We start from the raw sequence: 576,716 nt of genomic DNA on the forward strand, positions 1-576,716 counted from the left end.
TATCTCCCCTTTATCTTTAATTACATTTCCCTCAAGGGAAATAACACTCATTTTATTTTCAGTATTAGCATACCACATGGCTTAGAATTTTTTTTTTTCTGGTTGTTACCTGGACACTAACATTTTAAAAATAAACGAGAACCCTAGAAAAGTTAAATTATCTGCATTACACAATTTAAATTCAAGAGGAAAATCATAATGATAAACTAAGCACTTAGCATGCATATATAATATTGTGCTTAGATTCTCAGGCTTACTGACAAATGATCAGTATATAAACACTTACACAAACAAGGAAGTAAATTACACTTTTGTTCAAAGCCATCACAGAAGCCATAAAATTCCTCCCTGTGCATTTTTGAACTTGAAAATATTGATGATTTATATATACCATGTATTAAATCAAAATAGTCATCAAGAGAGTGACCAGTAAATATTTAATGGATTTATGAACATTAGACCTATTATTTTTAACTTGTTTCCATTATAGTTAAAAGGAATATTGAAAAAAAATTCACAGTGGTGTTTTCTGCTGAAGACATCATGTTTTTAAAGGCTCTGAACTCATAAAAATTTTAAAGCTAATAGCAACCTTATAAATTATTTCATCCTGCCTCCTAATTTTACTAATGAGATCCAGGTAGATAGAGGCTGACAGACTTTTTTTTCAGGTCATTTAGTTGGTTAGGTGTTTGCTAGGACTGGCTTCCCCTCTTTGCAGCCTGCATTTGGACCTTTTTCACAGGATTTTTCTATTTTCTTCTCTAATGTTTTATTGTTCTTGATTTTTTCTCTTTCACTGTTAGACAAATAACATATATTAATATTTTACTTAAATTTAAACAACTTCTTGTAGAAATATAACCACGGAGAGATGAATTTTTTTTCAAGTCAGTTGTACTCTAATACCTGTGAAGAGCATTTCCTTCATAGCTGGGAACTCTAAATACCAGTGCTGTTTCTCACAAACACCCCTTCCTCAGTGTTATCCAAAAGAATATTTAATAACATAAAAGAATAAGTACCATAATTATATTACTGAAAAGAAAATCAAAGTGTTTCAAAGTCCCTTTCCCAAAGCTACGTATAGTCCCTGCAGGAAGATTGGTCTGAATAAGGACTTTACCTTCCAATCCTTGTCCCTGCACTAAAATCTACCACTTTTCTTTCCTTCAAAGTAAAATGCCCACAAGGGGACATGGCCCAGTATTATTTTCTGAATACATCTCTGGGTCTATATTGCTTAAGTCATCTGCTTTATATAAGCACATCCTTTAGGCAGTTTCCACTTTGTCTCGTTACTGTTCATGTCCATTTCCTATGCTGGTAAAATCAGCTAGCTATTTCCCATTCAGAGATTCATTCCTTCGACAACTATTTGTTGAACACCTCTTGTATTCCTGGCATCCTAATAAGCTCTGGGGATATTTTGGTGAGCAAGAAAGACACAATTTCTTTCCTTACAGAGTATTTAGTTCAACAGGGAAGGTAGGCAATTAGATAACTAAGCTCAACGTGCTATTTGCTCTGAACCAGAAATTATGGAGTATGATGAGAGCACATAACAGTGACACCTAATACAACTTCCAGAGGAAGTTACTTTTAAATTGGATACTGAAGGCTGAGTAGGGAGTTCACAGGCAAAACAGGCCAATTTCATTTTCACAATTTTGTTTTGAACTTCTTTATTTTTCAATAAAATCATTCCTAAAATAACGTTTTAAAATCTAGAAGCTTCTCATTTGGAAACTCTGTTAAGTCTTTTGCACCAGGATTTTGCTGCCATATCTCGATTTCTGCATTTCCTTGAACTGAATCTTAATATCTGAATTCAATTTCTGCTGTGGCTGTGGTTTCTCAAAGAAGGGTCACTATCTAAGAATCACTTAGGCCAGGCATGGTGGCTCATGCCTGTAATCCCAACACTTTCGGAGACTGAGGCGGGCAGATCACGAGGGCAGGAGATCACGACCATCCTGGCTAACACAGTGAAACCCCGCCTCTACTGAAAACACAAAAAATTAGCCTGGCGTGGTGGCAAGCACCTGTAGTCCCAGCTGCTCAGGAGGCTGAGGCAGGAGAATCACTTGAACCCGGGAGGCAGAGATTGCAGTGAGCTGAGATGGCGCCACTGCACTCCAGCCTGGGTGACAGACACTCCTTCTCAAAGAAAAAAAAAAAAAAAGAATCACTTAAAGTAATATTTAACCTTGAGATTATAGGGTCAACTCTAGTTCCACCGAAGTATGATCTCTGGGGCACGTGGGAGAGTCCTCAAATTTGCATGATTAACAAGTTCCCTTCATACACACTGAAGTTTAGGACTTACTGGCTGCCATCATTGAATGTATATACAGAATGTAACTAAAATCGTCTCCCCCAATTTTGTTCTAATTGTCTCAAAATGGAGTATATTTGCCCTTTCATGGGAAAGCTATCTGTGGCTGTCCAGATGCCAAAAACTCACCTTGATTATTTTCCCATTACATTACCCTAAGGCAGTATGTTGGTATACAAGCATTTCTTGGGACTAAAATGACACATGCCTAGGGCAATCACCGGTTATTGTAGCCCTCTTACTTGGGAGAATTAGGAATTAGAAAGGTCAGTGTTAGAAATTCCTGTTTCGCCTACCTGGAGTTGTATATTTTTATCTAGGAAAATAAAATCACAGTTACTGTAAGTAACAAGCCTCCGACCAACTCAGAAAATTGGGGCAGAGTTTATCAAAGTACCCTAGAGTTTTTGACCCAAGATCCAATGTTTTACCAACTAAATCATTCTGATGCCAAAGTATATTGTATAAAACCATTACTTTAGTTAGGATAAGAGTAGCCTGCTATGAAAATGACATCCATTGATAATTCAGTGGCTTAAGGAAGATTCAACATTATAGTGTTTTAAGTTGGGGAAAGTCCTTGCTCTACATAGGTTTTAAGTGATCAAGGTTCCTCTCATTGGTGCTCCTCCTTTCTCTAGGACATTCTAATTCTCTGAATTGTAAGTCAGTTTGCTATAGATTCCAGGTAGTGGAGAGGGGAAGAAGAGCATAGAGAAAGCCCAAGAAATCCATGCATGATTGCCATTCATACTCTAGAAGTGAAAACCTAGTCTTGTGGTCACACATAATTGACATAGAAGCTCAGAAATGTATTCCCTGACTGGGTGGGTGCATGACCAGTTCCAATTGTGGAAAAAGGGAAGAAACAGATAGTGGTGTAAAACTAGCAGTCTCCATAACTGTACTTTAGAGATGCAAACTGAATCGTAATCTTTTAGCCATAGAAGGATTATTGGCCCTGCGGGGGGCGGCCGGGGGGGAGGGTGGGTACGGCTTGTATTTTTTTATGAGCATAAAAATTAATTCATTTAATAAAAAATGGGACATATTCCCTTTTGGAAAACAGTTCTGTGCCATTTATCTATTGCTGCTTAACAAATCACCTCAAATCTTAGTGACTTAAAACAGGGATCAGCAGGCCGGGCGCGGTGGCTCACGCCTGTAATCCCAGCACTTTGGGAGGCCGAGGTAGGCGGATCACGAGGTCAGGAGATCAAGACCATCCTGGCTAACACAGTGAAACCCCGTCTCTACTAAAAATACAGAAAAATTAGCCGGGCGTGGTGGCTGGCGCCTGTAGTTCCAGCTACTCAGGAAGCTGGGGCAGGACAATGGCGTGAACCTGGGAGGCGGAGCTTGCAGTGAGCGGAGATCGGGCCACTGCGCTCCAGCCTGGACTTCGTCTTAAAATAACAAATAAATCATGCTGCTATAAAGACACATGCACACGTATGTTTATTGCGGCATTATTCACAATAGCAAAGACTTGGAACCAACCCAAATGTCCAACAACGATAGACTGGATTAAGAAAATGTGGCACATATACACCATGGAATACTATGCAGCCATAAAAAATGATGAGTTCATGTCCTTTGTAGGGACATGGATGAAATTGGAAATCATCATTCTCAGTAAACTATCGCAAGAACAAAAAACCAAACACCGCATATTCTCACTCATAGGTGGGAATTGAACAATGAGATCACATGGACACAGGAAGGGGAACATCACACTCTGGGGACTGTTGTGGGGTGGGGGGAGGGGGGAGGGATAGCACTGGGAGATATATCTAATGCTAGATGACGAGTTAGTGGGTGCAGCGCACCAGCATGGCACATGTATACATATGTAACTAACCTGCACAATGTGCACATGTACCCTAAAACTTAAAGTATAATAAAAAATAAAAATAAACAAACAAAAAAACAACAAAAAAACCCAACCAACCAACCAAACAAGCAAACAAAAAACAGGAATCAGCAAACATATTCTGTAAAGGGGAAGAAGTAAATATTTTGGGCTTTCCAGGCCATATGGTCTCTGCTGTAACTATTCAACTCTGCCACTGTAGTGTGAAAACAACCTTAGACAATACACAATATCATGTAGTGGACTGGATTTGGTCCATGGGCTGCCAATCCGCAGTTCCAAACAAAATTTTTATTTTATTTTTGCTCATGAGTCTGTGGGTGATAAATTGGTACTCCATTTAGCAAACAGGTCATACAGGGCTGAATGGTCTACAGTGACCTTGCTCATATGTCTGGTGTTTGGTCCAGGGAGCCTCAGCTGGTATGGTTCATCTCCGCCCAATGTGGTCTCTCCTCCCAGCAGCTAGCTCAAGCTTTTTCACATGGCACTCTCAGGGCAGCAAGGACAGCAAGCCCTAATGTGCACGTGCTTGTCAAACCTCTGCTCTCATCAGGTTTGCTAGTGTCATATTGGCCAAAGCAAGTCAGCTGGCAAAGCCAGATTGAAGGGGGAGAGAAATAAAGTTTAGCTCTTGATGAGAGGAACAGCAAAGTCATATTGCAAAGATGTGTGCATACAGGGATAGGAGAAATTATTTCAATTTTCTTTGTAAACAATCTACCATAAAGTCTTTGAAGTAATAAAGGACTTACATTTCAATTCAACTTCAGTAGTTTTTTTTTCTCTACTAGAAAATTACTTAGATCCTTAAAATATTTTTAATGATAACATGATCTTTACAATTTATAAGCTATATCAGAAAATGCATATGTATGATATTTTAAAATATTACAAATAATTAAATTCCAAGGCCAGAAATGAAAAAAGGATCTTAAGAGTAATTCATATTGAAGACTACCTGGATGAGAGTTTTTAAGTAGGCAACTAAGCAGGGTTATCTCTAGACTGTTTAATCTTTCCTTAAATTTATTTCCTGCAGTGTCTACCTTTAAAGTTTCAAGTTACACATACCGTCTGTCATCATGATAGACACAGTGGCCTCTGGCTCAGAATTTTCTATGAGAGCTTTCTGAACAGTGGGGCGTATAGCTAGCATCAGTACTCATGTTAACTTATCAAGAAGTTTTGAAGAACTGAAGCCATGAATTTAATCTAATTCAGGGGAGTGGGTTAAAACTTCAAGAAGTGCCCTTGAGCTTCTATATGTGTGTGTGTGTGTGTGTGTGTGTGTGTGTGTGTGTGTGTGTGTGTATATATATAGAGAGAGAGAAGCTTATATATATCACTGTAGGAAACAGTTTTTTTCTAAACTAATCATACAGAAGGAATTTACTATTCAAGTATTAGTAACTGTTTATCTTCTTCACAAAAATCTAATAATATTTAGGAGAAACCATTTCATCTATAAAATCAGTAAAGTCATTTTTACAAGTCCTCCTCTCCTGGAATTTTGATGAACTATTTGAAACGCTTTCTAGGATGTTAGAAATGTGAAACTGTTCTATGTTCTATATACAATAGGCTGAATTAAAATACTACAGTGTTACCATTATTGAAGTTTACTATGTACCAGGAATCATGTAAAATATATCATCCTATGAAGGGTTTTCAGAGTCTTACGTGAACCTGTCGTATTTAATTTTACTTTTCAGATGAAAAAAAAATCCCTTTAGGTTCATAAAGGTTAGGAAACTTGCCCAAAGTCCAGTGGTGTTCTGGTAAGCTGGTACATAGGGAATAAAACCATGATTGTCTGATTTAGTGTGCCAATTTTAGAGGTGTAAATAATCTCATCTTGGCTGATTTCAAACTACCAATTATGTCACTGAGCACAATGTTGGGAAGAGATGCACACAATCAGCTATCATAAACCAGTAGGAGGTGGCTCTGACACATGACTGCCAAGATCACAGATATAATAGGAAGTAGGAGAGCCAGGATTTGAGCTACCAGTTGTCTACAAAGCCCATCCTCTAAATCATCATACAGTGATGGCTTCCTAACATAATAAACTAGTCACCTGACAAATCATAAAAAATTATGAATGTCAATAACATTTTTAATTTCAGAAACACAGATATCTTTTACACTATTTTGGAAATTAATACAGGAAATGGTTTTTCAGAATTATACAAGTTATATGTTAGACGTCAAGGAAAAGTTTTATGCTTCTTTCATTCCATTATCCTCTTTTTTTCCTTAAGCTTTCACAATTTCTTTGTGTTATTTCTTATTTGCATTTTATTGCCACATTTCATCTTAAAATTCTTATGTTTGGCCCCCGACAAATTTCTTTGCTGTTTTAGACTGTTTGCTGCTGCTGTTTCCTTTCTTTTTTCTTTTTCATCACATATTTATTTTTTTCTTACCTTATGGCACAACTTTCACATTTTGACTTGTTGGTTCTTCAGCATTCTGGTTTGAGCAAGTAAGAAGATGGATAGGAAGTCTTATTACTAAAATAAGGTGGGCTCACATTTTAAAAATTATTTACCCACTCTGTATCAGAGATTTTTCATCTATAAATGGGGATGACATAATACTTACCTTGTGCTATATAAGTTGTTGATCAACTAAAATAAAACAAAACAATAGACTATACAAGAAACACATATGGAAGCCCTGAGATAGGGATGATACCTTGAGAATGCATAAGATCCAAAATTATTTGATGCAGATACAAAAAAACATTTGATGATTGATAGGGACTCATTTTAACAATTTGGAAACAATTGAACTTTTCAAACTGATAGCATTTTTTTCACAACATAAATAAAATTGTACTTGGGTACTTTCTTCATTTAACCGATTTTACACCAAGAATTTTTATCCTTTGTTAAAATAATAAAGGTACTCAAAAATACCATTTAACATTATCATGGATTGAAAGAATGATAAATGAGAAAATCTATTTTTCCCAAATTATCTTACATGTGTTAAGCTTTAAAAAATAAGAAAAACAATTTTGCAAATTGGTATGAATTTCTATCTGATTGGTTGAGGGGAAATTTATGAAAGCATACCTGTGATGACAGATCAATGCATGGCTACACTACACCAGAGCAAGCACAAACTTTAAAAACTCATCGGAATTTTCATAATTTCTTCAAATGTTTGAATTGAAGTGAGTAGATACCCAGCAAATTTTTCTCATATGCTTCTGTGAAAATATAAAGGTATAAATTAAATTGGTTTTTCTTTTTATAAAATGAGTTTCATTGTATATTTTTCTTCCAATGTAAAGACAGAATATATCCTGTGAAATAGCTAGTTGATAATGGATTGTTATCATGGTCAATAAGTTAAAAAAAAACTTACCTGTTGTCTGATGTGTCATTTTTATAAATCCATGGCAAAATCGAGTGGCATCTTGATTTTCTGTTGAAATTACTACTTTTATTATGTACATTATGTAGCATATCCTAGAGTTTTGAAGAGTTGTACAAAATGGTGAGTAAGAATTTTTTTTTTCTGAATGCATTTTCAAGTACCTCTAGGCAAATAAAAAATAATGGATAGGAAATAGAGACAATTTAGAAGACTGAGGTTCAAATAAATTAAAACCAGCAATAGAAGCAATATGGAACTCTGAATCAGGAAATACAGCCAGCAGTGAATTCGAATTAAATAGTGGTTAGTTATAATTAAACTTCAAACAAAATTTGTAAGTCATGTATAAGGCCACTGAATGGAACATATAACAAAGTTTGGATTTTGTGTATTTTTATTTACTTTTTCTTCCTCAGCTCCTACCCTGACATTGGTGTTGTTCTATGAGAAGCCATTTTGTATGACAAACAGAAGATAGTTTAAGACTATAGTAATGTTAGGGGCTAGAAAGGAATCTTGGGGAGAAAAAAATCATTAACTCAAAATTTAACCAATATCCTTCTAAAAGATGGAAAGTGATGATGATGGCATAATTGCTGTCTCAGCCTAAAGAAAACAAAACTATTGAACAAAATACCTCTGTTCTTTCCAAAGCCAAATGATTTTATTGACTATTCCAATGGCTTTACTTGTTAATTTCATCGCTCAGCAGACAGAAAGTGCACCTTGGAAATAACATTATCATATTGGCTTTTTTCCTTTACAATTAAAGAATTTAAATTTTTCTTCTGCATATCACATTACACTAGACATACGTATTATTTCTCTTCTAATTTTGTTGTTACTATAAGGTGTGAGCCTCACTTATTAATACATGGTAATTGACAGCTTCTTTTCTTTATTCAAGGAAAGAATGGGGATGATCAGTTTTTGCATAAAACTTTAGACTGTAGTAAAGTCTGTTTCTCTCAAAATTCTGGGTTACATTTTATTGACCTGTAAAGCACATGACATTTTAGGAGCTTGTAGTAATTTATTTTATCTGTAGGAAAATGTATCACTGATGAATATTAAATCTAAACATATTCTAGTTTAAACAGATGGTGAAACAGAAGTAGTGAGAAAGCTAAATAAATAATAAATAAATTAAAGAGAAGTCAGGATTAGTCACAAAGTGAAAATGAAAGCTCTAATAATGACAAGGTTGTGAACAAAACATTTAAAGAAAATGCAAGACGCATAGCTTGGATATCTAAATTCTATTTCTTCATAATTTTCTTGGCTTCATTTTATTATGAAATTATCAAATTTAGCTCAATGAATATAAAACATGCTGAACTTATGAGAAGTGCTACCAAGATTATCTTGCAACATAAACATCAGTTTTGTGGATCCTTAATATAACCTCTATATTGTCAAGATGTTATATTTAATAGTTCTAATCCTTCAATGAAGACTACTATAATTCCCCAAAGTTAACTTTATTTGGTTATATAAACAAGCCATTTCAATATTACACCATGCTTTTTATTTTAAGCATTTTATTTTTATATTAATTTTAATTTCCAGAAAACAGTTGATAATGTTTAAATTGATCATTTTTAGGGAATGCATGGTTTGTCATAAGCAACATAAATAAACACATTAATTGCCTTGTCATACTTTTATCTGACAGATGGGTCCCCAGGCATAGAGCCTAACCTTTTATTTTGACACCTGCCACATTTTGCCAGCCCTGACCCTTTTTTCTTTGCCAGAATGTCACTGTGTTCACCATGGTTGCACTAATCTCCAGCTTTTGAAAGGCTTAATATTGGAACCCTTCTGAGAATCACTGCTATCAATCAGCTGATACTACAACATAAAGATTTCACAGATCTATCCAACATCCCTTCTCTCCTGTGATTCAAGCACATTTTCTCTTATTTCTATGACCTACTGGCTCAGTAAGATTACATGGAGCTTGTTTTAATCTAAAGCCGCATATTGTTAACATCTGACACAAACCATTTAATTTAGCAGTAATTTAAAATTTAGAATTTACTGAAGAATAAAAAAAGAAGCTATGATTTCATTTTTGTACTAAGAGAAACTTTTAAACTGTGAAGCAAATATGCTATTTTAATATAGCTAAGGAGTTAAAATCTATCTGAACATTTTCCTTTTTAAAAAAAAAGAAGCATCAAGCAATAAAACATGTTTTGAAAATCACTGTGCACTCAATTTCATACCTACACCTTTGATTTCTGGGGTGATTCCAGAAGCCATTAATATATGATGTGTGTCTGGGTTAGTGCAACTAAAAGCACATGTCTGGCCCATTAAAGAGTAGGGGTTGGTTCTAAAAAGCTCTGCAAATCGGAGAACATACAGCGGGCAGATGAATTGTGGGAGCTCATCCATTATTGAGATAATTTGGTATAAATTTTAAGATATTTCCTCCTTGAGCAAAATCAGACTATAATTAACTATGAAAAATGTTGTAATTATTCTTTTTTTGTGACTAAGTTAAAAACAAAGAAACTGAAAAGTAGGTATGTAGGAGACAGATTTTAGTAGCAAACAGAAGATAGTTCCACCAGATCAACACAGTTTGGTTTACAATCTCATTGCTGAGATGTGGATGCCAATAACTTGTCTTTCAAATATGGCTTCTATTGGTTCTGAAATAAGCTTGTTTGGCATAATAAGAAAAGCCTGGGACTATGTCCTGGTTAAGCTAAGCTTCTTGAATAATTCAGAGACATATTTGTGCCAGCTAGGATATAGATGTACATTGTAAGAAGTGTAGGATCTGTATCTTAGGACATTCAAAGAAAATGATGTTTCATGCCTTGGGCTAAGGGGTACTGGGGGTAATTCTAGAATTCTAGCAGCTTTTTCAGCTTCAGCACAGTTCTTTAATCTTTGTTGTTGTTGTTTTAGATGGAGTCTCGCCCTGTCGCCCAGGCTGGAGTGCAATGGCGTGATCTTGGCTCACTGTAACCTCCACCTCCTGGGTTCAAGCGATTCTCCTGCCTCAGCCTCCCGAATAGCTGGGATAGGCGTGCGCCTACATGCCCAGTTAACTTTTGTATTTTTAGTAGAGATGGGGTTTCACCATGTTGGCCAGGCTGGTCTCGAACTCCTGACCTCGTGATCCATCCGCCGCGGCCTCCCAAAGTGCCGGGATTACAGGCATGAGCCACTGTGACTGGCCCAGCAGTTCTTTAATCTTTAGTCATCTACTATTAATATGACTCAGCTGCATTGCACATATTCCTCTATCTGCCCTGCCCCAATCCAGCTTTCACGGATTACTCAAAGTTTCTGCTCGTTCACATTTTAACCATGTCCCAAACCTTGGAATTTCATAGAAAATTTTTTTCTTCGCATATTATATCTAAGTCTAGAGACAAAAATACTGATGAGCCCAGCTCATCTTTTGCAGCCTGGCCACACAGTTCAAAAATTGCTGGCCAATCTATTTTTTGGCCCCACTCCATTCAGCTGTAAATTTAAAGAGTTAGTGTTTGGGTTGGGTTAGCGTTAGGGTTAGATCCTGTGTGAGTAAACATAGCAATTTAGATGGCAGATGTTCTGGATGAGGATGATTCTTTTAGAAGGGATATGTCATGATTGACACAAGCAACACTGAAAGTGTGATCCAGAGACTGGAGCTGTTCCATGTGCTATTTGTTATCCAACCAAAACAATAAGTACATTGAAATTAACAATTTAGGAATTCTTCGTCTTATTTTTTTATTTTTCTAGTAGTTCAATTATATTACTAAAAAATAATGGTTAGCAGCATATTGGGGGTGGGTGGGGAGTTGGTCTTTCAGTGCAGATACTCTGAGAGAAACTGGATTAGAAGACTCCTAGACTCTAATTATGGCACCTCCTTAGCCAATTAATAATGATCAAATCTTTATCATCAAATTATAATTCTCTGAACACCAGTTTCCTCCTAAATAAACAAGGACTATCATGGCAGTCACTCACCTTTCCAAGTTATCAGTCATGAGAAGACACAGGAGAATGAATTTTGAAAAGCTGCAAGAGGCTAATCAGAATTAAGTTATAATAGTTTCTTTATAAATACAAGCATACATATATATCCATATACACGTCACATGGGAGAATTAATATCAATACTCAACATTATCATAATAAATATATTTATTTTAAATCTTATCACTTTCCCATATAAAATGTAAGATGTGGGCAGTGTGGGTTTTATTGCTTGTTTCTGTTGTATTTACTAGTTTTTACAGAAGGCAATTAGAGAGCAAATTGATAAAGATGAACTTAGCACTCTGTTCTCAAAAAGTTTACAGTTAAATCACTGCATACAAAAGTTAAATAAAAATATTAAGCAGCATAACTCTAAGAACTATTGAGAATGAACATATTTAATAAATTAATGATACAAATATTAAAGACCAAAGATATCCAGAGGAAGGAGAGAGGATTCAATGCTACTGTGGCCAGAGAAGCATAGGCAGGATTTATACAATGTTTTGAAGAATGGATAAGATTTAGAAAGATGGAAAGGATGAATGGGGTTATTCTGGGTAGAACAAAATTTTCAAGCAAAAGTCAGAACATCTATGTAAACATATGTGTGAATATGTCTGTGTGTGTTCTGATAGAGAAACGTCAGAAAACATATGAAATTAGAAATATAAATAAAATTTAAAATCTTAAAAATCATATTGTAAAATGAAAATTTAATTTTTTTAAATTTTTTGCCACCAATAGTATGATAGTAAGTTATTAAAACTGGGCTCCTTGAAATAAAATTCCTTTTGTATATATATATATTTATATATATAAAATTTACTGTCATATATGTGAAATGTAAATGTTACAAATAAAAAGTAATGTAACAAAGAATTTTCTCCAAATAAAACACAATACATTATGTTAAATGATTTTTTAATCTCAGAAACAATGCAAAGAATAAAAACACAATTTTAAAAATATTAGCAAACTTTCCAGTGACCTTCTGACATTTCAATCTAATGCAAAGACACTAACTAAATAACAGGAATTGCTTCTTCTGATGGGCAACTATATGACCTTAGCAATTTTATTACTTTACAATAGAGTCACAATAATTAAATTACAGAATATTTCAGAGGATTATGTAAATTTGGACCACTGTACCTACAGTGCCTCACTTAGAAAAGTCCACCTAGTAAAAATACCATTATTTTAAGAAGTACTGTGATATTAATAATGCAATCTAGTGATTTCAATACAGGCTTTCAGTATTTCAGCATTCAATAATGTCATATTAATTTGAAGTCCAAAGTACTGGTAATTTTGTTAGTATAATATTGTTTTATTATTCTGACATTTATTACATCATACAAGTAAAATGAATGATTTCATTGTTCAATTTATACAAAAAAGACAAACAGACAAATGGTCCACACATAATAAGCAAACATACTGTGGTGCTGCAAACTTGTTTTGCAGGAATAAGCCTACTCTGATGGCACATGTGTTAAGACAGTGTTGATAGGGAGAGCGGTAACTCTGCATAGGTATTTCCAAGTACACAAAACAAAAGACGGTAAATACAAACTGGAAATGTTAAAAAAAAAAAGAAATAAAAATTATGGGTCTAACTGAATTAAAAATATTCCAGTTCTTGAAAAGAAAAAAAGGTAGTAACAAAGATCTTGCATTTATGAAAAAAGTAGGATTATCTGAAGATGAAGGAATCAAAGGAAAATATCCAGAAAGAGTTTACAGTGTCCTCTACAGCGTTTCCCTGAGCAGTGTAGATGTTAAAAGAATTTCTGGAGCAGTTAGAAAAATTACAACAAAATGGAGCAAATGAAGCTTTGCTTCTTTACATCACAAATCTGTAAAATCCAAGAATATTATTTTGCTTTCAATTATCTTAATTGTTTTTTCCACTTAATCTACTATTTTGTTTGCTATTTTAATAATACTTTAATTGACTCTGAATAATTTATACTGGAATGATGTTTAATATTCCCATACTATGTACTATAATTTTACATTTTTGCTTTTTGCATTCCTCCTTGTAATATATTCATAAAAGTTTGTGTTTGACATGTATGAAATATTTATTTATTTTTATTTTTGTTATACTTTAAGTTCTGGGATACCTGTGCAGAAGGTGAAGGTTTGTTACATAGGTATACACGTGCCATTGTGGTTTGCTTCACCCATCAACCCATCATCTATGTTTGGTATTTCTCCTAATGCTATCCCTCCCCTAACCCCCTCACCCTCCAACAGGCCCCAGTGTGTGATGTTGCCCTCCCTATGTCTGTGTGTTCTCCTTATTCAACTCCCACTTATGAGTGAGAACATGCGGTGTTTGGTTTTCCGTTCCTGTGAAATATTTAGTTAGCTTTTTTTCATTGCTTCTTGATAATATTCATATAAACTACCAGAATAAATACTTACATGGTTTGGACAAATAGTGGAGGTTATTAGAATTTGAAAAATCAGTAATTTAAAATTCTTATACATAAAAAAAATCACTGGAGGTTTTTGGACATGACCAGTTATGTTTTGCAATAAGGAAGTATGTATAGAGAGTCAAGTTATATCACTGTATTTATATTCTAGACCAACATTAAATAAGACTATAAGCACAAAGTGAGAATCCAGAGGAGGATGCAGATGTAAGGAATACTGTTGAGGGAAAACCCACACAATTTGTCAACTCAAGACATGTGGGAAGGAGTCAGCGCCAGGCTAATATCCAAGCTTAGTTTTCTAGGATTGTGGTCCTAATATCTAAGGACTAGGAAAATGTGTGGAGAGAGAAGAGAGAAGCTTTTGGATGTGTTGCTTTTGTGGTGATGGTGAGATATCAGGTTGGCCTTATTTTTTTCTTGTATATCTTTTAATACAGTATTTCACCTGTCTTTTCCCCCTTATACTAGACTCTCAGTCACTTGAGAACTAGGGCTTTGTGTTATTGGTTGGTGTTCCCGAGATCTTCATGTAACATTTAATTCTGTCATCTTAATATATATGTTGTCAGGGTGAATGAACAAATGACTAAGGTAGCTTTTACTGACCATGTCTTTATCCCTGAAATTCTGACATCCTAGAGTAGGGGATCTTAAGATCAATGCTAATAAAGCTAATAAAAAGACTAGAATGTTGGTTCTCAGCCCTGGATGCACACTGGAATCACTGGGAGGATTCTGAGAAACACTAATGCTCCACCTACAGAGATTCTGATTTAATTGCCCTGGGTGGGATTCACTAAATGGTATTTTTAAACGTTCCCCCAGACAATTTGAAGTACACCCAAAGTTAAAAACTTTTGAGCTACAGAGTAAGTGTAGGCTGGGGAAACTTGAATTTTTAATTTAGTTTAAGATTAATTTTCATATACTATATTTACCCCAACAATCAAATCCACCCAAATTAATCTTCTCACTGTCTCTATGCAATGGAATTTAATACCTAATGGATAATGTACATAGAAGAAAGAATTGATCTTAATAGAAAATTTGACTTTTAAAATCTGTATGTAATTATCTGAGATTAGAATATTCAAAAAGAATATGTTGCAGGACCAGAAAGCAAACCATCATAATTTATGCCTGGGATTTTTATTCTATTCATGCAGTTATCTATTCATTTAACCAACATTTATATTCAATTATGTTTTTGTTGGCTAAAATTGGAATTTTAATTAGTACCAACATGATTCCAAATCAGGCTATTTTAAATTTTAGAATGTATTGATCCTTAATACGCATTAGGTGATTATTAACAGTATTGATTATCTGGAACCCTGGTAAGACCTTCAAGGTCATTACGGATTTTAAATCCTCTAACTATGCTTTAAAGAGCATTACACTGCACTTACTGACTTACTAAGGGAGTGGATCCAATTGAAGTAGACATTTCTAACTTTAATGTTCTTATTATTTTGTCTCGCTCTCTCTTTAAACACAGATATAACACATATTTCAAAGTACTTTTTACATTTTACATCTCACCAAACAGCCAATCAATATTAACTAATCCTTCTTGTTTTAGAAAGTAATTGAATGGTTTTAATATCAAATTTGTTGACTCAGCAATCCATTAATTCATTTTGGAATATTAACTGATTTCTTTTTCCTTCATAGGTTCCTGAAGTGAAAGAAGAAAGTATTTAGTTTTTTGTTTTTTTGTTTTTTTTTTTCTGAAACCTGTTTCAAAAAATCTGAAGCCTTCTGGGAATGGAAAGGACTCAGACTATACGTAAATATTTGAGAGGGCAGTTCCTTAAAATCTAAACGTGTACCACTCTCCTACCCCCGCCCAGGCTTGCTGAGTGTACAGTAGGTAGATGGAGATGGAAAATGCTATAAACAAGTTCTCTCTCTCTCTCTCTCTTTTTTTTTTTTTTTTTTTTTTTTTGAGATGGAGTCTCGCTCAGTCGCCCAGGCTGGAGTGCAGTGGCGCGCGCGATCTTTGCTCACTGCAAGCTTCGCCTTCCGGGTTCACGCCATGTTCTCTGTCTTTAGAAACATACAAGGGATGGAGTAAAGTGAGCCACGACAAAGAGGAAATCAGCCAGGAATAAGGACTATGCAATAGATGATTGCAAGCATGGGCGTGAGAGCCAGGCAGCCTGGGTTAAAATCCCAGCTCTGATGCTCACCAGCTGTGTAACCCAAAGCCAGTTATTATTGTTGTCTAATTTTCCTAAACTATAAAAACGGGAATAAATGGACTGCCCACCTCATTAAACTGTTGTAGGGATTAATAAGTTGTGGGTGCTGGAAAGAAATGGAATCTTACCAAATCTCCCATCTCCCCACATCCTTCACATTTTTTTCCTCCCTGGGTTTTTAAGATCCTGCCTCATCCTTATTCCCTCCTACCACTTTGATTATTCTTCAAACTCAGCTTGTGCAAGACCACTGTCTTTAAGAGCTGTCTTCTGGACAACTCTCAGTTTCATGGCATCCTATGAAGTCCCTACCACCTGCTTAAGAAACTTCAAGCTTTGTCTCATACTGTCTAAGCTGATTTTTTTTCATATTTCTTTGCTCAGTTCCTTTAGATGGACCTTACACTTGGATGGCTGACTAGGCTTTTGATTTGGCATATTTCTTCTCAGTTTTTCATTCTAGCACCGCAGTGCTTGCTGTGGATGACTGATACTCAGCCCTCTGCACTGGACCAGGCATCCCAGATTCTGCCCAGGCCCCAGGTCTGGAAGCCTCACTTTTCCCCTTGGGATGATCACACAGCCTCCAAACTAGATTTCCTTCTAGACAACCACTGCTTAAAGGATCAAGGACCCTCTGGTTTTCTTATTCCCCACATTCACCCAATCTCCTTTTCCTCCATGATTTCAACATTCATAAATAGGCTAATGGAAATAATAATTTAAGGTTGATTGAGTGCTAACATGTACCAAGCACTGTATTGAGATAGATAGTATTATTTCCCTCAGTTTGCAAATGAGGAAACTGAGGCACAGAAGTGGTGGGTAATATAATCAAGTCACAAAGCAAAGGAAAGACTGACAGTCCCAGTCCCTATACTGGTGTATACTGAGTACGAATTTTAGAAGCAGAGTCACTGGGTGGGAATCCTGCTTGGTTTGAGATCTGCACGACCTAAGGTAAACTAGGAGGTCTGTGGCTTGGTTTCTAGTTTGTAAAATGGGGATAATTATGCACATCTCCAAAAGTTTGTTTATGTGAGTATTAAGGGTACTAGCATGTGCTGAGCAATTAGTACCCAGCACTTAGAAAGTGCTTTAATAGTTATTATTATTATTATTATTTTGTTTTGTTTTGTTTTTTTGAGATAGGATCTCCCTCTGTCACCCAGGCTGGAGTGCAGTGGCATGATGTGAGCTCACTGCAGCCTCAACCTCCCAGGCTCAAGCGATTCTCCCACTTCAGCCTCCCAAGTAGCTGGGACCACAGGCGCATGCCACCATGCCTGGCTAATTTTTTGTATTTTTCGTAGAGAATGGGTTTTGCAATGTTTCCCAGGCTTGTCTTGAACTCCTGAGCTCAGGCAATCCACCTGCCTCGGCCTCTCAAAGTGCTGGGATTACAGGCGTGAGCCACCACGTCCAGTCTATTTATTATTATTATTACTGTATACTGCCTCTCATGATGTCCAAATCACTATCTTTGTTCTGAATTTCTCAAGCTCCAGGCCTATTTATCCAACTCTACTAGACACCTGCATATTTCATAAATGTCTCAACTCACTATTATCTCCCTAACTTATTATTCTAGTATAACTTACCTTGGTGAATATCACCATCACACCAAGCACAGAAGTCACTCAAGGCTCCTCCTTTTTAATCAATTAACCTCAGACATGGATTTTCCCCATATTTTCCCAGCCTTATATCTTATCCATCTTCCTTCTGCTCACCGTTACCTAAAGCACACTAAATTCCAGTAATTTTGAAATACTGAATGTTAGTTCATTTCATAAAAAAAGGAACCCCAAGGGAACCCTACTATATGCTAGGCAAGACACTGATCATGCAAAGATGAACAGGACCTAATCTCTGCCTTCAAGAATTTCACAGTCTAATTAGGAAGACAAACACATTAACAAACAATTGAATACAATGTGGCGAGGGCTTACAAAACATACGCCAGTGTATTAAAGGAAAGTAGAAGAGAGTATGGACCACCTGGTGAAAAAGGCAATATCAGAGCTCAGTCTAATTTGACAAACAACATGGTACCAGGCTCTGTGCTAGGTGCTGGGGGTATTGTTTATGACTTGGAGAATCTATGGGAAAGGAAAGCATCAAAATATATTTTAATATAAAGTAGTGACTGCTAAGACAGAGGGAGGCACAGCATGTTCTCAGAATGCAATCAAGATATTTGTAGTTTAGGAATAAGAAACTTGGAGAATAAGTCAGGAAGTTTAGTGATTGTTCATACAACTTCCTCTGCTTGATCTGACTTCTCTCATTTTGTTTTCCTGGAAAAACCCGTGTCTAAGACTCCAGTTATTACCTTCAGTTTGAAGCTGATCCCAAGTGCTTTTGATCCTCAATGTCCTGTCCACCCCACCCCACCCTCAGCATTTTGTCTCTCTTTGACCACTGATCTGTGAGAGCAAATGTAACTTATTTTCTCAGCTTAATTATTTACACAGCCATTTCCTCTCAATCTATTATCAAGTGTGTTGTGGAGAGTTTGCCGTAAAAAAACTCATATTTCTTAGAGTAATCCAATGAATTATCACATTATTGTTAAATCACTTGTTACGCATATTTTCTTCATTGAACATATGAGCATTTCCCCAGTGTTTCCTATATGCTGAACACTGAACAATCATACCTACTAGAGCTGGTGAGCTCTGATTCATGTGGCATTTTTGTACAATCTGGAAAGGAACTGTATTAGTCAGCTCAGCACAAAATACTGTAGACTAGGTAGCATAAACAACAGAAATTTATTTTCTCACAGTTTCGGAGGGTGGAAGTTTGAGATTGGGGTGCCAGCTTGATTGGGTTCTCGTGAGCCCTCTTCCTGGCTTGCAGAGGCTGCCTTTGTGCTGTGTTTCCACATGACGCGCGCGTGTGCGCGCGCACACACACACACACACACACACACGGGGAGAGAGAGAGAGAAAGAAAAAGAAAGAGAGAGAGAGAGAACTCGCAAGCTTTCCGAGGTTTCTTATAAGGGCACTAATCCTGAGGGCCTCACTCTCATGATCTCATCTAAACCCAATTATCTTACAAAGACCCCATCTCCAAATACCGTAACACTGGAGGTAAGGGCTTCAACACAGAATCTGAGCAGGGGATGGGAGGACAGTTCAGTCCAGAGCATTCCACCCAAGACATCACCCACATGGATTTGCAGGATAGCCCCATCCTTTCCACCCTGTGGGATTGCCAGCCCCACCCCCTAGCTCTGACAGGCTTGAGTCCTCTGAGTGGTTCTGCCTCCAAAGAGCTGAGTGGAGACTGTCCAGCCTGTTGAAACTGAGGCTGTGGCTCTGGCTATCTCTGAATTGCCTTTGGGGCCATTTTTTCCTCTCCTTGAAAAATAGTGCAGGTTCACAGCCAAATAAGCAAATCAGCCCATCATGTCTAACCCAAGAAGTCTCGAAGCCTTCATTCTTTTTGTCCCATCTTCATCCCCTTCAGTTCAAACTGGCAGAATTTCTGCTCACATAATCTCATAAACTCTTATCAAATGGTTGTCCAGTCACACTCCTAGTGTTATTTTCAGAGCAAGTTTTTGTCATTTTTTAATAATGTGGATAAGCTGAGAATTTCCCAAATCTTCAAGTTCTGGTTCCTTTTTGCTGAACAATTTCTTCTTCAACTTATCTTTTTTTTTTTCATTTCAGCAGAAATGGTCAGGAGGAAACCAGCTGCTCCTTCATCATATTGCTTAGAAATGTCAAATATTTAATTTCATCACTCACAAGTTCTACCTTCCTCAAAACACTAGAATACAGTTCACCTAAGTTTTTTGCCACTTTGTAACAAGGATCACCGTCCTTCCAGTTTCCAATAACATATTCCTCAATTCCATCTGAGGTCTCACCAGAATCACCTTTACTGTTTGTTCATATGTTTAGGATGCACCTGAAAATTCTTGAGCCTCTACTCACTATCCAATTCCAAAGTCATTTCCCCATGTTTAGGTATTAGTTACAGTAGCACCCCCATTTCTTGGTACCAAAATTTGTCTTAGTTCAGGGTGCCATAACAAAATACCATAGACTGGGTGGCTTAAATAAGATAAATTTATTATCTCACAGTTCTAGAGAATAATGTCCAAGATTACAGTACCAGCAAAGTAGATTTCACTCTGAAGCCTCTTCTGTTTTCTCATAGGTGGTTGTTATCTCACTGTGTACTCACATGACCTCTTTGTGTGCCTGTGGGGTAAGAGGGAGAGAGGGCAAGCTCTCTGGTGTTTTCTCTTTTCAGGGTACTAATCAGGAAGGCCCCACACTCTTGACCTCATCTAAACCTAGTTATCTCCCAAAGGCCCCATCTCCAAATACCATCATATTAGAGATTAGGCTTCAACATTTGATTTTGGGGGGACACGATTCAGTCCAAAGCAGGTGCCCTTCCTCAAGACAGTTTATGTCCATCTGTAGGCAATTTGTCATAATAAACTAATTTTAACAGAACAGGGTGTTCCACTGTTATCTGCCAGAAAATGGTTGTAATAAATACTTAAATCTGCAAATTGTACCATGTGAATGCTCCTCTGGAGTTACACAGTAAGCAACCTGAACAATTATTCACCGTAGTCCAGGTTAATCCTTCCTTGTCCTCAACTGACAATTTTTATGTATGGTAAGGAAAATAAATGCTTCAAAAATCTGTTAAATCAGAAATCAGAGGTTTAGATAAGTAAACTATTTACTCCAAAATTATTACAAAGAAAGACCATCTTAATAAGTAAAGAATGTAGTATATGGTTTCAATTTGACAAGACACAATAGTGTGTGACTAAAAAACTGGGCTATAAATAGAGCTTTTTGCTAAGTTTGAGTACAGTAATTATTAAGAAAATCCGTTATTTAATAAAAGCAGCTGAGAACCTGTCAGATTCAAAATCACAAGGTTGAAATTGACTAAATAGGTCCATATGTTTGTAATCCTGTTTCCAGAAAGGACCTTCCTTAAATCGCCCAAAATAAATGAATACCTTGTTAAATACAGATGAACAATTCATACTATAAAATATCTTCCCTAAATTTAATTTCAATCCATGGTACTTAAAATTTAACTTCGTTTCTCTTGTTCTGTCAATGTCTGAATAAATGTTGCAGCAAATATGAAGTGCCTAGAATGTGGCAGGAACTCTGTAGATGGCAAAACAAAAATTAATTCATGTAGAACCCTTCTTATTAATGTATTTAGAATACTTTTCAGGCTTCCTTCTTTTCTGGCAAGTTACACTTTTAACTTTGTACAAGCAAATATGAATCATCAACTAGTTGATTATACAGTCTGAAATTTTCTTCTTCAAATATGAATACAGCAGATCATAATCTTAGGTTTCTATTACAACACATACTGCAGACATGCAAGATTTAACAAGAAAGTAGTAACAATGTAAATAGCATTGCTTTCAAATCTACAGAAAATGGCTTTCTAAGATTTGTGCCAATCATTCATTTTTAAAAATTGGGAATGCTGGCCAGGCGTGGTGGCTCACGCCTATAATCCCAGCATTTTGGGAGGCTGAGGCAGGGGAATAGCTTGAATCCTGGATGCAGAGGCTGTGGTGAGTCAAGATCACGTCATTGCACTCCAGCCTGGGCAATAAGAGCGAAACACCATCTAAAAAAAAAAAAAAAAAGTTGGGAATGCCTAGATTTAATAATTTGAGGAAATTTTTTAAAAAGAAAATGAGCAGTGCCTTTTCATCACCATGGGCTCCTTTTACCTATTCTCTTTTTCTTAATTATTTCATATCTTCTAATCTTTTCTCAATATTTTACAATAATTCTTTTTCCATTCAGCTTATCTACACATAAAAGTATAACACATAAGAATTTCCCACAATTATCTTTTCTTTCTTTCCTTCAGATTATTTCCTTTGTCATAGATTATTTTAGATATATTAGAGAACTTAATGTGTTTGGATTACTTCAAGAATAATTGTACATTGGCCCAATTCTGTATTGACTGGTTTTCTTCAGTTTTATGTAGTCCTACTAAAAGCAGATTTTTAAATTTTAGTTCTTAACATTTCATGTGCAGAATATTTGTGCTATTTCATGGTAGTTTTATTTTTAATTATGTTGGCGTATTTTGTGTATTTCCAGTTTTAAAATTGTATAGAAAAAAGGATCCTCAACCACTGCACTATGAGAGTAGGAGGGGTGCTCTTATTTTCCTGGCTCTTCGTCACAGCCTTCCCTCAGGAATGGAAATCATGGTGGCATAACTGGAGAGCAGCTCATCAGGCACACAAGCTTAGGGAATCCAAGGGAAGAATGCACTGGTTAATTGTGGGTCAGCATAGAAAAGAACATGATCATGTCCTTTGCAGGGACATGGATGGAACTGGAGGCTATTATCCTTAGCAAACAAACTCAGGAACAGAAAACCAAAAGCCACATGTTCTCTCTTATAAGTGGGAGCTAAATGCTGAGAACACATGGACACGTAGAGAGGAACACACACTGGGGCCTTTAAGAGGGTGGAGGGTGGGAGGAGGCAGAGGATCAGGAAAAATAACTCATGGGTACTCGACTTAATACCTGGGTGATGAAATAATCTGTACAACAAGCCCTCATGAAACAAGTTTACCTATGCAAAACAAACCTGTACTTGTACCCCTGAACTTAAAATAAAAGTTAAAAAAAGAAATATGATAATTTTCTTAATTGCATGGAAATGTAGTAAGAACAAAAATTCTTAAAAACGACTAAAATTTATACTTCTATAGCAATTAACATAAACATTTTTTAAACCATTCATCAGTTTATTTTCACATACCCCCAAAAGATTCAAAAAGCGTTAGTCACACTTAAATGATTTGATTTTTTTAAGTGAATCAAACAACTTTTTTTTTTTTCCTGATTGCATGAACTGACCAGGTGTTTGATGACTTTTAGCAGATGTTGACAATATATTGATATTACTAATGCCAACACTTTTTTTTATTTTTTATTTTTTTGAGATGGAGTCTTGCTCTGTTGCCCAGGCTGGAGTGCAGTGGTGTGATTTTGGCTCACTGCAAGCTCCGCCTCCCGGGTTCACGCCATTCTCCTACCTCAGCCTCCCGAGTAGCTGGGACTACAGGTGCCCACCACCACGCCCAGCTAATTTTTTGTATTTTTAGTAGAGACGGGGTTTCACTGTGTTAGCCAGGATGGTCTCGATCTCCTGACCTCGTGATCCACCCTCCTCAGCCTCCCAAAGTGCTGGGATTACAGGCGTGAGCCACCGCGCCCAGCCTACTAATGCCAACACTTTTGATAAAATGTTGAACTGAGGTTATTATAAACTCACCTTTCAATTTCTCATTAAATATGAAAGTTCATACTTATTTCCTTGTTTCTTGAAAATATTCTTTCAAACTATGCCAACTCTCTCGAAGTGGAAGAAAAAAGCAAATTTACTTCCTTGACTTTACCAGATGCCATGTTATTCAAAAGTTGTTTTTCTTTTTGTTTTATTTTGTTTTCAGGGAAAAACCCATCAATCTAAGCAGTGAAAAAATGGAAAGACTCCATGATGTTTTTTAAGTATAGCTACAACATAAATGAGAGTTATTAATCTGCAGCACACCAATCCAACTCCTAAATTACATAATAAACAGGTTTTCTGTCACATATAGCCTCTTCTCTTTGTTAACACCATTATAATACTGCTAATATCTATAACTTGGAAAACGAGGCATACAAGGTTAGGATGTCTCTGATAAACAAAAAAGCTTTTAAGATGGGGCCTTCATTGTTTGTGAAGAGCTAATCATTCAACAATTAAATGTTTGACAAGTTTGACAACCTAAAACTAGACAACGAAATTGCTGCTTAAAATAATAGAAAACATCCTTTTAGGGGAAATTGGTAAACCTCTTCTAGGGGAAATAAGACCCATTTTCATGTCAGCTGAGTTTTAAGTTGCCATTAAAGTGATAATATAAAGGGAAAATAAACGGATTTTGATTACATATTTAACGTTAATTCAAGTGCCTCTTGATATCTCCCCAAATTAGTTTGTTAAAAATAAAATTGCCTGTTGACAATCTATTTTTATAAACATTTAGGTTATCTGTAACTTAATTGTAGTTTTTACTTAAGCCATAACAAATAGTGTTTGTAGTACAAATGTCATTTATATCCCAAAATTTACTTAGATTTAAAAATATTTTTTACCGATTTATTTGCTGTTTCTTCCTGAATCATATTCCTTCTTTCTTGATTTATTTATTTCTTAATGAAATATGTCCTTTAGTATTTTTTCAAGTGAAAGTAGGAAATTCTGTGTCATTGTGCATCTTTAAACTTCTTTATTCCACCTTCTCTCTTAAATGTTTAACTTTTCACTGAGATTTATCTTGTCAGCACATTGAAGTTACTCCTTCATTCTCTTTTGGTCTTTCCTAATGCTGATGAGGTCTTCTATCCACCTGATTGTTCCTTTGTAAATTACCTTTTATCTCTATTTGATTTCAAAATTCTCTCTTTGTCCTTGATGTTCTGCAATTCCACTACAAAGTGACTAGGTATAATTTGGGGGTTTTTGTCTATTTAAATTTTCAAAATAATTACTCATTGCTTTCTTCAGTTTTCAAGAAAGGTTTCAGCCATCATTTCAAATATTTCCTCTTCCCTATCAATAATATTATTTGTTACTGGAATTATTAGACATATGCCAGGGCTTCTTGATATTTTTTTCCATGCCTTTTAAATTTCCTTTAATATTTTTCTTTTCTTTTTCTCTCTCTGTTGCATTTTTGTATGCTTTGATCTACCTATTCACTTATTTTTCTCTTCATCTACATCTAGTCTACATACTCTCTATTATTGTTTTATTTCAATTATTTGTGATTTTATTTGACTGAAATCTCTTTTTGGCTTACACTAGTGGGAGCAGGGAACACAGGATTCTATAGTGTTCTGAAGAGATAATGCTATAAGTGATTCGAAAGAGCAAATGCCTCTGATAAGACTGTAAGATGCACGAGAGAAAGGATGTTTCATTATCTAGGTAGCCCTACTACCCAGTAAACAGCCTGGAAAATAGTATGTTCTCAATAAATGTTTACAGTAATGGATTAAATATAAACCAAGTAAATGTTAAACTTCACAACGATATACCTTAATATTAATATGTTGTCTTTAGTAATTGTCAGTAGTTCAAGTACAGTAATTCTCAAACCAGAGATATTAAAAATCACCTCCGGAGAACACTAAAGTGTAGATCCATAGGTCCCACCATAGAGTTTCTGATTAATTAGGTCTGAGATCTAAATATCCGTATTTTCACAACATGTGAAGTCACATAAACTATAAATTTTGATTCTGAGAGCCAAAGAAGTACCTTGAAAGAAATACTGTCTGAGTGCAATCAGATTTAGAAATGGCAATGATAGAAAGGTAAAGCAAAGATTCCTCTACATGACTTGGTCAGCAGATGGGACAGGAAGAGACTGACAGGAAGGAAAAGCTATGGAATGAAGGAGCAAAAGTTAAATAATAGGAGGGAAGTTTGAGAAGTTCTGATGCTGTCTTGGAATCCTCCTGTTCTAAAACAAAGCTACCTTGTTTTAAAAATACACAAGTAATAAATATTTAGTCATTTGCTCTAGTAAATTATATGCATTTTGCAGCATATACTTTTTTAACTTCTTCACATGGGTTCTTTTACTAATTAAAGCTAATTGGAAATAGGTAGAAAAGGTTAATATTGGGTCTGTTTCCTTGTGGATCTATTTTTTAAGATTTGCATTTAATTCTGTGGGATGATAGAATGATAATGTAATGTAATTTAGCTTAATATCTATTTTGTGTTAGATGACAGTTTTATTAAGCAGAACCAATAATCATCGTTATTCAGAGTCATAATGGCCCATTATAAATGGTCTCATTTTCCCTAATTTTAATTTTACCTCTTAGAGTATGCCTAGAATTGTTAAAATGGTTACGCTTGGTTTCTTTCATAAATATCATTTTAACAATCAGTATGGAAACATAAGTCATCTAGTAGTTAAGTCCCACTATTCTACAGATTTGATACAAAACTATTTTAGTGTCTTGGTTTCTCTTAATTAAACTTTCAGACTAACAAATTTCAGGAAATTAAATTACCATCCTTTATGTATCAGAGCCTTAACATCGAGATGAATAGGCTTTTGTTTCTGGGATACCACCTTTCTGACTCTTGTGTTTCTTAGGATAGTGATGAACAGAGTAGACAAAAGAAGGACTTGTCCCCAACAGGCTGCAGAATAATTAGATTCACAATTCTCTCTTAAAAAAATCTCAACAAACTAAGGTGGTTTTATGTTCATAAGGCATTTTTTCTTTTCTTTTCTTTTCTTTTCTTTTTTTTTCTGAGATGGGGCCTCTTTCTGTTGCCTGGGCTAGAGAGAAGTGGCGTGATCTCTGTTCACTGCAACCTCTGCCTCCCAGGTTTAAGCGATCCTCCCACCTCAGCATCCCAAGTAGCTGGGACTACAGGCGTGCAACACCATGCCCTGCTAATGTTTGTAGTTTTTTGTAGAGACAGGGTTTCACCACATTGCCCAGGCTGAACTCAAACTCCTGAGCTCAGGCCATCAGCCTGCCTTTGCTGGGATTACAGGCATCAGCCAACACACCTGGCCTTATCAGGCATTTTTTTCTTAAGGTGAATAAATTTAGGGAACAGTCAGATTATTTTCTGTCCCAACAATTGCAACAAGAGACGGGAATTTATAGAAGGGAGTAAATGGAGTTATTTGGGTCATAAATACATCAGTGGAGAGAGGGCCTTAGAAGTTCCCTCATTTTAAGGCTCTTTTGAGTGACATCAAATATCTGTTTAAGGTTGCACAGTTTATTGAGCATTCTCACTTACATCCTTTCATATAGGCCTACACCATTCCTTTCAGGGGAAGATCACTATTATTCTAAACTTACACCGAGAGGACTAAGTGTAGAGAAATTAACTCACATCCAAGCCAGTTACCTGGTTTGAGTGGAGGCAAAGCGTAAGCTTTTTTCACAACATCAGAGTTTTTACAGTCAGAACACATCCCAGAGGCTTTGGATGCCTGGGAAAAGAGGCAAAAGGTCAAACAAGTTCAAAAAATGGAGGTTGAAGGTCATCTCAAATACAAACTTTACCAGCTTTATATTATTGTCCAGGGACCAGCATGCAACAATTGCTTAGAATTCAAGGAAAGTCAACTCCTTTCAGCTTCTGTCATGGGCACTATAGGTGGCTCCTGTTGCTTTTGAGTAATAATTCTATTTCATCTATACATGATTAAATAGAACTCTCTTCTATAAAATTTGTGCCTGGATGAACCAAAGATGCATTTTCAAGCATTCAAGAATATGCAGGAAAAAATCAGATCCACTCATGGATACGAACGTGAATTATAACCTATGATGCTATTATGTAATTTGATATTTTACTTTACACCATTCAATTATTTATTCAATAAGTAATCAGTAAGTGCCAGAACTGTGTTATGCACTGATATCACTGAGAAAAAATATATAGTCTCTGCCCATATAAAGCTCATACTCTGGTTGGGCAAGAAAGCATTGACAATACAACATGGTCAATAAGATAGAATTTTTAGTAGGCCATGGGAATGTGGAAGAAAAGACTTTAAGGCAAGCTTTCGTTATCTTTTGAAATGATTGTTTCACCATGATTCATTTACATGCATGCATATCAGTGATTGAAAGTATCTATGTATGTATGCAGCTGTACTCGCACACTTTTTAAAATAACATTCCCAAGTTAAACAGAGAATCCCCATAAAGAATAGTAAATTAGAAGTGCTTTGATTGGCCTTGGAGTATGTAGTTTAACTTCATAGATATTGGACTATCTTTAATATAGGGATCATGATAAGCCACGCTGAGAATCGCATTTAAAAAGTCTTGGATAAATTAATGAAAGAAATACTTTAATTTTTAACCCAACAGATGTTTACTTTCTGGGTTATAACCATCTCTTAAAACCTTAGCATGACTGGAAAGCTGTAACTACCCATGAATTCTGCCAGTTTAGTAAAGTCTTTAAGATAAAGCTAAAATAACTGAGAAAATAGAATATTTCTGACAATATGTTCTGAATATATAAAGCTCTTGGTCAAAAATCATGGTCATATAAAAATCCATGTTCTGCCCCTTGAGTTTTTAGGTCAAGTATTTATACCCATTTATTAATATAAATAATACAAATTACATAAATTCTAGCCAAGCTGTTTGGTTATATTTTTGTTATCTTTATTTTAAATAAAAAAGATCATGGACTTAAGAGTAAGTCTTTGCAACCAAATTCAATCTTTGCCATCTTTGACGCCGGACAAATTTTTACTCCAAGATTTAATTTGTTATCTAGAAAATAAAGAAAATACTACCACATAGTTCTACTGTTAGAACTGAGTCCAACATGAGGAGTGGTATAGTACCTGACACAGCATAACTTCAATATCATTGATAGTTCCTCTTCATGATTGACTACAAAGCCTATGCTAGGTCATGCTTTCGTCATTTAAAAGCATTAAACACTAAAAAACATCTTTTCACGACATTCCACCAGAGGCATTGAGTCAAAAAGCTTAATGATTTCTATTCAACTTACTTATCTTGTGGGGAAATCAAACTCACCTGCCAGCAATTGGGCTGGTCCATGTGAAGAGACCACTCAAAATATTACGTGGATTGTGTTTTTCCATGAAGAGTTGAGACTGACCACGCATTTTTACATATTTTCTCATAGTTATAGTACTGAGTGATGTCTCACATTCTATTTGTAATGCACATGCTGGAGTCAGTACATTAAGCAGGAATTGGGGACGTTTTCTCAAATTCATTAAATTATAAAAGCATCTGATGTTAAAAATTGATTAAATATAGATTCATGGATATCACATGGATAGCTTAGATTAGTTTGTCAGAGATTGGTGTCGATATATCAGGCCTGAGATTCACTCTCCCCCATTCACCAATTACAATCTAATTGGTTTTTCACTCACTGGGTTTTTTGTTTTGTTTTGTTTTAGGCTCACTGACTGACTGCAGCTGTAACTTCAACTTGCCAATGTACACCATTGCTCACAAGAGGACCAGCTGAGAGTGTGAATGAATTTATTGCCAGCCTTTTCCTACTCCTAAAACAAAGCAATTCTGTAGATTTGTTACTGATGAGTCATAGCACCATCTTCATATACAAATAACAACATTTCATATGGCACTATTTTCAATGTAAATGATAGCAGAGATCATGAGGAGATAGTACAAATTATCTTGGGCCATTGTCTTATTTATAGATTAAAGTACAATTATGTTTTTCACTGATTTACCTTCTGACATCTTAGTTAATTAAGTTACTTGTTTCTTTTATGTTCATTCTCCCCTTAGATCTGGCACGACTATTCTTTTCTTTAATATTCTTTCCCTTGTTAAATTGTTAATTTTTTCTGAGGGGCAGAATACCTTTTTATCATTATTTTGAGAATGCTAAGTATTTACATAATTATCCTTCAGAGAACATTGGAAGACAATACTGTTGAACAAATGGATAAATATTAGAAAAGGATTACTGGATAATTCTGTCATTTCTGGAAGCCTCAGTGATTGATTTATTCTCTTTTTACCTTAACATATTTTTCCTCTAGGTTACTATTTTTTTCCTGACAGGTTTTCAAGCTTATAATTGGTCATTTTCTCTGTTTAAAAAAATATTCTGGGAGTGCGCAAGCGCTCAGAAAAATATTATCTATTAGCAAACTCATTAATTTAAGAACCTATTAATAAATTTGCTCATTCATTTAGAATGAAAAATATCTAATACAGTATTTATATTTATATTTATTTTTTATATTTATATTTACATTTATTTTATATTTTATATTTATGGCTTTTAGTCAATATATAACTTCAAAAGAGAATTTCAAATCAAATCTTATGCCAGTCCAAAAATCAAATAACTGATATAAACAAAAGAGTATAGGCCCAACACAAAACAGTAAGACAGAGATAATTTGTTAGTTTAGTTAGGTAGTCGATTAGTCATCTATCATACAATTACTGAAAGTCTACTTTGTGCCAGGAATTTCTTCAGATACAAAGATGAATAAGTCATAGTACATCCCCTCCAAAAACACCTATTCTAGCAAGAAAGGTGCTACGTAAATGCAGAAAAGAATATCAACAATACAATGTGGTCAGATCTATTATAGAGGTATGTAGAGTCACTGAGAGACCATCTAGCCTAATGGATAATACAATCTGGCAGACAATGTATGCTATTTCTGTTTTGATTTGGAATGCATTCTAATTGTTGCCAAGCAATTTTGTTTTATTAACTTTTGTGTTAAATTGGCTAATATTTAAATTACTTTAATTCCTCATATACATACAATTAAGAGGTAGAATGAATGATACACTTTGATGAATGAAAGGGTCACATAAGATTAACATTTGTAAAAAATTAATTTGAAAAATAGAATTCAATCCTAAAATGGAACAGTGACTGCAAAACTAGTGACTGCAAACTTAGAACCATGTTCCTGGAAACTTAGTAGCATAAGCCTGGCATTGACAATCTGATTCATGGTTCTCTTACTATCTACTCACATTGCTCCTTTAGGGGAAATTTGACAATGATGTCTGGAAAATGTATTGCTACTTTCAAAGATTCTTGCTAACATTTGAGCAAAGTGGAAAGCAGTTCTGGCATTTTGGATAAATGTTCCCCAAATCTTCCTTGCCAGATATTTCATTAAGTAGGAAACCTCACTAGGGTAATATGGGAAAGCAATTTAAATAGAAGTTTGGTTCACAACATGATGCTTTTTGTAAATAATATTCTGGGAGGTCTTCTGTGTTTTTGATTAATTTAATTTTAATTTTACTGTTGAAGTTGCGTGCCTCGTCCTGTCTTTTGTGGCCAATAATATCTCCCTGCCACCTGTAACTCATTTTCAAAAAGAAACTGTAAGTAAGTATATGAAAACATCCCATAATTTACATGAGACTTCAATAAATTACTGTTATTTCTAAAAGGATTACTTATTCATTATGTTCCCACAAAAATATTCTCTAAAACCCCCTCTCTAATTTGATGGTGCATTTTAATAGCAATATTATAGCCTTTCTTTTAAATACTATATTATTATAATTGTCCCTCTGTAATTCTAATTCTTTTGCTAAAAGTGGACCCCTAAGAGCAGGAATTGTGTCTTATTCATTGTGTACATCTTTGTATCTCTAACTCAGCACCAAACAAATACATGTGCTTGATTAATATTTTTGGAGAAGTGAATGGGATGACTGACCAATGTTTGATACTTGCTGACGTCTACTTATTTTCTAGTAAATATATATTTCAATCTAATTGTCTTAGTTTAATATCCTCATTTGTTGAAACTGGATGAAAAGGATCTTGAGTAATTCTTCTCTCTATCTCACTTGCCTTTGTTCTGGTGCATATTTTCATTCTTTCTTGGTTGGACAACAGAAATAGCCTTCTTACTAGCTACTTGACTTAAGAATCACCACCTCACTATGCCTGACATCACTCCCAAGTGATCTTTCCAGACTCAAATCTGCTTATGTCACACTCATTCTCAGAATTCTTCCATGCCTGCCCTGCCTTCCACTGTGAATCTACATTCCAATGTTATTTTGCATAGACATAGTACCATATGTTTGACAGGTCTCCCCATCTTTTCATTTCTGTCCCCCAAGTATCTTGGATAGTGTTCATTAAATAAGCTGAATAAATGCTGTTTGATTGAACGAAGGAAGGTGGCTCCAGTAGCCCACTTGTACCAAAGTATGTGCAGGAGAATTAGTTCATAGAAATTTCCATCGGAGCTCTCTGAAAATGGAGATGGGTACTGTAGAAAAGCATTTCTCACAGATGATGCCTGTGCATAAAAATTACCTGAGATGTGTTTTTAAAATAAAAGATTTTTGGAGTCAGAATTTCCAAAGTAAGACATGGGAATCTTTATTTTCTAAAGCAATTGCTATAATTTGTTCAGGGAGATTTGGGAGAGAGCTCTTAGAATAGTAGTTAATATTTGGAGGCTAGATGGCTACTCAGTGTGGGAGGCTGAACTATGTGACCCTAAATTCCCTTCCATGAAGTTTTGGGTGCTATGATTCTAGTGGAGGTCATAGTATATAAATGTGTAGAAGCAGGTGAGTGCTTTGAGACGTAACTAGTGCAGATAGGAGGGATTTGGGGGTAAATGACTGAGTCCAAGTGTCATCAGATCTAGAGAGTTATGACCAATTTTCAAGGATTCTAATAAAAATCTTGCTCTAATCCCCGAGTTTAATCTTTTAACAACTATTTACTGAATGCCTACTATGTGTCAGGTACAGTTCTAGGTGTTGGGGATATAGCAATGGCAAAACACACATACTCTCTGCTTTTGTTCAATTGGTTTGTCTAGACTCACCACACTTGTCTCTAGGACTCTCCCGTGGTTAAGAGTTATTTTCATAGCCACTTGATTCTTACGCTAACTGAAAATGATCATCCTCAAAGTCCCATCGTTATCCTTGTTAAAAAATAAGTGTCAGCCTGGGCAACATAGGAAGACCTCATCTCTAGGAAAAATAAAAATTTTAGCTGGATACATGCTGGCACATGCCTGTAGCCCCAGCTACTCAGGGGGCTGAGGCAGGAAGATCACTTGAGCCCAGGAGTTCGAGGTTACAGTGAGCTATGATTGTGCCACTGCACTTCAGTCTGGGAAACAGAGCAAGACCCTGTCTCAAAAGAAAAGAAAAAAGTGTCTGAGATTTTCAGTCTGGCTGGAAACTCCAAAAGTATCCTATGTCCTCTGAGGGTGTAATAGGTGAGTTCAGATTATCAGACACTACTTCTTATCTTGTGAGATCTATATATGTCATTGGCCAAGGTTCATTCCAGATCTAGCCTTGAGTCTCTGACCTAAATGTCCCCATCATTTTAAGTACAATGACATGTTATTTCTTATTTTCATCTTTTGAACTGGGCATTTTTGTGCTCATCTTGAGAAACCCACACATATTTCAAGCTCTGAAGGTAAGATGGTCAAGTGGGGATAATTGTGGGCTTTGGAAACCAGATTAACTAAATTTTGGCTCCACTTACTAACTATTGAACCATGAATAAATTACTTAACCTACCCGAGACTCAATTTTATCAGCTGTAAAATTGGGATAATAGTCCCTATTTCACAGGTTGTGAAATTAAATGAGATATAAGACAGTGTTATATATTATAGTGCCTGGTATTTAATACTTACACATTAAAATTACTGTGTAATTTATCTGCATAAAACAGCACACTAAGAGAGAGAGTTCTGAGGTAACTAAGATAACTTACAAATATGCACTTATGGTAATAGAGAAGTTTTTTTTAAACTTTGTTAACTTTTCAGAACACCTAATATTTTTATGAAATGTGGTGAGTGAAAATGATGACCCCAAGAAAGGCAACGTTTTCCACTACTACTTTTTATACAAAAATCCTTCATCATAGTCAAGAATTAGATTTCTTGATATTTCATTTCTATATAAAACTATTCCCATTTTAAAGAACAGATTTTGTACATACATACAATAAAATTGCCACATTTTCATAAGAAAATTCATTCAAAGACAAAGTCTACTAAATTAAATCCAAGGACAGGACAAGACCATATTGAAATAAGTTACATTTAAAAATAGAACTTTGCACATGCAAAAACTGAAAACAAAATAATAAGCATGTGTGTTAGGTTTTTTTGTTTTTTATTCTGTTTTTTCTTTTCAGTAAAAAAGTTTTATAAGTGTGAATGCATTAGAAAACTGAAGAATTTTCAAGAGCCAAGAATGTCATGGTGATTTCTGTGAACTTATTTCTAAGGACTACAAGAAACACACTGGTTGCTAAATGTGAATTAGGAAACATGAACTCTTGCATACACAACAACCCCAAAGAAAAGCAAAAGAAAAGACTATCTTAATTTTGGGTCCAAATTCCACCCATACCTATAGTTGCAAAATAAAACAGAGAAAAATGGCCTTTATTAGCAGTGGCTTAAATGTCCATGGGGTGGTGCAATTGACTTTTAAAAATAGAAAGCCAGGCTATCAAAATAAATATCCTTTTTCTCTTATTTATTGGAGTGAGGGATATTTTCACTAATCACTGTGCTATAAATTTAAGAGACTTAGAGCATTTTACAGTTTCTTTTATTCGTCACCTTTCCCTGGGATCCTTGGAAGATGACTTTATCAAACACAAACATATTTTTTAAACTGGTAGATTAAAAAGAGAAGTTATTTCTTTTGCTTCCAGGGGTTTTATGAGCCCCACATTTATGTATTTATCACTGTAATTTGGATAATTCCCAACACTACCATCAACACCACCATCCACCATGTATATTGTACAGTAGGATTTCTTAAATATTTCCATATTATGGCACTCATTGAAAATAGTATTTGTGTACACGCTGGGGTAAAAGAGAAGGGTTTGTCCAGCAGACATTGGAAGCAAAAGGCTGGGCCCCACGCCTAAGCTCTGAGAGCTGCAGGAATCACTATTGTTGGCAAACCTGCAGCCTGTTTGGAAACACTGGGGTATATTAGCATGCCAATTGGAAAGCTCTGTGTTTGATTTCAAATAATGCATATTAGTAGTAAAGAGAGAATAATACCCTTCATCCCATCCCAAAAAGAAGGCTGACAATACCAAGTGTTAGAGACAATGTGGATAAATCATTCTACTACACATTGTTAGAGGTAAATTGACACAAGTGTTTTCAAAAATAATTCAATATTATCTTGTAAAGCTGAATTTTCATGCATTCTACAATCCAGAAATTCCTCCTCAAGATATGTGCATATGTGTGTGTATGTGTATACATGTGTATGTATAAGAAGACATGCACCAGAAGATATGTACAATAATATTTTTAGCAGTACTACTTGTAATAGCAAAATAATGCCAACTCTAATTCTCATTGACAGGAAAATGGACAAGTAAATTGTGATATATTTGCACACACACGCACACACACAACGCTATATATATATATTTTTGAAGTTTCCTTGAGCCTAAAGTTTAGCAGAAAGTATTTCCGTATTTTGTATTGCATCTTAGCTTTCTATTGAAATAGATTGTTTTCAATGTCTATGTTGATCTCAGGCAAGTATTTGAGCCTTAAGTCTCAAGTAAAGGCAATTAGCAAATGTGAACCTGTTTGTACTGAATTGGGTTTTTCCTTTTCTGAAATTGTCAATGAAAAATTTGGGGTTCCAAGTAGCAAATTAAATTCCTGAGCAATTTTACCTGCGTAAGGTAATTATTCATGGTTTGAGAGAAAGGAATAAGATTGTATACCTATGTAACTGATATATTTTGTCTTAAGCATGTTTTCTTTTAGAGTTTAAAATATAATGCTTAATGTTTCTCATCTAACTTGGGTATAATAATGACAATCACTAAAACAGAATGCAGCTTGTCAAGCAATTTAACTTTAGAAAGGAATGTCTTTAAAGAAATTAGAAAAGCAGGAAGGAGAGGAAGAGATTGATTTATTAGTCTCCCTTAGTGTGTTCAAAATTTAACAATTCTTCCTGTCTAGAAATTGTTATATGTAGCTTTAATCTCTTCTACTACAATGCAACTTCATTTTCTCTTTTTATGTCTTGGAGGGCAGAGGGCCCCAAGAGTGTAAGAGAAGTTAAAGAATAACCAGCTCTACAACCACAATTGGGTAGTGTTGACACGACTATAAAATGAAAGCTATTCCACTTGTTCTATCACCCTTAAACTTTGGAAATAGTGTCCAATAGTGGAAAATTAAAAAAAGAAAAAAATAAAGCTTGCCTTGTTTTCCACAGGAAAAGGATCATGAGTCTGTCTCTCCATGATAGATTAGATCAATTGCATTTCTTTCAAAATCTTTTAAAAACAAAAGTGAAGTCTAAAAGTTTTATGTCATCATTGTGATATCAGTAACGTGTGACACTTAAGCAATTGATTCCTATGTTCATTTTGCTTTATTAATAATCCTTTGTATATTTTCTGACACATTATCCTGTTCATACTTTCATAATCACTTCAATTTTGAAGATAGTCTCATCGCAACATGTACTCATGAGGGCCAGTTTCATCTGTTGGAGATTGAGATCATGTATCAGGAATACCCTTTGAGTTTTCGTGACCTTAAAAGCAATGTGAAATTGGATCACAATTACAGAAAAATACCCAGTCTGTAACTATTTGTCTCAGACTTCTTAATGGTAGCTCTTGTACTTGAAATGAGTTAGAGAAGACTGTTCAACATTAAATCTTTTCTGTGGAACTTATTGAAGTACATTTGAAGTTTATTATTCTCTTAAAAGTCCTAGGAAGTTTTAGAGAAAATGCTGGTTCCAAGTATGTACTGTCTCTCACATGACATTTCTAATGATCCTCAATAATTGTACAGGGAATATTTTAAATATATCAATGTATTCACTATTTATGAGGCTTTTATTGCAAACAATGAATTGATTTAAACATAGTAAAATGTCTAGAAATTATTAAAAACAGGAAATATACACTATTATTATTCCAAGTTTTGGGGAAAATAAATAAGGCACATTGGTGTTATGTCACTTATTAACCGGCAATTATTATTCTTCTCAGATTTTTATGTTTTAGTTGTTGTTGTTGTTGTTTAATTTTAGAGACAGGGTCTGGCTCTGTCACCTAGGCTGGAGTACAAAGATACGATCATAGCTCACTGCAGCCTTGAACTCCTAGCCTCAAGCAATCCTCCCACCTCAGCCTCCCAGACAGTTGGAAATACAGGTGTAAACCACCAGGCCCCACAGATCTGTCCAAATTAATCATTAAATAAATCCTGAGTAGTAGAAGATTTGGGAGAAAAGCCTTTCTGCTTTTGTGTGATCCCTGAAAGTCTGTCTAGAGAATAAATTTCCAGATGCCACACATGCACAAAAAAATTTACCTATAAATAAATTTATAAGTTTTTAAATAACATTTGCAAATAATGTTTATTACCAAGCCATTTTATAATTTTGAGTTGAAATAAATTACATTGTTTACATTGTTTGTGATCTATGATTCTTTTTGCAACAATCTCTTACCAAGTAGTAATTACATACATTTTCTGAATTACAGTCTAAATTTTTTTTCAATTAGACCTTGCTAATTTTTTCTAGATTCTTGATTTCAAATATCAGCTAATTACAACACTACATTTTCCATGAACTTTGTAGGTCCAACGTTTTGTCTGTAACTTGATAACCAATTTGAATTAATTTATTTTGGCATCTTATGGAATTAGTGTAAATGATCTTTCATTAAGGTGATATCAGTTTAAATCACAAAATTTAATTTCAGGAATGTAGCTCCATTCATCTATTTAATTCACTTATGCTAATACCTCAACATATGGAATAATAAGCAAACTATTGTTCATTAAAAAGTAGAAAAGTCAAAATAATTTTCTGATCTAATGGTTAGTAATATTGCTATAAGCTTTTACTAGTTTCTACACAGAAAGTGACATAAAGCAAAGTCATATCAAGATAAGGCCTTTTCTTTTTAAACTATTGCCTGAAATTCTTTCCAAATAATTCAGCAATTAGTCAGAAAACTACTAGTTTGATGGAATGTCATGTTGCAAAGATAATTATCACTATTACATCTAAAAATTATTTCTACAGTATGAATAGATTATGTCTCTAGTTGTCTACTGAGGAATCTTCATCTATAAATTTATGAGTATATTTTAATATAATGTCTATATTTTAAAGGTATGGACAGAAAGGAATTCTGTCCTGGTCTATGCACATGGGAAGCTCTTTTTTCTATCCCCAGAGGGTTCATGGGTTTTGGAGGTCAAGTCCAAAGCATGTGCTCTGTAAAATTCCCAGACTTGCCCTGAGCTCCCTCTGGAAGTCTAGTTATACATTTATAAGTGAGAAATTATAGCCAGGCCAGGTCACCTGCAAGACCCCACCATCTACTATGAGTCCCTATCTTTAATGCAGCTCTGATTTCCTCCTTAGAATATGGGTGTTGCACATTTAAACAACACATGATTCCATTTCCCAGCTATCAAGTTAGCAATATTTTACTGAAATTGGAACACATAGTTGATATAAATACAATAGAATCAACACTTTAAAATATGAATAGTGGCAATTAATTGATAAACTCTCTAAAAATCATCTTGGCAAGATGCACTGAAAAGCTTAAAATGTTTGTATCATCTGAGACAATACATTTTATTTCTGGGAATATATCATAAAAAACTAGAGTACTGACTAAAAGTGTATTGAAAGGTGTTTATGACAGTGACATTTGCAATATTAAAATATAGGAATAACTTAAATATCCAACAAAATGGAACTGGGTAAATAAATTTTAGTATACCTGTACGAGGAAAAGATATTACAAATAATTAAAATTTATAAGATTATTCATAACATGGGAAATGCTTTTAAATCAATGAAAACTGACCATTGAAAAAAAATCTTTAAAAAAGAATCACATAACTTTAGGAAGAATTGTATCTCTGTATGTGTGCATATCTGTATTTGTAGCTATTTCTATTTTTCTATCTAACTATATTTAAAACGCATGACAGCTATCAAGGAGAGACTATGACCAGTTTGTTCTTCTAAATTTCTTTACACTTCTAAAATTTTTCAAAATTGCATAAAATTAGATTACATTATATTTACAATTACAAGAATCTTATTAAAAAATAGACTCAGCCCTTGGTAGTGGAAAAAGGAGTGTCCTTCATTAAGAAATGTATCCCTGTCTGAAATGCACCAAAAAACACTATCAAACTGCTTCCATATACTAGAACATTCCATCTCTTACTCCTGGGTGACAAATTTTGATACATTTGATAACTTGATTCATATAAGTATTATCAATAATTGAGGCACTTAGATTCATGTATAACAAAATTTCCAATACTTCATTTTTGTCAAGTGTAAAATGATATGGGTAAGCTGAGAGTTTAAAAAAACCTCAAAGAAGGTATGAAAATTATAATTAAGAAATAATTATAAAATCATGCAGAATTAGACCTTTATAATTCATCAAGTATAGTATAAACAATTTTTTTCTGTGAATTTTTTTTCAATGTACATTTTACATGCCTTCTTACAAACATTATTGACTTTGGAGGACTTGAATATGTAATGTTTGGAAACTAAACAGGAGTTTATTAGTTTCACTTAGAGTCTTTCAAACGAAGTCTTGGAGTTGTTAAAAGATCTTTGCTTTCATCCTAGAAATTATTGTGTTTTTTTTATATTGACACCAAGCTGGTAACTTTGAAAATGGAGGAATGTCTTAGGATAAGCACAACTTGGAAGCAGGCCTAACTGCTCAATTTTATCCAAATAACTAAAGTTAGTGGAAGGTAAATGGTTTCTATGGGGTGATTATGTTCATGGTAAACACCACTTCTAAGATATTTATTTCAATGCTTTATAATTGAGTAAATATAGGTATGGAAAACGTTTATCAATTAATTGTATTGACTTAATATGTATGAAGTTTGCTCAACACCAGACACATGGTAGTACAGTGTTCTGCACATAATAGGATCAAGTTGAAAAGAATGTGGAAGGAATGAGTAAATGAAAGGCCTTTAATGAACCCGTTTCCTTCCTTTTCATCTCTGTTGATTCCTTAATTGATAGCTAAATCAAAAATTCAAATCTGCACTGTGACATGGAAGATTTCATGTTTATAATAATACAAAACAAACAAACGAAATATATTTATTTTGGTTAACATAATTTAAAAACTTTCAGAGTAAAACAAATTCAGTTAGTAGGCACAATGCTGGTTTGTTAAATTCAAGTTTCAGGGGAAATGGAAATTCTTACATGTGCCTAGATAATAACCCTATAATATATATTTTCATGATTACAATAAAATTACTTATAGGCCCCTACAGTTACACTACTGAGAGCTGCAATCACAATGAATTTGCACAAAGAATGCAAATTTCATTTTTGCCAGAGTGATATGACTTACATCACATGTGGCTGTTATAGTTTTAATAGATGCTTAGCAACTGAATCTATAGCTTTTGTTTGGTAATGTCTATTTTAGGAAAAGAAGCATATTCAACCGGAACTAGGAAAAAAGCTTGTTTTTATATTGATTGATGCACATTAATTGTTTAAGAAGATATTTAAACATTCCCCAAGACCTTCTTTTGAATAAATCATTTGCTAAATCATAGGGATATAAAGCATAATAGAAGGGACTGAAATTCAACAAATGCTTATAATTTGAGTTCTATGTGCATTTTAGATATGTGTTTGTGTGGGTAACAGAAACTGAATAATATATTTATCTTGGGATAGAACTGTCATCAGTAAGCTAAGAAACTAGAAATTGATATCTCTGCTTGGGTTAATTTGAAGATGATGTTGTGTTTGTTTGCAAATAATTTTTAAAGTAATGAACTACCCACTACACTACCTATAGGCTTTATTGAAAACTAAAAATGCAAAACAATTGAGATAATGATCATTTTCTTAAGAGGGAAATGAGAAATGGTTTTACTTTTCGTCAGGATGCCATTGCAGATTAAAGAAAAATGTGATTTCATTGTATGCTACAAAGGAGGATGACATCAAAGTGTCCTCTTGGTAGCAAGCTAGCTATATAAACCACAAAAAGAGAGCTGCATTAAAAATACAATACATTGAAACAGTAATTTTTCAATGCTATGTAAATACTGTGGACATTTTAAATTCAAAGATAAGCAGAATCAGCAGATAGTGATAGTTTTAAATTTGCTAAAAATCAATAGAAGAGCAGTAAAATGCAATTTTCCTAAACCGGGCTGTAACTTCAAGTGAGCTGAACCATTCTGATGCAACTGAGAGATTTTTTTTTTTAAATAGGACTTAAGAAAATTGATTTAACATTGTTTCATTTTATTAGTGGTTGAGCAATATAAATGTGAAATGCTTTGAAGTAATCTGCATTATATTTTTATTAGCTTCAGAGCTTCTATATACGTATTTTATATTCTTTTCAAAAGCTTAAATAGTATTACATTCTAATTATTATTTGCAGATGGTATTTGTTTTTCTTGTAATGACCAGTCAGAAATCATTTGTCTGAATTGCACGAAAAAGAATAATTTCCTGTTGAGTAGCAGTTACTCAGTATGCATTCTAGCTCTTGCTATCTCAGAGGGAAAGATTTAAATAATGTATGGTGGGTTCCTTTGTAATGAGGTGCTCTTTTCTTACGTTTTGTTGTGATTTTGTCACGTTAGAGGAAATGTCATTAAAGGGACACAAATCATATCAAGGATTTTATCAATGCTATATAATTGACCTATATATCTTTTAATGGGTGGGTGAATGTCATTCAAGGCTCTTGAGCATTTAATTCAAATACTAAATTTAAGAACCACAAGCATATTGATGAGTTAGGAAAAGACAGAATTGTGTGGATAAAGCAAGACCTGGGTGAACAATCTTTCTTTCTTTCTTTCTCATTAAAGATTGATCTAAAGATTTTTTTGAGGTAGACTTATTTGATAGCCATAGTCACTTTTTGGTTCTCAGAGTGGTAATAAAGAAATCGCTCAATAAAACACAATTTCCCTTTTCTCTGTGTCTGGTATTCCGTTTCTCTTCAAATGCAGCTGTTTTCTTCATGCTTCTTTCAAATATGAAGACCATGAGAAAAACAAAACAAAACGAAACAGTTTCAGAAGAGCCCGGTAGCTTTTTAAGCCTTGAACTGAAATCTTGCTTTTAAGCATTATTTCTAAAATAGGCAATCCTGCAATAATAAAAATGAAAATAAAAAGTCTAATCAAAATTTAACAAAAGAGTAGGCTCCCTAAAGGTATCCTTCACTGTCTGTCACCTCTTTTCTTAAATGTTTCCTAAATGTGAAATCTCTTGTATCATCTAGCACACTTGATTTCTTCAGTTATCGATATTTATTTTGTGCATTTCTTTTTATTGCCTACACATTTTGCTATTATGTCATGTCAGGCACTTTGTCAATTGACAGTATACGTAGCCTTGTATTTGGATACATATCTAGGAGGCATAATAAGTAGTAGCAACCCATAGAACACAAATCAGAACTTCCTATGCCAGAAAAAAATGATTTACCAAAGTTCTATGATATTCTCTTAAGGTAAAACATTAGCATGTTAATTTTACCTGTTTTCCAAAGAGCATGCCATTATTATTGACATGCTACTGGCTTTATGGTCCCAGGATGCATGAATTATTAGTGTTGCCTGACATTTTTAAATTCCTAACTCTATAGCCTATAGCAGTACTTCCTGTTAGCTATTATGAGCTTTAAGAGTGCATGCTAGATGCTGATCAGTGATTGTTCAGTAATTCAGAGGTGTCAAATTCTCTCGTGGGTTAAAAAAAATGTTGGTTCTTTCTGGATTTTTATAAGACAATATATAAATAAAATTTTAACACACTGAATCTGATATCTAGAGGAGAGCCATCCTGATTTTTGAAAAGAAACTGCACTTTCCTACCATTATTTTTCTAAGAAATAAAACCATACTATTCAAATGCATTTATTTATTTGATTGTAGTGCCTTTTTTCTCAAAACATTACAATGAAATATTATAACAGCACTATATCACACAAAATTGAATTTATCTCATTTTTTTAATCCAAAAAGTCCACCTAAATAGGAAAAATAATGAGGATATTTAATTTATAGAAAGTTATGGTATATTTACAAGTTTTTAATGTTTCAAGAACAATATTCGGATCTTTTATTAGACTGAGTTTTTAAATGGTTGTTTGTTATAGAAAAATACAAACATTTGAAGCAATAAAATATTGAAATAGAAATATCAAAGACATATACTTTTATCTGAAACAATTTTTATCTTTTTTTATATTAACATTTTCAGTGTGAGAAGATGTTAATCTTTAAGTGAATCAATGCATTCTCAAATGCATCTGTGTTTGGAATTTTTAATTGGTAAAGAATCACAATGGAAATATCTTATTTTCATTTTTTCCCTTTAATATCTATTAAGCCTGCCCTATCAGCAGGAAGCACTTGCAATTAGGAAACCTGTAATGAAACTCAGCACAATTAATTCCCTGTTAGTCTCTCATGCTAGATTTCTACTTCTGGATATGTTGCTAAGTTTTGGGTTTAGGCACTTGCCTTATATAGACTGACACCCAGCTCGTCAAAGGACGTATTACAAAATCCCAGTGATTAGTTCCAGTGATTAGTTGAGAATCACATTTTCTAGCACTCTCCTATCGACAAACCCAATGGCTGATTTTAAGCTCTTGTCTCAACTTATCTCTCTAAAGCATTTCAATCTATAGGACCATTTCCTATATCTTGAAATACTCTTCTCCTTTGGCTTCCATTCTTCTTGTTCTCATCTCATCCCATCTGTTCAACAATCCTTTTGAACTTCCTTTCTGGGTCCCTTCCCATTTCCCATTTTTTAGGTTCTATTCTTGGTACTATTCTCATTTATCCACCTGTAGAACATTTATGAAGTATTTACTATATAGAAAATTGGCTGTGCATGGTGGCTCACGCCTGTAATCCCAGCACTTTTGGAGGCCAAGGCAGGTGGATCACGAGGTCAGTATTTCAAGACCAGCCTGACCAACATGGTGAAACCCTTTCTCTACTGAAAATAGAAAAAACAGCTGGGCGTGGTGGTGCATGCCTGTAATCCCAGCTACTCAGGAGGCTGAGGCAGGAGAATCGCTTGAACCCGGGAGGCGGAGGTTGTGGTGAGCCAAGATTACACCACTGAACTCCAGCCTGGGCAACAGAGTGAGACTCTGTCTCAAAAAATAAAAAAGAAAAAAGAAAGAAAGAAAGTTGTATAAAAAACTCTGAGAGATTCAAAACTGTATACAATAAGGATAATATCCTGAGGACTTTGACATTTAATGTGTAAATCATTCCAACTGGATATCAATGCTTGTCTTCTCTGTACTTCAATTCTACCTGGATAATCTCACTATTCTCAAGACTTCAACCACAGTAAATAGTGACCATCCCTAACACTTCTATCTAGAGCTGTGCTTTCAGCTCCTTACTGGACATCTCCGCCTGCTTGTCTTCTAGGCAGTTATAATTCATTGTGTTACACATTAAATTTTCCCTCTACCAGCGCTCTTTCACATCCCCCAAAATCCTGGTTCATCTACTGAATTCTCAGTCTTCAACGCTGCCACATGTTTTAACACTTCTCCAACCTCATACTGTCTAATTTATCCTTGAGTAGTGCCTTCTATTTCCTCTTTTATATTGAATTCATTACCCCAGTTTGCTGATTTTTCTCAAAAAATTGTTTCTGAATATCAATCCTCATCACCATCTTTTATCTCGGTCCTATATCACCTCTCATCTGGATAAATGGCAAAAGTTTCATATTCTATTTTCCTACCACATTTAGTAGTGGAAGTATAAGGGGCTTTGGAATCTTTCAAAAATGATTAAATGTACATGACTTGGTCATGTGATTTTGGATGGCTGATTGTTCTAAGCTTCAGTTTTCTCACCTATTAAATGAAGTAATCTGTGCATTTCAAATTCGTTGAAAAAATTAGGTAGTATCTTGCTAGAAAGTGATTAGCACAATTCCTGGCACATATTAAACACACACACACACACACACACACATTTGTTACTTGTTCACTGCAATTTATCCTGGACAACACTGTAAAAATTGTCTTCCTCTAAAAACTTATTTTTCTATTTAAAACCTTCAATGATTTCACATTGCCTACAACTCACAATTCACCTGGATATTCTAACACCAATTTACTTCTCTGACTTCACTTTCTACCCCTCCACTCCACGCACGATTTGATTCAGTTGCACCAACCTTCTCATCACTCAGAGCTCTCTAATCCCTGTGAACACTCTACACCTTACGCATACTGTTCCTACTCACTTCCTGGAAAGGTCTTCTCCCACTTCTCTTGGTAAAACTCCTACTCATCTCCAAGAACCAGCTCAAATGGCACATCTTTTGGAAGACTTCCCTGAATCATCCAAGAAGGAATAGTTATCCTTCCACTTGTGTTTCTGGATCACTTTCTTTGCAAACATAATAGTATACTACTTTCTTGTGACTTTCCCTATATGAGTTTCAGTTTGCTGAACAACAATAGTAATAATTAGCATTTATAGAGTGCTTACTGTATGTATGATCTTAAAGAATAAATTTATCTTGCTCATCTCATTTGGTCTTCACTACAACACAGTGAAGTAGATGCTATTTTATTCTTATTTTAAAGATAAGCAAAATGAAACTTAAAAGTTTGCAATCAATACAAAAGTACATCTATTAAATATCAACAAAAAATTTAAAGTTTGTAATTAGTCTGGGATGAATAACTTACATAGATCTGACTTCACAGTTCACATATAATCACATATAATAATAAACATATATAATCATAGATTCCAATATCTTATGTTTGTGCACAAACCCCTTTGAGAATATAATAAAAGTAAAAGAAAATGCAATTTTCAGATCATGCAGAATTTAGTATACATCAGGTAGTTCATGGATCCTCTAAAACAGTTTTATAGACACTTAGAATGCCATTGATCTAAAGATAGGACACTCTTCTTTACAGATAAAATTTTTGATTATGTAATCTGATGAAAAAGTATTCTCAAGCTTTTTTATTTGAAAATAACATTTATGGTTAATAACTAATTGCATATTTTCAAAAAGCTAAAAGAGAATTCTGAATGTTCATAACAGAAAGAAATGGTACACATTTGAGGTGATGGATGGACTAATTACCCTGATTTGATCATTATACATTGCATACGTATATCAAAATATCACTCTGTATTCCATAAATGTGTACAATTATTACATGTCAACTAAAAAAATCCACATTTCAAATACCAACCTTCAGTTATCCCCATAAAGTGGCCCATAAGGAACTTCTAACTTTTTACATTCTATGGAACAAAGCTTGAAAACCACTGGGCTAAGGTAGTGACATGTTCAATCCCTCAGAAATGTTTAATTCTCTCCAGGTTGGACAGCATCATGAACTGTGCCTGACTTACCACTGTATTCCATAATCTGCTTTTTAAAGGATGATTTACACAATCAAGCTGTTATCTGAATATTTAAATGAGGATGGGATTTAAAAGTGGAGTAAGATATATCTCCACAACTGAGGTAGATAGGGCAAATTACTTTTCGTCATGAAAACTGAGTAGCCTTGGCAAATAGCTGACACGAATGAAGATATGCTGATCTAGATTATTAAGACCACCACTGGACATATTTGGATCAGTGCTCAAGCATGTGAATTATGAGTTAATCAGTAAATAAAATGAACAAAGTTGTGATTATATGTGGGTAGCAGAGGTTGCAAATTGCCTGCCAGCAGACTCAATTTGGCCTACAAATATGTTGTTTGGCCAGCATAATATTTTTTAAAAATTTAAGCCAGTATTTAAACATCAGGATATTTGGTTTTTTTACATGAATCCCTGAGTTTCCAGCTTTCTCTTGAAAATTTGGAAGCTCTGACAATACTGGGCCCACATTCTCACATGGTGACAATTGGCTAGAACTGAAAGCAGCTGTTTCCTCTACACAAGACATGTACTTTCTAGTACAGCACAACTCCCAGTAGACCCACTTCACACATATACCTGTACCTGCTTGTCCCCCATTAGGCAGTTGTAACCCTAGAAGACTGGCCTAAAAATTTGAAGAGTTTATAGGAAACTGCTATTTTAAATAATGCATCATGTGCTGCAATGCCCCCCCACCAAAAAAAAAAAAAAAAGAAAACAAAAAAACATAAACAAACAAACAAACACCTCTTCTAGAGTGTAGGCTGGAAACATATACTTCTAGGTAGCCACTGAGGCTGTTATGACCCCCAAGAAATGTGAAAACAGAAAATTTTCACCTCTATTTATTTGGATTCATACCCGTTTTACTACGGAGAAACAAAAGGCTTGCATTTTAGCCTATCAGTCAAAGGCAAATCAGTTCTGCAGGTAGTAGTGAAACAGCATGGAAGTCAGGTACTCTATGATGTGTGTGAAATCAAATCCAGAAGCACAGTATACTTTTGGTGAATTAAGTTACAATTAGATGTAACTTTTAGTATTACACTATAAGAAAGAGGATGAGGTTGAGGTGGGGTTCAAACTTCTTCCTATTCTCTTCATATTGGTATTCTTTCATTTGTGTTATCACTGTTGAATAAGAAAATATAATATAAGCAAGCAAAGCAAATGGGAAAAGATTTTATAATTCCATGTTTTCTGGTTTCTATCTGGTGATGATGAACATGGTATCATTAAAATGGTCTAGTAGCTATAGTATTTCCAGTTATTCTAATCCTTATAATTCTACAAGGCTTTGAAGGAATTCTCTTGAGAAAAAAATAACTATATCACAGTTTAATTGTTTATAGTGACTAATCAACATAACACTAAATTTCTATTCATGGTGCTTTCTTGAATCTTAGACTAGACTATGTATTGGAGAACTGATTTGATTTAGGAGGAATCTGAGTCCTTAAATTATTATGGAAAAACCAGCTCACATTTCTTTGATGTGTCACTCATCTTTCAGTAGCCCTGCTAATATTAGAGCACTTCATTTTTTTCCAAAGCACTTTCACATACTGGAAAGTTGCCTTCAGGTATTTCAATTAAGTCAATTTTAGGATATTTAGCCTAATGGAAGTATGAACAAGGGTAGCTCAAATAGAAGGGCGACTGATTCAGGACTTTTCTTTCTGGTTCAGCAGTACTTAAGGACTGCTGAGAGATTTAATAACTCTGGTAAGTAGTGACAGGAGAAATACTATCTAGGAAGACTCCAGAAATATGAGAGTTGTCATTTATATTAGATCTTTGCCGTTTATGGATTTACCATTTGAAATCTGACTAGTCACGAGCTTTCCGAAAAGTTTATGATATTTTAAAGCTATGGTCATTTTTTCAAAACTCCAAATTTGAATTATTTTCTTTTAACTCTGGTAATGTGAAGAAGTCACTTAGCTAGTAAGTATTGTGAGTCACTGAGCATCATGCTCAATGCTGCTTGTCCTTCTCCAACCATCTCTGCCCATACAAAACATTTCTCTTAGAACTGTTTAAAGGAAACAACAAAACTCAGTTCCTTTGTGGAAAGAAAATATCCTCAAAAGAGAGAGGCAAAAGCGATTAAATTTCAGTGAAAGGATTTCTCAACTCAAACAAGCCAATGCTGCGCTAGCATTTCTATGTTTGTAAACTTGGAAATTGAAAATCTCAAAAACTGAAAATTTTAGGAGTCTACTATCCTTTATAGGTACCCTTTAATACTTGTTCTCTTATATTTCAACAATGGAAATCGTTGAGCTTGCTAAAAGGCAAATTTAATCTTCACTTAGTCAAACAAAAAATATTCATTGAGTGCTTATTTATGCATGTCATGGGATTACAGAGATTAAAACAAAGCATTATTACAAATAAGTTTCCTTCCAGAGATACTCCGCTCCCTCTTGATTTAAAGATCTCTGTATCTGATCATATATGTGATTGTCTGACTAGATTCTTTTCACCCCACGCTTTTTATGGTGACTATTATTTTTTTAAAAAAACAAGGCTGGCCCCAGTGGAGCATCCCTCTAATCCCAGTACTTTGGGGAGGCCAAGGCAGGAGGATCACTTGAGCTTAGGAGTTTGAGACCAGCCTAGGCAACATGGTGAAACTTTGTCTCTACAAAAAATACAAAAATTAGCTGGGCATGGTGGTGCATGCCTGTAGTTCCAACTACTTGGGGGGAAGAGACGGAAGGATAGCTTGGGCCAGGGAGGTTGAGGCTGCAGTGAGCCATGACCACACCACTGCACTCCAGCCTGGGTGACAAAGGGAGACCCTGTCTCAAAAATAAAATCAAACAAGCAAAACAACAACAACAACAACAACAAGTGTTTGCAAAAGTGTGGAGAAACTAGAACTCTTGTATACTGTTGGTAGGAATGCAAAATGGTGCAGCTGCCATGGAAAACAGTATGAAGGTGTTCCTCAAAGAAATTAAAAATAGAACTAATATATGATCCAGCAATTCCACTTCTGGAAATTTATCAAAAACAGTTGAAATCAGGTTCTTGAAGAGGTATGAGCACTTCCATGTTCATTGCAGATTTATTCAAAAACCCAAGATATGGAAACAACTCAAGTGTCCATCAATAGATGAATGGATAGAGAATATGGGGTATATATATGTTCAAGGGGAATATTAGCCTTAAAAAAGAAGGAAATCATGAAATATGTGACAACATGGATGAACTTCAAGGATATAAAGTGAATAACAATATCAAGTGAATAAAGTTGCTAATCAATGGGCTAAAGTTTCAGTTATGCAAGATGAATCCATTCTGGAGACCTATTGCACAACATTGTGCCTATAGCTAACAATACTGTATTATACACTGAAAAATTTGTAAGAGTTATATCTTACATTGTGTTTGTACCATAACAAAATGAAAGATAATAGATGTATATGTGTGTATTTATGTATGTATACAATGTGGATTATTTTTTAAAAATACCCAAAAGCTATTTTCTTCTGCTTTTGAAAAAAAGTTTCATTATTAGAAATAATTGGTCATTTATTTTAAATTAACACTATAGCAAAAGGGGGAAAAGTTTTTTTAATACTAGAAATCTGAAAGATTTATTGAACTTGAATTACTCTGACCAAGTATGTAATTGTAACAATTTGGGAAATGTTTCAAAATTTGAATATAAATTTTACAGTTTTTCACACTATATCTACATAAAACCAGCAGATGTTGGCTGTGTGTGTTTGTGTTTATATACTTTACAAATAAATACTTAGCATTTATATAGCACCTTACAGAGCAGTCAAGCATCATAAAGTCATTCATTTTATCATTAAAGGAAATAGATGTCAAGAATAACTTAGAGTATATTTTTTATGTCATCAAAAGTCTAATTCTATAAAAGCTTGCAATAGAGAAGTGGGAGGGAAAAGGCTGCTCAGAGAAGCAGTCTTTAGGTTTTCATAAGTTAGGGAAGTGTGACTGTTACTTACAGTTAACATAGAACATATAAGAATTTTCTCCCCTATGTGATCTTGGAGAATATTGTTTCCATGAATAATAGAAGCTTAGAAAAAGAAAGAGAAAAGTCCCTAAACACACCCATTATCTGACTTTACATGCTAAGAACAAATTTGACTGTCGGTTTATGAGGCAAGAGTCAGATCTAAGACCTCTGCCCCAACTGTACTCAGGATGTCAATTGTCAACATACACATAGTCACAAGTCGAGAAGTGGAGTACCACAGACCTTAGCATCTGCATGCAAAGTAGCTAGATATGACACAAAAGTGGTTTCTTTCTTGGTTTTTCAGCTGGTAAAGGTAGATTTTATAAATTAAAAAGCACATCCCTTCATGGTTGTAGTAGACTTTTTTTAGTTCATCAGTGTAATAATATCTCCCTATCATAAAATATTAATTTTATTCAATCCAATTCATATGTGCTTTTCTCATTCATAGCTGGAATTCAGCTCTCCAGGTGGAAAGAGTTAATATTTGAATAAGTGATTCCACCCATTTAAACATGAAGAAGTTGTCTTAATCTCTACATTTTCATGGTTGCCAATATTTTGATTAATTTCCATGACTTCTATTGACTCTGATGCTTGAATAGGTTCTCCAGATCTGTAATATAAGTTATTCATATAGACCTAGAAATTATCAGTATATCTCCTGTGAAGAAATACTTCATGTGAATGTTAAAATACCTTAGGAATGTGGCTGGTCGTGGTGGCTCATGCCTGTAATCCAAGCACTTTGGGAGGCCAAGACAGGCAGATCACCTGAGGTCAGGAGTTTGAGACCATCCTGGCCAACATGGTGAAACCCCATCTTTCCTAAAAATACAAAAAATTGGCTGGGCGTGGTAGTGGGCACCTGTGGTCCCAGCTACTCGGGAGGCTGAGGCAGGAGAATTGCTTGAACCCAGGAGAGGGAGGTTGCAGTGAGCCAAGATCACACCACTGCTCTCCAACCTGGGCGACAGAGTGAGACTCTGTCTCAAAAAAATAAAAAATAAAAAAATAAAAAAGCAAACAAAAAACAAACAAAACAAAACAAAAAATAAACAAAAATAAAACACCATAGGAATTTATTGATCAGTTTATGAGTTAAAATAACACTAAAGTTAACTTTCTTGAAAGAACAATATGATTTACATATGCCAGGAACTCTAGACACATTAATTTTTTTACCAAACTCTTAGGAGAAATCAGTTGTATAAAATTTCATACAGAAGTAACTAAATCTTAATGTTAGTTACCAAAAAGCAGACATGACTCCTTTTAAATGTGCTTTCTTCATTTTGAAAAATAATTAGCACTAGAATGTTTTAGGTGGATTATTCCAAAGGAAGCAGTATAGCATGGTGATGAAGTTCAAAAAGTGCTCTTCAGTCAGATTGCTTTTTGCAAAGCCATGCTCTGACAATTCTAATGTTTTCTCTTGGGACTGTTTTCTATATATCAAATGGAAAAAAATAATAATGCCAATCTCACAGAGTGGATTGAGAATTAAACACTCCATTTAAGCTGAGCATTGTGCCTGGCACATGGAAAATGCTCCATACATTTTTGACATTAGAATAATAACACCATTAAAATCGAGGTAGTCGTAGTATAAAAATAAATTAGACTTTATCACTTTGGGGTTTCAAATTTTTACTTACAATTGGTTTGGGGTGTTTGCTTTAAGAAATGTTGACAGTATGTGTGTGGGAGAGCATATTTCTGACTTCTTTCTTTCCTGTAAAGTTAAATGTGGGATTTCAGTTGTTTGCATAGCATTCGAACAATCATTTATACATGTTTCTAAGATACTATCTCTGAAAATTACCTCTAGAAGCTTCCTATCTGTTTCCTGTAGCTTGTAGTCTACACCAATGTAGATGAGATAAGTGTAGTATTGCATGCTAACATATTCTGCAAAAGACAGCATGGGTTTACAAAGTTTCATTGACTCAATTATTATTGGAGTTATCTCTACATATCATTTATAGTAAGCATTCCAAGCAGCTTCGTCATAAAATTCTTAGTAGGAAGAAGTAACTAACATAGATAAGGAAAAATCAAATGCTCCTATATCTTTTTTTTTTTTTAGACAGAGTCTTGCTCTGTCACCCAGGCTGGAGCATAGTGGCATGATCTCAGGTCACTGCAACCTCCACCTCCCGAGTTCAAGCGATTCTCCTGCCTCAGCCTCCCAAGTAGCTGGGACCACAGGTGTCCGTCACCACACCTGGCTAATTTTTTTGTATTTTTAGTAGAGACGGGAGTTTCAGCATGTTGGCCAGGCTGGTCTCAAACTCATGACTTCAGGTGATCCGTCTGCCTTGGCCTCCCAAAGTGCTGGGATTACAGGCTTGAGCCATTGCACCCGGCCTGTATCTTGTCTTTACGCATACATTTATTTCATATCTACTTCAGAGGTCTGCTGTCTTAGCTGAGGTTTCTAATATTTGCATGGGGTGCACAATTAGTAAAGTTGGTACTGATATATGTTTCAGAGGTTAAAATCATGCAAGAATATATCTTTATAGAGTCCCCTGTTTTGCTGGAGCCTGCCCAAGACTTTTTGTAATAAGTAGCAAATAAATAATTTGCTATATTTTACAGAGACCCCATTCTGCAAAAAAACCCATGAAAAACAAAACAAAACAAAATCTTGCCTATAGCATCTATGAGATTAGGATGTTTCTTAGTGATAGAAATAAGTGAGTGTTACATAATACTATAATCCAAATAATTCTAAATAGTGGACTTTTCAACAAATTTTGTGTTTTAGGTTGCTTTATTCCATTGAAAAATTTAAAAGTAACCATGATCTCAAATATTCTAATGTTGTGAGATTTACATTACAATTTAGAGTGTTTGCATTTTTATTAACTTTGACTTAAGAAAAATAAATTCAGTTGAAATTAACTCAATATGTTTCAAATATTTTCTAAATTACTTTTATTTTACTATTTCATGAATTATACTTTTTTAAGTTTTAGGACATTGTTGTGATTATAATATTCTAAAGTAAATTATTTTAGAAAACAGAGAACTTAACAAAATTTAAGTCAGCTACCTCCTGTCAGTTAACACAGTAGCTCTTAGTACCCTAAGATATCCCCTCTTTTGTTCTCTTAAGAAATAGGTGTCCCTCAAATATCTGCATTTATCTCTGTCCATATGGTTTTGAACAAGTGGTGAAAGTATTCACTATTTGCTGTGTACCCACACTTGTATAGTTCAGCTGGAATACCATCTGGTGTGGTACTCTTCCCATTTTCCTCATTTTGATTGCTTTCTCAATCTGGAAAATGGTAGCTTGATCGTCCAACGGGTCTCCAGATGGCTGCTGGATCATTCTATGTAGTATCCATCAACAACATTTGATGGGTTATTTAAAGTTCATCCAAGGTATTTGCAAGTTCATTATTCGGTCATAAAATATCAGAAATTTCAATTGGGGAAATAACATAATCTCAGATTTCAGGAATGAAATCTTTTGGATTAGTTTGAGGAAAGAAATAAGAAAACACATTTATATCTTTCTAAGAAGCAGATGGCTACTCTTACAGTGTTAGTTATCCAAAATTGTTTCTATTTTTACCCTTCTATATTGGCTAAGATGACATTTTAGCGGAAACAGCATCCTTGCATACAGACCATCTTTGTTCCTTGAAGGACAACTGTTGAAATTAAAAAGCATATGAGATTAAATTTCTGCAGAAAAATGAGGCAGACCAACATGGCTATAAGGATCAATTAGTGTAAATTGAATAAGATCATAATGACACCACAAGATAGATGTGATCTGAGGCAACAGTGTATAGATGTAAGACAATGGTGATGTATATCCTTATGTGAATATATAAAGCATGCTTAAAGGAAATCATGGTTTATCACCCTCTTTTTTTTGCCTCCCTACCAAAGCATGCCAAACTTTAATGAATTTTGGAGCACCAAAAATTTATAGTTTCTTAATGTATCATTTAACAGCCTCCATTTCTCCATGTTTTGGTAAATAGGATGAAAGAAAATCGTTTTTCCCCTCTACTCAGCTCCTGTTTTATGTGTAGCTGATTTTAATTTTATCTTGGTTACATTTCCTCATTTTCTCTTCTCATTGATTCATTTATCCTTTCATTTCACAGTTACCGAGTCTCTACCAGAGATTTAGAAGAGACCCTTTACAGTGTTAGTTATCCAAAATTGTGTATGCACGGAATTCTGCATGAAGAAGACATAGGTCTGGGAATCAATAATTACATTTGATGTCATAGGTACCATAAGGTCTTCATAAGGAAATATGAAACTATGGAAAGACCCCTAGTCTTCCAGGTGGGTTCCATGTCGATGACACCTTCATATTTTCCTCAGGTACTATCTGCATATAAAAATTTGCTTCATTTGATCTTTCACACAAGAATTACTAAGGTATATTCAATGACATCATTTGTTGTGTAAGTAGAAATACGTCTAGCTGGCTCAAAACCTTAACAGTAAACCTTAACTGAAACTGAAACATAATTTTCAACTTAGTTCATTTGTGTAATACCTGTATAAAGTGTATCTGAATGAATTGTTCCCTTCTTCTAAATACTATGTAAAAATGGAAGAGACATTCATGACTGTAATCTGGTGTCTATTCATTCTTTGGGCAAAGCTTTATTTTACGACCTCTAGCATGTGACCAGAATTTAGCTTTGTCTTTCAAGCTTTAGCCTTTAAGTTAAACTATTATTGCATGTCTTATTTTAGAAGCTTACTGAGAAATTCTTTTTATCTCCAACTTTTACAAAATCCTTGCTCTAGAATTTATCTTCTTCAAAGTGGATTTGGATTGTGTTACATCTATCTCAGAAGAGATGGTTTGGCTTCCTGTTAAGCTTTAAATTTATTTCAGAACTGATTGAAAATGATATTTAACTGATACTTGTGCTGTAGAGTAGTATTTGAGTGAGAATTAGAGGCCAGGCATGATACCTCATGCCTGGAATCCCAGCGCTGTTGGAGGCCAAGTCAGGAGGATTACTTATTCTCAAGAGTTGGAGGCTGCAGTGAACTATGATCACACCACTGCACTCCAGCCTGGAGGACAGAGTGAGACCTTGTCTCAATAAATAAATGAGAATTATACCTGTAGGAATCATTCTGAAGATTGAGTGGTACCCCCTCCAAGTACTAAGCTAAAGATTAATAGAATATACCAGTTTTAGTTTACATCTGGTAGCATTATCATTTAATCAGGAAATGCAAAGTTATTAAACTAATTCAATTTTTATTTAATTCTTGTCACTCAGTACCAGTCAATTAAGAATATTTGAATCAAATAAAATTTCAGAATGGCCAAAAAAAGACACATCCTTACATTATGTACATAAAATCACACAAAATTTCTTTTATTTTTTATTTGTTATGGAGTTATGTAAGTATATGATGCCATTATCATGAATTTTTGTGTCAATTGATCAAAGTATACTTTCATAAAAAAATCTAAAATGGCTTTAGAAAACATTCTTTAATTTATTTTTGCAATGTAAATATTTCAAGACAAAATAATGCACTCTCTAACTAGCACCTATGTATAACCCAATGATAGGATACTTCATTAAATCAGTCTTTGAGCTGATCCATGTACTTTTTTTTCTAAAATGATGAGTTCACATAAAAATAAGGTATTTTTGACAAATAACTTCTATTTTTTCTGACTTCCTCAAATATAGCATATATTTTGGAAATCCAACGCATTTATTGAGAATAAGAAGAAATAAATAAGAAACAGTTACTATGCTAAGGACAAAAAATCATCAGAATAAGATTCACACTGTATAAAAACACCTTGATCTTTCCCACATGCTATTACAAACACAGAAAGTTCAGAGATCATTGCTATAAGAGATTGAAGTTTCTTAAAAACATTATATCCAGTGAAGAATAATATTTTAAGTATTAAGTATTTTCCCCTCTGAAAGCTATTTTTAAAGAGTAATTTCTTTATTTTTCCAAATTACTACAGCTTTTCAAAAATGCCTGATATCTCTTTGGCAAATCTTTGCACAAAGAGTTTGAATTTTCCTGAGAATCATGCTCATTAATGAAACTGAAGGACAAAGCAGAGAATGTATTCATAAAATATTTTGATATGTTTCAATGTCTCTGTACTTGAAATTACCATGGCTTAGAACACTCTTCATCACGCATTAGTTTTATTTTTATCTTTTAGTATCTCAGAAAGATCCTCATTCTACCTTATCTAAATTGGCCTCCCTAATTTATCTCTATCTCCTTGGGTGTTAACTTCCTCTATGAAAGTTTTCTCTATTTGTAATCACTGATTCTCTTTATTGATTTGTTTTTGCATCTCTCTCATCATACTGTAAGCTTCATTTAGGTATCAACTTTGTCTTTTTTTTTTTTTAGCAACGCCATTCAGTGCCTTGCATAGTGCCCGGCAAATAGTAGAGCTCAATAAATAAATGTTCAATAAATAAATGAGTGAAATAAAACTTAACCATACTTTTTATTGCTTACTTGCTCACAATGGGCAAGTGACATATTCGTATATGTGTGGAAAAAATCCTATTTTCCAAGTGGGAGCAATTATTTATTATTATTTCAGATACAACAATTGTGAAATTTAGTCAATATTTACACAATAGCAGTATGAGAGCACAGAGTAGTAACTTTGGAAAGAAGTGATAATTCTTTCCACTTTGCCATCATTTACATTTTTGTCAACTTTAGAAAAGGAGAAAATGGTGAGAAAAATCTGTAAAAAGTTTACACACAAAAGAATATTTCAATGAAGGAAAATATGTCAGCTTACTATACCATATTTTGTTCTTTCAAAATATTACAAAATTGACATGGGACATAATGGTGTTTGATGTTCTAAGAAAAATACAATATGTTTAGGAGACTGTATATGTGATGTGGATGCATCACTATGAGAACTATATAAGGAACTGCTAACATTGCAAAAGCACAGATTTTCAGAATGGTACGTATATGTGCTTAAAATTGCTGGTGTGCTATACTTAATTTTTATTCTATTTTAAAGGGTCATTCATTTATCTTTTATAGACAATTTTCACAGCTTATCATGAATCCCTAGAGCTGCTATGATTAAGTCAATACATTTACATAAATAGTATGTAAATGTACTTAAGTATAGTGTTCTTGATATAGCCTAAGGTGTTTTATGTGAATATATCCAACATTTTGCTTTTTGAAGGAGAAAAATGTATTTTTATGCTTCATCACACATACAGTAAATATCCTTTATGCTTGTAGATTCCCACCTTGCTTCACATCATCCATTTAATTTTTTATATATGCAGCATAATAAATTCATGTTGCTAAATTCAAACTTTGTAAGAGTCTGACCCATTGTAAGTGAATTTCATATCTTTCTCTGTGCTTCACTGATCTGGTCAGAATATGGACTTCCTTTTATATTAATGAGGATTTTGTTCTGTGTTTGAAGCCATGAAATCGGATGAGAATGTGGGAAATACCAGAAAAATACTGTTCAGTGATACTGTTACTATGAATGCTTTAAAAAAGATTTTCTTTCTCAAAAAAATAATAAACTGCTTTGAGCTTTTTAAAAGTCACAGAAAGTTAAAGCTAGTTCTATGAACTAATTCTGTAGAGGAGGGAAATGAGGTACTAAGTGTTGAACCTATAGTCACATTTCAGCTAGTGGTAAAAGCAGGAATAGAACTCAAGTCTACTACTTCGCAAACTGATGTTTTTCTCAGACTCATCTCTGGGAACTCAGTTTTTAAACAAAATTTAGAAAATAATAATAATAATACCTCACATAAGATTGTTTTCAGGAGGAAATGAAACGAGATAATAGATACTATATACCATGCCTGCCCCATGGTAGGCATTCAATAAACTATAGCTGCTGTTATTACGATCATCTGCAATTGGCATTATTTTTATAGTTAATCATTACTACTACAAGCATGAATAATCTTACAGCACTTCAGTATGAGACAATCTCAGGATGGGTAGAGCTCGCCTATGATTGGAAGAATTCAGCACTGTTTTGGCAGACCCTGGCTGCACCCAGTTTAAAAGTAATTAGTCCTACTCAACCAGAGTAATCTGGAAATTGGCTCTCAAACCATATTTGCAATTTTATGTGAAAAGACATGATTCAATATACAGTAATGGTTAGGTACTTTCAGTGTTCAACCCTTAGGTCCTTGTGTAAAGAGGATTGTTGTCAAAATGGAACGAAGTTTTGCGTGCAAAATAATGGCAGGAGAAGCCCCTTAATCAGATTTACACAGAAAAGGAGGGGATTGTGACATCATGTGAATGCCAACAAGTAGATGCACTGAATGTGAAAATCAGTTATTTTTAATGTTAGTGTACATATTAGCATTAATAACTGGACATAGAGTTGTCCTTCCAGCCTCTGTGTTTCATAAAGGGAAAAAGAATTCAATGTTTGTCATGTTACATTTGAACAATATATTTACTTCAAATAAAGACATTAAAATACCTTGTAAATTAAGTGAGTTCCATAAGATATCCAGTGGTCAAGTAAATAATGGGAAAGTTAGTGATAAACTATAGGTGAGGAAGAAATATTTTCATGATAATAATCACTTTTGTAGTAACAATCATGATGGTAGTGACAAATGCTTGATAGGTCAAACCACATGTGTACTCAACTGATCCATGACTTCAGAGTTACTACTATCAGCAGGACTTTTACTGGAAAAAGAAAACTGTAATATCTCTAAGCTCAGTTTGTCATCTTTAAAATAAGTTGGATTTTACCAAATGACCACTTAAGTCTCTTCCACCACTAAACTCTCAAAACAATTATATTGCTGATTCAAAGATACCCGTTTAAAGATAGAGCCTTCATACATATGGACCCAGAATCTATCAGGACTGAGGATTGAGGGGAGATGTTCCACCCTGTGAGGTTCTATTATAATAGGTCAAATTGACACCCAGGAGTATTGGAGGATTTGGCAGTGAGCCCAGAGATACTGTTTCCATAATCACAACCTATTTTGTTCCTGACCCCCCAGGACAGCATAGACCTAGTTTTGACTTCAACAGGAAATCCCAAATTCAGAGCCTGAAGCAGAACTGCACTGTTTTGCAGAAATGGGAAATCAGTTGCAGTGTGCTGACCTATTCCCTTAGTGGAGGTGATATAAGTGGCATCACAAAATCAGCTTCCTTTTTTAATGCTCACATATCTTGACACTTATAGCTTATTACATCACATATTATCCTCCATCCAGATATTATCTGGAAGGTGGTCGAAGGTATTCCGTAGTCTTTCAGCCTCAGGATTCCAGGTTTTCAAAATTTTAAAGAGAAATCCATTCCAAATTTCCTTTGTTTAAACTATTCCAGAAACTGAAGTGCCTCTAAGTATAAATGACAGGATAATAGAACTTTAAGTCTTCCTTGCAGTGACTATTATGCTTTCATTTTGCACAGTAGAGCTCAAAATGCCTCACTTTATGCTGATGGTGAGCACTTTTAGAGTTTTTCATCTTCCTACAGTTAAAACATATGACAAAGTGGCCATTTGAAAAAGAAATGAAGGGGAAAAGTGAGCATGAAATTCACAGAAATTGAGACCATAATAAATACTAAGTAAGTACACTTCCATCTACATCTACTTGTAGATAAAATTTCAAATATGCTACACCAAGAGATTTGCATTGACAGATTACTTTTTGTTTAAAACTAGATACTCTGGGAAAAAACCAATATTCATAGTAAAGACAGATTGGAAATATAATAATCATCACAAATCAATGTAAATCAAATACATGTATGTATGTAAACATTTAATAATACATAAATAGTTCTGTAAAATATATAACTAAAGGAACTTAAATATTAAAAATTAATGTTTTTATTTCAAAATAATTTCTATATCCATTTGGGTCTGGACACAGAAAGCAAATTATTATGTATATAGCAAAATAAAAATAAAATAAAATAAATGCCCTTTCTGAATATGAACTTTAATCCTTAAATTAGTGTAATTTTATATTATAATAAAGGTAAAATAAAAATTTCATATAAATGTCCCTCTTATTAAAAAATGGAAAGAAATCAAAATGAAGCTAATTCTTTTAGAAAAAAATTATATAAACAATATAATAGATTTTTTTTTACCATAAGTGTACTTTCTACTGATAAACATGTAAAGTTAAACAGACAAAAATGAAAACAGTAATCATCATGTACCAAATATCATTTTGGGAAATCATATTAGAATTGTTTAAGGCAAACTACATTTTTAACTCTTGATTAAAAATAAATAGTGGCATCTTTGACATAAGTGGCCTAGTTTTTCAAATAAATTATTAAATATAATTAACAAGTGAAAGATTTTAAAAACGTTACATTTTAAAATGTATCTAAACACATATAACTAAAGAAATGGCATCTGTGTGAGAGATGAGGGATTCCATTTTAAAGATCAAGAAACCCACATCAACTAGGGTAAAAGCTAATGAATCAGTACAGAATTTAAAACTTGATTCAAAGTTTCTTTTAAGAAATGTATCACATAATGTCGAAATGATATAAATGATAATTCTTTATATTTTGTAATTGTTTCTACATCAGGCTAAGATGCTAAATCATCCTAAAGATTGGATATTTTGTAAGTGGTTATGTTATACTAAGAGATGTAAAAGCAAAAGCTTAATTATCATGTGATGATCTTTTATCATAGCTCAGTTTTGATTTGTAACATTTAATTTCGATTCATTTAGCTATAAAATATTTTATATTGTATTTTGATATCTTTTAAGCATTACAAACAGCATTAGTAATAGAAAGAGATTAAAGTTATTTGAATACCTGGCTTTATCATGATCTAGAAGTGCTTTGCGATTCGTTTTCCTGCTTTATTAACATTTATGGAATTCTTTGCACTAAAATGTCAGCCCCATAGTTTCATGAATCATTGCAAAAACATCAGGGAGTATCATTTATAATGTACAGCAATCCATTTTGATACATGAAAGTAGACCTGGTTGCAGTATGCCATTTTTGGATTCGATTTTCATGTAATTTGAGGTAAGTGCTAAATTATGATCTTGACTGATACTTACTAGTGAGCCAGTCGTGGCATTAAAGTCGATATGGATCAAAATGAAAGAACAGAAAAGAAAGGCATTAGAAATACTTTGATTTAATAAACAGGTTATACATAAAATTTTGTATTTTGGTATGCTAATTTTAATACCTGGACTTAATACCTGACCAAAGTGTACTTTCACTTTTATTTCCTTAGTAAGTCTTTCTTCAATTATCTTTTCCTGTATGGTCAAACATTCCAAGTTTTTTTAATGAAAATTTATATCATATAAATCTTATTTGAAAGTTTTAGAAGATGAAATATAATTCAGAATTCAGGAGAACTATGAACTCCTATGTCAAGTATCTAAAAATTAAAATAATTTTAACTTAATTATTTTATGAATATATAGATTTAGCATATAATTATAATTGCAACAGTTTTCTATTATAAATAGATATTCTGGTAATACTTCTTAACCTAATGCAATCCATCATGCATTTTTGAATGGTGATTTATTAAAAATATACTAAATATTGTCTTTTTTAAGTGTAAGATTTCACATACTACAAACTGCAAAACTTTACGTAAAAATTAGAGTTCAATAAGTATAAAAGAATACATTTTTAACTGAGTAATTTAGAATCTTTTCTATCATAAATCTACTTTTATAGGCATATTAAAAATCTAAATAGCAAAGGTAACACTCTGCAAATAAAATGGTTAAGAGATATGAATAAATCAACTGCGTAAAACATGTTGAGCTTTCCAGAAGAGAAATGTTAAACTGTTAATGTTTTATTGTGAATAACTAATAAGCTCACATCTGATAAGTTTTCCAGCTCTTAATATAATAACTTGTGTTATGGGATTATCAGTGATATAGGCCCACAACTAGACAAAAGATGTAGCCAAAAAAACAAATCTATAAATTCACTTGAGAAAGATCACAATGGGTTTTGTGATATTAAACAACTCTTTTCAAACTTTCCTTTATAAAATGTTTAAAATAACACTTGTTAATATAAAAAAGAATATGTAAACCATTAACAGCAAAACAATTACTGAGTACAATTAATCCATCATACAACTTAAGATAAACTAAAGATAAATAAACTGAAACATTTAATTACATTGCAAGAGACGAATAAGCTGGTTTTGACATTTCTGAATTTTAAGTATCTTCTCTGCCTAAATATAAGCTACTTGGTATTTTATTTGCATCTTTTTATACAGTTAAAACTCTCTTTGTTTAAGGGTTGAAGTAGTAACATTTAAATTAGTGTCTATTTAATTTAATAACTAAATCCATCAAACTATAGGCCTATTAAAACGATTTCATTTTCCTTGCTGGTTAATCTAAAGTGCTTAATCTTAAAATGTTAACTGTCAAAATAATAGACCTTTTTTCCCTCCATAAGAATAACTTGAATTTCTTACATATTTCCTGTCAATCATTCCATCTAAACTGGGTGTGCATAAATTGTTCCACCACTGTGACTCTCTCTTAAGTTTGTAAGTTTGGACAGTGTTACTCACCCCTACCACAAAAAGGAAATAAGATCATATTCTGAAATGGATTTACATTTCTATGCTTATAGTCAGAATGTATTTTTAGTGAGGGGAAGATCTGTTACACAGTCAAATAACTGTTTGAGAAAACAGAGTATTATGGAATACATCAATGTGTTAGGGATAGGAAGTAAAATACCACAGAATTTATTAATCAATGTTACACATACTTCTTCCTTAGGTGAATTTTTTGCTACTCAGGCCATTACCTTTTGTGTTCACATATTAGTAAAAGCTGCACTTTTACTTTTTTTTTTCTTTTTTGGAGCAAAAACTTTAATAGGCAAGAAAAAAGAAAGGAAGAAGAAAGCAGCTCCCTCGTACAGAGACGGGGGGGTGGATTTGAACAAAGAGAAAACCCCCCAAAGATGCACTTTTACTAAAAAATATTATCATTAATTCTTTGTTATATATCCTGGCATCCTATAATGTGTATGACTAAGTTCATGCATTGACATAAGCAAACACAGTGTTTCATTAATGAAAAGAAGACTTTGGACTGAGAAAAAGCCCACTGACATTGTCAGCCAGTTACTTCAGTGTTATATTCGAGGTGGTTTGATATTATTTTTTGTGTGTTAAACACAAAAGCCAAAATGTAAAAGTCACAGGACTACTTTAGGTCTTACAATCCAGAGTTACATGGTCTCAACAGTTGTTCTTTTCTATTTTAATTTAAAGCACTAAACAAGAAACTATTCACTAAGTTTTAGAGCTGCATTTTAAACAGGCCAGCCTTTGAATTTCTAATGTTTTTATGAAAGCTTCAATAAAAAGCTGTGGTTTGAAGTAAGAACATATTATAGTTTTGTAAGACAATTTCCAGTTGGTATAATGAGAACCCATATAATCTAATTGCTTAACCAGTAACATTCATTTTTACTATTATATAATCACCTATGTTCTAAGTAAATTTTTATTAAATACAGTTCCAATACAGATATTAGGAAACTTATTTTATGCTACTGTAATACTAGAACATTGTATAAGTGCTCAAATAGTTTTGTCAGGGCAATTCCCTTCCACGGGAATTTAAAAATTATTTGTGTCATAGATGAATGAGAAAACTTTAATAATAATCCATGAGACAATAACACATACACACACACACACACACACACACACACACACACACACACAAATGATCTAAAGGTCTTATTCAATATTGTATGCCTTTTATAAAATTAAGCTGATTCTCCTAGATTGTAAACTGGGATATAATTAAATACCAGAGTAAAAAATTGGGACAGCTACTGGAATTACAAAAATAATAATAAATTAAATAAAAGAATGGTTTAAGTCCTGGAAAAATTCAATCTAATGTTATAATTATAAAGATAGCAATGTGAGCATTATATAACACTAATAAGAATACTATGTAAGTTTTACATAAATAGAACTCAAAATAGGGGCTTAAAATATTTCCCAAATGTAGAATTTACCAGGTAAGTAAAGTGATAATTTTTAATTTAAGATATCTGGTTTAATTAATAATAATAACTTGTAACTTTAAATCTACAAGAGAGCCTAAAATGGGTCAGCACTGGATCAGTGTTGCATAGAACCTGACTTTAATTGTCATTTTAAAAAAATCAATAGAAAGCAGTGGTTCTCAAATTCTAGCAGGCATCAGAATTGGGCTTGTTGAGACTCAGATTAGGGTTCACAGTTTTTATTCAGTGGGCCTGTTATGTGGTCTGAGAACAGGCATTTTTAACAAGTTCCCAGGTGACACTCAGGCTACTGCTAAGAAGGCCCCATTTTGAGAACCACTTTCTGAAGTACAGCATAATGCGTTCAGCACTTTCTTTTATAAAGCCTATCATCACATTCTCAAAAGACACTTATTGACTCTGGAATCAAATATTAATGAATTTGGGAATTACATGCAAGCACTATCATTTTATAATCACTAAAACATATTTTCTGATAACTATGGATACACGAATAATTTGTCCTGGGATAATATAATCATGTTTCATTATAAATGGTATTATATAACTTATAATTGGTTATACAGTAACTATTGCTTTGATGTGAAAAAGTGAGTATGTTTTCCTTTTCCTAACTGGTGCTTCCTTAGTCTACTCAGTTCTGAAAGACTTTCCATACTTTAAAGGAAAAAAGAGAAGGCAAATCTACTTCTAGAAAGAACTTATTACTACATCTGTGACATGTAAGTATGTTCTGGTGAAGAGACAACAGTAAGGGCTTGTAGAAACAACCACTTTCATACAGTTTAATATTTAATATTAACAACATCCTAGTCTGCTCCTTGAAAGGAGGATGCTGCTTTACATTCCTTTGACTTCCCCACCAAGTCTCCAACAGCCTGAATTGTAAGAGGTCCCGTACATCATGGATGCTTCAAGGGCAAGGTCTGTTAATTATTCCTCAGTAGCCCCAGCAGTTAGAAGAATACCAGTTGCATAGTAGGTACTTAAGAAATGTTGACAGACCTGGACACAAACCTCATGAATAGTACATGCATAATGGATATTTAATGATTTACTCTGAAAGACATCCTAGTTCTTTTGAATATACAAGTTGCTTTTTCTCAGCAAGTTCATCCCTTGCTATAAAATAAAAGATGGGCTAGTGTAGGTGTTTGTATATTAAGGCAGATAACTTCACAAGTGTCCAACTGGCCTTATGCTACTAAGTTTGCCCACGTCTATGATACAGGAATTTTAATAAAAATGTTTTAACACTAAAACAAGTTTTATTGTGTACTTTTTAATAATTTAGATATGACTTTGTACACATAAAATATATTTTTAAAATATGCACATCATCATTGTTACTTGTAATATAAGCTATAGGTTTAATGAGAATAGAATGGTGGGAGACAAATTTTACTCTGTTATGGCTGTAAGAAGGAGCTTTATAACCCAGTACTAGGACTTCTGAGGCTTAAATCGACTTGTATATTGCCCCTAAAAATGTTTCTACTAATTTCTACTCCTAAAGTATATTAATTTAGATATTATCTTTGTTTTTTCATCAGCTCTGAGAATTGTATCCAAAAACATACGAGGGAATTAACTGCATCCATTCAGTGACAACTGCACCATTACAAAGAAAGGATAGGCATAAAACTCAATGACCAAAAAGCTATGAAGCAGTTCCCTCCTTCTCTCACTGACCGGTAACCCAAACACCCAGGAAAAAACAATTGCAGAATATAGGATATGTGACAGGGGTGAAATTGCAACAGCATCATAAGCCCAAATGTCTCGATAAAACTAAACTAATTTTTTCCTAATATAATATGAAAGACCACTAATGACAAAACACTTGAGTAATAGAAGTCATTCAGAGACTCAGAAAGAAAGAAAGAAAGAAAGAAAGAAAGAAAGAAAGAAAGAAAGAAAGAAAGAAAGAAAGAAAGAAAGAAAAAAAGAAAGAAAGAAAGAAAAGAGAAGAGAAGAAAGGAAGGGAGAAAGGGAGGCAAAAAAGGGGAAATAATAAGAGAAAAAAAAGAACAAAAAAAGAAAAAGTCCTACTGCTCTGCCTGTTTTTAATACTGACACCCCATAAACAAATCTGTCCCTGGGATATGATACAGAGGCCTGGAGTCTGTGACCTCCTTTCTGAATCTATCAGGAGACACAGCCCACACCAAAACACCAGGAGTGTTGCTTCTGCCAAATATCCTTTACTAACTTCAAAGAAAGAACGGGGAAAGAGCTGTAATAATGCTTAACACGAAATACTGCCTTTCTGCTTCCTTTCCTTTCCCCATAGACTGAATGAACTGTCATTATAAGACAACATACTGCTGAGTTAATGTAACTTAAAAATTTACAGCAGGTTGTATGCCTGGAGGCACATTATGGGGCCACCTGTAGGCATCTAATTCCAGTGAAAATAATAAATAATTGTGGAGCATTCCTCAGAGTCTAGAGAGAGTGGATAAGAATCGTGTTGCTTGTTCACTCCAACATGGATTCTGTTGTGGAGGAGGATTAGAGAACTGAACTCTCTCCAACAAATGAGTAATCCTTCTCCCCACAAAAGAGTCCGCTAAATGCTACACCAGACACCTGGGTGCCAGATCTACACAGCCATTTTTGTGCACTTCTGATAATCCACCTGCAGAAATTGCCACTTGGCAATTGCTTAATATAGCACGTTGATCCATTTGAGGACTTTTTTTAAACAGTAAAGAAAGCTATTTTGTTTGTCTCTCTGTATGCTGTTTATCTTTTTGAAACTCCTCCTCACATTTTGGCAAAGATAGTGACAGTAAGAATATCTGTGATATGCCTCCAATCACTTATTTGGGAGAAATTAGTATGTGTATTTTAGCAATGCTCAGCAACCTTGACCTTTTTTTCACTGGAAAGAAAAATAAATTTACTACAGAGCTGCTTTTTTTTTTTAAAAAAAGAAAAAAGAAAGAAAAGGCCAAAGGATTTGTTATCGTGCTTTTGCCACAAGGTAGGTGGGTTAGTATTTATCCTGTGACTACTCAGAGTATGCATGTTGTTTATTTTAGATAAGATAAAATATTCTAAGATAGAGAAATTTTACATATATGTGTGTCTATACATATATAACATGAACTTTTATTAAGCAGGTTTCAAAAGATAGTCTAATTTTTGTTCAGTTGGGTTATAAATTACTTATAAACTTTACTAATGTAGTCCTCATCTTACAGCCACTGCAAATACGGTTTGGGTTTAAAATCTATGACAACCTTTGATCATAACAATCACATGGTTTGGAATTAAGAAAACTAGATTGAAATGATCATGTAAGTAAGTAGTGAAGATTGGATGCTCGGTGGTATTCAGGTTCACATTTCCTTTCCATTTGTACTACACGAAGGGTTAATAAGGTTTGCATAACCTTATTCTTTGAAGGCTTTTTGGCAGAGGCAGACTATTTAAGGATTGCTGCCAAAACAGATTTTAACCCTTTTAATCATACTGTTAATAACCACATTGTGCACGGTACAGAGCATACTGCACATAAGGCAATATCACTCTGAACACAGTTTGACCTGATACCCAATCAAGGAAAGGTTCCTAGAGACGCTTGCCATTTTGGTTGCTATGGTGAGTTTCATATTTTGTGGAAACCACTGCTAGATGTCTTAAAATAGAACTTTGTCAAGAAAAACATTGGTCCAGTGGCATATGCTGGCAGAGCCTACCAAGGTTGCTCAAATTCCCTTCCTTTGTTTTTCACTCTCCCCACTGGGGCAACTGTTCCAAGCATCAGCCCACTAGTCTGGCAGGCAGAGAATCCAGAAACTTGCTGCTAATTACAATGTTGACAATTCCCAACCTGTTTACTGGCGCCAGCAATCAAACCGCATCCTCTCGAGTGAACCAAAAAGCACTTGCTGGCTTTAGCTTCCTGAGGTTCCAAGCTGGCTATATTAATTACTGTTAACTTAAAACTGTATGTTGTACAGAAGAAGCTTAATTAGCTGGTATGAGGATTAATATCTATCCTTTACACAATTTAAAACATTTTGTTCTTGGCCAAATTATGTGAATCCATAAAATATTTTTCTTTGGACAAAATATTGATTATTTTAGGTGTGGCTTCTCAGTGCCAATTTTTCCACTGGATTATTTTCAGTTGAGCAAGACAATAGATTTTAAAAAGTTAGTCTGTCTGTCTATCTACCTACCTATCTTGGGATTATATCTACAACCTTTTTAAAAAACTTTAGAAAGAGAATGAACATAGTTATTTACAGTTATTGTTTATAATTAATAAAATAGGAAAACCTATTAAATGGGATTAAATGGTCAAAAGGATATCAACTTTCTATCTTGATGAATTTAAAACAAAGATAGTTACACCATTTTTCTAGTGAACCCTCAATGCTATGATAGAGGAATGATTTGGTAGTCATATGGCACATAATGGTGTATGTATCAATGACAGGCTAGATATACAATGGTGATCCCATAAACTTGTAATACTGTATTCCTACTATACCTTTTCTATATTTAGAGTGTTTAGATTCACAAATACTTACCATTGTGTTACAATGGGCTACATTATTCAGTATAGTAACATGTGGCTGTACAGGTTTCCAGCCTAAGAGCAGTAGGCTGCCATACAGTCTAGGTGTATAGTAGGCTATACCATATAGGTTTCTGTAAGTACATTCTAGGTTGTTACTACAATGCCAAAATTGCCTAAGGATGTGTTTCTCAGAATGTATCCTTGTTGTTAAGCAACATATGTACGAGGAGCATGCTTCACGATTGATAAGTTGGTTGAACCCACAGTGCAAAATCACCTTCTCAAACCCCTAAATTGTTAGCATTGCAAGTAACCCAGATGTGGCAGTGGCAGACCACAATGCAATTTTCATAAATAGCACAACAGAAGTGAACAGGGTTCAATTGCAAAATTGAGAATTTTACTTTGATTCTGCCCTAATCCAAGAGCTGATCTGTCCCTGTTTATTTAACAAGATATCTTTGAACATTTAAAAAGTGAAGTAAAAGTAAATATAATTTTAAATTGTATATTAAAATGTGATTTTATTTCTGTTATTTGGTATGAGAACATCATGGGGTCACTATTATTTAACAATGTCACTTTAAATTTTTCATTGAATACACTGCATTACAAATGTTTTTGAATCCAATCTTTTAGTCAACATTTGCATTTGGAAGCTTATTAAACTGAGTTGATGTAATTGTGATTAACATTTCCCTTGTTTTACTGAAATATTTTCAACTAGGGTAAAAGGTCAAATTATTCCTTTAATTATGATTCATCTTCTGTTTCTACATTAAGATAGCCTATACCATTTTCCAAGATTTAAAAAATCATTAGTACAAGCACACTAGAGACCTTTGGAATCTGTTGATACATTCACATCTATATATACAATATAAGAATTTTTGAAAAGTTTAGATTACTTGGGTAAAATATCACTGAATAGTATGAAAAATATAAGAATTATTCTCAGATAATAGGAAGAGTAATGTGAGAAAAACTTCAACATTTAGTGAAGTTTTAGTGTGATGTATTAGAAAGAAAACACCCAACAAGGACTTAGAAAATGGGTTCCAAATATTATCTGGGTGTCCATGGAGAAGTTATTTGGATTCTCTGTGTTGTGAGGACTTCATATGGGAAACATGGGAATTGTATTACATACCAAAGAACTAGATCTGAGATAGAAATTTATAATGACAACTAACTATCATATGAGTTTACTATGAGCTTATCAAAGACTTTTGAAATTTTGTATTCCATGTGGTTATAGGAATGGAAAATAGTCATATTAAAGGCAAACCAATGATCAGGTGGAAATGTTACGTATTTGGAAATAAAGGCCAAGTTAGACAAGGACAAATGTGTCAATCTTCTCTATCTTTATCATGGTTAACTAACAAATAGATTTCCTCTCTAAAATCTAAATCAATTAAGTGAATAGGAAAAACTAAACTCTTGGTATCAGTATTTTATATCAGGAAATACTGTCTTAACAAATCCTCCTAGGTTACTTTACTTCTAGAGCATAAATTCAAGTATCACACATATGTTTTCTAATAGAAAAACTGTTAAAAAGGCTGTCTCTTTTAAGCCATATCCCCCTAGGCTCAATTTTCAGAAGTCTGTCTTTTCAGACTGATGTTCTTTCTTTTATTTGAGAAACATCCAGATTTCTTGCCTTTCTCAATTTTCTACAGATAAGCTAGGCTTACTTTATTCAGAGTTTATTGCTATTTTAATTGATTCAAATTTCTGTATCAGAGCATGACTTTGAAAGCAAGAACTCTGGGATACACTTGTCACTCATACTGTGAAAGAATCCTTCTACACAGATAAACTATATACAATCAATATTGAACACTACCCATCACAACAGGGTAAACGGTACCATATAAAGAACAAGACCTCTTCTAATGTTTCCTAAGATTTATATTTTTTCAAGGTGTACTGGTCCCAGCCACCAGGAATTTCATTATTGTTACTTTAATACATCACCAAAATCTGCACATTCTTCACTCCAGTCCACATCATTAACATTGTTACTTGCTATCATTGTCCCTTTTCTCTTGTCAAATTCAATTGTTATCTACACAAATCACCAAATGTAAATGTGAAACCGCCTCAAAAGTTTAATGTCACTCACTATTTTTAATAAACATAGCATTCACAACTAACAAAAACCTGCTTGTTTGTGATAAAGAATCTCCTTATTTTGACTCTGTTCTAATATATAATATTAAAACAATTTCAAAGCTGTTTTATGGACAACTACATCCAACAACAAAAAGGAACATGAGATATTTTAATAAAAGTGTGAATAAATGGCTTCCAAACCTCACACTCCTACCCCCAGATATATATTTGAAGGCAATTACTTTTGAAAGATTTGTAGAATTTTTATTGAACTTATTCTCAAAGTTTTTATTTTTTAATTAATTTTTCCTCCTTAAATCTCTATTCTTTTTATGCTTGCTTCCATTTAGCACACAAATCAGAGTCAAAGTTTTCAATGGACATAATGTTTTATACCCATAATTAAACTGAGAATGGATAGTATGTAAACTATCTGAATAAAGCAATAGCTGATAAACCATATTATTTTAATTTTTAGAGGATGGGTGTATTATTTTGTGATCAAAAAGTCAATTTATATTTACTATAAATTGAACCTCCCAGAGAGTCACACCTTTCAAATAAAATTGTAACTTAGTCTGTTTTCCTAGTAAATAATTTTTTAAAACTAAAAAACTTACACAGATCTTTAGCTTTGAAAGTATGCCTATCATAGTAATTATTATATTGCACAATGTGCATTTCTATTGATTACTTCTTAAAACTTTATAAATTCTTACAAATATTTATACATTTAATATTAAATAAATACATTAGGTAACATTCACATGGACTAAAATTTTCTATTTCAATAGTAGATTGAACAGATTCTTGGAGTTTCAAAAAGAATATCAGCTTGAAAGCAATGTTCCCATGGATTTTTCCGTTATTTAAAAGTTATATCAAATAATCAGAGAGAATGTATTTTCCTTCTTGGCAAAGAATAACTGCACTATTAGTAAACAATTAAAGAATTAAATTTTATGTTAACATTAAATTAAACAAATATATGCTGTATAACAATCATTTTATATAATAGTGACTTTAAATAATTATGAAAAAATGTAAAATTTATATTCACGTATGCCCCAAAAGGATATCACTGCTTTCACAAAATTCATAAATATTTTGAGCACCTACTATGTGCCAAACACTGGACTAGGTATTTTAAAAGATTAACCATTTTAGAAGAATTAAATATCCTCGACAATTATTGGTCCTTTTAACAGAATGGAAAAAAAAACCAGTAATTTTCATGCCGTTCCAAATATTGTAATTGAATTTAATAGCATAAACATTTACACAAGGAGTAAACATTTTTAGAGGCCAAGTGTTCATGTTCATTCTTTATCCACTACAATCATATACATCAACTTTGAATGGAGTTGTTTGTGATTTGGCCTCATTAGGCTAAAATGCTTATGAAGATAGATCTGCGGTTTGAGTAGCTTCAAATTTATTATACAGATGTACATATACGTGTACTCCCATGCTAACACATTAGAATGAATCTGTAAAGCATTCTTTTGGGGCTTTTTTCCCTACTAAAACTTCAAATAAAAAATGAAGCATGAAAAAGCAACAAATATTTCCATGTGTTTCATGCTTTAAGAATTTAAGTAAAAATCTTAAGGACCATTTTATTATTTAATACTAAGACAAAATGTTGGTGAATACTTTTTAAAAGCTTCTGTCTTAGTTGTGATATCAGTTGGCCCACCATCTTTACATGAAATGAAGTGTAGAATTCATACAAAAAAAAAAAAAGGCTTTCTTTGAAATGGAATCCTAAAGAGGTAAAAAGGCCTTAAGCGAATCTAAATCTAGCCCTTCTCATGGATGAGACAAGTGAAGACCAGGCAAGCTGTGTGATAGGTCCATTGTCATAGTTCACAACAGAATCTGTACTCGAAAACAGATTTTCTAGTCTTATTCCAAAGTTCTTTCTACCACAGGATATACCTCACTCCTTAAGTATCATGTAATTGAGGGACAAAATGAAATTTGAGATTTCTCCGTGTAAGAGCCTCAATTCTCAAATTTGCTTTGTCTCAGTAAACACCAAAGCCTATATAAATAACAGTTATGGAAAAAAAAACATGAAACTGGATCCATAAAGTAATCATTCTATAACTTTAATTCCTGTGTAGTTATCTGTAAAACAATCCAGGATATTTGGAAGTCTTATCATGATATATTTCTATTACAAAGGAAAAGGTCTTTTTCTTATATCTGCTTCTGACAGAATAGTAGGCATGACCTTCATTCATTCATTCATTCATTCATTCTTCTTGGAATCCAAAAACTAATGGACTATTTGGCAGATATATAAAAAACTATTTTAAATGAGTAATTTTTAGTTTATCTTGAGACTTCTTTGAAACAGTTATTGAAATTGACTACACTAGCTTAGAGAGACAAAAATAGGCTTCAATTAATACTCACTCATGTATTGAATACAAATTTTAAAAACAAAATTGCAAGAAATATCAACTTTCCAATTAAAATGTATCATTTTTATAAAAATAATCTTTTCAGAAAAAGTGTTTCCAAAAAGCACATATTTCATTCAAGTTTACAAATAGACCCTACTTTCAAATTATGCAATTATGTCACTATTGTAATATAATTTGTCAACTTTTTAAAAAGCATATTATAGTACAAATTTCATTTGAACTGGAAACATAGTATTAATAGATTCCAGCAATATGTCTTTTTTAGTTTGTAATTTAACTGAATGAGATTCAGTATTGGTTTTAAATTAATAAAGGCAATAACCCTTATTTAAAATCTTTGAACTGCATGTTTTAGAACTCGTAGGTTTTTAACATTTGGTTCTAGTTTGATCTACTATATATATATATATTTTCAAATACTATGAGTCTCAAAGGGCTTTTCCACAAATAAAGCAAATGAAGTGTTGTCTTTACCCTTGCATATGTATTATAATATTTTAATTGTGTTGGAGATCAGACTGCCTTGCTTAGCTCACATTATTATTAGCCAGGATGTAACAGAACCCAGAACTCACAAGATACAGTTGGTAATAAATTTTTAAGCTGGTCAACAATACAAACATACAGATACACTGATTTTATTGTTAGGCTGCACTCAACAAACTCAACTAATTACTGGGTAACAAACACATTTCAAGAAATTTAAAATATTATATCTTTTTAGCTTATGTTTTTTGGATGAACTGCAGTGTTTCCTCAACTAAAATGTTTATTTTATACAATCATGCAAAATGTTTTCTAGACTTAAATGCAAGACTTGTAAGTCAAGATTTAAAGTATAAGCACTAAGATAAAAATCTGAAAACATTTAAAAAACAAATTGTACTACAAAGCTATTTGCTTAAACTCTACTTACCATTTGTGTATATAGCTGTACAGCTATCAATAACTAAATTCAATAGCTAAATGATTTAAAAGTCTTTAAATATTCTGATGTCATTATTATATTTTTTCTTCTTACGGAAAATATATCCAAAAGAAATTTACTTTTAAACAGTAAGTCTCCCATGCAGAATACACTACTTTCCAACACAGTAAGAACATCATTCTGTCATTTCCGTGATACAATGGTAGCTGCACCTGTACATATTGACAAGATGGTGAACAACTGTGATGGCCTTATGCTGTCTTTCCTTCTATGTCCTTAGCACTTCTCCTCTGTCTTACATAAAACACAAAAATGTTTCCCAATATACCCATCATCTCTAATTTTGTTGTCTATTTTTAAATTTGAAAATTTCTCATGACTAATGTGGAATATAATAAGACAAAAATTGATAATAGGGTTTTTGGAATATTCCTTCCATCAAAATGCTACTTCATCGTTGCTTGCCTTTGCTTGGACTTTCACTGGGACCTCTGTTCTGGTTCTAGATTGGCATTGCTCTGACACCAAGAACCACATCATTCTAGGGCTCACAATGGCCTCAGGGAAAGTTCATGGGGTTGTCATAATGCTCTATGGATCTTTAACCACGAATACCATCACCACTCCCCACAATTTTATTCAAGCAACAACATCAGAACAGAATTCACAAATACAAAGAATAAAATAAGCAAATTTTCTGAAAAATGCAGTTTCTATCAAGCTACTTACTTGGGACTCAGTAGCAAATGACCAATCAAGATGATGTTTCTTATGCTTATTAATGAATATTATAGTATAAAATTGACCATTTATAGACATTATATAAATTTAAATGGGCGACCTAAAATATCCCACTTATATATCATAAATTGTATTCATAAATTCTGAGTATTTAAGCAGGATTTATTAAAGTAAAACTAGTGGACATAAGTAATTTTCACAATTTGTCTCCCTCCTCCTTTACTGTGCCCTCAGTATTGTCAAATGAACAGCTTAAGCTGAATCCATGTTCCTTTTTTCAGGAAAAATTTCTATCACCTTTGTAAAGCAAAAGAAATATTAGAAAAGGCTGCTTACCCTTCTAGTCTTAGGACATCAATTGAAAAGCCATCCAAAAATTATGACTACTTAACACTACTTGGATCTAGCATGAAATGCACAAACAAGCATTTTGTACTTCTTTAATCATGGCTATGGACAGTGACAGGGCAAAAGCAGTCATTGACTAGTGGTGACATAATTTAAAATTACTTTTTCTGGGAATAAAAAAGCTGTCTTTAACAATAAAAATTAACTCCAGTAATTTCAACTTAATAAAGTTTTAATTTTTCCCACTTTCTTATCTTAAAAGGTGTGATGATGGAACATTTTCACCCCTAACTTAAGTAAGAACCAGTTCAGACTGACACCTAATGGAAACTATTATAGGAAAATAATTCTGCAAAGGAAAGAAAGCAATGAGATAAGTATTTAAACAACAACAACAAAAATACTTTCAGTTAACTATGAGTAGAGGTTTCCTTTAGATTTCATCACTAGCATTTGCAATTATTCCATTCTCAACATTATTCTTCCTCTATGAAGCAACTGCAATAAATTTGCACAAAACTGAATAGAATAGCTTATTTTTCAAAAGTTCTTCCTCATCTCCTCAACAAATGCCAGAGTGTTACATCTTCTGTTTCTCACAAACTCTGTCACCAGGACTTCAGCTCTCTTTCTTCCTTTCAAATCCTAAACACTTATTATTTAGCCAACCAGCATGAGGCCAACTTTCCAGAGACCACCTAGGAACTAGAGTATGTAGCTTCTACTTTTCTAATTTCCCAAGGAAACAATGCCACCAGTAGACATATTGCATTTTGTTAAATACATAACAAGCATAATATTTAAAAGCCCTAAATCACCAACTGGTAGATCCCTAGAGAAAAAAGGTAATTCATGGAATAATGAAGGAAAGAACAGGAGTTACATATTCTCTTGCTGGTGATAGAATGTCGAATGCAAAGACAGCATCTGTGTTTTCTTTCCTACTTCAACTCATTCTTAAAATGGACTCGCCCCCGGGAGCTTCTGAGAAGGGCTCCACCCGTTCCCTGCAGACGACAATGTTCTTTGAGCGCAAAAGCTGTGAGTATAGATACCCTGGGAGTAATTGTGGGATCAGACACAATGGGGTGGGATTAGGGGTAGGCAGAGGGTGTGTGTGGAGTACCCTTCACTGGGAATCCTAAATATTAGAAGAAAGGCGAAACCCTAGGTGGGGAAGCATGAGAGTGTGCCTGCTTCCTTCAAGACACCTCGGTGTCAGCCTCTCCAGGGTTCAGACTGCTCTTGTGGGCAAGAGCCCAGTGGGGCACACGCACTTCGTGCCTGAGAAAGGCCCATCCTCCAGGGGGAGAAGGTATCTGAGATGTAGCTCAGCTTAGAGCGGTCCCAGAGCGACAAGAGGGAGAGCTTCACAGGCCTCTAAGTTTATTTGATTTTTCTCCTGCAGTTTCCATTTCTCAGGAATTCAGTCTTCGTGCGTAGCCCGTGCACAACCAACGACCACCACGCAGGGAGGAAACCTGGTCTTAGTGTTTGGCCGCGCTAGTGGAATCTTCTGGGCGCCTGGTACGTTCTTGTCCCCAGCACTCTGTCCTTCCACCTTTGAAGCGCCTTGATAGGACGGTCCCAGATGCCTCACAAGAAGGAAAGGCAAGGTGCAAAGCTGGCAAAGCTGTGTGGTCCGACGCTGGCGAGAGCTGAGACCTGGAGCCCCAGCCCACGCCTTCCACTCTGGGTCATCCTTCCCAGCTTCATCTTGGGCATGCCAACTCCTGCCACGTCCGATTGTCCCCAGGAGTGCCCAGGCATGCTTGAGGGGTGTGGTGGCGGTGGCTTCCTCTTCGCTAGGAGGTGACAAATCCGTGTTGTTTTATCGTCCATTAATATTTGAAACAAACAAACAAACAAACAAACAAAAACTCTAAGTAGAAGGAGGGAGAGGCTCTCTCTTGCTCCCACGCCTTCGCAGCTGACCTGAGAGGGGGGACGTGCCTTGCGTTTGTTGGTGTTTGAGACTCGTCCTAAAGGCAGAGGCAGGGAAGACAGCGCTGAAGAGGCGTCCCAAAGAGATTGGACGTCTGAACAGTCACTGCCTGCCCCAACCTCTTTCAGGAAGGTTCCAGGTCTGTGCCACACTGCAACCAATCCGGTTCCCATCCTGTTTCTCCACCCCTTCTCGGAGAATCCGAAAAGAAAATATGCGTTCCTGAGAGACCCGCCACACTTCCGATCTGGAAGTTCCGCGGGGACCCAGCCCCCGGGCCCCCGCCCCCTCCCCATCTCGGCCGCCAAGTCTGGTTGCGGAGCAGCGCGGCCGGCCGGGGGTGGGGCTCCGGCACCGCCCCGGGCTCGGGATTCGCGAAGTCACGCGCTTCCGCAGGCTTGCGGGGGCACCTTCGCCCACGGACACGCCCTTTCTGCGGAGGCAGCCCCCAGCGACCCTCTGCCCAGCTTCGGCGCCTCACTCGCGACGCTCCCAAACTGCTCAAGGCCTTTCAGTCGTTCCCAACTTTAGAAAATCGCCCCGTCCGCGTCTCTCCCTCCAGCCGCACCCCACCGTGGAGAGGAGAGGAGCGGACTGGGAACGCCGAACCGCCCCGCAGGCTCGGGGAAACGGACCCCCTTCCGCTCCCCGCCCATCCCCTTCACCTCGCCCCCCGCCCCCTGCGCGAACCCATTTTCCAGTCCTGGTCACCAGAGGCGCAGCGCACAGCCTTTCCGGTGGAACCAGTGCGAAAACACCCGAGGAAATGAAAAGAACAAGAAAGTGCTACCTTGGCAACCACGGGCGTTTAGTGGCCAGCTGGTGGGCTGGGGAGGGCGGCCGCTGCCCCCCTGCCGCTGGTACTCTCCTCGACTACGCGTATTCTTAAGCAATAACAACGTAATCCGTATTATCCACCCAAGAATACCCGTCACCGAAGAGAGTCAGAGGACCAAGCTGCCGCTGCCGCTGCTACCGCTGCCGCTGCTACCGCTGCCGCTGCTACTGCCGCCGCCGCCGCCACCAGAACTCTTGCTGCTCGCTGAGCCCGCCCCTGCCTGGGGATGGGCTGAGCTTGACCGGGACCATAAATCCATAACTCGATTTCCCTAAAGAAGGATCCAAAGCTGTGCTCGGCTGCTTCCTGCCCAAATCCAAATGGCCGCTCTATTTCCAATTCTGAAAGACAAATCACAAAATCAAATACTTAACACAGAAGAGTGCTGTCTTTCCAGTGAGGAGGGAAGATGTGGCAAGGCTTTTTGGGCACAAGTGGGAGTGACAAGTAACCTTCAGTTTACCTGGTGCTCTCCCAGTGCTTTCCTCTGCACTTCTCTGCTTGGTACCCAGTCTGGTCTCGGCCAGTCCACTCTAGGTGGTATGATTGAGTGCCATGGCGGCCAGAGAACCCTGTAAGAGACGTGAATAGTTACCCACACAAATACAAATATATTTGCCTAGACGGCTTTGGGAAGAAGTGAGGCTTAAATAAAGATAGGTCATGCATGGGTGAAATTTTCAGTAGTGTGTTTTGGAAATGCACTTTTCTCAAGCCCAAGATCATGGAAAATAAACACTCATTCAATTTACTACTTGAAATCAAATACTTATAGATGTACAAAAATAGGCGTCTTTCCTTTGAAGGCCTTATAGCTATACAACATAATGATTTTTAAAGAAAAAAAAAAGCTTGAAGGCACACAGTAATTAAACCCATTTTCCATAGTGTCAAAACTCACTGAGTTGACAAGCTGGTAGACTTTCTATGATTTAAGCATCATTTTATATCACTACAATGTTTAATTTCATAGCACACTTTTAAAATATATACTATAAATGCATTGCTGTACAGCTGTTGTGGACACCTCTACAGAAAAACCTTTGAAGCTCTGTGTTCATAAATATTATTTTAAGAAGAAAAAGCCAATAAAAACTCATTTGCAAAGTGACTGTAATTTTGGCATTCAGAGAGAGAATCTCTGTGATTCTTTGATGATCAATATGGCTCTTACTGGAAAAGCTTTGTCTTAAGATCCTGCAGTGGATATTCTGATAATGGGGGTTTATTGTTCACTAAATAAAATGGACAAGTGCAACGTCACTACCCAAGACATGGTGTAGCTTCCTTAGAAAGTTCTCAATTTGCTTTCCCCTTTACTCTCAAATACATGAAAGTACATCCATGTAAGGGGAATGGGGGGGAATATGGAAACATGGCAATAGACATTATGATTTCCCAAATTATGTAAGTGCAAATAGCTCTTCATCAAGGAGTAATTATATAACAGAATCTCTCCCACTACCACAACTCATCTCTAACTGACCTGGTTGCAATTTAAGGTGCTTAGGTTGTGTTTGCTCTTATTTTTTTAAAAATTATAATACTTCTCCGGGCACACCAACTCATCATTTTCTTGACATGTTACTTACAGATGGAAAAATCAACATGAATTCTAGGTTTTATGAATAGATGTTTAATATATAATGTCTGAACCTAAAATAACTAGAAAGAAAACCAATATAGCCCAACTACCAGACTGTTTTACATTATTTTCAGATAACTCTTAAGTACACCACTTACAAAAGGACAGATACCAATAAAACAAATAAATAAGCACTATTTTCTGTTGTTACCTAACATAGGTATAAAGTGGAGCTTTTCTCTGGTGCTAGACAAAAAAAAAATTCAGAAAGCTGACAGGTTCTCTTCAGCTTGAACTCCTAGAAACAAAAGCCCTTAGGGAAAGTAATGCAATAGTCTATGAGCAAAGTGTACATTTGCTTCTGCACTCTTCTATTTAAATCTCAACTAATATTAAAAGGAAAACAAGAAACACACTATACAGATAGGCTTGGATTTAGTAAATGGAACGTTATAAACTCAAAAGGATGGTCAAGGGAGGCACACACACACACACACACACACACACACACACACACCCCAATACACAGGGCATCAGAATCACAGCATAAATACCCACACAGCTTTTCAATGCTTTCCAAGTAGTCTCCTTCAGTTTTGCTTCCTCACAATTAAAATAAAATATATACACACACTGACCCACAGACTCGCACGCTTTAAGAAACTAGAACAACGCAGTTGATATGCTTTCTTTCTACCCAAGTAGCAGTGCCAGCCTTTTCCCTACCTACCCAATGTTCCACCAGCTTCAGCACCTGGACGAATGGACAGCTCAACCCGGGCCGACTGCCGGCAGCACTCGCAGCAGAACTGACGCTCTGAGCTCTAACCAAAGCTCTCTCGTGCTTGAGCGGGGCAGCCTGACTTACGAGAACACCATTTCCTACGAGACCACTGCCGCTGGGTGCATATTCAATTCAAGCCTCCTTAAGCTGTCGGATTTCCCCCACCCATCCACCCTCCCCCCCTTCTCCACCCTCCACACAAAAACAAAAAAGGGAAAAAGCCCAATACCATCAGGGCGTTTGTTGATCAACTTACACTTCGCTTTTGAATATTTAGATACTGCTAGCGGAACAATATCAGCGGAGGCTTAGGTCCGCATTAAGTACCTTTGTTCATCGACTCCTGCAAGCCATGTTTATTAGAATCTACATTTCTCTCGCGCCCCAATAACTAGAGGTGTGTTTTGCGGGCAGGGGGCTTTCAGCACCTTTTGATCTCTCAAGGCCACCGCGACTGATTGACGGTTCCCAGTACTTTCCTATGCTATCCCCCATACTCCAACACCCATCCCAGTTAATCGCTTCGCAATTTGCAACCAAAAATACATAAAGAAACGCGACAAAGCAATGGGTTTGAGGAAATAAGCCAATTAAGCTAAAGCTGAAATGCCTCTCTCTCTCTCTCTCTCTCTCTCCCCCCCTTCTCCCTCTTTCTCTTCCCCCTTGACTCCCTCCCTCTCCCTCTCTCCTTCCCTCTCAAGTAGAAAGGGGGAAACACCAAGGAGAGAGAAAAAATCGGGAGGAGGGTGGTAGTCGACTCTTACAGTCAATGGAAAAAGAGTATACACATCTTTACTGAATAATACTCTCGTTCTCAGACAAAAAGAAACACATTTTTCGATGTAAACATAGTCTGCCTCTGCCATACATCCTACATCCTTTACGTTTGCTGAGATTTGTCTTGCTGTATGGCAAAGTAACTGTCACAAATCCATCTCGATTGAAGTGCTTACCCTCTAAATCCAGGTTTCAAGCGGAACTCCAACTGTGTGTAGAAGCCAGGGAGTCATCTGATGTGCAGTGAGGTAGGCTCTGGGCAGTGTGAGCTGCTTCTTCTCTCCGAGTGCCGGGTTACAGTGTTAACAAGCCTTGGGAAGGGACCTCGGCGCCTCGCGCTGGCTGTGCCCCAGTGCCTTCGCGTGGTGGCGGCTTGCTCATGCTTCCGAGGAGTCCCAGGCGATAGCCTTCAGCTGATGCGAGCTTCCAGAAAGGAGTGGGGAAGGGAAAAAATCATCTAATGCAATCAAATCGATCTGATCTACACCATCTGTCGCCTGCCACTATACACAAACGTTAAAATAGGAAAACGGAAAACACTGACAGCCGAGAGGGTTGGTCTGCAAAGAGTTCATTTTTAGCAGAGCATAATTCGATATGGTCGGCGTACAGTTACAAAAGCTGCTGTTAACCATCCAGTAGTGGATCCCAAACATGCTAATGGTGGATTAATTGAGGAAGATCTGACGTGCAAGCTTCATAGTCTCTTATTCATGACTTCCCAATGGGAAAGGACCAATGCCTTGTGGGACTATGGTAACATACAGTCAAAAAGCTGCTAAGAAAATGGCTGTGTGTTCACAGCACCTCTCTCTGATAACAAACATATGTCGACTAAAATGGTTTAGTAGAATGGGAGGGGGTGTTGGAGAATAAAATTTTCTTTCCCCGTGTAAGCAATCCCCATTTTCTTTTCTTAAAGAAAAGCAAAAACAGATATGATCTCTTTACCATAGTGGGGGGAAAAGGATGTTTTAAAAGGTTTTTATCAAGATCAAACTCTGCCATATAAAAGAAACGGAACACTCCTGTGCAGCAATTCTTTAAAAAAAAAATCTATTCTCATTTTTTTCCTTACTGTGATCAAAGTAGATCCATAGCATGTGCAGTATACAGAAACTCAGTCCAGTTAATCCCACCAGGATTGATTCAAGGTTGTTTAATGCCAGGTACCCTTTTGACTTCTTAAAACCAGGATGCCTTTTGGGGAAGGCATTTTGTATCATTTAAAATTGACATAATGAACATTAAGTATGATTGCAGTGAGGAGATGAGAAGAGTTTTCCTTTCTAATTCTGTAATTACTCTCTCTAGCCAAAACCCCTTTTGGTCTGTTTCCAGTCTTCCCAGATCAGTTGATGGGGAAATATAGGGATGGGGGAGGGAGTGGAAATACCGAGAAGGAGGGAAAGAGAGTGTGGATTATCGATAGCCAATAAATTCTATTCCACTTGTAATAGAAAAATATATAGCAATAAAAGAGATAACTCACTAATTGTTGATCGTGATTTTAAGTTTAAACCAGTTTTAAAAAATAATGTTTGATACATGGAAAGAAGACATATTGCAAACAATGGGATGACTGCCCCCCACCCATTTATAGTTATAGGTTTAAAAAATATTGAAATAGGGTTTATTATCTAGATATGTGACTATCTTTTATTAAATATATCTCAAAATTCCATATTTCCTCTGATTTTTGTCATCCATTTGAACACTGAAAACTATGGTCACTTTGATTCTGCTGTCTTTTCTTTGGTAACATACATTACATAAATTCTGTAGTAAACAATTAGTGTTCAGGAAAATTCTAAAGATGAATGTGTCTCCTAAAACTTTGATAATCTCTTTAAGGAAAAAAAAACCTAACAGTTATGAATTAAATTAGTCTAAAAATATAGCTTGAAGACAAATCAAACAATTTACCTGATCTTTTGTTTCAATATACATTAATTAAGCACTCTTTCCAACCTACACAACATTCCAGGGTCATAGTCAGATATTCAAGTCTAATAGTTCAGCAGCCTTTGTTGTCATTCGTGTCAAGCTATTGCCCCCTGCAGGTTAGGCTGAAAGTGCAGGCAGAATTTGGCCAAGTCCTCAGGAAATTGATGGTACACAAGTTACTCAGTCTCTCCCAATATTTAACTAGAGTCAACTTTTTAAGTTTGCTTTCATTATGGTTTAAACTATTTATTTACAGATAGGTAGTACATTAAGAAAAATGCTCTTTAAAGATGTGACTTCAGTTTTTCTTCTGAGAATTTAGCTGCATTGAGTAAACCATCCACTTTGTTGTGATACAAGGAGCATTTTGACACATTTAGTATAGTTTTCTTCATCTTCCCTTATCCTTATTCCATAAGATCCAGCAAAATTAAAAAAAAAACATATGTAACAGGATTGGAATTATGAATTCTCATAATAAATATATAGCCCTGGGCAATTTGATATCAGTATGCTTTTGGTAGACTCAATGAAGTGTGTGCAAATCAAACCATTTCAGATTCTCCCTGCTCCTGATATGATGAGGTCAATTACACCATTTATCTTGATTATAAAATTAAACATTATTTCAACCTCCATATTCCTGCTATACTATCATCCTTTCCCACAATCAACTTTTCCAAATAGGGCACCTTGCCAAGATGAAATAAATTTATAATTGACAGAATAGAAATTAAATTACATCAACTCTTTCACAATATTAGAAAGTGGAGCAAGTTTATAGAAACGACTTCAGAAGGTTTATGGAAAGATTCTTTTATTCTTTGGAAGTCAACGATGTGGCTATTCACACTGAGTTGTAAAGAAACCAGCAATGGTATTTCCCTATTACATAAATATTCATCTCATTGAGCAGTGGGATATCATTATGTGAAATATAATCAATTCTAACACCAAATTAGCAATCAATAAGAATCTTACCTAGTCAAATTATAGTATTATTTCAACATTGTATGAAAGTAGCTAGAAACATGAACCGCACTTTGTTTTTTTAAAGCTATTATGAAATGCTCAATAAAGACTTAAAGTTTACTGGCAAAACTTGGGTCTTTTTTGGAGGATTTTTTGTTACCCTAACTACTGATATGTTTTCTGGATCCTCCAGAATGGACATATGGGATAGGAACTGAGGATAACTGTGTCATATTTTAAACAATATTAAAAACACAACAAGCCAACACAAACTAAAAATAACCTGAATACTTATCTCTGTTTTATTACATTTTCAAAGCTTGTTAAATTTCAAGAGGACACTACATCTATACATTAAGAGCTTTGCATCTACAGTTCATTAACACTCCTGCTCCAAGTAAAGAGGGGATTTGGACTAGGTTGTGAGACTATTAATTGCACAAATATGTTGTAGTCAGAGCAGTGACTGGTTGCCTGCAGCAGCCATTTCTAGTTGTCTTTGAGTATGCGTCTTTTTTTTAAAAAAGTCATCTCCTCTTCAAAGTCATATCTCACATATATATGATTATACTTGATTGTGTGTACTGAAGCACATTGCTATTGAGTCAGAAATTTTCAAGTATCTTGATTCAAATGACTGTCAAATACCTAAGAACAGAGTTGCTTTTAATTAGCATGCAGAAAAGAGAGATGATATTTGACCTGTGAGTCTTAATCAAGGGGAATATTTTTAAGTTCTCCCATAAACGATGTAGCAGATTGCTTGCAAGTGCCTTGAAAAACATAGTCCTACTTCTCCTCCTACTATCATTACTATTGTTCTAACAATTTCTAAAGGATCAGAACAGAGTTCTAGAAACCCTGTAATGCTGTTATTGCCCGGAATCCTGGGTTATTAAACATTCTTATCCGCAGAAGCAAAGGACCATCCAATCCTATTCATATGCATCCTATGACTCAACTCAGTTTCCACTTGGCGGGCTGTGTGTGTGTGTGTGTGTGTGTGTGTGTGTGTGTGAGAGAGAGAGAGAGAGAGAGAGACAGTGAGAGAGAGAGAGAGTGAGAGAGAGAGAGAGAGTTCATCCTGAAAGCGCTTATGTTTCCAGAGGTTTTCAAATGCAAATGGAGTGGGAGTGGTGGTGGCCGTGATGGAGCGTACTGTGTGGGTGTAGGGGGATTTGGGGAGAGGGTGTCGTGGGCAGTAAGTTTAAACAAATTCAAGGCCATTACTACCACTGCAGACCAAAATAACTTAGGTCTGAGAGACCCCCTTAGAAAGATACAATGCCTTCCTCATCTAAAGGGAGCTAATACCAGAGTGATCTCGGCGCTCGCGCAGTTTTGAGAGAGGGTCCCGAAAACCGCCGGAGGCCAGGTGTCGCGGACGGGCCCCGGGCTAAACTCTCGTCTGGCGAAGTGAAGAGCGCAAAGTCTCCAGGCCCAGCGCGCCTTCGCGGGGCAGGCCGGACACCCTAGCCCCGGGCCGGGCTCGCTCTTCTCTGAAGCCCTGGAGCGGGCAAGGGGCACCATTCTGGCCACAGGAACTCTAGTTTCAGCAGCCGCAGCCCGCCAGCGCTGGCTCGGACCGGGGCCTCCTCTGGGAGAGTAGGAGAGCGAAAAAATCAACCACCACCTTGGATTTCAGATCGAGGAAAGGAAGCCAAAGCAAAGGTGTGGTTACACAGGACATCCATAGACAAATCGTTGCCTCTCTAAGTGGGCCTGAGCTTTGCGGCTCCAGAAGCGCGAGGCGCGGTTGGTGCGGACGCGGGGGCGTGGGAGTCATCGCTCTCCCCGCAGCCCTGGCCGAGCTCTCTGCTGTCCTCCCGAGTTTGGGCCAGAGACCACGGCTCACTCCCTAACGCCCTCGCAAGGACGGCTGCCCGTCGGGCCAAGGGCGCCCCGGGCTGGAGGCCGGAGCAAGACGGCCCCGCGGGACTCGGGAGCCTTGGTAAGGCGGAGGCTCAGACCCCGTTCACGAAAACGCCTGGCTCCTCCAGGATTTGTCAGGTCTTAAGCAGCTCCGAGAAGGCTCCGCTGGCTCTTGGGGAACCCCGCTGTGCGGCTCACCCCCGTTTGTCTCTCTCAAGCTCTCGCCCTCCTCCCCTGGTCCTCCCTTCTCCAGATCCCCTGCCCTGCCCGAGGTCCGGGCCGCGCGGGCTGAGCCCAATACGCCCGGAGAAGAGCGCCGGAGCCCCCTGCTGGCCGGACGCGGCAGGCGCGGCGGCCCGCTCGGTCCCCTCCGCCCCGCGGGCTCTGCCCAGCCCGGACCCGCCTCCACCCTCCAGTGCCCTGGCGCTGGGGGCGTGCTAAAAGCAACAGAAAACAAAACAAAAACAAACAAAGCGCCAAACCCCACTCTCACCTCTTCTACTGGTCAAAGGTAAGTGTGAGTTCAGCCTCTCCCTCGTGCGTCTCTGACCCTTCTCTGGTTCTCTGGGCTGAGGTCTGAAGGAGCCAAAAGGGGCCCCCCTGAAAAAGAAATTATGGCCGCTTTTTAGAATATGTTTTCCAAGCATCAAAATCTCTCTCTCTCTCTCTCTCACACACACACATATATATACACACACACACGCACACACTTCAAACCCACACTTGCCAGTCTGGAAGAGCACTACCGATGTGCATGTTTCTGGAAGCATTTCCTTAGCTATTGGAGGAAATGTTTACTAATATTTCAGGTTGTAGACACCAATAATTATTCTGTGAATTGGGGAGAGGGAGGGTAAAGGAAGACAGATTCCTCTTAATTTAACCCTTCCTCCCGTATCTGAGTGTGAATCCTACTTTCAGTCCCAAGTCCTAGCATGGGCCGAAAAGTTTTCATTCTTATACTGAGGAGGAGAGAGAGAGAGTTATCCATTTCTGCGAGGTTTCCTGTGTTCCCACCCCTCACTATGGAACTGGGGAAGTGATTGTTTTGTTTATCTAGACAATTCATGACTTAGTTTTGTATGGCGTTTTGAAACTAGTTTAACCTTGAAATAGGCTATATGCTTTGAGTGGTACAGTGAAATAGGCTGTGTGCTTCTCTGTTCTCAGGAAAAGGTTGTTAGAAATCACAATGTTTCTTTCTATTCAGGCAGCCTTGAGTTAGAGATGGGCATAGTATGCTATGATTATTGTGACTTTTAGTAAAGTCTGTTGCCTCTGGATGTTTACTGTCTTTGGAGAATGATAGTTTTTTAAGAAAAAAATTCAAAAGCTTAGGCAAAAAATAAGTATAGATAGGTCTAGTAAGTGATCAGTACTATTAATATTTGCTTCTACTTTCTTCACACACTCTTCTGGGGAAAGAAGCCAAAGGACTTTTTTTTTACTGTCCCCGGAATTAGTTTGTTCTATCTAGGCAGGATCCACGAGACAATCTTTTAAAATGGCGTCTGTTTTCTTATTTGGTATTTTCAGGTGGATGGCAGAATCTTTGAACTGCTAATAAGTAAGGGGATGGGGCTGAAATGAAGAGGGATCTGGTATCTTTCCTCTGTGTTCATCAATCCAGGAGATCTGAACAGGTCGTAAAGAGTTGCAGCTCCTCCTGAGGATAAAATCGCAATTATAACAATAAAAACTAACATGTGTTGAGTGCTTATTCGTTGCCAGGTGCTGTGTTGCAACCTTTATCGTCATTTTCTCATTTAATTTCCACTGCAATCCTGTGGATTAGGTACTACGATAGTTTCTCATTTTACAGAGAAGGAAAGTAAGGATTGGGAAGATTTATTTACTTGACCAAGGTTATAACAGTTGGTAAGCAGAAGAGCAAGGATCTGAAAGCAGGCAGTAAAAGAGATATCTTGAGAACTCAGGTTTATTGTATTGGATTCAGACTGGTAGTAACTAAGCTAATATTTCAGGTCTCAGTCTTGTTTTTCATAAAGAAAAGAAGAAAATATTTTCTTTTCCTGAAATGAAAGCATTTGATCAAAGGGAGATATTTGCTTTTTAAAATGTTTGTTATGAACTCCCTACCCCCATTTCGCAGATGAGAAAACTGAGAGAATGAATCCATTTAGCTACCATAGCAAAGTGCATAGCCAGGCCTTAAAACCAGAGTTGCAGATCCAGGTTCTATATCCATTCCAGTTAACCATACTGCTGAAACACAAAAAGATCCTTGGTTTTTCTGAAAATGCTAAGCAGTAGATCATTAACAGCCCGAATCCCATATTTCTCAGTGAGGAAGCTTTCTTTCACCTTAATTGTGAATACCTTTTTATACTGAAAGGATGCAAATGTGGAAATAGGGCTATTCTCAGTGGTGAATTAAATGACAAAAATGGCAAAAGACTAAAATAACTACATCAGCTTTGCTTGAAAAGCAGTTAAAGCAGTTAAAAAGATATCTGAAAGGCTCGTCTCAGTACCAATTTAGTCTTCTCCACCCCCCAAGACCCATCCTACCCTACTCCAGGAAAGCCATTCCACATTACATTTATTTCTGCTAGCTTTTGTTCACAAAGGAGTTTAACACTAACAAGATTTTGGTGCTTTTCATCTCCATTCATATATTTCTTCTTTGCAACGGTGAATGGTTACAGTAAAAATGTCAAAACAAACCTCTGGAATGAACACTTTAACAGAAAAAAATATATACAATATTAATTGACCAAAGATTTTTGACTGGCATTCACATTTTAAGACACACTTATGATGTACTGAAGTAAATTGTGGAAATTGATTTACCCTTTATGTTAAAGGTAGTTCAGGTCCAGAATATGTTTCAAAAAACGATTTTAGGGTTCCTCCATTTTCAGTAAGGCTCAAAGTATCAGAGAAAACCAGATGAACTGCCTTAAGTCACTGATTGGGCTGCAGCCCATGTCTTAGCTTTCTGGGTCATTTGTGTGCAAATTATTTGGCCACATGGCCTCCTGTCATGCTGGGGATCTGCGATTTTTCCAAAGGTTTAATTTACTTAAATATGATTGTTATTGTCAAGTTGGGATTTTTTTTTCTTCTCACCTCTCATTAAAACCCTTAGTATCAATATCAGTTTTGAACTATTATGTTATATAATGAAGCTTGCTTGTCTGTGTGAATTTATACCATAAATGCGTTCACAGATTTTTAGACCCGAAGAAGGGCTTTTTGAAATGATCTAGTCTAACCCTGTTATTTTACTGATGAATAAGTTGATGTCCTGAGAGGTAATACAGAATTCTCAAGGTCACCCATCTAGTAAGAGGAAGAATGGGAACTGGAACCCAGATTTTCTGTATTCAAGCTCTAAGACCCATGCATTCTCACAGCATCACGTCCCTACTTCTTTCATTGTGAGAGATTCAGTCACTCATTCAACAACTAGTTATTGTCATGAACTTGGCAACTGTTCTAGGCATTAGGAATTCAACAGAGGGAAAAATAAAACAATCCTGAAAAAAGGCCTTCATTTGTTGAAACATATTCTGGTGGTGGAGTGGGACAGAATCAAATGGCAGTCTTAACAGTGGCTATAAAGACATTTTATAAAGACATTTTTCTTAAAAATTACCTTTAATAGGTTATAAAATTCAAAGCAGACAAAAATATGCTGATATTCTTCTGCTTTTTCTGTTAAAGAAATTTGAGGAACTTATAATGAAACCAAGTAATGAATCACTAAATAATGAAATCGCCAAATAATGAAATCACCAACTGGAAATTAGAAGTAAATGGTCATAGCAAACCCTAACCAGGTAAGTAGAGCCCTCTCAGATGATCCATCCATGGACCAAGGAAGACTGTTTCCCAGAGTCTTCACAGGGTCTTTCTGTGAATTGGGGATTAAATGCCTTTGAGAAAACATAGACTTGTACAGGAGCTGGGATAAAGATATAAAAAAGAGATCGAAGAGGAAATTATTTAACAAGATGTTTGACATATTTTCAAATGTATATTAGACTGTCCTAGCAGATGAACCAAAGAGCAAGAGAGCACTATCTTGAGTTTAAGGCAGAAGCTTCAAGGCTTACTATAATTGGTTTTTGTGATTAACTCAACTTTTCCCTTTTAGAATATGATATACGGTAGTCTTCCCTCATCAATGGAATAATTGGTGAGGGAAAGGTATAAATAATTCAATTCTGTAAAATCTTGGGTTTTGTGATTGTGAGATGCATTAAAAACGGTGTTTTTTAAGAAAATAGAACTGGTTATTACAAAGAGAACATACACTGGGCATTGAAATGAAAAATTATCAAATGAATAGGATGTAGTAACTTCCTTAAAACTGCCACTTTCCTCACAAGAATTTTTGCCTATCAAGGTTTGGACCAATTGCCAATTGTCTTATATCCATATTTGCCACTTGAGAGGAGCACTTTTTTTTCCTAGTGTTTTACTGTATTTGACTTGGCAATGAAATGAAGCTCCCTCTCGGCAAATATACAGAATGAAACTTTTGTTAATTTGGGACAGGGGAGAGGAGGGTTTTGTCTGATATTACAAGGGGGAAAAGTGCATTTACTCCACTGAAGTTTCTTTTGTACTGTTTTCTGCCAGTTTAATTTTTATTTTCTTTGGAGTTCTGATGATATATTAATGTAACAGATATAGTTTATAATATAATGTGTTAATAGTATAATAGTTTGGCTATTTCATATTTTAGTATTTTACATGTTAGTCATGTAACACAAAACATGTAGGCAGGACTGGTTGAAAGAAACTATTAGATGATTACTACATAGCGAGGGCCACCCAAGTCCAATTCACTGCATGTGAACTGTTGAAGAAGTTTTGCAGAATTTCTCTTTCATGTTGTCAGATGTCATGTGGTGGTATCAACCAGGTAAATGATTAAGTTGGATTCTCTGGAGAGTCACTGGTATATTTCCTGCCTCCAAGCATATCTGAAACCAAGCTACAACTATAGGAAGTGTTGAATTGCAGAAATGTGGTCGAATTGTTATCTCTACTACCTGTATTATGGAGATTAGAAGTTGTAAGTAAAGAAGTCTGGGTCTTTTTCAACTTTTTTTTGCCCTGAGGCCGGCTGAAGAACTAATAGCATCCTCTCCCACCATGGTCACTGAAAAAAGTAGCAAATCTTAAATAAAGGAAAACATGAGATCTGAGATCTTTTCGATCTGCCTTAAGATTGGACAGAGTTTACGGAATAATTATGTTGAAGCTCCCAAATAATGTGAATGAGGTTATCTTTCTGAAGGGGTGAAAGGGTCTTTGTGACCCACATTCCTTTTGGAGCTAACCTGCTAAAAAAAGAAAAGCAGACAGACAGAAAGAGGAAAACAAATCCTATTTGAGATGGAGGTTGAGTGACAAGAGAAACTTTTAGCCTTCAGATATGTTTGCTCTGCACCAGGTACATAATAATATGGTTTTTGGATCTTTGAATCCATACTTAGCTAGGCATTAAATTCTAGGAATAATCTGTTTATGGAAAATAAAGCCATTTCTATTTGAAAACAAATGGAACAAAATAATTATTTTTCCCCAAATGTGTACCCTTTTAATTGATCAAATGCATCCAGGAAATTCTGCTGGCAATTTGAACACTGTAGGTGTTGTTGCAGCTCTAAATTTGTCTGCAAGAGGAATTGTAAATGGTATTTACCTTTTAATTAAACAAAGCATCTTGCAAATTAAACACATGTTCTTGCACATCAAAATTTAGTTAACATCCTTTTCATTGTTCATCCTGCTGACACTCTGACAGCATCGTGAGTCCACACACAATATAGAGTCATGCTGCTCCCCCCTTCCCTGCACTTTGCATTCCTCAGAGTAGATGATATCACATGCTAGAGTACCCTCTGTAACTGACTTCTAATAACTGAGCAGCTTTTCCCATTTAATATACTTAATATTGTGTAAAATATGGGACTGCATTGGTGTGTCCAGAACCTGGAAAGCTTTGGACACTGATCTGACATATGTCTTATAATCTTACACTGAAAATTTGACAGTGAATGACAGAACACCTTAGAGGAATATAAGAAACTGATAAAGGCAGAAGCACTGCACGTGAATGCAGAGTATGGTTTCTAATAGCTACATACTTTTTTACATGCATACCAGTAATTTGACATTTATAATTCACGGTGGAGCTGAATTTCTGTCATTTTCTTACTGTCAAGTCCTCCACATTTTGAAATAAATGTCCCTTCTAATTATTATACGAATTTGAACTCCAACATTCAATTTTTTCCCCTGTCCCTTATAATGGAGTACTACATTTAGCTGAAGTCTGATTTGCAAGACCAGTTAGGAAGTGTGATCATTTCAAACGTATTCCCACAAACTATACATGGGAACCCCTTTCTTGATTGTAGTCTGTCTTACTTATAAAAGTACAGTTTAAAACCCATCTATCAGTACTATTTCTAAGAAAATAAGGTTGCTAATGGCAGAATGAAACTGAGATAATTGGGATATGGTCTTAATGGAACAAAAGTCAGAGAGAGGTTTTTCAATAAAGCAAAATTGTCGTTAACGACTGTCATTCAGTTGCACCGGTGCTCATTAATCTCTTTTATTTCTGTTTATTTATGGTTTATATAATTGAAATAAAGTCATTTGCTTAGAACATTGCCAAAGGAGAAATGTTTCCTGCTTTGAAAAGAGACAACTCAGAATAATAGTTAAATAAAATCCAGGGTGAAATGAAGTCTTCCTTAGCATTATGGTACCTCTGAGATTTTCCTTTTAAAAGTTGAGGGATTATTTTCACTGTTAGTGTTTACTTTTAAGGTTCAGGCAGCTAGCATGTTGAAGAGATGCTACTCATGTCAGAAATTGCTTTGAGGCACAGAAATGATTGGTATGGATATGGGTGGAAGAGAGGGAGGGCAGCCCTTTAGTGTCATCTGAAAAAAGCTTTCGTTCAAAAAAATAAAATACCTCATCCTAACCAAACTTTAAAAAACAGAAGTAAATGATAAAAGTACACTTTTTGAAAATACTGACTTTTATGTTTTAAATAGGTATTTAATTATTTTCAGTGGGATGATTGTTGTTTGTTGATTAAAATAAGCTTTTATGCAAAAAAATAGGATGTCCCTTTTTGATTTCAAAAAATGAACAGAATGTGGATGATGAACACACAAATAGGACTTAGAATCATCAAACTAATTTCCCTAGATTTAGATAAGACCAAAGATTAGAGACTTTGGTTAGTCACTAAATTTTAAAATATTATTTGCATTTATACCAGCATAACTTCTGTTGCCTTGTTTAAACATTTCACAATTTAACTGGATACAATTTTCCAACTATATAGAAAATCTATGCCAGCCAACAAGTTTCAGAAATATCGATTGGAATTTTCACTGATGTGTAAAATGTGCCTGAACTCTAGATGTAAGATTTTCCTTTTGAAAAAAAAATTTGAAGTTTGATATTGATCCTTGTGCCACTTGGTTTTCTCTAGGCTTATACAAGATAAAGCAATGATTAAACTCTTTGTAGAACCATCCAATGTGTATAATTTTTACAGTTGATATGTAAGACTTCTTTTAGAGTAATTTTTATGATATATTTAATAATGTGATCCCAAGATATTTTGTATATCAATTTCCAGAAAGATAAATGAGAATGTTTTTTAAAAATAAGCAGAACTTTCATCATTGCTGACAAAATGGCCGGTGCCTCTTTAGTTCTTGCTAAATGCCAGTCACTGTGCTGAATATAGGACACATCTTATCCCGTTGCATCTTACAGCAACCCCACATGAAATTACTCTGAGAGAACTAAGACTACAGAGACTGAAATGCCTTGTTCAAAGTCTCCCATCTAGTAAAAAAAAGTAGAGACTGGTTTCAAATCAAGTTCTGATTTATGAGGGAAGGCTCTTATATACAACGCAGTGTGGCTTTTTCACAATTCTCATTTATGGAACACTTACCATGTGTCAGATGCTGTACTTAATACTTTACAGGTTGAAAATGTATCTTGTTTAGCACCAAATCTAAATCATAGATCTAAGACAAAGATTTTGACTAAAAGGCACTTCTGAGCTTAGGCTAAGTGTAGAAGTGGAAGGGTGTACAGGTAGGTTCAACCTAAAATGAAACAGCAAAGTGGGCCAATGTGTCATCAACTCCTTTTCCTATCTACTTCCATTCTTTTCCTCAAGTTTGCTTCTCATTTCTATAGAACCAACTCATGGAAGAAGGGACTCCTGGCAAAATTTGTGTCTGACTAGGCATGTCTGAAAAACTAAACAGAAGTCAAGCTTTAAAGAACAAGATTCATTTGTGCATTCATTCATTCCTTTATTTTATTTTATTTTTGAGATGGAGTCTTGCTTTGTCACCAGGCTGGAGTGCAGTGGCGTGATATTGGCTCACTGCAATCTTCGCTTCCCGGGTTCAAGCAATTCTCCTGCCTCAGCCTCCCAAGTAGCTGGGACTACAGGTGCGCACCACCATGCCCAGCTAATTTTTGTATTTTTAGTAGAGACGGGGTTTCACCATGTTGGCCAGGATGGTCTCAATCTCTTGACCTCATGATCTTCCCACCTCAGCCTCCCAAAGTGCTGGGGTTACACATGTGAGCCACTGGGCCTGGCCTCATTCCTTCATTTTAAAGTATGAAAGTGATGTGAGGAACAGAGAAAATCCTATAAATTACATAGTTCAAGGATGGGAAATTGGAAGCCCTCCAAATTGGGCTCACATATGTGGTTCCCCCCCACCAATATATTATATTTCAAAAAATTGAATTTGAATGCCTTTAGCTGGGGCATAGAGTATCCAGTACAGCATGATCCCTCACCACTCTTAGCAATTCTCATCCTCGTTTCACATATTCTCCACTTGGTTCTTAAAATCATCCGGAGTTCATGACTATGTTGGAGATATCCCAATACTGAAAGTTTTTGAGAAGGTTAACTCAGAATAAGATTATTTCTCCAAGTCAATGCTGTCTTTTTCTTTTCAATGCCTAGTTCAGTGCTTGGTGGATAGGAAGCTCAATAACTAGTTATTGAATGAATGAATGAATGAATGAGACAGATTGACTCCTAGCATCCAAGTGTCCTCTATCCCAATCCAGTGTTTGTTTCATTTTGTCACTTAATCCTCAGGAGGAGTGGGGCAACGTCTCTACTTTTTTGTGCAGGAAATTTAGCTCTATCTTTCAGCACATGATTGTACTCTTTTTGCCTAAATCAAATGAGGCCGAAACTAACAGCAGTTCAGCCAAAGGAGATTCATTCAAAGGTTGGCTTCAAATTGAAATCATGTAAAAACATAACAACCAAATGTACAGTACTTTCCAGAAGACCTAGAAAATCACACTTACTTCCAATCAAGTCATAATTCTTGATGTAGTACATTATCTTCATCCCTGTGATTGAAAGGGACAGAGACGCGTCAGACAAAGTAGATATCTCTGCCAGACATATGGAGAATGTTTCTGGAGTTTGTAGAAACCTTTAGATTGAACCAATTTTATGTCCAAACATTCAGAAGAAAAAAGTGAATAACTGGGCCATTTATCTTTCTCTATGATTAATCATGCTATACCCATATCTGGCCATTTAGAAGAAAAACTATTTCTTTATTCAGCATTCATGTGTATATATACTGTGATATAGCTTAGGGCTGATTCTTCTGTTATTGTTATTGTGTGTCAGCCATATGACTACTCTAGAGAACCTTGGGTTGCTCATTAGGATAATTGTGTAGAGTAATAGAAAGTTGGTAATTTTGATCAGGAAATCAAGTGTTTTTAAGGCAGAAACCATGTTGCCACAGGAATGATAGATAAACTTGTTGGGCATGTCAGTTGTACAAAGTCAAGGCAGACTATTATGTCTAGTGTTGGACCAAGACAGACCCTCATATGCCACTAACCATTTGCATGATCACCACATTCCATACTTCTTCAAAGCCTTCAAGACTCTGTATTTTCTGAGGACCAATTTCAAAATCCTGAGCATATCAGCCAAGTCTCCCCATGGTAGTGCTCAATAAGTATTATTATTATTATTATTATTATTATTATTATTATTTTTGAGACAGAGTCTTGCTCTGTCGCCCAGGCTGGAGTGCAGTGGCATGATCTCGGCTCACTGCAACCTCCGTCCTCTGGGTTCAAGCAATTCACCTGCCTCAGCCTCCCGAGTAGCTGGGATTACACGCATGCGCCACCACGCCCAGCTAATTTTCTTTTTTTTTTTTTTTAGTAGAGATAGGGTTTCTCTATGTTGGCCAGGCTGGTCTTGAATTCCTAACCTCAGGTGATCCACCCGACTCGGCCTCCCAAAGTGCTGGGATTACAGGCGTGAGCCACTGTGCCCAGCCTCAATAAGTATCTTTTGAATGAGCTCATGGATATTTGCTGTCATACATTGTATCCTGCATTTATCCAGTAATTCTCAAAGATCTCTAAATCTTGTTTTTGTTTTTTTTTTCTGACTACAAGACTTTTCCCATAATTCTCTGGGGAAGCCTTTTCTCACTTGAGTCATGGCCTATGCATCTGTGTAACTTTCTGTTACTGTTCTTGGGCATCCTCTGAAAAATTTGAACCAAGCACCATCTCGTCTCTATTATGCTGCACTGCACTTTCTCTGCCTCTGCTATGGCACATATCAGATTGCTCTTTACCTGTTTTATAACTGTTATTTGTATGCCTGTATTACCTACATTATATATGCTAGGTGCATGCTTGTGTTACCATATTATAGCTCTTAGGTACATACCTGTACCCTAAAAACATGTGAGTGGTACGAGAAAAGGGATCATATATTTATGCTTTCCATGGTACATTTTCAATGAATGTTCGAGCAGTCCGCCAACTAATCACACTAGACTGCTTGTATAAGAAAACAAAAGAAAAAAAAAGAAGAGAAGAAAGAAAGAAAGATCGATTGATCAAGGGAAAGTGGTACTATCTTTTGAGATATATCCATAGCCCTACAATTTTTTTTCAGTGTGACTATAAAGTAATACATTTTCTCTTTTTTCTTCTACTTTTTAATTTTACTTATTTTCAAGGTTCTTTTTTGAAACAAACTATGAAATTTACACAGCAAATGTCATTTCACCTTTCAAAATGATTATATTTATTCTGTTCATGTTGACATTGCTAAGACTTTTTTTAAGATTGTCTTCTGGAATCATTTCGAAAGTCAGTCTCATTATTTTGTTGCCAGGTTACTTTTTGTTCTCATTTTGGTTCATTAAAAAAAATTTAACCCATGTTCAAAATTTGAAGATTTCTAATAATTGAAGCAAATCCTAAATGCCAAAGAAGGGTTTATTGGTTTAAAAAATGGCATAAAATTCTTACAGAGAACATTATGCAGCCAAAAATATTATGACATTATGATAGGAAATTAGGAAATAATTTACATAAACATTGCTCATTATCTTTTTTGTATGTGTTGCTTGTGATAATTTTTCTGCTTTTATTTTAAAAATTAAGCCTACAAAGAAGTTGAAAGAATAATTCAATGGACACTCAGATACCATTCACCTTGATTTATCAATGTTACATTTTATAGACATTTTATCTGCTTGTCTGTTTCTCTTTCTGTTTAGATTGATAGAGCTGATGTGTGTGTGTGTGTGTGTGTGTGTGTGTGTGTGTGTGTTGAGTAAACCAACAAGATTTTTCTTCACCTTTACAGTCTAATGGCTAAAAAAAAAATACTAGTTTTATTAGAGTTTGTCTAGGTGATTTCTTCAGGTACATATGGGCCTTTTAAAATATGGGAGTCATGTCTTTATCTATTTTCAGGATGTTTTTCTCTGATTTTAATTTTATATATTAATTCTATTTCATTGTTTTGCTTTTTTATTTTTCAGGGGATTATATTATTTCTATAGTAGATGTTCTATATTTACTTTCTATGTCAACTACATTTCTCTGATTTTTCTCTTTGTTTTCATTGGCATAATGCTATACTTGCATTTTTTTCAGCATTTCTTATAATCTATTTTTGTTGTTGTTGAATTAATTCTCGCTTGAGCATTTTGTTAGTTTTTATTTCCAAGATGATTTTTGTCTTTTTAAGAATGGCTTTTGTTCTGAATGTCAATTCTTATTTCATATCTTCATGCTTTTTTGCCTGTTTCTGTTTTGAAGTTTATAAACTTATGATTTAAGTTTTTCTAAAAAAAATTCTGTAAATTATTTTTTAAGGATATTTAATTCAGTTTCCTTATGCTTTATTGTCATTTTATTAAGGAGAATATATGCTGAACTATTTTGATTTGAATTTTCCATTTTTCTTGTAAAATAGTTTTGTATGAATGTTGTTTGACATTATCTTTCTAAAAAATTTTAAACATGTTAATTTTCTTAGACTAGAAATAAGTTTTATGTAGACAAAGGAGATGTGCTTGCATGGCTCATTAGGTTTCTTAGGCCAAGAGTCTTTCTTGTAATATGGTGAAATTGATTTTCTTTGATTGCATTTATTTTTCTCTTGGGTAGGGGGATAGTGGAGGGCTGTGTGTTTTGATTTTGTGACTCTTTTTTTGTTTGTGCAGACTCCTTAAGTTTCATCTCTTTTTTCCATATTTTCCTGCACTCTCAAGCTTCCAAGAGCATCCTCTGCAAGTTGGTATTTTCCTTGCAGAAGTGGTGCTTTCCTAGGGACCTACTTCTTGTTTCATGCACTTTATCCCTTTCCTGTTGATTTCCCAGTCTATGGTGCTCTGATCTATCAGATCTCAGACTTGTTCTTATATTTCCTCATCTCAAGGTTGGACTTTCTTTTTCTGGGCCAGGGGATGGGGGGTAAGAGCATTTTAACTGTGTACCACACTGGTTAGCTAATGCTCCCTCTGGGTATTCATGTGTAGAATCTGTGCTTGATGTGGGCTCAGGAGCTTCCTCTGCTAGATTTGGGCATTTATTTTCATATTTACACAGAATTGGAAACTTGTAGTGGTCCTTCTATCCTAGTTATTCTGCAGGCTGGGGGATAAGTGGTTTTACTTACTTTCTTTGTTGTTCTATATGACCCTTTGGACATAGTGTGGAGAAATGAAGATTTACTTTACTACATTATACTACAGGAACTGAGAATGCCTCTTGTGACACATTTGTTCTTTTTTGTTTGTTTTGGAATCTATCAGTGGTTGTTATTGGAAATTTTCTTGAAAAGGAAATGAAGAGATAATATTGGATACATAGAGCAAAACTTGATACAGATCCTCATGACTCATCTGTCTCACCTGAACATGTGAATTTTTTTTTTTAAGACGGAGTCTTACTCTGTCGCCCAGGCTGGAGTGCAGTGGTGTGATCTCGACTCACTGCAACCTCCACCTCCCAGGTTCAAGCGATTCTCCTGCCTCAGCCTCCTAAGTAGCTGGGATAACAGGTGCTGCCACCGCGCCTGGCTAATTTTTGTATTTTTTTTAGGAGAGACGGGGTTTCACCATCTTGGCCAGGCTGGTCTCGAACTCCTGACCTCGTGATCCACCACCTCTGCCTCCCAAAGTGCTGGGATTACAGGCGTGAGCCACGGTGCCCGGCCAATATTTTTTAATTGTAAAAGAAAGCAACAGAATGGTATAAATAGAACACTCTTTTTTATTAAAAATGTGTATATTTGCATCAAAAATTGTCAAGAAACCAGAGTACATTAATTTATTCACTCTAGTTATAACTGGATGGGGGATTATATGTGACTTTTTAACCTTTTGTATAATAAACATTAGATTACTTAATCACAAAAAATAGAGAAAAACATTTCTACTTTAGAATATTAAAAAAAATTTGTCATAATTCAATGAAATTCAACAGAGGTTTTGCATTTCTACCATAACAGAAATCACACTAGATACTGCATTATGTTCTAAATGAATTTAGAATATGTTAATTAAGTGAATTATAATTATAATTAAGTGAACTCTTCATGCATACATATACATTTGTATACACATTCAGGAATATTTGTGTAAAAAGTTAGGCACATCACACTTGAGGAGGGAGACAAAAAGCAATGGTAGGAGGCACAGAGAGTGAGTCCCCAGCTAGGAGTAGCTGGCCTGGGAACAGCCTGTGAGACTGCACTCCCTGGCAGAATATGGTCACCAGGTCTGGGTATGACCAGGTCCTGATTCAGCAGTAATGGGTGTACTCAAACATTCCCAAGTAATCTGTGACCTTTTCCTTTTCTTAAGTAGTTCTGATCAAGGTAAAGACATGGAATTTGGAAGGAAGAGAATAAAAACTGGGCTGAAGGTAGATAGTGATATATTGTGAAATACTTGTGCAACATGATGTTTAAAATATTTGGATAATCACTGCAATTATGTCACAGGCATTATAACATTGTTCTCTGGCAAGAGCACAATGGAAGTGCATTGAAAGCAAATGAAAAAGGCAACATAATCCAAGTGATATCAACCTTTATTTGCTAGTCTTGAAAGTTGTGGTTGAAAGTATGGAAACAGGGGTAGTGCAGAAGTTTTTTGTTTGTTAATCCAAAAGGCACTGATACCAATTATTATCATTATTTTACTTTATTGAGGGCTTATCAATTTCCAACAAGAAGATGTGGTCATGTATTTTCCATTTCATAATGCCAATGGAGTATACTATTACAATTATGCAAATATTCATTAAGAGGTCTCCATATGATTATGCTAGAAATGCCAGTACATTTTCAATTCTGAGTGACACCATACATCTGGGCAAAACAAATGTCAGTTTAATAATAATAAATATTATTACAAAAGCTCTATGCACTTATAATATCTAAATATATGGTTTGAAAAGTTTCTGGATTATTTTGTTTTTAAAAAAGTGTCTATAAAATTGTTTAGAGTATTCAACTGATTTGGCTCCACTGGGGCTAATGCCAGTCCCAATCTTCAGCGCTTATAATTTGTACTGTTGTTTTTTGTTAAGGACCATAAATGCTTTTAGTCACATGGTTTTGGAATATAGTTAATGCTATGACTATAAATGCCTTATGTAACAGCACTTTTAGAGAAGTTGCTGTTTCTATGATTCCATACTATCACAATAGAGACATAAGAAAAGAATGTGGTTAAAGAGTAATTTCAGAAGCAACTAGAACATTGAATTTGGAGTTAAAGTACTTACGGAGAATAAGCCTTTTATATGCAATTAAAATAATAATAATTGCCAGTGACTTATGGGTTAGATTCAGTTAAGAAATCTTTAATCCAATAATTCAGATATAACAATGTGCACACACACACACACACACACACACACACACACACACACACCGTTTCAGCTAGTTTAAGCACAGAATACTTTACTAGAGAATATGGATAGATCACAGAAGTGTTTGCAGGGCTGAAAAATCAGTGTCTATTCCCAGCTTTCAGAAATGACTACAAAGCACAGCAGAAGCCAGAGGACTACTGTGTCTGCCACTCACAGGAATTAGCAAAATTAAGAAGCCTCCCCTCATGACTGCTGGGTCCAGCACCTCACTGTTACTGCCTTGATCCACACAAACAACCTGGATAGGTGCCTTGCATCCTGCTTCTCTCCTTGTTTCCCTGCATAACTCCCACCCAAATCAAAGGGGAATCCAAATCACATCTGGAGCACTAGCTACAAGGGGATATACAATAAGCCATTTTTAGTTTCTGAGCCTCTGATGCTGCAGGGGAGTGGAATGGGGTGTGAAAAAGCCTATGCAACTCTTATAACGTCAAACAAAATTAGGATTATGCTATATAGATAGTGTTACGTCTGGCATTTTTCAGTTTAAATATCACACTCATTTCTCACATCGTTAAATAAGTTATGAAATCACATATTTGAATGGCATGATTGAATTTATTGAAATAACATTTAAATCATTTTGATAAAATAGGTCCAGTTTTGTAAATTATTAGAACCATATAGTACCTAGTGCCTAGCAACGTATGATGCACTCAATATATATTTGTTGAATGAATGAATATCATTTGAGGACCTGGGTTGACAAGAACTATACCATCTTAAACACATCATTCTTACTCATATTAAGGAGAGAAGAACCTGAAGGGATGTTTAGGGAGCTTCATGGGCCAACCTTGTAAGTAACAGAACTTATGCATAACAATAGCTTCGGCTGGAAGAGAAGCTATTGTTGGAGAGAAAAATCATGAAGCCACATTGAAAGGCAAGGAAAGGGAGGCTACAAAATAGTGTTGCTGGGCCTTGTTACAATTCTGTTTCTGGGATACAAATTTTATAGGACAGTCTTCACCACAGCATGAGAAGGAATAAAAATCAATTTTTCTCCTTGTCTTTAGGGCCCTTTGCAATTGGATTTTCATTGGTTAATATTATTTTTGAACCTTCTAATTGTTCACAATGTATACTATTATTTTTAAATTTAACAACATTTTTTTTCCAGAATGAATGAACAAACATCAAGTGGGGACATGATGTATTTGAAATATTTTCATTACAGCAATTGGTCATACAGTTTAACTAAATGAGATCCCTTTCAGCCATCATGATATGTGCTTTTCAACAGACGCACAATTCTGTTGAGACAGCTGAAATAAGACTAGGTCTGTGAGCATCCAGATAGTCCCTGTTCTGTTTGATATATAGAACTGGAGTAAAAATATTCTTTCTAAATTTCCTATAAGGAGTCCCCTAAAATGCAGCTGACTGGTTTATGGTCCTCTCATTTCACTTACCTTGCAATCTGATCCAGATTGCCTCACCAACTGCTAGTAGCACACCTGACCAACCCATTGCCTTTCCAGTTCTTCCTAAGACATAGGCAACACTCCTTCCCTGTTGTTTTTACTGTTTATATCTCTTATCATTAGAAAACTTGTAAGTCCTGTTTAATATATCACTAACTATATTATTGCTCAGAAAATGACTCCTATTTCTATGCCTCTGAAATACACACACAAAATAAGACAAGGTACGTAAGCTTGACAAATGTTGACTTTGACTAGAGAGAATTTATGTCTACTGCATTGGTTGAGATAAATTAGACCTAATCACACCATCATCGTTAATTTTCTTCCTAAAGTTTTAAATGATAACAAATCAGTTAAAATGTGTACCTACTCTAAAGTAAGCAACTCAGTCTTGGGGCTATTTACACTGTCAAAGGGATAGACTTTTCAAATTATTTATTTTTATGAACTAAGAATAGATCTTACAGAAATAAAGATGTATATGGAATCCATGGCAAAATTAGATTCATCTTAGCAAATGATCACTTGATTGATAATTATTTGTTTGATTTAGCAACTAAACTGGTTGACCAAATAATCTATTGGATTAATTTGTATTCAATTGGCCACAGATTATAGTTACTTGGAAGATTAGATGTTTAGATCTCTTTCTAGTGATCGATCTAGGCAAAATTAGGTTCTTTTCCCCAAAGACAATAAGGCAGATCATTATTTCCATTATCAGCAGCTTCAGGAAGACCTTAATTTTAAATTCTCTGAGAAAAAATTAAAAAAAATTAATAACAAATATTCTTCACTGTGTATTTACTAGAAGCCAAACACCATGCAGAATCTTTATTGTTTCAATATAAAAAGTAGTTGCTGAGGAAAAAACAGTGAAGACAAAAATGCAAGTCTTTGGAGTATACATCTTAGCAGGTAGAAGCAGACACAAAATAACAATAATAAGTGAATTATGTATCAAATTTCAATGTAATAAGTGCTATGAATAAAATAGAGCAAAGTAAGGGGGAATAGATGTGTCTTGAATGGGGCTGAAATTTTATCATTGAATGGTCAAGATAATATTAAATCTATTGGTAGAGGATGACAATTAAAGATCCACAGACTCTCTCCATCTTTCTTGGGTTCTCGTTTACCTTGCCAGCTCCAAAGTTTGGTATCACTGGGTTTGCTTTTACTGTTTACCATCTAGTTTGATTAGAGTGCCTTCCTCTGTCTCAGGATAAGCATGTCCTTTCCATCTGGCATACAGCTTTACCCTTGAAGCTCAGATTGAAGCCATTCTTCTCAAAGCCAACTGAGTCTTGGCTCAAACACCATCTCCTATGGTCTGTCCAGAGAAATTTCCTTCCAGCCTATCCTTGGTTCAGAGCATACAGCTAAAAGACCAAATTCATCTGAACATCTTACTTTCTCTTTAGCCCTCTCTTTACTTTCTCAAGTCAATAAAGTTTTAAAATGAAGGACGGGAATTAAGTAAACTACTTTTATTGGCAACTCTTCTGTGTCACAGGATATGATGACTACTTTATATTTACTCCGTGGAAAAATACAAAGAAGTAGGTAGTATTATTTCCATATGTAGCTGAGCAAAATGAGGCTCAGTAAGATATTGATTCAAGGACTTAAACCCAGGCCAGACATTTTTTTTTTAAATGAAAAAAGTTGCTTTTACAAAATCCTTTTTTCCAAGCTCATCATCCCAATTCCTAGACACCCATTTTACCTCTGCAGCTTCTTGAGAAAATACAGAAATCAGATATTTGTAGGACCTGTATTGTTTGTAACTTTTCATTTCAGGGTTAGATTTGATATTTTTAACAAAATGCATCTGAATGTAGAATTGTAATTTTTAAAGATTATGAAGGTTTTTATCAAGCTGGCATTTTCTGATTTTATATTCCCCAAAATATTTTAATAATGGTATTATTATAATCTCCAGTTTACAGTGAAGGAAAGTCAGGTTTTCAAGGTTACAGATAATGCCCAGGTGACATGTCTGAAAGTGGTTCTGCTAAGATGATGAATAAGTAAAACTTTATTTTAACAAAGTGTTAACCAAAACATAGCCTCCCCAAATTGACCACGCAGAGAAATGTTATTGTTTAGATTTTGATAAAACATAATGGCTACAACTAAAGAAGAATTTTAAATGAAAACCTAATGAGAAACCACATTTGGCTTTCATTTTTATTATAAAACTTTGGAAAATTAATATATTTGTATTGTTTCAAGTGAAATGGAATCTTAAAAAATTAACAATCTCATAACCACAGGTGTCAACTAACATACCCCTGCTATTCCATGGTTCTTTTCCTCTTTACACTTAAATATTATTTTTGGCAAACACAAGCACACAGACACGGATACAACACACATCAAAAAAGAAACAGCTTTTAATATAAATTAAACTCAAATATAAAATATGCCCTTGTCTAATGAAAAATGAAATGACATATTTTAAAAACTCTTCTTTTAATACTTTAAAAATGTGAGGTTTGAGCATGAATGTTGCTTTAAGAAAAGTACTCATGTTATTACAAAAATAGAACTTGTGCCTGTGATGTTGCAGTTGCCATGGTTACTACAAATTTGTTACTTAATAGCAGAGCAAATAGATTCATAAACATGCTAATTATATCTGATACATTTTTCAAACTGTTTTATATGAATATGCATATAGTTTGCATAAAAATGAATGTCCCCATCCAATAATTTTGCATGTTTGGGAACGTTTTGCTGTGTTCTCGATAATATGATATATGACCATCTCGATACAGGAAAAAAAGAAAATACAATTTTCAGGCAAATGATTTTATGATTCACAGGGTGAGTGACTGTTATTGTTAATATAAATAATGTAACAATTTATAAATGCTAAATACTTTAATATTCACTTAGTCCTTGGAAGGGTTAAAGTTTGGGATTTATAATAAAGCTCTTTTTAATCTGTAATTCCTTTTTAAAAATATCAAAAAAGAGGCAGGTATGACAAAGGGATGAATATAGTGCTGAGTTTTTGACATGAATCAGCATGCTGTAAAATTTGCATATGAAGATGAACAAATGATTTTCCAACTAAAATGTTTTCCTCTCTATAGCTTCAGTATTTGAGAGAGCTGGATGCACATTGAACATTGCAAAAACTCAAGGACTCTGCTCTCTTTATCTAAAAAGCAAAGCCACCACCATAATGAGAAGGAAGGAAAAGTCCTATGCAGTTACATGACCATGACGGGGGAAAACTTGGCCTAGATTACCCATTGAGTGAGCCTAGGATATTATTCAAAATCGACGCAAGAAAGAGGGTGTGACCTTTCCTGAGAAAGATTTGCTTGGGAGATTTGTGACTTCAGTCAGGGCCTTATATAGCTCTCTGATGAAAGAGAGGGAATATATATTTCTCTAGAGAGTTACAGTAGAAGGGGGCTTTGCCCTAATCTTGTGATTGAGGATGTTTCCACCATCCATTTAAAACAATGTTCCACTTTTCCTTTTATTGACGCTGTCTTTTCTCTCTTTTAATGAGGCTCTTAGTAAGAATACTATCAATTGGTTTCACTCAGAAGCCAAGTGATATTTAGCAACATGTATGATATTAGCAATCAGCCACTTATTTGTTTACACTACATTTTTCACTTTCACAACCAATGCACATAGGATTTGGTTGCTATATTTCAGAGGTTTGAGCATGTCAGGGATACTGACTGAAAAATCTCCTCTGCAGCTCACTGTTGCCTAGTGATTGATATCAGCTGTAACAAGATAAAATGTTATGGCATCATAATTCTGTTTGATGCAAGGTAATCTTTGATCTTTTACTATCAACAGAAGATTATAATATATACTTAGTGTGATAAATAATACCCTTTCACTGATGTCAAAGAAAGTGCAAGTTAAATTGTTAATGATTCCAATAGCTAGCATTTTAGTTGCAATTTTTTAAAAGATTGAACACCTTGTAAACAGAAAGACTAGAGTCCTGAATGTATTATTGTTAAGCTATTACAACTTCTACTTCTTAATCATTAATTATTTTCTCTTCAAAACTGAACCAAAGGGTATATTTTAAAAACTGCTAAATGCATAGCCTTGAGGTAAATTTTCATTGGAGGGCATCATGTCACCGAGGCGCCAATTAGAGACATTAATTCACCAAAAGATTATGTAAATTAAAAAAATCAGGAATTGAACATTTGCTATGTGAAATACTCTAAGTGTGAAAAATATCTTCCTATCTTCCTTCTACTTTAAAAATATAGTCTAAACTCATTTCTTACCACATAGCAAATGCATGCTAGATGTTAACTCTTAATATTATTTTTATCATTATTTATTGAAGGGCTTTACATATGCTGTGATCTTATGATTTACTTCAGATGCCCCTTGTTTACCTAGAAAAATTCTCATGTTTCAAGATACTGCTCAAATGCCAATCACTTCCTTTGGAGAGGCCACTCAGTGTATCTTTCTCTCTCCTTCAGAAAAGAGAGTCGTTCCTCCTTTCTGCTTCCTTGGCACCTTGGCTGTGATTTCATTACTACTGTTTCTCCTTGCCTTGGAATGACTTGTTGCTTTATGACTTTGGGCCCCTCAGGCCAGGGAGCAGGTCTAGATCATCTGTGTCTTCCACATTCTCTAGGAACTCAATGAGTGTTTGTTAGTTGAGTTACTGAACATATGAATGAGAATAGCATGGGGTACAAAAAGTAAAAGGCCTGAAAAAAGAAAAAAATGGAAAAGTTTTCAACTGACAAAAGTAAATGATCCTAAAAAGAAAACACAAAGTCTATTTCTGGTGTTAATCATTTCTGTCTCAAACATTACAGCTTTATGGACATACAGCCAACTTTCAGGCATTGCATTGGTTTGAGAATTATCCAGGCCCCTCACTTTTCCTTTCCTCTGGATATTACCAGTTGAGCATTTGTAAAAACCTTTCCATTGATTCCTCCAACTTGATCCTCACAATATCATTGTGAAATAATTAGGACAGATATCCTCATCCCTTTTTTTTAGAGTAGGAAACTGCAGCTCAGAGAGGTTAGTGGTTTGCCCAGGGTCACATGGCTAGGAAGCCAACTGCAAATGCTCTGGATATCAGACTCCAGATAGAGGGCACTTTCTCAGAGCCCACAAACATTTCCTGAGGCTAATTACAAATATTTTGATTGTTCAGGAAATGTTTATATTCAAAATCCTTGGTTAACATTTGGGTAGCTACAAAATAAGTAGATTCAATGATGTCTATGGTAGAATGGAATATTAGACAACACGTTTCATTTTTAGTTCTTGCTACTTAAAATGATATGAAGACATTAGGAAATGGAAATTCTGAAAACTTGGTGCAACACTTTCCGTCTGTATTTCTGCAGATTCCTTTATTTGGATTTATTGTCATGGCTAGGGATTTTTACAAATAATATTCTCTCAAATAGGGGAAAGTTTAAAAATTCTCTAAGTTCATCTTTTGTGTTAGGTTTGTACATACAAGCCAGTACTATTCACCTGATCATATTGTATTAATTCAGCTTGTAAAAGAAAAGTATCTTTCAAACTAGCAGTTTCCCTTATATGTTTTCCAGAATCATTGTTCTGAGAAAGATAAGAGGTATCATTGTTTTTAGCAGGTGAGAATCCAGGCTTTCTAGACAGTTATGACCCATATTCTAAAACTAAAGCTCAATTAATTTGGATCTACAATTGCTGTCAGCTATAGTAAGTTAGAAGCATAAACTTTATAGCTGAGGTGACTTAAAAGATTGTACCCTAAAACTTAAAGTATAATAATAATAATAAAAAGATTGTCCAATGAAACTTTCTCTGTTTGCACAAGAAGAAATTGTGGACTAGACAGCTTAAGAGGTTCATCCAATTTCACATGGTTAATCTGTTGGTGTAATTAGGACTTGAACCCAGATTACCATCTGCCTTTTCAGTATTCTTTTTACCAAAACATACTGTCTTTTTTGGTGGATGTATTAGTTATCTACTGCTGGGTAACAAATCACCTCATATGATAGTGGCTGGAGAAAACTGTAGCCATTGCTGTAGAGCCTTGCTAGTGATTCTGTTAAATATGATAAATCTGCATATCTCTAAGAAACAGCCTCTTTATCAACATGTATTAAGACCACTTTTCCAACTGCCTGCCTGGTCACTATGTCACAAACTGATACATGTATAGGACAATGATGTAGTAAAATGTATAGTTATTTAGTTTCAATTTCTGTTTCACCAGAAATTATCACTTAGTTGTAACTGCATATAAAATAAGTTTAGTTAAACATAACATACCCCAAATCCCAACAGTTTGAAGTTTATTAGAGGAAAACCAATTTTAGAGACAAGGACCATAGATTTTCCCACACCAGCTGCAGCATTTTACTCCCTTCTGGCAAAGCAGTTATTTAGGATGGAAGGAGTCAAAAATGTCTTCTTTAGCCCAGATTTCATTGCTTTCACAAGTGAAAGTGAAGATGTAGACTGACATTTAATGAAGCCAGATATTTATGCAACAATTTTGGACTTCTTTGCACCTGGTTTATCCTTAGTTTCTGAGGAAGCATCTTCAGGAGAAGAAGGATCTGGAAAAAAACTTATGGTAAAAATAAGAAATTGTTAGAAACTAGAATATGGCCAACTCTGGAGAAGATAAAGGAGAAATGGCCTGTAGAGGATTTGAGAATGGTGTTGTACAGCTGAAATGCCAAGGTTCTTTACTAGCTGTCCTGGTCCAATCATTGCTTTGAAATATGAAATTCAAAACATGCTCCAGCAGAGGCAGGAGATGTAGAGAATGAATGAATCAGATGAAACGAAGTGAACTCATCTTGGTTTAACCTGTGCTTTCTTTGGGCCCAGCAGTTGCAATTTCTGAGAATGTATTTTAAACTGTTATTATTAATCTTCTAATCTTCTGAAAAACTTTGTTGAGCACCAATAAAATATGCCACTTTTTTCAGAAAAAAATATTTCAGTGGCTTAAAATAAATAATTTTATTTTCTCCTAATTCTGTTGAATTCTCTTGAATAGTAGAATTTCTCCTAATTCTGCTTCAGCTGGGATCAGTGGATATTTTTTCTGCGAGTCTCACATGAGGTCACTTATGTGACTGCAGCAACTTGGAGGCTTAATGGATGAAATAATCTAAGATGACCTCGCTCACATGTCTGGCTGTTGGCAAAACCCACACCCCTCACCAATTGTCAAGAAGGCTAGCTCATGCTTCTTTAGAAAGTGTTACTTGGTTTCCAAGGGGTTGACAATAGAAGCTACAAGGCCTCTAAGGCATAGACCTGGAACTCTGATAACATAACACCCATCACATCCCATTGATCACAGGGAGTTACAAGGCAGACCCAAACATAAGTAGGTAAAGAAACTGCCTCTGCCTCTTGATGAAAGGAACATTAATGTCACACTGCAAAGAAGTGTGCACACAGACATGAGAGCATTTATGCCTCTTCCCCCTGTTTTTGGAATCAGTATTAGTGGTTATGCTAAAAGTTCTTGCCATTCTTTTGCATCGGTGTTTACACAATATAATACTTTGTTAAGATGCAGAGAATCTAATTTCTATTTTACTGCAGGTAACTCACTCCTACGGTTACATACTATAGAGACAATGCTTTTCTGATTCAAATGAATGGCAATATTGATATTTTTAAGATTTTTTTCTTTTATTACAAGTCAATGGAGAAGGCTGACAATTATATGTGTATATATACATGTATACATATATGTATATACATATATCATATATGCGTGTGTATGTGTGTGTGTGTGTGTGTGTGTGTGTATATATTCTCTCAGAAAGAGGTTGAGGGCAAAATTAGTCCTGTAGTGTGCGTGTGTTTTGGTTTCTGTTAAATGATGATCTATAATTGATTTGTGTGCCAACTAGAACTGCCTCAGACTGTTTTCAGCTATTTTGTTCTCAATTCAATATGTAGCATTATTCACAAAGAGCATTACCGCCCTTTCCCAGATAATCAATCATAAACTAAAGAGAAAAAGACTGTTTTTAATGGGATATTGAGAAAAAGAGGAAGTGACTAAATGACTTGGGTGAGGGGGAGTGATCTTAGTAAGTATGAACTGTTTTGTAATAGGTCCAGCTTTCTTAGCATTCCCTTTTTATTTAACCTTATACTGTTAGAGATGTCAGGGCAGAAATCAATGTAGGGGGTTAGGGACAAGCATTCAAGCCTCATGTATCTAGGCACTTTATAGACAGTATGTTATTTAAACTTCCGAACAATTCTATTAAATGGTATGTATTTTTACCTATTAGATTGTACCTATTTTTCAAATTAGAAAACAGGTTTGAGAAGGTTAGTAATTTATCCAAATTCATACAGAGAGAAAGTAACAGAGGTGGGAGAAGGCAACACATGAGCTTAAATCCAAATCAATATTCTTTCTCCTATTATACATAGTCTTTTGATTTAGGGATGTTAACATCATTATCCCTAATTTTTCTGCATTTCTAAAGGGTCATAAGTAAACAGGTACAATAACCTGCAGTTATTAAATAAACACAAAGAATATAGGGCACATTGTATCTGATAACTGTTCTACTAGAAACATTTATCAATAAGCATTGCTTAAAGAAGCCACAAAAATATCTTACCCCCCTTTTCAGGATGATTACAATTTGGGCTGGTTTATTTCACTGTTTTAGAGGAACCACTGGGAGAAATGTGGGTTGGTAATGAACATTAATGGGCTGTAACTTTGTTATATTAAATCTTTAATCTGGCCTTTAAAATATTAATTTAGAAGTCCTAGGTTCTATGGTGAAGGAGCAAACTAATTCAATAAGAATCAAATCCAATGTGTGTATTTGTTTTTACATTATAACATCTCTGAAATCAGAATTTCTCTTACAGCCAGTAATAAGAAAGCATTTGTCATATTTTAATTGTTTGAGAGTGTCCTCAACTCAAAATGACAAGCTAAGGCAGGCGGCACCACTCTTTTCTCTCTTTTATAGATGTGGTAACTGAAGCACGTAAATTTAAGTAGCTTGTCCAATGCCACACAGGTAGTAAGCGGTAGAACCAAGATTTGAAGCAAGGAAGTCTGAGTAGCAAGAAAGTCTGAGATAACAAAAATAATCTGACTTTGGGGTACAAAATGCAAAATCTGGAGAAATTTGGAGAATGGAAAACTCACAACGAATGGCATGTCATTGGGAAAATTTCTGTACCCTAGTCTTTATCCTAATCTTTATCTTGCGGCTAATTCATTCAGTGATGTCATTGGCCCATTGCTTTCTCCTCTCTGATACTCCTTCTGCTCATCTTCACTCTCCACTCCTCATCATTAAGCTGATATTCTCTGGTCCAAAGCCTCAGCCTGTCTCTAATCAAATCCTATACTCCCTTTTCCTGTGATAGTTCCTGTTTCTTTCAATAGGAAGCTCAACAATGAATGAACCCATCTGTGGGTTCAAACATAGATGAAACAAACACAGAGAGAAATCATACAACTGGGTAGATTCTTGATCACTTCCCTCAGCTGGACCCTCAAAACTTTAGCAAAATCTGCTCTTTTTCCCTTTAACTGTCTCCCACTTTTTTCACACCGACTCTTTCAAGTATCCTTCACCTGCTTCAAGTCTTCCTTCTCATTTTTTCTCCAATTCCAATTTACTCTAAAATATCTAACTTTATCTTGAATTATAATCTAACTAAAATGTTAAAATGTCATTATAATAACCATGCTGAAAGATGTTCATTCATTTTTATGGAACAAAAGTAAAAATTAAAGGCAATGTAATAGCCTAATTTTAGAAGAGCCAGACTTAGAACTAGTCTCTTGATTACCAATAATGATCTCCATTTCCCGTTGTCTCAAAAAGTGGTTCATGCACATACACACACACATGCAAAAATACACACAAGCACATATATATTTGACCTTATGTTCTCTTCCTGTGAATTGGTAATTCATTCATGTGGTTTGAAATCAAAATCACAACACTTTCCCTCTTATCCACCCCATTTCCTCCTACCCACTGTAGGTGGACAGCATTCCAGTGTTTCTTTGTGCAAATATATATGAATAAAAAACAAGTATTTTATATTTCTACTTTTCATATTAAAATCAGCATTATTTGTATATATGTATTTATTTTTCACTAAAATATTTTTATCATTTTCTGTTTATTTGCTATTTTAGTACAGTTGACCCTTGAACAACGTGGGAGTTAAGGGTGCTGACTTCTGCACAGTCAAAAATCCATGTATAACTTTTGACTCCCCAAAACTTAACTACTAATAGCCCACTACTGACTGAAAGCCTTACTGATAACATAAAGTTGATTAACATGTATTTTATATGTTATATTTATTATACACTGTATTCTTACAATAAAATATGCTAGAGAAAAGAAAATGTAATTAGAAATCATAAGGAAGATAAGATATATTTACTATTCATTAAGTAGAAGTGGATCCTCATAAAAGCCATCATCTTCATGTTGAGTAGGCTGAGGAGAAGGAAGAAGAGAAAGGGTTGGTCTTGATTGTCTTGGAGAGGGCACTGGTGGAAAAGGTGGAGAAGGTGGAAGGGGAAGCAGAAGAGGCAGGTGCACATGCTGTAACTTTTATTGAAAAAAAAATCTGTGTATAAAGTCTTCACAGTTAAAACCTATATTGTTCAAGGATCAACCACAGTTGCATAGCATGCTAATATATGTATGCACTATAGTTTATGTTCAACTGTTCTCTATTGTAGGCCTCTTGTCTGTGTCCAACTTTTTGCTTTTATGAGGAGTGCCACAATGAAACGCTGGTATACTTGTCATTTTGTTCATGTGAAAGTATATCTAAGTCAGTTCCTAAAAGTGGGTTAAAGAAGAAAGAAAATTAATAATTTTGATGCCTATTTTCCCATAGGTTTGACAACAGAGTATATTTATCACATTTTGCTTTTTTTGTCAATATGATAGGTGAGAAATGATAGCTGAGAAATTTTCATGTTTAAAAACTGCTTGTATTTTTATTACTGAGAATTACTCACATCCTTTTCTAATTGCTTATTGTATTGGTGGTCTTTTTCTTCTCCATATCTTAAAGCTTGTTATTTATGTAGGGGTTTAGTTTTAAGTTTCTGACATCAATTAACAATTTTTTCCGCTTTGCCCTTTTTATGTGTGTACATTTTATTTTGATGTGTTTTGCCTTGTGGACTTCTTTAAAAAATGTAATGCAACTTCTTAGTCTTTTTCCCTCATAGTTTCTGGATTTTTGAGTTACAAATAGAATCTGCTCTTCCAAGGCTATGAAGAAATGTGTCTATTTTTTTTCTAGTACTTTTATGGTTTCCCTTTTACATTTATGTCTTTGGTCCACTTAGTGTTTACTGATAAGGATCAGAATTTGTCTTTTGATGCTTATCCATTTGTTATAGCACCATTACTAAAAACTTTGTCCTTGACTCACTGATTTGAGATACTACCTTATCATATAATAAATTGACGTTTCTACTTGAATCTATTTTTTATTTGGTTTCATTCACATGTCTGCTTATTCCAGTGCCAATAATTTACTGTTTTAGTTGTTAGAGCTAGGCTGTCTAATACATAGGTTATTGAGCACTTGAAATGTGACTGGTATGAGATGAGATGTGCTGTAATTGTAAACTATACACTGGATTTTAAAGATGTAGTTTAAATAAAGAATTTTAAATATATTAATAATAACTTATTTTGATTACATGTTGAAATAACGTTTTGATATATTGGCTTAAATAAAATATATTTTAAATTAATTCTACCTTTTAAAAAATTTTTATATTGTAGCTACTAAATGTTTTAAAATTATATAGGTGGCTTTCGTTAATATTTTTATTAGATAGCACTGCTTTTGAGTATGATTAATACCTAGTAGAATTATTCCTACATCAGTGTTCTTTAAAAAAAAAAAAGTTTTCCTGGTAATTTACTCTTTTTTATTTTTTCCGTATACACTTAGAATTAGCTTGTATATTTCTACAACAAATCTATTGATATTTTTATTGGAATTGTGTATAATGTGTAAATTAACTTATAGTTTATATTTTCATTATGTTGCACCTTCCTATCCAACAACATGATATGTCTTTCTATTTCTTCAGTCACGCTTAGGTGTATTTTAGGAGTATTTTCAGGTTTTGCTTATATAGGTTTGGCACATTTTTCAAAGTTTATTTCATAATATTTTATCTTTCTGTGGCTATTGTAAATGTATATTATTTTCCATTTATCTTCTCACTTGCTGTATCTACGTATGATTGATACTAATTTTTATGAATTAATTATTTTCCTTGCTATCTTAATTCATTCTCAATTATCTTGCTTTTGTAGTGTTTTTCTCCATTTTATTCTTTTGTGTTTTCCAATAACAAAATTTTCTGCAAATAGGAAGAGTTTTCCCACCCCCTTTAAGTGTTATATCTCTAATTATTTTCTCTTGTCAGTACAAAATGAAATAGCAGTGGTGAGTGTGACTATCCTTTTCTTGTTTAAACTTCAGCAAGAATGTCTCCATTAGGTTGAATGCCAGTTTGTGGGCTGATATTTCTCTCGTCTCTCTGACACATACACACAACGCACACACGCGCGCGCGTGCACACACACACATACACACATGCACTGTTAAGAAAGTATTCATATATACTTATTTTGATGAATGTTTAAAAAAATCTAGAATGGATGTTTAATGTTGTCATGTCTTTTCTGATCCAAGGAATGACTATATAATTTTTTTCTGTCAATTAGGTGAATTAGATTAATAGATTTGATGGTTTTACTTGTGATGTACTATAATTTTAAAGTAGTTCTTTTTTTAGTTTTAATTTTTTTACAGCAGCATCAATTTATACTTTGATTTGCAAATGTAAATTAAGATACAGTAAAGAGTAAAATACAAAGAAATGAATGCATGCTGTGCATAGATTATTGATGAGTATTCGCAAGCCATTCTCAATCCCAAGCTCCCTTGCTGCTTCTACACTGAGTTTGGAGGTAATTGCTCACCACACACCCTCATTTTTAGTTACGAGAGGCCAAGTGACTCAATTATGGCCCATATGACAAACAGCAGACTTCCAGGGAAACTTAGAAGAATATTTGCTTTCCTAACAAGAAGAGGAATACCTGGCATAGATTTCCTTCCTCTTCCGTCTTCCCCCTTCTTCCTATTAAATGCCAACAGTGACTGGCATTCAACTCCCATCTTGGCATTCCTGAAGATGTTCAGCTACTACACCTCTTTTCTTCTTGTTATGTTAAACCATTTCTTGATTTTGCTTTTTAACATCTCACTTAGGATATTTGCACTGATATTCACAAGTGAGATTTTTCTGTAGATGCTTTTGAATTTTTTTCATGTTTTAGTATGAATGCTTTCATTGCTTTTTAATTTTTTTAAAAAATTTATTGTCCTTACTGTTTTCTGGAATAGTTAAAATTGCATTGGAATAAGCTATTATTTGACAGTCGTTTCCATCCTACTAAGATTGAGAAGGAACTTCCCTTACATAAAGGTTTTTAAAGGCTCCAATTCTTTTCTGGATCTCACCCTCTCTTAATGTCTCATAGACTTTGAGCCATGGTTATACATACTGTCTCCTCATGATTTTCAGTGTTTCTCTTTATGCTGGCCCTTTCCTTCAGAATGTAAACATATGCCTACTTATCAAATTTAAAACTAAACAAAACTCCTACCAAACTCATTGACCCAAGGAAAACAAACCATCGTAAAGTGCAGCACTTCCTCTGATTATTTCAAAATCTTTCTTTTCTTCCCTGATCAGACTTTTGGGAGAGTTTTCAACACTGACTGTCCATTTTCTCCCTTCATTATCACTCTTCAGCACACTCTACTCTGCCTTCCCCCTTAGGTTACTAATAACTGATGGGTCTGCGAATCTAATAAGCCCCTTCCTGCAACATTCACTACCTTTCCTCCTTTCCTTTGGCATCTGTGGCCACTCCTGATTGTTGTCCCACCACTCTGATATCCATTCACTCAGAGCCAACTTGTTTTTAAGAAACTTCAAACTTAAAATATCTGAAAGTGAGTTAATTACGTTTCTCCACCCGACAACACAGAAAATACTGTTTTGCTGGCAATATTCTTTGCTTCAGTAAATCATGCTTCCATTCACCAACTTTTCCAAACCAGTAATATGGGAGTCATCCCTAGTATCACTCTGTTCCTTATATTCGCTGTCACCAAGGACTGTTGACTCTAAATCTGAACTCCTTCCCAATCCATCTAATTTTCTTTAATCCAAACCATCCATTCCCTATCTCTTTCATTATTACTGCAAGTCTCTCACATGTCCTCTCCAACTCTAATTTTGCTTCCCCTTCATCTGTTCCTTGCATTGCTGCTGGAGTGATCTTTCAAAAACACAAACTTGCAAATGACTCCCTGCATAAAAGTACTCAGTGATTTTCCATTTCCTTCAGAATAAAGTCCAGACTCCTTAGCTGCATTATAAGGGCCTGTGTGGTCTGGCCTCACTCATATCTAACAGTTCTCCTTACAAATTACCCCCCTTAGAAATGAAACTATTTCCACATTTCAAAAGTGGTGAGGTATCTCTCTCACTTAACCACCATATGCTGCTTATGCTGGCCTACCTTTTGGAAATCGTCCCTTTCCCTCTCCATTTTACCTGATAAATTTTTGATGATGTTTCAATTTAAAGCGTAGCGGATCATCTTTGACAACTAAGCTAACTTCTCTTGTTATGGGTTTCTTTAGAGTCTAGTATTTCCTTGTCTTAAGACTGATCACACTTAATTGTGGTTATATAGTGTCTGTCTTTTTTGTTGGAATGAAGACTGTGAGGAGTTGAGAACTATCAGTTCCCTGAGCCTAACATTTAGATACTGAATAACAGCTGATTACATGAATGAATGAAGAATATTTGTTAGAAGACAGAATTTTTTTAGAATTTTAAATTGCAGAGATCAAGTGAGAAGGTTCCAGTTGTATTAGATCTGAGAAATGTGATTAAAGCAGTGTTTTTGCAAGATTAATTTGACATTTTTCTGTTGAAACAGATTAGGGACAGATTAGATGGAGGTTTGTAGTGATGAGAACATAGACAAGTGGCTTCATATTAGAGTCACCTGGTGATATTAAAAAAAATACCTGTTTCCCAAGCTGCCCCAGACTGATTAAATTCACTGATTGCAAGAAAACCTAGGATTTGTACTTTTTTAAGTCAAACGCTCACACCCATCCAGGATTTTCTGAAGTTAAAATGGTAACAGTATAATTGGTATGGGCAAAATATATTTTTCCTAAGAATGATAGAATGTGAATGTGGGCTTTTCAAGTCTAGTGGACCAGAGAGCCCCATTGCAGTGTTAAAGAAATGGCGAAGTAGAAGAGGGGAGTTGTTTTAAAGAAAGAGAGAGTGACCAGGCCAAAAGTGGCTCAGTACTTTGGGAGGCTGGGGGGACAGATCACCTGAGCCCAGGAGTTTGAGACCAGCCTGGGCAACATGGCAAAACCCTGTCTCTACCAAAAATTCAAAAAATTAGCCAGGCATGGTGGCATGCATCTGTGGTCACAGCTACTCAGGAGTTTGAGGCGTGAGAATCTCTTGAGCCCAGGAGGTGGAGGTTGCAGTGAGTCAGGATCATGCACTCCAGACTGGGTGACAGAGGGAAACCCCATCTCACTATCTCCAAAAAAAAAAAAAAAAAAAAAAAGGAGGAGTAAGTTTTAGGCATGTGGGACACATATGTGTATATATACACATATATACACATACAATATATACACATATATGTGTGTATATATACACATACAATATATACACATATATGTGTGTATATATACACACATTTACACATACAATATATACACATATATACATATATAATATATAATATTATGTGTATATATAATATTATGTAAACATATATCACATATTAAATATGTATATAGGTATATATGTATATATATGTTTAAATACCTGACCATCTTCTACTAAGTTATGATTCAAATGTTCCGTTATCTAGGAGGCTTCCTCTCCTCTGCAGGGCCCATTGTCCTAGCTACACCTCAATAACTGCTTTCTTTTCTTTTTTTTTTTTGTCTTTTCCTCAACTCAATTCTAAGCTCTCTAAGGACAAGTATGTTGCCTTACTCATACTTGTGAACTCAGTGCTCAGGACACTGGCATGCATAGAATAAACACCCTCTGAATGTTTGCAGAATGAGTCAGTGATTAGATATGAGACTGGATGAATTCTCCTGAAGAGTAAATGCTAAGGAGAAAAGAGTGTCTTGTAGGAGGCATTTGCAGACAGACGAAGCTATAGAGAGGGACAATGCAAGTAACCTCAAATGAGAGTGTGGAAAGGCGGGAAAGCAGCCAGAGCTTCATTGTTATGAAAAAAGAGTGAAATGTGCTCTGTTGAAGAGTTGAAGAATGAACAAAGGATATTTAGTTTGAATGGAAGCTCAGTAATGAGAAATGAGAATGGTTGAGTTCTTAAAAGAAGCAAGTAAAGAAGAGGATTTGTGGGCTACTAATCTCATTCAGTGAATCTCATACGACCCTTGCCTAGTGTTAAATATGTTAATGAATTCATGTCATGCTGCTCAGTCTTACTAGCCTTCATCATCCAGAGTAAAATGCATATGATTCCTATGAAAATTTGTGGAAAGGAATATATTAATAGGTTAGAAGAATTAGAAGAATGAAAAGAAATAATTTTTGCTTTTTAAATGGAGAATCATGCATATTTGGAGACACAAGGGAAGAAGCCCATGGAGAAGGAGAGATGAAGCTGTAAAAGAAAGATGCTATGAATGTGCTCTCGACAGGTGAGAAGATGCCTCGACAGGTGAGGAGAGAGTATTGTGAGCCCAAGTAGAGGAGATGGCTTTGAGATGCAGAAAAATATCTCTTTCTCAAGACCCCATTTATTTTAGACGGTTCGCGGAGCAATGGTGCTCAATCAATCTTTACCATAGTTATTACATAAACCCTTTATACATTTCATCATTAATATTCTTTTCTACTATGGTTTGAGATGCAGAATAAGGAAGATAAACCTATTTGTCAGTATTTGACCATAATCAAAATCAATTTTTATCTGGAGTCTTTATGTTTGTTGCATGTGTATATGTGTTTAAAAACTAAGTTCTGGGAAGATAGCATTACACTTAATTCCGTTGGATTACTTTTGGATCATGTAAGCATACTGATTTCTAACTTGTTTAAATATTTGAATTATTTGATTCTCTACCAGAGATTAATAACTCTAAAAAAATTTACTGGTTGGATTAAAAGTGCCTGTAGTTTATCCCTATATTTCATAGAGTACAGAGCGAGATAGCACATTTGTCTGACAAATTTATATTTATGTCAGATAATATCAGTTTTGTTATCACCATCTGCATTCTGCTATATTTTAACAACAATGTGAACAGTATACATATAAAATTGTGGATTTACATGAGATATCATCATTAATTTTCAAATAACTAAACGTTATTTTGTTAGTTTAAAAACTTTAGAGTATTAAGTTAAATAGCAACTGCAGTTCTATTTTGTGTTCTTGGAAATATTACACTTTATAGAGGAGTCTATTAAGGGAAGAAGAAAACCATGCCAAATTAAAGATAGTTTAAATGATAATATAAGTGATAAAAAAACTGTTTTGATATGAAAGGAAGTTATTACATGGTATCGTGGTTATTTACTGAAGATTTATATAGTGTTTATATAGTACATGACCTACTTTTTTTAAAGTTGCTAATTGTCAGGTATCCCAAGCCAATATCTACTGCATATTTTCTGTAACAATATATGCAATGAAATTGTGTGTTATGTTTACATTATGATTTCAACGTTTGTTCTTTTCTTCAAAAATTACAGGATATCATAGAGACTGCTAGTCAGCGGAACATGTTATCCTAATATAGGTATATTTATACAAGATTTAAAATAAAGATTTTTCTATTTTCTTAATATGTGTCTAGAAGTTAAATAAACATTATAATCACAGAAGTCAGATAAAAAGAAATTCATAGTCCTCTAGACAAAAAATGTAAATCTTTTAGTTTATTAATCATTTGTAATCATAATCTAGATGTACATTTTAATATCAGAAGAATTTCCCATGTAACCACATAGTCTCTATAATGTTCATTTTAATGGACTCATAATAATAAAGTTAATATTTATTTATTTAAACACTCCTTACTGTAGGACAATTACGTTGTTTACAGTTTTCCAAATGTAGATAATATTGAACTACACTTCTTTGCAACTGTCATTTTTTCTTTCTCCTAGCTTTGGATTCACCAGACCTAGGTTTAATCTTAGCCTCTACCACTTACTAGCAGTGATTTTGGAAAATTATGTAACTACTAAATTTTAGTGCCCTCAACTATAAAATGTGATTACTATTTATTACTTTGCAAGGTTTTGTGGAAGTTAAATTCTGCAAATATTACATTCTTTTCATGCATATTTATTGAACATATATTCTGTGACAGGTGCTATTCTGGATTCTAGGGATATTCTACTGGAGAAAACAAAAGCTGAGCTGTGAGGGCATGCCACATTTAGAGGTTGGGTCATAGAAAGAAGTCAGAAAAAGAGAGAATCATTAGCCTAAGGAGAGAATCAAGAGAGAAATTGTCTTCTGGAAGCCTAGTGAAAACAGTATATTTGACAAGCATGGAGTGATTTAGAATAAGAGCAATGCAAAATAAAACTACTGTCTCTCATGTATTACACTGGACAGCAACTTGATAATACCTATAAAAATTGTAAGTGAATTTACCTTATAATTCAGTAATCCCACTTCCAGGAACTTCTACTATATACATAATGCATATAAAAGGCACTAATATGAAGTTATGACTGAATATCACTATTCATTGAAACATTTTATATAGCAGCAAAAAATTGGATATAACCTGATGTTCATCTATAGGAAGCTGATTATTCAAACTCAAGTGCATCCACATGATGGAATATTATGCAGTTTTAGAAAAGGATAAGGAATCTCTTTACAGAGCTAATATGAAAAATCTCCATGTTGTATTATTAAGTAAAAAATACTTATCTATACCTTATCTATAATAAAGGGAGGGGCTAATGATACATATCCATAGTTGTGTGTGTGTGTTTGTGTATGTACACTTTAAAAATCATTTTGAGGCCAGGCATGATGGCTCACACCTGTAATCCCAGCACTTTGGGAGTCTGAGGTGGGTGGATCACAAGGTCAGGCGTTCAAGATCAGCCTTGCCAAGATAGTGAAACCCCGTCTCTACTAAAAATACAAAAAAAAAAAAAAAAAAAATTAGCCAGGTGTGGTGGTAGGCGCCTGTAATCCCAGCTACTTGGGAGGCTGAGGCAGAGAACTGCTTGACCCCGGGAGGCTGAGATCGCAACACTGCACTCCAGCCTGGGTGACAGAGTGAAACTCTGTCTAAAAAAAAAAAATAGTAACAATTATTTTGATATTTGGGTAACTTTTTTTTTGATAAAGGGTGCAAGAAGGAGAGTAAGATCAACTCTTTCAAATGCTGCTAATAGGTTACTAAGATGAGCTCTAAAATTGCCCATTAGGTTTGGCAAAGGAGATATTTTAAAAAATACAACATCTTCTAGAAGCTGTGTTGAAAGGGGAGGAGATACATGGAATGGTAGCTAGAAGATGATGTGAGGCCAATGGAAAAAATATTGTTAGGGTATATAGTGAGGTGACTAATTCACCACACACTGATGTTAATAATTCACTCACAGATTATAGAGGGGAATATTGATGATGCAAAGACAGTGAGAGAATTACTTGTGTGGGTAAAAAACCTAACAATGATGATGCATCTGGTCCTCAATTCCTTTTGGATTCCCATTTTCATACTTCAGAGTAATGTCAAGCTACACTCAACAGAAATATTTAACCACCTTCTTCATTCCCTTACATGTGTTCCCTTTTAAACTATTTCTCTACTGTGTGGAAGTACTGATAGATTAGAACAGATAGACCAGATCAGAATTCTTAGAGTTCTAAATAAGACCGTATATGTAGCTATCTAATTTAATATTAAAACCATCCTGTGAACTTTATGTTATGATTTCCACTTTACAGATAAGGAAACAGGTCTTCAGGTTATCTTGTCCATGCTTTAAAAATGGCTAATGGCACATTTCAAATTCAAATGTCATTCACCAGATATTTATTGAGCACCTATCTTGCATTAGGCATTTATCTAGGTATGGAAATAAAAGGATGAATTAGATTGATATGACCTCTGGCCTCATAATGGCTGTAGTCTTTTGAGGGAAAGAGATTCAGTAAATCATTATGATTACAAGAGATGTTACAACAGGCAAATGCTATGTACAAGTAGAAACAAAATTCTATACTGAGAAAATAAGCTATAATCAAATGTGCTATGGGCCATCCTGTGGTTTGAATGTGTCACTCAAAGTTCATATATTGGAAACTTAATCTACAATCCCACAGTGTTGGGAGGTGGGACTTAATAAAAGGACATTAGGTCATGAGGTTTCTGCCCTCATCAATGGATTAATGTCATTAACTAGGGAGTGGGTTTGTTATCATGAGCATGAGCTTGTTTTAAATATGAGGTCACCTCCCTCTTGCTCTCTTGCCCTTGTGACCTCTCTTGCACTTCCTCCTTCCACCATGGAATTATGCAGCATGAAGATCCTCACCAGATGTGGCGCCATGCTCTTTGACTTTCCAGCTTACAGAACTATAAGAAATAAATTTCTATTCTTTATAAATTACTCAATCTCATGTATAGGGACAAAAATTGGGACTATGAAAGGCTATAAGTAGAATAGAATAAAGTATTTACTTGTGATTCACATAAATTAATCAGTTAAAATGATTATAAATAATATTTATAACAATAATATTTATAATTATATAATCTGTCAAGGATCACAGAATAAAATATCTTTTAAATATATAATAGGACTAAAAATCCCACAATATTTTGTGATACTAGTTATGTAATAAAACAGTTTACCTTATTCTTCATTTAAATCTTAACATTCTTAAACTCAATCATAGTTTTAGAAAACTTGAAAATAAAACTCAAACATCTAAGTTTTTTGTTGCTTTTTTGATGCTCACCTCTCAAGAGTTTCATGAAGAAATAATAAATATAATCTTTATTTTATTTTATTTTGAGACAGGGTCTTGTTCTATTGCCCCATGCTAGAGTGCAGTGGCGCAATCTTGGCTCACTGCAACCTCTACCGCCCGGGTTAAGGTGATTCTCCAGTCTCAGCCTCCCAAATAGCTGGGACTACAGGCACTTGCCACTGCACCTGGCTAATTTTTGTTTTTTGTAATAGAGACGAGGTTTTGCCATGTTGGCTAGGCTGGTCTTGAACTCCTGGCCTCAAGTGATCCACCCACCTCCGCCTCCCAAACTTCTGGGATTACAGTCATGAGCCACTGTGTTTGGCCTTATCTTTAATTTTTAAAACCATGTTCTTTGATTCTCTGGAGGAAACAGTGTTGGAATAAATAATAAATTTGTAAACCCAGAGTAGCATATAATCTTGACTTCATTCACAATAATTGACATTAAAAACAGCAAAGTACATCTCATAGTACCAAAATGCAAGAGGTGTGGGGAGAGACACAAACTGAAGGAAACACAATAAAAAAAGAAAAGCACATGTCATAAGTCAGTTAAATTTTTGAACAGATTATTATCACATACAAAAAGTTGTCAACAATTTTATATATCTGATTCAATACCTTGTCTCAGTGTCATGAGAACGCTAAGGAGTAACACAGGGTTACCTTTTTAAAAGACTTTATTCTTTTAGCGGTATGATGCATCTATCTTCTTTTGCATTTAATTCAGAAACCGGAAGAATTTTCTCTGAGTTAAATTTGAGGTGGATGCCACTGTGCAGTTTCACTAAAATACCCAGACAGTTTGATATGATGTGCACAATCTGTTAGCTCAGGAAGAACAAGAGAAAGATGTGGTTCTTGTGTATGTATGGAAAGTCATCATAACTTCCTTCACTCAGTTTCTGTCTTCTTCCAGTCAGGGATCTAGTAGCTTGACTATTCTTCATTGGTTCCCTTTCATTTACAGGTCACCCAACAAGACAAACCACACAGGTAATCTCTTCTGATCCCTGCCATCGCCAAGAGTCATTTCCTGCCCTCATCACTTTCTAAATTCTATCCAATTCCCAGAATATCCATGCTCCTTCTCACTGTCCCTCATTCACATAATGCCTAAAACACTATTCCTGCTCTTTGCCTGATGAGCCCTTACTCACTTGTCAAGACTCAGATCAAATTGTCAAGACTCAGATCAAATTGTCACCTCTTCTGGGAGGGCTTCCTCAACCTCTCTAAGTGGAGTTAATCATCTCTGCTCCCACAGTGTATTTTTTTGTTCTCTGTTAGTGATTTTCTTATTTAACTGTCTAGCTCCATTTCTACATTGGTAGTCCTGGGATGGCAGATTTTAGTCATCTTAGTATCACTACCTGGAGCCTGGTCTATACTTGATGTTTAAGAAATATAAGTCTGGGTGCGGGTGCAGTGACTCATTCCTGTAATCCCAGAACTTTGGGAGGTAGAGGCAGGTGGACCATCTGAGGTCAGGAGTTCAAGAGCAGCCTGGCGAACATGGCGAAACCCTATCTCTACTAAAAATACAAAAAAAAATTAGCCAGGTGTGTTGGCGCACACTTGCAATCCCAGCTACCTGGGAGGCTGAGGCATGAGAATCACTTGAACCTAGGAGGTGGAGGCTGCAGTTAGCCAAGACCACACCACTGCACTCCAGTCTGGGTGACATAGTGAGACTCCGTCTCAAAAAAAAAAAAGAAAGATAAGAAAAGAAATAAAAGCTGGGTGTGGTGGCTCATGCCTGTAGTCCCAGGTACTCAGGAGGCAGAGGTGGAGGATCCTTATAGCCCAGGAGTTTGAGTCTAGCCTGGGCCAAAAGAGTGAGACCCTATATATAAAAAAAATGTGCTTAATAAGTCATTTTGGGGAAAGAATGGTGGAGATGAACATCAGAGAATGCTTAGTGGCCCTAAATTTGAGCATGAAGACTTCTTGCTACTGGTGAGGGGGAAAGAGACAGATCATGCACACGCACTGAAAAAACAAAGGGCAACAAGAGTTGGACAAATTTTCAAAGAACTGCATTTCATCTATTTCAAGCGATCGTTTCTAAAGGGCACTGCTTCAAGAGTGTTTCATTGGAGTGTGGTTTTAATAAAGTCTAGAGCCATTTGCTTGTCCTCAAGATGTTCCTTGTAACTCTAAGGCTATATCTAAATTAAAGCTAATGACCAAACAGAGATATTTTTTTCTCTTTTAATGTCTAGCAGGAAAGAGCCGTTAGCAAATTTATGAATTAGAGTCTGTTTATAAGTTGCTGAGAAGAATCATCGTGTATTCCCTTAAGCAATTCCCTCTATCTTAAGAAGTTTAACTGATATGCTCAATGAGCAAGACTCATGGGATGTAATCAAAAGCAACTTTATTTTTTCTCCCATATTCTAATGAAATTTATTCAGTGGGGAGAAGTTCCTCCTCTGACCCTGGGTAAAAACTCACACAGGCTAAAATTTTGTTTATTCTTGAGTAATAAAAAGCCCTACAGCCATTTTAAGTCGCAAACGTAGTCTTCACTGAATAATTAGAAATGTGTAGGGTCCTATGTAATAACCAAAACTTGTAATTTCATTCGCAGTTGGAGGAATTCTTTGTCCTTACAGAGGGCTGGATGCACAGCAGTACTTTCTCTTGTCTTTCTTCCTTCCTTCTCTCTGGCAAGTTGTTCTATTTGATACTGCCAGTGTTGAAATTCCAGAAGGGACGGTGGCGAAGAGGCCCAGGTTTTACTTGGCTGACACTGCTGTGCAGTGGCATTGGAGGTTTAAATCTGTTCTTTCCCTCATGAGCTTTTTGCCGTTTCTTCAGAGACCCTCACTGGAAGCCTCTCTGACCCCACTTCCCTAGAGGAGGGTAATTTGGAACTCATATGGGGCATTTTCCTCTGCCTGGCTGTTCCCTTATCAGCCCCACATGGATCTACCCCGTTGGGCTTACCTTGCCCACCAGATCGTCCTCTTTATCCAGTTTTTCCATAGACTCCAGGCTGGCCCTTGCTTCCCTGGGCCACACTTTTGAATCCCGATAGCCACACTGGTGTAGCCCATGTCAATCTATTTCACTGCCTGCTACCTCAGATTGACAGCAGAGCATTTTTCCTTTAGATTTCTCAGGTGTATGCCAGACACCAGTCCACTGTGCCCCCCGAAATCCAGGTAGCACATATCGGGGCATACATTTGGCCCTATTGTCTAAGCTTGAGCTGAGAGGAAGATATCTCCTTCCCTGTCTACTCACAGCACACTGAAGGCTGTCTCTAAAGAATGGCTTTCCTTACAAATCCTCTTTTAGTTTTCAAAATCTTGGCCATTTTATATCTTTGGTGGGGGTGAGGGTTTTCAAGAGTCCAATAACCACTTTTCACCCATTCATTTTTAAATTCTGGGCGTGAAATTCACCCTTTATGGTATCTTAGTATCTGACTTGGTGAAACTTCCACTTTAAATTCCTGCTACCAAAGTAAATATTTACAAAATGGTTATATTAAGAGACTTGAATGTGTTATCTTTCACTGATAGACATTATTGACTTTTACATATGAATTTAGCATTAATGATCTGTGTAGAGCCCCCTAAGTAACAAATAAATTAATTGTTTTTTATGCTTATAATATAGATCTTATCTTGAACCACTCACAGGCCTAGTGAGTGAAGAAGTGAACGTGTGAATTTTAATTATTCTTCAAAAATCCTCCAGATAGTAAGTGGATTGGATTCTAACATATACATGTATGTGTTTATTTGGAACCAGGAAGGCATTTACTTATAGAGTGCTATAAATAGTTGCTTTGTCCGTATTGTGCTGCAATAACAGAATAAATGAGACTGGGTAACTTACAAAGAACAGAGATTTATTTCTTATTGTTCTGGAGTCTGGGAAGTCCAAGTTTGATGGACTTGCATCTGGTGAGGGCTTTCATAAAGCATCATCACGTGGTGGAAGGCAGAAAGGCAAGAGATAGGGTGAGAGCAAGAGAGGTGCAAACTAGCTTTTATAACAAGTTCCCTCTTGCAATAACTAACCCACTCCTGTATTAATCTATTTATGAGAGGAGAGCCCTCATCAGCTAATCACCTCTTATTAGGCTCCACTTTCTGGCACTATTGTATTGGGAATCAGGTTTTATTGGCAGACACAGTCAAACCATAGCAGTAGTTCACAATAGATTTATAGTTGAATTAAACCACAATCAGATATCTAGGTTAGCTCTAGAGGAACTCCATAATGTCCCTCAAAGCACTAGCCTATGATCTGAATCCCAAGAGCACAAAGGGGACATATGGCCTTGGTGGGAAAAGTGAGGGTTTGTTTTTGTTATTTTTTTTTCTTTTCTGTGAGATGGTTTCACTCTTGTTTCCCAGGCTGGAATGCAGTGGCACAATCTTGGCTCACTGCAACCTCTGCCTCCCGGGTTCAAGTGATCCTTCTGCCTCAGCCTCCCGAGTAGCTGGGATTACAGGCACCCACCACCATGCCTGGCTAATTTTTTGTATTTTTAGTAGAGACAGGGTTTTATCATACTGGCCAGGCTGGCCTCAAACTCCTGGCCTTAGTTGGTCCACCCACCTCGGCCTCCCAAAGTGCTGGAATTACAAGCATGAGCCACCATGCCCGGCTTTGTTTTTTTAATGAGACAGAGTCTCCCTCTGCTGCCCAGACTGGAGTGCAGTGGGGCAATCTCAGCTCACTGCAGCCTCTGCCTCTGGGGTTCAAGTGATCCTTGTGCCTCATCTCCCCTAGTAGTTGAGATTACAGGGTATGCCACCATGCCCGGCTAATTTTTGTATTCTTAGTAAAAATGGGATTTCACCATGTTGGCCAGGCTGGTCTTGAACGCTTGGCCTCAAGTGGTCTGCCAGCCTCCACTTCCTAAAGTGCTGAAATTACAGCTGTGATCCTGGCAGAAGTGAGGGATTTTAAAATCTCTATCTTATACTGAATTGGATAAAATGTTTAAATAGCTATTATAGGCTAGAGGATACAAAGTAGGAGACGTGGGCTGAACGAGTCTAGAGATCTAATGATGAACATGAGGACTAGAGGGTAATACAATTGTATTATATTTGGGATTCATGCTAAATGAGTAGATTAGATTTTAGCCATTCTTGCAACGAAAATTAAAAAAATGTATAGCTATATGAGATGATGGATATATTTGCTTCATATAGTAACCTTTTTACTATTTTTACTGTAGAGCAGACATTTGTTGACCCTGTGTTCTAATATTTCTCTCTGTCCAAAGCCAAGCTTTCTGTTCTGAGTTTCCTACATTCCTAATTCACCTTCCCTTTTCATAACCGCAATTCACATCAATACCACGGATCTAAGCTGTTGATAGTAGAAAGTGTTCTGATTGAATTAATTCACACCAGTGTTTAAATGGCTGGAAAATAGTTCATCCCGGCCAGGGATCCAATATTTTCATCCTTAAAAAGAAGGTTTATTATTTCAAATTAATTTCATGTGTAAAGGTATAAGAGCACCTCACATAGGGCTTGGCATATGTTAAGCTTTCAGTATTATTTGTTGAATGAATGAATGAATGAATGTTGGGCTTTCAGGCAGTATGAAGAATGAAGTAAACTTTTTTTGTGATTTAGAGAAGATATTTTTAAATAGAGGTGGCACTTCCTGAGGTAGATAGCTTTAGCTTTAGAGTTAGCTCCTTAGACTATTTTAACTTCAAAGTTGTAAAGATGAAACCCATAGAGTATTTACAAATTTTTAAATTTTCACAGCTCTATACCTAGAAGTAGAAAAGATAGGCAGTGGAAGATTGGGAAGTTTGGGGATTAGGATAGGGACTATGATGACAAAAGTCAAGTTTGTAAATTGAGGTGATCTGAACTGAAATACAATATGGATAGAGTATAAAAACTGGGTTTTGCCTCAGGTTTCCTTAGCTTTTTGGTCCAATTTATCTGGATCCTTCTATGAAGTCCATATAAAATGTGCTCCCTGATTTCTTCCACAATTATTTTGCTTCTCTAAAAAAACTGTGCCAAAGGCTGGGCCCAATAGGGAAAGAAAAAAAAAAAAAGAAAAGAAAACTGCATTGTGTCTACCAGCAGTGATGATCAATATCTAAAGAGGAGGCTGATGAACTTGTTTGAGCTACATCCTAAATTGAGTCAGGGCTGGTGCTCTTGAACTGTTTTCTCCAGCCTAGGCAATGGGTAATTTGGTCTGCAAAACAATGAGAAAGGCAATATTGAATTATGCATGCTCATAAAGTTCCTGAAATTACCATATAATTAATGCTAGATAAAACTACCCTTTACTACCATAAGGAGCAAGTGGGCACAGGTAAACTGGGGCATTTTCCAAATAAATACTGATATAAAGCACCAGGAGGAAAAATGGTTTGACAAACTCAATGTATGTTTCACATAGAGTAAGGCTGTAGGGTTAAAAATAAAAGACGGGTGGGGGAAGAAATGATCGATATGCAAATAATCTGAGGCTAATTGAACTTCCTAAGGGAGTCGAGTTTGGGAACCTGCTGGTTGTTTAAGAGCAATGAATTCTGAACCTGTACAACTGCACATTGAAGAAGATTATTCATGTACTTAAAGAGGTCATGGTACCTTTTAATGCAGCTGCAGGAATACTGCTATAAACACTGCACAGATAGTAATCTTTGAGCCTCAGATAGGAGCCAGAGTTAGCTTTGCAATGCTGCCTGCAGAAAGAAAGATCTCATTTGTGAAAATAACCACTATGTTTTCATATTGCCAGACATCTGCTCTTGGCTAAGAACAACATGAAAGGGGATTTGTTTTCTGGTAGGGTTCTGTCTTTCTGCAAAAGAAGATCTTCTTTTGAATTAATTGACCATCTCAACAGAATGGCCTACATTCATATCTACAAATTAATCTAATTAGGGCCTCCTCCTTGGGTTAAAATTGCTATTTAACTCTTGTGGATGCCTAATAGCATTCTTGTTCCTTTGCTTTACATCAAGGTCAGCAATTACAAATGCAGAGTGCAAGGTATCTTGGGATACAAAAATACATGATGTAAGAAAGTAGGAAGATTAACATTCTGTGGCACTTCTGGTTTGTGTATATCCAGCATGACACTCTCCTGTCTACACCTTTGAAGATGAAGTACCTGAGCACAGAGAGGTTAAATAAATTGCTTAAGATTCCTCAGCATATAAAGTGGAAACCAGGTTTCAAATCTAGAGCTGTCCAACCCTATAACATAGGATCTTCCCCCCTGGGTTATACTGGTTCCCTTAAGGAATTTCCTGGCTGCAGGAAAAGCAAGAATTATTAACAAAATATACCTTGAAATAGGAAGCACCTATGCTGGGGAGTAGGGGTGGGACATTTCTAGACATTTCATCAAATGGCTACTAACTTGACAGCATCTTCTGAGTACACTTAGTGTTTCAATGTTTTCTTCCCAGTGACACTGCAGTTTCTTTCAGGTCAAGATTTTTGACCTTAATCTTATTTCCCCCTATCGTGCCTAGCAAAGTATTGGTAACAAAGGGAAGAGTTCTGTTAACAAGTGCTGTCTCACTTTGAAAGGAACAAAGGGGTCCAAATAGAACCCCCACTTTGTCATAAAGGTGAACTACTTGCATATTTCACAGCCATGCATTTTGATGTTCAAAATTCAGAAGCCTATCATGTCTTTCTGACTACGAATTGTAGATATTTAGGCAAAGTACACATTTGTCTAAGAAGCCCTCTCCTGATTTAAGTAGCAAAGGGCCAGAAAACTGTTTTCTTCAGAAGGATTTTTTATGATGTGGTCAAAATGACATGGTTGCCTAATAAATAGCAGGTCATGCTAATCGGTCCCTTATGGGTTCACTGTGATTTCACAGCAGACTCCACACACCAGCAACTTGAATGATGTTGACATTCTAGCTCTGAACAAGGTAAATACAGTTCAGGCTGGGCTATGAAATAAGTGGAAGTATCTATTTGGGGATGCTAATCAGATTTGGATACCGGCCCTTAAGTATTCTCATGATTGTGTTTTGGTTTTAGTTTTTAAAAAAAATCTATGGGATTTTATTGAAAGTGAGAAAAATGAAATCTCCCAAATAAACATGGGAAGGATATTAAGTGGCCTGTGTACTGATAGAAACTGAAATGTACTGCAGAAAAAAAAAAGAGCTATGCAAAATCCGCATTGTGTCCAGTTTCCTTGCTCTTTGATGAATACCAGACTTTGACATATCTGAAATGGCTTGGAATTAAGTCAAAATGTCAATGGAGTTCCCAAACATATTTGTATATTCGCTAAAGAAGGAGCATTGGACTTCGAGTCAGGAGATGAGTTCTAGTCCTGAGTCAGTCATAGTCTGTGTGATGGCACAGAAGTCTCTTAGCTTTTTGTCTGTTTCAATGACCTCATGTGGAAAATGGGGAAAATAAGTCTTTCCTTGGCCAACCTGAAGATATTGTAAATATCAAAGATAATTGATGTATACTAGTAGTGAGAAGAATTTTGAAATGCTACAAAATGTGTATTATTATTATTACTATCCAGAGATAAAGGTGTTAAAATGAAGATCAAATTTGATGTATCTAAAAGAGTTAAGCAATAAAATACTGTCTCAGCCAGATCTAGGCGATGTCTTTTGTTGATGACAGGAAAATATATGAGCATAAATTGGCTTTACTACCAACTGTTCCCTACTGTTTCCCAAGGAACATTCCCTTTCACCCCCCAAACAACAATTAAGCTGTAGAAATCTGTTATTGTGACATTTAACCATCAGACACTTACTTTACCATTTCACTACTTTCTTTTTTACTGTCCCTGGTGGTAAATTCACTGGAGATGGAAGTACTGGTAGCATGCAGGTTGGGCCTTTGGATTTCCAGCAGCAATAATTGCCTAACTGCTTGAATGTCAGTGGTTGGTGTTCAAAAGGACTCCACTAACTGAGATTTACAAGTAGCCCCCTTTGATATTCCATTAAAAATATTGTAGAGGCAAAGTGTGCTCTGAGAAATTGTTAGGAAAACGTGTGAGTCAGGTTTCTAGAGTTCTGCCACATGCAGCTCTAGGTTCAACAAGGCAGCGAGTGCAGGGAAATGAGCGTGAGCTCCGATAGTGAAAACCAGTCTCCACATCTTAGCTCCTCCATTTGCTAGTTGAACTGATTTGATTTTAAGTAATTTACTGAATTATTCAGGGCCTCACTTTCCTTATCTGTAAATAAAGCACAATGATGCACTCATTTATTTAACTGCGTGTGTTGAACACTTGCCACGTGACAGATAAGTGCTAGATTTGGAGGAGCCAGTGAAGATCAAGACATACCCATGAAGGGTTTACATATAGTGGGGAAACCAGAGAATAAACAGATCAACCAGTTCAAAAATAAGATCATAAGCCCCTCATTACAAAGTTTAGTGAGCAATCAATGAGGAAGGGGTATAGACTATGAGAAGTGTGATGTAATTATGGGATGAAAATAATAAAAATGGGGACAAGCAAGAAATCGAGCTGAAGGAATATACGTAGAGGACTATATCTGATAACAACTATAGCTATCAGTGCATTCAGTAATAAAATAGCTATCATTGTTGAGCAATTATTATGTGTTTCATGCCATAAAGTTATTTATACATCTCATATTGTTCACTTTATATACCAATGAGGTCATTAGTATTGTCTCCTTTCACAGAGCAGGAAATTTAAGCACAGTGAGGTGAAGTTATTTTCTTAGGTCACACAGATTGTGAGTGATGGAGTTGGAACCTGATCCCAGGTGTTTTAATACTAAACATTCATGCACTTAGCCACTATGCTATACCACCATAACAAAACCTATATCTAAATTTTATGGAAATATTAACTAAGTATCTGCTTCTCTGTCTACCTACCACAACCACCAATTATAAAGAAGCCTCTACAATTCAGGAGTGTGACCCATGAAAACATTTCATATTGTAATTTAAATGTCTGCTTCTCTTGTGGGGTTTCCAACTTCCACAGTAGAAAGTTCCCACTAATATATTTCCTTGACAAATAAAATAAAGCAAGTGTGTTGTTCTACCTGGAAATCTTTAAATTATCTCTTTAGGCTTTCAGCATACAATTTACAAGTGACAGGCAGCATATTTCATTATCTTTATGTTTGAAATAACTTTCAAAGAGAGTGGAGAGGGGCGTTTGACATTATTGTAATCAATTCTGTCAGAAATATTATTGGATTTACTTGATTTTGTGAACACAATCTTTTTTATTGTTATTCTGAATTTTCTCAGATGTTTTACAGGAGGCTAACATAAATAGTAAAATATGCTTCACCAAGACATCTGTTGAAAAAATAATGAGGAGGTGTTCTTCTGAGCAGAGGCACTGTGTAAGCTGTGATGGCCTCTTTTTATAGCAAAAAGGCATATCCTCAGTGTCCTTGGGATAGCGCAAACTCCATTCTCCTCCATCAGGAAAGGCAGTACAGTTTTCCACAGCCTGAATGTCAGCTGGATGTTGTGAGGTTCAGCAGGAAGGAATAGCATAGAGAGGCGCTAAAAAGGTTTAACTTGCACAGCTGGGAGAAGTCCCAAGCCCTGACGAATTTATGAATTAGTCTATGTTGGCACCTATCCAAGAAGACTTGCCCAAATCTGGTGCTTTATTGGCTGAAAATCTTTGTGCAAGCTTCACTCTTTTGCCTGGTTACCATTTAAATATTGGGTCCTTCTCACTGGGACTTAAGGTTGAGGAAGGCACAGGGCAGACATCCCTGTTGTTGGTAACTCTATATGACTCATGTCCAACAATCTTTTGGAATATTATGAGGAAAAGTCTACCTGTGTCTCCGTTTACGTAGTTAAGGGGAATCTGATTGCATTCCTGGGCACAATTTAAGACTGGAGTAGAACTATGCATTTTAAGTAAAAAATCTAAAAGCTTAAAATTATTACCATGTGTTCTAGTTTACTCTTAACTGCTTTGTAACTGTTGTTATCTAAGTTTCCTAAACAAGTGATTCATTGATTTTATATGTAGACTCTGAGAGAGTATTTGGCAGAGGCCTTTGACATAAATCAAGGAAGGCATTGTTATCCTCATTTTCTATATAAGGGATTTGAATATCTGAGAACCTAATAAAATTATCTAATGACTCTTGGCTGTTAAATGGCAAAGCAGAGGGTGCTTAGAATCTAGATACTTTTCCTGTGATACCAAAATCTTGCATTTGGAAATACTTTTGCCATGTATTTATAGTAGAGATGAGAACCTTGATTTTGCTTTTTCTAACTGTTCTACTCCCATGAATTAGTTTTTAAATCCTTTGGCTTGTAGTACTATGTGTGACTTGTATGTATGTCTGATGTGAGTATGTATTTATATAAAATGAGAAATATTCTCAAAAGCCTAGAGGAGATATCTTTAAAGAAAATTTTCTTCAATCAACATTTAAAAATGGTGAGTTATTTATTTTTATTCCTCAAATAACATTGGGTTATTTTTGGTTATTTAAATAATATTTTGACATTTTCCAGCATGTTTTTTTGAGGGGAGGGGAGTAGGGCAGTGAAGAATAAGGCAGTGTCTTTCCCATTTTTGTATTCCAAGAGCCTAGCAAAGTAGCACGTAGTTCAGACTCAATAAAGGATTACTGAATGTTTAAAATTTTCAATTAGAATTCTGCAGAAAAGCAGTTTGATTCCTTTCAAACATATGTACCTACTCAAATTTAGCTAACATAAGCTAAAATTACCTGGGAAAGTATCTGAAATGACCTATTTTGGTGAATAACTGAGTATACCTTCCAGTTAGCATATCAGATATCAGTATGTAAATGAGTACTTACAAACCATTTGAAAATCTATAATTTGTGCCCTAAAGAGTCATAAGTACAGTATTGTATGCAGTTTCTTGTTAGAAATTCTGTGAGTTATGCAGTCAGATCCTGCCCCCAAGGGGTTAGTAGGCTTATTGGGGAAGGAAGGACTTAAGGTAGTTGAACTGCCTGGGGAACAATGCTAGTAATAAGGAATAGTATCAAGGGCCAAATAAGGCTTTAGGCAATACAGGTTTAAAACAAAAGTAACTTAAGAAGGCAGGACAAGAATAATGGGAAGGTGGAAGAGGGAAGTCTTCCTACAGAAAGTGGAATTTGAGCTAGAGTTATAAAGATTTGCATCAGCAAAGGCAGGGGAGGTTAGACCTAGACTGCCAAAGAGCTGGAAGGAAGAGACGAATGGGCACGGGAATGACGCCATCAATGTGGATAGCAAGGCACAGTCGGGGGACTAATACGAATGAAACATGGTTTGTCCATCAAAGGTAATTCTGCCTTTGTTTTGCTGCCTGATATTTCACAGATTTGTATCCAAATTGATGAAGTTACACTGTATGTCCTGTTGTAAATTTCTGTCTCTGTTTATCAGGCAACTTTCTCTCAGAAGCTCACTTGGAAATCAAGGGAAATAATACACCGTGCAGAGGAAAGAGAATCTGGTCCCTTGTGCCTCCCTGCTGTGGTGCAGCATGGTCTGATGACCAAGGGCACAGGATCCTATTTCTAGGATTAGTCAGAAAGAATTGAGCACATGTCTGTAGACTTTTGCCTCAGTATTATATTTTAGATGGTTTAGTCGGAGCTGTTACATTTGGCAGCATTCCTTGTTAGCATTTGATAAACAATTATTGCCAAATGTTAGCAAGGAAACCTGCCAAATGTTACAGCTCAGATTTAACTGCTGAAAAAAATGCAGTTTGAAAAAGCCTTTTGCTACAGAGCTGTTGCCTGGTGTGCCAGTTCTGAAGCTGCAGGGGACCCCGGTTGGGAAAAATTGTGACTCTAAAGGTATAGGGCCTTTTGCCAGCAGTTCTGGGTTCCTCTCTGAAGTTATGAATTAATTGACACCTGTTGGTTTTCAAAGCAATAAGTTTGGGGCCAATTATTTATGGTGAACATTTTGTTGCATGGCTTCTAGTCACATTTTATATTTGACACATTCTCTTTCATAGCACTTTTCACCAATAGGTAAACTGAAAGATCATCAATCATACAGTCTCATCTTGCTTATCTTTTGGTGGATTACCCAATTTCTTTCAGAGTCTAATGTTCTTTAATAGCTCCTCTGGGACTGTTCTTATTTCCCACTTCACCCAGGAGACATTTCTCCATCTTTTCATTCTTATTTTCCATCTTTGGTTTACCAATTAAAAAAAATACCAAGATAAAATGACCCCCTCCCCGTTTTTGATAGTTTTACCACCCTGGTAATTCAAGAGAATACTGTGGACATAGTGCATTTAGATTATAGTTGGCTACCATGTCAGAAGAATTCTGGTTATGTGATTAGGAACAACATAAAAAATGGAAAGCACAGTTAAGCATCTTTATAGCCCATTGAACAGGTCTCTCAGTGGGAGCTGATTAGCTTCAAATTTGAAGGTCTTTATCTTGGTGTTTCACAGACCTTTGCTCTGGTCCCTGCCCTACACAATTTCACCAGAGGCTTGTGTTAGGATAGGCATTTTTATTGAATCTGTAACTGGTTTAAATCTTGGGGGATAACTAAAATGTTGGGAGATATTTAAGGTGAAGAAAGATAAAGAGGTTAAAACAGGGTAAAATACTGGAAAATCTGCTGAATAGGAATTGATTGAAAAAATTACCTTTATGTTCAAAAAGCCCTGGCATGGGTATAATTCACATTTGTATTTTCTCCCTGAGATCTAATCCCTCTCCCAAAATGGTGAGCTCGTTTTCTTCCAAACAGAAGCTCATAATACCAAATAACTTGCTTTCCTGGGGCAATGTTCCTAAGCAGCTCGAAAATAGATATATGACCTTGCCTTGGCCAATCAGATGTGCTAGTATAAGACTTTAAATCTGAAGTTAGTGACTCAGGAATGAAAGAGAATGAAGTATTAATCTTGCAGGGGGTATGGTGGTATCTCAAACAATTAGCATCAGTGGTTTTAGTAGGAGCCATTCACTTTCGGTGGCAGTGACAGCATGTACTTCTTATAATGTGTAATAATATTAATCACTATACTGACTTTATCTCCTAATTATTTATTGAACTTTTCTAACCTCCCTATCACTACTACTGTTTTCTTGTTCATATCTTTATGATTTCTTCCCAAAGCAATATAAATGTCCCTTACCTGTATTGTTATATCTCCAAGTCTATTCTCTTCATAATGGGTAACATATTAAGATATCTATATAAAAATGAAAAAAAAATGCTAGAGTATTTCTCAACCCAGAGGAAAGAGAAGATATAGTAGGGAGATGTTAGTTAATGATTCAAGATTCATAATGACATGGGACATGGGAGGGAATTAAGAGCATATTTAAAGGGAATAGCCTAGTCAAAAATGCAAAGAGGAAGAATGAAGATGAATACAAATAATTTTAAAAGTTGGGGTAAGAAAATGAGGGGTACTAGATGCTTTCACACTTGTCTGTGAGGTAGAAGGCAAGATAATCTGGTAAGATTTGAAATCATCTTGGGGAGATAGAAGTTTTGGAATATCCACTGAGGGAACTATGAGCTGGCTAAGGAAAATGAAGTAATTACCATGATGAGGACTCAGCCAAGATTGACAACTACAGAAAGTGTTGCAGCATTAGCTGATATGCTTGTGAAAAGAAACTCTGGACAAAAATTGAAGGGGGATAAAGGAACTTACTTTGTGGTGGAAAAAGTAACTATGGACAGGCACCAACATATGGATTTTTATTCCCTCAAAGTTAGAATAATTATGGAAAATGGCAAGATAGAAAGGAGTTGATTATTAAAATACAATGAAGGTAAAAATCACTGGAGTAATATTTGATCTAAAATCCTGATTGCAAATCTGTATTCTTTTCTGAGACCTAAACATATTTTCCTTAAAAGAGAGAGGAGTGGTAGTTTCACTGGCTGCTGCTGCTATTGACCCAGCATCTTAAGAGACAGTGTTATACGAACAATGGAGCTTCCTACCTAAGACACAAATATGTCAGCAACAAAACTAATAGAAAGAATAGTAGAAGCCTAAATAAATAATATATATCTTAAAGTTCATATTACCTAAATTCCTACCCAGTTAATTCAATTTGTAAGTTTCTAGACCAGCTTGAATAATACTGCAAGTAACAACTTACCTCCTTTACAAGACATTCCATTCCATTATAGAGCTGTTCCAATTATTAGTAATTTCTTTTTGAATTGTGTAAACACATAGGCAAAAAGTTCGTATAACTTAACTTTTGAAAGACATATCTTCAATTGCCTGGCAACCTTTGTGTTCTCTACACTTCATTTTACAATAAAACAAACCCATTTTCTTTATTTGACCCAAAAAGGTATGGTTTTTAGGTGTTTTAAAATTTAGATTGTGAAGGCCAGTGCTTGACTTACAAACTGGCCCTTCTGGATTAGACACCACTTTTCTTTTCCATTCTTATCTTGGGGTGTCCTTGTCTCTTCTACCCTACATTCTAGTCCATCTGTCATTTCAGTCTCCTCTGAATGCCATTGATTTTGCCTAGAATGTCCACCTTTTCATTATTTTCTTGGTGAACTCTTATTTATCACTCAATATTCATGTCAAATATTACTATTCCTGTGCCTCAAAGCAGCTTTGGCTACACCTCCTCTGCACTACCAGTACTTCTTTTATATTAATACGGCACTTCACTTTATCTTTCCCAGTAGAATAAACTTCAAAAGGACAGGAATCTTACTAATCTTTTAATTTTCACTGCTTAGTATGATTTGTCATGTAGAATCCAATAAACATTGTTTAAATACATGTTTGCTTGTCTAAATGTGATACCCCAAACTGGACAAAATACTTTACTGCAGAGTAAAGTAGGAGCATCACATTATTAGATCTGAATTCTGTATGTCTACAAAGGTGCTTGTTTTGTTACTTTGTTGTTTGCTTCTTTGTTTCCGAGGTGGCTCCAGTTTACTCATGTTGTCCTTATATACAACTGCATTTCCTGTTGTTTTTCACCAGAATTGCAGCTCAGCCAAATCTCCATTCTAAGTTCCTAACAATAGAAACTGACTCTGGATAAATTTCGTCCCAAAATAAAAGTGGTTGTTGAAATGTGTTGTATAGGTCACAAATGCAACTGGAACTCTGGAATTTAGAAAACAGGCAGGAGAAGGTGGAGGCTAAGCAGCTAGAAGCACCAACAAAACTCTGGGGAACGTGGACATCTAAGTGGCAGATGGAAGAAAAGAGCACAGGAAGGAAAACTGAGAAGGAGCCATCAGAGAGGCATTAAGGAGAACCACAGACATGAAGAGACTAGAGAAGAGATTTCCAAGTGGATGTGGAACAGTGGCAAATGCAGCAGAGATTTAATAAGATAGTGGTTGTAAAATGTCCATTCCATTTGGCAATTAGTCATTGGTGAGCTTGGCAAGAGCACTTTCAGTAAAGTGGGAGGATGGAAGGTGGCTTCCAGTGAGGAGTTAAGAGAATAGGCAGGGTAGACTAAATATTTGAGTATTCCCAGTGAGAGTTGGTGAGGAAAGGAGTATATGACACTAAGGGAGAGCTTTTATTAGTTGAGTCTTGTGCATTTCTATCAGCTGTAGGAAACTGCTGGGAAAGAGACTGGAGTAAGGAAGAGGGAATAGATGGTTGGTTTAAATGTGTTTCTGAGAAGACAGGAGGGATGGGGGTAGAAGTCAGAAATGTAGTCATGACAGTGGAGGGGACACCTCATTCTCTGCGGTGGGAGGAAAGGGGAGAAGTCTGTGTGAACTTAACAATGAGTTTGCCATTCTAACTGGTGTGAGATGGTATCTCATTGTGGTTTTGATTTGCATTTCTCTGATGGCCAGTGATGATGAGCATTTTTTCATGTGTTTTTTGGCTGCATAAATGTCTTCTTTTGAGAAGTGTCTGTTCATGTCCTTTGCCCACTTTTTGATGTGGTTGTTTGTTTTTTTCTTGTAAATTTGTTGGAGTTCATTGTAGATTCTGGATATTAGCCCTTTGTCAGATGAGTAGGTTGTGAAAATTTTCTCCCATTTTGTAGGTTGCCTGTTCACTCTGATGGTAGTTTCTTTTGCTGTGCAGAAGTTCTTTAGTTTAATTAGATCCCACTTTCAATTTTGTCTTTTGTTGCCATTGCTTTTGGTGTTTTAGACATGAAGTCCTTGCCCATGCCTATGTCCTGAATGGTAATGCCTAGGTTTTCTTCTATGGTTTTTATGGTTTTCGGTCTAAGTTTAAGTCTTTAATCCATCTTGAATTGATTTTTGTATAAGGTGTAAGGAAGGGATCCAGTTTCAGCTTTCTACATATGGCTAGCCAGTTTTCCCAGCACCATTTATTAAATAGGGAATCCTTTCCCTATTGCTTGTTTTTCTCAGGTTTGTCAAAGATCAGATAGCTGTAGATATGCGGCGTTATTTCATGAGATACCATCTCACACCAATTAGAATGGCAATCATTAAAAAGTCAGGAAACAACAGGTGCTGGAGAGGATGAGGAGAAATAGGAACACTTTTACACTGTTGGTGGGACTGTAAACTAGTTCAACCATTGTGGAAGTCAGTGTGGCAATTCCTCAGTGATCTAGAACTGGAAATACCATTTGATCCAGCCATCCCATTACTGGGTATATACCCAAAGGACCATAAATCATGCTGCTATAAAGACACATGCACACGTATGTATGTTTATTGCGGCATTATTCACAATAGCAAAGACTTGGAACCAACCCAAATGTCCAACAATGATAGACTGGATTAAGAAAATGTGGCACATATACACCATGGAATACTATGCAGCCATAAAAAATGATGAGTTCATGTCCTTTGTAGGGACATGGATGAAACTGGAAACCATCATTCTCAGTAAACTATTGCAAGAACAAAAAACCAAACACCACATATTCTCACTCATAGGTGGGAATTGAACAATGAGATCACATGGACACAGGAAGGGGAATATCACACTCTGGGGACTGTTGTGGGGTGGGGGGAGGGGAGAGGGATAGCATTGGGAGATATACCTAATGCTAGATGATGAGATAGTGGGTGCAGCGCACCAGCATGGCACATGTATACATATGTAACTAACCTGAACAATGTGCACATGTACCCTAAAACTTAAAGTATAATAATAAAAAAAAATAAATAAAAAAAAGAAAAAGAAAACAATGAGTTTGATTGTGTGGGGATGAAAAGTTGATGGAAATGGCCTTTGATTGTTGGGATTTTCTCAATGATGTAGAAATAAAGGTAATCTACTGAGACTGGAGTAGGACTCTTGAGGAGTTCCTTTTTTCATAATTTTTATATGTGGTGGTGTTGAATTTTCTTCCATTATCCACCCCTTAAATTGTGATATTTGCCAAAGTTTACACTCACCCTATACAGATTAACCTAGGGGTATGTGGAGTTGCCTTCATCCCAGTGTGTAATGTATCCTGTTGTGACTATATAGGCTTCACCTCTTTCAATTGACAGCAAATTTAGAGAAAATACTTATGTCTTACTTCCATCCTTTGTCTATAAATGATCTTTGATCAGTGTTTGCTGAATGAAGAAAGGATTTTTTTTTAATTTAATCTCTTTACTCTGGTTTACCTTGAAGGGTTATATAATTGACATATTTAGAGTGCAAGGCAAAGTAGAGGTGGAAAAATGGAGTGCACTTTTGTAATACCTCACTCTTGAATTTTTACATGAATTTAATGTATGTCCCTTCATTTCTCAGTATTTCATCAGTAGGCCTCTATGCTCTGGTGTGGACATCTTATATTGCATATGCTGATGTGTTCATGCAATATCATGCACACTTGAAAGTTGAACAAATCTACTATGAAGAAGACTAAGGGCTTAATTCTTCTTCCCCTGAATCCATAACTGGGCCTATGTGAAGCTGCTTGGAGAGGGAGGCAAGAGACACAACACCCCAACCCCTCCTAGACTGGCAGGGGCAGACACACTTCTGTAAATGGCCAGTCTATTCTTGTGACTCACCAAAGCAGCAGAGGGCAGGATGCTGCTCTGACATTTGCTTAGCCATGGGTGATGACCACACCCTCCCTGCTTTACCATTTCTACTTTTATTTATGAGAGAAATGTTGTGGTTGGCAGGCCTTTGTGGGCTGCCCAGTGTGATTAAGCAGTTCTGGGTTAGAAGAGGACATAATTCTTGGGTACAGAGGCCTGGAGAGGAAAGATGTTTGCTTGGCTCTGAGGCTGTGTCAAGCAATTAGCACACCTTGTGGGGCTGGAAAGGGGCTGTAGGACAGGATGTTTTCTGTATCTTCAGAATACTTATTTTAGGTCCTCACCAAAAGGAACTTTACATCTACTTGGAAAGGAGTGGAAGAATACTGGGAGTAGCAGCTGACTCTCTTCATTGACTCTGGTGCATGGATTTTATATTTCCTTACATGGTTTGTCTTCCACCTTAATTTGGAAGACCGTAGGACCACATCTATAAAGGCAGTGTTACTATTCAGCAGTTATGCTTGAAAAGAGCGACGTGAAGGCCGGCACCTGTTCTAATTTATAGGTGCCTGTACAGTCCCTGGATGTTCCGTATTAAAACTACCAGACTTGGATAAAAAGAATCTCTAGGCAGAGGGATGCTTCAGTTTACACTCGTAAAAATATCTAATGGTTATCATTTAAAGGGTAATCTATTATGTGCCAGGCACTGTTCGACACATTTTATACACACTTGATTTTGGCAATATCTTTGAGAGATAGGTGTTATTATCCATATTTAGCAGATACATACTGAGCCTCAGAATGATTCAGTGATGTGATTAAAGTCACAATATTCGTAAATAAATAGAGAAGCAATTCAAATCAGGTTTGTTTAATTCTAAAGTCCACTCCTTTTCCACTTACTGAGCCCTGCAAACAGCCTCGGAGAGGAAAAGTAGCATTGAATAGGCAATAGAAATCCTGAAGGTTGGGTGGGTGGATGAAAATGGGTCATTTTCTTTGCAAAACTCTCCTCCCTCTTCTTCTCAACCTTTGCATTAAGGAATATTGGGGCAGGGCAGAGAAAAAAAGGGGATCATAGGCTGATATCCATTTGAATTTCTCAGGGCCTCATTGATCAAACTGGAAAGGGTGCTCTGTCTCATTTTCTCCCCACTTATTCTCCTGTTTAACTTGCTGGAACTTTAACATTTTGACCAAGAATATTCTCAAATCTCTGTGTCTTTGGAACTGTCCTACAAAAAGTTTAAAGTCATGCAGCACTAGTGTAGATATGAGAGGCAATGAAAAAGACTGAAGGGGGAAACAAAACAAAAGGCTTTTCACCTCAGGCAATTTTTTTTTCTTATGGAATTGTCCATTAGCTGCCAAGTATCTCCTGAATGTAACAGCTATGTTCTTCTTGAATATATGCAGAGATGATTGGGAAGCTTAATTTTTTTAAGCTGAGAGTTGCTTATAAAAGTGCTGATACAGGCAGGGTGCAGTGGCTCGTGCCTGTAATCCCAGCTCTTTGGGAGACCAAGGCGGGTGGATCATCTGAGGTCAGGAGTTCGTGACCAGCCTGTCCAACATGGTGAAACCCCGTCTCCACTAAAAAAAAAAAAAAAAAAAAAAAAAAAAAATTAGCAGGGCATGGTGGCGGGTGCCTATAGTCCCAGCTACTCGGGAGGCTGAGTCTGGAAAATCACTTGAACCCAGGAGGCAGAAGTTGCAGTGAGCCGAGATCGCACCATTGCAGTCCAGCCTGGGTGACAAGAGTAAAACTCTGTCTCCAAAAAAAAAAAATAAATAAATAAATTAAAAAATTTAAAAAATTAAAAAAATTAAAAAGTGCTGATATAGTGAAGGGTCTGAGGTTTTATTTTACTTAATATTAATACATGTACTAGGAGTTACAGCCCCAGGTTGATGAGGATTAGGACATCTGGTTTTCATTCCAGAATCACACACACTGTTGCTGTCATTCCTGTCACTGCCGTTAGTTAAAAGGGTAGACATATGACTAAGGCACTGGGGCAATAGAACCATGGTTAGGAGCTGGACTGCCTGGGAACAATTTTCACATGTTCCTCACACTAGTTATGGGGCCTTGGGCAAGTTACTGGAATTCACTGTATCTTGGTTTCTTCATCTGCAAAGATACTATTTTAAATAGGCTAATATATACATTGCACGTATAAAGTATCCCTATATAAAGCTTATTATTTTTTATTACACAAAATGGGATGACACTCTCTAGAAATGTAACTTAGTTAACCAAATGAAAGCTCAGACTTTCTCCTGTCCCTCACAGGAGAGTTCTAGAAGGAGAATTTCCTGATGAGGAGGAGTTCTGTGGTCCATGGATCTAACTCTTCACTGTGACATTTACCTTCCTTTTGGAGTTCCCCCTGATTGACTGTCAGCTGCATCTCACTGGCATCAGGAGACACTGCTTTTTTGATAATATTCTAAAACCCAGGCATGGGGACGAGTGAGGGTGCTATTAACTCAAGCTGAAATGGGGGTGCTACTACAACTACAATTAGATTTTACCAGTAGCTCCTGGCCAGAAGAGATACATAGGTAGTATGCTACCAATTTCTACTAGACACCTGTGGCTACTACTGAACACTTGAAATATGGCTAGTCTGAATAAAGACGTGCTATCAAAGACATAAAATTGTAACATATCCCATTCACTGTTTGGTTGAATTTCAAAGACAGAAATGTAACAAATCCTATTAATTGTTATAATGATTACATTTAGAAAGGACAGTATTTTTTATTTATTTGGTTAAATAAAATATATTATTGAAATTAATTTTTATCTTTTTTAATGCGGATGCTAGCAAATTTAAAATTACACTTGTGGCTCACATTTATGACTCACATTACATTTCTGTTGGACAGCACTGATACAGATATATAGCTTGCTCTTCTTGTTTGCTGGCCTCTTTGTTTTTCTGTGATTTCTTTGTTTCTTTTCTTCCAAGCTTGTTGTCTCCCACCATGTGATGGCCAACAGAAAACCCATTACCCACATTTCTATTTCTTGACTGCCTTGAGGTCAAGACTAGGAGAGTGTCAGAGTTAACTCTTTATCCTGCAGGAAATGTGCACCAAAACCAAACTTAGCACTTAGATTAAGATCTGTTCATTGTGCACAGAATTGTATTCTTACTCATGCCATCCTCACTGGAACCACCACATTTCAATATAACAAAAGTAACTCTGATATTTGTAGAATAAAAAATGATCATAAAAGTTACTCCTGTGTTAGTCATCTTTCCATTTATATAATTATAAATGTATTTCCTGCTTTAAGCACGCCAGGCATATACAGTTTACTTTATTTAGCTTATACTATGTGATATTAATGAAAATATTCTGAAGTAGATAATATTTACATATGAAGAAACTGAGATTTGGAAATATTAAATAATATTCTGAAGGCCATATAACTAGTGTGTTTGTTAAAGTTGGTTTAAATTGAGGTTTATCTGTCTGAAAGTCCATCTTTGAACCCATTATATGTCTAGGTGAAGTATCGTGTTTCTCCACTTAATCTCCCTCAACCAGAACTCTCAGCACAGTTCTTGGGCCCAACCACCAGGATTTTGCTGCTCTACCCCAAGTCTTCTGAATTTTCCATGTCAGAGTGCCCATCCTTTCCCTTCAGAACCCTGTAGAAAGATGTTATGAGAGACTGTTTGTTTCCAGTTTTGTAAGGGAAAGGGATGGCTTCTTCAAAGAACCAAGAATTGGGGGAACTTGGAACATGGTAAAACATAATGTAGTGATGTGATTTTTTGTTCTATTTAGGTATGAAGGTGAAGCTTACCAAATAGGGATGTGAAATTGTTCAGCAGCCTTCTCCTAGTATAACTCCTCACTCTGGAAAAGTGGAGGAAACACCATTCCCTGTACCGTTTATGTGGTTGTGTGCAGTGATTTCAAAGCCAGCTCAACTTAGAACTCTTATGCTTACTTAGACTCACATGTTTACAGGCATTCAGATCCTAGTCTAGGTCTCCGACCACTGCAAGCTGTAGATTCCTCTCTGGCAGATGACATTAATAATAGTGCCTACTTATAAGGTTGTAGGAGTAAATCAGATGATGTATATAAAGCACTTAACTAGTGTGGGAACATAGTATATATTCAATAAATGTTAGCTTTTCTTTCCATGATTTCCCAGGCATTAACTTACGGGCTCTGAGCACTCTAGAAGAACAATTGCTGTTCTCAATCCTTGCTAATGTGTCCTATGGTTTATATTTCAACCCAGTAAGGTTGTCTCGGATTTTGATGGGAAAAGTGTTAAAGTGTGCATGGTCCCCAGAAGAGAGTGAAGACGCCCTGTGCAATGCCCGTCTGCATCAGCATTACAGCGAGCAGACAGAGACATAGCACACTCCTGGGTGTGCTCTCTGTGCATCACAGAAAATTGTAAGCTCCAGTAGCTATTTAGATTGCTAACTTGGGGAAAGAATTCCTCTTCTTGCATGTGGGCAGGATACATTTGTTTCCTTCTCTTTCTGCCATTCCTGATTCTTTGATGGACAGAAATGGAAAGAGATTTGAGGCTCCAAAGGGATTGTGTGGTAGTTCTCTTTATAAGGCAATGATTGATTATTTCTTTGCACAATTTCACTTTAATTGTGTTCATTTACTACACCTGACTAACATAAATGCATATTGTGGTATATAATATATCCCCAATGTATATAAAATAAGAGCTATTATTCCTTTCTGTGTTCTGGTGCTAATAAACAAGCTATTCAAGCTTTGCTTAGGTAGTTTGCAGCATTACTAGAATGCCTTGATGGAATTACCACCTTATCCATATACAGTTGGGAGCATATGATTCCTTTTATGTAATGTAATACCCTATAACATAATGAGTATCATTAATAAAGTGACAAAATAAAACTTGAACTACCACTTCAGGATGTGCTTTATTCAACCAGTAATACACTTTTTGGTCCTTTGTAGTTTCTCTCTTTTGAATTCATGGCTTACTGCATTCAAACTGTGATATTAACACACCAACCAAGCGTACCCTGTTGTGTCATAAAGCCATGGTACTGAGGTGTCAAAGGAGAAAAAAACAACCATTATTCTAAAACAGAAACTGGGGAATGTTACTGTGATGCTTTAAAAGAAGATATGGCTCTCATGAATAAGCAAATTTATTTACTACCCAAAAGCAACATTTCTATTTTTATTTTTGGAAAGGTAAGTGTTCTTTACTCAGAAAGAAATGTTATATGAATTCTGTATTTTGAAAATGGAACTAAAAGATAAAGTCATAAATTAGTTTTTGCCAAGTTTAGACATCAAGGGGTGGCACAGAATGCGGTGAGAATACTGAACAGTATGGTAGGCAGAAAAAAAAAACCTTTGATTCTCTTTTTTTTTTTTTTGATTCCACTTGATACTACTAGTTGATTAGTTCAGAGTAATTCTTGTAAAGACAGTATCTGAGGTTTTCTCTGGATAGCTCATTCATCCTCAAAGCATAGAGGATTTAGACATTTGATGGTGGTGTCAAGGATATCAGTTAGAAAGGGTGGTTTTACTTCAGATAGAGTAAGCTCAGCACAGATTTCCACAAAATATAGTGACATATTCAGATGATGCTCAAAATTTTAGAAATTGGTTTCTAATTCTAGGTGGCGGGAAGCCTGTATGTTCACGTGAGATAGGCAATGAGAAGATTTGAGGTTTCTTGATATTCAGCAGCAGGAAGAATTACACAAGTAGGAGTATAATAATTATAAAATTAAGAAGAGGTTTCCCTACAGAAGGATCAGAAATAGGTCATAAATATGCAAAGTTACAGGAGAAAACATGTCATCCCTAGTCCAGAATCGTATTTCCCTGAACTTTCTGGTTGATACATTGAATGCAACTATGTGGCCTCAGTCTTCCTTACTACCTTTGGCATCCTTTCAGGACCAGTGCAGGACAGTTTGCAAGAGCTATATAATTAAGCATGGTTCAGTGCAAAAATATAAATAACATAATTGAAAGATGTGAAGAATTAAATGAGTTATCACAATTCAGTCAAGAAACCAGGACTAACAGTAGGTCAATAATTAGTGATAGCTTCTTCTTCCCAGATTTTCTGGCATTAATTTTGAATAATTAGATTTTTATCCATGATGTTGTTAGACTTAAGCATGGATTTTCGAGAAACATGCAATATGATATTGGAAACAATTTATAAATCACTATTCATCTTTGGAATTCTGATGTTCATTGAGAAAAAGATCTAGTGTAAATTTGGTGGCGTCAATATCAATCATAGAACTTGGATTCCTGAAATATAAATCTACAAGTGTTTAAATCCACACAGTGATATTATTTCAACACCTGCAGGCCAAAGTAATGAGCAAACTTCTAGATAAAACAAAAGAGGATTTTGAAAAGAACTGTTACTATGAAATTGATAACTAGAAGTTGATCTGTAGAATGGCTGAGTTTTGCCCACTTCACTTAGTCAACAGTATTCTCTCACCTACATTTCTTTGTGATTACATATCTTTAAATTGTGTAACTGCGATTGTCATGCAGCTCTGGAATATGTCTTTTCCCTGAATTACATCAACTGGCCCAAATGAGAAATCAAACCTACATATTTGTTCTCACTAGCACCATATGCCAACTATCTGAAAATAAATCTTGTGTTTACTGCTATGTAATTCACATGCTAGCAGGTCTGGGAGGTCCCAGCAGTAAATTATTTTTAAAAATTGTTACACTAGTGTACACTGAATATTTACTCAGTATTTCAGTTTTTTAAAAATGTGCATATAATCAATTGTAGATCCTACAGTTGACCACAATCCCATTAATTTCATAATACATAACAAATCATGTGTGAGTGAATGCACACAATACAAATCTCTCTTACATTGAGTTCAAGTTTCAAGCCTGATACTTTACCAAATTGATGGCCAGTACACTGAGCTTCATTTGTGCTCAGTTTTCTCATCTGCAAAATGGTATCAAAGCTCTCCCAGTAGTATACTGGTTGGATATCATCATCGAGTAGAAAAATTAACAATGTTGATACAAGGCACAGAGTTCGACATAAGCTATATCAATCACTATAATTATCCCAATAAAACGTAGAAGGAAGAAGATTATGTATTCCTTTTAGAAAACATGATTTTTTTTCTTCATCTCTAACCTACCACTCATCTCTGGTTTTAAAAATATTATAGGTTATACGGTGGCTCATGCCTGTAATCCCAGCACTTTGGGAGGCTGAGGTGGGCTGATCACGATGTCAGGAGTTCGAGACCAGCCTGACCAACATGGTGAAACCCTGTCTCTACTAAAAATACAAAATTTAGCTGAGGATGGTGGCACGCACCTGTAGTCCCAGCTACTCGGGAGGCTGAGGCAGGAGAATTGTTTGAAGCTGGGAGGCGGAGGTTGCAGTGAGCTGAGATTGTGCCACTGCACTCCAGCCTGGGTGATGAAGGGAGACTGCATCTCAAAAAAATTTATAGTTTATACAAAAATTAATCAATTGCCATGTGTGAAATATGAAAGTGCAAAGGTGACACTAAGTTGCCACAGTTTATTTCTGTGTCATTTGGCAAAACTGAATGAAAAGGCTTACATTCACTCAAATCGAGCTATTCCTGACAACTGTCAGGGAATTCAGGTTGAGCCAAAAGTTCCAGATACATTAGAAAATCTCTCTATGTTTACAAAAAAGAAGGTTCCTTTTGGATGAAGAACAATAATCAGTTCAAGCCTTTCTTGTACAGGAAGAGGTAAGCTACAAAGTGAGCTATAATCAAAGCTGGTCCTCAAAATTGGTTTATCCTCTCAGAGGGCTTCAGGAATTCTCAGACTGATGTGGAAATGGAGAGTGCTCTTGGAGACATTGCCAGTCTGTAATGAACTCTCCAGATTTATCCTGGGCCCAGCTTCTTCCAGTGTAGGATAGACTGTGTAAATCTGAAGATACTAGAACTAGACTGGGACAAAGGATGAGGATAGGCTCCCTCATTTAATGTTAACACCAAAGCCTGCAGAGAGCCCTCAGCCTTTTAAAAAATATTGTGGTAGATTGGCTGCCAACTCTTCAAAAAGTTAATTAATAAAATGCAAATAAATTATAAATGAAGAGAATCACTTGGTTAAATAAATTTTATTAGTTGGAAGAAATGCACACCCAATGTTATTAGGCTAAAATAGTATATTAAGTCAACCAAAGGAAGCCTTTGTTGTAACAATATTCATACAGTATAGAGTTTTCAGACAGTAATTTTTTTGTTTACAAAGCTTATATGCAGTGATTTTATATTTTCCAGGCACAGCCAGACCTGCAGAGATAAGGGACATATTGAATGAAACAACAATCCTATTGTGATTGAAGTTGTATGTTTCGAAGGCCATTCATATCCTATATTTGTTAATTAAATATGTAGGCATTCTTTTTAAAATAGAAAAAAAGAATAGCTGCTGGCCTATCTTTAGTTGCTGGATTTTGCAAAAGATTTATGGATGTTGCCTGAGAATGTTGAAATCTCTTATTTCTGACAAGGTTCAAGTTCTGTCATGAATGTAATCTGCACTGCCACCAAAACCAGCTGGCAAGTGAAGTGGTTTCTCATGCGCTCCTGAATCCATGGTGTAGGTTTTTCTAAATATGATCTGTATTAGGCAGTTTAAATAAATGAATTTGAATATTTTTAACCTTGTAATTAAATTAAGTGTTCTATACTGTGTGTTCTGAAATGCTTCTTTGCAAAGACATTGCAGAGTGAATTTAAACATAAGAAACTATTTAATCATTTCAATTAAGAGTTCCCTTTATCTGTGAAGAGCAAAATGTCTCAAATAAAAATATTATTTTTTGGTGCTGCTGGTACACTTTTCCAGAAATGCAGCTGATCTCAGGTTTTTTCCTTTAGGCTATCATAAAAAATATTATGAAAATGGAAATAAGATATAAATGTTCAGATGATTAAAAATCTTGCATTCAGAGTGTCTTTAAAGTTAACATACATTTGACAGTTGGTCTTGTCTCTTCTGGGGCCACTAACACACCATCTACAGCAATCCTAATAGACTACAAACTGCTAAATATTTGTTAAGTCAGGAGAACCATATTTTGGTGGGGCTGGGAAGTTCAGCAGTGGCAACAGCTACTGGGCAACTGTCCAAGGTTCTGAACCATCTGCCAGCTTTGACATGTTTTTCTCTCTCCTGAACCTGAGAACCTGGTGACACCCGTCTAGCTACTCCCAGATTGTATCTTATTTTTATTATATTTATCAGTAATATATAATTTAATTTTTTTATTTATCCAGAATAAACAGAGCTGGAATTTATGTTACCCAATTGAAGTGTTAATTTTATTTTCTTTAAAAAATTAACTATGCTTGGCGTATTTGCATATATTTTCCATTACTGGAAGTGGGAAGGTAGAAAAAGTTACATACTCCTCTAGTACTATACTTCTGACAATAAAGTCTTTGAAATATAAAGAAAAATCCAGTGCCAATTCTGACAACTTTAACGGCCATGCAGTGTTTACAGCTATAGACTCCTAATGATCTGCTTCCTACACAATGTCTTTGAGATGTGCTTATGCAAATAGCCAAAAGGATATTTTTTCCTGCCGTTTTCTACAAATACAAACCTAATTTTAGCTGAGCAGCACTTAGTATACATGGGTGGTGATGTCATTAATGATTTTTTGGTGTTTCTTGCTCCAAATATCACAATTTGAAAGATATATTAATCCAGCCAAAAGAATAACTCTAATAATGCTGAGAGTCCCAAAATATGATCCCTCTTGGCTTACCCATCTACAAGGGAGACTAAAGAGCATGCTATTAATCCTGTGTTAAAGGAATCTGGCAGAATTCGAATGCCTTTATAATCTATAATGAAGTATTATCACCCTAGTAATGTTGTATGACCTTTAGGGGCCTCAGCTTTTCCATCTTTAAGTGTGAAGTTTGGATTTGGTGATGTTAATGATAACTTCAGATTCTAAGCTTCCATACTCAGTAATCTTGGCAGGTGTGTTACCTCATAAACCATTCAATGTTCTAAGAAAGATACCATTCTTTGTACTACACTGGAGTTCCAGTGAGTATTATGTATATAAACGTATAAGTAATAACTGCATTTTGCTTTTCTGTTTGGTGAGCCATACAGTAAAGCAGCACTTCATTTGTTCATAAGACAAGATGTCAAAGTCTCAATAAACCTGTCCATGTGTGTGAATGTGTGTTTGCATGTGTGTGTGTAACATAGAGACAAAGATAGAGACCCTGACAGAGACTGTTCAGTGACACTGGAGAGGAATCAATTGGTTTAGGGGAAAATAAGCAAAAAATGACACAGAAGGAAGCATTTGCTGAATATAAAGAACTATTTCTATGGGGTTTCATAATGTGCCAGATTCAGGCCTATTCTTTCCCAAGTCTGAAGATTCCACACTAAACCTTCTCCCTAAGCATTATAAGAGTAAGAGACATTTCACTTTGCCTGTAGAATGAATAAAGTCCCAATGATATTTTAGAGCTGTAGTTTTGAGATATTTAGATATTTTATATATTTAAGGCATACTTTTTATCTTTATGCTTGTACTTATAGCTTTATGGTTATATTAATATCAAGAATTGCAGGCATTTACAATCCTTTTAAAAGTTACAGAATTCTTTATGGAACTTGAAAGAAACTATCTATATTTTTGTTAGAAAATATAATCTTAGATAAGAAACCAAGTCAATTTTTTGCTTTGTAAATCTGTTGTCATAGTAATATAAATGTACTTGCAACATAAGGACAGACCCAGAAAATTAAAGAATAGGAAAAAAAGTTACATTTGGTAATGAGAGGTTAGATTTCGTGAAAAAGCCAGTAAAATCCAAAGAACACTGTAAATTTTTGGCTGCAGAGTCAGCCACTGTTGGCCAGGGTCTACAGGATCAGTTTCACACTGGGCATTTGCAGACAGTTGATCTTGCATTTTATGGACACTGAATACATGGAAGTAGCATGAGATTACTGTGAGCATTCTTGCAGTTTTGCCAATTCTTTCAAGGTCATATATGTCTATGATTCACATATGCATAATGAATGAAATACCTCTAGGAGAGAAGCAAATTAGGTGTTTGTGTTTCTCTTCTTTCCAACACTATCCATTGTCTTTTCCAGTCTTTGTACCACTTACACTTTATGTGTCTTTTCATTCTCCATTCCTGTGAGAACTCATCTCCTTTGGAGTCCATGTCTCTGGCAGAAGAGGCATAACAATTTGGACCATGATTTCGGGCATTAGTAAGTCAAAAATGATTGAGTTTTCCTTAAGAGGTTAATTATGTTTAAAAAATCAGCACAAATTGTTGCTTTGATATTTTATGTCAATATTTCCTTAGAAATTTCTCCATAGACTTCCAATTATTTGGCAAAATAAGTAGGGTTTCTTTTGTTGTTGCTCTAATGTATAATATGATGGAAGGCCTAACAGCTGAAAAGTGAGTATCCATTTATTAAAGCTCTACTAAGTGCATAAAAACATGGTAAATCACAGCACATGGTGGAAAGCACTTTAGTAAGGATATAGACAAAGACCCATGGGCCGTAGAAGAAATCTGAATTATCTCTGCTTAGGTTAGTTAGTGAGGCTTTCCAGAGGAAGTGGCGTTTGAACTGCACTGTAAAGAAGGGAAAAGATTGCACCATTTTCATAGTGTTTGTGTGTTGTAATATAAATATGTATACATAGTGCTTGGCACAAAGTAGGCAATAAATAAATCATTGTTGACTGAATGAATAGATAAACAAACATGGGTGAGGATGTAGCATGCTAATTTTCTGTATCAATTATATTCAATAATTACTGAACTAAAATAGAAAAAAATTAATAACTTTTCTTATCTTCCATTTCCCTGTCTGTCTCTCCCTACCAAGATTTCAAAGCTGGAAATTATATGTAGGCCATGATCAAATTTGAAATTTTATTTGCAAGGGAGCATTTTATAAGAACCAATAACATGTTGTGTGGGGAAGAATATACTTTCTCTTCTCTTGGACTATATAATGTACTGTGAAGAGCACTGTTAAAGTGCTCTTTAAAGTAGGTAGAGCTCTGTTTCATTTGCAGTCTTAGTTTGGGGATTTGTTTAGATTTTGGGATGTCCATGGTATCTCTATGTTGCTGTTTCACAATGAATGGTTGGAAATTTAAAATTTAGTCTTTAATATGCATATTTAAAATATATACATTATATTCTCATTCCTTTCCTAAAAGGAAAACTAAATTTCACCGATTTTTTTTAATGTTGTTCCTGCCTGCTTATGCCTCCCAGCCCCAAATAAATCACTAAGTTTTTCCAGCACATTACAGCCTAATTCTAGTCCTGTTCTTGGGATCCATTAACTCCTCCTATAACTTTCTTAACTGTGTTCCTTTGTAAGGAGTCGAGATACAGAACTTTTGTTTAATCGATTTTTACGTAACTTTAGCAGGATTCAATGCATACACAGGTGGAAGTATATTATCATTTAGATTTTGTTTGTTTGTTTTGTGATAATAAGAGAACCATACGCAGAGGTGTGAATCAAGCCATATTTGGCTTTCCCTTCTTGTAAGCCATTATCATACCTTATGGCCTCATTCACAGATGGCATAATTTTTTAAAGAGTTTCCTCTACCTGAAAAACTTTCATTTTAGTAAAGTACTCTTGAAAATAAGTAGCTTTCAAAATCCAAAAGGATTAATTTATAATGATAGATTTTAGCTAGTATGAGCAATTGATGGCCAATATGTAGAGTAAGTTGAAAATTAATTGTAGAGAAAACTATAGGGAATGGAATCCACAGATTAGAGAAGCCAGCTGAAGAAGAGGTTGGAAGTGATTGTTGATAAACAGACCAAGTGGATGATACCAGGAAAAAAGAGAGGAGAATATGGTGGTTTCAGTGACTAGAAAACAATTTCAGTCAACTGAGGTCACCAGGGATTAATACAATGATACGGTTTCGCTGTGTCCCCACCCAAATCTCATCTTGAATTTCTATGTGTTGTGGGAGGGACCAGGTGGGAGGTAATTGAATCATGGGGGCAGGTCTTTCCCATATTATTCTCATGATAGTGAATATATCTCATGACATCTGATGGTTTTAAAAAGGGGAGTTTCCCCATACAAGCTCTTTTCTCTTGTCTGCCACCATGTGAGATATGCCTTTCACCTTCCACCATGATTGTGAGGCCTCCCCAGCCACATGGAACTGTAAGTCCAATAAACCTCTTTCTTTTGTAAATTTCCTAGTTTTGGGTATGTCTTTATCAGCAGCATAAAAATGGACTAATAAATACAACTACCCAAAGACTCCTGAAGTTGACAGCTATATATAAAAAAATATTGGATAGAAGGTCAGTTTTGCATTCTGCAGTCATATCTTTAAACTATACGTGCATATGCCTACCTTTACATGCATCTCATATGCATCTCTGTTGCTCTTTCTTTCTTTCTCTCTCTAACTCAATGACTAAACTAAATGGTTAAACTGTAAAATATTTATGTATGTGCCACAGGGTTAATGTTCCATGATGCTCCACAAGTAACATTAGAGAGTCTCTAATTTTTTTATTTATGTAAAAATTATTTTTAAAATTTAGACCCCATCAGGAAGAGATAAAATGAGAAAATCAGAATGTATCTGGCTAAATATAGTGGCCAGTAGCCAGGCACAAGGCCTACTCAGGGTGGGAGAGCTAGCAGGTCAGAAAAATACAGTTTGAAGTCATTCAGGGTTAGTGAGTAGAAAATAATTATAGAATGCATCTGATCACACAGACTCCTAAATAAATGTGGTTGAAGAAAGAAGGATGTCTGTCCTGAAAATGGTAAACACCCAAGAGGGCAGGCATCAAATACTTAAAGGACCATGAAGTAGAAAATGAATTACATTATCTTTTTCTGTGTTTTTGAAAAAAGTGTGGGGACTGGAGAAGAGGCTGTACTGTGGGTTCTAGAATTTTCATTTCCCACACATAAACATGGTCATTACCTAATAGAGTAGAATTAGAATTAATGGATAGAAATAACATGTTAGATATTTCTGTTAAATAAAGCAGGAACCTTCCAAAACTTTGTGCTGCTCAAGGATGGCATGTGCCACCTGTAAAAGTTGAGATTCTTCATCTGCAGAGGTTTAGCTCTTAATTGAATAATCATAGTTGGAAGGTATTGTAAAGTGATGCAAGCCATCAATTTTGATTAGACCATGTTTACTTAACTCTTTGATTCCTTCCTTCCCTCCTTCCTTCCTTCTTTCTTTCCTTCCTCCCTCCCTCCCTTCCTTTCATTCCTTTTTTTCTTTTTGTTTGTTTTCTTTCTTTTTTTTTTTGAGAGAGAGTATTACTTTATCACCCAGGATGGAGTGCAGTGGCACAATCTCAGCTCACTGCAACCTTCACCTCCTGGGTTCAAGTGATTTTCCTTCCTCAACCTCCCAAGTAGCTGGGATTACAGCTGCCCACAACTATGCCTGACTAATTTCCATATTTTTAGTAGAGACAGGGTTTCACCATGTTGGCCAGGTTGGTCTTGAACTCCTGACCTCAAGTGATCCACCTGCCTTGGCCTCCCAAAGTGCTGGGATTACAGGACTCAGCCACTGTGCCCAGCCAACTCTTTGATTTCTTATTTCCTCATCTGCAAAATGGGATAGTGCCAAAGTCACAGTTTTAGTGGGAGGTAGAGCTGATATTTGGAATCAGGATCATCCCACACTTGAGCAGAGTTCTTAACTACTATGTAATACTACGTCTTCTATCAACTATTAGAAACATGTCTTAGAACAGGGAAAGGCACATAGAAAGTGTTTAGTTTTAGCTATTGTTACTACTATTGTATATTTAAAATATTTAGAATATAGTATAGTGAGTACAGGCGGTTTTACTGGCTAAGAGTGAAGATCCTGGAGTAAAACTTTCCAATCTTGACTCTATCATTTACTAACTGTAGGACTATAACTTCAGTGTCTAACTATCTTCATCTGCTAGTTGGGGATAATCATAGTACCCACCTCAAAAGTTGGCTGTAAGTTTTCAGTGTGATAATAATATAAAGTCCTTAGACCTGTACCTAGCACATAATAAGTGCTCAATAAATGTCACTTTATTATGAGTACTAACTACATACAAATGTCCATGTTAAATAAAGGCAGAGTAGAGGAAAAGTGTCAAAGACGAATATGATACAAGAAGGCCCTCAAAGGTGCTTTCAGTTTAATGAGGAAGATAAGTATGCACACAAATACTGTAGGAAATAAATCTCTGTAGGTCTGTGTTGGAAGGTGATGCTCAGAGTAGATGTTGAGTAGTGCTAAATATGAGAGTAGCCATTAAGGTTCCCAAGGGGAACTTTGGTGTTAAAATGAGGGCACACTGTATCACAGAGGCCCACTGTGTTTTATGAGCATGAGGAAAGGAGAATGGCCAGTTGGAAGAAGGAGTGTCTTTGAAATCTGCCCCAACAATGTGATTGATGGTCAAGCATTCTGGATATAAGATGTTTTATTTTCAAGTCTTTGCTTGAGGTTCTCATTTATGAGCACACATATTGCTCCTTGCAAAAAAAAAAAAAAAACAATTTGATAGTGCCAATAGTTTTCTTTCATTATGGAAGACTCAAATAAGAAGTTTCACAAGATGCTAACCTTAAAGATTGAGAGGTGATCAATATATTAAACAATAAATATCCAATATTCAGCAAATGATGCATGATTTCACCAGTGGAATATGTTAGATATAAATAGTCAGTATACTGTTGCCAGAAAAATGCTTATTGGCATGTGAAATAATCAAGTAAAATTCTTGAAAGATGAATTACATTCTTGATTTGCATAACTTGGATTCAATACATTTACACAATATTTGCATTGGAAACATATCTAAAGCCAGCCAATGGAAAGAATACATGATTTTACTAACATGCTTATACATTAATAACATTACTTGGCAATCTGATGTTTCAAGACCCAGGGTGAATTACTTATTAAAAACCCATATACAGCTATCTGTCTTTATCTTTCTTTCTGTATGAGCCATAATGGCTCTGATTGTTTTCAAAATTATATTTGGACAGGATATGACTGCTACATGAGACCTCTCAAACCAATATCATTTCCCTCACTCATAAAATACATTATACTGCTGTGTGCATTGAGCCAAATCATTAATGAAGGAAGCATACCCTAACCTTTGTGTCTCTGATTTGACCAGTAGTTACACTGAAGCAAGCTAACATCTTGGAAATTGTTTAAAAAGTGAAGCTAACACGATTATGAATATTTATGGTACATTCACTTATTTCTTGAAAATTCATCCTGCCATCTGAACCATTTCATTATTCTTAACTATTTTCTAAGAGGCTTAACTTTGAGATAGAAAAACTATCTGAATCTTACATTATTTGTAAAACCAAATAACTGTATTCCTGGAGTACACCCCTTCTCTGTACTTATTTAAACATGCAATAGCTACAATAACTAGTTAAAATCTGTGAAATGTGCAAATTAAGAAGTACATTAATACAGTATTAACTTTTTCAGCTTTTAAAAAATATTTGGAAGGCAACCATTGACTTGCTATTATTATCTTAAAGGACTGCTGAAGTTTCTATTTAGTAGCTGAAACCAACATTAGCAAATTGCTTTATCTTTAGTTTTATTTGCACTTTGTATAATGTAAATATAGGCATCTGAATTTATCAATGACTGGAATTTTTGCACATACAGAAAATGAAAAAGTCCATATTTGAGATTAAAAATAACTAATGACCTTGAGTTAAGGATTAGTTACATACAGTTCTATTTAATTACTATTTGTATCATTTTCCAAAAATAGTCTTACAAAAATAGGAATACAATGTGAATTCTGCCTCATTGATGTGAGTATGTGTAACCTGTTACTTATAAAGTGTCTGTGGTTTGAAAGAAGGAAATATGGATATGAGTAAATTTAAGTTAGAAGGTGCAAACAGATGTGGTACGGGTTGGCACAGGGGCCTCAGATTGCAGAAGGCACCCAATAGGCTCGTAGCAGATGTAAGGTGTGGTCTGTGGATGTATTTATTTGGCTTTTTACAGTCATTTTTTAATGTACCCTGAAAGGGTAGGTGTGGATGGAACTGTGTCTGAGGTTCACTGTTGTGCCTTCCTCTCCTTATTGTGTTCACTCATTTATGACACCTGTTTAGTTGACATTTGCCTTAGCTATACTTGATTTAAATAGTGATCAGAGAACAAAGAAATCTGCCTTGAAGAGAGAAGTCTTAAAGCATTCTAGGATATATGATTGTTGATCCTCTGTTCTGAAAACAAGGGCATTAATGGCAGCAGATGGTTTGATGGTGAGAAAATTACCTTGCTTCACTAAGGTATATTTCATGGAAATCACTACGACATTATTCTAGAAAATTTGCTATTTCAGATACCTAATGTAATCCTGAATGATTTAAGCCTTGGTGTTTGTCATTTTGCCGGTTATCACTTTATTCTACATATGTTATTCTTTGTAATTGAAATTGGTTTAAAGTATACAAATGTGTGCTTAGTAACAACAATCATTTGCGGGGTACTTACCAATGTTTCCAAATTGGATCCTGATTTTCAGGGCCCACTCACAAAACACTCAAGCATACATCATACAAAATTATGGAATTTAGACTCTATCGAAGGTTATTCACTCATGGGCAAATAACACATGAGTGCAGTCCTCTCTTCTGCTGGATGAATTCCTGCAATTCTAAAGCCAGGATTCATTAGGAGTAAAGAAACAGACCTGCACTAAACAGTGATTTGGTCATAAGAGATGTCCGTGTAACAGTTCCAGCTGTGACCCTTATCTTTGGAGCAGACATAAGCATCACTATTCCTTAACTGTTTTTGGAAGGAAGCTGCTTCCCTCCTGGCTGGGAATTTAAAAAAGAAAGAATAGGTAGACTGATTTCCCTTTTGTCATCTTCTCCACTGTTTCATTTTGCTAAAAAATATTCTCCATTTACTTAAGTAGGATGTTCTGACAGAAGATAAAATGAGAAAGTGTCTAATGATGCTTTGGGCTGCTACAACCCCCTCAGGTACACTGATATCCATAAGAGCAATAAAAATGTTTAAATAGTTGTTTTGCACAGAAGTTTTTGGGAAGTCAGAGACTAGAGAGATGCACACGTCAGGGTGATTTTCTGCCCCTCTGGACCCAGGGTCTGGAGCTGACCCCTTAGCTGTCAGTAAAATATGAGGCATCTGTTGGTACTATAAGAATGAGGGATTAAAGTAACTCAGTATTATTTAGCACCACTAGACTTTTTGCAGGGTTGTTTTTGAAACATTGGGAATCTTTTGGTAATACACACACACACACACACACACACACAGACATTGCAGAGGGGCAGTTTTGCACAGAGGATGCTAGAGACTCTGTCATTGGCAAAGTGACTCCTTGGGGCAAGATTGGCCATAGTGAAGAGACATCGAGAGGATTGATGTCATCAGCATTCATGAGCTTTCACTAGATTCACAGAAATGACTGTGATGGTGGCTAAATTTGGGATTATTAACCAACCCATTTGGCATTGTTAATGTCATCTCCTGTGGATCCACCCATAGACCGGTGAAGTCCCAGGACATTTGAGTTATGCTTGTGGCTAATAATAATGCAAAACTTCCATTATTCACTTTGACTGTGACATGAAATCACATGGCACTGAATAATGATAAAGTAAACTGCAAAAAGTACATCCAAGAGATGCTGAGAGTCTGCCTTAAATTGCAAAAATGTTGAGTAGAAAGCTGAAAACCTGCCAATGCCCATCTATGGTTTATAGTAGATAAGCCATTAGTCTTGGCTAGGTATATCACTTCCTACATTATCGTGCATGCAAAATGTGAACTCCCAAGACCTGTGGGGTGTTTATCATCCAGGAGAGATAAGCCCTTAAGAAAGAGCCTGGGTAAGGTCACTGTCTCAGAAACAGATATGGTTTTTGGAAGTTGCTAATAATTGAAAAACAATGGTTTGGAGGCATAGAACATATTGGCCTAGTTAATTAAAAGCCAATTAGTGCCCTCCCCCATATAGACCAGCAAATAACCTACAACTAACCTGCTACATCCTTTTGCAAATGACTACAATTCTAAAAACTTGGAATGGAGAATTCTAATAGCTAAGATTGTTTCAGTAGGAATTTAATTGGGTCATATCACACAAAGATATCCACTGACATGGAAACTGACATGGAAAAGCAGCTTCTATACAAAATTGGAAAATGGGCTAAAGGTATTGATTAGTTCAAGGAAAATAGAGAAAGAAAAGCTTTAAATCAAATCAAGGAAAGCCTGTAGTATGTCAAGATTAAACCAGAAACTGAAAACTCTGATATAAATTAGAGCAATGTTTTGTGAGCCCTCATGAAAAACAAGAACACTACGACTCAGTTTGGCATTCTAAAGAACAATTCAGCTAAATCATTTCCTTTGTTTTTGTAGAAGATCATTCAAATAATAAATTTGGACATCACCTACATTGACTTATCCAAACATCTGGCACTTTTTCTTATGATATTGTAGATAATATGCAGAATTATAGATGTGGACATTTTATGGATTTATAATTATTTCAACAATAATATCCCCAAAGACTGAGTCAAACAACAAGTTTAATGTAGAAGGAGAGCACAGTGATGTGTCATCAAGCTTTCTCCCCATGATACCAAGATAGTGCAGCGTCTAAGGAGCATACCAGTTACCATGGTGATAAGAGAATTTACTGATCACACTTCATCAGGGCTCATTGACCAGTGCAACTCTCTCTGATTGTCTGTTCCACAGGGGCATGGGGAAGCAACTGTCTGTTAATCCACAAGCAATGGAAACAGTATTGCCTGAAGAAAATGACTAAAATGATAGCCAATGAATACCAATATAAGTATTCTTAAAAAGAAAAAAAATGGCAAGTCATTAGAAGGATGTTATTAATCTATTTCAGATAGCCAGGAAAATATCGAGATGCTAAAACAGGGAAATACACTCATAACCTTAGTTATTTCAGAAAGAGAGACACCTAATTGTTAAAACTAAGGTCAAAAAATCCATTCTGTAATTGGAATTAAGTTGAGTGAGTCCATCAGGACAAATTTTTTCACTCTGAATCTTTCTGGAAATTAGAAATGCCATAACTGAAAACAGCTGATCTGGGGAAGATAAAGGTAACTCCAATAATTTTGTCTATTTGGGAACTAATTAAGGGAATGCAACTTTGGAAAAAAGAACTTCAAAGGTGGACACTAAAGGGAAGATGTGAGCCTCTGTAAGGACTTCAAAATTAGAAGTGCATAGACACAGATCCCCCACCTCCCCAATTTCTCAGGCAGGCAAGATTATTTTAGTTACCAATAATTAAAAACAGATATACTCCAGTGATGGAAGTTTTCAAAGGTGAGAACTTTTTCCAATTAGGGTCCATTTTAAGTTAATCAGGTTGAAAAAAACTAGCTGAGGTTTCCTTGTGATCGCATAAAGCAGGAGTTTATTTGGTATTTTTCCAGGTAGGCTGATGCTTTTAGGGAAGAGCTGCTGCAGAAGCACAGACAAATCATTGGAGAGTACCTTGTGAAAATGGCTGCAGATCACTGAGGACATTACTCAGAGTCTTGTTCTGGAAGCACCCCAGAGAAGCAGGTTGGGACCACAAAAGCTTTACCTTAGAAAGTAGATTGACATCTGGAGAAAAATTGGACCTATCTACTTCTTTTATGAGGGCAGGAACTGAGTGACTGTCTTGCTTTTCAGGTATCCACATCACCTAACACAATGCCTGGCAAATAAGGAGGCACTCAATAAATCTAATTGTTCAATAAATTCAATGAATGTCAAATCTCATTAAGAGAGAGAGATTAGTGAGATTGAGTGATTGATTTTGAGCTAGTGGAAAAAAATGCAGGGGAAGATAGCCAGCAATACTTTGTATCTATGTACCAACACTATGCTACTTGTTTTACATATATTATTTTACATATATTATCTTTTTAAAAAATAGTCTTGATAAACCTCATTTTTTTATTCCTACTTTACACTGGAAGATAAAGCTCAAAGAAATTACAGATCACCCCAGGATCACACTGTTAGTAAGTATCAGTGTGATGGTTTTAAACCAGTTGTGTTGGGCTCCAAAGATAGAGACTTTACACTACACCAAGTTTTAGAAGAGCTCAGTGATTTCAAAAAGGAGCAGATTTACTCTCACAAAGCAGTAGTTCTCTATCTCTAGAAATTATAGTAGCTTTAGAGTTGGAAGGGAGATTAGTGATACGCTTCAACTGCCTCTTGCAATGGATGAGGGATTGAAGTCAAGAGAAGTAGAGGCATGCTCACATGCATGGCAAGAATGGGGCAGCATAAAGTTGTATGCCTTCTTGCGTACTGCCAGCACACTTTCAATTATTTACCGAATATCTGTCTTTCACACCAAATAATAAGTTCGATCTATGAAGTCAGGTGCATTAATTATCTTATTTATTTAATATCTCAGGACAAACCTACATAATAATATATCAATAAGTATTTAATAACTGCATAGATGAATGACTGGAAACAGTACTTGAACCCAGGTTTCCAAACCTGAAATGTTTGAACAGAAGGTTTGTGATCCTTTATCAGTGGTGTTCTGTGTTAGGTGTGACTTGTACTAGATAGTCACCATGGTCCCTTCCAGAAGTAACATCTATAAAATTAAATCAGCCTGGGAGTCTCTGATCTTTATGCCTACTGCACCCTATCTATACTTCTATTTTAGCATTTATTGAATTGCACTGAAATAACTGTTTACATTCGTATTTTTCTTACCAGAGTAAAAGTATATGCGAGTTGAGACTGTGTTTTTATAGTGGTTTCCAGCACTTACCACGGGGCCTTATACCTTACAAGTACTCAACAAATGTTCATTGACCTAACGTGCAACAAATTCAACTAAGATTCTTTGAAAGTATTTAGATATCTATCACATTGTTTCTCATGTTAGGTACTCCTGGTTGAAGATTTCTTTGTGAGAATGTGTTTACTGAATTGATTGGTTTCCCAACTTGTTTTTTATTTAAACAGAATTAGAGAGAAAGTGAGATAGGGCATTAAAAAGAAATCTGTGATACTCTTGGCTTGCCTGACACAAGGCTCTTCACAGACCCAGGTCTCCTTTTGAATTCAGTGTTAATTCTGCATTTATAGAAAGATCTAGTGCTCAGGATTAGCTTCATTAGGCAGTTGGACTTGAACAGAGGTGGCAGGAGATCAGGAAGGACCCTTTTAGAAATGGGCACAAAAAGACGTAGTGTGCATAGATGAATTCTCCTTTAAATAAAAACTGAGTCAGATTTTAGAATGAAATTCTGTAGTGCTGTCAAACTGTTTGAAACTGGAGTTGGCAGTTGTCCTTTCAAACTGTTATTTCAGAGCACGTGTCCCAGAAGGGACAGCTAAGAATGTTTGTCATATTTGAACTCTTTCCAGAGCCATTCAGCAGGATACTGGCAGTCCACTTTCTCGTGTTAATTATTTCTGCCCTGATTGCCTGGCAACACATAACATGGGAAGTATTATATTTTGTTATTTGTGAATGCTTCCAGCTGAATGCAGGAAGAAAATGGAATACAAAGTCAGCCGGAGATGCAACTTAATAAGTTAGGTGTGTTTTTTGATTGAAAATTTGTGATGGATGAAGAAGTTCATAATCCCATGATTGTGCATGTTCACCACAATTTCAGAGAGTTTGAGAGTATCACAATGTGTCTTGGTGGAAATGAAATACTGATGGATCTTAATGGGCACCAGACTAGAATCTATGAACATGAATTGTCTCCTCCACAGGCAAAACAGATTTGTTGTAAGCAGACGTTGTTTCATCCTTGAAGAGTCTCCTTCCTTCTCTCCTTCTTTCCTTCCTTCCTTCCTTCTTTCCTTCCTTCGTTTCTTTCCTTCCTTATTTTTTGATGTGATTGGACTCTAGAATTGAGTTCAAGCATAAAAACCTAAGATCAAGTATGATGGGAAAAGTGTCATCATTGTAACAATAGCAACAATAGTAAAGATTGCTGTAAACTGGAGAGCAATGAGGGTTTTGATCAGTGACTAAGGCCTAGTAGGAGCTTCTCACCACACCATTATTAGAAAGTTCTGCCTGTTGATGTGGCTCAGTTAAAAACTGCTATCTAGAACTGAAAACAATATACAGTTGACCCTTGAACAATGCAGGGGTTGGGGCACTGACCCCCTGTGAAGTTGAAAATCCATGTATAACTTTTAACGCGCCCAAAACTTTATCTACTAATTGCCTACTGTTGAGGGGAAGCCTTATTGATAAATACAAATAGTTGATTAACACTTTTTTGTATATTACATCTATTATATACTATATTCTTACAGTAAAGCAAGCTAGAGAAAAGAAAATGTTATTAAGAAAATCATAAGAGAAAATACATTTAAAGTACTCTACTGTATTTATTCATACTGTAAGTGTATGTCTTCTGTTTACAAGATGCGTTGTCTATCTAAAGTGGTGGGCAACCATAGCTGCAGACCTCAGTCGACGGTATAAATAAAGCAGTACTGCAAAAAAAAAAAAAAAAAAAAAAAGATGAAAACTACATGAGAACCATAAAAGAACACTTTTAACTGTGTAATGCAACTTACTGGTGAGAAGAACTGCTCACCTGGAGATGATTAGCATCACACAGGTGATTTAAGGGGATACTCACAACACTTGAGCTCACTGCAATAGCAACAGGAGGTGGCTACAAAATTATTACAGCAATACACTATATACTGCAGTTAATTTTATGCAGTTATGACTTAATTCTGGATCTTTAAGTTTGTTTATACATCTCTCTACTGCCAATAGTGCCATATATGGTCTGTAAGTGTTTGAGTTTTGACAAATTTTAACTGTTTAAAATAGATTTGTGTATATTTTATGGCAGTTAATGATAAAATAGACTAGTATCTAAATATATTTTTTGCATTCATGACATACTTAACTTTTTCTTAATTTTTTCCCCATAGTTTTAGGGCAAGTTCTTTGCCTTTGAGTTTTTTCAAGTTGTCACAGATCTCCAAAAGATTTTTCATTATATTAAAAAAAATCCATGTATAACCTGTGCAGTTAAAACCTGTGTTGATCGAAAGTCAAATTTATTCACTCACAGCATTGGAAAACAAAGGTACATTTCTGAATTATTTCCAAAATTTCATTTTTTTTTAAAAAAAGTGATTCTCTGATAGTTTTCTTCTTGCTGTGTTCATTGAAGCCACCCCTGAGTGACAATTTCAAAGATGGTAGTTTTGCATTCTGGGCTGGTGGGTGATGTGAGACAATGATCCAATGGAAATTAATTCCAAAAATAAATTGTAAAATACAATTATTAATGTGTTCAGAGATACATTTTTAATGGATGAGAGCAGCTTTTTAGAGCTGTAAATGCTCAGTTATCAATCAATATTTAAAAGTATATTAAGATCAATGTTGAAAAATATTTTTCTACAACAAGATTTCAAACATTTATTTAGACTTTTAGATTGTCATTTTCTCAACAACACTAGGTGAAAACAAAACCAAAACTAGAAAACTAAAACTAGACCCCCAAATCAAAAACATATTCTTGGATGAGATATACTCAGTTCCACACATGAACATTTCTGCAAAAATAATACCAAGGCGAGGTGTGGACAAAAAAGACAGCAGCAGGATGCATTCCTTTCAGATCTGCTGTCATCCCCATTAGGCCTACTTTCTCTCAGAATTAGCTTAGGGATAAGAAAAGGAATAAAATGGTGTTCTCACATAATTATTGTAAAGATTAAATTAAGTGTGGAACCCCAAGTTTCCTAAGGTAAGCTTGGGTTAAAAATGGGATTACCGTTTCTTGTTCTGCACCCTACCCACTGTGCCCTGCCATCTTTACTGGGTCATATCTGTGCCAAAGCTATTCTAGAGTCCCCAAATTGCCAAAGTTTACAGATTGTTTGGTGGCAAGTGGAGAGAAATGCTGATTTCACCTTTTTGTGTAATACCCTTAGATAACGGAACAGTGCTGTTTCTATTCTGATGTGTTATAAAATTCTTAGAGGAACAAAAAGCTCTTAAAACATTTCAACCTAGGCTCTTCATGAAAATTTAGACACATGTTCGTAGAGGTTACCCTATGAGGCAAAACCATGTGAAAAAATATTATATTGAAATAAAAATCCTCCCTCTACCTTTAGACCAATCTTTTCTCTCCAATTTAATTTTCCCTTGGATGAAAGTCCTCTCTGATAAGATTTCTGAATACCTCATACAAATAAACTTCCGGAAGGCTAGCTCCAATGCATCTCACAGGACAGTGTAGAAATATATTAATCTCAATGTTAAATACAACATCATAAAGATGTGGCAATTGTGGTCTGGAGACCAAATCTGGCCCAATGCTTGATTTGTATGACCAGCCAGCTAAGATTGGTTTTTACATTATTAAAGGGCTGAAAACAAATTTAAGGAATATTTTGTGGTGTGAGAAATTCAAATTTCAGTATCCACTTAAAAAGTTTTGTTGTGATACAGTTGTGCCTGTCTTTTTATGCTTAAGAGAAAGTTAAGTATGTCATTAATGCAAAAAACAGTGTTTACAGATGTTTCATGGTTGTTTATGGCTCTTTTTGCACTCTAGTGGCAAAGTTAGTGGTTGGACTACCGTGTGGCCCATATCTATATAAAATATTTATCATCTGGCCTTTTACGGGAAAAGTTATCTGCCTCTGACATCAAGATGGAACCACTTTATGTCATCACCAAGACATAAAGACTTCACTGGTTTAGGTGAAGGTCTATAGTGCAGAGTTTGGCTTTTAGAAAGTGCTCAATAAACATTAGATTTAGGTGTTCCTTCTTAATATATTAATTGCAGTTTAGCCTTTAGCTCATTATTTTCTTTTTCTTTCCTTTCTTCTTTCCTCCCTTTCTCCCTTTCTCTTTCGTTACTCCTTTCTTTTACCTGAAATAGCTTTAACCATCCCTTATGAATATTTAAGTCATCCTTTAATTTTTTTAATAACAAAGAAGTGATTTTAAAATATTTAAGCCAGATTAGTATCTTTTAAATATTCTATTAAATGCATTTTAATACACTCTAATAACAGTCAAAACATATAAAGTCACTTTGATTTTTCTTTCAATTAAACGTGAAGCATGGTTGTTTCATTTACTTTAGGTAAATTGTGCTAGAAAAAGCATGACTTATCGACAAGTACATTTTAAAATATTGGTTTGAAGACCAAGAGTTATTAAAATGTACATTGAAATTTAAGTGTTTTTATAATATTAAACATAGACAACAATTGCTTTTATGAACTGATGTTTGGTGTTTTTGTACTTTGTGTTTTTTTCTTTCTTTATAAAGGAAAAGGCAAACAACATTCATCAGGATATATTCACCTTTTAATTTTGATTTTTAAAGTAATAGTCATATCTTGATATTATAAAATAAATTGGTTTAGATGAATTAACTTAATTGACCATAAATATCTTGAAGATAGGGATGTATCATTTTCATTTTCACATTCCAGGGCCTAGCAAAATGCATAGTTTTGGAGTGATTAAGGAATGGATGGATGAAATAATTATCTCTAAGTTTAGATGACACTAGGATAATCTTCTATCACAAACATCCTCACCCTCTTATCCATGAAATGTCTTAACTTTTCTCAACCCCCTCTCAGAACAGTTTCCAGGCCCTTTGATTGCTCTTAATTTTCCTGGAGGAAGTTATTGCTTCCTCAGTATGAAAATCTTATCTTTTGACAGGGGATTCTGCCACCATCCTGAGGTAGAGAAAATGTGCTCTATCAATTTGTTTGAAAAGACAACATGAGGTTACAAGATGCAATGAGCTTGTGCTGTTTGTTTTCCATATTGGTGGTGTTCAAACATTTTGAATGTACACCTAATTCACACAGTTTTTTAGAATATACCTTTATAGATAGATGAATGGATGAATGCATAAATAGATATAGATTGATGAGTACATATGGATATGGACAAATACATTTAAATAAGTATATAAATAAATAACATATTTCAGAAAATTCTTAAATATATTGTCTGGAGATAACTAGTATTCATAGATAGAGTACAAAAGATTTTCACATATACTCCCTATCTTATTTCAAGTAATTATGAACATTCATTATAGAAGACAATATAACCCATAAATCACTTTAAAATATAGTAAATCACAGTATTCTGAGAGTTAACAAATGTTGGGCTATTGCATATGATAGGAAGCTGGGTGACATGTGTCCTAGTATGGATGTTGGTGTCCAGATGTATAATAAATACTATTAAAATAATCTTTCTTACATTTTGTAAAAAAGTATAAATATAATTTCTTTCTTAGTTTTTTAATGTTTATGGATTCAGCGGGTACACAGGCAGGTTTGTTACATGGATATATTGTGTAGTGGTGAGGATTGGGCTCCTAGTGTACCCATCACCTGAATAGTGAACATGGTACTCAACAGATAAATTTTCAATCCTCACTCCCCTCCCACCTTTTTGGAGTCCTCAGTGTCTATTATTTCCTTTTATATGTCCATGTGTAGCCACCGTTTAGCTCCTGCTTATAAGTGAGAACATGTGGTATATTATTTTATAATTTCTTATTCCAGTAGATTGTCCTGTACATCTCCTGGGTAGAAGCAGCTCATTTCTGGAAATTCTTATTTTGTAGTACATCTGGAAATATGGCTTTTTCAGCTCATTATATTTCTTCCTTCCCTTGAGTTGGGAATTTGGTAAAAGTGTGTGATGATTTATGCCAGAGGACAGATGGGAATGAACTCTAGTATGCTACCTTAAAAGTTATCTATTTGCTTTGTCACCTAGCACCAATCCTGGATACTTTGACTATCCCATCAGAACAACTTCCTTTTTTGTTTAGAACATGGCCTGGAAGGCTAATGAGTGGCAGTCATTCCTTAGCAACCCAGAAGCCTACGTGTAAGTTTAAATGGATATATTATCTATTTCTCCTAGAAGGTATCAGGCCGTCCTGCAAATAAAACACACTTTAATTATATTCACTCTACCCACTCAAGCATTGCCTGTGTTTTCCTTGGTTTTGAGAGTTGGAGGTTGTTCTGGGACCCCAAATACACTAGTAATATTGCTGGAGTCTCATTCTTTTTTTATCATTTCAACACTTATTATAGATTAAATAGTACATTTGCAGGTTTATTAGATGGGTATATTGCATGACACTGAGGTTTGGGCTACAAATGATCCCATCACCCAGTTAGTGACCATGTTACCAATAAGAGTTTTTTCAGCCCGTGCTCCCCTTCATCTCTCCCCTGTCTTTAGTACCTCTCCAGTATCTATTGTCTATGGGAATTCAGTGTTTGGCTCCCACCAATAAGTGAGAACATGTGGTATTTGGTTTTCTGTTCTTGTGTTGATTCATTTAGGATAAAGAAGTCTCATTCTTGGTAGGTTGAGAGCAGTTAGCAGGTAGGAGATGGGGGCAAAACTGGGTAAGATTTGTCCTATATGCTAGTTTCAACTCTTTTGTCAATGTTTAGTCATAGATGGGCAATACTGAAAGGGTTGGAAAATGGTGGGTGCAACTTTTTTAGTGGTACTTTGGTGCCAAAATTGATACTAAGTTTTACATTCAAACATCATCCTTTATTAAAGTGGAAATAGCAACCACCAAGAGTCTTACTAACCTGCCCCAAATGCTTACACTGCCACTATCAGAATCATTCTCTGGAGCTAAGATACTCGTTACACAGGAGTTAGGATAGGAAGATTAACTTTAGAAGCATGTTCATTTATTCAAAAATATTTCTTTGGCCTTAGCTGTGGTAGTCTAAAAAATTATCTATTTGGTACCTACTTATCTATTGTGTATTCACTACTTGGCCCTGGATATAAAAATAACTTAAATGCCAAAGAAGTAAATCTCAGTACTTTTTAATTCATAAGTTAAATATTGAGCACACACTGGGCATTTATTTATTATTGTGCAAAACCAAAAGAAGTAGAAGGAGGTTATAAGACCTATTCTATTTGGTTGAGTGGGTCCTGACAGAATAGTCACTTTCCCATGAAAATATTGCTATCTTTTTTACTCTTTGGGACATCCATATGAGAATTTGAATAATAGCTGCATTACAGGTGTGAAGATTTAGTTTATTTATGCTGATAAAATCTCTAGATAAGAGGTCTTCTTAGGTAAGGGGATCATTTAACTGTCAAGTAGAGAGCATGCTTGCATTCATGTTCGTCTATTGAATAAATTCTACTCAGTAAACACTGACACTGACTGGGTCTCATTAAGACAAAGTAATAACATTCTGTGCCAACAAATATCGTCTTCTCAAGTATGTATTTGCTTCTACAAGATCAAAATCCTGCTTCTGAGAAAAGTTGCCAGTGACATGTTTAAAAGACCTATCTTAACAGGAAAAGTTACAAAGCCAAGTAAGTTTAATTGCATGTCACCTCTTGGTTTTGACAAAATATAATGGCACAAGTTGCTAGTAAACTTAATTATGTAGATTTATTTTAGCTTAACAAAATATATGCTATATGTAGTAAGTAGCTAGCTATGAGCCAAGTTTTAACTTTTTTTTTGCAGTCAAAATGCTTATGAAAGAATGATTTAAATTAATGAAATTTATCAGTGTAATTGTTGCCAAAAGCAATTTTAACTGGAAAAATACCTTTACCCATGGTTCAAGGAAAAAAATATATGCACCTCTTTCAAACCTGTAAGCAGAAATTTGCTAAAGATATTACAAATTTTTCCTTGGCCTTGCACCTCTGCCAAAACTCCTCAGAATTTCCATAATTACTTCGTAATTAATATAGCTCGACTTTTTCCAAGCCACTTCTTAAAATTGCTTAGAGACAGAGATTGTTAGCTAAATGAAGATTCATGATCTTTTGATGACCATTCCCTGCCTCCCCATACTCCTTTCCCATTTCCTCTGTGCAATCACCCTTCTTTCATATACCCACAATAAAAAACTTGGATGTATTCCTGACTCTCCCTTCTCTTTTAGCACCTTCCCATCAGTCACCAGACACTCTGTCTTCTTTCTTAAATATTTTCCGATGTCAATGCTTCATGTGCATTCTCATTTCTATCACCTTACTCTGGTTCTTTATGTTCACACAAAGACAATTATTCTTTCATTTACCTCCCGGTCTGTCCCCACCAATCAACCCATTACATATGATTAATAGTCTTAAATGAGACTATTTTATCACTGCCCTGCTAAAAAATCTCCAGTGTTTCTGTACATCTTACAGAAAAAGTTCAAATCCTCAGCGTGGCCTTTAACTTCTATATTTTAGCCTTTCTCTATCAATCCACCTTCATTTTCATTCTAAGTTTGTCACTATATTCTGACCATGGCATTTTCTGCTTTTATTTCCAGATTTTCTTCATAGTAATCCCATTTCCTGTTATTGCTTCTCACTAATCGAATTTTTCTCAACTTTCTTGATGCAGTTGAAATTCTAACTCCTTTCCAGCTTCTCTGAGTCTTCCAGTTCCAATGGATCTGCCTTTTGTAAGGGATCTCAGAAACTAGGAACATACACCTCTGCGTGGTACAAGAAGAAGAAATTGAGTTTCGGAAAGGTTAACTAATTAGAAGCAACCATGATTTGAGCCCCTTCACTTTCCTTCCTGTTATACCTTGGTACCTTTCTAGGCTGCTTAAAGAAATGACAGTATTTGAGTTACTTATCTTTCTTTTTGGTGGTGATGGACATACTGCCCTGTATTATCGCTGAACTATTTCATCCATATGTGTTTGTTTCTCTCTATTTTATATGCTCTGAGAAATAAGAGATCAGGCATCACATGGATCTCAGTGCTAAACACATTTAAGCATTAGTATACATTTGTTGGTTGAAAGGTTTGAATGTGTCCTTTAAATTATGTAATATTCTAATAAGGTCTCTATTTTTTCGCTATCTTGTTCAAGTTGAATATAAAATCGTATCTTATTCTTGAAGAATGGCAACCTATTCAGCATTTAACTAATAATGTAGCAAAGGGAATAGAGATTGGAATAGGATTAGAAGGTAGAATTCAGACATTTAGATTAAGAAATAAATCCCTAATACCTTACTTCAATTTGCAAATTAGAAGATAATCTTTGAAATAATATGAAAATGAAATGTTTTGCCAAATCATTGGATTTTCTCTAAAATCATTTTTGTTATATTTGATCATATATTGTTGGATTAAGGAGAAATATTGACATAGGCATATCTGTGTAATTATTCCCTTGGCAAATAGGAGATATTTTGTTTTGTTTTTCTTTCTTACTAGGAGTCTAGTCTGTGGTCTACAACACCTGGGGAATAGCCAACAGCTAACTATCTAGGCAAGCTTTTGAAACATAGAAGGATACTTGAGAGCTAGCTTCTTCTAAAATCAAAGAAATTCTTCTTGACCTATTAGACACCAACTCCTTATATTGTTGCCCCATTAGGGATAAGCTGAAATTTATCTATAAAGTCAGCAAAATCTAAATTAATAATAAGGCAAACAGTTTTAATTTAAGATGGAAAAATATATTTTATCTCATTAAGTCCCACCGTCCTAATGAGTAGCAGTGATGGCCTAGAAGAGTTAATGCAAAGTCAGTGGAACAAGAGTTAAGTTTTTTTAAAATGTCATTTTCCATCCTGAAAAAGTCTGTGTGCAACAGTACATTTCTCACTTTTTGTAAGTCTTGGAAAGACATGATATTTTTCTGGTTTCGTCAGCAGTGAAAATGCCTTCACACAGGCCTGTAGCTGATGACATTGTAGTGAAAGCTCTCCAAACACTAATTGGAAATTTAAAAAAAAATCTTGACAACACCTCACTGCATCATAGTTATGTTTCATCACCTTAGACATTCATTATCACTCACCACATACACATATGTTAATGGGAAAATTATTTCGAATTGTCTTATATTGCAGAGTCAAGCCATTTCTCTCTCTTTTTAAAGTCATATTTAATTGTTTTTGGATGGCTAACAACTTGTGGTATCAAGTTGTAATTTTATACATAGATTATTGTGCAAAATGATAAGGAAGCCCTAATTTTTTTTTGGAGGGAATTCTTCAGGGAATGTTTTTCCAAAGAAAAAGATGAAATGTATTGATTTCCTCACAACAGTAAGAGAAAAAAAAAGTCGACTCTTTCCAGATTTATATAATTTATTAGAAGATTAACACTAGACATATGGCTCTAACTCTTCTTACTCTCTGAAAAGTGGGAATATGAATGCACATTTCAGTGGTTAGAGGATGATTAGTGAGAAACTATTGAAAAAGATTTATAGAGTACATTTCAATACATGAATACATTTCAGTATTTGAGTACAAAAGAAGAACAAGAAGAAAAAATAATGCTCAACTTACACAGGAGTCATAAGGACTTCGGGATATAATGCAGATGTAGTAAGCTCTCCTATACCTGTTCACCCCTTTGTATCCCACAAGGTTTTATTAGCTCTTTTTGAAAAAATGTAAACAAAGAAGTAAAAGATTCAATTTGTACCTTATTCATGGAATGAAGTTTACATACAGAAATAAGACAATATACAAAGAAAGATAATACTTTTGGCCCTGCTATCTGCTCTGCAGCTTTAGTATAGGTTCTGGCTTTGCAGAGTCCTTTCCTTCAGGCATGTTTAGAATCGCCTCAGTGTACACGGGGATTCCCCAAAGGAAATGACATCTCTGCTCTCCACACAAAGTGTAGGTAGAGGATATCTCATAAATGTAGCATATCACATGTTCTAATTCATGATACTACTTACTTATGACAATTTTCCACCTTTCTTCCTGCCCATTCATTTGTACAGCCCTGCATTTCTGCATGAAAATAGTTGCTGTATCAATGTACAGAGCTACTGCACTTATTAGAATGTTGGAGGAGGCTGTAAGTCAGATTCTTAAATTCTTCACGCTCTACCTTTTGCAATTAGAAATTTGTGACCTGGAAATAAAAATATGTTAAAGATGTATTATCCCCTACCATTCATTATTAACCAAATCAAGTTAAAATTCCTACAGTAGCTAACATTAACTGAGTACTTATTACTTGTATGGCATCTAAGTTAAAAAACAAGTAATTCCTCAAGCATGTAGGAAAGAAACAGACAGTTTTACCATGGTAACAAGTATATATCAGAACTGTTTCTAAACTTATTTAATGAATAAATGACAATTTGTTTCATTTAACATGTCTCTGAAAGCCAGCCAACCAATGACAGCCTTCAAAGCTGGCCAATCAGTAGTGGACTTACTCCAGTGAATATACTTTTAAAGCTGACACTGATATTAGCCCGCTCCTACAACATAAACCACACTTCTAAGAGAGATTTAGAGAACTCCTGCCTTAGTAACTAAGACATCTGCAAATTATGCATTTCTTAAGTACCCTAATAAATGTTCAACCGTTTGCTTTGCTCAACGAGCCTATGCCTGACCAGCATAGATCTTACTTCAGGATAGAATACATTCAACTTTTCCACTTCAGATTTTGAGTACTATTGTCTTTCTACAACAAAGTATTAACTAATTTAATTCTCCTGTCAGCTCTGTGAAGTAGATACCGTTATTCTCTTTATTTTAGAGATGAAGGAACTGGGATACAAGGAAGTTAAGGAATTTTCTCCAGCCTGCTACGACTACAGTGCCATAGCTGGTGAGAGCCCAAGCAGTCTGGCTCAAAGTCTGGACTTCTAACCACTTTGCTACACTGTCTCTTATGCCTTGTAAAAGATGTCCAGAAAAGTTCCTCCAGTCTCTCACAGGCCAGAAAAATAAGCAAAGATTTAGAAAAACAACTGATGTGTTTTCCCCTTTCCCTTTTTGCAGTTTGAGGCAAGAGTGATTTATGAGGATGTGGATAAAAAGTGAAGCACTTTAAGGTATTATTTGGGGGACTGTAAAATATGAAATCATCAAAATATGGATTATTTGTGGCTGAAGAGCTACTTGGTGAATAACCTTTTCCATTTGTGAACCTCTGTCTTTCTTGATTTTCTTTTTTTTATAAGAAAAAAGTCTCCTGTGATTGTAACTGCCAGACACAAACTGTAATTCTACTCTGCTTTTCTTTCAAGGCTGTTTGGCTGGAAGTATGCAATACCCAAGCATGGGGACAGCCAAAATTTTATAGGCTGAACAGTATTTCCTTAGTGAAGAAAAGATAAACTATTAAGAGGTCAGGGAGTTTGGTGTTTCATGACTGGGTGATTAGGAATGAAATAATTATGCATATGTTCAAAAATATTACTGAAAATTTCTTGGTGGTAGGTGCATCATATTAAACAGTTATTAAATTTAAAAAACCTCAAATGTAGAATTAGAGAATAGACAATCATGATTGCTGTGAGTTTCTCCAGTAGGCACCAAAATATCATTAAAATTAAAACTGATTACCACAAAGAACTTTTAAAACTCAATGCTAAGAAAACTAATAACCCAATTACAAAGTCGGCAAAGATCTAAATAGACACATTATCATAGAAGTTGCACATATTGCAAAAAAATCATATGAAAAGATGCTGAACATCCCGTCATTAGGGGATTGCAAATTAAAACCAGAATTCACCTATTAAATGGATAACATTAAACACAGAGAACAAAAACCTGAAAATACTAAGTGCTGGTGAGTATGTAGGGAAAAGGAAACTATCATACATTGCTAATTGGAATGCAAAATAGTGCATCCACTTTGGAATACAGCTTGGTGATTTCTTACAAAGCTACACATAATTTTAACATATTCTCCAGCAATGGTACTCATAGGTATTTACTTAACTGATCTGAAAATTTTTGTCCACATAAAACCTGTATGCAAATGTTTATAGAAGTTTTCTCGTAATTGCTAAAAACTGGAAGCAACAAAGATATCCTTCAGTAGGTGAATGGATAAACGATGGTATGTCCATACAATAGAACATTGATCAGCCATAAAAGGAAATAAGCTGTTAAGTGTAGATGAAGCTTAAATCCACATTGCTAAATAAAAGAAGCCAGTCTTCTTTTAGAATACATACTGTATGATTTCAATCACATAACATTCTGCAAAAGGCAAAACTAAGTAACTGTAAAAGCTCAGTGGTTCCTGTAGATTTGGGAGAAAGAAGAGAAGATTAAATAAAGAATACAGACATTTTTAGGGCGATGAAACCATGCAGTTTGATATTGTAATGGTGCATACATGGCATTATGTATTTTTCAAAACCCATTAAATTTTATACCACAAGAAGTTAATCTTAGAGGGTGCAAATTTAAAAAAAAAAATCATCTAGGATGTAGTGTACTCCAGGATGAATGTGATGGTAAAAGAAGAAAGCTTCTAACTGTGTTACTAATGAATGTAACAATCTCAGTGAATAAGATAGGAAGAAAAGGCGCTGACTAAGTAACTTTGGAAATATGTAGAGTCTGTAAGACTAAAATAAAAGGTACTTGTATGTAATCACTATATTCTAGTTGATAAAATTGTTTCTCATGAGGAAAGGGTTGACAATTCTTATGAGGAAAAGGTTGATATATATATGTATATATTATATATATAGATGGGTATATATATGTGTGTTAGTGTTTGTGTTGTGTGTGTGTATATATATATAAATATATGAATGGAGCAATTTTGTTAATGGTGGATGGTGAGAGCCAGGTATCTCACTGTTGGAGTGGAAGCAAGGGGAGGAAGCTACAATGATTTGTGTGATAATAAATTAGAGTTGGTGACATCAGTATGAACTTATGTTTAGCTTAGTATAGACAGATGATTATGAGTAGAAATATTATAGATATGAGTTTATACATGGTTTAGTATACAGGCATATATTTCCTTGCTTCCTCCACTGAGAAAGCCTAAAAGTAGTGAGACACCGGTAGCAATGAACACTTCTAGCACCGGGATCTTTGCTTCTAATACCATTCTTCAATAATATAAACCAGGGCTCTTTAGAGAAATGGCTGATTATAGGTCTGGGAAGAATATACACAAGATGAGCCTGGAGCATCTTGTGCTAAACAGGAAGTGCTAAAAAAAATAAAATAAATGGTGGAAGTATGTCAAAGGGACACAGGAGCAAATCAAGAGTTTTTCATGGCCAAAGCTAAAACAATTTGAGCAACAAAATATATTAATAAGTGTTGTATTATAACTCCAAGTATAAATAGATATTCTTGCATCTATGTTGATATAAATAAATAAGTCAATAAATAAAAAGGGGAGAAGAGACAAAGCACTCATGAAGAAGAATTCCAAATAATTTATGTAGATACAACACACTCAAGGAGGTTGTGATGGTTAAATTTTATGTGTCAACTTGACTAGGTTATGTTGCCCAGTAGTTTGGTCAAATGACAGTCTACATGTGACTGTGAAGGTATTTTGTAGGTATGATTAACAATTGTCTTAATGTAAATGATAATCACCCTCAGTAATGTGGATGGGCTCCCTCCAGTCAGTTGGAGGCCTTAAGAGCAAAAACTGAGGTTTCCCAAAGATGAAAGAATTCTGCCTCAAGACTGTAACATAGAAATCCTCTGTGAGTTCCCAGCCTGCTGGCCTGCTTTGTGGTTTTAGACTTGTGAGCCACCACAATTTTGTGAGACAATTCCTTAAAATGAATCAATCAACCCTCCCCCTTTTCTTGTGACCTCTTTCTCTCACTACCCCTCCAGCTGTCCCTTGGGGTATTTGTTCCAATACATGGGGTATTTGTTCCAGGACCCCTGACATATGCCAAAATCTGCACATACTCAAGTTCTGGAGTCAGCCCTGTAGAAACAAATATATGAAAACTCGGCTCTCCATCACCTTGGGTTTCACATCTCTGGAAAACCGTATTTTCAATCTGCATTTTGTTGAAAAAATCTGCGTGTAAGTGGATTTGATCAGTTCAAACTCATATTGTTCAAAAGTCAACTGTGTATATTATAATTTGTGTTTTCATGTATATTTATTTTAAGGAGTTGTTTATATACGTATGTATGTGTATATATATGTATTCTTTAAAGTAAATATATATATGAAAACTTATAAATATTTATGTATAAATATAAATACATACACATACATATTGGTTCTGTTTCTCTGGAGAATCCTAACTGATACAAAGGGGAAGCAAAGCTTTGTACTCCTAAGTGTGGGCTGTGCACTGTGACTGCCTCCCAAAGAGTACAGTATGGGAGTAACTTAGCCTTGGAGAAACCTGATAGACCCTACCTCAGCCAGGTGATCAAGGTTAACATCAACATTGATAAAGCACATTGATAATATATATTCTTGATGTAAGATGATGAAAGTGGTAACTTCTGTGATCTCCCTACTTCAAACTCATAACCCATGTCTGATTTTGAGAAAAATGTCAGACAAATTTCAATTGAGGGGCATTTTATGAAATACCTGACCAATATTCCTCAAAACTTTTCAAGGTCATTAAAAACAAGAGAAACTTGAGAAACTGTTACAGCCAAGAGGAGCTTATAGATATGACAAGTAAATGTAAAATGGTATCCTGGATGAGATCTTAGAACAGAAAAAAGGACAATTAGGGGAAAACTAGGGAAATATGAATAAATTATGGACTTTAATAATATATCAATATTGGTTCATTAACTGTAACAAATGAACAAAACTCTTATAAGAAGTTAATAATATGCAAAGTTAGTGCAGGCACATATGTTTATAGCAGCACAATTCACAATTGCAAAGATGTGGAACCAACCTAAGTGTCCATCAGCTAATGAGTGGATGAAGCAAATGTGGTATACATACACGTGGAATACTACTCAGCCATTAAAAGGAACGAAATAATGTATTTTGCAGCAACTCGGATGTAGTGGATGGCCATTAGTCTAAGCGAAGTAACACAGGGATTGAAAACCAAAAACCTTATGTTCTCACTTATAAGTGGGAGCTAAGCTATGAGTATGCAGAGGCATGGGGAGTTATATAATGGACCTTAGAGACTCAGAAGGGGAAAGGTGGGAGGGGTCCAGGGATAAAAAAACTACACATGAGGTACAATGGACAATACTCGGGTATCAAGTGCACTAAAATCTCAGAATTCACCACTATATAATTAAACCATGTAACGAAAAATTACTTGTACCCCCAGAGCTATTAAAATTTTTAAAAAGCGAGTGGAGAGCGTATGAGAATTCTGTGCACTATCTCATTAACTTTTTGGTATATGTTAAACTTCTAAAAAACAAAGTACATTAAAAAATTGTTAGTGTTCAACTATGAGTTAATGCAATTTAAGTACAAATAAGAAAGACACTGGAACATACCCTCTAAATTATATATTGTTATAGGATTGTAATGACAGAATAGCAGATTATGCCTAAAAAACACCTAACTGGCACGTTGTAAACATAATAGAAAGTTTAAAATAGGAAGCTAATAAGAAAGTTAAATGAAAGTAATTTTAACTAGAAGGAAATAATCTAAGAAGGCAAAGCAAAAATATAAGAAGATCAATAAATTTTACTACAGATGGATCAATACAAATAGGATGCTATTTCCACTCTCAGAGAAAGAAGAGAATTAGTGTAAACAGCAAAACCAGCTCAGTGTCTTGCATTCAAGAAAAATCTGGTTAGTTTAACTGCTTTATGTGTTTCTATACAATATTTTCCCCTTATCCAACTCCTAACTGGATTTAAACTTCTTCAAGTGATAAGATTATTACACCTTTTTTGAGATATAAATGCATTACAGAGTACTATACATACAGAGGTATGTGAGAAATATCGATTTAGAGAATATCTCTTGTAGCAAACAGGTACTTGCTTTTTAAAATCCAGTCTGAAAAGATCTCTGATTTTAGTTGAAGTGTTTAGTTCATTTACACTTAATGTAATTATTGATATGATTGGGTTTGAGTCTGTCTTCTTTATTTGCTCTTTGCCCTCTGTATTTTTCTCCTTTTGTATTCAAATTTTTTGCATTCCATTTTATTTCCTTTTGACCTTTCAGCCAATGGTTCATCTAAGAATTGCAATACACATCTCTAACTGACTAGCGTGGTTAGAATGAATATTATATGAGTTACTGTAAAATATAAATTAGTTATGTATTAAGCCACTCGTGTTGCTATAAATAAATATCTGAAGCAGGAAAATGTATAATAGAAGAGGTCTAATTGGCTCACAGTTCTGCATGTTGTACAGGAAGCATAGTGCTAGAATATGCTTCTTGTGAGGGCCTCAGGAAGCTTCTAATCATAGCAGAAGGTGAAGGAGGAGTAGGCATGTCAAATGGCAGGAGCAGGAGCAAGAGCAAGAGAGAGAGGGAGTGGGAGGTACCACATACTTTTAAACAACCAGATCTCATGAGAACTCATTCAACATTGCTAGGACAACACCAAGTCATGAGGGATCCACCCCATAACCAAAACACCTCCCACCACACCTCACCTCCAACATTAGAGATTACATTTCAACATGAGATTTGGGTGGGGACAAATATCCAAACTGTATCACCTTACAGTAATATATTCCACTTATAGTACTCTGTAATGCATTTATATCTCAAAAAAGGTGTAATAATCTTATCACTTGAAGAAGTTTAAATCCAGTTAGGAGTTGGATGAGGGGAAAATACTGTATAGAAACATATAAAGCAGTTAAACTAATCAGATTTTTCTTGAATGCAAGAAAATGTCTTAGAGTCGTATATTTCACATATATATATACACATTATAAACTCCACAATAAAATTTTATTGCTTTTTGCTTTGGGAAGTAGTTTGTCTTTTTCAAAAATTAATAGAAGAAATAGAAAAGGTTTTAATATTTACCTGCATGTTTATCATTTGTTATTCATTTTTTGTTATAGATACAGATTTCCATATTGTATCATTTCCCTCCAGTGCTGAAGAACTTTCTTTAGCAGTACTTGTAGCACAGATGAGACAAATTATCTCAGCTTTTGTTTACCTGCAAATGTCCTTATTCTGCCTGCATATTTGAAAAATATTAATATTTTCACTGGATATAGAAATTTGGTTTGCTTGCACCAATTTAAAGTTATCACTTTATTATCTATTGGGCTTCATTATTTCAGATGAGAAGTTACCTGTTAGACTTATTATTCGTTTGTATGTAATATCTGTCTTCTCTGGCTGCTTTTATAATTTTCTCTTCATCTTTGGTTTTCATCAGTTGACAACAATGCATTGAGATGTGGTTTTCTTTGAATTTTGAATTTATTTATCTTTGGGTTTACTGAGTTTCTTGGATTTATAGGTATTTATTGGTATTTTTCATCATATTTGGATTTATTGGTATTTTTCATCATATAGGATTTATTGGTATTTTTCATCATATTTGGGAAATTTGGGGCAATTGTTTTTTCAAGAATTTTCTTCTGCCCCATTATCTCTTTTGTTTTTTCTTCTTTTTGAGCTCTAATTATACATATTTATACTGTTAGTATTTTCTCACAGGTTACTGAAGCTCTATTTATTTTGCTTTTCATCTTTCCCCACCATGATTTTCAGATTGGGTTGCAATCTGTATGTTGGGTTGCAATCAGCTGTCCAGTGATTTCTTTTTTCAGTTCAGGTATTGTACTTGCCATTTATAATTGATTCCTTTTATTTCTCTGCTTATATTACAGAGTTGTTTACAGACTGTGGACTTATTTGTAAAAGCAGTTTAAAGTTCCTTGCTTAATAACTTCAACATCTGGGTCATCTTTTGTGTTTGTCTGTTTTGACTCTGTTTTCCTCTTTGATATTGGGAATATTTTCTTGCTTTTTCACATGTCTAGTAAGTTTTAAATGTATACTGGTCATTGTGAACATACAATGGAGGAAGGCTGAATTATGTTATTTTTTAAATTGTTTTATTTTGTCCTGGCATGCTGTTAAATTCGTGTTGGGCACTCCTAATCTTGTCAGGCTTAGTTTTATGCTTTGTTATCCTAATCTTGTCAGGCTTAGTTTTATGCTTTGTTAGGATGGGTCTATTTTTTTCTTAGTCTTTGGGCATAGGCCTCACTCTGTTTGTAGTTTTGATCCTAGAGTCTCTTCTTATTATGTCTCAACTTATTGCCTCAGGTGCACAGTGAGACTTCTTCACTCTGGTTGGGCCTAAGTTATATTTTTTCATAGCCCTGCATGATTTACACATCTTCATTTAAGTCTTGGTTTTGTAGTAGCCACTCTGTTATATCTTGTATTTTTTTTTTAACTTTTATGTTCAGGGGTACATGTGCAGGTTTGTTGTATAGGTAAACTTGTGTCATGGGAGATTTTTGTCCAGATTATTTCATCAGCCAGGTATTAAACCTAGTACCCATTAGTTATTCTTCCTGATCCTCTCCCTCCTCACACCCTCCACCTTCCAATAAGCCCTAGTGTGTTGTTCTTCTTTATTTATCCATGTGTTCTCATCATTTAGCTCCCACTTATAAGTGAGAACATGTGGTATTTGGTTTCTGTTCCTGCGTTAGTTTAGTAAGAATAATGGCCTCTAGATCTATCTATGTTCCTGCAGAGGACATGATCTCATTCTTTTTATGGCTGCATAATATTCCATGGTGTATATGTACCAAATTTGTTTTTATCCAGTCTACCACTGATGAAAATTTAGATTGATTCCATGTCTTTGCTGTTGTGAATGGCGTGTTCAAGAATAGGGCTGCAGTGAACACACATGTGCATGTGTCTTTATGATAGAACAGTTTATATTCCTTTGGGTATATTGGTATTTCTGTTTTTAGGTCTTTGAGGAATCACTGCACTGTCTTCCACAATGATTGAACTAATTTACACTGCCACCAACATTGTATAAGTGTTCCTTTTTCTTTGCAATCTCACAAGCATCTGCTATTTTTTGACGTTTTAACAATAGCCTTTCTGACTGGTGTAAGACAGTATGCTATTGTTTTGATTTGCATTTCTCGAATGATCAGTGATGTTCAGCTTTTATTCATATGCTTGTTGGACACATGAATGTCTTTTTTGTAAAGTGTTTGTTCATGTCTTTTGCCCACTTTTTTTATATTTACAGTTTTTATTTTATTTTATTATTATTATACTTTAAGATTTAGGGTACATGTGCACAAGGTGCAGGTTTGTTACATATGTATACATGTGCCATGTTGGGGTGCTGCACCCATTAACTCGTCATTTAGCATTAGGTATATCTCCTAATGCTATCCCTCGCCTCTCCCCCCACCCCACAACAGTCCCCGGTGTGTGATGTTCTCCTTCCTGTGTCCATGTGTTCTCATTGTTCAGTTCCCACCTATGAGTGAGAACATGCGGTGTTTGGGTTTTTGTCCTTGCGATAGTTTGCTGAGAATGATGGCTTCCAGCTTCATCCATGTCCCTACAAAGGACATGAACTCATCACTTTTTATGACTGCATAGTATTCCACGGTGTATACATGCCACATTTTCTTAATCCAGTTTATCATTGTTGGACATTTGGGTTGGGTTCAAGTCTTTGCTATTGTGAATAGTGCCGCAATAAACATACGTGTGCATGTGTCTTTATAGCAGCATGATTTATAATCCTTTGGGTATATACCCAGTAATGGGATGGCTGGGTCAAATGGTATTCCTAGTTCTAGATCCCTGAGGAATCACCACACTCACTTCCACAATGGTTGAACTAGTTTACAGTCCCACCAACAGTGTAAAATTGTTCCTATTTCTCCACATCCTCTCTAGCACCCGTTGTTTCCTGACTTTTTAATGATTGCCATTCTAACTGGTGTGAGATTGTATCTGATTGTGGTTTTGATTTGCATTTCTCTGATGGCCAGTGATGATGAGCATTTTTTCATGTGTTTTTTGGCTGCATAAATGTCTTCTTTTGAGAAGTGTCTGTTCGTATCCTTTGCCCACTTTTTGATGGGGTTGTTTGTTTTTTTCTTGTAAATTTGTTGGAGTTCATTGTAGATTCTGGATATTAGCCCTTTGTCAGATGAGTAGATTGCAAAAATTTTCTTCCATTCTGTAGGTTGCCTGTTCACTCTGATGGTAGTTACTTTTGCTGTGCAGAAGCTCTTTAGTTTAATTAGATCCCATTTGTCAATTTTGGCTTTTGTTGCCATTGCTTTTGGTGTTTTAGACATGAAGTCCTTGCCCATGCCTATGTCCTGAATGGTATTGCTTAGGTTTTCTTCTAGGATTCTTATGGTTTTAGGTCTAACATGCAAGGTAATTTATAGATTCAATGCCATCCCCATCAAGCTACCAATGACTTTCTTCACAGAATTGGAAAAAACTACTTTAAAGTTCATATGGAACCAAAAAAGAGCCCGCATTGCCAAGTCAATCCTAAGCCAAAAGAACAAAGCTGGAGGCATCATGCTACCTGACTTCAAACTATCCTACAAGGCTACAGTAACCAAAACAGCATGGTACTGGTACCAAAACAGAGATACAGACCAATGGAACAGAACAGAGCCCTCAGAAATAATGCCACATATCTACAACTATCTGATCTTTGACAAACCTGACAAAAACAAGCAATGGGGAAAGGATTCCCTATTTAATAAATGGTGCTGGGAAAACTGGCTAGCTATATGTAGAAAGCTGAAATTGGATCCCTTCCTTACACCTTAGACAAAAATTAATTCAAGATGGATTAAAGACTTACATGCCCACTTTTAATAGTGTTGTTTGCTTTCTTCTTGTAAAAATAAGTTCTTTATAGATATTTGATATTAGACCTTTGTCAGATGCATAGTTTGCAAAAATTTTCTCCCATTCTATAGGTTGTCTGTTCACTCTGTTGATAGTTTCTTTTGCTGTGCAGAAGCTCTTTAGTTTAATCAGATACCGTTTGTCAATTTTTGCTTTTGTTGTAATTGCTTTTGGCATCTTCGTCATAAAATATTTGCCTGTTCCTATGTTCAGAATGGTATTGCCTATGTTGTCTTCCAGGGTTTTTACAGTTTTGGGTTTTACAAATAAAAAAGAAAAGAGAGATAATCCAAATAAACACAATTGGAAATGACAAGGGGGGTATTACCACTGACACCACAGAAATGCAAATAACCATCAGAGAATATTATGAACACCTGTATGCACATAAAGTAGAAAATTTAGAAGAAATGGATAAACTCTTGCACACATACACCCTCCCAAGACTGAAGGAAGAAATTAAATCCCTTAGCAGACCAATAATGAGCTCTGAAATTGAATGAGTAATAACTAGCCTACCAACCAAAAAAATCCCAGGACCAGATGGATTCATGGCTGAATTCCACCAGAGGTACAAAGAAGAACTGGTACCATTCCTGCTGAAACTATTACAAAAAATTGAGGAGGAGGGACTCCTCTTTAACTCATTCTAGGAGGCCAGCATCATCCTGATACCAAAACCTGACAGAGACACAACAAATAAAGAAAACTTCAGGTCAATATCTTTGATGAACATCGATGCAGAAATCTTCAACAAAATACTAGCAAACCAAACCCAGAAGCACATTAAAAAGCTTATCCATCATGATCAAGTAGGCTTTATCCCTGGGATGCAAGGTTGCTTCAATGTACACAAATCGATAGATGTGATTTATCACATAAATAGAACTAAAGACAAAAACCACATGATTATCTCAATAGATGCAGAAAAGACTTTTGATAAAATTCAACATCCCTTCATTTTAAGAACTGTCAATAAACTAGGTAATGAAGGAACATACCTCAAAATAATGAGTCATCTATAACAAACCCACAGCCAACATCATACTGAATGGGCAAAAGCTGGAAGCATTCCCTTTGAAAACCGGCACAAGACAAAGATACCCTCTCTCACCACTCACATTCAACATAGCATTGGAAGTCCTGGACAGAGCAATCAGTCAAGAGAAAGAAATAAAGGGCATCCAAATAGGAAGTGAGGAAGTCAAATTATCCCTGTTTGCAGATGACATGATCCTATATCTAGAAAACCCCATAGTTTCGGCCCAGAAGCTCCTTAAGCTGATAAACAACTTCAGCAAAGTCTTAGGATACAAAATCAATTTGCAAAAATCACTAGCATTTCTATACACCAACAGTCAGGCCTAGAGCCAAATAAGGAATGCAGTTCCATTCACAATTCACACATACAGACACACACACACAATACATAGGAATACTGCTAACCAGGGAGGTAAAAGGTCTCTACAAGGAAAACTACAAAACACTACTCAAAGAAATCAGAGATGACACAAACAAATGGAAAAACATTCCATTTTCATGGATAGAAAGAATTAGTTAATGTGGCCATACTGCCTAAAGCAATTTATAGATTCAGTGCTTTTCCTATGAAACTACCAATGACAATGACATTTTTCATAAAACTAGAAAAAAAAACTATTTTAAAATTCATATGGAAGCAAGAAAGAGCCCGAATAGCAAAGCAATCCTAAGCAAAAAGAACAAAGCTATAGGCATTACCCAACTTCAAACTATACTACAGCGCTACAGTAACCAAAACAGCATGGCACTGGTACAGTAACAGACATGTAGACCAATGGAACAGAATAGAGAATCTAGAAATAAGGCTGCAACCTACAACTATCTGAACTTCGACAAAGCTGACAAAAACAGGCAATAAGGAAATGACTCCCTATTCAATAAATGGTGCTGGGATAACTGGCTAGCCATACACAGATGATTGAAACTAGACCCTCTTCCTTACACCATATACGAAAATTAATTCAGGATGGATTAAAGATTTAAATGTAAAACCCAAAGTGATAGAAACCCTGGAAGTTCTTATGTTTTCTTGTCTTAGTTCTCAGCTAAAGGACCCACTCAGTCCTCAATTAGTGTCTCATGGGAAAGCTTCAGTGAGACTTGTCAGCCTCTCCTTTTACACAGCTTCTGCCTCTCTAATACCCCATCCTGAGAATTCCAATCACTTCAGTGGTGCTGTAGTATAATCTGCCTGTTCATCTCAGCAAGCCCATTTTCTGCACAGGGCTTCCACCTGTGTGGTTTGAAAAGTGACCTCAGGTGGAAAGCCTGATCACTCACACGGGTGGAAAAATATCAAAAGTGCATTTTAAATGAGTATACTTTAATGGCTAAAGGCTAATAAAATGCAAACCTCCAGTAAAATATATAATGGTCTCACCATTGCAAAACAGGCTAAGTTTTAGGTTTGATGAACTGCTTTCACTCTCTTGGTGTTGTCATAGCATCATAAGTCACAGATAGAGGAAATGTAATACAGGTACTATGACAATGATAAAATAACTTAATACAGATGTTTTTGTAAAAAAATGTTAGGCTGGAACCAGAAAACAGAAACACAAGGAAATGTAAGAAAAAATATTAGAGATATTCGAAGGTGAATAATCTTTGTGCGTAGTTTTCCATCAAATTACCCAACTCAGCTCCTGATTAGCTGTTTCCCTAGTACTTCAGTGAAAAGTTAATTGAAAACTAGAATATACTAATACTTAATTTTAAAAAATCTTTTTTATCACCTTTGAGTGATCAGAAATACTATGAGAACTTCTACAAGTTTTACAGTTTGCATTTGTAACCGTTGTCACAAATGGTTAACAGCACAAAAAAGTGCTTTTTATTTTATTTTTCTTTTAAATGATAGAAAACATTACAACAACAGGGTGTACATTCATTAAAGTTTAAAAACACAGGAAATTGTAGACACTAATGCCTCCTTTATTTCTTCTTCCTTTTGGATCTTCTTTTCAATTGTTGGTTTCTGCAAAGTACATCAAATAAAAAAAAAAACCTAGTAAGAACATGTAAGTATTCATTAGCTATCTGGAGGAGTAAATACAAAGGAATGTTTTCTATGAATACAAATTAGGAAATGTTACTTTTGTTTTCTTTGCTTCACTGTGAGGAACCCACACCACTGAACACATTTTAAATGCTACTTATCTTCATGTATCAGCCCCAAACTAAAAATTTTAAAAAATCCAATCTGACTGACAGATATTAGTAATAATAGATTTACTTTGATTTTAACTTCATGTTAAAAAATATATCCTTTACTTGATGCCTTCTTTACTTAGTACTCCATGTTAAAACAGGAATTGTGCAAGCACTTTCAGTGGATACAGAGTTACATTGTGCTTTTATTATACTTGGTATGGTTTCTGCATTTATAACCAAAACCATTGTTAGTATTTCCATGCGTTGTATCATCTAATGTGCTCAGTCTTCTTCCTCTTCCATTACTCATATTTTGCAGCTGTTTTTAGTTATTTCAGAAGAAATCTACCATCAACTATGCCTTGCCTGGGAAGCTTAAGAGCACAACCTTTATCATCAAATCCCTAATCTACTAGTTGGCCTTCGGCTATTCATGTTACATCATTGAATCTCAGTTTCATGTCTATAAAATGGTGGATAATAACTGTCATCTCTGGGGATTATGTAAGGATTCAATAGATAATGGATACTTATATAAAACATTCAAAACGAGGTATAGCACATGATGAGATTACAAGTAACAGTAGCTACTTTCTCTGTCATAAACATCTAAAAGATTGTTGAAGCTCTTCACCATACCATATGGTCTACATCCGTAATAACATTGAGAAATAGGTAGTTTTCACCTCTAATAGGCTTAATCATCCATTTTTCACATAATGTAATCTGATGTGGTCATCAATATATAAGAAGGTATTCTTTCAAATTTTTGGTATCAACAGAAGCAAGACTTAAATTTCCAACTTGTGATTCAACAATTTAATGTTTTATTTTTAAAAGATGCATTGACAGATAAAATTGTAATCCACTGTATAGCATTTCATAACACTATTTTGAATAAGACAGCCAGGATATTCAGATCTTTACTAGTCCAAACCAGATAAACTATAATTTTCAAATGGAATTCTTTTCACTGCTATTGATTTACATTGTTATAAAGCCAGCAGGTAAAAATCATGTTTGCCTTACCAAGGTAAACCAAAATTATGACTGCAGTTATCTTCAGGAATAATTATATTGGACATTATACTTGAATTTCTTCCTTTATATAATAAATTTAGATAGTACCAAAAATAATTGACCAACTGGATTCACTATATCATAAAATTGGGTCTCATTTTCTTTCATATTCAATAAAGTATTTATTTTTATTTAACAAACAATATGTCATAAAGTTTTGAATAAACTGCTCTTCTATGTGTTATTGTGTGTATACAATGAGTATGATGTGGTCTCTACATGCAAAGAAGCATGCAAATCCATAGGGGAAATAGACACACTTGATAATGCATAGAAATTAATGAATGGGTCAGGGAAACAAATTGACTTCTATCTCCAAGATAGGCTACTTTTCACTATACCCAATAAATAACCCCCTCGATTACTGAGGTTATCTTCATAAAGATGCTACATACTATCTTTCTGTTTTGGTCTGTATTTTATCCCTTGCCCCATTCTTAATGAGCAATCAATGTTATTTCAAGATAAGTAATCTGTTAAAAAATGTGAGTAGTAGAATCCATGTACTTCTCAAACTAAGTGGATGGATGTGATTTCTCTCAGGTACAACACATTTTGACTTTTTCTGCTGCCTTTGCTTTCTTTTCTGACACATAAGATGCATATTTTAGATCAAATAAATTCATTTTTCTCTAGAAAGAGCTCATAATTAAAACTAAGTTTAAACAAAGCATAATGACCTAACTCTAAAATTCTATATTTCTTTGCCGGTAGAAACTTCTCTCTCAATGATAAAATCCAAAACAGCCTGTGATAATACCATGAAATCCAGTAAAAGGGACCCAGAAGAACTTAAGCTTTAAAAAAAGAATATCCGTGTGTCTTATCATACACATTACATTTGAAAAAAACACATATATGCTTAATGGTGAAGATAAGATTCTCTCCTCTCAAAGACCAAGAAATTATGCAGTCATATTCTGTCTCTGTGCAGATAGCTTTCCGTTTGTTTAAGAACAATGTTACCCATAAATTCTCCAGCTTTATTCCGTAGCTTGAAGAGCCTACGCTGATAAATTTAAGTTGGGCACTCCATTTTTCTCAGAAATAATTCTTGCATTTAGGGTGACTCCTTCGAACTTGCTTTATTAGATGGGGTTCTCCATCTTCTTTTGTACCAAGAAAGGGAGAACTTTCTATGTGTATATATACAAATATTTTAACATAATTTTTCTCACACTTTGAAGCAGATATCAGATAATCAGATACCAAGTTAGTGCAGTTTGCTAATATTATATTTTTTTTAAGTAACAAAGCAATCATAATCTGTGTTGCATTTGTTTGGTCTTTCTTCTCCAAATTGCTCACTCAGGTAGGAGCAGCTGTTAGTTAGTGGTAAGTCAAGAATTTAGGGATTCTCTACAAGGAGGAGCTGGTACCATTCCTTCTGAAACTATTCCAATCAATAGAAAAAGAGGGAATCCTCACTAACTCATTTTATGAGGCCAGCATCATCCTGATACCAAAGCCTGGCAGAGACACAACAAAAAAGAGAATTTTAGACCAATATCCCTGATGAACGTCAATGCAAAAATCCTCAATAAAATACTGGCAAACCGAATCCAGAAGCAAATCAAAAAACTTATCCACCATGATCAAGTGGGCTTCATCCCTGGGATGCAAGGCTGGTTCAACATATGCAAATCAATAAACGTAATCCAGCATATAACAGAACCAAAGACAAAAAGCACATTATTTTCTCAATAGATTCAGAAAAGGCCTTCAACAAAATTCAACAGCGCTTCATGCTAAAAACTCTCAATAAATTGGGTACTGATGGGGCGTATCTCAAAATAATAAGAGCTATTTATGACAAACCCACAGCCAATATAATACTGAATGGGCAAAAACTGGAAGCATTCCTGGCACAAGACAGGGATGCCCTCTCTCACTGCTCCTATTCAACATAGTGTTGGAAGTTCTGGCCAGGGCAATCAGGCAGGAGAAAGAAATAAAGGGTATTCACCAATGGAACAGAACAGACCCCTCAGAAATAATGCCACATATCTACAACTATCTGATCTTTGACAAACCTGACAAAAACAAGAAATGGGGAAAGGATTGCCTATTTAATGAATGGTGCTGGGAAAACTGGCTAGCCATATGGAGAAAGCTGAAACTGGATCCCTTCCTTACACATTATACAAAAATTAATTCAAGATGGATTAAAGACTTAAATGTTAGACCTAAAACCATAAAAATCCTAGAAGAAAACTTAGGCAATACCATTCATGACATAGGCATGGGCAAGGACTTCATGTCTAAAACATCAAAAGCAATGGCAACAAAAGCCAAAATTGACAAATGGGATCTAATTAAACTAAAGAGCTTCTGCACAGCAAAAGAAACTACCATCAGAGTGAACAGGCAACCTACAGAATGAGAGAAAATTTTTGCAATCTACTCATCTGACAAAGGGCTAATATCCAGAATCTACAATGAACTCCAACAAATTTACAAGAAAAAAACAAACAACCCCATCAAAAAGTGGGCAAAGGATACGAACAGACACTTCTCAAAAGAAGACATTTATGCAGCCAAAAGACACATGAAAAAATGCTCATCATCACTGGCCATCAGAGAAATGCATATCAAAACCACATCTCATACCAGTTAGAATGGTGATCATTAAAAAGTCAGGAAACCACAGGTGCTGGAGAGGATGTGGAGAAATAGGAACACTTGTACACTGTTGGTGGGACTGTAAACTAGTTCAACCTTTGTGGAAGTCAGTGTGATGATTCTTCAAGGATCTAGAACTAGAAGTACCATTTGACCCAGCCATCCCATTACTGGGTATATACCCAAAGGATTATAAATCATGCTGCTATAAAGACACATGCACACGTATGTTTATAGAGGCACTATTCACAATAGCAAAGACTTGGAACCAACCCAAATGTCCATCAATGATAGACTGGATTAAGAAAATGTGGCACATATACACCATGGAATACTATGCAGTCATAAAAAAGGATGGGTTCATGTCCTTTGTAAGGACATGGATGAAGCTGGAAACCATCATTCTCAGCAAACTATCACAAGGACAGAAAACCAAACACTGCATGTTCTCACTCATAGGTGGGAATTGAACAATGAGAACACTTGAACACAGGAAGGAGAACATCACACATCGGGGCCTGTTGTGGGGTGGGGGGAGCAGGGGGGGATAGCATTAGGAGATATAACTAATGTAAAGGACGAGTTATGGGTGCAGCACACCAACATGACACATGTATACATATGTAACAAACCTACAGATTGGGCACATGTACCCCAGAACTTAAAGTATTATAATAATAAAAAAGAATTTAGGGATTCTGGATTCTGGCTGAATGTGATCCACAGACTGAAGAAGCTCTTTAAAATCAGGGATTGTTTATCATGATCTCTTTAGTATTGAGCAAAGTACTCTGTCTAGAAAGACATTTATAAATGCTTTAAAACCTGGCTGATTAAGAACTCCATACTTCCTGGTAATAAACAAATCTCGTTTTCCCATAATTCCCATGTTGTGATATTAGAGACTCATAAGCGTAGATCTAGTTCTCTTTAGAGACCCTGTGGTGAAAACTCAAAAGTTCAGGACTGAATAACCCCACAGAGAAGGCTGAATCCTAAGAATATCAGGGTCAGCAAAGCAGTTGACTCAAGACAGGCTGACTTGACGATGCATAAAAAGATTTTGTCCTCCAAATCGTGACTCTTAATTCCCAATAAATGTAATTTTGATTTGGGATTCAGAAGGTGCTGTACCAAGGTATGCCCAAGAGTTTTGGAAGTAACTAGTGGCAAAATGAAAGCTTGTCTATCCAATCCCTTTCTGCAAAAATTTTAGATTTCTGTGGAATTTTCAAGCCACATGGACTTCACTGGGGATAATGAAACAGCAGTGCTCATATTTAAGCATAGCTGTGAAAAATGCTTGAGGGGCATGTTGCAGTGTCAAGTTTTAGAGGTTGGGTCAATTGAGGGTCTGTCCTTGCTCTGTCTCTTGCTACTTGTTACTGTTTTTGCACCTGTAAAATGGTGTGAGAATGCGTGTCTCATGAAACTGTTGTGAGGATATAAGGGAATACATTTCACAATGGTCTCCAGGTGCAGAGGGAGTAAGGATAATGTCATTTATGCCTTCTGACCATGGGGCATATTTTAAAAGAATATACACAGAGTAGGAAGTTCTTACTCAATTTTTTTCTCTGTAGATAAAAAAGAAGAAAAAAACCTCTTTGTCTGGAAATTATCTTAAAAGCCATATTTCTTTTTTTTTTTTTTGCACTGTCAATGGAAATAGAAACTAGGTGGCCTAATGTGACATTCTGTCACTGAAATCATATAGAAAGCATAAAGCTTGCTCTACTGAAGAAATTTAGAGAGATTAAGATGCCACCTCCCTCCTTGTGATACTTGCTTATGAGAGTGTTGTTCTAGAGCATTTGATTTCCAAATATGGTCTCTTGAAACCTGCCTCAGGATCATCTGAGGTGTTTGTTAAAAATGTAGACTCAGGGTCTAATCCCAAATGGACTAAATTGAAACATCCAATACGGGGCCCCAGAACCTGCATTTTAAACACACCCCCAGATGATACATATGTAATCTGAAGCTGAAGAATCTCAACCTAGTGCAGCAATCTCCAAATATTTGACCAGCCACCAATTTGTAAAGGTTTTGATATCCTCCACGTATGTGGTGTATATTCAATTACCAATTGTAAACATTGTCATGAATAAAATTTTAGAAATCTAGTAAAGGTTAGAAATATAAATATGATTACAAATTAAACATTTTATTTCTTCCTTTATAATGGTCTTATAAACAGTCTGGGATGTATCTCTGGTCCAAATGTTACCTTTACCTCAAATGTGGAGAATAGCATGCTTTAGAGATGGGACATAAAAATCTATCTCTGTGTATTATATATTTTTTAAAAAATTTCTACTGTAAAATATAATGTAACTCTTGGCTTCCATTCAAATGTGACAAGTCTTAGCATTTTGCCAAGTTTACTTGAAAATTTTTAAAAAATAAAAAACTATAGAAACATTTAAAATCCTCTGTGTATTCCTTCCTGTCCCTTGTCCCATCCTTTTAACTCCAGAGTAACAATTATTCTGAAATGTCAGTGTTATGGCTGTCATTCATGGCTTTATACTATATCTACATAGGTATTTATCCACAAACAGTTCTCTTTCTCCTTCCCTTTTTCTCCAAGAGAATTGTTATATGTGATAATATCTTTATGTAAGTGCTTGCTTATTTTGCTTAGTATAATGGTCTTTAAATTTATCTGTATTGGTACATACAGATACATATACATAAAATAAATGCTAGTTTATTTTAGCTATTATAATATTTCATTGCATGAAAACGTGTATTTGTGCACATGTGAGAAAGCTTTTCTTGAGTTATATGCAAAACTGGAATTCTTAGCTTGCACATTTAGTAGATCTACAATTTTTATTTTTGGATGTCTTATGTCAGATATAAAAGTGTACAAAATATATCTTGCTTTAAATTTTATTGGTCATGATCAGCAGGATAGCACATACTTTCATGTTTGTGACCCTTTTTTTTACATTTTCCATTAACTCTCATTTTCTTTGTTCATTTATTTTTTCTGTTGGGTTCTTTGACATTTTCTTATTCATTTGCAGATGTTTTTGTATATTTTGGATACGAACCTTTTACTTGTTTATAGGTATTGAAAATACATTCTCCTAATGTGTAGCTTGCCTTTCACTTTTGCTTTTTTTTGCACAAAAAATTTAAATTTTAATCGAATTAAATTTATAATTATTTTCTTTTAGATTTGTTGAGTCATCAAAACCGCAACGTCATGTTTTCTCTTATACTTCCTTTTTCTAAGTTTAACTTTGATTTTCAGATGTAGTTCTTTGGTTCATCTGCATTTTTTGAAAAGTGTATTTTTTAATTTACATGAAGTAAAATTCTTTTTTGTTTTTATTTTTGGCTAAACTTTTGTGTGAGCTTTGACAGATGAATGGACTTGTGTAACCATTGCCACAATCAGGATGCAGAACAGTTCCATCACTCCAAGAACCCCTTTGTGTTGTCCCTATACAAACTCTCCATCTACTCCCAAACACTAGCAGCCACTGATCTGTTCTCTACCCCTGTAGGTTTTGTCTTTTTCTGTTCTCTACCCCCGTAGGTTTTGTCTTTTTCTGTTCTCTACCCCTGTAGGTTTTGTCTTTTTCAGAAAGTCATAGAAATTGAATATACAATATGTAATCTTTGAGTCCAGTTTTTTTCACGATTAAGATTTAATCATGTTGGTTCATGTATCAATAATTTGTTCTTTTTCTTGCTGAATACTATTCCATTGTATGGATGTAGCACAGTTTGTTTATCCAGTAAGCTACTGTAAGATATTTAGGTTTTCAGTTCTGGTGATTATGAATATGCTGCTATAGATATTCTTGAACAGGTTTTCGTGTGAGCATACATTTTCATTTCTCCAAGGCAAATACCAAAGATTAAGTGCATATTTTACCTTATAAGAATCTGTCAAGCTGTTTTCCAGAGTGACTGTTAGCATTTTGCAATGTATGAGGATTCCAGTTACTCTGCATCCTTGTCAGCAGTCAATATTATCTTTTATTTATTATTTTTTAGCCATTCTAACTATTATCTCATCTGTACCTCATTCTGGTCTTAATTTGCATTTTCCTCATGATAAATGATTTCAAACTTCTTTTCACGTGCTTGTTTGCCATCACATATGTTCTTTGGGGAACTATGTATTCAAATCTTTTGCTCATTCTAGAGGGGGTTTTTTTCTTATTATTGAATTTCAAGGGACAGGGTTATGATATTTAGTCTAGCTCTCCTTGTAAGAACTGGAAGAGGAATAGTTGTCATTAGCTATCACATTCTGTCTTGGGCACATAGCAGCATCAAGACATCCTAACAATTCATACAAATGCTTAATAGTGTTAACTGTTATGTCAGTGTTAATTGTGGTTAAATGGGGGGAGTTCTCTACTCTCGGTAATAAAATTATCTTTTCACTCCCCATTGTCACCAAAGCATAAAAAAAGTTCCTTATATATTCCATATATAAGCTGCTCATTGGATATATGGTTTGTAAATATTCTTTCCCAGTCTACAGTTTGTTACTTTTTTTTTTTTTTTGAAACAGAGTCTTGCTCTGTCGCCCAGGCTGGAGTGCAGTGGCACGTACAGTTCTTTACTTTTAAAGAATCCTGGCCAGTTATTTTGTAGACTGATCTTCATTTCAGGTTGTCTGATGTTTCTATGATTAAGTTCAGATTATGCATTTTGGGCCAGAATACCACAGAAATGACCTTAATCTTTGGTTGTCTCTGTGCTTCATGTCAGGTGATACATGATGTAGATATGTCTTATTGTTGTGATGCTTTCATTTTTTACATAGGGGTTTGAGTTATCAGATTATAATATTAGTACATTAAAGTCTATTATTATAACAGTGGTCTTGTCAGTTTCTTCTTGAATTCTACCAGTTATTGAGGTAGGAATTTTTAGGCTTTAAAAAATAACATGATATTGTGAATAGTGCCGCAATAAACATACGTGTGCATGTGTCTTTATAGCAGCATGATTTATAATCCTTTGGGTATATACTCAGTAATGGGATTGCTGGGTCAAATGGTATTTCTTGGAACCAAGCCAAATGACCAACAATGATAGACTGGATTAAGAAAATGTGGCACATATACACCATGGAATACTATGTAGCCATAAAAAATGATGAGTTCATGTCCTTTGTAGGGACATGGATGAAGCTGGAAGCCATCATTCTCAGCAAACTATCACAAGGACAAAAAACCAAACACCGCATGTTCTCACTCATAGGTGGGAACTGAACAATGAGAACACACGGACACAGGAAAGGGAACATCACACACCAGGGACTGTTGTGGGGTGGGGGGAGGGGGGAGGGATAGCATTAGGAGATATACCTAATGTTAAATGATGAGTTAATGGGTGTAGCACACCAACATGGCACATGTATACATATGTAACTAACCTGCACGTTGTGCACATGTACCCTAAAACTTAAAGTATAATTAAAAAAAAATAACATGGTAATTAACATCTTCTGTGTTTATTCCTTAGTCTTGTGTGTTACTTCCTTCTTTGTTGCTATGATGGTTTTTGGCTTTAAATTCTATTTGGTCTGATAGTAATATTGGTAATTTTCCCCACTTACCCCTTCCTTTTTAGTCTTTTAAATGGTTTTTAGCTCAATTTTGGTGCCTTGCAAATATTTTAGACTTTCATTTTTAAAAGATGCACTTATATTTTATTGTAAATATTAACACATTTAGAATCATTGCTACCACTTTATTTTGTAATATTTTCTAAGTATTCATTTTCTTTTCTTTTCTTTCTTCTTTAGAAAAAAATTCTTTTTTATTTCTTGTGCAGGTTTACAGGATTTCTGTTCAATTTCTACTTGGGGCAAGGTTTCCCTTAATTGTTTTTACATGAGTAATTAAATATTTTTCTAACAAGGCCTACATTGATTTAGTGTTTCTCTCTTAATCACAAACACACCACAAAGATCCTAGTAAAGTTTAACTTTCCTTTGAACAGCTCACCCAATTCCATGTGCACACATGCATACATTCATATTGTTATTGCTATTTAGAATAATAGTTTTATTATTAAAAATAATAAACTATTGCATTTAAAAATCAATAGTTAAATATAGTTTGAAGCATGCATTTATTAATTTATCTGTTCACTGTTGTTTTTACTTGTCTTTTCTTCAGGGCACCATTTTCTTTTATTATATATAACCTTTAATAGCTCCAAATTGGTGTTTCTCAGCACACTGGATGGTTAAATATTGATCTCCTAAGGCCTAAAGGTGAACCAGTGATTTTTAGGTGACCAAGTGCTTCCACCTGAGCATAGCCTTGTTTGTTCACTCCCATTATGATTTTCTAAGTATGTCATGATTTTAAAATGTTTGGTAAATGTCACTCCAACAGCCTTTCACTCTGAGTCTGGAGCTTAAACTCTCATCTTTGAATATCTGAACAGCTTTTTATTACCTGGATTTAAAATTTGAGGTTGACAGTTTTTCTTCAGCATTTTAGTATTACTTTATTCTATATATTGCTTCTAATGGGACATATCTTGTCAGATTAATCCTCATTCTTTTGTTCATAATCCTTTTTTCCCTATGATAGCTTTTGTGGTTATCTCTTTATCCTTAATGCTTTTACATTTCACAATGATGCAATTAGGTGTCTGTTTATTTTCATTTATCTTGCTAAAACACTTTGAATTTCAGAAGTAGTGTCTCCTTTCTACTTGGTAAAATTCTCACTCATTTCATCTTTACATTTTGTGTCTCCATCACTTTTAAAAAATCTGAACTCTGATGCTAGAACTCCTCTATTCTCTATGTCTCTTAACTGTTTTGGTTCCTGTTTAAATCACTTTATGACTCTATGCTGCATTATGGGTGAAGACTTCAGTACTATTATTCACTTAATCTCTTCTCATCTGTCGGCTACTGTGTCCAGGCTAGATTTTATTATATCTTTTAAGATTTTTTTCTCCCACAATGGCTACATTTTTATAGCCAAAATTTATATTTGCCTGTTTATTTTTATATTGTGATGGTTAGAATCCTAAGGTCGTTTCTGTGATCCATGTCCATGTTGGTAGATATGCTTCTTCTTTTGAATGTAGGTGGGACCTGTAACTTGCTTCTAACCAATTCAGTTTGACAGAAGCGATGGAATATTATTCCCATGATTATGTTTTGCTATACAGCAAAACTGAAGAGAATTTGCAGATGTAGTCAAAGTTTTTAATCTATTGACTTTAATCTAAAGGGAGATTATCCTGGATGGGCCTGTCCTAACCAATCAAACCATTTTAAAGAGGGTCCAGAGGTCATAGATGGGGGCAGTGGAGTTGCTCTTTTCTGGGCCTTGAAGAAACAAGTTGCCATGATTTCCACAGCTACAAAGAAATACATTTTGCCAACAACCATGTGTGCTGTGGAGAGGCCCCCAAACCTCCAGTGAGACCACACCCCGGCTAACACTTTGATTACAATGTGGGAGACCCTTAGTAGAGGAGACAGATAACACTGCAACTGGCCTCCTGGACCACAGCAACTTTGAGATAATAAATGTATGGTGTGTTTAGTCACTAGGTTTGTGGTAATCTGTTATCCAGAAAACTAATACATATTTGTATCAATTTTTGTTTCATGGTTTGCTGTTTTAATTTCAGTATTTCCTGTTCTTTTCTTGAATATTATTTTTATTTCTTTAGTTATTTTATTATTAATTAAACTTTATACCTCTTTTCTATTGTTTTTATTTCATTTTATCTGCATTGGATTTTGAATTAATTTTGTTAGCTGTCTAAGAACTACATTTTTTGTTCATGTAATTTTCGGGTTTAGGCTCATTTAAATAGGAAACGCTCTCCCTTTTACCCCTTCCCACCACCTTCTTCATCTAAATCTCTATTCCCACATTACCTGTTGCTTTGAACTGCCTCCCAGAGGCCTGCTGTTTCAGAAAGAGACTTTGTATCAGCTGCACCATGGTGATTAGTCCTGAAGCCAGCTGGTATATTTCTTTAGGTCCTGTCATGGAGATATTTTTGTCTTGTCCTCCCACCTCCTTAGGTAACATTCATAGAATATCTAACCCAGGAAGCAGACATTTTTTCAGATTTCTTTTAAAATAGGGAGCTTCATCATACCAGCCACTGGTTTCAATCAGTTAGCCTGGTCTCCCTGGTAACATAAGACACTTTGCTATTTGTTGTTCCTCAGACTCTTCCAGCCCCAAGTCTATTTCTGAATCAGAAGCTCATCTGGTTTGCAGCTTCAGCTCTGCTCACTCCTCTATTCCATTTTGGGATCTCAGGTGTATTTACCTTAATTTGAAGCCTAGTTGTGTTTTTTTCTCTTTTAATTGAAAATATTTATTATCATCCATTTATGGAGGGAAGGACAGAATTTAAACTTATAATTCTTATTTACTTTGCTGAAAACTATAAAAAGGCTCATAACCATATTATTTTATTAGATATATTTAATAATGAACTATATTTAATAATGAATGCAATATTCACACCAACATTCATGTATTGACATGTACTTATCTAATCTTTTTGGATACTTATAACATTTTTGCTTATTTTCTGAGTATTATATCTTAGTCATGGGTCCCTGACATCAACTTTATACACTGATTCCTTTCAATGGCCAGAGTTGGCTGGATTAATGGTTTAACCTGGGTAAAACAAAGGTTTTTCCTGAGAATTTGAAATTGAGAGAAAAAGAAGAAAATAGAGAGTACTCAGTTGCTTTTCCTGTGGCTTACCTATGTTAAGCTAATCATGCCAAGTTTACCTTCAATGAAAGAAAAAGTAGAAGGTAGTTGTTGTTTTTTTTTTTCAGAAAGACAGGAGATAACCTGAATAGAAACAAAGGTTAGAGATGGATAGAGGGCTTTATAATTCCATAATAATCTTTCCTATATGTGTGTTTTAAGAGATACCTACAGATCCTTTACAATAAATTTATCTAGTTGGTGTTACTTTATTGAGTTTCTATTTCTTGCAAGTAAAATGAGTCCTAACTAACTGTGAGGGGTCTGCCTGTCATTCACTTGGCTAAGCTGGACCTATGCTTTCCAGAATACCCTTCCCTAATGCTCTAGGCTAGAGTTGGCTAAAAGTGGTACTTGCATGACATTTGTTTAGAAGAAGGAAACCAGCATCCATTGCTCTCCAAAGGTTGTGATGACAGTCGTGTGATGAGATCTGAGGCTGTGGTGGCAGACTGAGTGAGGATAAACTGATGGGTTATAGCTTGTTCTTTAAAATCTCCTCTGCTCCACATCCAGCAATCTTGCCAGCTGCTGATCTTGCTGACCAATAAAGGCCTCTTGTCCATCACCAGGTACTTGGAGGCAGACCCCTAGACTTCTTCCAGAGACTTCTCCATCACCTCCCATTACTCAGATCCATGTACATGTCTGAACATGAAATCAGTGGTTTCTCAGACTGACTGATCTCTGACTCCTCTAGCTTCCCAATTTTTCCTTTCAGACATTCATTAAGGAAGATCTAATTCCTACAGCAAATCTCTCATCCCATAGTTCATAATCATTTTGCTTCCCTGACTGAATCCACATTAGTGATACACTAATGTAACTTGTCATGTTAAAGCATTCCTTAGGAGTATGATTTCCAGCCAATTTCCTCAATACGCTTCTCTGCTGAAAGACTAGCTCCCATGTCTTCTAAATTGCTCCACTGCAAAGTTTTCTGTGCCAATAAAGATTTTTTCTTCACAAATATTGTTAAATTATTATATACAACATAACCTTTGAAATTAAAATCTATGGATTTTTTGCATACTGTTTATTGAGCAACTACTACATGCTAAGCAAAGCTCTCAAACTGGGGATGTAATAGTAAATAAGATTAAAATGCTTCTGATTTTATAGATTTTTGCATTCTAATTGGAGAAGGGAATACAAACAGGCAAAAAGGAAACAAATAAATAAGATAATTTCAAATAGTGCTTATATTATGAAGGAAATGGGCAGGGAGATCTGAGAGAGAATAACTAGCAGTGATAGCTTCTTTAGACCAAGAAGTCAAAGAAGCACTCTTAGAAGTTGTCATTCGAACAGAAACAAATGACATGGAGGACCACCTCCATAGAGATCTTGGGAGAAAACATTCCAGGAAGATGGAAACAGTTAGGTGCAAAGGCCTAAGAGGAGAAAGAACTTAGCAAGTTCTAAAGAAGGGAGAAGAGTGGCAGAAGATGAGGTCTGAGAGGTAGGTATGGGTTAAATAATGTATGGCCTTGTAGGCTACAGAAAAGAGTCTGAACTTTTTTCTAAGTGCAAGGAAATACCAGTGCTGAATTTAGCTTTGTTATATGTTTTCTGTTTTAAACTTCCCTCTGATGACTGGGTGAGGATGGATGGTAAGGAGACAAGATTGGAAACAGAGACTAGTACAAGGAGCATGGAGAAGAGGCAAGACTCAGAGTTGGAATTATGTAGCACCTTTTTTCTCTCATGTCCCTTCATTGTTTATTTCAGGAAGGGAAGTTCTTCCCTCACGTTCATTGAAAATGTGAGCCATTCTATGTCTTTTCTGAGTAATTTTAGATAAATTTTATTCACTTAAAATTATTTCCAAAGTTAGAATGTGCATTCACGTAGAATAATCGACACTTAGTTTTCATTCAAAGCTCAAGCCTGTTGCAGGTGCAAAGCCTACATCTGGGCAGGGATTGTGGTTGGCTTCTTTCCACCTCCTACTCTGTGGTTTCTGTTTCCTGGTAAGGGAGATAGAGGGACAAATGAAAGCTAAGGGGAACTGAGGCAGGAAGGCTCTGACTTGTCTGGTACCTCAATTCCCTCTATGCCTAGCTGATATTTAGAACTCATGCTTTCCTTTCTGGAGTACTTTTATGATTAATCAGAAACCCTACCTACACCCCCAGTCACCTGAAATCTTACTGATGAGTGATGCTCTCTCTGTCTCTTCATTAACTACTTCTAGTTAATGAAGGACCACCTTTTGGATGGTCCTATGGGGCATGATATATGTGAACCTCACAACTCTTGGAGTATGTGGACAAAATCTGATAAATGAGGAACATTTAGGCATCATTACACTGAAGAATTCTAGGAGAACATTCAGAAGGATTTAGTCACGTCTTTTTTTACTGCTTCTTTCAGAGCAGATAGCTCCTCATATATTCACTTTTGAATTTTCCAGGAAGGAGTCAGATACCAGTTTATTATATTTCCCACGCTGCAGGGGCTCTTTGCTCCTCACTGACACAAACCAGTCTTCCCAGATATATGTCTCATGCCATCAAATATCCCACCTGCTATAACCCCTTCTGCAGTCTAACACAACACATGAGTCATTCCTCACTTGTTCTGTGAAACATAGCATAGTGGTTTAAAAATATAATTAGGGATACAGACAGCTTGGGATCAAATATGAGTTCAACCTGTTAGCTGTGTGACTTTCAGTAAAGTATTGAAGTCGTTTGCACCCCAATTTCTTAGACTGAAAAATGATGATAATAATAAGAATACCTTACAGAGTTGTGAGAGGTTTAAAAGAGTCATTATTTGCATAGATTAGTGTCTGGGTCATTGTAAGCACTCAATAGCTGTTGCCTGTTACTCCCTGAAGCTTTTCATTCCTAGAACACTGTCTCCCTTTCAGCCTGTCCAACACTACTGTGCTCTTAGTTCCTGATGATTTGAATACCTTGGCATCTCTCTTCTTTAGTAACCTCTTCTTCAAGGGAGTGGTATACCACCTTACCTCAGAAATTCTCTCACTTATTCCCTCATTTCATCATTATAACAGTTGTAAACCTTCCATCATCTCACTTTTAAATGATCTAATTCTCTGTCTGCAACCTTCTATTTTCCCTCTGGTATCTCAACTTCAATAATCCCTCAACCCAGGCAGAACCCATAATCCATTGATCTTACCATATTTGCACTATCTCTCAGCCCTGTCATGTTCTCAAGTTACCTTGTACATATTCTAAATTTCATAATGGAACAGTAGACTCAATACTTTACCCATAATCCTTAACTTTCATGATCTTCTTGCTTTATTTGTACATACTTGGCAATAGCCCAGTCATGGCCTAATCCACTCCTTCCTTGGTCAGCTCCTGCAGGTGTGGAGTGTGTTGCACATAGACGAAGACATCCTGCCATACTAAGTTGTCTCATATCAAATCCATGAAAACTAATTTCAAATGGGGTCCAATTGGTTTCCATCAAATTCTATAACCTTCCCCCAATTATTTGCTTTTCTATCCACTGGAAGAAAATTTCATACCTTCTCAACCACCCTCAAACTTCTTCCTCTGCCTACGTCTCAACTGATGATTTAATAGGAAAAGGGAAGTAATTAGAAGAGATTGGACACAAGCTCTCTTGACTGTGTTTACCCACTTAGCAGCATGTGTACATACATATGCTTTCTTTTCTCCTCTTATTGAAGGTGTACTAAACATGCTGCTACACAGGAAAAAGCTCCACCGTCCCCACTCCTTCCTGCCCATGTGCACCTGTCCCATTTCCTTTCATTGACTCAGTTATCTTCTCTCACTCCTGCAATACCAGGTTTTCCTATCTACTGAATCATGCTCATTAGCATCAGATATACTTATATATCTCAATCGATTAAAAAAATTCTTGGCTGGGTGCAGTGGCTCATGCCTGTAATTTCAGCACTGTGGGAGGCCGAGTCAGGTGGATCACTTGAGGTCAGGAGTTCGTGACCAGCCTGGCCAACATGGTGAAACCCCATCTCTACTAAAAATACAAAAATTAGCCAAGCATGGTGGCACATGCCTGTAGTCCCAGCTCCTCAGGAGGCTGAGGCAGGAGAATTGCTTGAACATGGGAGACAGAGGTTGCAGTGAGCAGAGATCATGCCACTGCACTCCAGCCTGGGTGACAGAGCAAGACTCTGTCAAAAAAAAAAAAAAAAAGAATTCTCCTAACTTCTCCTGACCTTCAGATTTCCTCCTTATAATGCCCTCTTTTTAGCAGAACTCCTCGGAAGAGTTTTATAACTGCTGAGTCCAGTTATTGTTGGTCAGTCTCTTGATTCACTGAAGCTGATTATTGCTTCACCCTTAATGACACTTAGACTCATGATTTAAAATTCCACCTACCTTTGGCAACTCCCAAGATTAAAGTTTTAACATGTCTACTAGATATTGAACAGAGGTATTTAGCATATTCTCAGTCGCTGTACTTCACCTTCCCAACTCCCACTATTCTCTTCAATCTTTCCCAATTCACTAATACCATCCTTCCCATTACTCAGGCCAAAAATCCTTAGGCTCATGCTTGACTTCTTTCTTTCTCACACACTGTGTATCCAATTAGTGAAACCTATTAGGCCTACCTAGTAAATATATCCTGAATCCAAATGCATTTAACCACCTCCGTTGTTTTCATCCTGGCCCACGCCACCATTATCTCTGACCTGGAATTTTGCAATAGCTTCCTGTTGCAAACCTGACTGCTTCTCCCCAGAAATATTGCTGTCAATTCAGAACACAGCAGTTGAAGTCATCCTCATAAACCCCTATGGCATGAAGACTAATTTGAGGGGAATTCTTTTTAACAAAATAGAACTAAAATCTTTAACATAGAAGATGGAAGTAAGTGGCAGGAATTAAAGCATTCTAAGTTTATTCTATTTGATAACAACTAATTAAATCCATGCATTGCATTTGGAGAATTATGGGAGGAGGGGTTTTCTATGCCATGAAGCAATGTTCCGTGAAGCTAATTCTCTGGTATAAATTTTCAATAAACCTGATGAAAGTGCTATATGCTAATTAGTCTTAAAATGGAAAGAACATTTTTAAACTTAATTAACACTATGTTATTTTTTGTGGCCTGTTGACAGAGACCAAGTTGTGTGGGAAACTTCCTTTAAGAAAGGTACACTTACTATATATGTTAACTGTGGACTTCCACATTGTGAAAGAGAGGTCTACTGGAAATAGAATTTTCCTCTAATAAGAAAATATTGTTAGTGCAGAAAGAAGGTAAATTTAGATTGGCTAGGCTCAGAGGAAACAAAGTAGGCATTCTTTTCATATAAGTACATGAAGAATCCTTTCATAAAGTTATAGTTGCTAGTCTTCTTAGTCACATGGTAAGTACTTAATGATATCCATTTTCGCTATGTTGGAGATAGAAATGTTGCGTTAAATATGTGAAAGCAAGCTGGAAAATATTTAATTAGTGATGGTATTATTACCTATGGAGAGGAATGTTTCCATCCTATCACTGGTGGGACACTTGGAATCACCTGTTTCCTGAACCTCATTTTCATGTTCAATAGCTCAAATATTCTGGTAATCCCATGCCCACTTTGTGAACTTGAGCTTCGGAAGGGAGGCAGATAGAATGTGAAACAAATGTAGGCACAGCCACGCTACTCAAGAGAAAAGACTCCTGTGAATCCTGTCTCTTCTGAGTCTCCTTAGTTTTTCTGCCTCTTCTCTGATGCCCAGCTTTCTTGGTAGCTTAGGTGGAAATTTACTTATGAAACATCCCTAAATAGAAAGGTTAAGAGCCTTGATTTTCCCCAACAGTAATATAGAGCATCCTCATATTTACAGTAAAATTCTTCAGTTCATTTAATTACTTGCATCATTCATGTGGGGCTTTTGTTTGGTTGATTATTCCTTAGATCTTTCAGTATGCAATGCTTATACAGAACTTTCATTTAAAAAAATGCAAATATGAGGGAATAAGACTGTATCCATAAGTCATATGCCTACAGGAAACTTATTCTTCAGTGGTGTACCTTAAGTGGAAGTCTCCATTAGTTAAATGCTCCTAATCCATAATCCCCTATTAAGAAAGAGGCTTGTTTTACTTTGTTTTCAATTTTCAGTTATTATAAATACTATAATAATAAAAAATTTCCCCTCAAAACTTTCAGTTTGGTTTAAATGCTTGATCTTGCTAAGTTTTGACAGGTTGCAAATTGTTTAATTCAGGTGCTTCAATTCCTGTTAGTTGGATTGACATAAGAGCAGAAGCCAGATTCTCTTCTCTTTGCTGACATGGCCACATAGATGATAGGGCCTAGTTTTGCACTCATCTGTTAAACTCCATTAATAATATATTAGTTGACAGTTTTACAAGCTGACCAACTCAGTGTTTTATTTCATTGCTACTATACTAACTATACAAAGGAATGCATTGAATAAAAGTGATGACACTTTGAAAGGCAACCACTATTTCAAAAATAATCATTGGAATATATACAGACTCTGTGGAAGAGTTGAGAGATTATGCCCCTATGCTAATATTTGTTCACATCATTTTTTACTGCATGTGTGGTAATTGTCACCTTGAATCACAAGAAAATGCAGAGGTTAGGAAATGGTATTCTTGCAAATTTCCTCTGGACAATTTTTAATGAACAGGCATATAAATATTTTGTTTTCTTGAGGAAGAAGAGAAAATGTCCAATTTACATAATCTCAATTTCTTTGCTATCTACTCCACTGAAATATCTTTATGTTTTTGCATGATTTGCTACATAGATTAAAGTAAAATCACTAGGAGAAGCAAAGTATATATTGTAATAGAATGAACAAATATAGCCGTGAACACTGGGCAAGGACTCTTGGCAGCTCTTCCCTGAAAGCTGTGGAGGACCTGCTGTGCGGAGCCCTAAGGCATTCTGACAGTGAAAAAGCACACTGATAAATAATGTTTTAAAACATTTAATTAATAACTAAGGCCACAGTATGTATCCCTTGTAACTCAGACAAGAGAGGTTTTTTTTTTTTTTTTTCTTCTTTACTCTGCAGTATTAGCTACTTTCCGAAGAGGTAATATGCAAAAGATATGAGGAAATGCCAATGTCTTTTTAATTAGTGTTTTTGACTATAAAAACTTTATAAGCATTCCAAAATGAATTATGGGGAGATAGAATGGCAACTCAATAATAATAACAGCAACAACATGATACCATTGCATGGAAATACTATAGAGTGTTAAAAGCGCAGGCTCTAGAGTTATACAGGTTTGGAGCGGAAACCTAACTTTGCCAGTGTAAACTCCCTGCATCTTCTATGTAAAATAGGGATATAATAGGACCTATGCACAGTGCTCTTAGGGCTAACATAGATAATATATGTAAAATACTTAGTGCTTGGCACATAACACTCAGTATGTCTTAGCTATTCATTATGAGTACTGATATTTTACACAATGCTCCATCTTGAAGAAGAGAGTGACAGAGTATGTTGAGCATTAATGCAAGTATTATTTCAGGCTATAAGCCATTAGATGGTCTTTGGTGCAGAAAACCCACAGGCCCCTTTGGATCTGGTATCCATAGAAGGACATACACAAGACTCATGATCCCCATATTCTTTCATGGTTTCCTCATGGATCCCTTTGACCTTGTTTAAAAAAAAATGTGAGATGCCTTATGAATTCCACCTCAAGCCACAAAACCAAATGTTCTAAAGTCCTGCTCATACTACAAACATGCCTGCGAATTCCACGCTGGGGTTGTCCTTCTTATTTCTTTCAGATGATGATTTATTTTCACCTATTCCCTTGTTCTTTCCAGGATAGGTTAATGTGGACTTGTAAATCCAGTCACCTTCCTCAAAGAAGCCTTTTCTGACCACCACAGTCTAAGCTGATGTCCCTCCCATGTACTCCCAAAGCATCCTGTGTTTCTTCTGTCTCAGCTCCCTGCCCTGTGACAATTACTCTGTTTTCTTGTTTTGCTTTCCCTTCCAGCCTATAAGCTCTAACAAGACAGGCAGCATTGTGTGCCTGCTGCCCACCACAATGTGTGGTATATTGTAGGTGCTTAATAATTTTTATGTGGTTGTTGTTCATGATTGAGAGAGTGAGCTAGCTGTGCAAGTAGTTATATTCCAATGCCTGTGTCCTTAAGGATATGTATTCTCCTCTGATAGAAATACAGGTGTAAGGGATATGAAGTGAAAATTTACATGTAATAGTAATAGTAAAATAAATAAATTAGATGGGATACGGACCCTATCCACTATTATCCCCTTTTAATTTTCACAAAGACTAAATTTTGCCATTTGTTCAGGAGATAAAAAAATGTATGAAAATGTGGGCCTTGTTCACACACCCTCTTTGACTTATTCATTTATTTAATTATGTTGTGCACTTGGAAAATGACTAAGTTATCTATTTCACATAAGGTAATATAGTTATAAAAGGATTAGAATGTTCACATAGTAAAATAACCAGAAGTAAATCTGTGCACTGTTTTATATTTTACAGAGCACTTTCATACTATTGTTTCATAATAATAAGTCTTAATATGCACTCAATCTCATTTTCCCCTTAGATTGCCTATTGTTAGCCCAATGAATTTGGAAAATGACTTCCAGATCCAGAAATTTACCTAACCTTCCCTTACAACCTTGACTCTAATTCTTTTGTTTCTAACCAAAAAACAGCTCAAAGCTCTGTATTATGTTGTACCCATTTGACTCCAGCTACTTTCCATTTGGTGGCAACAAGTTTTTTGTTGTTGTTGTTGTTTTGTTTGTTTTGTTTTTTTTAATGTAAGCTTCAGTCACATAGCTGAACATACCCTCACGTCTTTTCTATCTTACTAATTATCAGTCTTCAAATGATTTTCCCCTTCTTTAATCCTCTACTAATTTGGCAAGAATGGCTTGGTACCATCTAGGTTTTTCACCCTATTTCAATATACTTGCATTGTGATTGGAAGGCTAATTTGTTCAGGACTTGTACAATGATGAGCTTTTCTCAAAACAGAAGCAGCAAGCTGCTTCACACCAACGTATACTTGGCCCCTCTCCTGTCAATCCATATGTAGCAGATGCAGATAGAATCTGTTGGTTGGCACAAGAAGCTCTGTTGCACATGGCTCCTATTTTTAAGCCTCTGTTGGTATCCATGTGCGGAGAACACGGCTTGTTACTGATGGACTCTGAATCACTCCACAAGGAACCAAATTCAGAAATCCATGCAAGCAGCCTAAAAATGAAGAACTGCTTAGTGTGTATGTGTGTGTGCCTGTGTGTATGAATATATATTGACCAGGAAAACATGAATAATTCAGCCCCCTCATACCTAGCCACTAAGATCACAGCACTCTAAATAGAATTGCAATGATTCTATATAAATCGTATCAGTCTTGAAAGGTCCAATGATTTTACTGACAGATTTTCTCTCACTCCCCACCTTTTTAAACAGTACTATTACAGAGGCACAGATATATGAATTAATGGCTCTTTGATTTTAAATAATTGTTGCAAAAGGCCATAAGGGTGGCTTGCTGTAGTATGTCATTTTATGGAGAATAAAGGCCCAAAAGATAATTTCAAAAACATGTTATGTCCTGTCATTAATGATAAAAGTGCATTAATTGATTTGGCTGTCATCAAGAGAGAAGTTTGATATGAGATTTTCAAATTGGTTCCTAGACAGTGAGAATCAAGTGATTACTTGATTTTTTGTTAGGGGTTCTAGTAATTCCTTACTATAAATTATTTTTTATCACATGAGATACCTTTCAAAGTACACTAAAATTCTAACGAGAATTTCTGGTAGAGAAAAGACTGTTATTCAAAAAATGTTTCTTTTGCTTAATGTTTTTCTTCCCATACCTGAGCTGACACTTTGTTCTTTTATCTTTATCTCATTCTTATCTGTTACAATATACACATACCTTGTATGTCCGCCTCCTACTATCCTGTAATAGCTGAATATATTAAGGAAGACCTAAGGTAATTCAGGCCAGTGAGGGATATGATGAAATAGAATGATTATTTTGGGATAAGGGGCTCAAGAAAGGCTAGAGAGTGGCTAACACAATAAAGAGAAGCTTTTTTTATCATATAGATATGCCACATCAAAAAAAGGTGTATTTTAGTGTCCCCAAAACCTGCTGTAAGTATAATCTCAGACACAATCTTGTCTCGGACTTTGATTTAAGTTTATAACTTAGTTTTGGAAAATACTGCCCCATACACTTTATTGTGGGTGTCTGTCAACAACCAATCCCATCCCAAGACCAATGACACCCAGATGGAATTTATCCTCTGGGTAAAATTTGTTTATTATATATACAAAATAGAATAAAATATAAAATACCAGCATGTATATACAAAATAATGGACAGTATTAGTTTTGTGAAACATTTGTTTTGGTTATAGTTTGTGTGTGTGTGTGTGTGTGTGTGTGTGTGTGAGTGTGTGACTGGATTATGATTCAGTGGCTCACCCATTTTTCCTTTCAAAAAAGTTTGAACCTTGCTACCCACAACCTTGCTACTTCTCTGACCTCCCAGTCCCCCAAACACCCTAAGCTTCACCAACTGTAGACAAATGACTAGTTAAGTAGGGTCTTTTGAGATCACCTCCACTACACTAGGAATTGGTAAGAAGAATATTCCTGCTTCAGGACATCTGAGGGAGAGAGAGATATTGATGGCATGCTCTTTTCTCAGGCCATGCATAGTTCACCTGTTGAAGATAATCTATGATCAGCCCTATCTTCCCCTAAATCTACCCTCTACCCCTTTCATAGGCAGTTAAGGATAAAAGTTGAGGTACAACCACTTACATTCTACCTCATGAATACAACAGAGTTTGCTAGAATGTTTGGCTTGTGAGTATGGTGGAAACCTTGCTCTGTGCCACTCTGAGAAGGGCCTCAGGTACTCATACCAACCAAATTAATTATTATTACTTCCTTTCATGATCCTTGGCTGTGTGACTCACCTTTGCTCTGATCTTTGACTTCTAGTTCTTATCTCAGGTCCTGCCATTAAACACCTTATTTGGTCATGTTTATCTGAACTGACCCTCAGCCCTGTCTTTAGGACAGAACTTTATATTTAATTTCAGCCTCTGTGTGCTTTTCACCTTAACACTGTATTCCCCAGGGGAGAGTTGAATCAGCCCTATACAGCATTCTGGAAGGGAAAAGGGGATTAGAAAGATATATCTTTCTTGCCATTAGATTGAATCCTAACTCACTTAGCCTCTGCCCCTCACTACCTGTCTGCTGATGGAAGAAGTTTTAGAAGGAAAGAGAAACTGACTGTTAAGAATCAGATTAACTTATGACTGTGCAATCTTTGCTTAGCTAAGTTGCAATATATATTCTCTTCTCTGTTCTATTACCTCCTTTCACTTTTTCTCTCAGAATAAATTCAAATTAAGGCCATCCTAGATCAGGCTTTTCTGGGAGCAGATCTTGAACCAAGGATTGGGGTGCAGATGATTTTATTGAGGACGTGTTCTCCAGAGACACCATGAAGGGAATAGGCAGCAGAATAGAGAAGGGGAAAAACCCAGCCCAGCTTTGGTGGTTTTTTTTAGTCCAACTTAGAGTATAAGCCATACCTCAGAATTTGAGAATTTGTTCCCTACTCAGCAAAGGGGCAGGTTGTTTGTGCTCTTACGCCAATTGTTCCTTTAGGAGATCCTTGGGAAGAGAAGGGCCCAGAAGCAGTAGTGTTAACCTCTGGGCACTTCCCATTTTCCTCCATACCAAAGGCCAGTCTTCAGAGGCAAAGCAGGCAGATGTTGGGGGAGGGCCACACAGAACTTGTAAAAGGGACCTTAAAAGATCTGGAAAGGCACCATGAGTGTTCAGTGCTTGTTTCTCTAGTCTGAAAAGTGGAAGCCATTTTCTAAAACCATGAAAGAATAATTTTTGCTAGGGCTCTGTTTCCAATCCAAAAGAATCATGTTTTCCAATCGCTGATGTCAGGATTAGACAAAAGGTTTGTTGCCTAGACCCTGATCAATTCATACTTAATACTACTGAATCCTTATTATGGTTTAGGTACAATTTTAAGGCTACAATATATATTATCTCTTTTAATCCCATTTAATTTACTCATCAGTCCAGTATGATACGCATTAGTATGTGGTTGAGCTGGGAAGTCTGACTTCAGGGCCTGTGTTTCCCTACAAAAAAAAAAAAAAAGCATGGATTCTGCAAAATTAGAAAGGAGAAAATCATGGCTTTCAGGCCCAATTTCTGCAAACAATTCTAAAAAAATAATTTAAAAAATCCTGAACTCAGTGGAATAAGAACCCTAAGCCTGTCATTAAGCTGGATTCTAAGATGTGTCAGACATGACTACATGCACAGGGTTTATGAATTGGAGCTATCATAATCAGAATGTCATCTCCAGTGCTCCGGGATGCTTTTCCCTCCTAAGGGAAGATCTTGTTTTCTGACTAGGCTTCAGTACTGAGATAGCGATCTTCAGAGGTCCCAAGCCTTATAAAGGTTATGGTGCATCTTCAATGTCAGATTTGAAATAAAAACAATACCAAACTACAAATCAACATAATGAGGCCTAACAATTCTTAGAATGTACTCAAAATGATTACTTCTTTCCTCATTTAAAATATATCAAAATCTTTCAGAAATTTATTTTTTCTCCTGTTTTGGCGGGGCAGGGAGAGGTCTTCCGGATTTCTGGTGTCTTGTGTACTAGCAGAGTCTTGACTGTTGAATAATCATCTCCACCACCTTCCCTTCTCTTGTCCTCACCCTCACCCTTCAGTATACTGTAGTCCTTCCTAATCCACCATTCCACAGTCTCAGTTGATTGCAGTCAGCTGCATCCTGAAAATAGGTGAGCGCAGTATATTATGAGAGAGAGAGAGAGAGGGACTACAAGCACACAACTTTCATTACAGTATATTGTTATTGGTATAATTATTCCATTTTATTATGTTTTTGTTTTTAATCTCTTCTGTGCATAATTTATAAATTAAACTTTATCGTATGTATATATAGGAAAATATATAGTATGTATAGAGTTCGGTACCATTCGAGGTTTCAAGCATCCACTGAGGGACTTGGAAAGTATCCCCCATGGCTAAGTGGGAACTACCATAAACACACTCTCTCTCTGTCTCGCGTGTGTGTGTGCACACACACACACACTCACCCAATGTCACCTCAAAAGTTAGTCACCTTTTTCACCATGTAGTTCATAGCATTTATTAATCTCACATATCACACATAAAAATAATGTTTTCTCTTAGGAATAAGGGAATTTATTTTCTAGAAATGAGATTTAAAAGCACATAGGGTTTTCTTTCACCCAGTTGCCTTTCTTTACAAATAGGAAGAGGCATGCTTTTTTTCCCCTTTCTGTGCGATTGTTCTGTCTGTTGTATGATGCTTTTTGGTATTGCTACAATTTCTACTGCAAACTGAATTTTCCTCCTGTTGCTGCTGGTTTATATTGTTCTCCCCTGCAGAATTCCTTACCTGGTTTACTTCCATCAGCAGCAGTTTGTGAGTCTCAGATGATTTGCTGTTTGTATTAAACTGTGAGTTTATATCAAAGAAGCTGTGAATTCATTACGAGAAGGCTGTGATTCTTTCCTGAAATTTGGTCTTAGTTACCTGGCTTGTTCTTCATTATTGGTTACTTTTCATTTAGAATTGTATGATATTAACTGTTTTCTTAAGCTACTGCCTTAAGTGCTGCTTTAGAACATAATGGAATATAATACTTTAACAAAAAATGTATGCATGTAATTATCTTTCCATTAAATTTTTTTTTCCAAAATATCTTTCAAATGTGGAGTATACATTCTCTCCAGCTTTTCATTTTAGGTATGCTTGTTTTGAAGTTAATGAATTCCTTGAGTTTTAGATAACTATTGACAAAACTTTTATATCAGTTCTCTTTATTAACTTATCAAGTTAATTCTGAATCAATGCTGTCTAGTAATACTAGAATGTAAAATGAAGTTGCATTGTATTTTCTCTGAGAATTCTCTTCTAGAACTGACTTTCCAACATCAGGAGCAAATCTATTAAAGTCACACTATCTTTGTCTTTCTAAGCCTTAGTTTCCCCCAAGTGCTCAGTGAGAAATAATATAAAAGGCTCCCTTGTGCTGTGTAGACTAATGACAAAAAATTATTGGATTAATGTTTGGAAAGTGTTTCAGAATTCTCTCAAGAAAGCTATTATGTAAGTAGCAAGTACTGTTATTATTTTGCTATTTCAGCTTCCTTATTTTTCATCTCTCAAAGTCATTTGGGTCATTTACTACGGAATTTTCTGATTCCTTGACAATTTCTAATGGCTCTTTGGAGAGGCTTTTGAGGGCTTTTTAGTCCCCCTGTTGATGATCTTTCTGCTTATGGAGTTCATGCTTTTTTCACAACACATTAATATTCAGGTTTGAAAAAATAGTTGTAGCTATCTTGTACCTAGATGAAATTGCTTATGTTTTGGAGGAGAAATTTATGATCTTGCTTTTCAAATAGGATTTTTTATTTTTTGTAGACTTCCTTTGTGGGGTGGTGAAAATGGAGCTAGGAATGCCAGTTATGAATGATACCCTTTGGAGAAAATGTAATTGAGCATGGTCCTTAAGTCATCCTATGAAAGCATCCAAATTCTTTATACCTGTAGTTAGGCTATCTTTTTGCTCTCCAGATTAGAGTGAAAAGTTAGCAATGCTACTTTTTGATTACAGAGCATTTGCTATATTCCCATACATCTATTGTCAAAATTTGTATTTCTCACAATCCCCAAAATTGCGGAATAGAAAGTGACAACATATTTTCTTACTTCCTGCTTATTTCTTCTAAGCTCCTGTGAATAGGAGGTGGGACGACAGGCTAGTTTTTTTTTTCCATAATATTATATCATCATGAAAATTCTAGAGTGGGAGAGAATGATAAAACTAGTCATTAGGAGTATATTGCTAGTTAGTGGCAAAATTCTATCTGTACAATGATTTAGGGTTTCATTTAGGATTTATTTTCATATGGAACTCTACTAAATATGGTGCCAAGTAAGTCTGACAGTTTAACATTTTACCTTCAGAAGTGAGGAATATAGAATGGGAATATACTCAAGCTCAAGCTTTCTCATCTTGGTAGTTTCCCTAAAAAGTTTTTTTTTATCTGACTGGACAATATTAAGTGCTTTAGTTTTTAAAAAAGCGAGAAGTACTAAGTCTTTATTCTGATAATTAGCAATTGCAAGGAAATAATTACACATTATTCTACATTTACTCTTCTGTATTTTACTAAGTATATTTTAAGGTAGACAAATAGCTCCAGTTGATGAGCACTAATGGAGTGTTCTTGCCACAAAATAAGTTGATTCTGTATTTAATCAAGCCATCAGAGCTAACTTCCATTTACAGGAAAAATAGAAAATAAAAATATAAACTTAAATAATATTACAAAAAGTATAGGTAAATCCAAAAATGAGCCATTCTCCACAATAAATACACCAATTTTTGCTGTAAAGCAATGATGTGGGGAAAACAGGTATCAGGAACAAGGGCCTGCTTTATTTTAAACAACTAAATATAATAGGTAGATCTTGTTTGAATTCTGATTCAAGTAAACCAACAGTAAAAAGGACATTTTCACAATACATCCAGGGAAATTTGATTATGGAGTGTACCTTGGGAGATGACAGTGAGTTATTATTAATGTTTTAGGTGTAATAATGACATCCTAATTGCCTAGGAAAAATGCCATATTCTTAAAAAAGGTATACACTGAAATATGTAAGAGTGAAATGAAAGGAGGTCTGAGATTTAAAATAGATCATCAAAAGTAAAAAATAGCCAAATCAAATGGAACAAAATCTTGATGGTTGTATGGAGAATCATTACACTTTCTTCTTTTCTATATTCAGGATAAAATAATTTTTAAGTGAGGAAAAGAGCGTGTGCTTGAGAAGGCATTTCAGATTTCCGATTTTTTAATTTGTATAACAACAGTGCTGTTGAATTCTTATCCACTGTCATTACTAATTATTTTCATGAAAAACTGATGAGTTGGATTATCTTCTTTTTCACTTGGGAACATCTGATATGCATGATAGGTCTCTAATTATCTATCTATCTATCTATTATTTACCTATCTTATCTATCTGTCTATCTATCATCTATCTATCTTAACAGTTACATTAACACTTTTAATAAATTTAAAGCAGCATGCACTTAGTAGACGAAATAAGAAACTGACAAACACTCCTTTTCTTCACACTCTCACAGGTTTGTTCTTCTGTCTCTTCTCTCATAGCTTTGAGTCTTCATCGTTTATTCTGGGAGAGGCCAGGCATTCTCATCCTTGTGTACTTTGGTACATATTAGTCCCTTTGACAAAAATGCAATCTCATTTCTCAATAATGAAGGACATTTGTAATCATATTTAAAGCCTCAGTGCAAATACTCGATCATCTGTGAAACTCAACTTGATTCCTTCAGTCTATTTTCTCAGTCTCCAGTGCTCCTTAGAACAGTTGCCTTTTCTGTTTTTCTGTATGTTCATCTCCCTGCTGAATGATGAGATGACCGAGGACAGGGCAGGTGCGCCATCTCTTCATATTTGTATCTTCACTTAGCACAGAGCCTCAAATATATTAGAAACTCTGTAGATATTTATTGAATGAGTGTGTTAAGGGGAGTCTGTTAGTCTAATTGCATGTGGGAAGTCTTAACACTGAGATGGCTTATTGAAAGAAATACTTCCTAGTTTCTCTCCTCTCAGTCCCCCGGGACTGTGCTTTTGGCATCTTAGGCAGAAGCACTAGAATTTGGCTAATTCAGATGTCTGGGGACTGGTTTTGCAGGCTTTAAAATTCATGCCTCTTTTTCTCTTAAAACTCAACAACTTTGCCTTGAAGTAGAACATATTTCCATTTTTTCTATTCCATTGCAGCCACCTTTTTTTCTTTCTTCCAGTTTTACAACTTCCCCAGAGCATTACTTCCTTCCCTGTGGTCTTCCCAAAATTCATTTTCTGTTTACTGTTTATTGTAGGACTATATTAGTATGGAACAGATTGTGAACTTCATATTATGTCTCTTGTCATCCCTGTTATGTACACATCAAAGACAACCTTCCCTGAAGCTGTGTTTGGCATCTTGGGACTCTCTCTTTGCAGAGTCAAAGATCTGAGACCAATACCTATTCACAGACTATTTCCATTGCTGCTGAACTCCTACAGGGAAAACAGTGGAGAAGTCTTGAAACCTATGGGCGAGTTCTTAAAGCTATCAGTTTCTTGACCTTTCTGCCTTATTCTTATTTCCCCCAAATGTGCTGTGTCTTTTTGAAATGCAAGCAGAAGGCTCGATCTCCCTTGGGCAGAAGCAGCACCTTTTGTGACTTTTCTCTCTACTTAGATTAGTATAAGTCCTCTGTTAACTTGAGAAGCTCAATTCCAATCATATGGGCTAACTGAAAACTCAGAAAATCTAAACTTTGAGAACTCTGATAATGACTCCTTGCCTCAATTGATATTTCAATGAATTCCACAACTTTGAGGTGTTTCTTTCCTTCATAGAGCAAGAAGAGCAGCATAAAGGTTACTCAAGGAAAGATTCAGAACCGTAGATTTGAGTAAAAAGCCGTAAAAATTACCTAAGAAACTACCAGAAAGTGGCTCTTACCTTCTCAAGATCCTCTTAAATCAACCTTTGGTTGTGTTCTATTACAAACTAAGAGAGGTGTTTTCAGGATTAGGTAGAAAAGATGAAAAGATGTGCAAAGAAAATAAAAGCAGGCTCTAGACAACATGAGGATAAGTGAAGGTTGTTAGACAGTAAAATAATTATATTCAATGTCCTCTAGAGTAGGGAAGCCAAATGGGGCAGATTAGGTACTTATAACTCAGTGTTTGAAATCATTGCCTACTCCCTTTCAAAGTAAAACATGGATCTCTGAAGATGACCATGGAAACACTTACAACAACAAATGTTATTTTCTTAAAGCAATTTAGTCTTATAACTCACAAGGAGAGAGAAGTAATGTCAAGAACAAAAAGCAACAGGCATGGCATAAAGACAAAAAAAGAGTAGATATGGAAACTGTACTCCCAGAACTCTTCTGGTGATTAACAAGGGGCCTTTGTTGCATCATCTAGCCATTTCTGAAGCTACTCTGACATATTTTCTACTTTGAAAATAGAGAAAGTAAAATTATAATTAGTTTGACATCTCATCATGCGTGAATTATGAAGCTCATTTTTGCTTGAGAGAAAGGAAAAATATCTCGAGCAACTCACACTAAGTTGCCCTTGAGACAGCGTAGTCAGGAAAGACAGAATAGATGCCGCCCAAGATATTGCCCACTGGGTTTCTTCTTAATACACATGCCAAGACCAATCCACCAAGGAATGTCTCCATGTTTATCATTATGGTGATATACACGAGGACTTTCTACAATTGCTTTTTCCCTGCAGTAATCTGACTATTGGAGATCTCACCAGTTTCTTTGTCAATGATGTGGGAGATGTTTACTTCTAATGAGACAAGGGACAACAGAGTGGAACAGAGTGTGAAACAAGGTAAAATAAAGAAAGGAAACTTAAATTATGGAGAGATGTGTGAGAAAGACCATGGAGGCACCTGGGAATTGTGGATTGGTTTTATGACAAGAGGAGTCACTGTGACTCTTGAAGTAGGTAATTCCCAAGAGGAAGTATAGGGTAGCAGTTACGATAGTACCAGAGTAAAAATTTTTGTGGTTTCACTTACTAGTTTTGTGATGTTGGGCACACTATTTAACCTTTGATGCATCAGTTTCCTTATGTATGAAGCAGAAATAATAACAGTACCTTTCTCATAAAGTAGTTATGAGAATTAAGTGAGTTACTGTCTGAACAACACTTAGAATAGTGCTTGACAGATCTCAAGTATAATATATGGGTTTGTTAATCAAGTAAATTTCCAAAATATTATGGAAAGGTGGTCTCATCATGGATATGTAGGGAAAGTAATAAACATTCATTCATAGCAAAATTTTATTTCATCCTTTAAATTCATATTTTCTATTTGTGGTAAAATGTGTTCTTTGAATAACTTGTTAATATTTGTATATACTGTATAAATTGTAGGAGGTGTCTGCAATTACTTTTTGTTTTGAATCACAAAAATTTGAAAGCTACTCTTTCAGATTAAGAATCTACTTATAAAACTTAAGCAGATATTATATAGGAATATTTTATGAGAGTATTGCCATTGTTTCAATAAGATCAATATTCTGCAGATATTCATTTAACTTGTTGTGTCCCTTTTTAGGAGTGTAGAGAATCTGAACTTCACAGAGTCTCTGTAAAGGGGAAACCTGGTGTACAATGTGATTACCGTAATTATCTGGTTGGATAACAAAAAGGTTGATTACCTGACCAGGAACAAATCAGATTCTCTTTGATGAGAAGTGGAACTGTGAGATAGAAACTTTTGTCAGTCATTGATTAGATCCTTAGCTAAGACTAATATAACATTGGAACCAGTGTCAATATCACAGCTATCATGTACAAGTGAAAGTTGGAGAGGAGCAAATATTAGCTGTTATATATTAGATATTTTTTTCATTATTTCAACCCTCTTTCCTGATCTTCCTAAGTTATTTTCATGGATGTATATTCCTTGCAACCTAGTATTTCCAGATTAGAATATTTTCTATGGTTTGGATGTGGTAATGCAAATAAAAGGATTAATACAAATGGCTAACATTAGAGTGGCTTAACGAAAGAACAATTATACCACTGAGGTAGTGGGAAAACTGTAGAAGACAAATTGTTATGGTTTGTGCTTATATAAGTGAGAATTTTACATTGTAGCAGCTCATATTACTTATCACTTTTTATTGAAATTAGATATCTCCAAGTCTTTTCTTGAAACGTAATAAATGGAATATAATCTTTTAAATTTGTATACAATATCAGGATACTCATAAAATCCTATAAACATTTTTTAAAAACCTTTTTTTATTCAGGAGAAATTTCAAAATTCACACATATTCTAATACAAATAGAGAAGACTTATGGTGCTTCAGAAAAAATTCCACAAAATTGGGCAGATGTTCACATATATTTGTGTGCATTTTTAAATGAATGCACCTTGTTGTACTCCATCTGTTTGGTACTTTAAACTCTTTCTGGAAATGGCATCTCAAAGATTTGAGAAGCCTTACATGCACATATATGCAATAATAAGACTTCAGGGCTGCTTCATAGTGAAATAAAAAATAAAAGCACAGTTGCCTAGGCAGTACTGCTTAAAACGTTTCTTTTATTAAGATTAAAACATTTCATAGAATAACATTATAATATATTTAGGATCATTTTTCTTGTTTACTTGTATTTTTCTGTCTTTCTGAATGTCTTTGGTTATAAAAATGTCCTATTATATTTTAAATACTGCAAGCATCAGAGAAGGAAAAGGCAGTGATTTGTGCTTGTTACTGCACAAAGTGCAGTAAGGTTAATGAACTTCTACTACTAACAGGATTAAATGTTCAATTTAAATCCAGGCCAGGTGAAGTACATGATTATTCTTTTTTAAATCTACTATAATCGTACCTAAGCATTTCAATCTTAGTCTTTTTTCTGCCTGAACAAAATATGCTAGATAAAAATGGAGGTCTTATTTAAACTATAATCATTTAGTTTCCATCTAGTAAATTTCATTAATTACTTATAGAGAGGGAACAGGTTTAGGATTTTGTGCATTTTAAAGAAGAGCAAATAGCTTTGTGCAGCTGTTTGATGGAGGCTACAGGATCACTAAACATAATATGATTTTCAGTTCTGAAACTGAGATAAGGAGTAAAGGATTTGACTTTAGTGGTATGTAGTATACTAGAGCTTAAACCAGAGGACTAAGAATTTGTAAAGTAACACTGCTTCATGAAAATTATACTTTAATAAATCATGTAACACAAAATGCTGAATTTGTAGGAAATTCTTTATATTAAACCATAATAATTTACCCACTTAAAAGATGGGCATATATTGGGTTAGCATTTTAAATGGGTTTCTAAGTTAGGATGTCTCAGTTAAATTTCTCTAGATTAGAATAAGATTGACAGCCTTATTTTGAGTAGTAAAAACTGCCGGTTTTGTGTTTCCTGGGGAAAAAATCTTCCATATTGAATTTCCTCCATAGAAAGCGTGGACATCTGGAGAGGGAAGGATGCTCCCTGGGGAAAAATTCACAGATCATTCTTCATAATTCTATTTTAAATAGAACAGATATAAACCAACACACTCCTTCATTGATTTATTCACTCATTTAATACATTTTTTTTTTGTTGTTTCCTATGTCTCAGATGTTTTGAAAATCTTGCCATATAGCTGTCAGTAAAACCAACTACTTGTCCTCCTGGAGCTTCCATTCTCATAAAAAGCAACAGAGAATAAACTTGGAAACTCAGAATAGTTATAAATAGAGCCCCTTTCAGTCTCAAAGTGGTTCAATGAGAGTGAAACATTACTAGGTCCCCCTTTATATATATATATATCAGCCGATGACAAGTATTGTCAAAAACAATAAACAGGGTAAAGGACAAAGGAGTTTGGAGGAGGGAATGCCACTACTATTTATAATATAGAATGTCAGGGAAGGCCTTTTAGTTAGAAAGGAGCAAGGAAGGCCAGTAGATAATGCAGGGAAGAGTGTTCCAGGCAAGTGCAAAAGCTCCAAGGCAGACTTTTGCTTGGACCATTCAAGGACCAGCAAAGAGACTAGTGTGGGTCCAGTAGAGTGGTGAGGGGCAGAACAGCAGGAGAGAAGTCAGTGAGTTTTTTTTTAAATTAATTAATTAGTTAATATTGAGACAGAGTCTCTCTCTGTCGCCAGGCTGGAGTGCTGTGGCCCGATCTCAGCTCACTGCATTCTCCGACTCTCTGGTTCAAGCAATTCTCCTGCCTCAGCCTCTCGAGTAGCTGGGATTACAGGCATGCACCACCACACCCGGCTAATTTTTGTATTTTTAGTAGAGATGGGGTTTCACCATGTTAGCCAAGAAGGTCTCAATCTCCTGACCTCGTGATCCGCCTGCCTCGGACTTCCAAAGTGCTGGGATTACAGGCGTGAGCCACCGCGCCTGGTCTCAGTGGGTTCTTGAAGGACTTGGGCTGTTACTCTGAGTAAATGGGATTCATTACATAGTTTAGAGCAGAGAAGTGACATGCTTTGACTCATGTTTTAAAAGAATCATTTGAGCTTCTGTGTTGATTACATGCTAGGAAGCAAATAAGGAAAATAGCTACAGAGCAAGTTGTATAGTCCAGGCAGCAGGGATGGGCTCTTGAAAGAGGTTGATAGTGCTATTAGAAGTGGTTAGATTTTGAATATACAGGCATATCCTATATAAAATCTCTCTAATAAATAAGAACGCCTCTTGATTGTCGAATTACCCACATTTCATATTACTCATACACAACTTTCTCAATACATTTTTAAGACTATACTAATATAGGAAAAAAATTAATATTTATGTCCTAAACACACAAACATTTAAAAATATAATATGCAGGAGAAAACTTGAAACTGAAAAATAGTTGCTAGAGCACCAGAATTATGTGTAGATATTAGAATAACAACAAATTGGCAAAAAAAAGGATGTGCATTTTGGATTTTGCATATGCTATGAGGCCTAACGGTGTCATATTTAGCAGGAATGATGAGCATTATCTTTAAACATGAGGATGATAAGATGGGAAGCTTAACATTTTAAAGTAGCCAATCCCTTATAGCTTTGTTCAAAAAATAATGGAAATGTAAATAAAAATCGATTTTGCATTTTTTATCTAAACATATCAAATCTGTTTTTCAAGTTTTGACTTTTCAAATGTCTCTACAAATACCCAAATGACAGAGAATCTCTACCAGTTCCTCTGAGTTTGATAATTTGCCTGAAATTGGCCATTCATTACCCAAATTGTCAGTACCACCACCTTCTAAAGTAAGTGACAAAGATAACTTTAATCTTTTACCCTTTTTCCTTCTCAACATTTGCCAAGCCTCAAGTGTCCAACTCACTTGGTAAGTATGTATTAGAGAATTGTCTAATTTTTATTGTACATTTTTCCCTGCATATTTTGGATAAATATTATTTACCATGAAAGATTTCAAAATCTAACAACTTTTGCTGTATTTTAGGTATGCTTTAGTCCTTTAGAAATTTAGTTGGGGACTTTTGTTTTGATGTAGCTCATTGTATTTTTCTCACTTGAAATAATGTGAAATAGGCTGCTGATTCGTGTTTTGGTGCAGAACATTCGATGCGCAGGAATTCTTAATGATGTTAAATAGAAGTTACCTATTCTTAAAAGGTAAGATCAACAGGGAAGGGATGGGTCAGGAATGATTCCATAGTTTTTAGTCTGGGAAAATCGGAAGGATAGTTACATTTACTGAAATTGGTATGACAGCAGGAGGAGCAGGTCTTGGAGAAAAAGCACGAATTCTGTCTTGGACATGTTGAGTGTGAGATTCCTATTAGATATCCTAGTTGAAATATGAATAGGAGGTTGAATAGATGAATCTGTTGTTCAGGAGAGGGAACCAGGCTAGAAATGTAATGTTGGTAGTTATCAGTATAGGTTATCTGCATAGGTTTATAACCCTGAGATTTGTTTTGATCACAAAGGGAGTGGATATAGATAGAAAATAAGTTTAAAGAAAGAGCCCTGGGACTTTTCATCATTTAAGACCAAGGGTATTAAAAAGAAAAGAAAAGAGCCAGCAAGGGAGGTGAGTAGAAGTGGCCGGTGAGGTAAGAGGAGAGCCAACCAAGAGGGGCCAGAGAAGCCATAGGTAAAGTTTCCTTCCTTTTCTTTCCTTCAACAAAAGAGGTGGTAATCAACTTTATTTAATGTTCCAGATTGTTGGAGTAAGACAAGGGCTGACAACTGAGCAATGAGCTTAACAACCTGAAGGTCTTTGGTGATTTGATAAGGGCTATTTCACTGGAATGGAGGGGGCAAAAACCTGGGATCAAGGCAAAATGAGAGGGGAAGAATTGCCAACAATGAGTAGAGACAACTTTTGATGAATTCCTTTGGAAAGAGAACAAAGACATAGAATTTTAACTAGAAAAGAATACTGAGCAGAAACATTTTTGGATAGTTTGCTTTTTATGTTTTTTGTTTGTTTGTTTTTGACATGATGGATTTAGTACCATGTCTGTAATGTTGAAGAAAATAGAAAAACAAATGATTTAGGTAACAAAATATTGGCTGTAGAGATATCCTTAAGTGGTAAGGGACCAGATCTTAAGCACAAGTGTGAGTTTGTGTAGGGTGGGGTGCTGACAGTGGTGGCCTTAATGGGAACACTAAAAATTCATTTCTAGGAACAGAAGAAAAGGCAGAGCATCTGGACACAGATGTAGGTAAGTAGGTAGATGTACTAGTGGAAGTTTATGGAAAGTCTTTTCCAATTGCTTTAATCATTGTCAATGTTCAAAAGAGGAAAGTCCTTTAGTTGAGTGCTGAAAATAGTGAAATGAGTTTGAGGTTGTTTAGAAAATATGTCATCTCTAGGTCAAAAACTATTACTTATGCTAAGATCTAAGAAACGTGGTGGTGACATGAAAACAGAAGTCATTGGGAACAAGGAGGAAAAATAAGTGTGAGACAAAGGTGTTGCAAAAGACATCAAAATAGAAATGGATGTTTTTATCAAAGACTTGCCACACTAAGCAGAAAGGAGACTTTTAAACAGGGTGCCACGAGCCTTCCAAAGTGTGCTATCAAATGGTTATCAATGTCCACAATATCTGACAAGATGATAAAATGGGACTCGTTCTATCTCTATTTTATCGAAAGCCCCACAGTCTGAGAACAATACAAAGGTACCTTGTTACTCTATGTCCTAAACCAAAGAGCCAGTCCACTTAATCAGGACATGTTAAAAGATCACGAGACTAGTTCAGACAACTTTAGCAATCTCTCACCTCTAGTCTCTGTAAGTGGAAGAGTTTGGAGAAGAGTGAGAATGTTGTGGAAAGAGTTTTTGGAGTACCATAGAGTTTCACCTCCTCCTGCAAGTGACATAAGCTTAGAGAGCATTTTCTGTTTTGTTTTTGAATTAAATTTATTTATTTATTCATTCATTCTTTACAGAGGTAATCAAGTTACTGAGAGGACTTTCTAGGAGGGTTGAAATATGTCCACAGAGTTTTGGCTTGGGATTGAAGAGCAAAGAGGAGAAAGGCTGCACTGGGAGTGAGTAAGCTGCGCTTCCACCCGACTAGGACAGGGGTGCATGCGTTTCCCATAGGCCAAGTGGTCCTTGGGAGTAGGCTGACCCAAAATAGTTTTAAAGGAGACCTTGAAGGTCTTCCAGCCAAGAGCAAGATGACCTGAATAGGAAAAGCAAGTCAAAGCAAAACAAGACACCATATCCTACAATTTCTGAATTGTAGGATGTTCATGAGGGCAGGAGTGGGTGACTGAATGATTAGGGTAAAGTCAGAAAAACAGCATTGCCTTTATCTAAGGAGCTCTGTTTTTGTTTTCTAAAGAACCTACAAGAGCCTGCTTAGAAAAAAAGATATCCAGAGATTCCCCACACCCTTATACAAAGTAAGACTGTGTCCTTGCCTTCTGATCCCTTCTTACCCTGAGGCTGGCCCCAGAGGGTTTTGAAGCTCTCACTATCAGAGTAAGACAGACAATGGAAGAAAGAAGAAAATACCATATTACACTCCCCACCTCAGGCTTTCAGGCCGGAGACAAGCCCTAGCTTGGAAAATGGAAGACTTAGCCTGGATGTAAATTTCAAATTAGGGTATTATATTAAAAGGGACTGGTCATTTTAGTGCCTGAAATGACACTGCAACCAAAAAGGATCAGGAGTGTTAAGGGACCTGCCTGGAAATAAGTGATTTCCAGAAGAGGTTTGAAGAATAGTCAGGGAGGAATGAAATTGCATCATGATTCACTCATTGAGTGCTTCACTTTCAATATGTCAGTTACGCAACCTTATTAAAATTATAGATATATTGTGAAGGCTACACTGTCAGATGGAACACTGAGCATAGCAAGTCTTGCCATATGGCTTAAATCGATACTACTCAGTGACTTTCTACAAGTTAATGGTAGATGTTGTGACTTCACAAAATGTTAAGTTGGTCTCAAAGAAAAATCAAAATCAAGTATTTACTGGAACATGAGAATATTCCAGTTTTGAAAATATAAAGAAACATAGTCAAATAAGCTAACTATTCTGTTTCAATGGTAACCCAGTGATGAAGAGCAATCAAATGAAATAAACATGATAATATATATAATCTACAGTTTTCTACATTTTCAAAAAAATAACTCTATAAGATTCTTAAATAGGTCACCAGAAATTTGAGTTCCTAATTAAAACTGTGCCATGATTAGAAAATTTGAAAACCTACACAATATAGCCTACCAGCTGTGGTTGAGCTACTAACCCCCACACCTTGAGAACATGGCTTAATTTTAAGGCTCATGAATAGGTGATGATGAAACCATTGGTACGTCATAAGAGTCAGCCGATGTATTTGGGATTCCTGATCTATCCTTCATTTGAGTAGAGTGGCTATCTCTAAGTTGCATACTCTACCCTAATACAATAATGTATCATTTAATTATGGGACTACATTCTGAGGAATGCAGTATTAGGTGATTCTGTCATTGTATGAACATCACAAAGCATACCTAAGCTATATGCAAACCTGTACAGCACTTTACTGTACTGAATGAGTACTGTAGGCAGTTGTGACACAATGATAAGAATTTGTGTACCTAAACATATCTAAACATAGAAAAGGTACAGTAAAAATAAAGCATTACATTCTTATGGGACCATCATCATATATGCAGTTCACCATTGACCAAAACACCATTGTTTGGCACATGACTGAGTGTATATACATACACACACATATGTATACACGTGTGTATACATATATATAATGCAATGCTATACTATATTTAATCCTCACTTTATAATAATGTAATGAAGATTAAGCAACGTAATGTATAAAGAGTAAGATCCAATTCATTTCCTTCCTTAACTTCAGAGGCAACACCTTTTCATGTTTGCTTTCCTGGGATATCACAGAGTAGGTAATGACATGCTGACAGCTCTCACTTCAAATTCATGACCATTAACCTCAAGGGGGCAATCCTAAAAGCCATTCATACCTTTTTTCCTCCATAAATACCCAATAACTCATCCTGCTTCTTATCCATTTGTGAATGTTCCCATAATCTTGTTCATTCCTTCTTTCTTACCACTGGAAAATTTTGCTCATGAGGTCATTCCTTCCTCAAATTACTAAGCTGACGGACTTCGTTACATTTTTAGCATGCAGAGCTCCATTGTTTTTTTCCTAATGAAATCTTACATAGAACACGAAAGTAGAACTACTCTCATTCAAGCACAGGGTGTGGCTGCAGTGTGAGGTCTCAGAGCCCTGGATGCACAGCCATACCCTCCTTGTCACCCTCCATCACCCACCCCAGTGGCAGCCATATCAGTAGGTATTTATAGAAATATTTCTCGTTTCTTGTTACTCTACCCATGGCAACTCATTATTCATGGGTGGGTATATGTAAAGCATTTAGACACTTGATCAGTTTCTCTTCCTTCTGTCCCCTAAACATAGGCTTTCCTGAAGTTTCTTGTCTCAGGCCCTTTAAGATTTGTTTCACACTCCTGCTTCAATGATCTTATCATCTCATCTAATACCAACTCTCACTTATTTACACACAACTTCCTGTTATACATCTCTAGTCCCACCTCCTAGGTAATTGTTCAATCTCTCCCTTTTCCAGAGTCATTGCCACATGCTCTAACCCTGGTTTCTCTTTTTGTCCCAAAGCCAGTTCCACTTTCTTCTTTCTGTTTATGGTCACGATGTTCTTCGTTCAAGCTTAAAACTTCACAATCATCTTTGAATTCTTTATCTTCCTCATGTCAGTCAGTTGTCACAGTATATAGATTGTGCCTCTGAAGTTCAACTCACATACCTCCTCTTGTGTCCATTCCTAAAACAATCACCCTGGTTTAATTTCTTATTGCAGTTTGTTTGGTCTAATGCAATGAATACTGAATTAGTTCCACTGCCTCCAGCTTTCCCTACACAAATCCATCACACTCACTGTTGCCAGGCTGATCTTCCCAGAGCACTGATCCACCTATTTCACTACCACAATCCTTCAATGACTTCCTTTTACCAATTGGATTAAGAACACACTCTTCTGCCTAGAATTCTTGGCCTACCACAATGTGTTCCCAACCTGTTTTTTGTGCATTATCTTGTTTAATGTCCTATAAAAAGTCTACATTAAAGACAAATTAGAAAATTTGCTGTAGTCCAAACACATCCCATCTTAGAAATATGTTCCTCTGTATTTTCTCTTTCTGCATCTGTATAATTTGTAGATGCCCTTCAAAGCAGTATAATACAATGATTTAGAGCCTTGGCTTTAGAGTTAGACAGACCTGGGTTCAAGTGCTTCCATTTAAAGGCTTTATGACCTTGGGTTGGTTACTTAACCTCTTTAGAGCTAAATTCTACATTTTTTAAATGATGATGATAATATTACATACATTATAAAGTTGCTGAGAATTAAATCAGATAATATGTCTTCACACTTAAAGCTTTTAAGCAATGGTATAGCATAGGAAGTACTAGTGAGTAAATTTACTCAAACACGTAAGGTACCATCCTCAGGGATTTTGCACCTGCTGTCCTTATGCCTGTAATACTCTTCTCCCAGGTACATGCATGACTTATGCTCCTAGGTCACTATTAAAATGTCACTTCTTCAGAGGAGTCTTACCTAATGATCCTAAGAGTACTCACTGTGTCCACTCTGTTCCTTTATTTTGCTTCTCTTTCTTTAAAACAACTGACATTATATTATTTATGTATGTATTTATTTGTATATTGCCTGCTACACTAGAAGGTAAGCTCCGTCTGAGTCAGGTCTTAGTCTATTTTGTTTATTGCCACATTCCAGGCACCCAGGGCAGTGTCTGGCATATGGTGGCTATTAATGGATTTTTATTGAATGAATAAATAACCAAATTAATCTTTTAAATAAATTTTAGCTTTAATTAAAGGTAGTTCCAAATATTTTTGTTATAATAATTTTTTTGATCAGCCCACTGAGTTAGTTACCTCCTTCTGTGAAATCTGTATATACTTCCCTAATGGAATGTATATTCTGATTTAGATATTTATGTCTGATCTTAGCACAGTTTGGCAGATCAAGTATTTCTCAAGAATAGGAATATTGTAACAACAGAATTGAGTAGTTGTGACAGACTGTAAGGTATACATAAACACACACACACAGCTATATATAGTAAATTTATATTTTAATTTAAATTAAAATTTAAATATACATATATATATATCCAGTAGCCAACACAAAGTGAATTTTATATAGAAGTCACTCAATAATATAAAACTGTTATTCAATAACTAATACATAGTATGCAATTATATATCAATGAGATAGATAATAGAGAAGCAATGATAGTAAACAAATTGTAACTAGATAATGGAAATAGTCATAATTTATTGAACACCTAATGATGCTCAATGTTGACTTCAATAATAGCCTGAAAAAATGGATGTATGAAGCTCTTGGAAGTTAGGTCGCTTTTCCAGGGTCACCAAGAAGGAATAATAATCATAGCCACAATACCAGCCAGCATTTATTGAATGTGTTTTAGGCATCGGGCTGTTAACTTTACATGTATCATATAATTTAATTTAATCTTTACAACATACTTTTGAGATAGATAATATAATCCTTATTTTTTAGATAAAGAAAATGAGGTTCAGCAAGTTTAAGTAATTGGCTTGATATCACATAACTTGTGAGTAGTAAAAGAGCAGGGTATGCCTGACTCCAAACTTTAGCAGAGTAATTACATATTCTGCTCTGAAACTTTTGTACTATAGATACCTGCAACAATAGTCTCATGATGGAGGGATGAATTATTTACACTAGGAGGCTGGGATTACTTGATTTTTTTGAAGACAACTGAAATAAGTCCAAATTTGAAGTCTTTTATATTCTGGCTCCCCCATCCTTCAACCTATTTGCTCCTGCTCCCTCCCAAGCCTTTCAGGCCACCAAGGCTGTCTGAAACCTCATGGGCCTCTGAGCAGGCTCTATGTATTTCTTTTCCTTTGTTTTTGCTTCTCCACCTCTTCTCCACCCTGACCCCCCAGAATCCTCTAATCTCTCTTCTCCACTTATTTGATTTTTTTCTCTGTTCAAATGCCACCACATCCATGGTACTTGAATTCTTCTTGCTTTTATCGGCTCATGGTAAAATCTACATTCTATACAATTCTGGTAGAAGAAGCATTTGGTGCTTCTTTTCACAGCACTTGATATTGATATTTAACTTTGTTTGTGTGTCTATATATGTCTTGTTTTCTCCCCAAGGGAATTTTAAGGACCAAATTCTATCATGATTTCTGTTTCTCCATCATAATAACAACATACTGACACACAGTAGGTATTAAATTTCTACTTAATTGAGTTGAACATACTAAAAAAAGTCCCTTTAAATGATACAATTAATTTTTAATAAAGTACACATGTTTTAACAGAAAGTAATACAACTAAATTAAGTGAATGTACTTCTACTACCTGCTAGAGGCATAAATTTAATGAGATGGAAGGGTCAAAGAAAGTACAATGGAATAGGGATGCTTTGTACAAGGGTCAACTAAGTATTAAAAAATGGTCTCAGGGTCAGGATTCATCTGTTGGGGTTCATTTTTTGCTTTTTGTATAAATGAAAAGTTCAGGACTAAAATAAGTACCCAAGTTATATTACTGCTGTAGAGATCCAAATAGCAATGCACAACGCATGAAATTATTATTTAGCAGTCATCTCAGCCAGAACTGAATATCAATTAACATTAAGATCTCACTGTTCACATGGCACTGTGCTAGGCACTTAGAAGGGTTGGGAGGCACTTTCCTTAATCTCTGCATATATGAAGCTTACAGTTAAGATAAATGCATTAAAAGAGACATACATATCCATGCATGTATTAACAAGAGGTCTAAATTATAGGATACGGAGTGTGGGGGAAGAGAAATACAAAATATTTTAAAGTGTTCTCATGGCATTTTGTATTTTGATGTCACTCTGAAATGATTTGTAAAAAGGAGAGAAGGCAAGTGGGACTGGAAATGCTGAAAAGAGGAAAATAAAATGTAAATGTGTTTAGTGGGAGGGCTCATATCTTGAAACGTTTTTGTATTTCTTTGCATTGCTAGCAGATAACTGGAGTGACCGATAGGTATTTTGTAATCCTCTGCTAATTTTCCTTATAAATACACTTTAGATAAGTTTTCCTTGTAAAAATAAACCCACTCTTCACCAGAGGCTACTCATCCTATGTCATTGACTCTGCTACCTCATCAGACTTGCTTTTCTTTCACTGTTCTCTCCCATTTCCATACAGACTTAATCGTCTGCATCTTTTCTCATTTCTCCTTCTATGAACACTCAGATGACCTCACTAAATTGTTGAGGTTTCATGCTCTTCCTGACTTTTCTTGGCCTCTGAAAGCCCCACTGCATTTTCTCAACCTATAAAGAGGCACATAAAATCCAACAAAGAGTCGACAAGCCAAGATTCCCAATCTATCTTCCTGGCTGACATAGGCTGACTTCCCGAGAATGCTAGGGCCCTGCTCATGATCTACAGGATTTGGCACAAGCAGTGACGATTTCTAAACCCATGCAAAGGCAAATCAATTATGTTGGGCATTCTTCTTTGAGATCCAAAGGATTTATTTCTTCAACATAAAACACTGCTGCATTTATTTAAGCTTGAAGGCAAAAGGCTAAGCAAAAGGTACAGAATTGGTGATTGAGTCTAAATAGTTACTATTAAGAAGTGGAAAACTGAACTCTGCGGTGAAGCAAGCTTAGAGACTCCACCAGGAGGTGAAAAGCTAAAGCCCATACATTAAAGCCTGTCTTATATTTAAATGCTTGCTTTTCCTCATTCTTCATGTCAAACAAAACAGAAGAAAACTTGTTGCTTCTAGCTCAGAAATATCTATAAAATTAATCTCCTTTTCCCCCATGCTGACACTGTCTTGGTTTGCCTTGCTTAACTCCACTTAATAAATGCCCTCCCAGATTTTTCCAGCATCCACTGCTTCTTTCAAATTGGAGCAGGATGCTCCACATCCCTGCAGGAGTTCCTTCTATGGACTGAATTATGTCCTCTCTTCCCTCTAAATTCATATGTTGAAGCCCTAACCTCCAATGTGATGGCATTTGGAGATGAAACCCATGGGAGAAAATTAGGTTTAGATGAGATTTTTGAGGTGGGAACTCATGATGGGATTAGTACGCTTATAGAAGAGATATCAGAAAGTTCTGTCTCCTCTGTCTCTCTTTCTCTCTCTCTCTCTCTCTCTCTCTCTCTCTCTCTCTCTCTCTCTCCCCCCCCCTCTCTGCCATGTGAGGACACAGTGAGAAGATGGCCATCTGCCAGCCATGAAGAGAGCCCTCACAAGGACTTGAATGTGCTGACTGATCTTGGACTTCCAGAAAGGAAGGAAGGAAGGAAGGAAGGAAGAGATAGAGAAAGAAAAGACACAGGGAAAGGGGAAGGAAGGAAAGAAAGAAGAAAAAAGAAAGGGGAAAAAAAGATGGATTTTGGGCTACCAGCTCAAGTTGATGAGTGATTTTAATTGATATGGCCCTTTTTCCTCTGGGAAGGCCCCAACAATGTTGCTTTCTATATGAAAAGAGGAAAATACTTTATTACCCTAGTTGGTAACTAGGATATATATTTCCAACCAGTTGCCATCCTCAGTCCACTCACCTAGTGGTATAAGTTTAGGTAGCTGTTGACAGCGTGATTATTCACTCTTACTGTTTTCTACCCATTGAGAAAGTACATAGGAATATCCATTTTTAGGTGGATCCAGGTCCAGTGAACAATTCTTAGAGGAAAAAGATACTAATGCATAGTAATCACTCACTTGCCTTGAACTTTTTGGACTGTTTAGTCAGAACAAAATATGGATATTGTTATGATCAAAAAGAGCCCAAAGCCTATATGTTTGGAAAAGATAAAGGAAGAATCAAACAACATATTTCTTCCTCTATATTTTTACAACCACTTCTTCCCCCATTATGAATATAAAGCTGCTTATGTGATTTTTTTCTGTGTAGTTTAATAAAATGTAATAGGAAAGAAAGATATTTAAAGCTCAAACTAATTGTAGCTGTTTCTGTCCTCAAATAGAGATGCTGTAACTTGTATCAGTGTGGAGATAGAGCTCTATATCATCTTCTCCCCTTCGCAGAAACTGGTGGAGGAAGTTAGGGATGGGGGTCAGGGGCAGGGAGTGGAGGGAGACGCTTAGTAGATGACTCATTTAAGTGTACCAGAGAATCTTCAGAAAACATCCAGGGCTGAAGACAGGGGATAAAGAAAGCTGAATTTGTTGGCATAAGAAATAGGGAGACTTTTCTTTTTATTTTTGCTTGGGTATTTTTATTTTTGAAGAGCAGAAAAGAGAGAAAGAAGCCAAATAAATGGCTGCATGTGTATTGGGGGTGGGGTGGGGCTAAAGCTCAATCTGGTGGGAGTATTTTACAGAACACTTTAAGAACAGAAAATTAGGTATAAAATGACAAATTGAGCATGTAGGTCTACCATCCCCTCCACCAAGTCCCAATAAACATATATATACATACTATTGATAGCATAATAGTACTGGAAAATAAGAAAGAAAGCAGGCAGTGCTTGAGGATTTTAAGGAAATCTTGGAAGACTGGAATGAGAATTATGAAGAAAAACAAGAAGAGTGATCCACTGGCCAAAAGTAGCAGAATAAGGTAAGTCTTATTAGAAATAGCCTAGAGACGCTCCAAATTTAGAGTCAATACAGAGAGAGCCAGTGTAGGCCAGAGTGCAGTCACAGAGATTGAGCCCAGCTGGCACCATTTCCTCCCTCTCCCGGGCATTCAGAGATTGTGGTGGCTGACCATTTCTTTTCTGCAAAAAGTGAGCCAACAGGTGAAGATGATTCTGTGTCATTGTAGGAGAGGAACAAATCTAGATAGAAGTAATGCTGCACCCTCAAGTAAACACGGAGTGGAATGTGAAAGAAAAATTATTACCAGAAGAGAAATTTACTAAAATTCTGCACTGCCAGAGAGTCGCCATCCTTTCCGTCTACCTTGCACTCACATACTCCATAATATACACATAGCCTGCCATTTGCCTTTCCATTTAAGGAAGAATTCTGTTAGGGTAAAAGACCTAAAATGACTGCAGAGGAAAAATATATTAATAGGTATACTAACCAACAAATAGCCACAAACCAATAACCAAGTATTTCCAATGTGGAGCAAAACCAAAAATAGGAAGGAGAAGGCAAAGATCAAAGAATGGGACAACTGATGCCAGAGGAACACAGATAACCAAAGATAGAGAAGATGATTCTAAAAAAATTTTAATTAAGATTACTACAAAAATTTTAATTATGATTAACAAGGAGAAATGTGAGAATAGTTCGATATTCAAATGAGAATGTATTACTTGGAACAAAGAGAACTCAGAATAAGAATTATTTAATCAACTTAAAATTATAATTGTTAAAAGTTCATAGGTAGACTGAGTAATGTGAAAGATAGTATTAAAGCTAAAACAAATGATTTGGAAAATAAGGTCAAGGAACTCTCTTCCCAAAAATATAAATAATATCTGAAAATATTTAAGATGGTAGAAGGAAGATACAGCAGATTCAACCTCTATATAACATGATCTTTAATGACAGAGAAACAATGGAAAAGAGAAAATGATCAAAGAAATAGTAGAAAAAAATTATTCATTCAAAAAATATATATATACAGATTTTTGGTCCACTGTGTACTAAATAGGGTAAATTAAATTAAAAAATAATGTAGCACAGAATGAAGGAATTTCAAGACTATTGCAGTAGAAAGTGGAGATTGAACTCAAATCCACTGAAACAAAAGGTGAAAGTGAGAGCTTTAAGCACTGGAGTGAGTTGAAAAGTACTGGAAGATATTAGGGAGGAGGTTGTTAAATATGATTAGGACATTTGTGTTTGCTAATTGTTGTTTATGGAAGTTATGCAGCCACTTGCCCATAGCCACTGGGACATAGGAGTGCTTTCTCCTTTGATGATTACATTTCAAAGGGATAGCCTCAGGTCATTGAGAAAGACATTCTTGGGTTGTAAAACTGGAAAGAGGCTGGGAGAAGATTTACATGTCAAAGAGGTAGAGAAAGAATTTACAACTGCAAGTTCTCTATGTGAGTGATCTGAGAAAAGGGAAGTCAAGTGCCTAAATCAGAAAGAAACTTGTGATCTTTAATACCAGTAAGGAAGGGAGAGAGAGAAGGAAGGAAGGAAGGAAGAAAAGAAAAAGAAGGAAGAAAAGAAAAGGAAGGAAGGAAGGAGGGAAAGAAAGAAAGAAAAAAAGAAAGAAAGAAAGGAAAAGAAAAAAAGAAAAGAAAGGAAGGAAGGAAAGAAGAAGGGAAGAAAGGAAGAAAAGGAAGGAAGGAAAGAAGGAAGGGGAAGAAAGGACGGAACAAAGGAAGGAAGGAATGAAAGAAGGTAGGAAGAAAGGAAGGAGAGAAGAAAAAAGGGAAGGAAGGATAAAAAAGGGCAGGAAGGAAGGAAAAAAAGAAGGAAAAAAGGAAGGAAGAAGGAAAGACCTGTCAAAAGTCTAGTCAATCTGAGGGGAATGTTAAGACCAAGCTTGTCCAACCTGCAACCTGTGGGCCACATGCATCCCAAGACTGCTTTGAATGCAGCCCAAAACAAATTCATAAACTTTCTTAAAACATTATGAGATTTTTTGTGACTTTTTTTTCTTTAACTCATCAGCTGTTGTTAGCGTTAGTGTATTTTATGTGTGGTCCAAGACAATTCTTCCGTGTGGCTCAGGGAGCCCAAAATATTGGACACCCCTGGTTAAGACCATCTTGGTCACCACCATGCATACCAGGTGGGCACGGGTTAAAAGTTTCCTGATGGAATGCAAGCTGCCTCTCATTAAATTTCGATAAAACATCTATATTAATTTTCTATTGTTCTTGTAACACATTTCCACAAACATCTCCATTTTGGAAGGTCACCTATCTCACTGGTGGGAAAACCAAGGTGTCCACACCTTGAAGGAATCAGAAGGCTGATTCCTTCTGGAGGCTCTAGGGAAAAATCAGTCATTTGTCTTTTCCAGATTCATATACCTTCCTTGGCTTGTTCTTTCTTCTTCCATTTTCAAAGCCAGTAATATAGCATCTTCTCTCCTCTCTGAGCTCTGATTTCATTGTCACATCTCCTTTGACTTTGACCTTCTTGACTCCCTCTTTAGGAACCATTTTATCCTCTTTGTTGAGCCCATCCAGATAATCCAAGATAATCTCCTCATCTGAAGATCCTGAATTTAATTTATCTCCACAATGGCTTTTGCCATGTAATGTGGCATATCCAAAGGCTTTAAGGACTAGGATGGGGACGTCTTTAGGGGGCCATTATTCCACCTACCACTACTTCGTAGGCTGCTAACTTGTTTGCTGCTGTCAGTTCGGGACCCCTATCTTAAAACTCTTTGTCTGTTCCCACCCTATCCACAGGCCCAGGAAAGAGTCCTGGGAAATAGGATTTGCATATACATGTGTACATGAGCACAAACAACAAGGTCATTCGCACAGTCACTTTCACCTGAGCAGACAGGTCTCTTACACTGTACCACCCAGTCCATGTCTGCAGCCTTAGGGAATATGACATCCCTTAGGCTGGAGACGGCCTGGCCTGCTCTTCTCCTTCTTAGGTACTCCAGTGTATCTAATAGTTTTACCTACCCAGATGTGTTCCTGATGATGATGCTGGTTTCACTTGCAAATTCCCATATAATGCTTAGCCCTCTGGTTTGGGTATTTTAATTTTACTGGATAATGATCGTGGTGATTTTAAACATTTCCTGTTGCTTGTTAAACTGCATGCCCGATTCAGCTCCAAATAACAGCTTTTACACGCAAGTGAAAATTTAGCTCCTAGTATTTAACAACTACTATAATTTTAAAATCTACTTTCAATTAAGAAAACCTTGTAATTCTAAAAAGTGGTTATGTTCCAAAGAAGTGCTGAAATGTCAACTGAATACAAGTCCACTTTATGTCTGGCAGGAACTGTTCAGTTGTCGTGTGGCTTAGCATTGAAAAGCTCGCTCCAAAGTGCTACTGACAGGCCTGGTCTAGTGTGGCATTTAATATTTCCCTTTATACATTTCCCCATGGTGTCAGAACAATCTCCAGTAATCAAAAGAGGTGAAAAGAGCTAGAATAAAATATTCGTTAAATCTAAACATACACAATTGACGTGTTCAAGAAAATGTGCATAAGGAGTGTATTATTGATTTTAACAATGAAGATCATTTATGATTCTGGAAACAAGGTAGCTTTTGAGAATATGACAATTATCTCCTTTATGTTGCCAAAACTCTATATAGATGGATTAGTTTTATGAAGAAAAGGAGTCTTTAAAGCAGCACACCTTTTTGAAAGTTAATCTAGTAGGACTCTGTCATTGAAGAATCAAGTCCAAGTTTCATGGAAAATTTCCTTTATGTTTTAAAATTTAATTTATGTTGAAATTAGTGCAGGTAGTTGACATAGAAATGAGTTGAATTATTTACACAGAGTACTTGGAGATCCTACTTGGTACATAAAAGGCTTGAAATCTATCAGCTCATCATTTACTGGACAGTTGCTGACTCTAGATGTTTACAGGCATAAGATTAATCAGAATTTCTTTAAAACGAAAAGTTTCCTCAAAAAATCTGAAAACAGAGGTGTCATATAATCTAGCAATTCCACTTCTAGGTATCTCCCCAACAGAAAGGAAATCAGTGTATTGAAGAGATATCTGCACTCCCTTGTTTGTTGAATCACTGTTCACAATAGCTAAGATTTGGAAGCAACCTGCGTCCATCAGCAGATGAATGGATAAAGAAAATGTGGTACTCATACACAATAGAGTACTATTCAGACATAAAAAGAATGAGATCCTATCATTTGCAGCAACATGGATGGAACGGAGATCATTATGTAAAGTGAAGTAAGCCAGGCATAGAAAGACAAACATCACATGTTCTCACTTATTTGTGGGATCTAAAACTCAAAACAAACTCTTGGACATAGAGAGTAGAAGTATGATTATCAGAGGCTGGGAAAGGTAGTGCATTCGAGGGTGGGGGTGGGGTATACAGAGGAGATTAGGATGATTTATGGGCACACAAAACAATGGACCGAAAGAATGAAAAAGACCTACTATTTGATAGCACAACAGAGTGACTATGGTCAATAATAATTGTACATTTTAAAACAACTAAATGAGGGTAATCAGACTGTTTATAATAAAAAGGATAAATACTTGAGGGAATGAATGCCCCATTCTCTATTATTTGATTATTACACATTGCATGCCTGTATCAAAACATCTTATGTATCCTATAAATATATATATCTACTATGTGCCCACAAAATTAAAAATAAAACAAAAATAATATAATCTTTAATCATTTAACATATAAAAGGTAAGGTCATGTCTATGCTAAAATGAAAGAAAGAGCAAATTTGTGGTAAATTGTATAGCTTTTGTTCTCCTGGCAATGTTTATTCTATAACTGGGTCTTTCTTTTTTGTATTTTTAAAGTAAGCATTTAATCAAAAACATTTAGTCAAAACATCATGTTTTTGTTTGTTTATTTGTAAGAAATTATATTTCAACATATGTAGGTTAAAAATGTGTTAGTTTGGTTTATTTTCTTTGTTATTTTATCTCCTTTTTTTTTTCTTTCAGATCATCACTCAGCCTTGGTGAATTGTTTTGATTAGAGAGAGAGAGGTCTTTGAGATGGTTTGCAGTGAGAGCGTCATGGTTTGTGCAGGCAGGCAGTATTCTTTTTGTCTTTTTATTGGGCCAAGGACATCTACAGATTTTATCAATAGGTGCATAAAAATTTGTAGATGGGGGTGGAACAAAGTTTCATTCTCTCCATAGACACAGCACCAAAATTATCAAATTGAACACATTTCTACTTGAGAAGGCTCAAGATTTGTCCTTAGCCTGAATTGTGCATGTTCTTCCTTTTAATATGCATTTTTTTAAATGCCAGGGGAAATTTAAGCGGTGTTTATTAAAGCAGAAATGTATTGATGACATGTGTTGGAGGTTTTATTTCAATCCCCCGAGTTCTGCAATGAACAGATCTGTTTTACACTCAGCCCAGGCAGCCTGATTTACCCACTGGCCCTTCTGTTGGATACCTGGTGATTTTATTTTTCATCCGTGATATGGTTCGGTTGCCCCCATTAAAAAACATATGTTTAATTGAAACTTTTAAAGAAAATTTGAGAAAATCTTATTTAAAGAAGTTTATCACACATTATAAAGAACTTTTTGAGACAGAAAATATTTTAAGAGGAAAAAAAGCCTTAATTTTCTAACTGTTTGTAGTGATGCTCAGTGACATTGCTTTGATATAGAGGAGTATGATAAGGGCTGTTAGCTGATTTTCTGAGATCAACCCATTTTAATGTACTTGTCCAATAATTAACTCAATACTAGATGAAAGCAGTCTTCCAAATTCCAACATTAAGTTTTAATACCAAGCCAGGTATGAGGCATTCAAACTCATTGCAGCAAACAGGTTTCTAAGTGTGGCTTTTTCTTTCATGCAGAGAAGGGACTGATTAGTTTCCCAAACCATAAAAATTGTTTTCTTTCTTTTTCTTTTTCTTTTTTTTTTTTTTTTGAGGGGGGCGGGGTGCGGTTCTGAAACTGATTTCTTGGTTGTCTCCATTACTCACAAATCCGCTTGCCATATTTGGTAGCAAAGGCAGGGGCTAAACTTATCTTAGCTGTTGCCCACAATTTATGAAGAGATAATCCAGTTCATAGGAAATGAGGTACTTCAAGTATTTGAGGAATGGCAAGTATTTCTTTGTCAGCATTGATTCAGCTTCAAATACGTCTCCTACTGATCTCTGGACTACCGCTCTACGCCGCATTGATCCATGCAGGAATAATTGTAAAGAGTTTCCAGGATTTCTTTTACTATCAGAAAAACAACACCCTGGAATCACTTTGCCTGTGGTTTATAGTGAAAACAGCCGTCTGAGCATTTTGAGCCAATAGCTTTGGATAAGGTGTGTAATTTGTTTGGTGCTAAGTTCTGTGACATGAAAAGTAAATTACAATTGGGAAGGATAGTGGGAAGAGGGATACCATTATTAAAGAAAAAGAAGAAAAGAAAAAAATATTGTTTCAGCAGCAAGGATTTTTGAGGTTTAATTCTTCTCCCCACTCCAAATTTGCTGGCTTGAGGCTACTCATCGCTTCATTGCCACCCATAAAAGCACATGGATTTTAAGCTGATGAAAAAGATGGACATGGATTATGCCTTTTCCTCTGCCAATGCTATGAGAATACCTTGGTTCACTAGAAGAAATGCTGACAGGTAAAAATGAATAGAATATCATAATTTTTATTCAAATAGGATAGCAAATGCTTGTAAAATATTCCTAAAATTGTGCATAACCTTTGATTCAGATAAATCGCTTTTAAGAATATAGAAATAATCATGTGTTTGAGCCCGGAGTTTGCTGCCTAACCATGGCACATTAACATAGGTAAAATTAGGAACAACTTGAATGTCCAAGTGTGGTCTGAATGAATATATTGAGGTATACACTAGTAAAAATGTAAGTAGGTGGACTCATACCTTCGCAGCAATGATACACTCTTGTAGGCATTGAAAATGTGTTGATACTAATCTAGATACTGAGCATAAAGAATTAAGGAAGAAAAACAAGGTCTATGATCGTATTGAATTTATATTATGTATGGAAGAATTGATAGTGACAGAAAAGTACATTTAACATATATTTTTAAGATAAAAATTAGGTGGCTAAACCTGGGTTTCCCAGGAAGCAAATCTAATGGCAGATGGCTTATGTACTATTGCTTTATTAGCAAGTGCCATCCCAGGAAAGAGAAGTGACAGAGCAGGGGAGTAAGGCAGGGAAGAAAGGGAGAGCCAACAGGAGGAGAAGGCATTATTGATATTGATAGTGATATTGGTCACTGCTGAGTTAAACTGATTGCTGGTTAAGTGAGGCTGAGCCCTCCTCAAGTAGCCATGTAAAGCATCTCTCTAGACTCTGTAGAGTAAGGGTTGGGAGCAGAAAGGGGGAAGAATGTGTCCATTGGCTTCTATATCTATTGGTCATTTTTTTCCCTCTGGGGTGTTAATTCTTCCACACTTCCAGGTTATTCATGTGTGGACAGGCACTGAGTAGATGCATCTGTGGGCATCCCCAAGGCATTTCAGGTATGCATGTTTGAAGTAGGTCAAAGCCCACCCAGGAGATGCCTGGGTGTTTGATGCATGTAGAACACTGATTGAGTAGGTTACGAAATATATGATTACTATGATTCCGTTTTTGATGTAGAAATACTTAAAATGTTAACAATGATTATAGTTGGGTTTTTGGAATATGGTTTGTGTTTGTGTTCTTTTTGTCTTTGCATTTTTTTCTTGCAATGAACATGGATTGGTTTTGCAGTAAGAAAAAAACTAAAAACTTATATTTTTAAAATGGAAATTTGTCATTCTTCATATTTCACAAATTATGATTTTTCTCCAATGTTATTTACTTAAAATTTTTCATTCTTCTTATTTCACAAATTATGTTTTTTTTTTTACTATTATTATTACACTTTAAGTTTTAGGGTACATGTGCACAATATGCAGGTTAGTTACATATGTATACATGTGCCATGCTGGTGTGCTGCACCCATTAACTCGTCATTTAGCGTTAGGTATATCTCCTAATGCTATCCCTCCCCCCTCTCCCCACCCCACAACAGTCCCCAGAGTGTGATGTTCCCCTTCGTGTGTCCATGTGTTCTCATTGTTCAATTCCCACCTATGAGTGAGAACATGCGGTGTTTGTTTTTTTGTCCTTGCGATAGTTTACTGAGAATGATGATTTCCAATTTCATCCATGTCCCTACAAAGGACATGAACTCATCATTTTTATGGCTGCATAGTATTCCATGGTGTATACGTGCCACATTTTCTTAATCCAGTCTATCATTGTTGGACATTTGGGTTGGTTCCAAGTCTTTGCTATTGTGAATAGTGCCGCAATAAACATACGTGTGCGTGTGTCTTTATAGCAGCATGATTTATAGTCTTTTTGGTATATACCCAGTAATGGAATCCTGGGTCAAATGGTATTTCTAGTTCTAGATCCCTGAGGAATCACCACACTGACTTCCACAGTGGTTGAACTAGTTTACAGTCCCACCAACAGTGTAAAAGTGTTCCTATTTCTCCACATCCTCTCCAGCACCTGTTGTTTCCTGACTTTTTAATGATTGCCATTCTAACTGGTGTGAGGTGGTATCTCATTGTGGTTTTGATTTGCATTTCTCTGATGGCCAGTGATGGTGAGCATTTTTTCATGTGTTTTTTGGCTGCATAAATGTCTTCTTTTGAGAAGTGTCTGTTCATATCCTTTACCCACTTTTTGATGGGGTTGTTTGTTTTTTCTTGTAAATTTGTTTGAGTTCATTGTAGATTCTGGATATTAGCCCTTTGTCAGATGAGTAGGTTGCAAAAATTTTCTCCCATTTTGTGGGTTGCCTGTTCACTCTGATGGTAGTTTCTTTTGCTGTGCAGAAGCTCTTTAGTTTAATTAGATCCCATTTGTCAATTTTGTCTTTTGTTGCCATTGCTTTTGGTGTTTTAGACATGAAGTCCTTGCCCATGCTTATGTCCTGAATGGTAATGCCTAGATTTTCTTCTAGGGTTTTTATGGTTTTAGGTCTAACGTTTAAGTCTTTAATCCATCTTGAATGAATTTTTGTATAAGGTAGAAGGAAGGGATCCAGTTTCAGCTTTCTCCATATGGCTAGCCAGTTTTCCCAGCACCATTTATTAAATAGGGAATCCTTTCCCCATTTCTTGTTTTTGTCAGGTTTGTCAAAGATCAGATAGTTGTAGGTATGCGGCATTATTTCTTAGGGCTCTGTTCTGTTCCATTGATCTATATCTCTGTTTTGGTACCAGTACCATGCTGTTTTGGTTACTGTAGCCTTGTAGTATAGTTTGAAGTCAGGTAGCGTGATGCCTCCAGCTTTGTTCTTTTGGCTTAGGATTGACTTGGTGATGCGGGCTCTTTTTTGGTTCCATATGAACTTTAAAGTAGTTTTTTCCAATTCTGTGAAGAAAGTCATTGGTAGCTTGATGGGGATGGCATTGAATCTATAAATTACCTTGGGCAGTATGGCCATTTTCACGATATTGATTCTTCCTAACCATGAGCATGGAATGTTCTTCCATTTCTTTGTATCCTCTTTTATTTCCTTGAGCAGTGGTTTGTAGTTCTCCTTGAAGAGGTCCTTCACGTCCCTTGTAAGTTGGATTCCTAGGTATTTTATTCTCTTTGAAGCAATTGTGAATGGGAGTTCACTCAGGATTTGGCTCTCTGTTTGTCTGTTATTGGTGTATAAGAATGCTTGTGATTTTTGTACATTGATTTTGTGTCCTGAGGCTTTGCTGAAGTTGCTTATCAGCTTAAGGAGATTTTGGGCTGAGATAATGGGGTTTTCTAGATATACAATCATGTCGTCTGCAAACAGGGACAATTTGGCTTCCTCTTTTCCTAATTGAATACCCTTTATTTCCTTCTCCTGCCTAATTACCCTGGCTGGGACTTCCAACACTATGTTGAATAGGAGTGGTGAGAGAGGGCATCCCTGTCTTGTGCCAGTTTTCAAAGGGAATGCTTCCAGTTTTTGCCCATTCAGTATGATATTGGCTGTGGGTTTGTCATAGATAGCTCTTATTATTTTGAGATATATCCCATCAATACCTAATTTATTGAGAGTTTTTAGCATGAAGGGTTGTTGAATTTTGTCAAAGGCCTTTTCTGCATCTATTGAGATAATCATGTGATTTTTGTCTTTGGTTCTGTTTATATGCTGGCTTACATTTATTGATTTGTGTATATTGAACCAGCCTTGCATCCCAGGGATGAAGCCCACTTGATCATAGTGGATAAGCTTTTTGATGTGCTGCTGGATTCGGTTTGCCAGTATTTTATTGAGGATTTTTGCATTGGTGTTCATCAAGGATATTGGTCTAAAATTCTCTTTTTCGATTGTGTCTCTGCCTGGCTTTGGTATCAGGATGATGCTGGCCTCATAAAATGAGTTAGTGAGGATTCCCTCTTTTTCTATTGATTGGAATAGTTTCAGAAGGAATGGTACCAGTTCCTCCTTGTACCTCTGGTAGAATTTGGCTGTGAATCCATCTGGTCCTGGACTTTTTTTGGTTGGTAAGCTATTGATTATTGCCACAATTTCAGCTCCTGTTATTGGTCTATTCAGAGGTTCAACTTCTTCCTGGTTTAGTCTTGGGAGGGTGTATGTGTCGAGGAATGTATCCATTTCTTCTAGATTTTCTAGTTTATTTGCGTAGAGGTGTTTGTAGTATTCTCTGATGGTAGTTTGTATTTCTGTGGGATCGGTGGTGATATCCCCTTTATCATTTTTTATTGCGTCTATTTGATTCTTCTCTCTTTTCTTCTTTATTAGTCTTGCTAGCAGTCTATCAGTTTTGTTGATCCTTTCAAAAAACCAGCTCCTGGATTCATTAATTTTTCAATGTTAATTATTTACTTAAGTTCAGCCTAATTTATCCAAGTATCTTTTTTTTTTTTTTTTTTTTGCGACAGGGTCTCGCTGTCACCCAGGCTGTAGTGCAGTAATGTGATGGCGGCTCACTGCAACCCGCCTCCCGGGTTCAAGCAATTCTGCTGCCTTGGCCTCCGAGTAGCTGGAACGACAGGCATGCACCACAACACCTGACTAATTCTTGTATTTTTAGTCGAGATGTGGTTTCATCATGTTGGCTAGACTTGGTCTTAAACTCCTGGCCTCATGTGACCCACCCACCTCAGCCTCCCAAAGTGCTGGGACTACAGGCTTGAGCCACCGTGCACGGCCTCAAATATCTTACTTAATAATGTAGGAGAAGATGATCAACCCCAGCAAATAATCAAGCTGCCAAATTAATTACTAGCTTTCTGTAATCTGTATATGCTATATCGTATGCTCCTAGCATTCAGGGACACATCCTATGATGATGACATCATTAACATTATAGGATATGTCCCTGAATGCTAGGAGCATACGATATAGCATATTAGAGGGTAAAGAAACATTTTCTACGGATATATCTGAAGTATGAAGGAGAGATGGAGAATACGGGCGCTGGGATGCAATTTTAGACAGGGTGGTCAAAGAATGTTTCATCGAGAGGTTGACGTTGGAGAAAGAAGTGAGGGAAGTGAGGGAGTGCTGTAGAGATAACTTAGGAGAAGAATATTTGGAGAGAGAGAAAAACAAGTGCAGATCCTGGAAATGGGAATGTGCCTGGCATGTTCAAGGAGCAACAAGGAAGCTGGAGTGGTGAAGCTGAGTGAGAGAATAGTGGAATCACAATGCTTTACATAGTAGGTGCTCAATAAACATTAGTAGAATTGCAGTCAGCAGAGTTTTGAAATTGAGAAGCTCGTACCTTATATGTTATGTTTCTTCATAGGTTTAAGTTTTAGTACAATGTCTGGCAGAGAGTAGATTTGTGGAATTAATAAATTTCTCTCATCTTTGTATTCTCCAAATTGTTAATTTATATTTTAGAACTATCTTACAATTTTACAGTCTCTTATTACTTGCTATACTTTATTTGATTTCATTGACCAACAATAAGCTTGGAGAGGGCAAGGCTGTGTGTATCTTGTTCAATAGCATAGTCCCAGCCTGGCAATACAACTTTTGAGAGAATAACTTGCTACCTTTCTAATGGGAATTGCCAGAACAAGTAAGTTCAAGGTATAAATCAGATAATAAGCAAGAAATTAAGTTCACTTTTTAAAAGTTGACCCCATCACTGGCCTTGTAAGCAGAAGTGTTCTGAAGTAAATTGGGGGTAGGAGGGGAAAACCATGTGAAGATTGTCTAGATGACAGCATGATGGAAGGAAGCATCCCCAAATAAGTTATGCAGATACGCTGAGCTGGCAACAGTGGCCAATTTGCAGGAAAGTAGATGATGCTCTTTCTTCACTTGGGTGTGTTTCACTCAAGTATGTAGAATAAAAATAAACACATTTTTAAAGGAACACGGCGTGGCAGCCTGATTTTCTTCCATATTCATACTCTGTGCCTTGAGGCTTTCGAATGAATTGTTCCTTTTAATCTGGATATTTTCCTCACTTTCTCTCCTTGTGCCAGCTAACCTACTCCGTTTTCAGGTTTCAGACAAATGCCATTTCCACTGAGAGGCCTTGCCTGTCTCCAAGGCTAGTTCAGGTCTGCCTTTTTATATGATCTCTTAGCACCCTGATTTCTCTAAGAGAACTTTTAACGATCTTGTAATTAAATACCAATTAGGAAATTACCTGTTCTGCTTCTGCCTTCCCTGTAGGAACCTAGTGTCTGCAGGACAGAGGCTATGTCTGTCTTGGTCATTTCCCTGTCTCCAGGGCTTCAGAGGTGTTTGAAATATATAATGCACTAAAGTTTATAGAGATTAAAATTTTTGTTAGATAAGCATAATTGTAACAAAAGTAAGAGAAAAGATTCAGTACCAGCTACATTTCTATAGTCTTAATCGAAAGATATAAAGTGAACAGGTAATTCAGAAATAAAGTGTTCATAAGTGGGAAGAAAACAAGTTAAATCTCTAGCCGCTGGAAGTACTTAATATCACCTAGTATCTTATTAATACTCTGTCATGCAGATATGATGGAATTAACTTACCTTGCAAAAATAATGAAAATCTGTCATATATCAGCTTCTCTTTCAAGTTATGCTCTGATGCCAACCATGTGTCTCTTTTTAAAGATTGTAATTCTTTATTTTTTATATTGGTTCAGCACAAAGTTATAACAAACTACAGAATCCTGCTACAATTACCACACATGGCATAATTTCTAATTATACAGAACTAATGTACAAACTCTCTGTATTAATAATAAAGCGATTAACCTAAAATACCAAATTGGTGTGAGTTTCTTATTTTCTCATTACCACAGCCTGTTCTCAGTTTGAGCTATTGTACATTGTACTTTATAAATGTTAGCTCCAGATGAAGTTTATTTTTACATCAATCACAATAGCCCTAACACTCATCACCTTCAGTTTTCTCACCTTTCCCCTTTGCCAGATGTGCATGTGCGTGTATGTGAAAGGTGATATCTGTAATAGGAGTTCATTATAAATCAGATGAATTTATGGACAATTAGGAATGCTAGAGACATAATATTATACTATCATAGCCCTCTGAATTTACTTTGCTTCCTTTTTTAATATCAATAGATCTTGTAAGAGACACTTCCATTGTGTCTGACACTTCTGATGCTATGGTGTCAATGGAAGTATGTGTGAAAACCATTACCTTGTCAATTTCGTGATGTCAATGGCAACTTGATGTCAATGAAAATGTATAAGGTTCTTCCATTATCATTGTAACAGCTTCTCTAGTCTTTTCAATGTATCAAGAGACACTAGTCTGTAAGAAAGACTAACTACCTGAAATTGCTGCCTGCATTTCTTGAAATTAAAGCTATGATACTATATTACTTTCTTCTTACAGTTTAGCATTAGCAAAAATATATAGGAACACCAATAACACCAATAAATAAAATAATAAGCAGTTATTTTGTGGCTAAGAATGTAAATAGCTCACAGTTTTGAATTTTTAGAATTCAAATGACTGGTGCACATAACTGGGAAAACTTTTGTTTATAAATGGAAGTAATGAAGAGAACTTTAGTTGTAGACAATATATTATGTTGAACATACACTATGAAACACAAAAGCAGGAAGGTCACTGGAAGTAATTACTTTACCTAGTATTATCCCCATCAAAAGCAGCAATGCTCCTGTTGTGACATTGAACTGTTTCATATAGTGATTTCCTAGGAAGAGAGTAATAATCATGATGTATCACTAATCTTAGGCAAATAACACTTAGGTCCTTATGTAATAAAATAAGTATGGATTGCATTATGCAATTCACACAGTTCGTGTTTCCTTCCCATATGGAGAGTGTGGTTTAACAAGGCTCACTTGCTTTGTTTATGACTCTTTAAGCATAAATTTTGGCCCAATTTACTTGGCAAATATTGAGTATTTTAAAAAGTACTCAAATGTATGCTTTTGCCAGGCAAAATAGTTTCTCCTCCCGTGTGTGTCTGTCTCTCTGTTTTTTTTTTCTCAAATATTGTGGCATCATTTGCTTTAGGTACTTATCATTGGAGATGATAGAATTGGTGCATATGCTTATAAAATATTAGGAAGTTGATTATTTTCAGCAGTTTACTTATTAGTTCTTTGACATATAGAATTTTTAGAATGAGAAGAAATTTGAAAAAATTTAGAAATACATATAATGTGTATGTGTGTGTATATGTGTGTGTGTGTGTGTGTGTGTGCATACTTTCAGCTTCAAAGACCTAACATTGTAAGGGTGTATAAAATACGTTCATAGGTAGATTACACATATTCCAATACATATGCTTTAATTTTTTTTAAAAAAGTTATGTATCCTGAAATATTGAGAGACTACTGAAGAGAATTATGTTATTTGAGCTATCTTAAAGGAAACACTGAATTTTCTAGGTGGAGAATGTGTGGAATGCCATTCCTGAATTGCATGGATGAAATGAATTGATAAATAAAAAATGTTACGGATATACGTGTATATGTATTTGTGTGTATATGTATATAATCACATAACCATGATTTGACTTGGTTCATAGCCCATAAAACACACATCTCACTTTTAATTTGAGGCTTAAATATGTTATGTTAATATTATGTAAACCTAAACTTACCATTTTCCCCTAATCCTTTGATGATCATTATTTCTGGCATTTCAGTGTTTGCACAAAGGACAGAAAGTAATTAAAACTTTCAGACTTCAGACGAATTCGTGTGCTACTTGTGAGCAATTCTGATGAAAATTTGAAGAGAGAAAGTTGAACTCATTGAATAAGAGAAGAGTTTTTAAAATTATCTGTGGATTTCAATTAATTATGCAGATATCCTGACTCCTTATTTGTGGAATAATCACATTTTAAAGCAGATTCTGTCTCTCTTTCTCTCTCTCTCTCTCTCTCTCTCTCTGTGTGTGTGTGTGTAAGCATATTGAAGATTATGAAAACTTTTAAAAATGCTATTTTCTATTATATAATAAAAGAGGATACCATTAAAAACAAAATCATCAAGCTTAATAGACCCTTTCCAAGGTGGAATCCCTGTCAGTTAATTCTGATGGATATGTAATGTACTTCTTTATTTTCACCCAAACACAAGGTTAGGAAGTAGGAAGAGAGGGGCTAAGGAACAGGGAGGATGAACATGTGTGTGCATCTGTCTCTCTCATCTCTCTCTATATATCTATCTGTCTATCTATCTATCTATCTATCTATCTATCTATCTATCTATCATCTATCTACCTACCTATCTTTTACCTATCCATAATCAGATTCACCTGGGAGCTTGTTAGAAATGCAGAATCTTATGTATAGACGGCACACATACGAGAGAGTGCATGTGCTATAGATATCTCTACCTATCAAGAGAGGGAGGGAGAAACTTTTAAAACACAAGAGAGGAGAGAGGAGAAAAAGAAGCTGTTGTTACCTGGAGGAAATAAAATTAAATATTAGGCTGGAAGCTCTGCTTTCAACCATGAGATCTGGTATCTCTCTGACTGGAAAACATGCTTTCTTCATCACGGTGCTCTATTTTTCCATTTGTGAAAGTGAAAATAAAAAACTCCACTAAGGAAGATGTTCTCTAAACTTATTTAACAATCTTCCAATTTGGAATCAGGTACATCCTTACACAGCTGAATCTCATGTTGGCAGCATATCTTCACACCTCAAATCTAAGACCTTGTAGGAAATTCAGACAGTATTTTCATTAGAAAGACAAAATAGTGACGTTGAAAAGAAACCAGACTTGCTCACCTCAAAATGTGAATCAAATTGTGCAGGGGTGGGGGTCAAAAATATCCCCAAAACCTGGCTTGATTTTCCTCAGGAGGGGAGGCTGTCATCTGTTCCCTAGCATGGATAGTTTGGGTAAGGCTGGGAAACTTTTCTTGCTTTAACTCATTGTCTGCTTTCTTAATCTTTCTGTTCTGTTGTTGTCAAAAGGCAGAGATGCTGAAAGACAACACATTCTAAACTAAATGTTGGCTTCCTCAGCTAAGTCAAGTCCCATCCCCCAGGTCAAGGACTGTCTAAATCAATAGCACACCATTCTATATAGTCAAATTTAAATGGTGAGTCAGTTCACATAATCTAAATTCATGTCAGCTGCACAGGAACTATTTAAAAGTACCTTGCTGTCATCTATTTCTTAAAACTGATTAGCAGTAAATTACTGGAGACCATTCTATCAATGCATCAATATATCTTGATGCACTAGTGATTTTGGAGGGAGTTGTTTTTCTTCATATTTAGCTGCTTATCAGGTACTTTTTTGATCCACACATATTTATTTTCAAGCACCATTTAGAAAATATTAACTAGAGTTGCTGCAGCCACAGAAATTTTAAGCCACTTATTTTGTTTCCTATTAACAAATGTATTTCAAAGGCGGTGAAAGCTGATTAAAAAAACCTGCCAGCCACTTTATAATACAAAATAATTTATCTCAAATGAAATTCAAAATTTAAAAATAGACTGTTTGCCAAGCATGTAATAGTTAATACAGCCTTGGTTTTCTTTTTAAAAAGCATTATTTTAATCTTTGATGTATTTTGCACACTGAATTCCAACTTAAAAATAATTTATATAATGTTGAGTAATTCCATTGAGCTGAGTGTATCAAATTACTATTTCCCAACATTTATCAGGAACTTATGTATCACAGGGACTATTTTATGTAATTTTATGTAGGCTTCATAAACACTCTATGATGTAGATATCATTATATTATTATATCCATTTCATGGATGAGAAGACTGACATGAAATTAAATAAATTGTCCTAAAATTGCCTGGCTAGTAAGAGCTGTGATTGGAATGCACACCCAGTTCAGTGTAATTACACAGCCAGTGTATGTTCAACAATTCCATTCTAAGAATTAGAAAACTGTGGAATCAAAGAAATACTCCTTGGATAGTATTTCTGTATTCTATATAAGTCTGGTTCTTTCTGGGTTGAAGTTAAAAAAATAAACTATTAATATAAGCAGGAGAATAAAAATGTGGAAATCCAGGAGAAGTGGGAAAGAAAGGTAGAGAAGAAGGTCAGATAGTGTCTTAGTGGGGTTATGTTTAGGGGTATAGATGATAGTCTGAGTCCTTGTTTGAATAGCAAGTGTGGTCCAGGAGTCAGTAGCATCAGATTCAACTGGGAGCATGTTAGAAATGCATAATCTCATCCCCGGTCCAGACCTACCCAATTAGAATTTGCATTTTCACCAGATCACCAGGTGATTAATGGGCACATAAAATTTTGAGAAGCACTAGTCTAGGTGACTGATTTACTGAATCGAAGCTGAGTTGGTATTTTTACTTACTTTGGAGAGCTTGAATTGACCTGCAGTGCTGTCTATAAACCTGGGGCTCAGTGCTCTAATGAAGAAGGAGACTGCTAGGAGGGGTTGCCATGGGATTTAGAGTGGCTAAGGCACCAGCAATCTTCTAGCCAGACTCAGGGGAAATCACATCAAAATAGTAGAGACTTGGCAAGCTGCCAACATTATCACAATAGCTTCTTTATCTTTCTTTTTCTTTTTCTGTCTAGACCTTTGTCTCATGCCCATATATGCTTTCCCTTCAGCTCCAGTCTGGGCATGAAGGGAACACAGTTGGATGATGTCAAAAGAGCGAATGCACAAAGATAGAATAACTGGCGAGAGAAATTTTAAAAATAAGCAACCTTGGTGAAGCAGTGAACAAGTGTTTCAGAAAGGAAGAGAGAGAGAGGTGGAAGGATAGACTGAGAGAGGGAGAGAGAGAGAGAATATGCACGGGTCAAAATTTAAGAGAATTACCAAGACCCCTGAGAATTGATATCTGTTTAGAATCTAAATTTAATACCTAGTTTTGTCGCTCAAGCCATGAGGTTACTTTTTATCTGAGCAGATAATTTTTACACCATCAAGAGAAAGAAAAGACTTGGCTCGAGTAAATCTTTACTAGTAAAATATTTCTAATATATTAATAACTTTATTGAATTAAAAGGGAGTGACATTAAATTATAACCTTAACTGTCATAATAATATGGCATAATAGCATAATTATGATTAAATTATTATCACTGTTACATCTGTCATGGATGAATCTCCTCGATAGATGAAAAAAATGTAGCATGTTCATTATTTTACCTTCCCAGCAAGTGTCCTACAGTGGTGTCACAAATTCACATAATGTCATTGAGAGCTGGATTTTCTGTTAGAAATTCAGTTACACTGAAGTATGTGAAAACCCACAGATGGCAGAGTAGAATTCCTACTGAATATACATTTGATGAGATTACATGTCTCATTTATTCCAGCCACAAATGAAATATTTTGCACTTATGAACTGTGCCACAGTCAAACTTGTTTTGGTGGCAGTATGTGAATAATGATGAACTGGGTTGAAAACTTTAAAGCTTAGTGAAGCCTTGCCCTTTTAACTTTGTGAACACAGATACTCTACTGTCCCTTGAAGCACACTGCTCTTGATGAGGTACCATCTCTTTTCCTTTTTCCTTTTAAGTTTAGAGAATACATGTTATAATCAAATATATGCCAAGGTCATCATTAATGATTTAAAGAAAGGAAAGAAAAGAAGGCTTACACTTATATAGCATGTACAGAGGAAAAATTACTTCTATATGTGTTATATTTCATTTAATCCTTAAAATAATTTTTAAACTATGTATTATTATGATGATTTGGAGATGAGGAATTCCAACTGAGAACAATTAAATGATTTGCTCAATGTCACATAGCACAATGCCACTTATTAGTGACAAATCAAGGTAGTACTTCACCTACAATTTAGATGTTCAGTTTACTTTTAAAATTTTCACTAATTTACAAAACATTTATTGACTACTTATTCTTTTTAAGTATTGTACTACATACTAGTGTACAATGATGAGCAAAGAGAGACAATATTTGTCATTTCTTGAAGCTTATTGTCTAATGAAAGGAGGGAGAGATGTGGGTGCAGGAAATCAATTAGATACTCACTTAAGAATGGAAAATGGAAAACCAAGTCATTTTCTAAAGGACAGCTCAAACCAGAGGATGGTCATATAGACCTGGAGTCATCAATATCTCCCCTCAGAATAAGTCTCTACCTTTATGAAATAGAAGGTGAGTGTGTGTGTGTGAAAAGGGTGTGGGAACTGGGTGGCAGGATGTTTTTAAACCATGGGAGCAGCATAGCATGTATCAAAACCCCAGTACAACAGGGAGCTTGACATTTTTTAATTAAAACGTGATCAGGCCAGGTGTGGGCTCATGTCTGTAATCCTAGCACTTTGGGAGGCTGAGGCAGGTGGATCACTTGAGATGACAGTTTGAGACCAGCCTAGCCAACATGGTGAAACCCCATCTCTACGAAAAATAAAAAAAAAATTAGCTGGACAAGGTGGCACATGCCTGTAGTTTCAGCTACTTGGGAGGCTGAAGTATGAGAGTCGCTAGAACCAGGGAGGTGGAGGTTGCAGTGAGCCAAGATCATGCCACTGCATTCCAGCCTGGGCCACAGAGCAAGACTCTGCCTAAACAAACAAACAAACAAACAACAACCAAAAAAACCATGGTCAGTGTGGCTGAAGCATAAAAGGTAAGAGGAAGAATAGAGTGAGGAGAAGCGGGAAGGAGGAAGAAACTTTTCTATGCATGGCCTTCCAAGCCTGTGAATGGTCGAAGGCAGTGGGAATCCCCTGAAGAGCTCCATATGGAGTTTAGGAGTTGGATAAAAATACTAAGATGTGCATTTTGAAAACTCGCTGGAGCTGACGTGTAGAATGAATAGGAATGTATGTAGTGGTGGCGATCAAGAAAAATGAGATTTGAGACAGTGCTGGATTATGACTTTTAGATTTCCAAAACTCATTTTACTTTTAAAATTTTAATTAAATAGATTTTTAACTAAAATTAAGGTTTTAATTTTTAACTTTTTAATGTTATCATTGCCACCATATTCATAAATAACATTTATATCCCACGATTTCTTGAATTATTAATTCCTGGTATTGACTTGCTGCTACGGTTTCTGAACATTTTGTATCTTCTATTTTATTTTTCACTATTTTCCCATTTTAATAATATTATAATTTTGGTGTCCAGTGATTGCATTGTTACTTGAATATGATGAGGTAAACATTCTCTTATGATTCACGTAATGAATTATGATTATCGTTTTCATTTCATGGAATTTTTTGCTTTCTATGATAAGTAACTATTTTTGTTTTTCATTTCCTTAGATTTCTATAGACCTACTTTTATAATTTGACAAATGTTTCCATGCATATCTTTAGTTTTCTTCCAAATTCTCAAATACATCAAATGATGCAGTAGTTCAATTTCCCCTCCCTCCATCAAGGACCTTCCCTGTGTTAGACCTCCATTTCCTCATCCCACTTGTACTGGTTGCCCTCTAGGACAGCTGCTTATATGTTGAGGTGGGGTCTTCCTATTACTCCATGGAATTCCTTTCTCTTCTCTCCTCTGGGAAATCTCATGACATTCTGACTTCTCCATATCATATACACTATTTTTTCCCCTCTTTGGAAGCTTTTAGTATCTCATCTGATTGCTATTTTGAAACTCTATGATTATGAGACTATCTGTTTTAAAAGTGTTATTATATATTGTTCTGAGTAAATTGCAGATGCTTTCAATGTATAGGTTCAAATTTCCCTAATATCATTTTTTAATAACTCTCCCTTCTGCTCCCTCTGATCTCTACATTTAGACTGCTATTAGGTGAATGTTCCTCAGGAGCTCAACATTAAACCTCCATTTTATTTATCTAAGTCTTTCATTGTCTTATCTTTTCACTTCCATTTTCTATATATCTTAATTTCTGTTCTTTTGTGAGAGTTCCTGATTTTTAAAATCTTATCCTTGATACTAATTTGATTACTGTGTTGTTGATTTCAAGGATCTTTTTCATTTTCTCTGATTTCCTTTGATTTATACATCCTTCTATTTTATTGGATACAATATCTTGTTATGTCTTTGTATCTCAGAGAAAATAAGTTAGAGAGTTTTAATTTAAATAGTAACTGTTTTCTCTGTGTCCCATCCCCCACTTCACTTTTGATTATGTTTGATGCTATATCTCATACAAAAAGCTTTCCTAAATTATCTTCTAATCTGCTGACATTCATTCCTATTTGCAGAGTGAGTTACTGGTTTCATACCTGTAATGGCAGCCTGTGTGATTTGGATTAACCCTTATATTAAGAACAGCTATAAAAAGGGATATTTCAAACTAATAGAAGTTTAAATTGCAAGGAATTAGAACAATTCTTAATTTATATTAACATAATCACACTACCTAATATATTAAAAAATTAAAATAATTAGAAGAACAATAGACTAGTCAAAAATCTTAGTAAAAAGAATTTATCACCTCTCTAAGTAACAATAGAAAAGGCAGAGAAAAAATCAGGAATATTGATTTTGGAAGAATATAGATTTTTACCAAGTATACAGAAGAGGATTTCAATAGCATGATTAAAATTGGTTATATATATCATTTAAATAGCATCATTAAATTATATATGTGTATGTGTGTGTATATGTATATATATGATATATGTGATATAGATATATATATCCTGACAGCTATAAAATACATTCTTTTCAAGTACACAAGGTATATTTACAGAAATTAACAACATACTGGGCTATAAATATAGTCTCAACAAAATTGAAATTATATAGACTGTATAAGCTCATAATAATGAAATTAAGCTAGAAATTAATATAAGAAAATGACTGGAAAAAATCCCCATTATTAAGAAAATGAAAAAATAAAAATAGTTTTAACTGAATAATAATAAATTCAATACCAAATGGAAAATTTATCTGAAGTCCTGATTAAATAAATGTGCACAGCCTTAAATTTATAAGATAAAAAAGAAGAAAGACTAAAACAAATGATATAAACATCCAAGACATCAGCAAAAGAACAAATCAAACCTAAAGAAAATAAGAAAAAAGGAAGAGAAGATTACATAAATAGAAACAAATATACGATAGAGTGTCAATAAACCCCAAAGTTAGTTTTTGTTTTATTTTACAGATAAACAAAATTAATAAACCCCTCCAAGACTAATGAAGAAAAAATTGAAAGGAGATGAAAAAAAGCTAATGTCAGGAATGACAAAGGGACATCACTCCCTAATTAAAAGGTATCATAAACAACTTTATAAAAATAAAATAAAACATTAGGTAACGTGGACAGATGTCTGCTTCTGGCCAAAGGGCCAGCATTTACTCTTTCACCTTAAACAACTGGGAAACCAGACAAAATCAATGACATGACAGTTTGCAGACATTAGAAAACAGATCATGCCAGATCATGATTCCTGAGAAAAGGAAAAACAAATTGAGGCCCATAACAAATTGAGCCCCTACAAGCAGTTACCAGGTTGAAGTACAAGGTGAGGGAATTCAAATGGCCACTGAATTGATATGGCAGAGATTGAATTTGAGGACCTCAAAGTGGCTAGAATTTGTGTGGCTGAGTACAGTGAGTAGGAATCTGCACACATAGCGATATCCAGAGAGATGCAGAGGCATTCTCTCAAGTCTTTGGCTGAGTACTGACTGGCACGTTTGTGAGAGGAGACAATATGAATAGGGGAAAGATCTGACAGAAAGGAGGAGGGAGAATCATTTCTAGAGTTCATAATGGATTAGGAATTGTTCATGTTCCCACTGCCCTGAGTGCAAAGAACAAATGGGATGCCAGAAAGGAATCTGGTATTATTTAAATAAATATAATCTAAAACTAAAAGGTAAAATTGACAGTATTTGGGATCCGATTAAAAATTACCAGGCATGCCAAGAAACTGGAAAACATGACTCATAACCAAGAGAAGAAACAACCAATAGAACACACCCAGAAATTACTGATAGTGGGATTAGCAGAAAAGAACAGTAATACAGATATAAATATGTCCATGTGTTCAAGAGGTATAAGAAAATATGAACACATTGTGGTGAGAAAGAGAATATTTAAGAAAGACTGAAATTAAGCATCTAGAGTTGAAAAAATATAACACAAATTAAAAATATGCTGGGTGAAATAAAAGCATATCAGACATTAAAGAAGAAAATGTCTGTAAGTATTAAGACATGCTAATAGAAAATAACCAAGATGAAATACAGAGGTAAAAAAGATATAAAAAAAAATCAACAGAGCATCAGTGACCTCTGGAATAATATCAAGTGATATGACATACATGTAATTAAAGTCCTAAGATGGGGGGGGAGTATGATAGAAGAAATATTTGAAAAAATAATGGCCTCAAATTTTCTAAATTTAAGGAAAACTATAAATGTACATAATTGTATTTCTATTGCTGCTGTAACAAATTACCACAAATCCGTGGTTTAAGACAACAAAAATCTATGTCTTACAATTCCAGAGGTCAGAAGTCCACTAAAGGTCTCACTGGGTTAAAATTGAGGCACAGGCTTACTGTGTTTCTTTCTGAAAACTCCAGAGAAGAATTAATTTTCTTGTCTTTTCTAGATGCCAGAAGCTTCCTGCATTGCAGTGGCTGGCTGAGTCTTTCTCACGTGGCATCACTCTGACACTTACTCTCTTGTTTCCTTCTTTAACTTACAAGGACCCTTGTGATTACATCAGGCCCACTTGAATAATCCAGAGTAGTCTCCTCATCTCAAGGTCATCTGATTAGCAGGTTAAATTCTATCTGCCTCCTTAATTTCTCTCTGCTGTTATATAACATATTCACATGTCCTGTGGATGAAAATGGACATATTGGGGGAACACTATTCTGCCTACAAACTACATATCCAAGAAGTTGGATGAACCCATCTAAGAGTAAACATAAAGACAACCATATCAATGCACATTATAAAACAATTATTGAAAATCAGTGGTGAAAAAATATTAAAAGCAGCTAGAGAAGAAAAGACACCTTAATGTTGAGAAAAACAAAAATGTACATAAGAGCACACTTTTTAACAGAAACTCTGCCAACCAGAAGATTATGGAAAGACTTTATATCTAAAGATATAGAAAGGTTAAAAATAAAAGAATAGAAGAAGGTGTACCCTGCAAACTCTAATCACAAAAGCTAGAGTGGCTACGTTAATATCAGACAAAATGTACTTCAGAACAAAGAATATTACCAGGGGTAACAGGAGACACTTCATAAAGTTAAAGGGTTATCAATTCATCAAAAAAGGACTAAAGTTTTAAATGTGTATTAGCATAAAAACAGACTTTTAAAATACATGAAGCAAAAACTGATCAAACTGAAAGGACAAGCAATAAATACACAAGTATAGTTGGAGATTTCAACACTTTCAATAATTAATAGAATAACTAAATGAAAAAATCAATAAAGATATAAAATAACTAAACAGCACTATTACCCAATTTGACCTAATTGACATTTATAGACCACTTCATCAACTACAGCAAAATACACATTCATTTTAATTACGTTGAGAACGTTTGGTAAGGGAGACCATGCGTTAGCCAATAAAACAAGTCTTAGTAATTTTAAGAGGGTTGAAATTACAGGAGGGTTGGATTTTAAAAAGGTTGGTGGTTTTTAAGACTATGCCAAAATTGTGGTAGAAATAGCAGAACAATATGTGGAAAATATCAATATTTAGAATTTAAGCAATAACTCCCTAATAACCCAGAGGTCAAAGAAAAAAACACAAGGGAAATTAGAAAATAGTTTGGACTCAGTGAAAGTATAAACATATCATACCAAAATTTCTGGCATATGAAGCAGTGCCAAAGGGAATGTTATCAAATTATATTCTTAGAAAAGTGGAAAGTTCTCAAATTAATAACTTAGCATTCACATTAAGAAAGTAGAAAAAGAAGAGTAATTTAAATGGATGAAATGGGCAAATTATGTAAAAATACTTAATTTTAACTCTTACCATATATAAACATACACATACATATAGGTGTGTGTATATATACACATATATGTGAGTGTGTGTGTGTGTATATATATGTGTGTGTAGAGATATATATATATATATTTTACCAAAACTGACAGAAGAAGAAATAATGAATCTTAATAGTCCTATCACACTTAGAGACATTAACCTTGTAATTTCAAACCTCTTCACAAAAAAATACCAGGCAAAGATGGCTTCACAAGTGAATTCTGCCGTGTAGTTTTACAATCTCTTCTGGAGAAGAGGAAAACCATGAATATCCCCTAACTCATTCTACAATCCAGGTTTAATCTTGATTTGAAAACTTGACAAGGACATTCAATAAATAAATAATACAGCCTAATATCACTTATAAGTATGGATGCAAAATAGCAAACACAATTATCAAAATATACCTAGCAATAGGTATACTGAGTGGTACAGCACCACCAAATTGCATTTATCCAGGAATGAAAAGTTGTCTTAGTATTTAAAATTCAGTCTATATAATTAATCACATGAGGAGAAGCTTTTATCTGAATAGATGCAGAAAAATAATTTCAAAAAATTTAATGTCTATTCATGCTTAAAGTACATTTGGAAAACTAAGAATAGATGAATGTAGGAAATAATATACAACTAACTTCATAAGAGCAAAAACATTGGCATCTTTTCAACTGAGATCATGAAGATACATAAAGTAGTCAACTTTCACAACTTCTATTCAACATTTTAACAATGGTAGCCTGTGCAGTGAGGTAAGAGAAAAAAAATAAAAGGACAGTAGTCTTCTTTTATTGTGTTTTCACTTTCCACAGTTTCACTTGCTCACAGTCAACTGTAGTCCCAAAATACTAAAAGGAAAATTCCAGAAATAAATGATCAATACATTTTAAATTGTGCACCATTCTTAGTAGGGTGATAAAATCTCACGTTGTCCTTCTCTGTTCAGCCATGAATCTGAATCATTTATTTGTCCTGAGTATCCATGCTGTGTATACCACCTGTCTGTTAGTCATCAAGATCATATGCCGCTGATATCCAACCATCAATATCATCATGGCTTAATGATCCAGGATCACCTGAATCAGATAATCCTCTTTTTAACATAACATCAGAAGGTCAATAATAGTGTAACACTGTATCACATGCCTATGTCATTCACCTTACTTTATCTCATCACAGAGGCATTTTGCCATCTCACATCATCACAAGAAAAGTGACTATGGTACAAATAAGATATTTTGAGGAGGGGAGAGAAAGAGAGACTACAGTCACATAACTTTTATTACAGTGTATTGTTCTAATTGTTCTACTTTTATTATTAGTTATTGTTAATCTCATACTGTGCCTAATTTATAAATAAAACTTTATCATAGGTATGTATGTATGTATAGGGGAAACGTAGTATATATAGGGTTTAGTATTAACTGCAGTTTCTGGTACCCATTTGGGACCTTGAAACGTATGCCCCACAGATAAGCAGGAACTACTGCATTAAGGATTTTGAAGGAAAAAATAAAATGGTCATTATTTGCTTATGATATGATTGTATATGTAGAAAATCTGAAAGAGTTACAGATAAATTATTAGCATCAATGAATTAGCCTAGCAAGTTTTCTGGACACAGATTCAATATCCAAAAATTAACAATATTTCTCTACACAAGGAATAAACAATTCCAAAATGAAACACAAAAAGATGGCATTTATAAAACAACAAATATTCAATTCATAAAAATAATTCTAAGAGAAAAGATACACAATGTTTATAGAAAAATCTATAAAATATTATCGAGAGAAATTAAGGAAGACCTAAACAAATAAAGTCATATGTAATTTTTATGCATGAGAAGGCTATGTTGAAGCAATTGTAATTATTTACCATACTGATCTATAAATGCCAGGCAATCTCAAATGATATTCCACTTATTATCTATTTAACAGAAAATACATTAATTTTAACATTTATTTGGAAATGCAAATGGTCAAAAATAGTCAAGGCATTCTTAATAAGAGTAAAACAAGATAGAAGAATTTATTCTACTAGTTATCAAAATTTTTTTGAATCTATAGCAACTAAAACAATTTGATATTCTCTGAAGAATATAAAACAGACTAGTGGACATAATTTTCAAGATCTAGAAACAGACTTGCACAATATGAAACTCTTGATTTATAAAAAGCTAGTTCTTCTGAGCAATGGTGAAAGGAAAGTCTTTTCAAAAATGGTCTAGGGTCAATTGGACATCCACATTTTATAAAGAGAAACTTGGCCCTTTCTTTGTAGCATACATAAAAATTATATTCAGGTGGATTGTAGATATAAGAATGATAAAATAATAAAGCTACAAGGGTGATTTATTAATCTTATGAGTCCCAGAATAGGATTCCATATCAATATAATTTCTTTTTTTATAATGCTGTGTATTTTATTTTATTCACTTAAATATTCTGAAAAGTGCTCATACTCTTCCTCAGATTCTCAATAGGATCTGTTGAAAAAAAATTTTCAGGAATTTCTATAAGTCAATACAAGAATATAGTCAAGCTATTGGAGGTGGGGGACACTTTCTTAAATAGAACTCAAAAAGCAGAAACCATTAAATACAAACTAATTAACGGACTGTATTAAAATAAGGAACTCTTTTTTTTATCAAAAGGCACCATCAGGAGAGTGAAAATGCAAGCTGCAGATTGGCATACATAATTATAAGAAATTGCTATTTAGGATATATAAACATATTCATTTAAATTAATAAGAAAAATGACATACCAATAGAAAATTGGGCAATAATTTGACCAGACATTGTACATAAGATCCAAATTCATTAACTGTCAAGGAAATACATGTTAAAACAAAAATGAGGTACTAGTACAAACCCTCAAATATTATTGATGGTAGTGTGAATTATTACAAGTGGCTTTCAAAACTAGTATTGTCTATAAAGTTCCACATACGCATACCTTACAACTAGCACAGGCTCACCAATAGATGTGTATAATAATGTTCATAATAACAATACTTGAATCATGAGGCAAAATGGCCAATTATAAGCAGCTGCAGTCCATGGCTCTCACAGAGAGGAAGGAAAAGGGGAAAGTGAATTCAGCACCTTAAAGTGAAATATCCAGGTTCTCACATTGGGAATGATTAGGCAAACAGCTTGACCCATGGAAACAAAGAAAAGCAGGGTGGTGGGGTGATGGCCCACTCGGGAGCAGTACAGAACCAAAGGAACTCCCACCCCTAGCCAAGGGAAGTGGTGAGTGATTGTGTGACCTCACCCAGGAAACCATGCTTCTCCCACAGATCCTTGCAGCCTGCAGATCAGAAGATCCCCTTGTGAGCTCATGCCATGAGGGCCTTAGGTTCAATGTAACCCAATAACTGTGTAGAGCTGTGTGGAGGCTCAGCAGAGCAGCTGCTTGGGCACACACGGAGACACAGGAGTTTTACATATTCTGGCCCCAGGATCCCTGGCAAGGCAAAAAATCCATCTGTACATATCCCGAGGAAGGGAGCTGAATCCAGGGAGCCAAGCAGCATCATTCTGCGGGCCCCACTTCCATGGCCCCTCACAAGTTAAGACCCACTGGCTTGTGATCCCAGGCAGCCAATGGCAGCAGGTTGGAATCTGCCTGAGATAGGACCGAGATCCCAGAGGGAGAGGTGGCCACCATCTCTGTGGTTCACTAGACTCAGCCATTCCAGCCTACTAGTTGTGGAGAATACAGATTGTTCAGACAAGGAATGTCATCCCTGATAATACACCACAGCTGCCTTGCCAGATCATGGCCAGACTGCTTATTTAAGCAGGACACTGACACTTTTCCTCCTCACTGGGTGGGACCTTGGTTTTACAGATAGAGCTCTGATCTTTCCCTGGGACAGAGCTACCATAAGGAGGAGCAGCTGCCATCTCTGCAGTTACATAGACTCAGCCATTCCAGCCTACTGGCTGTGGAGAATACAGGTGGTCCAGATGAGGAAGTGTCCCCTTTGTGCAGCATACCTGCTCTAGCAAGAAGCAGCCAGACTGATTCTTTGGGTGGGTCTCTGATCCTGTTCCTCTTGACTGGGTGAGACCTTCCAGTGGGGGTCCCCAACCACCTCCTACAGGTGCATGCAGGCTGGCAACAGGTCAGTGCCCTCCTGGGATGGAGCTTCCAGAGGAAGAGACTAGCTGGCATATTTGCTGTTTCCCGACCTTCACTGGTGATACCTCCAGGTACATGAGAAGCTGAGGCACTGGGGTATGGAACAGACCCCAGAAAACCGCAGCAACCCTATGGTAAAGTGACCTGTTAAAAGAAAAACAAACAAACAGAAAACAACAACAACAGCAAAAGACCCCACAAAAACCCCATTCAGAGGTACCTCAAAGATCAAAGGTAGATAAGCCCACAAAGATGAGAAAGAATCAATACAAAAATGCTGAAAACTCAAGCAGCCAGATGGCCTCTTCTTTTCCTAATGACTGCATCTCCTCCAGCAAGGGCACAGAATTGGGCTGAGGTTGAGATGGCTGAATTGACAGAAGTAGGTTTCAGAAGGTGGGTAATAACAAAGTTCACTGAGCTAAAGGAAAATGTTGTAACCCAATGCAAAGAAACTAAGAGTCACTGTAGAACAATACAGGAGCTGATAGCCAGAATAGCCAGGTTAGAGGGGAACATAACAGACCTGATGGAGCTGAAAGACACAACAGGAGAACTTCACAATGCAATCACAAGTATCAATAGCAGAAAAGACAAAGCAGAGGAAAGAATCTCAGAGCTGGAAGACTATCTGTCTGAAATCAGACTGGTACACAAGAATAGAGAGAAATGTAATGAATAAAACCTCCAAGAAATATGGGATTATGTAAAAAGACTGAATCTATGGATGATTGGGTTAACTGAAAAAGATGGGGAGAAAGGAACTGAGTTGGAAAACATACTTCAGGATATAATCCAGGAGAACTCTCCAACCTAGCAATGCAGGCCAACATTCAAATTCAGGAAATCCAGAGAACCCCAGTAACATATTCCATGAGAAGATCAACCTCAAGACACATAATCTTCAGATTTTCAAAGGTTGAAATGAAAGAAAAAATGTTAAGGGCAGCCAGAGAGAAAGACCAGGTCACCTACAAAGGGAAACCCATCAAACTAACGTGGACATCTCAGTGGAAACCCTACAAGCCAGAAAAGATTGGGGGCCAATATTCAACATCCTTAAAGAAAAGAATTTCCAACCCAGAATTTCATATCTGGCCAAACTAAACTTCATAAGTGGAGAAGTAAGATTCTTTTAAGACAAGCAAATGCTGAGGGACTTTATCACCACCAGGCCTGCCTTGTAAGAGCTCCTGAAGGAAGCACTAAATATGGAAAGGAAACACCATTACCAGCCACTACAAAAACAAACTGAGGCACACAGACCAGTGACATTATGAAGCAACCACATAAACAAGTCTGAAAAATAACCAGCTACCATCATAATGACAGGATCAAATTCACACATAACAATACTAACCTTAAACGTAAATGGGCTAAATGCCCCAGTTAAAAGACACATAATGGCAAATTGGATAAAGAGCCAAGACCCACACGTATGCTGTCTTCAAGAGACCCATCTCATGAGCAAAGACACACATAGGCTCAAAATAAAGGAATGGAGGAGAATTTACCAAGCAAATGGAAAACAGAAAAAAAGTGGAGGTTGCAATCCAGCTTTCTGACTTTAAACCAACAAAGATCAAAAAAGACAAAGAGGACATTACACAATGAGAAAGGGTTCAGTTCAACAAGAAGACTTAACTATCCTCTATATATAAGTGCCTATTACAGAAGCATCCAGATTCGTAAAGCAAGTTCGTAAAGACCTACAGAGAGACTTAGACCTCCACATAATAATAGTCAGAGATTTTAACACCACACTGACAATATTAGACAGATCATTGAGACAGAAAATTAACAAAGATATTCAGGACATAAACTGAGCTCTGGATAAGTGGACCCAATAGATATCTACAGAACTCTCTACTCAAAAACAACAGAATATACATTCTTCTCATCACCACACAATACTTACTCTAAAATTGATCACATAATTGGAAGTAAAACACTCCTCAGCAAATGCAAAAGAATTGAAATCATAACAGCCTCTCAGACCACAGCACAGTGAAATTAGAACTCAAGGTTAAGAAATTTACTCAAAACCACACAACTATATGGAAATTGAACAACCAGCTCTTGAATGACTCCTGGGTAAATAATGAAATTAAGGCAGAAATCAAGAAGTTATTTGAAACTAAAGAAAACAAAAAGACACCATACTAGAATCTCTGGAATGCAGCTAAGGAAGTGTTAAGAGGGAAACTTATAGCAGTAAATACCCACATCAAAAAGCTAGAAAGATCTCAAGTTAACAAACTAACATCTTAACTAAAAAAAACAGAGAACTAAGAGCAAACAAACCCCAAAGCTAGCAGAAGAAAAGAAATAAGCAAAATCAGAGCCAAACTGAAGGAGACAGAGAGACTAAAAACCTTTCAAAACATCAATGAATCCAGGAGGTGGTGTTTTGAAAAAAAAATAGATAGATGCTAGCTTTACTAATAAAGAAGAAAAGAGAGAAGATCAAATAGACACAGTAAAAAATGTTAAAGGGAATATCACCACTGACCCCACAGAAATACAATCATCAGACAATACCATAAACACTTCTATGCACATAAACTAGAAAACCTAGGAGAAATGGATAAATTCTTGGACACATACACCCTCCCAAGACTGAATCAGGAAGAAACTGAATTCCTGAATAGACCAATAACAAGATCTGAAGTTGAAGCAGTAATAGATAGCCTACCAACCAGAAAAAGCCAAGGACCAGAAAGATTCACAGCTAAACTCTACCAGAGGTACAGAGAAGAGTTGGTACCATTTCTATTGAAACTATTCCAAAAAATTGAAAAGGACGAACTCTTCCTTAAGTCATTCTATGAGGCCAGCATCATCCTGATACCAAAGATACAACAACAAAAACATTAGGCCAATGTCCTTGATGAACATCAGTGCAGAAATCCTCATTATAACACTGGCAAACTGAATCCAGTAGCACATCAAAAAGCTTATCCACCATGATTAAGTTGGCTTCATCCCTGGTATTCAAGGTTGGTTCAACATATGCAAATCAATAACTATGATTCATCACATAAACAGTACTAAAGACAAAAACCACATGATTATTACAATAGATACAGAAAAGACCTTCAATAAATTTCAACATACCTTCATGTTAAAAACTCAATAAACTAAGTATTAAAGGAAAATATCTCAAAATAATAAGAGCCATCTATGACAAATCCACAGCCAATATCATATTGAATGTGCAAAAGCTGGAAGCATTCCCCTTGAAAACCAGCACAAGACAAGAACGCCCTCTCTCATCACTCTTATTAAACATAGTATTTAAAGTTCTGGTCATGACAATCAGGCAAAATAATGAAATAAAGGTATACAAATACAAAGAGAGGAAGTCAAATTATCTGTTGCAGATGACATGATCCTGTATTTAGATAACCCCATCATCTCAGCCCAAAAGCTTCTTAAACTGATAAGCAACTTCAGCAAAGTCTCAGGATATAAAATCAATGTGCAAAAATCACAAGCATTCCTATACACCAACAATTGACAAGCAGGTAGCCAAATCATTAATGAACTGCTGTTTAGAATTGTTACCAAAAGAATAAAATAACTAGGAATACAGCTAACAAAGGAAGTGAAGTACCTCTTTAATGATAACTACAAACCAGTGCTCAAAGAAATCAGAGAGGACACAAACAAATAAAAAACACTTCATGCTCATGGATAGGAAGAATCCAAATTGCGAAAATGGCCATACTGCCCAAAGTAATTTATAGATTAAATGCTATTCCCATTAAATTACAATTTACATTCTTCACAGAAATAGAAAACACTACTTTAAAATTCACATGGAACCAAAAAGGAGCCCATATAGCCAAGACAATCCTAAGCAAATAGAACAAAGCTGGAGACATCACACTACCTGACTTCAAACTATACTACAATGCTGCAGTAACCAAAACAGCATGGTACTGGTACAAAAATAGACACATAGACCAATGCAATGGAATAGAGAACTCTTCTAAGACTGCACACAGGCAACCATCTGATCTCTGAAAAATCCAACAAAAACAAGCAATGAGGAAATGACTCCCTATTTAATAAATGGTGCTGGGAGTTCTGGCTAGCCATATGCAGAAAATTGAAAGTGGACCCTTTCTTATACCATATACAAAAATTATCTCAAGATGGATTAAATACTTAAATGCAAAACCCCAAACTATAAAAACCCTAGAAGGAAATCTAGGCAATACCATTCAGGACATAGGCATGGGCAAAGATTCCATGATGAAAATGCCAAAAGCAATTACAACAAAAGCCAAAATTGACAAATGGGATCTAATTAAACTAAAAAGCCCCTGCACAGCAAAAGAAACTATCATCAGAGTGAACATACAACCTACAGAATGGGAGAAAACTTTTTCAATCTATCCACCTGACAAGGGTCTAATATACAGAGTCTTCAAGGAACTTAAACACATTTACAAGAAAAAGACAACCACTTTAAAAAGTGGGCAAAGGATATGAAAGACCCTTCGCAAAAGACATACATGCAGCCAAGAAATGTACAATAAAAAGCTCAACATCACTAATCAACAGAGAAATGCAAATCAAAACCACAGTGAGATACCATTTCATGCGGGTTAGAATGGCAATTATTAAAAAGTCCAAAAACAGGAGGGGTGCAGTGGCTCACGCCTGTAATCCCAGCAATTTGGGAAGCCGAGGCGGGTGGGTCACTTGAGTTCAGGAGTTTAAGACCAGCCTGACCAAAATGGTAAAACTCCGTCTGTATTAAAAATACAAATAAATTACCTGGGCATGATGGTGCACGCCTGTAGTACCAGCTACTGGGGAGACTGAGACAGGAGAATTGCTTGAACTCTGGAGGTGGAGGTTGCAGTGAGCTGATATCATGCCACTGCACTCCAGCCTGGGAGACAGAGAGAGACTCCATCTCAAAAAAACAAAACAAAACCAAACCAAAAACAACAGATGCTGGCAAGGTTGAGGAGAAAAAGGAACATTTTTATGCTGTTAGTGGGAGTGTAAATTAGTTCAACCATTGTGAAAGAGAGTGTGGTGATTCCTCAAAGATCTAGAGGCAGAAATACCATTTGACCCAGCAATCCCATTCCTGCTTATATACTCAAAGGAATATAAATCATTCTATTATAAAGATAGATGCACACCTAAGTTCATCGCAGCACTATTCACAATAGCAAAAACAGGTAATCAACCTAAATGTCCATCAGTGATAGACTGGATAAAGAAAATGTGGTACACATGCACCATAGAATACAATGCAGCCATAAAAAGGAATGAGATGATGTCCCTTACAGGGACATAGATACAGTTGGAAGCCATTATCCTCAGAAAACTAATGCAAGAACAGTAAACCAAACACCACATGCTCTCACTTATAAGTGGGAGCTGAATGAAGAGAATCCATGGGCACATGGCAGGGAACAACACACATTGGGCACCTGTAGGGGCTGAGGGAAGGGAGTGCATCAGAAAGAATAGCTAATGGATGCTGGGCTTAATCCCAGGTGATGGGATGATCTGTGCAGCAAACCACCATGGCGCATGTTTACCTATTTAACAACCTGCACGCCCTGTGCATGTACCCATAAACTAAAAATAAAAGTTGAAAAAAATTTAAAAAGGGAGAAGTCAACCAAGAGGGCTGCAGAACATGGGGTCATTTTATTTTTATATATAATATGCATATTATTGTATATAATTTATGGTCCTAGTTTTCACATGGGGAAGGATCATGAAAAATGTGCTGTCTTCATTTTCAACCCAACAGTTTTTAGGCTTGAATGTTTCCTAGTCAAGTGTTTATGTTTGTTCTTGTATGTACTATCGAACAGGGTATCAAATGCTTTGTAGCTGTTTGTGCTGAAAAAAAAAATACTCATCCCCAAATCCAAACATCTATCAATTATCAAATGGATAAAGTGAATTAAATTTAAATGTGAATGAAGGAACTGCTATATACAGCAGGATGAATCTCACAAATACATTGAGGGAAACAAGCCAGACACAAAGTAATACATAATATATAATCCCACTTACACAAATTTTAAAATAGATAAAGCTAAAGCTAAACTACAATTTTTATAGTTAGGATAATGGTTACCTTTAAGGAGGTGGGAGTGGCTAAGGAGGGGGTACCAGCAGCACTTCTGGGATCCTGGCAATGATTCATTTCTTAATTTGGTGGTAGTTACATTGGTTTCCTCACTTTGCCATAATTCAGTGAGCCACACACTTGAGTTTGTGTACTTCTTATATGTGCATCATAATTTAATTAAAATGTCTTAAAAAGTGCTAAGAAGCTGACTGGAAACTTTGTGTATAAAAATAGAGCTTGTCAATCAGTAAGCTTTACTGCAGGTGAGTATTCAGTGTGTAGCTGTTTAAATGGGGAAACCCAAGATGTCAGCAATTCAAAGAACCTGTTTTAGGAGGAAATTAATGAGAATAAATTTACAATAGAACCATTTCCAAAAGCCACAGGTACATTAGACAGGAGTGATGGGTTCTACAATTGGCATGATATGGGAGAGTGGAGGCTTAGTAAATATAAACATTCACCTTGCTCCATGGTGAGTGAAGGGGTCAGGATTTATAAAAGAGATCCAAAAGGAAGGTAGAAAATATAGCACTATACCTCAGAACTGCCCTGAATTCTGGGGAGATGTGAGAAATACATTAAAAAAGTCTCAATTTAAAATACTCATGGATTACTTTTTTAAAAAACATACAATTTCTGTGAAAGGCGTATCAATGTGGCCCTCATCTGCTCCTAATTGAGTATTCATAACATTGAAAATTTTAAACAAATAGAAAAGATGTATTCTAAAACTTGCTTTTACCTAAAAATATATATATATTTTATGTTTTTCCTACATAAATACGTGCCTCAGTGATTTGGGGTGGTACATAATTTTCATTTTCATTTTTTTTTCTTTCTGAGATGGAGTCTTGCTCTGTTGCCCAGGCTGGAGTGCAGTGGTGTGATCTCGGCTCACTGCAACTTCTGCTTCCCAGGTCCAAGCAATTCTCCTGCCTCAGCCTCCTGAGAAACTGGGATTAGAGGCACACGCCACCACACACAGCTAATTTTTGAATTCTTAGTAGAGACGGGGTTTCACCATGTAGGCCAGGCTGGTCTCGAACTCCTGAACTCGTGATCCGCCCACCTCAGCCTCCCAAAGTGCTGGGATTACAGGCATGGGCCAGTGCGCCCAGCCCAGGTATATAATTTTCCATTGCATCAGAGTATTTTAATTATTTTAAATAATTTATTAACAGATATTTAATTCATTTATTTATGTACTTATTTCTTCATTCATGTAAAAACACTTCCTCAATTTAAGAATAGATCTGAGTGACTGGAAAATAGTTTAAATAACCACTGTTATTTTACACATGTACACAGCTATTGTGGATAAGCCAGCAGTGTTAACAATCAGGAATGTTAATAATGTGAAGCCAAGCAATGACTTAGAATTAAGAAAAATATTATATTTCAAATCAGAGACTCACTCTGTGGGTGACACTCTTGTGGGAATGGTCTACAGTGATAAAACTTCCCCTTGTGGTATGACAGGAGTGTGGGAAGTAGAAGCCCATGGTAGTAAGAGAAGTGTAGCCTTTCCAATCTTCACCTTTTTACGCATACTTGAGAATTCTAAGCAGCAGTTCTACAAGGGGTTGACTGCTCCCACTCAAAGAAAAAAAAAAAAAGAAAGAAAAAAAAAGCACAAAATAAAGAAAAACCACCCACCCAAATTAAGATCTACCATATGATCAGTAGTGCTACAAATTACTTTGTGCTCTCTTTTTCATCTATTTTGACCCCTGGAAATAATTGCCTTCCTTGATTTTACATTTATTACTCCCTTGTCTTTAAAATATTTTTATCATGTTTTTTAAACAATGTATCATTTATACTATCTTGCTTTTGAAATTTATAAAATTGATAAGAAATGATATATTGTATGAAGTTTTCTGTGGCTTAGTTTTTAAATACAATTTGTTTTTTTCTGAGATTCACCTGTGTTACATGTCGCTATAGTTTATTATACAAAAGTACATTGTGTACAGATGTCATAATTTATTTATGCTTTCTCCTGTTGATGAATGTTTGTGTTGTTTCTATTTTCCATTTTTCATTTAATAAACACTAATGCTATGAACATATATATATATATGTATTTTGATGAACGTGTGAAAGAGTTTCTCTTGCTGTATTCCTAGGGATTTGGGATGGGTGGCCAGCTGTGAAATGAACAAATGGTCACTCTGCAAGCAGGAAGGAGTCTCAGAAAATACAAAGATAGAACTATTTGGTGAAAATTTCAAGGTCAGAGGGAATATTTTCCACTTTCTCAGAGGTATTAGAGTCTGGCAATGTAAATATACTTAATGTTGCTGAACTATACACCAAAAAACTGGGTTAAATGGTAAATTTTATTTATATTTTAGCACAATAAAAATGAGTTACATAACACTAAAATAACTCTAACTTATAACCATATTTATACAATCAGCAGTAATTTCAATTTTTGTTGTTCTTCCCCACTGTTCAAATGTAGTTAAGTATGTAAGTAAAATTTGTAAAAAAGTATAACCAAATATATGTGAGTATGTGTGCATGCACGTGTGTGTGTGTGTGTATATATATATATATATACATATATATTCTCAATACATGCCAGAGTTCCTTATAAGAAACTATGAATAGGATAGACAATAACATTTCTAGTTATATTTGTATTTTGTATGAACTTCTTTGCACATACATATAACCTAATTCAAAAACACAACCTGAAGATCAATTCAGTGAAAAATAGTCGTCAAACTTACTCTAACTTATTACTTATTGATTAGCCAGACATCCTAAGATGATAGTGCCATGGGTAAAAAGAATTATGTTTCTCTATGTCAGATAATACAACTTTAATCAAAGAACATAAAGCCCACTGCTTCCTTTATAAGCATATTATTGCAGGGTTTAATATTGCAAAGACCAGAAATTATTTTCCTTATGTCTGTGTTAAGCAGTTTTGTTTTGAATTAGGCATCTTTATTACTAAGCATTAATTTTTACTAAGTAGAATATAATTTGGGGCTGCTTTTGTCAATAGTTCACTGCCCTCTCCATCTCATTAGATAATTTCTTTGCCATGAGTTGTGTTTGTAACACTACCCAGTCAGCCTCATCAATGAGTTTCATTAAGAACTTGTTTACTTCTCTTTCCAAATCATTAATAATGTTGTTAAATAAAATCAAACTGAACAAAGAACTTCTTGGCAGCCTATGCAACACCAAACCTGAACTGAAAATAGAACCATTTTTTATTCTCTGCTTATAGACTTTCATCCTTTATTCAATCCATTTGATGGTACTTTTATGTAGGGCAATTAGAATTAATTTTGTTAGTTGCATTTCATGATTTTGTGAGCTCCCATCTCATTTAATATAGTAATTTTCCCAGAGTAGGGCTCTGGGAAGTAGCAGTGCAGGAACAGAGGAAATGTTCCATTTTAGAAGGGCAACATATTTCAATGCAAACTAAATTCATGATAGACTGGGTACACCTTGAAGACACCTTGAAGGAGTAGAGAATACACATGATGTCCTCAGACCAAATGTTATGGTGAATAATTTGATGGAAAAATAAGAGCATTGTAGAGGTAGACCTAGGGAGAAGGACAACAGTTGAGGAAGATTATCATTATTGTAAGCAGATATTTTTAGATAGAAAATTATTGGCTCTAGGTTAGGGATGACCCATAGAACTTTTGTGATTATGGAAAAAATCTGTAATCTGCACTGTTCAATACAGAAGACACTGGCTTGCTTATGATTCTCAAGCATTTGTCCTGGGACAATTACAACTAAAGACGTAAATTTTTATTTATTAAACTTTAATTCATCTAAACGTATATAGTGGCTGCACACAGTGGCTCATGCCTGTAATCCCAGCACTTTGAGAGGCCAAGGCTGGAGGATCACTTTAGGCTAGCAGTTTGAAACCAGCTGGGGAAATACAGCAAGCCTCCATCTGCACCTAGAAAAATAAACGAATAAACAAAAATTTAGCCAGGCACGGTGGCATGCGCATCTGTACTCCCGGCTACTTAGGAGGTTGAGATGGGAGGATCACTGGAGCCCAAGTGGTCAAGGCTGTAGTTAGCTATGTTCACTCCACTGCAGTCGCTAAAAAAAAAAAAAAATTCTTTAAATAGCCACATATGACTAGTGGCTACCATATTGGACAGCACAGTTCTAGAACTTTAGGGCAGCTACATTACAGGTCAAAGAGGAGAAAACAGGAACTTCCTGGTAGAGGATATTTCTAATTTAGAACCCAGAATAAGAGCAGCCAGGTAAAGAGCTCTTTAGGGTTCTTCCTCTATGATACAACCATAGTCAACAAATGAATTGGAAGCAAGCACTAATTTTGCCCCCAGTGCAATGAAGTGCAACTTCCTTCATAGCAAACTCATCAGAAACTGAATAATGGTAAATAGAGCAAAGAAAATGATGAATTTTCTTCAAGTAATGATTAAAAATATACTTAAATCAATGATTAGTCACCATGTTTTGCATGTACCTACTAACATTAAATTATATTTGGAAAATATATGCCCATTATACCTTTCTTCTAGATTACGTGCATTCATTCATATTTACTGTAAAATATTAAACTAATATACATTAAATCAACTGTGATTATTGCTTTTAAGGAGCGTTCTTTTTTTTATTACTGTACAGGTGTCTTTTACTTGTTTTCTAATAATTTAATTTAGATTCTTGTTTCCTTTCTCTTTCCCAATTCTGTTCTTAATCCTGCCGCTATGGTGCTGTGATTTCATCCACACCGCCTCAAAAATAGCAGATCTCTTAAGCTTTGTATTTATTAAGGGAGTGCAATTAGTTTAATATGCATGAATTACAAAAGGCTTTGCACTGAACTGAAAGTTTTGTGGAAGAACTTACAAAAAATTATTGCAATTGTTATGTTGGAGAGTCAATCAGTTTCCACAAGGGATAATCTCAGGCCTTGTATTACTCAGTATTTTAATCTCTAGCTACAACAATAGAATTTACAAGGCATTAGTTAATTGACAGTGAACAACAAGTGGAGTTTATATCTGGTCATTTCTGCTATCTAGAATTTGTGGGCGTGATTATAAACATGTACATGAGAATTTTTGTATGTCCATAAGTTGTCTTTTCTTTTGGATAAATAGGCAGGAATGGAATTACTGGGTCTAAGAGTATGCTTAAATGTATAAGACACTGCAAAACTTTTTCTAACATTTCTGAATTATTTTTCATTACCATCAGTAATGTATGAAAGTTCCCATTGCTCTGTCTCCTTAGCAGTACTTGGTTTTGTCAGCTTTTAAGTTTAGCTAATGAGTCTATTGTGATACCTCACTTTGGATTTAATTTGCATTTTCATATGACGAATGATGTTGAGCATCTTTTCATGCCATCAATAGCTCTTTTGTGAAGTGTCTGTTCAATTCTTTTGCCAACATTTTTAAATTGGGCAGTTTGTTTTCCTATTCTCACTTCATGAGCCTTTTTTATGTATTATGACTACAAGTTCTTTTTCAAACACGTGTTTGCAAATATTTTCTCCTAATCTGTGTTTTGCCTTTTCATTTTCTTAATAGTGTCTTTTGAAGAGCAGTTTTAGTTTTTATGGTTCCAATTTACCAATTTTTTAATGAATTGTGATTTTTCTGTCCTCTCTAAAATATTTTGCCTAATTTAAGATCACAGAGATTCTCCTGTCCTAAGTTTTGGGTTTTACATCAAGGTTTATAGTTCATTTTGAGTTCTTTTATAAATATGATATGAGTATTTAAATACTTTTAAAAAATGTATGCCCAATTGTTCTAGCATCATTTGTGGAAAGGTCATTCTTTATACACTGAATTGCCCCGGCAACTTTACTAAGTAATCAATCTATCATATATGTTTGGGTCTATTTCTGGACTCCATTTTGTTCAATTGTTCTATATACCAATGCTTTACAGTCAATCTGGAAATGGAGTAGTGAGGGTTCTTCATCTTTATTCCTTAATTTTGTCTTAAATTGCCTCCATTATTCTAGGTTCTTCGCTCTTTGCACCTAAATTTTAGAATCGGCTTACTGATTTTTACAAAAAACCCCAAACCAAACCAAAACAAAAAAAAGGCCTGTTTGAGATTTTGATTTGGATTGCACTAAATCTATAGACCAAATCAGAGAGAACTGAAATCTTAAGAGTAGTATTTTCTGACTCACGAACATGATATTCTCTTCATTTATTTAGGGTTTTGATTTATTTAAATCAATATGTTATAGTTTTCAGTATAACAAATTTTGTATTTCTTTTGTCAGATATATACGCAGATTATCCTATTAAATACCTAAGTTGTTAATGTTTTCAATGCTATTATATTTATATTTATTGCATTAATTTATATATAAGCATACTATTTTTTTCACATATTTAATCTTATCCAGTGACATTTAGGAATGATTTGTCTTTTTTATGAACTTACCCATTTATCATTATGTAATGTCTTTCTTTATCCCTGGTAATACAACTTGTTGTGAAGTTTATTTCATTGGATGTTAATATTACCACTCCAGCTTTTAAAAATTATTGTTTACAATATTTTTAATACTTTTACTTTTAACTTATACTTGCCTTTATATTTAATATGAATTTCTTGTAGACAACATATAGTTGGATTTTCCTTTATTACCCAATTTTGAAAATCTCTGCTTTTTGATTAGGGAAATTAGACAATTTACACTTAATATGATTATTGATATTATTAGATTTAAATTTACTACCTTACTAATTGCTTTTAATTAATTCCTTTGATTCTTTGTTACTTCTTTCTATCTTATTTTAAATTAAATATTTTAAAATGCTTCTATTTCCATTTTTGGCTAATTATTTATATCCCTCCACCAACTTTCAGTTGTTCCCTAGGGGTTAGCATACGTATTTACCTTATCAGAGGCTACTTTCAAATAATAATGATATAGGCAGGTCGTGGTGGCTCACACTTGTAATCCCAGCACTTTAGGAGGCCAAGATGGTTGGATTGCTTGAGCCCAGGAGTTTGAGACCTGCCTGGACAACATAATGAGACTCCTGTCTCTACAAAAAAAAAAAAAAAAAAATCCAGGCATGGTGGTGTAGCCTGTAGTCCCACCAACTCGAGGCTAAGGCAAGTGGATAGCACGAGCCTGAGACATTGAGGCTGCAGTGAGCTATGATTGTATCACTTGCACTCTACCCTGGGTGACAGAACAAGACTCTGTCTCAAAAAAAAATTATATGTACTCACTCATAAATAGCATCAGAACCTTACAACAGAATATTTCCAAACCCTTTTCCCATCCTTTGTGATATTGTCACATATATTAATGTTATATAGAGTTTAAACTCCATAATATTGTCACAAGTCTTGCATTAAACACTCAAATATTTTAAAGTGATTAAAAATGAGGAATATATGCTTTTTACTTTTACCTCCATTTGCGTAGTTAACACCAATCTTCATTTCTTTGTGTAGATTCAGTTCTAGTGTGGATGCCTAAAGACTTTTGTTTAGCATCTCTTAAAATGCAGTTCTACTGACATAAATTCTCTCAGGCTTTGTTTGACTGAAAAAAAGTCTGTATTTTACCTTCCTTTTGAAAAGTATTTTTCGTGGGTGCAGAATTATGGGTTCATAGTATTTTTTTTGTCTTTCAGTACTTTAAAGATGTTACTCCCTTGACCTCTAACTTGTATAGTAGGGCTAAACATCCTGCTTGGCTTATGCTGAGATTATTACATCTGTGGTTTGATGTCTTCACTCACTTATGAGAAATTCTTGGTCAAATTTCCTTCTGTCTAGGACTTCAATTTCATTTACGTTAGATCATTCAGCATTGTCCCACAGTTCTTGAATTTTCTCTCCCATTCTGTAGGTTTGTCTCTTTATTGATTGCCTACTTTGTGGTACAGTAGCTTTTTCATTCAATATAATCCTATTTGCCTATTTTTGCTTTTGTTCCCTGTGCTTTTGAGGTCTTATTTTAAAAATCCTTGCCCAGTTCAACTCATGAAGCATTTCCCCTAGGCTTTCTTCCAGTAGTTTCATGGTTTTGATTATTACGGTTTAGTCCTTAATCCATTTAGAGTTGACTTTTGTGTAGGGTGAAAAATAGGGATCTAATTTTATTCTTTTGCATGTGGATATCCAGTTTTCACGGTACTGTTTATTGAAAACTGTCCTTCCCCCCATGTGTGTTTTTGTTGACTTTGCTGAAAATCAATTGGCTGTAAATGTGTGGATTTCTTTCTGGGTTCTCTATTATATTCCATCAGTCTATGCATCTGTTTTAATGCCAGTACTATGCTATTTTTGGTTACTATGACTTTGTACTGTATTTTGAACTCAGGTAGTGGGATGCCTTAAGCTTCATTCTTTTCACTTATGATTGCTTTGACTATCTGGCATCTTTTGCATTTGCATATGAATTTAAGATAATTCTTTTCTAGTTATGTGAAGAATGTAATTAGTGTTTTGATAGGGATTGCACTGAATTTGTAGACCAATTTGAGTAATATGGACATTTTAACAGTATTAATTCTTCCAATCTATAAGCATGGGATATCTTTTATTTATGTTCTCTTCAATTTCTTTAATCATCCAATAGCAAAAAAGAAACCCAAATAATCCAATTAAAAATGTGCAGAAGGCTAAAATGGACATTTTTCAAAAGAAGACATGCAAGTGGCTGACAGAGACATGAAAAAATAGTCAACATCACTAATCATCAGGGAAATGCAAGTCAAAACCACAATCAGATATCTCCTTACTCCAGTTAGAATGACTATTATCAAAAAGACAAAAAAGAAATGCTGTCAAGGATGTGAAGAAAAGGGCACTCTTATATACTGTTGATAGGAATGTAAATTACTACAGTCATTATGGAAAATAGTATAAAGTTCCTCAAAAAATTAAAAATAGAACTACCATATGATCCAGCAATCCCATATATTGGGTACACATCCAAAGAAAGTGAAATTAGTATGTTGAAGAGACATCTGCATGCCCAAATTTGTTGCAGCACTGCAGCACTATTAAAAATAGCCAAGCTATTGAATCAACCTTAATGCTCATCTACAGATGAAAGGATGAAAAACTGTAACACACACACACACACGCACAAATGCACTCGTGTGCATGCACAAGAGAGTATTATTCAGCCATTACACAAAATGAAATTTGTTATTTGTGGCAACATGGATGAACGTGGAGGACATGATATTAAGTGAAATAAGCCACCAATAGAAGGACAAACACTGCATTATCTCACTCACATGAGGACTCTAAAATAGCTGATTTTATAAAAATAGAGAGGAGAGTAGTGATTACCAGGGCTGGGGAGGGTAGGGATGAGCAGGGGGGACCAGGAGAGGTTGTTCAATAGGTGCAAAGTTACAGTTAGACAGGAAGAATAAATTTTGGTGTTCTATTACAAAGTAGGGTGAGTATAGCTGATATGGTTTGGGTGTGTCTCCACCCAAATCTCATCTTGAATTCCCATGTGTTGTGGGAGGGACTCAGTAGAAGGTAACTGAATCATAAGAGATGGTCTTTCTTGTGCTTTTCTCATGATAGTGAATAGGTCTCATGAGATCTGATGGTTTTAAACAGGTGGTTTCCCTGCACAAGCCCTCTTCTTTTGTGTGGCACCATGTGAGATGTGCCTTTCACCTTCCACCATGATTGTCAGACCTCCCCAGCCACATGGAACCGTAAGTCCATTAAACCTCTTTATTTTGTAAATTGCCCAGTCTTTGGTATATCTTTACCAGCAACGTGAAAACAGACTAATACAGTACATCGGTACCAGTAGAGTGGGGCACTACTGAAAACATACCCAAAAACGTGGAAGCGACTTTGGAACTGGATAACAGGCAGAGGTTGGAACGGTTTAGAGGACTCAGAAGAAAACAGGAAAATGTGGGAAAGTTTGGAACTTCCTAGAGACTTGTTGAATGTATTTGCACACAATGCTGATAATAATATGAACAATAGAGTCCGGGCTGAGGTGGTCTCAGATAGAAATGAGAAACTCGTTGGGAACTGGAGCAAAGTTGACTCTTGTTATGTTTTAGCAAAGAGACTGGTGGCATTTTTGCCCTTGCCCTAGAGATTTGTGAAACTGAATGTGAGAGAAATGATTTAGGGCATCTGGTGGAAGAAATTTCTAAGCAACAAAGCATTCAAAATGTGACTTGGATGCTGTTAAAGGCATTCAATTTTTTTTTTTTATTATACTTTAAGTTTTAGGGTACATGTGCACAACGTGCAGGTTTGTTACATGTGTATACATGTGCCATGTTGGTGTGCTACACCCATTAACTCGTCATTTAACATTAGGTATATCTCCTAATGCTATCCCTCACCCCTCCCCACCACACCACAACAGGCCCTGGTGTGTGATGTTCCCCTTCCTGAGTCCATGTGTTCTCATTGTTCAGTTCCCACCTATAAGTGAGAACGCGCAGTGTTTGGTTTTTTGTCCTTGCGATAGTTTGCTGAGAATGATGGTTTCCAGCTTCATCCATGTCCCTACAAAGGACATGAACTCATCATTTTTTATGGCTGCATAGTATTCCATGGTGTATATGTGCCACATTTTCTTAATCCAGTCTATCATTGTTGGACATTTGGGTTGGTTCTAAGACTTTGCTATTGTGAATAGTGCCACAATAAACATACGTGTGCATGTGTCTTTAGAGCAGCATGATTTATAATCCTTTGGGTATATACCCAGTAATGGGATGGCTGGGTCAAATGGTATTTCTAGTTCTAGATCCCTGAGGAATCACCACACTGACTTCCACAATGGTTGAACTAGTTTACAGTCCCACCAACAGTGTAAAAGTGTTCCTATTTCTCCACATCCTCTCCAGCACCTGTTGTTTCCTGACTTTTTAATGATCGGCATTCTAACTGGTGTGAGATGGTATCTCATTGTGGTTTTGATTTGCATTTCTCTGATGGCCAGAGATGATGAGCATTTTTTCATGTGTCTTTTGCTTGCATAGATGTCTTCTTTTGAGAAGTGTCTGTTCATATCCGTTGCCCACTTTTTGTTTGTTTTTTTCTTGTAAATTTGTTTGAGTTCATTGTAGATTCTGGATATTTACCCTTTGTCAGATGAGTAGATGGCAAAAATTTTCTTCCATTCTGTAGGTTGCCTGTTCACTCTGATGGTAGTTTATTTTGCTGTGCAGAAGCTCTTTAGTTTAATTAGATCCCATTTGTCAAGTTTAGCTTTTGTTGCTGTGCATTCAATTTTATAAGGGAAGCAGAGTACAAAAGTTGAGAAAATATGCAGCCGACAGTGCAATAGAAAAGAAAATCCCATTTTCTGAGGAGAAATTCAAGCTGGTTGCAGAAATTTGCATAAGTAATGAGGAGACAAATGTTAATCCCCAAAACAACAGGTAAAATATTTCTAGGGCATGTCAGAGGTCTTCACTGCAGCCCCTCCTATCAGGTCCTGAGGTCTAGGAGGAAAAAATGGTTTTGAGTTCTGGGCTCAGGGTCTTTGTGCTACTTGCAGCCTAGGGACTTGGTGACCTGCCTCCCATCCACTTCAGAAGTGGCTGAAAGGGGCCATTGTAGAGATTGGGCCATGGCTTCAGAGGGTGTAAGCCCCAAGCCTTGACAGCTTCCATGTGATGTTGAGCCTGCAAGTGTAAAGAAGTCAAAAATTGAGGTTTGAGAACCTCTGCCTAGAATTTAGAGGATGTATGGAAATATATGGATGCCCAGGCGGGTTTGCTGCTGGGGTGAGCCCCTCATGGATGACTTTTGCTAGTGCAGTGCAGAAAGGAAATGTGGGATCAAAGCCCCCATTCAGAGTCCCTACTGGGGCACCACCTAGTGGAGCTTTGAGAAGAGGGCCACCATCCTCCAGACCCCAGAATGGTAGATCCACCAACAGGTTGCACTGTGTACCTGGAAAAGCCGCAGGCACTCAATGCCAGCCCATGAAAGTAGCCTGGAGGGAGGCTGTACCCTGCAAAGCCACAGGGGTGGAACTGCCCAAGACCATGGGATCCCACCTCTTGTATCAGTGTGACCTGGATGTGAGATATGGAGTCAAAGGAGATCATTTTGGAGCTTTAAGATTTCACTGCCCCACTGGATTTTTGGATTTGCATGGGGCCTGTAGCTCCTTTGTTTTGGCCAATTTCTCCCATTTGGAATAAGTGTATTTACCAAATTCCTATACCCTTATTGTATCTAGGAAGTAATTAACTTGCTTTTGATTTTTCCAGGCTTATAAGCCGAAGAGACTTGCCTTGTCTTGAATGAGACTTTGGGCTATGGACTTTTGAGTTAATGCTGAAATGAGTTAAAATTTTGGGGGACTGCAGGGAAGGCATGACTGGTTTTGAAATATGACGACGTGAGATTTGGGAGGGGTCAGGGGTGAAATGATATGGTTTGGCTGTGTACCCACTCAAATTTCATCTTGAATTCCCATGTGTTGTGGGTGGGACCCAGTGGGAAGTAGTTGAATCATGTCATGCTGTTCTCATGATAGTGAATAAATCTCATGAGACCTGATGGTTTTAAAAAGGGGAGTTTCCCTGTACAAGCTCTCTTCTCTTGTTTGCTGCCATGTGAGACATGCCTTTTACCTTCTGCAAAGATTGTGAGGCCTCCACAGCCACACGGAACTGTAAGTCCATTAAATCTCTTTCCTTTGTAAATTGCCCAGTCTTTCGTATGTCTTTATCAGCATCATGAAAATGGATGAATACAATAGCAAATAACAATGCAGTGTATACTCAAGATAGCTAGAAGATTTTGAATGTTGTCAGAACAAAGAAATTATAGAAGTTTAAAATAACATATGTGTAATTACTCTGATTTGGTCATTATACAATTTATACATGCATTGAAACATCACACTCTACCCCCAAAATATGCATAATTATTGTGTGTCAATTATAAATTAAAAAAATTAATTAAAAATAAAATTGATCAAGGTACATAAGAGTTAAAGGGGATCTTGTGAAAATAGTTACCACAACTGCAATAAAGATAATAACCATAATATTGGTAAAGCAAGTGAACATATCATAGCCATATATTTCAATATTTAAAAAGTTGTATTCTTTATCTATAAATAAAAATTTACTTAGCTAATATGTTCCTATTTTCACTTTATGCAAGGAACCTTAGTTGTAACCAGAAGTGTAACTCAGACTCTGTTAGATTAAAAATCTTTCTAAGGAAATGATAACTCAGTGACATCAAATCCTTGACCTTTCACTTTCCCAGGGTGGTATCTTTTTAGGCATACATAGCATCATGGAAGGGGGTATTCTGGCTTATGACCACCCTCCGGTGTTTTTTGTGATTGTGGTGTACTTTGCTTCAATTGGCTGTTGTCATCATATGCTAACAGGTGTGCTGAGGTTCACAGTTCTGCCATGACCTTCAGCAATCAGCTCTAAGTAATCTGACCTGACTCCTCCTCCTCCTTATTCGTATGCAGGTCTGCCAGTCCTCTATTAGTATTGTCATGCTTCCCTACCATTCTTTGAAGGAAACTGGGGTGTGTCTCAGGCCCATGATTAGTCAAGGGCCTAGTTCAGCCATTGCTACTCTGTTGATCTGGCAACACAAGGAAAATGGGGCTTCAATAAGATAATTGGTGTATCCCGTATGGCTATTACATAGAAAGCAAGGCATATGTTCTCTCTGTTCTCACATCATAAAACAAACTTAAGATCTCTGTATCCCTCTCTCTATCTCATGGTAACCAAGGATAAGAAAGCTAGAGCTTGGGACCTTAAAAGGAGATCCCCTGTGTTTTATATAATTGCTCTCCTATACCAATTCACCTCTTTTTCCATATATCTTGTTGACTGTCTGCTTTTTCTGGAGAGAAAATTAACTTCTACATTATCATGCATTCTTAATTTGTGTGTGTGTGTGTATGTAATTTTATGCTTTGTCTCTGATATTTTATGTTAAACTTGGAATTCAAAATAACTCAAGTCCATTTTTTTAAAGACTATATGTTTAAACAGCATCCAGAAGCTCAATAGAGTTAATTGTTTAGGCTATATCTACTTTCTCTCTGAGAAGATTGTTATTCTTAAGAAAATGTTTAAATAAAGTGAGCGAGATTGCATTGAATCTGTGACAGCACAGGGAATGAAGTTAGAGAAAGACTAACATCCTAAATATTGAGTATTAATCTTACTAACAATTTCGATGCTTCCAACACTAGACCTGTGTCTTATAGAAATTATTTTATTTATTTGTAAAAAAAACAAATAATGCAATTTATATTATTTTAGAAACAGAATTAAGTAGCTTATTAAGGGAGAACTACACTAACTCTTTCATTTTGTAAACATGTACCCTAAAACTTAGAGTATAATAAAAAAAAAAAAAAAAAAAGAACACTGAGATTTGGAATGAGATTAATTTAAATAAGAATATGCTGCTTGTCAATGAAAACCTAGGACCAGAACCTAAGATTCCAGATGCTTTCTCTGCTTTATAGTTAAGTGTCACATAGATCTACTTTAATTTCAGTGAAGTTATTAGCCTTTATGGAGACAGACCTCCACTTCAGAGTGATTTTCACAAACTAATTATGTGATCCCTGAAAGAAATAAATGCCATGTACTAAATAATGATGTGATAAAAATAAATTAACATATAGGAAATAAATTTCTAGGCATTATTGCTTTATGTGCTTAAAATGAGTCAGTGAGAGTACCCCTATTCAAACAACTCACTTGGCAATGAAATATGTTAACAGTAAAGTAACAAGAAATATTTAGAAAGAAATCTTCCTTAAACACTCAGCAGTTACAACTTCATTTTTTATGTCTTATGATAGCAGAGAAATGATAAGAGAATGAGGATGATTCAATACGGGGCAGAAAAAATGGAAGGGTTACTGAGGACAGATGGCATTGATTGATTTTGACTGGAGAAAGTAATGCTGTGGGCAAATTTCACCCTTTTGAAGCTGAGTATTATTCTAACGTGAGGACAACAGAATTTTAAAATTTTTATAATATTTGAACTATACAAAAGAATGCATGTAAGAACAGATGCAGGTTATGATGCAGAATATTAGCAAGAATGTATGTGAACACAATTAAGAACTAGAATATGACAGTGTTACCTCTACCTATACACTGCTTCTGACCTTAGTCTTTCCCCAGATGTAACTTCTATCCCAGATTTTCTTCTCTAATTTTTAACGTTTTGTCTTTTATATTTAAGTTTTTCATTCATTGTGCATTGATTTTTATGTATAATGTGAAGTAGCAATCTAATTTCAGTTCATTCTCGTGGATCACTTCAGGTTTCTTTTTCCTGTAATATTCCATGAAATCTTTCACATATATTAACTTTGTTTACATGTGTGAGTCTGTTTCTGAAGTCTCCAAATTGTACCAGTAGTGAAATAGTCTTACTTCATCATCAATACTAGATGGTTCTAATTATTACAGTTGTATATTAAGTATTTTTTTCTATTTTAACTTTTATTTTAGAATCAGGGGTACATATTAAGGTTTGTTACAAAGGTATACAGAATTAGAAAAAGCTATTATAAAATTACTATAAAATGAAAAAAGAGCCCAAATAGCCAAAGTGATTCTAAGCTAAAAGAACAAAGCTAAAGGCATCATATTATCTAACTTCAAACTATATTCCAAGGCTACAGTAACCAATAGAGCATGGTATTGGTACAAAAACAGGCACATAGATAAATGGAACAGACTAGAGAACCCAGAAATAAAACCACACACCTACAACCATCTGATCTTAGACAAACTCAACAAAAATAAGCAATAGGGAATAGAGTTCCTATTCAATAAATGTTGCTGGAATGTGCAGAAGAATGAAACTGAACCCCTAATTATCACCATATACATAAATTAACTCAAGATGGATTAGAGACTTAAATGTAAGACATGAAACTATAACGCTTCTAGAATAAAACTTAGGAAATACACTTTTTGCTATCAGCCTTGGCAAATAATTTATGGCTAAGTCCTCAAAAGCAATTGCATCAAAAACAAAAATTAACAATTAAACTAAAGAGGTTTTACACAGCAAAACAAACTATCAAAGGAGTAAACAGACAACCTACTTCACAAACTATCCATCTACAAAGGTCTAATATCCAGAATCTATAAATATCCTAAAGTAATAATCAAAAAAGAAATATAATAAATATAGGCCCCTTTCACCCTATACTTTACCAGGACTCTCTTCATTATTCTTTGACTTTTTCTCTTCTATATCAATTTGATGTCAGTTTGTCTAGTTTTTTGAAAAACTCTATTTGGATTGTGATTAAAAGTTATTTAAATCCATGGAAAATGTTTAAAGTCAGGGAAAACCTGACATCTTAAAATATTGAATTATCCTGTCCAGGTATATTGTATCTCATTTTTTAGGTGTTCTGAAGAGATTTTCAAAATTCTATATTTTTTATGGATAGATTGTACACAGTTTTTTGCTATTTTTATTTACTTATATTGTTACTGCTTATAATAAATATTATATTTTTTAAATTATATTTTCTAAATGTATGCTTAGTATATTTGTGTATATTAATTATATATCCAGAAAACTTATTAAACTCCTCAACTTATTTCTGGATAGATGTTCCATGAGTCCTTGAAAAGACTGTTTTGGGTGTTTCCATTATTTGGTGGAGTGTTCTATAAATATGAGTTAAATCAAGTTGTGTCTACTTATTCTATCAATTATTGAGAGAATGGTAATAAAATCTCTGACTTTATGGATTTATTTATCCTTGCAGTTACATCAGTTTTTACTTCAGGTATCATGAAGTTTTATTATTAGGCATATGTATTAGTCCATTTTCATACTGCTATAAAGAACTGCCTGAGACTGGGTGATTTATAAAGAAAAGAAGCTTAATTGACTCAAAGTTCCACATGGCTGGGAAGGCCTCAGGAAACTTACAATTATGGAGGAAGGGGCAGAGACATGTCTTATATGGTGGCAGACGAGAGAGAGTGGGTGTAGGAGGAAATGTCAAACGCTTATGAAACCATCAGATCTCTTGAGAAATCACTATCAGAAGAACAGCATGGGGGAAACCACCCCATGACATAATCACCTCCCACCAGGTCCTGCCCTCACACATGGGGATTATGGGGATTACAATTTGAGGTGAGATTTGAGTGGGGACACACAACCAAACCATATCAGTGTATAAACTTTTAGAATTATTATATTCTCTTAATGAATTGACCTCATCTTCATTTTTAAATTATTCATTCTATTCCTGATAATATTTTGTTCTGAACCCTATTTTGTCTAATATTAGTACAGTTATTGCAGCTTTCTTTGGAAAGGTATGTCTTTTTCATTCTTTGACTTTTGATCAGTTTCTTTATGCTTAAAAAGGATTTCTTATAGGCAACATAAATTTGAATCTTTAAAAAAATACAATTTAACATTTTATATTAATTTGGTTATTTAGACCATTTACATTTAATGTATTTATTAGTATGGTTGGGTATAAATCTGACATCTTTCCATTTTTTTCTATGTGTCACATGTGTTCTTTGTTCCTTTTTTCTCCTTTTCAGACTTCTTTTGAATTTAGCACTTTTATCCTTTTATTATTCCATTTGAGCTCTTAGGTTTGCTTATTCACTCAAATGTTTTATTGCTTTTTATAAAATGTATATAGTGTACAACTTTACACAATTTGTCTTAAAGTATTACCACATAAAACCATATTTTTTAATAAGAATTTTAAAATAATATAGTTGTATTTCTTCACTTTAAGTTTTCATCCTGTGATGTCAGGTATTTTTACTTTTACATATATTATAAACCCCACAGTCCATTGTTATTATTTTCGTTAAACATTTAATTATATTTTAAGGGGATTTTAAATTTAAATTTTAAAAATCTACCCACTTATTTACAATTTTAGGTACTCTATAATCCTTTCTGTGGATTCATATTTATGCCTGGTATCGTTTTGTTCCTGCTTACAGGATATTCCTTAACATTATTTATAGTATAGCTTTGTTGGTGATGAATTATTTTGACTTTGTATACCTACAAATGTTTTCACTTCACCTTAATATTTGAAAGATATTTTTGTAAGATGACAGTATCTTTTTTCTTTCATCACTTTAAAGACGTTCACCCACAGTCTTTTGGTTTGGCCCTGTTTCCCACAAGAAATCTGCTGTCATTCCTGCTAAGAATCCTTCTGTCACAAGAAGCATTTTTTGTACTTGTCAAAAATGAGTAGACACACAAAGAATAAGACTATGTATGGGCATCAGAAAACTCAATAGACAAACATATATACAAAAACTTGATATATAGTATCAAACATAGACTATCAACCATAAATTAAAATAGTAAATTATCTGATTAAGAATGAAAAGAAAGCCAAGTTTGAAAATTATAGCAGGAAACTGAAATTGTATAGACTAAAATGCCAAATTTGAAAAAAAGAAATTCCAGGAATAAAAATGCAGTAACAAAAATGAAAAACTCGGTGGATAGTTTTAGCAGCAGCATAGTTATAGCCAAAGAGAGCATTGGTGAAATGGACAATAGTTAGGAATAAATTATGAAATATGCAGCTAGAGAGACAAAAGGATGGACAACAGACAAGAGTGGAAGAAATATTTTTTTCCAAAAAGTTAAATTGTGAAATCTTTCCAGGGATATTTCAATGATCTCCAGGGAGCACTCATAGCTGGCCTCTCTCATCTGGGGTGCATGTAGCACATGGGTAGCTTCAGTGGCCTATTTACCAGATAGATCATATTCCAAGGAAATCCATGAGCAACATTGGATAAGATGCTAGATTATATCAAAATTTTAATCCAAGTATACAGAAAGAATTTGTAGTACATACACTGACAAAAATAACCCTGATACAGCATCAGAAAGGCTAGCTATGGGCACACTTGACTATAATGGTCAAATGGGAGCCAGGAGTTTGTTTGCAACAATATCTATAGTGTTTTTATAAATTGGCATTTTATAAAAAATAGATATGTTTAACTGACAGTGGATGAACCCAGACCACAGAGGAAAAACTACACAGATTATATTACATGACAATTTATAAATAAATTCAAAACAATATTTTGATATTAACTTCCACTTTTGCAATAGACAATGATAAAACCTTTAGCCAGATGTAGCTAAGGGAATTGTTTCTGTTCTGGTTCTAAGTTTCTCTTCTTTCAGAGTGGTGCCTAAATTCTATGCATGTCAGTGACCTTTGCTCTTATGGTTGTTTCCTTATACTAAAATTTTATTAATAATACTTATTTATTTAGTCAAGCAATTATTTATGGACCCATTATGATAGTCCAAATGTTCTGTTTTCTAATTGTCATCTGAATAGTCTCTATGTCCTTCATATTAACCTGTATTGTAAAGATCAAGAATGGAAAAATATATTGAGATAGTTTATGGAATGAGTTTACCATTATCTGCTCTACATAAAGAGAATCTTTTAATAATTTGATTACCATCAAATGGATTTTAAGTATTTCTTAGATTAAAACTCTTTGAAGGCAGGGATCACATTAAGCTCATTCTTTTGCATTGCTAACACCAAGCATAGTACATAGAAGAGGTACTCAATGTTGAATAAGCAAGAATGAATAAATGAAACAATGTTTTATGAACTTTAAAATGTATAATTAGCATGCTTATATATGCTATTTTTACCTATATGTATGTAAGTTGGAGGCTTGCTCAGTGTTTCCAAAAGGTATTTTGTTATTAATATGTCCTATATAAATACTTAGATATTAAAATTCATACTACATATGTACCTGTGGGGTCACAGGCTTTGTAGGGAGTTGTGTCAGCTCATTTACATATGTCTCACTATCTTTTATGTAGTGAGGGCCACAATTTTAAGGAATCTCATATCTATTTTCATAGCTTAGGACATAAATATGATGTGGATGGTGTCAACCTCATTAACTGCTGCTTTTCAAACCTAAGTAATTTTTTTCTTGTGTTTAGTTCAAAAGAGTTTCAACAAAATTGAAAAATACTGATTAGAGTTTACTTTTTCATTTAAATTGAAACTAATCTAAACCAGACTTCTGTTTAGGGTTTGGTTCCACTCCCAGCTCGAGGATAAATACTAATTTTAGTCAGTAATTTTGAACTGAATTTCAGATAGAAAGCAATTTCAAAGTATTTGTCTGAGGATATTTTTTGTATAAATATGTTTTTTCCTTATTTCATTTTTTTTCAATAAGCATAGGTAAAAATTCTTTACACTCTCCAACGTTCCCTGGATATTTCCATGAATTTTCTTCTGCTTAAAATATGTATTGATTTCTTTAGAACACAATTTTCAGCTTCTGTGTGAGCGATAAAGGAGATTCAACATTACATTTTATAAATAATTTTTGGGGGCTGGTAGAAAGATCATATATTGAAGATATGTTCTTGCACTGTGATCTGGAAAAAACTGAATATAGTCCTTTGTAGATGTTCCTCTTTACAAAGTACTTTCTCTGAGACTTCTAAAAAATACGTTATAGAAATAAAGTAAAATGGCAATCTGCATTGCTGAACAATTTCTATAGTTCTCAAATAGATTGCTCTTGATATATTTTTAAGAACCTTTTGTTGCTTATTCTGTGACTGCGTTATTTTATTTTAATTTAGTACTGTCATGTGAATAATAAGCAGTCAAGGCTAAAAATTTCCTGCTTTGCAATTCTCTGAATGTTAATAATTATACTAATTAGCAATTCACAACAAACAGGTCTCAGTCACAGTGAATCATTTCTGCCACATTCACCACAATTTTAAGATCATGAGTAAATTTCAAGCTACTGTTGTTGTTTTAGAAATTCTCTTCTGTGAACAAAACTCCTCCCTAAATCCATTCAGGTCTAAAAGAATGCACAGATCATTGAGGCTGTAAACAAAAACAAAAATTACCTTATTTGAAGGAATACATTTCTATCCTCAATGGAGTTAAGCCTCTTGTGTTCAGTTTTAATGCAGATAATTTAGCAATCTATAATGTATAAAATAACTTTGCCTGAAGAATTTATTGGCATATATCATTTTTGTTAGACAATTCCATATGGCCGGGAAGGCCGAATGGCCAAGTTATTTAGTCTTCACTATCAACAGCTAAAATGGTAAATAGCTGGGATGCATGTTCTTCCCTTGCTTGTATCTGGGTAACCCCTATTGGTCCTAAGCAGCATAGCAACTGTCATCATGTCTTGAAAAAGTTGTCATCTGGCTGGGTGCGGTGGCTCACGCCTGTAATCCTACACTTTGGGAGGCTGAGGCAGGCGGATCACCTGAGGTCTGGAGTTTGAGACCAGCCTGACCAACATGGTGAAACCCCGTCTTTACTAAAAAATACAAAATTAGCTGGGCATGGTGGCACATACCTGTAGTCCTAGCTACTTGGGAGACTGAGGCAGGAGAATCCCTTGAACCCAGGAGGCAGAGGTTGCAGTGAGCTGAGATAGCATCATTGCACTCCAGCCTGGGCAGCAAGAATGAAACTAAGTCTCAAAAAAAAAAAAAAGTTGCTATCCACTCTAGACTTAGCTAATGCCCTGCTTTTCTCCCCATCTCCCACTCACATAGGAAGTTATATTATGCATTATTCATCACTTACCTCACTACAATTGTGAACCTTGATTTTTCTTTTTCTTTTGAGTTCTGAGCTCTTTGAGACCTATCTGTGTATTTTCAGCACCCAGCAAAACTCCAGGTATAGGCACACAATAAATATTGTTGAATAAATAAACTGGTATAAGTGAACATACCTATAAATATTTCTTCCATTAGTTAACTCATTGTCATTAATTGCACACATATTTGAGTGCCTACTACGTGCCCAAAGGATATTGTGCTACGTAGTGATAGCAACACAAATGGCAGGTTTTGTTAACTAAGTGATATGTCAATTTCGAATGAATAAATATTTCTACCTTTTGATCTTTTCCTTTCAGTATTATGCCCACCATGTCCTCTAACATGCATACTTAAGTTTAAATTTTTTAAATGGGCAAAGTGCACCTAATTTCATTGCACATATTTAAGCAGAGCTTTAGTATTGATTAAAAGTTGTAATGCAGTGCTTCCCTTGCTGACCTCCCAGTCCATTAATACTGTCTGTATTTCATCAGCAGACCTTTGTAAGCATCCACCATGGGTTAGACTCTCACTGTGCTTGGTGCTTAGGAAAGGGCAGAGAAAGGCATATACTATTACTACTGGCCTTATGAGAGTAACAGTCTAGTGGGAGAGGCAAGTGTTTTCCAAATAACTATTCAATGATTACTGTGACTAATATTACAAAGGAGAATAAAATGCTATAAGAACATAAAATATGAGAGTGAATTTAGAAGGACGATGGAGTCTTTGTGCTGTTTCCTATACCTAGAACACTCTTCCCACTATCATTTCTCTAGTCTAATTTTCAGATCTCACTCTAACAGCTACTTTTTAGAGACCTCCTTAGCCTCCTCTCCCACCTCATCTCAGGCTCATCTAAATTAGATCTTTATTTTTTTCTCTCATAGCATTCCATTGTGTCCCTTCAAACCCATTATCATACATGTGTTACATGTGAATTTGTGTAATTATTCATTGTTTGTATTTTCTGTTGTTTTAAGCTCCAAGGAAGTGAGAGCTGCATTTCTTTTGTTCACATACTCAAGGTTTAGCACAGTGCGTGAATTTATCACGGGTTCAATAAATACAGATGGCATACGTAAATGGAGGAATAAATGAATGAGTGAATGTATACATGAATGAACTGATATTTAAGCTAGATTCTGAGCAACAGTCAGTTGGAAGTAGCCACATAGAGAATAGAATGCCTTCCAGACAGATGGAACAGCATGTGTGAAAGTGCCTGAAATGCCAGAGAGATATAGGCTCATTTTTGAAGCAATTCCTGAATATCAGAAGGCAAAGAGTAAAGAGAAAAGGGACACAATATGAAGCTGGAGGCATTGGAACACCCCATAGCTTCCAGAGCCTTTTACACCCTGTTAGGACGTTCAAATTATATTTAATATTATATATAATACTTGTGTGTGTGCATGTATATGGTCAATTGGTACTGAATTACTACACTGCATTCCAGCCCCCCAGATAAGGAAAACTTGATATTTTTGTACCCGCAAACCGTCAAGATGTATACTTAATTCTGCTATATGGAACACTGTTTTTAAAACAGATCACTACTCGAGATTATAGAATAGGCGAACTGACTTAGCACAGAAAAAACATGGTGCACAGCACATTCAAATTAAGTCAGACCCTCCATGTGCCTGAAGAACCTGTTGGTAAACAGCTGTATAATGAGAGGCTGACTGCTCCCTGCCCTTCTTCAAGTTTGCTTGAGTACTGTGGCTTAGTGTTTGTGTGTGTATGTGTGTTTTCCACTATGATTATCCAAAATCAGGAATGCATTTAACAAATAGTAATGATATACTGGAAATAAAATTTTCCACCTAAGACTTCACCTCACTAGTTAGCCTCGTTTTCAGAAGGCTTGAACATACATACACTCATACACATTGTCCATACAATTACTTTGAAATACAAATGAGATTTGAGATTACATTATATTGTGTCTAGACCCTGATGTTCAAAGTCAGAAAATTATACTTTAGAGTATAAGTGACTCAGTGCATTTAGAGTTTGGCCTTAGGTGGGAATATGCTACATTTACACTATCGGCTGCAACTGTGAATGGAGAAATGAAGAAAGGTGATATAAACACAAGGTTTGGCATATCAGGTTTTCCTATTCTTAAAGTCAGCTTATGAGTTCACATAAGTCATTTTGTTAAGGCGTGGACTTTGTGTTTTCTCCATTTTGAATCTGTAAGAGAACAGGGAGCTTTTTATTTAGTGAACTCTTGCAAAGACACAAACCCCTGGACATCTAAAGCATCTCTCATTCATTAGATGCAGTCAGACAGAGGTTTGTGTGCTCTCAGTGACCTTGCTACCACACTCTAGCTTCCTGGAGCAATGCTGGAGTGTGTTCCTTTCTGGCTTGGAGTCTTTCGCATGACAGGCTCTGAACACATTCATCGAATATGTTAAAGAACTCAGATCCTTTCTGGGCATGACCTTATTTGTTGTAAATACTCTCAAGGGAGGGTATTAGTTGTTCCCAGTCCCTGGAATACTCCTAATTTGTGGTATAATGCTAGCTGATGCCAGCTAACATTTATTACAGGCTTATTTTGTTCCATTAGTTTTCATATATTAAATCATTTATTTCTTACAACAAACCTAGAAGGTAAACACAGACGAGGTTCACAGAGTTTATCCAAAGTCACATAACTATGAATCATAAAGCTGGAATTTGGACACGAACAGTCTGACTTCCTCCATCTTTTTTTTTTTTTTTTTTTTTTTTTTAAGACGGAGTTTCGCTCTTATTGCCCAGGCTGGAGTGCAATGGTGCGATCTCGGCTCACCACAACCTCCGCCTCCCAGGTTCAAGCGATTCTCCTGCCTCAGCCTCCCAAGTAGCTGGGATTACAGGCCACCATCACGGCCAGCTAATTTTGTATTTTTAGTAGAGACGGGGTTTCTCCATGTTGAGGCTGGTCTTGAACTCCTGACCTTAGGTGATCCGCCTGCCTCGGCCTCCCAAAGTGCTGGGATTACAGGCGTGAGCCACTGCGCCTGGCCGACTTCCTCCATCTTAATGTCTAGGCTGTGTTGCTACTGAAGTGGAGTGATGTGGCTTTTTAGATGACACATTGATGAACAGTTTTTATTTTAATTACATTAGAAATAGGCAATTTGCACATCAAAGTCATGATTTCATGGTTATTGCTCAGGATAGAGCTAAGGTAAAAAGGTGATTCCATTTAAATGTATATATAAAATATTAAATAAAAAACTAGTAAAACAGATATGACAAAAATATGTGGCAAAATAATGACGAAAATTGTGTAACATATCCCTAATATACTAAAGTACGGAGAAAATCTGTTTGATTTACAGCAGGGTGGACCACATGGCAAAGTCAATGCTTTTCTACAGTTAAGGGTGCTGTTATTTAGACATACCGTGGTTATTACGCTTCATGCTCTGTTACTCCTCAACAAAATGGCAATTACAGAGGCAGGTGTATGCTTTACTGAATGCCAGAAAGGTGGAAAGATTTTTCAGATTTTTTAAATTAGACATAGCTTTCTAATTTTCCAGGAGAATATTACTTATTATTAAGTTTTAATGTTTCCAGTAATTTACTGCGATTTGATGAACAACTTGCAAATTACAATATAGATTGTCATGACTAAATACTCTGTGGGGGCAGGGTTTGTAGCTACAAATCTGTACTCCACGCCGGTAGGGTGCTTGTTAGATTGAATTGGATACATGACTTCCTTTCTAAAATCTGGCAGGACAGAGAATTATTTGTTTCTAACCCATACACCTCCCCACCACATAAGAAATTAGAAAGCCTCAAATCCCCATTTCTCCTTATCTGCTGTTTTCTTCCAAGCTTCAAGAAACCAGAAACTTATCAAGCACCCCTAAATCATGGCAATCCTTTCCCTAGGCATAGAGTTGAAGGCAACTAGTAATAACGTATATTTTTTTCTATCCTGCTATACTTGTTACATAGGGAATAAATTAAAGGATAGAAGAGCTACAAAAATTTAGATCATTGTACTTATTAAAAGGCAGGGATGATCTTTTAGGGCTAAAAGAATAAAGTTTTAATTTGATTCTGCAATATTTCCTATCTGAAAAAGGCCCGCAGCTGTACTACCTGCTCTTGTTTAGCCAACTCTTCTTCCCATCCTAGTTCTAAAGTTTTTTCCCAAATTTCCTCCTTCATGAAGTTTACACATGGAATTAGACAGATGACTTGGATCAAGCTATAAGAAAGATCTTCAGAGAGGTTCCTGTAAGTTCCTTCCAAAGATCCTAAATGATGCTTACAGAGTCAGAAATTTCTTTATTAGGGATTTATTTCTCCACATTAAGTAATCGTGTCTCCAGAAATTCCCTGTCAAAATAATAATGCAAGTAATACAAACAACACTATAATTGGCTGCTAAGATCTTGATATTTTTCTTGGATAGTTAGCAACTAGTGTTAAATCAATAAGGAAACTGTGTAAATTCTTTTAAAAAAGTCTTTTTTCCTTTACAAAGCAAGACAAATTTATTCTAGATAACTTGGAAAATACTACTAAACAAAGGAAAATCAATCAAAATTCTATCATTCCTGGTAATTTTACATTATATTTGATGTATATCCTTCTAAACTTAAATATACATTTATGTGTTTATTTTTTCATATTTTCTCAAATATTTGAATATCTTAATAGTCTTCTACAGCATGTTATTCTTTTCCTTGAAGGTACTATTTTATAATCAATCTCCTCTGTTTGAAAATTGTTGAGTCCATATTTTTTGATACTGTAAACAGCATTGCATTGAAATTTTTAAATAATTAACTCTGAGTTTTTATGATAATTTCCTTAGAATAAATTAGAATGAATTATGAGGTATTTTTGAAAAGTTGCATGCCTAGGTCTGATGTCAGTCTGAGTGGAGGAAGGGCCATTGGTAGTGGCATATGACATGATGTCAATGATAAACTGCCTCTTTGACAATTTCACCAAAGAATTCCTCATCCTTTTTCAAGCAGTGTGCACAGTTAAAATTTGTGTGCTCTGCTCTACAGAGCTTTCCTTTAGTCTTCTTTTGACATTCCATAGGGACTTCTTTACTCTTTCCCATTGGACTGTAAGTAACTTGATGGCTAGAGGGTGTTGTTGTCAAATAAAGACTTAATATTTGCAGAAATGACTTATCAAATATTTAACTCAGAGTTATCTTTGCTAGGATTCTCAATCAGAAGCTTTTCTTTAAGCTGAGGTTGCTTTATTCTGATAAATCAAATGATTTTTGTCTGCTATTGACCCTGCACTTGGCATAGTGCTAACTTTTAATAATCATTGCTACCTTAAAAGGAAGGCTAATATGTTGTGATGGAAATACACAGAGAAATAAGTAATGTGACTTATATTTTTTAAAAGGCTTTTGCTGCAGTGAATATTTTCATGAAGACATCATGGAGGTATATAATATTTCTGTAAAACATAATATAAAATCACCAAGGAACCTAAATTAATGAATCTGCAAGTAGTTTTTTCCTGTACAGGAACACTAACTCAATAGACACCTGTAACCATGGTGTTAACCTGTTCCATGAAATTGAATGAATAAAATGCTCTGTGCACAATGGGTTTTCAGGTATTTGAAGAGTTCATCATGACTACACTGATGGGACAATTTCAACTTAAGCGCTACGAAATTCCTGAGGGAAGAGAGAATCTTAAAGGATTCTCAGACATTAACTAAAAACTTGAAAATGTATGCCAACCTGTTGGCATTGTCTATTTTTGAGAGAAAGAAAATACTGGGAAGCAATGTGTTTGCAATATAGTCCCAAGGTGCAGGCTTAGTTCAATAATTTAAATCTGTGAACGAAAAGCAGAGCTCTTTCTTGGTACATTAATTATACTTTCACTAGACTTTAAAATGGAGGAGTTATGTAGACTTCTCTCCTCAATTCAACAATTTTCTGAGAGGTCACTGAGAGCTTTGTCTTTCCTACAGTATTTTTGAGGGAAAATGTGTTTTAATAAGTAAAATTATTTCTCAAGAGCTTGAGGACTTGACACTGATAGACCAGAGCTGAAGATGCTCAGCTCTGCCAGAACCTTTTGCATTAGTTCATATCCTCAGGAGTTTTGGACTGACAGTGCTGAAGGGTTTGAAATTGGGAAATATATTACTCAAGTTTGCCCATTAAAATATTGGAGGAAAAAAGTACCGAAGTTGCAGCCAGCGTGACGTGCAGTATGTGACACTGGAAAAATGCTGTGAATTTCAGGGGTTGTCTGAGCATAGAATCATGTGATGTGACAAGTGCAGGCAATACTTTTTTTTGTGAACAGCTGATTTAACAGGAAGAGAAAACTCCATGGAAAAGTATCAGTGCATAAACTCCTCCTTTCCTAAACTCAATGCTATTAATTCTTTGATTCAAAGAGTCAAATTTTGTCAGAAAAATGGAATACACTCTGACATTCTCTGCCAAATGGATAGACACCAAAAAATGACATTAAATGATATTTATGTTCGGACCAACTTACTAAAGGCTATGAAGAATTATTATTGGCATGGGACTTTCTTGTTTAAAGTTCAACACACTTTATTGTTGTAGTCACATATTTTGCTATTTTGACTATTTACCATCATTTATATTGAACAAATCATTCTAACATATTATCCTATTTGATATTATAAATAGGCAGGAAAAAAAGCTAAGCTTCCAGAAAGACAATAATGATAATAGTGATTTCACTTGATACGAATGGATGTAGAATTGGCAAGAATAATAATCCTGTCAAACCAAATACATATGTTGAATAGTTTCAGTGATGTTTTAAATGCACTCACTATACAAAAGAACTTTAAAATAAAACAAAGCATAACATTTATTGCCAGGAAACTTGAAGTGTTTCATGAACACTAAGCTCAGTTTTTCCCTATGTATCAGAAAATCGTAAAGAGCAACTCCTTGTCTTTCTTGTACTGTCTTTTAATATCCAGTTGCCTCTGGGCTTTATGGGAAAATCACTAACAGACTGACACCCAGCCAGAAGCCTGTACGACTGAGTGTGTGTTAACATTTCTTTAAATATCTCCTAAAAGACAAAGCAAAATGTGACACAAGAGATTCTGAGAACATGCAATTCCGCCCCTCTGAGCATTCCCCAAGGACATTCTCTTGCTCCTCTTTCACTTATGGTCAAGATAAATCTCTCTTCCTTCTAGGGTATCCCTAATAGAATGCCCTTGTTGAATTAACAATTTCTTACATTTGCAATGACATTTCTAAAGAATTTTTTCATATGTTATGTCATTTGATCTCACAATGACCAATTAAACAGGTAGACCAGATAATAATACCCCAACCCAGTACCCACGTCTTCTGATTCCCAGGGCAGGTGTCCCATCTCTCCTCCAAACTCGAAGTTAGAAAATAGAGAAGGTTGTTTGAAATGTCATGGTAGTGCTTCATGGTGGTACTCATCAGAGAGTATAATTCAAATTATCTGCTAGCCAGCTTCTGTCAAAAGTCTGGCTGAGATGGTGAGAGAATAAATTTCTGGAGATAATTTGGCAGTATGTGACAAAAGATTTAAAAATGCTCCAACACTTCAACACAGAAATTCAATTTTTTATAATTTATCAGAAATGTGTGCAAAGATATAGGTATGATGATGGTAAGGACCTTATTACTTACAATATGGAAAATTTTAAACCTAAATATCTAAATTAAAAAATTGATTACAATACTGTGATATATGTTTACAGTGCAATATGAAATTGAAATGTAAAATTATGTTGTATAACCCTATTCATTGATTAAGAATAGTGTTTCTGATACATCCATAAATTAAATATTAGACAGAAAAACTGTATACAGTATCATTATATTTTTGGAAAAAATATATTTTATGCATGAAAAATTATTGGCTGAAAACACAACAATGTGTAAACAGTTTTCTGGGTAGTAGGATTAGCGATGGTTTATTTCACTTTTTGCTTTATCTGTGTGTGTGTGTGTGTGTGTGTGTGTGTGTGTGTGTGTTTGTCCCCATTTGACATGTATTACCTCTGTGATTAAGGTTAAAATGTCTATGCAAAAAGAAAGCCTGGCTGAGAGAACTGATGCCTGTAGAAGATAGCCTGTAGAAACATGTTCAGCCAGTCCTTTAATCATTCTAAGTTCTAAACTCATGTCAAGATAGAGAACATAAAGATAACATAAAAATATTAGTTTAGCCAGTCTAACCATCACCTCCCATTTATAGTTTATTTTGTACAATTAATGTTGAATTTGTTATTTGTTATGTTCTTCAATGTCCTTTATATACACTTACAAATGATAAATTATTTTTCAAATATAGTAATGGAAAAGAATTTGTCTTTCAGATTTGTAATGTTTGCATCTAAGTTCTAAAATATAAGGGGAAATTTCATAAACCTATTTGATTCTCTCTTTCCATCAATATATATAAAATATTAAAATAAATTGCAATAAATCTATAATTCTTGTGGATAGCATATTTTATTTCTCCATGTTGTTTTTGTTTTTAAAAAATTTTTAATTTGGACAATATTATTAGATATATACTTTTTATTATATTCCTCCCTTTTTTTAAAAAAAAAAAAGTTGTAACAAAATAAATAATTTCCCCAGGGACCCTTCTTCTTACTGTACATCTGAAAAATTTAGAAACAAGGCCCAGTTACATGGCTTTCACGGTACAGTGGAAATTTTAGAGGATAGGGTGAAAAAAAAACCTTTATTTAAGTCCCTAGGATACTGCATATTACCCCTGTGACAACGGAAAAGTCACAATCTATCTGGACATGTGACGTTATCTAAAAAACTTTATGTAATACCTAGGAGTGAAAGAGACCATTCATTGTCTTGTCTCTAAGAGCTACACCTAACTTCCTTTGTCCTTGTTCTGCCTCCCACCGGAGGGACTGTAAGAAGCCAACTTATTACCTTCCCAGTCTCTTTGTTGCTAGGTATGGCCGTGTGACTCACATACCCCTTGATAAGATTTTTGGGATAGGTTTTTGAGAAGCATTGTTTTTCTCTTTGATAAATAAGTAAATTCTGTTTGTTTCACTCCTTTTCCAGCACTTGTCCCAACTACCTGCTTCTGGCTTTGTTTTGCCTAAAGCTGTGAAAAATATTATTCAAACACAAGATGGCAAACTGAAGAATGAAAAATCAACATGTATCAAATGATGAAGGGGAAAGATGGAAGAAGCCTGGGTTCTTGATGGCATCATTGAACCCTCCATGCAAGGCCAGCAACCAAGCTGTCATTAACTAAAGCTAGATGCATTATTATGTTCAAGGAATGAACCCTTATCTGATTAAATTACTGCCATCTAGGTTTTCTGTTACCTGCAGATGAGCCATCCTGATGCTCAATATCATAGAATTATTCTGAAAGTTAAATGAAATAATGCATGCATAATTGCTTAAATAACTACAGATATACTGTTTAAAGAGGTAACACAGGGCAATGGAAAAGGCATTGGACTTGAACTCTGACTAATTTAGCCTGGAATCCTAGAAAGTCACCTTATTAGACCTTCTTCATAGGAAAATGTAAACAATCTCTGTGTGTCAGTTGTGTCATCTCTAAAATGGAAATAATTAGCATCTTGGAGGATTGTTGTAAAGGGTAAGGGAGATAAGATATGGGAAAGCTCATGGCATAGGGCTTGATACATGTTATTCAATAAACATAAGTTAGGGAGAAAAATTAGCAAGTAGCAGTGTGGTCTGCCCCAAGTGAACACACTTCCTTTATCTGAGTCAGATTACACTGCCCCTTGAACCTTTACAACACTAAACAAAATTTAGAGCACTAGGAGATACTTCAGAGTGTCCTATTAATAAAAGTAGTGGAAGGATAGTTTTTTTTTTTCTAATTCTGTGAAGAACATTAATGGTAGTTTAATGGGACTGGCATTGAATCTATAGATTACTTTGAAAAGTATGGCCATTTTCACAATATTGATTCTTCCTATCCATGAGCATGGAATGTTTTTCCTTTTGTTTGTGTCCTCTCTGATTTCTTTGAGGATCAGTTTGTAGTTCTCTTTGAAGAGGTTCCTCACTTTCCTTCTCAGCTGTATTCCTAGGTATCTTTTTTTTTTGTAGCAATTGTGAATGGGAGTTCATTCATGATTCATCTCTCTGCTTGCCTATTGATGGTGTATAGGAATGCTAGAGATTTTGCACATTGATTTTGTATCCTGAGGCTTTGCTGAAGTTGCTTCTCAGCTTAAGAAGCTTTTGGGCTGAGAAAATGGGGTTTTTTTAGGTATAGGATCACGCCATCTGTAAACAAAGATAATTTGACTTCCTCTCTTTCTATTTACCCTTTATTTCTTTATCTTGTCTGATTGCCCTGGCCAGAACTTCCAATACTATATTGAATAAGAGTGGTAAAAGAGGGCATTCTTGTCTTCTACCACTTTAAAAGCCATATGGAACCAAAAATGAGCCCAAATAGCCAAGACAATCCTAAACAAAAAGAACAAACCTGGAGGCACCATACTACCCAACTTCGAACTATGCTACAAGGTTATAGTAACCAAAACAGCATGATACTGGTACAAAAACAGGCACATAGACCAAAGGAATGAAAAGAGAACTCAGAAATAAGACTGCACACCTACAACCATCTGATCTTCAACAAACCTGACAAAAACAAGCAATGGGAAAAGAACTCTTTATTTAATAAATGATACTGGGAGAACTGGTTAGCCATACACAGAAAATTGAAATTGGACCCCTTCCTTACACCTTATACAGAAATTAACTCAAGATGAATTGAAGACTTAAATGTTGATATGGTTTGGCTCTGGATCCCCACCCAAATCTCACCTTGAATTGTAATCTCCATAATCCCCACATGTCAAGGGCAGGACAGGGTGGAGGTAATTGGATCAGGGTGGTGGTTTCCCCCATGCTGTTCTCATGATAATGAGTGAGTTCTCATGAGATCTGATGGTTTTATAAGGGGCTCTTTTCCCTTTGCTTAACACTTCTCCTTCCTTCCACCTTGTGAGGAAACTGCTTTGCTTCCCCTTTACCTTCTGCCATGATTGTAAGTTTCCTGAGGCTTTCCCAGCCATGCTGAACTGTGAGTTAATTAAACCTCTTTCATTTCTATTAATAAATACCCAGTCTCAGCAATTCTATAGTAATATGGAAACAGACTAATACAAATTTAAAACCCAAAACTATAAAAACCCTAGAAGAAAATCTAGGCAATACCTTTCAGGCAAAGATTTTGTTACGAAAATGCAAAAAGCAATTGCAACAAAAGCAAAAATTGACAAATGGGATCTAATTAAATAAACGAATTTTGCAGAGCAAAAGAAACTATCATCAGAGTGAACAAAGTACAGAATTGGAGAAAATTTTTACAATCTATCCATCTGACAAAGGTATAATATCCAGAGTCTACAAGGAACTTAATCAAACTACAGGAAAAACACAAACAACCCCATTAAAAAGTGGGCAAAGGATATGAACAGACACTTCTCAAAAGAAGACATACATGGAGGAGCAAACACGAAAAAAAGCTCAACATCACTGATCATTAGAAAAATGCAAATCAGAACCACAATGAGATACTATCTCACGCCAGTGAGAATGGCGATTATTAAAAAGTCCAAAAATAATAGATGCTGGCAATGTTGTGGAGAAAAAGAAATGCTTTTACACTGTTAGTGGGAGTGTAAATTAGTTCAGCCATTGTGGAAGACAGTGTGGCAATTCCTCAAAGACTTAGAGGCAGAAATACCATTTGACCCAGCAATCCCATTACTGGGTATACACCCAAAGGAATATAAATCATCCTATTATAAAGATGCATACACAGGCATGCTCATTGCAGCACTCTTTACAGCAGCAAAGACAGGGAATCAACCTAAAAGCCCATCAATGATAGACTGGAAAAAGAAAATGTGGTACACATACACCACAGAATACTATGCAGCCATAAAAAGGAACAAGATTTTGTTCTATGCAGGGACATGGATGTAACTGGAAGCTGTTATCCTCAGCAAACTAATGCAAGAAAAGAAAACCAAACACTCCATGTTCTCACTTATAAGTGGGAGCTGAATGATGAGAACACATGGATAAATCAGGGGGAACGACACACACTGGGGGCCATTGGTGGTGGGATTAGGGGGAGGGAGGGCATCAGGAAAAATAGGTCATGGATGCTGGGGTTGATACCTACGTGATAGGATGATCTGTGCAGCAAACCACCATGGCTCACGTTTTACCTGTGTAACAAACCTGCACATCCTGTACATGTACCCCTGAACTTTGGATAAAAAGTTTAAGAAAAAAAAGTAGTAGAAAGAATTTTATTAGTTTATTAAGTGTTATAAAGATCTAGGCACCATTTAAAGAACTTCACATATACTAATTTAATCCTCATAAAAGTTTATGTGGTAGGTGTTACCATTCACTTCATTATACAGATGAGGAAAATGCAGTGCAGAGAGATTAAGATATTAATCCCAGATTAGATATCTAATAAATTGAGCAGCCAGAATTCAAACTCAGGAAGTCTAGCTCCAGAGCTGGTACTCTTAATCTCCGTATTATGTTATCTTCTAACAAAATTACTAACACATTGACCGAACCCTCTATCTGGTCATGAAGAAGTTTGAATCCAACCTATCCCTGCTTACAGGCTTGGATTGTTTGCAAAAGAGAAGGTAGAGCTGCTTCTCATAGTTAGCTTTTGGATAAAACAATATATTGGGCCTGATAGAGTTTGAATATGTGTCCCCTCAAATCTCATGATGAAATGTAATCCCCAGTGTTGGGGGTAGGGCCTGGTGGGAGGTGTTTGGATCATGGGGGCAGATCATAAATGGCTATCATCATCCCCTTGGTGATAAGTGAGTTAATGTGAGATCTGGTTGTTTACAAGTGTGTGGCACCTCCCACTCTCTTTCCCTCCCTCTTGCCCCTGTTCTTGCCATGTGAGATGACTGGCTTCCCTCTTCATGTTCTGCCATAATTGAAAACTCCCTGAGGCTTCACCAGAAGCCAAGCAGATGCTGGCATCATGCTTTCTGTACAGCCTGCAGAACCATAAGCCAATTAAGCCTCTTTTTTTAAAAACAAATAATCCAACTTCAGGTATTCTTTTATAGCAGTACAAGAATGGTCCAACACAGGGCCATTCCATCTATTTTAGTTTCTGGGGAGTTGAGATGACAGAAGGCTCTAAATCTCCATTGGGCATCACCACATTAGGCCTGGCTGAGCAAAATTTCAAGCCCAGGCTTTCTCAGTAGGCTTTTAAATAAAGGGATAAGCTGCTCTCTAAATAAAGGAGCATAGAAGGAACCAAAAGAAGACCTGAAACTTGCCTATGCTGTTCCTTTTTCCTCAGCATAAACTTGCAGGTATCTTAATAGAGGAAATTTGTTAGCATTTTGGCGTACTATCCTAGGAAAATAATAACATTTATTAATGTTCTTTATTCCTATAAATATGAAATTTTCTTTATGGAGATATGGGTGATATGAGACTTATATTTCCATAAGGATGCCCAGAAAATACTCCAGAGTAAGCAGACTTCTTAGTTAGGCATAAATCTATGTAAGGTTATAAGAGTGAGAGTGATTATGGGCTTACTTAAAATGGATATGGTGGTTTCACTCTCTTAGCTTGTCTTCCTGTATTGTAGAAGCTAAAAGCTTAAATTAGATAATTCCCAGACTTTATTGCAGTTAAAATTCTAGACATGAATTAGCTTCTGCCAATTAAATCCATTCACATACCATTAAGAACATGGAAATGTGGAGGGGGCGCTCTTCATTCCACCTGAGTGTTTCAACTGGCTGGTGTGACGGTATTTGCCAGGGAAGCTGGATGGAAGTGAGACAGTTGGGTCCCATGCTGCAAATTCTTGGATTTTGCTAGGGTAAGGGGTGGCTTCAAAGGTTTCCCTGGATCAACCTAGAGGATAATTAAATCAAAGTAAACTTTACAGGCAGCAAGATAAGGTAGAGAGCGAGTCAGATTTATTCCTTAGTTTTTGTAAGAAATTATAAAGGCTCAGATGGTTCTGTAGGAAGGTGTAGAAGGGGTATAGTTGAGGGCTTGTGGTTTTCCCTTGAAGTGTACCAAGGCACCAGGTAATTCAGCTACAGAAGACCTGGGATGACAAGTTTCAGGAAGAAGATGGATAGGGGTTATGACAAATGTTACAAAATGTCTACAGAGCCTTCCAGAACCAAGGTGCCTAATCAAGAGGGAATACAACTGAATCATAGCTGCCTGAGAGAAAAATATGGATCACAGATATATAACCTAAGCATATTATAGTGTCAGAAGTCAACAGAAGTCCTGAGGTAATGCTAGTCAATTTCAACAGGCATCTGGTCCATGGGGAAATCTCAACTGGCTTGTCTTGAGTTGAGATGAGTGAGGCTACGAAATTTGATGCAAGTTCCTGAGCTCCCAAGCCCCATTTTGCTCTCACCAATGCTGTACACCTCACCCATATCCCAAAAGAGCAGAGGAGGGCTCTGGAAGACTAGAAGACTGTCCATTTTAACCTAAAAATTCTAAGTATCATCTAAAGGGAACACTTAAATTATTGCATCAGGCAAAGGTTACCACATAAGGCTAAAATTTAGATTTTCCTTTCCACCTGTTTCCCAGTAGGTGGATTATGCTAATGATCAGATCAGATGAAGAGCATAAAGCTTCCACATTTTTTTCAGTGTGAGGGAAAAAAATATGAGTATCTTTCAGACTCTTCTGCATAGACTATATTTAGTTCATTCTATCTGCAGCCTTAATTACCTGCCCCCAATTCAAGAAATATGCAGTCCACAAAAATGGAAGTTTTTCATAGATTAAATATCTTGCTTCCTTATGAGGGAAGAGTTCTGAGCAGGGAAACAGAAATTTTTCAGCTTTCCCTGTTAAGATATAATGAAATCATTTTATTATTTGTTTTAACTCTAGAATACTTAGAACCTCAGATTAAGCCATATATTCAAATTTATGTACAATGACAATAAGGTTAAATCTACATTGATTTTTGAATAAATTGTGACATGACTCATCTGGGTCAACATGGGTAATCAGCAACTCAATGTATATTCTTTGGATGTCCCTCCCCCACCATCTCCTGCTCCCACCACCTCCATCATAATGGCTGCAGGTAAAGGATTCTTGTAAAAGGCTATCTGTGGTTCACAGACTTGCCTGGGGTGGGTAAGCACTAAATGCACCCTTCGTCAGCTAACATAAGGCTCATTCACTCAGCTTAGCTTCTTTCCCAGCCTCCCAGGTTGGTGCAGTGTAATCCCCCTTTCCTCCTTATTTATTTTTTAAGATTTCCTATAATCCACATACATATGTTCTTTTCTTAAGGTAACGATTGTTTTTCAGATCAAAAAAGAAAAAGTTTTCAATCTATTGATTACAGTAAAACTCACTAATCTTTTTGTTGCATAAATGTGTTTATATGTACATCTATGTCCTAGTTTTAGCATTTCTGCCCTTATTCATTTTAATATCCTTTAAAAAGTGACTCCTGTTTTTTCTTTTGACCTGCAAATAGCTTTGATTACTTTTTCTTTGCATATGTTAGTGGACTCCATAAGGAGATCATCATGCATAGGCACCTGTACCATGTTTAGGGACATTCAGCTATTAGTTAATTAGCCTACGTCTCATGAGTATTTATAGTACTTGTAATATGGTAAAATCATGTGTATTAGAGCTGGTCAGCATGAGTCATCCTTTACCCTAAGTTTGAAATCTACTTCCCTGGTGTGGCAGGCCAGGCCTCACTAATACAGGCCTCCCTAACAACCGTTTCAGTACTGAGTAGTTAAGTTAAATATTAAAAGTTAAAAATGCCAGGGCCCTTATACAAAGGCTGGAATGTAACAAAAGCCCACCAAGAATCTTGCCTATGCTTTTCCTGGGCCTTAAAGCATGACAAAATAATGAAGGAATTCTTAACAGGACTCATTTAGGATTAAACAAGTTTTACTGGGGATCTGAAGAAACTCCTCAGGCCTCCACATACAAGTTGATTAGGGGTCTGAAAGAATACCCAAACCTCTGTGATTTAACAGGAAACAAGATAAGGGTAATCACCCTACCACCTGAACCCCTTTAGACTAAGTAAATTTACTGAGGCTCTAGAGGAAGGTCTTCAGGACTGAGACCTTATAGATTAAAAGAAGTTAATCACTTATGTCTTTAGATGAATGCAGACTTACACGTAGACTTATAGCTTAGGAGGTACATAAGCTCTGGAAAACTTTGTGTTTTGAGTTGGTCTGGTGATAATTTCCAGGTCTTCTCCCTGTAACTGGCTTACAGGAATAAAACTTTCTTCCTCCCCAGTTCGTCCGCATCTTGTTATTGGGACACGAGAAACAGCCCGACCTTCAGTTTGGTTCAGGAACACTGGGACTCTGTTTTGAAAGAGCACTGTGAAAAAATCTCCTCTTTTGTGGAACAGTTATTTAAAAACAACCAACTAAATGGAGATTACTTAAGAGAAATGTGTGTCGAGGACATAATTCCCTACAGCCCTATTAATAGTGGGATTTTGTTGACATGCTTAGAAATGTCAGAGAAATGTTGGCACTTGTATCATATCATCATATCCTCCCTGGTTATGTTGGTCCTACCACTGCCAACATGCTACAAGTCATGGGCACTCTGCATTTGCTCAATGGATGGATTGAATTCTTCCCTCATTTAGTCAGTCAGTCTGCAAACAATGATGACCTCCTGGGTTTTATCCAGATCAAATGCTAAGCACTCTAGGACCGAATGCACAACAATGAATCCTGTAGCTTTAGTTCTCAAAAAACTTTGCAGTCTAATGGTATAAACAAACACACTAGGGGTCTCCAAAGCCAGCTGTGCATACGTATAGGTTGTACTAAACTATCCCATAGAAAAAAGATTTATGCTTATATTTTTACTAAAAATTAAGATACATATTAATTTACTGATAGTCAATGGTCACATGTCACTAAGGTACAAGTTTTCCTTAAGAAAGAGCGGAACTTCTGCAATATGGAAAGACTAGAGGCTTGCATTCTCACCTGTTTGTTCACGTTCAATTTATTTTTATGCCTGTAAGCAGAGAACAAATTATAAAGTGACTTGCATCATACAAATTTACACTGATGATTTTAAGAATCCCTGAGATTTAAATCATAAAGAAACATTATCAAATTTGTATTCAGAACTTTCTATAACAGTGTAATGGAGGGCATTTTGGAGTATTGGAACAAGATAACCCATGAGAAAGCTACAGGACTCTGTTTTACTTAAGTTCCATAGCACTTAGAACAATTTATATTTATTGTATTTTATTTTTGTTTGCTTGTTTTTGCCTGCTTTCTCTAGTAAATGGCAAACTCCATGAAGGTAGAAACAAACTACTCTACCTTGTCTCATTCATATCCTAGTACCTAGCACAATGTCTGGCACAAAGAAGGGGTTAAATCAATATTTGTAGAGTGAATGAATGAAGTGGAGGGAGAAGATATTTGAGAGATATTTAGGATATGTAAACATATGCATTGTATAAGATATCTTTGAGACACTTGTCTTCAAGTGGGTATAGCAATTGTGGCCTCAGTGAGGTGTCTGAAGAAGATTAAGTAAAATTACATAGGAAAAGATCCCAGTAGAAAGTAGGACACAGTCATTTCTTTCAGTTCACTACTATTTTCTCCAAAACACATTTCAAACAGCTCCAAATATTGTACAAGTAGAGTGATCATACAAATTTATTATCTAAACTGTAACTCTTTTCAGAAAGTAAACTGTCAAAGTAGAAAGGACAGAGATTAGAATCATAATTGAGATTGTTTGGTTTAGAATAAATGGTTATCTTATGGATAAAGGATAATCAATTCAAAAGAACTTCTGCTCTTCCAAATTAATAATGCTGTGAGTTGTTCTGTTGATTAGAAAGAAAAAGGCAAACATGTTTTTATGGGTGTATCTTGTTGAAAGTATAATCTACACATGCCAAATAAATGTGAAACAAATGGATGAGCAGAGTTATTAATGCTGGAATAAGAATAATATTTATACATACTTTGTTCTTCATAATAATTACTACAATTTGCTGTTTATTTCCCACTTACTTGTTTAAAGTTTTTGCTCCCACAGAGCTGTAAGCACCATGAACACAGGGAGCATGTCCATTTAGTTTACCACAGGTCCTGGTACATGGTATCCAAAATAAAATATCAGTTAGGTGAACAGAAAGATTCACTATAAGGTTTTTTCTAACAGTGGTTCTGCCACCTATTGGCTTTGAGATTCTGGATAGTTACTTCAACTCTCTGAGCCCCATTTCTTTCATGTGCAAAATGGAGATAAATTGTTCATCATGCTGGTATAAGGATTAAATAAAAACAATGCTTAAAACACGAATCCTAGTACAGCCACATAATATATGTTCAATAAATGTTACCTGTTAGTAGGGCCTGTTTGAGGAAGTCAAATGAAAATTAAGACAAACAGTTTTGCAGAATGTTTATATTTGCAGGGACTTTTCGGGAACCCACAGAAAACACACAATAATTGCCTCACTTAGAGTTGGGATTCTGACTTGCAGCTTTGTACTAGTGACTTTTCTGTGGACGATATATTCATCAGAGATAAATTACCTCCGACTACAGTTGGACAGAGTAGGGGGCTCCACAGTGGTGGAGATCAATAGATGGGGGTGGCCAGAGGCTTTAGTGCTGGGCCGATTTAATGAGTCTTGGAAAGAGCTGTATTAAAAGCTTTTAGGGGAAAGCTCCCTGTTGCTGCTTTTTGTGCTCTGTCTAGTACTTTAATGAATGCTGCTATAAAGAGTGTTTTATCTGTGCATTATGAGCCCAGGTTTGACTGTTCAGGCTCTCAGAAGGATTTTAGCTGTCTTGGGATAAGATTTTATGAAGGGAAGAAAAACTCATATAGAAATATGATTTTCATAATGAGTACTAATCTGAAGAAATTAACAGCAATCACTGGTATTAAATCCCCAAATCAGAAATTTTGGACTGATTAAAAATATGCACCAATCAAACAACAGAATTTCACACCAGATTTTGATAGTATACTTATCTTTGTATTATTATTAACACTTTGGGCTGGATTATGGATTTGTTCTCCATGATATGTAAAAAAGCTTTGGGAACTTAAAACACTAGTAAAATTCTGTTTCTTCAACGTCACTCATATCTTTTGAATCCCAATGCTTACCCTTTATAATTACATGTGATATGTTATTGAATATTGATTCAATTTTAAAAATATGAGGGTAATATTTGTACCAAATGCACATTAACATAACTTGACCGGCTTCTAGAGTGGAATGACATTTCAAAATAGCAAAGCAGAAGGCACTTCCTTTACATGTGTCTAAACCTCACAGTGTCATACATACAGTACACAATTTGCTTTGTGAGAATTTTTCTATTTCATCTTAGATTTTTCTTCTGGGTTTTAAAAATAATTATACTTATATGTGGAGTTAGCACTTTAGCAGAGATTTAAAGCCCGTTTCGATACCTGCTTATGATAAGCTTAATAAGGCTAGGAAAGGAAGTGTAGTACTGAATGTATTGAATCCATTGAAAGTGTTCCCCCTCTCCTTTCCTATGAGTTGTTTCAAAAAGCATAAGATCCAGAGCCATTAGCAGGTGCAACCCAGTTAAATTCTTTGGTAGAAATGGATTATAGGGGGATGATTTCTGAAGATATTACTGATAAATTGAAATTTTCAAACTAAGTTAAAATATATTATTACATTCTGCTTTTATTAATAGCCTGCACAGGCCAGGCCCAGTGGCACGTGCCTGTAATCCTAGCACTTTGGGGGGCCGAGGCAAGGGGATCACCTAAGGTCAGGAGTTCAAGACCAGCCTGGCCAACATAGTGAAACCCCGTCTATATTAAAAATACAAAAATTAGTTGGGTGTGCTGGCCCATGCCTGTAGTTCCAGCTACTTGGAAGGTTGAGGCAGAAGAATCGCTTAAACTATTAAAAATACAAAAATTATTGGGGTGTGCTGGCCCATGCCTGTAGTTCCAGCTACGTGGGAGGTTGAGGCAGAAGAATCACTTAAACCAGAAAGGCCAAGGTTGCAGTGAGCTGAAAACCCACTACTGTACTCCAACATGGGTGACAGAGTGAGACTCCGTCTAAAAAAAAAAAAAGCCTGTACAAATGTAAACCATATACATACAGTTATTATATCTCAAAATATTTTTTATTTGAAAAGATCAATTTCTGAAATATTTTATTTGCTTTTTAGACTTATTATGGTAGTGAATTTTAATTCATTGATTCATTTCATTTTGCTTTCTTATCATTATCCTGTAGAAAGATGGTAATAACATCATTTTTAAAATTTGTTTATTCACTAATGTTATTTATTCATTTGCTAGGTTACACATACTTTCATTGAGCATTTATTATGAGCTTTGATTGAGACCATAAAAAGGAATAAAACAATGGCTGCTTTCCGTAAGTCGCTTTGTGGTAAGGGAAGAGTCAGTGAAATAAACTGAATATTACCAGACACTGATAAGAAGTTTGTGTAGCTTCACAAAAGTTTACTGAAATGACTAAATATGTGCTTGATACAGTTTGAATACATGTCCTTGCCAATCTCATGTTGAATTCTAATCCCCAACGTTGGAGGTGGGGCCTGGTGGGAGGTGTTTGAGTCATGACAGCTGATCCCTTATGGATTGGTGCTGGTTTCCTGATGGTCAGTGAGTTCTTGGGAGATTTGGTTGCTTGAAAGTGTGTGGCATTTTCTCCTTTGCACTCTCTTGCTTCCACTCAGGCCCTGTAACATGCCTGTTCTCACTTGGACTTCTGCCATGTGTAAAAGCTCCCTATGGCCTCCCCAAAAGCCAAGCAGATGTTGGTGCCAAACTTGTACAGCCTGCAGAACTGTGAGCCAATTAAACCTCTTTTCTTTATAAATTACCCAGTCTCAGGTATTTCTTTTTTCCTTTTATGTTTTATCCTCTCAGGGAGGAAGGTTTTATAGCAGTACAAGAACAGCCTAACACAGTGCTTTTAAAAATAGCATTTTCCATTTTTGTTTTCTGATTATAAAACTAACATATCAATTTTAAGAAATTCATATTTTTAGTATTTTTGTGTATACACTTCCCATCTTTTATCTGCATGAAATTATATCTGTACGTGTTTTACACATCTGAGTATATACTGCTTAGTGCCTGTTTTTGTGTGTTTTACTTAACACTCTACCATAAATATTTTCCCATGTCAATATTTATTTTATAATTTTAATTTTAATAGATATTCTTTGCTCCATTATTAGATGTACCATAATTTAGTTCAATTCTTCCCAATTGGTTATTTAAAGATTTTTAAAATGCCATTGTAAATAAAGTTCCAATGAAAAATTTATAAACAAATCTGATTATTTCCTTAGAAAAATCTCCTAGACCTTGAATGGTTATTTATATATTTATTTATTTATTTATTTATTTATTTATTTATTTGAGACGGAGTCTTGCTCTGTAGCCCAGGCTGGAATGCAGTGGTGCAATCTCGGCTCACTGCAAGCTCTGCCTCCCAGGTTCACGCCATTCTCCTGCCTCAGCCTCCTGAGTAGCTGAGAGTACAGGCACCAGCCACCACTGCCAGCTAATTTTTTGTATTTTTAGTAGAGAAGGGGTTTCACCGTGTTAGCCAGGATGGTCTCGATCTCCTGACCTCATGATGCGCCTGCCTCGGCCTCCCAAAGTGCTGGGATTACCGGCGTGAGCCACCGCGCCCAGTCTAAATAGTTATTTATTAACGTATTCATATTTAAAGTATCATATTTATATAGATAAATGTTCTTCAGAAATTGTGCATTATATAAGGGTGCCCTGCATTTTTACACTTTACCATTCTTTTTGGTCTTCTCTGTTTTGATGAGTGAACAAGTAGCATTGAATATTTTCCATTTTTATTAGCCATGTGTTCTACTCATTAGTAAGTTACAATTAATGACCTTTACCTGTTTTTTAATTTCAAAGAACTCAGAGTTCTAGTTTTGTAAAATAGTTGGTTATACTAGCTTTTTAAACCTTCTACCTTTATATTTGTGATAAAATAATAAATAGATAATGAGAATGGTTGACCTTATCAAGCATGCAAGAAAGGGAAACCTTATTTACCAGAAGCAGAGAGGTAGCTAAGAGGCAAACAATGATTATGCCAGCCGATGCTATGGCAGGCCAAATGTGATGGTGATTGTGTACAGGATACTGCATTGCCACGCAATTCAACTTCTATGGTCTTGCTGTGGAATCAGACTGGTTACAAAAGGCAACACTTAAACTGGGTTTTGCCTTGACTCTGGGTGGCACAGAACATCTATTTTGAGAACTCAAAATCCAAGTTTGTGCTTACAATTAATTTGGAGTCCAATTTAAGCTACTTGGGTATTAAAACACATGCACACACACCACACACACTGAGAAATAAACATGGGAATTGGTCTCTGGCCACTGATACATCTCTGGTGTCTGTTGGAATCAAATGCAAAGCTTTCTGGGGAGACACTTCAAAAACCAAGATGCACAGAATTTCCATAATAACGGCATGCTTTGCATAAGATAAGATAATATAAAAAATGACAAAACGCTAAATGAAACAATCCACCGTGAATAAGACTTAGGAAAACAAGAGAAATAACACCTACAAAACATGAGGTAATAGAATAATACTATTACAGGGATTGTAAAGTGAGATATTTAAAACTATTGATGTGATGAAATAAGTTATAGAAAACAAAAGAAGAGGACAGGAGATTGGTTTAAAAACAAAAACAAATTCAGTTTTGAAAAGGTACAAAATACACAGTCTAAATACTTAAAAAGAAACAAATCATCATTAAAAAAATGGACAATCTAAACAGCAGATTGGAGATCACTAAAGAGTGAGAGCGTAAGTGAGCTAGATGAGAAATCTGTTGTGGGAAAAAACTATAATACAGTACAGAAAGACAGAGATAGGGAGTGCGTTCAATTTGGGTTAATAAGAATTCCAGGAAGAAGTAAAAAGAATGGCTCAGAATTTTTGAGAATTAATAAAAGTCATATATCTCCAATCCTAAGCTATGCAATTTCCAGGAATAATAATAGTAATAATTCTAGGAATAACATCAAAGAAAAAGAGAAATTTTAACAATCAAAAAAATGCAAATTCATTACAAAGGACCAATAATTAGACTAAAACCAGACTTTTTTTTTTGTTATACTTTAAGTTCTAGGGTACATGTGCACAACATGCAGGTTTGTTACATAGGTATACATGTGCCACGTTGGTTTGCTGCACCCATCAACTCGTCATTTACATTAGGTATTTCTCCTAATGCTATCACTCCCCCAGCCCCCCAGCCCCGGACAGGCCCCAGTGTGTGATGTTCACTGCCCTGTGTCCATGTGTTTTCATTGTTTAACTCCCACCTATGAGTGAGAACATGCGGTGTTTGGTTTTCTGTCCATGTGATAGTTTGCTTAGAATGATCATTTCCAGCTTCATCCATGTCCCTGCAAAGGACATGAACTCATCATTTTTTATGGCTGCATAGTATTCCATGGTGTATATGTGCCACATATTCTTAATCCAGTCTATCATTGATGGACATTTGGGTTGGTTCCAAGTCCTAGCTATTGTGATTAGTGCCATAATAAACATACATGTGCATGTGTCTTTATAGCAGCATGATTTATAATCCTTTGGGTATATACCCAGTAATAGGATGGCTGGGTCAAATGGTATTTCTAGTTCTAGATCCTTGAGGAATTGCCACATTGTCTTTCACAATGGTTGAACTAATTTACACTCCCAAGAACAGTGTAAAAGCATTCCTATTTCGCCACATCCTCTCCAGCATCTGTTGTTTCCTGACTGTTTAATGATTACCATCCTAGCTGGCATGAGATGGTATCTCATCGTGGTTTTTGGCTAGGGCAATCAGGCAAGAGAAAGAAATAAAGGGTATTCAATTAGGAAAAGAGGAAGTCAAACTGTCTCTGTTTGCAGATGACATGATTGTATATTTAGAAAACCCCATCATCTCAGTCAAAAATCTCCTTAAGTTGATAAGCAACTTCAGCAGTCTCAGGATACAATATCAATATGCAAAAATCACAAGCATTCCTATACACCAATAATAGACAAACAGAGAGCCAAATCATGAGTGAACTCCCACTCACAATTACTACAAAGAGAATAAAATACCTAGGAATCCAACAAGAGATGCGAAAGACTTCTTCAAGGAGAATTACAAGTCACTGCTCAACAAAATAAAAGAGGACACACACAAATGGAAGAACATTCCATGCTCATGGATAGGAAGAATCAATATTGGGAAAACGGCCATACTGCCCAACGTAATTTACAGATTCAGTGCTATCCCCATCAAGCTACCACTGACTTTCTTCACAGAATTGAAAAAAAAAAAAACTGCTTTAAAGTTCATGTGGAACCAAAAAAGAGCCTGCATAGCCAAGACAATCCTAAGCAAAAAGAACAAAACTGGAGGCATCACGCTACCTGACTTCAAACTATACTACAAGGCTACAGTAACCAAAACGCATGATACTGGTAGAAAAACAGATATATAGACCAATGGGACAGAACAGAGGCCTCAGAAATAACAGCACACATCTGCAACCATCTGATCTTTGACAAACCTGACAAAAACAAGCAATGGGGAAAGGATTCCCTATTTAATAAATGGTGCTGGGAAAACTGGCTAGCCATATGTAGAAAGCTGAAACTGGATCCCTTCCTTACCCCGTATATAAAAATTAACTCAAGCTGGATTAAAGATTTAAATGTAAGACCTAACAGCATAAAAACCCTAGAAGAAAACCTAGGCAATACCCTTCAGGACATAGGCATGGGCAAAGACTTCATGACTCAAACACCAAAAGCAATGGCAACAAAAACCAAAATAGACAAACGGGATCGAAGTAAACTAAAGAGCTTCTGCACAGCAAAAGAAACTATCGTCAGAGTGAACAGGCAACCTGCAGAATGGGAGAAAATCTTTGCAATCTACCCATCTGACAAAGGGCTAATATCCAGAATCTACAAAGAATTTCAACAAATTTACAAGAAAAAAAACCCATCAAAAAGTGGGCAAAGGATATGAACAGACACTTCTTAAAAGAAGACATTTATGCATCCAACAGACATGAAAAAATGGTCATCATCACTGGTCGTCAGAGAAATGCAAATATAAACAGACTTTCAACCTCAACCATAGAAGCTGAAAAATAGTACAGTTAGAGGTTGGTGCAAAAGTGATTGCAGTTTTTGCCATTGAAAGTGATAGCAAAACTGAAATTACTTTTGCACCAGCCTAATACTTCAAAGTGCTAGAGTAGAAAAAAGCCATTAGCATAGATGCCTAAAACTATATAAACTATCCTTCAAGAATGAATTCCAAATGATGTTTTTGGCAAACAGAAACAAAGTGCCACTTGCAGGACCTACTAGAATTATAAAGTATGTTCTTCATTAAGAAAGAAGTTGAACCAAGAAGGAAGGAATAATAGTCAAGAGGCAATGTTGAGTGAAGAACTGACAAGTATATAGATAAATCTAAATTTGTATTAACTATAAAATCAATATTAATAATAACCAATTTGAGTGGTTAAAAACAAAGTACGCCTAATTTATAGACAATAATGAAAAATGGGAATGAAGAAGATTTGGATTTTAAGAAGGTGCAAAAAGCATTAACTTTAGCTATTTCAAATATATGTGTTAAACATTTAAGAGTAATAACTGAAAAAAATAGAAGTGATATTCAGAACTTTCATACCAGTAAAACTTGAAAAAGGGATTAGAAAAATGTCATTGAGCCAAGAAATTAAAGGAAAAGAAATGAAAAAGAAGCACAGAAAGGACATTGTGATTAATCATCACATATTATGATAGGCATGTATCTGAATATCAGCAATCACATTATTATAAACTTAAAAGAAACTTGCTAGCTAAAACTAAACACTGTCAGACTGCATACCTATATGTTTATACCCAGGTCTATGTGATTAACAGAAGATGCAATTTAAAAAATAATGACTGGAAGGACTGAAATGAAAGTAAAAGGATCAGAAAAAATGTACAAGGCAAGTATTGACTAAAATGAAGCAGGTGTGGTTACATAAACAAAACAAAAATTTAAGGCAGAATTCTTTAATAGGAATAAAGAAGTAGGTCATTGAGAAATAGATTGATTCATCAGAAAGATGCAATAGTACTGAGCTCATAGACAGCTCACAATACAGCCTTAAATATAGAAAATCAAAACTGACATAATCACAAGGAGGAATTGAAAATACCCAGTCAGATATTTTAACCCACCTCTCTCAAATATTGACAAATGAAGTGCACACAAAGCGATGTCTGAACAAAACTTGCATAACAAACCGAATCTAACTGGACATATATGAACATCCTTGGAACAATTATAGAATGTTTAGTCTATTTAAATTTGCAGGAAATGAGGACAGAACAATTGACCACCTTATAGGCCCAAAGCAAGTATTTGTAAATGAAAAGAAAAAAAGCATATCATGTAGGTCGTGTTCTAAGACACTGATGCAATAAAGTTGAATTAATTGCTAAGAATTGACATAAATGCACAGAAGTAGGAACTTGTGCATTGCTGGTGAGGGTAGAAGTTTTTATAACTATGTTAGAAGACCGATTTTAGGTGTCAGTACCTATTAAAGCTGACATTATACACCAACTGTGCCACTAATTTTACTTCTGCACAGAGGGAGGATTGACCAGTATTATTCATGGCAGCTCTGTAGGTAACGGCAAAAAAAGTGAACAGTTAAGTTCACTGTTCCTTAGTAGGGTACTGGGGTAACCTATTTTTTTAGTACAATAGATTATTGGGCAAAAATTCAAATGAATAAATTGTATCTACATGTGTGGATATGAATAACTCCAAAACATAAGCATTATTGGAAAGAAGAAAGTTACAATTATTGTATACGTTGTCTTAACATTTACATTATTGAAACAGTTTTGGATATGTATACAAACTGAGACAAGCATAAAAACATTTATTGGAATGATGGCATGCATACTAACCATGGTAATGGCTGCCTCTGAAGAAGAGGAAGTGATAAGGGCTGTGTGAATTGGAGTTTCACTTGAAGCTCTAATGCTTCCCCCAGCCCCCTATACTGTCAACAATAAAGAAATCGGAAACAAATATGAGAAAAATGGTAACATTTTAAAAAATGAGTGATAAGTACATGGGTCTATATTTCCTGTAAACACAGGAAATCTGTTATCTATATTTTCCTATAAATTGAAAAAATATGAAATACATAAAAATTTATAGCAATTAACTTAAAATATGTATTTGTAAGCACTCTGTATTAAATTGTCATGTGTCAAAAATATTATAAATACTTTTCTCAACTTGCCTAATTTTGTTTTCAGTACTTTTAAACATTGAGAAGTTTTAACTTTTTCATTAAATCTATCATTTGCATTTTTATTAGTTCTACACTTACTTTTATACTTATGAAATTCTTTTCATCTCCAGGAATCAATAAGCATTGAAGTTTATTTTATTCTAGTTCTTTTTTTTTTACCTTCAACTTAATACATTAACTAGAATTAAGTTTACTCTCACTTATGTGCTAGGTATCTCTAAATTCCTATTTTATATTGAATTTCAATAATTATTCAATATCTCTGAATCATATTCTAAATGATCCTTTCATTCTCACTGACTAGAAATGAACTTTTCTCATACACTAATTTTATATTATCTCATATGCTAGCTTTTATTTTTAAGATTTCATATTCTATGTCTCAATATCTGGTAATAGCTTTCTTCCTGTCCTCTCCTTCAGCTCCCAACTATGCATATGTTTAATATTTTTTGTCTTGGCTAGTCTCAAACATTTTTCTTACTGATGAACTCTAAAATCATTTTTGTTAGGTTCCAAATAAAACATTAAAATTGTGACTGGAATTGCACTGACTCTGTAAGTTAATTTGAGAAAGAACTGGCATTTTTCCATAAGTAACTAAATTTTCCATTTAGTAACATATTACATTTCGCATTTATTTAAGTTTTACTTTTGAGACTCATAATATTTTTCTCATTAGCTCTAAAAAATTTCTAAATTTCCTATATCTTAACATTTTTGTTAACTATTTCTTTTTGTTTTTCTGTTACTATTTAGTTATATTTTTATGATTATTTGTAGCATAAAAGAAAGCTATTGTTTTGCATATTTACTCTGTATCTGGACATTGCATAACATCCTCACACACTTGGTTTTTCTAGCTTGGCTTTAATATCTTTTGAAAATACCTGTAGAGTGGTTTTATTTTATTATTTTGTATTATTGTTTTTTTCTTTTTTAATGTGTATTTTAGAGTCAGGGTATATGTGTGCAGGTTTGTTATAAAGGTATATTGCATGATGCTAAAGTTTGGGGTATGATTGGACCTGTCACCCAGGTAGTGAGCATAGTACCAAATAGGTAGGTTTTCAACCCTTTCCTCCTTCTCATCCTCCCCTGTCTTACAGACCCCAGGGTCTATTGTTCCCATCTTTAGGTTAATGTGTACCCAGTGTTTAGCTCCCACTTATAAGTGAGAACATGTGACATTTAGTTTTCTGTTCCTGTTTTAGTTTGCTTAGGATAATGGCTTCCAGCTTCATCCATGTTGCTACAAAGGACATGACTTCATAGTCATGGCTGGGTAGTATTCCATGGTATAAATGTATATTTTCTTTATCTAGTCCACCATTGATGGGCTCCTGAGTTGATTCCCTCCCTGTCTTAGCTATTTTGAATAGTGCTGCAATGAATATATAGGTGCATGCATCTCTTTGGTAGAAAAATTTATTTTCCTTGGGGAATATACCCAGTAATGGGATTGCTGGGTTGAATGGTAGTTCTATTTTCAGTTCTTTGAGAAATCTCCAAATTGCTTTCCAGAGTGGCTGAACTTATTTACATCTCCCCAACAGTGTATAAGCATTCTCTTTTTGCCATAACCTTGCTAACATTTGTCGTTGTTGGTTTTTTGACTTTTTAATAATAGCTATCCTGACTGGTGTGAGATGGCACTAAAGAGCTTCTGCATAGCAAAATAAATTATCAATAGAGTAAACAGACAACCTCCAGAATGGGAGAAAATATTAACAAACTATGCGTATGACAAAGGTCTAAGTCCAGAATGTCCAAGGTACTTAAACAAATCAACAAGCAGTAAACAAACAATCCCATTCAAAAGCAAGCAAAGTACATGAACAGACACTTCTGAAAAGAAGGCATACAAGCAGCCAACACATGAAAACATGCTCATCATCACTAATCATCAGAGAAAGGCAAATTATTTTCTATTATTTCACTTCAGCTATACCAGGGGTCTTCAAAAAGTTCATGGAAAATGCATATTATGAAAAACTATGCATAGATTTCAAACTAGTTTGAGGCCCTAAGAAGGGCAAGATACCAGTTTGAAAAGAACCTCTATCAGAGCAACATGAATTCTGCTAAAATTGAAGAAAGAAAAAACATCAAATTTATGGTGAAGTTTTGGTAAAAAGATGGTGAAATGGTGATGCTTTACAGAAAGCTTATGGAGAAAATGCCCCAAAGAAATTAGTAATTTATAAATGGATAACTTGTTTTAAGAAAGGACTAATGACATTGAAGATGAAACCCACAACAATAGACCATCCACATTAATTTGCAAGAAAAAATTCATTTTTTTCATGCCCTAATTGAAGAGGACTGATGACTAACAGCAAAAACAATCCCCAACACCATAGACATCTTAAATGGTTCAGTTTACACTATTCTGACTTAAAAATTAAAGTTAAGCAAGCTTTCCACTCAGTGGATATCAAAATGGTTGTGCTCAGATCAGCTGCAGACAAGAGCAGAGCTTTCAATGGAAACTTTAAACAAGTGGGATAAGATCCTGAAGCATTTCTTCGAAGAATTATGACAGGAGGTGAAACATAGTTTTACCACTATGATCCTGAGGACAAGGCACAATCAAAGCAATGGCTACCAAGAGGTGGAGGTGGTCCAGTCAAAAAGCAAAAGGAGACCATCCAGAGCAAAGGTCATGGCAACAGGTTTTTAGGGCGCTAAAAGCATTTTGGATGTTGACTTTCTGGAGAGCCAAAGAACAATAGCATCTGTTTAAATGAGAGTGTTTTGAGAATGTTAGCAAAAGCTTTAACAGAAAACACCCAGGAAAGCTTCACCAGAGTCCTTCTCCACCATGACAGTGCTCCTGCTTATTCACAAGGACAATTTTGTGAGAGTTTCGATGGGAAATCTTTAGGCATCTACCTTACAGTCCTGATTTGACTCCTTGTGACTTTTTTTTTTTTTTTTTTTTTTTTGCTAATCTTAAAAACTCTGTAAAGGACACCCATTTTTCTTCAGTTAATAATGTAAAAATAAAAAAACAAAAAACAAAAAAACTGCCTTGACATGATTAAATCCCCAGGACCCTCAATTCTTTATGGATGGATTAAATGGCTGGTATCATCACTAACAAAAGTGTCTTGAACTTGGAACTTATGTTGAGAAATAAAATTTATATTTTTATTTCTATCTTTTGTTTTAATTTTTCCATGAACTTTTTGAAGTCCCCTCATACTTTTATTATGCCTTGTTGAGAGATTTTAGACTAATAGCAAATATTTGTAGTAATAGTGGGCATCCTTCTTGTATTACTAACTTAAATATGTGATGTCAGCTATTGGCCAGAAATATATATTATTATTTTTCTGAGAAATTAATGTTAAATTCATAGTTTATTGAAAAATTTTGATCCAGCATGAATAAGTTAGATTTTATGATATTAATTCAGATTATCTGATTTTGATTTTTAAGATATGGCAATCAGCGTACTTTGCTCACCACCCACATTTCAACCTAAAATATGACTGTTTTCTTTTTTCTTTAAGAAACCAGATATTATTACAGGTGAGTTTTCTCAGTGTTAAAACAGTTTAAGTGCATCAGTTTGGGGAAAAATACTTGACTTGTTGATGACCGTACTCACTAACTTCTTTGATTGTCAGGTACAAAAAATTCCATCAAATATTTAAGGAAAACATTAACGGTTTGGGAAAATCACTATTTTAGAAACTTTTTATTAATATTAATAATATATTATACACTATGCACTATGCAAGGCACTCTGAGGAACACAGACATAAACATTAAATTGTGAAACAAAAATGAATTCTCTTAGGCTTACTGTGTTTAAAAAAGAATAGAAGAAAAAAATTCCAACAGATCTATAAAATGGAATTTCCTGGACTGAAAAATCATTGAGCTTACCTAAAAAAAGTGTTTCTTTTATAGACTACACTTTGATTATAATAAAGGTCTTATTCCTTTTGCAATAGAAAACCAGCAGAGATGATTACTCCAAATATAGCATTAAATGTCTAATATTTTTAAAACAGAAAGAATACATGAAAATTTTATACAGAGAATTATCTACCTCCTGCTACTGGCAGTTTCCTGGTTTATTAATGTGTCATTGCTGATTTTCTGTATAATAAGGCACACTTGACTTTGTTTGATTAGTTGATTCATTGCTAAAATAGTCCCACAGACACTGAACTGTGATAGACAGTTTGGAGAGCCTGGCCACTCTCTATGTAACAGCATCCAGCACCATGACTAGGACACCTTCTCTCTCACATACACACATGTATAAATTGTTTCTTATTAAAGAATATATTCCCAAGTAGGATATTGAATTATAATAATAGAATTGTAGAGTAAGTCAATTTCTGCATTTTGAAGATGCAGAAACTGGGGTTCAGGGAGGTTAAGCAATATCCCTAAGATGATATAACTACATAGAAGGTTCTCTACAGTGGAAATAATCCTCTGACTGCTTGTCCAGTACTTTCTCAGCCACACCATACCAGTGAATAGTAGAGGCAGGCTGTTAGTTTTTAAAATTTGAATTATGATTCAAAAAAGAAGGAACTAAGTTTATTTACTGGTTTTTGGAGTCTCCTTATGTAAGTATTCCATTCTGGTGAAAGCTATACCAACGGTGGTTAGGTAAATTACCAAAGACAGTCTCTACACTACACAGAATGTGTGAAGTGAGAATCTATCTCGGACTTGAATCTGCTGAAAGCTTTATATTTGACAGATGGTTTGAATTTATATTGAAAGTTTGGAGAGAGAGAAAGAATGAGAGAGAGGAGAGAGAAGAGAAAAAGGGGGAATGGAAAAAGAGAGGAAGAAAGGAAGGGATAAAAGAAGAGAAAAAATCTGGCATTGGAAGCATTTTTAAGAACTGGATATTAGATACAATACATCACTTCAGAAATAACTGTTAGAAAGTTATCTAATGCATGGAGAAGCTGTATTTACTGTTGAACTCCATTTACTTTAAAACCCATATTGTAATAATTTTTGGATTATTTTACATTTTTATTTGTAATTTAGTGTGTTCTCCTTTGTTAGCAGGCTACCATCTATCTTTATTCTCTTAATGTTCAACTAAACAGAGATACAGCTCAAAGGATACAAACAGGATGTTAGTCAAAGGATACAAAATTTCAGTTAGACCGAAGGAATGAATTCAAAATATCTATTGTACAGCAAGGTGACTATACTTCATATCAATGTATTGTGTACTTGAAAATTGCTGAGAATAGATTTTAAGTGTTTACACTACAGATAAATATGTGAGGTAATGCATAAGTTAATTAGATCATTTAACTATTGCACAATGTATATATTTCAAAACATCATATTGTACACACATATTTGTACAGTTTTTGTCAATGAAAAAAGAAAGAATAATAAGAAAAAGTAATAATAAATGAAGCCTTGAGGACTTGTGATATCCATTCAGATTTTTCCATCTGTGCAGGCCAGGCGTATTTGGTGTTTTGGTGGGAGTGGTTTTTAGATGTATGATATTGCCTTGTGATTGCTGTGGTCATGTGCAGAAGACATCATTTTAGACTGAAAAATTTTATAATAAAAATCATTACATATTAAATAAATACTTCGCCACTTTAAATTTCCAGTTGAGTTGGAGTGATTTTTTTCTGTTCTGTTTTCTTTTTACTTTTTTTTTTTTTTTTTTTTTTTTGAGACGGAGTCTCGCTCTGTCGCCCAGGCTGGAGTGCAGTGGCGCGATCTCGGCTCACTGCAAGCTCCGCCTCCCGGGTTCACGCCATTCTCCTGCCTCAGCCTCCCGAGTAGCTGGGACTACAGGCGCCCGCTACCACGCCCGGCTAATTTTTTGTATTTTTAGTAGAGACGGGTTTCACCGTGTTAGCCAGGATGGTCTCGATCTCCTGACCTCGTGATCCGCCCGCCTCGGCCTCCCAAAGTGCTGGGATTACAGGCGTGAGCCACCGCGCCCGGCCTTCTTTTTACTTTTGATTAATTTTATTTGTTCTGAAAAGTATATATGCATTATTAAATATTCTGAATTTTAAAAGAAACCTACCAGGATTTATTTGTGTAAATTAATCTTGAGTATTAATTTTGGGTGGATGGTTCCATTATGAATTCTAGCAATACTCATTTTTTAAGCACAATTTTAAAAAATATCTTCACAGGTGAAAATATTCATTTATAAATTTTATGATGAGTTTTGTAAGATTTTCCTCTATATTTTATCTCTCTTTATTTTCTATAGAATCTTAGCTGGGGAAATCTCAGGTGGAAGCTTCTGGGAATTTTCTTTATGTAGGGTAATTCTATAACAGAAGTTTCAGGAGGGCAGATATTTTTATCTGCTTCCCTTACTGCTATATCATCAGAGGTTAAAATCAGGTTTGACACATAGGAGGTACATAATAAGTATTTGATGAAATGAAAGCAAACACTTGCATGCATACTTGCCTCTTCTTGGCCCTCCATCTAGTGCTTGGAACATGGATGTGACAACGGGAGTCCATTCTGAGACATGAATCCTAGGGCCACAGAATGGGAAGCTGAAAGAGGTATGAATCTCAGAGCCACAGAATAGCTTGACATAAACTCTAACTTTTGATCAAAAAGAAATACAATGATCTCTTCTTAATGTCATTGTTATCTGGAGATTTATGGTACTCATGAGTGAAACTCATCCAAACCCCGAAACTTTGCTTTTTAGAAAACAATAGAAAAGTAATGAGTCAAATTTGATAGAAAAGTCTGTTGACTCTGAGGTAATTTTTTAAATCAAAACAATTTAATAAACACTTGATGAACCTTGTCAATTTTACGCATATCTTTAATTTTTTTTATTTCAGTAGCTTTAGGGGTACAAGTGGTTTTTGGGTACATGGATGAATTGTAGAGTGGAGAAGTCTGGCATTTTAGTGCACCCATCACTGGAGTACTGCACACTGTACACAAAAGGTAGTTTTTCATCCCTTACTCCCCACCATTCTGCTCACTTCTGAGTCTTCAATGTCCATTACACCACTCTATGCTTTTGTGTATCCAGAACTTAGCTCCCATTTATAAGTGAGAATATGTGAATGATAGATGGAAATCCTAGTCAAAACTTAATCCTAGGCCAGGTGCGGTGGCTCATGCCTGCAATCCCAGCACGTTGGGAGGCCAAGGCAGGAGGATTGCTTGAGTGCAGGAGTTCAAGACTACCCTAGGCAACATAGTGAGACCCTATTTCTAAAAAAAAAAAAAAAATTAGCAGGTGTGGTGGTGCACACCTATAGTCCCAGCTACTCGGGAGCTAAGGTGGGAGAATTGCTTGAGCCTGGAGGTCAAAGATGCAGTGAGGTGTGAGGGTGACAGAGTGAGACCCTGTCTCAGAACAAACAACAAACCAAAAGCTTAATCATTTGTAAACAATGAGGAACTATTTATTGAAACTGGACTGAAAGAAACTTTGGAAAGAATGAAGTAGAAGTAAACTGCCATTTGTTATATTTTTGATATATAAGAGGTATGTGTTTGTGTGTGTGTGTGTGTATTTTTTTCAAATAGAGATATAATGTGTATCTTGAAGGACTTCATACGAGATATATATATATATATATATATATATATATATATATAAAACACTGATATATAGATATAGATATCGATATCTCAAGTCCTTCAAGATATACACTATATTTGTATTTGAACAAAAGTAAGAAAGGAATACTCATAATATTTAAGTAACAGCTTAAAGTCATTCAGGTAGTAAGAGGCAAGTTCAACTGACCTGTGGCTTTGAAGCTATTCTCTTCCCACTCATTCATGGTAAGAGTGTGTGATAACCAGTAAAAGGTAGACACTGAAGCCATCTAAACCCTGTTTTCACCTTAGAAACATAACATCCTCAGATTACATCACAATTAATAATCTCCTGTGTGTACACATTATATGACTCAAATTCAATGAATTTCATTTACAACATATAGGAATGTATTATGTTAATGGTGAAACATTGCATAAAAAAGATGAAGCCCATTCACACCGTCAGACCTAAGCCCATTTTATCAATGGCTAGCAGATTCCAGAATAAAGAAACAAACAAACAAATTTTCAGCAAGCAGTTAACTGAGAAACAGCATGCCTTAACTACACCACTGAAAACAACCCAAATGAGATTCAACAAATTACTGTTGGTTAGGGTGACTAAATTTGTAGATAGAAAAATTCTATAGACATAGTGTGTTTGGATTTTAGCAAGTCACTGCTCAAAGCATGTGAGAAAGAAGGAAGGATAACAATGAAATAGTAGTAGAGAATGGATGGGTTCAAAAGTGGTAGGTGGACTATATCCATACTGTTGGCTAGTGGACTGATACAAATCTGAACCACTAACATTGCTTTGTGGTCACATCCCATATATACTTCCACATTGTTCCAATTAGTAGAGTACTAATCTTAGACCTATAAGTTGGATTTGCATTATGAATCTTATAAGATTACAAGATTCATAATGCAAGTTTCATAATGCATTCATAAGATTACAAGATTCATAATGCAAATCCAACTTATAGGTAGAGATTATTCTGTTCTTTAAAATATTTTATAATTTCAACCTTAATATGTTGAATAAATAATCTTTTACAGCAAGTGTCTTTTGAAACAAAAACTAATATTAGGAAAAAATAACATTTTGCTAAAAAATATTACATGGCAAAATTGTTAAAAAGTAGATTAGAATTATTCCTTTGTTGCAGATTTCATTATTCTCAAAGGTGCAGATAGTGTGATCTCTGACATTAAACTCCGGTGACCCGATCCTGTGTACACAATTTGCCTTTGAATATATAGCTAAGGAAACATATACGGAGCAGGTACACAGGTTGGAAATCACAGGATGTTTTCCTAACTGCTAAGGCAGTGACTAGCATGTTTCTGTAGGGGCTGAAAGAGGGTTGGGCTATTGGAGGCTGATCAATCTTCTTAGTCTGCTATTGTTTTAGGAACAGTGAGAGGAACACCAGAAACCTTGAACATTGCCAGCATTGTACATAATGCAGGGCAGACAACAATTGTCTTAATATTCACAGATGTCACTGAGAGACTACATGAGATTTAGGGATAAATGATCATAATCATTACAGTTTTATATTTATTCCTGCCCCTTCATTATTAGTTCTGGATATGGCATATTTATCTCTTAAATTAAGAATGATTTGTTCCCATGTAGTGCCTATCACTTGAGAATTTCAACGTGCTTCATGAGCACTGGGCTGAGTTTACATCTAGCCCGGAACTTCTGCCAGAGCTCTTCTGAATCCCCCTGGAGCTCTTCTGAGTGTGCTACTATTTCCTTAATGGCACTTCTCACTCAGATCAGCTCTGTTGGGATGACAAAGAATTCTGCTGAGGTTTAGAGGAAAATGTGAATTTGAATTTGGAACGCTAGCTCTTTAATCCTCCCAGCCCTCTTTGAAATAGAGAAGTGATGAGTATTATTACATCCATTTTCTAGACTGAGTTTCAATGGGTTGCCACTGAAACCACCTCTGCAGAGGTGACTTGCAGGCCTTCGGCTGTCCTCCACCATATGCTGCCTCCCTGCTATAAATTGAAGTGGGAAGAGAACAGAGAGATTTGGATCCCAGAGCTTGTTTCCATGAAATTAAGTAATGTTTGATTTTTAGGCACTTAAAATGGATGAGTTAGTTTCCTCTTTGTGAGGTGTGGGTACACACACAAGATAGTTGGAAAATAGTTTGAGCTCTATCCATCTAATCTATTATTGTAAGATTTGTTTTTTAAAAACACCTATTAATTTGACTCACTTTTTTATTTTTGAGTGAATTTGTGTTACCTCTATTTCATACTCATGCATAAATTATTATTTCATAGCCTTCTATTCTTGAACAAACATTATTGGAGCAATTCCCTGAAAAATACTGCACTAGAAGCTGCATTGGGTAGGTAAGGGAAGGAAAAAGTGATTTGTTTGTTTGTTTCGGAAGCCAGAGTATACATTAAATAATGCTTCATATGCCATCTCAAAGATGCATAATAAATAAGTTGATTTTTATATTTCACACACTTTTTCATCTTAGAAAAGTTTTCAGATATATCCTCCCAACATAAATACACACAGACACACTCACACACACACAAAGTTAAAAAAAAAAAAAGTATTCTTGGAACTCTAGAGATAATCAGCACCAAAATCCTGACATTTTTTCCCACTGTTTTCTTGTGTTAAAAACACACCACTTCTGTCAGTTATTGCAAAAGATATTTTTTTTCAAATGCAGACGTATCCTGCTACCAAGATGGAAATGTCATTATAAAAACTTTAGTTTTTCAAAAATCAACAGGATGGATTTTTAAATGCCAATTCATCAATAATGCCCTATCACTGGGACAGCACTGAAAAAGCATAAAATTCTCTGTGTTTGGGACTGCTGGATCCCATAATGGCTCAATGGCTAATTGCTTTATAAAAACCAGAGGCAGTATTCTTTCCACACCTCATTCTCAGGATGCAGAATTTGATTAATTGATGTTGGATGATTGGCCATCATAAGGTATGACATTTAGCCCAGACAAATGAAAGCTGGTTGAAAAAAATTGTGTGCAAAAGCATTGAAAAATAAGATCTGGAAGGGTCAAAGGGCAACAGGAAAAAGCTATTTGATGGTTAGCTCATATTTACCTTATAAATTTTTTAATAATGGTCAATGCATTTTAATCTGACTGTCTTATAGTCTGAAGTGTAAGTCAATGTATAAGCTAATTGCAGTAAGCAAAAGTGGTATTTAATGCACTGGACACTTTAACTATCAAAGTATTGTATCTCTAATTAGTGTTTGTAACTGATGTGACAGCAGTTTATAGAGCACCAAAATAGTTCCTAATTTGTCAAGTGGGTCTGAAGCTTATGGCAGCTTTCTGATCATCTCCCTTGCCGCAGGACCTGAAAGCACCTTCAAAAAGCTTTCTCTCATTGATCTTTAGTCAGATGCTGACTGAAAAGCAGACAGCCCTGCCAGAAAGAAGATAGATAGGTGCTGCACTAGCATGAAAAACACCGCACCCTTAATGAAAAAGGTTCCTGCATATAACTCATGTGTGTGTACAAACACATCCACACAGGGGGTTTCGACAGGGATAGCAGTCCCTGGAAATTAAGGGGGAATGCATTTGTCATTTATTTTTTCATTCTTCTCACATATAAATGCCCACCATGAATGTCTGGCATGCACTAAGCAGGCTATTTGTTAATTCCTGCATAGTGTCCCTTTTTGTTTCTCACTAAGGTTGGTAGTTTTAATGTTTAGCTTACAATTTTCAGAGTCAGTAAGCTAATGCAGCCACATAAGATAAATACGAAGTTGTGGTGTTGTCCTCAGGATAGACAAAGGATTATTTGATATTAATTTTGAACTTGTTTAAGAAAAACTACAGTTTCAAATCTCATCAATGTTTTGTGACAATCCCTTGCTATTTATCTGGTGCTAAGTGATGCTGCTGACCATAATAACCTATCAGTAGTGTATCATAATTGTATTTTGAAATATTTTATATAATTTGCAAAAGGAAAGTTACCAGCAGTGTGAATTTGTCAGCTATTCATTTAATTTGTCAGGATAACAGAATACATTACTAAAGATAACACAATGATTATCCCACCCACATTGTATCTCATGGTCAGAATGTCAAAAGAGCACACTCTCAGCAGTTGTGGGGGAAAGTTCATTGAAAAAATGTAAGAACTACATAATTAATGAGAAAATGTTTTATGGCTAACAAGTCCAACTAGCAATTTTTACCACTTACTAGCCTCGGCACTCAAAATGTTTTATCTTTTATAAACAAATCTTCAGAATTGCAAGTTGCATTGCTGTATCTGTTAACTCAAGGCCCTTTCCAAGTAAATTTTGGTTTGATATCCATTATGGGGGAAAGTGTATACAATTTAGATAGCTAAACAGGGGAAATTCAAATGAAATATAACAAAAATTAAAATCTCTCTCCCATTCCTTATTTTTTTTTCTCTTTTTTTAATTATTATTAACTTTAAGTTTTAGGGTACATGTGCACAATGTGCAGGTTAGTTACATATGTATACATGTGTCATGTTGGTGTGCTGCACCCATTAACTCGTCATTTAGCATTAGGTATATCTCCTAATGCTACCCCTCCCCCCTCTCCCCACCCCACAACAGTCCCCGGAGTGTGATGTTCCCCTTCCTGTGTCCATGTGTTCTCATTGTTCAATTCCCACCTATGAGTGAGAACATGCGGTGTTTGGTTTTTTGTCTTTGCGATAGTTTGCTGAGAATGATGGTTTCCAGTTTCATCCATGTCCCTGCAAAGGACATGAACTCTTCATTTTTATGGCTGCATAGCATTCCATGGTGTATATGTGCCACATTTTCTTAATCCAGTCTATCATTGTTGGACATTTGGGTTGGTTCCAAGTCTTTGCTATTGTGAATAGTGCCACAATAAACATACGTGTGCATGTGTCTTTAGAGCAGCATGATTTATAATCCTTTGGGTATATACCCAGTAATGGGATGGCTGGGTCAAATGGTATTTCTAGTTCTAGATCCCTGAGGAATCGCCACACTGACTTCCACAATGGTTGAACTAGTTTACAGTCCCACTAACAGTGTAAAAGTGTTCCTATTTCTCCACATCCTCTCCAGCACCTGTTGTTTCCTGACTTTTTAAAGATTGCCATTCTAACTGGTGTGAGATGTTATCTTATTGTGGTTTTGATTTGCCTTTCTCTGATGGCCAGTGATGATGAGCATTTTTTCATGTGTTTTTTTGGCTGCATAAATGTTTTCTTTTGAGAAGTGTCTGTTCATATCCTTCGCCCAAACACCTCTACGCAAATAAACTAGAAAATCTAGAAGAAATGGATAAATTCCTCAACACATACATCCTCCCATGACTAAACCAGGAAGAAGTTGAATCTCTGAATAGACCAATAACGGGCTCTAAAATTGTGGCAATAATCAATAGCTTACCAACCAAAAAGAGTCTGGGACCAGATGGATTCACAGCCGAATTCTACCAGAGGTACAAGGAGGAACTGGTACCATTCCTTCTGAAACTATTCCAATCAATAGAAAAAGAGGGAATCCTCACTAACTCATTTTATGAGGCCAGCATCATCCTGATACCAAAGCCTGGCAGAGACATAACCAAAAAAGAGAATTTTAAACCAATATCCTTGATGAACATTGATGCAAAAATCCTCAATAAAATACTGGCAAACCGAATCCAGCAGCACATCAAAAAGCTTATCCACCATGATCAAGTGGGCTTCATCCCTGGGATGCAAGGCTGGTTCAACATACGCAAATCAATAAATGTAATCCAGCATATAAACAGAACCAAAGACCCATTCCTTATTCTTGTTCGCTTCCTGTGTTTTGTAGATTGAAAGATGGTCCGTTCTCTTAGGAAAATCGCAAACCTGAGAGTATTTCCTCAACACGGTGCCTTCCTCAACCATGTTCCTTTATCAGTCCATATCCTGTCCTTCTCCAAGTGTTAGACTTATCACTTAGTAGTTTTCAAATCTGTCTGCTACTCTCAGTCTCCACAAACAACAACCTAATTTATTTTCATCTCTTAATGGGATACTGCCAGGGCCTCTTAATGAGTATTCCTTAATCCCACTCTATCTCACATAAACTTATTCTTACATGAGATTCCCTTGTATAAAAAGTTTAATGCATCAGTTTCTAAATGATTTGGTCTCAGGAGTCCTTCATACTCTTAAAATTATTGAGAGACACCAAAACCTTTTCGTTTTTGTGGATGTATCTATTGATAGTTACCATATTAGAAATTGAAACTGGGAAGTTTAAAAAGCTATTTATTAATTCATTTTAAAATAGCAATAAGCACATCACAAATTAGAAATACTTTTTGAATGAAAAACAACTGTATTTTCCAAAACTGGTAGTGACAAGTGCAGCATTGTTTTACATATTTTGCAAATATTATTAAGCTCTAGATTGACAGAAGATAGCTGGATTCCCATATGAATGCAGAATCAGAGAGATTTCAATATATTGTTTTATTTATTATTTCAATATATTGTTATTTCAATATATTGTTTTAGGTGAAGCATATGAAGAAAATCCAGTTTCTGAAAGATAGTTTGACAATAGTGGAGTATTTTAATAGCCTTTTCAGGTATTCTTTATTGATATTACACCAAAACTTGACAAATGTTTCTTAAAAGGTAGTTGCATTGTGGAATCTGGAAACACATCAATGAACTTTTTGTCCTCTCTTGTATTAAAATTCATTGGTCTGTCTAGCATTTTGAATGGATCCTTTACTTATGAATGATTTTATATCATGCATTCATTTGGAAAAGACTAGCTTACTGAGTTACATAGATCTCCCAAACATTGATACATTTCATTATACAACATCAAAATCATCATGTGCATTAATATTACTACCATACATATGAAAAGTCATTACATATTAGGAAGTTGTCAAGCTCATGGTAGTAGATATACATTTTCCAACATTCACTTGAAACTGCTAATTTTATCATTTATAACAATTAGTATTTTTCTTGAAATGATGGGCTCAGTGCATTTTTGTAAAATATATGTCACATACCAATTCTAAATAACCATAGTGTGACCATCAATCTTTCTTTCAAGTAAAAATTGAGTTTGTGAAAAGATCAGCTAGTTCAGCTTGCAACTCAAATAATTGCACAAATGCTTGTCCTCAAGGCAACAATCATACTTTGCTAAAAAAACAAAAACAAAAAACAAACAAAAAAAACCACAGCTTAATGGTTGATATTTAATGGGAGTGACCATTTTTACTTCTTTACCAAGGCATTCTTAAGTGACACTGGCTCCCCACTCTCCTTGGAAGTGCCTGGGAGAATGCAATCACTACTAGTACAGTTCAGAGCAGCAGCCTCAATTTGTTCATGCTAATGTGCTTCCTTCCGTTGCTTCTGCACAACAGTGTAAATAGTGACATGGCTTTTTCTAGAACAAACCATGAGATTAGAAAAATGTATTCAACTCTGAATATTTCACAAATGGTATAAATATCACTTCACAAATGGTATAAATTAAAATGCAATAAATTTTCTTCAATGATTAGTTGGTGCTGATATTAGATGCCTACAAGCAAAACAATAACCTAACAAATCTGAGGGTTGGTCTGCTCATAAGGCAAAAGTACAAATCTCAGAGGAGAAATAAACTCAGTCCTCATGTTTGCACCTAAGTCTTTACTTCAACAAACTACTGTACTGTTGGAATGTGACAGTGCCACAATTTCTTTCACTGACTTTCTTTTTCTTTTCTTTTCTTTTTTCTTTCTTTCTTTCTTTTTTTTTTTTTTTTGAGACAGATTCTCCCTCTGTTGCCCAGGCTGGAGTGCAGTGGCTCTATCTTGGCTCACTTCAACCTCCGCCTCCTGGGTTCAAGCAATTCTTCTGCCTCAGCCTCCTGAGTAGCTGGGATTACAGACACCTTACACCATGCCTGGCTAATTTTTGTATTTTTAGTAGAGATGGGGTTTCACCATATTGGTTAGGCTGGTCTTGAACCCCTGACCTCTAGTGATCTGCCTGCCTCGGCCTCCCAAAATGCTGGGATTGCAGGTGTGGGCCACATCACCTAGCCCTCTTTTACTGACTTTTCATCCAGAGATCTTCAGCAATGTCCACTCTACAGGGCTTTGTTAGTCTTTCAACGATTGTATGTGTGTCTCCATCCAATACAAAATATAACTTAATCTGTAAAGTGTTTTAGTGGATTTTTCATTTCTGGTCTGAAAAGTAGTGAGCAATTTTTGGCTTTTAAAGAGTTTATCTTACCTACATATAAAATATTCAATTCCTTTTCCTTTAAACTCTGATTGATTCTGCTCAAAATGGTGCCACAACTTTACTAGCACCAAATATTATTCCAAAAGTTCTGTTGCATAAAACACATCAGTAATGCTGAGGAAAAGATAGCTTTTGTCATAGTTTTATTTCTTATTTACAGTTTTGCTCCATTTCTTTGCAGTACATTCCTCTCTTCTGTGAGTCAGAGAACTCTCTGATATGTCAGTTTCATCTTTTTAGCATCCTTAGACCTCACTAGCACAGCTATGGGTTAAGAAAGCAAGTCTTTAAATCTCCCTTTAAAAGTCAATGATCTATCCTAAAATATAACAAAAATATATTATAAATAAGTGTTTTAAATTTTAGAACAGAATATTATTTCACTGTAAGACAGTAACATTTTTGAAAAAGAATAATTTTGAAAAGTTTTCAAAACTAAAAAATATTAATGCAAAACAAGACATGAAAGCAATTTTAGTTCTTTGTTTCTGCATAGGTGCAAGGAAAACTTCAGGGTTTCAAAATAATAGTTTGTTGAAAGGTAATGGGTTTACAAAAATTATAGCAGATATAACAAAAAATAATTAGTAAGAGTGCAGTAAAAGTGCTGATATGAGTTAATCTTTGAAAATGCAGATATCTATACATTAAGATTATGACGTTAGTAAATACAAATATGCATATAGTCATCTGAGAAATGACATCATAGTTTACATAGCCTCTGGAAGGCTCCACTGTGAACATACGCTGTGAGAGAAAGTGGGTAAAAGATAAATAGCTTTTTAGTATTACTTCTGAAAACAGTTTTGACCTTTGGGACCCCCTGAAAGAGCTACAAGAACCTTCAGGGGTCTTCAGATCACATTCTGTGTACTGCTGATTTGATGGATGTTCTCTAAATTCTCTTAGGATTAAAATAAAAATCTTTAACATACTTGACACAACCCTCAAAGATTTCACCTCTCTGTGCAGCTCTACCCTCACCTCAAACCTGCCCAGCTGCCTGGACTCCATATCAAATTCTCTTCTTCCAGGGCATGACTACCAGCCTCACTCTGCCTGAAATTCTGTATGGGCTCACACATTACCCAACCCCATCAAGTTGACTGCTTAGCTTCCTTCAGTTACTTCGGCTTTTTAAAATTCACATCTCTAAGTCCAAAAAGGGCTTTGTGCTCACCATAACTAAGTTATTGTTTTCAGATCCATCTAGGCTTTTCTTGTTATGATGAATGATAATTTAGCTCTCTTACACATTCCCACATCACCCACTCTCCTCTGGAGTTTTGTACTCTAATAATTTTTAGGTAAAACAATAGTTTATATTATTTTGATTATATAAATATTACTGCAGAGAAAATAATGTGTTAAGAATCTATGTCATTTCTTTTACATTTTTTCCTGCAATTATGAAATGTCTTATTTTTCACATGTGCACTATACTATATATATTTGAACATTTAAAATTACTTTATATATGCTGTCATACATTATCGCTATTTTTCCAAATGCTCAAAAATACCAAAATATGTTAATCTCACTTTTCCCTTTAAAAATCTTTCATTTTACTCAAATCTGTATTAATTATAGATTTTAAAATCTTTCTAAAATTATTTTTATCTGTGTCTGTGTTAATTACAGGTTAATTTTTAGGCATGCCACACAGTTGTCATCCTAGCTTCTTTTCACTTTTATCCAATAAAGGTGGATAAAGTACACTACTCTAACAGCTTTCTAAGAAAGGGCATGTAAGAGGTAGATACAGAGTCCTTGATGTCAGGAGATGTCCTTGTCTAGTCTGATTCTGGACTGATAGACTGCTGTCTTTTAGGAAGTGGTAGAGGGAGTGATAATATGGTGTTTCCTGTTGATATGCAGATTTTCATTTGACCCTTCTGCCAACCTGAAATTTTACCCTTACTGTTTACCACATCTAGTGTCCCTAAATTCTGAACATCTTGTTTCAATTTATCTGGAAAATTTACCTCCTCCCTTTTGTGGGTGTGTTGGGCAGGGAAGGATGGTTATCACTCAGCAAATCACTATCTGGTGTGAAGAAGGAAGCTTGCTATCTGATTCTCCAGTATATAGGCTTTCAATACTTTCCCCCTTCTAAACCCACACCTTAATCCCAGTTTGCTTTACCTGGTGCCTCAAAGTCTTGAAGCTTTCAGGGGTTCAAAGCTCATGTCCCCTTAGCTTGCATTACCCTGTAGTCTGCTTTGCCCTGTTGAAGCAGTAGTTACTTCTCTACTTATTTTCTGCTTTCTAAAACTTCTTTTGAAATAGCTTGACGGACTGCTGATTTTCTTTGTGATATAATGTGTTAAATCAAAATATATATATATTGTTCTTTCATTTTGGGTCTTGGGAAAGAGAAAAGATGAATTAATCTGGTGAATCTGGCATCTTTCCTAAAGAATACTGTCCGTGAAAAGCATTTCTGAGGTACACCTAATATGTAGGTCAAACACAGAATGAGCAGTTGTCCTCATTTGCTTAGGGCTAAGGGGTTTCCTAGGATGTGGGACTTCCATTGTGATGACTGGTAAAGACCAAGGCAAACAAAAACTATTGGTCACTCTAGAATAGCTTCCTATTATGGCATACTTAGAAGTAGTGCATCCTTCTGAGTGGGAAGCACTTCTGTTATCTCCAGTGGGTTCAAGTATCATTCACAAATATTTATTGGGCATCTACTATGCGTAATGCACTAAGCCAGGCAATTCAGAAGGAACATAAGTCAGGTTATCAACCCCATAAACTGTTAGGATCTTTTTTTCTTTACTTGTCTTTCTTTTTTGACATCAGTAAAGGTACATCACTTAGGATAAAGACACAAATCCTAGAAAATAATCTGCCATCTGTCTCACTATGACAGATTTTGTCCTTGAAAGTTATGTTGTAAGTGTGTGTGTGTATTTCCTACTTTTCTCTTTTTAAAAATTAAACCCTACTAATTGTTACGTTTGATTGTCACAGATGCTGGATTTTGTGGTCACGTCATGAGCATTAAAAATTCAACCAGCAGACATTGTCTAATTCAGAAGAGTAATATCGCTGTCATAGTTCTAGGGGTAGCTGTAATCTACAGAGAAACAAGCCCAGTGCTATAGGCATAACAAAAAAGATAAATAAATAAGCAATACAATTATCACACCAAAAAATAATAATTCCTTAATATTATCAAATATTAATTTTGCTAATAATGAACACTTTTTAACTTGTCTTTTACTTGCCATCTCTGTTGCTTTTTAATATCTTGGAACCTTCTCTTTCCATGGCTTGTAAAAAAATTTCTATATCCCACCCAATACTACCAGTTAGGTCAGGCCATTTGGGGCACTTTTCCCTTGTCTTCATGCACTAGAGGCTACTCTTTGGGCCCCTTTTTTGATGTGTCCTTCTCAACAGGTGAAGAGTCTCAGGACCAAAGAGACACACCTATCTTGAGCTTTCCTCCTACCCTCAGAATGTGCTCCAAGTACTTGTGCCACCAAATGGCTCTGAGCCTGCTTCTAGGACAAAACTATCCTCTTCTTTGAATCTGTTCTACTTGGGCAACTGTGCTACCAAAATGCATATTTCCTTGGCCTAAACTGTGGCAAAGAGTGGCATTTGCAAGAGAAGGGATTGTAATGGAACTTGGGTTTACAGACTGGGTTGTCCACTATCCACATAACATGCACAAATGGCAGGATGGATTCAGGGATGAGAAGAGAAAAGGGTCGAATCTTGTATAGACCCATTTTGTGCTTTTGTCCTGGGCCCTGCAAATGTTAGAGGTGGGTCATTCTTACCGCTACTTCTATTTATCTCTTAACAGCTCCCTTTTCTCCAAATAAAAAAAAAAAACAAAAAAACAAAAACAAAAACAAAAAACCATACGTTACTATTCCTAGGATTATATATTTGACTATTTTCTCACTAATAAATTATTGCCTAATCCTTCTGTATTAGTCCATTTTCACACTGCTCTAAAGAAATATCTGAGACTGGGAAATTTATAAAGGAAAAAGATTTAATTGGCTCAGTTCTGCATGGCTGGGGAGGCCACAGGAAACTTACAATCATGGTGGAAGGTGAAGGGAAAGCAAAGATATTTTTCACATGGCAGCAGGAGAGAGAGAGCAAGCAAGAGCAGGGAAAACTGCCTTATAAAACCATCAGATCTTGTGAGAACTCACTTACTAACACAAGAACAGCATGGGGGAAACTGCCCTCATGATCCAATCACCTCACATCTTGTCCCTCTCTCACACATGGGGATTACAATTCAAAATGAGATTTGGGTGGGGACATGAAGCCAAACCATTTCACCATCTACACCTACATATCAATGATTCTGAGAACTAAATTTGCACTAGACTGTAACATTCAAACACTTTAAATAAATTTGTTTTCTATGCCTATGCCTGTATTTAGGATCCCATGATTACCTCAAAATTAACTTTCTTATAATAGAACATGCTACCCCCACCTCCATATCTGATTTTCTACCTAGGTTCTCTACCTTGTCTAACTAGAAACATGAAAATGTCTTTCTTATCTCCCCTCTTCTTTCATTCATATTTACTCATTATCCAAATCCTGTGCATTGTATTTTTTTTTAGATGGAATCTTGCTCTGTCACCAGGCTGCAGTGCAGTAGTGCAATCTCTGCTCACAATTCTCCTGCCTCAGCCTCCCCAGTAGCTGGGACTATGGGCGTGCACCACCACACCCAGATAATTTTTGTACTTTTAATAGAGATGGGGTTTCACCATGTTGGCCAGGATGGTCTCAATCTCCTGACCTTGTGATCCGCCTGCCTCAGCCTCACACAGTGTTGGGATTACAGGCGTGAGCCACTGAACCTGGCGCATTGTAATATTTTAATCTCCATCAAATGTGTCCACTCTCCTAACTTTATGGGCTTATACGTTCATTGCCTCTTAGTGAATTCAGGATCTAATTGTTTAATTAACTGACTGACTTATACGTGCTCATAGCAGACCTTATTTTAATTTCCTTTCCTGAAAACTACTCTCCATACTGTTATGACTAACAAAAATCCATTAGCATCTCATTATTGCTTTCAAAATGACACTGAAACTTATCACCATTGTATATGTACTCTAGACCCCATCCTAGTTCTCCAAGTCATTTTCTCAGTGTGTATTCTTTGCTCTTCTAATACAGAACTGGTTACAACCACCACTCTCTGTAAAGTCTCCATGCTTCCACACACTTTTCTATTGCTACTTCTGGCTAACATTTTCTCAACCTTTGAAGACATAGCTAGGTGCATCTTTATCCCTCCTCCCATGGTGCTTCCCTGGCTTGCTGTGCCGCTCTTTCATAGAACCTACCACACAGTGGTGAAAAGTGTTTTGCCAAATGTCTCCCCATGTAGACTGTGTTCTCTTGAAGGGCAAGGATTCTGTACTGCTGATCTTCATTTTCTCATAATCTGGTATAGTTCCATTTCTGTAATTAAAGAGTAATCTATAAGTGAATAAGCAAAATGAAAAAAATCACAGGCTGGTTGTAAATTGAGATTTTGCACTTAGGTAGACTTCCATTAAAATAAAAACTCTGGCACTTGTATTCAGAAAACAAGCAATAACAAATGCTGATGAGGATGTGGAGAAAAGGGAACCCTCATAGACTGTTAGTGGGAATGTAAATTAGTACAACCACTATGGAGGACAGTTTGGAGGAGCTTCCTCAAAAAAACTAAAAGTAGAGATATCATATGATCCAGCAGTCCCACTGCTGGGTTTATGCCCCAAAGAAAGGAAATCAGTACATGGAAGAGATATCTACCCTCCCATGTTTGTTGCAGCACTATTCACAATAGTTAAGATTTGGAAGCAACCTAAGTGTCCATCAACAAATGAATGGGTAAAGAAAAATGTGGTACGTATACACAATGGAGTACTATCTAGTCATAAAATAGAATGAGATCCTGTCATTTGCAACAACATGGATGAAACTGGAAAGCATTATGTTAAATGAAATAAGCCAGGCACAGAAAGATAAACATTGCATGTTCTCACTTATTTGTGAGAATCTAAAAATCAAAACAATTGAGCTTATGGACATAGAGAGTAAAAGGATGGTTACCAGAGGCTGGGAAGGGTAGTGGAAGGGTCAGGTGGGGGATGTGGAGATGGTTAATTGGTACAAAAAATAGATTGAAAGACCTAACATTTGAAGCACAACAGGGTGAGTATAGTCAATAATAACTTAATTGTACATTTTAAATAACTAAAAGAGTGTAATTGGATTGTTTGCACAACAAAGGATAAATAGTTGAGGAGATGGATACCCACTCTCCATGGTGTGATTATTATGCATTGCAGGCCTATAACAAAACCCCTCATGTACCCCATAAATATATATACCTTCTCTGTACCCCCAGAAATTAAAATTAAAAAATTTAAAAAGATTAACCATTTGTCTACAAATAATTCCCCAGTTTGTCAAATATCTAGAATTTTATTTCATGATAACTTATAGAAAACAGGTTTTAGATTTTTAAGAAATTAAATCTACTTTTTTTAAAATTCTGGTATTCTTAGCTGTGTGATTTGGAGCAAATGCCTTAATCTGTCAGAGACTCAGTTACCTCATCGCTAAACGAAAGTTGAAATGAAGATTAAATATGTTAGTGAGACTTAACTGATGCATATATCTTCCTTTTTGAAATGAATGAAAGAAAAAGTTAAAATGATTTCAGTGTTTTGGGGTCTACAAAAATGGAAGAATTGTTGCTAATTCTATGACAGCTGTGAACTAAGCACCTCAATTTTGATAATCTTCTAAATTACTCCAAAAACTTTATAGAGTGCTGGGTTCTGTGATATCAGTGAAACTGGTATATTTCAAGCAATTGTCTTATTTACTTAGGCTTAAACCTCTGGCTTAGTTAGACTTAAAATTATTGATGACTATAAGTGAGACAGTTGAATACTAATAGTGATAATGTCATTAATAATAAGATGAATGTAACACTTCTATTTAAAATATTTTTAAAATTCCGTTTGAGGCACATTGAGAAACTGTTTCCAATCATGTAGTGCTTCGGGCAGTTGCAAATGTTAGCTTCAGACAGATTTACTTGATGGTCAGTAATAGAAGGGAAAGGTGGTTCATAATATAGCAAAAGTTACCTTCAGTGATAAGCTCTGCAAATAAGATTACCCTTTCAGTGTGTTTGAAAAGGGTTTTCTAGCACATTTAGATGTTTCTAGTTTCCTATCCTCAGACATAGCAATCACTATCAGTAGCACTCTCTTCAAATACAAAGGACAGTGATGCCTGTAATCATGTTTCTGAAAAAATTCAGGTCATGCTTAGATTTATTTGGCTGTATACATTCAAAGGAAACTTCCTTTGGTGTTTTTTTTTTCACCTCTAAGGAACATCTACTTAAATAAGCCTTTTACTAAGAGTTTAGTTCTTACAGCTATTCTTAACCTTTGATATGTAGCCACAAAATCAAAGGACTTTGGAAATCGGGGGGAACCTCATTGGGAATTTAGTGCTTATGTGAATGAGGAAATTGAATTGAAGCTCCAGAATTTTATGAAACTTGCTATAGGTTGCACAGTTGGTAGCAAGTCAGCATCAAAACCTGGTTTTCCTGACTTTCAATTTGATATGACTGGGCTGACTTTGACTCCAAAATGTTTTGGGAGTTTCAAGTGGATGAATAGAGAAAGGGGATACTTGTCTCAGTGGGCATTTTAAAAAGACTCTGAACAGCTAGATATTTTCTAGAGATCAACAGTCCAAGTCATCAGGGCAAGGCCAATAGCCAATTTTTATAAATTCTAGGCTAGAGGTGTTCTCCAAAGGAGGCGAATCTGAGAAGGGAGGGTAGGACACAATTGTTGGATTTCTGGTGAATGGCAGATTTCAGCATCACATTGGGATTTGAATAGCTACAAGGACACCAGAAACAAATACCAAATTTGAGAAAAGGACCTAGGGCTGGGCTTCTCTTCTAGTATAGATTGGTTTGATTATCAGAAGATTGAGGTCTATAAGAAGATATTAGATAGACTATAAAAGTGTGATGGATATTACTTTGATGACCACAGCCACATAATCCAGGGCCATCAGGGCTCTGTTCAACCCTGGGCACAAAAGGGATGGAGGAAAGTGGGGGAATTTCCCAACCATAATAACCATTGTTACTGGAAGGTGGTCCCTACATACTGTTGGGCAGAGTCTCCAGAATACAAGAACTGAGCAGAGCTGAACTTTCAGGTGCTAGACTCCAGGCCAGACCCTTGGCCAACCTGTGTATGGAAAGAGCAGGCGGCAGTAACAAGATCCTGAACTCCTTCCTTCCTTTCAGACTGCCCATGAAAAATGTGCATACCACTAAAGGCCCTTGTCTCTTTCTGTGTGTAAACATATGGCACTCTTCTAGAAATGCAGGTGGCTTTTCCAGAGAAAGTGACAGAGTTGGGAGGTAGGAGCATGTTATTTCCTCTGAATTTAGGTTGCTGCATACACAGTAGCTTGAACTATAAATTTCATATTAAATAAATCATTTTGTAATACGATTCACCACTATCATTTTCAGAAATAAATTTACCATATTAGACTATGACTTAATTCCTCTAAACTGGCATCATATGAACCTTGAACCCCATAATGCATGCCCTTCACAAATTCATATGGCCCCCAAGTTGATTCAAACTCTCTGGGGAATAAAATCCACTGTGTGTTACTTGCTTATGAACTCTAGGCCAAAGCATAAAGTAACTTTCAGAATCTAGTTACTTGGCCTAGTGGCTTTGAGTGTAAGTTTATTATGCTATCACCAACATGTTTATGATCAGTTTTAGCTAGTGCAGGCTATAAAGTACTTTTCCCTTGACCCAGTCAGTTAATTTTAAAATGTCTTGGGCCAAAACTCTCTGTGGAAAACAAGCTTCTGGTATCCCTAGGTAAATTTGTGGTTTACTTCTCTTTTGTTTTGTGCTATTTCACTCTATAAACAATGAGAGTGACTTTTTAAATATATATAGTTTTTCTATTTCCTAATTTTTAAAGAATTTGGCACTTTAGATATAAAGAATCCAAAATGTGCTGCTTAACCTTTTGTTTGGAATCAACATGAACTTACTCTTTATTTGAGAATCCCTTAAAAATAAAGTATCCTTCTCAGAGATCCTTTCACTATGACCATTTTTCTAAGTTACAGATACAAAGAACAAGAGCTTTATAATTACTTACCATCTGGTGACTAGTTCCTCCTGAAATGCCTTCCACCCATCCATATTTTAATGTCTTTTTCTTTCAATCATGTGTAATACCTCAGCCAAATATATTGGTTTATCAGTTATTTTCCCAGCTTCTCTGGGCGGCATTTGTTGTATGAATATTCATTCTTTTTCCTTCTAGGCCTTCCTCTCTTGCTGATGACAGCTCCACAGTTGCTGAAACACTAGGTCTATACTTCATAGGCAGCACAAAAGGTTTCTGGACTTAAGGTTCCTGATCTGTGTGACTCTCTCTATGTGAGAATCTGAAAGCTCATTCTATTGTTGTTGCTATAAATTGGAAAAACACCAAATGTGGACATTAACCTAGCTTTAGAAGCCAAATTGACAGGTATATCCTAAAGGGAAATAATGTCTAAAACCTTTTGCTAACTTTAAATATCTATTTATTTATTATCTATCTATCTATCATGTATCTCTCAAAACAAAGCTTACACATACACATGATTATAAATACATAAACCACAGCCACTGAAAATAAAAATTTAAGCCCCAGAGATGCCTTTTTGTGACTCATATACATAATTATTGCTTCTTATATTTGTAGGCACAGGGTCAAGGCACAATTGTAAAGATAATTTTAGCCCTTGCTTTCAGCTAACAGCCACCTGCTATCATTTCAGAGTGTGCAATGAGCCTGTGCCATGGCCAACTGTGGCTGTGTGGTTCCATGGCAGGTTGTGGTGTTTTGGGTACATAATGAGACATGAGTGGAAGTCTCCGAATTCTAGTTTAATGCAGAGCTGCCAGTCACTCATCAATCTGCAGGGTCTTATTTTAAGAACAAGTGGATGAATAAAAGGATATATTAAATAAGGTGTTTTTTCCCTTTAAAAAAATACAGTTGCTAACATAGATAAGTGAATTTGGCAGCACATTGGACTTGGCATCAAGCAAAAATTTTCATTGTAAGATTTACACCTGACAAAAATTTCATTTAAATTTTTTGAGTTTCATGTCTTTAAAAGGAAAACTCAATCTGTATATCTCTATTTTAAAAAATTTAAGAGATATTGATTCCCTTCTCCTTTTATTCTACAAATATTTATGGAACTCCTACTGTATAGTTACCATTCCATCAGAAATAAGTGGAAAGGCATTTAGAATATCCTTTAAGATCTAGAGCTTATCAAATGTGGATGAGGTCTCTCTATGATCCAACTGTCATTTTGCTGCCAAAGAGAAAAGTGAGGTGATTCCAGCTATTTCACCTGTGTCACTTTTACTTGTCATGATCTTTTTCTACTATTTTAAATCAGTGGTTTTAAAAAAATGTTAAAAGCATAATATTAAGATTGGCAATGTTTCTAGTAAATTGTTTCTAAATTCAGCTATACAAATGTGACTCATCAGAGGGGGGACAAGTGCCAAATACCAAACAGAAGTTGTTGCTCATGTACAAACCTCACTACTGAATGTTTGTGTTTATTAAAAAAAAAAAATCCAAACATCTAATTTTAGTTTCCAGGGAAAAATAAAATGAGAACTTTATGTAAAAGTGGGTCAAATTTTCAGTTTTTTTAAAAATGCTTCATACTAAATGCTTTCGAAATTCAAAAGGAAGTAAAATGAAAGCAGCAGAAGTAACACAAATGTATTTTTATTTTATTTATTTATTTTTTTCGAGAAGGGGTCTCACTTTGTTTCCCAGGCTGGAGTGTACTGGCTCAATACAACCTCCACCTCCCTTGTTCAAGTGATTCTTCTGCCTCAACTCCCTTAGTAGCTGAGACTGCAGGCAAGCACCACAATACCCGGCTAATTTTTGTATTTTTAGTAGAGGCGGGGTTTTGCCATGTTGGCCAGGCTAGTCTCAAACTCCTTGCTTCAAGTGATCGGCCCGCCTCAGCCTCCCAAAGTGCTGCGATTACAGACATGAGCCACCGTACCCGGCTATAACAAAAATTTATAAATGACCAAACTGAATCAATAAGAAGACCGGAAATACAGTGTTTCCTTTTTCTATATTCTCCTCATATATGTTGATCTACACTGCACTCGAATTTTAAGGTGCATTCAATGGCTTGGAATAGAAACCCTCAATTTAAGGAAAGAAACAGAAGGCCAACTACACTATCACTTGGGAAAGTCAAGAGAGAGACTGGAAGTGTCTGCCAGGATCAAGGTCCTGCCTGCCCCGCACCAGCGTGCTGAGGTTGCAGCTTCCTCTATATCACAACCCTCTCTAAAAGAGGCAAATCTGTACATTAGTTTTTCCTCCTCAGTTCCAAAACTTTCACCCTAGAAACAGCCATGCCTGGTCTTCCCTGTGTACTGCTGCCAACTCCTTTCCCATTCATCTGAATGCAATAAAGGGTTTATGTCCTGAACATAAATATGACTCAGAAACTCCTTTATCTCCTTCAGATTGTGACTACTGATCTAGTGAACTTACAGTGAAGGAAAATTCTTTGAGCCTTACAGAATACTATACAATTCTACATATGCTTCTATTGTGGTAGAAATTGCCATTTGCCCAAGTACTTTTTATATAAATGCCCTCAAATTTCTAAGACAGTACAGTATGTTCCACCCACTTTAGTGACAGATGGAAGAGACATTTGGAATTGTAAAATGTCTTTATGAAGAGCAGATCCTTCTAGTGTTGTAGTTTTACCTCAAGATAATACAGTTTTCTCTACCCTAGTAACATGCTGAAAAATAAATCAATTTTTATTGAGCTCCCAAATGTTTATAGCACTTGTCCTTTTTTTACTTAGAAGCCCCCATGCTCTTTCAATGCACTTTTGTCCCAAGGCACTGTTTGTGGTCTACTACTATTGTTTTTCTAGGTTTTGCTTCAGAGCTCTCATTTCATTTCAAATCTATCTTCGTTTTTGTTATTCTTTTAACACAGCCAACACTTCTTACTGTCTGAGGATGTTTGCATTTGAGTGTCACAGATTTAACCCAAACAAAACCTGTCAAAAACAAAATCATCATTTTCCTGTCTATTCATACTCTAATAGTCCCTTATAGCTTTTGCCCGCTTATCATAAGATATATATATATAGATATATATATATACATACACACACACATACACACACACACACACACACATACATGTATGTATATGTATATACTCTAATTTGAATTCAAATTCTCCTTTCTTCAAGCCAGTTACCAAGTCCTGTAGATGTATTGCTTATATTCCACCCCCTCTTTTTTTTTTTTTTTTTTTTTGAGACGGAGTCTCGCTCTGTTGCCCAGGCCAGACTGCGGACTGCAGTGGCGCAATCTCGGCTCACTGCAAGCTCCGCTTCCCGGGTTCACGCCATTCTCCTGCCTCAGCCTCCCGAGTAGCTGGGACTACAGGCGCCCGCCACCGCGCCCGGCTAATTTTTTGTATTTTTAGTAGAGACGGGGTTTCACCTTGTTAGCCAGGATGGTCTCGATCTCCTGACCTCATGATCCACCCGCCTCGGCCTCCCAAAGTGCTGGGATTACAGGCGTGAGCCACCGCGCCCGGCCCTCCACCCCCTCTTTTTCCCATGTTTAACAACTGCCACTTTAGTGAAGGCCCTTACCGGTTCAGACCTGGAAAACTGCAAAACCTCCAATGTACTCTTCCTGATCCTTAACGCCTGGTACACTGCTTTCGGATTAATCTTTTTAACATACAATTTCCATGATATCACTATAGTGCTCTAAAATATTTAGAGGTTCTCCATTACTTAAAGAACAAAATGCAAATGCTTTACCTGCTTAAGAGATCTGACTCCTACTTTTGCTACCTCTTCTTCCACCATCATGTCCAATGAATGTGAAAGTCATGCAGGATAGTGGAAGAAGCATTAGAGTAGGAATTAAAAGAAGTGGATTATATTATTTACTCAGTCTCTAACTGGTTTGTAATCATTGTCAAATAATATAACTTATCTGATATTCAGACTTATTCATAATATGAAAGGATGGACCAAGAATAATGATGATAGTACATGTAATTCCTCCTCAGTCTTAAATTCTATGATAGAAAGAGTTACAATTCTACCCATTATTCTAAGAATCCCTTATTTATTCTACCTTTACAGTGTTTTGTCCACACTTTATACCATAGCACCTGCCACTTTCTTCACTTGAAATGTCTATTTCCTATCTGAATAATGCCTCTCTTTTAAGGTCTGTCTTAAGTTTTAGTATATCCATATGAAAGCTCTCTAGATTACCACAATGGACCCTCCATTTCCTGAACTTTGCCATGTTTTTAGCACTTATTTTTCATAGCACTGGTTTTCCACCCCTATATCTCTTTTAATATACATGACAGATAATATTTAACATGTTTCCATATCTTTACCACTCCCTAGTATATCTTGACAATTATATTTTGGTATTTTATGCTATTTGATTATTATACCCAGTATCTATGTAAAGCCCAAAGGATTATTTAATAAATCTCTCAGTCACCAGGGTTACTTGTTTTCGTAGACAATAAATTTGATCATAGTTGGCCTCAGCCATAGCTCTCTATCCAGTTGCACTGCTTTTGTTCTTCTCTCTTTTAGGTGGGCTTGAATTTGTGATAGTCAACATGTATTGCATCAGTAGTGACCGCTGGAGTTTTGTGTTAGGGAGGATTCTGAAGTTACCTCTGGGCTCAGAAAAATTCCCATGATAGATTAGCAGTTTCTCATCTGGCATGGAGGTGGGAAGGGGCACCATAATTGCCATTCCCGTACTAGGCTCTAGCCTTCAATGTTTTACTGTCCTAATATGTAGCATTGTCTAAAAGGCAATAGGATAACGTAGAAAGGGCTTTGGAACTAAAATCCTAAAGTCTGGCCTGGCTAATATACTAACCAGCCCTACCACCACCATTGCAAGACTTGGGTAACTAACAATTTTTTTTTTTTTTGTAATTTTCAGCTTCTTGATTGTAAAATGGAGATTTTGTGTACAACACTGGCCACCATATAAGATTACTGAGTATCACTTAAAATAATATTTGTGAAACTATTCTGTAAATCAAGGACATAAAATGTCAGGCATTACATCAACAGGCTAAAAATGAAAAAGCACACAATCATATCAGTAGATGCAGAAAAAACATTTGATAAAAGTAGGCACCTATTCATGATAAATACTTTCAGTAAACTAGGGTTAGAGGGCGCAATGGTTAATACTGAGTGTCAACTTGATTGGATTGAAGCATACAAAGTATTGATCCTGGGTGTGTCTGTGAGGGTGTTGCCAAAGGAGATTAACATTTGAGTCAGGGGGCTGGGAAAGGCAGACCCACCCTTAATCAGTGGGCACAATCTAATCAGCTGCCAGCCCAGCTAGAATGTAAGCAGGCAGAAAAATGTGAAAAGGGAGACTGGCCTAGCCTCCCAGCCTACATCTTTCTCCTGTGCTGGATGCTTCCTGCCCTTGAACATCAGACTCCAAGTTCTTCAGTTTTGAAACCCGGACTGGCTCTCCTTGCTCCTCAGCCTGCAGACGGCCTATTGTGGGAACCTGTGAGTTAATATTTAATAAGCTCATATATATATATATATATATATATATGTATCCATTCCATTAGTTCTGTCCCTTACCCTAATGAATACAGAGAGAAGCTTCCTTAGGTAGATTAAAATAAAACAACCTACAGATAACCTCATACTTAATGGTAAGAAACGAGAAGCTTTCCCAGTAAGATTAGGAATAAGGCAAAGATATCCCCTTCCCATCACTCCTTTTCAACGTCATACTAGATGTCCTAAAACAAGAAATGCACTAAAACAAGAAAAGGTGCATGCACTAAAACAAGAAAAGGTGCATGCACTAAAACAAGAAAAGGAAATAAAAGATATATGAATTGGGAAGAAAGAAATAAAACTCTTTTGGTCTTTGACACTATAATCTATGTAGGAAATGCAAAAGATTGGACAAAAAAACTCCTTGAACTAAAAAGCAATAATAGTAGGATTGCAGGATTCAAGGTTAATATAAAACTTCAATTGATTTTTTATACACCAGCAATGAACAAGTGGAATTTGAAATTAAAAACACAATACTATTTACACTAGCATCCCCAAAACTGAAATACTTACATATACATCTAACAAAAATATGTACAAGATCTATGTGAGGAAAACTATAAAGCTCTGATGAATGAAATCAAAGAACTACATGAATTGAGAGATAATCCATATTCATGGAAAGGAAGATTCAATATTATCAAAATGTCAGTTTTTCCCAACTCGATCTATAGCTTCAATGCCATCTCAATAAAAATTTCAGAAACTTATTTTGGAAATATTTGTAAACTGATTCTAAAGTTTATTTGGAGAGGTAAAAGACCCAGAATAGCCAGCGGAATATTGAAGGAGAAGAACAACATTGGTAGAACAACATGATCAATCTCAAAACTTACTATAAAGCTACATTAATCAAGTCAGTGTGGTACTGATGAAAAAATAAACAAATGAAAATACATCAATGAAACAGAATACGGAGATCAGAATTAGACCATCATAAATATTGTCAACTTATCTTTGACAAAGAAGCAAAGGCAATACAATGGAGCAAAGACAGTCTTTTCCACAAATGCTGCTGGATGAAAAACCAAAACCAAACAAACAAACAAACAAAAAACGAAAAAAGAAACAAAGAAAGAAATAGAAAAAGAAAAAAGAGAGAATCTGGCCACAGACCTTACATCTTTCACAAAAATTAAATCAAAATCGATCATAGACCTAAATATACAATGTAAAACTATAACACACCTAGAAGACAACAGAGGAGAAAACCTAGATGAACATGGATATGGTGATGACTTTTTAGAAACAATACCAAAGGTATAATCCATGAAAGGAAGAATTAATAAGATGGATTTCATTAAAATTAAAAGCTTCTGCTCTATGAAAGATGTCAAGAGAATGAGAAGTCAAGCCACAGGTTGGAAGATAATACAGTCAGGTATCACTTGACAATGGGGAAACATTCTGAGAAATGTGTCGTTAGGTGATTACGTTGTTGTGCCCACATCATAGAGTGTACTTACATGAACCTAATGATACAGCTTACCACATACTTAGCCTGTATATTATAGACTATTGCCTCTGTGCTACAAACCTGTACAGAAGTTACTGCACCGTAGGCAACTGTAACACAATGGTAAGTATTTATGTATCTAAATGAATCTAAACATAAAAATGTACAGTAAAATTGTAAGTCAATGAGAGAAGTGGTATGTGCTATATATACTTTTATATGACTAGAAGTAGGTTTGTTTACACCAGCATATGAGTAATGCATTGCATTATGATATAATGCATTGCACTATTGATGACCATAATGTCACTGGACAATAGATATTTTTCCACTCCATTATAACTTTATGGGACGACTGTTTTATATGCAGTCTGTCATTGACTGAAACATCATTATGTTGTATGTCACTGTAATTACATAAGGTGCTTCTAATAAAGGACTGTTATTCAAAAACACAAAGATTTCATAAAGCTCAACAATAAAAAACAAACAACCCAATGTGAAAGTAAGCCAAAGACTTTAACAGATACCTCACCAAAGAAGATATACAGATGGCAAATAACCATATGAAAATATGTTCCACATCATATGTCATTAGGGAAATGCAAATTAAAGCAATAGTAAGATACTATTAAATACCTCTTAGAATCCCCCAAATTTGGAAGACTGACAACACCAAATGCTGGTGATGTAGAGCAACAGGAACTCTCATTCATTAATGGTGGGAATGCAAAGTAGTACAGACACTTGGGAAGACAATTTGGTTGTTTCTTATAAAACTGAAGATACTCTTACCATATGATCAGCTGTTTGGTATTTACCCAAAAAGTTTAAAACTAATGTCCACACAAAACCTGCACTTTATTGTTTTAAGAGCTATGTTCATAATTGCCAAAACTTGGAAGAAGCAAGATGTCTTGCAGTATATAAATGGATAAATTAACTGTGGTACATCCAGACAATGGAGCATTACTCAGTGCTAAAAAGAAATAATATCTATTAGGCCATGAAAAGACATGGAAGACCTTAAATGCATATTATTAGTGAAAGAAGCCAACCAAAAAGAGCTTCATACTATATAATCCAACTATGTGACATTCTGGAAAAGGCAAAACTATGAATACAGTAAAAAGATCAGTGGTTGCCAGGAGGGAGGCAGTGGGGGGTGGGGGGACGGTGTGAATCAGCAGAGCACAGAAGATTTTCAGGGCAGTGAAAATACAGCATCTGTATGATACTGTAATGATGGATACATGTTATTATACATTTGCTCAAAGCCATAGAATGGACACCAAAAGCAAACACTAATACAAACTTTTGACCTGGGTGATTCTGATGTGTCAATATAATTTTATCAATTATAACAAATGTTTGCTAATACAAACTTTTGACTTGGGTCATTCTGATGTGTCAATATAATTTTATCAATTATAACAAATGCACAGGAGATGTTGATAATAGAGTAGGCTATGCATATGTGGGGGCAAAGGGTACATGGAAACTCTCTGAGCCTTCCTCTCAATTTTACTGTGAACTGACAACAGCTTTTAAAAAAATAGTCTTTCAATATGAAAAAAGTCAGGGATTTCCATTTTTGCCTTGTCACAGAAAATTTAAAAAACAGGGGCAAGAGACAATCATAATCTTGCAATCTCAGTAAAGCAATACTAACATATCAATGCATTTCCTTTCCCTTGCTTTCCCATCTATCTTTTTACAAACTGGTTGTAATCATGTTAAATATATTTTACCCTGGTTTTTAATTTAACGTCATATCCTAAGTAGTTTCTCTGTTTCCACATGATTTAAAAAAAAAAATCAGTTTAATATAACATAATAATTTACTGGATATGCCATAAGTCTCTGAAATAATCCCTGCTGTTCCTATTACAACTGTAAATATATCTCTTCTCTGTTTTTTCTTGCTTCTGAAATTAAGCTGATTATTTGGTATAAATTCATGCAATCCAGAAATGCCACATTCAATCATGCATTCCACATACATTATTGACTACTTGATGCCAAGTACTGAGTTAGTCTCTAGGTATGTAGTGGTAGACAGAAAAGTTATTGCCCCGGCCTTATAAAAATGTATAATCTAGTGGGGGAAGGCAGGAACAGGTATTTTAAAAATGGATACAAATAATTATATATTTCTGAACTATGATAATGTTATGAATGAAAAAGCATGGTGCTTTGAGAAAAAACACTTGGAGAATTGGAGGGGGACACCCATTTTAATTGTGTGTTCAGAGAATACTTTTCTGAGAATGTGGCATTTCCAAATGATTAAAGGCAGCTAGCATAATAGAAATCTGAGGAAATATGATTCCAGATAGAGCAAACTATATGTGCCAAGGCCTGAAGCAGAAATGTGCTTACAGGGTTTCAGGAATGAAGCAAGAGGAAACCAGTGTGACTGGAGAGGGAGTGTCCTGAGATGAGGCTGGGGTGAGATCATGTTGGGCATTGTGTTGTCATGAAATTTGGATTTGATTTTATAGGAAATGAGATTTGATAGACCTTGAAGAGGGCAGAGGCATAATTGCTTTTATGAGAATGGTTGGAGACCTGCAAGAGTGAATGAAGACAGAAAGATTAAACAATGCAGAGTCCAGATGGGGGAAAATGGAGGCTTTTGCTAGAAAGTAGAAGTAGAGATGGAAAAGAAAAGATGAATTCAAAACATGCTTTGGAGGTAGACTTGATAGAAATGTATTTGATTGGAAGTAGGGGTAAAGAAAACGGTAATTCCAAGAATGACCCATATACAAACTGTGGTGGCTTTGTAACATGCCACTTTGGCTAGGCTGAATTACATTTCTGGTGAGGGTGGGCCACGGAGAAATTCTTGCAAGATTTGGAAGGCAGGAAGGAAGTCTCAGCTATTTTGTGGTTCACACGCCTTGTCGCTTATCTGCTGATTCACCACCTTGGAATGAGGCAGCAGCTGAGCCTGCAACTGTTCAACTTTCCTCTAAACTTTCCTTCAGCTTCTCCAACTTTTGGACCAATTCTATAGCACCATGATGAAGGGCCTTTGCTTCTGCAGGTCACCCATACCACCAAAGCCAATAAATGTGGTTTTGCTCTGTTCTGAGGAGTTTCAGTTCATGCCTGTGGGTTCCAGCTCTTTCTTAATATCCTTGTATTACATCATGTTCTCTTTTTCACTGTCTGCCCTCTGGACTTCATGCCCAAGCAGCAGACACAAAGACAGCAGCCTTACGGAAAGTGTTTAGCCCCCACAATGGTATCAGGCAAAATCCCTGTAACAGACTTGTCTGTTACTGACTTGACTGATCATAAATGAAAGTAACGTGTTTCCAACATTTTGCAGAAAAGTCGCATGATTATTAGTAGTATAATACTTATTGCTATGTTCACAATGGCTTGTGTTCAATACTACTCATCTTCATTTTTGTTGACAAGTGTCATGTACAAGGATAAAATTTTTGCTGAAATCATACCTTTTTCTAAGAAGTCTATGCTGCTTTAATTTAGCTCACTGAGTTGTTCCTTAAAATGATTTTTCTTAATCTATTGGTCTGACTATAAGCAACTTATTCTTTAAGTCTAATAAAGAGAGATTGAGTGTACCTATTTTCTTTATTTATGAATTATACTTACATAGAAATCTATCTGCTCATTACAAGACTATTGGTTAAGATAGGTATAATCACGACTGTCACAAAAATGTTATTCAAAGTTCCATCATGATCATAGAACCTCATACCTCATCTTGAAATTTTGAGGGATACAAAATTAAGACAGTAAGAGAGGAGAGAGTGACAGAGACATACAAACAAAAAGAGAAAATAAAGAGAAAGAGAAAGTGAATGAGAGACAGAAATGTGCTTTTAAAGAAGTTAAGATAATAGTAACTCTGAGTTGCTCCAGAGGAAAGGAATACAAATTTCTCTGTATTAGAGGGATTTTCTGTTTTTGGGAAAAGAAGTCTTAATTTTGGCTTGAATATAGAATCAAGCCATTTTAGTCATTTTATTTGAATTAAGACTTTCAAGTTCTGAAAGCTATCAAGATAAACTTAATGTCATTACAAAATAGTGAAAATACAATAATTGCAAAGTGTAATTTCAGTGAAGCCAGTACTGCTGCTGGAGGTTCTGGATAAATGTCCCTTACACACAGGGTGTAGAAAAGGTTGGGACTGACTGAAAGTGTCTGGAGAAAATGGGAATGCTGCCTATGATGTACTCATTAGTGGAACAGGTCTGCCATTGTTTCTGAGAAGAAAATGGAGACTGAAGGCAATGTTATTCTGAAATTACCTAAATAACTAAAATTATGAAAATATACATAAATAAAAGTTAAAAAATCAATTATTTGAATTATTTAGGAAAAGGAATCAGGCCTGAGTTGGTATCAGTTGAGCCCAATCGCTTAAGTATGATTTTAAGGAGGCTTTTGCAATGTTCAAATGCATTGATTTGTTATTCAACTCTACTTCTCTTTCCATAGGTAAATAAACTTTCTGCCTCATGACTCCTTCCCTTCTTCCTTCTTTTTCAAATGCTCAAATCTGCTGTAGAGTAAGTAAATCTTCTATTGGCAATGAGTCCCACAAAGAAATAATGTCTTCGTTTGTTCAGGTATCATGTTTTGACAAGAAGAATCTTGCTGTTCCGTTATTTTCTAATCTTAACTGGATTCAACCTGTTAGTCATTAAACTCCCTAGCAGATGGAAAGAATAGTCTGTAGTGGTAGTTCCCCAAACACCGTGACTTCAAGGGGTCTGATCATCCAGATAGATATCAAACAGTACTTATATACTGAAAAAATGACACTTCATATATATGTACTATGTTTCATATGTATGCAGATACTAATTGATTGATAAATTAGAAATTTGTTTAAAAACATTCCCGAATTTAAACTACTTTTTTGGGCACTTAGTCACTCTAAAGTAAAAATGTAATTTCCATTATACGTGATTGCTCGGTTTTAAAATGCTGCCTTTTTCTTTTGATGTACTTTTTATTTTTTGTCAAAACAAGGGGCTGGGCATGGTGACTCATGCTTGTATTCCCAGAGCTTTGTGAGGCTGAGGCAGGAGGATGGCTTGGGGCCAGGAGTTTGAGACTAGCTTGGGCAACATAGTGAGACACTGTCTCTAGAAAAAAATTTAAAAATTAACCAGGCATGGTGGCACATGCCTGTAGTTCCAGCTACTTAGGAGCCTGAGGCGGGAATATTGCTTGAGCTCAGGAATTAGCAGTTACAGTGAGCTATGACTGTGCCACTGCACTCCAGTCTAACTGATAAAGAAAACAATGTATTTTATTGCTTAGAAAGCCAAGTAATTTAAAAATACACATTTTGTAGATATACATATATGTTCATATGTGTATATATATACAAGAAAGGGTGTATTTAAAATATTCTTATTGATAGGGCTACTAATAAAAAAAATAAAGCACTCAGTTATAGTCTATGATTTTTTTTTGTCCTTGATGCATCAGCAGTCATTTTTTAAACCACTGTTTTCCAGAATTTGGTAAAATTTTCTTATCCATTGATGGCTTCTTTCTTTTCTGGAGATAATATGGATTCATATCTTTAGATTTTTTACAGGAATTTTGTTAGGGAAATGGGATAAACAAATGTCCTTTAGCTATCATTTTTAACCAGAAATCTCTTTTCAAAAGTTTTAACATCAAGAAAGAACCCTCATGCTTGGAAACACTGGGAACCACTGGTGAAGAGCAAGAGCCCTGGGAAGAATCAGGATTTCACTTGGCCTCTGCCACTGACGTGCGGCATGACTGTGGACCAGCGACCTGCACCTCTTGTGCCCCAGTTTACTCCTCTGTGAAATGAACACTCATGCGAGATGATGGCTAGACTGTCACCAGGTCTCCTATTTGCTAGTACGGTGCCCTCTTTGACCAGCAGAATAAAGATGGATAGGTGTTCTACCTACATACAGTCATCAAACTCATCAAACTGTGAGCAGGAAGAGAGAAAAGACTGGGAAACTGAGCTAGGTGGAGAGGCAGGAAACAAGGTGCTAATAAAGGAAAGAAACTTTGAAGGTGACAGAGTCCGAGGTTGAAGCATAAATATTAGAGAAGCTTGTGTCAAATCCAAGGACTACGTCAACACGGTCCTTAGCATGAAAGGGAAATTGACTTGGCAGTAATAATCTAAACAGAACTAGGAGGAGAAAATATAGGAAAAAAGGCCAAGAAATAGGCGGTTGTGGTAATTAAAACAGGAAATAACTGAAGCCTGGATATGTACCCTGGCAGGCGGAGGAGCAAAGAGGGATTTTATGTTTCACTTAGAGTGATAGGGATGAATACAACCGTATCCCTTAATTATTTTTCTCTAAAATAAACTGGCATGTTTCTAATAATGAGAAATCTACATGTTTCTAATAAAAAGACATTCTAAAACAGTTTGGTCTGGATTAAGACTAGGAGGTTGAAAAATATGAGTTCTGACTAAACGCAGATGAATCTGGAAAGAAAACCACCACCACCACCACCAAAAACAAAACAAAAAGAAAACTCTGATATAGCCAAACAAAATAAACAGCAATTTCAACTGGCTGGTTTTCTTGCTCGTGGTTGTGAGCCCAGATAAGGAGCTTTGTGGTGGTGGGAAGGCAATGAAGCCTTAATTGCCTATTAACTGGCTCCTTCTGGTTGCATCCTCTGTGCACTCTGTCGCCTATCCCCTGACTGGGCCACTGCCGCCTATGCTAAATGGGTTCTGATCAGCTAAAAATCACACAGTAATTTAAGCTGGAAATTTTAGTTAAATCCAGACAATTCCCCAGCATCTTTTCAAAAGGATGAAGGCTTTAATCAGTACAATACAAACCATGGGGAATAAGGGAGAGATCAGGTCAGAATGTGGGTCAGAAAAACTCTAGAGGAAGTGCTAATGGGATAAGGGCACCTGAGCTTTTTATCTTATTAGCGCTTCCCATGTCAAATTAGCAAAACGGTTCAGGCACTAAAGTGTTAGATAAAATGCTCATATGGTATGTGTTCCCCAGAAAGATTCTCGGAGTGCCTCTTCCAAGATGATTCAAGTTTTCTTCGCTTTTCTTTTTTACCTTTGGAGGTAAGTATGATCATGGTAAGTCAGACTCCTGGTGACCTCAGTGGAAATATGGCTTTGTCAGCAGGGCTACCACATTACAAAATTCTAGACAACACCATTCACAAAGAATATAATGTGAATGGTGCCCATGAAGGCATGCAAAGCGGGAGCTGTGCAATGCAGTGGCCTTTCATCAGGACAGATTTCCTTTTCGTAACCATGGAGTAAAAATATATATATTCCAGGAGCTGCACCTTGAAAATATACTTGTGACTTAGAACTGCAGTATTTACTTAAATAGCAGGTGTGCAAATCAGTGTCATCTGAGTATCTTTTTCAATATTCACATGTCAGTGCCCTTTCCCATCTTACTTTTTGCATCACATGGATAAGTAATTAGCATTTTAAAGGACGTAGGCAGTTATTTTAAAAATCTATTCATTCAATAAATACTAAGAACTTTCCATGTGGAGCCACACTGGTCCTCTCTCAGTTAAGTTACCAAACAGAAGTAAAGCACTTAGAACAGTGTTAGCTGTGAATTTTATTATCATTATTAGTTTTTAAACATACCAAGCTCCTTCTTGTCTCAAGACCTCCTTTTACTGTTCCCTTCCATTTTAGAAAGTTTCTGCCCCTTTCCACTTTCTTACCCCATGGCTAAATTCTTCTTGCTCTTTGGGGCTAAGCTTAAAAATCACTTCCTAATTATTCTATCTAAAGTCATTTATCTCCTCCTCCTCTCTATTTATACCTTTCTCAGCCCCACACTGGTTTCCTACACAGCATTTGTCATCATCTGTCAGTATCCTATTGCTTTATTTACTTGTGAATTATCTGGCTTATCTGATGGTGGGTAGTCTCCAAGGAGGGACCCAGTATTGTACATCAAAGGACCTCAAACAACCTTTATTAAAAGGATGTATGAATAACTAAGTAACCATAGCACCTAAATTTTCCCAAGAAAAACTTAGTTTTCAGTGCACTTGAAAGTCTACTCATTCTTTTTCTGTGTTTCTGAGTCAAATTGTGAAACTGACTTTGGTGGGATATAGTTATTAACATGTTTACTGATTTCTTTTCAAATTTGGGAGAGGCTTGAATTCAACAGAAACATGACAGTATGTAAGGGCCAGTTTCCTAATACTGCATGGCAGTGGCCGCCTCGTAGGACGGTGCTATGCAAGTTCTTCACAGTATCACAGTAAACACCCTGAAGCCTAAAGTCAAAATATGAAACATTCAACTATTGTATGTGAATATAGTCTTGATTCACTAACACAAGGGCAGTTTTTGTAAACTATACAACTGTGCACTTGTTTTAATTTTAATTTTTTTAAGGAAGAGATGCTTTCTAGGGTGTTCCATATTCCAAATTTATCGAACTGGACACTATCAAATGCAGCAAATAAAGACAATTATGTCCTGTGTAGTATATAAGATATATACAACATTGCTTTGTTGCTGCAGAGTTGCTTGCCACCAATATTGGCCTGAAATTTTACTGCTGATTGGTGCTTAGACCAACTGGACCACCAAGAAATTAGGCTAGTTTTATCCAAGCAATGGACTGATAATATCTAGGGTATGCTTCAGTTTTTTTTTTTTTTCAGTTAGTTACCAGAACTCTGTACCTACGCCATATCAATAGTTGATATAGCTTTCCTTAAGTAGCAAATTTCAGTTGAAAAGATGAATTAACCATGGTTAGAAATGACAAGCTCTGATTATACAGTTTAATAAAGGCTCTTTAGTTGCAGTGGAAATTTCCTCAAGTTAGCTCAAATGAACAATTTGTTGTTAAGGTATGATATCCTCAGAGAAATAAGTTATAACCACGTCTCTTGGGAGCTAGAGCCCCCAGGGACTGAGACGTCTACCTGCTCCATTTCACCTCACCTCTTTAGTGGCCGATGCGATTGATCTTCTTTGGGTCCCTCTGCTTCATTGTTTCTACCTTTCTCTAGAGAATGACGTTGGTGCGTCATGGCTGACAATGGCTGCTCCAAACCTCACTTGACGTGACCTTTCATTTTGTACTCCTCTCCTCTACTATTTTCTAAATATGCAATTTACTGAAAGAAATGAATTAGTTGTTGGCAAGGGAATGGATTGATTTTCCTAGGTCAGATGTTCACCTCTGACTTAATCTGCCATGGTGTGATGGCTGGGTACCATGATGGACGCATGGCTGTCTAATCCAGCCCTTTAGTGGGAATTGAAAGAGGAACTGAAATTCTAAGTTTTGTATGTCATCATATACCACATAATCGATCTTTGACATTTATCAACACACAACAAAAGTTCATGAAAACAAAAAGAAGAGCAGAAAAATTGAAGGAGATTTTACAAAAACATGTAACAGAGATTTGGGGAAAATATATCTTGCTTCATATGTGTTTTTCACTGAAATCATCACTGTGCCCCCATATTTAAGGCTACTTTCATGATGTAGCATGAGATTCTTTAAATTTATGAAGAGCAATAATTTTATTCTAAATAATCCTTCTCATTTTAATTTTTCCTCCCATGCATACATGGGGATGCATTTCAGGGGTAATATGAGGAATATAATTTGGATTCCACTTTCTTTTTTCTAGCTTTCACAAGGTCTAGGTCCCCTTAGGCATGATTTCCCTGACTTAAGTTTCACTGAATAATGATCTTTGGTCCACAGTAAATATCTTTTTTTCTGTCTTTTTTTCTTTTCCACCTTTTCCTTTTATCTTCCAAAATCCACTATTATTTTCTCTAAACAACAATTCTCAGTTTCTTTTGTAGTTACACAACTGTTGTGAATATTAATGGTATTCTTCAAGGGGTATTATTTATAGCAGGAAATATGGGCCTTTGATCAGTGTTTTTCTTAAATAAAACCCTCATGCATTGTGGGTAGATTGTATTTCTCTTATCTTATGTTGGGCATTTCGTTGCTCATTTCAATCTTTCCTTCTATAACAGACTTGGAGGCTGTTGGAGACTTTTAAGTTGTTCTTTTTAAAAAGCCTTTTTCTCCTTTATTATGTGATCTCTCTAATGCTGGCTCTGGGAATGGTGATGTCTGCCCTGGTTGGAAATCCTTTTGCTACACTCCCTAAAGGCAGCAAGTGATTCAGGGGTGACTGTGTAATTTGTTTTGTACCGTGGAATTCCTGCCATGCCTATATGTATTTAGACCACAGGCAAACCAATAAAGTTGTCATAGAAACAAAGCATTTCATGAATAAATCAATCCATAACAAACTTGTAAACTTCAAACAACCCACTGTGCTTTAACAACACATCCGTTACATACACAAAATAATCATGTTTGTAATGAGCAATGCACAATATTATTCTTTCCGATACATTTGGTCCTGTTTGCCATCTTATAAATATTCCTTAATGTATTTTTATGCAGCCTGTAGATTCCCACTGAGCTGGAATGAAATAAGTAACTCCAGCTGGTATGATAATACTGGAAAAGCAGACTTTAAAAAATGTACCTTATGGTGAACCCCAGTTCACACAATATGTTTGGAATACCTATTCAGATCAGAGGGGATTGAAATTGTGGCTAATAAAGTTTCCTCATGTTGATCAACTCTAATATTCCTTTTTCATTTTTCAGTTTGCTTGTTTGGCTTTTAATATCCTGCTCTGCATATAGTGGGCATCTTCAGGGAATGTGGTTGACTGGCAGCAGGGTGTGGTTAGCTATTTGAAAAGTGGCACTGGGTATTTTTAAAAGGATGAACGATCTGTGCCAGAAACTATCGTGACCTGATTGGAGAAAGAAAATGCTTTGAGGAAAAAAAGAATATTATTGTGTAAAACTTAAATTCCTTTGCAGATGGTAAAAAGACAAGGAAAAGGCAGAGCTAGAGAAGGAGGTCAGTGTAGTACAAGTCCTCTGGGGCTTGCTTTGGCTTCCAGAACATGAGAACTTTTCTTATTTTCATTTGGTGTGAAATTCTCTCTGTGAGTACATTTAGGTGTTGTCCTGCCTAGCAGACACGCTGGATTAGATCACCTTATTGCGGTATCTTCCTCTATTCTCACGAGTTCTGTTAACACCTTTGGCTACACCTTCATTGTGACATCTCAGCCTAATTAGACATCTCACAAATGCCTGTCATCAGATGATCAAAGGGCCCTCTATCCATATATTAAGGTATAGATATGAATTTTGTTTTCCGATAACTGCCTTAGTAATATCCAACCTTACTATGTTGAATCTCATAACATCCGGGAAGATTCCAGAGCTTTTCAGCCACTGTCAATTATTAAAATGTAGTCCAGTCTAGTTTACAACCTTAATTCCATATTTAATTCAAACTCTCTTCTTCATTGTTTTTAAGTGGGGAGAGTGGCTTTGGCCAGCCCTCTCACTTCCAGGGGTTTATGTAGATCCCTGGGACACCTCTTTTCCTAAGCACTACCAGGTCTGGGCAGGGAGGGTGGACACAGGAGGATGAGATTTTTTTGTTTAAGCTACTGGGCAGACTCTTGCTCATTCTGTTCTCTGTGCTTCTGGTGGCCTTCACCAAGTGATGGTCTTGCCCAGGTGGTGTGCATGGTTTCCTTGGATCAATGGCAGGCTTCCCTAAAGCCCATCAACTACTGATAACACCCTCGTAAATGGGATGCCACCTCTCTTTTACCCTTGTTAGGGGTTGTGCTGGGTGGAATAGTGTTCACTCAAAATTCATATTCACTGGAAGCTGTGAATGTGATCTCATTTGAAAATAGAGTCTTTGCAGGATAAATTCAGACATAAAGATATAGGGGAGGAGAAAGTCAGGTGAAGTTAGAGGCAGAGAATGGAGTGACCCATCTACCAGCCCAGGAACACCTAGGATTTATGACAACTACGAAAAATTAGGAAAAGGTAAGGCAGGATTCTTCTCTAGAGCCAAAGGGAATATGGCCCTGCCAACACATTGTTGTTGGGCTTCTAGCCTCTAAAACTGTGAGAAAATAAACTTGTTTTAAGCCACCTGGTTTGAGGTCCTTTATTATGGCAGCCCTGGGAAGCTAATAAACAGGTCCACATCTCAAATTTCATTTTTAGGTGGAAAAAAAGAACCATTCAACATCCTTACAAACCTCTAAACAAGTGTGCTCCAAACTGAAGTCGTTTTCTTTCCCTAAATCTGCTCCTCCATGTGTACCTCTAGATCAAGCCTGGCACCCCTCTCCTCTGCGACTCTAGCCTCCCTCTTGAGAGTTGTCTTCTACTCTTCCCTTTCCCTCACATCCTCTCCCTCCCCACATCTTTAAGGCCTCATTTCTTTCAGGGGGAAGTCCAGATTCTCGATGTTTATTATGCCTCCATCCTTTGCCCTCGAGGTGTCTCACTAGCCTCACCTGCAACCACAGGTACAGGCTGTGCTTTGCTTCCTATGCCAAACTGTCCCTCACCCACCGCAGCTAAGGTAATTATCCTCACCTGCAACCACAGGTACACACTGTGCTTTGCTTCCTATGTCAAACTGTCCCTCACCCACCCCAGCTAAGGTAATTATCTTTCTTTGTTCCTTCTCTGGGCCCCCATAGCACTTTTGTGTCAGTTAGTCACTGATGTCTTCTGCTCTGACACACTAAACTTTGCAGTCATCGGGGCAGGCACTTTGCCTTCTTCATCACTATTTCCCCCAGTGCTAAGCAGAAAGCCTGATTAGAGAGAGCAAAGAGAAAGGCATGGTATATGAGTGGAAGTGGAGCAAAGGGGATAACACCTAAGAGAAAGGGATAAAACTCCATAAGCATAAAACACCCGTATAAAGGGGTATTTTAACTCTCCTGGAATTTCAACTTCCCGTAAATGGTAAAGGGGCTCATAGGGGTTATGTAATAAAAACAGGACAAATGACAGGACAAATGATAACATTCCGAGATGGCTTACAACCTGCCAGACCTATGCTGAGCACTTAACTTGCATCTGTCACTTCATCTACACAACAGCCTCTGACAAATTCCTTCAATTGATGAAGCAAATGGGGCTCTGAGACATTAAGTAAATTGCCTTAGGTCACACACTCAGTAAATGGCAGGAAGAGGATTTGAACCCAATTGTGTCTGAATCTGATCATGGTTTTAACAACTAAGATTTATCCTGTCATGTTGCATAGGTTCTGAGTATTATGAGTATTCTCCTACAACTGAGGAAGTGCAGCTGCTGAATGCAGTTTTTCCTTGATTGGGACAACATCAATCTAAAGTCAGTAAGGAGTATCTTCATTAAAGAATATTCTGCCCAAGTTTCATACCTTAGTGATTTATTTAATCTTGGCATCATAGAGAAGTGTATTAAACAACTTTAGGATATTAGTGAGAAAATTTTTCTTAAACATTTATATGTATTTCCTTAAGTGTAAAATAGCGTTATTATTGAGGGCTGTTATAAGAACTATATGAAATAATGGGAAATGTTCATTTCTCTCTCTCTTTTTTCATCTTTTTCCTGAACTATAACTTGCATGTAATGCCTTATAATTTTTAAAAGTGTCTTCATGTATACTTAATTATATAAAATATTCATTATGAAATACATTATATTTAACACATATTAGTAGTAGTAGTAGTAATTCATTTGATCAGCATATCTGGAGGGTTGAAAAGACACAGCTTCTGAGGGGTCCTCACCATTAGGCTGGGCCAGATGTTCCAGAACAGTCAGTACCGATTCACCAATTCTGAGTGCACACTGTGCTCTGGGCATCCCTGACCACCCAGTGATCACTCAGCAGCAAGCTGAGCACATCAGGGCCAAACTTAATCCTCAGGGAAGCCTCATGGGCTGAGTATAGTACAAAAAGACTTGTTCTGGCTTACAACTGTTTTGGATTTAGATTTCAAAGAGTTTAACTTAGACTTTAAACTCTTAAAAATCACTATGTCAAAAGCAAAATCTATATGGGATTCTTAACCTAAGTACATACGTGCATTTCTTTTTCTCAGCAGAATATCCATAGGATTCAAAAGATTTTCAAAGTGGTTCATGGGCCAATGATGGTTAGGAATCTTTTTATTTTTTACCTTGAGACTATTCTGGGGATCCCTATAAATTCTGGGGTCCCAAAACATCTGGCCAAATAAAATTCCCTTTGCCCCAGAAGCTATATGAAGCTCAGTTAAACCCCCTAAAACCTTTTAAAACATGTTTAGGCTTTGTGTAATTGCCTGTACGTATTCTTACTACTCTAGATTCATTGTTAGGATGATAATTGTGGCTTTTGACTCCTGAATGATACTGCAGCATTCAAGCAATGCAAAGTAGGCATTTAAAAATGTGAAAATTTAGGTTTCTTTGAGGGGCTCTTCATTGAGGCTCTTCCTTCTTAAAATTTCCATACAGACATATTTTCCACTTGAATTTACATAAATACTAAGTTAGAAACAAAATTTATCTATTGAAGAAAGGGGATAAATCTTCAATCACTATTATCAGCCTGTTTTGGAGCAGGGAGAAACACATCTAAGATATACCTAAGCCACAGTCTCAGTTCAATTTTTGTAACCAGAGAGATCCAGGTTCATTTTTGTGCCCCCTACATACTAGCTGTTTGAACTGGGAGATAAGGATAATGGAGATAATGGTATATAATTCTCAGGAGAACAGTAGCAATTAAATGACTATTTGGTGATATTTAATGAGTGATTTTTTTTAATTTCAAGCATTGTATGAAGAGCTTAAAATAAAATATGTCAAGTTAATCATTTAAATAGCTCCAGTTTAAAGTGAGGGAATCAAGGCTCAGATAGTTAAAATAATAACACGAGCACTCATTTATTGCCTTGCACACAACGCATGCTTTTTAATTTAATTTAATTTTTAGAGACAGGATCTTGCTCTCTTGCCCACGCTGGAGGGCAGTGGCATGATCATAGCTCACTGCATGCAGCCTTGTCCTCCTAGGCTCAAGCCACACCCCCACCTCAAACTCCTGAGTAGCTAAAACTATAGGTGTGTGTGCCACCATGTCCAGCTACAGATTTAATTTTCTAAAGAACCAAATTAGCGAAGGCTGATTTCAGATTCTAGCCAATTAAGAAAAAATGACCAAACGATGTAATTAAGAGACAAAAGACATAAAATATTTTAATATGATCTCTGTTTTCTATTTTTTAAAAAGTACTCCACCTGTCTATTAAGATCTTTTTTCAACATTTATTTAGATACAGGGGTACATGTGCAGGTTTGTTACATGGATATAATGCACTCAGGTACTGAGCATAGTACCCAACAGGTAGTTTTTTGACCACCCCACCCCTCGCTTCAGTAGTCTACAGTGGTCTATTGTTCCCATGTTTGTGTCGGTGGGTGCTCAATGTTTAGCTTTCATTTAAAAGTGAGAACATGTACATAGCATGTTCTTAACAAAAATGTTAGCCTTTCATCTTCTCCTCCGTTTCCAGGAACCCTAAGGTACGTGATTAGATTTTCTTTCTGTTTCTCCTGGCTCCACCCAATCAGCAGCAAGGCTGCTCCTTGGGGCCCCACCCACTGCTTCCTCTCTTTCCAGCTTTCTATCAGAAAGGCGGATAACTTACTGAAAGGCAAATACAGACATTATCTGGTAATTAGGCTCATTAATTTTATAGGAAATTCTTTAATTTTCTATGGGGCCATGTTCTTGAAATGCATTATTTCCCTTTTATGACTTCACTTGCTTCAATGTCAGTAGAGATTAAAGGTTACATGCCCTGCTGGGAACAAACACAATTTTCCAGCAGCTGCATTTTGTTTTCCTTAATAATTAACAATTGCTGCTGACTAACCCTTGCGGCATAAAATGCCCACCTTATCACAAAAGAGTGGGCATTGGTTTGAGGAACTCACAAGGGATATCAGCAAAAGAAGTGTGATTAAAGCATTAAAGATTTAAAGGTTGACATTGGGATGAAAGGTGGAATTACAGTAAATATAATGCTGTTTAACATTAAATGGAATGTGTTGTACTTGCGACAGTTGTTCATTTCAACATTAATTATTAAGGGAACTTGACAACTCATTTTTAATTCGCAACTGAAGACAAAATTTCTTAAGATGTAAATACAACAAAGAAGCTCAGAAAGTTGGTGCTTTTTATTCCCTTTTATTATTCTGTGATTTTTACCTTGATAAAATCTATAAGCAAATTAGAATGGAATGTACCTAAATTGTACAAATCAGGCTGTATTATTCCATTCTCATAGTGCTATAAAGAACTGCCTGAGATTGGGTAATTTATAAAGGAAAGAGCTTTAATGGACTGACAGTTCAGCATGGGTAGGGAGGCCTCAGGAAACTTACAATCATGGCAGAAGGTGAAGGGAAGAAGGCACCTTCTCCACAAGGCAGCAGGAAGAAGTGCAGAGTGAAGTGGGAAGAACCGCTAAAAAAACCATCAGATCTCATGAGACCTCACTTACAATCATGAAAGCAACATGGGGGAACCACCCTCTTGATTCAATTACCTCCACCTGGTCTCTCCCTTGACATGTGGGGATTATGGGGATTATAGGAATTACAATTCAAGATGACATTTGGGTGGGGACACAAAGCCTAACCATATCATAAGCATAGTTGTTGGTGAACTGATATTATGCCACTGGACAGAGAGATTAAGAAGTAAGTCAGGTTATATTGGAAATTGTTTCACATATTCCTCATTATTTTGATTTGAAGATTTTCTTGGAGATATACAATTTAAATAGCATTTGAAGCAAACTTTGTATTTTAAATCAATTTTCTTCTAAGACGAGGGTAAGCATGTTTATTATTTATCTTTTAATAAGAAATGAACAGCAGATGATAATGTGATCAAATATGCATTGCCTGGGTTTATATGTGAAATTGATAAATATTCAAATTGTATTTAAAATCTACTGTCAATTACAATGTGCATGCTCTTTGTTGAGTAAAATTTTGGAGGAAATTTTTGATGACCAAGTGATATTGTATAAATGTACTTAAATAAAAAGAGAAAAAAATGATACAGTGAAGAAATTTATGGTGGGGGAATTCAAAGGGCAATTTTGGTTAATTCTTTCTAGTAAAATACAATAAAAGTCAATAGTGCTACTGTGTGATTATGATTTGCTTTCACTTTAAAGAACGTCTATGGATTGGTATCAGGAACATATCATTACAGAGTCACCCGGTTTAGGCCAAGTTATGCTGCAGTAACAAAAGACCTAAAAGTGCAGGGATTTGCATAAATGAAAGTACATTTCTGACTTATGTCACATATGTATTGAATGTTTTCTTTGGTTCTTCATTCTGGGACTCGGACTAGAGTATCATCCCCAATCTGGGATATTGTTAGTATCATGGGAGAGGGAGAAAGAAAGAGGACAGAAGCACTCAATAATTCTTAAAGCTTTTCTTAGAAGTAGCATATGTCATTTTTGCTCACATTTCAATGGTCAAAGCAAGTTACAAGGTCAATTCTGATGTTAGTGGGGTGGGGAAGAATAAAAAAGGAACCAATTTTGGAAAGGATAATACAATTTACTTCCTCTCTACATAAACATATCTTAAAGTTTTTATATAATATATCACTTGAGATATATGGACACAAGTTTTCTGAGGGCATTTAGATTGGCAACTAGCATCCATCCTCTCGCTGATAATCTTATAGGGAGAATTATCACGTTGATTTTATAGTAGAAAAATATTCAATAAAAATGATTTTTTAAATTTTAAAAAATCAAGTGTCAATCAGTGTGCTGGAGTTGCTGAGGAAAGAGAAATCTGTCAAATGACCCTGCCATAGGAATATGAATCAGAAAAATTGGATAGGCCTTATTAGTTGTAGCGTATGTCTATACTGCCATCCTGAAATATGCATCTAGAATTAAACATGTTTTATGGATATTAGGGAAGCTAGCATTTACCAGTTTGAGAATAAGATGAAACAGCTACTGCAAAACATAAGGTCATTACCCTAAATGGATAAAGGGTAACTGTCCCTGAAATGAGTTATAAAACCCTCATTTTACAAAATAGGAAAATAAAGCAAATTTGTGATGATAGAGAACAATCTTTTTAGAACATCTCTTAAATAATGTTGAAGAATTTGCAAAATGCTTTAACAGAAATCATCCACTTAATTATGCAGGATATAGACTACTAGCGTCATTTTCTGTGCAGGGGAGCTCGGAGCTCAGCTTCGGTGAGGTAAGTAACCTGCTTAAGGACATGGCAGACCTGGGATTTAAATGCAGATCTCCCACTCTGATTTCAGTGTCCTTTCCACTGACATAAGCTGTCTCCCAATACAGAAAATTATATCCTGCTAAATGGGGAAAAATGGCAAATATGTTTTAATGGAAAAAAAGATATACTTGAGTTTGGTCCTGGTTGTATTACTACTAAAGCGATGTCATATATTTAGACAAGTCACTTCAGTTTTATATACCTCAGTTTCTTCACCTGCACCATCAGGGCATTGGATTATGTATTTTCTCAAGGTCTTGTCTCAACAGTAGTACTTGATAAATTAAACAACTTACAGTCTCTTTTTGCTCACACTGACCCTCAGCACCCAGACATGTACCAAATCAGTAAGAGAATATGCTTTCCCCAGCACACTAGCTAAAGCCACCCTGATATTGGAATAACTATTATTAGCTCCAGAAACTCAAACTAGTTAAGCGGAAAAAAAAAATTTGTTGGCTCATGTGACTGGGAAGTCCAAGGTGACACATTCTTCAGACATGACCAAAAGCTGGGATTCAGAAAATCTAGCCCCATCACCCCCATCCGCTTTTCTTACTATCTACCCTTCTCTCTCATTTCTATTTGTCTCAAAACAGCTTTATTCACTCTCATAGTAAGCAAGCTGCCTTGCTTTATTTGTTGATATGTGGAGAATATGACTGACCACTGGTAGCTCCAGAGATGCATCCTTCCAGAATATAGAAGCTGGAGGACCTCTTCTCCTCCAAATACAAATCCTAAGAGCTTTGGGAAGGACTCTGATTGGCCAGGCTTGGACCGCATGCCCTCTCCTCTGCTAGACCCATCGCTTGCAAGGGGAATGTAAACTGTATTTTACCAGACCTGTGTCACTTGCCCAGCCCCTTGGACGCATGTTTGGCAGGCCCACCGGAACCATACAGGCATGAGGAAAGGCAGTCACCCATAGATAGTGCGTGCTGTTACCAGAAGAATGGAGAAGGGGCTATGATTGGAAAAGCACAATAAAGATTCACTGCACACGGTAAACATACATCTGAGCTGTCTCACTCACAGTTGGATTCCCAAATCAATGGACGAAAACTTGATGATGAAGCACACAATTATAAGCTCTAAGCTATGAGTAGAAACATGATTGTACTTTAGACCCATGGTCACATTATCCAACCCCTCCAGCATATTAAAGGACATATGAAGAAGATACATTCTCGACAGCATTCTTAATTTTAGGAATTACAGCATACATCCATACCTCCTTTAGGAACCGATAAGAAATATTTCATATATAGTCATAACCTCAAGAATGTTTCTCAAAGCTTGTTTCGTGGACTTCCAGTATTATGAGGTGTTGTGAGAAAGAGTCCTGTGGTTAAATTCTGTTGGGAAATGTTCCATATTGTCTTCACTCCAGAGAGTCATGATGTATCTTCGCATATTTAAAGTCATAGTAAAGAATCTTTGTTTAAGTCAGTATTTCCCAAACACTTTTGATTAGAGATCACCCCAACCACACACACACAACAAAGAAAGAAGGAAGGACAGGAAGAGAAGAAGTAGAACATCTAATGATAACCTGTGGAAGTTCTTTGGATTGAATGTTGGAAAACAGTGACCTAAATCTCTATTCTACATATATTTGTTTTATATCCCTTTTTAGGACAGAAAATTATCCTAGTATTTCCCAGCTGTTTAGAGTTAACACTTTTTAAAAGTTTTTTGACATGCAAACCAGTTTTAAGTTACTTCTACATGACAAATATGTCAGAACTTACCAAATGCTTAAAATTTTTGATATCATAAATACAACACTTGGAATTTAGAGGCAAACATCACTCCAACATATATCCATTAGTTTTTAAAAAAATAGATCATTGCAAACTCATTGCAAATAAATTATTTATGTGCAAGGAAATGTATTTTGGGGATCTAGAAGTAGATAAGAGATATTTCTCATGAAATAATGAACTGGATGGTCTGACTTTAGCATGTTTGAAAATCTCTCTGAGCTTTACTTTCCTCCCTTGTAAAACTGAGATCATTTACCTTCCAGAGCTGTTTTGAAGAATTACATGATAAAATGTGAAAAATGAACTTAGTAATTATTAAATATGTTTACATTAACATCCTTTCTTAGCATTTATTTTTCAGCCTAAATTTTCAAATCTTGAAGATTTATCTACTGAATGCTAAGGTGCTGGAAGAGGAGAGTGTAATTAATTAAAAAAAAAAGAATCAGGTATGGTCATGAGTAGAAAAGTGCTTACACAAATCTTAGAAAAGGAAATAACCATTTACATAAAGATAAACAACAGAAGGCAGCAAGTGTCAACCAAATGAGGTTCCTAGACATTAAATACTATAGGAGCTCAGGAGTGGGAGAAGTCACTGCAGGGGTAGTGAGTTCAAACAAGGCTTTATGGAGTCTTTGCAGCCTTGAATGAAGCAAAGCGGAGGAAGAAGAACAAATTAGAAGAGAAAAATAGCATAAGAAAAAGGGATGGAGATGAGCAAATTGGGTATTTTTAAGTGACAGTAAATAGATTAAAATAATTATGGTGAAAGACTTTGAGCAGCACAATGTAGGGTATAAAACAAGACATGTTGATCAAGTCCAGAAAGTACAATGCTTTGACTGCCAGACTGAAGTATGTGCACTTTATCTCATGAAGTAAACAGGTGATATTAGATATTCTTCAGGCAGGAAAGAGGCATAAAATAGTTAATATTTCTGGTAAAATAGTATGGTAATATATACAAAGACTTAGTTTGGCTTGGAGGGAAATTTTAACATTAAAACTTTCTGGGCTGGGTATGGTGGTTCACGCCTGCTATCCCAGCACTTTGGGAGGCCGAGGCGGGCAGATCACCTGAGGTCTGGAGTTCAATACCAGCCTGACCAACATGCCGAAACCCCATCTCTACTAGAAATACAAAAAATTAGCTGGGTGTGGTGGCGGGCACCTGTATTCCCAGCTACTCGGGAGGCTGAGGCAGGAGAATCCCTTGAACCCGGGGGATGGAGGTTGCAGTGAGCTGAGATCACGCCACTGAACTCCAGCCTGGGAGACAAGAGTGAAACTCTGTCTCAAAAAAAAAAAAAAATTAAATTAAATTTAAAAACAATTCTGGCTGATATGCTTCTAAAAGCATTCTGGAGAATGCATACTTACCAGGAAACCTGATTGTCCCTAGGCATTCAGCATTGTCACATTGAGCACTGCCCAAAAGGTGCTTGCCTGCATTGATGTTGTCAAATAGTAACTCCCTTCACCTGACAGAGACACTCACTGGTTTCCCTTTTTGCCTCCTGTGACCACAGCTCAGGATCTTGCATGAATACTCTTCTTTCCCTAGATAGCATCAAGTTCACTTTCTTCAATACAGGGAGCATTCCATTTGGCACTGGTCAGAAAAAATTCTTCATTCTACTCAATGAAACAATCTACCCTTTAAGACATTGCTCATTTTGAAGCACAAACCAATCAGTGCTACCCCCGGACCTAATTCCTAATGTTGGGGGACAGGGTCATACTCTCCCTTCACCTCATGTTACCCCTCCTGCTAGACAGGATTCTCATTGCATTGCCAAGACTTGCGAGTGGTGTAATGACTCCCTGGTAGTCAGACATCATCAGAGGCTGTGAGACATTCACTAAGCTTATGAGGTTTCAATGAGAAGAATAATTAGATTTAAGATAAAAAAAATCTACTAGCCTTCCTTTCCAAGTTCCAGAGATGGCTAAGAACGTTGACAAAAAAAAAAAAAAAAATGCATTCTAGGCCAATCCCAGGAGTGTCCTGATGAAGGCTATTTTTGAACTAGCGGTGCATGAAAAGAAAAATCTGCTTTGAATGTGGATGAGTAAACAACACAACACACACAAATTTAAATTTCTGAAGAAACAATTTCCACATATTTCACCTTTTCGCTCCTATTCTCATCCCAGTCACATGGTTAAGAAAATCTCAATCTGAATATGGATAATCTGAAAACTCTAAATATCACTCTCTGAAAAGATATTAATTGGAAAGTACTTTTCTAAATTATAAAATTAGAAAAAGTTCATATGTTGTATTGCTTTTTTGTGTTTTGTTTTTGTTTGTTTTTTCTTACCCACTACAAGCTTTCTGTTTGGAGTGACTATTACATAGCAGCACCAAGTAACCACTCCCCGACTCTACCCTTTTTTTTGATGTAATTTGAAGAAGCCAGCCCATTATATAAAGGAAAGTGAATTAACCTTTCTTCCTACTCATCTCTTCACCAGACAGGCAACGGGAGGCCCTGGCCAATCTCTGTGCAATTTGATCTACTCTCACATTTGAAAGTGTAAGAAAGTACAGTGTAGAGGAAAGACACAGGCTTGGTAACCAGGTAAATCTAAGTTTAAATCCTTGCTCTGATTCTTATTAACTACATGAGCTTAGGAAAATTAATTTCCTGAACCTCAGTTTGACCATGTGCGAAAATGTAACCAAAGTGTGGTCATGAGGATTAAAAAAAATACGTGTATTAAATACAAGTAGCTCAGATCTTGACTCATTAAATGCCCAACAAATGGCACATATTTCCTTTTACGTATTTTTGTGTTTTAAAAAAAATTGTAAATATTTATCTATCCATCTACTTATCTAACCATCCATCCATGCATCCATCCCTCTAGAAAATCAGAGAAACATATAATTAATGCTGAATTTTTATGCTAATGCATGTCTCCTAATCACAATGCTTTCTGTTTAGGGATCATTGGAATAAAGCTTTTTTTTTTTGGAAGAAAAACACAGTATAAGCTTTTTGAAGCTTGGAAATAAGCCTTAAGACCCACACTTAAATTGACTGAATTTTTGAGGCATGTTGATAAATAATAGAAAAAAACATACATACATTTGTACTAGGTAAAATGTGCTTAAAATTGAAATTTTGAAACTTGTAATTCTTACTAATTTTTTTCTTGTATTGTTGTACTAATAGTGTAGTATTTTGCATAAGATCAATGCCCATACAATATGTCCTTATTAAATTTAATTGACAACTGGGAGAAAAAATTGTGGGTTACCAATTTAAGGGAATTAGCACTTAAGTAAATAAGAATTAACCACCCCGCCTCCACACACACACACATCCCCAATGGTCCTCAAACAACCACAGTCAAAAGAAGATTGTTAAAGTACAAAATGTACTCTGGTTATTTATTTTCACCATTGTTTGAGTTCAATTATTTATGATAATAGCATCCTTATAAGTGTACTGTAGGCTACTTTCTACAGTAATAAAGTTTTAGTAATATGAGCAGCCAATGTACTACTCTGCTTGCAAATCTTTTCTGATAAGCTAGATGTCATGTTTAATTTTTAAAATCGGTGCTTGTATTTGAGACTTAGGTTTGAGCATACACTAGTTAGCCATTTCATACCTCAGTATGCTGTATTTATTTTAGGCTGCCATATTTGTGCATGCCAGTTATGTATAACTAAACTTGAATAGAAGGAAATCTGTCTTGAGGGGTACACAGACTTTTGTGATAAAAGGTCTTCCTAGTCTATAGATTCCTGACTAGTGAATCATGAAGACCACCTCCTGTTTCCTGTTACCGAGTAGCATAATTTGTTATTTCTACACATGACTCTGTTTCCTGGGGAGGAGCAGCGGGGAGAGGACAGACTATGATTACTCTTTACTCCCAGGCTCCATTAGTACCCTGTCATAGCTGGATAAAGTACTGGGTATCTGCAGGTGTGCATTAAATAATATTCATAATGCCTTTAGGGAAACACAACTGCATCTTGTTAATGTAATAGTTTATAATCATTAAATTACCATTAGAGAAATTTTATTGATGTCACTACTACCTATGATCCATTGATTCTTCATGAGCAAATGGTATATGAAGGTTTCATAGATTTGCTCCTTCTCTGTCATGGAGTTCTCACATCACATACCGCTTCTGCATCCTACATTCCTATCCTCATCCATCTATTGATAGAGATTCCAGTTCTGAGATCTTTTGGGGTTTCTGTCAAGTTTTATATTCACCGTTTTCTAGCTGTGATGGGAGGGACTTGAAGCATTCTCTGGAAATGTGTATGCAGAAGGGATAAAGGAAAGTAGCTCAGCAGAAGGCACGTTGCTGACCTTTATCCACCACTGGGAGATAATACTATAAAGAAAAAATAAATAAATAAGCTAGAGAGTTTTAGTGTGTAACTTTATTGAGGAATTCCATGATTTACTGTTCAATATAGCAAGGCTTATCATGTAACTTAGCTGTGGAACTCTCTGATTTACTGTGAAGCACATTGGGGCTTATCATGTAACTATTACACGAGAGTCTTGGCAAAGACATGGTTAGGGTTTTGCAGAGACCATTAAGAGTGACTGACATGCTTTCCTCAAATGAACCAAAGCAGACTCTGGCTAGCAAACACAATTGTTATTCTCTGCATCTGAAATTCTAGTATTTTAAATTTATTCGGCACAGATTTTAAGGGTAACTTATATGCCTACTTTATCTTTCATCATTTTATATCGAAGCTTCTGCTTTATGGTAAATTGCTATATGAGGTTTACTGTTTTATGATTCTATTATCCATTTTTCAGGATTTAAACTCCTTTTAAAAGAGACATTATAGCTGGAGAAGCAGCACATTAAAACGCATGAAGCATGGGACATTTCCATCTCATGTCAGTCTCAGATTTAAGGCCTTCAAAGACTCCCTTGCCATTAGGATAAAATCAGAGCTTCATAGCCAGGGACATAGGGCCCTGCAAGTTAAGTTCCTTCTTCTTGTGAGGGAAGACCATTATGTGGAAATGGAAATATCCTCTAAACAGAGACTACAGTCCCCAAGTATTAGGATATACTGATTTTTGCTACTCATGAGAAACTAGAATTAAACAGCAATGATCATAAAGGTCTTAAGCAATTTATGCAAAAAAAAATTTGCTTTTTTCAGGCTTACCCTTTCCTGAGGATGATGTCTATGTCTTATTCTTTGAATTCTTGGCATTTAGGGCAGTCTGTGGCACCTATTGGGTCCTCAATAATTTTGAAATATGAATAAAAGTTGAACTACTTGAGATTTCTCCTTCATTTGTGTCTCCATATCTTTGCTCACACAATTACACCTGCCTGTCCATCTTGTTTCCTTCTTCATCAAATGACTGGCTACTAACCCTGTTGTAAGTTTGGAATTAGAATAATTTTTTTCCTGATCCTCTTCCTCTTGCTCCCATAGGATCCAGTGCAGATCTATATCACTTATCAAATTAAATTCTAATCAAATTTACATGCCCAATACTCCTTTTCACTCTTTTGACCAATAAAACCTAGAACCTAAGTTAATTTCTGACATAAATTGGATATTTAGTATTTTTTAATTGAACGAGTGAGTGAAGTTAATCAATGATGGTGAGTGGGCCTATTTGTTGTGACAGTGAATGACAAAAATGCCAAAATTCTTCTAAGAAAATCTTTGGTTTAATCAACAGATAGAAATAAATAGGTCAAAGAACAACATAACGTTGAGCAGTAAATAAAATAATGAAAAAATTTGATGATGATGTAATCATAGCATGGTGGATAAAAGCAAAGATTTGGGGGCAAGAGCGCCTGGGTCCAGATCTTGATTTTTTTTAATTAGCTGTGAGACTTTAGGCAGGTTACTACACCTCTCTGTGCCTGAGTTTCTTCATCAGTAAAAGAAAGATTATAATCATACCTGCTGTGTAGGATTATTATGATATTATATTAAATAGCTATCAAGTGTTATGAAAAGTCCCTAATACATAGAAACAATTATTTAAGTATTAGCTATAATAATACTATGATTGTTGTGTACTCTTCCCAGTCTCTTTTGAAAATTTTAGTGATTATTAGTATCCTCGTTTTTAATTTAATTTCCACAGTATTTTCCATATGAGTATGGCTGGCTTAAAATTCCATTAATTAGAGGTAGAATGGAAACTAGAGATAATTTGTTATTTAGGAAGAGAAGATAGAATTTGGTAGGCTGAAGAGTTAATAGAACTCTTAAACTTGAAGTTTTTAGACTGGAAATTTATAGTTATTTTATGCTGGTATCTCTACTTGGAAAACCTACTCCATTTAAATACCTTCTTAATTCAGATTATGGCATCCCAGCAAATAGCTGTGATTTAGCCCTGAACTTGTGGAAATTTGCCTATTTTATGGTCGGAAGCTAATGTTGGGAAACCCCCTATTTCCTGTTTTAAGAATGAATTAACATTTAAGTTCATTGAAAATGATAATTTGTCAGAACTCTGAATTCTTCATGTGAAATGAAGTCTAAGAAAATATGTATCTATAATTAATTGTATGCATTCTAGCACTTATAGGTTTGCTAAAACAATGCATACAATCCATTTATTTTTCTTAACTATGATTGTTCTGAGTTATCTTCCAGGATAGGCCTATTGACTGTGATGCTGGGAACCTTAGTTGACCTTTAGTCTACTTTTCCAGATGTGAAGAATGAAATAAGACAAACGTCTCCTTAACTATCCCCCAATCTGTTAACATTGGTATGTATGCTCCACTGCTTATCCCTGGGACATCCTCCTTTAACAGTCACCCTTTTGGTGATCCCATCCAGTCTCATGGATTTAAATGTCTTGTATAAGCTGTAAATTCCCAAATTTATATCTGTAGTTCTTCTCTCCTAAACTTTAGATTTCTCTCTCTCTCTCTCTTTTTTTTTTTTTTTTTTTTTTTTGAGACAGAGTCTTGCTCTGTCGCCAGGCTGGAGTGCAGCGGCACGATCTTGGCTCACTGCAACCTCTGCCTCTTGGGTTCAAGTGATTCTCCTGCCTCAGCCTCCCAAGTAGCTGGGACTACAAGTGCAAACCACCAAGCCCAGGTAATTTTTGTATTTTTAGTAGAGATGGGGTTTCACCATGTTGGCCAGGATGATCTTGATCTCTTGACCTCATGATCCACCAGCCTCGGTCTCCCAAAGTGCTGGGATTACAGGTGTGAGCCACTGCAACTGGCCAACTTCAGATTTCTATATCCAATTTCTTAGCCTACATTTCCACTTTAAGGATAAATAAGCATCTCCACTCAACTTGTTCAAAATAGTACTCTTTATATCCCTCCTCAAACCTGATTCAAAGTCTTCCTCCATTTCTTAATGGCAACAGCAACCTCCCTGTTGTTTAGATCAAAAAATCTTACAGTCATTTTGACCCTTACATTTCCTTCATGCCCACGTCCAGTTTCTCAGCAAATCGTCCTGGCTCTACTTTGAAATGTATCCAGAATGTAATGATGTCTCAGCATCCTCTAGCTAGCAACTTGTTCTAAGTTACCAGTATTGCCTACCTGAATTATTTAATGGCCTCCTAACTGTTCTATGGGCTTCTACTCTTGCATTTGTTTTAGTCTATTTTCAACTCTGTAGCTAGAGTGAGTGCGTTAAAATGTAAAAGCAGAATATGCCACTTTTCAGATCAAAACCTTAAATAAATTTCTTACTCTAGAGTGAAATACAAAGCCTTTATATAGGGTGCAAGATTGTGTGATCTTCCCTTCCTTCATTACTTTCATGAATTCACCTCCTAATGCTCTCCTTATTTACTGTAGCCACAAAAATTTCTGCTCCATGTACATGCCAGCTGAACTTCTACATCTACTTGAAATGCTCCTGAGTGGCTCTCTCCCTAAGCACATTCAGGTCTATCCAAATATCACCTTCTCAATAGTCCTCCGTGACCATCCTTGAAATCTCACTTCTCACATTTCCTATCCCTTTCCTCAGTTTTATTTTGCTTTTTGGCACTAGTCTCTTTAATTATATTATAGAATTTAGTATAGATTTTTCTTAGTTTCTGACTTACCATTCTTAAGATGTAGGTTTCATAAGGGATGCAATTTTTGTCTATTTTATTCACTACTGTATCTCCAACACCAAGAATAATGTCTGGCCACATCATAAGCACACAATCAATAAACCATTGGTTTAATCAACCAAGGGAAATAAATCAGCCAAACAATAGCATAACATTAGATATATCATTGCACATTTATTATATTATATTGATGTCAACATTTAAATAGTGTTGTAAATAGCCAACTATCCATCAACATTTCTGTTCTTCTGTTCATGGTATAGGATCTTCATTATAGACTCTTTACTGTACATTTGTTGCTATAATGCTGCTACCCAATCAGGAATTATAATCTCCAGTCCTCTCCCCACCCTTGTATTTGGTTATGGCCAAATAATAAGTTATCAATGGATTTTGGATGTGTCACTTCTAGGTCAGAGGTTTTAAAAGGCATGCATGCCTTCTCCTTATTTCCTTTCCTCTTCTTCTTTCTTCCTATGTGAGACCACTATGTAGAGTGAGAAATACACTTTTACTACATTTTTATGATGTTTTCCAGTTGCAGTTCATTATTATTTATGTAGGTAGGGATATCTCTTTAGTGGGAGGAGGTTTCAGTTTGAAGGTTATGGGCCATTTCTCTTCTTCTTGCAGGGGTAATGGGGAAAAATAAGCAGAGAGAAATTTGGGGACCAATAATGAGATAATGTGAACTATGGAATATGACTGCCAAAAGCAGCACCTCTTTCTTGGTTATGAATTTTTACTTGTCTCATGTCTGTCTTGAAGAAGTGTGAAGAAAGAAGAGAGATAACAAGTGTATGATCTGAAAAGGGGTGTCTGTATGTTAGGTAACCATTGCTGAAAGATAAAACCAAGAAAACCAATTAGGTCTCTAAGCTTTAGAGAAAAAAGGTCTTGTCCAAAGATTTAATAATTCTAACTTTAGCTCCTAGTGCCTTCCTTTCCTTATTGATCTCTCATAGTGTCAGGCTCAGTTTCTTTAACAGTCACCCTAGCAACCCTCTGTCCCAGCAGATCTAAGAATTCTCTTTATGTTTTACACATAACTTAGTTGGGGAAAACAAGGCAGCTGGGATTCCTAACATGAAGAAATTTTATTTTATAAGGGCTAGTTCCACTCTTTAGAACAAAGATATTGGACTGAAGATGGAGGTCAATAAAAATTGTAACCTGCTTGTAAAATCACTGCTGCTCTTTGGGGTTTCCAAACATCTTGCTGTAGTACAGGCATTAGAAAGTGCACTGACAACAGTGTTTCTGCTATCTTCATTATATTTTGTTCATTGTATATGCCATAATATTTGCCAAGGTTATTATCGATTTTGAATTTCATGAAATAAGAAGGGAAAAGTAAGTTGGGGTTTGGGGAGTGCAGGGAAAGGGTTTCAACTAAGTCTGTAAGTCAATTGTAGTAATTTTAAAGTAATATCCAAGAGAATCCAAGGAGAAATTGGTAAAGCAGTTGAAATACTCTGGGTAATATTGTGTAGTATAATAATAAAAAAGAAAATAAAATGAAATATTGTTCCATAGAACTTAATTTATGAGATGAAAACTTAAATCCAAGTCAAATGCCTGAAAATATAAAAGCGTAACCAAGACTAGAAAAAAAAGAGTAAGTACTGCAATTTCTCCACAATTAGAAAACCAAGATGATCTATTATTTTTCATTTTCCAGAATTGATAACATGCAGAGATTATGCAGCACTAGCCATTTTTAAAAAACGGATAAGTAGTCCTTTTTGTTTATAAATGAGTTATTTAGTAATTGTGGAGACATAATTTGATATCTAAGGTAAATATGGAGGTCATTGTGTGCTACATTCATTCTTTGTTTCATTTCCCTACTAAATGCCAGTAGGATCTGAATTAGGAAAAATGAGGACCTGAACATTTTACCCCCTTACATAGTCTTGTTATCTCTCTCAAGTTTAATTTGTAAAATATAATCCTAATTTTGGGGGGGAGGGGGTTTTTGTAACTGTGAAATATGGCATACATAGATGTAAAATAATTAGTAAAAAAAATTGGAGAAATGAAAAATAGAAAAATAGAGGGTTTGAGAGGCAAAGTTTCATTGGCAATTTGATTTTGCATAAATCTGGACTCAAGTCCGGTTTATCAGCTAATTGATCTTGGTAAGTTACTTGCCATCTGTAAGCCATAATTTGTCATAATGAACTGGATCATAATATGTTATAAATATAAGATTATATATATTAAGTATTTATTATAGAGCTTTGTGACCAATTTAAATTATTGCTATTTCCATGATTAATATGATCAAAAGTAAAATAGAAAGAGAAAAATATTTTGCACCTCTTTGTATATAGATGCCTGTTTTCAAGTTTGAAAAGACCAGAATCAGACTGGGTGTGGTGACTCACACCTATAATCCCAGCCTTTGGAAGTCTGAAGCAGGAGGATTGCTTGAGCCCAGGAGTTTGAGACCTGCGTGGGCAACAGAGTGAGACTTTCTCTACAAAAATGACAAAAATTTTCTGGGCATGATGGCACATGCCTGTACTTCCAGCTATGTATGACTGAGGTGGGAGGATCGCTTGAGCCCAGGAGTTCGAGACCAGAAGCAGATGCGTTTCCTCGTACTCTTCTCTCTCCTTTGTTCTGCACATTTATCACTTCCCCCATTTCCTGTCAAACTCTTAAACATTATGATAAACAACTCTAAGGGTCATCATAGTTCATTTCTGCTCTTTGAATTACATGTACATCGATTGAGTTGCTGAAATTATATTTCATCGTTTTAATATGCACCTTCTTCTCTATTCTTAAATCCTCAACAAATTTCCAGACCATTGCATCTCTTTGATACTAATCTTGATTTTGCTCAGTTTGAAACACCACAGTGGGAATTGCCTTAGGTCCTCTGCACATGTATTATTCCTGTATTCAAAATTATTCAGAGGTTCGTCGTGTGAAGTCAAAACTCCTCATGAGAACACGAAAGCTCTCAAGGTGTTATATTTAGTTTTCATGTTTTATTTTTATTCTTCCAAGGTCATCTTGGTTAATTAGTTTATTTAGCCTGCTTCCATGGGTGTGGAATCTTAGATTGTTATTCTTCTTTCTTCCCTTAACTACTTCATTTTCTTCTACCCCTTTACATCAATCTTCTGTAATAACCATGCTCATTGCGCCGCCTCTCCAGACTAGATGGAATCTCTTTTTAATGATGAGTCTTTGTAACACTCTTGTCATGAAATCATGCTCAAATTCTTTTTTTAGAAGAATTTCAATCAAAGTTTGCCATCTGGTCAATCTTACGTTGTACAGAGCTGACTAATGTAGTGTAACAAATACAGTAGTGCTTACTAAATATTCCATGTGCTCCCCTAGTTTTCCCAGCATCCCTTGTAATTAGGTTGAAGTTGGATGATGAATTCTGGCTGGGAGTGGAAGTGGGCATGACTTAGGTCTGAGGTGCTTAGAAGCAGGTCCTAGAGGCCATAATTTGGAATGGCAGCATCAGACAGTTGTAATAAGGTCAGTCTGGGTCCCCTAGTGGCCCCCTGACCATCCACCAGAGCTGTACATATAGCTCACTGTGTAAAATGTCTGAGACCTCAGAGTAAATATATTTCTCGAGCATATCCCAGCTTATCTTGACTAATATCTTTGGTTAATTAGGCCCAACAGTAATTAATAGGACAAAGTCAGCAATATAGGCCGCAGTGTGCAACAGCTGACTGTAGACTTGCATTCCTCAAATAGTAAAATTGTTTCTAGAAATGGTGCTTTTTATATCAACAGGGTCAGAGAAAATGTTAATAAAAGTGATGATAATCATACACAGATATTACGTTGCCATGCACAGCATGGCAATAATGAAATGGTGCTATTGATGGCTTTTGGCATTTGCAATTTTAAGGTAAATAAAAATGCATTGGCTAATGTCTGTCTCATCTATTTATTAATACAATAATAAATTGTGTGTAAGTTTTATTTTTTCATACCATAGTTTGGGGTTTTTCACATTGAACCTAAGTTCTGAATAAAAATGTGTGATTTGCAGATGCCACTGTACCATTTTCATCTTTTAGTGTGCTGCCTACTTTTCACTTTAGAAAAAAAAAAAATGAAATCAACTCTCTTTTCTTTGATTCTTCAGGCTTAATTGGAATGGAGCACTCATGCTCAAATTAAGGGGCTTTCACTTAACTATTCTGCTTCATTTAAGAAAAAAAAAAGGCCTTGTTAGCTAAGCTAAGACATGGTATTTGTGAATCCATAACTAGCAAAGCATCCATCACACAGCTGCAAAACACAATAGGTATTTTGGTATAGTTATATCTGTCTTAGGGATCTGCAGTGTGTGAAAAGAAGAGGCAAAAATAGGGCCCGCTAAATAAAAACCAGCCTTTGGCTGACTACACCTTTCCTTCGTTTCTTACCTTTCACACCCACTAATTACCTCCCAGAAATTTGGTCAATGAGAAAAACCCCACCAGATATCCAAAACTACAATCACTTTAAGTAGTTCTGTCCGCCAGATTCACAAAATATACCTGGTTAACATGGAAACATTTATTTACTTAGGAAAGAATATATCTGAAACTGAGAACAATTGTATAATTTTGACCAAGTGTCTAACAGTACATCAGGACAATTTTGTATTGTTTTCTATCCCAGTAGCACATATTTTGGAAAATGCTTAAAGGAAATGCTCTGGTTATGATTTTTAAAGGTAGATATTTGTTGCAAACATGAAGGAGGGACCATTGTAAACCTGGTCAAGCAGTGTGCTGGATTATCTCTGTCTAAGTAAACTCTGTTCTCAAGTAGATGTGTTTATGGTTATTTTATAGTGGAAAGAGCTTCTAGCCTCTTAGAAAGTCATCCTATCCTGATATATAAGTGCCATCCTTGACACCTTGTTCTCCCTCATGCCTCATATGTAATCCAGTCTATCCCCTACACATTTAAAAAATTTATATGCATAAACCCAGCACTTTGGGAGGCCAAGGCAGGTGGATCATTTGAGGTCAGGAGTTCAAGACCAGCCTGGCCAACATGGTGAAATCCTGTCTCTACTAAAAATATGAAAATTAGCCGGGCATGGTGGCATGGGCCTGTAATCCCAGCACTTTGAGTGGCAGAGATGGGTGGATCATCTGAGGTCAGAAGTTCGAGACCAGCCTGGCCAACATTGTAAAACCCTGTCTCTACTAAAAATACAAAAATTAGCTGGGCAGCAGTGGCACGCACCTCTAATCCCAGCTACTTGGGAGGCTGAGGCAGGAGCATCGCTTGAGCCTGGGAGGTGGAGGTTGCATTGAGTCGAGACTGGACCACAGTACTACAGTCTGGATGACAGAGTGAGACTCTTTCTCATAATAATAATAATAATAATAATAATAATAATAATAATAAATAAAATTTATACACATCTTTCCACCATATTCATCAGTTCATCTCACCTGGATGCTGGCAACAGCTCCTTGACTGATAAAAAGCATTCTGACTTGCCTCTGATCCAGTCTCCAAATTGCAATCAAGCAAGTATCATTGCACCACAACACACTTAAAACCTCACAATGGCTTTTGATTCCTTTTAAAATAAAGTAAAAATGCCTTTAATGAGCCTAAAACACAGTCTAACCCCTATACATATCTAACATTGTCTCTACTCAAGTCTTGCTCTCACTCTTCACTCCAGCCAAATTGGCCATGTTATATTATCTTTTGTCCTCTCCATACTTCTTTATATCACAGAGCCTTTGTACATGCTGTTACCTCTGTCTGGAGTTCTAGCTTCTTTTGCCACTCCTACACCCCTAAACAACCACAATGTTCACATACCTCATTTAATTAATTCTCACTCATGCTTGAGAACCCAGTTTAGTCATTTCTTTCTCATTGAACATACTGCAAACTATGTTTCTTGTATGCCACTAATTACAGTTGCAATTTTACACTTCTTGTTATGAATAATTGATTAATGAGTATCTCTAAACTCTATATTACATAAGGGTAGATCCTCCTTACTTTTTCATTTAATAATTGCACATAGCAGGTATTCAATAAATTCATGTTGAATGAGTTAATGAGTTAATCTTTAGAAATAAGGCTCAGCTTGCTTATCTGCAAACCTCTCAAGTCTGTTATAGGAATAAATGAAATATTGTTCATAAAGTACTTACCACTGTTCTTCTCAATAAACTCTAGTTATGATACAAATAAAAATAAGATGACCACTTATAATTTCCTCCCTTTTTAAATAGCAGCAGAGAGTCACTCTATAGAGACAATGATTGTTTTCTCTTTTTTTTGTTGAAGTTTTAGTGAGCTAATAAGTAACTCCCTACTATCCGACAGAATTCTGAGGTAGACAGAGAGAAAAGGCAGGTGGAAATAAAATGATCAGCGTTATTACTGATAAAACAGATACAGGAGAATGTAGCTAAAGTTTAAGGCAATGACACAGCTCCTAAAGCCAGCCTCAGAAAGAGGCTGACATCCCAACTAGACAACTGCAGGCCTCCCTGCGTCTGCAGGGGCAGGGCCTCATCAGCAAGCTTACTGTGTGGCACCAAGCCGACCAGAGAACATGCTTTCTGCAAACAGACAGATCACAAAACATGGGGAAGTGACTGAGCCACATGTATCAAGTTTCCTCATCCAACTTTACCAGTCACATAAATCATTCCTCTTTCCATGGAGATGAGTAAATGAGAAAGTTGGGAGAAAGGAAAAAATTATGACTTTAATGGAAATCCTTCCACATAAAAAGAGACATCAGGAATGGGGACTAAGTATTACATTTCTTACCTTAATGTATTATATTAGATACAGTGTTGTGCACTTTCTTAGAGTCCCTCAGCTGTCTTTATCTTTTAAAAAATTGTTTCACTGGAACAGAGTTGGCTTTCACCCTTCAGACTTGAATAAAAGCAGTGACTCAGACATTTGTAAGACCTAGAGCCCTGAGGGTTAAGCCTTGGCTATTGGAAAACAAGAATTGGGCGGGAAACAGGTGGGTATCTCCTTCCTTTCTCCCATGTGTGAACTGCTCTTGGGTGTAGTTTTTCCTTGTCAGCTCTGTGAAGAAGTCTTGCATGATGAAGAAATAATACATGTTGAGTGACTGCTGTGGTCTTCACAGCTCCTTGACAAACGATGGCCATAGTGATGCATCAAATCACGTTGCTATGGCATTTTCCTTGCTTCATTTTCCCATTTTTTTCTTCATCCTCAACACTTTCAGTCAGCACTTTCCAAACCCAATATCAGCACTTGGAATACTTGCCCCTGACTTTACTATCTGGAAGAACTATCATAAAACATACATGTTACTTGAAATGAAATTTTATACTGGAGTTCTTTATTTTACAAAAACATTATGGGTGTATAATAGTAATATATATTTATGGAGGACATGTGATGTTTTGATACAGGCATATAATATGTAGTAATCAAATCAGAATAATTGGGGTATCCATCACCCCAAGACTATATTATTTATTTGTGTTAGGAACATTCTGATTCCACTCTTTTACTTATTTTTAAATATATTTTTACCAGAGGCTGGGAAGGAACTCTTAGAGGGAGGTATGAAGTAGGGATGGTCAATGGGTACAGAAATACAGTTAGAGAGAATGAATAAGATCTAGTATTAGTAGCACAATAGGGTGACTATCACTAGAGTTCTTTTTTAAAGTCTTTGTATATACGTGAGAGATTGCCAGTTGTTTTCCCCATTATCTATTCTCCCCTTCCTCTGTATTAATAGGACATTAGCTGAGATCATTTCCCAGGCTCCTTTTAAATTAGTTGTGGCCAATGGAATGTGAACAAAAAAAAATGATATTTAGAACTATAGATTCCTATACTTTAAAATGAGTGTAGATTTGTATACCTCCCCTTTCCTCTTGCTCTCCCCCCATCAGCTAGAATTTTAATATGATGCCTGAGCTGGATAAGCCCTCTTAGATAAGAAGGTAGGAGCCCAGTATGAAGGATCTTAGAACCAGAATGAAGGAACCTGGGTCCCAACTCCATGGAGTGAACTGTCAGTGAGACATAGACTGTTAACACACAGACTGCTAAGTGAAAGAAAGAAACTTTACTTAGTTTAAATCAATCATTTTGACCACATTAGAGCAGCCTAACTCATAGCTAGTCCCAGATGTATACATTATAATTCTTTTAAAATTGTTTATTAGAGACAAACCATGCTGCTGCTGCTTACCCTCTTCCTCCTCCTCCTCTTCCCCCCTCCTTCTCCTCCTCCTCCTTTTTCCTCCTCCTACTCCTTTTTCTTCTTCTATTTATTTCTTTCTTATTTCTTCTTCCTCTTTCTCTTCCCCTTCTCCTTCTTCTTCTTTTCTTTCTTCTTTTTTTTTTGAGATGGAGTCTCGCTCTGTCCCCCAGGCTGGAGTGCAGTGGCGCGATCTCAGCTCACTGCAAGCTCCTCCTCTCGGGTTCACGCCATTCTCCTGCCTGGGCCTCCCCAGTAGGTGGGACTACAGGTGCCTGCCACCACACCCAGCTAATTTTGTTTTTGTATTTTTAGTAGAGATGGGGTTTCACCATGTTAGTCTGGATGGCCTTGATCTCCTGACCTCGTGATCTGCCCGCCTCGGCCTCCCAAAGTGCTGGGATTACAGGTGTGAGGCAACGCACCTGGCCTCTTTCTTTTTTCTTCTTCCTCTTTCTTCTCCTCCTCTTTTTCCTCCTCCTCCTCCTTCTTTATAATTCTAACCCATGGAGCTGAATATAAGCATTCAGAAGATGGTGAAGCAAAGTTCTTTCACAGACAACATTTCCAAGAAACTTGCTCAAAGCTCTTGCTCACAGGAATGTTAGCAGTCACCAGAAACTGGAAGAGACAGGGAAAAAATTATCCCCCAATGTCTTCAGAGGGAGCGTGGCCCTGTGGACACTTTGATTTCTACCCAGTAATGCTGATTTTAGACTTCCAGCCTCCACAGTTATGTAACAGTAAACCTCTGTTGTCTTTAAAGCAATAAAAAAAAGTTCTCACTCAAGAAATATTTCTAAGCCAGTTCATATGCTGCAGAGAAAAGGCTGAGTGAGCTGACTGGCAATAGGACATGGACCAGGCTTGATGAGATCCTTCTGATTGTAATAATTAAGGCTGTAAGCTGTGAAGATGAAGTGGTGTTTTCATTGTGGAGAAAAACATGGTCATGGTTTCCATAGTATGGGTACAACTGAAAGGGTAAGAAGAACAAATCGAGGAAAAGGAAAATCTCATCCACTAGGATGAAGCAATTTGCTCATGACCTACATACGGAACATGCAGGATTTGTAGGGAGTAATCAGAAAAGCATTTTTCATTTTCTCTATCAGTAACCCTTTAAATGTCCTCGGTGTGGGTTGTCCTCCCAAGATAGAAACTTGAGCAATCTTATAAGTTTTCCAGTAATATCCAGGTAATAAAAAGCCCTGTTGTCTGAGAACACATGGACATAGGAAGGGGAACAATACACAATGGGGTATGTCTTGGATTGGGGACCGGGGGGAAGGAAAAGCATCAGGACAAGCTAATGGATGTGGAGCTTAATACCTAGGTGATGGATTGATACGTGCGGCAAACCACCATGGCACACATTTACCTATGTAACAAGCCTGCACATACTGCACATGTATCCCACAACTTAAAATGAAAAAAAAAATTGTTTTAAAAGCCCTATTGTCTTTTTAAGTACAGTCTCAATTTAATAATTACAAAGTGTCTAGCCTGATACTTTAACCAACATTTTAATTTTAATCCCCCTCTCCCCGAGCTGGGACAGACTAAGGTAGGCTGCTGACCTTCTCATTGATTCTCTCACCTCAGCCTCTCTCACTAGCTGTTCTCTCCTCCAACATGGGTATGGAGTTGGAGCAGGAAAATACTTTACTAGTGAGACATGACAAAGATTCCTTGCTTGACCAAACTTTAGTCAGGCTCATGATTAAAACTTCTCGTAGGTCCATCTGTGCACTTTTTTGTAAAATCCACTTTTAGCAAGAACCCTGCTAAGTCATTTTAGCCAGAACCTTCTACCCTCCATATCTTATCACCCTAGAGATCTAGTCAGGTTCATCCCCCTCCACTATCCCCCAGGTGATATCTGATCACCCTGGCCTATCTTCTGCAAGAATCCTGTTACGTTAGTTTAGCCAGAATCCTCACTACCCCTAATGTTTCCTCTTAGAAATTTTCCATCCACTGACCCCTATCCTGTCCTCTGGCTGTAAATTCCCACTTGCCCAGTAGAATTGAGCACAGCTTTATACTGAGATCTCTGTTCCCATATTACAGTAATCCTGAATAAAATCTGTTTTTATCACTTTAACTACTATTTTTTCTTTGACAGAATTACCTTCCTAAATGACTTCATAATCTCTAAACTTGGCTGATATGTAATGTTCTCTCTCTCATGGAAACTTTTGTAATTCAACTGGAGGCTACCGTGGTGCCCTTCCCAATTGTGGCTCTATTAAGATGGCCAGTGCTTTTCCTATGGTGAGCTGTCCCCAGTCCACCTTTAGCAACTATTTCTGATAATACACATCACAGCTTATTACTTCTGGTGTCACTGTGTCCTGGAAAGCAACTTTCTAAGGTAGGCGCCCTTTTAATACAATTGAGGGTAAGTTTTCAGGATTTACCCTAGTACAGACAATAAATGTTTCTCCTCATCATCTTACTCTAGGATGAACTATTTCAAAAGAAATGTAATAAGTTCAGTAGTTTTTTGTTGATAAGTGAATGAATAAAAAGCTTGTTCTGCTATAATATAATCTTCCTGAACTCTGACCTTCTATTATATAATTTCTTTTTTAATCCATAAATCTAGTAATCTTTCTCCTGGTCCATTAATAAGACAATCAAACATCAACCAATTATCAAGTATATGTTCAGCATGGGCTATTTAGTATCATTTTCTAGATGTTTTAAAAAAACATAGAAGATGCAGGCTGGGCACAGTGGCTCAAGCATGTAATCTCAGCACTTTGGGAGGCAGAGGTGGGCAGATCACAAGGTCAAGAGTTCAAGACCATCCTGGCCAACATGGTGAAACCCTGTCTCTACTCAAAATACAAAAATTAGCTGGGCTTGGTGGTGTGTGCCTGTAGTCGCATCTACTCAGGAGGCTGGGGCCGGAGAATTGCTTTAACCTAGGAAGCAGAGGTTGCAGTGAGCCGAGAGTTGCGCCACTCCACTCCAGCCTGGAGACAGGGCAAGACTCTCTGTCAAAAAAAAAACATAGAAGATGCTTATATAGTGGATTACTGGCATAATTAATTTAAAATTTAGTTTGGCAACAAAGACTAACCAGAAAAGACAAATTAAGAACAACATTGTGTACAAAAGGTGTGGAATTCACTGTATACACAATAATCCTCAAAAGACACAAGGGAGCTGCTATTTTTCTTCAAGAACCCTAATTTTATCTTTTATCAGTTGACTTGCTCTCTTGCTCATACTCCTAAGTGTATAGTTATTTGTTAATTATACAGCATTCAGGTATGAAGACAGAATCAAAGAGTAAGAGAAAGACAAAGGAGAAAAAGAAAAGGAAGAAGAAGGAGGATTACAAGAAATAAGGGAAGAGGAAGGAGGAGTACATTAGGGAAAACTATTTATTGCCTGTCAAAACCTAAGTGCAGAATATGTGTGTGTGTCCATTCTCATGCTGCTACAAAGAACTGCCCAAGACTGGGCAATTTATAAAGGAAACAGGTTTAATTGGTTCCACTCTGCAAGGCTCGAGAGGCCTCAGGAAACTTACAGTCATGACAGAAGGGGAAGTAAATACCTTCTTCACATGATAGCAGGAAGGAGAAGAATGGGTGCCCAGTGAAGGGGGAGCCCCTTATAAAACCATAAGATCTTGTGAGAACTAACTCACTATCATGAGAAAAGGATAGAATCCCCCCTATCACCGCATGATTCAATTATCTCCACCTGGTCCCTCCCATGACACATGGGGATTATGAGAACTACAATTCAAGATGAGATTTGGGTGGGGACACAGCCAAACCATATAATTCTGCCCCTGGCCCCTTCCAAATCTCATATCTTCACAATTCAAAACACAATCATGCCTTCCCAACAGTCCCCCAAAGTCTTAACTCATTCCAGCATTAACCCAAAAGTCCAAGTCCAAAGTCTCCCCTGAGACAAGGCAAGTCCCTTCTGCCTATGAGCCTGTACAATCAAAAGCAGGTTAGTTACTTCCTAGATACAACGGGGGTACAGGCATTGGGTAAATGCACCCATTCCAAATGGGAGAAATTGGCCAAAATGAAGGGGTTACAGAACCTGTTTGTGTCTGAAATCCAATAAGGCAGTCATCAAACCTTAAAGTTACCAAATGGTCTCCTTTGATTCAATTTCTCATATCCAGGTCACACTGATGCAAGAGGTAGGCTCTCTGTGGCTTTTCAGGGTACAGCTCCCTTTCCAGCTGCCTTACAGGCTGGCATTGAGTGTCTGTGGCTTTTCTAGGTGCACGGTGTAAGCTGTTGGTGGATCTACCATTCTAGGGTCTGGAAGATGGTGGCCCTTTTCTCACAGCTCCACGAGACAGTGCCCCAGTGAAGACTGTGTGGGGACTCCAACCCCACACTTCCCTTCCCCACTGTGCTATCAGAGGTTCTCCATGAATGCTCTGCCCTGCAGCAAACTTCTGTCTGGACATCCAGGCATTTCCATACATCTCTGTAATCTAGGTGGAGGTTCCCAAACCTCAATTCTTGACTTCTGTGAACCTGCAGGCCCAAGGCCACATACAAACCACCAAGGCTTGGGGCTTGCATGCTCTGAAGTAATGACCTGATCTGTATGCTGGCCCCTTTTAGACATGGCTGGAGCTGAAGCATCTGGGATGCAGCCCATGAAACCATTTTTCCCTCCTAGGCCTTCAGGTCTCTGATGGGATGGGATGGCTGTGATGGTCTTTGACATGCCCTGGAGACATTTTCCACATTGTCTTGGTGATTAACATTCAGCTGTTTGTTACTTATGCAAATTTCTGCAGCAGGCTTGAATTTCTCCCCAGAAAATGGGTTTTTCTTTTCTATTGCTTCCTCAGTCTGCAAATTTTTCAGACTTTTATGCTTTTTCCTCTTGAACTCTTTGCCACTTAGAAATGTATTCTGCCATATGCCCTAAATCATCTCTCTCGAGTTCAAAATTTCACAGATCTCTAGGGCAGGGGCAAAATGCTCTCACTGCATAGCAAGAGTGACCTTTACTCCAGTTCCCAACAAGTTCTTTATCTCCATCTGAGACCACCTCAGCCTGGACTTCATTGTCCACATCATTATCAGCATTTTAGCCAAAGCCATTGAAGAAGTCTCTAGGAAGTTCCAAACCTTTCCACATATTCCTATCTTCTGATCCCTCCAAGACTCTCAGAAGTTCCAAACTTTCCCACATTTTCCTGTCTTCTTCTGAGCCCTCCAAACTGCTCCAACCTCTACCTGTTACCCAGTTCCAAAGTTGCTTGCACATTTTTCAGTATCCTTTATCAGCACCCCACTCTACCAGTACCAATTTACTGTCCTATTTCATTCTCATGCTGCTAATAAAGACATACCCAAGACTGCGTAGTTTATAAAGAAAAGAGGTTTAATTCACTCACATTTCTACAGGGCTGGGGAGGCCTCAAGAAACTTACAATCATGGTGGGAGAGGAAGTCAACACATCCTTATACACATGGCGGCAGGGAGAAGATTGAGAGCCGAGAGAAGGTGGAAGCCCCTTAGAAAACCATCAGATCTCATGAGAACTAGCTCATGAGAACAGGTTGGGAGAAACCACCCCCATGATTCAATTCTCTCCACCTGGTCCCTCCCACGACATGTGGGGATTATGGGAACTATAATTAAATATGAGATTTGGGTGGGGACACAGCCAAACCATATCAGTGTGTGTAAATTAAAGTCTCCAAAATAAGAATAAAGTGTTGTTTCAAGTTTCCACCATCTATAAGCATGGGATGAGATGCATTTTTAAGAACTTTCAAGTGAAGATCGTGAAGAGTAATTAATGTCCAAAATACATTCCCCAATCTCTGATTTTCTGTAATGATGATAAGAACATTATGGAAAATATTTTGTATAATTTTCTTTTGTTTTCCATAGAAACAGTAGTCCTTTTTGCCAACTGAGGCTCTGGTAACTGATTTCTTTCCACTAGCTGGGGCCAGAGGAAAGGTGACAGCGATCACCTCTCTGTCCATGTTCACTGACCTTTTTCTTCTGTATTCCTTATGTCTGCTATCACATCTCATGTAGGTTAAAGATTAGGCCTCCTCTGGAGTTTGGGTATTCATGAAGCCTACAAACATTTTAAAAAATGGTTAAGGGACATAGTGAAGAAACTTCTCAAAATTCCATTTTAAGGAAAGCATCATTTGTATAAACCACTTTGTTCTCGTACATTTAAGATTATTGTTTCTGAATTATTATATTCTACATATAAACATAATATGACTGCATGCTCCATGTCAAGGAATTTGGCGTGGCACTAAAGTAACTCACATGTCCAACTTTAACATCGGGATGTGCCTAGGGATGTGTTTAGTGCAGTGAGCAACCTATGACTCTCTTTTTTTCTTGAAATAACTATAGGAAGCTTTGAAAATGTGGCTCAGTGCAAAGAATAAATATTTTCTAAGAAATTTCCTGGTGAATAATGTTATTTATTATCTAGTTCTACAAGTTATATTACGGTGATTTCATAAGCCATTCTTTTAATTCTTACTGAGCAGGGAGTGGTTCAACTTTTACATTAAAATTTTCATGGTCAGCACTTCCTCACCTCCCTTTTTCCACTCTAAATCAAAGACAGGCAAGAGTTTTCCAAATCTTCTTTAAATTGCGATACAATGCAACTTTTAAAAACTTTCATTTATCTTTAATAATGTCACTTCCATTTTCTAGAAGTGTTGTGTCACCCAGGGTTACACAGCAATTAGTGGTAAAGTAAAAAGAAATCTGGAGTTCCTAAATATTTCCCTTCTTTAAGCAATTTCTTTTTCCAGAAAAAGAATGCCATGTAAAGTAGGAAACTTCTCTAATCAAATTGTTGAGAGAAGAAAAGGCGGAGAAAACAATTGAAAGATAGTGCTTAAATTTGGATATTCATTTTCTTTTGAATTTCATGCTGAGGGCTTTGAAGAGTTGGTTTGGCCTGTATATGTGGAGGTTTAATGAAAGCACACGCCCCAGTGGAACCCCAGTTCTCCAACACTAGGGAGATTTTTGGAAGAAAGGCATAAGAACGGAGGGTATTAAAATGCAGGTGAATGTGGGTAGAGCAGAAACCATTAATGAGATTTCACCTTCCTAGGACTTAAAGGCAACAAGCTCCTACTTTATTTCAAGCTATTCTTACTGTAAGCCATGTTAAAAACCAAGAATATTCTGCTAACAGCTCCTGGTGGTGTTTCAAAGAGGGAGGAAGTGACATTACATGATTGAGCAATCTCCCATGACTTCTTCCTTCTGATTTGTTGGGGAAGCATGAAAATGCATAGCGGTAGCATTTTCTTGTGTTGGACAGGGCTTAAAAAACTTCTCCTTTGTATGCTGGTTTCTATAACTTCCACATGAAAATGTTACTGTACCCATCTTTTTCTTCATCATATACATATGCACAGTGATATGGTTTGGCTATTTCCCCACCCAAATCTCATCTTGAATTCCCACCTGTTGTGGCAGAAACCCAGTGGGAAGTAATTGAATCATGGTGCAAGTCTTTCCTGTGCTGTTCTTGTGATAGTGAATAAGTCTCATGAGATCTGATGGTTTTAAAAAGAGGAGTTCCCTTGCAATAGTTTGCTGAGAATGATGGTTTCCAGCTTTATCCATGTCCCTACAAAGGACATGAACTCATCATTTTTTATGGCTGCATAGTATTCCATGGTGTATATGTGCCACATTTTCTTAATCCAGTCTATCATTGTTGGACATTTGGCTTGGTTCCAAGTCTTTGCTATTGTGAATAGTGCCACAATAAACATACATGTGCATGTGTCTTTATAGCAGCATGATTTATAATCCTTTGGGTATATACCCAGTAATGGGATGGCTGGATCAAATGGTATTTCTACTTTTAGATCCCTGAGGAATTGCCACACTGATTTCCACAATGGTTGAACTAGTTTACAGTCCCACCAGCAGTGTAAAAGTGTTCCTATTTCTCCACATCCTCTCCAGCACCTGTTGTTTCCTGACTTTTTAATGATCACCATTATAACTGGTGTGAGATGGTATCTCATTGTGGTTTTGATTTGCATTTCTCTGATGGCCAGTGATGATGAGCATTTTTTCATGTGTCTTTTGGCTGCATAAATGTCTTCTTTTGAGAAGTGTCTGTTAAAAAACCAAACACCACATGTTCTCACTCATAGGTGGGAATTGAACAATGAGAACACATGGACACAGGAAGGGGAACATCACACACCGGGGCCTGTTGTGGGGTGGGGGGAGGGAGGAGAGATAGCATTAGGAGATATACCTAATGTTAAATGACGAGTTAATGGGTACAGCACACCAACATGGCACATGTATACGTATGTAACAAACCTGCAGGTTGTGCGCATGTACATTAAAACTTAAAGTATAATAAAAAAAAAGAGGAATTCCCCTGCATAAGTTCTCTCTCTTTGCCTGCTGCCCATCATGTAAGATGTGAATTGCTCCTCTTTGCTTCCACCACGATCGTGAGGCTTCCACAGCCACATAGAGCTGTAAGTCCAATTAAGCCTCTTTCTTTTGCAAATTGCCCAGTCTTGGGTATGTCTTTATCAGCAGCATGAAAATAAACTAATACACACATGGACACACATATACACACACACACACACACACACACACACACACACACAATTTCCCTGAGAGTACAGTAAATGCTTCTTGGCAACTTCTTACCACAAACTTGGACCTGTCAGTTGATTTCTCTGCTTGTAACAGGAGCAACTCATTTTGGCTAACTTATGAGAAAGGGAGTATTTTTTAGGGATACTGGAAGCTCATAGAATCTATAGGAAGGCTAGAAATCCCAGGTGTGGGATTATTATGAGATCCTTGGGGTGTCTCCTCGCCAGGAGGAAACCTCTGTGGCTGGCGTTGCCTTCCACCTGAGTATTGCTCATGACCATTGGACTCATTCTGCCCACTCAGCCTGGCAGGCTGCACTCAGCTCACACTACTGGCCTGGATCCCACACCTGCCAAGAGAGAACCAGGCATGGAGCAGTAAGGGGTGTGTGGGTAAGTGAGCACAGGGTCTCGCCACTGTGCACAGCCAGGCACACCAGCTGCTGTGGCAGGGCAGGCAGCTCCAGGTGCAGGTACAGGTGCCGGCTTTATGCAAGCCTGAAGCTGGACCAGATGTACCACACACAGCTTCCACTGAGGGCACCTGTGTGTGGATGAGGGGAACACAGTTGGACCTGGAAGCTTGGAGATGTGGCCTGGGATTCCTGAAGGGTCACAGCTCTTCTCTCCTTCTCGTGGCCCATGATGTAGCAAGGAGAAGGGAGGCACATTTCAGCTCTGTCTGTGTTACAGCTCTTTCAGTCCAGCCATTTGGCAGGTCCAGAGTTCTTTTCTCGTGTCTAGAAAGAATGAGATATGTGAACAACTGGAGGGAAAGTAAGATGGAGAGGAGCTTCATTGAGCAATAGAACAGCCCTCAGGAGATCTGCAGTGGGTAGCTCCTCTCTGCAGGCACATAGTCCCAACGTCCACTCAAGTCTGGCTGAGTCCAGGCTTTTTATGTGCTCACAAGGGAAGAAGTGCATGCTGATTGGTCTGGGTGGCTGTGGGCAGGACAAGAAAAAGCACAGTAAGTTCTTACCCAAGGCCACAGACTCCATCCAGAACTGGCAGCCTGGCCCCCAGGCTTCAGGCTGTAACTGTGGCATGAAGGTGGGGCATCATGCTCCCCTTTCCACCCAGGAGCCTGTCTGTCACCTGCTGTCATCAACATGCCATCCACAGCACCTGCCCTGCCAAGGGACATCTACAGGCCGATGCTGAGCCGACCTCAGCCTCGCACCAGCCTCCCTCCTGTGTTTGTCTGTGTTCAAAGTCTGGAGGGGGCTGTGGTGGCAGGGCCTGGCATGTTAGCACTGCCCCAAGTGCATACACACCTGACCAGGTTCCAACAGTATTCAGGCTCAGCCACGACTTTGCTCTGCCTCAGAGCAGGCCCTGGGAGTGGGGCAAGGCCAGGGAGCAGGAGCCAGTACTTCCAAGCCTGTGGGGGAAGGGAGGCTTCCAGAGCCCTGAGAGCACAGGGATGCCCAGGTCCAGAGCTGTGGCTGGGAGGCTGCAGCTGTGCCCAGGGGCATGGGGCTCCTGGTGGTGCCCCTGTCAACTTGGTAGGGAGTGGGGCTCCCACGTGTTCCCCAACCCCACTGCCTCCACAAAGTACGCAGCCCTGGCCACTCCTCCCCCACTGCAGCCAGTGTCTTTGCAGCAGCTACTCCAGACGGGTGGCTGCTGCCATCAGGAGTGTACTGCAGGCATGGAGGTGTTTCCATGGTCTGTGAATCTGAGACTGTGGGAATGGGTTGCAAGGCCTGCTGATGGGGTGTGAGATGAATGGACCCTACTATCATTTCTATTTATGTGTCATGTACTCATGATTCACATTCTAAGCCAGAACTAGTGATTGGCCTAGGCTCGGTCAAGTGCCTCCTTCTAGGTTAAGACATGGCTGGACAGGACATCTGATTTTAGCCACACTGGAATCTGTCCAAAGGAAAGAAATGTTATTCCCCAGCAAAGAAATGGAAGTGCTAATTGGAAGGGAAAAAGTAAGCTAGGAAACCAAACATCAATGAAGTTTCAGCACACCAGACTGAGAAGGAAGAAGAGCGCAGAAGAGCAGGGCCCAAATCACCATAGGGTCAATGCAGCCATTCCTGTTGCCAGAGCTAGCACTCTCAATGGGGTGCTTGTGATTTGTACGGACACCTCTGATTTGTGACCATTGGGAACCAGTAAGCTTCTTGTTCCATTGCTCCAAGTCCTTTTGCCCAGCAATCTGCTGGGTTCTGTGGAATCTTCATTAGCTATCACCTTACAGAAAAGATCCTTAGGGTGCAGATGAGGCTGTGAAACCAGATCGTATGATAATTTTTGCCTTCTAAACTTTCTCTTGAACCGATGAGGACAACTGGGCTCCTCACGGCTTAAATATTCTGAAACCCTAGTATTAAAAATTGTAGGTAATGGCAAAATGCTCTGAAGCTTTCATTGAGGTATGTTTATGAGAAAGAATAATGTGCTTTTCATGTGAAAGCACAGTGATTTGAAGAAGGAAAAGGAATATAACCCGCAAAGCTTTAAAACTGAAACAGAGACTCTCTCAGCAATGTTTGTATAATTCATGTTGCAGGCATTTTGAGCTGCCTAATTGAACCATTTCAAAATGTCACGTAATCAATGATTTCTGAGTTGTGCAGAGATACAGAACATGCATACACATTTGGCAAAACTCGTCAAATTCTTAACCTATATTTCTGGAGGAAAAATAGGATTTCTGTATTGGAACTTTAAACTTTATCTCTTCCACATTCCCCTTTGTGAAATTTACTTTCTGATGAGGAGGATTATAGATTAATGTTTTCAATCCCTGTCTCACTTGAGACTTCGGAACTATATGTCTCTTGCTCTTTGTGGTGATTGTTGTGGCAATCTTCTCCTCAGCCTCATCTTCTCTTTAAGTCACATCATACTTCTTCCAAGCCAGTCAAAAATTGCCTTTCTATTTGAGCCTCTATCTTCCTGCTTTTTCTGCTTCCCCATTCCCGGAATCTATCTGAAGTTGCCTTCTTAAGTGGAATTCTTCACTGCTGATTGAGAAACAGCTTATCCTGGAAATTGTGAAGGTGATATACACTTTCTTACTGAAGTCCCACACTTAAACTCCTAGAAGCTAGAAATGCCAGAAAATGCTTACGGTCTGACAGAGAGGAAGGAGTTAATTATTGGCCAGGGCTGGACCTAGCCACATCTCATTAAAATGTCTGGTAATACGTTCAGAGCATCAAGGAGGAAATGAAAAGAAAACATCAGAAGGCTAAAGATGAAAGGAGAGCAATACAATAATAGGAGAGGGCTTCTAATTTCTCAACTGTTTTAAATTTTTCTTTAAAGAACCGACTTCTCTTCTGGTTTTAAGCCTTCTTTGTTGCAAAGCTATTAGTGTGCTGAGCCACAGTCACTCAGTGACAACAGCAATCAGAGTAGTATCGAGAAACATGATGCCAAATTGGATCTTGGCACATTGGTATCTTATTTCTCAAGCTTTGGACAAAGAACTGATATGACTTCAAAGGGGATAAACAGGAAGGTGCAAACTGGCTAGAATATATGTATATATATACATATGCTCACCACACAGTTATAAAATGAGGAGGGTACAGACAACCTCTAGCTTCCTGTTTTAGAAACTTGGTCTTTCTAGGTTTCTACTAGTTCTATGAATATACAGACTATTACATGGAGAGAAGGGATAGAAAACATATCACAATACAGAAAGAACATGCAGAAACCCATGCAGATGAAAGGCAGGAAGATCTTCAGGAAATAGCAAATTTTCCAGGTTGATTGCAACATAGAAGACTTAAAGGGGACTGTGGGAGAAAGTGAAAGATAATGCATAGAAGAAAAAAATAGAATCTACAAAAGAATAAAAGATCAAGAAATATAAGGGAAAAGTTTTTACCACCCTACTCCATGATACTGCGCTGAAGAATGAAATACACAATATACATGTACACGTGCACATACATATACAGATATCATTAGACTCTCACTAGATATATTCATATGAAGCACTTTAATAAATGAGGCACACTTGGCTGGGCACGGTGGCTCACGCTTGTAATCCCAGCACTTTGGGAGGCTGAGGTGAGTGGATCATGAGGTCAAGACATCGAGACCATCCTGGCCTACATGGTGAAACTCTGTCTCTACTGAAAAAATACAAAACTTAGCTTAGCTGGATGTGGTGGTGTGTGCCTGTAATCCCATCTACTCAGGAGGCTGAGGCAGGAAAATCGCTTGAACCAGGGTGTTGGAGGTTGCAGTGAGCCGAGATTACACCATTGCACTCCAGCCTGGCAACAGAGCAAGACTCCATCTCAGGAAAAAAAAAAAAAAAAAAAGGAGACACACTCTATCTAAATATAAGGTAGTATTAGAATTATTAGATAATTAGGCAACAGTGATCCATCAGAAGTTTCTTTTAAATAGGAGATGTAATGAAAGAGGGTGGGGCAATAATATTTAAATAGAAGTAGATGAATGTCATAAGATATATAAAGAGGATAGAGTTTTAATCTAGATCATGGCAAACTCTAGCCTACCAGTTAAATTCAGCCCACTGCCTATTTTTGTAAATAAATTGTTATTGCAACATGATCATGGCCATTTGTTTAGAAATTGTCTATGGCTGCTTCCACACTACAGTCTCAGAGTCAAATAGTTGCAAAAGAGACCATATGACCTGCAAAGTGTAAAATATTTACTATCTTGCCCTTTACAAAAAGTTTGCCCATCCCTGCTCTAGATGATCAGAATAATAAAATTAGGGAACACTTACTAATCACTCACCATGTGCCAGGCACTGTTTTAACATGTTACATAGCTAAGTACCTTAGGAAGGTAGGTACCATTATTGTAGCCATTCAACAAAAGGGCTCAGAAATTTGGCAAGCTTAGATGATTAATGGCATAATTCAGGATTTTGAAAATTAGTAAATAAAAATACAGGACACGCAGTTAAATTTGGATTTCAATAAACAATGAGTAATTTCTTAATATAAGTATGTCCCCTGCAATTTAGTGGAGCAATACAATAATTAGAGAGTACTTTTAATTTCTCTGCAATTTGGGGGCATACTTATACTAAAAATTATTTATTCTTTATCTAAAATTCAAATTTAACTGGACATCCTGTATTTGCATTAACTAGGCATCCAACAGACTCCAGAGTTGACTCTTAATAAGTTCTATAGTTTCTCTGCCTTAGAAGGGTAATGGAGATATTTGAATAGGAATGGGGAGTCTCACAGAGGAATGAGATGGACACAGGAAGTGTTTTCTGGCTAGTGAGTGATAGAGTTGGCTTTCTTCCTAGAGGCACCTTAAAGATTTAGCTTGGTTTTGAGTTGAGAAAGTTAAATAAGCTCTGAATTGGTTTCTGTGTGGTATTGTCCAAATTTAGGATCTGGTGCTCAGAGAGTAATTAAGACTAGGGACATAGATTAAGAATCACCTGAATGCAAGTGGCAATGAAAGTTGGATATAAATGCCAATTCTGAGGAATTCAGGGTAGGTGTTAACTTAAATCAGACCTAAAATATCCTTCCAGACGGGGCTAACCTGCTAGTATTCGGCAGAGCTTTCAAAATCCATTCCATTTCCATAGTGAAAACCCAGCCAGAATTGCACAATAATTTCTCATCAATACTTAAGAAAAAACCAATAGAAAGGAGACGCTCAGCTCAGATTTGTAGGCCTGACTATGCTGAAAAAGTAAAATTTCTGACTAGGAAAGTAAGCTCCACATATCCTTTCTGTTCTTGGAAATAGGGCCACAGATGTGGGAAACAGCATATTGAAAAGTGCAGTCCATCAAGAGCAATAAAATTCAGCACAGGCAACAGCTCAGAGTTTACTTAGGGGTGTGGCATGTTGCTGTTGGATCTATAAGCCTGCTCTAATGGATTATTTTGCACAAAGCAGCTTGAACAAGGCAAGTGCTAGATATTGTTTTGCAATTGTTACAGGCAATAGTCCATGAGTCCAATTATATACAGGCAGTGCCCCAGACACTGATTTTGCTAATTGCTATCCCTCAGACTTGGAATTCACTTTTATCCCAGTTGCATATTTTTTCAATGAAAGGATGTGATTTCTATCCTAATGGAAGAGATTGAAATGCTGGCTGCTTCATGACATAATTGGTTACATTACGAGCTAGTTGTTGACTTTGCAAATCTAGCAAATATAAATGAAAAAGTGTAACACCTATTTAAAATTATGTATTCATACTTTGTCATCTATCTCTAAGTACTCTGCATCCCAGGTAATAATCAATTATTTCTAAAAATTTGGCAAACATTTATTAGGTAACTACTGTGTGCCAGACATATGCTAGGTAATAGGGATACTCAGATTAATTACCCAATTCTAACCACTAGGCATTCCCAGTCAAAAACGAGAGACAGAAATTTACACAAGTGAATGTCATTAGATGGGATCCATCACATAACAGAGCCGTGGTGGAAGCCCAAAGGAGAGAATGGTCAATGCTTTTTAAGGAGATCAAGACATATTTCATAAAGGAGGTTCTGCTGGAATGGAGTCTTAATATTTAAGAATGAATTTACCAGATGACAAAAGAAGAGAGAATGAGGACAGGAGCTCATGGTAGCATTAGGGAAACACATTGCGGGAAGAAAGAAAAATGAGGGCAAGGAGTAGAGAGAGAATCTCTTTAGTAGACTAAAGCAAGAATTGAAAAATTATAGCTTGTGGACCAAAACCAGCCCACTGCCTGTTTTTGTAAATAAAGTTTTATTGTCAAAAAACCAACCTCCTCCATGTAGATATTGTTTATGGCTGCTTTTGCAATACAACAGCAGAGCTGAGTAACTGCAACAGAGACCATATGGCCGACAATTGCTAACATTTACTATTTGGCCTTTTACAGAAAAAGGTTACTAACCCCTGGACTACAGCATCTGTCTACATAGAAGTAAACAAAATTTGATTCTGAGAATAAAAATAAAATTGTGGCATGTTCAATAAATAAACCAAACTTACTTTGTGTCTCTTGTGTGATAGGCAAAATGTTGAGATGAATATCACTGAATAACATAATCCCAAATTTCAGCTAAGGGCAAAAGAAAGAAGAAGTGGGGAAAGCCATTATATAAGTAGTTGCATGAATGCCATAATCCAGGAATATAAAACTACAGGGACACCACAAAAGAGGAAGTAATTATCTCTGCTTTGGACCTCTGCTTTAGAATACAGATCTGTGGCAGCAGATAGGCTTTAAAGAATAAGCAGGAGTTATTAACTAAGTGAAACGGCATTGATTCTATTTCTAAAACATATATATGAGGTTGGTGCAAGAGTAATTGCGGTTTTTGCCATTAAAAGTAATGGCAAAAGTCAAAATTACTCTTGCACCAACCTAATATATATTTGTTTACATTAGCAGTTACTTCCCTCTTTTCAAATAAATTTTGCATGATTTGGAATGCTCTGAAACTTGTGGTACACGTGAGCTTGTACTGTTCTTCTGGCTGTGGCCTTTCTCCAACATATACTGTTTAGCTCAAAGTTATATACAGGCTGGGTCTGGTGGCTCACACATAATCTCAGCACTTTGGGAGACCAAGGTGGGCAGATTGCTTGAGCTCAGGAGTTCAAGACCAGCCCAGCCCAAGCAACACAGCAACACCTCATCTCTAAAAAATTACAAAAACTAGCTGGGGGTGGTGGTGTGCGGCTATAGTCCCAGCTACTGGGAAGGCTGAGTGGGTAGGGTCACTTGAGCACGGGAGATGAAGGCTGCAGTGAGCTGTTTTTGCACCACTACATGCCAGCCTGGGTGATGAAGGAAAAAAAAATGTTGTATACAATCATGTGTAGCTTAATAATAATGATAGGTGCTGAGAAATGCGTTGTTAGGTGGTTTCATTGTTGTGGGAACATCATAGAGTGCACTTATACAAGCTGAGATGGTAGAGCCTAGGTGTGTACTAGGCTGTAGGACAGGGCTTATTGCTCCTAGGCTATAAGCCTGTACAGCATGTTTCTATACTGAATACTGCAAGCAATGGTAACACAATGTAATAATGTATACTGCAAGCAACTGTAACGCAAGAATATTTAAGCACATCTAAACGTAGAAGAGATAGAGTGAAAATACAATATAAAAGATAAAATGTGGTCCACCTCTATAGGGCACTTTACATTAATGAAGCCTGCAGGACTGGAATTTGTTCTTGGTGAGTCAGTGAGTGAGTGAAGGCCTAGTGGTCTTCACAGTGAATGTGGAGGCCTAGGACATTACCTTATACTACTGTAGACTTTACAAATGCTGTACACTTAAACTACAATAAATTTATATGAGGTTTTTTTCCACAATAAATTTGTATGAGGTTTTGTTTTCTTCAATACTAAATTAACAGTAGCATACTATTACTTTTTACTTTATAAATTGTTTAATTTTTTTAAGTTTTGATTCTTTTGTAATAATACTTAGCTTAAAATACAAATGCATTGTACAGCTGTACAAAAGTATTTCTTTCTTTATATACTTATTTTATAAGCATTTTTCTATTTTAAAATTTTTTATTTATTTATTTTACTTTTTTAGATCTTTTGTTAAAAACTAAGACACAAACACACACATTAGACTAGGCCTATACAGGGTCAGAATCATCAATATCACTGTCTTCTACCTCTACATCTTGTCCCACTGGAAGGTCTTCAGGAACAATAACAGGCAGGGAGTGCCCTCTCTTATGATAACAATGCTTTCTTCTGAATACCTCCTGAAGGACCCGCTTGAGGCTGTTTTACAGTTAACAATTTTTTATAAGTAGGAGGAATGTACTCTAAATAATGATAAAAAGTATAGTATAGTAAATACATAAACCAGTAACATAATTATTCATTATTATTATTATGAACTGTACATAATTGTATGTGCTATTACATTAAATATGAAAATAAAAATTAAAAGAATCAGTTGGATACATTAAACATAGAAAAAGAAAAGCATAATTATATATGCTAGACTATTATGCAACTGGCAGCACAGTAGGCTTGTTTACACCAGTATCACCACAAACAGGTGAGTAATGCATTGAGCTATGATGTTATGGCAGCTACAACGTCCCCAGTGGATAGGGACTTTTTTAGCTCTGTTATAATCTTACGGGATCACCATTATACGTGCAGTCCATTTTGTTGACCAAAATGTCATTATGTGAAAGACGACTATACTACAATCACAGAAACGTCAACATTATGACTAGAAGTTTTAATGTTGCAAATTGTGCACAAAGGAGAGGCCTTTTTCCTCATTGCTCCCACTCACAAGCAGATGGAAAATAATCTGACACATTTGGAACAGCTGGTAGGGTAGAAGTAATCTTCACATTTTAGAAACCTTTTTTGTGTTATGGCAAGAATAAGTTGTGCTTATTCGAACCAGAATCTTGTCTCAGAACTTCCCTGATTTGACTCCTGGAATCTCCTTGGCAGGAAGATTCTCCAAATGCAGGTGCTAAGGACAGACTGCAAAGGTGGTTGCCTAAGACTACATAAAATGCCAAAAATAGAGACTAAAACAAGATGTAGGATTCTTGTTTGCAAATCAGTTTCCTTAAGCACTAGAACATGGTCTTATTCTCTAAACAAATAACTAAATGAATAAATAAAGGTATCTTTCTTAACCATGTAATAACATTTAAACTTTGGCTTGTATTACCATAACAAACTAATGCAGCCTCATAGAGATATAACCAAAATCTATTAGGTCAGACATTCTAGAGGCTAAATAGTTTCTGATAAACATGCATATTTTGCATGAAAGAGTTTAAATAAAATACAAATACTTTGATGATATATATCCTTACTTGTATTGAGTAAATTGGATATTATTTTAGAATATGTTACTTTAAAAAGCAAATATTTCAAATGCCCATCATGAGGCTTATACATATATTTTTAAGAATGATGTCATGCTGTTTGATAAATACATACATTGTTTTCTTTTCAGTGAAATAAATATCCAAGTCACCTGGACTGAGAACTTACTATGCTATCTTAAAGTAATGACCTGGGTTAGTGGCTTACTTCTAATTCCTTTCACTGGTATTTTTTTGCTCTCCCAGTTACACTTTAGAAGTCACTTGTTTGGTTCAAAAATATGATATGCTCTTTAGACTGATTTTACCCACATTATGATCAGTGAAATCATAGATGTTGTCATGCCTTAGAAATTAATGGGACATGCCCAATTAATAAAAGCAGGATGGAACATTTAAGAAGAGGCTAAGAACTGGCACTCTATCTACACTCTAGGTAAAATGATATTTTACAATGGCTTTGACCTCTAGCTTCCCTTTGGGGATAGGATTCATTAGACTGCTTTCAGCTCTGCTTGGCAAAAACCCCACCAGTTTTACTTTGGTGCAGACCATTTGGACTGGTACCATTCCTGGGCTGGCCTTGGGAAGATTCATGGATCAACTGATCTTGGGAGTGTTTTTAATAATTAATTCCTTAAAAAACATGTTTGGCTGCCTACTCTGTGCCAGACACTGTTCTAGAAACTGGAGATACATTGAGGATGTTGGGGGAACTGAAGACAAATTCATCGCTTTGATTAAGTATAGATTCTAGTTAAGTCAAAGTTGTAATCTTTGTTTCTCTTTTTATTCCTAGTGAAAATGTGAGAATGTAAAATACAAAGTAAAAAAAAAAAGAAAAGAATAGTAATCAACCAAGAGAATTTATTTGGAAAATGGAAAATGAAAAAACATGGTTTCTAACATTCATCTGGAATAGCTACTAAGCCAGAAAATGTGAATTACAAAAAAAGAAGGCTTAAGAAATGGACTTGGCTTAAATGTCACACAAATCAACAAATAAATAAAACCAGAGCCTCTTTCATAGAAATAAACATTAAGAAAAAGATAAAGGGAGTGTTTATAAAACAGTGTACAAAGAAAATGGAAACATTTACATAAGAAACTGTATTTTATAAGAAACATACATAAATAAAAAAACAAATTTAGCCATGTAAAAGTAATGTTTCATAGCTTATATCATGGTATGGTATGTCTACTTTGTTATGAATAAAATTTGTAGTACATCATATATTTTTACCTCACAGATTCAGTGTCAGAAGAACTCAAACGTGGCGAAGAATAGATATAACATAACGCAATCAAAAGAATACGATGACTTAAGATGAATGACTTTTTATGAGTATTACCATTGTCCCTCAGTATCTGCAGGGAATTGTTTCCAGGTCCCCCAACAGACACTGAAATCTGCCAATGCTCAAGTCCCTAATAAAGAAATCTCATAGTATTTGCATATAACTTACACACATTTTCTCATATACTGTAAATCACCTTTACATACTTATAATACCTCACACAATGTAAATGCCATGTAAATAGTTGTTACACTGTAGTGTTTCTTATTTTTACTATTGTATTGTTATTTTTAAATTTTTTTAAATGCCTTTTATTTAATTTATTTAAATTATTTAAATTATTTAAAATAATTTTTGAATGCCTTTATCCAGGGATGGTTGAATCCATGAATGCAGAACCCATGGATACGGAGGGCTGACTGTATTTCATCCCTATAGACTACTGAATCTCTTTAAGGCTGTTACTGTTGTTGCCTTATTTGTTCTTTCAATTTACATTCAAAACAAGTTTCTCTAGGGCAGCCTTCAAAAAAGAGTTGCCTTGAAGGTTTCTTCTTTGTCAACTTTCCAAGGCATATTAGAAAGTAGATATTTCTACTCAAATGGCCAAATCTCTTCCCACTTTCTCTGTAACGCTTATCTCTGCCCAGTATAAAATTCCAAATACACGTTCATTTCTTCCCAAACTCTTGCCCACCAGCATCGACTTCCTTGGTTCATCCAAATGTTCTGCACCCCCAACATGGAGCACCAGACACTTGTGGTGGGGACTTTGGTACTTCCTAGTGCTCATCGCTGTATTTTTTTTTCCTGTGAGACAAGCACTTTTGTTGAATTGAGTTTGGAAAAATAGAATATTTTCACTCTCAATACACGGTTTGATTTCACTGCCTTTAGCCAAGACAAACACCTCCAAAATCACCTTAAAATCTGAAGAAGGGTCTTTTGTTTTTTGCCAGAGGTTTAACTAGATGTGAAGTATATAGTTATGATGCTCATAGAATTATAGTAAGTTAAAGAAACTGGATTTCTGTCTGACTAGCAAAGCCTGAGTTTTTTTTAACTGTGGCTTCACCCCAGTTGTCTCTGGGGTCCTCTAACCTGGAGATAACAATAAAGAAGCACAAGGTTGGAGAGAATTTACTTCCTCAGTCTGGTGCCAGAACGGGGGCATTTAGGGAGTAGAGAACGGCTTTTGTCACACGGTATGCCTCATCAGAATCACCTTAGGAAACTGCTTTTCAGAACTTCAATATTTGTCATCGGTGTAGTTCCCAAGGATTTTGATATATTGATATTAGGAGCTTTAGGTGGATTTGTGGAAATATTTTTGAAATGTCCAAGTATCATGATTTGAAAAAAAATTCATTTGAATGCAATCATCTTAACACTGCTGTGTTTGCAAGCAGTACCACTAGTTCAATGCAATAATTTTTCTCAGTTTATTCCTTTAAAGGTTCCCAGAAATAGAAAAGCCATGTGAGGTTTCTTGGTACAATTTCTTCAAATATTGAAGTTTCAAATTTAGGAGACAATATAAAAGGAAGAAAAGGAGGAATATATTGTGCTGATTAGGTAACAAATTGAAAAACCATGGGGGCATTTCTGCTTTGGAGAATGAAGCTGTAGCAGTGGGAAATAAACCCTTATGTAAATCACTGGTGAAATTAATACATTTTAAAAGTTATCAGAGCCAAACTGCTGAATCCTATAGTTTGTCGTCAGTAAATTAAATGCAAAATCACTAATTTAATTTGTATGAATTACCAGTTGACTTCTAATGTATGGAATAATAAGAACTAATGCTACTTTATGAGCTGGAAATGAGATTTTTTATTTTCAAAAGAGCAAAAAGACAAGAAATAAAATTGATTCAGAGCCCAAACAACCTTTTAGTTAACAGCAATTTGTTGACTTCTAAAAAAAAAACAAACACCTTTTTTGGGTTTTATTTGCAATTTTTTTATTCAAATTTAACTCAGATGAGATGTTGAGAGGCAACTGGCTTCCTCGTAAAGCTGGTCTGGTTCTGATCCAAGAGAAGAGGGTCCCAAGTCAGGATAAGGTGATCACGCTGCAGTTTACCCAAGACAATCACCTGCAGCCCACTTTCTCATCTTTAAACTCAATGACAGGAATAGGAGGGATTTTTGTTTGTTAGGGTTTGTTTTGTTTTGTTTGCCTTTATTATGTTTTGTACTGAGTGTGAAATTCTGAGCTTATGAAACTGGCCAAACAAAAAAACATTTCAGTGGCAATATCTGGGATTACAAAATAAATTCAAATTCTGGATCCTTAGCAAAAATCAGCATTATAGAATGTTTAGAACTCTGAGGAACTTAAGAGTTCGTTTTTGTCCAGCTACCTATTTTGTAGGTAGATAATCAGAGACTCAGAGAGATGAGGAGACATCGGAGGCTGTGTAGCTAATTCAGCCTGGACTGAAAGTCAGGGCTTGGAGCCAGAGCTCTTAATCTTTCATTAATTGCAAAATGTAGAGACCTCCATTGGAAAGGGACCCTTTTACATACACACTTAATTCTTCCTTTCACCTCCCCCACAACATCCCTACCTTTGGAGGCTGCTTAGGTAAGATTTAAAACCATGATCTCACAACTAGGGTGATTGGGAAGATACATACTGTGTCACGCAGGCTGCTTTCTTTTGGAATCATATTTCTTTCCTAAATGTATCCCTGGAAATATGGTGTTTGGTGTTTTCCTTAGCTTGGGGGTCCTCATCTTCAGAGACACGAGCTACAAAGTGGCTTCCTTGTGGTTGTTCAGTCCCCTGAAGGATGTGCCTGAGTAGTTCTGGAAAGTAACTTTATTTATCTAACTGGCAAAATAAGTGAAGATAAAAATTCAAGATAACTGAACAAAGGAAGAATAATTTTATAAACTGTTTCCATAATAAACTGGTTTAAAAAGCAACAGTGAGGTCATTTGGAATAGACCGATCCAAAGGGACATTTGGATTCCTAGTACGAGGTGTGTAGGCCTGTATCTGTCCTGTCACTCTTCTGGTGAATGGCTCTTTTTTTTTTCTTTATCTTTTGCAAATGGGTTTTTTGGCTGTCAAGACTACATGGATGATTCCCTTTCCCATGGAGCTTGTGAAGCTCAGTTTAACATTTAGAATAGAGTCACCAAAATAGAAGTCAGAAGAAAGCATAGTGAATGTCAGAATTAAACTCCACACTCTTGATAGATGAGGAAACTGAGTTCCAGTGACCAGTGACCACGACAAAGTTTTGTAGCTTAATAAAAATGAGCAGAGACCAGAAGCCAGGTTTCTCAATGCCTGTATTTTCTTATGCCTTCAACCACAATATCATCTGGCTACAGGAATGGCATGTTGAGAGGTGTGCGGGCTCTGGAATCTGGGGTCTATAATGAAATCCCAGCTCTAGCACTTACTATAAATATATCCTGGTAAAGTTACTTTATCTCCCTGTGCTGTATTTTTCTCCTCTGCAGCATAGGAATAAAATAGTCTTTATCACATCAGGTTGTTGTGAAGATTAATAGGCTTAGCTCAGTGCCTGGCTCAAACATAGTAAGAGCACAATAAATGTTAGCTTTTAATAGAAGGAAGAGTCCTGGAACAGCAGCAAGGAATGCTGGAAAGGAAATCTGATCCTGGTCGCAGGGATACATTTGCCTGTGGTTTAACCTGGGTCTGAAAAAGGAATACAAATAGACTAACCCAAAACTAATTTTTTGACAATTCGATTGTATACGTAAAATACTTAGCACTCTGCCTGACACAATTCGAGTGATGGAAAAACATCCAGTAACTCTTTTGTTGTTGTTAGCATAGTCTAATTTATTCATGGGCACTGGCTTACTCAACCCACCCAGCATCCAAGATTTGGCAAGTTTGGTTAAGCAGTGCCTGCAAATAGGAAATCTCCAAGACTTATTGTATTTTCAGAGTTCTCCAAAGAAACAGAACCGATAGGAGATACACATAGAGGAGATACATGATAGGAGATGTCTCAGGTCAAAAAGAGAGAGCAAGTCTCCCCTTTCTCCCCTTTTGTTCTATTCAGGTCCTCGATAGATTGGATGATGCTTGCCCACATTGATGAGGGCAGATCTTCTTTACACGGTCTATCAATTTTAATGCAAATCTCTTCCAAAAGGCCTTCACAGGTGTACCCAGAAATAATATTTTACCAACTATCCAGGCATCCCTTAACCCAGTTAAGTACAGGTAAAATTAGCCATTCACTTACGTTTGTCAAAAAATATTTTCATAGCAGGGTGTGTGAGAAGTGCAATGTTAGCATGTAAAGAGAGCAAACGGTAAGGGTACTGAGCCCATATGGCAGGAAGGGGACTGGTTGAGGTTAAGGGTTTTGGGGAAGACGGTATAAGTCTTGCAGGATGAGCAGGTATAAGTTAGAAGAAGAAGTTGAGGGAGGGGGACATTATAATTAGTATAAAGAGCATGTGCAGAGGAAGAATGCATAACGAGACAGAACACTCCGGAGAAACTTACAGGTCATTCAATGTGGCTAAATCTCAAAGTTTAAAAAGAGGAATGGAGCAAGGTATAGCTGAAGTGGAAGTCAAGTTCAGATCATGTTATGCTAGGCACTTCCACCCTTATCCTGAATGCTTTGGTAAGTCATTTAAGTATTTGTATGCCAAGGAATTACTTTACCAAATATTTCTTTAAGAAGGTAACCCCGGATGCTGAAGCATGGATTGGAAAAATAATGAGTGGAAGAATGAAAAAAAGTTAAGAAAAAATAAAAACCAAATGAAGGCATGAATGGTGAGAGTGGAAGAGGGGCTGAAATCAGGTGACCTCGAGATATCAGGACAGGGAGGTGTGAGGCAGAAGGAAAGCTCAAGGATGATTTAAGTTTCGTAGGTTGATGAAAGTAGCACTCACAGAAAAATAACATGCTGTTGGAGGAGCAGATATTGAGACTGGAACAATGAAGAAGATGTTCAATTTAAAGTTGCATATATTGGATTTGAAGATGCATAGGACACTGTCCAGACACATGGGAATACATACAGCCTTTTTGAAGCAAACTGTGAGAGAAAAATCAGTTGTGCTTTTCACAAAACTGCAGCTGTGTTTGCTCTTACTCCTTCCCTTACTCATTTTCTTTTTTGCTCATTCATGCTTTTCTGAGACTGTACTTCCTAAGAAAGTAGTAGCATGTAAAGATTTGCCCCACTTAGGCTGCTTTTGAGGAACTCAGGAATGGTAGTGATTGCTACCATGCAAGTGAATGAGCCTGTCCAGAAAGTGTGTGTAGAGTGATTGGAAGAAGAGTATAGGGGTGGGTTCCTGGGAAATCAGTGTATAATAACCAAATGGCATGAGAAGGGCCTGAAGAAAGCCAAGGCCAGGGCAGAGAGGGAGAAGAAAAACTAGGAGTGATCAGTGTTATAAACCCAAGGGAGGATAAGGTCTGAGATAACAGGAGTGGCCGATGGAATTAGAAGTGCAGTAGTACTCAGTAAGATCACATAAGGGAAGAACTGGCATTTTGAAATTAACACATAGGAGAACACTGCCAGTCTTGGCCAAAGGTAGAGACAAGGCCAGGTTACAGGGCATTTAAGGATGAATCAGAAAAGACGAAACATAGGTTGCAGACACAGATGGTGCTGTAAGCATGTTGGTTATGAAAGCAAGAAGAGAGGTAGTGCTGCAGCTAGAAAGAAATATTTGGTGGAAGAGAGGATTTTTAATTTCTATTTTTATTTTGATGTTGTTTTAAGAGTGGAGAAACCTGAGAATATTTATACCCAAAAGAAAATGATCCCACAGAGAACACCAGTTTGAAGATTCACACAATAGAGAACCTGCACATGTACACACCTACTAACAGAACACAGCATTTTCCTGTTACTTCCCTTGAATGCTTTCAGAAATCCAGAAATGTGTTTTACTCCTCCAAATCTAGCATCAGAAATTTGGCTACACGGGTCTGTTTGAGGAGGTTCGGTGCTTCTAAGTGATTCAGACATTCCAGCAACTTGAATTGGACATCTTCAGGCTATTCTAGAGAGCAGCATATAGTTACTGGGCTTGCTCCTTCAGACTTTTGGCTTGAAACAAAGTTAAATCTCAGTATCCAAACCAGATAAAATCAGCCCAAGTCAAGGTACACCTAAATTCCAGAATAGAACAAGATTCTTGTTTGTGAACTCTTCAGAATTCTCCTGTGAATTGTCCCAGAGAAATAATGCAGTCACGAAGTGTGATGAATTCTAGGCTAACGCAACTCAGGAAACTTCCTTTCATTAATTTTTTTTTTCCTGAAACTTACACAGACACACACACACACACACACACGCACTTTCTCTCTCTCTCAGTCTCTGTTTCTCTCTCTCTCACATACACACACAGAATCAGAATCAAGTGAGTACAAAGGTTGTCCATGTTTTTTAACAATCACTGATTTTAGTGCTTACAGGATGTTTTTAGAATGATTGAGTTCAATACTCTCATTTTACAGCTAAATAAAATGAGGCATAATGAAAACATAACAATAACAACAGCATAATGATAATGAATCATAATTATAATATGCTCTCACATATATTAACTTATTTGATTCTGAGATAAACCTTAAGGGAAGAGGAACAAAACTAAACTGGATTGGAATCATACCTTAAAGATACTGTCTTTTAATCCTCACACTTCTATAAAATAGGGGTATTTATCTTCTTTTGCTGTGAGCTGCAGGTTGAATACGTTGTTTCCATTTTACAGGTACAGAAACTAAAGTTAAGATATGTAAAAGGATGTGCTTGAAGTCAGACAAATATTCTGAGTCTAAAAATCATGTTAGAATTGATGATAGACCTCACAATTCTTTGATTTCAGAGATTTCTTTCATTTATTTTTCATTTTATATTTTTATAGCATTTTATGCTTATCAAGGTAGTTTCACTTACAAGATTTAATTAATTGTTATGACAACTCTTTATGATAGATGAAACCTAGAAACAAAATGAAAGATGAAGCACTGGTAGAAAGTCTCACAAGTAAACGATTGTGCTAGTACTAAAACAAATTGGGCTCTGAAGTTTTGTCCCCAGATCAGTTTTTTCTCAATTCTGCGGGCAAATTGGAATTATCTGAGGTTTTTTTTTTTTTTTTTTTTTTTTTAAATGCAAGTGCCTGGGTCCCACCCCAGACTAATTGGATCAGAATCTCTCATGGATGGGCGCTGGGTGTCTGGATTTTTTTTTTAAAGCTTTTCAGAGCCTGTGTTGAGAATCACTGCAACATAGCATACATTTAAAGTTCTTAATTTTTGTTCCACTGGGTTTGATTTCCTCTTCTGCAATAATAGCTAACATTTTTGTAGCATTCTGGCAGGGATGTGGAATTCATTTTATTTTAGCTCTCCACTGAACAGAAACAGTGCTACTGTGTATACAAGTATCTTGTAACGCAGGTTACCAAATTCCTATTAAATTGCTCTCTCTAACAGTAAAAAAATTAAATAAATAAACATAATCTCTTCCACCTTATGCTGCTGTAAGGCAGTCAGACACTTTCTGTATCCATATAGCATTGGGTGGCTAACATCATATTGCATAAGTAAAGTAAAGAGGAATGAATACTAGAAACATAATACCTTTGTGTTAATTGCTGATGATGGTGGCTACAGCGTGAGCAGGAACTCCCTGTTGCAGGATGAGACTCGGAACGTGGATGAGCACAGAGCTTACTGTCTCCTACACCAGAGCCCCCCGTGTATTATTGCTGGTATCCATGTGTAACAGATAGTATTGTGCACTGAGCTGGAAGATAATAAATAGATGTGAGATGATGATTTACAGAAGGGTGCTTAGAACTCCTTGAACTGGCAGAAGGAGAAAACGGTGCTGGTACAAGGTTGAACTGTCAAACTAAAAATCCCTTTTTTCCTTTCTCCCCAGAGGGCAATTTCTCCAAGACTTAGCTTGCTTTCTGCCTTATCATCAGGAAATTGGTGGTTAATTACGAAAATGCCTGATCCAAAATTTCTGTCATATTTTTTCCCCTTTTGGTTGACTTTCTCTAAAATATATCTCATTTTTAGTGAAAAAAAAGGTCTCATTAAAACTACCTTTACTTTAGGAGTCTTTGTGCAACTATTTCTGCTCCTTTTTAAATAAAATCCTCCCTTATTTAACTGAGAAATTTAATGATATTGTGGGCCTAACTAAAATCTGTAATATTTGAGATTTTAACAACAGCAACAAAAATTCTAAAATAGAAACGGGAAATGCCAGTGAATTGTTTGCATGATTTCTTATCACACAATTGTTTTATTTCATACATTTCTCATTGACAAAGGAAGAAACAAGTCTAGAGAAAGTGATGGTGATAGATATATTAAGGTGATTAATGATATTATTTGGATGATGGCTCATCTGTACAAATGAAAAATAGGTTGTTTATTTATCCAAGACTGTGCTACTTTTTTATCATTCTAATATTAAAAATAATCACAAGACTGAAGCATTAACTAACATTGCCAAAAAATGGAAAATGATTTATTTAAGGGCTCATCTTAGGCCAGATGTTACATGGAAAAATGAGTTGCTGTTAAAGATGAGATTTTTTTTACATATAGGCCAAGTAAGCTAGCCCTTGCCTTGATCTCGGGGGCCCATCAGCTTAACATAGTGATTGAGCACACTGCCTATTAGTCATACTAGTGAGTACAAATCCCAGCTCCACCACTTGCTAGCTGTGTGACATGAGGCAAATTATTAAACTCTATTGTGGCTCAGTTTCCTCATTTGTGAGAAGGGATCCAAATATGATATATCTCATAGAGTTGTCATGAAGCTTCAAATGCCTAACACATAGTGTGTGCTCCATAAATGTAAGCTAGTATTATGATCATCAATCTGGAGTGTCCCTTTGCCAGTTATTTTGTATTCAGAAGGCCTCTGAAAAGATATATACATTAATGAAAAAACAAGAGCATGAGCTGCCTGATTCATTTCTCTGATAATTCTGTCAATTTATCACCCAGGATAGGGGATACTGGGGGGAAGAAAAAATGAGTCCAGCTGTGTGGAAGCAAGAGTGTGAGTTCTTCTCCGCAAGGGCTTTGCTATATACAAAGCAGTATGATGCAGGAGATAGCATGAGTCTCTCACCAACATGCATTTGAGGGCAAGCCCTGCCTCTTGCGGTGGTGAGACCTTCTACAAATTACTTCATCTCTCTAATCCTTGGTTCACTCAAAAATAAAATATTCTAAGAATTTAAATGAGATTACATATGTAAAATACTTAGCTACAAGTTAGTGCCCAATTATTATTATTACTCTTGACAGATAATTGACTTGTATCAGTCAATTTATCACTCAGGAAAAGGATATTGCTCCTTTTTTTCAGCAATAATAATAATTGCTCCTTTTTTCAATAATAATAATTATTATTATTACTTTTACCTTGGGAGATAAGATAGAGTGGAGATACATGGGTAGTTCAGACAGGAAGAGACCAGGAGCCATAGTATGAAGGCACAGAACACATTTAACATGGTTTACAAAAAGGGCAGTGGTCGGGGTGTTCATACACCAGCTGGGCCCTTCCCACTATCTATCCCTCCCAGTGAACTGCCAACTGTCATATTCATCAGTCAGTCAACAAGTTTTATTGAGTCCCTCCTACAGGCTGGGCACTTTTCCAGGTGCCAATTTTAAAGCAGTGAACATGACAGGCAATAGTCCCACTCTTAGTTAGCTTACATTCTGTGAGGACTCTTGGATAATCAGGTGAGCGAAGAAGCAGGGAGGATAATTTCAGATTGCAAAAAGACAATAGGTTAGATAGGGAGTGCTGTGGGAGAAGGTACTGTAGCTAGAGGCGAAGAAAGGCCCACTGAAGAGGTAAAATTTAGCTAGGCTAGAAGGAAAAAGGGCCAGCCTCATCAGGTTCTCCAGAAAGGGCATTCCATTTACAGGGCTCTGCATATCAAAGGTCTTGAAGTGAAAATGATCTTGGCCTCTTCCCAGGCCCATGTGGCTGCTGCATGTAGGAGACCATGCTGAAAAGGGTAGCAGAGCCCAGGGCTAGGAGGGACTTGTAGGCCAAGCAAGGGGCGTGGATAGCAAGTGCTGCATGAAGCCAAAAAGGGCTTGAAGCAAGGGAGCAAGGTGATGGATTGACCATACAGTCTCTTGCCATGAACTCAAAAACTCACCAACCAGTAGCCATGTAGACTTTATAAGACTTGCATCCATTTATTTATTCTTGACAACAAACCAGTGAGGTGACTGAAGTAGGAATTTTGCTCGCCTAATTTTGTAAATAAGAAAACTAAGGCTCAGAGTGTCCAAATTTCCTAACTTGATGCCTCATCCAGTCAGAGTAAAATCAGTTAGTGGCAGAGGTATGGGGTCCAACCTAGGTTTTGGGATTCCAATCCTGACTTCTATCTCTTACAAGGAATTCAGTTCACTCTTCCTATTTATTCTACTAAGTATTTCTTTAAGTTTTGATTATTTTTCTCCTGTTTGTTTTTCACACCTTATGATTCCTATTTGATTTCCCATTAGGTCCTGCCAACTAAGGGTAAACTCCTAGGATGTATGTGTTAGGCTTCTGTGAGTGGTAATAACCACAGAGCTACAAGAATCACTGAACGCATAAATATGACATGACTCTTCTTGCCAATCCCCTCGTGGAAGTGCGTGCTGAGCTTAAGGAGAAGCCTGGTGAGGGGTTCAGACCGGCAATGTAGACAGAAGCATTTGATCAACATCTACAAAGATTTCATGGGCCCTTCCAGACCTTTCCACAAACTGTGCTCATTAAAACAACAGGCACAGTAATTTGTGTTATATGCTAAGTGCAACATTTGTGATTCAGTATTTGTGGTATTTACGGTTTTCTACTTTACTGGACCAAAAATGCACAGAACCCCGAATAACAGCAGTCAAAGACAGCTTTACATATGTGCTCTGACCCGGAAAATGAAAGGAGTTTCTTAAAATTTAATGAGAGGTAGAAAGAAACACTGGTTCTTTTCAAAATTTTAGTATTGACAGTACTAGTAGTGGTACTTGTAGTGATTTAGCTATAAAAGTAAGATATACTTGGGTGTAATGGTAAAGATTTAGGGAAATTGTGCTGTATTAATCAAACAAAATAAAGAAAATGTTCATTAACTGCATAGTTTGTAAGCGCCACTTTTTTTTACTGTTTGTTAGGAAGATGGAGGCATGCACTGGAAACACTAATTCTAATTATTACTGTAAGTGGGAGTTTCTGGCACAAGGTCAAGAAATAATAGGAGAATGTGTGAATCTCAGTATTGAGCTGCAGTAAGCCTAATCATTTGAATAAAGCCAGTTGTTTTTTCTTGGACCGTCTCTGGGTTGTTCAGTGTTCTGGATGAATCTAACACAATCAGGCTGTTCTCTGGTGTATAACCACTTCCTGCTGACTCAGGGCAACTTGCTTCCTCTGCCGTTTATTAAAATGAAACATTCATATTAAAACCCCATTTTTTAGTGATGACCAAATGTACATTAGTAATGACATTATTAAAACTGTTTTGTTTAAAATGAACTTTCACACTAGCGTGTTGCAAAGCGGCACAAACAAATCTATGTGATTTCACTAGAGATGGTTTAAAAAGCTTGCAGATCTTTCTGGCACTATTACAGAAGGGGATTTGATGTCTGTTTCAGGAGACAATCTAAGTTTTTATGGCCATAAAAAAATGAATACTGTTCCAGTACTCCACATAGAAAATAATGTATAATTTATAATGTTTCATTAACATGCAAATGTGAAATAGTGTCTTCTATGTTTATGTCTACTAATAATCTATCAAATATTTAGAGGCATAGTAAAGAATACTAAAATATTTTGTCTCAGCACTGTTTAAATAGATTTTTCCCTCATTTTTATTTGTTTGTTCATTTATTTATTTATTATTTTTCACTTTTGAGATGGAGTCTCACTCTGTCTCCCAGGCTGGAGTGCGGTGGTGCAATCTCAGCTCACTGCAACCTCCACCTCCCGGGTTCAGGCGATTCTCATGCCTCAACCTTTCAAGTAGCTGGGACTAAAGGCACATGCCACCAAGCTTGGCTAATTTTTTTATTTTTAGTAGAGACAGGGTTTCACTATGTTGGCCAGATTGGTCTAGAGCTCCTGATCCTCAAGTGATCCTCCTGCCTCGGCTTCCCAAAGTGCTGGGATTATGGGTATGAGCCACCTTACCCAGCCCTGTCCATATATTCACATATGCAAAAATGTGGGAGAAGCAGATAAGCAAATAATCAATTTAGTAATGGTGTTTGTAAAATAAGACAATAACCCGAATCTTTATATAGTTCTTGTAACTTTTCATAACATTTTCACATAGGATGTCTTGGCCAGCCACAGCAACAATAACATGAGGCTGATATTCTCCCCATTTCATGGATGATAAAACTAAGCCAATGGTTAACTGGATTGTTTTGTAAATATTTGGCCACCCAGTCAGCACAATGTCCTAGGAGTCATGCTTTATAATTCACTGCACCTCATTGCTAAACAGAATCTTAGGTATAAGATCAGAGTTCCAAGGTTTTAATAAATATATTTGGCTAAGACCATTACATATAGTTTGCACTGGCTATAGAATCTGAAATTATCAGTTCTATTTCTAGAGTGCTGAGAGTCTCCATTGGTTCATCCTACAAATATTCACTTAGCAAAGCATTATGCTCCTATGTGCTCAGCATTCTTACCAGGAGCCTGATGGGAACCAGAGATGAATCAGACACAGACATGACATCAACAGTAGAACAGTAGAGTCCAGAAGACAAGCTATGGAAGAAAATTACTGTAATAAAAGTAGAATTGCATCAGAAGCCATTAAAAGGGTACAGAAAATGTTTAAAGGAAAGAAAGAATGCTTTCAGATGGAGAGAGGATTTAGGCAGACTTCACTGAGGACTTATGGATCCAGGATCCAGTGATTGAAAGAAACCATTGAAGATCTAAAGCCCAATCAAGTGGTGTTTTAAGAAGTTTAATCCCAGAGGCCATGTGGCAAACTAGAGGGAGGAAGGACGGTTAGCTGGCTATTAAAGTATTTAGGAATAAGGGAACAAATTCCCAAACAAAAGGATGATGGAAATCAATAGAAAAGAAATACTTCAAAGTCAAAATTCTGGAAAAATTCTTACAACCAAACACTGACTATTTTCAATAAGGCATCAGTGGGGTGTCAGTAACGACTTGGAGTTCAGTCAGGATTATGGCAGAATATTGAATCCCCTCCTTCCTCTCTTAGTGTGTTCTGGGTTTTATTTTTACTTTTGTTTTGTAGAGACAGGGCCTCGCTATGTTGCCCAGGCTAATCTTGAACTCTTGGTGTCAAGACATCCTCCCACCTTGGCCTCCCAAAGCACTGGGATTACAGGGCTGAGCTACTGTGTTCTGGGTTTTCAAATTTCTCTACAGCGACAATTTTATTATTATTGCCTTCAGTGTAGTTTTTACGGAATAAGTCTGGTTGCATTAGGACATTTAAAAGAAATAAATCTAATACAAGTGAAATTATTCTTACAAGTTACATGAATGACTTGATACAGCCTATGTCTTCAAGGAATTTGGAGTTGAATGAAAATGTCTTTAATCACTGTACTGGGATCTCCATATATTTGAAGTGAAATTAAGGACTGGGTTACCTTTTGACAGTATAACTCCTCAACTCACAAACTTTGGCTGTTACTCCTTTGGCCAAACCTGGAGACTGACCTCCATTACAAATCTTAAGCATATTAGAAATAATCTAGCAAACTGAAGTGTAAGTAAAGGAATAGAGAGATAGCTACAAAGATTATACACATTAAAAATATCACAATGGCTGAAAATCCTTCCAGACTGCATTTTGAATCTGTTTCAAAGAGAGAGTACTTGGGTAATATTTGAAGCCACAGGTACCTGTGATATAATCCTTGCTACCCAAATGGTGTTGCTATTCCAAGAGGTCCACTGCCCTATCTCCTGTTGGTGGGATCCTCTCTAGTAAAACTGTGGCTTTAAGGATGTCTTTATACACCCACTACTGGTGAATATTTCTGTGTCCTAAGTACACTTTTACATTTTTAAGGCTTTCTTATCTACCTCTCAGGGAAGACTCCATGCTGTACCTTGGCCCCTAGACATTATGTCACACCCATAGACACTATCATAATGAAACATTTATTGTATAAAGTCATTTTCATACTTTATAAAGTGGGTTTGTGCTTTGCTTATCTGATTACAATGTCAAGAACTTCTGTAGAACATTTCATTCAAGTATTTGGGTGATATTTTCTTCGGGATTTATCTATATCACTAATTCTTTTTTTTTTTTTTTTTTGAGACGGAGTCTTGCTCTGTCGCCCAGGCTGAGTGCAGTGGCGTGATCTCGGCTCACTGCAAGCTCTGCCTCCTGGGTTCACGCCACTCTCCTGCCTCAGCCTCCCGAGTAACAGGGACTACAGGCGCCTGCCACCACGACAGGCTAACTTTTTGTATTTTTAGTACAGATGGGGTTTCACCATGTTAGCCAAGATGGTCTCGATCTCCTGACCTCGTGATCCACCCGCCTTGGCCTCCCAAAGTGCTGGGATTACAGGCGTGAGCCACCTCGCGTGGCCTACTAATTCTTAATTACACATGACAATGGGTATATCATTCAGGGTATAATCAGAGAAACAGAACACCTGTATGGTGCCTGGTATATGGTGGGCTCCCAGTAAATAATCATTTATAATGAATGAAAGGTCTTCTGATACTTAGCAAACAATATGGATACTCTGTGTCTACAATAGGAAAGTCATCATGAATTCATTTTTTAGTGTAATTACCATCTGATGTACCCATGTCAAACATATCAAATCTCTTTTCATGACAGAATGCAGTCCCACAAAATGAAAGGGAAGCACAAGGATAGCTACCTTTACCTTAGCTTTACCAGAGGACTGATATCTTGTCCTGCAAAATTTGCTTTGCTTTCACACCAAATAAACAGTAATTCTCAAATGCAAATAAGCGGACTAGGATTGGGTTGACTAGAGGGGTAATTTGTTTCAAAAAACATAAAGACTAATAACGTTCTCATCTGAGAACTGCTCACCTTACCACTGCCATCGAGTTTCAAATTCAGTAGGTATGGGGTAGAATATAGGGCATAAGAATCAGCGTTTTAATGTGGTTCCCCTGATAATTGTGTCATAAAGCCAGGCTTAGAAATCAGGGGCCTGCAGCACACACGACTGGCATCAAGATCATTCACGGTTGGCAGTGGATCAGTGGCAGTCTGGGGTGGAAGAGCACGGAAAGCCATGCTCCCCAGAATCCATGGATCTGATAAAACTCGTGAGAAACTTTTTTTTTAATTGCATATAGAAGTTGAGCAGAAGAAATTTGTTGTTATAGCCACATTAACAAAACACATTTTTACAGACCAACTTACAGCTCATGAAAAAGGCTTTTTTATATGAATGGCTTTACCACCATATGGTTGCTGTGAAGTCACTTGTCAGCCTAGGACAAGTAGAGTGTGATCTCACAGAGAAGCTCATGGAGTCTCACGAAAATCTGCTCAATGGTGAGGGGAGTCAGAAAATGTTTTAAAAGGACAACTTTTACCCTGATTATAATAGCATTTTAGAGAATTTTAAGTGTGGGAAGCATAGATGTGACAACATAGTACATCCAAGGATAGCTAACAGAAATGTATCAATAGGAATAACAGAACCGATGACTCAACAATGATTGGTAATTAGGTTCTACAATAAGCTGCATAATATCAGAGAAATGAAGATATTGTTAATTGTTTTTAAGAGACTCCTCAGAGGCCAAAAATGATTCCCCGACTGGCCTAAGCAAAACCATAATGGAAGTTAAGCTGTTGGCACAGAGAAGCAAACAAGCAGCAGGAATCTAGATGTTCATCTTTTCCTTTGTGAAGTCCATACTGTGTGCAAGATCCATGGTTAAGATGATAGAGGGAGTGGGCTTAGGTAAGTATACTGTGCCAAGCGTACTTCCTAGAGTGTGTAAAATGAACACTGCCAGGTTCTAGGTGTAGCTCTTCCTAGTTAAACATAGAGTGGAGTGATGCCCATAAGAATACAATCTTAGCTCTTATTGGTAGTAATACAATCACAGCAGTTTTATGAGAATTAAAAATGACCATAGAAACATGGGGATACGAAAAGCTATTTAATTAACAGACTTTCTCAGATAAGGTGATTGACCTATTTGATAAGTTGAAAAAATAGTTCCATTATTTTTCTAGATTTTCTTGCCCTGTATATGTGTGATGATCTGTCTGACTGTCACAAATACCAGTAGTATAGCACTGATACTTACAGTCACAGCGTTGTTTAAATTCTTACTTTCAAAGAGCATAATTTCTGCCAGGCCTGACTTTTTTTCTTTTTTTTTAGGTCTCATCCTATGAGCTTGTGCTGATTTGCTGATTTACATATCTCCACTGGCGAAAATCATATCTGTTCCTTAGGTCCAATTTTCAAGTTCCAAGCATTGGCAGTGTGACCACAAATATCTATGATCTGATGCTTTATTTGATTTTTGTGTGTTTGTTTTAATGGAAGTGTAGAAAGGGAGGGAAGAAGGGAGGGGAATATTTGATTTGCTGTCTAGCCAACACAATTCTAAAAAGCATTAAGTGGAAACTGCTACAAGTGTTTATTTTCTAACTCTTTCTGGTATAATGGGAACAGTCAAGATCTGAACAAGAGTCGATATAAGGTTTGCGGTTTATGATAAGCATATCAGCCAGTGGATAGACTAAACCCCAGTGACAGCTGTGATGGTTCTTGGAATCAGACATCCTTCAATAACATGTTTCCCCAAAGCTTATAGACATTGTTGTAGAATAGGGTCAAGGCTTATGGCAGATGTTGAATGTCTCTGAGCTATATGAAATTTCTCTCTGTGGATTCGTGCCTAACAACCATTACATCAAACCACAGGTACAATGAAGCCCATTTTCCTTTTTGACGTGATACTGTTGTTATTTTAGAGGCAAAGCCTTATGCTATTGCTAGCTGAAAAAGACACTAAAAGCCAAAAGAGTGCAGGCACAGAATTGGGAACAATTGGGCTATAGTGACCATGAAAACATAAAGCAATGATTTTACCCAGCACAAACCATGTAGGTCATTACAGTATGGTGTCTTGGAACAAGGACACCTAAAATAACAATGATCATTGCTTAAAAAAATTAATTTTGTGGAAATTCTTATAATGTTAACATACTTCATAGATATGATTCTACCCAACTGTGACCTTTGTTATGATAGCAAATGATCATTTTTTTCATAGAAAAAGAAAACTCGACTGCTTAATTGATTGATTCATTAAAAGAAATCTTGTAATTGAACTATCATGCCAAGTTTACTATGAGCATCTGATAAAAGAAAGTAAGATGATAAACAGCAACGGGTCAGATGGCTTCCAAATATCAGTGAACGTCCATAATACCTATTGAACTACTTGTAATTCATCAATAAATACTGGATGGATAGAAATACCCTTGGTAATGTGGATAAAGTTAAAGGAAGTAAAAGTAAAATTTCTGTACTCACTAGGCATTCTTGGAAAAACTAAATTTATTTTAAGAATAGTAACAGGAAAATTGTAAGAAAATACTAAGAAACAAAAATTACAGGGCTGACTCAAATTATTAATAATGTTAATATATAAAGCTGCCATCTTAATAGTTTATAAAAATGTTATATGTTATCTCATTTTATAAGCACAATAATAAAATGACTTGCCTCTCATCAATATCATACTCCTATCAGATCCTGGGTGATAATCCTATCTTCCCGCCACCAGAGTACTCTTCTTTCCACACTTTTCTATCAGTGAGCGACAGAAAAAATTTAGAAAAGTTCAGTAGAAAAATACACCTGAAATTTGATTACAGGATGTAAATGCCTTTGACCCTGAATATCAGATATGATTTGCTCTCCAGGATTTGTTGACCTTTGGTGGAAAATAATCTACCAGACCTTGTGAAGAACCAGGAGAAGGGTAACAGACATCTAGCTGCTTGATTCTAGTTCCATTAAAGACTACTTCAAGGAGGAAGAAGAGTTTTCCTGAAAATTGGCCAGAGGCCCCAGTTCACAGAAGTCCCTTTGCAGGTTGGCCTCTTTGTCTCCTACATGGAAGGAAACTATCATCATGTGTCCTCAAACCCCTGCAATCCTGTCACTTTGCAAGATGTATCTAGCAGTTACCAAAAAAAAAAAAAATGAAATGGATATTCTACAAACTGCTAGAGAACAGATGTCTTGAATAGGCAAGACAATACTCACATGATATATGGTTTACTTTTTCCTGATGCGTTGTTTTGTTTTTGGTTCAGCGAATAAAACATACATTCTCCTACGCGCATTCTCAAGGACCAGAAGCATTATTTTAAAAAGTTCCTCCCAGGCTGGGCACAGTGGCTCACACCTGTAACCCCAGTACGTTGGGAGGCCAAGGCAGGTGGATCACTTGAAGTCAGGAGTTCGAGACCAGCCTGACCAACATGGTGAAACCCCGTCTCTACTAAAAATACAAAAATTAGCTGGGCATGGTGGCACACACTTGTAATCCCAGCTGCTTACGAGACTGAGGCAGGAGAATCCCTTGAACCCAGGAGGTGGAGTTTGCGGTGAGCTGGGATTGCGCCACTGCACTGCAGCCTGGGAGACAGAGCAAGACTCTGTCTAAAATTAATAAATAAATTAATTAATAATCTATTTTCAAGCAGAAAGGAATATCCAGTTTTTAAAACATATTCTGCAATGTTATTTGTCACAAAAATATTTATATAATAGTGTACATTTTTATTTTTCTTTGTACTTAATTTTTCTAAGTATCATTCTAAATATGGGAATAAATCATTGCAAAGCATTACATTTGAATAGTTTAGCAACATTAGCCAGTAATCTCAAAATATTGTTTAACTTCGACTTTTTTGTGACCATTTAAAAAAGAAGTATGCGTTTAAGTTACTACATGATGTACTCTATGCCTGCTGTAATCCTATTAACAAAGTTTTTAATTCTAGAAAATAATAGAAAGCCTAACATTTTACTTCCTTTTAAAAAAACATAATATTACATATATAAAACTTTATCAGAGTTAATATGATAAGCTAAGCAGAAAAGTTTAATATTATTTATGGTTTCATGATGTGTAACATGGTAATTTGGGCCTTACCTAGTAATAAACCTAGTTCAAATCCAAGTTTTTTCTTGTTTTTGCTTCCCCCTTGCCTCCCAGTAACATAACAGAACTCCTTTAAAGATGTGAAACAGATTTTATACCTTCTTCCCAGTGCTGATATTTCAGGAAAAAATCTCTCACCATTTAGACAATGAGTATGCAAAATGGGAAGTGGAAACTCAACACACATTTCATTAATTCGATCTAAGTAAATATCCTAGAGATAACTCAGTCTGAAATAGCCACACAATTTCCAGCAATGTTGTGTTTCTTAATAAATATAAAGTGCAATGTTAAAGTCACTTACCTTCTCTATTGCAGGAATGAAATTATTTGGGTTGGTTATCTACATGGATCAGAGTGCCAAGTCTCCCTTCACTTTGTAATGCATAGACCTAGCCTTTGTTCTGTGCCCCTGAGCATTATGGTAAAAAATGAAAGCAATTAAGGAGTTTCTGGGAATTATCTTATTATTAAGAATTGCAAACTCATCTGGCATAAAGAGAAATGATAGTAAAAGGCTGACAAATGTCTAAAGAAAGGTAGCTAGAAGCATAGAGATGAAAATGAAGATGAAATGGGGAGAAGATAAGTATGAGTGTGACCATCAAACAGATGCTTATTTACATTCATCCTTTTAACAAACATATATTGCATGCTTACCAGGGTGAGATGCCATGTTAGGCACTAGGAATAGAGAAGTGAACAAGTTAAAGTCTCTATGACCAAAGTGTTCATATTAATGGAAGATTACAGGAGATCTATGATTGCTATAGATTTATGAGAGATGTAAAAGAGGTGGACGGGATAGGTATTCTGGGGAAAGCATAGAGAAGAGTCTCTGAATGATCAGGAGAGGCTTAGGAAATGCTTCCAAAAAAAGTAATGTTTGTTCTGATCACGAAGGATGGTGTCATTAGCTGGTTGCCTCTCACAAAAGAGAACTTGAGGCTGATGTATAAATAATATTTACAAGGAGAAAGTTATGTGCTTGAACCTAGCATATTTAGTGAGTGTTAATGAGGCTGTCTGTCAGGTAGGTTTTTTTCTCTCTCTCTTTCTTTCTTTTTTTCTTTTTTTAATTCAGAGATAGGGTCTCACCTTATCACCCAGGCCGGAGTGCAATGGTGCGATCATAGCTCACTGCAACCTCGAAGTCCAGGGCTCAAACGACCCTGCCATCTCAGACTCCCGAGTAGCTACGACTATAGGCACACACCACTGTGCTCAGCTAATTTAATTTTTTTTTTTTTTTTTTTTTTTGGTAGAAACAGGTTCTCACTATATTTCCCAGGCTCGTCTTAAACTCCCGCATCAAGCGATCCTCTTGCCTCAGCCTCCCAAAGTGCTGGAATTACAGGCGTGAACCACCAGGCCCAGCTCAGGTCGTTGTAACAGAGGAAACTGATAAGTTAAGACATAGACCATGAAGGAGCATTGAATTGAGTCATGAAAGTTCTGAATTGAAGTCTAGCACATACACATAAGTCCCTTGGTATTGGGTCTACTTTATTGCTGAGGGGATTTTGTTTCACTGGCCTATGAGAGTGATAGAGCAGTATAGTGGGAAAGGCACTGAACTCTACCACCAGCCTAAGCTACCCGTGGGACTCTAGACAACAGTCTCAAACTCTCCAGACTAATTTTCTTCATTGCAAATGAGGAGGTTGGACCAAGTGATCTTTAAGGTTTTTTTGGCTTGAAATTTCTGTGCTCTTTTTCTTCATTTTGAACTCCACCACTTTATAAATAGAACTAATGAGAGGCTGCCCTTGCCCTATCTCAATACTGAATAGAGAAAACAGTAAGTCACATGACCAAATTGAGCCAATCACCTAGTTAGGTAGTGATATCTTCCATTTAATGAGGCTTTCTTGGAGATAGAATTCTGGTTATAAAACCACAAGTGTGTTGATTTGTGACAGAAGCCACAAGAGGATGGTACACATGGGAGGAAAATAATTAATTTCCACACCTCCTACTTAAGCAGGAGTCCAGCTATGTAGAATAAGAATAAAAGTGAAATATTATAAGTCCATCTGTAGATTTTGTTTTTTTACTGAAGTGGGCCAATAAATTTTAACATCACTGCCAACTCAACTTTTACTTTTAAAAAATTCCAGTAAAAAATTCACAATTTCAGCTTTGTGGTGGTTTCAATTTTAAAAAGAGAAGGGATGGGGGAGTCAGAGACAGTTTCAGTCTTTGTGAGGCTGAGCTTTACAGTTTATCTGATTTGAAAGTAAGACACCTCAATGCAATAATATTATAAAAGGTAACTTGAATTCTACATTCACAGGAGTATTCTCAGCACTTCTAACTACTGGTTTGGCACTCTGACAGGAAATATTTTGAGGCTCCTACACGGGCAGTGCAGCCGTTTCACATTAATCTTAAAAAGCTTTCTGGAAATTATGGATTTTTGCTTTCAATTTCAAAATGGATATGTAGCACACATATGTAAACTATGAAGCAATCTTGCAAATTCTAGTGGAAGAAGGACTATTGTCTATGGAAGAGGCTAACATTTTAAAAGCAAAATAAAATAAGTAAGATTTATTTAAATAGGTATTTAAGCTAAGACTAAGGACAACTTGGAAATGCAAGGAGTGCTTCATAGGAGTTACTCGTAGATGTTCACATGAGAGGTAAAAAGTAAATCGGTGCAGAGAATGGACAAGTCAACTCCACAAAATAAATCTGCCTTTTTAGTCAAGAATGTTCTTAACACTAAAATTAAATGCAGACATTAGGTTTTCAGGACACAGAGTCAATATAGTGACATAGGTCAAATTAATCGTATCACCTCACATCAGAATGGCTGACAGAATTAGAAACTATAAAATATCTAGAAAAACATTCTTGAGATGACCACAATTAAATAAGGGCTAATTTCAGTCTTTTAGATAATTTGCATATAGCCATGCATTCCAGTCTTACTCATCATCTCAGTGACCCATCAGTTTAAAGATTTATCTTGATCATGGTGTGTTTAGAGAAATCAGTATCATTTTATACAACATTGGTTGGTACAAAGTGACTGATAGCTCTGAGTCCTATACTTAAGTAGATGGGCTCAAGATCTTCATTTGTTTCTATCAAAATAATTCTGGGAAGTTCTGGTACCAATAAAAATTAGACTAAATTCTAATTTGAATTTTTTTTTAGTAAAAAATTCCATTTCATTACAGTGAGATTTTTAACTCTTTGTGTATGTGTGTGTGTCATATCCACATGCACACACACAAGCACTCACACATTAACACACACGATTAAGATGGAAAACTATGGAGGACATATACATTATATTTCAATATTACAGAAGGTCCTGACTTATGATGGCTCAACTTACAATTTTTTTGATTTTATGATGGTGCGAAAATTCTATGCATTCAGCATGCTCCCCAGTGTAAGATGGGGTTACCTTTGGAGAAACCCAACATACATTAAAAATATAGAAAGTCAAAAACACTTTCAATTTATGATATCTTCAACTTATGATGAGTTTATCATTGAGAGCATCTACACAGTATTAGAATATACTAATAGATTTCTGGTATGCTCAATAAACATAGTTTTCTTTAAACATATAAAGATTCATTTTAAGCCATGAGCATAATAAGGGAGTTAATTCTTTTTACCTGAATCTGTGACCCATTCATTTATCCAAAATTATATTGTTAGCTTAATATGTGCTAGCCACCTGTATCTTCTGCATACATTATATTAGATTGTGTGTTTTTGTCATCACAAAGAGTTCAATAATAAAATAATATGATTGTAGCAGAATAATCCATGTAAAATATTGATTATTTATTTTCACACTTACCAGTTTATCATAAAGGATATCACAAGGGATGCAGATGCAGAGACACATACGGTGAGGTATGAGGGAAGGTACAGAGCTGGCCCATCAACCTTACCCTACTCTCAGAAGCTGACTTGTGCACTGATGTTTATTAATGTATTTTTTATTTATTAAATAATTATTGGGTGTCTGATATATGCTAGATATTGTTTTAGGCATGAGGGATGGGGTAGATCTGTAAGCAATCCATCAAAATCTCTTCCTTCACAGAGTTTATATTTTGGTGGAGGAGAAACTGTAAGTTTTATGGTTGTGAATGATGGCAGTGTTATGGAGAAAATTAAAGCAGGCTGAACAGGGATGCAGAAAATTGGTGTGGGGGTGGCAATTTAGAATAAGGCATTAGGAAAGACTTTACTAGGTTGACATCGAGCAGTAGCAATATTAGTAATGCACTTTCATTCCACTTATACTTGGTTAAGTGGTTAAAATATTCAATTTTGAGCAGCTAAGTAGATATTTTATGTGGTAGCCTCCAAAAATCTCAACGTCCTAACACCTAGAGCCTGCAAATATTAACCCATATGTTAAATGATACTTTGCAGATGTGATTAAATTAAACATATTGAGACGGGGGTATCATCCTGGATTATAAAGGTGGGCCTGATACGATCACATGAGTTCTTATAAAAAGGATGCAGGAGGAAGCAGAATCAGGAGAAGGCCATGTGATAACAGAAGCAGAGGGAAGCCCAAAGACAGAAGAAGCTATGCCAGTGGTTTTGAAGATGAAGGAAGGGGCCATAAGCCATGGAATACAGTTGACCTCTGGAAGCTAGAAAAGGCAAAGAAATGAATTTTCTCTGGGAGTCAGAAGGCAGTAGCCCTGCTGACACTTTGATTTTAGCCCTGGAAGATTCATTTCAGTCTTCCGACTTCCAAAACTGTAAGAGAATACATTTGAGTTAATTCACTAATTTGAGGTAACTTGTTATAGCAACAGTAAGAAACAAATATGCTATTTATGATCGTTCAAATCCAAGAGTTCTGCACATAGGCTGTGCCTTACGAATACAGCTAAATGTACTGATTAAGAACTCTAGAGCCATAATAGCAGGCTTGGATTTCCAGCTCTGCCACTTACTATTTGTGAGACTTTGTACAGTTATTTAACATCTCTGTGCCTCAGTTGTCTCACAGATACAATGATGATGATACTAGTACTTATGCGTAGGCATTTTACAAAGAGCTAGTGTTTGTAAAATGTAGTAGAGTTTTTGATAGATAAGAGTTAAATAAGTAAACTGGGTTTAGAGGCAAACACTCAAGTTAATATTGTAGTTATGCCATTTTATAGACCAGTAATGTGGGCCATTCAACTTAACTTATTTGAAACCTTGTTTTATTAGCTGGCAATAATATTTGCAATACACTGTAAGGCTATTTTGAGCATCACAGAAAAAAACATGAAAAAGTAGAGTCTGATTTATTCATCCATCCATCCGTCCATCCATCCTTCCATCCATCCATCCTTCCATCCATCCGTCTGTTTACAAATACTTAATAAACATCTACCATGTGTCAGTCACTCTTATGAGTCCTGGAATTATAGTGAAAACTATCACAGACATATTCCTTTTCCTGATGGCAGTTTTATTCTAGTTAAGAACACAGAAAATAAGCAGGTAAATGAATAATTTCAGATATTGATGAGTATGTAATGAAAAAAAATGGAAAAATGCATCTCTGTTGACTTTATATTTGAGCCAAGCCTGAATATTGAAATGAAGCTAATCATACTATGATATGAGAAAGTGAGTTTCACACAGAGAGGACAGCAAGCCAAATTCGGTATCAATTTCAATGTTCAAAAAAATCAAAAGGTCAGTTTGGCTAAAGTGTAGTGAATAAGGGAGAGGATGATATAAGATGAAATCAGAGTCAGACATGGTCCAAAACCTAGGATTTTATTCTACTTATAATGAAAACCAAAGAAAGTTTCAACCATCGGAGGATGTGATCTAATTTATATTTTTTAAAGTTATGATAGTTGTGGTGTGGTAGATATTTGAAGCAAAGATACGTTCTTTATTTTAATTTTTTAATTGACACTGTGCATATTTTTGAGGTATACTTTGATGTTTCTATGCATATATATTTTGTATAATAATCCAGTCAGGGAAGTTAGTGCATCCATCACCTCATGCATTTATTATTTCTTTGTGGTGAGAACATTGTCCCTTCTAGCTATTTTGTAATATATAATATTATACTTTACTGTTAACTCGTTACCCTGCTGTGCAATAGAGCACCAGAACATATTCCTCCTAAGAGTAACTATGTACCTATTGACAAACCTCCCCTCCTCTTCCCTCCCTTCCTAGTCTCTGGTAACTATTGTTCTACTCTCTGCTTTTGTATCATATATATTTACATTCCACATATGGGTGAGATCATGCATTCATATTTCTGTGTGTGGTTTATTGGCTTATTTCACTTAACATAATGTCTTCCAGTTTCATCTACGTTTTTGCAAATGACAGGAGTTTATTCTTTTTTGTGACTGGATAGTATTTGATTGTGTATATACACCACATTTTATCCATTCATCCATCGACAGACACAGGTTGATTCTCTATCTTGGCTATTGTGAATAGTGAATCTGCATGGTAGTGCAGTTATCTCTCTGACATACTGATTTCATTTCCTTTATATATATATACCCAGAAGTGAGGCTGCTGGATCACATGGTGTTTCTATTTTTAGGGTTTTTTTTTTTTTAAGAACCTCATGACTCTTTTCCTTAATGGCTGTACTAGTTTAAAATCCCACCAACAGTCCTCAAAGTACTGCCGTTTAGCCACATCCTTGCCAACAGTTGTTTTCATGTTCTTTATTTTATGAGAAGCCTATTCATTCTCATTGGAAGCCTCCACCATTCTCAGAGTATGTTCAAATGCATCTCCAGGAATGGGAAGATAGGTTGCTTATAAAGGGAAAAAGATATATATATCAACAACTATCTCTTTCTATGCAATTCTCTCTCTGTCTCTCTCTTATCTACCTATTATCTATGTATTTATATCTCCTGCTTTATCTATAATAGGTATAGATGAATTACAGTACCACAGGCTAAATCTGCCTAATACCTCTATTTTTTGTAAATATAGTTTTATTGGAACACAGTCATGCCAATTTGTTTATTATTTGTATTGTCTATTGCTGGCAGGGTGGAGTGGTTATTGCAGAGACTATATAATCTTCAGGACTCCAAATCTTTACTATCTAAATAGAAAAAAACAAAAGCAAACCAAAAAACAAAACAAACAAACAAAAACAAAAAACAAAGACAAAAAAAAAAAAACACCCAAAAGAAACAACAACGAAAAACCCTGTCAGCCCCTTTTCTTACAATACATTATTCATCCTTCTCTTGTCCTAGTCTTGGGGTTAAGACCCCTGGCCTACCTTCCTCTCCCTGTTGCTCATTTACTACCAAACCTAATTTTAGTGTTTCCTTCAACTTTCTTGCCAGTGGCTGTGTTTCAGTTTCTTTACCTGGACTTTTTTGGGTGGTTGATATCCACAGTTTAGCTTTGTCTGATGATTCTTTTGATATATTCTAATTAACAGTTTTTCCAGGAATGATATATGTATGTTGAATCACATATTCAAGCACAACAGAAATCCATTCTGCCATTTAACTTCATGGACTGTTAATATTTAGATAGATTCAAAATGCAAATAAATTCATTTTCTTCTTCATTTTCCACTACATGTAGGTCTTTCAAAATTCACATTGAGGATGAAAAAATCACATAGCTGGCAGGCATGTCGCTTCAAACAGAGATCTCTTTTACTGGCAGCCACAGCATAATAGAGTCTTAGAATCTGTTTGCAGTCCATTCACAGATATTTCCCACATCTCCTCCCCACATCCATAATGTTAAGTAGTCAACATCATGATGTCCTTTTATTCTGTTAGCAATCATTCTGTTGCACGGTTATGTAATAATGAGTGTGTTACTTATTTCTTCTGGACTTTAGTTTCCTCTTTCACAAAATGAGGAGTAAAATCAGATTGTCTCTAAAATTCCTTTCAACTCACAGGTTCTGTAATATATTTTGAAGTCTCTCTGAAATTAAGCCTTGAACAAAAGATGATTCTTGAGCAAATACATGGTGAATATTAAATTAGTTTACTTCTTTACCAAGCCCCCTGTGCAAGATAAAATGTCTGCAGCACCCTCTCATGCTGGTGACACAAAGCTGCTGTTTTCAGTGGTCACTGTTGAATGCATTCACTGCCTTGATCTCTTTGATATAGTTCTGTTTACACACGTGTTCAGAACTAGCTGGAATCACATCTCATATTTGTGATTCTTTCAGAAATAAAAAATGTTCATGCCCTGAAACAGCTCCTTTTTATACCTGACAGAACAGTTTGGTCTCTGTAAATTCAGGAAGTTATCGAGTGCGCCCGCCAGGAGGTAGGGGATTTTGCAAATCTTTTAAGTCAGATAATATTTTCTCACAAATATAAATAAAATCCTTAGTTTACAGTATGTCATCTAGTGTGGCAAAGGAAGAATAGATCCAAATGAAACAGTGGCCTTTAGAAAATCAAAACACCATACCTTCCTTTAAGAAGCACTGGATTCATCTACTTTGCCATAGCTTTCTTTAATCAGATGAATGTAACAAGTTGATTAGGCTTTACAAGCGTCAAGAAAAGTCAGAACCACTTAAACTGAAAAATAGGACTCAGGATGTAAATTATTCACAGTTCATTAGACTAAGACAAGCATTTCTCAAACATTTCTGTATGCTTGAGAAAAGCGACATATTGAACCCTATTTTACTGTGAGGCTCAAAATGGCAATTAACAGTCTTAAGCTGCATATAAAACCCAATATGAACTGCATTTACAAGAAAATTGTGTGAGAATCAAATTATGTTATCTTTGGTTTGAAGAACTAAGAAATAATTGCCAATAAGTATTCATGTATAGGACCAATTTTTTTGAAACAAGTTATTTTAATTACTACTAGTGTCAGGAGTATGTGAGGGTGATTTTATTAGATTTAATGTGTTTAGAGGAGCTGCCTGACTGTGGCTGCTATTCTTGACATGACATTAGAATTTATTTTATACTTGCATTTTTCATCGCAGACCACTGTTATAATAAAACTATAATTTATTTTAAGTTAATCTTTTATTTTGCAATACTTTTTAAAAACTTCTGCTGAAAAAATAGAGCTGAATGATGAATTGCACAGCAATATTTTTAAAAGCTACAGAACATCTACTGAACTAGTAAGAAGCAAATAATGGACTTAACAGTTGTGAACTCCTCCCTATATTTGTATTAGATAATGTCTGTTTGTGTTAGATCACTTGATGATTATTCTACTTGTTGTTTTTTCTACAGTCTCTACTTTGACACAACTTTCAGTAATTTGAAATGTCCTAATCCTTCAAGTACCTTTCTCTCCCTTAAAGGCCCTACCCTCTACATGGCAAACAAACAAACAAAAATGTTTGTAAGAGAAATGAAACAAAAACTAAAGTGTACGTTAGGCCACTGAAAGCAAACAAAATAAACTGGAAACTGTCTTTTACCGTATGATGTGATAAGTTCTCTGAAAGCTCACCCAGAAAGACAGCATCATTCTTTGTGGCAAGCAGATTGAAAATTCAGTATGTCTGAGGTTGACATATATGGACTTCCTTTCACCCCATCTAAAAGTAAACTGCTTTTTCACTCAGGGCTATTTTCTCGTTTCAGTCCTTGTAAATTTTCTTCACTCTGAATGCCTAAAGGATTGGCAAACATATATCTAGATTAACATATTTACTTGCAGCTGTGAATAAAGCAAAACTCAAAAAATATAGTTCAATGTTTATATTATGTTTATATTAACATCATGTGATATAAATGAACACTTTCCTAGATTTCTATTGACTATTAATTTGCAGTCATTCTACAATGAAAGAGCTTTCAGATGGTCTGGAGAAAAAGTCAGAACCTGAAATAGAAGTGAACTGCAGTTATAAAAATAAATCTCTAGAAAGAAGAGAAGAGAAAAGAGAGGAATGTTCTAATCTTACCTTCATCATAATCTTATTAGCATTTCTCAGTGAGTAGTTCAAGTATCAGTCTATAGTCTTATGATTCTGTCTCATAAATATGTCAAGTACAAAGTATAGTTATTTTAATAGTCTGTGTTGGTGGACCATCATGGATTTAATTAAGAGACAACTAGTGTATGAAATATGACACAAAAGCACAAGACTTAATGGAGAAATGTTTTACTGCAGATTTAAATCAGGGCCACAGACTTAATGATGATCCAGGCTCAGAAATCCTACTTAAATTTAATTAATGCAGACTAGTGCAGACCTGTTCTTATAGGAGAAAAAAACACAGACATAAAAAACATTAGTAATTTAAGATTCTCAAAGTACACTGCCTTATTTATAAGGTTATGTGAACATGGGTTATTAATAGCTTATTGTTTTGCATTTTGTTATGTGAGATATTTAGAATTTAAGCTGTATAAAAGTCTTTTAAAACATTATTTCTAGCCTCCTCATTTTCTGTGATAAAGCGCCACCTCCTTTACTTCTTAGCAAAAACAGCCAAAAACACAGAATGCAGTGTAAGCCATTTTAATCAGATAATGACTGAGAGAAATGTGATTTGATTTTATGTTCTTTCAAAAGGAGCATAGGTGTTATTTCTCTAACTTCACTTTACTTATGGGCATAAACAGAAGATGCACAAATAGATAAACTTCATATTTCACTTAGTAGTCCTTGTTTTGTTGTTGTTGTTGTTTTCATTAGAACCACTGAGTTGGAAAATCTGGCATCTGTATTATCTATAACCTTACTATTATCACAGAAAGAAACAATCACCAGGAATGTTATAAATTTATTGAAAAGATATAATTTTTATTACCTTTAAGGAACTTGAACAATTTATGAGGCGTAGCTTCATAACATTTACTTGTTAATAGACTTACACTAAGCCATACCCAAGATCACTTGTCTCAGTTCTTAAGAGTAAGGTTTCATATTTTCTGTTTTGTTTTTGCTTTTTAATTCTTCTCAAACTTGTTTTGTTCTTAAGGATATCTTACGAATAATTTTAAGGGATTCAAAGAAGATTAATATAAGTTTTTTTCTGACACCTTCAGATTCTGTGCTATCCAGTTTCGGAATTTGTGCATTTTGAAATTGTTCCAAGATTTCTTTCTTTTTTTTTTTCTTTTTTTTTTTTTTTGAGATGGAGTCTCGCTCTGTTGCCCAGCCTGGACTGCAAATTGTGCCATCTTGGCTCACTCCAACCTCCGCTTCCCGGGTCCAAGTGATTCTGCTGCCTCAGCCTCCTGAGTAGCTGGGATTACAGGCACAAACCACTACGCCAGAGTAATTTTTGTATTTTTAGTAGAGACGGGGTTTCACCAAGTTTATCAGACTAGTCTCAAACTCCTGACCTTGTGATCTGCCCACCTTGGCCTCCCAACCAAGATTTCTTTAACATGTCTTTTGTCAGTAACCCTTTCTGCAGTGTCTGCATGATTCTCAGTGAACCAAATTATTTCTCTCTTAATTCAGAACATTAGCGATTAAGAGCAATTTGTTATTTCTTGCCCTTGTTTATCATTAGTGGTATGTATTTTACCTTTTGCTAATCTCATCATTTCCCTTGATATATTTGGGAAAATGCTCTCATTCACTTCATTTCTCTACAATAAATCCATTCTGCCTTACATATTTGATTGTTCTATGTGTACATCGCAGTTGAGGTAACCTATGCTTAGTTAAGTTTCTTCGTTTCTTTATTTCCAGTATAGATGCTTCTTTTCTGGATCACCATTTTTGTGTGTGGAAAAAGAATGGGTTCTTTCTTGCTTTTTTATTTTTTAAATCTATTCTTGATGGCATGTACTTATTTAAAATATGCTTTACAACTTGGATATGTGGATATCCTTTTTTATTTTTAAAAATTGAAGGTGGTCTCTGTGGCTTCATAAGTATTATCTATATTCACAGTTTTAGCATTCATTTGTTTGATTTTGAGCTCTTCTACGATCCAAATGCCGCTAGATATATCAAAGATTCACTGATGGTTAGAACAGCTTTTTGAGATTTTGATTAGGATAACTTTTAAGAGGTTGGTTGTTTTAGAAGGCAGTTAAACAAAATAATAATAGTTTTATTAACCTTTTATTACTTAAAAATAGTCATTGCAATGGTTCTTTAATAAAGGGAGAGCAGGTGTTTAACAGAACTCACCTTTCTGACATAAAACTACCAGAAACCAATTATTTTGCATCATCAAAGATCTAATCAAAGTTACAAAGAAATACCATTAAGTATGGATTAATATTTTTAAGTCATCTAAGCACTTATCATACAAGTATCAATTCAGATTTTACAAAGACGAACCTGCAATTCTGATTTTTTAAAAATATATCAGAGGAATTTTAAAATATATTTTTAAGTGCATTGATCAAAAGTACAATAGTCTCCTATAGTATAACTGTGATTTAGAAAACAGCCAAGCCCTGAGTTTCTAGCATGTTTGTGTGAGATCTGTTTTTCATCTGTCATTTATATAAATTATGCAAAAGTTCACTGTGTCTTTATTTTATTTCTTCATTTTTCTTTGTTGCCAGCGTCATTAAGACAAATTCAAAGGTCATTTAAAATGACCAAAATCAACCTACAGCAATATTTAAATTTTTATTCCATGAAAAGGTCTGAATAAATTTATATTCATACAATATATTTTATGGTGTACAAATAATATTCAATGGGATCAATTTAAGTATGAATACCAAGGATTGTAAGAATCCTTCCTCTTATTTGGAGAAGAATTCTATTTCCCACAACACAGTAAACTAAAACCTGCATACTACAAACCTGAAACACGCTAAATAAAATTTGACATCCTATTAAATAAATATATGAAGTTGTAAGAAATTAAGTGAAATCTTCTGTGGACCCAAGCAACAAACTGGGAGAAGAAATTACTGGAGGTGAGCTGGCATTGAAGCTGCCGAATGCCCCCTGGGTCTGCAGTCTCTGATAGTCATAGTCTCTCTACTCAGTGCTGGTTCTCAAAACAGTAGAATTGGTACCACCTGAGAACTTGTTGGAAGTGCAGAATTGTGAGCCCTACCTTAGACCTGCTTATCGAGAATCTGTCTTTTAGTTACATGCTTATATGATTTGTGTACATATGGGGTTTGAGAAGTCTAAACTATAGTTTCAGTTAGTGTGTGTGGAAAGGTGAACAAAAAAAAAAAAAAAAAAAACTTTTGGCCTTTACAGGGTTAGGTCTTGTATTGTAGGCTTATTCCATCCAAAACCAGGGCTTGGGAAAGGCCATACCTTCAGGGAAAGGATGAACTGGGCTGGTGGAGGAGCAGTTCTCTTCAGAGTGAGACATCAAGAAAGCTTTTAGTTCTTAGCATTGGTTCTCTGTGGAAAAAGAAAAATTACCTCCCTGAGAAATCATAGCCTTTAGTAGGCCCTTTTATGGTTCAAAAGCTTGAATCTTTATTAATTTTACAAATTGAAGAGTCACAGTTTAGATTTTCAGAATTTTTATTAAAGTCAACCGAGGTTATTAGTGTACTAAAGTATCTGGCCAAGGCAAATATATATATTAGCCAATTGGAGATTATTAAGATTCACACTTAAAACATATGTGTGTGTGTGTGTGTGTGTGTGTGTGTTCATTTCTACTAGTTTTCTTTGTTTTTTATTTGTTTTTTCTTTTTTCTCTCTTATTGTCTTCTTTTCATTGTTTGAGGGTTTTTTCCTCTATTTTATCCAGTCCCGTGAAAACTATAGAAGCTGTAAACTCTATTTTTGTTCTTTGTTGGTTACTCTATAAAAGTCAAGTCCAATGTTTATATTTACTCCTTAGCATGAGTTAACTCAGATCTAGTTACAGCACACAGTGTGCTATCACTGAATGTCAGGCTCCATTCTAATTACCTCATTTAACCCTCACAAAAGCCCTGTGAGACAAGCACTATTATTACCTTCATTTTATATGAGAGAAAAATAAAGCCCATGATGTTTAAGTTTACCAAAGATACATCATTAGAAAATGTTCAAGATGGGATTGGAGATTAGATAATTTAGGGCCAGAAATTATGCTCTCAATTGTTATACTGGAAAACCTCTGCTGATTGTTCAGTATGTTAGGTCTGTCATGTGCGTGTGTGTGTGTGTGTGTGTGTGTGTGTGTGTGTGTGTGTGTTTAAATCCACCCAATTAGATTTTTATTATTTGTATACTCATTTTTTATTTATATTTAACCACATGCTTATCATTTCTTTTCTCGACTTGACTTTCCATAACTCTGACCTTCTTTCTGGGGTCATGTTTCTCCTTATTAAAGAATATTCTTTAGAATGACAGTCTGTTAGTTAAGATGAGCAAATCTAACTGAAAATGCCTTTATTTCTCCCTGAAAATACCATTCTAAGTTGATGTTATTTTCTCTTGGCACATTGAATATATTATTCATTGTTCTCTACTGGGTTTCAAAGGCTATCCACATATATTATCTTATTCCAGCTGCACAAGAAGCATCAGGATATACTTATATTTTCCTGTTTATAAACTTTTGTTTGCTTGATCATTTTGCTTATCTGTTACTTCAAGAATTGTTTGCCTAATATAATGAGATCATTTTTACCTTTTATTGAACATTTACTATGTATCAGGTACATAAGCTCTTTACTTTTCTTTTCTCATTTAGTTTCTTTTTTTTTGTTTGTTTTTCCTTTCTCTTTGGGATAGGGCCTCACTCTTATCCAGGCTGGAGTGTAGTGGTGCAATCATGGCTCACTGCAGCCTCGACTTGCTGGGCTCAAGTAATCCTCCCACCTCAGCCTCCTGAGTGGCTGGGACTATAGGCATATGCCACCATGCTTGGCTAATTTTTGAAATTTTCTGTAGAGACAAAGTCTCACTGTGTTACCCAGGTTGGTCTCCTGAAGTCCTGGCTTCAAGCAATTCTCCCACTTTAGCCTCCCGAAGCACTCAGTTTACAGGTGTGAGCCACTGCACCTGGCCTTTATTTACTTATATATCTCACTTAATCCTCATGATAACTCAGGGCCAATCATGACAACAGGGGAGCAGAAGCGCTTGGTAGAAAACTTTCAAAAATTATGAAATCGGGAAATAATATTGAATCTGCAACCAGAGATGGAAAAGCCATCCTTTTGGTCTGTCATAAAGTCCTGACAAATTAGTAATTCTATCCAGCAAAGAGGACCTAGGAAGCATTTGCAATACAATAAATAATTCATCTTCCATATAAACAAATTAAAATATTAATTAAAAGTTTTTGTCACCATCAAAGTGACCAAATTTTTAAAAGTAATAAAATCTAATGCTGATGACATTCCTAGAACATATTTTATTTCTTTTGTAAAATATTTTTATTTTTGCTTCAGATGTACATGTGCAGGTTTGTTATCTAAGTAAACTCATGTCACAGGCGTTTGATGTACAGATCATTTAGTTACTCAGGTACTAAGCATAGTACCCAATAGTTATTTTCTCTAATCCTCTCCTTCCTCCACCCTGTACCCTCAAGTAGGCCCCAGTGTCTGTCGTCTTTGTTTCCATGTGTACTCATAATTTTGCTCCCACTTATAAGTGAGAACATGCAGTATTTGGTTTCCTGTTCCTGTGTTAGTTTGCTAGAGATAATGGCCTCCAGGTCCATCCATGTTCCTTTAAAGGACATGATCTCATTCTTTTTTATAGCTGCATAGTATTCCATGGTTTACATGTACCACATTTTCTTTATCCAGTCTACTGTTGATGGGCTTTTAGGTTGAATCCATGTCTTTGATATTGTGCGTAGTGCTGCAATGAATATATGCATGCATGTGTCTTTGTAACTATTTATATTCCTTTGGGTGTACACCCAGTAATGGGGTTGCTGGGTTGAATGGTAGTTCTGTTTTCAGTTCATTGAGGAATCGCCATGCTGCTTTCCACAATGGTTGAACTAATTTATACTCCCACCAGCAGCATATAAGTGTTCCCTTTTCTCTGAAACCTCACCAACATCTATTATTTTTTGACTTTTTAATAACAGTCATTCTGACTGGTGTAATATAATATCTCACTGTGGTTTTGATTTGCATTTCTCTAATGATTAGTGATATTGAGCTTTTCTCATATGTTTTTTGGCTGCGTGTGTGTCTTCCTCTGGTGTCTGTTCATGTTCTTTGCCCACTTTGTAATGGGGTTGTTTTTTTTCTTGTAAATTTTTTTTAAGTACTGTATAGATGCTGGATTTTAGATCTTTGTCAGAGACATCGTTTACAAATATTTTTCCCATTCTATAGGTTGTCTGTTTACTCTTGTGATAGTTTCTTTTGTTGTGGAGAAATTCTTTGGCTTAATTAGATCCCATTTATCACTTTTTGCTTTTGTTGCAATTACTTTTGGTGTCTTTATAATAAAATTCTTGCCAGTTCTTATGTCCAGAATGGTATTTTCTAGGTTGTATTCCAAGGATTTTATAGTTTCAGGTTTTGCATTTAAGTCTTTAATCCATCTTCTGTTGATTTTTGTATATGGTGTAAGGAAGAGGTCCAGTTTCAATATTCTGCATATGGCTAGCCAGTTATCCCAGCGCCATTTATTGAATAGGGAGTCCTTTCCCCATTGCTTGTTTTTGTCAGCCTTGTTGAAGATCAGATGGTTGTAGGTGTGTGTCTGTGCTCTCTATTCTATTCAACTGGTCTATGTATTTGTTTTTGTACTAGTACCATGCCATTTTGGTTACTATAGCCCTGTAGTGTAGTTTGAAGTTAGATAACATGATGCCTCCAGCGTCATTCATTTTGCTTAGGATCACTTTAGCTATTAAGGCTCTTTTTTTTAGTTCCATATGGATTTTTAAGTAGTTTTTTTTCCTAGTTCTGTGAAGACTGTCACTGGTAGTTTGATAGTAATGCACTGAATCTGTACGTTTCTTTGGGCAGCATGGCCATTTTAACAATATTGATTCTTCCTATTCACAAGTACAGAATGTTTTTCATTTGTTAGTGTCACCTCTGATTTCTTTGAGCAGTGTTTTTCAATTCTCATTGTAGAGTTTTAGTTAGCTGTATTCCCATGCATTTCATTCTTTTTGTGGCAATTGTGAATGGGATTTCATTCCTGATTTGGCTCTTGGCTTGGCTGTTGTTGGTGCAGAGGAATGCTAGTGATTTTTGTACACTGATTTTATATCTTGAAACTTTTTTAAAGTTGTTTATCAGCTCAAGGATTTTTTGGGCAGAGACTATGGGGTTTTCCAGATACAGAATCATGTCATCTGCAAACAGGGACTGTTTGGATTCCTCTCTTCCTATTTGGATGCCTTTTATTTCTTTCTCTTGCCTGATTGCTTTGGCCATGACTTCCAATACTATGTTAAATAAGAGTGGTAAAAGAGGGCATCCTTGTCTTGTGCTGGTTTTTAAGTGGAATGCGTCCCGTTTTTGCCCATTCAGTATGATGTTGGCTGTGGGCTTGGCATAGTTGGCTCTTATTATTTTGAAGTATGCAGTGTGAAAGAATATGTTCCTTCAATACTTAGTGGAAACTTACTTTTATACACTGCATATACAGTGTACATCGGGACATGTAAACAGTAAAACTTTTTCAATGGCAATCTTGCAAAGGCTTGATTATATTTTGAACTAATATTTCTACTTTTAGAAATGTATGCTAAGAAAATAATTTTCTAAATGTCAGAAAAAATCTAAATATTAAAATTTCCCCTACATTGCTTATAATACCAAACAATTGAAAATAACCTAATGGGCCCAAAATATGCAAACATACAAAATTTAATTAAATGCATTCATTTTAATGCTATGTGGCCAATTAAAATGTAGTTTTAAAGAAAATTAACAATATAAAAATTATTAACGATTTAAAATTAAGTTCAGAAAGAGGTTATGAAATGGCATATATGTTGTAATACTACTTTTTTTGTAAATATGTATAGATAATTATAAATATAATACTGAAAGGAGGTATAGTAACATGATGTCTCTTTGGGAATAATTACAGAAATTTATTCACCTGTTTCTTATTTAAAATTTTGATATTTTCAGTAATAACCATATATGATTTTGTAATCAGAAAATATTTACAAGACATGATAAAAAGAAGATTAAATGAGTAGAGATAAGCCAATTTATTTTAAGGAAAGATAAAGCTTTATGAAAAAATTATAACCACAGTCGATGAAAATAGTTACAGGTTGAAATAAATTATTCATAGGACAAAGATCCAAAGCACTACGTCCTTTTTCAGGATTTCACTGGAGAATTAAAAAGGACATTCTTTAGCATCAGTGTGCAAATTCAAAACACAAACCACAGGGTGCCTAAACTTATGGGACTTATGATGATGTCCATGTGAGTATTTCCAAATTATAATCAAGCATTTATTTCAAACCACAGTGTTGCTTAGCTCTATAAAATTACATTGAATTTTCATTGTAAATCAAGTAGTGTGCTGGATACTGAAAATACAGTGAGATCCTTGCCTTCAAGAATCTCTCTGTTAGTATTAGCATGAGAGTGCAGGGTTCTTAAAGTGTGGTCCATTAGCAACTTCAAAGTCACCAAGGGTGGTACTTCTTAAAAACCTCAGACCTTACTCTAGAGATTTGCTGTGAGAGACTGATGAAGTGGTATTCACAAGAACTTCTTTAGATGTTTCTTATGCATACTAATGTTTGAGAATTATGAGTTTGAAGAAAAAACAATAAACTTTAAATCAAACAGGTCCAGAGTTGAATCTTGACTATTTCCTTATATATTGCATTTTTATAATACAATTTAAATTCTTCCACCAACACTATACTAAAACTATACAATGTTAATTATTGCTCTGTTTTAGCTATCATTTTCTTGTGTTGGTTTTCTTGACCAACCTTCCCTTGGAATTCTCTTTTTTCTGAGACTAAACACTATTCATGGGTTTCCTCTTGTCTCTTGGATCACACCTTCTCTGTCTTTGCTGTTTATTAACTAACTTATTGTAGGTAAACAAATTAACTTGCTGAGTTTCCACATCCTCATTTGTTGAATGAGCAAACAAAATGACATCATCACCAACAAAATTATCTTACAGACTAGTTGAAGATTAAGTGAAATAATGTATGTCAAGAGTTATGCCTGTCACATAGCTGGGACTCAGTAAGTGTTAACTCTTGTTGCTATAAGGGTTATGGTAGACATAAACACAAGATGCTATTTGAACTTTTGTTTAAACCCATGAATAGTGTTTGGTCTCAGAAAAAAGAGAATTCCAAGGGAAAGTTGGTCAAGAAAACCAACACAAAGAAATGATAGCTAAAACAGAGCAATAATTAACATTGTATAGTTTTAGTATGGTGTTGGTGGAAGAATTTAAATTGTATTGTAAAAATGCAATATATAAAAGATTCTTGTTGCTACAAGGGTTATGATAAAAATAAACACAAGATGCTATTTGAACCTTTGGGAAACTGGGAGTGAAATGATGAAAGAGTTAGGTCTAAGGTCTCTTGAATGATGCCATCTTTAGTTTGTTGAGTCTTGATGGTTAAGTAAAAGATAGGAAGACAAAATAAATATGTCCATTAAAAATCTGTATAAATATTTTAGCTAAATTGACCAATCAATTTTATCACACAATTGGTTGATTTGTAGAACAAATAGTTGGCCCAGTTAAATCACATAACTGATTTTTATTCCACAATTTTTTCAAGTAAAAATACTACTTTTGTTTTTCTTTGATTTAAATTTTTAGATTCAGATTCATAGAGTTACTTTCCTGTGAAAAGAAAATGATATGAACTGTAATATTGCATTTAACTGAATATAAAAATAGCTGTTTTAAACAACTGAATACATTAAATTGGTGTAGATGGGAAATAGTGAAAATTGCTTTACAAAGAACATTTTATCTTAAACCATTATCAGCTACTGGGAGATTTCTTGCACTGCATTTTAAATAGTAATCATAAAAAGAATTGCAATAAAATGTTTATATGGTGTTCTATACTCCTGCATATAGTGAGGCAAAGTATCTCTATTACTTCTGAAAATTCTGGAGCAATAATTTCCTCACTTGGGTTTCCTGTACATCTATATGTGCTGATTTTCCAATGATCTATTAGCTACCCTTCATGGGTTACTCCTCCTACTTAGTAGACACAGGCTAGAGGTTATTTTCTTACTACTTGGGACTATTCAAGATACTTCAGATGTGTTTATAAGCACAAAGTACTTCAAATGAAATTTACCCTCTGTTAGTTATAGCAACCAATCCAGACAGTTTTGAAAGGCCTCCATTAAACCCTTAACCTAACATGAGTTTCATATCATGCAGCGTTAATTAAGACTCCCAAGGTTGCAAGTAACATAAAACTCATCCTAAACTGGCTCAAACAAAACAGGGAGTTTGTTAGTTCATATAACTGGCAAGTAACTAACTGGCAAGTAAATAACTAATTTCAGGTAAGTCTTCGTCTTAATTACTTTATGTCTAGGCACTATAATGCATGGAAAACAAGCTGAAAAATAGAGCTCTATGTAATTTTAATTTTCAAAATTATCCATAATAAACAACTCTATGGGCTGTTGTTTCTAAGAAAAATCAATAAATGGAACCAATAATCCCTCTAATCCTACTATGGTAATGATATTATTTTTCTTCTGATTAGAAGGACAGATACTAATATAATCCCTCTTCATGGCTGGATCTATCCCTATAAGAGATATGACAAGTGTTCTCTGAGTAGAATGAATATAGGTTCTTATTAGAATTCTGTTCAGGTGTAAAGTTACTCTTACTTAAAATGTTTACTACTATTTTTTAAATTCAATTCTGATAGAATATAGTAATGGATTGAGGAGTAAGTATATTAAGACTAAGAATTTCTGTGGACAGATTTTGCCTTACAGTTGCTACAGGAAAATTTATAGGAAGAAATCAGAAATTTTCCCTTGCTTGCTAAAGCCTTTATCTGGAAATTTATGGCTGTCATAGTTATAGATGTCAGTCATTAATTTTGATATCTGTATTCATGTCCGTTCAGGACAGCAAACCCCTTGGAAATGGACGGGTCCTATCTATGAGTGGAGTCACAAGTACCACAAGTAATAGCTACATATTATTCAAATAATGTATTTATTAGGAAATAAAAATGATTTGAACCTTTTAAACAAATTTCTATTTCTTTATGAGTAACAGAATGATGATGATGGTATTTTTATTTTTGAAAATCCAGTTTTAACCTGTTATCAGTGGAAGAATCAACAAACTCATTCTAAAATAACTATGGAAGGGTAAAAATCTAGAAATATTCAGGTTAACTTTGAAGACAACCTGGGCACTCATCCTATTAGATTTTATGGCATGACAGAAAGACATAGTGATATTAACAGAATCATTCTGGTACAGGTAGTGACAATTAGACCATATCAGGTGATGCACCATTATTTCTGCCATATTCTATTCTTTAGAAGTCTAGTTCACCATCAAGAAGAGAATTAAGCTCCACTTTTTAAAGGGAAAAGTAGACAATAATTTGTGGAGATAGTTTTAAAACTACAAAAAGGAAACACAAAGAAAATAGGCATAGGAAATGACCAGGCAGGGCACAAAAGAGAAGTCCCCATGACCAAGAGGTCTATCAAGAGACAGTCAAACTCATTAGTCATCTGAGGAAAGCAAATTAAAACAAGAAAGAAGTATCACTTTACATCCAGCAGAATGGCAAAATTAGTAACTCAGATAATACCAAGTGCTGACAAGGAAGTCTCATGAATAGCAAATGTGATTGACCCTATTACAGCCGTTATAGAAAGCAAATGTTAGAATTGACAGCGTTACTGTAAGAACACATGTGCTCTTTATCCCATGGATCCCATTCTGGGTTATATACTTTAGAGAAATTCTCACCAAATATGTACAAATATGGACATATATGAGAATGTTCAACCCAACGTTACTTGAGGTGCCGGAGACTGGGAAGTAAAGTAGATTTCAATGTAGTGTGTACTGGACAGCAATAAGAAGTAACAAATTATATGTATATATGGTAGAATGCATAATCCTCAGGAAAGAAAAGTCCCTTAGTTAAAAATGTCGGAAATTTTAAAACATTATACTGTTCATTTGAAAGTTAGAAAGATATATACACATAAAATATCTCATACTTTAAAAGGACACTTGCATGTTTGAGAATATATATCAGATACATTATATTTAGGGCCAATAGTAAATGAGAATGGTAGTGTAGATCATGGAAAATGAGAAAAAATAAGAATTAGAAAGGAAATTTGCATGCACTCGTGCAAAAATATGCAAAACAAAAAACCAGAGAAGTCTGGCCAAACAGACCCTTACCATCTGAGATCCAAGGAAACACACACACACATACACACACAGGCAAACACAAACACAAAATAATTTAGGTAGCCACTAACTGGATGGCACACTAAATTAAAGAACATGCTCATGATGAATATTATCCATTAGAATGATGTTTATAAATAATTTCTCATCATTTATATAATGGTAAGCATAAAAATATCAGGAAATTAAATAGGCATAGAGGGAAAATGCAAATAAAATATGTATATGCGTAAATACTGAAATTCATAAGAACCTTAGCAGTAGAAATTACTTAAGCATTTAAATTTTAAACTGTTTTTTATCTTTAATCTTTTTTCTAATATTTTTTGGTATGAGCATAATAAACTTATAATCATAAAAACATATATTCCTTTGAGATCAATATCCCTTTTAAAAGATAATCAATCAAAACTTCTAGTCTCAGCTTCTACATGTAAAGAGCCTGGAAGCCATAACTCTCATCCTTATAAAAACAGCAACAACAACAACAACAAAAAGACAAACTGAAAATCAACTACTCTTTTGGAACCTATCAGAGAACTGAATTTGCAGGATCACCCCCAAATCTAGGGAGACAGGGGAATCCACAGGGTCATCATGGATGAAATCTACTTATCTGGAGTAGAAGTCACTGGAATCAAACACTGATGTCACTTAACTGGTAGTTTTGACAAATTGTTGGAGGCTGAGTATGGGAAAGCATGAGAGTGAGAAACTACGGAGGTGATCATGTTGGAAGACAGGAAATGTGACACTTTCCTGGATTTACCTCCAGAAACCACCCCAGGTTTCCATTATGAAGATATGAGAGCGATCCCTTCATAGCTCTGTCTAGCACAGGGAAAAGTAATCCTTGTGAAATAGGCCCAGGTCCTCCAAAACAAAGGCCCACTTCTAAGAGGAAAGACTTTAGTGGAGCCTCCTCACCCTAAAACCAAGGGAGAAGGGCATTTTTCTCATACCAACTTCCTGGAGTCTTCCTGTCTCCCCTCAAGTGGTGGGGAGAGCTATACAAGGAAAAACACATGAGGGTCACAGGCCAGAAATATAAGCCTAACCAAAGATTGAGATGTAATCAATCCTAAGATTCTAGGGTGTCCTCTCTCCCACATCTTACAATCACACCAAAAGGGCTCTGGTATAGTAACAGAGGATTACTGCTGAAAGTGATGCAAGACAAAGACTGTTGAGGAGGAGTCTTTAGGGAAACCAAAAGTCAGGAAAGAAGACAAAAACAAAGACAGTAGGGGACTTTAAAGCCCCTGGCATCTCTAGCAGTAGCAGTCATTAAACAAAGCCTCAATGTCTACCCAAATTAATGTAAATACACCAGAGACTCATTTACCTCAATTCCTAGAAGAAATGAATAAATTCCTAGATACATACAACCTAGCAAGATTGAATCATTTGTTATCATTAAACCTAGATGATCAAAATACCAAAAATGAAAGTTTTTAACAGTTTAGGGTTTTTTTTTTTAATTTTGGAGATGTCAAAGGGAAAACTGTTAGAATTTGTGTTTCATATGTTAGAAGAGGTCTATACTGGGAAGCATAAGTTTTCTCAGTATTCACCGTGTGACATCTGGGAAAGAGAGAAGAGTAACTGCAGGATAAGATGAAGCTCAGGAAAAGAAAGTAAGAGGATATCAAGATAAAGTTTAAGAAAATCAGAAATAACTAGAGTGAAAACTTCATTGACTGAAATTTGGAATTTGTGATCTGGCTGTGACTTTGCATACACAAAAAAAGTCATTTTGTAGGCTTCATATTTCTTGTCATCATAATGTTTATGTAAAAGAAAAAATATGTGAGTCAAATAAAACACTGCTAGTGAATCACTGAAGTAAATAGTAATAATTATAACATCAGCAGTAACAGCTTCCATAACATGAATACATATTATATGCTGGCATTTTAAACACATTTCTTACTTTCATTCTCACAATTTGTCTTGTGAGATGGTAGGTATTATTAGTCACAATTTTTGATAGGAAAAATGATGTTTAGAAAATACAAAAGACACATAGTTAGCAAATTCAAAGCCAAACGAGATCTGTCTGGCTTCCAAATCTTAGCACTTTTCATGACACTAGAAAGTTCAAAACACATAAAGTATTAGGGTACCAGATATAAGTCAGGTACATAAGAAAAGTGTTGGTAAAACAATAGTATGAGCAACCCAATCTGATGAGTCACCTATAGTGAACTTCTGCTTGACTTACTGCAATGTTTTTAGAGGTGTTTATACATATGTGACATATTTATCTAACTCATATTTTGCACAAATGAGTGTTAAATTTTGCGTGCATTTTTTGAACATTCACCATACTAATGATGCCAAATTTGGGAAGGCAACCCAGAAGTGTACTCTTTTGCTTACGGGGTAAAGATGTATACTTTATCATTTATTTATTTGCAAGTAGATAATTGAGAGGCTCTCAGTGTTAAATTGTTTGCACTCTGTTAAATGATTTGATGCTGATGGGCCCCAGATGTCCTGAAAATGTTCCCGCACCCTTGATGGTTCCCTCTGTACACTCATTACTGCCTTAGCAAAGCAGAACATATTTACAAATTTTAGGTCACCATCTGCAAAGATGTTATGTTGTGTCTATTTCAAATAAAAAGTATACTCATATATTATGAATAACATGATGCCCTTTGAAAAATATGATAACATAAGGGTATAATGATCAACAAAGTATCTTTGTGGTTAAGAGTCTCAGAATAAAAATTAGACAGATCTGCCTACAGTCCTAGCTTTTCTACTTAGTGGTGTGACTTTGAACAAATCACATAACTTCTCTGAGCCTCAGTTTCCTCATCTGAAAAATGGGAAGAATAATACCTCTCCAGGTTGCTGTAAGAATTAAATGATATAAGAATTGTGTAAAGAGCCCAGTGCTGAGCACATAGTAAGTGATTAATAAATGATTAGTTTTGTTAGGAAACCAGCATAGTAACTTTGCAAATGTTAGACAAATATGTTTTAATTTCTCTGCAAACCATATTTTTTACAAACTAATCACCTCTGACATCAATCTTGTTTTTCTCAAGAAAATATGGATGTGGAAGTCAGGAATTATTTAAAAGTAGTTTCTTATTGAATTTTTTCACCCCCCATTAAATACAACATACTTAGCTGTCCATAATGTTGAATTTAACATAAATGAAATCCAGATATGAAGAAAAAGTAGGAGAGATAGTCTACTCATTGGGGACCTGGGAGATAATAGGGAGAGAAAGTGATGGGAGTAAGGGTGGGAGGAGGCTTTCTTTCACTCCCTATTGGGACTGTGTGAGAAGACCAACCAACCAGATGTATGGACACCTCTAAACAAACTTGGTGCCGAGTGGTTAGCCTGGGGATGAACTTCCAGCTCAGCTTTTTCAGAGTAATCTAGAATCCATGTTATGGATAGAACTCAGGGGTCCCCCTGGCCTCACTGCCTCCTCTGAGCTGAAAGACAGTTGACCTACCCTGGGAAAAGGCCAGGTGACCCTGAAGCAGAGGCTGGGGTTACTGTGCCTGGCAAGGGACTGAATGGAGGATGAGACACAAAAGATTCAAGTGGCCCAAAGGCTGCCAAAGGGCTGAGTTAGCACCTCTGGCTGAGATAAAAGATACCATAACATCAGACATGACAAACTTCTGTCATTAGCATGGAAGGATAATCAGAAACCAGGTAGACAAGAGATAACATGCTGGAGATCTGAAAAGCCAGCAATACCACTCTGAAGGTCTCCTGCTCTCAATGTTGATATGACTTTAAGATTCCCCATTTGGTTTCTGGTTACTTTCTTGAAAGGAGCTCGAAGGGTAGAAGACATAGAACTACGAGAAGCAGAGACATTTTTCTAAGTTGAACAAAGCATTATCTAAAGGAAGAGCTTGACTTTCTACATCAGACTAAGTTTTAGAATAGATAGGACCAAAGGTTGTTTTTCTTCCTCAACACCCAGTGTGTCATGGCTTAGGAAGTAGTTTGAATTAAAGATGCAACAAAGGTACATTTTTTTTCTGTGCACTTCTAGGCTGTAGTGTGAGTAAATATGTGGCCCCATTTCATTCTTATTATTGCCCTTACTGAGGTTATTAACACCCCCAATACCTTTTAACCAAACCCTTTTAAATGGAATTTTCTAAGAGGCAGTGATTGGTTTGCACTGAGAATCAGCTTTCTCACCCCTCACTCTGGTGGCCACCACATGTTTAGAATTTGGCCTTTCATAGCCTTTGGCACTATAATGGAATTTTAAATCTCTTGACAATGCTTTCTAGTTCAAAGCCACAAGCTTGGTCTCCTTAGCACCAGATGCTAACCAACTGAGCTAACTATAACTGTAGGGACCGCAGACAAGCCCCAAACCATTCCAGAGGACTTTTAAATGTCAATAATGAGGACTTCATTATTGACGTTTATGATGACTCATCTATGTAGGGGTTTTAAGAAATGTCTGTCATTTTCATGCATTTTTGCTAGATTGCTGTGTAAATGAACAATATTTTTTAAACAAACAAACAAACAAACAAAAAAGGGGCTTCCAAACATGTGCTATACATTTTTCACTTAGAGTTAGCAACCTCACTCATAGCTATGACCCTATATGGAGACAGTGTTGCACATGAAAAGAAAAAGAACAACAACAACTCTGTCTAAGAGGGGTCTTCATTAAAGGAAGTGGACATACTTAAAAGTGTGGATTTGCACATACAAGCCGGGCCACTACAAATCCGAAATTGTGGTTTGCATGTTACATTGTTCAATACCCTCTATGCTTTCTTCATCATGCTTTGCAAGTGTGTCTGTGAAGAAACTGAAATTTGGCATGGAGACTCTTATAGTTACAAGATTATCTAACGTCTGAAATTTTTAGGAATCATTTGACCAATAAAGCATATTTCAGCCTGTTATATTTGCTGACTGCTGTTCCACCTAAATTGCTGCCATTCTACTTAATTCAGACAAGGAAGCTAGCAAAACACAAACATTGACTGCAGGTCACTTCCACATATTAATATAACTATATATATATAATAAGGGTTATAATATATACTATATAATATTTATAATATATGGTAATAATATGATAATATTACTGCCTACTCTTTAAGATACAGGCCTCCATTGCTGAGATACACAGATAAATAAAACACAGGACCTTCTCTTGTGATTTTTCTTGGAGAATAGGTTACCCAATGGAGGTTAGAACAAAGGTAGGCCTGTCAAGCAGGACTTGGAGCCACAAAGGAGATCCTGCCACAGGCACTGTGAGGAGTTAAGGAAGAAATGCCCTAGCACTCATGGCTAAGCTTCTGTTCTGTTGAACATAAACACTTTCACAGGTACCATCTTCCGACCATACGTGACTGTGATAAATCAAGACAAAAACAAAACAGCTATATAATCATGTATGATCATAGACAAAACAAAAACATCATCCCAACCAAACAGATAGACCAAATATCCTCTGTCTTGGCCAATATGAGTAGTTGCATCACTACTCATTGAAACATTTGCCTCACTCACCTTCAAGAGAAGAATTATTAAGATGCCCAATCATAGAATTACCTGTTTCTTCCCAGCATCAAATCCAGAATAAAGCCTCACTTCCTTAAGGTCTCCTCCAAATCACCTAACCCTAGACAAATCCTAAAATAAGTACTTTCTAGTACCCTTTTATTGAGATGCCCCACAAGTTAATAATGAAACAAGTCAATAAATCCAAATTGGATCAAATATAGATGTGTTTCTGGTGGTATCTGACTAAGGGAAGTGACATCACTTTGCTTCTTCTTTTGAGATTCATGAAATCTTAGACTCTTAGACCTGTGAATGCTTAAGATCATGTAATCTGAATTCAGCTATGTGTGTAAAAACTCCACAATGTTTTTGACATATTATTAAGCATCCTTCAATAAATGCCTGTAGTATTAAAAACATATTTATCCAATAAGGGATCCCATTAATTATTACATAAGTCTATCTAATTATTAAGAAATTATTACTTATGTTGAACCCCAAATCTACCATTCATTAACTGTACCAAGGCTCTTCTCTCTTGACCCACACAAAATGACACGGACCTCGTTTCTACGTGATGTAGATTCAAATCTCTAAAGACGTCTACTGTAGTCTTCACGTTTTCTCATTTCAGTTTCAATATTATCAGTATATTTTCAGTTCTTTTGATTATTGATCCTTTCCATAATTTACACTCTATACAGTCTCAATCCCTCTCTGAACATATTCTTGTTTGTTACAATGTCTCTTAAAGAGTTAGCCTGTATTTGATAATGGTAATTCAGACAAAGCCTTATTACTGCATGGCTTCTGTCTTGGTTTGGATTTGTCCTATTCGTTTATTTCTTCAACTCAAAAGCACATTGAATGGTTTAGCCATTTAGCCATGTTGTTGGATACAATAGATGGATAGAATAGATTCTGGAGTCAGACTGCTTATCTTCTCATCCATGCAGTCATTTTAACATTCCACATCTTGGCTTTGTTCATCAATGATCGGTGAGAAATGTCATACCTACATCATAGAGTTGTTGTGATTAGGAAAGGAAACATAAATAGCCACAAAAGTATTTTTCACAAAGTAAATGCTATATAAGGGTTTTCTGTCACTATTGGCTATTGTCTTTGAAACACAGGCATATCTGTGTACCTATAATTTTGTCTGTTCTGGGTTTGTTCATTCTTTAAACATTGTTTACATTTACATTTAACTTTATTAATTGTAGAGTTTAAGTTTGACTCAGAATTCCACCCTTTGGAAGGTATTCTTAAACTTTTAGCCTCTAAATACTTTATTCAATATCCATCTCAGTTTTATGTCACCCCAAAATGAGACAAGTTCTTCACTGAAGACACTAACTACATATATTTGAATAGGAAAGATATGAGGCAGAGCCCTTTAACACACCCTTAGCTATCTCCCTTCCAATAAATGGATTCATTAACAATACCCATTTGGTGATGCTCATTATAGAAATCCTGAGTCTACCCAGTAGTAAATCACCCAGACCAAATTTCTTCATGTTTTAAAAGTATATTATAAGAAATTCTGTCAAATGATTTCCTGAAATCTTGACATAGTCTTTAACATAGCTCTAAACCAATATTGAGGAATTATATTAAAAATAATGTATTCATCTAGCATAGCTTAATCACAAAGTCTCATGCTGTCACTTCTTTAAGTCTTCATAGATATACCATTTTATCATTTTATAATATTTTCTGTCACAACATCAAGCTCACTGGCTCATAGGTGTCACTAACTGTATCCAATTTTTGAAAATTGGGACAATATATACTAATCTTCTTCATTCTCCATAGCTTCTATTTGACATAGCATTTCATACGTCACCAATGTTGGTTTATCAGTTTAATCTGAACTCAATAAAAAATTGATAAGCTATTCACTAAGCTCTATGAACAAACATTTGAATAGAAAAAGTTTGAGAACGGTGCCCTTTGACATCACGAGACCACAAAATCCTTTGGGGATAGCCATTCATATCTAAATTCAATCAATCAAGTGTTTCCATTAACTAGGTTTCAGGCCAGTAACTCTCAAAGTTTTTCACAGTGAGTCATACTAAGAGACACATATACTTTCTATTGATCTTTCTCCTATTTTTTATACACCCACAGACACACACACACACACACACACACACACACACACAAAATGAGAGAGAAAGAGAGACAGAGAGAGATAGAAACCGTGTTTAATATTACTATATGATTTTTTCTAACCTGCTCTAGAAAAAGAAGCTGGGCCCAAACCCACCAAACTGATTTTATGGCCCACTAATAAGCAAGCCACAGTCCATGATTAGAAAAACACGGCTCCAACACATCTGTTTTTGTGTCTTTCTTCTTACTGATCCTAATACAATTCTGTATCAGCTTGAATTTCTCTATTAGTCGATTGGCTAGACTATGATACAGTAACAAACTCCAAAATCCCACTGGCTTAAAACTTCAGTGGTTGATTTTTCAGTCTTCACATGCATGGCAGTCTTCATGTGCATGGCAAGCTCATCCTCACATTACCCCCAAGCTGAGAAAGGTTCCCTCTCTGTGTTACCATTGTTGCCAATTAGGAAAATGAAATGTGGCAAATTATGAGCCAACTCTCTAAATTTCTACTTGGAATTGACCCTGTGAATCATGTCCACTCACATCTTATTTGTCAAAGCAAGTAACATGGACACTCTCAGATCAAAGAAATCAGAGATATTTCATCCTACCACGTATCCAAATGGTGGAAAAATATATTTAGAAACAGTCTTGATGACCACTACAACACAACCTCGTGATCACAAAATACCAAGTTCAACATAAATATCTCATCAAGATTAAAGGCCGGGATGCTTAGGTGATGCTCCGTTTTCTCTGTGGCCTCTGCTGCTGCCTTCTGGGATGTTCTGCATTCTTCATTACTCTTCTTGCTTACATTTGAAGTAGGTGTTGAAGATTATGCCTTGGAAGTTGGGAAACTGATGGTCATCATATATGAAACAAATTATTTAATCTAGGCTGGTAGTCTTTTTGATAGTATAAATTTCTCAAAAGAAATGGGTTCCTTATCCATGTATTATAGTCATATATATATATAGTCATATATATATATATATATATATATATATATATATATATATATATGCAGTCACACCCATTTTTTTCTTTAAAATAATTTAAATTATTTCTCTTTCTTGGCTTTGTTGATATTCCCTTACCATATGTCTCACTCTTTTCAAAACACATACTGATTTTTAATCTCTTTTCCCAATCAATGTTCAATTAAAAGGATTTACTGGTTGCCACTGTTGTAATTAGGTTTTTTGCTCTGAAATGAATTTAATTCATGGATTTTAACAATGGATATAAGAACCATATCCTTGAATTGATCCTTCTCATGAGGCTTAGTTTTAATAGTCCTTTGTTGCTCAAAAGCCTTTTCGGTTCTTTTCTTTTACCCTTGGGGTTGAGAAGCAGTTGCCTTCTCTAACCCTATAAAAAGGCTGAAGTCTGAACTCTCTCTAACCCCTTTCATTTCTACTTGCAAACAAGCCAATGCTTTGTAATGCTTATCTCATTTTTGTAATGCCCTGTCAAATGCAACCAAGACTAACTCTAACACAGGCTGACATTCTGTTTACCAATCTCTTCTCATAGAACTCCAAATTCACTGGGTACTGACTTGTTTGCCGTCTAAATTTTTGCAGCCAACAGGTTTACCAAATAGTTTGTGACTTCATAATGTAGGTCACCATCTTTCCAGCCTGCAATAACAGGTTTTTCGACTGCCAGTTGAACTATAAGTTCATGCTATATATTTTGGTGCATTTTGGGTTCATATTGTTGGAGAACTCCGGTTATTATGGTATCAAATTCCCGAGTCATTCAGTGAAGCTACATTAGGCTACAGCGGCTTAAAACCACAGTGATTTATTTTTCATTCCTGCTACGTGTCCAATGCAGGCCAGTTGGAAACTGTTCTTGAGAGTTGTCCTCTCTCAAGGCCCAGGCCAAAGGGAGATCCATCTCCATGCTTTCATAGTTATTGAGGTAGGAAAGGGGATGCATGAAAATTGCATAGTGGCTCTTAAAACTTTTGTCCAGAAGGTCACATGACAGTGACTACTTTTAAAGAAGATAAAGAAATGAAATCATACTATGTGCCCAGAAGGAGTGCAGATAATATATTTGTGACTAGCCTTAATGACTATCACTTTCTATGTATGTTTCTTGCTAGATACTGTGATAAAAACTGTGCATATCTTCTTGTTTAATTCTCAGAATAACTGTACACATTGAAAGTCATTATCAATTTTTATTATGTGAAAAGTAAGATTTGGCAAAGTTGGCAAAGACATAAAACTAGTAACTGGCAAAGCCAAACATTGAAACTGGGTGTGTCTGATGCTGGTGCTCTTAGGCTCTTAAATATAATGAGAAAAGCAAAATTAAATGTAGGACCATCAGTCCTGGCTATCCTCTCTGGAGGTGATTAATGCTTAACTCCTTTGGGCATTTGATGCTCTTAAGTGATTTTCCTAATTATTTTTCGAATGTCTTCCAAAAAATTATTGCTTATCATTCCTCCCAATGTAGTATTAATAAGGCTAAAGTGCTGTAAAAAATAGATCCTAAAATATGCCTCAATGCAACAGACGTTTATTTGTCATTCATGTGATAGTACAGGTTTTTGTTCCTGTTTATCAAATGGCTGTCCTTTAGATGTTAATTTAGGGACAAACTTCTTCCGTATTTTGGCTATGCTATACTCTAGGGACTTGTGTCTGTGTTCTGTGGAAGAAGCCACAGACAGAAGTTGTATACATCAATTCTTCTCACATTCGATTGGCAAATATGAATCACATGACCATACCCAGCTATGAGAGAAGCTGGAAAGTGCAGTCTTTGGTTGGGCAGCTCCATCCTAGATACAACTTTATAATTATGGAAGAGAATAATGGATTTTTTGAATAACTAACCCTCTCTAATACCTACACATACACATAAACACACACACACACACACTCTCTCACACACACACATACACACACCCACACATTCTGTCCCATCAAAACCTGCTCCCAGTAAAGGCGTTATATTAATCATTTATACCTTAATGTATGTTCATTAAATACCTTTTCTGAAAGACTTTGCATGGGAAAATCTTATATTCCAATCCTAAACATATTTCACAAAACCACTGTTAAATGGCATCCCATGGTCAAGAAATTTGGAAAATGTTAGTTTAAAGAAAGGAAAATAGATTTTTTCCCCCAGAGGATTTTTCATAGCTTCTAAATGTGTCAATATGAATTATAAATATTTAAGAAATAAATATTGTATGTAAATTTTCCCCAAAATATTTGACCACAGAATCTATTTTTGAGAAATCACTTTTTTTTTTTCATTTCAAATTACTAGGGTGACTAGGACACTCAGATTTGAAAACCCAGTTTTTGGTTTAGAGAAATTAAAAACTCTATTGAGCTTGAATAAATCAAGACTTGAGTTTGGGTTCCCAGCCCTAACATGATAGGGAGAGTCTTCTCCCCTTACACATAAAGCCAGGCCTCTATAAACTTGTGTCTGCTGTTTCGCAGCAGATTACTCTGGAAAGGGGCACCCCAGAGCCCTGACTCTCTGAACTGCAGAATACCTTCTGCTCTGGGGGCTGTTGTTACCGTCAATACAATGCAAATATGAATTCTCTTTACAACTTTGAGCAGTGTTCTTTTATAGCACCAGATGACTGGTCTTAGTCCCTCCGGAGTCCTACCAGAGGAGTGGATGTCCTCATTTCTGTGAAGTCTCCACTCCATTCTGTGCTCCCTGTCTGGAGCCAGATAATAAATATAATCCCAAAAACAAACAAAAGATTTTGCTTGCTGGCCAAATTTCAGATCAATAGAGCAGCTGGGCAGGAGCCAAGATTCAGAAGCTTGCATGGTGAGAGAGGCTACAGATCATTAAAGATGAACAGAGCCATAAAACACCAACACAACTGGCACAACCAATTGCAGTGCTTTTGGCAGGCTCTGCACAGAGTCCATGGATTGAACATTCCGGGAAACTAGGACAACCCTCTTCACACAGAGAGTGGGTGGAGCCCTCTCAACTTACTTGCAAGGTGCACTGTGGGCTCAGGCAGGGAAGCTCATTTTGCCTCTCAGGGTGATTGAGCCTGTGTGTTGCATATAGTGCTTGAGAGCTGTGTGCTTGTCCAAAACAATTCATTTACATAGCAGCAGTTAAACACAAAGGTCTAGAGTCCTTTTCAAATTCATCACACCTAGAAATAATTAACAAATAACAGTTTAATATTTTGAAGCAGTTGTTACAAATCATAGCTTGATACCTACATGAGTTTTTAATACATGCTACTATCAATTTACTGCAAAAATGGCAGTTTCCAGGTGGAGGCATGTTATTTCTCATTTGTAAACATAAATATAAGAATAACTATACAAATGAATGAACTCTATTCTGAAGCCAAATTCAAAAGTATTAAGGAATAGGTTGAAAATCCATGCTTTTATGGCTCAGCTAGATTTGTCTGATTGGTACCCCTGACTATAAGCAAATATTAAATTTTAAAGTGAATTATTAACATTCAATAAAAAGGTGGAAGTTTCTTACAAACAGGTTGTTTTCTTTGCAAAGGGATTTACCACAAAATTACTTTTCAAAAATTGAGGTACAACTTACATACAGTGAAATGCACAGATCTTACATGACCAATTTGATGAGCTTTGGCAAATGGATATACCCAAGTAACCAAGATGCAAATCAAGATATAGGCCATTTCCATTATCCAGAAAGTTTCTCCATGCCCCTTACCAGCCACTTAACCCCTTCCCTAGCACAGTCAACCACTGTCAGTTTTCTGTCCCCGTATATTAGTTTTGTCTGTTCTGGCCTTCATATATTGGAGTCATACAGTATGTAGTCTTTCATATCTGGCTTTAGTTCAACACAATGCCTGTGAGAGTCATTAATGTTACTGAGTTTTATCAGTATTTCATGAATATACTTCTATTTATGGACATCTGAGTTATTTCCTAGTTTGGCTTATTATAAATAAAATTGTTAAGATATTTTGTGCCAATCTTTTTGTAAACATATGTTTTTGTTTCTCTTTGGCAAAAACCTAGGAGAGGAATTCTTGCATCAGAGGGAAGATCAACTTTTTGAAACTTACTAAGTGGTTTTTCAAAGTGGTTGAATATATGAGAGTTTGTGTTGATCCATAATTGCACCAATATTTCCAGTGGTTAGGCAATTCTAGCAAGTATGAAAAATATTTAATTATTTGGTTTTAATTTGCATTTTCCAGACCATTAAAATTCTAAACACCATTTTATGTGCAGGTTGGTGGTTGATATATGTTTATTGCAAATTAAAATAATAAATTTCTATAGGAAATACCAATATTATACACACACACATATATATATCTCTATCCCACAGTAGGTGCTCAATAAATGTTCACTGAATTAAATAGAAAGTTCTTATAATATTTTCAAAATGTGATATTATTGTCAAAATTTGTTCATATAAATATTAATATATAAAGAGACACATTTAATTATTCATGAGTTTGGCAGTAGGCATGTTCATGCCCCATCAAAATGGATTCACTCAATATCATCATTGGTCCAAGTAATATATGGAAAAATAAATCTACATGTATGACTCATAGCAGACCCTCTGAGTGGGACAATGGAGGAGTCAACTATAGATATTAAACATAGAGTAGAGGAGAAAAACTATGAACTTTTCTGTGAAAGATCTGAATTCAAGACCAATCTCTGTAATTTTCTAGCTCTATGACTCACTTAAAGATTCTGAGTCCCAGCTAATCATTTATATAATGGCCATTAAACATCACCTATCTCAGAAATTTACTGATGATAAATTGATTGCAGAAGTATAAAAGGACATAATCTTGAGCTTGCTTAGGAGAAAGCTTGTCCTGAGACACAAAGTAGGTAAAGAATGCTCTTCAGGTATCTTGAAGGATTGACAAAAAAAAAAAAAAACACAAAAACTCACTTGCCCATCGGAGTACATGTTTTTGGAAAGCGAAAAGACTCCTAAATTACCAAGAGTTCCCAATACTGTGTCATACTTTTTATAACAAATAGTGAAGCTCATTTGCTATCAACAATAAGATTATATCAAGTCTTCAGATATAGATTTTCTTGGGTGAGTGAAACAGGCTATTTAATTAAAAACAAATATTTCAAAAACTAACAAAATCTATAGAAAACATGAAGTAATTAGTGCACAAAACCTACATGTGATAAGCCACATTCAAACAGACAGAAATAATATAAATACACCTAGAATAATTATAGTCACTGATTCGGATCTTGTTCTTGCATGCATTGTTACACCCTCTTGAATCAACATTGAAATGCCAAAAAGTAATATTTTCATAAAAAGACACAAACTTGCTTCACAGGCTAAAAAAACAAAAGAGGTTGATTCTAATTAATTTCTACCATGTTATTGTTGCAAAGCATAAATCTGCATTTCAGTGTCCATGTTAAAATAAATCTCCTTCTGATAATTCTTGTCCAAAGATTTCTCCTATAATTACATTACAAAATAAGAATACAACAATGAGAGTATTAAATATTTTTATGGTTCATTTATTAAAGACAGATCTACATCAAGCATAACCTTGATTTAACATACTGACCATTTTATCACAAATGTTCTTCATCAGATTATGAACATTTTTCCTTCAATAAGTGCATTAGAATGCAGCTCTGAAACATATACTGATTTTTGGTGTGTGTAGATGGGTGAGATTTGTTTGTCAACTTTTTTCGTTTATAATATACAATAAGAAAAATTATAGCAAAAGCGATTTAATGATATTCTAGGCATATCAGAATTTAAATGCATATATATTCACATTATCAATAAAGTTAAATTTTACTCTATGATAAATTTTGTTTCTGTAAATGCATGTCTCCAGCAGTTCCTACTTACTTTCATGTTTTTTCTACTCCAAATATACCTTCTAGCAAAACCTTAGCCATGAGCCTGAATACAAACAAAACAAAACAAAACAGAATTTTGTTTGTGCATTTTTCTCACCTAGGAAGAAGCAAGAGACAATCTAGAAAGGAAAAACAAAATCTAGTCATCATCTCTGTTCTGAAAGTAGATAATGCAGTATGACTAGGAAGTTTGTATAATTTACTGGTAGGTTTGAAGTTTAGTTGTGTATCTGATATTCAAGTAGTTCTATTTGTGGTTTATTTATTGTTTTAGGTGAATTATGTTCTTTATACAAGTGTATTTTAGAAAAGATATAATATTGACATTTGGAAATCAAAACTATATTTTATATTAATTTCAGTGGTTTACTGTTTTAAAGAACTATGATGAAACCTGTCCTAAATCAAGTTAATCTCTTGTAATTCAAATTATTTCTTCCTGGTTTATTTCAGGATTTAGAAACTTGAGTTCTTATAAACCAGGTGCTAACTTTTTTTCCTTCCTCCATGTTGCCCAGTAAGCTGTTATTTATATTAGTGTATTGTGCAGCACTGTGCTTTTCTATATCATCCAAGTAATACATAGTATTCATTACCTACTATACATACTTGTTTCTATTCCTTAAAAATTGAATTTTCTTCTTCTATTTCTGGGAGGAAGGGACAAAGAAACATAATTAGCATAGGTTTGGGGAAAATTACATTTATTTAAATATGTTTTATCTTGTTGACATATTTCAAAATCAGTAGGAAAGATAATTTGAAAACTTAGTCACATCGAACCCTCAACTTCCAGATGTAAGCTAGAATTAGAGAATGAGGATTAGAAGATAGAAGGAACCCTCCATAAATTTCACTGAATGCCTTTTAATAGGAGTATTCACAGCTACTCCAGGAGAAGGGTATAAAGGAGGTAATTTATGGGATAGACTAGGGAGATGTGAATAGCATTAGAATGAAGAAGTCCAAATATCAGGAGATGGCTTAGGCTGGGTTGATCTATTCACTCGAAGACATATTCTGACCCAAGTAAGAAGCAGAAGTGTGTAAAAGGAGTAATAACACTTGCATCTTAAACAGGCATGCATGTAGACTGAAAATGACAGGGTTAGAAGCAATGCAAAAGGTCTGTGACAATAGCCTGCGGTCAGGAGAAAGAGAATCCAGGGTTTCTTAAAAGAAAATCCACTAGAGTGAGGTAGCTGCTCACGGTCAGGAGGAAACCGCAGAAGCAAATACACATAAAATACAATGGATATTGTGAAGCTTGCGTTGCTTCAGATAGACAGCTACATTGACACAAGAGTAGAGATTGTGACTGAAGGCAGACTGGACAGCCAAGTAGGCTGACTGGCTGGCCTCTGAGCCAACATCATGATGAACAAGAATTTGGGTCTCAACTCTATACCAATTAGGATACAAGTCAGCTATATTTGAACATATTCATAGGATGTTTTCCTAAACATGTAAACTCTACCTTCACTCCAAAATTCCTATAGAAAGCTGCTCTTGTTTGGCCAAGAATATTTCTCTAGTTTTGCCATTTTATCTCCATCCTAACTTTAGACACAGCTGCCCTTCAAGCTACGAAAACTTGACTTTGTTCTTGATTTGCTCCTTTGCCTTGCCTTAATTTAGATTTGGTTAGTCAGCTACAGCCTATTCCATGACTGACTCAGAATTCCTAGATGGTGCTTTCTCTCTTCCCAAGACCCCAAGCCAATAAACTTCAACCCTGAAGTATTACACGTCTGTGCTCAAACCCAGCACTAAATACCACCAGCCCACCCAGTTGCTTATTTAAGAAAAAAAAAATTGGTGATGGACTTGCTAAGTGGTTAGAATTGGCTCAGTTAAGATTGATCCTAATGTGTAAATACATTAGCTAACTACCTAGCAAGACTTCAAAAAGCAGGGATGAGAACTTTTGTGGTACAAAAAGCTTTACAAACATTATCTCATTTTATCATCAAAACCATACCACAAAGAATTATTGTGTTGATTTTGCAGCAAGGGAATTGAAACTAAAAGAGAGATAATTGACAGAAGTTGGTGAAGCTAAGTTATGAAGCTGGGTATAAAACTCAGGTTTATTTGATGTAATTAAATAACCATCTTCTTCTACTTCCCTTTGGATATCAGGTTTCCTCCATTAGTCTCTTTGTTTTAGAATCTGGAAAACAATGAAATAAGTTAACCTAGCTAGAATAGAGGAATGATCTGATATGCTCTTGATCTTTATTGTGACCGTGCTATTCTCCATCCTCAAGAAGATGGGAAGTTGAGCAGAATGAAGAACTGAGAGGTCGCAACACTTAATGAAACTCTATATAAAGGAAAAAGTGTTCTTGAGCTAACTAAGGCTCGTTCTCCTGTACACCTGAAGAGAAAGCCAGGAAAATGGAAGTAAATCCATGGTTTCTGAGCTAAAGTTCACCTATTTAGTTCAGGAAGTCGAGAATGTGTAACAGGATGATTAAGAAGAGGCATATGGTTTATAAAAAGTGACCTGAGTTTACCAGTTTAAGGCAGAGAATGGAGACTGTCATGTGTCTGATTTGATTAGCAGATAGGTTTTGTTTGACCTGTAGTGATTTATTCAATTTTATTTTTTATTAGAATGCCCTTAGGTGGAGTATACGTTCTCCAGTTCACCACAGTTTCCATAATTTTCTATGGTCTTTTCCTGACTACTTAGGTCATTTGTATTCCCCATGGGCCTAATCATAAAGGCGTTTGAGATTGTACCTCTAGAATGGAGACTAGGTGGGGAAATGAATATAGGTTCAACAAAGAGACAGAAAAAAAAGATGTACACTGTACTTCTACTTCCATTTAATCCCCTCAGTAAATTTATGAGGAAATGACTCCCATCATTCTACAGAGGAGGGAACTAAGGACCAAAAAAGTTAAATCGTTTTTCTTAAGCACACAGGCTAGAAATATGTGAACAGGGGTCCACCTCAAATCTGTTTAATCCAAAATCAATTTTCTTGGCAATACACTGTGCTGCCTGCCTGCACCACTGCCATACCTGACCACCTGAGCATAGTTCTTCAATATCAAAGTATGTTTCTCTGGTGGATACAAAGTTTTTTTTTTCAATACATTTGCCCAGCAATTTCAAACTCTTTTAGCAGTGATTCTCAAATCTTATGCTGCATAAATATCACCTAGAAAGCTTGTGAAAAATGCAGATTCACCACCTGATCACACTTAGAGAAACTGTGATATAAAAGTTGAGGCATTATTATAATGGAGTGAAGCATCATCATAGACATAATGAAACTGTGGGAAAATTTACCATGCATCTTAATGCCAGCCCATTTTCTATATGCAGCTAATATTTCCAAACTTCTAATGGGATATATAAGCGATGTTAAGTTCAGTGAACCCAGGATTCTTGATTCAGCAGTACATTATGCTATTTTACAACTCCCTCTATTTAGGTGAATTATTTTGTTAGTATATATAATTGTAAATTAAGTCAGTGAGAATTATACTCAAATGCTTTAGAACCAATAGAAATACAATCATTGGAAGAGTTAAAAACATAAGCCAGATTTTACCTTTTACTGGTTTTAATGAGAGAAGTATGTGTGGTCATATCAAGTTAGCATATATTGTTACATAAGTCTAGGTAATAACAAATTTATTAGAACACGTGCAATTGAGTCTTGTTCGTAAAAGTACTCTCTCACTTAAAGTCTGACACACAGTGGAATTTCTATACATTTTTGTTGAATGAATGCATAAAAGTATGGAACTAAAAAGGCCATGAACTTATCGAATATTTTGTCAACAACAAACATTTGGGGACCCTCTTTTTAAAGTTTATTTTTGTGCCAGTTAATAAATCCATTCCAGAAAACATTTTACACCAAAGGATTATCCACCAGCTTGCCTGGTTCATCACACATGATTTAAAATAACTTTGGGCAATTTCCAAAAGTTATTCCTACATTTAAACAAGAAAACTTGTGTGTGTGGTGGGGCGGGGGGTGTAAAATCCACCCATCTCTAAGTGTAAAGTTAAGAGATGAGTATTCCTAAAACCTTTTAAGCAACTAAGTCAAAATTTTAATTTTATAACATTTCAAAGAGATTATTTTTTAAAAGGACAATACTCATTTTAAATACAAGTTCTGATTCTTTATTTCTTTGGGTTTCTGGGACCCATGTGATCCTATTCAAGGCTAATCATTCTTCATGTGCTTTTATCTCTGCTAGAATCCTGCTCTATCAGCAATTCTTCCTCCTAAAGCTGTTCCTTCTTTCTGACTACTCACCTACAGATTCCCTCTTTATCTGCCTTTTTCCCATCTTAGCCAACATCCTTGATGAAAGGGTCTATAGACATTGTATCCATGTTCTTACCTCCTTTCACACTGCAAGCAGCCAGTCTCAGTTTATTTACACTGTCTATTGACAAAGTCAATGGACTTTGCAATCCTTATTCTACTTGACTGCTCTCTTGCATTTGACCCTTCTGACATTTCACCTCCCTTGGTTTCAGTGACACTGGTTACACCTGTTTCTCCTGCCACCTGTTTGACCTCTCTTCTCTGTTTCCTTCTTGCTCCTTTTACTCCAATTTCCACTAAGCCACACTATTCCCCAAGAGGATGTCCTTTACTTTTTCTCTTTTCACTATACACTCCCCTACGTTACTTTGTCCTAGTGGCTTCCAAATCTGTATCTGAACACTCAATTTCTTCCTGAACTCCATACACATTTGTAGAGTGGACACTAGATATGTTCACCTGGATGTACAATGGGCATCTCAGAACAAAATTGGACTCTGTCTTCTTTCGCTTTACACTCTGCTTTGCCATAAATAATCTTTTTTGTCAGGAAGCAGTATTACTAATCGCCAAGCAGCCTAAATCCAGTAAAGGATAGACTATATCCCCTTTAGAAACCTCTTTGATACCCTCTTGTTCATAATTAATCTAAACTTGGGTTGCTTTTGTGTCCTTGACATATCCCATACCAAAATCCTCTCCTCTATCTCCTCTAACATGACCAGGAGGTGAAAAATAATGAGAACGTAAAGTCAAGCAGTAGCAAGTCTTTTCTTCCCCCACAATCCCCAGCACCCTGCCACCTTCTTCCCTCCATTGTGAAATCTTTTCTGATTACCAGCTTCCTACAATTCCTATGGTAGAATTTACTGCCTTCTGCTTTGTGTTTCCCTAAACAATTTACAAACCCCTATCTCTGTAGATTTTGTTTACATATTTGTTTCTCTTGTTGGGATTATAATCTTTGAGTAAAAAGTCACATTTTATATTTTCTCTATGCCTACCACAGAACACAAGACATTTAATACATGTTAATTAAGTGAATGTGAGAAACAATGATTTTGTTGAAGATTAAAAAGTAGAATTTGGAATAAGGTACAAAAGTATAATTAATAATCAAATAAGCACTCAGTCTAGTTGCTAATGTTTGTTGAACACTCAGTATGTGCCATGAATACTGTACATAGGAGCTAGGCTGGGGAGTGATTCACTGCATCTCTGCAACCAGAATAACTACTCAAACAATTTTAGGGACAAATGCAACGTCAAAAATAAAATACATAAATACATAGAAAAGATGTTTTAGTGAGTTTTATATCTAAAATTTGCTTCTTGAAAATAAAGGATTATTCATTTCAATAAAATAATAACCAAAACTTTTCCCAGAACCTAATTTTCTTGATATTAATGCTTACTTCATTTGACAGATCTCCCCTTCATTTCATATTCTGACAAAAGAAATAATGATTTTACATTTCTTTCAAAAAGATTCATGTTATTTAAACTTTACTTGAGTATCATTCAAGTGAAATATTTTTTAAAGTGATAAAGCTCAGTGTGTTCAACAATTTACTACTATAAGGAATATTTAAGGTATAAATTACAGTAATAAGCAATTCTACTGAACATAATGATGTTTTTTAAAAAGAATCTAGGAAGACTTCTGGTTCCAGAAAAGGTGAAATAAGTACACCCCACTCAATTTCTTCTGCTAATTAGAACTAAAATTCTAGACAAAATCCAAATGGCAACTATCAGAAGACTGAAAAGTGAAGAGAAGAAGGCAGGTTGGGTAGGGATTGGTGGTGAGTTCTCTGGCTTGTTTTGTTTTGTTTGGCCTTTGCTTAATCCATTCAGGCTGCTATAACAAAATACTGTAAAATGGATAGCTTATAAAGTACAGAAGTTTATTTCTCACAGTTCTAGAGGCTGGAAAATCAAAGAGCAAGGTGCTGGCAGGTTCAGTGTCTGGCAAGAGACCACTTCCTCATAGATGCACCTTCTCCCTGTGTCCTCACTTGATAGAACCAGGAAATGAGCTCCCTTGGATCTATTTTATACGACATTAAGCCCATTTATGAGGGCTTTGTGATCATGATCTAATAACCTCATAAAAGATCTCACCTCCTGTTGTCATCATCTTGGAGGTTAGGATTTCAACACATGAATTTGCGGAGGGGATGGGAGGGTGGAGGAGAACACAAATATTCAGATGATAATACTACTTATATAGTCTGACTTGAGTTCTAGAGAAGCCCCAAATCAGAAAAGGCCAAAGGTCAAAGGCAAAAAAGTTTCCAAGAAAAGCGTGCTCTCTCTAGCCAAAGGACCAGGAAAAAGGCATTCCTGTAGAACAGAATTATTTTGACTGAACCTGCCATACTCCAGGTGAATACCATGAAAGGTTTACCTGTGCCATTTACCCTACCCATCAGACATTGCAGTCACAGAGACTGCTGGGCGAAGCCTATTGATAATTCCCACTTTGCACTAATAGGGCAGTATTCCTGTCCTTTATTCTTGGGTTCTATGGTCACAGAGAGTATGGGATGATGCCCTATTGATTGAACATTTAAAATTAAATTAAATATAAATGGTCTAATCATATAAATAAGACAGAGATTGGCAGAATGGGTATAAAAACATATCTCCACTATACATTGCTTACAAGAAATTCATTTCATATATAATTACAGGTAAATTAAAAGTAAAGGGATGGGCCAGGCATGGTGGCTCACTCCTGTAATGCCAGCACTTTGGGAGGCTGAGACAGGCAGATCATCTGACGTCAGGAGTTTGAGACCAGCTTGGCCAACACGGCAAAACACAATTTCTACTAAAAAATACAAAAATTAGCCAGTGTGGTAACATGTACCTGCAGTCCCAGCTACTCATGAGGCTGAGGCAGGAGAACCACTTGAACTCGGGAGGTGGAGGTTGCAGTGAGCCAAGATCACGCCACTGCACTTTAGCCTGGATGACAGAGCAAGACTCTGTCTCAAAAAAAAAAAAAAAAAGTAAAAGTAAGAATGCAGGTGGAAGGATTACATAAGACTAGGAATTCAAAGCTGTAGTGAGTTAGCTATGATTGTACCACTTCACTCCAGCCTGGGCAACAGAGTGAGACCCTGTCTCAAAAAAAAAAAAAAAAGTGAAAGAATGGAAAAAGATAAAAAGATATGCTTGCCAACACTAATCAAAAGGAAGCTTGCATGGCTATATAAATCTTAGACAAAGTAGACTTCAGAGCAAAGGAAATTAGCAGGCACAAAGATCATTACATGATTATAAAATGGTCAATTTACCAAGAAGATATAATAATCCTCCATATGTATGCACCAGCAATAGAGTTTTAAAATATATGAAGTGAAACTGACAATATTGAAAGGAAAACTAATTACTACAGTTGGGGATGTGAATACCCCTTTCTCAGTAATTGATAAAATCACTAGTCATATAGCTGGGCGCAGTGGCTCATGCCTGTAATCCCAGCACTTTTGGAGGCTGAGGCGGGTGGATCACCTGAGGTCGGGAGTTCAATACCAGTCTCTACTAAAAATACAAAAATTAGCCGGGGGTGGTGGCAGGCACTTGTAATCCTAGCTACTCAGGAGGCTGAGGCAGGAGAATCGCTTTGGAGGCGGAGGCTGCGGTGAGCCGAGGTCGCACTACTGTACTCCAGCTTGGGCGATAAGAGCAAAACTCTGTCTCAAAAAAAAAAAGAAAAGAAAAGAATCACCAGACATAAAATCAGCATGTATGTAGAAGGACTGAACAACACCAACAACTACTGGGACCCAATAAATATTTATAGAATACATTAACCTACAAGAACAAAATGCACCTTCTTTTCAAGCAAACTTGAAACATTCACCAAGGTAGATGACATCATCAAGGTAGATGACATCATTATAACAAACGCTAACAAATTTTACAAAATTGAAATTCTATAAAATATGTTCTCTGGCCATAATGAAGTCAAACTGGATATGAAAAACAGAAAATGCCAGGTGTGTTTTTTATGCACTTGGAAATTAGACAACATGCTACTAGATATCCATGGGTCAAAGAAGCTGTCTCATGTGAAACTTAAAAATATAACAGAGTAAGTATATGAAAAGATGTTCAACATCATATGTCATTAGGAAATTGCAAATTAAAACAACAATGAGATACCACTACACACATATTAGAATTGCAAAAATTCAAAACACTGACAGCACCAAATGCTGGTAAGTATGTGGGGCAACAAGAACTTTTATTCATTGCTGGAGTAAATGCAAATGATACCACCACTTTGGAAAACAATTTAGTAGTTTCCTATAAAACTAAACATACTGGTACCATATGATCCAGCAATAGCATTCTCTAGTATTTACCCAAATGAATTGAAAACTTACGTTCACACAAAAGCCTGCACATGGATATTTATGGTAGCTTTATTGATAATTGCCAAAACTTGGAAGCAACCAAGATGTCCTTCAGTATATGGATGGATAAATAAACTGTGGTATATCCAGTCAATGGATATTATTCAGTGCTAAAAAAGAAATGAGCTATCAAGCCACACACACACACACACACACACACACACACACACACACACACACAAGCATGGAGGAAACTTGAATTCATATTACTAAGTAAAAGAAGCCAATCTGAAAGTGCTATATACTCAGGATTCTGACTTTATGACACTCTGGAAAAGGCAAAACTATGGAAACAATAAAAATATCAGTGATTGCCAGAATTAGTGGGAGAAAATGATAAAAGAGTAAGAGCACAGATGATTTTCAGGGCAGTGAAAATTGTCTTTATGATGTTATATGGTAGATATATGTCATTATGCATTTGTCAAAATCCACAGAGTTTACCACACCAAGAGTGAACTCTAATGTAAACTATAGACTTTGGGTGATGATGTGTCAATATAGTTTCATTGAATATAACAAACGTACTACATTCTAGTGTAGGATGTTGATGGGGCTAGGGGAACACTGTGTGTATGTGGAGCCAGAGGAGTATATGGAAAATTAATGTACCTTCTGCTTAATTTTACTGTGAATCCAGAAGTGTTTTAAAGCATAAAGTCTATTTTAAAAAATAAAAATAAAAACAATAAAGGTAGTTTTCTAATTAATCAGAAAAAATCCAATTTAATCAACCTAAAGCAGAAACATGTAAGTAATAAAAACAGAGGCTGAAATTAATACAAGAAAAACTTAATTAGAAAAAATAGATAACTATAAAGTATAGTTTTCTTAAAAGAGCAATAAGTTATTTTAGGTAACCCCCTCATGCATTTGATTAAGGAGAAAAAAGAGTGAAAACTATGCACAATCAGGAATGAGTAAAGAAATACAATAATAGATTTAAAGAGTAGTTACCCCAAAAAAACTACATGCAACTATAACAGTAATTATAAAATCTAGATGAAATGGATAGTTCCTTAGTAAAATATAAATTACCAAAATTTAACTAAGGAAAAATCTAAAACCTTGAATCAATTGTTTACCATAGAAATGATTGAAAATATAATTAAAAATCTATTATTATATAAGATATTAGAATCAGATGGGTTCACAGCTGAATTCTACATCACTCATAAAAAACAGATAATTTTAATATTATTTAAACTAACCTGCATAAAGAGAAGAAAATTTTTTCATTTAATTTTATGAGTCTCCCTAAAGTTAATACCATCTGAATTATATATATATATATATACACACACACACATAGACATACACACACACACACATATATGTATAAAGACTAGTGGTTGCTAGGGGTTAGAAGGAAGGAGGGATTAAATGGCAGGGCACAGGGATATTTAGGGCAGTGAAACTATTCTGTATAATACTATATTGGTGGATACGTGTCATTTTTAAAAAGCAAAAACAATTGAAGTAAATGAAAATGAAAATACAAAATATCAAAGTCTGTGGGATGCAGCTAAAGCAGTGCTTAGAAAGAAATTTTTGCTCTAAAAATGCTTGTATTTTAAAAAACATAAAGTTCTTAAATCAATCATCTAAGCTTCTACCTCAAGAAATGAAAAAGAACAAAATAAAACCAAAATAAGCAAAACAAATTTAAAACAAGAAACCAATTAAATTGAAAACAGAAAACAATAGAGAAAAATCAAAGAAAACAAAAGTTTGTTCTTTGAAATGATTAATAAAGTAATAAACTTCTAGAGCAACTAAAATAGAAAAAAATGAGAGAAGCTACAAAGGTATTACCAATATCAGAAATAAAAAGGGGGTATCATTATAGGCCCTACAGACATTAACAAATTATAGGGAAATATTATGAACAACTCAGTATGTATTAACTGAACAATTTAGATGAAATAGACCAATTCATTGAAAGCCACAAACTACCAGCTCAATTTCACAGAAATTTAGTCCAGATGGCAAATACATTCGAAACAAGTATGGCTTAGAACACTTGTTTACCTATCTACGTTCTACATTTTCTTAGACCTAGATTTTTGCCAAATTATCTCTCAATATTGTGTGTGTGTGTGTGTGTGTGTGTGTGTGTGTGAAGATGCTTTTATTCTATGTCATCCAGAATTTTTAGTTGGTCTTTATAGAAGATTATTTCAATAACTTGTTCTGCCATTAACAGATGTTGTATCTGCTTGAGCATGCACTTGACTCTATTGTGGATTCCTTAATTCAATAAAGGCAGACACTATGTTATGTTTGTCTATAAACCAGGGGGTTAACAAAATGTCCTGAATACATTGAATAGAGGGGATTATAAGTTTGAACTTCTTTTTGATGCTATTGTTGTAAATTCTTTAATTGCCTTCCCAAAATATTGTCCGAATTTACATTTTAACTAGAAGTTGTAGAGTTACTTGTAATTGCGTTTGATCCAGCACCAGGTCTTATCATTATTTGGAAATTGTTCCTAATCTGATAGGAGGAAATAATATTTCATTTTTAAAATATTTATTTCATTAACAGTCATGTTGAACTATTTTTCTTACATTCTTTGCACATTTATTCTTTGAAAAGCTTATTTATATATTTTATAAAGAGATATGCTAAAATCATGTCAAAACATTAAGAAGAAAATAAAAAAGCAAAAGATGAATAGAGAAACAATATTTACAATATATTTGACAGAGGGTAAATGCCATTAATATACAGTGTTCTTATCAACCAATAAGATAATGATGCACAAATTAATGGGGAAAAATTGGCCAGAAATATAAAAGCCTGTTTTTAGAAAAATAAATGCAATTTATAAGTGAATATATTTAAAATTAACAGGAAAATACTATCGAGACAGAAATTTTCTCTCTTTTTTTTAAATTATACTTTAAGTTCTAGGGTACATGTGCACAACGTGCAGGTTTGTTACATATGTATACATGGGTCATGTTGGTGTGCTGCACCCATTAACTTGTCATTTACATTAGGTATCTCTCCTAATGCTATCCCTCCCCCCCTCCCCTAGTGTGTGATGTTCCCCACCCTGTGTCCAAGTGTTCTCAATGTTCAATTTCCACCTATGAGTGAGAACATGCAGTGCTTTGTTTTCAAACTACCAATGACTTTCTTCACAGAATTGGAAAAAAACTGCTTTAAAGTTCATATGGAACCAAAAAAGAGCCTGCATTGCCAAGACAATCCTAAGCCAAAAGAACAAAGCTGGAGGCATCACGCTACCTGACTTCAAACTATACTACAAGGCTACAGTAACCAAAACAGCATGATACTGGTACCAAAACAGAGATATAGACCAACGGAACAGAACAGATCTCTCTCTTTAAAGCATATGACTAATTATTTTGTTTTTTTTAATTCCTTTACTTTTAGGTTTTGCTATCCTAAAATCAGATAGTAAATCTGCATTTGATCTCAATATTACATGCTTTCATTTATTTTACACTTTAATTAGTCTGGAATTAATTTTTCTGTAGCACATAATTAGGGTGTGGTATTTTAAAAAGTATATTTTCAGAGCTTTTTCTTCTTATGTATGATGACCTTATTATTATTAGTGTGCTTTGCCATCAAATAGTATATACATTACAGCAGGTTCATGGAAGTCAATGCTCTTTGAATTTATTTTATTATCTGCACTGTAACGAAAGACCTTAAACACTCAACTTAATTCTTATTTGTAAAAATTGGATAAAGCAGAGCTCACTATAGTAATAAATCCATTGGACTCTGCAAATAATTTGTACATTTTTAGAGTCAGCAGAGTTAAATAGTAGTAATGATAATAAGATCTAGGTCCTGAATATATGGGTTCAAAGTCCACCATGATCACTTATCAGCTGTGTGATCTTGGTTAAATTACTTACCTTCCCTGGGCCTCTATTTTCTCATCTGTTATATATAATTTATATAGCTTTTTATTTTCTAATCACCAGCAGCATTGACCTGCTATGACCTAGTATATCCTCCAAAGAAGCAAAAGTTTTATTTTCACTCCTTTATTTTTACCAATATAATAGATATAAAAGGTATTTTTTTACTCATTTAATTGGTATTTCATGACTAGTAATGAGATAAATAATACTTTCTTAAATTTAATGTCAGTTTAACACCCTTTCATGTTAACTACCTTTTACTATGTTTGCCCAGTTTTATATTGGAATGCTTCTTTTTTGTATAAGTTTAAGTGGTACAAGTGTATTTTTGTTACATGGATAACATGTAACAAAACATTTCCCTAGTGGTGAAATCTGGACTTTTAGTGTAACCATCATCTGAATATTGTGCATTTTACCCATTAAGAAATTTGTCATTTCTCACTCCCCTCCTACCCTCCTGAGTCTCCAGTGACTATTTCCACCCTCTATGTCCATGTGTATACATTGTTTAGCTCCCACTTGTAAGTGAGAACATGTGGCATTTGACTTTCTGTTTCTGAGTGGTTTGAATTAAGATATAGCCTCAAATTTCCTCCATATTAATACAAAACATGATTTCATTATTTATGGCTGAATATTTATGGTTTAATAGTGTTACATTGTATATATGTGTAAACACACACATACACACCATGTTTTCTTTATCCAGTCATATGTTAGTGGACTCAGGCTGATTCCATATTTTTGCTATTGTGAATACTGCTGTGCTAAACATATGAGTGTAGTTCTATTTTTAATATAATTATTTATTTTCCTTTGAGTAGATACCCAGTAGTGGATTGCCAGATTGAATGGTAATTTTATTTTTAGAGAAATCTCCATACTGTTTTCCACAGAGGTTGTACTAATTTACATTCCCACCAACAGTGTATAAGCATTACCTTTTCTCCTCATCCTCATCAACATCTGTTATTTTTTTCTTTTTAATAATAGCCATTCTGACTTGTGTAAAATAATCTCATTGTGGTTTTAATGTGCATGTCTCTGATGATTAGTGATGTTGAGCGTTTTTGTTTTTTTCATATGCTTATTGGCCATTTGCACGTCTTCTTTTGAAAAATGTCCATTCATGTCCTTTGCCCACTTTTTAATAGGGTAATTTGTTTTTTTATTGTGGTTGAGTTGTTTGCATTCTTTGTAAATTCTGGATATCAGTCCCCTGTTGGATTCATATTTTGCAAATATTTTCTTCCATTCTACAGGGAGTTTTTTCACTCTTGATTATTTCTTTTGCTGTGCAAAGCCTTTTTAGTTTAATTAAGCCCTATTTGTCTATTTTGTTTCTATTGCTTATATGTTTGAGGTCTTGGTCAAGAATTCTTTGCTAGACTAATGTCCAGGAAAATTTTCCCTGGGTTTTCTTCCAGTATTTTTACAATTTCAGGTCTTTCATCTGAAGTTTTTGCTCAAACTTTGATTTTTGTATATCGTGAGAGATAGGGGTTCAGCTTCCTTCTTCTGCATATAGAAATTCAATTTTCCCAGCACCATTTATTGAAAAGGGTGTCCTTTACTCAGTGCAACTATTTTTATACCAATACCATGCTGTTTTGTTTACTGTATTTTCATAGTATAATTTGAGGTCCAGTAATGTGTTGTCTCCAGCTTTGCTTTTTTTAGTTAAGATTTATTTGGCTATTCAGGCTCTTTTTTAGTTTTGTATGAATTTTAGGATTTTTTTTTCTAATTTTTGAAAAATGACCTTGGCATTTTTGATAGGAGTTGAATTGAATGTGCAGCTTGCTTTGGGTAGTATGGTCATTTTAACAATATTAATTCTTTCAATCAATGAGCAGAGGATGTTTACTCATTTGCTTTTATTACCTACAAATTCTTCCTTCAGTGTTTTGTAGTTTTCCTTATAGAGATCTTTCATTTTCTTGACTAAATATATTATTCAGCAGAGTACTGGAAGTCCTAGCCAGAGCAATCAGGCAAGAGAAAAAAATAAATGGATTCCAAATTGGAAAAGAGGAAGTCAAATTATCTCTGTTCATTGATGATATGATCTTATAGCTGGAAAACCCTGAAGACTCCTCCAAAAAAATCTCTTAGATTTGATGAAGAAATTCAGTAAAGATTCAGAATAAAGAGTCAATGTATGAAAATAAGTGGCATTTCTATACACCAGTGACATTCAAGCTGAGAACCAAATGAAGAAGGCAATCCTATTTACAATAGCTGCAAAAAAAAAAATTACCAAGGAATATATTTAACTAAAGAGGTAAAATATCTTCTTTTTCTTCTTCTTAAATTCAGATTTAGAGAGGATAAGAGGAAAAAACAAGGTCTTGTCTCACTCTTAGGTCATAAGAATGTGGAAATCCTTTCTTAAATCCAAAGTTAAATTACCTTTCCTTCCCTTCTCTCTCTCTTTTCTTTCCTTCCTTCCTTCCTTCCTTCTTTCCTTCCTTCCTTCCTTTCTCTCTCTCTTTCTTTCTTTCTTTCTTTGTCTGTCTTTCTTTCTTTCTTTCTTTCTTTCTTTCTTTCTTTCTTTCTTTCTTTCCTTCTTTCTTTCTTTCTTTCTTTCCTTCTTTCTCTTTCTTCTTTCTTTCCACCAGGTCTTACTCTGTTGCCTAGGCTGTAGTGCAGTGGTATGATCACAGGTCACCGCAGTCTTAACCTCCTGGGCTTAAGCAATCTTCCTGCCTCAGCCTCCTGAGTAGCTGAGGCTACAGGGGAATTCCACCACACCTGTTAATTTTTCCAAACTGAAAAAAAAAATTTAGTTTTTGTAAAGATGGGGTCTTGCTATGTCATTCAGGCTGGTCTGGAACTCCTGGGCTCAAACAATCCTCCCTCCTTGGCCTCCCAGATTGCTGGGATTACAGCTATAAGCCACCTTGCCCAGCAAGAGTACCTTTTCAAACAACTTTAAATACCACCATTTCAAAAAATTTCCATGAGTAAAAATTTGACAACTTCTCTCTAAATTTTTTTGAAGTCAGTTAGGTTATTTACAGTGTTGCATGAACTGGAGTGTTCTAGATCAATATTCCTCAGAACATGGTGTAAACTAGCAGCATCAACATCACATGGAGCTTGTCAGAAATGTGTAATCTCAGGCCAAACCCCTGCTGAAATGTAGTCTTTATTTTAACAAGATCCACAGCTTATTTATATTTAGGTTGAGAAATACTAGTATAGATAATGCATTAAGATAGAATCTCAATGTAGGAAGTACCTATCTCTGATAATATGTATTAGCCATTTCTATGTCATATGGGTGGCAAATGTTTTCCTACTCTATAATCTGAGTGTTTTTTTTAATTCATGGTATCTTTGCCATACATTTAAAAACTGTTATGTACTCAAGAATGTTTATCCTGTTCCTTATGAATTCTGAGAGTCTTGGCTTCCTTAGAAGAAACTCACCCAACTCAAAAGCATACAAATATTTTTCTATTTTTTTAATATTTTCATTTTACAAAATCACACAACTTCTAAATGTAATCAACACTTTTTATAAGAAGCAAAACATAATAAATTTTAAGAGATCTGAATGTGGAGTTAATTTATTATTCATGATAGGCTGCTTTATAACTAGGCAGCTTTTTTATATCTCATGTTCACTGGATTATTGGAGTATATTTTCCCAGATGCTTTCAGGGCCATTCCAGCCAAGAGTGTAAAGCTTTCTGAAAAATAACTATTAGAATGAAGAAAAATAGTTAAAATTAGCAGATTGATAGGCTAAATGTAGCCTGATAATAGCATGCTGGTCTCTGTCTTTTTTTTTTTTTTTTTTTGAATTAGGTCTAAGGTAAATGTAACACTTTTACAGCCTTTCTAATATTAATTAAAATAATATTGCAGAACCATGATTTGTGGTCCCAGATGTGGATGTGTGATTCATTGCCGTTTAGTCACTCTTGGACCCATTTGAGAAGAGTGTCATGTTGTCTGAGAGATTTGGATCCTGCGACCTGATTAATTGATGTACCATAAACGTCTGCAACATACCTATCTTCAAAGACAATATATTGTAATACTTAAGTGCTCAGATCCTCGACTTTGACTGCCTGAGTTCACATCTCAGCTCCACCATTTAGCAAAGCTGTGTAACTGAGCCGTTAGGTAAACCCTCAGATTGAGTTTCTTCATCTGCAAATGAGGATAATAAAAGTACCTACAACAATAAGTTTAGGAGGAATAAATCATTTCATATTTTTAAAGTGCTTAGTTCAGTATTTGACATGAATTAAGTGTGCTCTAAGAGCTATTATTTTATACTGCTAGATATTATTACTTAAAACATGTTGAGACAAAATATAGTTATTTAGTGTGAAGAAGGGTATATAGATATTTTCTGTATTAGAAATTAATAGAGAACAGGTTTTTCTACCTCCTTGGCATAAATGCAGGTATAAATTTAAAATGAGTTATTTATTTAGATACCAGTTGTGAGATTCTCTATCCCTGTAGCCAATACACTCACTGTTTCTTTTAGGTCTTTTCTTCCTCTGTTTCAATGTCCTTTCTTATGATAAACAGGGACATACAAGAACATAACCTCCAATTAAATCTCCTGAACTTTGTCTGTTATATGACAAATAGGTTTGGGTATTCAGAGCATATTCACTTATTATATTATACAGTCACCAACATAGCTTCAATAATAAAAACAAATTCGGATTTTACTCTTAAAGTGAACATTACTTTTTATAATGAGGAGACATAGTCTTCCTTTGACTTTAATGTTGGGCCTTGTTAACATCTCTGTTTCCTTTCCTTCTCCTCTGTCATAGCAAAGTTTTACTGGAAAGAAGAAAAAAATAAAACAACAACAACAAAGAATCCCTACTCTTAAGGGAAGTGGAAGACAATGACTGTTAAGGATATCAAACTGGTAGCAAATTTTATGTCCAGATTCCTCCTGCTGCCATTGTATTGTTGTTGAAATAAATATTGGCTACTGAAGCCTTATGAAAGTACATAAGTAGCCACATAAATCTGGCTATGACTATGTAATCCATCTCTTTCTTTTTTTGTTGTTGAGATAGAGTCTCACTCTCTCACCCCAGCTGAAGTGCAATGGCTCAATCTCAGCTCACTGCAACCTCAGCCTCCCGGATTCAAGCTATTCTTGTACCTCAGCCTCCTGAATAGCTAGCATTCCAGGTTTCTGCCACCACATCCAGCTAATTTTTGTATTTTTGGTAGCGGTGGGGTTTCACCATGTTGCCCAGGCTGGTCTTGAACTCCTGACCTCCAGTGATCTGCTCATCTCAGCCTCCCAGTAATCCATCTCTTTATAGAGAAAGAAATAGTCCTCCAGGAGCAGCACAAATATTCTGCCTTTAATATCTTCAGATTTTTGTAGAATATGTTAGTAACAAATTTGAAAACGGTTCTGTAACTATATTTAAAGTTTGAAATTGCACCCACTTTTGTTTCATTTCCCAGTAGTTGCTGTGCAGATAGTTCCATTATTTCTCAAGTTATAAGGTAATTTTACTGGAAAAATTTCTAAACACTTCATTGACACAAGCTAAAAACTGCACTTTGCTTACAACCAACTGAAGCAACATTTTTATCATCAAAACCCATTATTTCTTTATTTCCTAAAACCTTGAAAGAAATCAGAATATATATTTTCTCTCTGAATATAAAACTTTTTTTCCTTTAGGTATACATATAATGTTTGTGTCTGACTTTTCCAGCAGAACATTCCAATTGCAGTACCCAAACCAAGAAGAGAGATAGATTATGTAATTTCTTATCTCTATTGCACGAGCACTACATACCCGAGCCGAAGCGTAAAATAACAAGTTGAAAATATTATATATGTGGCGCATTTAGTAAATAGAAACTTCATCTTCTGGAACCATTTGTGTTTTTATGGAAATAAAATTGAAAAAGAAGACTAGATTTTTCACAATGTTACTAATATGGAAATATCACGTTGGTAAAGCTGGAGAGAAAAATGTTATTGTTTTCAATATCTCAAATTTGCTAGCTGTCTGTTATGTGCTTTTACACCACCAGTATAAAAGACTTGGCAAAAACCATTTTTAAAAATAACCTGTTTAGATTTAGATAGTTTTACACTGTGAACCCTGGAGATTCTTCTGGTACAAATAGCTTCCCTAGGAACAATGTTTTTATAGAACCTCTCACACTTTCCACTTTTTTTCTTTGTCCAGGTTATTTTTTTTTAACTCTTTCCTTTTTTTTTTTCTGATTAGCTTATAGCTCTGTAATTCCAGCTGTTTCATTCTGTAACTCTAAAACCCTATCGCTGGGGAGTTCTGTGTAATTGCCTATAATATGTACCACATTATCCATTTCAGGAACTGTGCTGAAAGACAGCAGCAATAAGGGGGTTTCTAAAGGCAGTCTGGCTTACGCTAATGGACCTAACAGGAAGGAAATGCAATTTGAAAGAAGCTGATGCATATGTTCTATTGCTGAATATAATGTTTGATTTAATTATTAACTGTCAGTGATGGAGAGGCAGATCCTGTTCAGCTCTACTTAGAGTGCAATGCTTTGCATTCAAAGAAAATAAATGACAAAAGTTTTGTCTTTCAATCTATAACTTAACAATAGGAAATGATATTTCTTTCTACCAAGAAATCATAGTTTTCTGAATTACCTTTATTTTAGACATAAATTGGGCAATGCTTTATTTTTTTAACCCCTGTTTTAAAAATTTCTGGCTATTATTTTCTTTGCTTTTGGATTTCTTTTCTTTTTTGCTGGTAGCAAACATGAAAACTTCCTTTGACAAGTAGTTTTGAGTTAAAGTCAGTCTTGGATTGAGTAACTTTCTAAATCCCTTTCCTGTTGAGGGTTCTCTCATGTGTTGACTGGCAGTGGACATTTCAGTGAGGAGGGCTGAAATGCGTAGCCGTCTTTGTCTTCTTTTTCTCAGAATGAGTTATTTGGCAATGAGCTTCTGTCCATTTCTTTTAATTGGCATTTTGTGACTTCCAGTAAGGCTCTCCCCTACTTTAAAAACCCATAATTGTATGTGAAAGACAGAGGGCAAGATGTAAAGAACAGATTCACTAGAAAGCAAATATGTTCATGCCTCTTCTTAGTTACTTTATTCCTACATTGATAGAAAATGACTTAATATATACAAAGAAATGGGTATCAGCCCACTGAATTTGCAAGGGAGCTGAATGAACAAAATGCTCTGCTGGGTCAGTCAGCTGGAAAAAAGTGGTTTAGTACTGTGTGTAAACAGAATAATGAAGCTATGTAATTTTAATTGTGCATTTTATATCTATCTGGTGAGATTATTATCTTTGACACTAGCCTAGGCAGATACATAACTGGGGCTGAAATTAAACAATAATGATGATATTTGGAGTTCATCCAAAATGCTCTCTATTGTTTACGTGAGTGGCTTCAACATCATTATTTGATCCATAATTTCTCATTTTTTATTACACATATGTTCTTCATATAATAGCACACAACATCAACTCAGTGGGAGGCATTTTTCTTTATGATTTCAAAAGGAATTGTTTATTTTTGTCATGACGATAATAGAAAGCAATGAAGCTTCCTGGAAATACAATACCACAATTCAAATATCTAATTGATTTTAGACAGATTAAAGAAAAATATAGGGTCAATCTGTGTTTTTGTTTTCTCAAACAGCATAAACGTCTTATTTCAGACTTTCCTTTCTTATTTTTGGCTAAGGGATTCACAACTTTAGTTATGAAGGACTGGAATCTGGCTCATGTAGAATTATTATTAAATTGATAGAGGTTAATTCTAATGTTCTCAATTCTAAGGACTTTAGAAGCATATAATTTATCCATGGAAGTGCCTAGTGAAAGCAGTACTTGATGAACTTTATAAAGTTCAAAAGCTCAGTTCCTAGAAGCATATCAATCACAAATAATGAATGATGCTACTCAAATTCTATCATTTAAATCAAGCCACAAGATAGCCATTCTTTCATTTTTCCCCAGACTGTCTAGTTAGATAAGTTTGATACATTCTCAAAGATGATTTTAATAGGATTTTAAGTCTTCTTATCATTGCCCTTTGTTGTATTTTAAATAATTTCTCATTTATTTTAGTTTAAAATAATTACACGTGTAAGCATTTTTACATTGCTATTAGAAATGTGTTATTTTATGTTTCTAGGTATCAGCTTAAACTTATTTTTTAAATGATAAAAGTTTTAAATATTTTTAAATGTTCAAAGAAAGCAGACATTTGTACCATGACTGCTTGTCCTTTTCAGCATTTGTAAATCTTATGTATGGTACGTGTCTAATCCTATTGCCAGTGTGGGATAATTGCTTATAGGTTTGAACAATTACCCCTCCAAAGTGCACATACAAGTTCTGAGTAACCCCCATGGAAGACATAATACTTCAAGCCCACTTAAAATGCGGTTTTTTAAAAATGCCCGCGAGAGTCTACCAAATGGGACTGAAGTCATTTCAGGGGCTACATTTATATACCTTCGGACTGATGGGAAGGTATTGACCCAAACACTGAAAGATCTGTTTATAAATACAGTGCAAATATTCGACTGTGCAGGTGTATCTTTATTTCTAATATGATTCCTCCAGGCAGCAAAACAGGTGTTCTGGCTGCATGCTAATCAGGAAAAAGAATGTCTGAAATATGCATCTGCACACTGACATCTGGACAGAGATTGTCCAAACACATTCTCAAGTGCAAAGTCTTAGAAAACGGGCCTCTTTTGCTTTACTTAGTACCGAGAGGCATATTTTGCATGTGGAAAAGCCCACATTCGCCTGCCATTAGGGACTGCTACTTATGTGTGGCAGATGAGGCAGCCAGAATGCAGACACCGACTAACAAGCTGGCTGAGTTTAAAAAACTCAGGAAAAGTTTCTAGGTGTTCTGGAAGAGTAAAGTGTTCCCTGACAACAGGATTGAATCTCCAGGAAGGTAGAGGTCAGCGGTTATTGGAAGGAAAGCAGAGAGATGGGTGATGTTTATTCAGAAGCTTCCTATTTGGTTCCTTCTTCATTTCATTCTGTTCAATTCTTTTTGTCTTAATTCTTCCCTTTTCTTCCTCAGGGGCACCTCTGCTCTTTTCCTTCTTCTTAAGAACTGAATTTTAGTTGTTGGGATTTTTAGAATACAAAATATGTTGAGTTAGATTAATTAGAATACTTCACAGAAAGTTTCCTGCCTTCGGTTATCCTCTTGACAAAGATAAATGCAAATTCTTACAGGACTAATAAACTCAAGTCACATTTTCTAGGTACATTCCTATAGGTGCTAGACAACTGAAGTAGCATAATAAAGAGAGAAACAACTGAAAAAAAGGAACAAATGGAAGATATGCTGTAAAATGTATTCACAGCTCCTGAAATGTGTTCAGTTGTGAATTTTTATTTGGTCCATCTGTCCTACCATATATTAACACCATAATTTGTCTCAAAGATATACATCTCTATTTTAAAATATTTAAAATTGAAGTGAATTACCTTAGATTTGTATGTTTGGGGTGGGTATTTTGTGCCTACTTCAGTGTCAACCTAAAAATTATCCAGAGAAAGAGATAAATGCACCCTTTAGTTCATAAAAATACACTACAAATTTTGATTATGTATTAATTCTCCAACTTTTATTCATCAACGAACAAGGAAGCTCTGTGGGAAACAGCCACAATCACAGCAGCCTGTCCTTTTCCAGAGCCCACAACTGTTCACCTTCTTCCCAAAGTCAGCTCCAATTGGGCTTCTGTTAGATTTGTATTCTATAATTTCAGTGACTGACAAAAAGATTCAGTAGACAGCAAAATCTACATTTTAACAACATTTGTAAGATTTATCCAAATCTATTACTTTTTTTTTGTTAAATTCCAAGGACTGCGTGCTCCAGATAATGTTGGTGTTTTCTCAATAATAAAGTCCCACTTTTAAATTGTAAGAGAATGTGAGATCTTGAAGAACATCTCTGAAGATTCTATAGCTTTTTAAAAGTCCACTTTGACAGTAACAGTTATAATAAGTTTTGGAAGATATAATGATGCAAGATTTGATATAAGGTACAAAGATGCTGCTCCTCACTACCTCTCCCAAGACATCCATGCCTGGATGGCATTCCTGCACCCGTGTCCCTTCACATCTACTCCTACTCAAGGCCCCATCCACATGACACCAATTCTGTAATTCTTCTCATCATAACTCTAACTAGAGACTGACTCAATTCATCCTCTGAAAACGTATATTTAATCCACATTATGAGAGAAAGAGAGAGAACAAGATTCTCTTAAGAATCTTAAGAATCTCTTAAGATTGCTTAATTACTCTATGACATCTAAGACAGACACTTTATATGTAAAGATTTAAAAAATAAAATAGACAGTTTTTATGTAAAGATTTAAAAAATAAAATAGAACCTGGCATACAATAAGTTGAAATTACTATTAAGGTTTTTGAACTGCTTAAAATCTTCCTCTTATAACAAGGTGGAGGAGAATAAAAAATAACGAAAACGTTTATTTTACTCATTTCATCCTGAAAATGTCCTATTTTGGTTATTTGATTAAAATTTTTAAAGAGGTTTGAAATAAATTGGAGGTGCAGATGAATTCTTCCCACAGAGGGTTTTGTGTGACATTTTTTTCTTAACTGTCCTTTCTATACAACTTCCAGATTGAATTAAAGCTAACCAAATATCATGGATATGACTTATATAAACATCTTTACATATGTTTGTGGCAAGGGAGCCCTTTCTTATGTCATTACCTCATAGGAGAATAGTAACCTGTATTATTTGGCAGCAGATGTGATTGGCATATATTAAAGCAAGTTATCTACAAGTAGAAAAATATCGAATGGGCTTATTTTGCTTGTGAATAAAGGTAAAGACACAACTGACATAACTGGTGCTCAATTTTAACACAATATGTTTTTTAGCTTTTGTAGATGGAGCTGAAGTTACTTTGGTAAAGCAATATTAAGCTCATTTGGGATTTGTTATAAAGTTCCTGAAATACATTTTGTTAAATGAACAAATTCTGAAAAAGAAAACATCACACGTATACATGCCTACTTATTTTAGCCATGTCTATTCACATAAATTAATTTGGGTAGAGAGAAGTTGAAATAAAATCATCATTTGCTTTAAAATAGCCAATTAGTTTTTGGCTGAATAACTTAACTCTCTTCCCCACCACGACGCCAAACTGCTTTGCCTACTTTCCATCAGCCAATTTAAGTTTTTTAAAAAAGTGTAAAGTGTCAGAAAAAGAGAAAAACAATAAACACTCCAGAAATTCTGTGAGTCTACTTGGTATAAGAAAATTTTTGTTGTTTGGATCTTCAAAGAGGGAAAGAAGAATAAATTAAGAGTCTCAGAGAAAAAAGAAAATATCTCTGAGTAGTCCTTTTTACTTCTTGCTGAGAGCAGAACTTATCGAGCAGGTGACCTTTATGAGATTATTGTTTATGATCACCCGGCGTGTGCCAAGAGTAGCAGGAAAGAGTATTCCAATTTATTTCAAAGGTTACATATCAAAATTGAATATGCAGTACAACTACATTATCATATGGTAAACTTTTACATAAGAAGTTGGAGCTGAACCACTACCATTGTTTCCCTTCAACCCAGTGTGTTTTGATTTCTGTTCTGCAAAACATGTCCCTTCTGATTCCTAAAATGGAATACAGCGCAGTGATGCAAATAAAGGGAAAAAAATGTTGTTGTTTGCTGTTGCTGTTGTTTCTCCAACTGAGAAACTTGATTCAAGTTTAGGAGATCTATGGAATTATTTTCTCAATGTATTCTATGCAAAAGTAATGAAATTTATTCAATGTTCACATTTTTTAAAAACCAAGTAATCACCGTCATCTAGCAATGTACTACAGAAGTTGAAATAACAATACCAAAGAGTCACATGGGCAGCAGCAAGAAAAAATTCTGCTTCTATCAGAGAAGGGAAATTGACCAACAGGGACATATTTTTCCCCTACCCATAAAAGGCTTTTAGGGAGAGGATACTGTGCATTTTGCTTTCTTCAATTTTCCTGCGCATGCAACTTAACGTTTTAGTTCAATAAGTCTGCTCATCTTCAACTTTATCGCTTTGCACAGAGGGGAACATAAATGGTGAGAATTTCCTATCCTCTTCTTTCCTTCTCAGTTTTCAAACTCAATTGTCAGAGAAACTCCAAGTGCAGAGTTGACCACACCTAACCTCGTTTCTTTCTTAAAATGTGCTAATTGAAAAAAGAGTATTCTTGCCTCACAGGGTAGACAAGCAATTCTTTAAATTAACAGATCAATCTGCAAACATTTGCTTAATGTCTGTTAGACCTTTAACATACTTTGGTGTCAGAGTTCAAAACTGAGCCAATCACTTTATCCTAGGGGCAAGAAAAATAAGGGGAGCAACCATCTTCTCAGTTTCCTTTCATCTCCTGCTCCTGAATTCTCCCCAGGAATGGCAGACATGGTAGAACAGCATGGCATATGGCTCCTCAGAAAGAATTGCTATATAAGAGTCCTAGAACAGAAAACATTTTCCCCCTGAAAATGGGAATTTTAAATCAGGACTCTCTATGCTTAAACCACAAATACATTTCAAACTGCTGGCATAGAAGAGTCCAACACACCATCTTCTGGCATCAGAGCCCCTTTAAATAAGAGAATCTGAATAGCTCCTGCAGCTTTTGAAATGCCCTCTGATCTCCACCGTCTCTAATGCCTGCTTTCACGTGTACTTCCATGGGTTCCCGCGGTAACTGACAACGCGGCTCCCTGCAACTTCAAAGCCAAACTTTTCTCTTTGTCTGGTGAAAGAGAATTTAAAGAATGACAACAATGAAGCAGGTATAATGCTGGAAACTGGATACAAACCAGGTAAACAAATCTGAAAGACTTCATGCAGATATAGAAAGTTGCAACAGCTCAGGAGAAAGCCAGCACACACACTCAGGCTATGTGGTTCCTCCTACGTGCAATTAGCAAGTTTCACAGGCCTGTCATTCAACTTGCTAACTGACGCTGATCTTCTAAGAGATACCTTAATGGAATGTTTTCTCATTCTATAGCTGAAAAGCAAGAATGAGTGATTTTACTCTTCCCAGACAACAGTTAATATGCTGTATCATCACAAAATCCATCAATTTATTTTTTCTTCATTCATTCATTCACATACTCATGCTTGTCAAGTAACTCATTTATGCCATGCACAATGCTAAAGACTTTCATACATTTAATCTCATTTAAACATATTTTATTCCCATTTACTGTCAAGAAATTGAGGCTCAAAGAACTTAATTTACTTTTTCTAAGTCACAACTAATAAATGAGAACAAATTGTGAACCAAGGACTTTGAACCACCAAGCCCAGTACAAATGCTCCAAGTGAAAATAAATACAGTGACAGGTTGCTATGGAAGCAGAATAGTGGGGTAGGTTAAAGAGGAAGGGGGAAAATGCAGGGAGGTCAGAGAAGAATTTATAGAGTGTCATGTGAAATAAGATTTGAAGGATGGATAGAGTTATATCAATGGTTTCCTATTTATCCAAAATGGGAAGGCAATTTACATTGGTCAGTAGGGGGGGCATAGAAATAGAAGAATGTAGAATAGATTGAGTTCTGAGAACAATGAAAAATATGATGTGTTCAGAGTCAGGACAATGTAGCAAGATGAAGGGCTGCATGTGTGAGGTGGGTTCAGATAATGAAGGAGCCTGAAAACCACACAAAGAGCTTGGCGTATACAATGTCAGCACAGAGCATTATGTAATGCTTCTGAGCATAGGCAGTTGAGGTTAGATGGTGCTTAAGATGATTTCCTAGCACCAGTTTAAAGCTGGAGAAAGGAAGATATTGGGGGTAGAGATTCCTGAGCTTAGAATGCTGTATAAAGATTTCAGGCTGCAAGTAAAGAAATCCGGACCTTGAGTGAGGGGTGGGAAGAAAAGGAGGTGCACAAAGGAGATTTGCCACAGGAGTGCTGTCCTTCTCATCTGAAAATAATCTTGTCTGTCATAATGATCAAGGCCGGTCTAGCTAGGAAAGATAGCCAAACTGTAGGGATATGTAGCAAATGGGTTAGAACAACTCCCTGGCCGGTTTCAACACCTGTAAAATGGAACCAAGGATGCCTTCCTCCCCACACAGCACACTTTGAGGAACTGCTGTTGTTTTTCGCAGTGCCTCTGTGTATTGTAGCCAGCTCCTTCTTGACACACACATCAATAACTCTGTTCCCCAGCAGTGCTCAGAGAGCTCCTCTGGTGCTTTTTTTCTTCTGCATCCCCAACCTCACTTGCCCTCATCTCACTAGTCCCCAGATTCCTAGACTTATCTCCTAACTCACTGTTCTCCCTGCAGCTTCTTTCAGCACACCCAGACACGGGAGAGCAGTGGTATGTGTCCTTGGTTGGCTCTAATAGTACAACCTCAGCCCAAGCAAAGAAGTAAATTAGAACTGACACCATCCACTTAGAGTTTTAGATATTTGTTTCTGTACTCTCTCAGAGCATTTACTGGTTAGGATCAAATAAAATATATTCTTTTTTGTCTTATCTACAGGCTTTCTTCAAAAGGTCTTTTAAATCCTTGGGAACAACCATTCATTAATTTTCTCACATCTCCGTGGTAAAGGAGAGGCATGGTAACTATTAGCAACCCCATTTTACAGAGAAGGACCCTAAAGCAGGAAGAGGTTTAGTGACTTGCCCAGAGCCAGTCTGTCAATCATTCCCCAGGGAAATCAATACCAGCATTTCTGTGGCCCTCAAGAAGTTTCCTTGCTTTTCATGGGACCACAGAGGAGGGATTTAATTTAAAACTGAGACTTAAACTCTGGTGTCCTCTCATGTACTTAATTTCCTATTCTTGAGGTCAATGATTTTCAAACTGTTGCCTGAGGAAGTTCAAGTGTTCACAATGGTGCTTCAGGGTTTGGAGCAAGTAACAAAATATTTTTCACTGAACAGTGAATATTTAAACTATCAAGGTACCCATTCTTTACTTTTACCTCCTTTATATATTGAAATTCTGAATAAGATTTTTTTTTTTTTTTTTTTTACAATTTGAAAACCACTGCATCAGGTCATGCTATTGTCCAAAATGGGCTAGGGTACAATAGTTATAAATCAGCTCTTCAGTAATGTCACATACACAAGAATCAGAAGAACTAAAAGATCTGAAGCTAATTGTATAACAAAGAATAATTTCTCATCAAGAGAAGTGGAGCCCATTATACTCTTGAAATAATTTGAGATTGAAGCTTTTTTTTAACTATCTAGCCTCATCTTGCATTGACTGAAAAAGGAGTTTTAATTCATAGTATGTATTAATATTTTGTCTAGGAGGTAGATACTTTTGATTTCATATTATATTCTATCACAAAAAATAACACTATATTCAACTAACAGTCTCAGCTTGGATTGGACTGAAGGCCTTCAAATCCTCTCTTAACATCTAAAGATTGCAGGAATGCTTTGGTGGGTATTTACTAGAGGTTTTGGTCAGTTCTCAGATTCTGAGACCCCTTTCAAATAAGTAGCTTTGCTATCAGCTCATGGCAGTAGCAAGCATGCTCAGAAAATCTCCTAGACATATAGACAAAGTCTACATTTTCTGTTCTGCGTAGAAATCACCCTGTCAAGCATTCTTCAAAATGTGCCTTCTCTTTCTGGTGTGACCCAGTTAAACTAGCTAATGCATTCCCACACAGCCTTCAAGCCCCAGCTCAAGTGTCTCCTGGCACCAAAGCCTTCTGCATTGTCTATCTTTTGTTTGCTGCACCATATTTGACTCTGCATTCTTCCCTACTCTGCTCTGTGGCCTAGGAAGCTGACCCATATTGACTTCATCGATGGGATCCCTTTTCCTTTGCCTTCTGCCTGGCTTTGGCCAGTGAGAACACTGGCAGAAAATCAGAAGACAAGGGGAGAGTGAGGCAGGGTTTTATCTCTTTAGCGGCATCCCTGGGGTTGCCATCCATCGTCTGTGTACTGAAGATCATAGCTCCTGTTAAACAGTTTTCTCCATCCAGCTCTTTCTGTTCCAGGATCCAGGAATTACTGTCTCCCCTGCTCTTCCCCTTCACTCCTTGAAGCCTGGAGTATAATTTCCAACGTATTGCACAATCTTGTTTCCCTACACTTGCCCACACCTTTGTAAATGGTCACTGTAAAAGCCTTTCCTCTGTTGCCTAATTTGAGTGTGCCATGTGTTTTTTGTCAGGACTCTAACTGGGACACTTTCCCGTACCTCCATTTCTGAATCAGAGTGAATCTCTGGTTCCACTGTACTTCCACAACTTGCGTATGAGTGACACATATCACGTTACAATGATCTGTTTATAAGTCTATCTCCCTTCCCAGAGTTCGAGGATATTCTTGAATCCTTGCAATGTCTGGCACATTGTAGACTTGAAGTTAAAGTCTGCATAGACATTTTCAGCCACTGCTTACTTTATTGGTCTACAGACATGCTAGCAAGGCTTTGAAAGGGCAGAACTTCCTAATGTTACTACATCCACATGCATACATCATTTCCATTCTCAAGCTTAGAGGAAATAACATGAAGATGTGATGTCTGTATCCCCTATTCCTGACTGTGAGTTCTTCTAGGATACATTTCCCCCCAGTGTTTATCAAGTGCCTGACATTAAGTAAGGCATACATAAATGTTTGTTGAATAAATGAATGGATCTCTTTTTTTATGTAAAACCCAAATAATTAAGAAAGAAACAAAATAAACATGGTATGTTGTTTTATTTTCTTAGTTTTAGCAATTCATATTTTTCTTTATACCTTAATTCTGTGAATGGGAGTAAATGGGCACTGTTGCTTCCCAAATACTCATAAGGATAAAATAAATACAGCAAAGATAGTCAAAGTAGAGATGAATTTTCTATGTAAGATTTGCATAGTTTTATAAAGTCAGTAAACTTTTGATTAGTAATGAGACTCACCCCTACATTTTTTCATAGTTTCTTGGAAACTGGAGGGAATCTTAGAAAGCATCTCATCCAATCTCTCATATGTTAAAAAAATATTTATCATACATCTACTGTGTGCCAGGCACATTTTAAGACATGGGAAATATGCTGCTGAACAACATGCCTTTGTGAAGTTTACTGTTAATAAAAAAGGAAGAAAATAAAGAAGATAAATAAGTAAAATGTGCCGTGGGTTAGTTGGAGATAAGTATTAAGGCAAGAACTAGGAAATGGCAAGAGATTGCTTCTTTTGGATGAGGAATTCCACCGTCATACTCATAACAGAATGACAGCTGGTTCTATCATCCTAATGATGATATTAAAACATTTCCAGTGATGGGGACACTCTACCTCAGAAGGTAGCTACTTGCTTGGATAAATATTTCTGGTTTCTAGAAGACTTTTTCTTACATTTCAACAATCTTAGTTGTCCACGTGCAGGTAAGAAAATGTCAACTTAACAGCAGTCCTTTGGATTTGAAAAGAAACTACTTGAGTTTCACTACTCATGGTTTTAAGGGTATCTCAAAAATTTATTTCTGACTTTGTTTCTTAAACATAGTTTCATCCTGAATATGTAAAATACTATGGAAATAGCAATAATATTCTGTATTTGTTACTGCTTTGCCCTTTAAAAAACATTTTCACATATTTTCTAATGCCTCTTAATCTTCAGAGTAACTTCCAAAATAATAACATCTTTATAAATGAAGAGACCAAACCTGAGATGTTAAGTTAGTGCTTTTGGCACTTTGAATTATATACTGAAGAGATGTAAAAAAATCTGTATACATACCAATGTGTTTGCTCTGAAAAGTCAGCCTGTTACAGGTCTAGTAAGGAACAGGTAGCTATAATCTATTTTTCTATTGATTTGATCCTTATAATCAACTTTTGACCTTGTCTTTCTAGAATGCTAGTTTAATAAGAGCAATTTATAGTGCTATACAGTTTTGGCTGATCATTGAGAATAAACTTCCTAATCTTTTTCATCCTGTTCAAACTAACATTCCTATTGCCAAGAAATTATAAATTTGCGTATGAAAGAAAAAGAAATAGCTTTAGATTCTAAAGTGTTTTCGTTTTTAAAAATGTTTGTCATCCATAGGTTTTGGGGACATATAAATCTCTAGATGCTCATTTTCCAGTATTTAAGTAGGATTGCTTACTCATTCAGGCACTTCTCCTGCTTCAAAATCCTCAGCATAAAATATTCCTCCTTCGTGGAAAATCTGATTTCTCTAACTGCAAAGGTCATGGAATAATGTCAATTTGAAGAAAAAGATAGGAGAACTCATTTAATGTTCCTAAGGTATAATTATGCCCTAGAAAAGTCATTTTCTCTAAACATACAGCATTCTTTCTTAACCAAAGGCAAGGCCATGGAAGCCAGTACAATGAAATGCCTCATTTCATAGAAAAGATACCTAAAAACAAGAATTTATAATACAGCAACTATGTCCAAACTCCTCATATGTCCTGATCTCTGAGTTCAGCAGCCCAGAAATTCTCTTGTCTGTACTAAGTTATAATTTTTAAGTCTTAAGGGAAACTAATCAGAAAATCATAGGTACCTGGAAACAGATCCACTAGGGTTTCCTAACTATTCTCGTAATTTTAACTACCCTACATTTGCCATAACTTATGTTTTCTCTATAGGGAGATAGTGTCATTTATAATCAGAAAAGTAAATAATCATAGATTGCAGGTAGTGTCATAAGGATAAAATACTGAAGGATGGATGGAAAAATGTTAGTAGAAGGTGGAGGCTGGAGGCAGGGAGATGGATTGCTGGAGACAGGAGAAAAAATAAAAAGGACAGCAGATAACAATTAGTTTTTCTCCCTCGTGCAAGGTTGGTGATGAACTGTGGATTGAGAATAGTGATGAGTTATTTATGCTGCTGGTGCACTCATCACCTGGTGGTGTTCATGCAGATTTCTCATAGAGGAAAGAACAAATAGAGCATCACTATAAGAGCTTCAGAAATTGAGAGAGTTTTATTGAAAATACTCATCACATCTCCAGGCCTTCTAAACTGGGCTAGTGCACACATTTAAAATCTAAAATTTGACACCAAAGATGGGGGGTGGGGAGTACTTCCAGTTCTATAAACAACTACTGAAATCATATTGCCTTTTGCTAAACTTGTTAAAGTAATTCAGTGGTAAGAGATCCATATTTCATATTTCAGGCATGTTCAGGCATGCTGGAAAAGGGGCAAATGCCAAGCCTTGTATATCTCAGATCTCAGGAGGGACACTGAGCTATTATCGGGTCTATATACATATATGTGTATCTGTGCATTTGAGTGAGCTTCTCAGACTTAGAGACATACACTTACATATCTGCTAAAACATGCATTGATTGTCCATCACATACATGGTCACTCACCTTACAAACAGCTCTCAGATAGCAATGCATAATAATGGCTACTACAACATCCTCTAGTTTGGGGAACCTATCCTTCATTTTCACCTTCACATATATTAAATCTACCCATAAGACAAAGATACAGAAGTGGCTTCTAACTGCTATGATAAAGAGTAGCATGGCCTTAACTTTCTTTCTTAATTTTTTTTTTTTTTTTTTTTTGAGACGGAGTCTCCCTCTGTCGCCAGGCTGGAGTGCTGTGACTCTGTCTCAGCTCACTGCAAGCTCTGCCTGCCGGGTTCAAGTGATTCTCCTGCCTCAGCCTCTGGAGTAGCTGGGTTTACAGGCACGTGCCACCATGCCCAGCTAATGTTTGTATTTTTAGTAGAGACAGGGTTTCACCATGTTGGCCAGGATGGTCTGGATCTCCTGACCTCATGATCTGCCTGTCTCAACCTCCCAAAGTGCTGAGATTACAGGCGTGAACCACTGTGCCCAGGCTTAACTTTCAAATTTAGGATTAAGAAGGCATTGTTTTCTGTAGACTCTCTTGTAGGACTGTAGAATAGAGTTTTTGTAATTTATAGATCAGCTACATTTTGAATTCAATAAGCTTTGATAGTTAGGTTGAAACACTAGCTAGCATTAAATATTTTATTCCTAGAGGAAAATGCACTCTAAGTGTTCAAGTAAAATTTCCAAACATGGTATTTATCAGGCCTTAATTGCAGGGATATGGAAATTGGAGTCCTGTTTGCTCTGTCTGTAAAGCACAGGGAGAGGAGATGGTCTAATAGCCTTGGAAAGTGCTTTGGAATTTAAACAGCCTTTTCCACTTAGGAGCAAAGGGTACCTTGAACATGTTACCTGAACTCTTTGAGCCCCAGTTTCCTCCACTAGGAAAAATACATGTTCATAAAACTTCTTTCCAAGAGTTTTGTGAGAATTAAATGAGAGAATATATAGAAAGTGCTTAGCACCCAAAGTTTACTCAAATTATGGTAATTCTTTTACCATTTCTTTGACTCAATAAAATATTATTTCTTTTTCATTCTCAGTTTTTCCTGTAACACCATTTCCACATTCTCTTCTCCCCATCTTGATGGCACTTTCTGTTTTCTTTTACTCCTCTCTTTATGCCTTTGCTTTCTCTCTGGGCCTGAAGCAATGTCATCTCATGGGCCACTATTGAATAGATAGAATTTTTTTCTAACACCCACCTCCCTTGAAAGTTCTCTCTCTCTCTCTCTCAATCAATTTAGGAAGCTTCCATAGGTAGTATTTCCTGCATACCTACTATATATCAAAAACTTGATGTAAATATCACAGATATTATGATCTCACTTAATCTTCATAACAACCTATGCAAAATTAGGTACTGGGAAATTTAAGACTCAATTGGATTATATGGTATGCCCAGAACGAGAGAACTGGCATATAAAATTTCTTCTATCTGCAACATTTTAGCTTTCAGTTAAAGTTTCCTTTTGGTAAATAAGCACACGCACATGCACACACACACACACACACACACACAGAGAGAGATAAGGAGGAGGAGAAGGAAGAAGAAGAAGGAGGAGGAGGAGGAGGAGGAAAGAAGAAGAAGAAGGCAGAAGAAAGCAGAGACTGTGAGATATGAAAAAAGAGAAACTAAGTATATGCAAAGTTCATCTGATCTGAATTCCCACCTTCCGCCCATGAAGAGACTGTTCAGGTGTTTAAACGTGATGTCCATGTTTTTGAAAACAAATTTGAGGATGCGAATCCCTTTTCTACTCTTTTCTGTACCTTGCCATAAATACAATGGCATGATCTGAGAGTTCTGTTTGTGAGTTGTATTGACAAAACATTGTCTAGCAAAAACTCAGCAATAAAAGTGTGTGGCATATTCTGCTGGGGTGTAGATATTCCTGTGTGCAGTGGGCTTCTCACTGAAGTATAAGGCATCTCCACTTCTCTAGCATTAGCATGTCTGGCTTAAAAAATAAAAAATAAGGTGACATGTCTGTCACTTCCCTCTGAGATATGCCACATGCCATAAAACATTTCAATCACCCCTTGTGCTTAGAGTAATTCTCTTTTAGGCTTGGCTCCTCCTCAAGATTTTTCAGGTAAACAGCATGAGATTAGTGTATGTAATCTATAGAAGGGAGCATGGATGTTTTTACTTCACTGTTCTTTTTAAATTGAAATAACAGCAAACAAGCTTAATTTAACAGTGATTTTTGAGCATTAATAGAAGAATGAGAAAGGAAGAAATCCTACAAAGGAATACTATTATTGAGGAAAATCTCAATAATCTACATGATATTTCCAAGTGGTAGATTTTATCTCAAAATGTCTATGTCTAGAAATCTGTAGTATACAGTTCCAAGTAGTCAAAGTTTCCTTATATGGCTCCATGTGTACAGGCACATCATGATTGTGTCTGTTTTTCTGTGAGTTTTCCAGGCTAAAGTTTCCCAGCTTGGCAACAATGCGGCACAGGGTCTGTTAGCTTAAGGCAATTGATTCTTCCCCTGATTTTGGCACTGCACTAGAACGGCTCTCAATCCAAAATCAAGGAGAGAAGAAAGAGAGAACTGAAAAGACAAGAAGGGAGGGAGGACGCCAGGAAGGGGAGAGAGAAAGAAAAAAATATATATATTACTGACAAAATACTACTTGATAACCAACGTTGTCAGTACAATCATTGTCACTCGATTTAAGATGGCACAATTTAAAATTCATAATGAAATCTATTTTAACTGTGAAATATATAGATTTCGAAAAGATTTTTCTTTTGCAAAAGTATGAATGCTGTGAAATACATGCTTCTTTTTTTACATTGCATTTTAACCTCTTAGGATAACTTTACCATAAATGATGTGAAGTTGTAGCTATCAGCCATATCCAATTAAAAATGCTAAGCCAGTTTCATCTAGAAAGAGAGACGCTGACAATATCTAAATATATATATATATGATAAATTAGTTATTGTCAAAGCGATCACCACTCATTATTGTGCTTATACAACAGTGTCATCTAGTGGACACTGGTCAGGCAAGTTGTAACTAAGATTCCTGAAGAAGCTTATTTAAAATGAACTATCCTTAAATGAAAATATGCTTTATCTTTTTCAATTCTCTGAAACTAAAGCAATTTAAATAATTATTTCTAGTCCAGGCCATCATTTCAATTCATATTTTACCAGAATAGTAAAGGAACTGAGAACTTGTGTCTGCAGAAAAAAATAATTTTAAGATCACATTTCTTAAGAAGGCAAAGAAGAACAAAAGAAAATAACAAAATTACTATAAAAGGTAGATGTCAGTATATGTATGGCATTAGGAAGAGAAAGTTGGAGCTGGAAGATTATTGAGCAGAGTTCCAGTCTTTAAATCTAAATGACTAGTGGCTACATCAACAATGACAAAACAAAGGAAGTATATGGGAGTTCTGTGGTCTCACCTCCACAGCTTTGCCATTTTTCTAGTACCTTTTTTGTATATTTGTGTAGAAGAGATATCTCCTTTGAAACACATTTTTTAAAAAGGCATCTTTTCTTATAAAAACATTAAATGTCATTCATTTTGAGTATTAAATTTCTGTGTCATCAAAGCCAGTTAGCTTTAATTTTTCCCCAACAAATCAAATGCTGGAGATATATAATGGGCACTGCAATCTATTTAATAATGTTGCTGATTCCCTGCATTTTTTATTGAAAAAATAAGGAAATATTGCATTCACTGGAAAGATGAAAAATAAAGCTTTTTAGCATTTCATCAAAATAAATATGGACACTCATTTTTAAAACCCCGGTATAATATCGTGTGAATTTTCTCACATCAACTAAGCAGCGATTAACACCTACAGGCCCATGCCCTTGCTTTGCATTTTGAAACTACTCAAAGGTAAAGTGTTGTTTTAGGGTTCTTTTTGTTACAGAGAAAGTGGGAGGAAAAGGAATATTAAAGCTATTAATAGGTACAAAGTTTCTGTTTTTTAAGTATCGAGTTCTAGTTGTATGTTTCAGTTTTTCTAAACAGAATGTTTTATGCCAATTTGATATCTTTGATAGTATTATATTATTTGGTTTGAAAATATTCAAGTGATGCTTGATGCTGTAAAACAGATGCTACTAAATATTTCTCCCTTTGATTTGACAATATATTTTTTTTCCTCTTTGTTTAAGATGTTTAAAATATTGTTAGGATGGAATACCTAACATGATATAGTATAATAGATAATTTAGAAAAAAATGACACAATACTATAGTGGTATACTAAAGGATCTTCTTGCCTGTGTATTCCTCCATATTATTAAGAAAACATTTAGTTGTTAAAGTAATTCACCAATTTGAAGTAAAGATGTAGCAAATCTTAGCAATTATTTGAAATAACTACTATTTCCTCAGTAAACAGAAAATACTCAGCTTTTTCCAAATACTGTGCTTTTACCTTTATTTTTTTTAACAGTGTGATACAAGCAAATTAAGTAGAAATTCCATCTGCTTTCTGGATGTAATTTTTATTGACTGTTAATTCAAAATTAGGACGTTGGTATTTCAAGACAGAATATTTACACTGATTAGTACATAATTTGCTTGTAAAATTCGCTAATTCTTTGTAATATAAACCTACCATAAGTGGAAATAACATATTTTAAAGTATATGTATAGGGTGGGCTTATTTGAAATGCTGTTTTTTAATTGCAACACTTGGATCTTAATGTAGTAGAAGTGTGCAAGTTATTTGGGCCTTTTGGGGAGAAAGAAAATCTTGAATTTTGATGGCATCAGAGGAAGAAATATTCTTTTCAAATTTACCCAGTTTTTCATTTTGCATAATAAGTTACTTTATACTCACTCAAAATTAAATTGGCAAGTCACAGAATTGAACTGGCAGCTGATAGGCAGTGCTCAGGTTTGGTATTTTTGGCTGAATCTTTTCCCAATAGGAAGTCAATAACTATTGAGTTCTTATTAGAGACTGAAAAGCATCGTGAGTGGGATAGAAAATTGGATAATGTTCTGTGACCTTCCCAAATCTTACAATCCAGTTGAAGAGATAAAACTACATGAATGAGAAATTAAATGGCAATGCAAGATTTACATAACAGTTCACTTTGATAATAGACATGTCACAGAGAGGTTCATGCTCATTTATCATATGAATAGTCCAGGAATTGAGAGATTCCCCTACCTGTAGCAGAATATTTTGTAATAAATCCTGGAGAACAGATTCCTAATGAAGGTCTTTGTAGAGTAGATGTACAATTAAGAGGAAGTAAATGACACCTGTGACATCCTTGCCCATTTCTCCTTTTGTTTTCCATGGATATTTTAGTAATAACTAGAAGCCAACACTGTTGATGCCAACCTTTCACTGTAGGTAAATGGAATTTGTTTGATTTCTATGAAAATATTAAGTTTCTCAGAAAAATCATTTCCAATATCTGTCCCTTCAGTAAATATCACTCAACAGATAAGTAGCACAACCTAGTGATCTACACTCAGAAGAGGCAAACTAGATTCTTGATGTCTTAACAAGACACTAACTACTGGGGAGCCAGAAGTCTCATAAATTTTAAGGCACTCATCTAGTTCATTTTTGAATCATAGACTCTTTGGAAAGCCAGATCAGTAATATGAACACTTTCTAAAAATATTTAAAAGTGTTATTCTCATAAAATATTGTTTTGCTGCTCAAATTATTTCTCCCTGTTTTGTTCTATTTCTGAAATATTAATATATAATTAATAATGCTACCTTCTACTACTAGGAAACAGGTAAATACATTTTTAAAAAGTGAAAAACTTTATACATTAGTTTATACCAGTTGCCTAATATCATGGAGATTTTTACATTATTTTTAGTAATTCACCTGTTATATTCCCTGATGTTTTCTTAATTGAATTACTTATATAAAACTTTGATATAACATTAAGAATTTGTTAACTTTCATATCTTTACCTCATTGGTTCTTGATTCAAGTAAGGTTTTATAATCAAATTATATTTCTTTGGGTTTTTTTTTTCCATTTCCACTGACCACGGCCATTCTGATTCCATAAGACAGACTAACTTGATTTTTTAAAAGAGACAGACTCTCTCTCTCTGTTGCCCAGGCTGAAATGCAGTGGTGCGATCAACGCTCACTGCAGCCTCAAACTCCTGGCCTCAAAGGATCCTCCTGGCTTGGCCTCCCAGAGCATTGGAATTATAGGCGTGAAGCACTGTGCCTGATATAACTTGATTTTATAAACATTTTTCCCGAGTGTAATTTCTGTCATCTAATGTATACTTTCAATCAAATAGTCCCCATTTTCCAACAGCAAGAGTTTTCCTACAGCAAAAGTTACTCCAGACACTTCTGTTTTAGGTAGATACAATAGAATTTAAAAATAGGTGATATATATTTCTAGGAAGGAATAAAGAAATCCGAAAGCATTCTCACTTATTTTTTTAAAGCAAACTTTGAATTTAAAATGGTGGTAACTAAAATTGTTACAGGACAGATTGTAGAACATATTTAAAAACCTCGCAAGTTGTTGAGAAATCCAGTCATTCTTACATGCTTTCAATTCATTCATTCCTTCAATCATTTATTCAATGAATATGTATTGATTAGTACCAGGCACTTTGCACGGTCTACATGTTTACCTCAAGAAGGTCAAAGAGCAATAGGAAATATGTGTAAAACAATATGTAGACCTACGTCAACTCAGTGTGTGAGACTTCATCCAGTGGCTGCAGGGGTGCAGAGCAAGGAGTGTCTCATCTCACTCTCGCCCTCTGGGAACACCCTAATCTTGACAGAACTCTTTTAATAATGTCATAGTGAACCCAGAGGGACCCAAACCACTGATCATTCCTCAGAGTTGAAATCAGAGTCTCTGATCATGCATTATATTAGGTCACATTTTAAAAAGAATAGTCCCGGTTTCACTTCTGGTTATAGTAGTAATATTGCTTGGTATATAAAATTAGAAAATTATAAATGAGTTTAAGAAGACAATTCACCTAATACCTAGAAGGGAAAAGCACTTGTTACATTACATTTTTTTCTTTTCTCTAGTGTGTACACACACACACTTACACTCACACACAGTCATCTGCTACATAAGACATAAGACATTTCAACACATACAATGGTGGTTCCATAAGATTATAAATACTGTATTTTTACTGCACTTTTTCTGTGTTTAGTTATGTTTAGATAGACAAATAATTACCACTGTGTTAAAACTGCCAACACCATTCACTATAGTAACGTGCTACACAGGTCTGTAGACTGGGAGCAATATGCTGTACCATACAGCCGAGGTGTGAAGCAAACTCTACCATCTAGGTGTGTGTAAGTATACTCTATGATGTTTGCACAATGACAAAAGCACCTAACAACGCATTTCGCAGAATGTATCCCCATCATTACATGAGGCATCGCTCTCTTTCTATTTGTATATATATGTTAATATATATAAATATTATAGGTAAATATCTAGATATATGTAATATTTTTAGATATAAATATTTAACTATAAATATATGGTTTTGGGCTATTTTTTCATAATTGAGACTATGGTGTGAAGTAAGTTTCTTTTCAACACATCCTTTAAATGAATCTATGAACTAGTGTTTACATGATTTGAGGCTTGGAGAAAGCAATTCTACCTTGAAGCAAATCCTGGGAGATACTATCCAAAAGGGCATAGAAGAAGCACTTTCTATTATGTAACCAGGGAATATCCATTTCCAGGACCCGAGGGAGAAAAGATTTACTTGTTCATTTTGTGCCATTATGCTAAGGTCATCATATTATGTTACTTGAGTGCTTGAGCTCAACTGCATAGTCCTTTCTTTATCATGCTCTAGGGAAGGAAGTTCATCCTAATGTACACCAGCTCCATTTTGATCAGACTTTTTCTCCACTCTGACTCTGGGAACATGAATTCTTTTGAGTTTAGATGTGATGCAGACCGTTGAGTTTTTGATGCAACAGTTATAGCCAGTGCATAGTTATAGCCAAATTTCACTGTTCTAGGAATATCATGCAATACTGTCACAACCTCTGAGCATTCAATTTTATTTGAAGAAACAGGTTTTTATGAAGCTAAATGGAGTTTCTTGAAGAGAAAGTTAGTTAGGGAGTTATCTTAGTGATGATGAGAGGAAAGACAAACAAATGGTTTCCTGGTGATATGGGTTTGGCTCTGTGTCCCCATCCAAATCTCATGTAGAATTATAATCCTCACTTGTCAGGGGAGGGGCCTGGTGGGAGCTGACTGGATTATGGGGGCAAATTTTCCCCTTGCTGTTCTCATGATAGTGAGTGAGTTCTCATAAGATCTAATGGTTTAACATGCGTGACACTTCCCCCTTTGCTCTCTCTCTCTCTCTTTCTCTCTCTCTTTCTCCTGCTCCACTATAGTAAGGCATGCTTTCTTCCCCTTCACCTTACACCACGACTGTAAGCTTCCTGAGGCCTCCCAGCCATGCTTCTGTATAGCCTGCAGAACTATGAGTCAATTAAACTTCTTTTCTTCATAAAGTACCCATTATCAGGTAGTTCTTTATAGCAGTGTGAGAATGAACTAATACACTTGGGCTGATACGAAGTAGGATCAAGAATTACCAATTATATAAATGCAAATTTTCTGCAATAGGAAGTATTGCCTAATGAGATCAGCTTGCAACACAAGGCTTTGGGTGATGAGATCCAGTAGTTCAGGAGATAAAGCTGATTCTAGGCAGACAGTTATCTAATAGAATAAGGACTACTCTGCTTCTGAGGAAGATGATTTGACAAATAGCATTACTTTTTTACTAGAGCATAAATCTGAAACATTGTGTATCATATACACTAACTAACACTCTCATTCCCCTGTGGTTGTTTGGCCACTCAGAGACCACTGCTGACCCACTCTGCCTCTGCAACTTAGAAGGCTTTTTACTTGGAAGCCCAACCCCAGGCAGTCCATAACCCACAAAACATTACTTCCTGGCAAAGTTCTCAATCTGGTTTGCATGACTTTGTAAGAGTAGCTTTAAAACTCAGTCCTCTGATGCACTTTTCTGGCTGCCAATTACTATTGCAGTTAATTAACAGCTGTTCCTCCAAAGCGAAATTCAAGAATGGTGAAATAGCAGCTTTGTCATCACAGTCACCGCCTGACATTTCTTCTTCTACCCATTTCTAATGTGACTTCAGAGACTTCTATCAGGAAAAAAGATTATGAAGGTATCTACCCATTAGACAAATTTATCACAGTAATGAAAATATAAATAACTTTGTTCCTCACAACCTGAAAGAAAACTCTTATTAAAATAATACCTTTTGTAGAGTCTCAATGGCACTTCCACACTTTGTATGAAACCAGATGAGAGCTCCCCTTTGTGAGACCTACTAGCACTCTGAGCCCATTTACAATGTACTCCTATGTATCTATGGGTATTACCAGACTGTCAGCTTCTATCAGATCTACCAGATTGTAAACTTCTGTAATGCCAAGGTTATGTCTTATTCATTTTTATAGCTCCACAAAATTAAGAATATGTTTTTAAAAAATTAATTTAATTATTTATATTCTAAGAGAATATATGCTTTTAATACAGTCATAATGTATGAATTAGGTAATCAATAAATACTTTAAATGAATAAACATTTCAATTACTATAATCAAGCAAAACTAGTCTATACTTTCAGGAATCTTGGATGTGGTTAACTTTAGAAGAAAGCTAATGACATGAGAGAAAATAAGGGGCTTTGGAGAGATGGTGGTAATGTTATGTTTCTTCATGGGAGCTACTTATATGGGTGTGTTCAGTTGAATTGTACACTATGTGTAGTTGTCCTCACTATATTTCAATAAAGTAAAAACATATATAGTCCAGGTACTACACAGAAGACCTTCACAGTAGACTTGTTTCCTTGCATTAGGTTATAAAAATGATGACATTTTTTCAAAAAAACATGGAAATTTTGGTAGTAGGTAGAGAGGGAGTAGATTTGGTGAATTTTATTACAAAATTATAGGTTTACTTAATTACACAATTAGATTTTATTCAGATGCTCCCCAGAGTGTCTAATATAGTACCCCAGGTGGAGAACATGTTCAACCAATTATAGATGATTTAGATGCAAATATATACATATATCCATATAAAAGCCACACACTTATGCGTGTGTGTGTATATATATAAAACATATATATAACATATATAACTTTAGAATGTTATTACAAGTTGTATCAATTGAATTAGTAATTACATATGTAACCTACCTATTTTGAGTGAAATATTGGCATCATAAGATTATGTAATTAAGTCAAATAGGTCAAGGGAACTTTTAAAAAATACTTTAAACTGACTCCCTTTTGAGGATGTATTTATTCATTTATTCAATAAATTTTTTTTGAGATGGAGTCTTGCTCTGTCACCCAGTCTGGAGTGCAGTGGTGCGATCTTGGCTCACTGCAACCTCCACCTCCCAGGTTCAAGCGATTCTCCTGCCTCAGCCTCCTGAGTAGCTGGGATTACAGGTGAGCACCACCACGTCCGGCTAATTTGTTGTTGATGTTGTTGTTGTATTTTTAGTAGAGATGGGGTTTCACCACGTTGGTCAGGCTGGTTTTGAATTCCTGACCTCAAGTGATCCACCCGCCTCAGCTTCCCAAAGTGCCAGGATTACAGAAATGAGCCACTGTGCCCAGCCTTATTCAACAAATATTTATTACACCATGCTGGGAGATGGTGATACAAAGATAAATACAATATGGATCCCTTCCCAATAATTCATAGTCAACTAGGGAAGACAGATACATAAATATATAATTTCAGTGGAAAATAATAAGTCCAGTAAAGGAAGCCGATCCAAGGTAAAATTGTAGTGTAAAGAAAGAAATTTATCTAAAAGCAATAGGAAAGTTGAGTAGAAAATGAACCTCCTACACCAGGTGTTGAAATTTGAGTAGGAGAAAATCAGATGAATTAAAGGTTTGGGGAGAAAAAAAGAAGGTGTCATTTTAGGCAGAGATAAAAGCAAGTGCAAGACCTGAAGTTCTGTAGTCGATTTCATCAGTAGCTACTGGATGAATGGCTAGAAAAGCCAAAGCCCTCAGCAGTGTTCAAGAATTTGAGGAGCTATAAACTCACAACTCTTAAAGTCTCTCCCTTCTTCCCTATCTCCTTCCCTCAGTCCGTCATTCTAGCCCTCAGCTCCAGGTTATTTCTCTCCACTTATCTCTTACTCCCCAAATGGAATATTCTTTGCACATAAATTATGCCTGCTTAGAAATGTTTACATATCACACCTGAGCATCTCACTGACCTAACATCCTCTCCACTTCCAGGTTAATCAAAATTGCTGTGCAATAAATCATACCCCTAAAAAACTCAGTAGTAGTGGCAATTTTAATTCCCATTCCGAATCTCTTCTTTAGCTGTTTCAGTATATTCACAGACTATCTAAATGATGGTCTTTTTATTCTTATCTATTAATAATCTGTATCTCAAATAATTTTGGTGTCTTTGCAGCAAAAGTCACAATCTCAAAAGTCTATTAGGGCCAGGATGGTAAGGTATATAGTATTAATTGGCATAAGAAAAACAATGGAAGTTGACACTGAACTTCAGAGTGGGAGAAAAAGTAGAGCAGGGAATCTGGAAGACTTGAGAATACACACCACTACCACAGTGGAAACTTTCTATTTGCTTATGCAATTTTTGCCAACTGAGAATATAGGTTATGTTTATACATATTTGGATTTTTTTAAAGAGAAGCTAAAGATTCAGATCCTATGTGAAATCTCTCAATTTTCAAATGTGATCATCAAATTAAAATTTTCAAAACCATGTTGGGTGGGTCAAATTAAACATGGCTAAGGGCCACATAAACCATCTGGCTGTAATTTATAACCTCTGTCTTATAGCTAAATATACTTACGTTGTCTTCTAAATAGGGGGATCCCTACTTTACTTGTTTACTATAGTCCTCCAGTTACTGACAAATTCTCCTTGAGCAGGAAATGGTATCTTAAAAGTCTTTTTACGCTTAGAACATATGGTAAGAACTCAATAAATTACTATAGTTGAATTAAAATTAGACAGTATTTTTAAGTCACAAGAGTCTCTGATAAATCACCTTCCTTATCTTACTTTTTCAGTTGTATTTTGAATCTTAGAAAAAGAAGTTTGCACAGTAATGACAAAAATATAATTTTTGCTATTTATTAATAAATTGTTTAGGAATTCCTCTCCAGCCATTAAATTTTGGCACAGTTAGTTCTGTTTAACAACTCATTGATTGAGATCTTGTTTCTGGATTTAACGCCCAGATTTCCTTCTTTCTAGACAACTGACCTTAGCTTTGTTTACTTTTGTTCTCTGAATCTCCCTTTCTTCATGTGCAAAATGGAGATGATAATAGTGTCAACCTCATAGGGAGGTTTGTAAAGAGTTTAAGTGAGATTAATCTGAGAAAAAAATACTTGGCACAATGCCTGCCATGCAATCCTGACTGAGATGGTTGTTGTGAACAGTTGGATTGATTATACCCTCCAAAGGAAGGTCTATCTGCAAAAAATTACATTAAGTGAACTAATGCCTCCTTTCTTCATCAGAGATGTTCAAACTTGAGATTTATTTACAGTCTATGCTTATATTTCAAAGAAGTTAACTATGTCAGACCTGTGCTAAAAAATAAAACAAAAAAATACAACCACAACCACAACAAAACAGATCTTGGTCCTCTCAGGAGCCAGGGCCTTAACATCTTTCAGTTTAGCCTACACATCCTTCTTCACGTAGTAATTTTGCTCATAACACTGGCATTGCCTAATGTTCTGTTCACTTAAGCTGAACAGAAATAGACCCTAGGGTTTCAATGAAATCTCAGAATGACACCTCGTCATCCAGCCCTCTTGACACCATTGGGTGGCATTACAAATGACTACATGTTCCCCTCCTCTGGAGAAGGAAAGATGAGAAAGTTCCATCTTCTTGGCTTTGCGTTTGTCTTCACAGCACCACACCTTTTCATACGATTTTTTTTTAGAATGCAATGTGAGAGTGAAGCCAACAGAGAAAAGTTCCAACAAATGGAATTGCCATAGCAACACTCTACATTTCTCATCAAGTTTGGTCTTGTGTGGATCATCACATTAAAGCTTGTTTTTCAGCTTGGCAAAAGCCATGGCTGTAATCTTCAGTGAGAAAATCTCTTTGTCCTATCCAGAAGTTAAAAATAGAAGAGAATAATTTGAATTATTTTACGAACATAAAAATATGGCATTGCAGCTCCTCCACAAATTGAATTAACTTGTAGAATGCTGACATTTGAGACCACTTTAATTTCCCACTTATGGTTTCAAATTGGATTCAGCACTTGTCATTATGACTTAATATTTGTTGAGAGCTGACCAAGTACTCAATTCTAAGCAAAACAATGGGTACAGTACTTGTCTCCTTCTAAGGGACAAGGTACAGAATCATAACATTGAAAAGACAGTGGACAAAGGTTTTGTGTGAAAGTGTGTGTATGTGTGTGTGATTTTACTTGTTTTTGATAAGTTGAAAATTAGTCCACCTTAGGTTTTCCCTGGCCAATAAAGCACTATATTTTAAAAACTTTGCATTTGAGAATGTTTCTTTGTGGTGAATTAAAAGTTTTTTTAAAAACAAGAAGTCTCGCAAAAATAACAATATATAGTAAAGTGGTTTTTAAAAAATGTTCTTCTAGGATTGCAAATTAGTCTTTGTTTGGAAGGCTGCTTTTTCTCTTCAAATGTCTGATGAAAAGCAGGACTTCTGAAAGGAAGGAAATATGAATATTAGGAATGTTTTTTCGAAGTGTACTCTATAGTAGCTAGCATAAAATTCAGATGTATTCTTAGTCCAAATGAATGTTTAAATTTACTATCACATAGTCTTAATTTACCCCAATAAGTCGTCTGTCACATGAACATTTTGCATGTTGCTATTTTAGGTAATGAATGATAATAAAATTATAAATAAAAATACTTAAAATACGCTTCACCATTTTTCCTAGCAACAGGATATTATAAATTGATCATTATTATCAAAGAATATAAACTTGAATTACAAATATTACATCAAAAACTAATCAAATCCTTTATGGTCATAGACGGTACCTAGAATTTACAGAATTAGTGAAGAATAAAAAAGATGAACCTGTAGACATACAAGATTAAGTTGGTTGATGCAGTATTTTAAATAAAAAAGGATCGAAAAACTACTTATCAGTTAGTACCTAAAAACATATGTATAATTAAAGTTGATCATTTTCAAAAGCAGATATCCATGGAATTCATTTATTGTTAGCAATGCTCTAGTCACTTTGATTTGCTTTATACAATAAAAGAGAGCAATTATTATTAAATTTTAAATGTTTCTTCTCCGCCCCTGAAACAGACATGGTCATGCAATTGGCCTATTTTCACAGCCTTTGGCAATGATACATGCAATTTTATTCATGGATATTAATTCTCTTTTTTTAAACCACTATCCACCCCTCCCACCTTCTCTGTTACTTCACATTGGTGTTTATTTTACTGCCATAAGCAGTGATGCATGGAAATTAAACTACAGATATTCATCATTTTCCTGCTTTGGCCTCAGTGCATAAAATGTTCACTTGTACATTGTTAAGAGGTAAAAATTGCATCACTTCATCACAGGTTTATCATCAAGTGACCTCTATCTTATGGTGATTAAATATCAGGAGAGTTTGGCATAAAGATATCAACCAGCGGGGATGACCTGCAGGAACTGGTGACAGGGAAGATGGCTGTGTAACACTGACAGCTGTGAAATAACCTACTATCTTAAGGAAAAGTCAGCATTACACATTATAACCTAACCATCACTTGAAAGCTAAGGTTCTGCAACAGAAAGACTAGAAATTCAATTGTTTTCAAATGACATATTAGATTATGATATTTTTGTCAGCAATTATTTTGTCACAAAATCATTTCTTCTTCTTTTTTTTTTCTTTATTTTTTTCCCCTGTGGAGTTGTGGAGATAGTGAGGGGACTCTGGCTTTTCCCAAAATAACCTTTAATTATAGTTTTTGATCTTGACATTCTTGAAAAATGCCCTACTGACTAGTCTTCTGTAAGTACCATCTGTAAGTTTTGATCATAAACTAACTGGTCCTAGAATCTCCCTGGCAAAGAGCATTGCGAGTCATTTTGGGAAAAGTCAGGCATAGTCAATTTTCACAGTCTTGAAACTTGAAATGATTTCTTCCAGCTTTCAGGAAGAAAAAAAAAATTCTGGCACGAAATTCTGTGTTAGAATTTTCAAACAAAAATAGAGAAGAAAGCTGGAATATAGCAAAAAAAATTATACAGTGGAAATTTGAATATACTAGAAACTGCATTTGTTAATAAAATAAGAATTTGTGACTATATTGTTACAGTTACACCTAATTATATACCCCTAAAATGTGAGGAATTTATGAAGAATGTGAGGAATGTATGCATTTCTGAATAATGCATCTAAGAATGAAGGAAAAATAAAGAAAATACATAGTACAATATATTATAATAATGTAATAATATATACCAGTACTTATGAAGGAAGTTTTGTAAAGTATCTTTGAATTAACCAGTGCCTTAACAAAGAGCTAAAAATGGCTTTAACTAGGAGAAAAAGAAGGGTGAAGAATATCATATTTATGCTGCTCTCTACCAGGTAATGTTAGACACCGCTAATCTGTCACAATATGGCCGGTGCTTAGTGTTGTTAGAAATAATAGCACTGCACATTCACCACGATAGTGAGACATTTAAGAGGCTGTTGCTTCTTTGAACAATCTCAGTGTCTTGAGATTTTGACAAAAATATTCCTTGAGGTGGTTTCTGCCATAAGCAGGATTTTAGAAAAACTACTGCATTAATCTGTTTTATTTGCCTTTGTTGTTCATGCTGTTAACTATAGATTCCTTGAAGTACGGAGACTGTTATAAGGTATTCCTTAAATACCAAAATTTTTCTTCTTTTTAATATTTTATGAAAACATATCCCTGAAGAATCCTGGTGTTTTGTATCTGTGCCAGTCCAGAGAATAATGCATGTTTATACTTTTCTAGAGGGTCAAGAGTCTCTGTGGAAGAGTCTTATATGGAAGATGTACCAGTAGTGCATTGGAATCATAGAATTAGCATGGCCTGAATTTTGATAAAAGTCCAACCTTATATGTACCAGAAAATTCATGTCAATGTTTATTATAAGCAAATAAAGCTATTTTAAGAGAAGTAGTTTGTGGTTCACATTGTCTTTTAATCTCAGTTTCCTAGTGACTCTAATCTATCTTTCTGGAAATGAACATAGAGTGTTGTCATTATGGCCTCTGTTTCCAACGTGAATTTTATTTCTGGTACAACTAAGCTTGCTAATTTAAAGTTATAAAAATACACATATTTGCTCAACTCATCCTCAGACTGCTTTTTTGTCTTTTTTAAAAAATACAAACACAGATCAACAGAAAAACCATTGCTTAATATTTAAATAATACTATGTTATGCTAGTGTTAATAGTCATTGTGGTAGTGTGTGGTTGTAACTTATTGAGAGATTATAACCTGTCAGCTGCTGTGCTCGGCAGGTTCTTCATCATCATCATCATCATCATTATCATCATCATCATCAGTCCCAGGCAATGTTTATTAACTGGTTATCTGGAAATGTACTCTATATGTGCCATCCATTTAAAATCCCACAAACAGAAGTTCAAAAAGGCTCATAACTAGTGAGAAGTGGACCCTAAATTCAAATCCAGACCTATCTATTATAATTTAGCAGCTCTGAAATAGTGCATAATAGGTTTTAAAATTCAATACATTTCACAGTCTTCCCAAATAGTCCGTTTTCAAAACTGAACACACAATCTAATATATTCTGTACCTATTATCTGATGGCTGTATCTGTTTGAACCGACTCTCTGGATATACAAGTTACCTCTTAAGAGCATCTTCACATATAACAATTTTCAAGTTTTCAAAGCTTTTCCTAATTGATTAGAGACAGAAGAAGAGTTCACATCACACTACCGCATCAGCTCCAGCCCCATTCCCCTCCCTCTTCCTCATTCTTACCTCTTTCCTGTGACACTGAAAGTTCCCACCCCTTATCGTTGAATGAGGAATACTCTACACATCAGGGAATTTCTTTGGGGACTGAACTTTGGAGACTGTACCGAAGTCCCAAGTGGGTTTATGAAAGAATTTTTTAGAGAAAATTTATTGTTCTCCCTGGAGGAAATTGTGGTAAATATAATTTTCTTTATCTCTCCTGTTAAATTAACTTGAAATTATTCAAAAAGTAATGGCATTGTAGTTACTGAGAGTAGGCAGAGAACCCATGTATTCTTTTCTCAAAACCCATGTATTTTTAAGCCATGGTGGCTAAGAAATTCTTCCCACGTAATCTGATTAAAGGCTTACCACGTACACAGTTTTTCTGTTAAGGGTAGTTGAAGAAAGCAAGAGAATGGAAGGATTGAAGAAGCAGTGCTTGTGAGAGGTTAACTGTGCATTGAAAATGGCTAGTGACTGAAGACTTAGGAATGCACCACATGGTCAGGTAGAGAATAAGAAAGAAGTTGATCATTTGCTATTTTTACCCCTTGGTTGTTGTTTTTTGTTTTGTTTTGTTTTGTTGTTGTTGTTTGTTTGTTTTTAAGACAGGGTCTCGCTCTGTCACCCAGGCTGGATGGAGTGCAGTGCCACAATCTCGACTCACTGCAGCCTCTGCCTCTTGGGTTCAAAGGAGTCTTCTGCCTCAGCCTCCCAAGTAGCTGGGATTACAGGCACTCGCCACCACCCCTGGTTAATTTTTGTATTTTTAGTAGAGATGAGATTTCATCATGTTGACCAGGCTAGTCTCAAACTCCTGACCTCAAGAGATCTGCCTGCCTCAGCCTCCTAAAGTGCCGGGATTACAGGCGCGAGCCACCGCACTTGGCCTACACCTTGGTTTTGATACAGAAGTGCATTGAAGGATTAGAGAAGCAATCTTCCCAAATGATTCCACAAGTGTCTTAGAATGTAAGAGATGGGATTCTAGAGGGTCTGGAGAAAGACTGAATGGTGGGGAAGATGAACAAAATATCTTGAAATTTGGTTCCAGCTTCTAGTCTGAATTGAAGCTCTTTTTCTAAGAGCGTATCTGAAATAGAAGTGTAAAGGGAAAAAAGCTCAATTAGTACAAGATTCATTCCAAGTTGAGCTAGAAGTGAAAGAACAGAAAGCTAAAAGCATCCCATATCTCAAATAGTCCTGAAAAGTGTACTCAATTTTGGCCATAGACACGGAATCGAGCACATCTGTCATTTCCCATTGTTGTGAATGTCTTAAGGTTACCCAAACAAATGGTCAAAGAATATAGAAAAATCATACCAGTTTAGCAGAGTCTGAAAAGTCTACCTCAGATTTGGAAAGCAGCACAATGTTGTCAGGGGAAATTCGTTATTATTAGATTTAAACATTGCACATGATCATTATATCAAAAGACAAGGCATTCAGTAAAACTTTATAAATCTCATGAAATGCTTGTTGCGAGCAGATACTTTGTGGAAACAAGTGAAGGAACAAAATCACGGCAGAGTACCAGAGACAGACAGAGGTGTCTAGGTAGGTGGAGAGGAAGCGTAAATTCAGTTGCCTACATTACTGACAAAAGGACTGCTTTGGCAAAATGTAAAAGTATATCTTATTATTGCTTTCTTTGGTTCAATCATGAAGGAAAAGTGTACCATCTTAGCAATTAAAATAAGTATGCCAATTTTTCTCTGAATTCTTTTACAACAAGTGCCCTAGCAATTACTTCCTCTTTTCTTTATATCTCAAATTTCTATGGGTTTTACTTCTGCTAGCTACGAACATGGTCTGGAGAATTTTTCTTCTGTCATCCTACTCTATCAAGCTACTTTCCTCCCATAGCCATCTCTCTTCCTTTCATTATCACCATACTTCCCAAATAAGGACTCATTGCTTTCTCTACTACAGTACCCATCCATCCCTTTGCCATTTTTTGACTGTTATATACCAATGATGCTTTTCTTTTAAATGGTAATACTACCCTGGTATTAGCCAAGTTTAATGGCCTTTTATGAAATCAATGTTATTGAGATACACCTTACAAACAATAGAATTCTCCGATTATAGGTGTGCAATTCATGCATTTTAACAAATGTATACAGTTGTTTAACCCCACCCGAATCACAATATAGAACACTCTCATCACCCCAAAAAGACTCCTGGTTCCTGTACTCCTCTGCATGAGGAATTCTCCTTTTTATTTTTAATTATTAAAATTCCTAAGACTACTTTGAATAACAGCAACAGTATCTCTTTTCTTTTTTTTTTTTTTTTTTTTTTTTGAGATGGAGTCTTGTTCTATCGCCCAGGCTGGATTCCAGTGGCATGATCTGGGCTCACTGCAACCTCCGCCTCCCGGATTCAAGCTATTCTCCTGCCTCAGTCTCCCAAGTAGCTGGGACTACAGGCATGTACCACCACGACCGGCTAACTTTGTATTTTTAGTAGAGATGGGGTTTCACCATGCTGGCCAGGCTGGTCTCGAATTCCTGACCTCAGGTGGTCTGCCTGCCTCATCATTTCCTTCTTATTTTGTTAATATTTTCTTCCTAATTACAAGTAATTTCCTCAAATAGCAAGAATGATGCGCTTTATTTCATTTACACCCTCCACAACATTATCCAGGGCTGGTCACAAAATTAAAATAATCATTATAATGACAATAATAATACAATAATACTACTAACATTAACTGAGGGCTTGTCATTGCTGGGCAATGTGTCACGTGCTTTAAATGGATTAAATCACCAAAATCATAGGAACATCTGCATGAGATAGGTGTGATTATTGTTCCATTTTACAGATGAGAAATCTAACCTTCAGAAGGGCAACTACGCAGCAATTAAGTGGCTGTGACAGAAGACAGATCTCAGCAGTTTAACTGGATAATAAAATTGTACTTTGTGTAAGTTATTTCTCAATTATCATTATAGTAAAAGCAAACATATGCATTTGTATTTATTTCCATATCGATGAGTTTCATGCTCAGAATTTTACTTTTAAAGAAAGGCTGTATTGGAGGAGTGGGAAGACAAGTCAGAGAAAGCTTTTTAGGGTTTCCATCCCTAAAACCTCAGCTCTTTTAAAAATAGACTATCACTTCTCCCTCTTTCCTAGGTGCCTTTTGAGAAACAATTAAATTATTGGACTACAACATCCAAAGTGTCTCAGAAAATAAAAGTGCCTTATGAGTGTGATAATGTTAAATTCACCTAATAAGGCAACCTAAAATAATTACTGCTAAAATATGTACTTGATAATTTCTACTTACACTAGATTCAAAACCCTTTAAGCATTTTTACTATATAAAAAGTATATCCATTTTGTTTAAATAACTACAGTAATACCAGATTCTTTTAAGAAAATCCTTCTCAAATTTTTTTTAATTTAACTGACTGTAGAACAAGGCTTGAGTAATAATCAGATTAACTGTGCAAAATGGCATTTTGGCCTTCTGTATTTAAAAAAAAAAGGAAAACTTATTTCAAACTCCAATAATGCCTCTAGCCTACACATTTGAATTCTATGTTGTTTCAATGAATATATAAGCAATTAAACATAGAAAATGTATTTTTAGAGAAACAGCAACTTTATATACCTAATGTGGGCACAGTCTGAATTGTCTTTGACACAGAGATAGACCAAATGACTTGATATGTTTTAGAAGAGAACAAGAGGTAGATGATCAACTGTATGTAGATAAATACTAAATATACGTTGATATATTTCAGGTTATAATGGTACCCTCTACCCTTTCCCTCCTTCATTTGGCCACTGAGGGAAACATAATAACTGCTGATAATGAAAGTCTTATCCATGGTGAAAAGTCCTATCTTTACTGTACATTGGGGACTAGCTTTTATATTGCTTGGATAACTCTAAACCTTTAAACTGCTATTTCTAGGGCAAATTCTGCCCTCCAAAACTTAATTGGGCAGAATCCTATGTTGACTCAGAGGGAATAAAATGCTCTCAGAGTAAACCACTCACCCATTAATTTTTCCAAGGCATCAAGGTATCATTTAGTGCCTGGAAAGAGGTAATTTACCTCATGGTACTTTGTAGGAGCTACTGACTGAGCAGTTTACTCCTAGGGAGAATGTAACTCACCCTGGTTCCCTGCAGAAACAGCCTCCTGTTATAATCAGGATTATTATCCTCTGTTTACTCCCTTTCTCTGCCTGAGTCTCTCAGTAACAGCTGGGGGCCTCATTTATAAACAACCTGTGCTATAAAATGCCCATGATATACACAGTATGAAAACATAGGAACATGGTTTATCCTTGGGCATATTATTATTTTATTATTGTTTTATATGTATTCAGTGCATTTTCTCCAGAGAGCTGAAGGCATTTCATAAACTTTAAATAACCAGTAGGTATAAATCTATGCCACTGTAAGTTATAGTTATTTAATAGTAATAAAACAACTTGAGGGTGAAGAATTGGTATTATTTATTTATAATTAGCACATGAGAAGGAAAGGACGTTTCAATAATCATAGAAAAATGCTAATGTAAATTTTTCCCCTGATTTTGTTTTTTACTATGGAATTGACTAAGTTTATGAGTTCAAGACTTTCATTGCCTAGAGTACGACAGTCTGCTTATAAAGTATACTCAATAAATATTATTGAATGACCACTGAAATTATATTTTAATTGCAGAAAATTATATAAAATGTGTTGAAATTAACCTCAATTGCTATAGCCTAGTTATTTATAGATTTCCAAGCTTAGGAGTACAACCTTTTCTTGAATATTTTGGCAGATTTGCTTGGATCCTCATTTTACTAGTAGAAACCCATAGCCACCCACTGCACCCATAAATAATTCTTAGATTCCTAAGGGGCTTATTCTTGTGCGTTACATCTTGCTCTAATTTCTTGCTTCTGGTGAATTTACAATTTCGGATAGGTCTTAGTTTCTGAGCTTACTGAATCATTTTCCAGGTGCATTGACTCTACCCCTCACTAGAGACAACTCTTACTGTTACTGAATCTAAACTTGTTCTGCTTGCCACAGGACAGCCCATAAGTCCAGAGGCATGGAGCTAGAGAAAGGGAGGTGACTTTATTTCTGACAGCCAGCAAACCAAGAAGATAGTGGACTAGTATCTTAAAGAATTATCTTAAGTTAGTACAGATTTCAGACTCTTTTTATGTTAAGGGCATGGAGAAGAAGAGGGGTTTGATATCAAGATGTGACTGATGACCACAGACATCTGGGTGGTCTATGGAGATTGGGGACTGCTTTGTGCTCGGTCAGGTCACAATTCCCTTATACATCTTCAATGAAACATAATTAGTTGTTACGTACTTCCCCTTTAATCCCAGAGTTGGTTTCAAAAACTACATGAGTGCTGTTTTTGCATATTATCTAAGTGCTCTAAAATTATCCTAGCCTATGTGCAGGAATGGGTAAAGACTGCTTTATAAAATGGGGTTAGTTATGTTCATTCTTTTGCTGTTACACCATGCCTTTATTCCCTCCCTCCAGTCCTCCAAAATTATAACCAAAGAACACTCCAGATTTCGCGAAGTTTGGGCCATGCTGCTTGTGGATAGGGACAGTAAAAAAGCACTGTTCAGGTGAAGTTTAAAATCTTGATCCGCTGTAACTGTACCTCCACTGGAAATTTCTAACAGACCATGTCCGTCCTCACCTGGCCCAGGTTCTAGGCATTAGATTACTGCCATTTTTCAAGGTATCTCTTTCCAACTCTGGGCTCTTCTTTTTCCTACTTTTCAGCCAACTTACATCCACTGAATTTCTATTTATTTCTTGAATATAACAATTTAAGTCTTGTTTGTTTAAACTCTCTGATCTAAGCTAGGACCAAGGAAATGTATCTTTTATAAGTAAGTATATACAGTAGGTAAAAGGTTTTGCCCTGTCCTCTTCCCATCCCAATCAAAGAAACATTTTTATCTGAGAAGAATTCAACTTTTCTTCTGTAAAGTGTGTCCCAGATGGCATGGGACAGTCGTGGCTTGTGTCTGTTGTCCATGAGTAATTATTCATAGCACCTTTTCTCTCTCAAAAGTTCTCCAGTTGGGATGATAGTGTTTTACCACCCACATGGCAAATATTTTCTTATAATCTTTTAAGGGAAAAGTCTTTGAAGACATATAACAATGTATATATTCATATATATTCACTCACATGTGTGTAATGGAGTAATATGTTTAACTGATTTTACAATGCAGATGATGTGTACACCTTAAACTTAACCAATTCTAATAATGTAAAACACTCCTTTGATTGCATTGGTTACTTTGATTACTTGGTCTTTCTCACCTCTGAAACACCCTACCTCCAAACAAGAGTTCATTTTGAAGATGATGTTTGGGTGTTTGTAACCTCATGATACAGGTGAAAATGTTCTTGGATAAGATGTTTGCAAGTCTTTTTAGTTTTTCACAGGTGGCCCCTCTCCACCCATGCACTGCTTACTAGCCAGAAATTGTGTCTGTAATTGTTGGCTGGACTGATCTAAAGTAGTCATCTCTCTCAGCTTGGTTGAAGCCCAGTGGTCCTCCATGGCTGTCTTCACCTGATTTGGGGTTATTTCAGGCCATCGGTGGTTTTTTGCTGTGCACACGGTTCAGCCCCTGCCTAGATTGATTGCCCTGTAGCCTCACTGAAGAACCACTACATCCCTTTTATATGTCCCCTCTGGCAAGCACTACAGACAGATTCTCCCATACTTCTGTGTGCCTTCTATGAACACAGAAAACAAGAATGCCTCTTGAAGTTAAAAAGCATATTTGTGTGATGTTGACTTCAAGCTGGCTGCTTCCTGGATCCCCAACTGGGGAGTCAGGACAAGAACTCCCCACTCTTCTCCCCACATTGAGTTACCAGCATCTTTTTGTCCCTCTTTGATCTTTTTCTCCCAACCCCTCCCCCACCAATACATTCACTTTGAACTGAAGTCCTTGGAGAGGATTAGGAATCACACACCTGACCACACCCTTCTCCTATTGCTACTTAAGATTGAAAGTTCCTTGTTCTTGCTGCCTTAGGTGGTATTGGCATCTTCTCTACACATTGGGAGAAGCTCTCCAGGTGTAAACTGTGATTGTTTTTATTTATTTTTATTATATATATATATATATATATATATATATATATATATATATATTTTGGAGACAGGGTCTCGCTCTGTTGCCCAGGCTGAAGTACAATGGTGTGATCTCAGCTCGCCACAACCTCTACCTCCTTGGTTCAAGCAATTCTCATGCCTCAGCCTCCTGAGTAGCTGGAATTACAGGTGTGTGCCACCACACCTAGCTAATTTTTATATTTTTTGTAGAGACATGGTCTCATCATGTTGGCCTGGCTGGTCTCGAACTCCTGGCCTCAGGTGATCTACCCATCTCCTCCTCCCAAAGTACTGGGACTACAGGTGTGAACTATTGTGCCTGCCCTGTGATTTTTTTTATGACAATTAAAGAGATTTAGAAAATATTTCTTTTAGAGTAGTAGCCTGGCTTACAAGAAAATTGACTTGTTGCATAATCTATTTTAAATATCAGAAGTGAATTCCTTTTTTTCTTTGCATTCTTTAAATTGCATTTCTAGTTTTCCCCACCTCTACCACATCATCTCCCCCACCTCCATCTCCTGTATAGACAGATGAGCCTTAAGAACAACAATTACTATATACTGAAGCTCAGATGTTAATCAGGTAATCCTAGTCTTAAATGTCTGTGCATTTTTTCCTCCTAGATTTGAGAAAATAAAAGGCACAAGAAATCCTGGCCTGAATGGTCATCAGAACTTCTTGTGTGTTGCTTCCAAAATTTTAGAAGCACTTTTGAGCAGACTGCTTATAAAACATGGCTACTTTCTAGATTCAGCTGTCAACCACAGAATTTTCTACCACTAAGGACAGTATCAGTTCCTAAAATCATAGAAGTGATGGTGTCTAATTGCCCAGAGAAAGAATTAAAAGTTAATGTGGGTTTGGGGATTTTTTGGTGTGTGTGTGGCCAAATCAGCAGTTGTTCATAACATAAAAGTTTCATGATGGTACATGTGGTACTACTTTTTTTTAACGATTGAATTATTATTTTATTACTATTATAAAAATTTGCTCATAGAGTTTTACAGCAACTTTATAGAAATATACCTTTTAGGTATAAAACTACATTCAAAAAACATTCTTCAGTTGATTAGAACAAATTCTCATAAATCTTCTGATTCCATTTATGAATTTCCCACATGAAAGAGCCAAAAAAGAGAATGTCTGCTCTGCTAAAATTCTCTGGAACATCCTCTCAGTACTCAGTGGAAGATGGATGAGATCCTTCTGCAGCAGATGATGAACAATAATTATAAGTAAATGGTAGTGTATTTTAGAGGACACACATTTAGGAAATATTTGAAATAAGAAGTAGGGAAAGGAGGGACTTCTGAACAAATAAAAAATGATCTAGAAAGCAAACCTGCAATCCAGCATGGGAATTTTTATACAGGCAAACTAAAAAATAGGGCCATTGAGGTTTTTTAAAATACAAGAGGGAGCAAGGAATAACAACAATCTTATGCCAGTGAGGTATTATCTTGAATGGAAAAAAGCAATTGTGATAAATAAATTATTAGTTAAAGATATGAAACAATAATAGGGTCAGCTGTAGAACACGTTAAAATTCAGAAATCTATAGAATGATCCTTTACATGTATTCTGCTTCTGTTGAGTTCAGATCAAAATCTACAGCCTTCATTAAATTAATGTCTTATTTTTAAAATATTCTCCATGGCACCATGGAGAATTAAATTAGGCATTAAATTAATGCCTTATTTTTAAAATATTCTCCATGGTGCCTGAATAAGACAGAGGAGTAAGTCTAAATTGGGCCCTTATGCCATACATATTTATTTCATTAAAGTAGGAGAATCTGAAATAAAATTTAAATTACAAATATGGAAGTGGCTTTAGATTTTCATTTTGGTTTTGGCTTTTTTTCTTTTTCTTTTTTTTTTTTGTTCTACTGATAATTCAATCAAATGCAAACTATTAATATGAATAAAATATATTGAGGGTAGTTATGTTTTTGCTCATCTACTTGCTCATTCATTCAAAACAATGTGCCTATTCTCATTTAGAGAATACAGTGAATGGTATATTTTCACCTGTAATATTCTGAATTCACAAGAAGGACACGTGAATTCTGAGATTTGCAGCATGCACAGGGATAATTTCCCTCAGAAGCAAAGATCAGGCTCTAAGCAGAGGGTATCTTTACTCGTTCATCACACTGAGTGACCATCATAGGTCAGACCTTAATGGGCAATGAACATATAATGGTAAGTAAGGAGACAGGGCTTTGTTAGCCCTGCTAACAAAGGCTTAGTTTGGGAAGGTCAGGAATGGCTTGTCAAAGACAGCAACAGTCAAGGCCACCAATAATAGAAAGTATATTATTAAACAGTCCATTTTAGCTAAATTCTGATGTAGTATTAAAAACGTTTTGAAAGATAATTCAGGGCCAGTTCAAGGGTAGGATGAGATTTACAATCAAAGAGTAAGAGTTTACTCTTTATCCAGCTGGCTGTAAAAGGCTATTTAAAATTTCGAGACAAGGAAACAAAATGATTAAAGATGTACTGCCTTAAGGAAAGCAGATGAGTCAACTGGTGAACAAAAGATGCAACAAAGAGGTGAGCAAGTAGAGGCAGTGTGTCGGGGACAGTTTGTAGATTCAATGTGGAAAAGGATAAGGAGATGTTAAGGGGCTATGGACTTGACGGGTAGGTTTGTTTTTTTTGTTTTCGTTTTTATTTTCCACCATGAATGTCATCCAAGCCCTTATGTTAGGCAAACCAGAAAGTTAGTAGATATTGAGCAAATATAAAAGGATAACCGATGGGACACGTTCCATAGGCAATGGAAGAAGTATCAGATGTGGGATACCAGTGGCAGAATTTGTCTTAGAAAAAAATAATTCTTCTTTTCTGAGAAGGAAAAGATGGTCTCAAGTGATAAAACAGCAAAGCACTTCAGTCACATATAATTTCTCACTCTTCCTACATGGGTCATGCTTTTCATGCCTCTTTACATTTACACAGAATGTTTCCTCTGCTTAGGATTTTCTTCACTATCTTTTCCACTTAAATGTGACTTCCATAAAAATCTTCATGAACCCAATCCCTGCTTCAGTCCTAGGCAGATTTGTTTTCACTATTCTATGCTCCCACAATACATTTTGCATGCTAAAATTATAGCCATCATTTGTTCACTCAGTTATTTAAAATTTTTTTTTTTTTTTTTTTTTTTGAGATGAAGTCCCACTCTGTCACCCAGGGTGGAGTGCAGTAGCATAATCTCAGCTCACTGCAACCTCTGCCTCTTGGGTTCAAGCGATTCTCTTGTATCAGCCTCCTGGGTAGCTGGGACTACAGTTGTGTGAGACCACGCCTGGATAATTTTTGCATTTTTAGTAGAGGCAGGTTTTCATCATGTTGGCCAGGCTGGTCTTGAACTCCTGACCTCAAGTGATCTGCCCGACTTGGCCTCCCAAAGTGCCAAGATTATATGTGTGAGCCACTGCACCCAGCCAAAAATATTTTTAAATGCCTACTATATAATAGGCACTTTTTTTAGCCTGTGAAATCACAAGGATTTATAAGATGTGCATAATTACTACCTTCATCAAGTTTACACTTTGATGGAGGAGAACACACTATAAACAAGAAAGTAGACAAATAAAATATTTTCAGTTTTAATAAATGCTTTGAAAGAAACAAGCAAAGGGAAGAGATGGAAAATAATACAAATATAAGGACTTAGAGGGTGAGGCTATTCTGGCTTTGTATAGGAATGTCAGGAAGAGAATGAGTGTTTCTTTAAGCCAAACTCTAAAGGTAGAGAAATAAGTAGCCATTTGAACAGTTTTGTGAAAGAATGCTGGGATGAACAGAGGCACTCCAGGCAGAGAAAACAGCATGTGCACAGGCCCTGAGAACGAACATGACTTTCTATGTGAAAGGAACTAATGGAACTGATAAAAGACCAGAGTTGCTATGTTACAGGACCACCAGGTTCATATTCCCCCTGTGCAGTAACAGACCAATACACCAAGAGAGCAGGGTTTGCAGCAGAAAAAGAGTTTAATGATTGAGGGGTGGCCAAGCAAGGAGACAGAAGGGACCCTCAAATCCATCTCCTCAAGGAGTTCTGGGATGAGGGTTTTTAAGGGTATTGTGGAGAGTGAGGGGCTGGAATACTGGGGACATTGATTGGCCAGGGTAAGGGGGGATGACATCATCAGGATGTAGAAACTGCATTATTTGGTGAGTCAGCTCTTCATAGGCCCCTTCAGATGAGCTGGCATCAGCAATGTCAATGGTATATTGACATTTCTGAAAGAAATTTTCAAAGGGAATATCTGAAAGAATATTTCAAAGGGAAAACTTAATGTTCCACAATGTTCAAGTTGTTATCTATAGAACAGTTAAGAGAAATTATAATCTTGTGACAGGGTCTGCATGATTCTGGGCAACAGGCACCAAACCATTATGAGGAAGCAGGTCAGAGAGCAAGCTGGCCTAACAATTAATGCCGAATGTGCTGCAAGCTTGGTTTATTTTCATTTCTCCCCCTTCCTTCTTCCCCAGTTAATTTTGTAAAGTTTATAGAGATGGTTTCAGTTAGACCTGTGCTGTCAATACACTAGCAATTCACATGCACATTTAAATTTAAATCTAAGTTTAAATTTAAATTAAGTTAATATTAAATAAGATTTGAAATGCAATTCTCAGTCCTACAAGCCATGCTTCAAGTGCTTCATATCCATGTGAGGTTAGTGGCTGCTATACTGGATAGTGCAAAAAGAGAACATTATTGTAATCATAGAAATTCTATTGGTAAGTTTATGGGTAGTACATGGACTAGAATGTAGTGAGTAGTGAGCTGTGGATGCAGAGAAAGACACTGGACCCTGCAGTGTCTGGAGCATGCAGTTATTATGGAACATGGCTTTTCTGTGAGCTTCTTAATGGCAGAAATAATGCGATGTTGCCTCTGTTGTTCTAAACATAGAACACTTTTTGATAAATGAGCTAGTAAATAAATGAGCCAAAGTTGAGGTCATCGTTATACCAAATTGGTTTATACTTTTCAACTCACTTGAAAAAACTGGACAATGTAAAAGTGAGGAAACAAACAAAAAAAGGTATTTGAGGAGCTCATTTGGATCTTAACTAATTAGAAGTAATCTGCTGAAAATAAGAGTGGCAAAAATGGTTTCTAGAAAAAAATGCATTAGAAAATGTGAGGGAGACTTAGGGAATTAAAGAAACTAAATATGCTAGTTGAAATTAGATGGCTTAAATTTATCATACTCCCAATATCAAGATTTTCTCCATTTCCTTTGTAAAAGAAATAAAACATTCATTTGTTTATTCATTTATTAAACAAATATTTATTGGCCACACACTGTGGTCAGTATTATAGATATTGGTGATTCTATGTCAAATGGGATTAGCAGATACAAAAAATAACAATAATAATAAAGGATAATTTTATACTTCAATTTACAATAAGGAAATCAGCAGGCTGGCATATTAAAGAGTAATTGGGGGGCAGGTTGAATATATTAGATGAGTTGAAGAACATGGAGATTAACTAAAAAAATAAACTTGTTGGGATATTCCAGTATGTAAAGTGAGCACCGTTGACACAGAGGCTGATTTGGGGTAGGGAGCCTAGTGGCAGTCATGCAGGAGATGGAGAAAAATTGAGAGTGTGAAGTATGAAATAAGAACAAAGAAGATGCGGCAACATGAGAAACAGTACTGTTAGAAGGCAGTATGACTATGGTCAAATGAAAACTCAGAATTGAGATAATCGGAGCAATGCTAAATGATAGCAAGCCACAATCTTTTACCAACTTTTTTTTTCCTTCAGGTTTTAGCTTAATCATGGCTTTCTCAGGAAAACCTCTTTTGACCTTTCTAACTAGGCCAATTCCCTCATTATGTACAATCATAGCAGAATACATTTATCTTATATAGCATAGTTGTAATTTTAAGTGGTTCTGCTTATTATTTGACAAGAAGATTGATGATACAGTCTTTGGAATTGAACAAAGATGAAAGCAAATAAGTTCAATGGAAGAAGTGGAAGTTTGCAAGTAACTGTGGAGTGAAGGTTTTAGAAGAAATGACAAGAACACTGATGTAAAAAAGGATACTATAGGTTGGGCATGGTGGCTTATACTTGTAATCCTACACTTTGGGAGGCCAAGGCCAGAAAATTGCTTGAGTCCAGGAGTTTGAGACAAGCCTGGGCAATATAGTGAGACTCTTTGTCTCTACAAAAACTTTAAAAATTAGTTGGGCATTGTGATGCATGCCTTGTAGTCCCAGCTACTCAGGAGGTTCAGGCAGAAAAATCACTTGAGCCCAGAAGTTCTAGGCTGCAGTGAGCTGCGATTATGCCACTGCACTGCGCAGCAGAGCAAGACCCTGTCTCAAAAAAAAAAAAAAAAAAAAAAAGAAGAAGAAGAAAAAAAGGATTATGTTAGTAGATGCGTTGGACAGAGAAACTGAATTAGATGCTAATGTCAACCCAGGTAGAAACTGGAAAGGCCTCAAAGAAAGAGTGAAGGCTTGAAAGACAGTGATAAATTGTTATTAGAGATTAGAGACATTGTGATCTTTTTATTCAGGGGCAAAGATTTCAGTATAGTTGCAAATGGAAAATATGTTTAGGAACAGGTGGATTTCAAGAAGGAGACTTCCAGGCGTAATGTTCTAAGTGCTAACTGGCTTTTTTTAGCCATATATGGAAAGGTATGGATATAGAGACATGAACCAAAAAAAGCCCTATTCAATTTTCTAAGAAGTTTCATAGAAAATATAAAGAATTTAAGACTTGCTGAGTTAAAAGATAGGATTATTTTCATCCTCACATTTTACAACTGATGGGGACAAAAAGTAAAAAATGCCTTAGGGCACGTATCAAATTCAGGGCATTGCCAGTAAATTGTAGCCCCAGGGTAAAGTTGAGATCAAGGGTGTGGCTGAGAGAACCCTTAGGATGCAGCCAAAAGATTTAAGACATGCCTTAAAAGAATCTTAAGGGCATTGTCCTTCATTACAATGAATCTCAGCTACAGTTAGAAAATAAACAATTTCAAAGGAATTTGTGGGTGAGGCTTTTTGTTTTTGTCTGCAGTTTTTGATGGACTGAATCCCAATGAGAGTCATAAGTAACTCATGAAGTTTTAAAAAATATTGTATTGGCAGAAGTACCACCAGCTTGAACTAAAAAGGACAGATACAGTTCAAAAATAAGAGACTTTAAAGCTCTAAACTTTTACAGGCAGAAACAGGCTAACAAAGTTAGTCAGTGGCAAACATAGGCAATTTCTAATAAAAAATGAATGGTGACTCAGAGCAAAGACTAGAGAATCACTCCCAGGGCTCATGACTAGACCCTAATCAGGAAGTTGGTGGTATGTGTCTACCTGGATTTCAGAACTGCTGTCAAATAGAGATATATTTCTGTCTTCCATCCCACCTTTAAAATTAAATGTTTATTGCGGTTTATCATGCTTTTTTAAAAAACCATTTTATGTTGAATGTGTATAAAGTGTGTGGGGGAGACACAGATAACTTTGGTCTTTAGTTAACAGGCCTTATAAATCAAACAGAAAATACTGCACCTGGACCCAATTAAATAGTAATCTCTTCAACATCAAGCTTGAGCCAATGTGGTAATGAGATGAGATGCTACAGGTCTGACACCACCTTTGCAAAATTATGGCAGTAAGAGAAATCTAACATAGTTGACTCCATCTTGCTTCTGACCTCCAAGCTCTCCTTGGTCATTCTTGCTTGTAGACCAAGTTAACTTTGGGTGTAATTTAGTTTATGGTTTATCTTAAAAGCAAAGATTATAATAGTCCCTTTCTAAAACTAACCCCCTCCTTGCTAAGGGACCGAGAACAACCTTTGCAAGACTAATGAAAAGCCACACTAATAGGATTTATATGGTTTGGCTGTGTCCCCACCAAACTCTCGTCTTGAATTGTAGCTCCCATAATTCCCTTGTGTTGTGGGAGGGACCCAGTGGGAGATAATTGAATCATGGGAGCAGTTTCCTCCATGCTGTTTGTGTGTTAGTGAATAAGTCTCATGAGATCTGATGATTTTATAGTGGGAAACCCCTTTGGCTTGGCTCTCATTCTCTTCTCTTGTCTGCTACCATGTGAGACATGCTTTTCACCTTCTGTCATGATTGTGAGGCCTCCCCAGCAATGTGGAACTGTGAGTCCATTGGACCTCTTTTGTTTTGTAAATTGCCGAGTCTCCGGTATGTCTTTATCAGCAGCCTGAAAAAGGACTAAAACAAGGACTATGGGAGGGGTCTGAACTCTGCTAAAGTGTAGGCATGCTTTTTGTAATCTGTCACTTGCTCAGCAGTCATATGTCCAGGCCAGAGTTCACAAAATAGGATAATTTCTATAATCCTTTATTGCTCAGGGGTCTTGTGGTCAAACATCACAAGATTGCCACTTCCCAGTTGTCCCTATACATAACATCACTATTGTAGAACCTAAGATTGATTTTTTTTAAGATAATTTTCACACAGACCCAACCTGGACCCCTATAACTCATGATTCAGCTGGTCTTGTGGCCCCATACGGAGGTGGACTCAGGGCAGAAGGACCATTTTCCACACCCCTATGATTTTATTTCCAAGCAATCAGCAGCACCCATTCCGTAGCCGCCCTACCCACCAATTTGCCCATAAAACCCCTAACTTCTGAGCCTTCAGTGAGACTGATTTGAGTAATAAAACTCCAGTTCTTCCATGTGGGCTTGGCCTTGTGTCAATTAAAATCTTTTTCTACTGCAATGCCATAGTATGAGTAAATTCATCCTGTCTGTGTGGTAGGCAGGAAGAGCCCATTGGGCGATTAAGTTTTGGGTGAGGGATGAGTAGATTTTGCGTTCATAAAGGATGTGGATCATTGTCAAAAAGAAAGCAGACACTAGTTATTTACAAAGATGGTCTGAAAATGAGCCATACTTCTCAATATTCATAATACATTCTGTCCCCTCCCCTAGAATCTGGGCTGGCTCAGAATTTTGACCAATAAAATGGTCAAATGTTCCTATGTGATTTCCAAGGCTTGGTATTAAGAAATCTTCAGCTATACCTGGGTCTCTTGGAACACACTCTTGGATACACCCAGTGGGAACTTAACTCAACTTCTGTACAGTGAGAGACTCAAGACACATGGAGAGAACATGGATATGTATTCCTATTAATACCCCTAGGTGAGCTTCCAGCTAATAGCCAGAATCAATTGCTTGCCATTGAGTGAGGCTTGTTGGAAACCCAGTTCACTGGAACTTTCAGATGTCCCCAGCCCAGCTGATAACAGGTTATAACCATATCAGAAATCTCAACTCAAAACCACTAGCTGGCCCCAATCAATAAACATCACTGTGAAAGAGAATAATAAATTTTTGTTTTGAGTCATTCGAAGTCTCTAAGTTTCAGGTAGTTTGTTACACATGGGGATTTCATAAGAACAGATACAATATTTTCTATGTACATATTCTAATTTCCACTGCAGCTCATAAGCTTCTTCAGAACATGATCTATATTATAGATATCTTTGTATCCACAGTAGTGTGTAGCAAGTTTTATACATTTTGTTATGTATATTACTCAATATTTATTGAGTGAATAAACAGATTATTTCTTATACTGTTAATTATCCCACAGAAACTGTACTTGGTTTTTAACAAAGCAAATCAAGTAAATCCCCTTTTAGCAGATCTGCTTAGTAGAAATTCTTTGTTTCCTTCATCTGAGAATGTCTTTATTTTAACCTTCATTCCTGAAGGATATTTTCACTGGACATAGAATTCTAGGATGAAAATTCTTTATTTTCAGCATCTAAAAAAAATTCCACTTTCCTCTGGCCCACATGGTTGCTGAGGAAAAATCCACATTCATTAGAAACTCATGCACCTACATACTATGCATCAATTTTTATTTTTCTGTCTGTTTTTAAAAGTATTTTCCTTGGTCAGTAGTTTGAGCAGTTTTATTATGATGTGTTTTAGCATGGATTTCTTTCAGCTTATCCTCTTTAGGATTTTCTGAGTTGCTCAAATGTATAAGTTTAGACCTTTCAACAAATTTGGGAAATTTTCAGCCATTCAAATATTTTTTATACACCACACTCTTTCTCCTCTCCTTTTTTGACTCCAGTGACACAAATGTCAGATGTTTTAGTTTTATCCCAGTCCCTGGGGTTCTGTTCCTTCTTTTTTTCCAATCATTTTACTCTCTAGAGTTCAGATTGGATAATTTTTCATTATTTATCTTCAAGTTCACTGACTCCTTTGCCATTTCAATTCTGTTATTGAGTCCAACGAGTAAATTTTTAAAATTTGGTTATTGTTCTAAAATTTTCCACTTATAGCTCTAAAATTTTCTGTTGGTTTTGTTTCTATCTTATCTTTGTTGAGACTTTATTTTCCTATTTGCTTAAAAGTGTTCAGTCTTATTTCTTGAGAGTTATTTCTGAAGACTTATAATGACTTTAATGTCTTTGTCTTGTAATTTCAACATGTGTGTCCTTTCAGCATTGGCATCTGTTGTCTTTTCTTTTGTGAGCTGAGATTTGCTTTGTTCTTCATATGCTAGTTCTTCATTTAGATGATATTCTGGACCTTTTGAATATTATGTTACAGACTCTAGGTCTCATTTAAATCTTAGGATTATGGTGGGTTTTTATTGTCTAGTTTTGTTTTAGTAGGCAAGAAACAAACTTAACTTCAGGGTACCTTTTTCCAGCACCACCTACTGTGGGCTATTGTCCCACTGAAAATATTTTTGACAACTCAGTGGCTGGTCTGGAACCTGGGAAGTTGTGTAGACTATAGTTTTTAATGCCTTTGGTATGCTGTTTGGGGTCAGATCCATGCAAGTGCAGCATGGGAATGTGAGTCCAGTAGTTCATACACTAGTTTAAGCAATAGCTGCCTTAGAATTCCCTTCTCCCTGCGGTCTCAGAACTTTCTGCTTGCCTGTGCTTTCATTTCATGATCCTGTAGTCAGAAAGCCAGGCTTTGGGTTTTCCTGTTTTGCCACTTCTGAAAATTGAGACTGCATCTAGCACGAAGCAATAGGAGGACAGAGAGAGAATATGACTCAAAGTAAATTCATACCTTGCCTTTAGAATCACTATTCCTTTTGTCAAAAAAAAAAAAGGTCTCCACCTTGTAGTATTTTAGATGTTGCCCAGACTCTGTGCCTGGGAAAAAGGATAGTGAGAAAGAAAAGAAAAGAAAACAGGGATTTACCCCATTCTTTTTAGACTTTAGGAGTCTTGTTTACAACTTTATGTTACAAAAAATGAGACCCCCTCTGTCCCCACCAGTTGGTACTTCTAGGTGTCAGGTTGGCTTTGAGTCTACGGCATATGGCAGGAGATACTGGTGTGTCCAGAATTGGTTCCTTCCAATGGGTTCTTGGTCTTGCTGACTTCAAGAATGAAGCCACAGACCCTTGCAGTGAGTGTTACAGTTCTTAAAGATGGTGTGTCTGGAGTTTGTTCCTTCAGATGTTCAGATGTGTCCAGAATTTCTTCCTTCCAGTGGGTTCGTGGTCTCACTGACTTCAGGAGGGAAGCCACAGACCTTCGCAGTGAGTGTTACAGCTCTTAAAAGTAATGTGGACCCAAAGAATGAGCAGCAGCAAGATCTACTGTGAAGAGTGAAAGAACAAAGCTTCCACAGTGTAGAAGGGGACCTGAGCAGGTTGCTGCTGTTGGCTGGGGTGGCCAGCTTTTATTCCTTTATTTGGCCCTGCCCACATCCTGCTGATTGGTCCATTTTACAGAGCGCTGATTGGTCCATTTTACAGAGCGCTGATTGGTTCATTTTACAGAGTGCTGATTGGTGCATTTACAATCCTTTTGCTAGACACAGAGTACTGATTGGTGCATTTTTACAGAGTGTTGATTGGTGCATTTACAATCGTTTAGCTAGACACAGAGGGCTGATTGGTGTGTTTACAATCCTCTAGCTAGACAGAAAAGTTCTCCAAGTCCCCACTTGACCCAGGAAGGGTGGCTTCACTTCTCACTGGTAGGGGGAAAAAAAGAGACATTAATCTCTGGTTTTGTTACAGTAGGTATCTAGTCTGGCATAAGCAGGGCAGGAGAGGGCTCACCCTAATCAAGAATGTCAGGTGACCATCAGTTGATGGTCAGGCTGTTGTTAAACTGTCTCTCTGAAATAATAATTGATCACAGCCAGCACCAGGAAAAGGCAGTCTCCCAGTAGATAGAAAATACCTGAAACTGGTGATCAGCAGCTTCCCAATAAGATCTCAGGAGATGGGTGAATGGGATCAAGGAGGTGCACTAAGTGGCAAAATGGTGGAGTTTAACTGGTATATGACATTGGAATGGTAAGGGAAGAATGCCTCAAGTGAGCATGCATACAACTCCAGTAAACACACTGCACATGCTCACCTCCCAAGTGCTAGCAGGCCACTGTGCGTGTGGACAGCCCACCTTAAGGGAAGAATCAGGGAGAAGGGACACAAGACTCTGGAAGCATGCCAACATCTAAAACCCCAGGTCAAAAGGTCAAACTGTACACTTAATCTCTCAAATCACCCGCTTGGCCCTCTTCTAAGTGTACTTTGCCTCCTTTCATTCCTGCTCCAAAGCTTTTTAATAAACGTTCACTCCTGCTCCAAAACTTTGAGTCTATGTCAGGTCTCTCCTTCTGCCTTAAGCTCCCTTGCCCAAATTCTTTCTTCTGAGGAGGCAAGAATTGAGGTTACTGCAGACCTTTATGGATTCACCACCGCTAACACTTTTGGGATTACATCAAATTCTGGACTCCTTCACAAATCTCCCCATTACCATTTACTTTTTAGTCTTCAGATGTCTTCTCTATTCCTTCTGTTCAGAGGTTATATTTATGTTCAGTTGGAGAGCCAGGGTAGTGGGCTTACTTCGTCTTGCCCAGAAGTGAAATCTCTACAGAAATTATTTGAACAAATATTTAGAGAAAATAGAAATAGCTTTTTATATGCTATAGCCAAGGTCTAAAATAATTCCCATCATTAAATGAACATATACAATATTCTCAATGTATTTTTATAATATATGACCTTCATAAAAGCACTCTCATGATTTAATCATTTTAATATGATCTTTGTATTTATCTTTAAGTAATCACATTTTAAATTAAGACAATCATTTTCCTGTGATAGATTTCAATTTGTTAAATGTTATAGGTATTTAGATTTGTTAAATGTCAAATTATTTTCCCTAAAGCCAAATAAAAATATTAACCACAGAGAAAAAAATTAAAAAACAGAAAGAAAAAAATAATAAGAAAAATAATCACAGGGGAAAATAGTGAAATGGTAATAGGGATTAAAATGTGCAAAAATTTAGCCATTCAATATATTTGGATACAGTAATCTGTTAAACATATTGCCATTTATTTTTCTCAATACCTGGATTCCTGATTGAAAGCTTCATTTTTCACTGTGCTGTGGGCATTGTTCCATTCCTTCAAATAGAAAAATGAGTTCATGTATCAGAAAACAAATTAAAATTTAAGAGAAAAAGGGCCCCACCAGGACACTGGTGAAAGCCAACCAAGAAAAAGAAATATAAGGAAATGCAAATCAGTCTTTCTTGTTAAGCAAATCTAAAGCACTGCTTAAAGACTTTGCATAAGGGAAATACACTCTTCTTGCCAGCTGTGGTTTCTGCCTATTGTTGAGTCTAATGAATGGTTATTTTCCTTCTGATGTTTATTCTAGAATAACAATTAAGGTCATTGATCTCAAATTCTAGGTTGTTATTGCCAATCATCCACCCACAATTTTATATTGTCTTATTTTTACATAATGTTTTTAAGTTTCTTCAAGTCTGCAAATAACAATTTTTTTAAAAGAAAGATTTCTTAGGTTTTCAAGCAATCATTTGTCACTCTATAACCAAAGCTAAAAATCCAAGACAGCACATTTTCTTAGGTTTTCTTTTGACATTGTTAGGAATATTTTTATTGTTTTATTTTTAAGTCACATGCTAACAACCTGTTTTTCTCTGCTAAGCTTCATAACATCTTTATGGAGAAGTAAAGCATGTTTTTGGAAATATATACATATATATGTATATATGTGTGTATATATATATATTTTAAATGGAAGAAAATGTTGTTTACATTGATAGGTTAAAACCTGGTTCACAATGCCCGTAGTAAAATGCTTATTTTCCTTGCTTTTTATTTTTTATCTGAATGCAAAAATATGATACATCTCCTAAGTGATAAAATAATTTCATTGGATTTCAAGGAAAATAGATGTTAGATTAATCTGGATCTAACCTTCTTATCACCATAAGCTTTAATAAAACAGAAGCTTTACATCAGCAATATAAGGAAAGTATAAGAAGCTTTAGAAAAGGGTCATGTTGCTCAACCTGGCTCTGAAGAAAAAAAATTATATCCACATGCACATCGTCTGTGCTCTATCAGCAAATGTTCCAAAATATCCCCATCTTAAGCCCTTCTTTTCATCTTGTTCTTGGTGTTGCCTTATCTTTGTCTCTCTACATCAGTAAGAGCATTCTAACATGCTGGATAGAACAAGTAAGCAGCTTTGAACATTTACATCAAAAATTTTATGCTATTAGAGGAAACCAAAAATATTTCACCCCAAAAGATACTTCTTTGACATATTTTGAGATGGTTGCTCAGAAGGCTTGAAGACAGGAATAGCCTTGAAAAGCTGCCTTTTGTGGAGATTTTTTATCTGCAGAGAAAAATCTACATTATTGAAATAAATAGGCTTTCTTTGAGCATCCCCTTATCCCCATTGTCCAGATCAAGGAAAGATGAACTCAACCACAGGCTACCATCATTTTTTTCTGAGGGTAGCTCTGAAATTACCTGACATATTTTCATCTGTATAACATGACAGCCTTTGTTTGACGTGCTTTCCCCCCTTCACTCTCCTATAACCTGTGAGCTATCTCCCCATAACCCAGATAAATTTGGCCCTAGACCACTGTTTTTGAGCTTATTCATTTCCCCTGGAAATAATTTACTTCTACACCTTGAACCCTCATCTTCTGTCTTCCCAATAAATGAAGGGGATATTTCAGCATCGACCATCTGGCTCTCCTTTGAGTTTTCACATTTTATGACTTCCATGCCCATTTACACATTAATAAATTGATATGCCTTTTTTCCTGTTAACCTGTTATCATTTTGTTTTATACACTCAAATTGTTGAAACTTCAGGAAAAATAATTAAACTTTCCTACATCATCTATGAAAAGATTACCTTAATTTTAAAGTAAGCAAATGAGCTGGCCATAGTAGTGTATGCCTGTAATCCCAGTTACTCAGGAGGGATAGGTGGAAGGACTGCTTGAGCCCAGGAATTTCAGACCAGTCTGGGAAACATAGTGAGACCCGCCTTTCAGGAAAAAGAGAGAAAGAGAGAGAAATTTAAAAATATAAATAAAATAAGCTAAAGAATCAAGGGAATTTGATCTGATATAGATGATATCAAGCTTGTTTAAAAATTTTTACTAGGATTTGTCGTTCCAAAATGGCAATATAGAAGCAAGCTGTCTTCATTCTCCCCACAAAAGCAAACGAAAAGAAAATATGTGGTGTCAAGTTTATTACCAGAAATCTCCCAGAACTCATACATGACAATGAGACAAATCCCCAAGCCACAGAGAAGTGAAAACAATTCCATGTGGTTGGTAAGAGAATTGAATTTCCAAGTCCATGATGCCTTTGCCCCAATTCTGTCTGGCAGGAAACTTGTGGAAAAATTTCCCACAACTCACTGTTTCTACACTAAAAACAGATTTAAATGTATAATGAGCTTTTTCATTACCTTGTTTTCCCTGGCAGAAGACCCATTACTGCTTTAACTCACAGAAGCATCGTGAGTGCCTCAAGGGAGAAATGTCCCTGAGGACAGGCAGAAGCAAAGCAGGGAGGTGGAACTACCATCCCCAGCCCTGGAAACTCTGCTTTGTAACTCAGCCAAAAGAGACACCACATCAGAGTAGCTGTTCAACAGCACCACACTGTAGTTTTGTCTCATAGGGTCCCTAGGAACAAACCCTAAGCCAGACTTCCCAAGCTGCTGAGATGTCACCTCTGGGACTGCCCCCATTTAAGAAGGGCAGCTTTTCCATCATCTACTAGAGCTGAGGCAAACTTGGGCTTGAGGCATCACCTAGAGCTGAAAAAGACACAGTGACCAAATGGTAGAGAAGCTATAAACAAATATATCCAATAAAAACCCAAACAAGCCAGATAGAGAAGACTAGAATAAATTACTAATCCTTCAATGGAAAGACATCAATGGACATCTGCAAGAAACAACAACAGAGAACAATGATCTCCCCAAGTGGACAAAATAAGAAACAAGTAACTGACCCTAACAGGATGGCAATATGTGAGTTCTCTGCCAAGAATTCAGAATGGTAGTTTGAAGGAAATTTGGGATCTCAAGGATAATACAGAAAAGCAATTCAGAAACTTGTCAGTGAAGTTCAACAAAGATATTGAAATGTTAATTTAAAAAACAGCAAAAACCTTGGGACTAAGAAATATATTTGCTAAACTAAAAAATTCATTAGAGGCTCTCAACATCAGAATGGGTCAAACAGAAGAAAGATACAGTGAATTAGAAGTCAGGCTATTTGAAATTACACAATCATAGGAGAAAAAAGAAGACAGAATGAAAAGCAATGAAGATTTCCTACAAAATATAGAAAATTACTTCAAAAAGCCAAATCAAAGAATCATTGGTTTTCAAGAAGGATTTGAACAAGAACAAAAGGTAGAAAGGTTATTCAAATAAACAATATCAGAAAACTTTCCCAAACTTAAGAAAAATACAAATATGCAGTAACAGGAACGTCAGAGAACACCAAACAGATCTGACACAAATAAGACAACCCCAAGGCATATAATAATCAAACTAGAAAAGGTTAAAAACAAAGATGCAGTGGCTGACACCTGTAATCCCAGCACTTTGGGAGGCTGATATGGGCAATCACTTGAAGCCAGGAGTTTGAGACCAGCCTGGCCAACATAGTGAAACACTGTGTCTACTAAAAATACAAAAATTAGCCAGGTGTGTAATCCCAGCTACCTGTAATCCCAGCTACTCAGGTGGCTGAAGCAGGACAGTTGCTTGAATTTAGGAGGTAGAGGTTGCAGTGAGCCAAGATTGTGCTACTGCATTCTAGCCTGGGCAAAAAAAAAAAAAAAAAAAAAAAAAGAAAAAAAAAAGGTTAAAGACAAAGAGAGAATCCTAAAAGCATCAAGAGAAAAGAAGGCAATGGCATATAAAGCTGTTCCAATTTATTTGGCTGCAAAATTCTCAACAGAAACTTGCTTTGGGCCAGGAGGGAAAAGAATGATATTTTCAAAGTGCTAAAAATAAAAATAAAATAAACAACTGCCATCCAAGAATACTGTGTCTATCAAAGTTATCCTTCAAAGTTATCTTTCCCAGACCAAAGCTGAGAGAATTTATCACCACCAGACCTATCTTACAAGAAATGCTAAAAGGAGTTCTTCAATCTGAAAGAAACAAAAACCAAAACACTAATACGCAAAACACACACACACACAAACACCACAGATTTGAAGGTATACAACCCACTGGTAAAATTAAGTATACAGACAAATTCAGATACACTCTTACTGTAGTTGCGTGCAATCAATTCATAACTTGAATATGCAGCCCTCAAAATAAATCTATCAGTAGCTAGAGAAACCTGCTGAGAGACAGGTAATAATAAAATATGTAAATTGAGAAGACTAAAAGTCAAAATATGGAGAAATAGTTAAGTGTAGAAATTTTTTTATTTCTATTTTTCTTTGTGATCTAAGATAAGTTGTTAACTCTTTGAAATAATTTTTTATATCTATGTTTTCTTGTAAGCCTCATGGTAGCCATGATGCAAAAGCCTATAATAGATTCACTTAAAATAAAAACTAAGGCATTAAAACTTACTACCTGAGAAAGTCACTTAACCACAGAGGAAGATAGCAAGAAACTAAGAATAAAAGAGAGGAGTTACAAAACCACCAGCAAACAAGCAACAAAACGGCAGTAGTAAGTCCTTACTTATCAATTATAACACTAAATATAAATGGACTCAATTCTCCAATTAAAAGGCATAAAGTGGCTGAATGTATAAAGAAACAAGACCTGATTATATACTGCCTACGAGAAACCCACTTCACCTATAAAGCAACACATAGATTGAAAGTGTAGGGGTAGAAAAAGATATTCCATGCAACTGGAAACCAAAAAAAGGGCAAGAGTAGCAATATTTTAGATAAAATAGACTGCATATCTAGGACTGTAAAAAGAGATAAAGAAGGTCAGTATAAACTGAGAAAGGGATCAGTTCAGCAAGAGGAGATAGCAATTATAAATATCTATACACCCAACAGCAGAGTGCGCAAGTATATAAAGCAAATATGAATAGATTTAAAGGAGAGATAAATTCCAATATTGCCATAGTAGAAGACTGTAATACTTCATTCTAAATAACGGACAGATAACCTAGTCAGAAAATCAACAAAGAAACATCATAAACTACACACTAGATCAAACAGGTCTCACTGACATTTGCAAAACATTTCACCCAACTGCTATAGAATACATATTATTTTCACCAGTGCACAGAGCATTCTCCAGAATACACTGTAACTTTGGCTACAAAATATGTCTGAGTACATTTTAAAAAGTAGAAATTACATCAAGCATCTTTCCTTTATTCCACAATGGACTAAAACTAGAAATCGATAATAAGAGAAATTTCAGAAATTTCACAAACACATGAAAATTGAACAATATGCTCCTGGATGACCAATGGATCAGTGGAGAATTTAAAAATATCTTGACACAAATGAAAATGGAAATTCCACGAACCAAAATTTATAAGATACATCAAAAGCTGTGTTAAGAAGAAAGTTTATAGCAATAAAGAGTTATATCAAAAAAGTAGAAATATTTCAAATAAACAACCTGACTATTCATTTCAAGGAACTAGGAAAGCAAGAACAAACTAAGCTCAAAATTAGCAGAATGAAATAAAAATAATAAAGATCAGAACAGAAATAAAATTGAGACTAAAAAAAATTATAGGAGATCAACAAAACAAAAAGTTGGATTTTTGAAAAGATAAAACTGACAAACAATTGGCTAAACTACGAATAAAAACTAAATAGATAACATCAGAAATGAAAAAGGAGATGTAATGACCGAGACCACAGAAATACAAAGAATTACTAGAGACTATCATTAACAAAAATATCCCAACAAATTGAGAAACCTAGAAAAAATAGATTCATTTATGCATACATACACACTACCAAAATTGAACCATAAAGAAACAGAAAACCTCAACAAACCATTGGCAAGTAATGAGATAAGAGTCATAATAAGATGTCTTTTATCAAATAAAAGCCCAGAATCTGACAGTTTTACTGCTGAATTCTACCAAACATTTAAAGAAGAACTAATATCAATTCTACTCAAACTCTGTTCAAAACATCAAGAGAAAGGAATACTTTTAAATTCCTTCTATCAGGCAGGCATTACCTTGATACTGAAACCAGAAAAGGACACAATGAAAAAAGAAGAACTATAGGCCAATATCACTGATGAACATAGATGCAAATATTCTCAACAGAATACTAGCTAATGACATTCAACAACATATTAAAAAGACATTCACCATAATCAAGTGGGATTCAACCCAGGGGTAAAAAGATGGTTCAACATTCACAAGTCAATAAATGTGATATATCATATTAATAGAATCAAGAATAAAAACCATATGATGATTTCAATTGCTGCCAAAAAAAGTATTTAATAAAATTTAACATCAATTGGTGATAAAAACCCTTATCAAACTGGATATAGAAGGAATATTCCTCAAAATAATAAAGGCTGTATATGACAAACCCACAACTAAAATCATACTGAATGCGGAAAAAACTGAAGGAATTTCCTCTAAGATCTGGAACCAGTCAATGATGCGTGCTTTCACCATTTTTATTCAATATAGTATTAGAAGTCCTGGCCATAGCAATTAGGCAAGAGAAAGAAATAAAGGGCATCCAAATTGGAAAGGAAGAAGTCAAATTAGCCTTGTTAATTCATGACATGATCCTCTACTTAGAGTAATCTGAAGACTCCACCAAAAATCTGATAGAACTAATAAATTCGGTAAATTTACAGAATATAAGATTGACATATAAAAATTAGTAGCATAGCATTTATATACATCAACAGTGAACAATTGAAAAAAGAAATCAAGAAAGTAGTCTCATTTACAATAGCTACAAAAATATAAAATATCTAGAAATTAATCTAACCAAAGAAGTGAAAGGTCTATACAACAATACTACAAACACTAATAAAAGGAATTGAAAAGGACACAAAAAGATGGAAAGATATTCTGTGCCCATGGATTGGAAGAATTATTATTGTTAAAATGACAATACAACTCAAAGCAACTTGAAGATTCAATGCAATCCCTATCCAAATACTGATGACATTATACACAGAAATAGGAAAAAAAAAATCCTAAAATTTATGTGGAATTCCAACAGACTAAGCAGCCCAAGTATCCTGAGCAAAAAGAACAAAGCTGGAGGCATCACATTACCTGACTTCAAAATGTATTACAAAGCTGTAGTAACCAAATCAGTATGGTACTGGCATAAAAACAGACACATAGGCCAACAGAATAGAATGGAGGACTCAAATATAAATTTACATATTTACAGCCAACTCATCTTCAACAAGGTGCCAAGAACATACAATGGGTAAAGGACAGTCTTTTCAATAAGCGGTGCTGTGAAAACTGGACAACTATATGCAGAAGAATAAAACGAGAACTTTATCTCTCACCACACTAAAAAATCAAATCAAAATGAAGTTTAAGACTTAAATCTAAAACTTGAAATTATGAAAGTACTAAAGGAAAACATTGGGGAAATGCTCCAGGACACTGGTGTGGGGAAAAATGTTTGTGTAAGATCCCAAAAGTACAGGCAATCAAAGCAAAACTAGACCAATGAGATTTCATTAAGCTAAAAAGCTTCTGCACAGCAAAGGAAACAACGAACAAAGTGGAGACAACCCACAAAACAATTTAATAGCAAAAATCAAATAATCTAATTTAGAAATGGCTACAAGATATGAATGGACATTTTTTTTTTCAAAAGAAGACATACAAAGGCCAACAGGTATATAAAGAAATGCTCAACATCGCTAATCATCAGAGAAGTGCAAATCGAAACTACAGTGAGATATCATCTTGCCCTACTGAAAATGGCTTTTATCAAAAAGGCAATAACAGATGCTGGCAAGGAGACAGAGAAAAGAGAATTCTTGTACACTGTTGGTGGGAATGTAAATTAGTATAGCCACTATAGAGAACAGTATAGAGGTTCTTTGAAAACTAAAAATAGAACTATTGTATGATCCAGCAATTTCACTACTGGGTATATATTCAAAAGAGAGGAAATATTTAAGGTGATGAATATCCCAAGTGCACCGATTTTATCTTTACAAATTATATGAATGTGTTCGATTATCACATGTACCCCAAATTATATACCTCTATTATTCATCATATAAAAATAAAAATAAATGTGTCAGCATTCCTGCCTGATAAATACAAACACACATCAATAACACTTTTTACTCATATCATAAATATTCTTTGAATTTCTGCTATATGCCAGGCAGTATTGTAAGCATTAAGGCCACAGTAGTGAACAAATCAGATAAAGATGTCATCAAAATAACTTACATTCTACTTGAGTAAGGTGGCCAATCAAGATGATAAATTGATTATAAATACATTCAAAATATTAAGTACTATTAAAAAAGAGGATAAGTCTAAGAACCAGGGTTCGGGTTGCATTATGAAGTATAATTTACTGACAAATTGAATGTCAGTTGTGTAGAGAGAAAGGAGTCACGAATTACTACATTTTTGGACACAAAACCTGAAAGAATTAAGGGAAATGCCCAATAACTGAGATGTGGAAGACCAAAGGAGAATAAGTTTCTTGGGGGGAATATGAGGAGTTCAGGATTCTGTTTTGGATACATTATATTTACAATATCTGTTAGAAATTCAAATTGAGACATCAGGAAAGTATTTGGATATATAATTTTGGGGATAAGGTGAGATATCTGGGCTGAAGTTGTGCATTTTCAATATACGGATGTATTTAATGCATTTAACCTGGTTAATGTCACCAAAGGAATGAATGCAAAGAGACTAGAGGCAAAAGTGCTTTGGAAGAATTTTCTTTCTTTTTTTTTTTTTAATTGATCATTCTTGGGTGTTTCTCGCAGAGGGGGATTTGGCAGGGTCATAGGACAATAGTGGAGGGAAGGTCAGCAGATAAACAAGTGAACAAAGGTCTCTGGTTTTCCTAGGCAGAGGACCCTGCGGCCTTCTGCAGTGTTTGTGTCCCTGGGTACTTGAGATTAGGGAGTGGTGATGACTCTTAACGAGCATGCTGCCTTCAAGCATCTGTTTAACAAAGCACATCTTGCACCACCCTTAATCCATTTAACCCTGAGTGGACACAGCACATGTTTCAGAGAGCACAGGGTTGGGGGTAAGGTCACAGATCAACAGGATCCCAAGGCAGAAGAATTTTTCTTAACTACAGAACAAAATGAAAAGTCTCCCATGTCTACTTCCTTCTACACAGACACGGCAACCATCCGATTTCTCAATCTTTTCCCCACCTTTCCCCCCTTTCTATTCCACAAAACCGCCACTGTCCTCATGGCCCGTTCTCAATGAGCTGTTGGGTACACCTCCCAGCCGGGGTGGTGGCTGGGCAGAGGGGCTCCTCACTTCCCAGTAGGGGCAGCCGGGCAGAGGTGCCCCTCACCTCCCGGACGGGGCGGCTGGCCGGGCGGCGGGGCTGACCCCCCACCTCCCTCCCGGAAGGGGCGGCTGGCCGGGTGGGTGGGCTGACCCCCCCACCTCCCTCCCGGACGGGGTGGCTGGCCGGGCGGGGGGGCTCCTCACTTCCCAGTAGGGGCGGCCGGGCAGAGGCGCCCCTCACCTCCCGGACGGGGCGGCTGGCCGGGCGGGGGCTGACCCCCACACCTCCCTCCCGGACGGGGCGGCTGGCCGGGCGGGGGACTGACCCCCCCACCTCCCTCCCGGACAGGGCGGCTGGCCGGGCAGAGGGGCTCCTCACTTCCCAGTAGGGGCGGCCGGGCAGAGGCGCCCCTCACCTCCCGGATGGGGTGGCTTGCTGGGCAGGGGGCTGACCCCCCCACCTCCCTCCCAGACGGGGCGGCTGGCCGGGCAGGGGGGCTGACCCCCACCACCTCCCTCCCTGAGGGGGCGGCTGGCCGGGTGGGGGGGCTGACCCCCCCACCTCCCTCCCGGATGGGGTGGCTGCCGGGCGGAGATGCTCCTCACTTCCCAGACGGGGTGGCTGCTGGGCGGAGGGGCTCCTCACTTCTCAGACGGGGCGGTCGCCAGGCAGAGGGTCTCCTCACTTCTCAGACGGGGCGGCCGGGCAGAGACGCTCCTCACCTCCCAGATGGGATGGCGGCCGGGAAGAGGCGCTCCTCACTTCCTAGATGGGATGGCGGCCGGGCAGAGATGCTCCTCACTTTCCAGACTGGGCAGCCAGGCAGAGGGGCTCCTCACATCCCAGACGATGGGCAGCCAGGCAGAGACGCTCCTCACTTCCCAGACGGGGTGGCGGCCGGGCAGAGGCTGCAATCTCGGCACTTTGGGAGGCCAAGGCAGGCGGTTGGGAGGTGGAGGTTGTAGCTAGCCGAGATCATGCCACTGCACTCCAGCCTGGGCACCATTGAGCACTGAGTGAACGAGACTCCGTCTACAATCCCAGCACCTCGGGAGGCCGAGGCTGGCGGATCACTAGCGGTTAGGAGCTGGAGACCTGCCCGGCCAACACAGCCAAACCCCGTCTCCAACAAAAAAATACGAAAACCAGTCAGGAGCGGAGGCGCGCGCCTGCAATCGCAGGCACTCAGCAGGCTGAGGCAGGAGAATCAGGCAGGGAGGTTGCAGTGAGCTGAGATGGCAGCAGTACAGTCCAGCTTCGGCTCGGCATCAGAGGGAGACCGTGGAAAGAGAGGGAGAGGGAGACTGTGGGGAGGGAGAGGGAGAGGCAGAGGGAGAGGGAGAGGGAGAGGGAGAGGGATGGAAGAATTTTCTATACTCACTGAATTTACTTCTCATCTTCTTATTCCCTCCTGAACCCACTGCAGTCTGGATTTTGTCCCAGCACCCCAGCAAATAAACTCTTGCCAAGAAAGTAGTAACCAGCATGTTGACAAATCCAATGGTCAAAAATCAATCTTCATCATACTCAACCTCTGAGTACATTTGACGCAGTTGATTATGCTCTCCTTCTTGAAAACACTTTCTTCACTGGGATTCTAGGATACCACATGTCCTCCTTGTTTTCCTCTTACCTTACAGACCATTTCTCCTAAGCCTCCCTTGTTGTTTTTCTTCATCTTCTAAACTTTAAATAATGACATGTTCAACTCTCAGTCCTCAGACATCTTTACTTAAATCATTCTCCATGTGCTGTCCCCCAATCCAATGACTTTAAATTTTATTAATATGCTAACAACTCCCAAATTTATATTCTACACCTTTTTTTCTTAAATGCCAGACTTGTACAGTTGCTTATTAGATATTTCCACCTGGATGTTGTCTTTGTTTGAGGGCAGATGCTTGCACTCTATTATTTTATTAAGGAATATTATATCAGGGATAAAAAAATAAGGGATAAAGAAAGTGAAGAAGGAAATTAGGGAGAGCCAAAATAAGGATGTATCATGGAGCTAACCACTAAGTGTGACTAGTTCTTCAACACTTTGGAACACTGCTGCATTTCAGAATCATGTGTCCATGGAGAATGGGGGAAGAAAATAATCAGTTCCTGTCTCTCGTTGGTCAAGGATTCAACAAATGGGCTATCATTCCTCCCCTCTTACATATATCATATGTGTGAGCAATGTGTGGGGCCTCTGGCATCCTTTATAATGTTGTCTACAGAGAAGTACCAGGGAAGGAGACAAAATACTTGAGGCAAGGGTGGTAAGTGACACTCTGTGGAGACATGCTAGTTGATAATTTGGAAGACCCTGAACAGTCTGCTGCTGTAAGGTTGGGTCTGTAATAATATCAGTGGTATGGTGACCTGGCACCAAGACTGTAGAAATAGTTCAAGTAGTTCTTGGTGTACTACCATCAAAAGGTAAGTGTGCCATGCTGTGTTGATCTGAAGGGTGCATAATTCAACCTATTATAAATGTCTGTAAAATCTTGCATTTTACACATTCAAAATGAATTTCTGATTGTCTACTTCCATAGACTGTTTCCATAAGAAACAGTTTCCAAAGAAACTGTTTCTTTCATAGTTAATTTCTAATCCCTCCCAATAGATGTTCAGTTTCAAAGTTGGAGTCATCCTTAACCCTTTTTCTTTCACACTCCATATCTAATCTGTTAGGACATTAGTTATAGCCAACTCACTCTTTGCCCTACATAATGTCTCTTTTAGGTGACTGCATAGTCCACCAACAAGGCTTCCTGCTTTTATCTTTGTCTCCTTACAGTAACTCATGTGTCAGGGAAATTCTTTTAAAGTATAAGTCAAATCATGTCTCTCTTCAGCTCAGAGCTTTATAATGACATCCAAATTCACTCAGGGTTAAGTCCCAGGAACATTTATGGTGCTCTCCTATCTGCTCCCACTCTTATAATTTCTCTGACTACTCTCCTCCACATTCTCTCAGCACCAATCATACATATTTACTTTCTGTTCCTCAAAAATGCTAAACAGGGGGCAAGCAAGATGGCCAAATAGAAGGCTCCACCAATCGTCCCTCCTATAAGATCACCAAATTAACGACTATCTAAACACACAAGAAAAGCACATTCATAAGAACCAAAAATCAGGTGAGCACTAACAGTACCTGTTTATAAACTCATGTAGCTGAAAGAGGTACTAAGGAGGTTAGGAAACAGTCTTGAATTGCCAATGCCACCCCTCCTCTATCCCCCAGCAGAAGTTACGTGGTGTGGAGAGAGAATCTATACACTTGGGAGGGGAAGAGTGCAATGATTGTGAGAATGCATTGAACTCAGTGGTGCCCTGTCACAGAAGAAAGCCAATCTGGGCTGAACTCAGCTGATGCCCACCTACAGAAGGAGTTTTTAAAGCAGCCATAGCCAGAGTGGAATCACCCATCCCAGCAGTCAGAACTCAAGTTACAGCAAGCCTCGCTACTGGAGGATAAAGGGCTCTGGGGTTCTAAATAAACTTGAAAGTCAGTCTAGGCTACAAGGACTACAATTTCTAGGCAGGTCCTACTACTGAACTGGGCTTAGAGCCAGTGGATGGGGAAAATGTGATCTATGAGACACCATCTGGGGCTACCAAGGGAGTGCTTGAGCTATCCCTTCCTCAATCATAGGCTGCACAGCTCACAGCTCCAAAACAGACCCCTTCCTTCTGCTTGAGGAGAGGAGACAGAAGAGTAAAGGGGGCTTTGTCTGGAATTGTGGACACCAGTTCAGCCACAGTAGGATAGGGTACCAGTCAGATTTGTGAGGTACCCATTCCAGGCCCCAGCTCTCAGCTGACATTTCTAGACACATCAAGGCCAGAAGGGAACCTGCTACCTTGAAGAGAAGTATCCAATCCTGGAAGGACCCATAACATGCTGAATAAAGAGCTCTTGGGCCCTAAATAACCAGCAGAGATATCCCAGTATTATGCCTTGGGCCTTGGGTGAGACTCTGAAACTTGCTGGCTTCAGGTGAGACTCAGCACTTTCCCAGCTGTGGTGACTATAGGAAGAAACTCCTGCTCGAGAAAAGAAAAGGGAAAGTTAAGCAGATTTTGTCTTGCACTTTAGGTACCAGACTGTCCATAGTGGGGTAGAGCACCAAGCAGGCTCTTGGAGTCCCTGATTCCAAACCTTGGCTCTAGGATGGCATGTCTGGACTTGCCCTAGGCCAGAAGGCAGCTCATTGCCCTGAAGGGTGAGTCCTGAGCCAGGTAGCATTCACCAAAAGTTGACTAAAGAGAGTCCGTGGGCTTTAAAGAAACATCAACAGTTGCCTGGAAAGACTCCTCATGGGTGTGTGGTGGTACCCACAGAGTGAGGCTCCTTTGCATATGAAAAGGGAGGGAAGAGTGGGAAGGACTGCATCTCATGGTTTGAGTGCCAGCTCAGCCACACTACAACAGAATACCAAGGAGACTTCTAAGGTTTTTTACTGTAATCTCTGCCTCCCAGGTGACACTTCTGGGTACAGCTGGGGCCTGGGGGGAACTTGCTGCACTGAAAGGAAGGATACAAGCCTGGCTGGCTTCATTACCTGCTGATTGTAGAGCCCCAGGGCCTTGAGCGAATACAGGCAGTAGTCAGGTAATGGTTACTATTGGCCTTGGATGAACCTCAGTGCTATGCTTGCTTCAGGTCTGACCCAGCACAGTCCTCCCTGTGGTGGTAGCCACAGGGGTGCTTGTGTCACACCACCCCCAGTTCTAGGCAGCTCAGAACCAAGACACTCCATTTATTTGTGAGAAAGTAAGGGAAGAGAACAAAAGTCTCAGCCTGGTAATACAGAGAATTCTTCCACATCTTATGCAACACCATCTAGGAGGTACCTCCATGAGTCTGCAAGAATCACAGCATTATTAGGTTTGGGGTGCCCAGTAATGCAGATATGGTTTATATCACAACACCCAAGTCCTTTCAAATACCCAGAACACCTTCCCAAGAAAGACAGGTGTAACAAGTACATACTGTAAAGACTACAATAAATGCCCCACTAACTCTTCAATGCCCAGACACAGACAAACATCCAAAAACATCAAGACCATCCAGGAAAATATGACGACACCGAATGAACTAAATAAGGAACCAGAGACCAATCATGGAGCGACAGACATATGTGACTTTTCAGACAGAGAAGTCAAGATAGCTGTTTTAAGGAAACTCTAAGGAATTCAAGATAACACAGAGAAGAAATTTAGAATTCTATCAGATAAATTTAACAAAGATATCAAAATAATTAGAAAGAATCAAGTAGCAATTATGGAATTGAAAATGCAGCTACACATTGAATAATGTAATAGAATCTTTTAATAGCATAATTGATCCAGCAGAAGAAAGAATCAGTGAGCTTGAAGACAGGTTATTTGAAAATACACAGATGAGACATAATAAAAATAAAAAAGAATGAAGCATGTCTGCAAGATATAAAAAAACCCCTCAAACTGGCAAATCTCAGAGTTATTGACCTTAAAGAGATGGTAGAGAAAGAGACAAAGGTAGAAAATGTATTCAAAGGGTAATAACAGAGAACTCTCCAAACCTAGTGAAAGATACCAGTACTCAAGAACAAGAAGGTTATACAGCACTGAGCAGATTTAACCCAAGGAAGACTACCTCAAAGTATTCAATAATCAAAATCCAAAGGTCAAGGATAAAGAAAGCATTCTAAAAGGAGCAAGAGAAAAAGAAACAAATAACATACGATGGTGCTCCAATACATCTGGCAACAGAATTTTCAGTGGAATACTTATAGGCCAGGAGAGAATGGTATGACATATTTAAAGCACTGAAGGAAAATTTTTTCTTACCCTAGAATAATATATTCAGTGAAAATACCCTTCAAACATGAAGGAGAAATAAAGACTTTCCCCAACAAACAAGAGCTGTGGGATTTCATTAACATCAGACCAGTCCTACACTAAATGCTAAAGGGAGTACTTCAGTCAGAAAGAAAAGGACACTAACAGGCAATAAGGAATCATCTGAACATGCAAAACTCACTGGTAATACTAAGTACTCGGAAAAACACAGAATATCACAGCACTGTAATTGTGATATGTAAACTACTCATAAGTAGAAAAACTTAAAGACAAAACCAATCAAAAATAATAATTACAACTTTGCAGGACATACACGGTACAATAAGATAAAAATAAAAACAAGAAAGTTATAAAGTGGGAGGACAAAGTTAAAGTGTAGAGTTTTTATTGGTTTTTTTTTTGCTTGTTTGTTTGCTTGTTCAAATGGTGTTAATTTGTTATAAGCTTAAAATGATGGGTTATAAGACAATATTTGCAAGCCTCATGGTAATCTGAAATCAAAAAACATACAACAGATACACAAAAAATAAAAAGAAATCAATTAAACCATATCACTAGAGAAAATCACCTTCTCTAAGAGGAAGACACAAAGGAAGGAAAGAAGGAAGGAAGAGAAGACCACAAAGCAACCAGAAAACAAATCACAAAATGGCAGGAGTAAGTCTGTACTTATCAATAATAACATTGAATGTAAATGGACTAAACTCTCTAATCAAAAGACATAGAGTGGCTGAATGAATTAAAAAAAAAACAAACAAACAAGATGCAATGATCTGTTGTCTACAGGAAACACATGTAACATATAAAGACACAAGTGCACTGAAAAGGAATGAAAAAAGACATTCCATGCCAATGGAAGCCAAAAGAGAGTAGGAGGCACTCCACTTATATCAGACAAAATAGATTTCAAGACAAAAACTAAGAAAAGACAAAGAAGGTCAGTATGTAATGATAAAGGAGTCAAATCAGCAAGAAGATGTAACAATTCTAAGTATATATACACCCAACAGTGGAGCACCCACATATAAAAAGCAATTATTAGCGCTAAAGAGAGAGATAGGCCAGAATAAAAGAATAACTGGAGACTTCAATGCCCCAATTTCAGCCTTGGACAGATCACGTAGACAGAAAATCAACAAAGAAACATCAGATTTAATCTGCACTATAAGACCAATTGTATCTAATAGATGTTTACAGATTATTTCAACGAATAGCTGCAGAATATGCATTCTTTTCCTCAGCACATGGATTATTCTTAAGGATAGGCCATAGGTTAGGTCACCAAACAAGTCTTAAAACATTCAAAAAATTGAAATAATATCAAGCATCTTTCCCACCATAATGAAATAGAAATCAATAACAAGAGGAATTTTGGAAACTATACAAATACATGTGTATTCATCCATTTTCACACTGCTATAAAGAACTGCCTGTGACTGGGTAATTTATAAAGCAAAGAGATTTAATTAACTCACAGTTCTGCATGGCTTGGGAGGCCTCAGTAAGCTTACAATCATGGAGGAAGGGGAAGTAGGAACATCTTACATGGTGGCAAGTGAGAGACAGCATGTGTGGAAAGAACTGTCAAACATGTATAAAACCATCGATCTTGTGAGAACTCACTCACTGTAACAAGAACAACATGGGGGAAACCATACCCATGATTCAGTCACCCCCAGCAGGCCCTGCCTTCGACACATGGGGATTATGGGTATTACAATTCAAGATGCGATTCTGGTGGGGACACAGAACCAAACCATATCAACACGGAAATTAAACAATATGCTCCTGAATGACCAGTAGGTCAATGAAGAAATTAAGAAGTAAATTAAAAAGTTTCATGAAACAAATGATGAGGACAACATAACATACCAAAATCTATGGGTTACAGTAGTACAAACAGGGAAGTTTTTCACCATAAATGCCTATATCAAAAAAGAACAAATGCTTCAAATAAATGACCTAATGATTCATCTTGAACTAAAAAAGCAAGTGCAAATTAAACCCAAAATTAGTAGAAAAAATAATAATGAATAGAGCAGAAATAAATGAAATTGAAATGAACAAAACAATACAAAGGATCAAACAAAAAGTTATTTTTTTGAAAAGATAAACAAAATTGACAAACCTTTATCCAGACTAAGAAAAAAAGAAAGAAATCCAAATAAATAAAATCTGAGATGAAGAAGGAGACATTTTAACTGTTACCATAGAAATTTAAAGGATCATTAGTGGCTACTAAGAGCAACTGTATGCTAATAAATTGGAAAATCTAAAAGAAATGGAGGAAATGGATAAATGCCTAGACACATACATATGAAGTTTGAATTGAACCATGAAGAAATCCAAAACTTGTACAGACCAATAACAAATAATGAGATATAAGCCATAATAAAAATTCTCCAAGCAAAGAAAGTCCATGACCCAATGGCTTTACTGCTGAATTCTACCTAACATTTAAAAAAGAACTAATACCAATCTTACTTAAACTATTCCCAAAAATAGATGAGGGGGGAATAATTCCAAACTCATTCCGACAGGCTAGTATTACCCTGATAACAAAACCAGACAAAGACACATCAAACAAATATCATAGGCATCAAACAAATATTATAGGCCAATATCTCTGATGAATATTGATGCAAAAATTCTAACAAAATACTAGCAAGCTGAATTCAACTACCCATTAAAAATAGCATGCATCATGACCAACTGGGATTTATGCCAGGGATGCAAGTCTGCTTCAACATATGCAAATCAATTAATGCAATACATTATAACAACAGAATGAAAGACAAAAACTATGTGATCATTTCCATTGATGCTGGAAATACATTTAATAAAAGTCAACATCACCTCATGATAAAAACCCTAAAAAAACTGGGTGTACACAGAACACACCTGAACATAATAAAAGCCACATACATCACACCCACAGCTAGTATTATACGAAATGGGGAAAAACTGAAAGCCTTTTCTCTGAGATGTGGAACAAGACAAGGATGCCCCCTTCACCACTATTATTCAACGTAGTGCTGGAGGTCCTAGCTAGAGCTATCAGACAAAAGAAAGAAATAAACCACATTCAAATTGAAAAGGAAGAAATCAAATTATTCTTATTTGCAGCTGATATGATTATATATTTGGAGAAACCTAAAGCCTCCACCAATAAACTATTGGAACTGATAAACAAATTCAGTACAGTTGAAGGCTATAAAATCAACATGCAAAAATCAGTAGCATTTCTATATGCCAAAACAAAAAACCTGAAGAAGAAATCAAGAAAGTAATCTTATTTACAATAGTTACAACTAAGATAAAATATATAAGGATTAACAAAAGAAGTGAAAGACCTCTACAATGAAAACTATAGAACATTGATGCAAGAAATGGAAGAGGACACAAAAATATAAGAGATATTTCATATTCATGGATTTAAAGAATCAAAATTGTTAGAAAGTCCATACTATCCAAAGTAATTTACAGATTTAATGCAAACCCTATCAAAATACCAATGACTAGACAAAAATTTTAAAAATCCTAAAATTTATATGGAAGCACTAAAGACCCAGGATAGCCAAAGCTATCCCAAGCAAAAAAAAAGAACAAAACTGGGAGAATAACATTACCTGACTTTAAATTGCACTGCAGAGTTATGGTAACCAAAAAGGCATGGTACTGGCATCAGAACAGACACAACAATCAGTGGAACAAAAATAGAAAACCCAGAGATAAATTCATACATCTACGGTGAGCTCATTTTTGACAAGGATGCCAAGAACATATACTAGGGGAAAGATAGTTTCTTCAATAAATGATGTTAAGTAAACTGGATATCTGCATGCAAAAGAATGAAATAGACCTCTATCTCTCACCATATAAGAAAGTCAAATCAAAATAGATTGGAGCCTTAAATCTCAGACCTCACACTGTGAAACAACTACAAGAAAACATTGGGGAAACTCTCCAGAAAATTGGACTGGACAAAGATTTCTTGAGGAATGCCCCAAAAGCGCAGGCAACCAAAGCAAAAATGGACAAATGGGATCACATCAAGTTAAACAACTTCTACATAGAAAAGGAAAGGATCCATAAAGTGAAAGGACAACTCACAGCATGGGAGAAAATGTTTGTAAACTACCCCTCTGACAAGGAATTAATAATCAGGATATATAAGGAATGTGAACAGCTCTACAGGAAAAAAAAATACAATAATCCAATTTTTAAAAAGGACAAAAGATCTGACTAGATATTTATCAAAAGAAGACATACTAATAGCAAACAGGTATTTGAAAAAGTGCTAAATATCATTGCTTATCAGAGAAATGCAAATCAAAACTACAATGAGATATCATCTCACCCTAGTTAATATGGTTTTTATACAAAAGAAGGGCAATAACAAATGCTGGCAAGAACATGGGGAAAAGGAAACCCTCATACACTTTTGATAAGAATGTAAATTAGTATAACCATTATGGAGAACAATTTGAAGATTCCTCAAAAATCTAAAAATGACACTACCATACAATCTAGCAATCCCACACTTGGGTATATACCCAAAAAAAAGAAAATCAGTATATTACAGCGATATCTGCACTTTCATGTTTATTGAAGCACTATTCACAATAGCCAAGATTTAGAAGCAACCTAAGTGTCCATCAACAGATGAATGGATAAAAAACAAAATGTGGTACATATACATAATGGAGTACTATTCAACCATAAAGAAGAATGAGATCTTGTCATTTGCAACAACATGAATGGGACTGTAGGTCATTATGTTAAGTGAGATAAGCCAGGTACAGAAAGACAAACTTCCTATGTTCTTACTTATTTGTGGGAGCTAAACATTAATATGATTGAACTCATGCATATAGAGAGTAGAAGATGGTTGCCAGTGGCTGAAAAGGGTAGTGGAGGGGGAGATATGCGGGAATAAGGGAAAGTGGGGATGGTTAATGGCCATAGAAAAATAGAAAGAATAAATAAGACCTAATATTTTCTAGCAAAACAGGATAACTATAGTCAAAAATAATTTAATTGTACATTTAAAAATAACTAAAAGAGTATTATTGGATTGTAACACAAAGGATAAATGCTTAAGGTGATAGAGACCCCATTTACCCTGACGTGATTATCACACATTGCATGCCCATATCAAAATATCTCATGAAACCCACAAATATATATACCCACAAAAATTTTTAAAAAAATAAAGACTAAACATAGTTCCCAGGGGTTTTGTACCTGTAGTATCATCAGACTGGAATGTTATTCTTTAAGATAACCCACATAGCTCCTTCCCTCACATTCTTCAGATCTTGGCTCAAATGTCATTACCTCAGAGAAGCCTTCTCTGACCACCCTATATAATAGCACTCCCCAATAACCACGCTACCCTACACTGAAGTACTTCCTGTCTCGTTCTTTTCTGTGTTTCTCACTAGAATGAAGGTTTCTTCAAACCGGATAATTTTCCTGATATGCTTACTGCTGAATTTCCAATATCTAAATCAACATTTGTCACAAAGAAGGTGCTTAATGAATATACATTGAAAAAATGGCGTAGATGACATTTGTTGCACTGTTAATCACTTTTTTTTTCTTTTTTCTCATTATCTCATTAGTACAATAGAACTTTAGCATCTGTCTGCAGAAAATATAGCCCAACTTCACCCATAATTCTTCAAAGGACAACAAAAGGAAATGAAAAACTAAGGTGTCAAATATATTCAATTTCCTTTTAACACCCATTGTCTGGTTTACTTTAAATCCTCTCTAACTTATTTTAAGCTCTTTATTGAGGTGGACAAGAACATCACCAAATTTTCCTTAGTAACCTGGGAGGTGAAATATAAGAAAATTAAATATACTAAAATAATTTCACCAAATAATCACTATTGTGTTCTTATGCCAGATGGAAGGCAGTGAGCTATTATTACTGCTTGTGAGACTTTGAATTAAAGTCTCCTCTAAAAGACATATTTAAAAAATTCCTTAAAGTATGCTGTAAATATCCAGAAATGATACTGAACTTTGCACAACTGTGAGACCAATTTACATTTTCAGGGACTATTAATTCCTTGGATAGAAAGATCAGCACTGAGATTTAAAATATCAAATGATTATTTCTAGATTTTAATGTCTCATCCATGTGAAACATCTGAATATGTCAAATTATGAACATTTGTCCATTTCACTCTACTCAGATCAGTTGTTGGACTCAAAAGGATTATTGAATAACATGTATCTGTTATAGTTATGATAATGTTACAATGGCTATAATTTATTAATGGCTTTAGACATAACCATATCATATTTATTTCCTACTTAAAACATTCCAAAAGCTTTCCATTACATACATTTGTTCCATCTCTTTATCGACACTTGATATGGTCAATCTTTCAAATCTAGCTTTTCTGTTGGGTATATGGTAGTATCCCATTGTGATTTAAATTTCACTTTCTTAATGACTAATAATGTTGAGCATTTTTTTTTCATGCAGCTATTTGTCACTATATAACTTTTTTGGTAAAGTGTCTTTCCAAATCTTTACCCACAAATATGGCTATCATGGTAAATGTTTGTATGTGGACCTAAAAATAATGCATATTTGGCTGTTGGCAATTTTGGAGATCACATAGTGAAAGTGGAAGCAAGGGGGAGGAGAGGTGCCAGGTCCTTTTGAACAACCAACTCTTGCAGGAACTAATAGAGCAAAAGCTCACTCACCTTCAAGGATGGCATTAATCAATTCATGAGGAATCTGCCCCCATGACCCAAACACCTTCCGTTAAACCCCACCTTAAACAATGAGGATCAAACTTCTTTTTCTATTCCTTAATATTGTTATTATTATTATTATTATTTTTAGAGACAGTATCTCACTCTGTTGCCCAGGCTGGAGTGCATTGGCTATTCACAGGTACATCATAGAGAACTGCAGCTTCCAACTGCTGGGCTCAGGTGACCCTCCTGCCTTAGCCTCTTGAGTAGCTGGGACTACAGGGATGCCTGGCTTTGAGGATCAAATTTCAGCATGAGCTTTAGTGGGACCAACAACCAAACCATAGCAGTTTTTTTCCCTTTAGCTGCTTTTAAGAGATTCCTTTTATAACAAATTGTAAGCAATTTGATTCTGAAGTGACTTGTTTTCTTCACATTTCTCTTGCTCAGTATCTTTGAATTTCTTGGAACTTTGGGTTTATAGTTCTCACCGATTTGGAACTTTTTCAGCCATTATTTTTTCAAATATTTTTATGTATTCTCCTTTCTCTGCTCTCAATCAGGCATTCCAAGTACATACACATTAGCCTGCTTGAAGTTGTCCCACTCTTCACTAATGCTGGGGTTTTTTTTTAATTTTTTTTTTCTTTCCATAGTTTCTGTTGGATGGTTTCTATTGCTATGTCATCAAGTTTATCAACTTTTATCCTCCATCTTTATTAATATGCTGTTTATTCCTTGTCATTTTAGTGATTGTATTTTTCATCTCTAGATGGTTACTGTGGGTCTTTTAAAAATACCTTTTATTGGGGGAACCCACCCCCAATATTTCAACGTAGGTTCTTTCTCTTTTCCATAAGTGTCAGCCAGCTGAGAAATAAAGAGACAGTATAAAGAGAGGAATTTTACAGCTGGACAGCTGGGGGTGACATCACATATTGGTAGGACCATGATGCCTGCCTGAGTCTCAGACCAGCAAGTTTTTATTAAGGGTTTCAAAAGGGGAGGGGGTGTAAGAACAGGGAGTAGGTACAAAGATCACATGCTTCAAAGGGCAAAAAGCAGAACTACTAATAAGGGTCTAACAAAGATCACATGCTTCTGAGAGAACAGGACAAAAGGCAAAAGCAGAACTACTGATAAGGGTCCAACAAAGATCACAAGGCAAAGGGCAAAAGCAGAACCACTGATAAGGAGACGTCTATGTTCAGGGGTGCATGTATTGTCTTGATAAACATCTTAAATAACAGAAAACAGGGTTCGACAGCAGAGAACTGGTCTGACCACAAATTTACCAGGGCAGAGTTTTTCCCCACCCTAGTAAGCCTGAGGGTACTGCAGGAGACCAGGGTGTATCTCAGTCCTTATCTCAACCGCATAAGACAGACATTCCCAGAGTGGCTGTTTATAGACCTCCCCCCAGGAATGTATTCCTTTCCCAGGGTATTAATATTAATATTCCTTGCTAGGAAAAGAATTTCACAATGTCTCTCCTACTTACATGTCCATTTATAGGCTCTCTGGAAGAAGAAAAATATGGCTTTTTTTGCCCAACCCCACAGGCAGTCAGATCTTATGGTTATCTTCCCTTGTTCCCTAAAAATCACTGTTATTCTGTTCTTTTTCAAGGTGCACTGATTTCATATTGTTCAAAACACACATTTTACAATCAATTTGTACAGTTAACACAATTATCACAGTGGTTCTGAGGTGACATACATCCTCAGCCTACAAAGATAACAGGATTAAGAGATTAAAGACAGGCATAAGAAATTATAAAAGTATTTGGGAACTGATAAATGCCCATGAAATCTTCACAATTAATGTTTCTCTGCCACGGCTCCAGCTGGTCCCTCTGTTCCGGGTCCCTGACTTCCCACAACAATCTTTTATGTATTTACTTAATGTGTTCAATTTTTCCTCTTTTTTTAACATATGTACTACAGCTTTAATAAGTATTTTAAAGTCCTTGTTTAGTAATTTCATCATCTGTTCCATTTCAAGCTTAGTGTCTGCTTGCTGATATTTTTCTCCCCACTATGGCCTTTATTTTTGCACCTTTGCATACCAGGTAATTTTTAGTTCAATGCCAGCATCGTAAATTTTCCTTTGTTGGGTACTAAATATTTTTGTATTTCTATAAGTGCTCTTGAGCTTTTTTCTGGTGTGCATTACCTAGACACTATTTAATTCTTTCCAGATTGCTTTTAAGTTTTGTTATACAGGCCCAGAAAAGTATTTAGGCTAGGGCTAATTTTGCCCCACTCCTAAAACAATACCCTTTGGTACTTCACCCAATGTACCTTGAATTATAAAGCTTACCTCTTTAGTTGGTAGAAATTAGAAAGATTCTCAGCCTTGTGTTAGCCATGGAGATTGTTCCTGCTGCTCTTTCTGGGCGATTTTCTCATTTTTGGGTAGTTTCTTTACACTGGTGAAGTCTTCCAGTCTTCCAGGTGAAAACTCAAATGCAGACCCCCTGTAGATCTGTGAGAGGTCTGCGTAGAGCTCTCTCCATCCTGTACTCTGTCTTGAGAACTCTAGTTTCCTTAGGCCGCTCCCAGGCTCTGGGCTTATTTGTTTAACTCAGGGAATTTGATGGCCTCTGCTTGGCTTCCGCTTTCATGTGATGCTTCTGGGAAACTCTTTGAGGCAGTTAGCTGGGGAAATTATTGATTTTACTTCCTTTGGTTACTCTCTCTCAGATTGAAAATCACTATTTCTTATATGTTGATCTATTTTTAGTTGTTTAAGATATAATGGAATATCCTGTGCCTGTTATCCCCTTTTAGTTCAAAGCATAAAACCACACAAATATTTTCGAAATATAGAAGACCAGTTCTATGCCTCAGAAAGCTAACACCAACTTTTCCTCCTACCGGGGTATCAAAGGATTAGAGAAGTGATGAATACCTGCTTTTGTGGTGGGAGAGTGCTGCTGAAGCATCAAAATCATCCTGTGTTCACAGAGTTTGTTGAAGCAGGAGTTGCTATGACCCAAATATGGAGTACATGGCAGAGCATCACAAGCTCTCTTCCTGTCTAATAGGTCCTCTTGTTGGTTAAAAGGTTTCAGCAGAATGAGGTGAGAAGTGGACTGCAGGATGCTCAGTAGATGGGCAAGGAAGACCAGTAATCACAAAGAAGATATATGCATCCTCTCGGGTAAACTAGATTCCAGAATCGAAGGCATGAGAAAACTTTCTAAATAGCCTATGAAAACGCTCCAAAAGGTACTCAGCTTTAATCTTCTAGGGATCCACTTAGGCTCACTGACTTTAACAACATTCCAATCCCAGAGAACATGAAGCCAAACAGCTTGGTAAAAATTGTCCTATCCTCTTTACCTCTTTCCCTTGCCTCCTAGCTTCAATCAAAATATTTGCAGCTAAAAGAAAAGAGGAGAGCAAAGAGAGAGCAGGTAGCAGAAGCAGCATGTCTGCCGTCTCCACACCAGCTTCCAACCAACTCCAAAGGGAAGATAAAATTTAACTCTCCCTTTATATGGTTTGGATCTGTATCCCCACCCAGATCTCATGTTCAATTGTAATTCTCAATGTTGAAGGTGGGACCTGGTGAGAGGTGATTGGGTCATGCAGGCAGGTTTCTCATCAGTGGTTTAGCACCACACCCATGGTGCTGTTCTCATGATAGTGAATGAGTTCTTGTGAGATCCGCTCATTTAAACACATTTAGCACCTCTCCCATCTCTTCCCTGCTCCTTTTCTGGCCATGTGATGTGTATGCTCCCCTTTCACTTTCCACCATGTTTGTAAGTTTCCTGAGGCTTCCTCAGAAGCTGAGCAGATGCCAGCATCATGCTTCCTATATAGCCTATGGAACCATGAGCCAATTAAACCCCTTTTCTTTATAAATTACCCAATCTCAGATATTTTTTATAGTAGTGAGAGAATAAATAGACTAACAGAAACTCAAGCAAAGAGTTATCATTACATCGTATGTACTTTCTAAATATTGAATTGTGACTTTGTTGTAACTGAAATTAACCTAAAAAAGATTAGCTGCCTTATTAAGGACATAGAGCTAGTCAGTGACAATGCTGAACTTAAAACATAGGTCTATTCAACCCCAAGTTCCTTACCACCTAATAAGCAAATAAGCCAAGTCTCTGCATTTCACACATACAGACTTATGTTAATAAGATTTTTTAGGGTGAGGAACTCAACTCCTCAGTTTTCCAACATATAAATAGAATTAAATAGTAACTGTTGGGCTGGGCACAGTGGCTGATATTTGTAATCTCAGCACTTTGGGAGACCAAGACAAGAGAATTGCTTGAGGCCAGGAGTTCGAGACCAGTCTGGTCAACATAGTGAGAACCTGTCTCTACAAAAAATACAAAAACTAACAGGGTGTGGTAGTATGTGCTGTAGTCCCAGCTAGTTGGCAGACAGGTGGGAGGATCACTTGAGACCAGAAGTTCAAGGCTGCAGTGAGCCATGATTATGTCACTGAACTCCAGCCTGGATGACAGAAGGAGAACATGTCTCATAATAATAACAACAATAACAACAACAACAATAACTGTTGATCAGTGGTCTAACAATCTCATTCAGTCAAAAAAATTCAGTGCTATATTTAAAGACCTTATGTGTTCTCAATATCTCAGGACAATTCTGCATAACTTTATTCTTTTAAGTCAAGTTATTAAATATGAATTTAATATATATTTATAATGCTTCATGTAAACAAGCTAAGAAATAAAAAAAATCCTTTCTCAGATAATGCATCTTATCTTAATAGTAAGATAAATAATTAAAAAATTGTTTTGTTTATATATAAGAAATAGGTACCTGGGCCCTCCCATGAGCCTGGCACTGGGCTAGTTGCCAGGGATACAGCAGACATAAAGACAGACACAATCACCACAACCTGAACATTCTAATTTAGTAAGAAAAACTGATAGGTGCAAGTAACTGCAAACATAAATTGTATTACAAAATATAAGTGCAATACATTAATGACATCAAAGTCTAATCTGCTTAGGAGTGATAGGGAGGGTTTCCCCAGAAAAAAAAAAATGTTTGAGTCCAAAGAAGGTGGACTAAATGAAGATGGCATTAGTGGAAGAGTAGGAGACTGCTTACACCATTATAATATGTCAATCAATGTAGGATAGAGGCCAGGCTTTGTCAGTGTTGTTGGCGTTTCACTTTTTTTATGATTATAAAACAAGTTTATTTTTGTATAAAATGCAAGTAGTACCAAAAAGAGATACAAAATATAAAACATACTCCCTATAATTACTATGACCCTCCTGCTAACAGTTTGGAGTATGATTTATAGAATTTTTTCTATCTATCAAATATTATGCAAAAGTATACATATCCAAGAAAGGTTTGTACTATAAGGGCTTTTTAAAATTGTTTTTGTTAAGACAGAGTCTTGCTCTGTCACCCAGGCTGGAGTGCAGTGGCACCATCTTGGATCACTGCAACCTCTACCTCCCAGGTTCAAGCGATTCTCGTGCCTCAGCCTCCCAAGTAGCTGCCCGACTAATTTTTCTTTTTTTTTTTGTATTTTTAGTAGAGACACGATTTCACCATGTTGGCCAGGCTAGTCTCAAACTCCTGACCTTAAGTGACCCACCCACTTTGGCCTCCTAAAGTGCTGGAATTACAGGCATGAGCCACTGCATTCGGCCCTATAATAATATAGGATATTATTATATATTATTATACTATATTATTGTAATATATAATAATAGCATCATAAAATTTCTAGAAGATCTCTCTTCATATCAATAATATAAATATAACACATATCCTTAGGTACATGGAGTATAAAAATTGATTAAGCCAATTTATGTCAAAATTGTCTTCGTTTTTGAAAATATTACTAACAATGGTAGAATAAATAATCTGTGTATATATTTTCTCCACTTTCCTAATTCCCTCCAGAATAAATTAGGAGTTGGAATTTCTGGATCAAATTTAAACTTGGTATTTAAACAAAGCTGTTCAAAAATAATATAAATGCTATAGTCAATATGTTCACTTTTTAGATACTAGAATATCATCCTTATTTTTACCAAGAAATAAAATATATATAAAATATATCATAATGTCCTCAGTTGTACTCCACATTTATTCAGAATATCGACTCATTTAGACAGATAAACATGATGATCAATCACCAAAATGAAACAACAATGTCTAAATGTAATCGGTCAACATACACTAATTTCATTGAAATGTTGCAGAGGGAAATAAAAAACACTAAATGAGAGTTTTTCTGAGCAGTAATTACTAACCAACTGTATTAGTCTGTCCTTATGCTGGTATGAAAAAATACCCGCGACTGGGTAATTTATAAAGAAAAGAGGTTTAATTGACTCACAGCTCTGCATGGCTGGGGAGGCTCCAGGAAACTTACATACATGGCAGAAGTCACCTCTTCACAGGGTGGCAGGAGAGAGAAGTGCCAAGCAAAAGGAGGAAAAGTCCCTTATAAAATCATCAGATCTCGTGAGAACTCACTCACTATCATGAGAAAAGCATGAGAGTAATCACTCCTATGAAGGAATTACCTACTACCAGGTCCCTCCCTCAACCTATGGGGATTATAGGCACTAGAATTCAGGGTGAGATTTGGGTGGGGACACAGCCAAACCATACCAAAAACCAAAACATAAAATGTGAACTTAATATTTCAATTTTGATATTTCCCTTTTTTGAAATTATGTTGGTATTTTTGGTAGTTTGGGTCTTGGAAAATCAATTTGGATAATATTGATAAACTTAGTTTTTTAGTAATGAAAATAAAAATGATTCTTTTTTTTTCAGTTGATCTGCCATATTGAAACTTATATATGGACAATACCTTTTCAAAATGGCTACCTTGTGATTTGGAAAGATACCATGAGGTCACTCAAACTTTATTATTATCCAACATTGAGTTGCATTTTAAATTTGCTATTTGATGTGATTGCTATTTGTGGATATCAGCAGAAGTTGTTTACAAAAAGGAATACAGTTTGATTTCCTTTTTCATATTAACATCAACTTTAAATTCTGATCTTAAGGAATAACATTTCACTTTTTTTATTTAAACAAGAATTCTCTCCTTGAATTTGAATCTCTAGCCCATAATAGGTAGAATTTTTCTACTAAGTGCTTGAACACTATGCTCTAATTTCAGTAATGACAATCTGTTTTTCACGGCCTACAACCCATCCTTTATCTGTGACAGCACATGCAAAGTTAAAGTTATTTTATCAGCAAGCATATCTAGATAAAAATGATACTTTTGATACATTGTAGACTCATTGCTTCAGTTATGATGGAAAACTTGAAATTAATGTTACCATAATGTTGTAAGTTAAAAATAAAATGTGCAACTTTCCAAGGAAAGTCCAGCTAGCAGAAACCCTATAGGGAAGTTCATATCTTAATGAATATGTCATGGTTCAGAATTTGGCCCTTAGACTTGAATCACCAAATATTGTGCTTTATCAGTTTCTTTGAGATTATTAGGCTTTCTATGATAAGCTCATACCAACCAGATTCCCAAAAGATATATGTACATAGATGAGTAGATAAATGATATAGTCAATTCCTTAAGTTAATGTCCTAAAAAAATGGTTTTATTATTCATCCCTATGTTGAACAATTTTTTTTTCCCAGTGTCAAGGTACCTATGAAGTGGAATTAATAACTTTAAGGTTGCTTGATGAGGGTGAAATCAGATAAATTACAAGAGAATAATTCAAATAGTTATCTTATTTGGGACAAGATGAGACCTACCGAAGCTTTCTTCTCCAAAGGACAGATGACTTCCCTGAAGACCACATATCTTTTATTGGATAATAAAGGAAAATATCCTAATCTGCCTTTCACAACTGCCTCTGTAATCTGGTCACTGTCATGCATTGAAATTCTTTCTCAGGTAACTATGGTAAAGTGTTGAGAGTCTGCTTATTCCCAACAGATAATTATTTAATTGATTTAATTTTCAAAACAAAACTTTATTTAATTTACAAGTGCTTGGACATATTCCCATACAGTCTACTCACAACACTTGCTAACTTTTTACCATACAGAAATGTTCATAAACTGTTGGATAAGGTCATGTAAATGTGTCTTCTCATTATGGTCATTAGATCTCACAAGCTAGAGAGTGGAAAACAGTTATCAACATCCTGTCTCAATAAAATGTCCTAGGTATACATAAGGAGTGTAAAATTTCCAAATGTCATGGTGCATTTAATTTCAGAGCTTTATATTTATCATAAGGAAAGTAGTATTTAACCATTGTTAAAATTTTGGAATATAAGGAATTATACAGGGAAATAAATAAAAATTACCCATCCATGTAAGGCCCAAAGATAATCACTCTGATAGCTTGTTATATTTCTTAATAGTTATTTCTATGCATATATGTTATTTTTGTATAGCTATGATGATACTAAGTTGTCTTATGTGCTGCCTAAACATTTCCTATTGTTACTAAAATTTCTTTGAAATCATTTTTCCTCAGCACTTAAAAATGTATTGAGCATGTAGAAAGAACTCAACAAATGCTAAAGAGGTTGGGTGCCATGGCTCACACCAGTAATTCCAGCGCTTTAGGAGGTTGAGGCAGGTGCATCGCTTGAGCCCAGGGATTTGAGGCCAGCCCGGCAACATGATGATACCCTGTCACTATAAAAAGATACAATAATTAGCAGGCTGTGTGCATCTATCCTAACTACTTGGGAGGTTGAGGTGGGAGGACCACCTGATTCTGGGGAAGTCGAGGCTTCAGTGGGCTGTGATCACACCACTGCACTCCAGCCTGGGCAACAGAGTAAGATCCTGCCTCAAAAAAATAAAAATAAAAAAAAAAAGGTTGGGCGTGGTGGCTCACATCTGTAATCCCGCATTTTGGGAGGCTGAGGCGGGCGGATCACGAGGTCAGGAGTTCGAGACCAGCCTGGCCAACACGGTGAAACAGAAACACAGTGTCTACTAAAAATACAAAACTTAGCTGGGCATGGTGGCAGGCACCTGTAATCCCAGCTACTTGGGAGGCTGAGGCAGGAGAATCGCTTGAACCCAGGAGGTGGAGGTTTCAGTGAGCTAAGATCACGCCATTGCACTCTGGCCTGGGTGACAGGGTGAGACTCCGTCTCAAAATAAATAAATAGTAATAGTAATAAATAAAAACAAAAACAAATGCTACAGAGATGTTACTACCCAGATCTTCCTCAACAGCTAATTATCTGCTGTATATCTTACTCTTTAACTGCAATTCCTTAGCATTGTTATTTAGCTTCTTCTCTCAACCAACAATTTATTTCAAAAAGATTCAATCCTGTCATTTCAAGTAGTAATAGTATAGTCAACACCTATGTACCTTTCACCTATGGTCACTCATTGTCATCTTCTGCCAAATTTGTTCTTTTCTTTGTTTTTTCCGTATATTCTGAATGATTGGGAAGGAAGTTGCATATTAAACCTATGTACTTCCATGTCTGTATATGTAGTGGAAAACGCCCTACTGTATTTCTTCTAAGAGAATGACAGTAAAAAAGGCAAATAATATTTCAGCATTATTATAAATATACCTTTGTCCTTATGGAGTGCAGAGGAGTCTCAGGGACCAGAGAGTGTTTGTATATATAGTATACCCATGTAAGTACACACATATAAAAAGTATTTACAACACATGATTATAATAAACTTATGTATTGTATATATATATTATACATACATAGTTATGTATGTATATATAGTTCTGGGGTTAACAATATGTAGGGAAGTATTTATGTATCAATAGATAGTTCTTGATTATAGCGTCATAATTGCTGCTTAGAACTTCTTTACTTAATATCATAATTATTTAACTAATCTCCTATTTTTCTATATTTATTTTCAGTATTTTAAGAAAGCAATAATTAGTATTATTACTAACTTTTATTCCTACCAGAAATTTGTCGAGTGTTTTGATGAATGTAGCTTGTAGTTTTCAATCTGTTTGACCAACAATCCTAAAATCGTGTGTTCAATAAACTGTTCATTAAAACTTTACCTGCCATGTGATTTGAAATGCTTACTTCAGCATAGCAATTCTCAAACATTTTGGTCTCAGAACTTCTTTATACTCTTAATATTAGTGAGGACCCCATAGATCTTCTGTGTATGAAATATAAACAAAAACATGTTGTGTGTATTAATACTGTGTTCGACATTAAAAACTCATAAATTTGTGTAATATTTATTAATTGAAAAACAATGATAGACCTATTATATGTTATTATAAATGAGATTTTGTACAAAATAATATTTTACAAAAGAAAAATATTTAGTGACATGAGTGGCTTTGTCTTGTACTTTTACAAATGTCTTTTATATCTAGCTTAATAGAAGGTAGCTGGATTCTCTTATCTGTTTCTGCATTGAATTTATTGCAATATGATGCACCATGTAGCCTCTGGAAAATGCCCCACTGTATGCCTCTAAGAGAATGGCAGTGAAAACAGCAAATAATATTTTAGTATTATTATAAATATATCTTTGTCCTCCTGGACTGCAGAAGAATCTCATGAATCCTAGGGTTCTCCAAAGCGCACTTTGAGGACCTCTGCTTTAGCCTAACATGGAAGTGTTTTAATGCAGTGTTTAAGAATGTGAACTCTGGAAGTCAGAATGTCTGGACACAAATCCAGTCTCCATAACTGATTTGGGTGACTTCAGGTAAGTTCTTTACACTCTTTTAAGCTTCATCCATGAAGAGGAGCTCACCTTATGGAGTTGTGAAAAGAAAAGGAATGATATAATTAATATGCTCGAAAACACGGCTGGCTCAGAGTTAATTTTTAATATGTGCAAGCTGTATATGATGATTCTGGATTTTGCATCCTTTTCCATGGATCTGCCTATTTCTGTACTATTCCCACACTGTTTGAATCACTATAACATTAAGATATATTTTTAATATTGGTAGGGGATAGCCTCTTTTATTAATCTTCATTTTCAAATTTTCAAAATATGTTGGCTGATACAGCATGTTTACTATTTCAGATCATTTTCCCAAGTTCTAACAATATCAAGGATGATTGGCATTACCCAAAAATTAAAATTGGTTTGGAATCATTATATGCTTTTGAAATCTGAAATAGGGTATTTCTTTCCATTTATTTGAGTAGATACTTTAAAATCTCAGTAACCCTTAAATAACTTAAGTGCTAAAGTTGCCTGGTAATTATATGAGAGTCTTTTATCATGAAAAGTTTTCTATTTCTACAACTGAAAAATAAACTTTAGGTTGTTTAATAATTTGAATAAAACCTGTAATAAAATGGTTTTTTAAACATCAAAATAAAAATATTCAATAAGTTTACTCAGACTGGATGCTTAGTTTTACAATCAATCAGTAGCATTTTAATTTGGATAGATAACTTTTCCTTTCCAAAATAAAGCCCACCAGTAGATACATTTCTATGATACATTTTTATCAGCAATAGGAACAGATTTTCTTTTACACTCATTTTTTTTCAGCAGATAATTATTACTACCATTACATATAAATCCCCTTACCTGATTACATGATCAGCAAAGAGCGCTTTACGTTAAATACATGCATAGTCAGCAGACATTGGAAAATTTTGATCAATGTAGAAAATAGCACGGAACCACTTAAACTAAACTAAAGCTAAATTAGAACATCTAAGGGAGAGTTACCTATACCACAGAAACACTATTTCCTTCCTTCCTTCCTTTCTTTCTTTTCCTTCCTTCCTTCCTTCCTTCCTTCCTTCCTTCCTTCCTCTCCTTCTTTCTTTCTTCATTACACTTTAAGTTCTAGGGTACATGTGGAGAACGTGCAGGTTTGTTACATAGGTATACACGTGCCGTGGTGGTTTATCGCACCCATCAACCCGTCACCTACATTGGGTATTTCTCCTACTGGTATCCCTCCCCTAGCCCCCCATCCCCTGACAGACCCCGGTGTGTGATGTTCCCCTCCCTGTGTCCGTGTGTTCTGATTGTTCAACTCCCACTTATGAGTGAGAACATGTGGTGTTTGGTTTCCTGTTCTTGTGTTAATTTGCTGAGAATGATGGCTTCCAGCTTCATCCATGTCCCTGCAAAGGACATGACTCATCCTCTTTTATGGATGCATAGTACTCCATGGTGTATATGTGCCACATTTTCTTTATCCAGTCTATCATTGGTGAGCATTTGGGTTGGTTCCAAATATTTGCTATTGGGAATAGTGCCGCAATAAACATATGTGTGCATGTGTCTTTATAGTAGAATGATTTATAATCCTTTGGGTATATACTCAGTAATGCAATTGCTGGGTCAAATGGTATTTCTGGTTCTAGATCCTTGAGGAATCACTACACTGTCTTCCACAAAGGTTGAACTAATTTACACTCCTACCAACAATGTAAAAGCGTTCCTATTTCTCCACATCCTCTCCAGCATCTGTTGTTTCCTGACTTTTTAATGATTGCCGTTCTAACTGGTGTGAGATGGTATCTCATTTTGGTTTTGATTTGCATTTCTCTAATGACCAGTGATGATGAGCTTTTTTTCATATGTTTGTTGGCTGCAGAAATGTCTTCTTTTGAAAAGAGAAACACTATTTTCAATGGTTATTTACATGCAACACTGTTTATTTTAAGTACACATTTATTGAGTGCCCACCATGTTTTCATAAGTATCATGGAGCATTATATTTGATATATAGTTCCCCCATTAAACTCCAAATGGTTAAGTCATCTGCTGAGATAAATCATACAGCTGTGAAGTAACAGAGTGGGATTGTGAACCCACATCTGTTTGACTTCAAAAGCCTAAGCACCCCATAATTATGTTCAATTTTTTTCTACTGAAGAATTCAGAGCCTTTTAACATTGCAAAAATATCCTGAGAATTAGGAGAAGCTGTTCATAGTGGTGACATGTGTGAGTCTCTAACACCCCTTCATTGTTTGGGCTTCCCCAGTCTTGCAAATGGAAGACTTCATTGCTATCTTTAAAGATATCCTAGTGCCAGTGGAGTCACTGCAGCCAGTTTGAAGGTCACAGTTTTTTTCCTTCTTGCAGCAGTCCCCTTGGCTATCCCCACGCAGAACCCATTTCCTTTTCTTTTTTCCCCAACACTTATTGTTTCATTCACATATTTACTCACTCACATGTAAGTATTTATTGAGTGTCCCCATGAGCCTTAGTGCACAGTTGTAAGAGTTGTTATCTTTCCATACTCTGCTCTCCTGTCCTTTCTTGGTCTCTTACTAAAGTCACATTTTTTATTCTAAGGCCATGCCGTTTATCAGTGTTCTGAAGAGTAGCAGAGGTAAAAATCTTGCCAAGCAAAATGCTATGAAGGCCTAAAATAAAGACTTCCTATAAATTATTCTGCTTAGTGACCTTGCTAAAAACTTCCTTTCTCTGATTTCAGACAATTTTTTTTGAATTCTCGCGAGTATATTTAACTGTTTGCTAAGGATGAGTATTAACTTCTGTAATATTGGATCACCTCCCAGTTCTGCAGTCTCCACATGGGAAGGATCACTTGCATTGTGTTAAGTTGCATGCTATATTAGGGAAACTCTCCTAATAAAATATGTAGTATCACTACATAGTTATCCAGATAATACTGTAACTCTTCTCTGGCTAGAAAATTTCAAAAATTTGTTTCATTATCAAACAGTACTCTTTACACAGTAATGTCCTTGCAGAAAGGAAATTAAAAGGTGTTCCTTGTTCTACAAGGGTGTAAAATTAAGAAGAAAAATAAAATTTAGAAAAGTTTCACTTTTATTTTTTCAGAAAAAAACACCCTAACATTTTATAATTCAAAATAGTACAAGTTAAAATCAAACCCTTTACAGAGATTACACAAATCTATTCTTTGGCCTAAAGATTTGATTTCAATTCATCTATTGTTTTATGAATGTCATAATGCATTAATTAGAAATTATATATTTACTGCTAATTTTATTTTATGTATTTTTAAAAATGTTTATGAATACAAAATAGTTATACACATTCATGGGGTACATGTGCTATTTTGATACAAACATACGATGTGTAATGATCAAATCAGGGTAATTGGAATATCCATCACCTCAAATCTTTATCATTTCTTTGTGTTAGGAACACTCCAATTCGACTCCTAGGGTTATTTTCTAAAATATAAAAAATTATTCTTGACTATAATCACCTTATCATGATACTGAACACCAGATCTTATTCTTTTATTTAACTGCATTTTTGTACCCACTAACCAACCTGTAATTTTTCCCCCCTCCCTATTACCCTTCTCAACATTCTGATAACCATCATTCTACTCTACTGGTAACGTCCATTCTATTCTATCTTCATGAGATCAATTTTTAAAGCTCCTACATATATGATATCTGTCTTTCTCTGCTTGGCTTATTTCACTTAACATAATGTTCTCCAGTTCCATTCACATTGTTGTAAATAACAGGATTTCATTCTGTTTCATGACTGAATAATAATTGTGTATATGTACCACGTTTACTTCATTCATCCATTGATGGACACTCAATGAATGGTTGATTCTATGCCTTGGCTATTGTGAATAGTGCTGCAATAAACATGGGGGTGCAGATGTCCCTTTAATGTACTGATTTTCATTCTTTTGGATATGTCTTACAGCAGGATTGCTGGTACTGCTAATTAAAAAAAAAGAAGAAGAAGAAGGAAGAAAGGATCCACAGCAGTAGAAACAAAATGTTGCATTGACAAAAATCAGTCTTCTAAAGAAGGATAAGGTGAACTGACCAATGCTCCAGGACTGCAATTACACATCTGTTGGTTTTATGAACACTGTAGGGTGCATTTCTATATACTCAAAACAGACATGTTTGCATGAAAGGATAAAAGGCTACATTCCCGAGAGGCTGAATTAACCACACATGTAACTTTACCACTCCACTACACTTGCATAAAGCTCATAGATGTAACTTTTTGAGAAATATAAATTATGGTACTTTTTCTGATCATTATTGTAAGAGATTTGTCAGAAATTAGTAGGGATGGTTTTTCATGTGTTAAAAAAAATTAGGGGTAAGGAAATTCAGATGGCCAATGACAAATATCAAACCAAATGTTATGCTGCAATATTTAATAGGATGCTGTCTTAGCACTCATGCTTTCAAGCATGGTCTTGTCTGCCTAGATTTCTGAACCATGATTCCAACTCTCCAATGTCCACATGCTGTCCACTGAGAAGCTCTTGCACTGTCCTTTAGTTCATTTATACTTAAGTCTATTCTCTACGGTCTCAATTGATTCTAGAGTCCTTTAGTGACTTTGGTACCTGAGTGCTCTGCAATGTCTGGTAATATACCCAATGATTCTCAGTCCTGGTAGCCCACCTGTCCCTAGGCCTATCCAAGGTAATAGGAATGGTCCAGAAGGATGACTGGATCAGACTTTGCTTCTACTTTTTACTTCCCCTCTGACTCTCTAGGGGAAAAAAATAGTTCTGGGAAGCTAAAGTGGATAAAGGAAGGAAGAGCATGCAAATAGGTAAAAATTCTAGAAAATGGCTCATTTGTTTGTGCACAGCAAAGGCCTACCTTTTCATCTACCCAACTTTCCCTTCCTAGGGAACATTTTGAAGTAAAGTTCCAAAATTATTATTTTTATATTTCTCGATTTTGTTTCCATTTTAATTAATGTATTTGTCTCAATTTATTTGTCTGCTAAACCAGGTAACTCCAAGTCTCGATCCTCTTAGGTTCTTTGTGGCAAGGCATCTTGCTCCTCTTTGGCAACCTGCTCTGTAGGAACACAACATTGCAGCCTCTTCTGCTCAGTTCATTCAGTTACCATCCACCTGTTTCTTAGCCTGTAAACTTTTCTTGAAATCAGTCATCCATTAAAGCATCCTTTCTTATTCCTTGTCTTTATGAGTTTATGCAGTTTTTTGTTTCCTTTTAGTGGAAAAGGAAGAGGATCAGGAGGAAAATGCACATAATTAGCTCACATTATTTAGCCAGAAATCTCCACCAATTTCTAATCTTTTGAGGAGTACTTGCATGTAAGCTGCCTGAAAAAAAAACAAAAAACAAAAAACCCTTTTCTAATTTTTAGAAACAAAACACAAATACTAAAAGATCTCACTTTTGCAAGACTAAAAAACACAAGAATTCCAAAGAGAAATTCATCAGGTCATAAAAACTGTGTGTATAGCAAATAGTCAAAATACAAATACATTTACAATGATGAGGCCAGGTGCAGTGGTACACGCTTGTAATACCAGCACTTTGGGAGGCCAAGGCAGGCAGATGGCTTCAGCCTAGGGGTTCGAGACCAGCCAGGGCAACATGGCGAAACCTCGTCTCTACTAAAAATAAAAAAATTGGCCGGGTGTGGTGGCGCATGCCTATAATCCCAGCTACTTGGGAGGCCAAGGCACAAGAATTGCTTGAACCCGGGGGGCAGAGGTTGTAGTGAGCTGAGATAATCCCATTGCACTCCAGCCTGGGTGACAGAGAGGGACTGTGTTTCAAAAAATAAAAATATAAAAATAAATAAATAAATACATTTACATTGATGAAAATCAAACAGGTTTAATGTTATTTTGAAATGAATATTTATGCCGGGCGTGGTGGCTTACGCCTGTAATCCCAGCACTTTGTGAGGCTGAGGCAGGTGGATCACAAGGTCAGGAGATCAAGACCATCCTGGCCAACATGGTGGAACCCTGTCTCCACTAAAAATACAAATATTAGCTGGAGGTGGTGGTGCGCACCTGTAGTCCCAGCTACTTGGGAGGCTGAGGCAGGAGAATTGCTTGAACCCGAGAGGCAGAGGTTGCAGTGAGCTAGGATTGCGCCACTGCACTCCAGCCTGGCAACAGAACGAGACTCCATCTCAAAAAAAAAAAAAAAAAAGAAATGAATATTTATATTATGCACTTTTCTCTTTAAATTATGTTAAAATAAGTAGCATGAGAAATTTTTTCAATAGGCCAGTTTTTATATTATAAATACTAAAGGGTAAAAATAAAATAAGTTTAATGTTATTTTGAAATGAATATTTATATTATATATTTTCTGTTTAAATTGTTTTAAAATAAGCAGTATGAGAATTTTTTCAATATGTCAGTTTTTAAAATATAAATACTATTGTTTGCATTAAAACTAATTTTATAAAAATATTTAGTAATAAATTGGTCTGACATATTTTACTTCAAATAAACTCAGCATATACTATGAAAAAATTTTAAAAGACTTAAGGATTTTTAAAATGTCACTTAATAAATTTTACTGTGAAAGGATTTGTGACTCAATAAATTTTAGAAAGTGCTGAGTGAGATGCCCTGCAGCCCTTTCTAATGTGAGCTAAACCCTAATAGGATGGGATGAAACCCCAATAGTTCTATTATTTTAAAATTATATTTTAACATTTACATATTTCTTTCAGTGCATTTTGAATGTGAGATATTTTAAACTTCTTCCATTTAGCAAGTATTTACTGAACAGTATCTCCCAGGAACTCTTCTAGGCAGTGGGATATAACAGTAAACAAACAGATAAGGTCGTTCATGAAGATTAAGTTTTCAGAGTGAGGTGTAGCGATAGCAGCAAATAAACAAACACATAAACAGAATAAGGGTGATGAAAACATATGAAGGAAATAAAGAAATATGATAGATGTTATCTGGCTAATGGAATGCAAAACATCGTTTTTGGGGTAAGTGATATTTATCCAAATTTTAGGGTTTCTTGAGAGGCTATTAAGCTGGCTGAAGTTTTATCCTTTCTTTCCAATTGCTGAAATACTGTAGAGATGACATGGTGGTTAGACGGTGCTAGCACATTGGCCATCACCTGTGAAGCCTGCGCACAGGTAGCAAACCTTTTGGGTTGTCTGCTCAGTGCACAAAGACCTCCTGTCTTGCCCCCTCTTCTACCCCAGGATTTGGCCCCATAGGCATATACATAAACCAAGATGCTTCTGCCTTGAGTGCAGTTGATTAGACTACGTCATAACCAATACAAAGTTATCTTCTCAGTGTGCTTGGAAATGGAATATGAACATGGGCAGCCAACTTGGACACACATTGTGGACCCACCTTGTGAAAGCCCATTCAATAAGAAAAAAAACCAAAGTAGATGTGCTGAGAGAGGCATTTATAGGGAAGAGAATTTTGACTGTGTTACTAGGTTATCAATTGCCTTCATGTGCTCAAATTTAGGTCTTCTCAGGCCCTGCTTCCACATCCCAACTTTGAATCCTTATCAGAAAATAAAAATTAAAAAAATTAAATTTACTAGTTTACAGTCCCACCAACAGTGTAAAAGTGTTCCTATTTCTCCACATCCTCTCCAGCACCTGTTGTTTCCTGACTTTTTAATGATTGCCATTCTAACTGGTGTGAGATGGTATCTCATTGTGGTTTTGATTTGCATTTCTCTGATGGCCAGTGATGGTGAGCATTTTTTCATGTGTTTTTTGGCTGCATAAATGTCTTCTTTTGAGAAGTGTCTGTTCATGTCCTTTGCCCACTTTTTGATGGGGTTGTTTGTTTTTTTCTTGTAAATTTGTTTGAGTTCATTGTAGATTCTGGACATTAGCCCTTTGTCAGATGAGTAGGTTGCAAAAATTTTCTCCCATTTTGTAGGAAGGGGAACATCACACTCTGGGGACTGTTGTGGGGTGAGGGGAGGGGGAAGGGATAGCATTAGGAGATATACCTAATGCTAAATGACGAGTTAATGGGTGCAGCACACCAGCATGGCACATGTATACATATGTAACTAACCTGCACATTGTGCACATGTACCCTAAAACTTAAAGTATAATAATAATAAAATAAAAAAAATTAAATTTAGCTCCTACTTGTTTCTGTTATCAAAAGTGATTTTTTGAAATAATAGATGAATGACAATACATAATTCGCCTGAGTGTCCAATATTGAGGAAACAACTAATTTTCACATGAGCATACAAGTTGTTAACCAGCGACACCTACCCCACTCATTAAACCTGAAGAAATATTTATACTACTTACAAAATGGCTCTACTGCCTGAGATTAACTCTGTATTCTTGGATTTTATTTGCATCCCCATAAACAAGCACAATCAATTTTTAAGCTTGACGCATCAATCAGGCTACATGCTAATTCTGGTGTGATAAGTTCCAGTAAATTTTTAAACTGATCTTTGGTTAGTCCATCTTTAATGGGTCTAATGTATGCACAGGAAAAATTATGTCTCAATATATAACATTAAAATATTAATTTTTGTTTACCTTCTGTAAAGTTTTAAAACTTATCGTGACAAAATAAACATAACACAAAATTGACCATTTTAACCATATTAAAGTGTACAGTTCAGTGGCATTAAGTATATTCATATTGTTAATTCTGCTAAAATTTAAACACATACACAGACTAGCATTAATTGAATATTAAACAAACTAAAAACAATGTTCCTCATCTACAAGAGATATGCAAAATTTTTATTAATTCATTAATCAAACATTTGCCTGTTTTGTGTCTGT

General features: G+C 36.0%; 1 protein-coding gene, 5 long non-coding RNA genes, 2 other non-coding genes and 1 pseudogene across 8 annotated transcripts, besides 6 other annotated features; 4 read left to right on the forward strand and 5 right to left on the reverse strand.

The window, feature by feature from the left end:
* Window positions 1–6,582: 6,582 nt before the first annotated feature.
* LOC124904227 (uncharacterized) lies at window positions 6,583–10,555 on the reverse strand. Its single transcript, XR_007066240.1, has 2 exons — window positions 7,593–10,555; window positions 6,583–7,434 (listed from the first exon to the last, which is right to left on the reverse strand). It is a non-coding gene; the product is annotated as an uncharacterized LOC124904227 (long non-coding RNA).
* Window positions 10,556–20,333: 9,778 nt separating this feature from the next.
* Window positions 20,334–82,027, reverse strand: MIR137HG (MIR137 host gene). Its single transcript, NR_046105.1, has 5 exons — window positions 81,712–82,027; window positions 78,853–78,961; window positions 78,342–78,730; window positions 27,250–27,334; window positions 20,334–21,903 (listed from the first exon to the last, which is right to left on the reverse strand). It is a non-coding gene; the product is annotated as an MIR137 host gene (long non-coding RNA).
* Window positions 73,248–77,837, reverse strand: LOC124904228 (uncharacterized). The gene has a single exon (XM_047437906.1). The coding sequence runs from the start codon at window positions 77,722–77,724 to the stop codon at window positions 77,203–77,205; it is 522 nt and encodes a 173-aa protein (XP_047293862.1). The 5' UTR covers window positions 77,725–77,837; the 3' UTR covers window positions 73,248–77,202.
* On the reverse strand, window positions 77,576–77,685 carry MIR2682 (microRNA 2682). Its single transcript, NR_039604.1, has one exon. It is a non-coding gene; the product is annotated as a microRNA 2682 (primary transcript).
* On the reverse strand, window positions 78,404–78,505 carry MIR137 (microRNA 137). The gene has a single exon (NR_029679.1). It is a non-coding gene; the product is annotated as a microRNA 137 (primary transcript).
* Window positions 86,555–86,814: a silencer, noted in NCBI's record as "silent region_1110". NCBI's record gives its function as "represses an Ori minimal core promoter by ATAC-STARR-seq in GM12878 lymphoblastoid cells {active_cell/tissue: GM12878}" and the evidence as "EXISTENCE:reporter gene assay evidence [ECO:0000049][PMID:35858748]".
* On the forward strand, window positions 86,713–314,839 carry LOC124900404 (uncharacterized). The gene is made up of 2 exons (XR_007066241.1): window positions 86,713–86,837; window positions 314,694–314,839. It is a non-coding gene; the product is annotated as an uncharacterized LOC124900404 (long non-coding RNA).
* Window positions 109,148–109,834, forward strand: NFU1P2 (NFU1 iron-sulfur cluster scaffold pseudogene 2; annotated as a pseudogene).
* Window positions 119,216–119,765: an enhancer, noted in NCBI's record as "NANOG hESC enhancer chr1:98552438-98552987 (GRCh37/hg19 assembly coordinates)". NCBI's record gives its function as "activates a minimal SCP1, AML or CMV promoter by ChIP-STARR-seq in primed H9 embryonic stem cells {active_cell/tissue: H9 hESC(primed)}" and the evidence as "EXISTENCE:reporter gene assay evidence [ECO:0000049][PMID:30033119]".
* Window positions 237,440–238,083: an enhancer, noted in NCBI's record as "OCT4-NANOG-H3K27ac-H3K4me1 hESC enhancer chr1:98670662-98671305 (GRCh37/hg19 assembly coordinates)". NCBI's record gives its function as "activates a minimal SCP1, AML or CMV promoter by ChIP-STARR-seq in naive H9 embryonic stem cells {active_cell/tissue: H9 hESC(naive)}" and the evidence as "EXISTENCE:reporter gene assay evidence [ECO:0000049][PMID:30033119]".
* LINC01776 (long intergenic non-protein coding RNA 1776) lies at window positions 243,045–304,992 on the forward strand. The gene is made up of 3 exons (NR_046088.1): window positions 243,045–243,144; window positions 281,780–281,880; window positions 302,929–304,992. It is a non-coding gene; the product is annotated as a long intergenic non-protein coding RNA 1776 (long non-coding RNA).
* Window positions 355,814–357,013: an enhancer, noted in NCBI's record as "MED14-independent group 3 enhancer chr1:98789036-98790235 (GRCh37/hg19 assembly coordinates)". NCBI's record gives its function as "activates an origin of replication core promoter dependent on BRD2, BRD4, P300/CBP and CDK7 cofactors, and independent of MED14, by STARR-seq in HCT116 cells {active_cell/tissue: HCT116}" and the evidence as "EXISTENCE:reporter gene assay evidence [ECO:0000049][PMID:35650434]".
* Window positions 383,402–384,601: an enhancer, noted in NCBI's record as "MED14-independent group 3 enhancer chr1:98816624-98817823 (GRCh37/hg19 assembly coordinates)". NCBI's record gives its function as "activates an origin of replication core promoter dependent on BRD2, BRD4, P300/CBP and CDK7 cofactors, and independent of MED14, by STARR-seq in HCT116 cells {active_cell/tissue: HCT116}" and the evidence as "EXISTENCE:reporter gene assay evidence [ECO:0000049][PMID:35650434]".
* On the forward strand, window positions 424,913–428,820 carry LOC124904229 (uncharacterized). The gene is made up of 2 exons (XR_007066242.1): window positions 424,913–425,567; window positions 425,997–428,820. It is a non-coding gene; the product is annotated as an uncharacterized LOC124904229 (long non-coding RNA).
* Window positions 548,401–549,600: an enhancer, noted in NCBI's record as "MED14-independent group 3 enhancer chr1:98981623-98982822 (GRCh37/hg19 assembly coordinates)". NCBI's record gives its function as "activates an origin of replication core promoter dependent on BRD2, BRD4, P300/CBP and CDK7 cofactors, and independent of MED14, by STARR-seq in HCT116 cells {active_cell/tissue: HCT116}" and the evidence as "EXISTENCE:reporter gene assay evidence [ECO:0000049][PMID:35650434]".

The sequence above is a fragment of the Homo sapiens genome, chromosome 1, assembly GCF_000001405.40.
Source record: "Homo sapiens chromosome 1, GRCh38.p14 Primary Assembly".
Classification (NCBI taxonomy): domain Eukaryota; kingdom Metazoa; phylum Chordata; class Mammalia; order Primates; family Hominidae; genus Homo; species Homo sapiens.

Bases quoted from the DNA above. Each gene is read 5' to 3' on its own strand.
- LOC124904228 (XM_047437906.1), bottom strand. From the start codon at position 77,724: ATGGGAACCGGATTGGTTGCAGTGTGGCACAGACCTGGAACCTTCCTG.